The 576,716-nt window shown below is 41.4% G+C and overlaps 1 protein-coding gene across 1 annotated transcript; it reads right to left on the minus strand.

The window, feature by feature from the left end:
• Positions 1-88,582: 88,582 nt before the first annotated feature.
• On the minus strand, positions 88,583-473,121 carry HS3ST4 (heparan sulfate-glucosamine 3-sulfotransferase 4). The gene is made up of 2 exons (XM_054580877.1): positions 472,391-473,121; positions 88,583-90,521 (listed from the first exon to the last, which is right to left on the minus strand). The coding sequence occupies exons 1-2, from the start codon at positions 473,119-473,121 to the stop codon at positions 89,885-89,887; spliced, it is 1,368 nt and encodes a 455-aa protein (XP_054436852.1). The 3' UTR covers positions 88,583-89,884.
• Positions 473,122-576,716: the final 103,595 nt, after the last annotated feature.

Here is a 576,716-nt window from a genome sequence, read left to right on the forward strand (position 1 = left end):
GCTCCGTCAGCTCTGCCAGGCAGACGAATATGGGGGAGCTGGCCAAGTCCCCTGCTGCACTGCTAGGTCCGGTGACTCACTAGCCTTCTAACTTTCAGATCTCCTCTCACTCCAGACTGCATGACTTACCCCTCTTCTCTTTCAGTGCACCCTCATTTAAATGCTCAACCCAGAACTTACTGCATGTTCTTATACCTGGCCCTTGCTATGGTGTGTTAGTGTGCACCTTTATTGCCAGTTCCCCAGCATCTTTTACCTCCTTTTGGTTGCCATCTTTAGTCAGAGCAAAAGTTCCCAGTGACACACAGACATCGGGGTGGGCAGGCAGCCCATACCTCTCATACAGGTGCTATATCCCAGCTATGTCATGAGTCCCTGAATGTTCTCACAGTCACGTACAGAATTTGCCTAAGTGACAGCTCTCTTCCCTTAAGAAAGGCCCACCTATTAACTCTCTATTGTTATGTAATGTATCTTAAATGCCATATCATCCACTCCCTCCTTCCCCCAGTCAAGGACTATGGGGGATATACTCTGTACCTTGTTACATCAAGAGTAAAAGCATTGCAATTAGTCAGAAGATAGTTGCAGGAAAATATGCAGAACATTAAATTATGAACTAAAATAATGGAAACAAAGACAGAGAAGAGAATTCTGAATCAATAATTTTTGTGATCAAATTGATTGACTTTGGCTAACTTTATGGGAAGGGAGGAGCTGAGAGCTTAATTCAGGATATTTCTAAGTTAAGTAACTGAGTAGTTTCAGGCAGAGTTACCTGAAACTGATAATATAAGAAGAATGTTGGTGAGAGGAATTGAGGAGTTCAGTGGGCATTTTTGAGTGTGACCTGTCTTCATAAGCAGAGATATACATACTTGGGAATATGCCCAGAACATTGTAGAAATGTGGAGACTGAAGGTATGGTATGATAAAGTATTGAGGACCACTCTCAGAGTCACACTTCAAGTGGAGAATTGCCAAGTTCAGGGAAGGAAACCATGATGATGAGGTGCCTGAAAGTTATATCAGGTGGGGAGGTATTTTATCCAACTGCTTCTTAGTGTAATAGTGAATAATTAAAGTATTTCAATGTGTGCAGGACTTCCTTGGCCGAACTATACACTCAACCAAAATAAATTTTATTAAGGCCCAAGGAAATAAAGAGATTGGTGGGTGCTACAAAGCAAACAATATGGCAGCTGCAGAAGGATCCAGCAATGTATTATTGCACATATATGTGTATCAATTTGTCATATTGCACACTTAATAGATTAGAATATTGTCAACTGTGCTTCAATAAAGCTAGAAACATTATCTTAAAGATCATTATACATGTTTTCAAGGGGTAGAAAAAGAAATTCTCCACCTGTAGGAAAAGAGTGTCCTGAGACTACTTCCTCCCCTGCACATGTGCTTTAGGGACTTTTTAGAAATATATTTCCAAAAGTAAAAAAAAAAGTCTAACACTGTGCATTAGACCTAGAGAAAATTCAGAACCATAATTTCAGTTGTTCTCTATCTGCAACTGAGTACCCTTTGCTTATGCCTAGTGAGACTTGTCAGGCTAGTAAAATTTGGCACTTGATAGCATCTCTCTAGGAAATGAATTGGAGATTACACTCATGGAAATTTTAGTCCTCAGTGCTTTAGAGATGTTGGGTACAACCTACTTACTTTTTAAGTGTGAAAGCTAAGCCCAGGCTTTTACAACTAGTTTAGTAGAGAGAAGTGCTGGAACCAGGTAATCTTGAAAATGTCTTTTTCTTTCATGCTGTGGAAAATATACCACTGCTATTGATGCCAAGCCACAAGGACAATTACACCTCCACTGAGGGTCACACACACAGAAGAAAATGATGATTTGATTTATTTGTAAAAGGGTAGCTTTCCCTTTTTGTTTCTGGTTTGAAGAAAAATATAAAGAATTCAGCTTATCTACTCTAAAAATTAATAATAAAAAACTCACTCTTTTCATGAGCAAGAATTTAAGAATTTGTTTGGGCCCCTGAGAGAGGCAGAAAGATCAAAACAGGAGACATAAAATCAGAGAAAAAATATGTATGTTAGGATATAATGAAGAATAAGAAAGCTAGATGATAAAGAGGGGGGAAAGTAAGAAAAGAAGCAGAGAAGAGAAGAGCAATAAAGGGAAAAGAGAGGAAACAATAGAGATAAAAAAGGAAAACCCAAAATGGAATCCATTACTTCCTTATATTCAGGTATAAGGGAGAAATGGAACATATAAAGAGAAGAAAAAAATCTGAAATCAGAAGAAGAAATCAGAAGAAGAAGGGTATGTGAGATGAACTTACTGGATTCTGTAATAATCACATTAAGACATTACCTGGCCATTCACCTGAGAAAGGGCATCAGGGACAATCATTGACAGTTAATGCTCTCCTTTGGATAGTATTTCTATGTTAAGAATAATAATATCTACCATTTTTTAAAGTTCTTACTATGTACAAGATGCTCTACAAGGATCTTGCTAGCCATCAGAGCACAGTACTGTATGAAAACCAAAGTCTTGAGGGGTTAAGTGACTTCCTTAAGTTCAACAGAATATGATTGTGCTTTTAACTTAAAAGCCTTGTTATACAAGGTCCAGCAGAAGTAACGCCTGCTTGAGTGTGGTTGGTCGGGTAATAATACGGGAGTAATAACTTATAGTTATAATTTGAACATTTCAACTAAAATGTCATATGGTGTGCTTAAGTGTGACAATATTTTACAGAATTACATGCTTATGATTTTGTAAGAAACACAAAACCAAAAACAAAAAACAGGGAGGGGGTATTATTTGTGCTGGATCCTGTATGTGGAATAAGGATAATTTCTCTCCCAAATAAATGAAGAAGGTTTTACAATTACAAGAGAAGAATTTTGATTTTTAGAAATCCTTTTGTTCTGTAATTCAGCACCAAAAATAATATTCAGAACATTTTGATCATTCAAGCCATATTTGTTGAATAAATAAGTGAATGGCTGGATAAATGGATGAATGGATGGATCTACCACTATTTGTTGAGCATTGCGCTGAACTCTGAAGATACAGAGATAACTAGATATGTAAGCAATCTTAAGTAGTTTGATGAAATATGCAATTGTAATTTGAAAATAAAAGAAAGCCAGCCCCGGCCAGCGTAGCCCAGTGGGTTAGAACGTCATCTCATAAACCAAAGGTCACACGGACTTGAGTCCTGGTTGGGGCACAGACTGGGTGGCACGTTCTGTCCCTGGTTAGGTGCGACTGATGTTCTTCTTTCACATGGATGTTTCTTCCCCTCTCTCCTTCCCTTCCCCTATTTCTAAAATCAATAAGTATGTCCTCATGTGAGGATTTAAAAAATATGAGCAAACCAAACCATGACCAAGAAACTGAGGTCCTAGACCCTGAATTTCAATTTTATGGGATGGGGAGTGAATAATCCGAAGTGTAAAAATTTATCCAGATGACTCTTGGACACAGTAAGTTTGAGAACCACCATTCTGGGTTTCCCAAATTGTCCAGCCATAGGAATAAACATACATAGTCCAGGACCCCAGCCCAGATTAAGAGAATTAGAATATTTATGGAGAGGAGCAGCAGTGGGTTACAGTTTGTGTCTTTTGTTGTTGGTGATGTGAGGCTTGCTGGATATTTAATCAATTCTTTATCCTACAGGGAAAAGGTATGCAGAAAACCAATGCCAGAGTGTGGGTGTGGTGAGTGTTTCTCAATTGTACTGAGGACGGCCCTTTTTCTGATTTTGTTCTTTGTGATGAGCCCTAATAAGAATGTCACATAATTAGAGTAATCATTAATTAGGAACATTTTCTCTCTGCAGGGCACTGGGCTACTAAGATGATTCATCCCAATAGCATCTCATTAAATTCTCACCACAACACTAGGACTACAACACCCATTTTAGAAAGTTAGAAATGTGGAAACTGAGGTTCCAAAAGTTTATGAAACTTGCCCAAGGTCACCTAGCTAGGGCAGAAAGAGGTTAGAGTTTAGATCCAGGTCTGACTAGCTGGCCTCTCCATCATTAATTACTATGATTCTTCATTGACTACATTGCTGTTTATTCTGCTTATGGCATTCCACCTGCCTGGGCTACCACAGTGTCTGCAATTTCCCCTCCTAGGAACTTTGTTTTCCCTGGGCTAATTGTTACATTTAGCTTCTGCTGAGACCTGCAAGAGAGCTCTGCTTTGGGATGAAGCTGGCCTAAACATAGAAGTTAGAAAGCTGATTAGGAAGTTGCAGCATCATAGAATCTGCAGACAAGCCCTTGGTTATTTAATCTGTCAAAGAGGGATTTTGAAGAATACCTTATTGTGAGAATGAAACAATAGCACAATAGCAAAGATAAAGAAACTGGTACACATCTGGCAGGACTTGGACAAATTCTCTTTTTAATTTTATTATTTATTTTTAGAGAGAGGAGAAGGGAGGGAGAAAGAGAGAGAAACATCAATATGTGGTGGCCTCCCGCACGCCCCCCACTGTGTACCCAGGCCTGTGCCCTGATTGGGAATCGAACCAGTGACCCCTTGGTCCATAGGCCAGCACTCAATCCACTGAACTACAGCAGCTAGGACAGGATGTGAACAAATTTTAATTCCCTCCCGTTCTCCAACTTCAGGAGCTGGACTTCTCACTAAATCTGAGTGACAGAAATGTGTCACCAGGAATCAACTGGTTTATGAATCAGTGGGTGCAAGAAGACTAGTGTTTATAGAATGCTTTTGTATATATTTTAGGTTCATTAAAGACTGTAACTTTCCTCATCAATCTGTACCCCCAACCCTCTGTGTTGCCTGTGGCTGTTTTGCATACAGCAGGTATCAGATAAACATTTTTTTAACAGAAGACTTCCCATTGAAGAAATGCCAAGCCTGGCCATATTCCTGGTCTCCCTTAGTTAAGTCTCCTTACAAGTGTGGATTGCTTAGCTTTGAGGTTTAAAGAATGGAAAGTAAGTCCAGACCACTTGGGATTAAACCCTGCCTCTCTCTGTGTGACCCAGAGCAAGTTACCTAATGTCTCTGTGTCTCAGTTTTCCCATCTATGAAAAAAGGGATGATAACATACCAACATCATAGCATTGTCTTGAGAATGTAATAAATTAATATATGTAAAATACTTAGAACAGTGCCTGGCATGTGGTTCATATGAAGAAAAAGTCTGTAATTGTCAGTATATTGTCATGTAATCTCCCCACCTTACAGGTGAGAAAACTAAGGCTGAGTTTTCAAGAGACTTGCCTGTAGTCATAGGGTGGTGCTATGGCATAGCCACTGTTTTGGACATCTAGCTATAACCTCTAGCCATTTACCTGGGCTTCTCAAGTTTTCCTTTGGGCTTGGAGAAGTGCTGTGGAGGGTGGGAAGCAAAGAAGGAAATCAAGGTCAAGCACTTTGTCTTTATCCCTTGTCTCTGGGAGAGCTGTCCATCCTCCTCTGCCTCCTGCCCCCATACAGGCATTTCAAGCAGCTATTTGCACAGTCCACTAGCAGCGGGATGCCAAACACCCACTGAAAGAAATGACCTGTGCTAAGCACCCCTGGTCTCAACACAACTTCATTAAAAATTAAGTTGCAAATTATAACACTCACTGGGGAAGACTTGCTTTCCTCCCAATTACAGTTAATAGAGGAAAATTAATATAGCAATTAATGTGGCTGCTCTTACAGCCCAGTGTGATACATGTGGGGCCACAGCTCCTGTTCTTACCACTACTGACAACAGAACCAGGGCCTGGAACTTAATAAAGTTTTGCTTTTCTTGTGTTTAAACTCTTAGGCCATAACTTACTTAAGAAACACACAGAAAAAGAGATTATTTAACATTTTAGAGGTTCCCATGAGCCATAAATCACTTTCACACATGCCATATTTGTTGAAAAGGACAGAATACATTCAATTTTACAGTATATTAAACTTCATCTAATTTGAACGTAAGAACAGACCAGCAAAATAAATGACCAATTTCTGAAGCAGAAATTACCATTTGGTCGGTGCCATTACAGAGCTGCTGGTGTTTCATCATGTTCTTAACATAATATTGCTTGTCTAGCGATGCATAGTTATAATGCTATTCCAAATTAGAAGGCGGTGAAAGAGAAGTGCTCCCCATTTTTTTTAATAGGCATCATTTGTCAGATGTTATTCGGAGGGCTTTGTGCTGATGATAATATGCAGATTAAAGGAGAAGTAAATGGGAGGAAAGGAGCCGCCACCAGGAGGTAGGAGGCTCCCACTGCTGAGCATGTAGAAGCCCCCGCTGTCAGACAGAGAGGGATGACCAGGTGGCCAAAGGCCCTGGACACAGATAACGGTAATTGATTTGCGCTGAAGACTTTCAGGGAAAGAAAGCTTGCAGGGTTCGACAAAAAGAAGAATGCTGCCTGGAATTCCAAGGGGTCTCAGCCAGGGGAGTAACAATTGTAGTCACCACCACTGGCAGAGCACTGTGTCATTTACAAAAGACTTTCACATTCATTATCGCTCTGGATGTGCAAAGAAGCCCCAAGAGGCAGTCACCTCTTTTCCTAATTAAACCTTCGTTAGAGAGGACAGGAACCAGACTTGGCAAGACGCAGGCACGTGCTGGGATGGCCATTGCTGGGAACTGGCAGGGCAGTGATGCAAAGCCAGGCTGGTCAGCTCTGCTCATCAATCAGTCATTTATTCCACAAATAATAATGAAGAACCTGCCGGGTACCAGGCTCTCTGCCAGGTGCTGGAAATGTTACAGAGCTCAGACACTGACTTTCGCAAAAGCTCATGGTCTAGACAGACAGCCAAGCATGTGGGTTAAGTGCTTGGATTTGGCATTAAACTGGCTGGGTTTGAGTCCCAGTTCTCTGTACCTCATTTTTCTTATCTTTAAAAAGGACATAATAGTAGAACCTGTAGTAGAGTTATAAAAATTAAATCAGTTAAGCTGTGGACAGTGCCTGGCTTCCTGTTAGCTGTTATTATCTGCTTTACATCCAACCTGTAAACTTTGTCACATCCTAATCCAGTAACCATCATCTCTCGCCTGGAGTTGTCTGCCTCCTACTTGGTCTTCCAGCCTCAACCAGTCAATTCTGCACAGAAAAGCCTGTGGCAACTTAGTGAAGAGAAAATCTTATTTTCTCACTGCCCTTAGCATGGATTCCAAACTCTTTAGCTTGGCTTGAAAAGGTCTCTACAATCAGAGATAGCCCACCTCTCCAGAATCCTCTACCACCATTCACCCTCTCTAAATTAGTTCTGCTTTGCAGCCACACTGAATGACTAACAACTGTGGAATTTTCTATCTTCTCTCTCTTTCTCTCACTCCTTTTCTTGGCTTTTGCCAAAGCCATTCCCTCTTCTTAGACGTCTCCTTCCTGTCTCAGTTGAAAAGTCCCCTCCTGGAAAGCCAACCACCCCCATGCTCCAAATGAGCTGAGATGCTGCCATTTTTACCCCTGGGACACCTGTGCTTTCCTCATTTCATCACTTCTCACACTGTAACATGATTATTGGCTCTCTTGTTGATTGACCCATTGCAGTATGAGTATCAATGGAGTCAGGACTGTGTCTTTTAAGTTCTCCACCAACATCTGAAGTACCAAGCAACAGAACTGGCACAGAGAAGGTGCCCAGTACTTACTGGTTAACTAAATGAGTGAAAAATGAGACACAGTATCCTCTGAGCCTGGCCCTTCCCCTTAGTCTTTGTGACATCAAGACCCACAGGAAGGTGAGAAGGGGCGCAGGGCTGGTGCTGAGTCAAGGTGTGGCAGGCCGAATCAGGGCTCCCTACATGGCTCAGACTTATGCACATACCTGTGGGGCCAGCCTCCCCAATCACATAAATCATCATGTAACAATCTGGCTCCTGAGCTGGGAAGCCTCCTAAGCTCACAGCACTTTGCAGAAGAACCACTAGAATTAGGCATAAATCCACTTCTTGATTGAATAAGCAAACACCCCACTACTTGAAATGATTTACTAAATTACAATGCACAGTGACAGACTTGGGAGAGGTGGGGCACTGGCCTACTTAGCAATCAAACCTCCTCTGACTATAGAGCTTCCTCCACCTCTGTCCCTTCCTGTTCCCACCTGAGACTTCTCTCCATCCACTTGCTCATTCAATCAATATTCATTGAGTGCCTAGTTACACCATGCCAGGTAGGCACTTACACATAAATTTATCTCATTTAAATGTAATCTATGCAACAACCCCAGAAACTTGCTATTATTTTTTCTCACATTTTTCAGGAGAAGAAACTGAGGTTCAGAGAGGTTACAAAACACCCAGTATCACACAGCTAATAAGTGGCAGAATTGAGATTCAACTCCCAAAATATCCATCAACAAACCTAAGAATCTACTGTAGACTAGATTCACTATTGTCATATATCTTCTTCTTTGTCCACAAATAACTCTTTCCACTTCCTCTTTTTGTGTTTTTTGTCTTTTCCTTTTCCCCTAGCTTTTTAGAAGTATAATTGGTATACAAAAACAAACCAACAAAAAAAACCCCAAAAAACCTCATGTACTTACTCACTCATTCAGCAAACACTGAGCCTATGAAATATAGAGAGCACTATGCCTGACATTGGGGATACAGACATAAAGCAAACACACATGATCCCTGCACTCAAGAAGTTCTCTTTATGATTAGGGACACATACTAGGGGGAACCCAAAAAATCAGAATTATCTTCTGGAGGATGGGCCCCTTGTAGTACAGGTTTCCCCTGTTAGGTGAGTGTTCTAGGAACCCACCTGTATCAGTGTACCATCTGGTGGTGTTGTGACAGGCTGTATTCAGTTTCAGTGGATTTTTTTTAAGATTCTTACAATGTGTTTGCCCATTTCATGATGGGTGATTTAGCAGTTTTTGGCCAAAAATGGCATGACCTCATTGCCCCAAACTCACTATTCACCTGACTCACCCTGAGAGACCTTTTTTGTTTCCCCAGATTTAAAAAAAAATTAAAAATTAAAAAAAAGGTCCTCAAAAGAAAACATTTTGCCAATGTGGAAGAGATGAAACAAAAAAACAACAGAAGCACTAACAGGCATCAAAATCGATGAGTTCAAAAACTGCTTTGAGCAGTAGAAAAAATACCTCAATAGGTGTATGTGCTGCAGCCTCTCTAGGCTGGACAGGTCTGCTCGGGGCTCAGGTAGAAGATGTGTGGAGCCTTGGGGATGCTTGACATGCCTTTATTCGGGAGAATCACACAGGTACAAACCCAGTCAGGGGAAATCACATAGGCCACAAAGCCTGTATCCGCATTGCACAAAGACCACAAGCCCGCATCCAAGTTGGCATCCCAACTCCCCACCCCATCCAAAGCTCCTATCCCTTTTATACTAGCCCCAAACAAAGCAAGGCAATCAAGCCAGAAGGTGAAGTAACTATCATGAGCTGCACATGCGATCCTACTCAAGGTTACGGGGCAATTTATCACACCCAGGGCTCAAGGCCATGAGACCTGGGCAAAAGCATATGGAAACACTGTTTATCAGACTCCGCCAAGGTTGTGAAGAGCTTCTCCCTCCAGTTACCCACACATCTAGGTGAGGGAGCCTGACCATCCAAGTACCCTACAGTGTATTTCATCAAATGAAGAATACTTTGTAGGTAACTGAAGTTTAAACATGTAAGAATAAATACACAATTTTTTATAAATAAATTTGATTTGGGGGGCTCCCACCTCTATAGTAATTCAATAAGCATGTGAGAAAACCAGAACTACATCAAGTTCTATGAAAGGTAAACAAATGGCTATGTGAAAATCTGTAAGTGTGATCTAACCTGGGAATCAGGAAAAAAATTTCTTCAAGTAACATTTTTGATCACAAGCAAAAGAATCCATCTCTGGCTGAATCAAGTAGACAAGGAATGTAATTACAGGATATTGGGTAGCTCAAATCTCCACTTGACTCAATACAGTTAAGATCTTGAGTCCCAGTCCCTGCAGTATGGACATCATTTGGAAAGATATCATCATCTGGGAAGAGGAAGGGGGAGAATGGAGAGAAAGGTACAAGGATTAAAAAGCATAATTGGTAGGTACAAAATAGACAGGGGGGTGTTAAGAATAGTATAGAAAATGGAGAAACCAAAGAACTTACATGCAAAACCCATGGACATGAACTAAGGGAGGAATACTGGAGGGGAGTTGGGTACTGGGTGGAAGGGCAAAGGGGGAAAAATTGGGACAACTGTAATAACACAATCAATAAAATATACTTTTAAAAACCTGGGCATGTACATTTGTTTGGTGGAGTGGTGTCTCCTTTCTCACTATAAGAAGTTCTGGAAATAAAAATATCTGGCTTTTTCAGAAGCCAGAAAAAAAAAAAAATGAGAAATGCCTATTACAGCTACTATGAGGAAGTAAGAGTGGAGCTGAAATTTAAAGAAACTAACAAAAGGAATAAGAAAGGGAGCAAGCATCTTATTCTTCCCTTCCCTCCTCACCTAAAAAAAAATTCAGATACAATCAAAAGGAGAGAAGATAATATAATGAAACTCCATGTACCCATTACTGTGCTTCAACAATTAAGAACTCAGTCTGGTTTCATTTATACTCTCACCCACTTTCATATATAAGGTCTGTCCAGAAGATATCCAAACATGCAATATGGAAAATAGAGACATTTATTGAAGATACAAGATATAAGAAACATCATACATAGGACAATGACCTCTCAGACCCCTTCCAAGTAGGCACCCTGGGACCTTACACAGTTCTCCCAATCCCCATCAGCTGCCATGTCATATTTTCCTGAATCTCATCAATGGTCTGAAATCCCTTCCCTTTCAAAGGTGATTTTAGTTTTGGGAAAAGCCAGAAGTTGCAGGGTGCCAAATCTGGGCTGTAGAGAAACTGAGTCACTTGGGTGATTTGATGTTTTGTCAAAAAACTCTGCATGAGATGTGATGCATGAGTGGAATTGTCATGACGAAGCTGCCAATCACCAGTTGTCCATAGCTCCAGTCTTCTGAATCATCCAAATAATTTCTACAGAGGACTGTTAAAGTTTAACACAAAATTTGATGCAGATTCATTGCTCTACTCATTCAGCCATTTTGAATATGACAGCCACACAGTGCATATGCTCACTCAACAGTGTCTACCACTCCCACTCACTGGTATAGTGAAGTTGTCATTGTCCATGCATGCGCATTCCAGTCCACTCCCCTTGGTTGCCAAGTTAAATCGATGTCGCACGAACCATTCTCGTTGTATTAAAAATGGCTGGACTTATTCCAGGCAGACCTTATATGTATATAAAATTACAGGTATTATTATGTAGATAGTGCATTTATATATATTTATTAAAAAATAAGAGCTTCTTATTTACAAAAACAACATAACCTTGGTGCTATTATCACACCTAAGAATAAAACAATAATTAGAGGTCCAAGATGGTAGTGGCAATGTATGAGAATGCTTACCTCATCACTCCCACAAGCAAAATGAAATACACACATCTGTAGGTAGCAATTATTCCTGTGAGATAGCTGAACACCAAATGAACCACTTCCGATAATAAACAAGAGAAGAAGACCAAGTAGAGAGGTTGGGAAGCTGCAGGAATCCTCCAGGAGCTGGGTGAACTCTCCAGAGTAAGAGCTAATGAGAGCCAGTAAGTTCCCTTTTACATTTACAGAGGGGCAGGACCTCTACTGGGACTGTGGCCCACCTGAAGGATCACTGCCACATTACTTGGAGCCTTGTCCCTCCAACAAAGGGAGCAGGAACAACAGGGTGTCATCACGCCCATCTAGTCTACCTGCTGGGAGCTGCTCCAGCCAAAATGTTAGTGCTGAGTGCCAAAGTGCCTGCTCATCACCCAGGGGTAGTCAAAAATACCTGTCACATAGTCTATGTAGGGGTCTTTTCTATGTAGGACCACTTTCAGTATATGAAACCAGAGAGACACTATATGCAGAAGGCTGCAGAGCCATGCAATGTGTCCTGGGTTAGAGGGGCCACTTAGCTCCATTGTTTATGTTCCCTCCACCTCCATAGAATGGGTGGAGCTCTATCCAGGTGCTCTGGCTTATCTGCAAGGTTAGTGCGGCGCTTCCCCATACACATTGCCGAGCTCATTTCAGCCCAAACAAAGGGAGCAAGCAGGAACAATATAGAATTTTTACATATACCTGGCTTCCCACCTGGACCTGCTCTGGCTAGGTGTGCCAGTGCCCCAACGCCTTAGGCACCTGCTCTGCTCCCACTGGACCTGCCAAAACCACCCAGCACACAGGGTCTACACAGGGCCCACCTCTACATTGTTACTTTTTAAAAATATATATATATTTTTTAAATTTATTCAGTTTAGAGAAGGGGGAGAGAAAGAGAGAGACATTGATTTATTTTTCCACTTATTTATGCATTCATTGCTTGATTCTTGTATGTGCCCTGACCAGGAATTGAATATGCAACCTTGGCATATCAGGACTATACTCTAACCAACTAATATACCTGGCCAGGGCCATAAAAACACTTTTCCAAGACTGGAAGAGACAATTATTTTGTCTAATTTATATAAACAAACACAGAAAGTAAAAGCATAATGAAAAGACAGAACAACATCTCTAATATCAAAGAACAAGAAAAAATCCCCATGGAAAAAAGCACTAAGAAAATGGAAATATGTAACTTGCCTGATAAAGAATTCAAGGAAACATTTGTTATGATCCTCACCAAACTTGAATAGATGAACTTAAGGAGACCTTCAACAGAGTTAGAAAGTATAAGGAAGAACCAAGCAGACCTGAAGTATACAATGACTGAAATGAAAAATAAACTAGAAGGATTCACAGCAGATTAGCTAACACAGATTAGCTGATCCAAGAATGGATCAGAGACCTAGAAGACAGACTAGTGGAAATCAACCAATCAGACCAGCAGAAAGAAAAAGGAATTTTTTAAAAATTAGGATGGTTTAAGGAACATCTGGGATAACATCAAGCACTCAAATATTAGGGATTTTAAAGGGATCCCAGAAGGAGGAGATAGAGAAAAGACCAGAAACTTTATTTAAAGAAATAATGTCTGAAAACTTTCTTAACCTGGGAAAGGAAACAGACATCCAGGTTCAGGAAGCACAGAGTTCCAAAAAAGATGAGCCCTAGGAGACCCACACCAGGACATTGTAGTTAAAATGGCAAGATTTAAAGATAAAGAGATAAACTTGAAAAAAGCAAAAAGGAAAAAAGAAAACAAGTTACACCCAAAAACTTCTCAGCAGCGATCTCATAGGCCAAAAGGGAGTAACAGGGCATCTTTAAAGAGCCAAAAGAAAAGGAACTTACAATCTAGAAAAATTTACCCAGCAAGGTTATCATTCCAAATTGAAGGAGAGATAAAGAGTTTCCTGGACAGGCGTAAATTAAAGAAGTTTACCACCACTAAAACCAGTTTTACAAGAAATATTAAAGGGTTTTTCTTAAGTAGAAAAGGAAAGATGGCAACACGAAAGAACAAAAATAAAATTAAAAAGAAAGTCACTGGTAAAGCCAGATATTTAATAAATACAGCAAATAAGACATTTAAAAAACTACTACTACGGAATTTAAAAGGAAAAAAAATCAAACTTAACTCAAGCTGCAATGAAGAGATACACAATATAAAAAGATCTAAAATAAGACATCTAACATAAAGCATGGAAGAATAAGTAAAAATGTAGTTTTTATAGCCCTAGCTGGTGTAGTGCAGTGGATTGAGTGCCAGCCTAAGAACCAAAGGGCCATCGGTTCAAATCCCAGTGTAGAGCACATACACGCCTGGGTAGTAGGCCAGGACCTCAGTGCAGGGCACACAAGATGTAGCCACACATTGTTTCTCTTACTCTCTTTCTCCTTTCCTTCCCTTCTCTAAAAATAAATAAATAAAATCTTTTTTTAAGAAGTAAAAATGTAGTTATTATGGAATATTTTCAAGTTTAAATACCTATCATCTTAAAATAGCCTGCTATAGATAAAGAATGATGTGCATGAACCTCGTGGTAACCACATATCGAAACCTACAAAAGATATAAAAAGAACAAAGAGAAAGTAACTTAAACAAAACAATAAAGAAAAACAGCAAACCACAAAGGAAGAGATTGAGAAGAAAGGAACAGAGAACAACTATAAAAATAACCTAAAAACAATGAACAAAGTGGCAATAAGTACATATTTATCAAAAATATTAAAATGTTTTACTGTCTCAAGTAATATATAGATTCAATGCAACCCTACTGAAATACTAATGGTATTCTTCTCAGAATGAGAACAACTAATTCTAAAATTTATATGGAAGCATGAAAGACCCTGAATAGCCAAAGAAATCTTGAGAAAGAACTAAGTAGGAGGTATAATGCTCTCTGATATCAAACTATAGTACAAAGCTCCAAGAATCAAAACAGAATGGTACTGGCATAAAAACAGATATATAGATCAATGAAATAGATTAGAGGGCCCAGAAATAAATGCTTACCTATATGGCCAAATAATCTATGACAAATAAGGCAAGCATAAACAGGGGGATAAAGACAGCCTCTTCAAAAAGTGGTGTTTGGAAAACTGGACAGATATATGCAAAAAAAAATGAAATTGGACCACTTTATTACACTATATACAGAAGAAAACATAGGCAGTAAACTTTGACATTGCTCTTAGAAAAAAACTTTTTTTGGATACATCTTCTCAAGCAAAGGAAACAAAAGAAAAAAATAAACAAATGGGACCACGTTAAAGTTTTTTGCACAGGGAAAGTGAAGAGTTTATTTTAGAATGTGGTAAGTTTGAGATGCTCATGTGGCTATGCAAGGAGAGAATTAAATACATGTGGCTAGAGCTTGGCTAAATTGAAAAAGAGTTAATGAATTTCAGGGTGGCTGCAAGATGCACAGGCTCCTTTTGAGTTGCCAGACCACACACACAAATTTTTATGCTTAGCTGTCAATAGTTTGAACCATAACTGTTGGTGATAACATCAGGGTTTGACCAATCTCAGACCAAAAGTCCATTAACTGACCTGATGTAGGTGGGAATCTTGCCTAATATGGACATGCTATATTGCATAGTAACTAACTGAGTAATACTGAAGAGTAAATAGATGATTCAATGAGATTATTTCTCTTGGGAAGTTCACATAGGAGACAGAAACACAGAAGACAGCATAGAACTCAAGACAGACCCAGAGGGAAGCCAATGAAAGAAGCTGGGAGACAATGGGTACTAGAGTGGAATAGTAGATTCCCAGTTCACACAGCACACTTAGAGATGGAGAAATTTTTCTACAGAGATCAATGTGACCCCAGAGTTCTGAAGTTCTTTTCAGTATGGAAAGCCATCTGCTGTATAGTTTCCTAAAGTTGCAGGAGATTCTGCCTGGCTGGAACTAAAACTCAGGTGCCTTTGACTGGGGCATTTGAACTATATCCTATTACAACCTTCAATACTCAAACCCAGTATTTATTTATCAACACAGGAGTTGGTATGCACAGGAAGCTTTCTTGTGAAGGTGGGGAGAAGGGTTTCTGTGTGCAGGGGACAGTAAAGTGTACAGTGTGGCCTCCATCACTGGTGAAAGGAGCGTGCCAATGCTGAAGGAGCTGGTGACACATTGAGCACAGGTAACGCTGCCATTCTGGCCAAGTCAACAAAAGTTTAGCAGGGAGCTTGGGACAGAATTCCTACCAAACTGTCATGGAACCTAACAGTGCTTTGATAACTTGAGGACAACACTTTTGGAAAGATTAGAAAACAGTCCTTGAAAAAATAATTGCATTTGTTATACATGTCTTTGATAATAGAAGAGAGCATGTCAATGAAATTGAGGCGACAGGAACACGGGGACATAAACATATTTATTTTCAAGTTTCTTTGAGACAACCTATAAACCTCTTGCATTCTGTAGGGAAGCCAAGGGAGAAAGTAGAGTAGGGCTTAGATTTAGAAAGATTTGCATATGGGTCTTACTATGCCCTCATTTGTAATTACAGCTGCTCAACATGGGGTACACTGCTACTTATACATCCCTCGTATCATTACAATGAACTCCCCTGTCTCTACAAATCTCCTTTCTTTGTCACTGTAATAAGCCTAATTAACATCATTAGAGGAAGTGAAAATATAGATTGTCTGTCACTCATAGCAAATAAGTGGGGGCTAAAATCTTTTCCAATGAACCCCTTCCTGCCTGTCACTTGACCTCTGGGGCTTCATGGACAGCTCAGAGATCTGACAATTTAATTTATTAGCCCCCTCTGCTTTGTAATAATTTCCCTCAAGCAACTGATGTGGCAGTCTTTTTACTGTCCTTTCTCTTAGAATCTCAGTGATAGCAGAGCTTAACCCTGTTTTTTTCTTTTTTTTTTTAATTTTTACATTTTTATTTTCCTATCATAAGGTTGCTGACACAGTAGCAGACCCAAGAAGATGTTCCATAATAAATGCTTCTCATTATAACTGGATTTTAATTTTTTTCTATACCCTTTCATATATTTTAAAAAGTCAGATAATCACTCAAGTACCAGGTGTATGTAGGAATTTAAGTAATTCATTGTAAATTCCTTGTTTTCTCATCTGTGGAGGTTTCCGTGACTCGCCTTGGGTCTGGAACACATGCACTTGCTAGGGCAATGCCACTAATGCCTGGGGCACCAGCCAAAGCCAACAACATGAGCAACCTTCATCCCATTTTGTTACTTTGATGTAATTTTTCTTGTCCCCTCTCGGAGGCATCCCAATCTCACTGGCTTTGTGGAGCTGCAGTGGGATTTGCATTGTGCCCTTGGGGAAGAAGTAGTCGGTGTGGGGAGTGGTTCCCTCAGCCTGAAAAAGCTGCCAACATGTCTCCAAAGCATCCACAGTCCAAGTGGTTTCCTTCTGTAACTACAAGCTCCTACCATCACAGTTGAATTGAGGAAATAGAGACAGACTGTCAGCACAAGGCAAAATTGCTCAAGGATAGGGCAAGATTGGGCAGACATTGTATGGAAGAAGGGAGTAAAGACCAGTTTTGTCCTAGTAGGCATCTGATTGAATTATTTTATTAGGTCCATAAACAAACCTGGGATTTCAGCATTGTTACCCTAACTTTGTAGACAGATAAATAAGGATCTTCCAGGCATTAACTAGTAGATTCCATCCCAGATCTTGAAACCTTGTGGCCAGAGTCCAAGCAACAGGAAGTAACAGGTTTTAAGGCTGGTGGTGAAGATCCTACAGGTGACCAAATGCCCAAAACAGAACCTTGCCAAAGGAATCGGTCCCCCTGAATCTACAAGAAGTTAAGCCCAGCTTCCACCCAGCACAAGCCTGAAGTTCCTGCCTGGGGAGTAAGTCACTCCTCAGGTCTTCTCTCCACCTCTCCTGCTACCTCCTGATCTATGCCTCCCTCATGTCTCATTAAGATATTGTAGCCACCTTCTAACTGCTTCCCTGAAGTCTAGAATCAAAATGGCAGCCACAGCAGTGGTTTTAAACAGGAGTGAGATCCTGCCTCTCTTTCATTCAAAACTGTCTAATGACTTCCCTTTCCTCTTAGAATAAAAGCCAAAGTCTTTCCAGTGACATACATGGCTGTCCATTCTTAGCATCACTTCCTCTCTGTGACTTGGTTTAGTATTCCAGCCCCATTGCCTGCCATTCAGAAGCACTCAGTAAACGGTTCTTCAAAGGAGAGTTGATGAGGTAGAAGTCCCTTGCAGGTCAGTGTGTTGAGGTTAATGTAGTATGAAAGGGCTACTAATGAATCCTGCCTCCTGAGGGTCACACCTATGTGTAATCTCGTCCCCTGGAGTGTGGGTGGGACCTGGCACTTGCCTCTAACCAATAGAATGTTCAAGCATAATGGGATGTATGTGATTATGTGTATGTACCTATGCACTAAAGTTGCAGTGTTCATCTTGCTAGAGTCTTTCTCTCACTCCTTCTTGGCTTTGAATAAGTAAGTTCCTATGTTCTGGGCTACCTATGTTAGTAAACCTGCTTGGCAAGGAACTGAAGGTAGCCTCTAGGAGCTGAGACAGCCTCCAGCTAATAGCCAGTCTCTCAGTTTTATAATCATAAGAAATTACAACATTCCAACAAAAGCAAGTCCTGTGCTGATGGCATCCCAGCCAACACTTGACTACAGATTTTTAAGCCCCTGAGCAGGGACCCAACTAAGCCATGCTTGGCTCACATAACTGTAAGATAACAAATGTGTTCTTCTTTCAGTCATTAACATTGCAATAATGAGTTATGCAAGAATAGAAAACTAATACCAACTGGCAAATACTTACAGTCTGTTACTCATCATATGAAGGATCCTAGGTCTAGAATGATGTATCTGTTAACCTTTGCTATGTAACAAGCCACTGCAAGAACTTTGTGACTTAACACAACCACATTTAGCTTATGACTCTGTGGGTTAACCAAGTGTTTCCTATAGTCTAGGCCAATAGGACCCATCTCCGCTAGACTCTCCTCTGCATCTTTGAGTACCTGGCAGGTCAGCTGGATTATCTAAGGTGGTCTTACTCACAAGTATGACACTGGCAGGCTAGCTTGAGCTTCTTCACATAGTGGTCTTATGAAGGACAGCAGGGAGAGTAAACCTCTATGCCATTGATCCAGAGTGGGGCCAGGTATTGGCCTGTAGTAAACTACCCCCACCCCCCACCTAGGGATTTTAACAGGAAGTCATGGGTGAGAATCACTGGGTTACGTAAACAGCCAAAAGGTTTAGTCTCTCCCTCTACAGTCCAAATAATTCTCAGCTTGTCTCCCACACTTCTTTCTTAATTTCCCGGTTGTTGGTCTTGTTTCCCTGACAAGTTTGTTCTCACACACTCCAGTAGTGCCAGTTCTAACCTCTTCTCTCCCATTCAGTGTTCCCTATGCTCCTCATTTTCCTGTAGAAGACAATACGGCATCATGGGGAGAAGGTTACGGAATGAGGGAAAGATTACGACTTGTGGTGTCACTGAGGAAGACAGAAACAATATGATGAAAAGCCAAAAGGGAACTTCAAAAGACTCAATGCTATAGAGAAATTCAGTGTAGGGGCAACAATCCTACTCATTTCTAAGTCCCTGATCTAGCATAACATCATCCGGTGCAGTAATTCTCAGTGTGGCCCCTAGACCAGCCTTATCAGCATTACCCTGGAATTATTGGAAATGCAGAACCTTACACCCTACTCCAGACCTGCTGAATTAAAATCTCTGGATGGGGAGCAGAGGTGCAGGAATCTGTGCTTCAACCAGTTTCCATAATTTGGACACAAACCCAAGACTGAGAACCATAGTCTAGTGGATGTTCAAAATGATGGCTACACAAAAGTTAAATTATACATTGGGAAGCCTGTGTGTGTAATGCATTTTACACAGCTTTCTTAACACATCTTAAGTCCACTACCTGGTGTCTATAATAAAAACTCTCTCTTACTTTACCTACAATCAGTTCCTGTTCACTTATTCAGTAAGAAACTAATGAGAATTCTGTCCTGGGCACACATTGCCTGCCCTTTCCTGGCAGGGAAAACATAAACAGATAATATAATACAAGGCGAAAAAGGCACTAGGCCTGGACAATACCTTTGACAACTTTGCCTGGAACACCAGCAAGGTTCCCAGAGAACATCTGCTTGACCAGGATCTTGCAAGGTGTAATACAGGAGCTCAAGCCCAGGGATCTCAACTGCTCATTTGGATAAGGCAAAACCAAAACCAAAACCAAAACAAAAAACACCCACAAAAAGGACTGGATAGAGCAGACATAGCCTTTATTATTCACATTACAGGGAGCACTGATGGTGGTAGATCAGCAAAGCAGGATCACACCTCCCTGAGTCTGAGATTTGTTTTAAGGAGTCCGAGACAAAGGGGGCACATGTCTTGTGTGTGACTCTAAACTACATTATCTCAGTGTGTACCTGCAGAGAGAAAAGGTCAAGAAGCAGTGAGAGAGGACAAGAAGCTTTTCCCAAAAGGAGAGAAGTGGGGGGGTGGTTACAAGCATTTCCAAAGCAATACACCTTCTTCTGCCAGGGGCCTTCTGGCCAACCTTCCTTTATGGCAGTTGGAGAAGTCATGTCCAGCATAACCCCACACAAGAGGACAGTTATTTATGAGACTCAAAGGAGGACTGGGAGCCCAGGCAGCCATGCTGTCCAGGCAGGGGCACAGACGGAAGACAGCACTGCATGCTCACAGAACAGCAGACCCCTTGACAGTCAAGGGCTGCAGTGTCAGAAATAGGATGGGAAGGAAAGAATGCTGGAATATGGGGAAAGTGTTTTAATCAAGATTCTGCAGCAGTCAAATTTTGCACAGGGAAAGTATAAGCTTTTCAGGCTAGGCTCACTCTTCCCTACCATTGGTTCCTGCAGTAAAACCTGTCAGCTGCTGAGATCAATATTTCTGTTTCTTCTCCCAGCTTCTCTTATCATGATGATGCAAACAGGATGAGTATCTGTCTCGCTCACACCTGTCAGTGCCTGCAGTAGAGGCAAGAGTGAATGGCAAAAAGTGGGCCAAAGCCTCAAGGTGCATTTCCTGGCTGTACCTGCCCACAGTGGGAGTGTGGATGCATCCGCTTTCATGCAGACTAGGAGCAGGGAGGACAAGGCCATGACAATCCCGGGGACTGTCATGGCAAACTTCTGGGCAGGAAGGCCACTTAAAAGTAAATCATCTGGTATTCCTTCTTACTGCTGTGAGTAAAAAACATTTAAAAAGTGACCCAAAGATGTCAGAATTTTCCAGAGTCATGCAGCAATAATCATATTGGTAGGTAACATGGAGTAGTTAGTTGTTCCCAAATCTAACTGCCTTTTAGAAACTCCTGGGAAGCTTTAAAAAAAGAAATAGATTGTTAGTCTCCACACTGGTGTAGCTAAAATTTTTTTAGTATATACGTATTTTTTAATAAAGATCCTTAGATACTCTTTTGTGCAGACATGTCTGAGAGCCATGATATGAGATAATAAATAAATAAACAAACAAATACAACAAGGGATTTGGCATGTAATATCACAATTATTCTCATTCTGAGTTCTTAATTCATACTAGCAGAATCCAAATCAGGAATTCATTGTTAATGAAACCCATTCCAGGATTAACAGCTTCAGAAATGGCTGGATCCAGGGGCTCTGAATAATGTCTCCTGAAATCTCTTTTCATCTCTCAGCTCTGCATCATTCTCAAGTAGATTCTCCCCCGTAGGGATAAAAATAGTCATTAATGACAGAGTTTACATTTTGTCTTTTTAGAAGCCTTGGCAGAAGGAGAACCACTCTTTTATAACTCTATGAAAATTATCTGGATTAGGTCTCATTGCCCTGCCTGTTTCATGCCATATGCTCATCCAGGAATCAATCACTGTGTCAGAGAAATGCCCAGACTAACCAGGCTTAAACCACCCACCCTACCCTGCATCCAAAGATTTGTGGCATAGGCCCTAAAACTAATGCAGGGATGATCCCAGAGGAGAAAGGGGATAAGGTTCAGGTCAAAAAAATAACAAGAATGATATATTCACTACCCCTGAGTCCAAATTTAATGGCCATAAATGTTAGAACTGGGACCAGTAGTCAAGTTTCTGAGTAGGGTTTTCTACTCAAAATACCAGGAGGAGATGAGATGCTTCAATGCCATCTTCTGTCTTCATCAAGTAAGATCGTAATTAATTCTAAGTGCTGTCTGAGTGACCTGACTTTTCTTCCTGGCCACTTTATAAAGACCCTGAACACACACATAAAATGCCAACTAGACACATTCCCCACACTCCCTTGCAGCTATGTGCAGTCATGTGACTATAAACTGTTCAATGCTAATCTGATGGGTCAGGGTTTCCCCTGATCTCTTATTTTCTCCTTAACAGATGGGAAAAGGGTGGCAGCACCCTTCTTTTTGAACCACTAGAGGAAGTTTCATGTGGAGGGTGGCAGAACTATCTGCTCAGCCTTTCTGCCATCTGGCTATCCCTGGAGAGAAAAATGAACTCCGTTTCATTTGAGACACTTTAATTTGGAGTCTCTGTCATAGCAGCTCAGCTTTACCTCTATTCTATCCTTTCCAGATTTTCTAATTCACTGACAGATTTCTTACCTTAGCTCATGATGTGTGCCTCAGAACCCAGACAGAAAAATGAGGGCCACAGTCATAGAACTATTCAGAGTGAGGATCAGAATATGGACCCCTGTATCCACCTTGCCGTGACCTCCAGAATGCCCAGGCACTGTGGTGACATGCTCCTGGCCATGATAACATCAGGGATCTCCCAAATACAGATCATGTATCCCTCTATTTAATACACAGGCAAAAATAAGACCCCCAAGGAAAAATTGGTCAATTTATCTAATGTTCTCTTTTGGGGTTTTTCGATGCTGTGATTTAGAGAAAAGTTTCGTTAGCTGGGCCTAAGGCATTTCAGAGAAGGCAGGGGAAGGGAGGGAAAGAAAAAGACTATTACAGATAACATTGTAATGAAGATCTTTATGCATATAGATATTTTTATTTTCTTGAATTATACCTAGAAAATTTTTCAAAGACACATGCATATGTATATGTATGTGTGTGTGTGTGTATACATACACATTTATATTTATATATATGTAGACATGTGTATAAACCATACTTTCTAAGAGGACAGTACTAATTACCACTTTTACTTATATATTATATAAAATGCATTTAGTTTACATAAGTGCTGTGTGTATATGTTTGTATGAATAGTCAAGGTCTGTTAAGAAAAGAACACAAAACAAACAAAACAGTTATACTTGGATAAATTCACATTAAAATATTCTCTGTGAGCACAGAGTAGAGTCATTGAGCCAACCTTTGGTTCAGGGAAGGCTTCCGGAAGGTGACATTCAAGCTGAAGGATGTAGGCGTTTTCCAGTGGGGGTGAGGGAGGAGGACCAGGCATAGGAAGCAACTTGAGAAATGGCACAGAGGTGAGAAAGATCCCAATGGTGAGTGTTTGCCAGCCTCCAAATCTGCACACCCTGAGACAGGATGGGGAGAAGAAGGTAATGAGTTTGCAGGATCTCTGGGAGAACCACCCAGGAATATAGTTTAGGGTTTGACCCATCTGTCTTGACATTTCCATCTCTCCAGAAGTGAGTAATTTCCCACTCACTTCTGGGGTGACATTTTTTCTTCAAAACCATGATCTGTAAAATTAGATGTCTCAAGCAGCAATTCTCTGTGAACGGAAGACGTGTGCATGTTTCCGTCTTCTGCCAGGAGAGCTGGACAGAGCCCAGACACAGCAATCACCAGACATTTGGGAGGAAATAGAGGGTGTGAAAGACACTGGGTTTTAGTGTGGTATAGACTTAAATCTTTGATGCCTTGGTGTAAAAATGCTCCAAAAGCTGGTGAGGAGGGTTGGACTATAGTAAGCACAGGCCTGTATATGGCAGAATTTGAATGTGGCATGGGAGAACCTGGATGATCTCTCTCTTCTATGCTTCTTCACCTTTGTGTTCTGTCACTGTCATTGACCCCAGCCTCAATGAAAGCCTTCTACTTCCTTCAAGACACCATACTGTCCCTTAATTCTAAGCCTTTCTTTGACCGTGCAAAGAATATTGAAATATTCTTCTCCTGCGATGTTACCGAACCAAGTCTACTCAGTTCAGATGGCCTTTCCTGGCACAGCCCATCTCCCAGAAGGAGGCTGTGTTTTATATGTTCATCAACAGGACACCCTGCTTCTCCTAGTGTGGCCTTTATTACAGAGTACTGAATTGCTTTTAAATTCATCTATCTGTTCTGCCAGACTGTGCATTCCACAAAGACAGGATTATGTATATCATGTTCACCACGATATATCTGGCAAATAATGAAGTGCCTTATGTACATTCTCAATAAATATTTGATGAATAAATGAGTGATTGGATGAAGTTGTGAAAGAAAATTTAGGGTTAAAATAAGCTCCATCCTCAGGAGAACCTTAGGTCATAGGACTAGGAAGTGAAAACCAGGACTCAGCAGGAGGCTTCCTTGTTTCCAGTGCAAAACTGTGAATTATATACAAGATAAGTGCTCCCAAGGTACTACTGGGTTTAAAAAATTTCGTTGAAGGGAGCAGTGTCTAATAATGGGAAATTGAGTCCCACGAGGCTGTGAAATAAAGGCCTAAATAAATTACTGTGGGGTGCACCTGTTCACATATGTAGAGTCCCCCTCTGGGAACCAGGCACTCTCTGCCTCAGTTGCTCTTGGACCCTCATCACCTTGTCCTCTCCTGTTTATCCCAGTAAGTGTCCTACTGACTCTACCCATGAGAATTGCCCTTCCTCTTTGAAGCATAGAAAACATGGGAAGTCTCAGCATTTGCCTTTTCCATTGAGAATGAAGTCACCTTCCCGCACCTAGGACACAAAGACATGACCTTTTAGAACTTTCCAAATATCTACCCTTGGCAATAATTTTTATGCCAAAAAATTGGGTATGGAATAGTAGGAATGTCTATGTAAAACTTCACTCCTAGAACAAAAATAAACAGATACTGGATTAGGATTTTCCAGAGAGGCAGAATCAATAGACTATGTACACATATATAGATAATTTACACATATATAAAATACATAAGAGATATATACACATAGATATACTATATGTACTATATATACATATGTAGATATATACATACAAAATAGAGGGATGCAGATAGAACTTATTATAATTAACTATTAATTAATTTTTATATTATTAATAATTGACTCTGCTCATGGATTGGAGAATTAACATCATTAAAACGTCTGTACCACTCAAAGCAATCTATAGATTCAATGCAATCCCTATCAAAATACCAATGGCATATTTCACAGATATAGAACAAATATTTCAAAAATTAATATGGAACCATAGAGGGCAGAAAGATGGTGGAGGAGTGAATAGGAGTCACGAGGACCTCCTTCCAAGACCAAACTGGAATTACGACTACATAGTGGAGAAATAACCAGGAAAACAATGGAACAACAGAGGGAGAGGAGCCCTGGAGCTGCGGACAGATAATGGAATCAACTTACACACATCCCAAGGGGTGAGAAGTGCGGTAGAGGCTCGAGAGGGTGGGCTGAGTGCCTATGGGCACCAGCACCAGAGGGACATTGAAACAGCCAGTCGGATCCTCCTGAGAAGAACAGAATCTGAACCATAAACAGGAACCCCTAGACTACAGCAGCTGAAACCAGAAAAACGCACAGACAAAACACAACCTCGAAAAGCTTAGGGGCGCTCTCTGCCAGAAACAGGCAGCTGGAGATACAGAGAGACATTTAAAGGGCCAATGCAAAAATTTGCCATGGCAGCTGCCTTCCTTGATCTCTGGGTAGAGGTGGCAGGAGAGTAGACTGGTGCCTGAGGAAAGATTGGTGAGGAAAACTTTGTGAAGAGAACAGAGACGGTGGCCAACGGAGCCCTGGTCATAACTCACCTCCCACTCTGCAGCTACCACCTCGCCTAGGCATAAGAGAAAGGACCCAGGAGCTGTGCACACAGCTTGTGCACTTGTAGGCTAGGGGCTGAGTGCAGACTGGCTGGAAAAAATAGAGGATCCCTGGCCAAAGGGGACACACAGCTGCATAGAAACTCTTGAGGAGAGATGGGAGATAGAGGAGTTGGGGGAAGAAATGGAAGATTATATGAGATCCCCTGAGCAGACTCCCCCCCATTCCGGAGTCCCCATTTGCACAGGCAGGCCACGCCCTCAAAGAGGCAGAAGCAGGCACTGGAGGCAGGAGGTGCGCGATTACAACACAGTCCACAGAAATAGTGGATCCCTAGCCAAAGGGGTCACAGAGCTTCCCAGAGACCCTCGAGGAGAGACTGGAGACAGAGACATTGGGAAGTCCCAGTCCTGACTCTTCCCCAGTCCACAATCTCCATCTGGCTCAGGTGGACTACTCCCCTGAGTGACAGCAGCTTATAAGGGGATGTTAGTCCCACCATCGGGAGGCACTGTTCTGCCCTGTGGTGCCTAAATCTGACAGATGACGACAGAGTGACCAGATTGACAATCACAGGAATCAAACACAGACAGTAGATTCCTGGAAGGTTCAAACAAACAACCCAAAGACAGATAGGATCAACAACTGACATCATCAGAGGTAGACCCAGAAAGAAAAGTAAAGAAAAAAATAAATAAATAAAAAGACCCGCTGACCACCATAGAAGTATAATCCACAAAGACAAGAAATCTAGATGGGTCAATTGAAGCAGAAGCAAATAAATAAATAAATAAATAAATAAATACATAATAAATAATAGATTCACACAAAAAAAGGAAGAAAAGAAGATCCTCTGAAATGAGGGGAAAGGAGGAATTATCACAGAGACAGCTAAATGAAATAGAGGCAAGGGAACTATCAGATATTGAATTCAAAACAGTGGCACTAAGGAAGCTCAATGAGCTCAGCCAGCTCAAAGAGAACTATGAGAAACTGCAGAGAAACTATCAGGATATTACAGCAAACTACATCAACCTGGAAAAGGACATAGAAACTATAAAGAAGACACAAGAGGATATGAAGAATACCATTTCTGAATTGAAGAACACAGTAGAAGGAATGAAAAGCAGGCTAGATGAAGCCGAGGATCAAATCAGTGAGATGGAGGATAAGGTAGCAAAAAGCTCCCAGAAAGAACAAGAAATGGAAAAAAGACTCAAAAAGAATGAAGAGGCATATAGGGAAATGCAGGACAACCTGAAACATAATAATATCTGAATAATAGGGATACCAGAAAGAGAAGAAGAGGAGCAAGTGATAGAGAACCTCTTTGAAAAAGTAATGATGAAAAATTTCCCTAAAATGAGGAGAGAAAAGGTCTCATGGATCCATGAAGCACAGATGGCCCTATTCAAGAGGAATCCAATGAGGCCCATTCCAAGACACATCATCGTTAAATAGGCAAATATCAAAGACAAAGAAAGAATCCTAAAGACAGCAAGGAAGAAACAGGGAGTAACATACAACGGAGCCCCGATACTGCTAGGAGATGACTTCTCAACAGAAACACTACAAGCCAGAAGGAAATGGCAACAAATATTCCAAGTCATGAAAAACAAGGGCCTACAACCAAGGCTGCTCTACCCAGCAAGGCTCTCAATTAAAATAGAAGAGGAAATAAGGAGTATCCCAGACAAAAGAAGGCAAAAAGAATACATCTCTACCAAACCAGCACTCCAAGATATGCTAAAGGGACTGGTTTAAGAAGATGAAGGAAAAGAGTGAGAAAGAGAAAAACACAGATACAAAGAGAAAAAAATGAATGTTTCTATCAATAATAACTCTCAATGTAAATGGGCTAAATGCCCCAATCAAAAGACACAGGTTAGCTGAATGGATAAGAAAACATGACCCACACATATGCTGCCTACAAGAGACCCACCTCAGAGCAAAAGACCTACACAGATTGAAAGTAAAGGGACGGAAAAAAATATTCCAAGCAAATAGGCATGAGAAGAAAGCAGGGGTAGCAATACTTATATCAGACAAAATAGATTTCAAAACAAAGGCCATAAAAGGAGACCCAGAGGGACACTATAATACTTGAAGGAAGACTCTATCAAGAAGACATAAACATTGTAAACTTATATGCACCTTACATAGGAGCACCCAAATATATAAGGAAAATCTTAGATGACTTCAAAAGGATATAGACAACAACACACTGATAGTAGGGGATTTTAACAGTCCATTGTCAAAAATGGACAGATCTTCCAAACAAAACATCAACAAGGGTATTGTGGAGCTGAATGACGTACTGAATCACATGGACTTAACTGACATATATAGAACCTTACATCCCAAAGAAGAAAAATACACATACCTTTCAAATGCGCATGGAACTTTTTCAAAGATAGACCACATGATAGGACACAAAGCAAACCTCACCAAATTCAGGAAAACTGAAATAATACCAAGCATTTTCTTGGATCACTAGGGCTTGAAGCTGGAAATCATCCTCAAAGAGAAACTTCAAAAACTTGCAAACTCATGGAGACTGAACAGTAGACAATTAAACAATTAAAGGGTAAATAATGAGATAAGAGAAGAAATCAAAAAGTTTCTGGAAACAAAAGAAAATGAACAGACAACAGTCCAAAACCTATGGGACACAGCAAAGGCAGTCCTGAGAGGGAAGTTCAGAGCAATACAGCTTTACCTAAAAAAGATAGAAACATTTCAAATAAAAGACCTAACACTACAACTTCAAGACCTGGAGAAACAACAAGAAATAAATCCCTGAGCAAGTAGAAGGAAGAAAATCATCAAGATCAGTGCAGAACTGAATGACATAGAGACAAAACGAACAATTCAAAGGATCAACCAATCCAGGAGCTGGTTCTTTGAAAAGATAAATAAAATTGACAAGCCTTTAAGCAAACTCATCAAGAAAAAATGGAGAGGACCCAAATAAATAATATCTGAAATGAAAGAGGAGAAATAACAACTGATACCACAGAAATACAAAGGATCGTCAGAATCTACTATGGACATTTATACTCCAAGAAATTTGAAAACCCCGATGGAATGGACAAATTTCTAGGAAACTATAATCTCCCAACACTGAAGGAGGAAGAAACAGAAAGCTTGAACAGACCGATACCAGCTGGGGAAATTGAAGCAGTAATCAACAAACTCCTGGCACACAAAAGCCCAGGGCCGGACGTTTTCACAGGAGAATTTTACAAAACATTTAAGGAAGAGCTAACCCCTGTCCTTCTCAGACTATTCCAAAAAATCCAAGAGGAGGGAAGATTCCCAGACTCTTTCTCTGAGACCAGCATCACCCTGATCCCAAAACCAGATAAAGACCCTACAAAGACAGAAAACTACAGGCCAATTTTCCTGATGAATATAGTTGCTAAAATCCTCAACAAAATATTGGCAAACCGCATCCAGCAATATATTAAAAAGATTACCCAATATGATAAAGTGGGATTCATCGCAGGGATGCAGGGATGGTTCAATATACGCAAGTCAATAAACGTAATACATCACATAAAAAAAAGGAAAGATTAAAACAACATGATCTTCTCGATAGATGCAGAAAAAGCATTTGATAAGGTACAGCACTCATTTATGATCAAAACACTCAGTAAACTGGGAATAAATGGGACATTCCTCAATGTAATAAAGTCCATATATGAAAAATCTACAGCCAACATCATACTCAATCAGCAAAAACTGAAAGCTTTCCCTCTAATATCGGGAACATGACAAGGATGTCTGCTTTCACCACTTCTATTCAATATAGTATTGGAAGTACTAGCCACAGCAGTCAGACAAGAAAAAGAAATAAAAGGCATCTAAATTGGAAAGGAGAAGGTAGAACTATCGTTGTTTGCAGATGACATGATAGCGTACATAGAAAGCCCTGTAGACTCCACCAAAAGACTGCTCAATCTAAGAAGTGAATTTGGCAAACAGCAGGATACAAAGTCAATACTCAGAAATCAAAGACATTTTTGTACACCAGCAATGAAGTAGAAGAAGAAATTAGAAAAAAATACCATTTGATAGAGTAAGAAGAAAAATGAAGTACCTAGGAATAAATTTAACCAAGGAGATAAAAGACTTGTATGCAGGAAACTATACAACATTGAAAAAAGAAATTAAGGAAGACACAAATAAAAAGAAGCATATACCATGCTCATGGATTGGAAGAATTAATATCATCAAAATGTCCATACTACCCAAAGCAATTTATAGATTCAACGCAATCCCTATTAAAATACCAATGACATATTTCACAGAAATAGAACAGAAATTTCAAAAACTTATATGGAAACATAAATAATCCTGAATAGCCACAGCAATTTTGAGAAAGAAAAACAAGGTAGGAGGGATCACAATACCAGACATCAAACTCTACTACAAAGCCACTATACTCAAAACAATCTGGTACTGGCAAAAGAACAGACACATAGACCGTGGAACAGAATAGAAAGCCCAGAAATAAGCCCAGGTCTATATGGGCAACTAATATTTGACAAAAGGGGCAGAAGCATAAAGTGGAGTAATAATATCCTCTTCAAGATGCTGTTGGGAGAGCTGGACAGCTACATGCAAAAAATTGAAATTGGATCATCAGCTCACACCGTACACAAAAGTAAACTCAAGATGGATAAAAGACTTAAATATAAGTCGCAACACCATCAAAGTCCTAGAGGAGAACATTGGCAGGAAACTCTCAGATATCCCACACAGCAATTATTTTACCAATTTGTCTCCTAAAGCAAGGGATATAAAAGAAAGAATAAACAAGTGGGACCTCATCAAAATAAGAAGGTTCTGCACGGCTAAAGAAAACATCAGCAAAATGAAAAGGGAGCCAACCGTATGGGAAGATATATTTGCTAATGATACATCAGATAGAGGTTTGATCTCCAAGATATATAAAGAACTCACTCAACTCCACTCCAAGAAGACAAACGATCCAATCAAAAAACGGGCAAAGGATCTGGGCAGACGCTTTTCTAAGGAGGAGATACAGAGGGCCCAGAGGCATTTGAAAGGATGTTTAGCATCACTTGCCATCATAGAAATGCAGATCAAAACCACAATGAGATACCACCTCACACCGGTCAAAATGGCCATCATAAACAGATCTACAAACAACAGGTGCTGGCGAGGCTGTGGAGAAAAGGGAACCCTAGTACACTGTTGGTGGGAATGCAGACTGGTGCAGCCACTGTGGAAAGCAGTGTGGAATTTCCTCAAAAAGCTGAAAATGGAACTGCCTTTTGATCCAGTGGTTCCCATGCTGGGACTATACCCTAAGAATCCCAAAACACCATTTCAAAAGAACCTATGCACCCCAATGCTCATCGCAGCACAATTTACAATAGCCAAGTGTTGGAAGCAACCTAAATGCCCATCAGTAGATGACTGGATCAAAAATTATGGTACATTTACACAATGGAATACTACGCAGCAGAATGAGAAAAAGAACTACTACACTTTGCGACAGCATGGATGGAACTAGAGAGCATTATGCTAAGTGAAATAAGCCAGGGGGCAAAAGACAAATACCATGTGATCTCACCTATAAGTGGAACCTAACCCACAAAACAAAAATGCAAGAAAAATAAGACCAGCAACACTGAAAGAAAAAGAAACCAACAGAGACAAGAGGGGAGGAGGGAGGAGTGGGCAGGGTGTGAAGGAAGGGAAGGGGTAAGTCGAAGAACATATAGCAAGGACTCATGGACAAAACCAAAGTGGGAAAGGATTGAGGGAGGGAGAAAGGGAAGGGGCCAGGGGAAAGGGGTGGTGGAAGGGCAGAGAAAAGTGTACTTGGAAAAATTAATAAATTAATTTAAAAAATATGGAATCATAAAAAACCTCGAATAGCCTCAGCAATTTTGAGAAAGAAGAACAAGGAAGGAGGGATCATAATACCTAATATCAAACTATATTACAATGCCACTGTAATCAGAACAGTCTGGTACTAGCATAAGAACAGACATATCAACCAATGGAACACAATAAAGAGCTCAGAAATAAACCCATGTTAATACAGTCAGTTAATATTTGACAAAAGGGGCAGGAACATAAAATCGAGTAAAAATAGCCTCTTCAACAAATGGTGTTGGGAGATCTGGACAAGTACAAAAAAAAAAATGAAAATAGACCATAACATACACCATACACCAACATAAACTCAAGATGGATTAAAAAAACTTGGATATAAGCCTTGACAACATAAAAGGCTGAAAGGAAAACATAGGCAGGAAAATTTCATATATCCTACACAGCAGTATTTTCACCCATATATCCCCTAGGGCAAAGGAAATAAAGGAAAGAATAAACAAATGGGAATACATCAAACTAAAAGCCTTCTGCATGGCTAATGAAAACATCAACAAAATAGAAAGGGAACCAACCATATGGGAATATATATTTGCCAATAATACCTTGGACAAGGGTTTGTTGTCCAAAATATATAAAAAGAACTCACATGACTCCAAACCAGGAAGATAAACATTTCAATTAAAAAATGGGCAAAGGACCTGATTAGACACTTCTCCAAGGAGGACATACAGAAGGCCCAGAGACACATGAAAAAATACTCAACATCACTAGCCATTAGAGAGATGCAAATTAAAACCACAATGAGATACCACTCCACACCAGTCAGAATGGCCATCATTAATAAATCAACAAGTGCTGGCAAGGTTGTGGAGAAAAGGGAACCCTAGTGCATTGTCGGTGGGAATGCAGACTGTGCAGCCCACTGTGGAAAACTGTGGAATTTCCCCAAAAATCTAAAGGTGGAACTGTCTTTTGATGCAGCTATACCACTGCTAGGACTATACCCTAAGTATCCTGAATCACCAACTCAAAATAACCTATGTACCCCAGTGTTCACAGCAGCATTATTTACAATAGTCAAGTTCTAGAAACAGCCTAAGTGCCCATCAGTAAATGAGCGAACCAAAGCAATGTGATACACTTACACAATGGAATACTATGCAGCAGAAAGAAAGAAGGAAGTCCTACCCTTCACGACAGCAATGGATGGAACTGGAGAGCATTATGCTAAGTGAAATAAGCCACATGGTGAAAGACAAATACCATATGATCTCACCTATAAGTGGGATCTAATCAACATAAGAAACAAATGAGCAAAACAGAACCAGAGACTTGAAAATAAAGAACAAACTGACAGTGACCAGATGGGAGAGAGGTGACAGAGGAAAAGAAGGGGAAAGAGCCAGGAAAGGAACATGAATAGAGGACTCATGGGCATGGGCGACGGGGGGAAGACTGACTATGGGAGTGCGAGCGGGACAGGGTAGGTGTGAGCAATTGGGAAAAAGGAGGAACAAGTGTAACTGAACAAAAATAAATTCAAAAAATTAATAATTGGCTCATACAATAACAAAGGCTGAGCAGTCCAGGCCCAGGTGAGCCAATGATACAGCTCCAGTCTGGGTCTAGGCACCTAAGAAGCAGAGTTTCTTCCAGTGTAAGTTCCAGTCTAAGTCTGATCTGCAATTATCCAGGCAGAAGACCCATGTCCCAGCCCCAACACGGGCAGAGAGACATATATTACAAATTTAGCAAAAAAAAAAAATTAAAATTGTCTATAAAGGCGTTTAGCCTAGTTGATAAGATGAACTGAATTGTACAGTAATATTTGAAGATATAAACATATAGACCATCAAAAACTACACTGAGGGGGTCCCCATTTGAATCCTTAATTCACATTAAAAAGCCACATAATGCAGGTTCTTTAGCCTTCAGAGGCCAGTGGATTGTGTGCAGAAGTTATGAGCATCAACTGTATCCTTTATACTACACTTTTCCTTCTGAGGGGTACTTGGTGTCTACATTTTACACATGGTGTTTGCTACATAATAGTAGAGAGCTACTTGACCTACATCAAATTTTCTCCAACAATTTATGAAATTTTTCAATGCAGAAAGTTGGAAGAATTGTATAATGAATAGCCAGATACGCATGACCTTGATTCCATCATTAACATCTTATTATTCTTGCCTTATGACATACCAATCCTCTATCCACTGTTCATTCCATTCATGATCCATCCTTTTTTTTTTTTTTTTGAAACATTTAAAGACAGTAGGTAATAACTCTTGGTTGGGCTGAAATAATGATATTTCAAGGGTTTTTTGTTGTTGCCTCAGTCAATATAAATTATCCTGACTACTAAATATGACTCATACTTCAAATAAACTTATTAATTCTGAAGAGTTTAAGTACATAACAAGCTTAGAAGCTACTTAGAGACCGCTTTCCGGACTGATTTTGCAGATAGGAAAGTAGTGAAGCTCTATATTTCTGTGGCCCTGGCAGATACAGCCTAAGTGCTCTGTAAGTGGCCAGTAAATTTTTCTGCATGAGGATTAATTAATCAAAAATATAAATGTAGGGGGGCATCAAGATGGCAGAAGAGTGAGTAGAAGTCACACTGACCTCCTCCCAGGACCAAACTGGAATTACAACTGAATGGTGGAGAAATCACCTGGAACAAATTGAGCAATAGCGAGAGAGGAGCCTTATAACTTTGGAGAGAGAAGAATTTGCTTTAGTGCAATCTAACTGGTAAGGATTGAGGTACAGACTAGAGAAGGCAGGCGGGGTGCCCACAGGCAGCAGCACCAGAAGGATACTGAAACTGCCAGTTGGATCCCCCTGAGACGAGCGGGGTCTAAACAAAAAGTGAGGATCTCTAGCCCACAGCACTAGAGCCCAAAAAGTACACAGAAAACAGCCAGCTGTGAAAAGCAGCAGGGTTGCTCTCTGCCAGAGACAGGTGGCTGGAGACGCAAAGAACTGTTTAAAGGGCCAACGCATAAATTTTTATTTGCAGCCACTTACCCTGGTCTCTGGCAAAGGTGGAACAGAGTGGGCTGGAGACACCTGAGGAGAGACTGCGGAAGGAGGCTTTGGGAAGAGAACTGAGAGAGTAGCCAGTGGGATCTCGGTGCTGACTCATCCCCCATGCAGCAGCAGCCATTTTGATCATGCAGAGACCACTCCCCCTGAGCGGCACCAGCCTCAAAGGACCCAATAGCCCCACCCCCAGGTGGGATTACACCCCGCATTGTGCTGTCTAAGCTGCCTGCTGACTGCAGAGTAGCAGCCACACACAGTAGATCCCTGGCTAAAGGGGGCACAGAGAGGGTTGGTGACACTTGAGGAGAGACTGGGGATGGAGGCTTTAGGGAGAGAATGGAGAGAGTAGCTGGTGGGATCCCAGTGCAGACTCTTCCCCCATACACAAGCAGCCTGAGAAGACCCAACAACCCTGCCCGCAGTAGGGACTCTGCCCTGCCCTGAACTGTCTAAGGCGCCCTGCTGAATGCAGAATGAATATATTAACAGCTCAAGGGGAAAGTCACAAAGAGAAGATTACTGGAAGGCTGGAACAGACAGCCTAAAGTCAGACAGAGATGACATCTGACATCATCAGAGACAGATCCAGAAAGTAAAAACAGTGGTCTCCAACCATAGAAGTTCATACCACAAAGTCAGGAAATCAAGACAGATCAATTTAAGAAGCAGAAGCAATAGAGAAGAGTCTCACAAATAATGGGAAGACAAAGAAACATCCCCCAGTCAAAGGGAAAGGAGAAATACCCACAAAGAGAACTAAATGAAATATAGGCAAGTAAACTATCAGATATTAAGTTCCAAATGATGGTTCTAAGGAAGCTCAATGAGCTCAGTGAGCTCAGAGAGAATTACCAAAAACTACAGGGAAACTATGAGGAACTTACTGCAAACCATATCAGCGTGAAAAAGGACATAGAAACTATCAATAAGAGGCAAGAGAAAATGAAGAATACTATTTTTGAATTGAAGAACACAGTAAAAGGAATCCAAAGCAGGCTAGATGAAGCTGAGGACCAAATCAGCAAACTGGAGGAAAAGGTAGAAAAAAGCTCTCTGAAAGAACAAGAAAATGAAAAAAGACTAAAAAAGAATGAAGAGGCATTGAGGGAAATGCAGGACAAACTGAAATGTAATAATATCCATATAATAGGGATACCAGAAGGAGAAGAGGATGAGGAAGGGATAGAGAACCTGTTGGAAAAAGTCATGATGAAAAACTTCCCTCCTGGAGGAGAGAAAAAGTCACCCAAGTCCAGGAAGCACAGAGGGTTCCATTCAAGAGGAACCCAATGAGGCGCATTCCAAGATACATCATCATTAAAATGGCAAATATCAAAGACAAACAGAGAATCCTAAAGCAAGCAAGGGAGAAAGTGGTAGTAATATATAAGGGAGCCCCAATACAGCTAGCATCTGACTTCTCAACAGAAACACTACAAGCCAGAAGGAAATGGCAAGAAATATTCCAAGTCATGGAAAGCAAAGGCCTGCAACCAAGACTGCTCTACCCAGCAAGGCTCTCAATTAAAATGGAAGGTGAAATAAGGAGTTTCCCTGACAAAAGAAGGCTAAAAGAATACACCTCCGCCAAACCAGCACTGCAAAATATGCTAAAGGGACTGCTTTAAGATGAAGAAAAAGTTTCTATGAATACCCAATTCCTTTCAGAGTTGCCAATACTTGATATTACCATTATTTTTAATACTCATTAATCTGATTGTGACAATGATGTTATTTTAATTGTTCCTTTACTATTTGTTGAAGCTAAACCTGTTTTAGTACATTTCTTGCCTATTTCTATTTTTTTTTTAATAAAAAAAGCTTTAAATGACTTTTTGGTATTCTTTATCCATTTATGGATTAAAGGTTTATAGAACTTTCTTCCCTAAAAATCAAACAAACAAAAAAACCTATTAACCACGTTTTAGATGTGTTGCAAATACTTTTCTATTCTATTCCTTGTCTTTTAACTTTTTTAATGTGTATATTACTATATAATTAAATGTTTAATATAGTCATTCTGTCAATATTTATTTTATAGCTTCTGGGTTTGAATATTTTACTTCAGGTCATGAAAAATATTAGTTCTATTTCTTCTAAAACTCCTTAGATTCTACATATTGATTTTTAACTCACCTGAATTTTTCTTGTATAATGTGTGAAATAGGGTTCTACATTTGTTTTATTTCAAGTAATAGTGGTCCATGAACCTTATTTGTCAAATAAACCTTATTTTACCTACTGATTTGAAATATCAACTTAATCATATATTACATTATTAGACAGATATATACATTTGTCTCTAGAATGTTCATTATACTTCCTTGATCTACTTGATTATTTCTGTGCTGGTGTCATGTTGTTTTAATTGCTGAGACTTTGTAATGGTTTTAATTTTTTAAATATTTTATAATTAACTTTGATATTTAAAAAATAAATAAAATTAATCTGCATTTAAGAAAGAAATAATATAAATGTATTAAAATAAATTATTTCATTTTATAAAAAAATTCAATATGTGTAAATCTACCTATTTTGAAAAGATTTATTTTCATTTTAGCATGAACATTTTTATTGAGGTAAAATTCATATAACATACAATTATCCTTAAAGTCTATGATTCAGTGGTATTTAGCATATTCACAATACTTTAGAAACATCAGCCCTCACTAGTCCCAAAACTTTATCATGCATAAAAAAGTCCCATACTCAATGAGAAATCATTGTCCACCCTTCCCCCAAACCCCACACTGGTAACTTGTTAGCTGCCTTCCCTCCCTGGGGATTTGCCTAAAGGTTTAGTACCGAGAATATATAAAAAATACAACAACAAGCCCTAGCTGATGTGGCTCAGTGGATTGAGTGTCGGCCTAAGAACTGAAGGGTCACCAGTTCGATTCCCTATGAGAACACATGCCTGGGTTGCTGGCTAGGCCTCCAGTGTGGTATGCGTGAGAGGCTACCACATATTGATGTTTCTCTCCCTTTCTTTCTCCCTCCTTTCCCCTCTCTCTAAAAATACATATCTTCTTTAAAATATATGTATAAAAAAAGAATGCAACAACAAAAAGACAAACAACCCAATTTTTTCAATGGACAAAGAACTGGAATAGATATTTCTCCAAAGATAGAGAAATGGCCAGGAAACACATAGGAACATGTTTAATGTCACAAGTCATTAGGGAAACACAAATCAAAACCACAACGAGATACCATCTTATACACTATGATGGCTTTAATTTTTTAAATGGAAAAATAACATGCGTTTATGAGCATGTGGAGAAAGAGGAAACTTTGTATGTTGCTGGAGGGAATGTAAATGGTGCAGCCACTTCAGAAAACAGTGTAGCAGTTCCTCAAAAACATCATTCATAGGTTAACTTCATGACCTAGCATTTCCACTCACTCCTAAGTATGTACCTAAAAGAAACAGAAACATGTCCACACAGAAATGTATATATGAGTTTTTATAGTAGCATTACTTACAACTTCCAAAATGTGGGAACAATCCAAATGCCCATTAATGAACGGGTAGGTAAATAAATTGTATACACATGCAATGGGATAGTTTCATTTTTAAAGATAAATTTCGGAAACAATTTTTTAAAATGTATTTATCTTTTCTTGACTGAATCTGTGACTCTCAGATACGTAACTGCAAAATAAGATTGGTTCCACCATAACTTTCAATAGCGCAGTATAGTGAGATAAAGTATGTATTTCCAATTCAAGTGAAGCAAGTGGCAAAACTCTGAACACTCAAAAAGATGTATCCCTTAATATGCTTTCATTGAAATTCCTTCATCAGTTATACTTCTATTATTTATATTAAACATAACAATAATATATATAGAAAACAGCTCTCATCAGTTTCCCTATCTCAGACCTAAATCACTCCTTACTTTTCCCATTAGAGTTTTCCTTGTTATACAATGAAATGCACAGACCATTTAGTTCTTGTCTGTCTGGACTGAGCCATGTTTCCCAGGTCCTGCAGATTACAAATAGTCCATAAACGCTTGTGTTCCTTTCTACCCCTTGCTGAATGTACTCCAATCACATTGTGTTTCTGGGTCCATACAAGCTCAGTTCAATGTCAAGTGTTCTTGCATCTGCCAGCAATATTATTCTTCTTGCTATTTACATGGTTCTCTCTCTCTCTCTCCCCCCCTCCTCTCCCACACCCCCTTTTCTCTCTCTCTCAAGGCGATATGTCAGCCAAGAACATATCCATTGATTTTAGAGAGAGGAAGAGATCTCGAGAGAGAAACATTGATACGAGGGAGAAACATTGATGGCTTGCCTCTTGTACATGTCTGCTGACTGGGAATTGACCTCACAACCTAGGTATGTGCCCAGACCAGGAATCAAACCTGCCACCTTTTGGTGTATGGGATGACACTCCAACCAAGTGAATTACCCTGCCAGATCCCATGGTTTCCTTTCTTTATTCATGTCTCAGCTGACCAAAAAACTCAGAAATTCTTCCCTGACTGACTTTTCTACTGACAGTCCCTGACCAAATGTCCCACAATATATAGTGGTTATTTCAAATCTAAGTAACTTTATTAACAAGTTAATAAATGTCCCACAATATATAGTGGTTATTTCAAATCTAAGTAACTTTATTAACAAGTTAACAGGTAAAGTCAAACAAGCACTTACATTAAGAGAAAAAGTAACTAGAAGAAATTTTAAACACCTTAAAGTAACCTACTTGTAGTTGCATTTAACTGAGCTCTGTTGCTGTGAAGAATACAGCTCATGCACAGGTATGGATGAATGATTTGTACATTTTTCAAGTATTCACTGAATACTACCTTATATACACATATACATTAAATTTGAAAAAGATTTAATTGACGATCTCCAGATATACTTCATTTTTGTTGGTCTTTTGGAAGAGGTCGTCTAAAGAGAAGAATATGTGGTTCTGGCTCATGAATCATGTAATGAACCCATCCTAGACTCTGTTGGACACCAAGTCTCCTCCACTCCTCTTCAGACATCAGATGGGTTTTCGGTACTTGTTTGGAAAGTTCTCTGGGTAAGAAACACCATTAAATGAAGGGCAGGTTGACCCTGCTCTTGTGTGCAGGAAATAAATCTCTCCTGTGAAAGGTACCAGCAGAACAGAGAGACACACACTTATCACCAGAGTTAAGAAATCCAGGTTCAAAAAGCCTAGGTAAATAAACCTTGTTACTTCTTTACTACTTTGCCCTCCAAGCCCTTTTGTTTTTTTTCCATTCCTCATGAATGAGCACACAAACTTAAGTTTCTTTGTTCTGTCAATTCTTCACCAATTTCTTGTTTGTCTAAAAGTAAGACATTCCAATTAAAAAATGAGCAAAGAACCTGGGCAGACACTTCTTCAAGGAAGAGATACAGAGGGCCCAGAGACAATGAGAGGGATGGCCCTTCATCACTAGCCATCAGAGAAATGCAAATTGAAACCACAATGAGATACCACTTCACAGCAGTCAGAATGGCCATGATAAACAGATCAACAAACAACAGGTGCTGGCGAGGCTGAGGAGAAAAGGGAACCCTAGTACACTGTTGGTGGGAATGCAGTCTGGTGAGGCCACTGTGGAAAACAGTTTGGAATTTCCTCAAAGTTAAAAATGGAACTGCCTTTTGATCCAGTGATTCCCGTGCTGGGATTATACCCTAAAAATCCCAAAACGCCAATTCAAAGAGCCTGTGCACCCTAATGTCATAGCAGAACAATTTACAATAGCCAAGTGTTGGACGCAACCTAAATGTCCATCAGTAGATGAATGGATCAAAAAACTACGGTACATTTACACAATGGAAAACTATGTAGCAGAAGGAAAAAAAAGAACTACTATCTTTGGCGACAACATGGATGGAACTAGAGAGCATTATGCTAAGTGAAATAAACCAGGAGGCAAAAAACAAATATCATATAACCTCACCTATAAGCGGAACCTAACCAACGAAACAAACAAGCAAGGAAAATATAACCAGCAACACTGAAAGAAAAAAAGAAACCAACAGAGTCAAGAAGGAAGGAGGGAGGGGTGGGTGGGAAAAGGTAAGGGAAGGGCCAAGGAACATGTACAAAGGACCCATGGACAAAGCCAAAGTGGGGAAGCATTGAGGGAGGTAGTGGGGAGAGGGGCCGGGGAAAGTGGTGGTGGGAAGGTAGAGACAAATGTATTTGAACAAAAAATAAAGATTTAAAAAAATAAAAGTATGAAAGGCTAGCTGTTCTGATCACTTTTTTGAGCATCATTGATGAATTTCCATGTGCACATATTAAACTGGTTTTTCTCATGTTAATCTGGTCTTGTGTCAGTCAATTGCATAAGTCCAGTCATAAGAACTCAAGATGGGGAGAAGGGAGAATTTTCACTACCCGCCACTACTGGAACTTCCATTCCAAATCACTCTCTTTGACATCCTTTTTTAATTCCCTATGTAAAATTTAGCACTCTCTCCAATGATCTTGTTTATTAATTTGGTTGGGGTTTTTTTGTTTTGTTTTATTTTTGCCTCTCTACACTGGAACATGTGTCCCATGGGGACAACAAACTCCTTTTCTGGTCTATATCTAGTGTCATGATAGTTCCCAGCACACACTGTGCTCCCAATAAATATTTGCTAAACTAGTAAGATAATTGTGCTACCATTTCTCTGTGACATCTACCCAGTGCCTAAGAATTCTAGAAGGCTTTCCAAAAGAGGTGGCATTTGATCCGAGGCTTTAGATGAGAAGAACTGTTGGATGGACAATCACAAAGACCCAAAGGGGGAAATTAGCATTGATGCTAAAGACCACTGAGAAGCTCTAGGCCTCTTGAGTATAGCAATTGCCATGTGGCAGGAAGTGCTGTTGAGTTCTTTACCAACATCACCTCAATTAATCCTCCAAAGAATCTTAAAATGTGGCAATATTGTTGTTACTATTTTCTTTTTTTTCCACATGGTAGAACTCACTACTTAAAAAAAAAAAAATCTAAATAATGAAGCATTCTCAGGATGAAAAACAAAAAACTTATACAAAAAGGCACAGTGATTATGTGTTGGGGAAGGGATTCATGCCTTATGCACTGACATAATCAGTAGAAGGAGCAGGAGTTAACAGTGAGAAGTTGGGGGAGCTGTGTGGTATTCTATCAGGAATTAGGGGGCTTTCTAAGGAAAGGGAAACATAGCCAGATTTGTATTTTAGTCATATTACTATCCAGTGTGAGGGGTAGGGGGAGGCAAAAGTTAAGATAAAAAGAAATGAGAAAGTCTGTAAGGGAGATTATGATGGTTTTGACCAGAATAATAGTACTGGAGTTACAGAGGAGGTTATGGATTCATGTGATTTGGGGGAGGAAGTTTAGAATCATCAAGAGTTTTCAATAACTAGTTGGAGAAATAGGGAAGTGGGCTCTTTAAGAAGGAAAAATAGCCTTGGCTGGTGTGGCTCAGTTGATTGTCAACCTGTGAACCAAATGGTCACCTGTTTGATTCCCAGCCTAGGTTACAGGCCAGGACCCCAGTTGGGGACATGAAAGAGGCAATCAATCAATCTGTCTCTCACAAGTGAATGTTTCTCTCCCTCTCTCTCTCTCTTCCTCTCTATAAAAATAAATAAAATGTTTTTTTAAAAAAGAGGGAAAAATAAAGATGCTCAACTTTAAGAATCAGACTTTAACACATGACATGGAGTGGTACATTCAGGTCTGGTTGCCTCTCTCTGTGAAAGATAGAGATGAACTATCACAGGTGCAGAGGAGACTGCCAGGATTATTTCAATTCAGCGGGAGGTACTATCCACCCACTTGCTCCAGGAACACTTCTTCCTCACTTCCCACACCCAATTAGTCATAGCAGCCAGCCTATTCTACCTCTATGTAATTCTTTTTTCTATTTTCCTGCCATTGACAGCCACTGTCACCTCCTGCTCAGAATGAGTGGTCCCACATTCTCTCCTGATGCTCTTGAAATGAATACCTTTCAAGAGTTTCCAAGTGTTCTTACCCTCAATCTATAAGATGCTGTGCAAGGACCTGCATGACCTCTGCATTTGACTCTGTCTAGTTTTCTAGCCAATTTAGATTTTATGTATTTTGGTATAATTTCAAATTCATAGAAAATTTGTAAAAATAATACATGGAACTCCCATATTCTCCTCACTTAGATCAACTCCTTCCATTTTACCCCATTTTAATTATTTTCTCTAGTTATATAGAAAATAGATAGATAGATAAACAGATAAATGTATTTTTTCTGAGAAATCCTGTGTGTGTTTAGTGTATATTTCTAAGAATATTCTCTTACATACCCAATTATCTAAATTAGAAATTTTAACACTGATTCAATAGTATTACCTAATCCACAGAACATACTCACAATTGGTCAATTGTCCTAATGATTATGTCCTTTTAAGTTATTTTTATTTTCCAGTCCAGGATCCAATCCAGAGTCATGTATGAAACTCAGTTGTCTTGTCTCTTTTAGTCTTCTTTCATCCAAAACAGTACCATGTCTTTTTTCTTTTTTAGTCTTTTTTGACCTTTACATTTTTAAATACTGAAGGCCACTTATCTTGTAGAATGTCCCTCAACTTGAGTTTGCCTAATGTTTTCTTATTTATTTGATTTGGGTTAAGAATTTTGGGAGGAACGCCAAAAAGATGATGTTTTGTTCTTCTCAGTACATCATGTCATCAAGAGGCCCAGGATGGCAGGTTTCCCCAACGTGACTTTGTGACTATGTGACTTCGATCAATTGGTTAAAGTGGTATAACTAATTTCTCTAAAGTTTCTAATTTCTGTTTTGTTATTAATACATGTCTCATTAGGAGACATATAAATAGCTGGCTCCCTATAAACATTTCTCCACTAAGTTTATAGCCTACTTATAATTTTCTAACTCCATCGTTCCTTCTATACTTATTAGTGGCGTTCTTTTATTAGGAGGTGTTACCCCTGCCTTCAATATCTATTTATCTATTTATCAGTTTAGTACAGAATTGATTTACTTGTTTTTATTTCATTTGATGGATTAGTACTCACTTCTATAATTATTTACTTTGATGATCAAATTATTCCTAATTTGGCTAGGAGTTGGCCCTTTAAGCTGGCTTCTTGTCCTTTCAATATGTTCCTGTAATTCCAAGCAAGTAATTGGTTTAAGACATAAAATGTTCCAGCCCCGCCAATTTTAAACTTCTCTCTAGGATAATCTCTTATGCAGCCATATTGGACTTTTCCCAATTCTTTAAGTACTACAGCTTCTCCCTTCTACATTAGAGATTTAGGGTAAATTTGTCCAGCTACCTGTACAATTTTCTTCCTGTTATGTTTACCTGATACACAGTAGGAGTACAACAAATATGGTTGACTAAATGAACAAAAAGTATGAAAAAAAGGGGCATTGAACACAGCAGCAGAGTATCTCTGAGATCCGTCCACTTGCTCCCAGACCTGGACTAGTCTTGCAGCCTATCCACCAAGTATTTAACTCAAAAATCCAGCGGAGAGTGAGAGTGTGAGTGAATGAGCATGAGTGCGGGTGAAAGCATAGGGAGTGTGCTGGAGTGGGCAAGACCCTGCCCATCCACAGGGCACCTGGGAACGGCTGGCCTGAGCTCTCCAGGCAGAACAACTGCCACCACTGTGGCCTAAACCAGCACTTTTGGCAGCACAGAGCCATGGTGGCTGAGTATGGGCACAGGAGCCGTGAGTACCAGTGGTGGGTCGTAACAGGGAGAGGTGCTGGCTCCAGAAGCAGTGCAGTGGGAGCAGGACCGCTGAGTCTGAAAGTCTCTGAGGGAGTGAAGACAGCATCCCAACACAACCCCATGTTATAGTATAGCTGTGGGGGGTATTCCAAGCACCATCTGAGAAAGATCCAGAGAGAAGATTTATCTAAAACTGTCAGAGGCTCTGAGAGGGGGTGGCCAACCCTGACTATGAGAGACTGTGATTTTTGGGGAAGGGGTGCTTGAGGAGAACAGGCTCCCCGGCGCCCAGTGCTGCAGCATGTAGGCCACAGAGAAACTCTTTTAAAAGAGGAACAGAGGCAAAACCAAAGACAGCAGGGACCTGGGCCTGGTAGGCATGTGTGCACGGGTGCAGTGGCTCTGCTAACTGAGAACTCAGGGATAAAGCCACACTGAAGGGTCTGTGGGTCTTACCCAGTACAGCTGGAAAGAAGGGGACTGTTCAGAATGGAGAATTCAGGCCCAATCCTCCTGTGAGAGAGCAGCATGCTAGGGTCTGGAAGGCCAAAATCTGAATGCCTGAGATTTGCTGCAGCCAGCCACATTCCCTCACAGGCAGGGAAGCCCAACCCCACCAGTGGGATTACAGGCTCTGCAGATCAGTGAGTCCAGGCTCAGGAGCATCCTTTTGGACACATTTCCACAGAAGAAAGAAGAAAAAGCTCTGAAAGAGCCCTTAATCAGACACTACAAGCTACACTGATCCTTGGGCCCTGATCCACTAAACCTAATAGAGCAGAGAGAATAGAGACAAGTGCAACGGGGGGGATTAAGGCCTCACCCAGCCTCGGCATCCAGAGCTGCTGCTTGTGCCAAGCAGGAAAGAGCTCCCCCTTTTTTTTAGACGGATTGGCCACTTACAGGAAACGGTCAGCAAATTTGCCAAAAGCCATACATTATTAGAAGGAATCTGGGACAGACCAGGATGTGAGGTGAGGGGATGGGGAAACACTCTCACCATCTTCCCTGAAGACTGAGTAGTGCCCCATGGGGGTTACCCAGGGTTTCCACCTTCCTGATTGCACCAGAGGCAGATGGAGAAGGTACTGGCAGTCCTCCTGGGTCATTAAAGGAACCACTCCATGGGCCAGGGCTGATGGAAACCCAGTAGGACAGAACAGTGGGGTTCAGTCAAATCTAAAGGAGACAGCCACAGGCTGTGGATCACTAGTAGTCTCAAATAGGCTGCCTGCAGCCAGACTGGGACACCATCTGACATCACCAGGGGTGGATCCAGAAAGAGAAGTCAGTGGTAAACAGTAGATTCTACTGAGATTCCACCGTGGTCTTCATCATATGCATTGTTTTCTCTCTTCCATAGCTTGTTAGCATTCATTTCTTTTCCTTCAAGTTTGTGCCCATTAGGTCACTAGCCTTTATATTATAGTTTATGTCAAACCCCATATTTAGCTTCTTCCTTTTCTTACTCTATTTTTACCTTCTTCCCTTGTCTTATTTTTGTTTTAAATTTTATTTTATTTTTTGCTGTGACTTGTTTCTATTCTATATCCTTACTATCTCTCTCCTCTCCAGCCTCTAAAAATAATTTTTCTAGTCATTAGTCATCTCACATTCTTTTTCCCATTGTTAAATACTCTGAGTCTTTCTCCATCTTTATCAACCTTAACATGTGGGTTCCAGATATAGTGGTTATTGTTGCATTTCTCCAATTTCATCTCTGGAGCTTCACTATATTCAGAAACCAAGGGCATTTTTGTACACTAACAATGAAATAACAAAAACAGAAATTAAGGGGGGAAATTCCATTTATTATAATAGCAACAAGAAAAATAAAGTACCTAGGAATAAACTTCCCCACTGATGTAAAAGACCTGTATTCAGAAAACTACAGAACACTGAAAAAAGAAATTAAGGGAGATACAAATAAATAGAAGCATATACCATGTTCATGGATTGGAAGAATAACATCATTAAAATGTCCATATTACACAAAGCAATATATAAATTCAACACAATCCCTCTTAAATACCAGGGAACATGTGTCATAGATTTAAATAAATATTTCAAAAATTTATATGAAATCAAAAATGACCCTGGATATCTTTGGCAATCTTGAGAAAGAAGAACAAAGTAGGAGGGATCACAGCATCTGATATCAAACTATATTTCAAGGCCACTGTAATCAAAAGGTTGGTACTGGCATAAGAACAGACACATAGACCAATGGAACAGAATAGAGAGCCCAGAAATAAACCCAGGTCTCTATAGTCAATTAATATTTGACAAAGGAGGAAAGAGCATAAAACAGAATAAAAAATAGCTTCTTCTATAAATATTGTTGGGAGAATTGGACAAGTACATGAGGAAAAAAAAAAAAAGAAAAGAAAAGAAACTAGACTGCCTACTTACTCCATACACTGGAATAAACTCAAGATGGATAAAAGGCTAAAATGTAAGCCAGGACACCATAAAAGTCCTAGAAGAAAACATAGGCAGTAGAATTTCGGATATCCCACACAGCAGTATTTTTGCCAATATATCTCCTAAGGCAAGGGAAATAAAGGAAAGAATAAACAAACAGGACTCCATCCAACTAAAAAGCTTCTGCTCAGCTAAAGAAAACATAATCAAGCCTGGCTGGTGTGGCTCAGTAGACTGAGTGCTGGCCTGCAAAACAAAGGGTCACTGGTTCCATTCTCAGTTCAGGGCATGGGCCTGGGTTGTGGGCCAGGTCCCCAGCAGGGGGCATGCGAGAGGCAACCATACATTGATGTTTCTCTCCCTTTCTTTCTCCCTCCCTTCCCTCTCTCTGAAAATAAATAAATAAAATCTTTTTAAAAAAATTGCTACAAAAATCATCAAAGTGAAAAGGGAACCAACCAGTTTGCCAATATTTTGTTGAAGATTTTAGCGTCTATGTTCATCAGCAACATTGGTCTGTAGTTTACTTTCTTTGTTGTTTCTTTATCTAGTTTTGGGATTAACTGGAGAGTGTTATGCTAAGTGAAGTAATCCAGGCAGTGAAAGACAAATACCACATGATCTCACCTATAAGTGGAACCTAATCAATTAAACAAACAAGCAAGGAAAAACGTAACCAGCGACATTGAAATAAAGAACAAACTGACAGTAATCAGAGGGGAATGGGGAGGAGGACAATGGAGCAGAGAAGGGGAAGGGTCATCAAGGAAGACATATAAAGGACCCACGGACAAAGACAACAGGGCGGGGGAGGATTGAATGTGGGGGGTGGGTAGGGAAGGGGAGAATAATTCGGGGAAAATGGGGACAACTGTAATTGCACAACAATTAAAAAAAGGAAAAAAAGAAAAGAGAACCAGCTGTATGGGAAAATATATTTGTCAATGATACTTCAGATAAGGGTTTGATCTCCAAAATATATAAAGAACTCACACGGTTCCCACCAGGAACACAAACAATCTAATTAAAAAATGGGTGAAGGACCCGAACAGACACCTCTCTAAGGAGGACATATAGAGGGTCCAGAGACATATGAAAGGGTATTCAACATCATTATCCATCAGAGAAATGCAAATTAAAACCACAATGAGATACCATGTCACACTGGTCTGAATGGCCATCATTAACAAATCAACAAACAACAAGGGCTGGTGAGGATTTGGAGAAAAGGGAATCCTAGTGCTCTGTTGGTGGAAGTGCAGACTGGTGCAGCCACTGTGGAAAACAGTTTGGAATTTCTTCAAAAAACTAAAAATGAAAATGCCTTTGATCCAGTAATTCCACTGTGGGGATTACACCCTAAGGATCCTGAAACACCAATTCAAAAGAACCTATGCACTCCTATGTTCAAAGCAGCATTGTTTAAAATAGCCAAGTGCTGGAAACTGCCTAAATGCCCATCAGTAAATGAGTGAATCAAAAATCTGTGGTACATTTACACTATGGAATACTACACAGCAGAAAGAAAGAGGGAACTCCTACCTTTCATCATAGCATGAATGGAACTGGAGAGTACTATGCTAAGTGAAATAAGACAGGTGGCAAAAGACAAATACCATGTGATCTCACCAATAACAGGAACCTAATGAACCAAAAAAAAAAAAAAAAAAAAAGAGGCAAAATAGAACTAGAGGCATGGAAACAAGGAACAGATCGGCAGTGACCAGAGGTGCAGGGGGAGGGAGAGAAGAGGGAAAAGAAGGGGAAGGGTCTAGTCAAGGAACATGTATGAATGACCCATGGACATGGAGAACAGGGTGGGGATTGACTGTGGGAGTGGGGTGTGGGCAGGGCAGGGGAGAACAATGGGGGGAAAATTGGGACAACTATAATAGAATAACAGTAAAATTTAAGAAAGTGTTAAAGAAGTGTGAAAAAAGAAGCGTACATCTATGTGGGTTCAGAGGACCGATATATGAACACATGAGTAGCAATTACAGGTTAAGCGGCAAGATACTGTTGCATGAACAGGTGCTTTTGACCTTCTGCAGACAACATCACCTAGAATAACCTTGCTTGGTGGGAAAGGGCTGGACCAGATGACCTCTGAGTCTTCCTATTCCAAGAACCTGTAATTCTGGTATTCTATAAAATATGCTTGGGCAGAGACATTTCTAGTATATCTTAGGGCTCTGCATGTGGGTAGATTTCTAACCTTTTTTCCTCTAGCATTTCCACTAAGATTCCTGGATATTGTAATGATTTTAGATGCAGATTTTCCCATCAAGATTGCTATCAGGAAGAGTTAACAAGCATACTCACACAGAATTCAGTTGTAGCAATTTAGTCTTTCCAACTTGAGAAGCCATAATTACGTCACTTCTAACATTGAGGAGGGACCCGGTGACTGACAATATTTTGCCCCAGGAATCAGGGTGGTACAGATGAAGGGAGGCTGGACTAGTTATTCTAAAAGTGAGGTTGTCCTGTAGACCCCACGCTGCTGGTTAACATATAGGGTTGTGTTAAGATAAGAATCCAAGATTAACCATTCAAGAGGTGTAGGAATTTATAATACTTCAACTCAGTGAACCCTTATTTCCTCACCTGCAAAATGGCAAGATAAAGTGTGTCTATCAGGGACTTTATAAGGATGAAATGATAAAATATTGGTAAACCAATTGGCAAAGACCATGACACAGTAAGTGTTAAATACATAAATCTTTGTTGTTGTTATGTAAATAATATTAAGCAAATAGCTTGAGCTCTTTGAGCATTACTCTCTACATATGTTACACTGAATGTAATTATACTTATTTTGCAGGTTTTTGTTGAGGTTTCACTGCACTATGGCATGCACAAGTTCCCGGCATACTGACATGTTCTGACTAAGTGCTCTGATGCATTGGTTAAAATTTAATCTAATAAGTAGCAGTTTATACAAGAGGAAAGTGTAGGTTTTAGTAACATGTTCTTTTAATTAAAGTCTCAGACCAAAGGTTGGCAAAATAATTTTTTTCATACAGCTTTCCATTTACAAATTTATACTAGACAGGACTTAATTGAAAAAATACATTTTTCTATTTGGTTTCCAAATTATGAAAGTAGCTAAAAATACTGTGACACCTTACAATATTTCACATCTGTCTTGGAAGATATTTTTCAACAAAAAAATGTTTTGATCTTGTTTTACTGATGAGACTGTATGGAGGCAGGAATCACTTTTGTGACAAGTCTGGCATTGACTTTCTTAACCTATATAAATAGGTTAAAAATATATATAACTTGCAGTTATATTTTGGGTTCTGTGTAGTATGAATGCCATGTGTATTGAGGGTCTGATCGACTCTTCCCTACATCTGCATCATTTTATATGACACATCATCCACCTGGCATGCCCATCCTTCTGGCCAATCTAGTTATCTCTGTCCTTGAAAATTCGTACCCCAGTTTTAAAAAACTAACAATCTTTCCATGGTTTATCAAACCAGGAAAGACATTGCAAGTGTCCTATTTGAATGGACAGGAGAGAATAGTAGAATTACCAAGAATAGTGATAGACCTCTTTTAGGAATAGGGGAGGAGGTGGGGAAGTTTGTCTTGGGGGTGATGCAGGCTAACTCATCATTGATACAATAGGAGGTCAATAACAATGTGAGCAGTTATACTTCAGAAACAATAGGAGACTATTATTTTAAAATAGGGAGGTAATGACCAATAGAGCTAAGAATGACACTGGCTGAACGTGGAGGCCAAAAGGAGGGAAAGATTCAACAAATGATTGTTGTGTTTTATTATGGGCTATCCCATTATCTTTTGCTTTGTGTATTGCTTTGATACAATAAATTATTTCTCTCTTGCCACTGAGCAGTTATTCCTGGTATCTCTGGTGTCTCCAGGTACTAAAACACATGGTTAATAATTATGTTTTTATAGGTAACTTCCATGAAACTCAGTGCCTCCTTGGCGGGTATCATATCTTTGTTATCTTGGTAGCTTTAATGAATCCAGCACATAGTGTGCCCACAGAAAAAGGTTACTGAATGAATCCAGGGAACTGGGGTTATGAAAAAGAAGTATAACTAAAACTTACATTCAGAAATTAACAAAATTATCATTCCAGTGAATTTTCTCTGGGGAATTGATACATAGTGTTAGAAAGAGCAGAACAAAGAACCTGAGTCAGGCTGGAGAGAATGGTAGGGATGGTCAGGGAGGTCCCAGGGGTTTTTGGTGCCTGCACCAAAGCAGTTGTTAATGAGCCAAAATGAATGGAAAGTATTCATTTGCAAGAAGGGAACAAGGAATAGCCATTAGTTTAGGGCTAGCATTCTGCTTTCATTGTAACGTGAGGTCTTGGCACAAAGAAAAGGAGCCTTTGGCCAGATGTGATCTGAGTTCATGCCAGAGAAACATCCAGGAGCTAAAAAATGTTAGAGGAGGAAGGGGGCTGCCATGGGAAATGGTATGAAGCACAGCCTAAATACCATTCAAAGAAAGGGGTAGTGAAATGCTCTTTACTGGTGAGTATGTTGTTATTTCCTCCATTAAAAAAAAAATTGATGTCCCTTCTCCTGGCAGCTCTTTGGTCTCTTTAAAAGTAGAAAATATGCATATACTTTTCTACATTTTCTATCTTTAGTTCTTCCCTCCTTTCCTCTCTTAAACTTGCTTCACAAAAAACTGCTCCTTTTCAGATCACTAGTGACCTCTGCTTTGCCAAATCCTGTGACAAACTCTTGGTCTTACTATACCTTAACTATCAGTACCACCTGACATCATTGTTCGCCCCTTCCTTTTCATGTCTTTCTTCATTGGACCTTCCTGGCATTCATCCTGTCTCATTGGCTACTCCTTCTCAGGTTATTTTGCGGGTCCTCATCTTCCTCTAATTTTTCGGTGTTGGAGGGCCAAGGACTCAGTTCCTGGATCTCTTATCTTTTCCATTTATACACATTCCCTTGTTGTTCCAGTAAGTTTCATGACTATTCCTAGTGACCACAAATTTTATATCTCCAACACAGAATTCACCGCTAATCTTCAGACTCATAAATTGGGCTACTTAATCAGCATTTTTGCTAGAATATATAGAATACATCTCAAATCTTCCATGTCCAAAGTTAAACTCATGACTTGCCCAAAGCCTGCTCAACCACAACGTTGCCTGTCTCACAGGAAGGCAACTCTACCTTTCAGTTTCAAAGACCAAATATTTTGAAGTCATCCTTTTTATTTATGTCCCCATAATATCTGGCAGGAAATCTTATTTACCTTACCTTTTGTATATACTCAGCGTCTGACTACCATTCTCAAATAAGCAACCATAATATCTTTGCTAGATTACTAGTAGTTTTCTAAGAGTTCTTCCTGATTAGATCACTAAACTTTAGAGACAATTCTGATTATAGAAGTTAGTACTATCATCTTAAAGTACAGGTTAAAAATATCATCTTAGGAAAATTATTTCAGAAGATAGAGGAATGAACACTTTATAATGCATTATATGAAGACAAAGTTACTCTGATTCCAAAACCTGACAAAGACATTACAATAAATACAATTACAGACCAGTATACCTCATGAACTTAGGCACAAAGATCCATAAAGAAATATTAACAAATTAAATACAACATCCAACAATATATTAAAAAGATAATGAATTACAACTAAGTAGAACTTGCTCCAGGAACACAGGTTGGTTTAACAGTATAAAATCAATTAATATAATTCATCATATTCACAGAATAAAGGGAAAATACAATTTTTTAATACATGAAGAAAAATAATTTGGTACAATCCAACATTTACTTGGGATTTAGATAAAAAGCAAATACTCAGGAAGCTATAAATAGATAGGGGACTTCCTTAACCTAACCAATGAAATCCAACATCACATTTAATTAAGAAACTGAGCGCTTACCTCCTAAGTTAAAAAAACCAGACAAGGATAAACCCCTTCTATTCAACAATGTCCTGGAGTAAGCATAATTAAGGCAAGAAAAATGTGTATGAGAAATCAGGCTGGAAATAAGAAACAGAATTATCTCATTTATCAGGTGTAGGAAATCCTAAGGAATTGACAAAATAATTACAAAAACTAAAAATTAAATTTAGCAAGTTTTTAGGATAAAGATTAATGTACAAAATTCAAATGTATTTTTTGAGTACTAGTGGACATTGAACAATAAAATTAGAACAACAATTTCACTTACATTGCCAAAAACTTAAAATACTTAGGATAACTGTCAAAAAAAAAACATGCAACACTCTTCTCTGAAAACTATAGAATATTGTTAAAATAAATTAAAAATGATCTAAATAAATGAAGAGATGTACTATGTTTATAGATGCAAAGACTCAATGTTACTAACATTTCAGTTTTCCCTAAATATATCTAAAGAGTTAATATAATCCCAACCAAAATCCCAAGAGCCATTTTGGAAAAAACTTTCAAGCTGATTCTAAAATTTACATGTGAAAGTGAAGGAATTAGAATAGTCAATACAACTTTTTTTAAAAAAACTCAAAATGGTAGGACTTTTACTACTGGATTTCAAGAGTTATAAAGTTATGACAATGAAGACAGTGTGACATTGGCAAATCATAGTTATATAAATTGATGGAAATGGATAGAAAATCCAGAAATAGACCCACACATATATGGTTAACCAATTTTTGACAAAGGTACCAGTGCTGTTCAGTGGGGGAAATGATTGGTTTTTTTTACACAATGGTGACAAACCAATGGCTATCTCTATGGAGAACCATGAACATCTATCTTTATCTAACATCATACACAACAAATAACTTAAGATGAATTATAAATCAAAATGTAAAAGATAAAACTATGAAACTTGCTGGTGGAAACAGGGTCCAGGCTTTCGGTGGTCATGAACGAACACAGATGTGGTAAAGCAAAGCAAGTGGGAAATTTGTTAAGGAAAGTATGCTTCCCCAGAAGTGGGAGCAGGCCATCTCTGGCCAGAAAATGGCTCCCTTCTATTGAAGGGTTACACGATTTATAGGGTTTTTACTTAAGCTTCTATACATACAATTTCCCACAATCCTCCTTGATGGCCCACTTAAGGAGGAAACCACAATGCTAATTATTATCAGGTGTCACAAGGCGATACTCAAAAATCAGAATGCTGACTAATGACAGCTGCACTGTCTCAGGGTTTCCTATTCTGTCTCCTGACTCAAAACTTTTTGTGCAAAAGATGAAAAAGTCTTTGTGATCTCTGGCTAGACAAAGATGGCTTAAATAGAACACAGGAACTCAAAATGTTATCTCTAGCAGCCCTGATGTGAAGGAACTGTTCATGTCTCAGTCACTCAAAGGCACTTTCCAGCTGCATAAAGCAGAAGAAACAGATAGAGCTAGATATAATGGAAGTAGTTTGCAGAGGGCTTCAAAGAAAGTATCAGCCCCTCCCAAAGCTCCTTACCACTTTTATTTTGTTCCCTGATGGTAGAACTAAGACTACCTGGGATTAAACTTGGCTCTAGAGTTGATGGTTTCTTTACAATTTTCCATTCAGTTCAGTTCAACAGATGCTTAATTCTGCCAGTATAGTGCCGCTACTGTGCCAAACAGGAAAACAAGCATCAGAACCACCTGGAAGACTGGTGAAAATGCAGATTGATGGGCCCCACTTCAGACTTCCTGATGCAGGAGCTCTGAGGAGGGCCCCATGAATCTGCAAGTCTGCCACATTCCTAGGTGATACCAGTGGTGTTGCTACTAGTCTGGGATCTTCCCTTTCAGAACACTGCTTGAAGGTTAGGACTAAGAGCAGAGATTTCTCTTTAGATCAGTGGTATGCTGGAGCCAGCTTCTACTGGGTTGCAAGAGTCCATTGATGGCTTGAATCAGCCATGATAGGAATATTTACACCGGAGAAATTGGAAAACTCTACAAACGAGGACTTTTTATTTCCTGGAGAGTTCCTTGTTAACATTTACCAACCAGTTCCTGAATTAGACATACCTACTTGTGTTCAAATTCTAGTTTCCTTGTATCTGTTAATTCATAAACCCTTGAGCAAGGCACTTAAGGTCTCTAAGTCTCGTTTTTCCCATCTGCAAACGGACATACCTATCCCTCACAGGGTTGTTGTGATGAGTAATTGGTAAGGAGGTAAAGCATTTAGTATGGCACATATTCATGTCCTCAAAATGGAGCTATTATTTTACTGTTAGTGAGAGCAGGCAAAAATGTAAATATACAACAGAGATATGGTTTGACACATTCGCTCATATAGGGATTTGCAAAGTGTTATTCAAGAACAAAAGAAGATTCTAATCCCCAGGTTGGGAGAAGGTGGTCAGGGAAGTTTCTTACCTTTCTTTAGATCCCAGGATGGTGGGTGTATGAGGAGGTGGGAGGGAGAGATCTAATAGCCTGCACTGCCATGGAGGAACCTGATGAAATCAGGCGGTGGAACTTGATCCCCACACAGTGAAATCCAGGTTTTGCACATTGTTAAATAGCTGTCAGATTCAGTCTGTCATCTTTGATCACTTTGAGAGCCCTATTCCTGTCAACTCAGACTTCATAGCTGGTTGCTCAGAATTCACAGCTGTCTGCTGGAGACTAATAATGACAACGAGTGGGGATGAGGTAGTACTTTACAGTTTGCACACTTCTTTATTTCATTTTCCCAAACAATGTCGCAAGAAATACAGGTTTACCTACTCATTTATCTATGTATTCAGAGAATGTTTGCTGAATGCCCACACTATACCAGACAGGACCCAACACAATTAAGATGCAACACACTTAAGATACAGTACTTATTTGCCAGGCAGGATCCAACACACCTAAAATGCAGTAGAGAGCCTCATAGAGTCTGAGAAAGTGACAGTCAACCTAATAACTAAGGGATGAAGGGGAATTTCCCAATGATGTAGGGTGGGTGGTAGAACACCTTCTACCATGGCCACCACAGAGAATAGTGCTGCCATTGGAGGAAAAGAGGGGCAATACAGCTACAGATTGGGAAGCACAGGGGCATGGCATGGCCTGCGGCTCAGAGAAAACACATGGTGTGACTGCACAGGGCCTTATAAGTCCTGTAAAGGATTTGAGTCTTTATCCTGAGAGAATTAAGGATTCCAAGCAGGAGAGTGACATGATCAGATTTGCATTTTTAAGAGTTCTCTGTGAAAAAAAGAAAAATCTGAGACAAAGTTAGGAAGAAGACTTCACAGATGTGTTGATTCTTTGGAGGTAGGCAGTGAGAGGGAGGTTAAGTAAGGCCGAGGATAAGTCCTGGGTTCTAGCCATGATTATCTGGTGGGCAGGAAGCTTGTACTGAGCTTCAGAGCCCTGGGAGAAAGATCAGTTTGGGAGATGCATGTGTGGGGGACCTGGAGCCTTGAATGGAGTCTTGGCTATATAAGGGGGACTGAGATATCTAAGTGGTGACCTCAGCAGTCAATTAGATTAATGGGGACATACCACAGAAGAAAGATCTGGGCCAGAACAATAAACCTTGAGGTTAATCGGGAAATAGATGAGAATTAAAGCTGTGGATGTGAATGCTACCACATCAGGGCAGAGATTCAGGGAGCAGGCAAAGCATCGGGGACCCTGCCCTAAGTAATTACAGTTATAGGCCCTGACAAGGAGAGCTAGAGAGGAGAGAAACATGTAGTGGGGAGGATAAGGAGAAATAAGCCAAAAAAAGAAAGTATTTCCAGAAAGAGAAAGTAGGTAATATTCCAAGTCAGTGAAGCCATAAGCAGTAGACAGAGTCAGGAGCCTAAGAAAGCTCACTGGACCAAGCTGAATAAAGCACGGTCGTGCCCCCTCATCTGCAGTTTCACTTTCTGGGGTTTCAGGTACATGAGATCAACCATGATATGAAAATATTATATGGAAAATTCCAAATATTTTGAGAGAGATACACATTCATGTAACTTTTATTACAGTATATTGTCATAATTATTCTACTTTATTAGTTATGGTTATTAATCTCTTACTGTACTTAATTTATAAATTAGACTTTATTATAGGTATTATATATATAAAAAATATTATATGCAGGGTTCTGTATTGTTCATGGTCTCTGGCATTCACTGGAGATCCTGGAAAATATCCCTGCAGATAAGGGGGGATGACTGTAATTAGTGATCTCAGAAAGAAACCTTCTGGGGGATTGTCCAAGGCAGAAGCCAGATTGTAGGAGGGACAGAGGTGAAGAAGTAAAGTCCATAAGTTTACTGAGATTTTTCCTTTGAGTTGTGTGTTGTGAAGAGAAAGCTAGAAAGTTGGTAGCTAGAGAAAGCCATGAGTTTGTTATCTTACATTTCCCTTTTGTGCCAGTTAGGATGGTTTTCCGTATCAAGTAGCAGTGGCAAATCGGTCACTTGGAGAATTGATTATTTTTTTTCCTTTTTAACAGGTTGGTTTTAGGTGAAATGACTTTCGGGAAACTAATTTTCAGTAAACTGGCCTAGAACCAAATTCAGAAGTCCATGTCAATAAAACCATCATCTTCTGAGTACTTTCTAGGCATCAGGCACCCTGCAAGCTGTTCTGTGTTATTTCATTAATGCCCAGCAGATAATGAGGAAGTGGAGGGGTTTTGGTGTCAATATACTAAACAGGAGACTGAAGCACAGAAAGGGTTTGTCTCTTGCCTAAGGTCACATAGTTAGCAAGGGATGGTAAGCACCAAGGAACTACTTTATATCCTTGCATGAGAGTTTGATCTTAGAAAAGTGACATTTTAAGGTCCCTTACATAAATGGGAAGGGTGGGCTTACAATGGGGAGCCCTTCCTTCTTCTTTTTACCTTTACTTGAAAGTACGATTTCATTTCTCAGTTTCAGTGTAATTGTCACTTTCTCCAAGCACCTCCCTGACCTCACTGAGTAAGGGTTTTTCTTTATTAATGTGGACTCCCATTGCTCTGTGTCTCATCCCTTTTCAGCATGTACAGTCTTCATTGCACCAACCCTTCCCACCCCCATTAGAAGATTAGATTTGTGAAGTCAGGAACTGTCCATCTTTCCTTTGCTAATTGTTGTATCCCCAGCACATAACACAGTCCTTGGGACATGTTCATGCTTAGTAAACACTTGTTGAATGAACAGGTTGTTGGAGTATCTCACCAGGACCATTGTGTAAGCAAGCAGACAGGGGCAACCTGGAAGCAGCATATTAACCAAACTATTATCCACAACTCCATTATTCCAAAACAGTGTTCAGAAACAAATTTTCAATCAAACCATCTCACTTCTTTTTTCTCTTCCCCTTTCCATTTCCTTTTCACATTTCTGGGCATGATTAGGCAGCTAATGCCCTCATGAGAGGTGCAGAGAGGTTCTCAGACATTGGGAAAATCCCAGTCTCACTCACCCACACCTGAGGGGGTTGGTCTGCCATGGGCAGTTCTCAGGCATGCATTGGGCACCAAAAACTGTTACAGAAACCAACCTGTTCTGGGGCCCAGATACTGTTACTGAAACAAGCACCCTCCCCCAGGGTCCCTCCGTCCTAGGTTCATCTTTGCCTACCACCTGGGGTTAGGTTTTATGGCTCTCAATGCCAGAGTTTGGTGAAAAGGAAAGGAACTATTTATTCAAAAGCTATGCAGGTTTAGAGTAATGGCAGAATGCTGCCGTTAAATCTCAAAGTCCCTTTAAAACATCCACAAACACACACAGTCCTGCCTTCCCTCCTTTGCTCAGTCAGGCCAGTCAGGGTTACCATATCTCAGGAAAAGAAACAGAAGTCTGTAGCCCATCTAGACTCCCGATTCATCCCAGTAATCTGTGCTTGGCTGGGCAGGCCTCCTGTGGTTACCAGCACCATCAGCTGTGTCCCTGCGATCTCAGCTCTTCATCCAAAACCACATGGCACCTCCTTGTTGCCCATTAGCGAAAGTCCTTCTGCATTCTTTCAAACCACTAGGAGAGAGCTCCACATCGCTGCTATATCTTGCTTTCCTACTTCCTAAACCGCGTGGTCAAGGGAACCCTTTCTCAACTCCCAAAACCGCATGGTTAGCCCCGCATGGTTGCTGTGCCTGAGTTTAAATCCTGGAGCAAATCTTCCCCTGTAACCTCATTTCTGAGCCCTCCCACACGTGGTTACACCTACCAGTACTTCCATAATCCCTGCCTTTCTTGGCTGCCATAGTTATTCCAGGCAGGCCTGACCCGGGGCTTGGAGCAAACCATCTCCAAGCTTTCTTGCAGGTGTTATAATCATGGGCCAAAGCCATGCTTATCTCCCTAGCTAGCCTGCTGTTATTGATATGAAAAATAATCATCCTTGCCTGCCAGTATTAAGCTAGCCTGCTGTTGATATGCAAAGTAACTCAAAGGCCTTGCTCCAAGTCTTCCATCCCCCAGCCAGACTTCTAGGGGGAGCTCTCTCCTGTAACCTGTTTCAATAGGGATTGGGTTATAGCTCATCCTGGATACCCTAAAATGCCAGGATCTGAAGGCCATGAGTTCCCTGGGAAGCAGACACTCACAGGAATGGAAAGCAAGAGGGTGGCTAAGGCACTTCTGTTTAGAGTCCTGTCTTGGTGAATCAATGAGGCCACATGGCTGTTGCTGTGCTCTAAATCCCCGGCTATCAACTTCAGGCTGATGAATTTGCTTTCTGATCAAAGGACATTGAACTTCAATAATGAAGAGGTTTTTGCTGAGCTTTTAAAACTGGAAGACCTGTGGTATACTTGGTAGGCTATGGGCAGATGTCAAATCAGGCTTGTCTCTAGTGAGCTGATGGAGTGGGAGGATTCTATGACCAGAGGGTCCATGTTAGCTCCTTAGACGTTCTAGAATTCTCCCTGATCCTCCTTCCCATCCCTCTGCCTCCCTGTCTTTCTATATGATACCTTATATGCACAGCTCACAATATTGTATTCTTTTTCATAAATCTCTAGCAAATTCTCCTTCTCCAGGTCCATTGCCTTAATTCAGGATCTCACTATTTCTTTACTTAGGCTTTCAGCTCAACCTTCCACTGGTGCCATATGCCACTAGGTTATAGTCATCCATTCACTCAGCAGGCAGATTTTTCAAAAATATCAATCTGATAATGTCCTTCCTGTTATGAAACACTTCAGTGGCTCTCCATTGCCCTTAGGACAAAGTGCAGACTCTAGATAGGATAGAAAGTCCCCTTACTGTCTATGCCATCAGATTGCTCCCACTCCATGCCCTGTCATTTCTCTGAAGGAGTAGTTTCATTTGAGCCATAAAATACCTGGCATCTCCTGATTGTATTCCCTGTGAATATTCAAGTCACCATGCCCTGAAGAGGTCATTTGCTCCACTAGAAAGCCAGGTTTCTGTGGCAAAGCCCTGCAAATTCTTTAGCATTCAAATCAGACATTTATCCCCTTTGTTAAGCCATCCCCCAAGCCCTAGGATAATTCAATGGTATTCCACTGATACTCAGACATCACCTGTGATCCAGCTGAACCTATGCAATGACATCAGAGCTTTAACACATTCTGTTGTATTTGTCTGACTGTCTGTCTCCCCTGCTAGACTGTGGAAAACTTAGGAAGGTAAGAGGGAAATAAAGTCCAAAAGTTGAGAATTCAGGTTATGGTGTCATAAAGTTCTAAGATTGAATCCTGGTTATACCACATTATGACCCTTTCAGTGCTTGAGATGTTATTAATCTGTAAAATGGGTACAATAGAAACTCGTGTGTTTCTTGTGATATGGTTTGGCTTAGCACATGGCACATAGAAAGTATACAGAGATAATGAAATGAAAACGGTAATCAAAGACAGGTTTCATATCCATTCCTTTTCTTATCCCTAAACTCAATATATGTTACAAAGGAGGTATTAAATATAGTTGAATGAATGAAGTAAGCTCTCACAAGTAGTTGTGGAGATGTGGAAATGCATTCATTTCTTTTCTCTGTTCTCACAGGCAGGAATTTTACCATCCAACTTTGTGCTCTTCCAAGCATGGATGCTGGAAGGAATATTGATATTTTCCTAGCCAACCAGTACTGAAGCCTGTCAATGCTCCAGGTACTGCACTACATGCTTTCATGTGCTAGCTAGACATGCATGTCCTATTTCCTAATGAGAAGACAAACTGAGATGCAGTGAAGGTAAGCCAGTACGTGGCACTGGAAGGGCTTGAAGCAGGATCTGCCTGATTCCAGATTCTATACTCCAGCTCATACAGCCAGCAGCACATCATTATTCCCAGTGGGAAGCTCTCTCGGGTTTCCCAGGCATCCCTGGCATTCCTTTGCAGAAAGAGATTCAGAGGATAGTCCATTATACCAATGCTGTGGCCTTGAAACGTAGTCATTCATTGTGGAACTGTTTGTTATGAGGGATGTGCACGCTGCAGAGAAGTGAGACATAAAATTATTATTTCATGCAGGAAGACATTGCCAAAGAAATAGAATTACTTACTATATTAATTCTGTCCTTCAGTCTCCCCCTCCCCTGCTTGTCTCTCTGCATAATTACTTAGTCACAAAATGTATTGTTGGCAACATTTTGGGACATTTGCACTATGATTTTTGCAGAAATTGAATAATCTAGACTTCTCGTTCTATTCCCTTTCACTCTAACTCCTTCCTCTGTCTTCTGCTGGTCCTTCAACATTTCTTCTGCCTCTACTCTCTGCCAGGCCTATTTCTTCTCACGAATGTCTGCTCCTTCTACTTCTCATTCTTTGCCAATCTTATTCCTTTCTCTTTCTCCAAAACCCTCCGCCAACCCTCCATTTCTTCTCCCTCATTCTTCCATCTAAGTGGCCACCTTATACAACAGGCTGTAAGAACTCCTAGTGGGAATTCCACAGTAGTCTTAACATGGTCCTGTGGGGAGAGTGCTTATAAGGCTATCATATAGAATCATCACAAGAAACCATCACAGAATCACCCTCCAGAACCAACACAGAGAACCACTCTAGAGAACTGGGAATCATTCAATATGTGCTCAATCACTATTCATTTATAAAAATAATAACAGTAAAAAGAAGAAAAAATAAGAAAAAGGAGAAGCAGAAGGGAGAAGATGTTGAACAATGGCTTGAATACATAAAATAAAATAAATGGGAGATGGTAGATTAAAGCATTGTAATATTAAAATAAAAGGAAGGAAGGGGAAGAAAGGGGGAAATAAAGGAAAACAGGGAGGGAGGAAGAACAAAAACTGAAAACTAGTTCACAGAGAACTATTCTACAAAATCATCATGTAGAACCATCACATAGAAACTCAGATTTAGAATGACTAGGATTAAGATCTTGGGGAGCTATCTAAACAGCATCTATATAGTCTTGATTTATATATTAATGAACCACTTTTGACCACTAAATCACACTTAATGGCAGAACATGATAGGAATTTCTACTTTAATCAGAAATCAAATAACTGTCATCTGATAAGCAGTTGGACGGATCTGATAGGGAATGTGAAGCAGGATGAGCAAAGAACAGTTAAAGCCACAATATTTCACCTTGGGTTACTGTTTGCCATCCTTTTGCCTCAGTGTCTTGCTTCAAAAGATTTATAGGCTAATTGTACAAAGTACACAGAGAGTTATCATGTGGAAGAGAAATTTTCTTCATGGTATAGTATGATCAGAACTATCTAATACTGTTCTACAGTTTCTTTCAACTTAACAACAACTCTAAGCCCCTTCCCCCACCTCTACATACATAAACACAAACATTGAACACCTGGTGACTGCTCTGGGATCTTCCAATTTATCACTTCATTTAACCCCACAGCATCTGTGAGAGGCAGGAGCAAACACATCCAGTTTAAAGATAGCATAAGAAATTCAGAGAGGAGAAATAATTTTCCCAACACACCAATGCTTTGGAATGCACCTGTGGTAAAGGAGGACACAAAATGTTTAAAACTGATAAAAATTGCTATACATTTCCCTGAGCATTTATAAAAGTAGACTTGAAAAAATAGAGACTTACTATGTTTTTATTTAAAAGAATAGTATTTTAAAAGCATTAGGTCTCCTATTGGTACAAACAATTTCAATCAAAATCCTAATAATTTTTACATTTTAACAAGCTGATTCTTAAATTTTAGAAATAAATATCCCAGAATAATAGAGAATATGCAGTGAGGTTTATTGATGTATTAATAGATTAATTTGTTAAGATAATGTAATGATTGCTAATAAGTAAATAAATTATTAATAAAATTACTATATTTGTTTAAAGCACAATGGAAACTGATTCAAGATTGCATAGTTTGATCAAAGAAAAAGTAGTGATAATCCAAGAAAGAGATCAACATAAATAAAAATGGACAATAATATGAAATATATGGCATTTCTCATCAGGAGGAAAAGGAAGAATCATTTAATATATGGCCTTGGGTATTATTTACTATATGGTCAACCTATTAACATTTATAAAAATAATAATAGTAATAAGAAGAAAAAAGAAGCAGAAAGGGGACATTGAATGATTACTTAAATATATGAAACAAATTAAATGAGAGATGGTATATTAAAGCACTGCAATCTTATAAACAAAGAAAGAAAAGAAGAAAGGAAACTAAAACATAGAGAAAGATACTCTAGGTAATCAGACTTGGTATAGGTAGAAAGCCTTATTAGCATAACAAAGAAAAAATAAAAGAATATATTAATAGATTTGATTACTTAAAATGTTTTAAAATAAAGTATTTATATCAAAAACACCATTAAAAGCTGGAAGGTTGATTAAAAATTATATAAATGTTTTTGTAAAGTAAGTTAACAGAAATAGGATATTCAAATTACTTAATGTTATGTTTATTCTGTTGCTATTTATGTAACAGAAATAAAATATTTAAAATATGCAGAACTAACTGAATCAGGAAGAAATGCAAAATCTAAACAGACTGATTACTAGTAATGTAATTGAAGCTTAATCAAAAACTCCTAATAAATAAAAACCTAGAACCAAATGGCTTCATAAGTGAATTCTACCAAAAATTCAAAGAAGAATTAATACTTATTCTTTTTAAACTATTTCAAAAGATTGAAGATGAAGGAACATTTCCAAATTCATTTTATATCCATGAGCAAGGTATATCCTTTGCACATCCCTGATACCAAACCAGACAGACACTATAAACACACACACAGCACACCAATATCCTAGATGACTATAGATTCAAAAATTCTCAACAAAACAGTAGCAAATTAGATTCAACAATACATTAGAAGGATTATACACCATGACCAAATGAGATTCATCCCTGGGATGCAAGGTTGCTTCAACATATGTAAATAAGTCAACATGGCACATCATATTAACAAAACAAAGGATAAAAATCATATCCCATCATCTCAATAGTTGCAGAAATAAATTTGCCAAAATCCAACATCAATTTATGATTTTAAAAAGACTCTCAGCAAAGTAGAAATACGTCAGTGTAATAAAGGCCATTATGTCGAACCCACAGCTAACATAGTACTCAACAGAGAAAAGCTGAAAGATTTGCTTTAAGATTAGGAAGAAGACAAGGATGTCCACATTCACCACTTTTATTCAACATAGTATTGGAAGTCCTAATTACAGTGATCAGACAAGAAAAAAAGTAAAAGGCATCCAGATTGGAAAGGCAGAGTAAAACTGTCATTATTTAAAGATAACATGACACTATGTATAGAGAACCCTAAAGACTCTAAAACTATTAGAACTAATAAGTGGTTTCAGTGAAGTTGCAGAATACATAATCAGTATATAGAAATTTATTGTGTTTCTCTATACCAATAGCAATCAGAAGAAGAATTAGAGAAAACAATTAAAACAATTCTGTTTACAATTGCATCAAAAGTATAAAATACTCAGGAATAAATTTAACCAGTGAGGTGAAAGACCTATACTTTGAAAACTATAAAACTGAAGAAAGGACCTAAACAAGATATAAATATATAAAAGGATATACCTTGCTCATGGATTGGAAGAATTAATGTTGTTAAAATGTCCTTACCATCCAAAGCAGTAGACAGATTCAATACAATCTGTATTAAAATACAAATGAAATTCTTTCCAGAATTTGAACTAATCCTAAAACTTATAAGGAACTGAAAAAGACCCTGAATAGCCAAAGAAATCTTAAGAAAGAACAAAGTTGGATGTATCATCCTAGTTTGGTAGTATAGTATAGCAAACTATACTACCAAGCTACAATAATCAAAACAGCAAGGTACTGGCATTAAAAACATATATAAAAATAAATAAATATCCCAGAAATAAATCTTCACATATGGTCAATTAATCTATGACAAACAAGGCCAGGAATAACAGTGGGGGTAAACACAGTCTCTTCAATAACTAGTACTGGGAAAATTGGACAGATACGAGCAAAAAAAAAAAAAAAACTAAACCACTTTCTTATACTGTATTAAAAAAAAACCTCAAAATGGATTAAAGACTTAAATGTTATACCTGAAATCATAAAATTTCAAGAGGAAAACATAGACAGTAAACTTTTTGGCATCACTATTAGCAATATCTTTTTGGATATGTCTCCTCAGACAAGGGAAACAAAAGGAAAAAAATAAACAAATGGGACCACATAAAACTGATGAGTTTTTGCACAGTGAAGGAAACCATCAACAAAACCAAAAAGGCAACCTACTGGTTGGGAGAATATATTCACCAATGATGCATCCGATAAGGGGTTAATATCCAAAATATATAAGGAACCTTGGCTGGTGTGGCTCAGTGGATTGAGTGATGGCCTGTGAACCAAAGGGTCACAGGTTCAATTCACAGTCAGGGCACATGCCTGGGTTGTGGGTGCATGAGAGGCAACCACACACTGATGCTTCTCTCCTTCTCTTTCTCCCCCCTTCTCCTCATTCTGAAAATAAATAAATAAAAATCTTTAGAAAATCAAAATATATAAGGAACTCATAAAATGTAATACCAAAAAATAGTAGTAATTTGATTAAGTATAAGCAAAGGACTTGAATAGATATTTCTCCAAAGATGGTCAACAGACATAGGCAAAGATGCTCAACACCACTAATCATCAGGGAAATGCGAATTAAAACCACAATGAGATATCCCCTCACCACAAATCAACAAATAGCAAGTGTTTACAAGGATGTGGGGAAAAGGATAACCATGTCCACTGTGGGTGGGATTGCAGCCACTATGGAAACGAGCATGAAGACGCCTTTAAAAATTAGCAATAGGGGTCTGACTGGTGTGGCTCAGTGTGTTGAACATCCTGCAAACCGAAAAATTAGCAATAGCACTGCCGTATGCTCAGCAATTCCACTTCTTAGTATTTATCTGACAAAAACAAATACATGAATTTGAAAAGGCATATGCACCCCTATGTTCACTGTAGCATTATTTACAATAGCTAAGATATGGAAGACACCTAGATGCCCATGCATAGATATATGGATAAAAAAGGGATGTGGTACATATATACAATAGAATGTTATTCAACCATAAAAAAGAATGGAATCTTACCATTTGCAACAACATGAATGAACATAGAGTGTATTTTGCTAAGTGAAATAAGTCTGACACAGAAAGACAGATAATGTATGATTTTGCTTATATAGAATATTTAAAAAATCAAAACAAATAAATAAGCAAAGTACAGTAGAAACAGACCCATAGAGAACAAGCTGATTGTTGTCAAGGGCAAAGGGAGGTCAGAGGAATGGGATTAACAATTTAAAAATAAAATATGCAGAGCTTTTACAAATTAACAAAAGTTTATATATACCCTCATAGGAAAATAGGCAAAGGTTATGAACTAGTCATTCATAGGAAAAAACACCAAATACTCAATACACAGGAAATGTGTTGGATCTCTAGAAATTAAAAAACATTTTATTGTGATATATATTTCACCTATTAACTTGGGAGTGAATAAACTAACATTGTTGATGTGTGATGGGATAAAAAAAATGCTCATACACTACTGAAAGGGGGCAAAGAGATAAATTGTTATAACCTATTTTTACTTTTGAAGGTATTATAACTTTACATATCAAAAGCCTTATAAAATATTCATAAAACTTGACCCAACGGTAAACAAATGTATAATTCAATTCATGATTTTGCCTTTAGGAAATGTATTCCAAATAAGCAACCAGAGATGTACTCAAATATATATGTGGGTGTAGATATCTCTGGCTAAAGATATAGCTATGCATATCGGCCTGTGGTAGGCAGCTTCTCACATGACTCTCAATTCTCTGTTTTCTGGTGTTCATGTCTCTGTGTTATCCCATTGGTTTGGGGCTGCACTGAGTGACTTGTTCATATTACAAGTAGAATATGGCAAAATGATGACTGTCTTTTCTGATTAGGTTACAAAAGACTAATTTCTCTCTCTCGCTTGTTCTGATGACGTTAGCTGCCAGGCAGTGATCTGCCCTGTGCGGAGGTCCACAGAGAAAGGGACAAAGGAAGGCCTGTAGGCAACAGTTAGTGAGGAACTGAGGCACCCAGAACCCACAAAGAACTGAATCCCACCAGCACCCACAGACATAATCTGAGAAGTTGTTCTTTCACAGTCTAGCCAGAGATAAGACCACAGCCCCAGCCAAAACTGTGACTACAGCCTACTCAAGACTTGGAGTCAGAGGACACAGCTGAGCCTTGCCCAGATTCCTGACCACAGATACTGTGAAATAATAAATGCTGTTTTAAGACACTATGTTTTGGGAAAATTAGTTACACAACAACAGATAACTAATACACAGCTTTATTTATAAGAATGTAAAATTTCAGTTAATAAAAATACTCATTAAGAACAGATCAAGTACCCCGTGAAGAATTCAGATAATTGTATACTGTGACTATATGACAAATATTATGTATTGCTACAGGAAAAAGTTTATGATATATGGTAAGAAAAAAGCAGGCTACCAAGTAGTTTATGTAATATGACACTTTTTTATAAATTAAATAAATCCATGTAAATAAAAACATACAAAGGCATACACAAAACTTTCTTCATTATTCCTTTTGGGAAGACTTTTTATAAATCTGTGGGTGGCTGGAAGACAGCAGGACTTGAACACGCAAGCTATCACTCATCAGCCCTCCACTCCCAATCAACAAGCCACTGTGGATAAATTCCCTGTCCTCATGAGCCTTAGTGGGAGAAATAATTAACCAATCTGAAAGTGGTCAGCCTATTAAGTGGAGTAAGGGAATATAGAATGAAGGGGAGAGGGCTGTTTCACAGAGGGAGACTGGGAGATCTATTTTATGTAGGGAGGTTTACTGGTATATAGGGATTACTATCTTATATCTTGAGATGACATTTATACAGAGAACTGAATGAAGTGAGTGACTCACCCAAATATCTGGAGGAGGTGATTTCCAAGCAGTGAGAACAGCAAAGGCCCAGCAGTGGAACCTGGTCCCTAGAATCCAAACTTGTACACTAGCATGTAGATTTCACCACCACAAGCCATGAAGACAGTGTTCCAGGGCTCAACTCTACTTCCTCATTGGAGCCCTTGGATGAAGGTGGCCAGACAATTTCTGAGACCAAGATTTTCAAAGTCCCTCTCAGCTGAATGTAATCTCTTTTTTCTCTCAAGACTTAGGGTCACCTCAAGCAACCTTGGCCAGTATGGAAGTTGATCATTGTAACTGGGATACTGAGTCATTGTCATGGACCACAAAGTACAGTAACTACCTTCAAAGCACAAAATTTCCCCACTTATGTGAGTTTGTGGGACATCTTGCCTCTGCAGGTGCTGTGTAGCCTAGCTCTACTGTGTCTTGCTTGAGCTATGTGGTAGATATTGGCCACTGAATGTAACCAGACTTCTAGGCCATTCTTTCTGTCTTGCAGTTGATTTGCCCAATGGCCAGTGCTTTTCTTCTACTTTGCTTAATACTGACTACTGCGTAATAACTGACATTTATTAAGCACTGTTCTATATCGTGCTCTGTGATAAGAGCATTGTAGACATAACCCATTTAATCTGCTCCTCAAATGTATGAGGTAGATTGTCACCATGAGAAAACTGAAGCTCAGCACAGGGTAGCTCATTTAGTGTCATATCTCATGATGTGCCAGGACTGAGACATGAGCCCAGATTTCTCTGGTTTCATAACTTTTTATCTCTTCCCCAGTATATCACATCTTGATTTCCTTTTCTTTTTCCCTTTTTCCCTCCTATCTCATTGTCTGCTTTGGATGCTTCCTGCTATTTGGAACCACATCCAGGCACAACTGCCTTTTGACCCATAAACCCTCCTATCCCACAATGCTACTTCCAGAATTGACCCATGCCAATTCTGCACTATGAAACAATAAAGGCTAATTGCAATGCAAACTGTAAAGTGATGAATACATGAGGGTGATCCTATGGATGATGTGGAATGCTCCAGGCTTCTGCTCTGAGTCTCTGAGTACAGCTTGTTTTTTTCCGTGTACAACCTGAGCAGGCATATGAGGTGGCACTGTATCCCCTGTTGTAGTTTTGAGAGAGAGAGAGAGAGAGAGAGAGAGAGAGAGAGATCCTTAGATTTCATTCCAAACCCAGAGAATGAAAATAGGAGAGCAGAGCTGGTAATCTTATTTTATTTTTTTTAATCCTCATCCAAGAATATGTTCTTTTATTGATTTTTTTAGTGAAAGAGGAAGATGCAAGAGGGTGAGAGAGAGATCAATGTGAGAGAGAAATGTTGATTGGTTGCCTCCTGTAAATGATCTGACTGAACCCACAACCTAGGTATGTGCCCTGACTGTGAACTGACCCTGAGAATTTTTGGTGTATGGGATGATGCTTCAACCAACTGGCCAGGATGTAATATTTATTTTTAATGAGCATTTCATGGAAATTTTAGGAAGCTTGTCAGACATTTCTTTTACCCAAATTAATTATGTCTATAGTACAGTCCAGGTGATTTTCCAGGGGACCCAGGTTCTCCAGGACATGATTTGCCTGCATTCTGCAGCCTTCATTGGAGATGGACTAAGCCCCCATAGGGCAGACCCCCAGGCATGGCTAGTGAATATGTGCAAAGCCATGTGAAGTTTCCTGGAACTTCACCATCAGGGGCTGACCACTGAGCAGTCTACTGGCTCTATCCCTGAGCTAATCTTTTCCTTGAGCCAAGCTAGGCCTTGATTTAGAGTCTCTGTTTAGATAGCTCAGAGACTGTAATAGTTTATTAGGGTTGAGTGATGAACTGAAATGTGTTTGCCCAAATTTCACATGTTGAAGTCATAACTCATAAACCTCAGAATGTGATTGTATTTGGAGATAGGACATAAAAAGAGGTAATTAAGTTAACATTCAATATGACTGATGTTGTCACAAGAAGAGGAAAGGGCACCATGGGTGTGCACACGTAGAGAAATGACCATGTGAGAGGGAACAAGAGGGAAGCCATCTGCAATCTAGGGAGAGAGGACTCAGAGAAACCACAACTGGTGGTTTAAGCTACCCAGTCAGTGGTACTTGGCTGTGGCAGCCTGTATGAGTCTTCTAGGGCTGCTGTGACAATATGTCAGACTGTCTTTCCTCTGTGTCTCTGTGTCCTAAATGTCTTTTCTTATAATGTATTCAAGTCATAGTGTATCAAGGCCCATATGACCTCACTGACATTAATCACCTCTTAAAAGACACCACCTCTAAATATCATTATATCCTGAGATACTAGAGATAGGACTTCAACAAGTGAATTCGGCAGAAGAGAGGGAGACACAATTTAGCCAATAACAGATGCCTTAAAAAAGATGAGAGAAAGAGAAGCACTGGCTTCTCTGGGTAGTATACTTTGGGCAAAACATGGTATTGGGCACATTCAATCCTTATAAAAGTGCTGGGAGGTAAACCAGATGGTCTTCCTTTGAAAGGTGAAAAAACAGAGGACTGGAGAGTAAACATCAATCATTGTCCCAGGGCCAAAGGAAGAAGAGCCCGTGAGATGTGCATTTTATCACAATTCAGCCCTGGGCAACTTACCCAGCTCTTTCCTGACCATTTACAGCTCCCAGCAAGAACCAATTTTGCAGAATTGGCCAGTGGAAATTGTGATACTAATGGGACCAAGCTCTTAGGCTCATTGTGGCATAAGGTCATCGAGCAGCATGCTTAGCAAAGTGCTCAAACCTAGCAAATGTTCTAAGCAATGATGGCTTTTCTCATCATGATGATTATTTTTGAGCCTTGAAAACTTTCAGTGCAAAAAGGAAGGCTATCAAATTGGTGATTTTAGCATCTACTTGTAGGTATCTTGGTCAAAATCCGGAAACGGGGCTGGAGATGTTGTTACACATATTAGCTGCCCTGGGAAGGAAGCATCATCATTATTTTCAATGTAGAGATAGGTGGTCTCCCCGTCCCTAAAGCTGTGGGAAACTCCAATGAACTTGCAAAAGCCCAAGCTTTATGAGCTCACTTGAAAGGGCTCATCCAAATAGAACTAATTGCCAACCTTGGCCAATGCCCTGCCCCCACACCTCATTCCCCACACCCCTGCTCTGTGCATTCACATTCCTGGAAATGGTAATGCCATTAAGCTTCTTCTCATCCAAAGAACAAAAGTCCTCACCCTCTGTCCCACCCAGAATCTTCCTTAAAATTTTCATTGTGCTAAGATTCTTGGTCTCAAAGGGTCAGACCGTAGTTTTGTTTCAGGAATCTGCTCCAAGTTCCCTGAAGAATCGCCACTATTGAGAAGAAGATGAGGAACACCTAACGGTTATTAGGCCTAGGATGCACCCTTCATACACTGTATTCTTTATTGCTCCTAACTAGTTTAAAAGGAGGCAATCTGGAAGGCCCCAATTTATAGGTAAGGAAACTGAGGCATAAAAAGCATGTGTGTGTGTGTGTGTGTGTGTGTGTGTGTGTTTATCTCCATGCATATCCATGTATGATTCTTAAGCCTCCAACTAATTTTACCTATAAGGACACTGAGATTCAAGAGTGGTTTGGTGACTTGCCAAGGTTTGTTATCCTGTAGGAAGGAGCTGAAATCCAAAACTAGTCTTCTAAGTTCAACAGTCCAATTGAGGGTCATTTATTTATTCAACACAAATGCATTGACCTAAAACATGAAAGCAACCCAGGTGTCCATTGACAGATGAATGGATAAGCAAAATGTGTTCTATACATAAAATAAAATATTATCCACCCTTAATAATAAAGGGAGTTCTGGCACATGCTACAACATGGATGAATTTTGAGGACATTATGCTAAGTGAATAAGCCAGTCAAAAAAGGACAAATATTGTGTGATTCTACTTATATGAGGTAGAGTAGTCAAATTCATAGAGACAGAAAGTAGAGTGGTAGGTGCCAAGAGTGGGGAGGTTTGGAGGAAAATAGGGAGTGTAATGGGTACAGAATTTCAGTTTCACAAGATAAAAAGAGGTATAGAGATGGTGGTGGTGATGGTTGCACAATGTTATGAATATATTTAATACCATTTATCTGTATACTTACAAATAATAACAACGATAAAATTTAAGTTGTATATTTTACCACAATAAATAAAGTTGGAAAAATGAAGGGAACACCTACTATGTACCAGGTAGCCTTTTAGGCACTGAGAATGCAATACCATTCATGCCATTCTAATGGGAGAGATGGAGGATTAACAATATACACAATTATATAATCTAGACAATATGTTAAAAGGTAGTAGAAGTGAAAAGGTATGTTAAAATGGGGAAAAAATGGTTGCAATTTTAAATAAGTGAGAAGGTGACCTCTAAGCAAATACTTGAAGGAAGAAGAGAAAGCTTGAGGTTATGGGGAGAAGAACACCCCAGAGAGGGAGAGTGTGAACACATAGGCAGAGGCACGCTGGTATGCATGGGGTGCAGCAAGAACATCAGCAGGAGTAAAGAAAGAGAAGTAAGATGGTAATAGGCAATGGCAGCAGAGGGAAAGATAGATTGTCACTAGAGTCATGAAAACTGTTATAAGGACTCGGTTTTCTAATATGAGAAGCATGGGAGAGTCCAAAAACACAGACTAAATCACCATTGTGGGCCAGGCAGATAATGTCATGAGCAGTGTGGCTTAGGTGGGACTGTAGCAAACAGGTGTGTCTGTCTCATTTCAATGGCGCAGACCCTACTCACTTTCATTACAATGTCCCAAAAGGAAAGGCAAGTGTGATGTTGGCTAATTTTCTGCTTTTCTATAGAAGCCAGAAATCTGATTTTTACATGAAGACTTCTAATTTATTTTAATATCAGTAATAAATTCTCTTTTGTCAAAGCACTCTGTCTCCCCTGCCCCAGTTCGAGCTCTCTGAATTATACCATGTTGTCATGAGATTCTAACATCACTAGACTTGTCTGATAGAATTTAAGGCATTAGGAAGAATCAAGCCATTATCTTAATTACCTTTATTCAGACATGAGATTTAACTTCTATCAGTGCAGTTACCTCTTTGTGTGATTGCCTATGTATGTGTCTGTTTCCTTTACTAAGTTGTGAGCAGGTCAAGGCTAGGCACTGAGTCTTACTTGGCTTTGAACCCCTAAAAGAAAGCTACACATATAATAGGAGGCCAGTGATTATTTACTGAATAAAGCAATAACAGTGAATGTGCATAAATAGCTTGCGAATGCATTCAGGATGGAAGGGGAATAAAAGACCCAATACTAAAATTTCGGTTGTATTAGAGATTGGTATTTAAGTTATTTTCTCCTGTTTTCCAAACTCTCCATGCTGTTATTACATTAGTTTTATAGTTGTTAATGAGAGAAAATGTTATAACAAAAATATCAGTTTTTCTTCAACAGCTCTCCTTTCATAGCTGATTGCCTTGGGATACAGACTTTGCTGGGAAGAATTCACTACAACATCCCACTCACTGGGCCCAAGCTCACACCACTGAGTTCACAACCAAAGCATTTACAATTCAATATTATAGTTACATATGGGAATTCACATGATCTCATTGTATTAAAACCTGGTACCTTTTCTACATCAAAGAGCCAACCCAGCCCAACCTAGACAATTCCCACCAAATTTCTAGGCTCTTTCTGAAAAAGATTATATTTAAGAAATGGTACATTTTCTGCAGTGTGGATAAACATGGAGAGAAGTAGGTTCCGGGTGAAGGGACAAAAATGATGACATGTTGGCCTCACAGATAGATCATGGGAGGTGGTCCAAGCACCATGTATAAAGGGAAACATCCATGTCCTAACTCTTGAGTGGTGTGGGAAGTCCTATTCAGTATCCAAGGCATGGCACATTGGAAGCAAGTGATAATCAAACACTATGGGCCAGATCCATAGTAATCATCCATCCACTTCTTCCCCACACTGACACTCCATTCCCTCTCATTTATTGGGAAAATGATGAAATGGTGCCATTGTACACACATGTCCTGGACAAAGGGTCCACGTGGGTCCAGATGTGAGAACAGAGGACTTAGCAAGAGCTTGATCAGTGAAGCACCTATGCAGAATCTCTATCCCATGGATAGAGCCAACAGATGAGAAAATGGAATCATCTTGCTACTGTGGAACTTGTGCTCAAGGCCCACCTCAACCCTGCTCCAGGGCCTGATGACAGAATATAAAGAAACCAGTAGCCAAGTGAGAACACAACCATCAGTTTTATTAATACCCAAGCCCCTTCTTGGCCTCTTCCCTTCACAAAAGGGAGGCCATGTGTAAAGAATGGTTTGGACCTGAGCCTAGGCAAGGTTTCCAATTCCACTCCCTATATTTTAGGGTGACATTTTCCTGTGTAGTGGACCCAGAATTAAACCACAATTTAATGGAAAGAAGTCAGAAAACAGAGTCCTCTCCTCCTCCAGTTCTTCTCCCTAAGCACAGGCAGGTCCAAGATAGCAAGAAACCCTGGTACTAATGAGCAGAGACCAAATCTGCTGGCAAATGTTGCCCAGCACATGCGACGTTCTCATTGATTATATTGGCTACTCTTCCTCCTTTGGGGAAGAACAAGAAAGATGGGTGGAAACTCCCCTTGCATCCTTTTTGGAAAGGTTAGAAGCAAGGACAAAGCGTCCCTGTCTGTGGAAACACATAAGAAAATGAAGAGGAACCCACACTATGGATTAGACAGTATGCTTTTTTTTTTAAATGAGAGCTACCATTTAGCATCTTTTCATATGTTCACTTATTTAATCCTCACAACAATATTAAAAGGTAACTAAGGTGAGATGATGCACAGGGAGGCCAAATGATACAGCTAGTAAGTTGCAGAGTCAGGTTAAAATCCTGAAGGCATCGTACCACAACATGTACTCTGAGCCTCCCATCAGAATTGTTACACATAGCCCTACACCAGCCCTTCACCCCTGCTTGCCAGGTAAGGAACTTGAGGTTTGCTTATGATTCCAAAGCAAGTTGGGTGTAGAATACAGGCTGCCTGAACACATACCACATTTAATTGCATCATGGGAAGAGGGCTATAAATAAGTGGTTATAAAGCCTTGTATGGGATGGGCAGATAGAGATTTACCTGAGGAGATCCCATGAATATGGTCGAGCCAATGCATCATGGCTGCTGAATTCCAGCTGACCAGAGGCAGAGGAGACATGAGGAAAGCAGAGGTCTATATGTGGCCCCTGAGGAAGGCTGAGGCTGTCTGTGGTCATTATCATTGGTTGCACATTAGAAACATTGGGAATAATTTTTTTTTCTTTTAAAGTTAAGGTTCTAATGTAATTGGCCTGAAATGCAGCTCAGGCATAAAGGTTTGTTTTTATTTTCTTTTTTTTTAAGTTCTCCAGGTAATTCTAACATGTAGCAATGTTAGAGAAATCCTGGGCCCGAAAATGCACTCAAAACTGACAATTAGAATTAAGATTTTCTGCTCAACTACCCATCTAAGACACCAGGGCTTTGACTGGGCAATGACACTTGCAATGGAAACAATCTGCCATTATTTATGGAGTTTAACTTCAGCTCTTGACACTAAAGCTGTGTCTGTGAGGAGGACTTTGGGGAGGGCATGGGAGAGGCTAAAATTGGATGATGAAGCTGTAGGGATGGGACAAGAATCAGCAATGTGCTGCCCTTGTTTGGTAAACACACCCAGTGCTTAATAGTGCCTAATGGTGCCTGTAATTGATGTCTAAAGTTATTTAAAAGTAAATTTACTAGAAAATAATTAGCAATTTTATAGTTCACTACTTCCTCATTTTGTGGATACATTTTTTTTTTCCAATGGTTTTATCAGGCACCACAGCACAACAGGCTATGAAATCACTTGCCCAAAACGTAGGTATACATGCGTCTTCTAAAGAGATAAATACATTTAAAAAATTGTTTGATTAGCTCTTTTCATCAATTGTAAAGTAGGGTTATCTTTCCCTCCACTACCGTCCCCTACCCGCTCTTCTCCTATTTGCAGCTGTAATAAATTATCCTTAATCAACATCAAGGAAAAGTAATAGGAAGGTAACTTAAGATGGCCTAGCTTTGATCTTGGGAGTTCTTAACCTTAGTAGTAACAGTAGGGAGGAAAATTGTTTCCTCATTAGGCCAGATACATCTACAGCTTAATGAGCTTGTAGAAATATTCATTACAACCTATTATTCAACTCTTTCTCTCTTCACCCAGCTAGTCCAGAGCTACAAGGAAAAATGGAATGGCAGAAATGAATTTACCAAAGATCTTACTAGAGAATTAGATAGCTGTCTCTGTCTTTTAAACTTCCTGTAGATGATAACTAGTTTCTGTATCTGTGAAATGGGTGAGATGATCTTTTCCATGCTCTCTACTAAGCATTGGTCCATGGACCAGCAGCATAAGCATCCTTGGAAGCTTGTGAGAAATGCAAACTTTCAGGCTCCTCCTCAAAACTACAGAAAGGGTATCTCTAGGGGTGTAAACCAGATATTTGTGATTTTATAAGTTTTTGGGTACTAGTTATGTGTACATGTGTTTGAGTTTAAGAACCAGTGCCTTCTGGGGATGCTGTTAGCATAACAGCAGAATGTGCTCTGGAAAAAAAAAATTGAAGCTTCTGGTCAAGGTGGTGGTATAGGCAGACAAGGCTTGCCTCTTCACACAACCACATCAAAATACCAACTAAAATATAGAACAACCATCACTCAGAACCATCAGAAATTGAGTTGAATGGAAGTCTGACAACTATGAAATTAAAGAAACTACATCCATCAAGATGGTAGGAAGGGCGCAGATAAGGAACAGGTTGGTTTCTTATCCATATGTGGTAGATAAAAATTCATCAGTGATATCCCAGGAGTGAGAAGGCCCAACACCACACCAGGTCCCCCAGCCCAGGATTCTGGTGCCAGGAAGACAAGTCCCCATAATTTCTTGCTGTAAAAAACCAGTGGGGAATGAGTTGGTGAAAGAAACTTCTGGAGCCCCAAGAAGTTCCAGTTAAAGAACCCACACACAGACTCATCTACTTCAACTCACTCCCTCTTGACCTCCAGTGCCAGGGTGGAAGACTGAAGGACACCAGTGGCATACTGGGAGAGGCTGAATTATCCAGTATCAGGGCAAGCAGAGGCCATTGTCCCTTTTCTGAGCCTACACCCAAAGAGCCATGGAGGCGGCAGGCTGGTGCTGTATCTGACTCCATCAACCTGGCTAACACTGTTTGAACCACCTTGGAGATCCCCAGAAACTCCACCCCAGCTACTTTTCCATATGAATGGTTGGTCTTGGATCATGTTTCACAACTCCCTAAATCCTTCTCGAAAAGCAACAGCTTGCCTCAGTGAGCTCCAGGCTGGCCACTAGCAACAGCCAGTCTAGATTCACAGCTTGGTTTCACTTGGGATCTCCAAGCCTAGCACAAGTAGCAGCCTTCTCAGATTTCTTTATAGCTCAGGAAAGGCAGCCCTGGGAAAAACACATGTGGGGGCTGACCTTGGTGTGCACACTCAGTGGATAGCTGCAGAACACTTTGGAGCACTGCCCCACTACCCCTGCACAGCTGTTCCTTCACAGAGGGCAGAGGTCTGTGGTAAGTGGTAACAGCCAGTACTCACAGGTTGAGTACCTTGAGGTTGAGTACCTCAAGGATGCACCTTGAGTACCCAACTTGGGTGATAGGGGAGGATGTGCCACTGGACCCTAGAGGACACTACTGTACTAAGTCGCACTACCAAGAAATGAAGTCAAAGCAGCTCTACCTAATACATAGGAACAAACACAGGGAGGTTGCCAAAACAAGGAGGCAAAGAAACATGGCCCAAATAAAAGAACAGATTAAAACTCCAGAAAAAGAGCTAAATGAAATGGAGATAAGCAATTTATCAGATGCAGAGTTCAAAACACCAGTTATAAGAATGTTCAAGGAACTTAGTGAGGATCTCTGCAGCATAAAAAAGATCCAGTCAGAAATGAAGTATTCACTAATTGAAATAAAGAACAATTTACAGAGAAACAACAGTAGAGTGGATGAAGCTGAGAATCAAATCAATGATTTGGAATATAAGGGAGCAAAAAACAACCAATCAAAACAACAAGAAGAAAAAAATAATTTAAAAAAATGAGGGTAGTATAAGCAGCCTCTGGGACAACTTCAAGAGGTCCAATATTTGCATTGTAAGGGTGCCAGAAGGAAAAGAGGAAGAGCAAGAAATTGGAAACATATTGGAAAAAATAATGAAAGAACACTTCTCTAATTTGGCAAAGGAAATACACATGCAAGTCTAAAGAGCACAGGGAGTCCCAATGAAGTTGGACCCAAAGGGGACCACACCAAGACACATCATAATTAAAGTGCCAATGGTTAAAGATAAAAAGAGAATCTTACAAGCAGCAAGACAAAAGCAGAGAGCTACCTACATGGGAACTTCCATAAGACAGTCACCTAATTGCTCAAAAGAAATTTTGCAGGCAAGAAGGGACTGACAAGAAGTGTTATAAGTGAATAAAAGCAGGGACCTACAACCAAGATTTCTCTGTCCAGCAAAGCTATCATTTAGGATGGAAGGGCAAATAAAGTGCTTCCCAGACAAGGTAAAGCTAAAGGAACTCATCATCACCAAGCCATTATTACATGAGATATTAAAGGGTCTTATTAAGAAAAAGAAGATCAAAACTATGAACATTAAAATGACAACAAACTCATAATATCAACAACTGAATCTAAAAAATAAAAACTAAAACAAGAACAAACTAAGCAAACAACCAGAACAAGAACAGAATCATAGGAATGGGGATCACTTGGAGGGTTATCATCTGGGAGGGGGAAGAGGGAGGAAGAGGGAAAGGGTGCAGGGATCAAGAAGCATAATGGGTAGGAACAGAATAGACAGGGGGAAGTTAAAAATAGTATAGGAAAGGGAGAAACCAAAGGACTTACACTCAGGAACCATGGACATGAACTAAGGGGGGTATTGCTGAAGGGAAGAGGGGTACGGGGTTGAGGGGGGCAAAGGGAAAAAAATGGGACAACTGTAACAGCATAATTAAAAAATTTTAAATATTGGAAAATGCTATCAAAATTCTGGGTATTATTGTTTCCCTTCATATTGTTAAGTGTGAATGTCACAGAAATACTATGACATATGGGCCCAGAAAACTCAAATTGTACCTTTTTCAAACTCTTTATATGTGTTGTTAAATCTTAAAATATTTAGAGGCAGACACACATAAATTAGGCTGGTATAGGACTTTAAGACTTTTGGTGGTTGGGGTGAGCAGTGACCCATACTCATTCTGCTTAAAAACAATAAAATTGTGCAGAACACATGAAAATATTTCTACGAGATGAATTTGGTTTGAGGATCAATAGTATACATCATACAAATACTTGGACTGTTTAACAAAAATGTGTCCCGAATATTCCTTTTATTACTTTTCTTATTTTTCTTATAAGAATTAATTGTTAAGAGCCTTGTGAAGTCCAGTAATTTTCCCCTGAGTGACAGATTATTTGGGCCATTTCCCCCACCATTTAATAAAATCATCTCTGAGAAGATATTGGAAGTCTTAGAAATTAAACAACAAAGGTTACTGAGCAGTAAATGATTATATTTGAGAATAGCAAAGAAATTGTAACTTGGGACAAGCAAACCATGAGGAACCATAGGCAAGTCCAGACAACAAAGGAGATGAGTGTTCATTTATAGGGGAAAGGAGGAAGTAGGAAGGGTTGTTTTAACAAAAGTTTATTGGAGGAAAGAGTTGGAAGTGGTGGCAGCCTCTGACTGGCTGTGGCAAGAGCAGATTGCTGTTGCTGAGCAGAGAGGAAATCTTCCTTCTCCCTTGTGGACCATGCAAACTGTGATGGTTGACAGCGTGTGAGAGTACTCACTTCATGGCTTCCTAACTCTATTTCAAATTCAATTTCCTTTATTCATTTTCACAATGTTATCATTTCTCTCTGGGTAAAAGGCTCTGTTCATTCTCTCTGGTCACAAAGCACTTGGTAAGATCAAGAACTAGAGGGCAGTTTTCTGGAATAATGTCATTGAGGGACTCTTTCCAAGGTCATTCTTAGCAACACTGGATATCAGGAGTAGCCTCTCTATTTCAATGGACTATAATGATATAATGGCTGTTTTAAAGAAGGAGGAACTCTGTAAATGGGAGGAGACTTACCCCAGAGAGAAGCAACTGACAAGAAGTTCCATCTGGTCTTTAAGCATGAGTACTGTTTTGCAGGGACGGTATCACAAGTACAGATTAGCTGTGTAGGGATAATGACAAATCAGTGTGGCAGGAGCCTTGAGTATGCAGTGGTTGCCAGGGTGGAGGCCAGAGCAGTGGTTTAGAGACAGGTTGTAAAAATCCTTATAGGCTAAACTGAGGAATTTGGAATCTATCGTGTAGGCAATAGGGAATCACAGAAAACATTTCATTGGTTTTCCTAGCATCTCCTTTTGGAATCATTCTTCCCCATTCAAAAATTATTCTTCTCAAGTTGTGAGGGGAGGGGCTGACTCTACCCAGTCCCCCAGTGTGTCTTAAGTGAGGCTAGAAAAGTGCTTTAGAGCCTTGGCCACATGACTGGTTCCTGAGTAATCATATGACCCATTTTTGATAGTGCTCTAAGGAAAATATGTTTTTTGTGCAAGTAAGAGTGGTGTAGGCACAACTGCAAACAACCTCAATAATATCGTGTGAAGAGGCCCAGAATGATAAGACTCTGGTTATGTGGAAAGAGGTCAGAGGAGGCAAATTTTTGGAAGACACAGGTGGTAAAAGAGAGGGGACTCGAAAAGAGCTCCTGGATGAAGCCAGACCTCAACCACTAACCTTTTGGGAATCTCAGTTACATGAGCCAGTAAATTTCTTTTTTTAAAACTTTTTATTTTTATTTTTTATTGTTCAAATACATTTGTCTCCATTTTCCTCCCAACACTTTCCCCTGCCCCACCCACTCCTACCTCCCACCCTCAATCCTTCCCCACTTTGGCTTTGTCCATGGGTCCTTTATTCATGTTCCTTGATTTGACTCTTCCCCGTCTTTTCCCCATTACCTCCTCCTTCCTTCCCTCTCATTACTGTTGGTTTATTTTTTCTTTCAATGGCACTGGTTATATTTTTCTTGCTTGTTTGTTTTGTTGATTAGGTTCCACTTATAAGTGAGATCATATGGTATTTGTCTTTCACCCTCTGGCTTATTTCACTTAGCATAATGCTATCCAGTTCCATCCATGCTGCTGCGAAGGGTAGTAGTTATTTTCTTTTTTTCTGCTGTGTAGTATTCTATTGTGTAAATGTACCATAGTTTTTTGATTCGCTCATTTACAGATGGGCACTTAGGTTGCTTCAAGCACTTGGCTGTTGTCAGTTGTGCTGCTATGAACATTGGGCTGCATAGGTTCTTTTGAATTGGTGTTTTGGGATTCTTTGGGTATAATCCAGCAGTGAGCCTTTAAATTTCCTTTAGTCTTTCATTTTGCTTGAATTGTGCTGTCACTTCCAGTTAAAGTGACATTAAAGAAGGGGTAAAGAGCTAGGGATCCAAGGCAAAAAGACAAAATAATGAGACGTGTGGAAGAAGTCAAGATCCTGCCATTGCTGGTGACTTTTAAAATTTATAATAATGAAAATCATAGCAAGCCTACTGCGCTCTTTCTTTTGGCCAACTCTTCTTGTAAGCTCCCTGCATGTAAGCTCCCTGACTCAGCTCTCACAACTGTCTTGGGAAGTGGGCACTGTCACTGTCTCCACCTGATGCATAAGGGACAGCAAGTCTAGAAGAAGAGAGAAAATCTCAACTTTTTCCATTTGGCCAACTTTCTTGATCAGGAGAACAAGGGGAGGAGGTCTGTGCAGGGATAGAGGGCTTGAAAAAAGGTGGAAATATTTGGAACAAATAAAGGAAGCCTAGGAAAAGAGCTCCCAGGGAAAAATGAAAGGAATAAAGAACCGAACTGAGAGCATAGCTGAGGTTAGAAACCAGAGATTTATAGAGATCCCAATCTACACTCTGCCCAGAGCACCAGGGCAGAATGAATGGGTGTTGGGATCTGACTGGGGTGCTGGTCTTCAGTCTATGATTTAGACTCAGTCCTCAGATGGGCTGCCGAGGGCATAAATAGCTCCCATTTTGTGTTTTGTCATTTCTTCCCTCTCAGCACCATAGCAGGGCAATGAAGGTCCTTAATTCTGAAGTACTTTGCACAAGTATTCCAAGAAGATCCTCTCCCTGGGACCCTTTGTAGGCACTTCTACTGGAAACAAAACTAAGAAATCTTTCCTTGTCCAAATGATGGGAAAGAGGCTATTTAATGATCCTTCAGAAAGTCTTGCATTTGATCGTCAAAGCCACATGGAATCTGCAGCCGTCACCTGGAATGCTATCTGTCTTTCCTCTCGGGATAGAGGGAACAAAACTGGTTGCTTACTATGGCTTTCCCCATAAATTATCAGAAAGAACACACACCATATTTTTTTCTTTGTGCCACATATTGTAAATTTTTGATCTTCCCAAGGCTGTTCCCATAATCTTAGAAATAAACTGATAACAAAAACTCAGCCACTAAAGGCACATAGGGAAAATATTCTTTGTTAAAGAGACACTGTTGTCACCAAGCTGCAAGTTAAGATGTGACAGAGGGGATTGGGCTTTTTGAATTTTTTAGGGAAAATTCAAAATTCAAATTTTAGGGAAAATTTGGAGACAGGTTGTAAAAATCCTTATGAGCTAAACTGAGGAATTTGGAATTTATCATGTAGGCAATAGGGAATCACAGAAAACATTTTATTTGTATATGTTGATTATATACATCCTTCCACTGGGCACAGAGCTGTGTGAGGCCTGCTGTGTCCCACGCACACAGTCCCAGCTTTGTTTTGTGGGCCCGTGTAAAGGCAAGCAGGGCATGGAGCAGCAAACTCCCAACAGTTCAAGGACCACAATTGGTCATTTTCCCAACCTGTTTCCAGCCTCATCCTGCTATTCCAGCTCATTTCAGTCCTCCCCCCACATTTGTCCCAGGATATTTTATGTTTCTTCCACGTATGGAAAGATTAAAAAGAAAAACAACAGAAAAGTTGGAAATTTTCAAAAAGTTTAATATCAACCCTTTTCTCAAATTGAGACTCCAAGGAAGGAGATATCCAGCATCTTCTATAGGCCAAGATCCCTTTAATAATCAAGTTCTAGAACTGAGCATCCTATCCAGTCTTGTTTATGGGCTGGACTGCTCTTGCACCTTTCCAGACAGGTGGCCATCTTTCTCTTATGTAAGCTTCATGAGAAACAGTGATGGGACCTCGTGTTCAAAACCCGTCCTTAAACAGAGCACAGCTATGACACGTAAACACGTAGCAAATAAGTGGTGAATGAAATAAATGAGGATTTCACAGCTTTCTTGGTTTGCTGTAATAAGCATTACTGCCAAAAATTTCCTTCTTGTGTCTAATTTAGTTGATTATATACAAACATGATTCCCAATAGCCTTCTTGGGACATCAGTTTGCTCCTTATCCAAAGCAGCCTCCCCTGGTTCACCAGCAGAATGTATGCTGAGCAAAGCACAGTGGGAAGTGATGTGAACTGGTCAAACACACAGGTGGAGGTCCATCCAAAGGTGTGTTCTTTGCAGAGCTCAGGAAGCCTCTTCAGCCCAGCATGGTTAGCATCCCCCAAGGTAAGAGCCCTGTCTGCAGTCAGGGGCAGCAAGTCCAGGCATATTTAGAATCAAGCATAAACTCAAGCCTTGATTCCAGAAAAATCTCCCTGTTAGCAGTTGTAGAAGCATCCCAGTTCTGTGACCAATCTGTTAGACAAAGTTACTTTTAAATACTTTTGGTTTATCTCCTTAACCTCTGATGTGACGGCAATGGAAAGTGCACTGGACTAGAAGTCAATAGATCCAGGTTGGAAGTGTCTCTTCTGCATTACCTAGAGTACGACAGGATGCTTTCTCCTTTTGTATCAATAAAATTGAGATATAAGACATGAACCCTGAGGGTCCTTCACATCAAACTTCTCAGCGCCACTCTGCTGACCTGCATCTGGATTCCTGCATTAACTTTTTCTAGTTCTCAAAGAACCTCTGAAATTTCTCCCTCACTTTACATTTCATTTCATTTATTTATTTATTTATTTACTTTTGAATAACCTCTCCTGGAGAAATACTATAGGATCCAGGTTCCCGAGGCACATGGAAGAGCTAATCGGGCATCTCTGTAAGGGGAGGCTTCTCTTAGTGAGATATGGGTGCTGGAAGATAAGAGCAAAGAACAAGAAATGAATTAGGAAAAGAAGCTATCCAGAAAACTTGTGAGGAAGTACTTCCAAGGGCCAGGTGGCTAAGGAGAAAGGTGTCTACTACTCTGGGTCTCAGTGTGAATGTAGATCTTTATCTTGGACCAAGGAGTAGGGAATGAGTTTGTCATGCCTGAATCTGGCCAGTGAGAAGTCAACCCAAATGAACTCTACATCTCACATTCAGTCCTACTGGTGCCCCACAATTAGCACAGCAACAGGGTATTCTGGGCCTGCTTGGAACAAGAAGCAGCTGTGAGAGAGCTCTTTCTGACCCCCAAACACAGTCAGTTATTTAGTTCTAGCCTACTCATTGACTCAAGGATGAGATTGAGATAGGTCATTATGCTACTTCAGAATCACCCTTTTCCAAGTGGTCCAGAAAGATTAGATGGAATTCAAACTGATCTTTCCTGGGCTTAGAGAAAAGATTATGAAAATACCCTTTAAAACTGTGTCCACTGCTGTTATTCAGGGCAGGTTGTACTGGTGCGTCTCTCTCCTGTTATCCCCAGTGCAGCAACCTGTATTGTGGTTTTGTTTCAGTCATTGCATTGCTTTGGAACTTTGGAAATAACCCTTAAATTCCCAAACCATCAATGTCCTCATCTGAAAAATATGGGGGTAAAACTTATGGATTATCCCTACCTAGAGGACAAGTCTATATTATATTGTAATCCCATTTAAGATGTATAAGTATATTTTAATTTTAACTTATTGATTTTAGCACATTTTCAGAGAAGTTGGATGTCTATTGGTCTGTTTTTTTTCCAGGTATATAAGCCAACAAGTAGCTGACAGCTAAGGGAAGAGGGTCATCCTGTGACCTTGGCCTTTGACAAGTACATGGAAGCTATAGGTAATGATAGTGGTGGTGGGGTTCTTTGGAAGGACCTATGTCCCCTATTAGTGGCTTGGCTATGGTTACTTAAAGAAAAGAGACAACAGCTTCCCTTTAGGGAGAAGATTATCCTTGAGAGCAATGTTCCTCATACATACTTCTCTCTTTTTTTCTCCCAAATCTCTGTATAATACCCTTCTTAATGATCCAATTTTAATTTTTTTATGTCTTTTATTTTGATAGTATATACCTGTTTGTGCTTTAGCCTAACTCTGGAGCATAAGAATGGTCTTATGATGTGGGATGAAGCAAAATTTAGCTGACTGTGGTGTCTTTAATGCCACAAGTACTTGGTCGTCCTTTTTCTCTCACTGCCCCCCTACCTTCCCCCTCTCCAGTTCATGTTTCCACAGCACTTTGTGCATCTTTCTCATAACAGTGTAAACATTTATGGTATGTATTTCTCTTATATTCATCTTGCTCAGTAGGCTGGGAGCCCTGTCAGAGCAAATCAGCTTTGCTCACTCCCATATCTCTTGCCACTTGGTCACTCTACACATATTTTTGGAATAAAAGCCTCAAAGAAACATGATTGACTCTAGAGTAGTGGGGTGTACCTGTGCCTAGGGACACTAGAGACTCCTGCTCATTTTCTATCTGTGGACACACACTCCATACATTTCCTTGGCCTGCATTTCTTGCTTCAATGAAAGGTGACATACTGGTTTCATGTATCTCTTATCCCTGGAAATGACTCGTGCTCACACCCTTCAGAAGCTAGCGATCATATGAACCCATCTCTCCCCACCCCAATGTGTTGAAGAACCCGAGGAGATCCCCCAACCCCACTTTATTTTCAGAACCATGTGAGAACTCCCAAGCACTTGCCCTGGTTCTCAACCTTCCATGTTGTCCATGTCAACGTTTAGGAGTCAGAGTTCCAGGCATAGAATTTGAAGCCCAGAAGCTTGAAAACATCACCCCCATTTCCATCTCAAGAGGACCTGTTTGGCCCCCTGTGGATAAGACACGGTGCCTTGTATCTGAAAGGATCTCGAGTGTGGACCCAGGAAAAAGCCAGAGTGAAGAGATCATGTGTGTCTGTGTGTGTGTATGGTGGCCGGTCCCAAGGTTTTGTATTTGAATGCTAAAAATACAGCCAGTTCTAAGCTATTTATAGATGGCTTTTTCCTGACCTTAGCTTTGGGCAAAATCACTTTCCCTTACCATTCTCATGATTGTCCAGTTTAAATAAAGATATATCCTTGAAATACTACAGAGGCATGTTCTGGAAGAGGTATGAGGAAACTCCTCCCTTCTCTTCCTCTTCCTCTTTCTCCTTCATCTTTTTCATGTCAGCATCACCAATATCATCACTCTCTACTGTGTCAATGAAGCACCTTATTTTTAAAATAATATTTTCCCATCATTTTGGTTATCACAGAAACTCTGGTGATCGGCCAGTAGGAATTACATAAATCCATATTAGAGATATGAAAACTAAGGTTCAGATGGGTAATGTTACTTGCCCAAGACATTGATAAAGGCCAGAATAAAACCAGCTACCTTTCTTCTGTCATGAGGAAGACACCTTCTTTGGGGAATAAGGAGGCTGAGGGTGGGCAAATGGGAGGGGGCATAAAAGTCATGAAACTGGAAGAACCAAGGGGTTGAGTTTTTAAAGAAGTGAGACTCAGATTAGGAGTCCTATTATCATGGAATGGATCAGGCCACACTCCCCTCAACTTAAAATTCAGTCTGCGAGGTTCCCAAAGGTTGTGGGCAGTTCCTGGGAATGGCCACATCTTTACTGCTCTCAGGTAGAAAGATAAATGAGGCTGATGAATGCTTTTGGTGTTATTCTTGCTGTGTTTAGAGCTGATAGGTCTAAGTGTCAAGGTCAAGGCTTTCATACCTTTCAGGTACAGAATGACCCTGACAAAGGAAATAAATGTAAGAGCAATGACAGCAGCACTATCCAGAAAGATGGATTCTCTTTTTCTGTTCTCTGAACCTCACATAACAGTCTTTCCACAGCTGTGAATCATCCATTTGAGGGAAGGGAGGGGAACAGAAAATTAAATATAATTTATGCTTTGCTAATTGAAATCAAATACAAAACTCATTCTCCCATGAGTTGCAATGCTCACATTTAAATAGGGTGGAAGTATTATTAACCTGACTCCATTTTAGCAGATTGACTTAGCTTTTCTGGATAGGAAATAATTCTTTTGTCAAGTTTCCCCACTGACAAAGCAGATGTGGCTTAATGGCTCACCCCTGGGGCCAAGGGGATCAAGGTGGAGTAGATACTGTAGAAAATAGAACTTAGACATGTCAAGGTTGCATTTCTTTTCAGAACCATGAGGTTTTGACCATGTCATCAAACAGACCCTTAAGATAAAAATCCTTAAGATCTCAAGGCTTAGCCTCTGCCCTATTTCTCTGGACTTGCATACTACTATACGCAAGAGGGTATAAATGTGCTAAGGGGGTGTTCCCTACTTTTCTTTCCCAGGTGAAATGGTTTTTAACCATCAGCTAACCATATTAAAAACGTATTAGCTTGTTATGTATGTGAGGACACATAGGGACTAGGTTCCTCTTTAAACAGCACATAAAGTCTTGATGTTGTGGGTTCATGAGGACATGCAGACTGCCAGGGAGATGAGAAATGAAGGGGAGCTGTGACTGACGGGCTGAGTCAACATGTGTCTATTCAGGAGAGAAGAGATGAGGGGAGGTTACAGAAATGGTCATTCTTACCTGGTGGAAAGTCATCTGTAAAGTTTTTCTACAACCAGATGCTCTTTTAATCTTCTAAGTTGTAAAATCACTCTTTACCTAGTCCCCATTGAACTTCCCACTGAAAGAGACCATGTTCCCCCAAGGAAACCATAAAAGTCTGGGGACCACTTCTTTTGGAAGTAGCACCACATAAGCATATGAGGAGGGTGGGAGGGCAAAGAAACACGTGGTAAGACGTTCCTTCTGTTGTTCTCAATCCCAGCTTCCATATAAATATTTTTGGAAGGACAAATGCCCAGGCCCACCCTGGAGATTCTGATTCCTCAAGAAGTCTGGAATGGGGCTCAGGAGTCTGTGGCTTGAACAACCCCACAGCTGACTCTAACATGTAAGTGGACTCAATCCTTGCTCATCATATAAAACAAGGCCCCAAATCAGCAGCCCACCATACTTCTTTTAAACAAGCATGCAGTTATGCATTTTCTTTCTTGAAATAGGTATGCATGTGTATTTTTATCTATATAAGTGTAGTGACGATATAATATGTTGCTTTCAGCTCAATAACCACTTTCTTATCTGGAAAAAAATTATTTGTAAGGTTGTTTGTAAATCTGGTATATCAGCTCATTCCTCACCAGGACCAGTTAAGATTGGAAAAGAGGTACCCCTTGCAGAAGCCACTTCCTTTGTATTATTTCAAGGTTCCTCTGTCTCTGCAGACAAGACCCCTGGAAGACTGTCCACTCTGGGGCCTTCCAGCCATCCCAGAGAAGGGGCACTCCCAGCATCTGAGAGCAGGGGTGGGCTTGGAGGTGAACCACACAAACACGCCATCAAAACCCATTGATCAGGTTGCATTAAGCTTTATAACAACACAGTTTTCATTTAGCGGGAGAATGACAGTTTAATAACAGCTGAACAGTGTTAACTCCCCCCACTCATACATGTTTCCAATTTTACTAGAACAGTTCCTGGTTTGGGAGATCTGTCAACAAGGGCTTTATGTCAAATGCTGCATTTTGATCAAACCAAACTAATGGGAAGCGACACTTTAGTCAGCAGCCCTTGAAGGGGGTGTCTCTGACAGCCCTTGCTTTCCCCCACCCCCATAAACTGGATGTGACAAGTGGAGTCAGCCCTCCTGTCACTTCCCAATATGTGCTATCTCTGAATAGAGCAAATGAAGCATGAGATGACCACTGGGGGACATGGTGCAGCACATAGACAATGGTGACTGGTCCCCTGTTGATTGTGTGGCTAAGGGTTATTCATAACATAAGACATGCCAACTTTTTCTGGTCCTTGCCTCTCCAGGGACCCTAAGGGACAGAGTCCACCCCAAAAGCATGTCTCAGAACCATAGTGCTTGAGGGGAGGACCTGCAGGTATGGAGAGTCCCCACAAGAGGACTTTCTTTTTTTGCTCCCAGAGATGGCATTCATCTTTACCAAGATTGGGGCTCTGAACTCAGCCACTGCCTCACGGCTCTGAGAGCAACCCCATGTGCCTAAAGCTAACACAGGGGCATTAGCTAAGCTTCTCTGGCACCCAGATACTCATGAAGAGAGAGATCCAACCCTGCTCAGAGGGCTCTTGGAAGGGTTTCCAGGGGTGTCAGCTTTTTTTTGGTGAGGAATGTGCATGCCCCTCCCTTCATAAGGTGTGGAGGGAGGAAGTCACAGGGTTGTGGGATGAGACCTTTCAGGAAGGCTAGGGATTCCTTAGAATGAGGACCCTGCCCCTAGGAGTCCTGGAGCACTCAGCATTCTGGAGAGATGCCACAGCAGTTTATAGAATAGAGGCCTGGGCCAGACATGGAGCTAGAGCTAAGGCTTCCCAAAGCAAGGTGAAAGCACCCAGAGCAGGCCTTCCTCTTTTTTCACTTAAACAAACATTCATGGCACTATTTTCCACCTTGACAGCCATTCAATCCTGTCTTAGACTCTGCTAGCTAGTAGAAGACAAGAATTAGCAGTAGATTCTGGTGGCCATCTAGTCAACCAGATGTCTCTGTCCAGGCAGGCCTGGCTACTCCACAGGGCAGCAATCCTGACTGGACAAAGGAGGATTCTAGGTGGCCTCCCAGCAAGGTTTACGCTGCAGACCCTCGGGGATTCAGGACTCTGGTAAGGGTTCTCCTTAGCTACTCCCTAGCTTTCCCTCACATCTCTAGCCTCATTTGTCACCCTCTTCTTGTTCCCACTGGAAGTCTTGACCAGTCATTTGGTAAAACATCATGTTGAAGGGCTTGTAGAATTTCCGCAGTCTCTGGATCACATCTGGGTCGATGCGAGGGTGAGTCCGACCTTTGCTCTTGCCTAAGCACCTCGGGGCACTGCTGTCTTCTGGCTTCTTGAGGCAAGGGAACCCCTTGGTTTTATTGAAATAGAAATGTTTCTCAGTCACAACACGTGTGAGGCCTAGAAAATCCTGTACTTTGGCCATTTCCCCGGCGGGGTCTACTATGAGTCGCTCCCCACTGACAAAGAGGATCTGGGAGAGGGGGAAGTACTGAAGCCAGTTCTCCAGGTGCAGAGCGTAGATTCCTATGCGGATGGCACTCCAGGAGGCATCAATCAGCCCCAGGGTCCGGTTTTTGAAGGCGAGCACCTCAAAGGTAGGGATCTCGGGCTTCTTTGACAATGTCTGCGTGTAGTCGGAGATGGCCCTGGTCACCGGGTTTCTCACCACCACAATCAGTTTGATGTCCTTGGCCATGGAGTGGATGCGCTTAGGTGCCTCATTTGTCACAAAGTAACTTGGCGTCTTCTCCATGGTTATCTGCCCATCCACAGTCTTAGGCATCACATTTCTGGAAGAGGGAGAAAAAGGAAAAGAGTGGTTATTCCTGTCCAGAAATATTTTAACTTTTTGCACAAAATGTGTGATATAAATAGTCTCATGGGGAGCTACCAAATTCATTGATAAACACTTGAAAGTTCTTTTTTAACTACATGTCCCACTAGAATTCTGATTATAGAATTATCAGAAAAAAGCAGCGTAAAACTTAGGGGTTCATGCTTGGGAACCTTATGCACTTAGGTTTAAACTGCTGCTCTATCTCTTACTAGGTGTTTAAGATAAATATACTTTTAATTTACCTATGTATTAGTTTTATAATCTTGGAAATGGAGATAATAATAATGCCTACTTCAACCTGCAGTATGAGGATTAAGGGAGATGATGCTTGTATAGCATTTAGCATAGAATCTGGAATGTATAGAAGCTTAATAAATCAAAGTTATTATTATTGTTGTAGCAGATCTTGGAAAATGTTTGAGCTCAACAAAACCTCAAAGATTATCTAGTCTGGGGGTTGCAAACTACTACCTGCCTTCTGTTTTTATAATGCCTGCAGTTAAGAGTGATTTTAAATCTTTAAATGGTTGGAAAAAAACAGGATAATAATAATAACATTTTGTGATGCATGAATATTATGTGAAATTGGAATTTCTATGCTCATAAATAAACTTTCATTGGGACACAGCCAGACTCATTCCTTTACATGTTGTCTAGAGCTGCTTTTGCACACAGCAGGGTTGAGCAGTTGCACCAAGACAATATGACACAAAGCCAAACATATTTACTCTCAGGCCCTTTGACAAAGAGTTTGCTGTCCCTTGGCCTAGTCTGACCACTGTGCAAATGAGGAAACTGAAGCTCAGAGACAGAGGATGAGACAGACTTTGTGATCTCAGCAAGCTGAATCACATCCTTGAATCTCCTCGTCCTTATTTGTAAACGCCTAAAACATACCTCAAATTCAGCTGAGAATAAAAATGCATATAGCATGAAAGTATCTACATAGGTTTGGGTCTACAAGTGGGATTCCTTCTTTCTTTGTTCCAGGGTTGCCCAGTGAGCCAGTGATCGACCCTATGCCATGGCCCATGTCTCTTGCTTTCCTTGCTAAGGTTGCTTCTTCAAATCCACCCTCTATCTATATTTACCCTCAGAGTGGCTTTGTCTAATTGGGAGCTTTAAGATATTAAAGGACTTGGATGTTATTTGTCCCCCAATTGCAATGTGGCAGGCCTACCAGTGATAAAGTGAGGCTCAAGATCCTATTATACAGTCAATTTGCTATAGGCATATGTAGACCAAAGTTAATTGACAATAAACCTGTTCAATACCTGTCAGTACAGCAGGCCATCTGCCACATGTGCTCCATTAAGTCTATTCACTTCCCAGCCTTGCACCAAAGTGGTACATTCAGGATTACACAAGACCTCTTTGTTACAATGACATGCTTTTAAATGTCTCAGCTAATAAAGCTTAATACAAGGAAAGATCCCTTAGCTTCCCCTACCATAATTAAATTTATTTACTATCGCATGTGTAGAGAAAGAATGACTTTTCTTTTATCTCTAATTCACATGCTCTGTCAATAATTAATTGCGACTGGGTTTTGAGCTTTCTCAGAAAGCACTGTTATTAGGCAAGAAGAATTTGCTTGGTAGAGAAATTCACAGTTAGGTGTTGTCAGAGCATAATGGTTGGGAAGCATGGAGTTTTCAGATCACAGCAATAGCCTTGGCCAAAATCATGCTCATCTTGGACTAACACATTCTTCAAAGTATTTTGAATGTCTTTATGTTTATGTGTCTGTGTGGCTTGTGCTAGATTTAACTGTCTCATTTGAAGGTACAGGGCTAAGGAACATAGCCTTTGGGAGTCATATGTTTTAAGAGTTCTGACTACCCACATCACCTCAATGAAGTTACTTAATCTACTTTGAGCCTCAATTTTCTCATCTAAAAATCAGGGTTAATCAGAGTCCCCCCCCATAGAACTGTAATGAAGATTGAATGTGATAATGTAGGCAAATCACTTAGAACAGTGCCCAGTAAGGCCAGCATTTTAAAAACTTAAACCAGGGACATAAGGTGATTGGCACAGCAATTCTTAGAGAACAGCAAGGAAAAAATATTTACATTTGACCAAATGGAAAAGTTCAACAGCATGGAAACTAAGGAACCAATCTAGAAAAAAAGAACATTCTGATTTCAAGCCACTATCACCAACCATACTTCCCAATCTGGAAGCTGATGACCAATGAGGGAGTTACTGCTAATTCAGCCAGAGTTTAAGGAATACACTGACTTCCTATCTTTATTTCAATTGGAGAGATATATTCTCTTATCACAAAACTCATGTCCTATTATGAAAACATTAAGTAAACAATAAATACCTGAAGGTAGGTATCTTTACAGGGGCCTCTCTAGAGTTTTGTCCTTCAGGTGTATCTTTGTTTGTTGACTTTGTTGCATTTTTCTTTCCAACAAGAACAGCTGGTAGGTTTCTCTTCTCAGTCCTCTGCTAGTCACTTCTAGACCTCAGTGTTTGTCTTTCCATTAAGCCCTATTCAAATTCATCTCCTTCACTTTGGCTAAGTGCTATAGTCTGTTAAGATCTTGAGTCTTTTATCTGAAGTATAGGGGATGAAACGGTATCCAGCCTATAAGCAAGTGTGTAGAGGAGAGGACATGTGTGCCTAGCTCAGTGCTCAGTGCAGAAGAGAATGAGAGGAGGTGCTGGAGAAGGTAAAGGGGCACAGAAGACCCTAAACAGCTTTGATCATCATGTTATGGATGAATTAAATCATGTAATTTAGGAGAGTTCCTGCATTTGGGACAAACATGATAAGGCTGTTTCACTGAGCCAAGATACAACTGTTGTGGCAAGAGTTAACCAGGGTTTTTGACCAGTAAGAAGATATCCAGAGGTAGCTTGAAATTTATGAAGTAGCAATTCTCCTTTCCAAAGTGATTTTTCATTCAGTTTTATTCATTCACTCATTCATTCATTCACTCATTCATTCCATAAATGCTCACTTCTATATCTGGCAATGAACCAGTGAACAAAACACAGTCCCTTCCTCCACAGAGTGACCAGTCTAACTTCTACATCTGATAAATGGAGAGCTCTTTTTTTTCTTATCTTTATCTGAGGACATTTTTTTTTCATTGTTTTTAGAAAGAAAGGAAGGGATAAAGGAAGGGAGAGAAGAAGGGAGAGAGAGAAACATTGATGTGAGAGAGAAACATAGATCGGTTGCCTTCTGTATGTACCCAGACCAGGGATCATACCTGCAACCTAGGTATGTGCCCTGACTGGGAATTGAACCTATAACCTTTTGGTGTATGGGATGATGCTCCAACCAACTGATCACACTGGCTAGGCTGGAGAGCTCTTTATAGTATTACATAAATAACTATTTTAATCAACAAATCAGGTATCATTACTATTCCAGTTCTACAGAGAAGGAAACAGACTCAGAACATAAAGATGGTTCTCAAGATCTCCTTGAGTGAGCATGTCTTTGGTTTCTAAGCTCACTGGCAAACTCAGTACCAGTGCAAGTGCCTAACACCAGCTCTTGGCAAACAACAGGTGCTCAATAAATATCTGTTGAATGAATTCTCACCTGGGCCCTTGATCTGGCAACTATTTCTCTACTTCTCCTTGTCTTCCTCTTCCTGGAGAAGTAGAGGAGGCATCTCTCCTACTGTACAAAACAAACTTCTCTCCAACTGGGCTTTGGATCTTATCTCCAGCTACCTTCTCAATAACTTCTCACCCCAATTCTCCTTTTCTTTCCTGGTGTTAAGTAAGTCCTTGACTAGATCTGATGATTCAACATGCCTGTGTTCTGTTTGCATATCTTGGTGTGCCTGAAAGAAGACCAGTCACAGAGGAAGGTTGTGAGAAAAGGTAAGAGTTAGAAAATAAGATCATGGTGTGGACAGGAAACTTATCCTGGAGAGTCTTCTAGGCCATGGGAAAGATACTGGATTTTATTCTCTGGGTGAGGAAGGTCACTGAGGAATACTGAACAGGGGAATATAATATGATTACATTTTAAGAGATTTTTTTTTTAGCTGCTTTGCTGAGAACAGACAAAGGAGTAGCAAGAATAGACAAAGGCAACCTGCTAGGAAGCCATTTCAGGACAGCAGGTTGGAGATGATGGTAGTGCAGACACGAGTGCAAAGTGCAATGTGGTAAGAAGTGGTTAGAACTGGATGCATTTTAAAAGTAGTGACAACCATCCTTTATGATGGATGTGATATATGTGCAAGAGAGAGGCATCACAGCGACTCCAGTATGGTTGGCCTGAGTCTGTGGTTAAATAGAAGTGCTGTTTGTGAACTGGAGAATACAGGGAAAGAAGCAGGTTTCAGGGGAAAGTAACAAATCTGACTCTGGACTTGTATTATGAGGTATGTGCTACATACTCAAGTGGAGGTGTTGAGTAATCACCTTGATACAGGATCCTGAAGTGCCACATTGGAGGAAGACATTCATGTCAGGTGCTTACAGTCCATCATCCAATAGAAGATGGGACCTGACCGTGAGTTCCTTTGAATAGAAATGGTATTTAGATGCTGGGTGTGCAAAATTTTTTTTTAATTCCATTACAAAGATTTCACTACCTTCTTTCAGTTCTCAAAGTCCTCAATAACTATCTATTACAGAGCTTAGAGCAATGTCATGATATGATTTTTCCCTATGCCCATGATTGCTGGTCTCAGTTACGGGGAGCCATGGGTAATGCTTCACTTACCTTTGTATCCCCAGTGTCTAACAGTACTTTCTACATAGGAGCTGCCCCATCAATACCTATGGTGTTGGATGAATAAATGAATGACATACATATGAAAACATGATCCCTGGGAGTCAGGAGAATTGGGGCAGTTTGTTGAGCATGGCTCCTCTGAGTAGGTTTTCCATGCGTGGGCACTCAGGGTTTTTGAGTTCCACACCATTCCTCTCTGAGAGACCATGCACTTCAGTGTGGAGCATATGGTGAGAAAACATTGCATCTGGGCTTGGAACAGCTCGTTAACAGTATCTAGGGTGCTCAGAGCAGCCGTGACATCAGCGTCAACACACAGTCCTGAAGCAAAAATCATTCCGTGAGAGCACACAGCTGCTCTCACAACCCCAAATGTTTATGAGACACTCTCCAAGTCACTCGCCCCCTCCCTACCCCGCTCCCCTGTTGGTGGTGCTTTGATGAGTCCCAGCTCCATTTGAATGTAGGTCAGCCTTTTGGGGTCTCACAGGAAACAATGGTAACAATAGTGTCATGCAAGAGTTGTCATACATCGTTTACTGAGTACTCACTCTATGCTATGTTCTGTGGTTGAGATTTCAAATCCTGACAGCAGACCTAGGTCTCTAATCATTTTCAGACATTGGACTCTACAGTCTAGTGGTAAGGAGCATAGCCTCCAGACTTACTGAATTTGAATCTGCTTATTAGCTGTGTGACTTTGGGCAAATGACTTAACCCAAGTAAAGTGTGTCTAAGTTTCATTATCTGGAAAGCAGGCACTATCTAATAATACCCACCTCACAGGAATTTTATGAAGGTTTAAGTGAATTAAAATTGAAAATAGTACCTTACATACTGTAGATTCTCAATACATCAGCTGTTAATTTTTTAAATAACTCTCTTATGAAGGTATTACTACTATCCCCACTTTGGAGATCAGGAAACTGAAGCCCTGTGAAACTGACCAAAGCCACAAGAAGTGGAGTTGAAATTTAGTTCCAGGCCTGTGTTGCACCATAGCCCAAGCTCTTAGTTACTGCTTGACAATGCTTAGCTGAACTGGGGAGGCTCAGCAAGGTTATAGGACTGATCCAAGGTCACTCTGTGGTGGGTGGCAAAGCCATATCTTAAAATGAGACTCATTATGTGTGTTGCTGACTTACCACCAGGAGCTAGAGAAACCTATGCCAGAATCCCCAGAAATTCCTACCAGATCCAGCTGTATCATTCAATTTGTAATATCTTTCTCCAGGGCCCCCTCAATTGAAGCAAATGGACACCATCATGAATGCCCAGGGAAGGAGCAATCACCTGTGTTAGATGTAAAGTGCCCATTCTCTGCAGAAAGGTCAGTGGCAGAACCGCCTTCAGATTGCCTGAATTAGAGGTATGTAGACACCTCACATTTTCCTTAATGTTCTACAAGAGAATAAATGGTGCATAAATTAGCAATATCTTCTGGGCTTTCTTGATGAATGACAACCCAAGAGACTGGTGGTCGTAGCAAGGGCATGGGATGTAGGGGTCTTATCTCTGAACCATACTCTGAGCAACTCATTTCCATCACCCATCAAATGAGGATAACATTTATTCATTCCCAAGAAAAGATACCAGGTAATAAACAGCAAGGGCTGGCAAATGTCCCCTCTTGTTACTGCTGCTAGTGTCATGTAGCTCACAGCAGGTGCAAACAAACCTGTATGTTGAGCATGTGAAGGAGATGGCTCTGTTCAAATTCTGAATCTAAATGACATACATTCTTCTGCAATGGATGAATCCGATTCACAGAAACCCATCTCTCAAATGGGTGTCCATGCAACCGACTCTCACTGCACCAAACATCTTGTGCTTGGCATACATTCCAGTGAATTACTAGAAATCTCCTTCTCCTTGCCACTCCAAGGTGCCCAAACATTTGGGAAGTCTTGTTGCTGGGCAGATCTTGACCACATTATGGGGACCATGACTCCAACTGTGCAAGTCATAGTCATTGCTTTCATTTCTCCCTATTGTCCGACTTCTCCCAGTGCAATCTACCACCTTTAGCATCAACAGACCACCATACGACAGAAGTTCACTTGTTCATATGGTTTGATTTAAAAAACACATATGGACAGAAAAAAAAAACCCTATGAATTCCACAATCCTTTAAAATGAATGTGTGATTGAATCATCAGCACTGAAGCTATGTTTTTGAAAGGTCACCATGTGCGTATGTGTGTGTTTATATGAGTTTTTATTGATTTAGTTCGTACAATGTTTGGTATCTATACGGATGTGGCAGTCCCTTGAAATAATGCTCAAGCCCTCAGGCTGGGAAGCCGGGTTCCAAAATCTAAGTCATTGTCTACCTTCAGCCTCAGCTCCCAGCTGTGCCCCTTCACCCCCAACTTGTTCACCCTATCTTTTTTTATTGGGCATTGGACCTCAGATTCCAAGACAAGACACTTACTAATTTAAAATGAATGAAATTATGGAACACTCTGAACCTGCCCCTGACTGAAGATTCCATCCAGAGCGTTCCTCTCTGATACTTTATTCATACACATTCAAAGACTGCCCCTGTAGACCCTCATACACCAACTTCTATCAGTGGTTTTATTGTATTTTCTTTCCTTGAGACCAGCATTTCAAAGGGCAGGTGCAACAATTAAATGATGATTACGGAGGTGTAAGCATGTCTGCACAGGCCCCTTGTGTTCATGGCTTAACAGATGGTGACAAGAGGGCTCCTCCTGGGAAAGCTGTACTCCAGGTCTCCCCATCTCATGCTCCACACCCAGCTGTATGGCAGCTCCTCACTGTCTTGGGGCTGCTGCCAGCCTCTCTTCTTGTTACCAGTGTCCTGCAGCTGACCCAAGGCTTGCTTGCTCTGACTGAGTCAGGCCCTGCCAGCCTTATGTGTGTCTAAGCCCTGCTGCTTCTAGTGGCGGGAGACACTTCAGCCCTCAGCCTTGGAGTGATGAAGATGTTGCTCCTTATGAAGGTTACTGACAATAGGCCAGTTTTTCACCCAAATCTTGCCTTTGCTTGGACCCCCTTTTGCTTGTTCTACCTGTTTCTCAAGTTCTCAGGATGCTAGCAGGTGCTCTTGGTGGTGGCTGGCACCATTGCCTTCCTGGAGTATCACTTGTTGGCCATTGTGGTCATGCCTCCTGAGCCTAGGGTTCTTCCCACTTGGATGAGTGTCCCTCAAGCCGCTGCAGTCAACACACATGCTGTCTGCTCCAGGACCTGGCTCTGCCATTCTCACTGCAAAGGACTTTGGGAAAACTCTTTAATCACCTCAAATCTCACCTCATTCTCCTTATTGTCTACAGTATGGAATCGCAAGCAAGACCAATCTCAGGGTGTGTTTCATAAAGATCAAAAGGGCTGGTGCTTATGGTTCTGCTATAGACTGGATGTCTGTGTCCCTACAAAATTTATGTTAAGTCCCAATCCCCAATGTGATGACATTAGGAGTTGGGGCCTTTGGGAGGGGATTAGGTCATGAGGGTGGAGCTGTCATGAATGGGATTAGTGACCTAATAAAAGCAACCCCAAAAAGCTCCCATCCACTCTGCCATGTGAGGACACGGGGAGAAAAGGAAAAGGCCACCTTTTTTGAACCAGAAAGTGCTCTTTGGACGTGGAATTGGCCAGTGCTTTGATCTTGGACTTCCAGCCTACAATGTAAGAAATAAATGTTTATTGTTTAAGCCACTCAGTCAACATTGTTTTGTTACAGCAGCCCAAACAGACTAACACAGTGGACAGGAGGAATTAACTAATTGCTCAGTACAAGTGTTAATCGTTGCTGTCATTGTACACTGTGCATTCACAGAGAATACAATCTTAGGAATGGTGTTCATGTTGAGGTCATTTAACTTTTGCCTCATGTGCATCCTTGAAACAACTTTGCTTTTGTAAGTAATCTGTACATGTTTCTTCCTTGTGATCCAAGCAACCTGGGCAGCTAGAGAGGTGATGCTCAGTCAAAGCACTTGCTATTTCATTGGTGAAAGTTTTGCTTGGGTCAATTCATACTGAGCCATGAAAACCTGTAAAAGAAATCCATCAGGATGGACACATCCATCCACATGAGCTGAGCAACAAGTAGGAACAGTGCTGTGAAGAGCAATGTTTGCTCATACTGCCATGCACCAGCTTTAGTGTTTTCTTGCACTCAATTCAGTGCGGAAGGAAGCTTGGATTCTGCTCAGGGAATGCAGCCCAGAAGCCGCCTTTTCTCTACATTTGACCAGAATGGAAGGACAGCCTCTTCTACAAAATACCCAGGTAAGAACCTTCCACGTTGTCTTTGAGATAATTCCTTTGAAAAGCTGCATCCCCAAATCGAGATCTCTGGCTTCCATGATGAAAACCACAATCATAAATTAATTAGTGCTTCCTACTCTGTCTGTATTTAGACATGACTCTCACACCTTGGAGCTCATGAAATACTAAACAGATTTCCAAACCAATCAATCTGATTGTATAACAGTTGAAGAAATGACTGATAGATAGGAAAGAGGCTCAGCGTGCACCAAGAGAGATATGCACAAATACATATACATGCTACGGTGTGAAAATCGAAGGTTCTTAGGTGATTGGATAGATATTCACGTTCACCAATCCCCTATAGAGTTCTCTCTGTCTATCTTTCACACACACACACACACACACACACCCCTTCACTTTTCTCATAACTGGATCTTTCTCATTATTCAGGTCTCGGCTCAACCATTGCCCACTCAGAGTGCAATTCCCTTCCCCAGGCATTGTCTTCAGAGGTCTTGTTGTTACAATGTTTATGTGTTCATTTTCTTGTGCATAGTCTGTCTGTCCTCCTAAAGGATGTAAACTCCAAAAATGGGGGATGATTTGGCACTTTTGTAATCTGTTGTATCCCCAGTCCTCACACAGTGCCTAGCATCAAGTTGGTCTCAATAAATATTTGCTGACTGTTGGAAGAAATAAAGGAAAGGAAAGGGAGAAAAAGAAAGGTAGGAGGAAAATGTGCCCAAATGGAGGCAGAGAATTACATCCAGTAGCTTTCCCAAGCCCAGGTTCTGCATACTTCCAGTCTTCCTGACCTCAGGAGAGGGCACTGCTATCCACCCTGTTGCTCAGCTCCAAACCTAGGAGCCATTGCTGATTCTTCTTGGCCTCACTCATCCCCCAGCAATCCAATTACAGGAAATGGGTCCATTGCCTCTATTTCTAAAATATACTTTAAGTGTAATGTCTTCTTCCCATCATTCCTCTGGCACTTCTCTGGTCCATAGCATGTTATCTTCAGTCTCTTCCCCCAGTCTTGTTTCCTATATGTCATTATGCACGCTGAGCAGGTGAGTTTTCAAAAGCTTGTTTTAGCTGAGAGGGAGGCAGAGTAGTTTAGTGGTTAAGAGCATGGACTCTGGAGTCAATTACCTCAGTTCAAACACTAATCCTTCCACTTACAGATGGTAATTAACCTCTGCATGCCTCAGTTTCCCCATCTAAAATGGAGATTTTAATAACAAAAAGATTTCACTGATATTATTGAGGGTAGATGAGTGAGGATTGAATTATATATCCATAAAACCCACTTAATAAATCTACTTACACTTTATTACCATTATCATTAATGTTATATCATTCAATAATCTTTCATGTATTTTTAAATCATACTCCCCTTTTCATGGTGTCTTTCTACAGGCTCTATATGATATGTCCTCTACATGCAATCTTATTTCCTTAAAGTTCTACTCTGGCCTTCTCTCCGTCTCATCCCTACACTCCAAATTCCTCCCCTTCTAGCATTTGCCCATTCCTCCCCCTAAATGTTCTCTCCCCAGATCTCCTCAGAAGTGGATTCTTCTCATAATTCAGGTCTTATATTAAATGTCCAATAGGAAAGCCACTAGCCAAATGCACCTATTTAAATTTAAATTAATTAAAATTAAATAAAAATAAAGATTTAATTTGTCAGTAACAGTTGCCACCACATTTGAAGTGCTCAGTAGCTAGAAAGAGCTACTGGCTATGGTGTCAGTGTGCAGATACAGTATATTCCCACAATCACAGAAAGTTCTACTGGGCAGTGCTGGTCTGGACCCCCAGCTTTAATTTTTGTGACATCTACATACCACTTAAAAGTCATCTTTCAGAAAGACTTTCTCTGATCATTCTACCAAAAAGAATGCTTGCCCCAAGGCACTCTCTATCCCATTGTTCTGCTTTCCCCTCTTCATTGTATTTTGTTGCATTGGTCAAGATCTAGAACTCTCTAATGTACCTACTGGTTCACATGATTTCTGATTCTTCTCAGCCTGAAACTAGGTATTATATCTATCTCTAATAGAGCATGGTATACAATAAGTAGTTAATAAATGAACAATGAGTTAATGAATGACCCCTCTGGATATGCACACCTAATTTATACCCACTCCTTTCTGGAAGTAGGGCAAGGGAAGTGAGATAGGGCCTCCGCTGGTGATAGGTGAGTCTTTGTCTCTACATCTAGGTGGTGAGAGGATAGGAATGGTTGAGGCTGACCTGCTGAGGGTGCTGATGCTTACTCTTGCCCCTGGCCAGGGTAGAAGGCCAAGCAGAACTGATTAGAGGTGGCGAGACCTCTGCCATGAAATGCATGTGTAATATGGGATCACTCATCTCCAGTCTCTGGAATAGCAAAGCAGAGGAAGAGGTGGGGCTGGAGTCTGATATGAAGGTTAATTCTAGAGTTCACAGTGCAGGTCACATTGCAGGTCTGGGATAAACTTCAAGATTAAGAACAGGGACTGGAGTTCACTGCAGGGTTTAGCCTATTCCCTCCTCAAAGTCAACCACCTCTCTGGATAAAGAAAGAAGATGAACTTTCTGTCTTGTTTGTAGTTATGGGGCTTGGTGCCTCTATCTCCAAGAATTTCTCCATCTGCCAGCTCCGCTGCAAATGGATCAACACCCTGGAGTCACCACATCAGTGACCACAGTTCTGGGGGCACATTAGAATTCCTTAGGACCCACAATGGGGAATTCTGATTCAACTGGTCTGTAATGGTCCCTGGTCATTAACATTTTCCAAAAAGCTCTCCAAGGGATTCAAATGTGCACCCAGGATTTAGAAACTCATTGCTAAACCAAATTCCTTAAAAGACAAGAGTGCATCTTTTCCATCTCCATACTTTGGAGGACAGGGAAGGCCTAGAACTAAACTGATGTTATTCCATGATAAGTAGATGGATAGAAAAAGGACAGCTGTGATGGTTAATTTTATGTGTCCACTTGGCTGGATGAAGGGATGACCAGAAAACTGACAGAACATTATTTCTGAGTGTCTGTGGAGATGTTTCTAGAAGAGATGAGCATGTGAATCAGTAGACTGAGTAAAGAAGACCCACCCTCACCAATGTGGGTGAACATTATCCAATACATAGAGGGCCTGAATAGAACAAAAAGGTAGAGGAATGGTAAACGTGCTCTCTACTTGAGCTAGGACACCATAGTCTCCTGCCCTTGTTCTCTAGAGCTCCTGGTTGTAGGGCCTTTAGTCTCAGACTGGGACTTACACTGTAGACAAGCCTAGTTTTCAGGCATTTGGATTTGAACTGGGACTCACAACACTGGATCCCCTGATTCTTTGTGCTTTGAACTTGGACTGAATTTATACCACCAGCTTTCTTGGTTTTCCAGCTTGCAGATGGCAGATCATAGGACTTCTTGGTCTTTACAACCCCATAATCCAGTTCCTATAATCAATCAATCATACTCTCTCACTGTTTATATATGTATCCTGTTTCTCTGGAGAATCCTGGCTAATGCAGACAGATGGACAGATAAACAAATTAATGAAAAAGTGCTATGACTAGCACACTGTGATAACCTTGAGTATCTCTATTTCTGGACATCCACCTATATTCATGCTATTGTGGATTCTTTTTTTATGTCAAGTTCTTTCTAATTTGATTAAGTCTACTTATAATAGAAATTGTATATCACTACCTTAAATGGAAAAACAATGACAAGTGCTGTGGCAGACAGACTCTAAAATGGCTCCAAATTATCACCATCTCCAGGCATTTAAACCTTGGTATAATCTCTACCCCTTGAGAGTAGGCAGGATCCAGGAATTACTTCCACTCTAACCTAATGGCAACAGGAATGAGGTGTTACCTCCATGATTTGTTACATAAGACTGTAACTTCCGTTTTCCTAGCAGACTCCACTGGCTCTCTCTTTCTCACTTGCTTTAATGAAGAAAGCCACAACATAGGAAGGTCCATTTGTAAGGATGAGAGTAAAAATTCTGGTCAACAGCCAGCAAAAAGCTGAGGCCTTCAGTCAATAACCCACAAGGAACTGAATCCTGCCAAAAACCACACAATTTTGGAAGCAGGTCCTTCCCCATTTGAGCTTCATATGAGACCCCAACCCTGTCCAACACCTTGACTGGAAACTAGCAAGAGCCTCTGAAGCAGAGGAAACTAGGAAGCTGTGAGATCATATATATGTGTGATTGTAAGCCCTATGTTTCTGGTAATCTGTTATGTATCAATAGATAACTCACACAATTGCCATAAATATAAGGTAACAATAAAAGGAATGATGAGCCTGCCCTAGACTGAATCTGATATTTCCTTTTTGAGAAGGGGAAATGAGCAAAGTTTGTTGTTAAAGATGTTCCAGCATCAAAATGAGATCTCCTTTGACTTAAATGAAATCTCAAAAAGATTGAAAGGGGATTATTTTCTAATCCCTATCTCTGCCTAATTGCATGGTTTTAGTCTTTGTTAATTCTTGCAGCCAATCACACTTGCCCACTGACCTCTAACCACTAGTTGGGAATTATATCTCATTCAGGCTGGGAATATGCCAGGACATAGAACTCATGTGTTTGACCTGAGTATCTGTCCCACTTGCACAGAGTTCTCCATTTTGGAGATCCTGTCTTTCCTCTATCTCCATCATTTTGGCTCTATCTACAGGAATGGGAATTTTCTGCTCATTTTCCTGCAAAACTCACCAGCTCTCTGCTATTGTAAAAGCACACACTGACTCCTGCCCTCTTCCTTGAGGCTCTATACACTTTTCCAGACTTCCTAGGGGCTGGACTCAGAGTCCTTACCAGGTTCTAGCACCTGGGGAAGGGAACCCCAAGAAGCTCCATTTCTACGGGGAGAAGTACAGACCAAGTCACAGCCTTTGCTCCATGGCTCGTCATGATGCTTACAGACTTCCCTCACATCTGTCCATACTCATCCAGCAATCAGTATACCAACTTCGGGATACTGCCTTCAGGGTAAATAATGATCCCCTTGCTGTTCTCTTTTTATGTTCCTACCTGGATCTTTCTTGAAGCCCTGGAAAAATGAAATTCTGCTCTTGCTGAAAGATCCCAGGGCAGTGGGACATTGACTCAGCTGCTCACGGATCTCATCTTCTGCCTGGACTCAGTCTGCCTGGTCTGCAATTTTTTTTTTATCCCATTCCAGAGCTCAACACACATTTGACATGCTGCTTTGGGGACAGATTTCCTTTCTTTGACAAACTCTGTGAATATGTTCTCAAAAAACCTCAAATCCGTGCACCCTGAGTTGGGATAGACATAGTACTCTGATTCCAAGGGGATAAAACATCCCTTTCCAGATCCAAATGCTGCCTCAGTGCAGAGAACAACAAATACCATGTATTTTCCTTGGAAAGATGTTCCCCCTCCCAGGGCTCCCCATTACCCATGGCCCTCCTCCATCAGGAGTGTCATGGCTCACTACTCCTGCAAAGAGCCCTGTCTGTCTGAGTTAATGGCTTCCTCTGGGTGAGTGCCTGTGCATGTGTGGGAGTGTGTTCACACAAACAGTGTCATACTCTACGTAGCATTCTAAAATTTGGGTTTTATACTCAATAATACTTCTCAAGACCTTCCCACATCTATGTCCATGTCATTTTTAAATGAATGCTGCATTCTATTTGCAAACCATCATTTATTTTGTCATTCTCCCTTAGAAAGTCCAGTAGTTTTAACCAATTTTTTATTATGGCAAATAAGGGCTGAAGTGTGTACCCTTTGCATATGACTCTGTAGGCACTTGTTTAATTATTTCTTTAATACAACCTTAGGTAAGTTGAAATTTTTAGGTCATGGGAGCTTCTGTATAAAGGTTTTAATGGACACTGGCAAACTGCCTTTTATGGTGGTCATGCCAAATTATGCCCCCACTAACAATGTGTGAGAATACTCATAACCTCTTACCAGCTCTTAATGGTACTTTACCTCTTTATTTCCACCAATCTGGTGACCGATGACAATCCTTCATGACTCAGCTCATGTGTCTCGTTCCCCCTAGGCTGGTGGATGACCCCTGCTCTGGTCTCTGCTATCCGTGGCTAGCAGTCAATTTCTACTCTTGACCCATCATACCATATGTCATGTATGTGTTTCCTTGTCTTCTCTCCTATACTGTGAGCTCTTTTGGAAAAAGGCCAAAATAGTCTCCCAGGAAAAGTTTGCTCAGTTGGACCAGAATAACCCCCTGCTTTTTCCAGATGCTATAACATGTCTTTGCCAGGAAACATCTTGTGCCCTGGCAGTACCAGGAACAGGTAGAGTTCCATGTGAACTTTGACATGGATAAATACTTATGCGAAAATAATTATGTGTTGACATTAATGTGGTGCAACTGGGCAGAAATAGGAGATGGACAAAAAGTCAAAGCCAAGGTCCGGAGAGAATAAATATTAGCGAGGCCCCATGGACCCCTCACAGGGAATGCTGTGTTCTGGCCACAGATCTGCCATGTGTTCCCTGCACTCTGCTTCTGAGCCTCTTGGAATTTCTTGTCATTTTCCAGACACACCATATGTTGTCATATTTTGGATCTGCATAGATGGATGTGCCAACTTCCTGAAATACCCTTCCCTTCCTGCCCATTTCCTGGGCCAATCCTTGTTCATGGTATGCCCCATCCAAGACTTCCTTCCTGAGCTTCCCTGGGGAGATATATATATATATATATATTTTTTTTTTGCTATATATATATATATATACACACACATATATATATATTTATATGAAGCTCTGTCCAGAAAAAGTCCAGCCATTGTTAATATAATGAAGATGGTTTGTTCAACATCAATGTAACCTGGCAGCCAAGTAGAGTGGACTGGAATGCACATGTGTGAACAACGACAACTTCACTGTATTACTCAGTGTCGGTGGTAGATGCCATTGACTGAGCATGTGTACTGTGTGGCTATAGCATTCAAAATGACTAAGTGAGTAAAGCAATGAATTTGCATCATATTTTGCATTAAGTTTGAATGTTCCTCCATGGAAACTATTTTGATGATTGGGAAGGCTTTTAGGGATGCTCTAATGAGTGCAGCACAAATGCTTCAAAGATGGTTAAGAATCTGTTGAAGGTGATTCACATTCTGGAAGGCCTGAAACAGGCAGAACATCTGAGAATGTTGAATGTATTAGTTGCAATCAGCAAAGATTGGTGGCTGACAAAGTGAGAACTAGAAGCTGATCTGGGGATCCCAAAAACTACTGAGATTTTGACATAGGATCTTGGCATGAAACATGTGGCAAAATTCGTTCTGCAGCTTCTGCTACCAGAGCAGAAGGAATGTGGTGCTGCAGTTGCTAAAGACTTGATTCAAACCACTACCAATGAACCAGATTGCCTCAAGAAGGTCATAACTTTGAAAGGGATTGAGGCGTCATTGTCCTATGTACAATGTTTCTTGTGTCTCCCTCAAGAAATATCTCTTTTTCATACTGCATGGATGGATACTGTCTGGACTGACCTCATTGTATATATCCACCCATAAATTACTGATATCATTACATCTACTAGTGGGGAGAACATTCTCAGATGTTGCACCAGAAGGAAAGATGAGAGAAAGGAAGAGGGAAAAGGAGGCAAGGAGAAAGACTATGTTAGCGCTGTAGGAAATGTCACATTGGCAACTGAATACTAACCCTAGAAATGATTCTCATCATTTCTACTAACTGATCGATCAAAACTAGTGATAAGACTCCCACCCACCCATAAGGGAATAAGAAGGCTGAAGGCTACTGAGGAATTGGCCTAAAGACTAAAACACCTTTCTCCTGAGTTTTCTGTTAATCATTCTTGTGTGTGTGTGTGTGTGTGTATAATATATTGCATTTCTATGCAACATACTGTTTAGTTTTGCTGTTTTGAAATATGGAATATTACTCTATATTTCTGTTAATTTTTTTAAAAAATATAAGCAATATCTTTGTAAAATCTATTCATGCGATTGCATTTAGTGTCAGTTAATCCATTTTCACTGTTGTATAATATTCTGTTGTGTGAATATTGCATTATTTATCCATTTTTTCTGATGATGAACTTTGGGGTTATCTCTAGATTTTTGCTTTATAAAAATGCTGCTCTGTAAATGCTTGTACATGTCCCCTGAGTCTTTTCCAAATAGTGGAAATGCTAATTCATGTGCTCTGTGATGTCACCCTTATAAGATGATGGCACTTAAGTTATTATACTCACTCCACCTAAGCAAAAGAGTTCACACTCATTCTCCTCGTGACTTAATTTGAATTTCTCTGAACTCAAGAGACTTTTTTTTTAATTGATAATTTGTATTTCCTCCTGGTGAAATGTCTGTATCTTTTGCCCATTTTTCTATTCAACTGTCCTTTTTTTTGACTTGTTAAGTGTGGTTTGTTTTTTAAAAATATACGGTGGGTACTACTTTCTCTGTTATATAGATTGCAAATATCATCTCCTAGTTTGTGGCTTAAGTTATCACCTTCTTTACATATATTTTGGATAGTTTCAATGTTAATGTAGTTTAATTCATTAACCTTTATTTTGTGACTAGCACTTTTGTTTCTTATTTAAGAAATACTTCTCTACCTGAGAATATATGTGTAAGGAAAGTGAAAGAACAAATTACATGGTTCTTTGGAGGAAGCCTGTTCTAAGCAGAGGGAACAGTTTGTGCAAAGGGCCTAAGGTAGGAGTGTTCTTAGTGAACACACAGGAGGCTGGTGGGGGTGGAGACCATGAGGGACATTTTGGCAAGAGATGAGATTGGAGAGTTAGTGGGAGGCCTGATAATGCAACTTTATTCTGGCAAGTCTTTGGAGTTTTTGAGCAGTGGACTGTGTCATAATATTAATTACAGTTTCCTGGGACCACTTTCCCACACTCCCTGGGGATGACGCACAGAGCTGCAGAGTCTGGGAAAACAGTGAAGAAGAACCAGGTGGTCCAGGTCAGAGATGCTTATGGGCTGCTGAAGTGAGCAGGTTCTGGGCATGTGCAAAAGAAAGAGCTAATAGAATTTGCAGATGGATTGTATGTGGGGTGTTGAGGAAGTGAGGTAACAGGGTGACTCTAAGGTAATAGGCCTGAACAAATGAAAGAAAAATGTACTATTTACTGAGTTGGAGGCAGACATTGAGAAGAAATGTGGGTGTGGAATGGCTTCAGACGTGTTGCATCTGAAGTGCCTCATTGATACCCAGATAGAAATGTCTGGGAAGCAGTGGGTAAGTGATTCTGGCAGAGATTTTGGTGGAGAGTTATTTGGGCACCGCTGACGTATACAGATGGTATCCACTCAAGTGTATACAGAGATGAGAAAATGTCCACAGCCTGAGCCTCGGGCTCTTCTCTCATGATCTCACCGGTAGGAGGTATGGGGGAAGGACATAGCAGGAAGTGAGGCTGGGAGAGCAGGTGTCTTCAGAGGGATAGTCCACTTCTTCCCATCTGTGTGCCAATTCTGCACCCAGGCCTGTGATACACTGTCAGGGAGCTGTTGCTGTGCCTGGTGTCCCACCCTTCTCTTCCTCCACTCCTGGACGGATTATTACCACTAGTAAATGTTTGCTTTGGCTCATAAATGCATCATGCCTACCACACACACCTCAACTGCCTGTAGTCACACATGCAGAAAAGACCGTCTTCGTGGACGATATAAATGACACTGTTGCCTGAGGTTGCAGCAGGATACAGGAGCACTGTAATGGAAATTGTAGCCTGCATTTACTACCTAAACAACTTACCTCCCTTTGCCATGGCCACCCTGGAAGGCAGAAGGAATTAGTGGTAAATATTTTACAGTTGGTAATTTGCAGGAGTAAATCACATTTCCTTGTGCCAGAGAGTGAACTGAAGGAGAGTGAGTTTCTTTTTCTTCCAGGATTATTTGTGATGTCATCTCCCTGGTTTCAGCATGCACTTAATTTAGTCCTCAGTATGTTTATGCCTTGGTAGTCTAAGTTTTTCTGTGTCTCCTTGGTGGGCTGGCATGGCAGGGTAGGTGGGAAGAGAGGTAGATTCCTCTTAGTGCTCTAAGACAGGATGCATTGGGCACCAGCAGTCATTACCCAGCATCTTATTCATTCATTTACTAAGCAATTTCTGACTGATTGTTGTATGCCAGATATTGCTCTAAGTCCTGTCAGCAAGGGGTTTATAGCCTCTTTGGAAGACCCCTGATAATAACCTAAAACTTAGTCATACCAACAAATGTTATTCATATCTACTGAGATCTCACCATATGTCAGGCACAGTTCCCTGTGCTTCAAAAGATTAAATTCACTGGACGCTTATAGCAATTCTCTGGGGTGAAAGTTACTTTTATCTCTATTTTATAAATAAGGAAACTGAGGCATGGGGGAGTTCAATGATTTGTTCAAGATCACACAGCTGTCAGAATTCCAATAAGGCAGCTCTCTTAACCACTACTCAAGGTCACTCTTGGATATGCAAACAAGCAAGGGGAAGAGGGTTAATTATTACTAGGCATCTATTTCACATGCTTTATGATGTAGATTTGTGGTAGGTGATTTCCATGAAAACAAATCCTTTCATTTCTAATTCTGGAAGATAAGCTGTATGATTTTACCCATTTCACCAAGGAAAATTAGGCTATGAGAGTGACCCATCCAAAGACACCCAAATAGTATGCCCCAGGCTGAGATCTGAATCCAGGTCATCCTAGTTATACCAAGCTCCTTTCATGCTGCAGTGTGATTAGAGTTGATGTAGACTAAGATCTGTTGAAGGGACTGTGAGGCCAGGAGAGGGAAGACCTAAGCCCTGAGAAGGTTGGGAGGTGAACAGGGGGCAGCTAGTCTAAACTCAGGGCAAAGAACATTTTATATAGTCAAGGGCTGTAATGGCAGAAGAGGCAGTGGACCAACATGCACATGCTGACATGAAGAGTCAGCCCAAGTCCTTGCACACAGGCCATGACAAGTCATTGTGCTCTCAGCAGAGGAGGATAGATATGATAGGCTGAGGCACAGGGAAGGCTAAGAGGGGAGGGCCTGGGGTTAATTCCCATGACATTTTGCTTTCCTTCCCCATTCGGGGGATCAGTTTCACTTTCCTCATGCTCACATTTTTGCTGTGAGTTTCTGAGCATGTCATTGGTCTGGTCCTTTATTCACCCATTGTTAATGTCCCAAAGCAGCTTGAAGGCAGGAGGCTGAGCAGGCTAGTCCATGTCCGCACTCTAACCAGAGGGTTGGTCTCAGCTCCATGATAATGAACATGGTCCTTCCGAGTCATATAAACCTCACACTCTGCAGTGCCCTTCAGTGTCCAGCTCTTGGCTTTTCCCTCAACTTATACACATGTTTTTGGTCCATCATTTAGAATTTTCGTTTTGGTTTTCAACAAGGAAGGGACAAGAAACTTTTATGGATAATTATTATAAAAGGGAAGTTACCGAAAGGCTATATGAGGTGACTCCTAAGGACTAGCTCATGCATAGGCTAGAAGTGCAGAAGCTCTGGGGTGCAGGCTGCAGAACCTGATCAACGTTCTTGCTAGGACCCCACCACAGACGTGGGTCAGTCAATGGCGTCCTTTCTCCTTTGTTTTCTCTCTTTCCTTATTTATCCATTATTCTTCCTCTTCCTCTTCTTATCTTTTTATACTTCACTCCTATACCAATCCAAAGTCCCAGTAGAAAATATTTGATTCCTCTAGTATCAGCAGTGTCCGACCTGCTGCCCACAGACCGCATACGGTGGAGGGTGACTATGAATGCAGCCCAACACAAAATTGTAAATTTACTTAAAACCTTTTTTTTTCCTCATTTAGTTTTCATTAGTGTTTGTGTATTTAATGTGTGGCACAAGACAACTCCTCTTCTTCCAGTGTGGCACAGAGATGTCAAAAGTTTGGACACCCCTGCTTGGGTTCATTAACACATACAGTGAGATAGAGGCCATTCCCTGTGTGCACACAGGGGCACTTTTAACAAGGCTACCAGGTCAGAGGTAACATCTGAACAGGGATACGGAACAAGTGTGATGGCAAGCCATGTGGTGTAGGGTTGAAAAAGCATCAGGTACACAATTCTCGGTGAAAATGTGTCAGGCATCCAAGGATCAGGGAGGGAGGGGGAACATGAGGAGAAAGCAGTGTGACTGGGAAAGTGGGAGGAGATGAGAGCAGGAGAGGAGTCGGGACCAGACAGCGCAGAGCCTGAGGCCACTCTAAGGCCTTGGATTTTATCTTGAGTGAGATGGGAGCCATGAGATGGTTTTGAGGAAAGAGAGGACCTGACTGGACCTATACACTTGAAATCATTCTGACTGTTCTGTGGAGAAGAGGCTCTATGGGATAAGTATGGAAGCAGGAAGGCCAATTAGGAGGTTACTGAAATCATCTGTGAGAGATGATGTTGACACGGACAAAGGTAAAGGTAAAGGAGGTACATTCATAGTACCTCCAATGGAGTTTGCTTGTAGATTGGATTCAAGGCATGAGAGAAGGACAAACACCAACGATGGCTCCAAGGTCCCTGCCCTAATAATAGGAAGGAGAGAGCCTACATTTTCTGAGAAGAGGAAGCCTCACAGAGGCATAGCATTTGGAAGACTTTGATTCTGGACTTTTAATTTTTACAGGCTTTCTAGATATCCAAGTGACAATGCTGAGGAGGCAGCTGGAATTCTGAATTGAGAGTTAAGAGGTATAGATAGAGAGCTGTAAATTGGAAATCAGCATAGAGGAAGTATTTAAAGCCTTGAAACTGGCTGAGCTCATAATGGGCATGGGTAGAAATAGAGAAAAATGCCTAAGGACTGAGTCCTTGACTCTCTGTGAGCCTCAAATACAGAGCTTTCCAAAAAGGGATCTGCTGGCCTTTCAACAAGTAGAACAAGCATAGAATGTTATTTTCTGTTGTTGTTGTTTTGTCTTATTTTGTTTATGTCACTTATTGGAGTCAGAAGAATAAGTCTAATGTGACTTCAACTCACTGGTCTATTACTCTTTGCCAACCATATCAATCCCAAACAGCAGGTGAGGCCAGTACAAGCTCCCAGCATCATGCCAGGGCCACCGTTGTACAGACTGGGGTGGATGGGTGATGGGCTGGGTTCCCCACCTGCCCTTAGTGCCATGTGATCCCTGACTGGTAAGTGGCACCAGAGGAAGGGACACCTTCAAACAAGATGATAGTGGGGTCAACAAATGACTTAATTGAAGTTAAATTGACTCTTGTTAATGAGCAACCCACCTAGTATTGTGCCATGAGACATTTTCTTTGAGGATTCTAAATCCAGTCCAATGCACTCCTGTTCTTTTTTAAATCCCCCTATAGCATTTAAAAAATCCAAACAACACATTCAAAAGCATTCCAATTTAATTTTCTATTTCTTGTGTGTGTATGTGTGTGTGTTTATCAAATTTATACACTTTAGGAAAGATGGGTTTTCTCTGTATTGGTGTGGGTGTTGCCTCATATTTTATCTACTTTCAAACACTTTAAAAAACTACTAAAAAGTAGTGTTTAGTGGCACTGATAAAAATCCATTTTTTGAATCTTCACCCAAGGATATATTTATTGATTTTAGAGAGAATGGAAGTGGGGGGAGATTTCAGCTGCCTTCTCCATATGCACTTCGACTGGGGAACTGAACCTGAAACCTAGGTATGTGTCCTGACTGGTAATTGAACCCTTAACTTTTTGATGTATGGAATGATACACAAACCAGCTGAGCCACTCAGCCAGGGCATAATCCATTCTTTAAAATTTTGTTTCCAAGGATAAAAAGACCAGGAACACAAATGGATGCAAAATACTCGAGAAAATACTCAAGGGTATTGAATTTTAAGTGATATGATCATTAAGTGAATTTATTGTTGGGCAAAATGGTGTTAGATTAATTAAGCTGGGAAGATTTTGATTAACCATGTACCAAAAGTCTCATTCATGGTGATAAAATAAAGCAGTCAGACAGATTCATTAATAAAGGTGTACTTACAGAGAAGATACCTGGGGAGAGAAGAGGGGGGTGGGTAACTAACTAAGATGGCCAGGGTAACTCCCACTCAGCCTATGAGACAAATGGGGAGCATACTCCACACACATTGACAATCATCAGCAGTTTTATTGACTATTTTATGAGATCCAGAGCCAGATCTTTTTCTCTCTTGAAAAAGAATTGTGATTCCTTGAAAAGAACTGAATTGGAATCATATGGACCAGAGTTTGAATGTAGACCCTACAACTTATTTGCTCTAACAGTGGTGTGTTCTTTTATACTTTATGCCTTGGGTCTCTGTTTCCTTATCGATAATAGTAATAATGATGCCCATTGTTAGGAAGATTAAATAAGGCAAGTATATAAAAACACCCAACTCTGGATAGCAGAGTTAGGCTAGCTCCTCTCCAAAAACCCTTTTCTCCTTCTGGGCAGACAAGTAGACCACATTATATAGCTTCTATTGCAGTTGGATGTGGTCATCTGACTGAATTTTAGTTAATAGAATATGAGCTTAAGTGATGCATTCACTCCAGTTCTGCCTCATAAAAATTTCCCACTAATGAGCTTCCATGTTCTTTCCTCTTCTGCATGGGAGATGTTTACACCCAAAGCAGTCTTGGAAGCTGAATGTTTAAAATGTCAGCAACTCTATCAGCCTGGGCTCCTGAATTACTGCGTGGAACAAATCTTTCCTCCCCTTGCTCAATAACCTACAGCCCTCATTGCTTTTTATGTGAGTAAAAACTAAACTCATACTGTGTTAGTCTGCTCCAACTGATATAGACAGGATCTGATGCCTAGTAAGTGCTAAATAAATGTTTACTTTCTTTCACCCTTATCCCAAAGAACATGAGCAAATGAGCTATAACCCAGAGAGAGTAAATCACCTCCCATTACACACGGGAGATGCCAGGTAGATGTAATGCATCGCAATTGTGGGCTGGAGGTAGAATGTATTTGTTTTGTATGTACCAGATCTTGAATGGGATAACAAGCCTCATGCTGCCCAAGGGACGCCTGTTTCAAGGAATGGTATTTTACTTTGCTTGATTTGTTACCACGTGAGAAAGTGGATAGGAAGAAAACAGTAATGTCAGGGGAGAAAGAAAGGAAAAGAAATGGTGGTGGCACTGACAAGAACCCAGAGGCTTTTCCCTGCAGCAACATAGGGAATTCAAAGCACCACATTTGGAAGCCTGGAGGATCAATGACAAATGCCCCAGAAGGAAGGAAATACCAGAAAAGGGATCCTCGGTGATGGCAAATGCCTTGGTGATCTTCCTGATAAGGAAAATCCTTGTGACTGAACCTTACAAGGACCGGATTTTTGCATAAGTTAGGCTTTGCAGTGCCATGAGCCAGTTTTAGAGTCGTTATATTGACCCACCCACCCTCAAGTGAAACACTTTCTGAGTCTATAAATCAAAAGTCCTTGCAGGGTATGCTTTTGTTATCACAGAATTTTTTCATATCCTTGGAAGAAGGTTTTGGAAGAATACCAAAAGAAATATAATACGTTCAGAGAATAAAGTCTTACTGTTGGAGTCACATGAAAACCTCTTGTCTATTAAGAAGTGTACAACCCTGAAACAGGTTTGAAGGGAGGTAGAGAGGATATTACAGAAGGGAAAAAGTGTGAGGAGATCATAAAAAGAATATAAGCTTTGTTATTTGGTTATGAAAAAAAAGAAAAAATTTGTAATAACAAAGCAAAAAGCGTCTATTCTTTCATCCACCCATTCATCATGCATCTGTCCACCCACCCATCTATCCACCCATCCATGCATCCAACCATGTGTCCACCCATCATCCATCTTTCCTTCTTTCCTTCCTTCCATGCATCCATCCATGCATCCATCCTCCCATCCATAGATCTAATTAGAGAAGGTCCTATAACTAGATCTATGGATATAAATGCAAAAATACCAGGAAAATTCATTCAGAAATCCTACGGAAAAGAAAAGAGAGGGATATGCTGATTATTAAATATTCAACCAACTTTAACATTTCATTTCACTCATTTTAAGCTCACTCACTTTTCCTATAAGTGTTTAATGAGCACTCCTGGGTCCTTGGCATTCGGACAATAGACACGTTCTGTGTCTTCATGGAACCTACACTCCAGTGGTGGCAGGGGTTGTGGTGGTAGGGACCATGAACACATGTCAACATATTACAAAAAAGAGGATTAATGAGTTTTAACAAAGCAAGTAGTCAGGAAATCTGCCTGCTGAGGTGGCAGACATTTAAGCTGATATCTGAAAGAAGAGAAAGCAAACCCCAACAAAAGGCATAGGTAACAACAGTGTTCCAGGTAGAAGGAGTAACATGTATTTGGACCCTAAGCCAAAGAAATAAAAAGTAGCCAAGTGGCCACCACATAACTGGTAAGGGAGAGGGCTTTGCAGGAGGCTGGAAAGGAGGGCCAGACCTCCTTTGTAGGGCATAGGAGTTTGGATTTCACAAGAAAGTCCTCTAAGTTAAGGGATGACTTGAGGTGGGTCAATTTTTAAGAGTCCACCTAAGGTTCCGTGGGGGGAATGGACTAGAGATGCAGAGATGAGAATGGAAACAAGGTGACTATTAAATTTAAGGAGAAAGATGGCAACTTAGGCTAGGGGGTGGTAGAGGAGATAGAGAGGGGTGAGGAAGTTGGAGATGGTGGGGAGGGAGTTGGAGACCGAGAGTGGAGTAAGCAGTGTCTGCTGACAGCCTGGATACAAGCAGTGAGGGGCATGGGGTGATGGCAAGGATGACTCCCAGAATCCAGGCATTGGTAACTGGGCAGATGACAGTACCACTTACAGAACTGGAAGATTTCTAGGCTCAGTCCCTCATCTTCTGCTTTTCTCCCTGGCTGAGCTAGGGGGCTGACATTGCCCCATCTGCAAAATGGGGATGATAACAGCTTCCTTAACTACCGCATAAAACTATTAAGAGGATCACAGGAGATAACGTGCATACTAGGGTAAACGTTAATAAAGGAGTTATGAGAAGAATAAGCCTCTTCATTTTGCCAGGTGGTTGGTGTGAGTAAATTTCTTTTAGGCCTATACTAATGATTCCACCTTAGCTGGGGGAGATTGACATGGCATGAACTTCCAGGCACCGCTGTTGTGAGAATGGGATGATGGAATAGACAGAAGAGCTTCCCCCCCGCCCCCCGGAGATATCCACAGCTCCTGCACTGTCTTCTTCTCAGGAAGCCCTTTCTCTCCTCTACTGAAATAAGATAATCCCTACAGCCTTCACTCAATCTTTCCTCCTAACTCTATCACTGCCTGCCTCCCCCACTAGAACATATGCTCCATTAAGGCAAGGATTTTTGCTTGTCTTTCTCACTTCTCTATTCCCAGTACCTGGCTCATTACTGACCTTCAGTGAACATTTGATGAATCGATGAATAGATGAATGTGAATAAACTTCTCAAAGTATCTGAAGATGACAGATGTGGAGTCCATGTTGGCTTTTCTTTCTTTTACTTTCCCATTGACTATTAGAGCAATGTCTGCTTCACTTCATCCCAGATGTGTCTTTCAACTCATGGCTTGAGTACAGCGATGGAGTCTGATTGTCTGCCTTGAAATCCTCCAGGTCATACCAGATGTGTGACTTCAGACAATTTATTCAACCCCCTCTATATCAACACCCTCCCTTGTTTCCTCTCCCTATCAGTTAGTCCCTCCATTTGTCCACCTGTATTGCCATCCATCATTATGCACACATCCAAGCTTCTGTATGTCTATCCTGACCACTCATCTATCCGTTCTTTCATTCAATAAACATTAACTGAGTACCTACTATGTGCTAAATTCTATGTCATATCCTAGAGGCCCCAAGGTACATTACGTGCTTAATTTTATGTGTCAACATGACTAGGCCAAGGGGTGCCCAAGTGTATAGGTAAACATTGTTTCTGGGTGTGTCTGTGAGGGTGTTTCTGGATGAGATTAAATTTGAATTCCTAGACTGATTAAAGTATATTGCCCTATCCTATGTGTGAGGCCTCCAACTCACTGCATGCCTGATTATAACAAAAAGGCTGAATGAGAAAGGACCCTGTCTTTGTCTGATTGTCTTCAAGCTGGGATATTGATCTTCTTCTGCCTTTGGATTTTGACTCACCATTTGTTCTTCTGGTTCTCAGACCTCTGGAATCAAACTGGAACTTATATCACCAGCTTTTTGAGGTCTCCAGCTGCCTGACTATAGATCTTGGGGCTTCTTAGCCTTTATAATGACACAAGCCAATTTCTTTTATAGTAAAACCTCTCTCTCTCCTTCTCTCCCTCCCTTAATCTCAATAGAGAGATATATGATAGATGATAGATAGTTACACAGACAGACACATAATGTCCTACTGGTTATGTTTTTCTAGAATACCCAGACTTATACAATAAGACAGCGTATCTATTGCAGGATCTAGAGCCAGGACCTGGATCCATGACCTGGCCAGATCTAATGAATCTTCAGGTATGATGACTGGACATGAAACAGTAGAATCCACATTGCTTTGCTGTGGCAGGTCTCTTAGTGACATTCTCATGATTTCTGGCTTACCAAACTCACATTGGCTCTTAATGTAAGGCAAACAGAGCTGAGATTATCTTGTGAAGAAACTTGCTATCACCAATGCTCTGCCATGTTTTTCCTCAGAAGGAAAGTAAAGCCATGAATGGGGCTGGGGATGTGACATAGATAGACCCTTGATTAACACCTCAGAAGAAGAGCTCCAGAAGTCCCAGAAAATTACCTCCTGTGCTCTCCCTATCTGGATCTTTGAGAGGACCTAGGCTGCCCATGTAATGGTGCTCAGAGAATGTAAATAACCACCAAGGACTACTGCTTAGCATTTCCAGCTTTTATCCAAAACCTCCTATCTCCTGCTGCTCTGTCACTTCTGATTACATAATGTGATGCTCCATTAGAATTGAAGTCCTGTGAACACAGAGGGTTTCATCTCTTTGTTTATGGCTATATCCCCACACTAGAGCAGTTCTTGCCACATGGCAGGTGCTCAATAACTATTTCTTGAAAAAAAATGCATTCTTAAAATTTTTACCCCCTGGATCCCACTTATATTTGGAGTCTCTTGTTTGAATTCGCTCTGGGTGACATTCTTGTCACATGGTGGACACTAAATAAATCCCAATTTCTTCTTCTCTTCTTCTCAACATGTTTATGATTTTGCATGGATAATGTCTAAAGATTCCTAGCCTTTGAAATGGAGACCTAAATGTTCCATTACTAAATTCATTTTTGGTATCTTTCTAGGATATAATATTGAATACCTTCCCTTTGAATCTATCTCTGTGGCTCAGTAGCACCTTTGCTCAGTCTGTTCTTTGCACAGGGTCCCCAGCAACAGAGGTGGAAGGATGGATGGGCATCAAGGTGTAGCTGATGCCCCAGGACATGAAAGATGGGTCACAATGACAAATACAATGCTGGAAAGGCAGGAAGCAGCTAATCAAGTTCTTCTTATACTCAGGAAAAAACAGTGTGTATGTGAATGTGATCAGGCAAGATCTCTATCCAGAGGAATCAAGATGGAGGAGGAGTGAGCGGAGGTCACACTGACCTCCTCCCAGGACCAATCTGTAATTACAAATAAATTATGGACAAATCACATGGAACAAACAACTTAACAATAGCTAGAGAGGAGCCTTATAACCTCGGAGACAGAAGAATCAGCTTTACCGCAATGTAACTGGTAAGGAGTGCATAGAGACTCAAGAAGGCGAGTGGGGCACCCACGGGCATTAGCATCAGAAGGATATTGAAACAGCCAATATCCCCCCTGGGATCCCCCTGAGAAGAGTGGGGTCTAAACCAAAAGTGGTGATCTCCAGCCTACAGAACAAGAGTTCAAAAAGTACACAGAAAACAGCCAGCTGTGAAAAGTGGCAGCGTTGCTCTTTGCCAGAGACAGGTAGCTGGAGATGCAAAGAGCTGTTTAAAGGACCAATGCATAAATTTTTCTTTGCATCCAATTACCCTGGTCTCTGGCAAAGGCGGGGGCAGAGTGAGCTGGAGATGCCTGAGGAGAGACTGGGGAAGGAGGCTTTGGGGAGAGAACTGAGAGAGTAGCCAGTGGGATCTAGGTGATGACTCATCCCCCATGCAGCAGCAGCCATCTTGCTCAGGCAGAGACCACTCCCCCTGAGTGGTGGCAGCATCAGCGGACCTGATAGCCCCACCCCCAGGGGGGATTCTGCCCTGCCCTGTGCTGTCTAAGATGCCTGCTAAGTGAAGAGTGACAGCTACAGATAGTAGATCCCTGGCTAAAGGGGGCACAGAGTGGTCTGGAAACACTTAAGGAGAGACTGGGGATGGAAGCTTTGGGAAGAGAACGGAGAGAGTATCGGGCGGGATCCCAGTGCTGACTCCTTCTCCATATGGCAGCAGCCATCTTGCTCAGGAAGAGATCACTCCCCTGAGTGGCATCAGTGTGAGAGGACCCAATAACCCCGCTCCTAGAAAGGACTCCACTGCCCTGAGCTGTCTAAGCAGGCCTGCTGAGTGCAGAGTGACTTGGTTAATAGCTGAAGGAGAAAGCCACAGACAGTAGTTTCCTGGAAGTCTCAAACAGACTGCCTGAGGTCAGACAGGGACAACATCTGACATCATCAGAGGCAGGTACAGAAAGTAAAAACAGTGGTCTCCTGCCATAGAAGTTCACACCATAAAGTCAGGAAATCAAGACAGATGAATTTAAGAAGCACAAGTAAAAAAGAAGAGTCTCACAAATAATGGGAAGACAAAGAAATACCCCCCAGTCAAAGGGAAAGGAGGGATCCCCACAAAGAGAACTAGATGAAATAGAGGCAAGTAAACTATCAGATATTGAGTTCCAAACAACAGTTCTAAAGAAGCTCAATGAGCTCAGTGAGCTCAGAGAGAATTACAAAAAACTACAAGGAAAACTAGAGGAACTTACTGCAAACTATATCAGCATGAAAAAGGACATAGAAACTATCAATAAGAGACAAGAGGAAATGGGGAATACAATTTCTGAATTGAAGAACACAGTAGAAGGAATCGAAAGCAGGCTAGATAAAGCCGAGGATCGAATCAGTGAGCTAGAGGACAAGGTAGAAAAAAACTACCAGAAAGAGCAAGAAAAAGAAAATAGACTCAAAAAAATATGAGGGGCCATTCAGGGAAATGCAGGACAACCTGAAACGTAATAATATCCATAAAATAGGGATATCCGAAAGAGAAGAAGAGGAGGAAGGGATAGAGAATCTGTTTGAAAAAGTAATGATGGAAAGCTTCCCTAATTGGAGGAGAGAAAAAGTCACACAAGTCCAGGAAGCACAGAGGGCCCCATTCAAGAGGAAGCCAGTGAGGCCCAGTCCAAGACACATCATCATTAAAATGGCAAATATCAAAAACAAACAGAGAATCCTAAAGGCAGCAAGGGAGAAACAGGCAGTAACATGTAAGGGAGCCCCCATACAGCTAGCAGCTGACTTCTCAACAGAAACACTGCAAACCAGAAGGGAATGGCAAGAAATATTCCAAGTCATGAAAAGCGAAGACCTCCAACCAAGACTACTCTATCCAGCAAGGCTGTCAGTTAAAATGGAAGGCAAAATAAGGAGTTTCCCAGACAAAAGAAGGCTAAAAGACACCTCCACCAAACCAGCACTGCAAAATATGCTAAAGGGACTTCTTTAAGAAGAAGAAAAAGAGTCTAAGAATACCCAGTTCCTTTCACAGTTGCCAATACTTCATATTACTAATATTTTTAATAATTATTAATCTGACTGCGACAATGATGTGTTATTTTTGTTACTTTATTATTTGTTGAAACTAAACCTGTTTTGTATATTTCTTGCCTATTTCTATTATTTTTAAAAATCTTTAAATGACTTTTTGGTATTCTTTACCCATTTATTGATTAAAGGTTTATAGAATTTTTTTCCCTAAAAAAAAACACAACAATATTAATCCTTTTTTAGATGTGTGGCAAATACTTTCCCATTTTATTACTTGTATTTTAACTTTTTATATGTATGTAACTATATAGTCTTAAATGTTTAATATAGTCATATTGTCAATATTTTACTTTATAGCTTCTGGGTTTGAATATTTTACCTTAGGGTGAGAAAAATATTATTTTGTATTATCTCCTAAAACTCCTTAGATTTTACATATTGATTTTTAACTCACCTGAATATTTCTTCTGTAATGTGTGAAATACGGCTCTATATTTGTTTTATTTTAGGTAATAGTGGTTCATGCACTTTATTTGTTGAATAAGCCTTATTTTACCCATTGATTTGAAATATAAATTTAATCATTATATATTACCTTGTTAGATATATACGTTTGTTTCTAGAATGCACATTATATTTCAGTGATCTACTTGACTATTTCTGTGCTGGTGTCATGTTTTAATTGCTAAGAATTTATAATGGTTTAAAGTTTTTTAATATTTCATAATTGACTTTGACATTTAAAAAATAAATAAAATCCATACACAAAAATAAACTCAAGATGGATAAAAGACTTAAATATAAGTCGCAACACCATCAAAGTCCTAGAGGAGAACATTGGCAGGAAACTCTCAGATATCCCACGCAGCAATTTTTTCACTGATATGTCTCCTAAAGCAAGGGACATAAAGGAAAGAATAAACAAGTGGGACCTCATCAAAATAAGAAGCTTCTGCACGGCGAAAGAAAACATCAGCAAAATGAAAAGGGAGCCAACCATTTGGGAAAATATATTTGCTAATGATACATCAGATAGAGGTTTGATCTCCAAGGTATACAAAGAACTCACTCGACTTTACTCCAAGAAGACAAACGATCCAATCAAAAAATGGGCAAAGGACCTGGGCAGACGCTTTTCTAAGGAGGAGATACAGAGGGCCCAGAGGCATTTGAAAGGATGCTCTGCATCACTAGCCATTAGAGAAATGCAGATCAAAACCACCATGAGGTACCACCTCACACCGGTCAGAATGGCCATCATAAACAGATCCACAAACAACAGGTGCTGGCGAGGCTGTGGAGAAAAGGGAACTCTAGTCCACTGTTGGTGGGAATGCAGACTGGTGCAGCCACTATGGAAAGCAGTGTGGAATTTCCTCAGAAAGCTGAAAATGGAACTGCCTTTTGATCCAGCGATTCCCCTGCTGGGACTATACCCTGAGAACACCAAAACGCCAATACAAAAGAACCTATGCACCCCAATGTTCATAGCAGCACAATTTACAATAGCCAAGTGTTGGAAGCAACCTAAATGCCCATCAGTAGATGATTGGATCAAAAAATTATGGTACATATACACAATGGAATACTACGCAGCAGAAAGAAAAAAGAAGTACTAAACTTTGCGACAGCATGGATGGAACTGGAGAGCATCATGCTAAGCGAAATAAGCCAGGGGGCGAAAGACAAATACCATATGATCTCACCTATAAGCGGAACCTAACCAACAATGCAAAGAAGCAAGGCAAATATGACCAGCAACACTGAAAGGAAAAGAAATCAACAGAGACAAGAGGGAAGGGGGGGCAGGGAAAGGGAAGGGAAGGGGAAAGTCAAGGAACATATAGCAAGGACTCATGGACAAAACCAAAGGGGAAGAGCTGAGGGAGGGAAGGTGGGAGGGGGCAAGGGAAAGAGGGGGGGGGAAGGCAGAGACAAATGTATTTAAAAAGTAAATAAATTAATTTAAAAAAAAATAAAATAAAAAAAATAAAATGATGATTTCTAAATTGTTGGGAAAAAAAAATCAACTTAAGTGGCCAATTGAGACAAAAAAAATAAATAAATAAATAAAATCAATCTGCATGAAAGAAAGAAAGAGAAGAAAAGAAAGGAAAAGAACTACTTTTTGCTGCAACATGGATGGAACTACAGAATATTAAGCTAAGTGAAATAGGCTGGTTGGTGAAAGACAAATACCATATGATCTCACCTATAAGTGGAATCTATTAAAAAAAATAAACTAATGAACAAAATAAACCACAGGCACGGAAATATGGAGCAGACTGAAAGTGACCAGAGGGGAGGGGAAAAGAGGACAATGGTGGAAAGAAGGGGTAGGGACTAGACAAAGAACATTTATGAATGACCCATGGACATGGAGAACCAAGTGGGAATTGACTGTAGGAGTGGGGTTTGGAGGTGGGATGGGTGGAGGGGGCAAAGGGGGAAAAATTGAGACAACTATAATAGAATAAACATGATTTAAGAATTAAAGAAGAAAAGATCTATATCTAATAAGCATTCACTGGATATCTATTACAAGCTAGATCCTACACTAGATGCTTTCAATATACCTGCTGATTAATTCATCCAACAAGACACCTGATAATATGTGTTAAAGTTATAGAGGCTTAATTTTACAACAGATCAAGGTAACCATTACAAGTAAGGAAAAATGTCTGTTAACTCCCTATTGATTCCTCTTCTTTATTAAGGATTGGTCAATTATCTCAGAAGCAGAATGGTTAAACTATCCAGACATCAGCATACAAACATTTCTTTTGCTTCTTTCTTTAGTTGAGCTTAGAGGTTCTGAAACTTTAGTGTGCTTATGCAAACCTTTACAGGGTTGTGGAAGGAAAATATCATGGACTGTACTTCATATGTGACTTAGGGACGTCTTGAGGGTAACACTGACCCCATATGCTGAGTGAACTTTCTGTGCTGACCTCAGACCTAGCCTAGTAACTGAGACTCCACTCTGTGACTGCATCTTCCTACTGTGGACACCTCACTAGTTGTGTTCCTCTTCTGATGGATTCTCAGGGACAGGGGGTGGGGAAAGAGCATACAAGGAGGTTGAAGATTTTCAACTCTCTCCATCATGCCACTCCTCCCTATAACTCACTTTTATTGATTTTTCTTCATTATTATTTGGAGGCACAGCATCTCCAAATTAAAAGCACTTATGATTATGTATGATTGCATACCCTTTGGATAGTGGTACAAATCTTCTACATGCCCATGCCCCCCAGCTCTCCTTGCAGCTGTGGAGGATTTCCTGGTCACCTTTATGAATCTAGCTGCTTTTATGAGTTCAGCTCTTCAGGTTTCATCGATTCTTGAGGACAATCATATTCCTGGGGGAAATCAGTTTCACTCTTTCCACATTCTTCTGCAGAATGAAAGGAATGGACAGTTCTATAGGATGGGTCCTGACTGTTTTGTGTACAGTCACCCCCAAAGTCTGTCAGTTTATGTACCTCGAGGAACCCTCATCAATATGGACATAGCTCAAAGATGAATTACTTCTTAAGGGTGGATGAGAGGAGCATCAACATCCAAATGCTGGGAGGTTTCAACTCTTCCTTTTAAGGTGAGCAACACGGCACTGCAAATGGGTCCCATCCCATCCTGCTCACTCCAGCTGTGTAATCTTGGGACAGTTTCTCAACTAATCTGAGTCCTGGTTTAATTTTTTATAAAATTTCCTTTAGTAGAGTTGTAAAAATTAGGCAAAAAGAAAAGAAGAGACTGACATTTATTAAGAGCCTACCAAGTGCTTGGTTATATATATAACATTATAAAATTTTATTAACAATACTATAAAGTAAGAATTAGTAATAATAATAATGGAAGTGAAAATGTATTGTTCACTCTGTACCTGGTACCAGGCCAACTGTTTTCTAAGCATTTCCTCGTATGGTTCACAGGACCCTATGAGAGAAGTGGTGTTACTTGTCTACAGGAGAAGACTGAAACACAGAGAGGTTAAGTGACTTGCCGAAAGTTGCACAGTTCAAAATTTAGGGAGCCAGGACTCACACTAACAATTCACTGGCTCAAAAGCCAATGCGTGCTGTACTAACTCACAGTATCGTTATTCCAACCTTGTGAATGTGGAAATGAAAGCTAAGAGAGAGAAAACAACTCGCTTCAGTGACACAGCTTGTAAATGGCAGATCCAGAGGCTACCTGCTCCTGAAGCACCCTACCTCTGGGATTAAGTAAAACCATGTGTGCCAAGGCCAGCAGACCAATTCCTGGAATAAAGGAAGCAATCAGCACATGTAAAACTCTTTTCTTCTTTCCTTCAGGTGTCTTTGTCTTTTTATCTGCTTTCAGACTCTCTCTGCAGTGACACTTTTCATGTGGTTTCTTTTCATAAATTTACCCTAACCTCTCTGGCTCCTGCATCCAACCCTCCTCCTCCAGTGGGTCTGACAGTGGATTTTGAAATTAGGCTGGACGTACCCTCTACCAAAATTGTAATGTTGCATGTGTCTGCCCTTAACTGCCTCGGGCTGGGAGCTGCCTTCCACCTCCAGCTGACAGAAGTCAGCCTCTACCATCTGGAGATGTAGATCGTCCTGTTCTGATTTCTAAGGATCCTTGGGGTCCTTCCTCATCTGTAACTTTTCTGGCAGGGGCTGAGGGGCTCTGGCCACAGGCTTTCTAGGAGAACCAGGAGACACCTGCTCAGAAAAACTCCTGCTGCTAGCCACATGTGCACAACCCCCCCATCAAAATATACCCTATAAATTCTTCAAAATCCATTCCTCATTTTCTTCTGGTATAGATAGAAAAATAGCAGAAGCTTAATCGCCTCTGAATAAAAGGCTCTCTGGAGAATATCTCCTATTGTTTTGCTGTCTGCCTGTAGACTTGCTCCAGAATCCCTGCAAGAGCTTCATGCCTGATGCAGCTCAGATACTGAGACATCTATAGCTGGTCACAGGAGCAACTTGGTAGGGCAAGGCAACCATGATGTGGCTACAATGAACCTGTTCATTCCCAGGGAAGGAGCAGCCTTGTGGATGCTCCCTTCTAAAGGTGCTGGGTCCTTGGCCCCAAATTCCTCAGCAATGGAACTGCATGGATGGCATCTCTCTGGGCAATCATATTGCCCATGGGACTTGGTAAGAAGGGGAAGTGCATAACTACTTTGAAGATCTAACATCACGGGTCATAAACCATCCCACTCTGATACATAAAGTCTCCCCATCTAGCTGCAGGGTTATTGTTTGCTGCTTTTGGTCAGTTTGGGGTTCTTCCCTGATTTTAGGCAGTAAGCAAAAAATGGGTGTTGTCTTGCCCTCATGAAGCTTAAAGGTTAATGAGAGAGACAGAAATAAAATCCAGCACTGGCCGGTGTGGCTTAGTTGGTTGAAGCGTCATCCTGTAAACTGAAAGGTCAAGGGTTTGGTTCTCAGTCAGAGCTCATACTTATGTTGCAAGTTCAGTCCCTAGTCGGGGTGCATATGAGAGACAACCAGTCAATACTTCTCTCTTACGTAGACGTTTCTCTCCATCTTTCTATCCCTCCCTCCCCTTCTCTATAAAATTTTTAAAAATGTATTAAAAAAGAAATAAAATCCAATAATTAAATACATATTAAGCTATAATAGTTACAAGTGCTGCAGAGCTGAAGCTCAGTGAACTGCAGAAGCCTACAATTTAGGGATGTGAGCTGATCAGGGGGACAAGAATGGCTTCCATGAAGACTAACCATAGTTGGGCTGAAAACAGAGTGTGTTAACTAGAGGAGGAGGAGCCCATGTCCCAGATTTTGTGGCAGGCAACAGGAAGCAGGCCAGGGGTGAATGGCTAGACAGAGCCAGTGAGGCTGAAGCAAATAAAGGACTATGGAGGCTCAAGCTGAATCTTTCAGACTTTGGAAGGGACTGCACTCATGAAGGACTCTAACCTTATTTATAGAGAAATGGGAAAGCACAGCAGAGTTTTAAGCAATGGAGGATATGACTAGCATAATCAAAATTATTTTATACTTTCATCACTCTGGCTACTATAAGGAGAATGTTTTGGGCAGAGGCAGGGCCAGAGTGGGATGGATTTAAGTGGGGGTGGCTGAGGTCAAAGTTATTGTAATAATTCAAGCAAGAGACGTCATGAGTGTGGCCTGGGGTGGTGGAGATGGTAAGTGGAGAGTTTTGGGAGTTATTTAAGGGCTAAGTCAGAGGGCCTGCTGATGGCTTTGATGTTAAGGGAGTAGAGGGAGCCAGCGTATTAGCGTAGGTCCTGGCTTTGGAGTTGGCTCAACAGAAAGATGGGTGTACTTGGTTCTGTTAGGAGCCTTGATTTGGCTGAATCCATTTCCAATAGTGTTTGTCCCTTAATGGCGAAGAAAAGCACCTGGGAAGCAAATGTATCACTACTCTCCAGAGCAGCCTAGGGCTTGCTCTAACCGAGGCAAGGTGATGGTAAGAAAATATGTCTGGGTAGCTTGGATGTGCCCACTGTACGGTCAGCAATGTGTCTGCCACTTACTTTAATGGTCAAATGACATAAACTCAAGCCCCATCAGGAGCCTGTGAAGGAGATGCTGGCACACTCTTAATCACCATGGCTCTTCCAGATGCCACAGAATAGGTGTGGAACAACCAATCAGCATGGTCCATAATGAAGGCTTGGGGTATCCAGGAGGAAGAAACTGGCTCCTTGACAGTGACACAAGAGGTAGAGGGGAAGGGGTTGTACCTACTCTGTACCTGGGCTGATAGGTGTAAGTGCTTGAGACACAACTAAATCATGTCAGATTATCAGAGAACACAGAGAAGAAATCTAAATCCACACTTATGAGAGGCACAATCGCAGATTAGTGGGTGGAGAGAGAAGTGAAGAAGAAATTGATATTTATGACAGGTCAACGGGCTTTTTGCATTCCATTCATTCAGCAAGGATGTTCTGTGCATGTATGAAGTGCCAGGCATTGTTCTAGGCATTAGTAAGCAGACTCACCTCCTACCCTCATGGTGTATACATTCTAGTGAGTGTGCCTGACAAAAGGAGATAAGCAAATAAATATGTGATACACCATCATGTTATTATAAGTACTATTAAGAAAAATCAAAGAAAGGAGGTAGAGAGGAGAATCCTCCCATAAATAGAGCAATGAGGAGGTGACATTTGAACAGAGGCCCTGCATGACGTGAGGAAACAGGGGTTGAGATTAACCGAGGCAATGAGCATTCCAGGCATGTCCCAGAGAAATTCCATTTAATACTCACATCCATCAGGTTCTTAACCCACTTTTCAGAGGAGAACACTGAGCATCAGAGATGAGTTGATATGTCTGGGATTGTAAAGCTTATGACTGGCAAGGCTGAGGTTTGAACCTGACTTTATTTTATTATTTACTTATTTTTTTAAAGGTCAGTAATTTAAGATCGTCAACTTTTCTAAAAGTTGATAAAAATAAAATGTTATATTTGTGTTTTGAACATTATAATATAAATATAACACAAAAGATTCAATGTTAAACACTGATCTCCCATACCCAACTTGGACTTAAGATACGGAGTATTTTAATTTTGTGGGGTGGAACCATGTTTTGTCAATGCTTAAAGTATATACTATTACTCCTCATCAAAATCTAAATTGCTGGCATTAAAAGTAATTTTTAAAAATATTTTAAAACATATCAGTTTGGATTAATGTTCAGATTTTTAGGGAATAAGTACCCAAGAATATGTTTTAACACATTTAGTTAGATAAGTTTGTTTATAGTTAAAACAGAGACACCTTTTTCTGATATTGAAAAAGTTGGACTGGCCTGACTTTAAATCAGCTATTCTTCCAACTACACTGATCTACATGTCTGCTGTTAAATTTTATTTAGGTTTCTACCAGTCCATGCAGGAGTGGCTTGTTTAAAGACCCAGGTCTCAACTGAGGGGAAAAACAGAGGAAAATGGAAATAGACAAGACATGGGCCACCAAGGAGAGGAAGATGGGTTCCTCCCTATTCCTAACTTTATTCACACACGTGAGATTCACTTCCTCCTGCTGCAAAATGTACCCACCTCCCAAGGCTAGGAGGAGTGCTGAGGGGATCACAGCTGTGTGCTGTGTCCCATTAAAGATGCTCTCACAATGACTGGCGATCTCCCGTTTATCCTCTGAGGCCCACACCAACTATCACCCCTTTATTGCTATTTTCTGGATCCCCCTATGCAAAATTAATCTCTCCTTGTTTTACAAATCACTATTGAAGTATTTATTTGTCTTTGAATGGATTCATAAAGTGTGCTTTTTGGAAGATAAGAGTAAGGATTTTTATGTGGCTGTAGAGGCCTCTCCAATACTCTGTAGAATTTTAATAAAATGTTATTATGGTTAATATATGATATATAATCTAAGGTGCCCTAAGGACCCGTTAGTACATGGTATGCATGAATTTCTGGAAAAAGCAGCGTCTGGGACATGAGCTGAAATCTCTCTAAGCCACCATTATAGGAATTACTGAAAAAGAGTCTGTCCCTCTTGCAGAAAAGCAAGACCCAAAAAGTAAAGATGTAGTGTTAAATATCAAAACTGTGTCTTCCAAGGTTTTAATTGGAATAACTTGTACAAAACTATTAATTACAGCACCTAGGAATTCTATCATTCTTCTACTCTAATTAAGCATCAAATTTATTCCTTAAGGGCCCTTGTGGTGGAGACAGGTCCACCTAGACCCAAATCCTAAATGTGCTCCTATGATCTGATACCTTAGGCAAATTCCATAACTTCATTTAACCTCAATTTTCTAATGTATAAATGAGGTCTGATATATGCATTTTTCTTTCATAAGAACTGACCGAGATCATTCACATACCAGCACTTGTGATTAAAATCACATTCAAGAAATGGCAGGATACTATTGTTCTTTCAGCCAAGCATGTAGTCTTCATAAGGCAGTGCTGCTCCTGTACCGTCCACTGATAACCTGTGATTCCACACCATCTCTCCATCCCCACACAAGGCCCAGTATGCCGTGGATGCTGAAATATTCATTGAATGAATATATACCTTAACTCACTTCAACATGTGTTCATTTACTTAGTTTCCACACAATCCTGTCACGTGGGTATGATTGATAGGGATCCTGTGTTACAGATCAGATAACTGAGGATTCTAAAGAGGGGTGGACGAACTTGCCCCAAAATACAGAGCTACTAAGGAAGAATCAGGATTTTGAGTTAATTTTTTTGGAGTTAATCCCCTTCGTCATTTCACTTCATTGAACTCTCTCCAGAAAGTCTGTAAAATGCTGGATGAGTGAGAAGCCAGCAGAAACATGACTTTCCATCAAAGAGTTATATCTGGAGGGCCATGTGCTGTGTCCCACTGGGTGAGACACCACATGAATGACAGCAGTGTACAGAAGCAGGGGCTGCAGAGAGCATGACAAAGCCATTAGCAACCAGGGACTCAAGGGACTTATAAAGAACAAAGGAAACTGTAACAAACTCCAACCCTTTGGTAGGCAGACTAACGATCTTAGGAGACAAAGACGATCATGGAAACATGATCACAGCTTAGACCAGGGAGCATTTAAAACTTTAATCTCTACAATTTTATAGGAAAAAATAATGAGAGATTAGCCAGGGTGTGAGCTTTGAGACTTGACTTCAGAAAGAAAAAGGAGCCAGGAGAAGTGAGTTCCAGTGGAGAGGCTATTTCTGAAGAGCCCTGGTGACTCTAGAAACACAAATCTTGTTAAGTCTCCATAGAAAGCCTGTGGCTGAAGGCACTGAAGTATCATGGAGGAATTAAACAAATTGTCTGTTTAGCTTGGATAAGCAGGGCCTGAGGGAAAGAATAATAACCATTCATAGTCTTTTGAAGGAGGGAGATGCTGGGGATGGATGGGCATGGGGAGGGCCCATGGGGATCTGCCAGGAACAAAGGCAAAAAGCTAAGCAGAAGGACATTAGATCAGGGCAAAGTCCAAATCTGGCAGGGAGGTTGTCTCAGCAGGAGCTACTGGCTCAGGTTCTTTGGAAACATCTATGTGACAAACATCAGTCAGTTGCCTCTTGTACGTGCCTCTAGAAACTGGGGATGGAACCCAAAACCTAGGCATGTGCCCTGACTGGGAATTGGATCAGTGACCTTCACTTTGAGGGTCAGTGCCCAACCAACTGGGCCACACCAGTTAGGGCCTACTGGCCCTCTTTCTGCTCAATATTCTATGTCCATTCCTGTCACAGGGCCTTTACACTTGCCATTCTTATTAATTATGTAATTCTCTTCTCCCAAGCCCCCACAAGGCTGCTTCCAGCTCATTTCACATCTCCCTCAGAGAGGCTGTTTTGACTCCACAGTCCTAGTAAAGTACCCCTGTAACCTCCCCTGCCAGCCATCAAATTATTCTATTTTTTCTTATTCAGGGCACTTAACATGTGAAATTATTGCCTTGATTAACACTTGACTGGCTTATATTTTTATCTTCCCTGCACTAGAGTGTAAGCCCTTCTCTGTCTACATCAGAGATCAGTCAAATCCAAGGGCCGAATCTGGCCAGTCATCTGCTTTTATAGATACAGTTTTATTGGAACACGGCAACATCCATGCACTTAGATATCGTCTATAGCTACTTTACTTAACAAAAACAGAGCTGAGTCACATGACAGAGATCTTGTGGTCTGCAAAGTCTAAAATATTTACTACCTGGACCTTCATAGAAAAAGGTTGCTGACCCTGGTCTAGATAGCTCTGAATACTAAAGTGCTTGAGATATACCGGGTCTGGCACAAATAGTACCCCTTTTTATTACAAAATCTTTATTACAAAATTATAAGCATCTAATTCTATAACATACACCATATCACACCCAAATACATCATATGACATTTTAGGTGAAATGTTCAATAAAACTATAAATTATTACACTCATCTTATTACCCTACCAATCACATTCAAGCAGGTGTTACTTCTTCTGGACTCTGTATTTAAGAGAATTAATAAATAGAATGAAATAAAGGTTTGAAGGGAAAATGATCAACAATGCTGAGGCTAACTGCAATTGATACCAAAATATTCAAATTATTTCAGTTCACTCATTTAGTACACTTTTCCCAAACAACCACTGCGGTGCCATGCACACTGTATCTAGAGCTGGGGGAGAAATGGTAGAAATCATGGCCACTGTTTCAGTGTTGGGGATTCCAAGAGCTGGTTTAGGAGAGAGACTAACAAATACATTGCTGTAAGTCTATGTGTTGCAGAGGTATGTAGACTGTGCTGTCAGAGGGGAGACAGGCAGACATGGAGACAAGGGAACAGGAGATGAGGAAGGATTTATTGAATCTATGATATTTCTTCTTGTTCTTGAATATCACTAATCCTGGCTTGCCATTTATTGGACAGTTTCTTTGTGCCAGTCATGGTAGAAAAGCGTGTCACAGTTAGTTCTTACAATTAACTCCTATGGTGGATGCTTGCTTGTATTAGAATAGGTTGGGTTATGCTTTAGCAACAACCAGTCCCCATATCTCAGTGTCTTAAGACAATCAAAATTTATTTTATTGTTCATATAACATGTGCAATAGAGTGGGCAAAAAGTGAGGGGAGGGAATGAGTTTCTCCATGAAGCTGGCATACAAGACCCCAGGTGACAGACACTTAACCATCTAATGAAACCACTATTTTATTGCAACATGAAGCTCAGGTTTGGTGGTGCATGGAGAGAGGAGAGAAGGGAGAATCAGGTAAAGCTCTCAGCACCTTCTCTGCAGCAGTGGCACATGCCATTTTTCATTGGTCCAAATAAGCCACATCGCCATACCTAACCTCAAGGGGGCTTGCCATTTGCCAGAAAAAGAAGCAAGACATAAGAGCTGAGCATTAGCAATGTCTGCTGAAGTTTACTTACAAATGATGAAACCACAGTACGGGAAGCTTAGGTAACTTGCCCAAGTTCACACCATTAAGATTGGAGTCTAGACTCAAAACCTACTACTGTTCCCTTAACCAAAATGGTTCAAGTGGTCCTAAAGGTTGGACAAGATTTTCTCAGAGGGAGAAGAGAGAAGTTACCACTTATAAGCAAATGGTTAAAGAAACAGAGGGTAAAGATTGGGAGCCATTAAGGATTGATGGGAGACTGTGTAGTCACCACTGCAGCCTGGACCAGATGAAGAACAGTGGTAGTCACGTCAAGGTTTAGAAAATTTTAAGAGACCATAAAAGTGGTTGACAGAATAGGACTGTGAGAACACATCTTCATAAAGGCTACACTGTAAAAACCCTATGGAATACCAATTCAGTCTGTTTCCACCTACGTCCACGTCAAAGAATACACCCCCTGAATTAAATGGTGCCTGACTCCACTGACACTTCCTAAATGACATGGTACTCGTGGTGCATGCTAGTTCCTATTGCAATACATTCCCCTGATTTCTGCTCCTGAATGGTCCTCCTGATTCTTAAGGACTTTACTTAGACATCGACTTTCAAGTAAGCTGAGTAGAGCTGTGTGCCCCAGAGTGGACCTCCTAGGACCTTATCAATAGACCTACTGTACAGTATTTGAAATGCCTTACGAATTCCTTAAGGTCCCAGCCTGGGATGTGTCCACTACTGATTCCTCATCACCTAACATTACCTGGCACCTTTGAGATTCTCAATAAATGCTTGTTGAATGAATGACTATTTGGAAAAATTCCTGTAGCCCCGTACTTCTCAAACTTTGTTGTATATATTTCTTGTCTTAGGGATATTTTAAAATCAGATTTGGGTCTAGCAGGGCTGGGCTGGTACCCGAGGTGGTACATTTCTAATCAGCTTGTAGCTGATGCTAATCGATGCTGGTCTGGGAATACACATTGCTCAGCAAGGAGGCTATATAGCTGATGCTGCTGATGCTCTGCCCAAGTCCTCTCATCTCACTGTTACCAAGAATGCCAACTTGACAGGTGGTAGCTGCCAGTACCTGGGACTCTTTGCTTGAGGTCTTTCTCTGGCTCCGGGAGCTCACTTGGCCCATTCAGCGCACAGATTAGAAAGGGCTTAGAGTTAACACTCCCCTCCCCCAGGAGCAGCCATTGACCAATGACTGATGGGTATTGGTAAGTACCTAGTTCCCTCATCCTTTGGATGGAGTGGCCCTGAAATGTTTCCCGCAGCGTTCCCAGGGTTTATGCATGGAACTATGCTTTTGTTGCCCACATTGGTAACCTACTTGACAGTGGATTTGCTGTTTGCCTTGTGCCTTCTCTGTCACACTTCTATTCCTCTACTGGTGTTTTCTGGGGTGAATCTCTAAATGAGCCCTTTGTAATCCTGTCATTGTCCCAGGCCTGCCTGGGGGGAAACCAGCTTCAGTGAGGTCCCTAAAACTTTAGCTGTCTGCTCTGTCTGTCCTTATGTATCCATTAATTCATTCCACAAGTGAGCATGTAGTGAAAGGTCAGTCAATACTTGAGGGTAGAGACTAATTTTATTTCTTTGGTTCATAACAGAAAAGTAGACAAAAAGCTCCAAAAAATGTCAATTAATGAGAGAAGGGAGAGTGGAAGGGATGAGCTCTTCTGCCCTGACTCCTTGAACCTGGCTTTCGCCGTGGTGGTGGTGTTCTCCATGCAGCAGTGGGGCAGGAGTGAGGAGCATTTCTGGGGAGTAGCACAAAAGTGAAGCTGTCAGGCAGATGCATTCAAATTTCCCTCTGCCTCCTTCTCATATGTACTTGAGTTCTCTGGGCATCAGTGTCCTCATCTTTCAAACCAGGCTATCAATAGAACGTATTTTGAAAGTACAGTTATTATGAAGATTAAACAAGATAATGCATGAATATCAGCTCTCCAAAACATGCCTAACACAGTGGTAGGAAAATGGTAAGTCCCATTACTGTCATTATTGTCACCGGTTTCCTCTGATAGGCTAGCTCCTGTGCTAAAGCCTTTCTTGCTGTTGTCTGAAATAGTCTCCAGAGCAGAGGGACAGCTGAGCTAGATTCAAAGACCTCAAGAGGAAGCTCCCTTCCTTCCACATGAATGTGAATTGTTCTGCCTATCACATTGGAGATTCTGGAATCAGACAAGCAGGCCCAGTTCAAATCCCAGCTCTGTCATTGGTGACTTTGGGCAATTGCATAACCTCTCTGAGCCTCAGTTTTATCATCTGTATAATGGGCATAATAACAGTACTCAGCTCATAATACTAAGGTTATTGTGATTTATAAATGGCATGATGCTTATAAACTATCTGATAAAAAGTAAGAATTCAATAACTGCTTGCTGTCATCATTTTTTATCATTATTGTCATTAATATCAGACCTACGGACACCAAGGGGCTCCAAGTCTACTTCTATTTGCTCCTATGAGGATTCAGGAAGGCAGGCTTCACTGGTTTTTCAGGACTCCAGTTTCAAAAGAGTTCTTCATTTCTCTAAGATACATCTGAAAAGTCTGTGAATTTGCATGTGGCCAAAAGCCCTCTGTGGCTCCTGTAAGTCCAGATTCTTCTGTTTATTTCTGCTTCACAGCTGCCATTTATCAGGTGGAGGCAGGTCAGTTATTATGCCTGGTCTTCCCACACCTGCTGAGGGCAGACTTTGTAAACTCTATCTGCCAACCACTGCCACCAGTGAATCACAATGCTGACATTCATGGGCCTTGTCACCCACACAAAGCTGACAAGTCCCCAGGAAGAGCCCCTTCTTTTTATCCTGCTAAGTACCCCAAGCCATCAGAGCCACCAGTTTCACCATCATTTTTCAATCAGTACCAACAGCTGCTTTCATCCTTATACAAGGCAAACATAGTCATTTCCCTGTTTTATTATTAACACATTCTGGTGTAATTGCTTGGGCTCTCAACTACGACCTGTTAGAGATTCAGTCTGCTGGGGAGTTTTCAAGGGGAATACAGCATAGTGGTTAAAGACTGCAGTATGCATTTTTCCCAACCAAATCTATTTGCCTGTATGCCCCCAAGTCAAATCTCCTGTTGAATTTGTTCAAACATAAATTAATAGTTGAATTTACATAGATTTAAAGTGTTATAATCATTCTGGTCTGGGAATCTATATTCAACACTGGTTACATCAGCTCAGATAGATTGCATTTAATGCTGAAAATAATTTTAATTCCTCTAAAGACCAATCCTTTTGCACATTGCTAAACCAGAATTTTGCTAAACCAGAGCAGCCAGTCCTTTCTAATAAGACACATGAAATCTGGTGCTGCCAACCAGTTAATACACATTTATAAGATTGGGGCCATGTGCATGGGGCAGTTTTCAAAAAAAGCACACGCAACTTTAGTAAGGGAAATGCAGTCTCTTGTTATTCTTGCACACACCTCCCCATCCTGAGTGACACTACCACTGCTCATTATGGAGGCTTATTGAAAGTGCTTGGACTAAACATTCCTTCAGCTATACTCACACAAATGCCACTGAATGAACTCAGTTCATGTGTGCAACCAGTATTCCCTGAGCCCCTGGTATGTGCCAGGCACTGGCCTAGGTGTTGGGCATATAGCAAGAAACCTAGACCTTCCAGTGCCAGGGGCTGTCACACAAACACAAGTAAATATGTAACGTGTCAGGAGGTGCTAAGTGCTCAGAACCTACATACAGCAGAGTGAAGGACTAGAATGACAGAGGAGCGCAGCATGGGAACAATGCAGCTTCCTCCAGGAGCTGGATGGAATGGGCGAAGAGCCTCACAGATACTCGAATGATATGAGGTTCTCATCCTGACCCCTGACCAATCTGCCCTCATTGTGACCATCCCCTCTTGCAACACAGTTGTTACTGCCTTTCCCACACAGAGGTGGAATCTATTTCTCCTTCTCCTAGGATCTGGGCTTGCCACTGGTCAAAGCAAGTCATCCATGCAGCACTGCCTTCATTCAGCCTCTTGGAACCCTGAGACCCCCATGCTGCCAAGACACCCCAGTGAATAGCCACCACAGTGTCTGGGCAAGCTGGTGAGGTCACTGTGGCCTATCAGAGGATAGAGGCTGCACAAGTGTCCCAGGTAAGAGAAGCAGAAGAGTTACTTGGGTGCCATTCCACAGAAACATGTGGAATTATAAATCATTGTCATTGAGAGCCATTAAATTTCAGGGCTGTTTGTTATCCAGCAATAGCTATCTGCAACAACAGGGAAAGAATATTGCCAGAAGAAGGAAGACTAATGCAAAGGCCCTGAGGCAGACCCTGCTTAGTAGTGGTGGGGGGAAGGTAGAGAAGAGGGTGGTTCAGGGAACCATAAAATGGCCAGTGTGGCTGGAATAAAACGAATTGTATGACTTCTAAGAAATACAGAGTTCCAGTTCTATGAGCCTATAAAAGCAGTGGCTACCCATGTCTTCTGCCACACTCATATCCTAATAATAACAGCTGCCATTGATTGAGGTACTTTCTTATCACTTTAACACAGTCCTCCTAGCATCTTATGTGGAACATGTTATTATTCCCAATTTAGAGAAGAGAAAACTTTGCTTGCAGAGAAGTTTTATACCCACTTATTCAGTGGAATAACCAAATATTATTCTCACTACAAAGATCCACCCCTTAATATCTTCACTCATGTTCAAGTGCTGGAGTAACCTTCAAACCCACTGCCTTCACTGCAGCCATTATCACAAGACAGTGAGTCTAAGATGTCCCTGGCCAGCCCAACACTTGCATTAATGCCAGCACCTTCTGCCTACGTGAATGTGATCCTTCAGGTGTAGCAAGCTCAGCTCAACCAGCAGAATGGTTGGGATACACTCAAAGTCACTGTTTGAACTAGGGAAACCCAAGTACAGAGCTCCTACTGGACTTCTGAGATGTTCACCCTGCTCCCCACCAAATCCACACTGCTGCAAGCTTGATATGCCCTTCTGGTCCCTGCTCGTGGTCTGTCCTTACTTGTGGTCATACCTGCTTTTGTACTTTAACAAAGTGCATAGGCTCAAGCTACAGCCTCTAATACAACCAAAGTTTGCTAAAAGGAGCAATACTTTAAAGTAGCCCCTTAAAATCGGCCATCCAGGTCTGACTTGTAGTGAAGGTTGAAGGGTTTTTTTTTTTTTTTTTGGTTTGTTTGTTTGTTTTGCTTTTTGTCCTTGATGAGGAAATGGGTTATACTTAGAAATAAAGGCAAAGGATAAACTGTTAAATCTGTAGATGACAAGAGATAAGCATCATATGTCTCCCAGAGAGGAATGTTGGGACTAAGTAAGTCTAAGGTATTGCAAATTGTTTCAGAAAAGGAAATGTCCAACATTGTAGAATATGATACTACATTCTTTTTAGTAGTGAAAATCCTAGCTGGCAAGGATGAATAATTGGGAGGTGTGAGTGAAATAGCCCTGAGTCGTCTTTTGGGGAAGTAGTAGGCAATTTGTTTATGTATTTAAGGAGCATAACTTCCAACCATATTTATATTCCAACCAATTGAGAAAAGGATATAAGACTCCTGCTATACTGTTTTCCAAGCACTTTGGTCCAGTTTACTGCTATGTTCCCAGAGGTCTATACAATGCTTGTATAAAATTGCATGAGACCACATCATTGGATCATAAAAGCTAACAACAAATTCCAATAGAAAATATTCAGTTATTCATTCATTCTTTTAGCAAACCATTTCTGAGCACCTATTATTGATCAGGCACCATGCTGAGTGCTAGAAATACAGTGTTGTCTCTGTCCTCAAGTAAATACTATCTAATAATAGAGGAGACAGCATGTTTATGATTGAAACACTACTCTGGGATTGATAGGAGCTGGTTCTATGTGATTACTCTGAGGTCTGTGTGCCCATATTGTGAGGGAGCTGGCAAAAGAGATGGTCTGGAGAAGGTTTTTGGACTTAGTGACCCTTCTTTAAATCTTAAAGTAAGAGTTACTCAGACAAAGGAAACAGAGACAGGCATTCCCCCAGCGTGAACTGCTTCCTGGAAGCTGAGAGTCAGGACTCTCACACAACATGCATGGGGACATGAGGGTTGAGGGACAGCAGGCAAGAGATGAAACTAGCTAGATCACAAATTGTGTCACATGGCAAGTCTGAGAGCTAAAGCTTTTTCCGATGTCAATGTTCAAGAATTCGTATATTAAGAAAGATAAAAGGATACTCAACTGATGAACCATGTCTTTTAGGGACCTTGCCTCTTTCTATGTCACCATCCATCATTTTCAGCCTATTCGCTTTTGGTCTCTGCTGCTTATAATTGCCACCTGGCTGCACTAGCTCCAGGCATCATGTGAGCATCCAGGATAGTAAGGAGGGGAGGAGGTGGCACCAGACCTACCTGTCCTCTTTATCAAGAACATTCCCCAAACTGCCTCCAACATTTGTCTATATACATCTCATTGTCCAGAAAATGCCAAGGGCCCCTACCTAGTTGCAGAAAAGTAAAAAAAGCAGTCTTTTGAGATAGTTAAACAACTGTGATTGATGTGAGATTTTAAGCTAAATTTTCACTTTTGGGGGAGAAAAGCACTTCTCTGATGTATGGGGAAGTAATAAGCCCCTGGCCTTAGAGGATGCTGATAAAAGCTGTGGGCGAGAGAGGGCTGGGAGGAGATGCAACTCTCTACAGTCAAATGGCTCCTTGTTCGGAAACTGGAGGCTCAGAGGGCATTACTGAAATATTCAGTATAAATATTCAAAACTGCAAAAATAATACAAGGTATTGATGGTACAAACATGAGCTTGTCTACAAATTTCTATCATTCTCATAATTATCTCCAGGTAGTGCCTTAGAGCTCACAACATAAATATTTATGCTTTGCCTTGTTCAGTCCTATGACAACCCCAGAGGTAGAAAACTAAAGAGGAATCAAAGACTGGAAGCAATAAAGAGTCACCCAAGGGTGATAAGGAAGCAACTGGCAGAAGTCAAACTCAAACCCAGGGCTTCTGTCACCACATTCTCAGTGCCACATTCTCTCTTTGATAGAAAATCAAGGAGATTTAATTATTGTTATGATGCTTTAATGAGTATTTTGATATTGAGAATACAGGTCCTGGAGTTAGAGAGCACTGCAGATCTCCAAATTTGCACAATCCTAAAGACTTGTCAAGAGTAATTTTCACTCCACACAAATCTCACCATGGTATTGACATTAGAACCCCAGCTCCCTGTGTGATGGGGCTGTGTTCTTTCCAAAGTTTGCATGAAGGTGAAATAAAATAGTACATGTAGCCCTGGCTGGTGTGGCTCAGTGGACTGAGCGCCGGCCTGCAAACCAAAGGGTCACCAGTTAGATTCCCAGTCAGGGCACATGCCTGGGTTGCAGGCCAGGTCCCCAGTAGGGGGTACGTGAGAGGCAACCACACACTGATGTTTCTCTCCCTCTCTTTCTCTTCCTCTCCCCCTCTGTCTAAAAATAAGCAAATAAAATCTTAAAAAAAAAAAACAACCAAACAACCAATACACGTAAAGTGCTCAGCACAGTCTGGTTTAGAGTAAGTGCTCAATAAATGCTTGCTGAATAAATAAATGGACAAAAGAGTAAGAGCTTGTAATGTTTACTGTGTGCTGATGGGTTGGGCACTGTTCCAAGTCTTTGCAAGTATTAACTCACTTAAACTGATGAGGTAAGTGGTAGTGTTTTAGCCCACTGCATAAACAGGCTCTTCACCTGTCTATGCACTGCTTCTATACACTGCCTACACACACTGCTTTTATACACTGCCTCACATGTACAAGAAGAGAGGTTACCAGCTCTTTGGTGCCATCCTAAATTTCTAAAACTGAAGCCTCACAGATATTCTTTCCAATTATGTTAGGGGCTTTAAAGACCACTGGTCTGATGCCAGGGATCAATTCTGATGTCCCATAACTCAAATCAAAAATACTACCAGCTTATCAGCCAGAGCACAGGATTCCAGATGGCAGAAGAAGATGGAACATTCCTCTTCCATCCTGCCATACTCTCCTAAAAGCTCACCACCCCTCAGCTAGAGTCCCAGGTGGTTTGAGTCACAATGGTCCTAAGATAAAGTTCATCCGAACATTTTCTGAGAGCTGAGATCACAGAGGGCTAGAAAGGCAAGGTATTTGCTCAAGGTCACACAGTAAGTGTGAGAGGCCAATCTGGGTCCTGGACTCAAGCCTTCTGGCACTGATGTTTCTACATTACTCTGTGCTGACTTTCTCAGTCACATTTGTTTTCCATGTTTGCTGGTCCTCCCTTCAGTAACATCAGAATTCAAACACAGTGAAGGTGGGAACCCTGGGAGAAGGAGGGAGAGGCTCCAGTCACGTGTTTCCAATTGGCCTCAGTTGGAGATTTCTGGTAAATGTTCCAAATGAGATTAAATATTCAATAATGGTGATATGCTGACATGATTGAAAGAGAAAAAGGTGCCTTTCAGGGAGGAAATAGAGGGAGGAAAGGGAAGTGCTCAAGGCATAAAACTGAACTCGGGCTTGATTCTGAGCCAGAGCACCTTCTGAATTTTGCAGCCTCGGTACATCATTTGCTAATGCTGGCCCTGATTCGTCCTACACTTGGAAACCTGAGTCCTATGACTGGCCTCTGGTATATTCCTAATGAATATATTTTAAAAGAAATCTTCTAATTACCTTGTGAAGAGCATGACTATATCACATTGTATTTTTTTTTTTTAGTAAAAGCATTAAATGTAAACATTTGATATGTACCACCATTTTATAACTGTTTTGGCATTTCATGAATTTTTTTTTAATATAGCAAAATCTTAAAAAAAATGCAACTGTCTGGGCCTCTCAGAAATGGAGACATCTCTAACCACATAAACACTCTCTTTTTCCTCTAGAATCAGCTTTGGACTTAGATTTCTTCACCTCTTGCTCTCTACCCTCCCTCTTCACTCTTAGAGCAGCACCTGAGGCCCCAAGGCCCCCTCAACTTGTCTCTCCTGAAGTCCCTCTCCCATAGCCTCCCAAGCCTGGCTCCCTTCTTCCCTCATTCTTCATCTACTCCCACTGACACATCCCTTGTCTGTTTCACATGCCTTCGCCTTCCATCTCAAAGAAATTCATCTCCAGGGTTTGTGGAGCTGTGTGTAGAGGCACCTATGGGGCTTCATGCATAATTAATGACAATTCAGCTCCACATGTTTTCTATTAGCAATTGGGACTCTTTTAGGACTTTTTAAAACATACTTTGCAATTCACCAAAATTCTGAAGGGGCATTTAAATAGAAAAAAATCTATGAAAGCGCAGAATGTCTGAGGCTTCTGGAAGGTGGCTTTAATGAAGAATCTGTCCCCAGAGGAGCATTTTCTGAAATGCTTTTGGCTCTGTACCGTACACAAGGTCCTCCAGATGAATACAAGATGAAATCCTGGATCTCCTCAAAAACAATGTCAATGGAATACATTACAAAAAAAAAGATCCCAGGTTACCATAACAACCAAGGTTCCAACATCATGTTGACTAACTGCAATGTGATATGATCAGGAAGACCAGAGCAGAGAAGAAAAGTATCTGGTTGCTATAGCAACTGGATGTACAGAAAATGGAGTGGTTTCAGTAGGAAAGTTTTCAGTGCCAGCATATTCAAGTGTGAATGAACACCCAGGACATTTTTACATTAATCAAGAATTGTCCTGTTGCTTTGTTTGGTTGGCCAAGCTCTAAGACAGAAGCTGTACCAGTTAGCTACTGCTGTGTAACAAATAACCTGAAAAATGCAGTGATTTAAACAATAACCATTTGTTTTTCTCATGACCTTTTGGGTTGGCGGGAAAGCTCTGTGTAGTTAGGCTGGACACGGGTCATCTCTGTTAGGCTCATCTGATTTTGGACTTGTTCAAGAGCCTTGTAATTAACTAGCAGGGCTGCTGGGGACTGGCTAGTCTAGGAAGGCATCAGCTGACATGACTTGGCTTTATTTCATTTAGTGTCTCACTTTCTAGCAGGCTACTCCAGATTTGCTCTCATGGTAGAGTAGGGTTCTAAAAGAAAGTCACACTTCAGAAGACCTCTGGAAGTCTTGAATCAGAACTAGCAGGCTATTGCTTGTACCTCATGCTATCAACTAAAGCAAGGCACAAGGCCAGCCCAGACTCAAAAGGTATGGATATTACTTCATTTCTTTTATTTTAGTGTTTCAGTTACATTTGACATACAATATCATTTCAGTTTCAGGTGTACAACATAGTGATTGAACATTTACGTAACTTATAAAGTGATTACCTCACTATGACCCAGCAATCTCACTTTTGGGTATTGATCTGAAGAAATCCAAAACACTAAACTAAAAAAAGATATACACACCCCTATGTTCATTGCAGCATTATTTACAATAACCAAAATATGGAAGTAACCCTAAGTGTCCATCAATAGATGAATGGAGTAAAATGTGGTGCATATATATAACGGAATATGACTCAGTCATAAAAAAAGGATGAAATCTTGCCATTTGCAACAACATGAATGGAATTACAGGGCATTATGCTAAGTGAAATAAGTCAGACAGAGAAAGTAAAATATCATATGATTTAACTTACATGCGCAATCTAAAAAACCAAATAACTGAACAGACTTTGTTTCTTGATGAGAGAGGCTGCAACAGCCCATTGAAAAGGGTGCAGATAGAGGGAGGAGTAAAGAATTGGAGTCATTTTCACAAACAAGCAACCAAGATGCCAACTTTTATATATAGCACACCCCTGAAATCACACATAAGAGTTAAATGTGCAAAGGTCAAATAATCCACCCACATATTAAGAAGTGTTTGGCTTCCAGAGAGCAAAACAATATCCTAAAATGCCAAATTATAGCACATGTGTTAGACACAATTTTTGATTATGTATTTCCAGGGTTGATTATTTATTAATTTTATTTTCTCCCTCCAAAACTGAGCAGCACCATGCAACCACTTGAGCTCCAAGGCCATGCAACTGAGGCTGGATATGAGATGAACTGGAAAGTTCCTGTATCAGATGGCCTCTAACATCTGTCCCAACTCAACTCAACTCAACATGGTTCTGTGAGCATCATACCCACCCATCCTATGACAAAGCTGAGCACCATTCTGTTATCTGAAAATGGATGGGACAGACAGGGAACATCTAGGGGCTGTTTAATGAACAAAATGGGCTGGGGAAGATGTTGGGAATGGTGGAGATGGTTGTTAGATCTAACTGAGCTACAGGAGGAAGTCAGACTAACCAGGAACTCTGGAAAGTGTGGATATATTCATGGGCTAGACTCAGTATAGGGCATAGGGATCCCAGCAGTGTATAACATATGACACTGAAGGTAATCCAGAGATGAGGCAAGTACACAGGTGTGTAGCAAAGAACTTGGCCAGCAGGGCTACAGGCAGCTAGCCCAGTTTCAGGTGTAACTATCTCACCCCTTGAGGCAAAAAGAGATAAGTAAGAGGAAAGCAGAGATTTATTTGATAAACAGCACTAAGGAGGTTATCATGGCAGAATTCTAAGTGTGAAGAATAAGTCAGACTCTCACTTATTAAAGTTTAATATGTACTGTGATAAAAGTCACTGTGATAAGCACTGCTAGAGAGCTATCACTATTCCAATTTTACAGATGAGAAGACTAAGGCCCAGAGGCTGAAGCAGGAAATTAGTATTGGACTCAGGAGTTGAACCGCATCTATCTTATGTTAATGTTCTTTTCTCTAACTTCTCTAAATTGCATCTGATAAATCTGTTTGAATTTGCATTGGGGGAACCTGTCTCTGAGACAGAAACTTAATGATTTGAACAGCTAGTACATGATCTTTTAGTCATTCCATGTTCACTAAACTCCTTTTCTCATTTTTAGCCCACATGCTTCAGGTAGAACTTCATCACTAACTCCAGAAGGTGGAACACATGATTCAGTCTAGCAAAATAGAATATTTTGTCTCTTGGCTCCATGATGATTTGTTCAAGAATGAGCATGTGACCTTAGCCAATCCAACTAAGATGTATCTCAGCAATTTTGTAGGAGGTACTGGGAGAAAGAGAAAGAAAAAGTGTTCCTTTTCCCCATGAGACCTGAACCTGAGAGAATTTGAGACTCAAGCTACTGGTTGTGTCTTGTCACCATACTATCAGAATTGATCAGAGAATGAAGTCAACACAGAGAATGAAGTCCCACATGAGATGGAAGAATAACAAGAAACTGAGAAACGGGGCCCTGATGACTTCCTTTGAGCCCAAGTCAAACTGCATTTGAATCTAGAATGACTCTTATATTCTTCATTTTCCTGAGCCAATAAACTCCTGGTCAGGTTTTCTGTTACTTAATATGATAGAGTCCTACTTGAATTCTGGGCAAGAAGTAAAGTTAAAAGTATGGAGCATTCCAAATGATCTGGCCAGGATTTCATAAATCCAATCTCTTTCTGGTTGTAATTATTCCCATATGCTGGTGTGTAGTCAGGATGGTGAATGGAGGTCAAGGAGAGCTTGAAGAAAGAAGATAGGTGTGGGCACTTGGTACTGGGTAAGATTGTATTTTCTCTACCATGACCTAACATTGACTTTAAGCCAAGATCACACTGTTGAGCACTAAAGCATGCTGTATAATGAACAACCTCCTGTCAGAGACTGGCAAAGTGCTTAATTAATTTATCAGTGCTTTTTGAAATGGTAAATAGGCATCTAGCTAAAGGAGTTTGTGGAAATAATTTAATTACCCTAAAAAAAGAAGAAAAGAAAAAGACAAGAAAACCTTTGACAAATTTCCATCTAAGGACCTGTTCAAAACATTGCATCACTAGGGTACTGGGAAAGCATGTGCATTTTGCCAAAAATAGAATTTTTCTCAGAAAACAAGTGCAGAGATGTAAACAGGCCCTTTAAGGGATGGGGACATGGTGTTCCTCAGGCACTTGCCTTACTGAATATGTCTCTAAAAGAGTGAGGATTCATTGTAGAGTAGAAACCCAAACATGTGGATAATAGTGAATTCTTTCAGTTAGGGAGAAGCCAAAGGGAAGGGAAAGAGACTCCAACAGGATTGCCCAGCCACTCAGTAATCAATAGCTGACCAGTTAACTACAAATCCAAGATCAACTGGAGGGTAGTGTTTGTAACTACTCCACCCTCATGGACATTTCTAGACCAAGAGAACTAAAAATTGCTTCTTTATTCCTCAATACAGTATCCAGCAGAATGTTGAACACACACTAGGCATTCAATCAATGTGGGTTAGTTATACCAAGTTTCAGATGATAGATGTGCCATCCTATCTGGTGGCTAATTAGAAAACTATGGTGAGAAAGAATCCATGTCTCAGCATTGTTAAATGCCAGTGTGACAACTGAATGGCAATGTCTGTTATGGAAAAAAAGCAGAGGGCAGAGCAAATGTGTTGTGTCTGAAGACTGTACATACTTCAAGCTATGTGACAGCAGGAAGCAAGATACTTATGTGGGCGTGCACTTCAGCAACTCAGTGGCCTCCAAGAAGTTCTCAGAGGGTGGAAAGCAACAGCTGTTACTCTGGTGGAAAATGTCCCAACTAATGTATCACTGGTCTTTTTCCCAGGTTACCAGCAACAGGTACCCTGAAGACTCCAATAACAGGAGAGCATAGGTCAAGTTCAAATTGGTGCACCTACTTCCCAGGACTCTGGGCTCCTCATACTTCCTAGGGAGCCTGAGTGGTCATCTATCTTTCTTTGAGGAGCAGGACTGGGTTTCTATATGTAAAACTCCTAATGCACACATTCAGGGATTATTCTGGAATTATTTGCTTTTGTTTTGTGGAATAAAGCAGAGGCAAATGCTATAGGAGAAGCGATGTCCAGTTCCCCTGAGTAGTCTTGACTCTGTCTCAAGGAGAGAGAGGGTGAGGCACGAACACAGCAACTCTAGTGTCAGCTCTCTCTCCAGCTAAGACATGACAGACAGGAAAGAATCCTGTAATCAAGAAGCAGGTGAGAGCTCAATCCATTAAGACCTTTTAGCCAGAGCTGCCACAGAGCTGTCCACCTCCTGCTGTTCCTGAGAGCCTGTCACTCCCCACTCTTAGGACTTAGGGGCCCTCTCATGCTGGTCCCGTCAGCTCATTCATGTCCCTGCCATGCCCCAAAGCCCACATTTAAACCAACCAAAATACCTGCACAAAGCAATGCAATCTAAAAATATTACCATCACTTGGTACCTAATTTCTTTTTCTTCTTTGACAAATGGATAATCCCCAGGGGTTTTTCTGAACTGATTCCCAGATAACGCTCAAATAACAGCCCTTGGACAGCTCAACCCTTTTCCTACAGTTGGGGAAATGGGCTTCAGAAAGGTTTGGGGACAGGCTAGAAATCACATGGCTACAATCACAGCTCAGAGAGCAGCTATCATTCAAAGCTCTAAAGGGCATTTTCCTGCAAGTTGTGTTGCTTCCGTTTACTGGTTCGACTCCCCTCCTCTATCAGGACTGGATTTTTCAGGAAAGACTTCTCACATTACAATCAAACTGTATTTTAATTCTCTCTCTTGCTTTCCGACAGGACTGCAGTCTTCTTTCCTGGACCCCCAGTGAGATGTCCCTATCTAGCTCCCCCAATGCACTCCACAATGACACGGAGACCTCAGCTGGTCCCAGGCTTCTGCATCCTTTTCACACAGAGAGACGTGGGTTCAGATCACTCTGCCAGTGTGATATGAGATGTTACTTAATCTCCATGAGCCTTGGTTTCCCCACCTATCAAAGGGGCCTAATACCAACTTCACAAGGTCATTGTGAAGATGAAATAAGAATATAATGAGAACCACTCAATAATGTATACCTAGTGCTAATTATAAATATAAACATATCTTATAATACTAATAATGATACACATGTTGAATTTGTCCTCTCTAGGTATTTACTTAATGAAGAATACCATGTACAAAAGACCCATGTTACCATGAAAACCAAGAAAATACGATAAATAAATGTCCCTGTGTTATGGCTCATTATGGGGGAAACAGAATGGTACTATTTATGATTTTGTAGGGGGTTGGGTGAGGGGCAGTGGAAGAAGCTCCATTTAGGGGATAAGAGGAAAGAGGCTGAGCTTCAAATGGTGAACAACCCCTGAGGTGGCTCCAGGGCACCTCTGAGCCCCCAGCTCCTCGCTATGTGTTCTTGGAATCCATTACTACATTCCCTGTTCCTCAGCTCAGGCATGCTCCTGAACCTTTGCACTCTGATGGGGTCTTTGCCTCTAACATAGTGACCTGGTGCTGACCCACCCTACCTCCCAGTTCCCATCTTTCTATTTCATTCAGGTAAAGATAGCCATTCTTGCATGGCCTTTTTATGACCACCAGCTCCCCCAAATTTGGCCATTGGCCACAGTTCCAATTATTCAACTGATCAACTTTCCTGGCCTCTTCACAGAAATCAGAAATTGACAAAGATTCATGAAAGGGAGAGAGATATATTGGTAAGTAAACTGAATTAATTGAGAAGGAAAGTTAATTTGAATGGACAAGAGTTACATCCTCCTGAAAAATAAGAGGGATGCATATTCTCTCTCTCTCTCTCTCTCTCTCTCTCTCTCAGGTTAGGGTGCATTATGATCTAGCCTGTGTTTATACTCTGAGGGCATCTTTTTCAAATGTCCAGTAAGCCTGAACCATAGATAGACAAGTCAGGTCATGTAGAACTCTTGGCCCAAATTGCAAAGCCTCACTGTTTACATGAATCAAATCAATCAGATTGTTAGCATGTCACTGCAAGTATATTCAACTGTTGTGAATTACAGTGTATTAAGATAGTATTCATCACAAGAACACCTAAGAGGAGAGGAGAGGAATAGAGCCTCCGTGGGCACCCTCATAACAACAGTAACCAGCTTCAAGGATTTTAAAGTAGGATGGTTGGGGTTTTTATATGGAAAACTTTTCTTCAAATCCATAAGCTCTGGTGAGTATTCATAGCCTTAGTGTCATTTGTGGGTAACACCTCGAACTTGGCTGCTGTTATTAACCCAAAGCAGCTATACCTGTGGCTTCCCTGACAACCCCTATACCCACCAAATCCTTGTGTTACCTAGTCTTGTCACCATGACTCAAACATAGTGTCTAAGTTCCCCCTAAATCATCATCCTCATTGATCGAATGCCTGCTGTGAGCCAGGCGAAGTACAGTGCTTTACAAATACCACCTCCTTCACCCTCAGAACTGAGCACTGAGCCAAAGCCACACATCTTCCCAGCACCAGAGCTACAGTTTGGGGCTGGACTAGCCCAACTTCAAGTCCTGTGTCTTCCTCTTGGACCTCAGCAGGCTGCCTCTCTGCTGGGAACCCTGCCTCTCATTAATGATTCACATTAGAGAACAATTTTGGAAGATTCAAAAAGATCAATGCATGAAATTTAAGAAGGGATAATGGGGGGTATGGTGGAGATAAGCAACTCTGAATTGAGCCTCATAGGAACAGAATAGAACAATCAGATCTAATCTTTGTCAGGTTCTCAGAGAAACTCTAGTGTCTGGGCTGGAAATGCATGTGACTTCAGGGGCCAACTGTGAGATATTGGGAAGTCACAATTTCTGCTGAACAAGACAGCAAATACCTTACTGTGGTCAATGATAGGACTATCACACATTGTTTCCTTCTCTTGTCCTGGCACGGAAGGATCATGTGTCTCCACCTACTTGAACTCAGGCATGGTTAAATCACTTGTTTGGACAAATGAAATATGGGATGAAGTGATGTGTGTCATATAAGACCCAGAGGCATTTCCTGCCACACTCTCCTTCCATGGCTTTTGTGGCAGCAGAAGTCTGTGTTTCAAGGGGGACTCCATCAACCTGCATCCCTGAACCCCTATGCTGGGCAGAGTCTCCCAGCTAATGCACACTAGACATGTTTCCTGAATGAGGGATAAACATTTTAAATCATTGAGATTTTGTTGTGATTGTTATTGCAACATAGCCTAACCTAACCATAGTTACACTTGCCTAAGTGTCCATAGTAAATAACAAATAAGAAAATAAAGAGATAAATGACTATATTGGAAAAAACCACATAGGTACATTAGATTCTATTTTTGAGTCTCCAGGGAAGTAAATTGGATCCAGAGAAATAAATACTTGACCCAGAAAATGCAGCAACATATATGGTAGTCTCAAACCTATAATAAAAGGTCTCTTTGTCTCAAGTTGATTAGAACCACACTTCCTAAAGTCCCAATTTCGGTCTTCCTGAGAAAGAACGATCCATGCTCCCTTCACATAGGTCTGCTTCTTTCCCCAAGACCCTGTTGTTTAAATCCTCTGGAACCAAATATATTTGTTTTTCTCTATATGATATTTCTATGACTTTGGAGCTTCATGCAGGGCAATAATAGCAACACGTAATAACATTAATTAGCTGTTCTAAGTGCTGTAATAGCATTTAAAATGACTTATCTCACTTAATCTTTATAAATGATAGACCTAAAGCCTGCTCTAAGAGACCATTATAGAACTGACAACGTGGCCATCAATTTATGTGGGAAAATGGAGTTTTGATGGGAGGAGTGTCTATGTTTCCAGAAAATACATTCAGGTAGCAAAGCTGAAAGGGTAGTACCTAGAGAGAATCATTTGTAGACAGGCAAACTGAAGCCCAGAGAGGAAAGATGGCTTGCATAAGGTAAAACAGCAAACTGGTAGCCCAGGACTTAACACTTGACAGGTGTCCAGTCTTGTGGCCTGCTTCAAATTTTCCAAAAAATGTCATGTAATCCTCTGAAGCCAACTAACAACATGTGTTATGCAAGAGGAAAAGAATTAAAGAAGCTAAACAAAATATACTTTTAGTAAACCAGAAGTCCCCATCTCAAACCAGAAATTGTCCTCAGAGATCAAGGACTCCACACGGAGGCAGAACAGCGGAGTGCAGAGAAGAACACACCATCTTCTGGCTTCAGGGTCTGAGGAGCCCTGGGAGGGGTGGAGACTGTGGCAGAGCACATGCTCGCGTGAATGCTCTGCAGCCACGTGCTCCTACTGACGGTCACCACAGAGGAATACAGTGCTGACAGTGCCAGATCTTTTGAGTTCTTCAGAACAAGGTAGAATCTGGATCTTATGTTTTTAAAGTAAAATATTCAGTCTCCTGACTTAAGAACAACATTGTGTGAGACAAACAGAAAACTTTGCAATGTCTGGAATGCAGAGGGTTGGGTGGGGCAGTACGAGAAGGGAGCGGAAGGGGCAGAGAGCAGGGTGTTAAGTGCCAGGTCCTGTCTGCTGACAGCTCCTTGCCAACACAGGCTGGGTCTCTCTTCTTGACCTACAAGGCTAGAAATGATCTGCCCTCAACTGTCTCCTCTCTGAATTCATCTCTTCTCCATCTCCCCATAGCTCACTCAGGTCCAGCCATGTAAACCTTCTTGCTGCTTCTCAAACACCTCATTCATTACTACACAGTGCTGTTATGGCCTCAGTGTTTGAGTTTCCCCCAAATCCACATGCTGAGGCCCTAACCCCTCATGTGATGGTGTTTGGAGGTGGCATCTTTTGAGAGATAATAAGGTTTAGATGAGGTCATGGGAATGGAGCATCATGATGGGATTAGTGCCCTTATAAGAAGAGGAATACAGCAAACAGCTTCTCTCTAGTAAGAAGGTGGCCATCTGTGAACCAAGAACAGAGCCCTCATCAGGAATGACATTGGCCTGCACCTTGATCTTGGATCCAGACTGCAGAATGGTGAGAAATATGGGTCTACTGTTGAAGCTGCCATGTCTGTGGTATTTTGTCTTAACAGCCCAAGCTGACTGATATGGGCCCCTTTGCAACAACTGCTTCCTCCACCAGCAACTCTCACAATGCAGACTTCACAGAATTTCTTTTTTTTTACCCCATTCAGATCCCAGACTGACTACCCTTTGCAGGTAGAGCTTCTATGGACCTCACTTTAAAAATGCTGTCATCACTTCGCACCCCCTTTACCCTTCCCTAAATTTCTTTTATATGCTTTTTCACTTGATATTACTTTTGTTTATTTCTCATGTTTCCCCCAATTTCAATGTCAACTCATGGAAGCAGAGATGTGACACATCTTTTTAATTTCTGTATCTGCAGTGCTTAGACCAGCAGAGATGGAATTTCATTTATATTTGTTGAATAAGGTAAGAGAAGAAACAAACAAGGAAGGATAGAGAGAAAGGAAGGAGGAAGGGAGTCAGGAGGGATTTTTGGTGGGGCATGCCATGGTTGTACAGAATCGTAGAATGAGCAACCTTTTGGTCAAACAGACCAGAATTCTACCTATGACTGTCCTAACTGTCCTATTCCAATCTGGGTGATTCTGAACTTACAGTTTCCATATCTTTAAGCCTCAGTGCCCTCCATGGTAAATAAACACAAGAATGCTGACTTTTCAGGGTTTCTTTCTAAGACTAAAAGAGACACCTGTGAGAAGATGTGGTTGGCTTTGCTTGTCTGTGGATGTGGGCTTCCTGGGATGACGCTCTTCCTTGTTGGAAAGCCTGTGGGACGAAAGCTGTGAGATCTGTGTGGAGAAAGCTTAGTAAATCAGCATGGAGCTCCAGAACTCTGGCACTTGTCAGTCTCAGACAAGTGCCTTTAATCAAAGGCACACTAGGCAGGTGTCATTAACTTGTTAGCCTGACGTTTTCTCCCCACCCCCAGCACCCCGGAAGAGAGATTGTCAGTGAATTCTCATGAATCTGGTCTGACTTAAGATAGTTTCCTTCCAATTATTCTACTTAGAGCTCTGCGCATGAATCGGGCTCATTATTAAAATTCAGGAGCACATTGTATTAACCTGCCATACCTCCCCAGATGAGCACACAGTGATGCCAGTCTCCTTCGAACTCACAGCTCCCCAGTGGAGATCCTGACCTCCACTCCAGCTCCATGTTGCAGTTTTTTACAATTCCAGCCAAACTGCACAAGTTATGCAATTAGATCTTCTGAGCAGCTATGGTCTGTGCAGACAAGGATTCTCTGAATGGCATTTTTGAAACATGGAATGTGAAAGCTTCTAGTAATAGCTGACCACATGCCTTCACATGACGTCCAGTGTCCATACACCTCAGCTCATTTGTCACCAGGGCTAATACAAGGGGTCTGCCTCAGTGGAAGCTCTCAGAGTCCAAATCACTTGGCCAAGGGTGCCTAGTCAGTAAGAGGTGCTGTTGGAAGTCACAGTGAAGCCTCTGACCTCTTAGCCTGGATCCAGTTGGTCTTAAATCCTGCTGTAGTTACAATGCCTTGCACAGGGCCTGGAGTGTGGATAGTACTTAACAACTTTCTGGGAATAACTACTTGTTTCCAGAGAAACAAGCTGAATTCATACCCTTATGTACTTCATAGTGTGTGAATATACTTATTTCTGCTTATACATTATAGAGAGAAGGCAAAGGCAAAGGCAAAGCCACTCTTCCCCTTTCATCTCAGGTGATGAGATAATTCCAGGGTATGAGAGCACATGCATGCACATGCGCACACAGAGATACACACAAACACATACACACATAAAACACACATACATATACATGTAAACACTTATGCACATACACACATACATATACACAGACACAGAGATGTACACATTCACACATATGTTCATAACTACATTATTCTCCAGATGGTTCTCTAATAGGCATCACTGTTCTTTTCCTCCCTTCCTTGCCCTGGCCCACACCAGCATTTCCCAGGGTGCTGGCATTTGCTGTCTACCCTCATCATTTTGACCGTGGCTTATGAGAGTTATTCTATTATTGTTCTCAATAAAATTAAATAAAATAATAATTTATTTAAAATAACCCGCTTTAAAAACACATGGTTGCCTTTAGATACTAAAGGCAAGTTTTATATTATTATTGCAAGTGTGAGCTCAGGATCACCTGTCATAAATAAAAGGTAAGCATAAAAATTAAATAAGATGGGAACAACAGAATATTATCAAATTTTAGCTGGATGCCATTATCCTCTAACGTTATTAGCAAATGTCAGGGAGGTGTGAATGACATATTAGCGCCAGCTGAGATATTCTCCTTGAAAAATGGCAAGAAAAATGAAAATAGAATGGCTTTCTTGCTGTGGGATTCAGTGTGATTTAATTTTGCACCCTAGTACCATTTAGAAAGCCTTGTGACACATCACATATATTGGTGCATGTTCACATGTGTTCCATAAAGGAAAACAGTGATCTAGAGGGAGGATTAAGCCCCAACTCCCCCAAGCACTCCCAAATGTTAGGCCAGATGATCTGGTCTCTATTCACAGCCTTTTTCGCGATGCCACCTGGCATACCCTTCGTTCCAACCTATTACGGACAGCGACCCTCCAAAATTCACATTGAAGTCCTAACCTCTAGTACCTCAGAAAGTGACTCTATTTGCAGACAGGGTATCAAAAAGATAATTAAGTTAAAATAATGTCATTAAAGTAGGCACTGATTCAATATGACTGGTGTCCTTATTAGAAGAGGGATTGAGACACAGGTACAGAGGAATGACCATGTGAGGACACATGGAGGAGACAGCCGAGGAGAGATACCTCAGAAGTCACCAACCCTGCTGACACCTGATTTCAAGACTTCTAGCCTCCAGAACTGTGAGAAAACACATTAATTTTGTTTAAGCCCCCAGTCTGTGCCACTCTGTTATTGCAACCAAGAAGAGTAATACACATCAAAACAGAGTTGTACCACTTCCCCAATTTACGTATGCTCCCAAAGCCCAGCCCACATGGGCCACGATGTCATATCCGGTTGAGTGAGAAGCGATGCTCTTCTTCAAGCACCACTTCAAGCTTCCATCTTCATGAGGTATTCTGCCATAATTCACGCAAATGAAATCTCTGCTTTTGCCAAAAACCGTTCTCTGTTCACTCTGCCCACCATCCACCACGGAACCACCACTTTCTACCTTCCCTTTGTCATCATGAGCTTGTTGAGTACAAAGCCTGCGTTTCCTTATATAATAGGAGCCCAGTAAATATGTACCAGTAAGCCTAAATTAAGTCAAATAAAATAAAAAGACCAGAGAGTGGTAGAATTAACAGCTGAGGACACAAGGGCTTTGGAGACCAAAGCCCTTTGGAGGCATGGGTTCTGCCTCTGCCACAGAGAGCTGTGTGACCCTCAGTGACTCATGAGGTGCTCCCAGTTTGCATTTTCTCACCTGTTTTAAGATAAGGGGAATTCCTGAGCAAGACGCCAGCTGGCAAATGGCCAAATTCACTCTCCATTAACTTCTCAGTAAAATATTCATGAAAATAGATACACCAATAAATGCCAAGTTCCTGCACAGCCCTGGGCACAAGAAATATTGATCAAAATGTCTGAGGCTCCTGAGAAATTTCCACTAATCAAAGAAGGGAAGGGTCCCTGATGCAGAAAAATAAGGCCAGCCCTGTCTGCTACAACTTCTCAGCAAAAGGGGCTTAGAACCAACCAGAGTGGGGGGCTCCCTGTTGTGCGGGGCTCATTCAGCAGGTGCCCTGGAGGCTTTATCCTTCTCCCTACCGCGCTAATCAATGACCATGGTCTACATTCACTCAGGCCTGATGCCCAGCTGTAGAGCACAGCCAGCATGTCACTGAAGTAGGAAAGCAAAGGAAACAGGAAAGAGACATGAAAACTAAGATGGCTATCGTTGTCCACAGCCTTGTCTTCTTTTTGGCAGAATGGGAACAAAAAGGATGCTGAGCAGTTAAGAGCACAGACTATAGCTCCAGATCGCTCAGGTATGAATTCGGGCTCTGACACCAGCTGTATGATTAATCAGGTAAAATTAGTCAGGTAAATTATACTGACTAATTTTCCTCACCTGTCAAACAGGGACACTAAGAGTCTCAATCCCACAAGGTTACTGTTCAGGTTATATCAATGCAAAGGGCTTTAGAATAGTGCCTAGTACCCCACTAAGCACTGCACAACATTTATTAAATAAACTATAGCATATATATATATATATATATATATATACATGCATGCATATACACATACATTTCTCTGTGTCAAGCAGAGATAGGAAATTCCTCCTGAGTCTTAAAGAACCACACTGGCTGAAAGTCTTCTGAGATGCCAGAAATCTGGTTCAGAGTGGTGAATGCCACTGATAGAAGATCTGACAGCAACTCTAAGTACCGTGTGGTAGTCCAATGAGAGCACCGAGCCTGTCAGGCAAACAGCAGGCTGCAATGAGAACTCTGCGTGTCTTCACCTGAGGCATATTTACAAGTACAGCCTATTCTAGTAGAGCAGGAAAGGCACGCACTCCTGAAGCACAGGGAGAACATACCTCAGAAGAGGACACACTACAGGAAATGGAGCAACTTTTCAAAAGCAAAAATTCTTTATGGTCTCTGTAAAGTTTCAAAAATGTAAACTCGATGAAATAAGAAGCTGAAATGAGAAAACAATGAACTTAAATGAGAACTGTTTGAGGTAAGCCAGATTGTCTGAAAAACAAAAAGAAGAGAGGTAAAATACGCATTAGGCATGATAAAGGAAAGGTAGTATTCAACCCATAAACATATAATCATTCATGTCAGAGAAAAACAGGAGGTTATCAAAGTGCAGAGAAACAGCAGAAAAGGATGAGCATGTTAAGAGAAATAGAACATTCATGAATGACCGTTGTTCCTACAGAAAAGGCCAGAATGCAAAAATCTATACTCAAAGGCTTAGGAAGTACTGTAGTGGGGATGAAGTTGGGCACCATGCCTGCATCACTGCAGCTCACAGCCATGGTGGGAGAGTCCTGGCAGCCAGGTACAATCCAAGGAGATAGTCTACACTGGTGAGCCCACTCACTCGTCATCATCCCAGGTCCTGCAGGTTCTAGTCATGCTGGACTAGACCAGTGTTTCGAAACCGAATCCAAGGGCCACTGTTCGCAATACATTTCTGGCTCTTCCTGTTACATCAGTTCTCTGTTCAAATAACTGGGCAAGAATATGTTAAACTAAAAATGAAATCTTCACTACAGAACCTTAATGCTAAGATGCACTATGAATTTTAAAAAGAGAGATACATTATGCTGCATTTTCAAATTCAGAAAGGGTAGAGGTCATTTTTTCTGATATTTCTAACCACAATGCCAACCCCCCATCTTTTTCATCTCTTGTAACAGCTACTGACATCTCTCAGACAAGGCGGAGGAATACTGAGGTGGACCCTGAGCAAGCAGATGCCAGGATCACAGTGTGTTAGGCTCTCGGGAGGTGCTCTCGGTGCTACACTGCATTCAGAGCAGCCTGATGCATGAATGAAGCATTCACATAGGCTGCCAGTGTCTTTTACAAACTCATGGGTGGAGAAACTACTGTCAGCCTTGCAGGAGAACACTGAGATCTACAGGCTGGTCAGCAATCAGTCCTCTCCCCGGTCTTACATGCCTCAGTTTACTTTTTCTGCCACTGCAGTGCCAGTGACCACAGGACACGGGAAAGCCCTGGGTCCCTGCTTCTATTGGGTGTGGCTTCACTAAGACATGGATGATTTGTCCCCATAGTACTACAGCATCACATTTACCTGGAATATTGCTACAAAGCAGCAGCCTCTGCTAGCACTGGAATCAGAGCATCGTCCCTACCTGAAAATTTCTTAATGCCAAACCCCGCTTGCTGAGTGTAGGTCCAGGCAAGTTGAAATGGATCTGAATCCCTGCTTCTCTCATCCCCCGTCCAGTTTCCTCCCTTTTGCAGTTGGTCCAGGTGAGATTCTGGGCATTGATAGCCTCTGACCAGAACTGATTTGTGGATTTCTGCTGTTCCTCTCCTCCTATTCTCCTCCTTGCAGAATGGCTTGGCTGCTCCTGGGAGCTCCTGCAGAGTCAGCATAACAATTAGCACAGCTCGAATGGAATATCTGGTGAGGAAGAAATTGAGGTACAATTCCAGGTGGAGGAGGTACTGCTGGTTTCCCCATCCAAATACTGTACTGCACCTAGAATTCCAAGGTAGGAGAAAGCAGAGTTCCTATAGCCTAGCTACCAAGGTTGAAAAACCCATAATGCTACTTATTAGCTGTGTGATTATGGGCTACTTATTGAACTTCTCTGTGCCTCAATTTCTTAACTTATAAAATGGAGCTAATAATGGATCATGGAGGAACCAAGCTGAAATGCATATATACAGTGGGATATGACTCAGCCATTTTAAAACACCATGAGATTGGCTAAGAGGTTCTTGGATTAATCCAAGCAAAAGACAGTAGGGACATGAACTGAGGCAGTGACAGGGAGGACAAAGATAAGGAGGCAGGTCTGGGAAGTTATTTAGGAGGTCAAATGGCACAGTCTGGTGACCAACTGACCAGGGCATGGGTGGTACAAGAAGGAGGGGAGGGGTAAGATGAGAGAGAAACCGTTCAAATGTAGCTCCAAATTTTTACTAGGGTAGGTGAGTAAACGTGGATGCTGTTAACTAAGACAGGTCATCAAAGAGACTCATCTTTGCTGTGGCAGCGAGGAAGGGCATTACAGAGGAGTCCTTGTACTACTTACTTAGTACTTTCATTGTCATCACCACGCTGGTGGCAATCCTCAGATGAGAAAACTGTTTCTGCTGCTTGACCTTGGCTTATCTCATTCAGTTCTCACAACAGTCCCAGGAGATAAATGGTCTATTATCTCCACCATGAAACAAAGTTTTCTGAGAGGTGAAGCAACTTGTCCAAGATCACACAGCGCCTCCAACCCAGAAGGATGGGGCCCTTCAGCCATCACCTCACACTCTTAGACACTGCCTCGCAGATACACTCTGCCACAGAGGCATTGCAGACATTATCATCTGCGCAATCTTCCTGCATAACATAGTTCAGATGCTACTACATCATTTTTATTCGAAATCTACATTGTAGACTCTAGAATTTGCTCAAGCTAGTGGAGAGGTGTTTTACTATATTATGCTTTTGTCACAGCTGCTTTACAAACCTGTGTGTATGCATTCTGTTTGCATGGTGTGGTTTCTGTGTCTAATTACAGTGCTGGAAGCTATTACATGCACAAATAGTTATGTATATAGAGATTAGGGACATAGCAATAGCATTTGAACATAAAAGTGTGTGTGCTTTAGAAGAAGAATAGCATATTTTTAACACTTGGGCACTATTTGCTTAGCTGGTAGCTGAGTGAAATTGGGGGTGTTAGAAAGCTGTGAATAATGTTCAATATTAATATCATAGGTTACCTGGGAAAAGGGGGTTTTATGGCATAAAATGATACTGCCAAAGCCAGCAAAAGGCTTAAAAGTCCAAAGCACTCTAAATATTGATTTGACTCAATTGTGCAATTTAGAACATTCCTATTTCCCCAAGTGGAGTCATTTCTGAGGAAAATTGTGAAAATGGAATGTAAGAAAGAAAGAGAAGGAAAAGTAATATTGCAGATCTGCACTGAGCAGACTTCCCTTTCATCTTTTGGGAAATTTATTCCCCCCCACACACAAAAAAGAGAGCTGCAAATGATGGTTCTCTCAATGAAACCACCCCCACTGGATCATGCTAAAAAGCATTTAGGAGGGAAGCAGTCAATAAATGCAACTGTTCAGATGCATTTGGATGTAATCCTAAAGCGGTAGTCAGGGTAATCACCATGCCATCAAAAACTAAAAGGATTGAGATTATCAGACAAGGACAACAGAGAAATAATGGATGTTAAAGAGGCTGGGAAACAGAAATGATGGCATTCACCTACCACATAGCTTTAAAGTTGACGACGGGAGAGCGGAGGCTCCATTTTCCACTTATTGAATTGTTAACACACGCGTGCACGCACACACTGATAAATGCCAGCATCACTTTTATTATGTAGGTGGTTAAACAGTCACTTTTTCTTTTAATGTTTTAAAATATAAAAGGACTTTGACCTTTTAGTAGTTACAGAGTGGAAGACAAAAGGCGGCTTCCTTCTCTGCCAGCATTCCGACTGGGAAGGTCCAATGTGGAGGCACCAAAGGCTCCAGAACCTTGGAGGCAGGATGTTGGAACATAAGACATGCAGGGACACACAAAATGTCTGTCCAGGATCTGAGAGAATGTGTGCATAAACTCCAGTTCTGGCCCTCCAGCCAAGCTTCTGCTGCTTGCCAGGAGCATGCGTTGGTAGACCAGGGATGCTTGCCATGTGGACCCATAACATCCACCTATACCAGCATCCTCTGCACTGGTGGCTGAAATGCAGACTTGGAAGCCCAGGCCCCAACCATCCAAAGCAGAATCTATTTGGAGTGGGGGGTGGTGCATCAAGGATTTTTATGCCACTGTCCTTGAGAATTACCACGGTAATTAATGTGACCAGATGTTATGGTTTTACAAGGACAATCTTAAACTGCAGGCTCTTAGAAGTATTACGATATAGACTAGAGGGTCAGCAAACTATAGCCCATCTGCCAAGTTTTGCTGTCACTTGCTTTTGTAAATAAAATGTTATTGGCTCACAGGCACACTCATTCATTTTTGTCTTCAGCTGCTTTGACCCTGCAATGGTAGAGAGACAACATTGCCTACAATGTCCAAAATATTAACTGTTGGCCCTTCACAGAAAAAGCTGACTCCTGTCCAATGTAGACCAATGGTTTTCAACCATTTCTGTACATCAGAATCGTCTGGGGATATTTTTGGGGTATCCCTTTCCCAGACCCATTCTCAGAACCTGAAATTAGCCTGGGATGAGGAGAGAATAAAGATCTCCTTTAAAAGGTGGTTCTGATGTGCAGTCAGGGTGAGGACCACTGTGCGAAGGAGCCTGCACAGGTTTGGAACCAGCCTGCAAAGAACCTGCTTCATCATCTCACCTCCCCTTAGCTGAGTGTCCTCGGCAACCTACATAACTTGTGTGAGTCTCAGCTGTCTCATCAGTAAAACCAAGATGCCAATGTATGTGGATTAAATACTCTAATCAAAAGACATAGGGTAGTGGAACAAATTAAACAAAACAAAACAAAAAACAAGACCCATGTTTATGCTGTCTATAAGAGACTCACTTCAGAGGGAAACACACACACAGACTGAAAGTGAGGGATGAGAAAAAGATATTTCAAGAAAATGGAAATGGAAAAAAAAGAAAAGCTGGGGTAGCAATACTTATACCAGACAAAATAGACTTTAAAACAAAGGTTATAACAAGAGAATAAGAAGGACCCAGCAACTCCACTCCTAGGCATTTATCCAAAAAACCCAAGACACTAATTCTAAGAGACATATGCATCTCTATGTTCACTGCATCATTATTTTCAATGCCAAGATTTGAAAACAACCTAAGTGTCCACCAACAGATGACTGGATAAAGAAGAAAGGGTGCATATATACAATGGAATATGACTCAGCCATTTTTTTAAAAAGATGTAATCTTGACGTCTTCAGCAACATGGATAGACCTAGCAGGTATTGTGCTGAGTGAAATAAGTCAGACAAAGACAGACAAATACCATATGATTTCACTTGTATGTAGAATCTAAAAAAAAAAAATGAACGAACAAACAAAACAGAAACAGACTCAGATATAGAGAGCAAACTATGGTTGCCAGGTGGAAGGGTGATTGGAAGGCTCAGTGAAAAAGGTAGAGGGATTAAGAAATACAATTTTATTGTTACAAAATAGTCAAGGGGATGTAAAGTACAACATAGGGAATATAGTCAATAATATTGTAATAACTATAGATGGTATCAGGTGGGTACTAGACTTATTGGGGCGGGGTCATGTCATAAGTTACATAAATGCCTACCCACTATGCTGTACACCTGAAACTAATATAATGTATATCAATTAGAATTAAATAATAGAAATAATCATTTAAAAATAATTGTTGATTTAAAAAATAGTCACTTTGTTGGGTGAGGTATGATGAAGATTAGAGACAATGTATGTATACCTCCCCTACAGGGCTTAGCACTCAGTAATACCAAATAAATAGTGGTTATAGCGAGGAAGGTAATAATGATGATGATTATAATGGAGGACATTGGCTTCAATAATGCAACTGAATATATATTCATTGAGCACCAGCTGTGTGTTCTGGAAGGAGAAACCAAAATAAATAAGAATTGGTGACCATCTGAAGGAGCTCATGGCCATGTAAGGCAAACAGACACATAAAAAAAATACTGACAGCAACAGGAAAGAAGGAATATGGACAGCCAAGTCAGAGAAGAGGAGAGACTAATTTCCAATAAATATATGCAAAAATGTTCAGCTTCAGTAACAATCAGAAAAATAAGAAATAAAACTTGAGTGAGAGATTTTCTCACAGTAAACATGAAAATACTAATATTGAAAACATTCTCCTTTCATGGAAGTGTGATTTTTGCTGGCATTTTAAAGGGTGAATTGGCAAATTAGAATCTGTATACTTCCCAAATCCTTAGTTTCCCTTTCTAGGTATCGGGTCTGTAGACAGTTATAGGCACTGGCAGACCTATGTGTGAATACTCACTATGGAATGCAGCAACCATGGAAACTGTCCATCTAAATACCCGTAATTGGAGGAATGGTTAACTAAATCGTCATCCCTCCATTCTTGGTAATTTAATGCTGAATCTTTTTTAATGACAAATCCATACAGGTATAAAATGGACAGGTGCCCAAAGTATTTTGTGGTGAAGTTGCAAATAAAAGCAATGTCAGAACCCATGTTATCATAAAGCACACATACCCACATTGAAAGCCTTATGTTTTTATCTCCATAAGTGTATGCAAATTCTGGACGTTTACTTATGGGAAGCAAAGACAAATTTAGAGTAGGCTAGGGGAGACCTTTCACTTACCTGTGGTGTTTGAATGTTTAATGATATGAATATATTCATGTACTTCTTATATACATTTTTTAAAGAAAAAAGGACAATAATTTAATATGGGAAGTGTGTGTGTATAGTATGGCAGTGGTACCAATGTGGAGCCTCTCATCTGAGCTCAGGTGTTGGCAGGCATACAGCAGGGAATGGACAGATGAAGGTACCAGCCCCTCATTTTGCTTCTACTTAGTTTGTCCAGGCAGACAGTATAAGAACATATGAGTAAAATGCATAGAGTGATAATGGTTACCCAGGAATCATGCAGGGAAGGGTGATAGGATGAGCTACGGTGGGAATGGGGTCCCTGACTTAGTTAGGGTTGCTAAAGAAGGCCATGCTAGGAGCTATCAAGAGCGGAGCTGAAGCTGCTAAGAGAACCATCCACAGGGACAGTCAGGGGACAAACATTCCAGGCACAAGAACAGCAGGGGACCTGATGCAGGGCTGAGCTTGATGAGTCCCAGCGACAACAGGAGGACAGCTTGGTTGGAGTGGGTGGCAAGAGGACAGTGAGTCAGACAGTGGGTGGGTGGCTGGAGCATGACATGTAAAGCTTTATGAAATGTGGAAAGAACTTCAGCTTTTCCTCTGAGGGAGATGGGGGTCACTGGAGGCTTTTAAACTGAGAAATGGGTTTATTGTTATATGTTTTCAAAGGTTTCTCTGGCTGCTCTGATGAGAAAGACTCCAGGGGGCAAGCCTGGAAGAAGGGAGACCAGCTGGGAGCTGCCTGCATTTGCATAATCTGCTGAGGGCCTAAGCACTCAGCTTAAGGGCTGCGTATGTGGAGGTGCAGTCATTAGATACAGGTGTGAACGTAGAGCCTCAGCAGCACGTGGACATTGCTGGTGCCTCCTCCTTAGGAAGCAGCACCCTAATTCTCTTTGACTGACCTGCCTATAACATTGCAGAATCCAGGCTCAGAGTATCAGCGAAGGGCCATATACCACATGCCTAGGTATTCAAAAGTTACAAAGCAATATTTTAAAGTGGTATATAAAATATGTACTATCTCCTATCTTCATAATGACCTAGAAGGCCAAGGTCAAATCTAGAATCCTGTGATTTCGCAGATTTCCTTGCCAAACTACAGCATCATAGATAGAGCAAGCTCCTGGCTTATGGCTTCTGGATCCCTACCCTCAGCTTGTCCCCAACTTGTTCTCCTACTCCCAGCTCTGGCTATCACTGTAGTAGCTTTTTGTACACATGAGTTGGTTGCAATTGAAAATCAGCGGACAACAGCTTTTACACCTGCTCTGGGTTTGGTATGCAATCCACCCTTGAGAGGACAGGCTCAGGGAAAAGGCAACTTGGGTAGATAAGTTCAGGGTCTCTGTTATCTACAGAATCACCCAGGAGGGAGGGTGCAAGTTGTGGTGGGCAAATGCCTGGATGTGGCCTATGGCCTCCTTATCCCAGGAGGAGCCATGCAGTGAGAGAAGGGCTAGATGGAAATCTCTAGGGTGTATGACCCAGGGCAAGGATGCTTCCTGAATGAGCTTAAGAATGGTACTGCCATTCTTACTCAAGTTGGCTAAGCTTACGGACCTGGGATTTCCTGACTAGTATCTCTGACACGAAGTTACACAGTGTGGGGAATTCCTAGGAACTTGAATCCTGAACAAAGAGGCTGAAGGAAAAGTGTTGGAGCTGGCTTGCATGGGTCACAGGGTCTTGAGGTGACCTTCTCACCTTCTAATCTCTGGGTTATTGGAAGTCTTCTGGTTCAAGTGCGTTCTTAGGCCTCTTTGTTCAGCTACCCCTTCCATTTCATGAGCTTTGCCCATGCATTTGATTTAAGGCTTACACTGTTCAGAGATAGTTCCTGTGCTCGTAACCAAGAAACCCTGCAAGATGCAGGCCAAGTTACAAAGAGTTTCGTGTGCCACATTAGAGCAGGTGACCTTTACTCTGCGGGAAATTTGCTTTTAAACAGAGAAGTGGATTTTTTTAATGTCTCTGGGGAGACATGGATGATAGGCTGGAAGGAAAGAAACTTTCCTCTCCAGCACTTCAAACTGTGGCTTAAACAGAGGTATCCACTATAAAGCAGATGAATTTCGAGAAAGACAGAAGAAAAATCAAGGGTAGGTGGGTCAGAGTGTGACACAGGGGACTGGACATGGTCAAATGAGCTCATTTTCAGGAAAGACCAAAAAATCAGGCTGACTTCCAGGAATTACAGGTTGTGCAGTGTAACATCAAACCCCAGTTCGATTCTAGAAAGCACTATGGAACAGATGGTTTCTGAGCAGGGAGAAGCGGGGATGATGACTGAGTCATTCTCCAACCCTGTTTCGCTACACGAACTGAGATGCTTTGGCAGTAGGACGTATGTCAGGTGTCTCAGACTAACCAGCTGGTGTCATCTGAATGGGGCACCACAAGCTTGTGCCCAGGGTACGTGTGTCCTGGCTCCCCTTAGGTGTAGCTTTTTCCTAACCCCTACCAGGCCTCATAGTCACTCACTGAAATCAGTACCTTACCCACCTGCACAGGGTCTTGGCACTATTAATCCCTTGTGAAGTTCTCCCCGGGGAAACTCCCCCTTGAAAACTGCCCTATGGTGGATGTTGGCTGTCTCTACCTGATGGCATGGGATTTATTTCTTCTTGGGCTGGTGACAGTTTGGTATTGGCCTTGAGGAAGGACCTTCCCTTTCTCCAACTCAGATCCTGTGTTCAGTTTGGGGAGTGGTTTTATCTTTGTCAAAGGAGTAACAGGACAGCACTGAAGGGTCTTAGTGTGTATCAGTGAGGACAGGGTCAGTGGCGGGGTGATGGGATCGATGCGCATGTGGGAAAATCCTCCGGCTGCAGTGTGAGGAAGAGGCTACCCATGAGCAGAGCCACTGGGAAACTGCCGAGGGTATGAGTTAAGAAGATGGCAGTTTGGACTAGGATACTGGCAGCAGTAAGAGAAGTCGATTGACTCAGGGGACTTCAGACACAAAAACAGACTGGTGATGAATTGGATCTGGAGGACTGAGGGAGGGAGAGACGTCACACGTGATCCCTCAGTGTGTGCTTAGTGCAAGTGGATGGATGATGTTGACCCCACAAATAGAGGTACATGGGAAAAAGAAGCAGACTGGAGGAAGGCACTCATGAAAAGCATGGCTTTGGTTTAGAATATCTGAACCACATAACAGACAGCATTAAGAGGCAGCTGGATATACCAACGTGGAACCCTGAGGATGTGCCTGGGTGGGACACTCTAACCTGTCAGTCCCTGCGGCAAAGCAAAGATGTACCTAATGTCAGTGAGAGAAGGAAGAGCCAGACACCAACCTACTAACTGCCCCTCCATGTTCACTTGGGCAGCTCTCTTTACATTTCACATTTTCAGGCAGTTTTCCTTCCCCTCAAAGGGCACCCACTCATGACTTGTTCCTGCTTAACTCCATCACCACAGCTATTTTGTGTGAATGGTATTTTGGCTTTGTCAAGCATTTTTCATGGCATGATTATGTTAATATCTTCCATTGAGGTGGTCAGAGAGATCTGAGAGGATGAAGCTGATTCTGTGTATTTTTTATTGGTTCTCCTAATGGAGACACCAGCACTTGGTATCTGAATCCCTGTGCTTTACGTGTTGAGACTGCCCGTCCCCCACTCTGTGGAGCATCTCCAGTTTTACGGCAGAAATGGATGAACTAGATTATGCCTTGTGGACCAGGGTCCAGGAAAGAGAACAGCCTACAAGTCAGGCAGGATGGGGGGCAAGGTAACTTGGGGGTATTATCAAGAAGTCTGGAAAGAAGAAGGGAAAGCCACCTTATTTATTCTGTGTGGCCCTCATATTCTGTGCCAGCACAGGCCTGTTACAAAGCAGGCTTCGATAAATGTGTGTTGAATAATTATAGATGCTGATACATGCAGGGAGCAGTGATCAGGCTTAGGTGGAGGGTGCTGAAGCTGTCATCCAGGCATCCTCTGCCTACATATCCCCTCATTTAGAACCCACCCCTGATACTGTGAGGGCCATGGGCCTACCTCCAGGCAGTGCCTCCCTTGCTCTGCTCTCCTTCCAGGAACCTGTGGAAGACAAAGCCAGATAGCAGGGGCTCCAGAAGAATCCAGAGAAGATGCAATCAGGGTGAGACTCTCAATCACTTACTGCAGTTCTCATTGTCTTTCCTGAGGGTCACCCAGAGCCGAAATCTGATTATGGAACCTGGGTTCTATCTCTTTCATCTCTCTTGGTCCATGTCATCCTCGCTGCACACTGGCATTTTTACTACTTTTGTTTTGAGATGAGGGAATTGAGATTCAGAGAGGCTGGGGTTCCCCAGGTTGCAAGCTGTGGAGTATGCATCACAGCCCAGACCCGCCCAACTCCTAGCCTGTATGCTTTCCACTCAACTTCACAGCCTCTCTTCAAGGTCTAAGGAGTGGGTTCACCTCACAACACTCTTTAAAGTGTAAAGAGAACGTCTGAGCTAGCAGCCACTTTCTGCTATTTGCTATGAAGATACTTTGGGTCAGAATCTAAATCAGGATTAAATTCACACTTCACTCTTTCTGCTGGCCCGTGGTGCTTGTGAGTCAGGCCAGAGTTCCTTAGTGGCATGCTTTCTAAATGATCGATCTTACCTTTTGGTTTTTTAAATTTAGAACAAATTTGCTCCTTGCTGCTTGATTAGGATCTAACACTTGCCTAGTCAAAATAGATGCCAGGATTATCAGAGCTTGCCTCTGTGCAATGAATTTTAGTGGGTAGGTCTTCCCCAGTCCCATACCCGGCTGGAAAACAAATGCCTTCCTTGGGCATGCTCAGCTCTACCAGGACTCAAAGCCTATTTTGATAGAAATGAGTGAGACAGGAGGCTTGCCTCTGCAGAGGGGCTGGGGTATGGAACTGTTTCTGCTGCAGCCACCTCCTTTCCCTGGGTCTACTGCTGCCATACATGCACCTGGATCTCTACTTCAGCAACCCTGCTCCTCCTGTACACATCAGACCCCTCTTCTCCCTGGGTCAGCAGCAGGGACAGGCATGTTCCCACCTACTCGACTTGAAAATATCCACAGCCATTGCTCTATTGAGTGTCTGCTCTTCAGGGGCTCATATCCAGGCTAAGTACTGTACATGAATTGCATCAATGAATTCTTGCAACAATCTTTTCCTTCACAAATACCTTTATTTTGCCTTTTCTGTGTGCTGGGCACTGTCTGAGGGACTCAGCAATGAACCAAACAAGCAAACCCTTTCCCTGATGGAGCGTGTGCTCTTTAGTGGAGGAATGCTTTTTTGCTATCTCCATTTTTTTTTATTGTTGATCAATTGCAGTTGTCTCCATTTTTCCCCCCATTACTCTCCCCTGCCCTACCCACCTCCACCTTCCACTTTCAATCCTCCTCCCTGCTGACCTTTTGTCTTTGTCCACAGGTCCTTTATATATATGTTCCTTGATTTGACCCCTCTCCTTTCCCCTCTGGTCACGGTCAGTTTGTTATCTCCATTTTTTAAAGAGAAAAATATGAGTCCAAGAGTTTTCATAACTTGGAATCGCACACAGCTGATAAGCAGAAAAGATGAAATTCAAGCACTAGTTTCTGAGACCAAAGCTAATTTCCTTCTATTACATTCACTGATGGCAGGTCTAGTTCCTAGAGTTCTTATCACCTATGACCGAAGGAGGTGACTCAAGATGTATCAGCTGGTGCCTACGTGTGGGCAGCTGGCCAGTTCCTGGGGCGGGGTGCACACTGTTTCTTTCACTTAATCAAGTTACAGAGGCTGGAAATGCATGACGATTCTAGTTCCTATACCAGTGGCCATCGTGCAGGAGGCATGGCTCCAGCTGCCGTATTTGCACTTATTCATTTGCTCTTTATAACTTACCTATGAATATAAGTAATTTAAGTATTATTTCCTTTTTATGGATGTGGAAACTAGAGGACTGACTGTGTGTGAGACTCTCCCAAAGTCCTGGAGCCAGAGCTGGGATGAGGACCCAGGCTGGCGGTGCCAGAGGCAGTTCCTCAGCACCATATCCACTGACTGTGAGATACAAATAAATCTCATGCTAAAAGAGGCCTGGATTCCCCAGTGTCCCCTGGCCCATGCTGCCATGTTACCTGCTCGCAACTCTCACGGGTCTTACTTTCCCAAGGAGGAAAAGATGTGAAGAACGAGGAATCTGGTCTTGAAAGGCAGGTGAAAAAAATGTGTTCCTGGCAGAGGACAGTAATGTGAGAAGGTAAAAAAGAAGATATCCTGGTTTTCAAAAAAGTGAGCCAGAGGCTCACTAACTCTTTTGACACTGATTGTGGAAATGGAAGTCACTCAACTGGGAAGTCCATCCAACTGGCTGGTTCCTTCACTGGCACCCTCTCCCCCTGGAGCTGTGTGCAGCAGGCCCCAGGTCTCTCTCAGCAGGAGCCCAGTGCAACATGAAAGTGGGGCACTCCTGTGAAAAATTAAGAATTTCAAGGTGGCGATAGCAGATCTTCAAACCAAGTGTGAGGCTCCATGCAACCACTCAGGCCATATGCCCATGAAGCTAGTCCTGCCCCCAGGTGTCCTTGAGCTGTGACAGCAGCACATCTCTTATCTCATCTTGTCTTTAGGACAATTCTGGGAACTGAGTGTTATCATGCTCAAGGTTCCAGTCGAGGAAACAATCTCTGAGGCAAAGAATGGCTTGGTCCAGTTCTCAGAATTAGTAACTGTGTCAAAATCAGAATCACAACGAAGTGGCAAGTTAACATGTGTGGAGTTATCCCAGGTCTCAAACCACGTTCTGATACACTCTGCTGCTCCACCCCCTGCTGGTATGTAGCACAGTGCTTCTGTGCCTGATCTGGAGCTTAGATGGTCTCCTGCTTGGATTATGAAAAATTCTGGACAAAGTCCAAGAATTTGTCCAGAGATGAAATTAACACACGTCAGCAAGTGTTCAGAGCCATGAATACCAAAGCCCAGAGAAGAAGCCCAAATGGAGGCACTGGGTGACTTGCACTTTGTAACAAATTTGTTGCTGCCAAGATAATCTCATTCTCAGGCAACCTGGGGACAAGGTCTCCATGATGCACTCAACAAGCAGATCCAGAAGCTTTTTCCTTGATAACCAAACATGCCCAATAGAGTTTTCTATTTAATAATCACAATTTTAAGGGGGTTTAAAAATATAGCCTCTACCTGACACTTACTCTTTCACCCATTTAGCCTTTATAGAAAACTGACCTAGTACAACAGCAAAGGAGGAAGAGAATAACGTGATCATTGGTGACATCACTGAGCTACTGAATTATCCAAACTTGGCACCACCCTGCCTTCCAAAAGTATCATTATGTGCAATAAAAAATTGCTCTCTCTTGTATGGATTAAAGAAATCAGAGATCTTTGTTATTTGGGGCTAGAAGTGTGTTTTAGAATCAGCTCTAGTCTGTTGGCTTTTGAAGTCCAAGAATTTGATCCTGATTATCAACATAAGGAGTAATGAGGGGGTTTCTCAACAAAAGATGTTGTTTCTAAGCCTTTTGCTCCTTGGGAAACCTAACCCCCTGTTATTGCCCATTCTCCCAGGTGACATCAATCCATGCTACAAGGGCAGTGGCCAGTCCTAACCTTTACATCTTGCCAAATAGTTGACTTCACCATCCACCTTTGCTAACTAGTAATTTAAGAACCAAAGGCCCATCGGCAGCCAATCAAGGATCACCTTGAGCCCTGGAAGCATTCTGAATATCCAATGTGGTACCCACAGTAAGAATAAAATAGCAGCAGATAGTGGGATGCTCACAAAAACTTGGCCATCAACCAAAACTACACCTGGGATCAATCTTAACATCAGGTGATGTTACAGTACTTTAACTACTAGAAAAAAAATTGACTTTTTGTTAAAAAGCAGCACATCTGTTACATAAGAGATAACTTAAGAGGGTAACTTTTATTCTCTGTAAATTTATGTCCCATGATCTAGAGGAAACAGGATGGAATTAAGTAAAAAAAAAATAAAATCAAAACCTTACCCATTAGTAACTTAACTATTAATGGAATAGGAGGGGGGGTCCATAAAATAAGGACAGTCATGTTCTACAAACAGGCTCCTAGCTGGTCATGAAACTCTAAGCAGACCAGTTAGATAACCCAGCTGCTTCACTTGACTGATGGCCAATGGTAGACTATGCTTTGCCAACTTGTCTAAGGCTGGAATTATGTGAGGGTTAACTAAGAAAATATTGAAAGTGTTTTGTAAACAATGAAGCACTTGCTTTTTAAACAAGACTTGTTTAAATAACAAATAAAAGTGAAACAAAAAACACAAAATAGTTCTAGGGTGCTCTTTCTATGCGTGACCTATGTCATAGGTCTAAAAGGACATTAACACCAATAAATGGTCTATTGTAATAATCAGAGATCTACTTTTTGGACATCTCCTGGATACCATGCACTGATCAAGTGCCTTCTATGTATCACTCTAGTTGTGAAGAACTACCTTTCAGGTAAAGCACTTTCAGATGAGGACACCGAGACTCAGGCTGGACAACCTGTTAGGGTCGTGCTACTTATAAGTGATAAAGTCAGGATTCAGGCTTATACAAGTCCAGCTGCACACCCCATGTTCATTACCCTCCTGTGACATATCACCGAGGAAGTCGGAGGTAAGAACCAGTTAGGATAGATTCTTCATTCATGCTGGATTTTCAAGGCAGCCAAAATGATCTTTTAAAAATTCTGTCCTTCTGTCCATTTAAATGCCCTTCTAATCAAACTAGCTATACCAATGTTTGGGGCAGAAGAAAACCGAAAACATGTCTACAGAGTCTTATGTAGGACCCATGAATATAAACAGTGTTTATGCAGACGTAGATGGCACATCAACAGGACATAAGCTGCAGCCATTAACAACAAATATCACTTAGATGTTTCAAAAATGCGGAAAGATGCTTGAGAAATAACATGGGATAAGGAAACGGAAAAATTACTATGATGATTTAAAAAGCATATTCATAGAGTAAAAAGCATTACTTTGCAAACAAAGACATTCTTATTGACTCAGGGCAGAATCAATAAAATAAGGGCCTGGACCAGATCTAACCTGCTGCCTGCTTTGTACGTACAACCTGCAAATGCAGCCCACACTTTCATTTGTGTATTGCTATGTCTGCGTTCATGCTGCAAGGGTGGGGCAGGTGACATCCTGGTCCCCAAAGCCTAACAATATTTACTATCTGCACTTTACAGAAAACATGTGCAGAGCCCTCCCTGACTTTGGGCTGGGATTATGACCTTCTTCCTGCCCCAATGCTCAGTATTAAGTCCTGTGGGAACAGTAGATACAGAGTCAGCCATTGGAAATATTCTATCACTAACATGTTTAGATTTTGTGCTCTTGATTTCAACCACAGTTTACCCATGAGGTGAGTGCTGACAGTTCTACTGAGAAGAGGACCTGCATGGGATGTATTTGGAGCTGCCAGCACTGCCATGTACCCCCACAGCCTGGCAGCTCTGTGGGCCTCTGGTGCAGCCACATTGACTCAGAACCACCACTTGATGAGTATATCGTTTCCAGTGAAACTCCCACAATGGAGTGCAGGACTTGCTAACTCAAATACCCTTAGGGGCTAGACAGGTGATGCAAGTGAGTCAAGGGGCTCATGTGTAAGACCATAGTGAGTGGTGGGGACACAGGTAATAGGGATAAGGTGCCTACCGTCTATCCAAGGTGCAAGCCACTCCCACACTCTGCTGGCCACTATTCTGCAGTAATTCGTACCCTTGTGGCCAGATTTGTGGCTTTTCTAATGAAAATGAAAATTCAGATATATAGGTAAAATCTCCCATATATGAAAGTTGGTAACTTAAAGAAAAATCGCCACATAGAACAGTAGAAATTTGCCAGACAAATTTGGTCTGTAGGCAGAGTTGTCCAACTCTGCTAAAACTAAATTCACAAACTGTGGGTCTGACATGACTTCAGGAGTACACCTGATAGGTACATATTTGAACAGCTGATAGGTATTCTTGTCCTTAAACAAGGTCTACTTTGAAGTTTTATAGCTCCAGACATTCAGATAAATATTAAAGATCACATTTAGTGAGTGCTTGCGATACACTAGGCACTGTTGTGAGTGCTTTACATAAGTTAAACACTGCTACTTCTTCATGAGGCAAGGGCCAGCTTCACCAACACCATTTTACAGATGTGGAAACTGAAGCACAGAAAGGTCAACTAATTCACTAAACTTACTTACTAAGTAAGTAAGTTTACTTACTAATTCATTAGTAAGTATGGAGATTGGGTTTGAACCTGGGCAACGTGGGTCCCAGACTTTGGGTTCTTATCCAGAACATTTTGCCCTTAAATGTGCACACAAATCACCTGACAATGTCATTAATGCGGATTCCTGTGCAGCAGGTCTGGAGTGGGGTCTGAGATTCATCCCTAATATGCTCCCAGATGACACTGTTGCTGCTGCTCTACGACCCACACTGAGTAGCAAAGCCTTGAACCATTAGATCCAGGTTATCCAAATTTGATTGCCCAGAGCAGTGGCACCAGCACCACTGGGAGCTCCTTAGAAACACAACTCATCAGGTGCAACTGAAAGTCTGGGGTGGGGCCTAGCAATCTGTTTACCAGATGATTCTGATGCAAGTTCAAGTTCTTAGGAACCCAGAGCGCCAATCTAGGGGTTCCCACAGCCCCATTCTTTCAGACCATCCCCAGCTTGGCTGTGGCTGAGAGTCAGCAAGTCTTCCGTTTGTCCCAGGACCTGGATTCTTAGGTAGGAGACACCAAGTAGCGGGTGCCAAGGCTCTGGGTCTGTAATTCCTGGTGCACCATAAAGGGCAGCACTTCTTTAGATAGACACAAGCACTATGACAATAGATCATTTCTATTTGCACGTTTACCCTCTACTCAGGCCAAGATCAAGTGAGATACAATTATCCGTTTGACTCAAGTCACCTCTTTTTTAAAAACTATTTTATTTATTTTTACACAGGGGAAGGAAGAGAGAAAGAAAGGGAGAGAAACATCAATCTGTGGTTGCCTCTCATGTGCTCCCCACTGGGGACCTGGCCCACAACCCAGGCATGTGCCCTGACTGGGAATTGAACCATGATTCTTTGGTTCACAGGCCAGCACTCAATCCACTGAGCCACACCAGCAAGGCTCAAGTCACCTCTTTGATTCCACAATAAAGGTGATGTCCATTGTGTGTTCTGGGGTTGGCACCCCTTCTTAGAAGCTCGCCAAATCCTGGGGTTTAGGCATTCATAGCCTTTGGGAGGCAGGATTGGTGGGAGCTGGGTATAACTGGGAGAGGGAGGGGCCCGGAAGCAGACACCACGCAGCTGTTATCTGCAACAGCAGAGGTGTTTTGACAGTCGTCAAGATGGACACTAAATCACTTGCTGGGGAGAAAGTGAAGTGGATGTCAGTCAGGCTGGGGATGGGGTGGTGGAGCTGGAGAGTAGCAATCGCACTGACTGTCTGATGGGAGTCAAAATGAGAATCATAAATCTTGATTATTCTCTGTCTCAGCCTATTTCAACCAAACGCCTTGAACAGGGATAAAGTTCACATCTTGTCGAAAACTGCAAAAAAAAAAAAATCTGATTAAATGTACAAACTGATATAAATAGCCCTCGATCCATGTTACTGCTCACACTGTCATCACTAAGGAAGAGGGGTTACATTTTGCAGATCCGGGGTCTGTTCGGATGAGAAGTGGCACGCTGCAGCCCCAGGTCCCAGAGGGACCCGCCTCCCTCCTCGTGTCTTTCCTGTAGTCCCAGGAAACATCTGTCACTCTGCTGCCAGAATCCTAGCTACTCTTATAACAAAGGCAATTAGTACCCAGTCAGCTCCCAGACACTGAGTGTCCTCCTGTTAAAATAAGGCACCATGCAGAAAAATGTAAATGCAGAGTTGTTAACATAAAGGAATAATAAGGCAAACCATTCAATTACAGATGAAAAAAAGGCACTTGAATTAATAATAATATTGTATTAAGGATATTATATGCTGAAAAGCATTAAAAAACCCAGCATATTACCATTTTTGCATGCATAATGAGTGAATTTAGAGAACGGATTAATTAGGAAATAAAAATACTAAGTGATGATGGCCCTTCTCATGAGCCAATGCTGCTACTTGGGGTCTGGGGGTGGGCGGATGTGTGAACACCACAGAAACCCTGGACACTCCTGCCTGGATATTTGGAAAAATAAAGAGTTGAGAGGGGCAAGAGAGAGGGGGAAGCAGATGAGAAAGAGCCATTGAGTAGCTGGCAGCCTCCACTTGCAGGACACAGGACAGGAATGACGCCTCCTCCCCTTTGTTACTGGAAGAGCCCTTAGTATCCAGATGAAATAGGGTATGAAGAAGGTGCTGCAGAGTCACATGAGTATAGGAGCCAGAGAGATGGCACACAGGTGAAGGGGTGACTGTGTTGAAATCAAGCAACTTCTTGTTAGTCAGCTCCAGCCAAGTTTTTGAGAGAAATTATATGTATAAGGAAACTTGATATATCTCCCATGAAGAGATAACTGGCATCGCTTGCCAAAAATAGATGGTAAACATGAACATATCAGAAACAAAAACAAAACACACTTTAAAACTTTATGTAGATACTGTTAGGCAGGGGCCAAGTCCAAGAGCCACTCTTCCTTTGTAATAAACAGGGAGATGGCTAAGGATAGACATGTGTTAAAGATACGCTGGCACCAGAACGAGACACTCTACTGGTTATAAGCAGACAAAAGGGAAGTAATATGCGACTAACTTCTTCATTACGTGTGTCAAGGTTATTTAATGTCATGCCCGTGAGATACTATGACTGGAATTGGGTCTTTGCGGCTGGGCTGACAACCACATCTGTAGGCAGATTCCTAGATCATTTACCCATAAGAGTAGTGGTATTGGAGCCTTTGTATTTGCAGGGACAAGATGGTAGGTGAGAGGGCAAAGCCCATTGCTCGTATTCTTTTCTAAGGAACCCTGTCCAGGCTCATTTCCGGGTTTACTTTATTCCAAGGCTTCTCAACCTTATCACTACTGAATTTGGGCCAGAAAACTCTTTACTGTGGAGAGAGGGGACTGACACGTGCACTGTGGAATATTTAGCAGCATCCCTGGTCTCACCTACTAGATTCCAGTAATACCACCCCCTCAACTGTGACAATCAAATATGTCTCTATACCTGGCTAAATGTCTCCAGATTAGGGGTTATAGTTATCCCTAGTTTAGAAGTACTGGCTTAACATAAATCTAAAAAATTGGAGAGATAGGCTGTGGAGTTAAGAAATTTACCCTCGAAAAAGAGGTCTGACTTTGTCCTTCCTCCTCGGAGGTACCCCCTGAACATTTGTTTTTCCCAAGTGATAAGAGCATCGTTATTCATGACAGTTTATGCTAACAAGGTGACTCCTGGTGGGCCCCCAGATTATTTGCTAACCAGATGACTGGTGTGTATGTAGGGAGGGGTGCTGTGGGAGCTGGCTCTGCCACCTCACAGACCAGTCGTGTGGTGACAGGATGGGGCTCTAAGCTATGTAATATCAGCTGGACCTCCAGGGAAGGAAGAAAGGCCAGAGACTGATTCAGCCACATGAGCAATAGCTCAATGGGTCAGCCATAAGTAATGGAGCCCCAGAAAAAACCCTGAGCACCAAAGCTTAGGTGAACTTCACCCATATTGACATACTTGATATCCAGAAGATAAAGGCATCTCTGAGGATGACAGAGCTTTGTGTTTGGAACCCCTATGTGGGTGGAAAATGGGAGCTGTAGTAAATCATAAATTCCTAACTGGGCAGGTCATGGTGGGTAGTTATGCCCCAGGCATATAATTTTTTAGTAAAAGGCAAGCCCTCTCCATTATTATTGTGCATCTAGGTCAACACACTTTTGATATAAGCCATGACCGCCCTCAGAAGAGCACATAATCTAAACTATCCTGTAATCCAATCCCTGCCTTGCTTTCTCCCAAATTCATGTAATCTTCCTGACTTTCCCTCCTTAATTTCAAATGCATAGAAGTGCAAAACTGTAATTTTCCAGAGCATTTTGAGTTCTTGCTCTCCAGTAATTGTCCTCAGTTTTGGCTCAATAAACTCATTTCTTACATAGACACCTACATTCCCCCAACACACAACTGATTCTGTTCTATGCCTCCCTTCTGTTGGCAGGTTTTGATGTGTATGCTTTGCTATAATAAAATGTAATTGTTAAGTATAGCATTTTTCTGAGTTCTGTGAATCATTCCAGTGAATTTTCATACCTGAGGGTAGTTGTGGAAACCCCTAAATTTGTAGCCAGCTTGTCTGAAGTGAAAGTGGCCCTGAGGACTCCTCAAACGTATGGCTAGAGTCAGAAATCTTGGGCAGACTTGACATCTATATCCTCAACCTCCATTTCGGCTAACTCCAAGTACAGGTGTAACAGGGTCATTTATTTTTAACCATCAATCTCATTAATTTTGTCTTAAAAATGTTTTCTCTAGCAGTTTACCATACCTCCTTTGGGGAAAAGGGCTGTGTTCAACGGCTTTAGTTCACTGTAATAGCTAGGAGGAATTTCCAATGTATGAAGTTGCAAAAGGTGTGGAGGAAATAGTCTGGACCTCTAAATAATAAGTGTAAATCCCAAGTCTACCTCTTTTGCTTGTACATAGTGGTCAAGTTGATAGAGTAGGCAGTTAGACAGACATGAACAGAGTAAGAATGATAGGCCAGGTATAGAAGGTCACCAGAGTGGCAAAAGGGAAAACTGGGAAAACAAATATTGCAGGGTGGGGCCTCATCCCCAGAGTGACTTATCCTCCCCTAGAATGTTGCTGGGTCACGTGGTTTAGGCCCCTTTAGAGGAGGAATAAGGGGACCAGAGAATAGCCTCATATGACTCCCTTGCATGACCACTACCTTAGCATTAAACCCTCAGTACAATAAGGTTCTGACCCACATCAAATAATTTCAGGAACAAAGCCTCAGGTCTGTTGACCACAGAGATGGAATTTTGGTCAAACTAGAGATGACATCTAGGCTTTGGCTGTGTTTCAGCTCCAGGCCCAAAAAAGCTGCAAAACCAGATGAAGCAAGGAAGCAAGGCCATTGCTGACATCAGGACCAGCTGTGATGACATTATAATGACCCCTTGTCCCAGCAATCAGTAGAGACCATGACCCTGAAAAGGATACACCTGTAAAGCTGATGCATATTCTATTGAGATCTTCTCCTGATACCTCCCCTAAAATCCCCACCTTTAGATAACAGATATAAACCCTTGAGACCAAGGGCTCAGCACCTAGAACATGTGCGTGCTTGCCCTCTCTCTCCCCTCCTTCCCCTCTCATATCTGCATCTTTCCCCACCCTTCTTTCCTCAGGCACAGTCTTTGGAGCATGCCCATGCCTTTACCCCTCTTCTTCCTGCAGGCATGTACTTTTGCATTCTGTCTCCTAAGTTCCAAAGGTCCTTCTTTTGTTTCTGTAACTTGTTTCTTGAGTTCAGGCAGCCCAGTTGGCTCACTTCCTCTACCTCTGTGACATCCTAAATAAGCTTTCTCTTATAATTAGATTTCATGGTTTTGAATTCTTTCTTAGCTCAACCCAAGGACCGAGGTCTAACTTTGCCAGTAACACCTGATGCTCTTCTTTGTTAACACAGTCATTTCACCTTTTTGAGACTTGCTGTCTTCATGTGTAAAACAGTATTGCTAGAACTTTCATTAATTAAATAATTCATTCATTCACTCAGTATCCATGGAGTGTCCACTGATTTAGACCCCAGGGATATAAGTAGTGAATGAGGTCCTTGCCCTCACGAAGTTCACATTTTACTAGGAGAGATGGGCAACAAACAAATAACTTCAGATGATGCAATGTGCCACAAGGAAAAATAAAGCAGGGGAAGAGAAGTGAAAGTGATAATAGGAGTGGGTGCCCTCAACAGAGCCCTTTAAGAACATGTCTCTGAGCAGATATCATTGATGCAAATGTCCTGAGATAGAAACAAATTTGGCATATTATAAGTATAGAAGAACATGATCATTGAGAATTAAATGAAAGGAAGCATACAAAATTAATGCAACGAGTATCTGGCACTTAGATGAGAATGTAAGTGTCTGTTACGTGGATCTGCATAGATGTGTGTTGACTATTACTTGAAAACACCCCAGGAATGATAATGGATGAATACTGTTGTGGGTTTAGCATGTATTTTATGTGAATTAACTTATTTGATCCTCACAACTTCCCAAAGTAGATAACATTGTCTTCCTCATTTTTATAGACGGGCAATTGAGGCAAAAGTATTAAGTAAATTGCCCAAATACACAGAGTTTTTAAGTGGTAAAATCAGGAACAGAAGCTGGGCAGTTGGCTCTTCAGCCTTTGCCCTAGCTGCTCCACATATTGCCCATTCTAACAATGGCTCTGATCCAAGACCCAGTCTCCTTTTTCTGACCTCTCAAAACGTACTTGGACTTTTACTGTGAATTTCTTATTTAATAAATTTATTTATTCAGTGAGCATTTATCAAACACTTGCCAACCTCCCAGCCCTTGAAAAGACACTGAGAATATAAAGAACACGGCCCAGCCTCTAAATATACTGAAGAGTGAGGGCAGAAACGAATGCAAAATTATAATGTGCTATTTCAAGCCTTCAAACGCCATTTAATTATCTCGTGTGTCTTCAGCTTGTCTTCCCAACAGGGATATGTCAGCAGAGGTTGTGATATATAAAATTTATTGCTAGTGTATCTGGACATTTTCATAAACAATGGGACAAATATTAGTGGCTTCTGAGAAACAAAAAAACTACAATAGCAGAATTACAGATTTCAGGAAGCCTTCAGTTAGTTGTGCTTTGAAGAGTCTCTGCTAACCAGGTTTTCTCAGCTGTCAGAACCTTGATTTTTCTCTTTTGATTTTTACTTTTAATTAGAAGACCTGGCTCATTGGATGAATAGCACACTATCCCTTTTTTTTGTTGTTTTTGTTGCACATCATTTCTTCCTCCTGGTTCTCAAGCTCACACACTTTGACGAGGTACTGCTGAGTCCTTTCCCCGTATCCCAAGTGAGAGGATGTGAGGGCTGAGTCTCTGTCTCCTTGTTTTATGGTAAATTAGGATTATCTGCAAACCACACCCTGATGGCTTATTTATGGAGACATCAGGCACTGTTGCTTTGGTTGATTAATTCTTGAGATTGATTTGGAATTTGTACCTATCTTCTTCACAATCATTAAAAAGGCATTAATCGATTATTCATGTGTAGAACCTATTCTATTCTTCAACTTTACAGCCCTTGCAATTTCTTCCAGAAACAGCAAAGGCTGTTTGGCCCTGGCTTGTCTTCCATTAATCTTGGCTTAAGTAATATATGGGAGGAGAAGCCTGGAATCTGTAGACGTCATTTCCTCATTTCTATAACTCAGACCTCAATGTCATGTATCCCTTCAAAGATTTTTAATAAATTAGTAAAACTGGATTTCGTGTTCCTTTCTATTGTCTTCTGCACATTGTCTCCATTGTAACCCCATTTCCTGTATGTGCACATACACATGCACATGTCCACACAATTATACTTGTGATTATACAGACACTTGTTACCATGTTGAAACTGGCTGCCCACCAGATAAACCTAGTCTGAGTCATGATTTATTGTACCTGCCTGTACTTTAAACAGTTAAATCTGAATACTTTCAGGTAACACCAGGGCTCTCTGTTGCCATAGTCCCCACCAATCCTTATTTTGGGATTTCATTCCTATCTCTGGCCCCTAGAGGCATTTTCATTTGCAATCCCCATCTTCAGTCACACAGAAGCACCTCCCATTCCCTAACCATCCTAAAGCTCTGTCTAAGCTTTGCACCACTGCCATGTGCTGCTGTTCATACTTGGCCTCTCCCTTCCCCAACTGGTAACAATAGCTGAGAACATGGTATGGGCAGGCATTGTACTAGGCATTCTCTTGGGGGTGGGGGGGATGTTGGTGTCTCATCCAACAAAAGAGGAAACACAGGCTTAGAGAGACTAAGACAGTTGTTTAATAATCATGTAGCTATTTAATAGCGAATCTCAGATTGGATATCAGTCCATCAGCTCCAAACATACCAACAACTATCTCAGCAAGTCTGCCTTATTCTTCAATATTCAGCTGAGACCATCTCTACTCTGTGAAGCCTTCTTTGATTCTCACAGGAAGAAATCACATTCCCTCTTGAGTACTCCTCCACATTACTTATAACATGTTTTTGTGAAGTTATCTGACTGTGTTGCATTTAATGGATGCCATGTAAATTTCCCTCTTGACCAGTATTTCTCAGACTTGAAAGTGACAGACATCTAAGAATATAGCCACAGATTCTCTAGGTTTCCTTGAACATCAATTTAAAAACTCTACTCTAACAAACAAAAACATTTAAAAATGACACTTTTCACACTGTCAACCAGTTAGACTAAAGAAATACTGAAAAATGCGCACCCATACTAGTCTGAAGGCCTCTTGAAAGCAGGGCCCATGCTCTACTCATCTTTGGATCCTCATTGCTCAGCCCTGGGCCTGGGCCAGAAGGTAGCCTCTGAAAATGTTAACGGAATGAATGAATGACAGTGTTGCCTTCCTAAGAACAAAGGATATGTGCTCCGTGCTGGGAGGAAAAATTAAGGCAAACTGTAAGGCCGATTGCAGAGCTAACTCCTCAAGGGCTGTGGCTGCAGCTTATGGGGTCTTCCAGCTGAGACAGCAGAGCTAGTTTCCAGCCACATCTGCGGCACAGGAGGACTGCACACCCTAGCCCTCTGAGGGGTGCAAGAGCATACGACCCTCTTTTGCCAATGCAAATTACGTGGAAATGAATCATATCACTTCTGGGTGACAGGCTGTAAGAGCTGGTACACAATGTGACACTTCCTTTCGCTTGGCCAGGTGGACCACATGCCACTGCAGAAGGCAGAGGCTGCATTGCCCACATACCTGAGGAAGGAGTGTATGAAGCAGCGGCCTGAGCCCCCTGCTGTGGATGTGAAGCTTGCCTGAGTGGAAGATACCCATTTGCTGTCTAAGCAACAGGTATCTGGACAGTGTTCCTGCAGCAAACCTATTTATTCACTCAAGTAACAAAGGGGTATTGAGCACCTAATATGTTCCAAGCACTATGCTGGGAGTGAGGGCTATAATGCTGCACAAAATCAGATAGGTTTTTGACCTCACAGAAGCCACAGTCTGTTGGGGAAGACAAATATTTATGAAAGAAAGATACATTTAAATGTACAACAGTGGTACGTGTTTTGAGACAAGGAGCATGAGGCCATGAAATAAGCTAACAGGATCAGGTGAGCAGAAGAGATGTTCCTGAGACATTCACAAAGGAGCTGCGAGCTGTAGAAAGAGAAAGACTGACTTGAGAAAGGTTTGGAGGTGGAAAGAAGAGCTGTGACATACAGGGAACAGCATGAGACAAGACCCTAGGACAAGACCCCACGGGTACAAGGAACTGAATGGAGCTCCAAGAAGACCAGCTTGGAAGCTGCCCACTGCTCTGTCCCCCAGGACTGGCATGCTATCCATGGGTGCTGCTAAGTGAGCCAGCACATGTGAAATCGCACAGAACCTGGAAGGTAACTGGAACCTCGCAGGTACTTCACAGACACCAGCTGGGTCTGAATCCATAGCTGATGCACTGAACTCCTGAATCTCTGCTTGTTTTTTTTTTTCTTTTTCTTATAACAGGGACCCAGATTCTAACTGCTGTGGGTCCCAGAAGTTTGTATCCTCGGGAAGAGAGAAAAGTAGTGTGGTAAAGCAGCTTCCCTTGACATTGCCTCATAAACCCCCATTTCCACTCACAGTTCATGGAAACAAAGTGTGACATACCTGAGGGACAGCATCATCTGATGGATAGAGGCTCTGGTCTTCACTGCCTAAAAGTGGACAACGGAAAGGGAGGAAATGGCCTGGTCTTATGACTGCACAGCTTCTGAATAGGAGCCTGCAGATTTGGAAAAAAAATGGGGCAGGGTAGCAATATTTAATAATTTCTACGGTGCTTTCAAATACTGTGCCTCTTACCTTCCAAAATTCCCTGACTTGGATGTGTTAACATCCCCATTTTGCAATGCTCGCATAACTAAACAATACAATGGATAAGGAAACCGAGGCACAGGGAAGCCTTGAAGACAGTAATAAGTAAAGTTAAGGCCTGAATCCAGTTCCACCTGATCCTGAGTCCTGTTGGGCCTAATGGATAAATTTTGACGGTGCAAAATTTGAAGCAGGTGTTATAAAAGCAAATGCTTCCAGCAGCCTGGAAGAAACAGTACAGAGAGGACCAAACAGCATGTGCCTTTTAGAAAAGGGGCAGCCATTCATCAGCTCCTATTGACAACTGCCTTGTGGTACTGAGATCTCCACATATTTCAAGATAATCCTAAAATCCAGATAATTAGGTGAAATTTCCAAGCTGTTAAAATGCTAGAATCTAATATAAACAAACAAAATAGCTATCCATCCATACCTCTGCACAGACCAATGCTATATTTAAGCCTCATCTACCCTGGGTGTGATTTTGGTCCCCAGGAGACATACGGCAATGTGTGGAGACATTTTTGGTTGCCACAGCTGGGGACAGGGGGTACTTCTTTAACTTGGTGGATAGAAGCTAGGGATGCTTCTCACCATTGTATACTGTACAGGACAGCCCCCACCACAAAGACTTATCCAGCCCCAAATGGCAATAGTGCTGAAATAGAAAACTCCTGGCTTAACTTGTGGTCCCTTGAGCTCAGATGTCTGGTTTAAAGCTTTCTATATCCAGCCAAGTCTTTTCCTGGTCTCATCACCCCTCACAGTTCTCCTATGCCAGGGATGGACTAATATTTCCTTGCTATTCACTTTGTTGGCCTTGTGCCAGACTTGGGCTAATTCTTACTAATGCAGAAGGTCTTTAGTTTTACTTGCAAATCCAGCTTAGTGTTCGAGTGTATAAGACTCCGGAGCAATTGAACACCAGTCAATAGTGTAAACAAAGCCAGGTTTAGATAAACCCCATCCCCAGGCCTGAAGTGGCCCAGGGCACCAGTGCTGCTGCCGTTCAGCATAAATGCTAAACACAGTCCAATTAACACACTCTGAGGCTGCTTATCTGCTGTCACTTCCTGGGGAAAGAAAGCCCACCGCTAAATAAACATATTGATTTAGCCATTAAATCCAGCATCACTCAAAATAAAACTCATTATATAATTGAGTAAAAACAAAGTCACCTTAGTTTTCAGGATGGACTGTTACTAAGAAATTTCACTTTTACACCTTTCCACGCATTTCCTGAACAGCCTCAGCACTTCCTGCGGGACAAACCTAGAAAGCAGTTTTGTATTAATCTTAACATGACCTTTGCTTTCACCCTAAAAACATGCATTCATATGGGAATCCTTTTTTAAAATGCTATTTCAGCATAGGCAAGGAAATTTTATGCTTGAAAGGAAGGATATTGAATGGGAAGATGAATTGTGATATTAAAAAAACAACAACAACAACTACAAAACCATAGCATGGTAATAAAAATGGGTTAACTTTGAACGTTAACCATAGGCACTAATCTGATGCTTACAGGCAAAAACACAGAAGTATCTTCCCGTTCTGGTGTAAACAGAAGGAGAAGTGTGAAAATACGCAGTCATAAAATCCCTTTGAATAGGCGTTTTAGTTTATTCTGCATAAGGTGTTGTGTGCCAGAGCACATATTGCACATTCTACCATTTCGGCAGCCATCACAGCTCACCAACATTACTTCTGTCTCCCCAGTGGGAAATTAAGCCCCAGTGAATGCTTTATCATGTTGACCTGCGTGTCCATGTTCTAGTTCATGGTGCTGGCACATGGAGAACACAATGCGTACGTGTGACACAGAGACATTGGCCATGAGCTGTCTCATGAAATGCACACCTCCAGAAGTTAAATGCCCACTTCCTGCATTGTGTTTTCCCATAGATTTCATCTGAGGGCCTTTACCTTTGTTTTTGATTGATCAGATGGAACACAGGATCTTCACCCCTATCAATCTCTCTACTAAATGCTGTCCTTACCACAGTGTCTCTGAGGAGCACATAATAACCAGTTTACTGAGCCTCTTTTAAAGCATGGCTCTCATGTGTTACAGATCAAAAGTAGAGAAAGAAGTGTACTTACTGCTCAGGATTGTGCAGATAATCTATAGCATCTCTTATCTATTCAGCATGTTGTATTGATGGGAATTCACTCCCCCTGAGAACATTATTTGTCAGGATGGCAAGAAGCACTTGAACCTTCTGTAGGGACTTGAGGTTATAAGGTGGGGAGAGCAGGTGCATCTCTCTCCTCTCCCTCCAGAAAGACCACTAATGAGACAGCAAATACCAGTTAAACCATATAAAGACATGTGGACAAAGAGAACTGAAGCGGGGTAAGAGTGGGTGAGGAAACTGGTTTGGCAGAATGGAAAAGCTGGAACTAAGCACCCATTCTGGCTGAAAACACAAAGAAGTAAATTTGTTCCAAAGAAACATGGAAAGCACAGGATGTGAGGCTCCAGCACACAGAAGGGATGGCTGGGCTCCCAGCCCACGCTGTGCCACCAGGCACCCTGCCCCCACTCCCACCGGTCCTCTCAAATGTTATGCTGAAAATACCTCCAACTCGAAAGAGACAGAAACAAACAATTTGTTGCTCCAAAAGGGAAACATGATCAATCTAGTTCATTGCACTGCCCATAGTAACCTGGTCAGAGATGGCCATACTACCTAGTTCCAGTGAAAGTCACAGTTGGAACTTTTGCTGGAAATGTTAAACAAAAGATGCATTCCTCCTGCTGGAATTGCTAAAATGGTAGCATCGAGCCTGCAGTGTCTGGTGGTCATCATTCCCCAGAGAAGAGTCTGCCTGAGAATAAAGTCAAGTACAAAGCTGATACAACAGATGAAAGATAGATTTGTGTTGGGCTTTGTTTGAGCGCCAGGATCTAGCCATGCCTGAAGCCATTATCCCCTAATAAAACTAACCAACACTTACTGAGCAGTTACTATGCATCAGCCCTGTTCTAAGAGATTTACTTATATTAAATCAATTAACCCTCACAGAAGCCCTATTATGTAGGTACTATAATGATCTCTGTTTTATTAATGAGAAAAGTGGACAAGTTAACTAAATAGTAAAGCAAAGTTTCCAATTCAGAAAGTCTGGCTCCAGAGCCTGCAAAGTTAAACATTATATGTATTATATAGTCCCTGGTTGTTAGTTCTGTGAGTCAATAAATTCATTTAAGCCAGTTGGAGTTGGATTTCTGTCCCTTCTATCTGAGATACTTAACCAAACTACTATCTTGTTTACAGAGAAATCTTGACTGATGGAACCCTGTCAAACACATAAACACTATTGTGTAAAATGTGTTTATAGACTGTTCTCCTGTGAATCATTTTCAAGTAAAGAATTCTAAGGATGCATATATGAAGTCCTTTTCTGAAAACTAAAAACCCAAATCTCATGATCTTGCTAAAGTCCAAAGGTTCAGTAGCTCTTAATTCTGGGTTTCTCCTAGGCTTACCCTTCCACCTTTCACCTGGATTTGTCAGCTACTCAGCTTTTTGCTCAGCAAGGAATTTAGGTCTTAACCTCTTACACTATTTCTGGTTTCCTTCCTCTATAATAAACAAACCAGAACTTTGCTGAACTATGCCCCATTTGGTTTCATGAGATATATTTCAACTGAGGTGAATATTTATTGTTCCAAGTGCTCTTGAGTGGTCTATTACAAAAATATTCCCATGGTCCTCAGCTAGTCCCCTAGTTTCTTCATGAATCTGCTTTTCTTGAGCAGCCCCAGCCACTCCTGAGGCTTTAATGACCACCAATGTACTGAGATCCCCAAACTTCATAGAGAGCTTGGATCCTTCTGAACACCCATAATCCTAATTTTCCACTAAACCTGTGCAACTGAAAATCCCACAGAAGCAAGATGCCAACACAGCCTCATTCTCTTCCATGCTGCTCCCCATCCATGCACTCCTCGACCCATATTTCACTGTTACTGGCCTTATCACCCTCTCAGGACCCAACAACAAATGACTTGGCTTTTCATCATCCTCGCAGCAACTCTCATGTTTAATTAGTTCCCAAATCCTGACAACATTCCCTGAAAGTGTCTCTCTCCGGAACATCCTCTCTTCTACTCCCCTCCTTATATCTTGGCCTAACTATTGCCAAGAGCTCCCTAAATATCCCCCTACCACCACATCATTTCCATCTTAATCGGCCCTTCCCAGCATGATCTCTTTTCAAAAGACATTCCAGAACCTTGGAGAAAATGGCACAGTAGGTAAGTGCAAGCAACAAGGAAACCGTTTTTTGAATGCCCTTTAAAATGCCCTCAAACAACCAATAAGAGGGTAGTGTGATGTCTCCCCTAACAGGATAAAATCAATCATACTTTGAATCAGGGTCGAGTTCGTATTAATTGTAGTGTCTTTTGAAACAGATCTAAAAACATATCTTCTTATATTGCAGACTTGTTGTAAAACCTCAATTACTTTGCTATTGCCTAAAGAAAGATAAACCCTAACATTTTTAAAACTTTTTATTTGGAAATAATTTCAAACCTTCAGGAAAGTTGCAATAAAAATAGCACAAGGGATACCTATCTACATTTTACCCAGGCTCAGCTGTTACCATTTTGTCTCTTCTGTTTTATCATTTGCTATATATTAACATTCACAGAGACACACACCCAATTATTTTTCAGAATATTTCAGAGTTCATTGTAGATATCATGGCCTTTCACCTTTAAATAGTTCCATGTATATTTCTAAGAATAAGAGGTGTTTTTATATGACTGCAGTACAGTTATCCTCTTTACTAAATTTAACGCCAATTCAATACTTTTATCTAATCTACTGTCTGGATTCCAATATTGTTCATTGACCCAATAAAGTTCTTTATTGCTGTTTCTTCCTTCTAGTACAGGATCTGGTTGAGAATTAGAGCTTGCATTCCACTGCTATGTCTCTTAAGTTTCCTTTAATATGGAACATTTCCACAACCTTTATCTTTTATGACATTGACAATTTTTGAAGAATACAGTTTCTTTTTTTCTTTTACATAGAACTTTCCTCATTTGGAGTTGCCTGATGTTTTCTCATGACTAGATTCAAATGAACTGTTCCCTGAACAAATACTACGGAAGTAATATCCCTTCCTTCTTAGGTAACACATCTAGGAAGCTCAACTATTTTCAATGTGGCATTTAAGGTCTTTATGTTCTGACTCTTCCTCGAGTCTACACACTCCTCCTTCTGATGCTGACAGATATTCTGATATTGACAACTGAACCCCGTTTGGCTGACTTTCCAGGGACCAGCCATTGCAGCATCTGCTTGGCTGTCCACAGTTCATTACTTTGGGAAACACTGTCCCCCAAATGTATAACTAATTCTTCTCAACCCTCATGATTTTCACGGGGTAGATTTCCATCTCTCTGGTTCCTGAGATATCACCAGGAACCAGGAACTACCAATTAAAGTCCTTCTTCTCCCTAACCACAGAAATACAATTAAGGCTGAGCATACATTCCAAGTTAGGCCTTTTTCTGCACCTCTCTGGACATCCCTCTTTCCCCTGAGCTTTGCGACTGATGAGTAGCATACGTGTGAATCTGCGGAGGAAGGGCATCTCATCACATCCTTCCTGAGGTTGAGAAAAAAATGTAGGTATAAGTTGAAGAGGGTGTGTGAGAGAAAGAGAGAGAGATAGGTGATGGCATCATATAAGTGACTGATTCCTGCCATGCCTGAAGCTTTCCTTACCTGGAATTTCAGCTGCATGAACTTGTAAATTCCTGTGTTGCTTAAACTGAAAGTGCGTGTCTGTCTTGCAAATCACAAGAATCTAACTCTATCACCATTTCCACATTAGTCTATGTTGCTGAAGTCCCAGCATGACTACAGATTGGGAAATAATAGATGCACTTACTTCTCAATATTGTGCACATTTTTATCCACAGAGTAAGTCACTATTTCTTAGATTCTGTGTTCACATATTGCTGTACAGATTGTTCAGCCTTGCTCATGAGTAGTCTGGTAGAAGAGACAAGTACATAATTATTCAAAATTATATTTTAAACAGAAAGTTCCATGTAAATTTTTGAAAACACATAGGATAAGTCTAAAGTAGTTCTTGGAGGAAAACTCATAGTTCTAAATGTTAAAAAAGTTTTCATTCTACAAATAAAAATAAATTATACTGGAGCTCAAGGGTCTAGAAAAATAACAAAACAAATGCAAAGAAAACAGATGGCATCAATTTACAAAGAGAAAAGCAGAGATTACTAGATTATGAAATAGAAAAAAATAGTTGAAATGATGAATACCATCTCAAACACTGCTTTCTGGAAAAAATATGCTCACTAATCAAGAGAAGAAGAGCAAAATTCAAATTCACAATACTGAAGTAAGAATGGAGAAATAGTCTCAGACGCAGAGACAATTCCATTTTTCAAGAAAAAAAATACATGCCTAGAAAGTTTCAGAAGTGAACTTTATTAAATCTTCAAAGAAGAGTCTATGTCATTTAAGCATTACAAAGTATTCTTTGAAAGCATAATGTGATAAATTCTCTGAGAGAATTCTTAAAACCTTATCAGAGCACTTCAGTAGGAGTACTTTGCTAGTTCTCAGAGTCTGACTATGAATTCATCAAATGGACAAGACAGGGACATTCATCCCCAGGTTAATGGGAATTTGGGGGTGGGAGAAGCCTTGGCCATATAAATAGATGGAGAAAATAAATATTCATCAAATGGCACAAGCCTGGAAAAAGTGAAAAAAGGATTAAGTGTCAATACCAGGAATGGAAAATATTCTGGTAATATGGAGTGATGGAGATAAATCTAAAAAATGCTTGCATATGATACTAAACACTATTGATAAGGCCAAGAAAGTAGTCACATCTGTGATATTAGTAATTTAACACCCACTCAATATGACTCAGAAATATGATGTGGTCTGTACATTTTGATATAGTTTGTGATGAAGTTTAAAGGGATATCATTTTTTTTTGTTTTTTTAAGAGAGAGAAAGCATATCCAGAGGAAGACTAGAATAATGAGGAGCCACCAGGTAGAATCTATTGTTTTGTTTATTCCCATTCTTTGGGGAACAACATTCATTTCTCCTCAGGGAAGCATCTGCCCCTCCACCATTTTTACCATATGTTGAGCCTTAAAATCAGATCCAGGCATACCCAATCACAGTTGTGTCTTCCTGGGAAAAACTGGCTCTAATTTTTAGTTTTTAGGCTCATGATCACCCAGTCAAGTCAGGACTTCAGTTGGAACTATTATGAAAATATTTGCTTTCTGCTGAGGTTGCTGAGTTGAAGTGACATTAAGTTAGAGGTTACTATAGCACACAATGACCATGAAGTCAGCAGAGAAAATATCACAGATAAGAGATGGAGAAAGACAGGGTTCTACTGCCATTAACGAGAACTTTGGTCTAGTTTTTCTTGAAGTCACTATGAATGTTCCAGTTATGTGTCTCTACAGATGCCCTTTGACTATTTTGAATTCAGTGTCTGCCATTCACCGCCAAAAAATTTCTAGCCAATTCAATCTTATAAACATACCATGAGAAATGATTAAAGGAACTATTCCTTTGGAAGTTAAAATGGCACAAGGAGATTATTTCTGTTTTGTTTAAACTCTCAAAAGCCATTTCACAGGAATCAAGAATGAGGTAAGAATGACCTGCATCATTAGTATTATTTGCATTTGTTTGGAGGTTAAAATGTTTTTTTCTCTTTGCTGATATAATTAATTGTAAATCTAGAAAGTCTAGGAAGCTACAGATAAAAAATCATTTTAATTTGATAAAGTGGCTGGATGTAAATACAAAACATTAACACATTTTCTATATCAAGCACTAACTAGTTAGAAATGAAAAATGAAAAGTCATATTCATAACATGATAAAAATAGTTAAAATACATTAAACCAAAAATATATGGAACGTAAAGGAAAAAAATCTATAAAACTATATTTAAGAATATTGATCTAGATAGCAATAAGTTGAAAAATATATTATGTGCAAGGATAGAATGACTTAATGTATTTAAATATTCATTATTTGAGAATTGCCATATTAATGTAATTTCAATTTGGATACCAAACTTTTGTTAATTTTATAGAATGATATTAGTTTTCACATGGAAGAATACATTTCCTATAATAACTAAAAGTGTGAATCAAGAATAATAGTGAGGAATTACTTGCCTCGCAAAGTATTAAAACATACTGTGAAATCACCATAATCAAAACAATGTGGAATTAATACAAATAAGTAAATGGGCTGAGAGGCAGGGAATAAATCTTGAGATAAATTGCATTTTATATGACAATTGTATATGCTACAATGCCAGTAATTAAAGCATAGTTGTTTTTTTCTTTAATAAATGGTGCTGGCACAACTGCATATTATCTGGAAAAAAACAGAAGCCATTACCTTATACTGTATATTACATTTTAAATAAATTAGAAACTAAATGTAAAAATAAATAATATAGCTAAAATTCTAGGTTATAATTTAAATGATATGTATATCTCTAGATATTTAAACCACAGAAAATACCTAGAAGTGATAAAACTCTGTCCTTGCACTCTGTCTTATTTCAGTCTTATTCCAGCCCACTGGTGCAGGACAGGTCCAAAGCAGTCACATAACAAAAGGCAAATTCTCTGGACTCCAGGAAGGTATCAGGGTATAGTGTGGTCACCACCAATGCCTGCAGAGAATTGCTATAACCAATAATGAGGAGGCATTTGGTCCCAAATCTTATCTGGTCTCTGATCATATCTCTTTACTTGTTTCCACCCCCAAAAGAATTTCCTGTATCATTATTTATACTGATTATCTCCTGGCCCATCTTATCTACAAATTTTTCATAAGGAGGAAGAACAAATCAATAGAAGCAAATGTGCTTCTCAGCAAGGTGACACAGGGTCGCAGTCCCAATACATAGTGCTGGGTAGTTGGGGCAAAACGGAAGTGGAGCCATCAGAAGAAGAGAGAAAAGAAAACTCACATTTATTTTTCACCTACTATGTGCAAAATACTTTCAATATGTCATTAAAAAAATAAAAACAACCAGTATGTGTTATTATTCCTATCTTATAAATGAGAAGACTAAGGCCCAGCAAGCTTAAATATTTTGCTCAAGGTCACTGGGGTAAGTTTCCTGATATATCTATCTGCTTGTCTATTTTCACCTATCAGCTCTCAGTTTTCTCTTTGAGAAACCACTCACCCCAAATCTCAGTCCTTGTGCATCTTGGGTGTGCATGTGGCTGAGGTATAGACAACTGCTTTGTTTCATCCCCTGGTCAGTGATTGATAGGGGTGAGCCTGGAACTCCAGTCTGTCCTATTAGAGCCCATTTAAAAATTTTGTTGGAATTGTTGAAAAACAAAAGTTCTTTTCACGCAAGTAACTGACTGAGCTGGTAAACTGTAAGCTTAGAGCTGTTCGAAGCCATGCAGTGAACATAGTCAACCTGAGAACTGAGCTGAATAGATGAAAGCATAATTAAGAGCTGGGGCAAGAGACAGTCCTAACTGTTTAATTTGAGCCCCTCAATCCAGCCATACCTGAAGCAAATGCTGCATTTGGACTTTGTAGATACATAAACCAATAATTTATTGTATGTACTAAAATTATTTTACATGGGGCTGCTGTCCCCTGTATAGAAAATGGAGCAAAGAAGTAATAGAGTGCAGGTATAAATGTCTTTCTGCCTCCAAAGGCCAAGGTCTTTCCACAAGGCCATGCTTCCTGGAAAAGCATTATTTATTAGATGGCGGAAAAGAGTGGAATTCACAAAAGAATCTGCTGTGATCTGGCCAAGACAGAGCTATAGATATACTTTGCCTCCTCATGCAACCAAAAGAAGGAAAACAACAAATTTAAAGACAAAAAATAACCAGAACTACCAGAAAATCGAACTGTAGGGAAGTCTGACAACAAAGGAGCTAAAGAAGAAACATTCATCCAGACCGGTAGGAGGGGCTGTAAGAATGCAAAGCAAGGCAGCAGCTGGAGGACCAGGTGGCCCCACATTTGTGTGTGGTTAAACCAGAAGGAACAGGTGGGGAGCGAGACAGACTGTGCAATCCAGGGTTCTACTGCGGGAAAAGAAAGCCTCAAAACCTCTGGAGGTTAAAAACCTGTGGGGGTTGCAGCAGCAGGAGAAACTCCCAGCCTCACAGGAGAGTCCACTGGAGAGACCCACGGACATACACAAACCCACCCACCTGGGAATCAGCACCAGAAAGGCCCAATTTGCTGGTGGGTAGTGGGGGAAGTGACTGAAAGCTGTCAGAGAGCCAAGCAAGTGGCATTGTGCCCTCTTGGACCCCTCCCCCTCAGAGAGTGTCACAACACAATGACCAGGTTGCCCTGCCCTGGCGGATAAAGTGCTTCCCAGATAAGGTCGAGTTAAAGGAGTTCATCATCACCAAGTCCTTATTATATGAAATGTTAAAGGGACTTAATCTAAGAAAAAGAAGATCAAAAACTATCAACAGTAAAACAACAACAAACACAACTATCAACAACTGAACTTAAAAAACAGAAACAAAACCACACTAAGCAAACAGCTAGAACAGGAACAGAATCATAGAAATGGAGATCAGGGGGAGGGGGAGGCGAAAGAATGGGGGGAATGGTACAGGGAATAAGCAGGAAAATAATAGGTATAAAATAGGCAGGGGAGGTTAAGAATAGTATAGGAAATGGAGAAGCGAAAGAACTTGTACGTACGACCCATGGACATGAACTAAGGGTGGGGGGATGCTAGGGGGAGGGGTGGTGCAGGGTGAAGGTGAATAAAGGGGAGAAAAAAATTGGGACAACAGTAATAGCATAATCAATAAAATATATATTTAAAAAACGAATCTGCTGTGATACCTGCCATCTCCTTAGCCTGCTGGGAAGACTGAACTATCTTTTATGAATGTGATTAGGGAAGAGCATTCTGGGAAAATTGATGGAAATGAGATTTAAATTGTATTCATAAATCAATGAAATCAGTTCCCAAGCATTCAGGTTTATTCAATAAGTGCAAGGTACTCAGGCAAAAGAACAAGTTGGAGTGGAATGAACAATGGGTTGTTCAGCTGTGTGATTTCAGGCAAAAGGGTGTAGTTCTCTGAGCCTTCATTTTTTTCCTTTTTTTCCAGCAGAGCTTTTGTGAGATGAAAATAAGATCTTGGATTTTAAAGTGCTTTTATTTTTCTTAATTGCAAAGGGCTATAATGTAATATTAGTGTTGCCGGGGTATTTAAGTACAGTTTAGATTTCCAATTCTATTAATAGAACATATAATAGTGAGTTTTCAGACTTAGCATTAAAAACAAATAACATATTTAAAGAAATGAATATTGGTTAAAAAGTAAGTAAGTAGGATCAAGTTGATTGCTTTACTAATAGAAGAAATTAGCTCAAAGGCAGTATTGGAAAGATAAAAATGGAGACATAACTAAGCACAATAGATTATGTTCTCTTTATTTTTTATTGCATGAAATAGTAAGATATGCAGATAATATAAATAAGATAGGCAATAAAGAGAATGATTAAGTTATAATAAGTGGGAAAAGGATTAAAAACAGCAAACAAGACTATTTAGAATAAAAGTAAAAATGTGATGAAGCACTAATAGGGAAAGGAGGAATATATTAAAAAGCTAAGAGAGTTAAAAAAAATAATGTGCTAAGAAGGTACCTCAGCCCGAGGTACCCAAGACTGACTGCGAGCATTAACAAGTGCTAGGCACTAGTGTCCAATACTGTGTCTCAGTTATTCTAACAGGAACCCTTCAAGCTCTGGACCAGCACCCCCATTATATAAGCAAGAGAGCTGAGACTCTGAGAGGTTGAAGGTGTTCCCAAGCTGTCACAGCAGGTACAGTGGAGCTTGGTAGGGAACCCAGCCTTCTAGTTTCTGCTTTCTCCCTTCTGCCTCTAAAACAGCTGGGATCCCCCTCAGTGTCCCTGAAAGGTGGTTCCTACTGTGGGTGTCTTTGGGATTTCAAGATGTAATTATTATCCTCTGGAAGTCAGGTAAAGGATGGAGTCCAGAATCTACCCCCATTATTTCAGCAATATCCCCATTTCCCCTTTGGGAATCCATGCCTATTACATGCTCAGCCCGTGCAGCACTCGGAACCAAGCCTCAGCCAATTAGCTTATCATGTTTCCTTGCAACAGTGATTGGTTCCAGTGGGGCAGGTGACCCAAGCCTGGCTGACCTGACCCACCATCTTAGAGTTCCAGGCTTTCTGTTGGGCTCATGGAGAATTAGATTCTTGCCATGCCCCATGGCATCCCAGTCCATCCAGCTTCTCTTGAAACAAAGTAGGTAACTCACAAGGTAGCAGCCCCTAGGCTGCCATAGATGGAGGGACTGCCTGGGAATGGGCCACATGAAGTGCAAGACATCCCTGAGCACCTGGGGAAGGCGCATCCTAGTTCTGCACTTTCAGTCAGGCCACTCCTGCAGCAAAATGACCTCTGCACCTCACAAGTGCTAGAGCCAGCATGCCTGGGTCTCCCTGCGTTACAACCTAAAACTTACAGAGATGTCAATTCAAAGACTTGTATCCCTATGGCTGGAGGCCCTCTCATCCTTTCCCTCGAAGACCCACCCAGATGTGACTCTCATCTGGCTCACACGTGTCAGTACTGGACCACTGTGGCCCTAATAGGGAGCTCCCAGCCTACTGCATACTACTTGGATGTCTCCTTTGAAGACTGGACAAGTTGATTATATGCCTAAGATCACAGATTCCATTTTCTTTTGTGCTTTTGCAGAAGGAGATAAACCTGGATTCAAATATTAACTTTGTCACCTAGAAGCACAATCCTTAGCAAGTTAGTGGTTTCTACATACCTCTGTGCCTTGATATGTACTATTTCCTCTACCTGATTTACTCTTCCAGCCTTCTTTTACCTCCCTGTTTGCCTGGCTGAACACTGCCTATCATCCAGATCTCAGTTGAGATATCACTTCCTCTAGGAAGCCCTCCTTGACTACTCACCCTAAAGTCTAAATGAGATTCACCTTTTCCATGTCCATTATTTCCTTGTCTCATCACCTGTCTCACTATTATGAATATCTAGTTCCCCCACCAAAATAGAATCCCAATTAGGGCAGGGAGCATACAATAGCATTCACTATCAGATCCTCATGGTGCACTAGCACAGTGTAAAAGTTTTGATGAATGAACCACTACCTCAGCTTTTCATTTACTCATGTGTAATAAAAATAAACGGAGTCAGCCTCACAGGATTGTTTGGAGTGTTAACTCAGCACGTAGGTAGCCTACCATATGCCTTGTACTTAGTGGGTGCTCAATGAGTGTTAATTCCCTTCTCTGTCATTTTAGTCTTTCTAAGAGATTTATTTCAGAGGGGACAACATGGCAGAGGAGTGAATGGAAGTTATACTGACCTCTTACCAGGCCCAATCTGGAATTACAACTAAAGTGTGGAGAAATCACCTTGAACAAACAACTAAGCAATAGTGAGAAAGAAGCCTCATAACCTCAGAGACAGACAGAAGAATCAACTTTAGCACCACCTGACTGGTAAGGAGTGTGGAGACTTGAGAAGGCTGGCTGGGCGCCAATGGTCAGCAGTGCCTGAAGGATATTTAAGTGGCCATTTGGATCCCCCTGAGAAGAGTGGAGACTAAAACCATAAGAGGGGATCCCAAGCCTACAGCACCAGAGTGACCCTCAGTCAACCAGCTGGAGGGTACATCCCACCAAAGAACAACTCAACAACAATCAAAACCGAATTACTTCCAGAGAGCCAACATAAATGGCATAAAAGGCATCCAAAGAACAGCAAGTTCAGGAGATCAAGGAGAAGGTACCTCTGAATCTCACAGATCTCATACCATAGAAGTTCACACCATAAAGTCAGGAAATCGAGACAGATCAATTTTAGAAGCAGAAGCAAAAAAGAAGGCTCCAACAAACAATAGGAAGAAAACCCACCAGTCAAAAGGAAAGGAGGAATTCCCAGAAAAAGAATTAAATGAAATAGAGGCAAGTAAACTGTCAGATATTGAGTTCAAAACAATGGTTCTAAGGAAGCTCAATGAGCTCAGTGAGATCAGAGAGAATTACAAAAGAACTACAGGAAAACTATGTGGAACTTACTGCAAACAATATCAACATGAAAAAGGACATAGAAACTATCAACAAGGGTTAAGAGGAAACAAAAAATACAATTTCTGAATTGAAAAACGCAGTAGAAGGAATCAAAACCAGGCTCGATGAAGCAGAGGATCAAATCAGTGAGCTGGAAGACAAGGTAGAAAAAAACTCCCAGAAGAGCAAGAAAATGAAAAAAAAACTAAAAAAGAATGAAGAGGCATTTAGGGAAATGCAGGACAACCTGAAACATAATAACATCCATATAACAAGGAGGAGAAGAAGAGCATCAAGGGATAGAGAACCTGTTTGCAAAGGTAATGATGGAAAAATTCCCTAATTAGAGGAGAGAAAAAGTCACACAAGTCCAGGAAGCACAGAGGGTCCCATTCAAGAGGACCCAATGAGGCTCACTCCATGACGCATCATAATTAAAATGACAAATATCAAAGACAAACAGAGAATCTTAAAGCAAGCAAGAGAGAAAGAGGAAGTAACATATAAGGGAGCCTCGATACAGACAGCTGTTGACTTCTCAACAGAAACACTACAAGTCAGAAGGGAATGGCAAGAAATATTCCAAGTAATGAAAAGCAAAGGCCTCCAACCAAGACTACTCTACCCAGGAAGGCTCTCAATTAAAATGGAAGGCAAAATGAGGAGTTTCCCAGACAAAAGAAGGCTAAAAGAATACACCTGCACCAAAATAGCACTGCAAAATATGCCAAAGGGACTGCTTTAAGAAGAGGAGGAAAAAGAGTGACAGAGGAACACAGGTACAAAGGGAAAAAATGAATAAGTACCTATCAATAACAACTTTAAATGTAAATGGATTAAATGCTCCAATCAAAAGACATAGGGTAGCTGAATGGATAAGAAAACATGACCTGCACATATGCTGCCTATAAGAGACCCACCTAAGAAGGAAGGATCTCCACAGACTGAAAATAAAGGGATGGAAAAAAATATTCCAAGCCAATGGACAGGGAAAAAAGAGCTTGGGTAGCAATACTCATATCAGACAGAATAGATTTAAAAACAAAGGCCATAAAATGAGACCCAGAAGGACATTTCATAATACTCAAAGGAAAAGTCCATCAAGAAGACATACACATTGTAAACCTATATGCACCCAACATAGGAGCACCCAAATATATAAGGAAAATCTGGAGAACTTCAAAAAGATATAGACAGCAACACGCAGATAGTAAGGGATTTTAACACTCAACTGTCAAAAATGGATAGATCTTCCAAGCAAAACATCAACAAGGATATTATGGAACCAAATGATGCATTAGATCAAATGGACTTAACTGACATGTATAGAACCTTTCATCCCAAATAAGCAAAATACACGTTCTTTTTAAATGCACATGGAACGTTTTCAAAGACAGACCACATGATAGGATGCAAAGCAAGCCTCAACAAATTCAGGAAAATTGAAATAATAAGGAGCATTTTCTTGGACTACACGGGCTTGAAACTAGAAACCAGCCTCAAGGAAAAAAACTGAAAAACATTCAAACTCATAGAGAGTGAATAGCATGCAATTAAACAATGAATGGTCAATAATGAGATCAAAGAAGAAATCAAAAAGTTTCTGAAAACAAATGAATATGAACACACAACAGTCCAAACCGATGGGACACAGAGAAGGCAGTCCTGAGAGTGAAGTTCATAGCAATACAGGCCTATCTTAAAAAGATAGAAACATCTCAAATAAACAACCTAACCCTACATCTTCAAGAACTGGAGAAACAACAACAAACAAAGCCCAGAGCAAGGAGAAGGAAGGAAATAATCAAGATGAGAGCAGAACTGAATGACATAGAGATGAAAAGAACAATTCAAAGGATCAACCAATCCAGGAGCTGGTTCTTTGACAAGATAAACAAAACTGACAAGCCTTTAAGCAGACTCATCAAGAAAAAAAGGGAGAGGACCCAAATAAATAATAATCAGAAATGAAAAAGGAGAAATAACAACTGATACCACAGAAACACAAAGGATTGTAAGAAATTACTATGAACAACTTTATGTGAAGAAAGTTGAAAACCTGGGTGAAGTGGACTTATTTCTAGAAAATATAACCTTCCAACACTGAATGAGAAAGAAGCAGAAAGCCTGAACAGACCCATAACAGCTGGTGAAACTGAAGTAGTAATCAAAAAACTCCTGGCACACAAAAGCGCTAGACTGGACAGATTCACAGGAGGATTTTACAAAATATTTAAGCAAGAGTTAACCTGTATCCTTCTAGACTATTTCAAAAACTCCAAGAAGAGGGAAGACTCCCAAACTCTTTTTATGAGGCCAGCATCATCTTAATCCCAAAACCAGATAAAGACACAACAAAGAAAGAAAACTACAGGCCAGTATCGCTGATGAACATAGATGCTAAAATCCTCAACAAAATATTGGCAAACTGCATCCAGCAAATTAAAAATATCATCCATCATGATCAAGTGGGATTCACCCCAGTTGTGCAATGATGGTTTAATATTCACAAATCAGTAAGTGTAATACATCACGTAAACAAAAAGAAAAACAAAAATCACATGATCATATCAATAGAGGGGGGAAAAGCATTTGATAAGGTACAGCATCCATTTATGATAAAAACACCCAGAAAAGGGAGAGTTAGAGAGGGCATACCACAACATAAGAAAGGCCATATATGAAAAACCTAGAGCCAACATCATACTCAATGGGCAACTACTAAAAGCTTTCCCACTAAGTTCGGGAAGACGGCAAGATTGTCTGCTTTCACAACTTCTATTCAACACAGTATTGGAAGTTCCAGCCACAGCGGTCAGAGAAAAAAAATACAAAAAAGGCACCCAAATTGGAAGAGAGAAAGTAAAACTATCATTGTTTGCAGGTGACATGATAGTGTACATAGAGAACCTCATAGACTCCACCAAAAAACTACTTGACCTAATAAGCAAATTTGGTAAAAGAGTGGGATATAAAGTCAATATTCAGGAATTAAAGGCACTTTTGTACACCAACAATGAAATGTCAGAATCAGAAATCAGGAAAGAAATCCCATTTGCTATAGCAACAAGAAAAATAATGTACCTAGGAAAAAACTTAACCAAGGAAGTAAAAGACCTCTATGCCGAAAACTACACAACATTGAAGAAAGAAATGAAGAAAGACACATAGAAATGGAAGCATATACTGTTCATGGATTGGAAGAATTAACATCATCAAAATGTCCATACTACCCAAAATAATTTATGGGTTCAATGCAATCCCTATTAAAATACCAATGATGTATTTCACAGATACAGAACAAACATTTTGAAAATTTTTATGGAACCATAAATGACCCTGAATAGCCACAGCAATTTTGAGAAAGAACAAAGTAGGAAGGATCACAATACCTGACATCAAACTATGTTACAAGCCCACTGGAATCAAAACAGTCTGGTACTGGCATAAGAACAGACACATAGATCAATAGAATAGAATGGAGAGCCCAGAAATAAACTCATGCCTCTATGGTCAATTAATATTCAATGAAAGGGGAAGAAGCATAAAAATTGAGTAAAAATAGCCTCTTCAACAAATGGTGTTAGGAGAATTGGACACCTACATGCAAAAAAATGAAATTTGACCGCCAACTTACACCACACTCAAAAATAAACTCGAGATGGAGAAAAGACTTAAATATAAGTGGCAACACCATAAAAGTCCTAGAGGGAAACATAGGCAGGAAACTCATGCAGCAATATTTTGACCTATATGTCCCCTAGAGCAAGGGACATAAAGGAAAGCATATGTAAATGGTACTTCATCAAAATAAGAAGCTTCTGCATGGCTAAAGAAAACATCAGCAAAATGAAAAAGGGACTGACCATATGGGAAAGTTTATTTCCCAATGATACCTTGGACAATGTTTTGATCTCCAAAATATATAACGAACTCACATGACTCCACTCTAGCAAGATAAGCAATCCAATTAAAAAATGGAAAAAGGACCTGAACAGGCACTTCTCCAAGGAGGACATACAGAGGACCCAGAGACATATGAAAAGAATGCTCCTCATCATTAACCATCAGAGAAATGCAAATTAAAACCACAATGAGATACCACTTCACACCGGTCAGAATGGCCATGATAAACAAATTAACAAACAACAAGTGCTGGCAAGGTTGTTGAGAAAAGGAAACCCTAGTGTACTGGTGGTGGGAGTGTGGACTGGTGTAGCCACTGTGGAAAACAGTGTGGAATTACCTCAAAAAGCTAAAAATGGAACTGCCTTTTGACCCAGCGATTCCACTGCTGTGATTATTCCCTAAGAATCCCCAAACAGCAATTCAAAAGAACCTATGTACCCCAATGTTCATAGCAGCACAATTTACAATAGCCAAGTGCTGGAAGCAACCTAAGTTCCCATCAATAAATAAGTGGATCAAAAAACTATGGTACATTTACACAATAGAATAGTAGGCAGTAGAAAGAAAGAGCTACTACCCTTCATGACAATATGGACAGAACTGCAGAGCATTATGCTAAGAGAAATAAACCAGGGGTGAAAGACAAATTCCATATGATCTCACCAATAAGCAAAATCTAAACATCAAAACAACCAAGCAAGTAAAATATAACCAGGAAAACTGAAAGAAAAGGCAAACCAACAGTAACAAGAGGGGAGGAGGGGAAGGTACTGGGAGAAGAAGGGGAAGGGTCAAGTCAAGGAACATGTATAAAGGACCCATGGACTAAGCCAAAGTGGGGAAGGATTGAGGGTGGGAGGTGAGGGTGGGTGGGGCAGGGGAAAGGGGTGGTGGGAAAATGGAGACATATATTTGAACAATAAAAAAAAATTAAGAAAAGAGATTTGTTTCTTATGGAGTCAGTTTTTTGCTAACCACTAACTTCATCTCCCTCATTACCATTAATAAAGCTAATAATATCCTTACTGTATTCTCAGGAGACCAGAACAACTCAGGGGTTAATGATAATCTATCTCAGCTTGACAGGAATTCTTGGGTCACAGGCACCACAAAAACCTCTTTTGTTCCTAGTAGCTGTCAACACAGAAATGAAGTGATTAAAAGTGTTAAATATCATATATAATAAATGGTGCCAATATAAAACAGTGCCCCTAATATTTCCATTGAGTAGCAAGTAGTCTTGCATTAATTGAAGCAATAAGTGCTTGGTTGAATACCTACTTAGTATCCCGCTCATAAACACATGTGCAGCCTGTGTTCACTGGCTCAGTGGGTTTAAATTAGTTGGTATCAATGTTATTGATGATACAAGGACTCAGAGAGCATGCTGGGGCTGTAATGAGAAGGGCGACACTCTGGGTGTCTGTGTTTTCCACAGGCATGAACATAGGGTTTGGCCAGGTTGTGGGGTGAGCTGACTGCAGGGTCTTACACCAAAAGCCACTTGATGGAGACCCTGACATCACAGTGCTGAAATGCATGGAGACTGGTCCTGCTGTGTGCCTGAGGCAAAGCACAATACTTTTCTTGAACATCTATTATATATGAGGCAATATAAATCACAATGGTCAAGGGCACAGGCCCCACAGTCAGGCAGGGTGGGCTTTGAATCCAGCTCTGCCACTTCCTACATATCCTTGGGCCTCTGCCCTGCTGTTTTTTTACTTGCAAAATGGAGATGATAATAGCACCTGGCTCATTAGGTTATTGTTAAGGTTAGATCCACCTAATTCACTTGGCACAGTGCCAAATTTTAGATATTATTATTAATAATATTATTATTGTAATCTGTGTAATATAATTTCATCCGCACACTGGTTCTATTGGACTGGCATTATTATTCTACTAGAAGGTTCACTGAATTTAGAGACAAGATATTTAGGTTCCAGAGTCATTTAGAATGGCCAAAATCCAGAACACTGACACCACCAAATGCTGGTGAGGATGTGGAGCAACAGGAATTCCCTATCATTGCTGATGGGAATGCAAAATGGTGCAGCAACTTTGGGAGATAGTTTGGCAGTTTCATACAAAAGTAAACATGCTTTTACCATATGATCCAGCATTTGCTCTCCTTGGTATTTACCCAAAGGAGTTAAAAACTTATGTCCACACAAAAACCAGCACCTGGATGTTTATAGCAGCTTTATTTGTAATTGCCAAAACTTCAAAGCAACCAAGAAGTCCCTCAGTAGGTGATGGATAAATAAACTGTGGTCCATCCAGACAATAGACTACTATTCAGTGCTCAAAAATAATGAGCTATCAGGCCATGAGAAGACATGGAGGACCCTTAAATTCACATGATCAAGTGATAGAAGCCAATCTGAAAAAGCTACATGCTGTATGCTTCCAATTCTATGGCATTCTGGGAAAGGCAAAGCTATAGAAAAAGGGTCAATGTTTGCCAGGGTGCAGGGTGGGGGATAAATAGGAGGGACACAGAGGATTTGTAGGGCAGTGAAACTGCCCTAATGGGTAGTTCAAACAAATTTATATTGTCCATGGAATACACAACATTGAGAGTGAATATATACTATGAACTTTTCATAATTAAAAAAAAAACAACTGTCCTAGTCATTAAGCAGCCATGTCACCTTAGAACATATATTCAATCTCTGCAGAAGTCCATGTTCTTCTCCATAAAATGGGAAGGAAAAACACAGGATAGGTCACAATGAATTTAAAAAAGGTCATACATTAGAAAGCATTTGGCTCAGGATTGGCAATCAAGGAGTTAATTGTTAGACCCAAGATTAAGACCATCCACAGTCCCTCATGGCCCTAGCTTGGAGGAGGTTGCCTGTTCTGGGAGGCACAGAGCCAGTGCTGGCCAAGGAGAGGAAGCTGGCATTGTTTACATTCCTAATTACAGGAACCAAGGCTTCAGCACAGCCAGGTGTCATTCCAACAGACAAGGTTAATAGGATGCGAAAGGGCCCAGCTGCTCTCCCACGACAGGCGTGGAGCCGAAGTCAGGTGAATTAGCCCGCAGCCTGGCTGTGCTGGTCAAAGTCAGCTGTTGGAGACATGAGTTAAAATTCAATCTTGCAGATTCTAAGTGTCTCCCACAGCCTCCTTATGGTTGAGGTGGGTCTGTTCCATAGAAAGGTGCTGCCACAGGGGTGTATATGTGGGGTGGGGTGGGGCAGAGCTGAGTCTGATATTTGGCTGGTGGCTTCAAACATTGTTACACTCCCGCTAGTGACATTTAGGACAAAGAAAGCAGGTGGCCATTAAGAGTATAGGCTTCAGAGTTCACATCCTTGGGCTGGACCCCACCACTGGCACTTTCTAGTCATGTGGAGCGTAGCAAACCATGTACCCATTTTGGAATTCAGTCTCCTTGTCTGTAACATGGGAATAGTCCTTTCAGGGTTGCTGTGAATATAGAGTACTTACAGACATACAGGAAATTAGCTCAATGAAAATTAGTGAAAATTGTTTAGCAGTACTGCTTTAATGGGCTACCTGGGCAAGTTCTGAGCCCAGGCATCCATCAATTTGCAGTCTGTGCCCTGCCAGCCACAGACGCTTTAACCAGACCGATTAACAACCTGTTTCTGATCAATGATTTATGGTTTATGTTTCCCTGTTAATGGAATGTAATTGCCAAGCCAGAGATGGAGCATGGTGGCAAAACAAACCACCATCTGAAAATTATATCCTGGGTCCCATAAGTAAAGCTGCAGCCACGTGCCAGAATGTCTATGACCAGAGGTGAGCACCACTAGGCCTGGCCTTCGAGGGGCTTCTTTCACTTGAAGGTGGAGGAGGTGCTCCTTGCCAGTACATTCTTCTCCATAAAAATTAATGCCAGAACAGGAGACACCAAATGGCTTCAGCTAATGTGCTTTTGAATGAGGACTAAATTTTATTCATAAGCATTAGTGTCAGGACTAAAATAACATTTTTATAGACACTCTGAGCATAAACAGCAGTGCTGACTCAACCAGGACTATGACTGAATTGCCTTGTTTCCCTCCAAGTGTCTGCTCAGACAGCAGGGGACTGGAATCCACAGATCTGGGGCTTGGGTCATGTCTCTGGTGTCTCCTGTTTTGTGACATTGGGGGCAAATTAACTAAAAACAAAAATGAAAATTAAACACTCCCCAACCTTCAGTCACATCATCTATAAAGTGGGGCTAATAATAAACCCAACCTCAGAGAGATGTTGCAAACATTAAGCTCATCTCTTCATTCATCCATAATGTGAGTTCTCCATTCCTGGTTCTGGGGTCATGGCAGTTATCCAGACAGAAACAGCCTGCTCTCATGGAACTTACATTCACTCTGGTGGAAGAAGATAGGTAATAGAAAATGAACAAGCATGTTGGATGCTAAATTAGAAGAGGTAACTGTTATTAAGAAATAATAACCAGAATGAAGCTGGGCAGAATGCAGGCAATTTTAAATACGGTGGTCAGAGGTGGCCATACTGAGCTGACCTTTAAATAACTCTGGGGGAGGTGGTTCTATATAGGTCAGAACTTGAGTCAGGAGCTAGACTCAGACAGGAAGCATTCAATTTGTGGTAGCTATCACTGTTGTTGAGTTGTTGCTGTTGTTACTGGGAGGATGATGTGAAAATACATCTGTGAGAGAGCTTTCCAACTGCCAAGAGCTGTCAACCCATCAATGGCCTCTTGTGCATAAACATCAGAGCAGACTTTTGACACCCATCCTGCAACCAACAGTGACTATGATGAGTACATTGGTCAGGAGAAGCTGCATTTGACCCCAGGAAGCCCAGAGTGTCCTGACACATTTGTTTAACAGCAAGTCCCCACTACCTCCTAGAGTGTCCAATATGTGGTGGACATTCAGATATTTGTTTAATGACTAAATGGGGCCAGGAGATGTGGGAGGCAAGCAAAAGCCTTGGTTTTCCACTCACTACCTGAATTCTTGAAAGTTTACCTTGTCGATTTAGTTCTTGACTTTCTAGAGATTCTGAAAGAGTGGAAAAATCCTAGATTTTTGTCTCTTTCTAGAATCAGAAGACAAAAGTTAAAAATCTGGTCTTCCTCACACTTCGTACTTTCTTACTAACTGTGTGATGTTGGAAAATGTCACTTACCCTTAAGTGTGGATTGTAAGAATACCTTATGAGTCATAAAACCATCATGGGGGTAGAAATGAGGCTTACATGCAGGTATTTTTGACTTAAAATTCCATGAACTTAGGATGAGGAGAGCATGGCTCTGTTAGAAGCACAAGTAAAAGTAAGAAAACAACACTCCACACAACTCAACCCTGTCTTGGCTCTCTAACTGTATTTCTGACAACAGGAAGGCCATGGACTCTGGATTCAGAGAGGAATATCACACGTTACCTACCTTCATCTGCAAAAGGAGAATCCAACTGACCTCTCACATCGAGGGGATCAGAAATATAAATATGACACAGGTACAATGCTGAGCACTCTTAGGGCATTAATGGCTTTAATTCTGACAGCAAGGTGGTATTATCATCTCCACTTTGCAGAACAGGAGACTGAGCCCCAAAAAGTGAAGATTTTGACCAATGCCATACAGCTAGAGAATTCTGAGAAAGTGCAAGTAGTCTGACTCCAGATCTTGTGCTATGACTGTCTACTATACAGACCCCGTAAAGGAGTGAGATCCCTTCTGGGCACACAGGAGGTATTTAATCAAGAGATATGAGCCTTGATGTTTGTGTAAAGAACACCCTTTCCTTAGTGTCTGTAGTTGTGGCTCCTATTCCCACTTCTATACTCCCTGCCTCAAGTGTCTTTCCTACATCTCAATGTAGTATCCTCTAAGTTTATTAAGGTTAAAGGGAAGCCAATAGAGATGGCAATAGGATGACAGGGCTGATCTTAAACTCCAACTATTCACCTAAAGTGCAAGTATGTTTCTTTGTTTCCTTGTTTGCTGCTTTACTGCCTGACGATATTCCTCACCTCTTCTTCAGGAAACAATCTCTAACTTTCTTTTGAGGGAGCTGCCACGTCCAAGTATAAGTCCAGGTGGTTTATCTGAAGTTAAACTGCAACCCCAAGTTCCTGGAATAAGCTGTCATCCAACCTGGGCCAAAAAATATACTTCAAGATGTTTGCTAACCTTTTTGCGGAAACATACAGTTTTTATGCTGGGGTGGCCAAGCAGCTAGGGTGTAAACCCTGGAGTTGCCTGTGATCATTTTTCCAATACTGAGGAGAGCCTTCATGAGATTCAAGAGTAAAACAAAAGGAGACATACACCCAATGACACTGTTTGAATTCCTGGATCCACCCATACCTGAATCTGTTAAATGCTCCAATACATTTTTTTCTTAAAGCCATTTTGAGTTGGGATTTTGTCACCTGCAATTAGAAGACTCTTAAAGCACAGACATTCTTTAAGATTTTAACTCTTTTTGTAATTTACTGTTACAAAGAATGTATTCTGTTACCTAAGAGATCTACAGACTCCTTAAGGACAGCAGCAGATTCCATTCCAAGGCACTGAGGGTACTTAGTGTCTGATCACATTACTTAAAATAACCTGTTCAGCAGTGTTGGGCCTTTATGTTTACAGCTTCTTTGGTGTTATGGACAGAGATAAGGATACTAAGTTCTAGTACAGGTTCAGAAGCTTACCTATTGAATGACCTTGGCCAACTCCTTTCATCTATCTAAGTCTCAGTGTCCTCACATAAACTGGAGAAAATAATAATGTCTAGGACTTTGTGTGAAGTGGTAAGACTCATTTCTTGAGAGAGGCAAGCAGTTTCTTTCACTCCCTTCCCTCTTCCTTGGCCCCTACCTTTGTGTCTATGCACATAGGCAAATGTACCTGCTATGCCAGGTAAATGAATGAGTGGAAATGAAGTTGTCCAGACAGACATGTCAACTCTACTTGGGAAGACAATGGAGGCCCATGGGACTGGCTGATACTGTGCAACAGGAAGAGAACCTGCATTACCTAGGGCTCTTGTGTAATGAAATGAAAGGATGCTTGGGACAACCATTTGCAAACTGCACATCACTACAGGGATGTGAATCAGGGGATAGGCTTTCCTTAGGCCAGCAAGCAGTTACAAATCCTTCTCAAAATTCAAACAAATCCCTGAGTACATGCTTTCCTTCACTGGGCCAATAAACTGCGACAAAACGCACAAAAATTCATGAAGCAACTCCTAAGTGTTGGACACTGCACTAAACATTCCACACAAATCTCTAATCATCACAATTCACTCAAAAGACATATACTGAGTCCTGGCTATAAGCTTCTTACTGGAGGGATGAGGTTAAAGGAATGGCCCCAAGAATCTCAAGCAGAGTAGGAAAGGAGAAGAATGTGTATGATGCTGAATGGAGCCCCATAAGGCAGACACTGACAGCCTGCCCAGACTCTTGGGACACACCAGCCAGAACCAGTGGCTGATGGGAGTTGATATGCAAATACCCAGCCCCCTGGCCTCTTGAGTGGGATTCCCTTGATGATCAAGTTTTACATTGGCTCCTAGATTCCCCAGTGGGATTAAGAACCCACAGGGCTAACTCACCCATTATTGGATGACTTCCCTGTTTCCTCTCCCTTCGCTACTCCATTAACGCTGTCTCCTGCAATCAGATTCTAAATATAATATTTGCACGTGAGTCATCAACTTAGGGTCAGTTTTTGGGACAACTCAAGCTAAGACGTCTAGCCTGCTTTATGGATGAGGAAACATGGGTGCCTCTCCCAAGCTGTCCCAATTGGTTACCTAGGTTTAGATCAGGTCATGTAACTGCATGCACACCCAGGGAACCCCAGGGGGCAGCTCCAGATGAGAGGACCTCTTCTGGGATTCCCCACCATTGGTTCCAATGTTGGCAAGCACTGCTCATTTCCCTCTGGAAGATGAAACACCAGGTTGCACTAAATGGTGAGTAGAGCACTTTGCTCATCTTTATTAATATGCATTGAGATTCATTGAGGGCCAAGTGTTGACCCATGTCATGCAATAAATATTAACTCAGGACAATTATACAGATTGTAACCTCAGATGCCTAGTTGTGAAAATGGAGGCAGATACTTATCCTCAGATCTTATAGCTGAAGGAAGCAACTCAAGGGGTTATGAGAATGGGGGTTAAAAAGAAAGAGGGATAGAACACTAGAGGGCATCTCCCTAACTCACCCTTGTCCTCTCTCTGCAGTTTTAGCGCCACATGACCTCTGGGTCATTCTTGACCAGTCTCATGTCTACCCACCACTGTCTTTGGGATAAGTTTGCTGCTGTGGCTGCAGTCTCTACAATGGCACCAGCAATGCTACCTCCTGCTGGCCATTCAATGTGAAGTCCCCTCATCCTGAATGTGGACTCCACTCCCTGCTCACTCTTACAGAACATGGCAGCATCATGGGGGACCCTCTGAGGTGAGGATGCATGGCCCTCACTTCCCCTTTTGCCCACACTCACTCTGGTGCTTTTACTTGCTTCATTCTGAGGAAAGCCACGTTGTGAGTCACCCTACGGAGCCATTCATGTGGCTAAGAAATGAGGGCAACCCCTGGCCAAGAGCCTGTACAGAACTGAATCCCACCAGTGACCACCGGAGTGAGCTTGAAAATGGACTCCCCCATAGAGCCTAAGATGACCAGAGCCCGAGCTAGCACGTGATTGTAGCCTTCAGACTCTGAGAGAGAGGAGTCAGATAAGTCATGCCTGGATTCCTGACCCATAGAAACTGGGAGATGCTTCATAGATGTTGTTTAAGTCACAAAGTTTTAAGATAATCTATTACACAGCAAGAGATAACTAATCCAGATGCCTTCTCATAATCTTCTGTGTTGTTCTACCTGCTGGCTAGCCTAACAGGACCACAGTTAGTGCTATTACCAGTTCTAATTCTACTATTTCCCCTAGCACTGCAATGCCTGGCACAGAATAAATACTCAACAAATATTGGATGCTGTCAGTCTGTTTGGGCTCCTGTAGCCAAATACCATGGCTTATGGTGCTTTATAAGCAAGAGAAATTTATGTCTCGCAGTTCTGGAGGCTAGGTCAGGCCTCCAAGGTCAGGGTGCTAGCATGATTAGGTGAGGGCCCTCTCCTGGGTAGCAGACTTCTTCTTGTGTCCTCACATGGTGAGAGGAGTGAAGGAGTTCTTTCAAATTTCTTAATCAGAGCACTAATCCCATTCATGAGGGCTCCACCCTTGTGACTTACTTACCTCCCAAAGACCATGCCTCTTAACACCGTCGCCTTGGGGTTTATAATATCAACATACAGATATTGGTGGGACATAGACATTGAGACCAGAGTATTACCATCATCATTATCATCATCATTATTTAGCAATTGCTACTGTGAAGTAGTTTCTGTATACTAGGGGTAATAGGTTCTTTACCTATGTTATCATACTTAACCCTCACAAATGCTCTTTTCAAGATGCACACCTGTCCCCCAAACTTGACTAAAACATTTATTGATTTTCCAATTCTCTTACGATGTAGGTCAAAATCTCTAATTTGTTCCAGGCTTTCTTCCACCCTCTGTGCCAGCCACTCTGGCTTTCTTTAGTTCCTCAAATGCTCCACTTACTCCTGCCTCAAGACACCCACCTGTGCTCACCCCTGTGTGTGCAGAGCTCTCTCCCTCATCTGCCCTTATCCAGAGAACTCTACCTCTGAGCTCTCTGCACTTTCCTGCCCAGATCAAAGGGCTTGTTACAGGCTCTCAAACACCACAGACATCTCTTAACAGCATCTTTCCCAGAGCAGATTTTCTTTATTTGTTGATCCTTTGGTTAATGTCTATCTCCTCCACCCTGGGACCCTGAACTCTGTAAGGGTAAAAACTATGGGCACTTTCTTTTGTTGAACATTTTAAGTATCTTATTTGGTGTGCCACTTTTCCCCTGCTCCCCAGCAGACCTACACAAAGTAGGCACTCAATACGTACTGAGTGAATGAGGCAAAGTCTGTTTCCCATAGTTTTAAATGAGGAAGCTTGGCGAGGCTAAGGAACTTAGCCTAGAGCACACATCTAATAAGTGACAAAGCCAGGACGTGCACTCAAGCAGTGATAAGGGTTAAAATCTTTATGCAACCCTTGCACAAAAAAGCATGGCATGCCTCGGGCCTCAGCTGTCCCCTTTTCTTGATAAATTTGAGTCAGGGGAAAGTACTTTTTCCAGCCTTGCCTGAAACACCTGTTTCTTAAATAGACAAAATCTACAGAATGTAAGAACGTATTTGCCCTGGGCTTACTGACCCCTGGGTCATCTTTCCTGTGAGCTAAGAAGAGTTAACTAAACTCTTGAGTGTACTTCTCCTGATTTCCAAGACTTTCGACAATCTTTTCTGGAAACTGACTACAATGACCTAGTCTTTGTAGGACTACACTCCCTGTTTCTCAGGAACACATACCATCTCTGATAACCACTAGGAGTCTGATGCAGTGTGGATGTTAGACTTTCTCCCTTGCTATCATGAAAATAAAGGTTTCTCTTCATCCATTTTCTGGTGATTTGACTGTAAGACAGTGATTCTAAAAACCACTAGTGACATCTGGATTACCTGGAAACTTCTTAGAAATGCAAATTCTCCTGTCCTATTCCACCTCCTCCTGCATCACATACTCTGAGGGGCCAGCAATCTGTGTTCTAACAAGCCTGTAGGTGATTATGGTACATGGCTGGAGTCTGAGAACCACTAGCTGACAGGCTGTTCAATAAACCCGACAAACTTGCCCCCGCAATAAAAGCTTTTCAGCAGAGGGTGAGTTGAGTTGGAATATGGACTCTCACAGCAGAAAAGAGCACCAAGATGATAGGTGAACTTTATGAAAAACCAAGGAAAGAATGAAAACAAAGAACTATGCCTTAGTAAATGTAGCTTTTAAGAGGAAGGGAAGAAACAAGTGGACACAGAAAGAATAGCCAGAAAGAATGTGTTGTGTTATGGAAGCTAAGGGAGAAAATGAACTTGGAAGTAAGAGGACCCGTTTCCAACCCAGGTTTATATCCATCATTGCCATTTGGCAATCTCAAGTAAACAGCTTCACTTCTCCAATATTTTTCATACGCCACCATGTCACTGAAATCACTCCATGAACTATAAGCAGCCATCTAAACACCCAAACCAATAGTCTCGATGGCATTTCTCATCCTTGAACTCTCTATCTCCCACACGTACTGACTGTCTCCTAGCTTTTCTGAAACCCTTCCTTTGCATGGTCTAACCTCCCCTGTAACAAGCAACTCTTAAATGTCAGGCATTTACTGTATGTATGTTCATTTATCAAGTCTCATATAGGTCTCACAACCACCTCACCATGTAAACATTAGACATTTTATATGCAAGGAAACAAGCAGAGAACATTCAAGTCACTAGCCCAGTGCCACAGAGTTGGACTGGTGGCGCAGACTGGAAACCCAGTAGCCTAACTTCAGAGCCCACACCCTTGATGCTGCATCCCACCTGCACAGTATGATGCTGACATAGCACACAGACCTGCAACCCTGATATAGGGGTCTCTCTCTCAAGTGACTGGCTGGGAGTCAGGTGAGAATTCACCTGGTAGACCTTGCTGTCCTGGGATGAAGCCCACTGTCCCAGTCTCCATGAATCATTGTGTCCCTTTGGGATCCCGAGTGACTTAGGACTGAAGATGAAAGAAGTCGTGCAACTCCCTCAGCCCCAAGTCAGCCTTTAGTCAACCTCCATGCCCAGAAGCACCATCTGTGTGAGTCCATTCCTCAGGTTTCCAGAAACCTGACTCTCAGGCTAGTGAACTGGCATTATACAGCACATACTCCATACTTTCATCATCCATTCATTCAACACCCTTCGATAGACTCCTGTAACGTGTGGGCCTGACTCTGCTGTGGATTGAGAAGTCTCTGTCCTTCATGGACTCTGGCATCCACCATGAATTACAATACACAGAGGTGATGGTGGCTGGACAAACAGTGAGAGGATGTTTAGGGAGCTCAAAGAGGGAGATGAGGGACATTGCTGAAGGAGGCAGACTGGAAAAGAGAAGGATCCAGGCACAGAGCAAGCACTGGGAGAGCATGCAGACTGATGCAAACCATGAGCCAGCCTTACCATGAGGTTCCTCATGCTCCATCCCATGGGTCATGCACAGGATCCTGGATATAGGCATTGTTTTTATCCTCACTTACAGTCAAGGTTAAGCCTAAGGTCATACAGAACAGGGAGAAAACACTGGCAAGGCTATAGCTCAGGCCCCAGGCTGACAGTGGGGAAAGCAAGCTGGAGAAGGAAGCTGGATTCCGATGCTGGAGGAACTTCAACAGGAGCCTTGTCTTCTATCTTGTCTTTCTCCCTGCCCTCTACTCATTTTTCCCCCCTAGCGCTTACTATTCTGGTATCATATACCTCCCTCTGCTGGAATGGATGCTCTGTGAGAGCAGGGTTTTTACCTGTTTTTGCACTTTTGTACCCTCAGTGTCTAGAACACTGCTTACCACGTAGCTGGTGCTTAATAAATATTTGCTCATAAATGAGACTAAGGACTAGGTCATTAGGCTGTAGACACACGTTCTTCAATGGAGATTAAAGGGAAATGCTGTGACCAGTTTTGTTTTAATGACAGCAGTGTCCAAGAAGACATCTGGACCCAGGAAGTAAAGCTGGGCACCTGTTTGTGACTAGGGAACAGAGGCCAAGGCAGCAGTGAGGATGACCCTACGCAGTTGCCAGATGTTACTCTAACTCAAGGCCTTTTAGGAAACATGGTCTGACTCCCTTCTTGGGGCTTTTGGAGGCACAGGGATGGCTCTTTGCCAAAGAACATCAAAGAAGTCAGAACCTAGCCTGGTGAGTGCAGGGAAGAGGACACAGTGAAAATGGAACCATCGGTTGGTCTCCCCCTGGCAATCCCAGAGCCCTGCTGTGTCCTGGGCCAAATGGGATGCTCTTTATTGATCTGCAGAAGCTTTCCAAAAGGTGCGTGTGCAGGTGCAAACAAAGGCCATGGAGCACATGGGTGAAAGCCCCGTGCCTGTGTGCGTATGCAAATATACACGTATGCCTGACACACCCATGCACAATCTCCTGTTCAGTCATCCCCCTTATCTGCAGGGATTCATTCCAAGACCTCCAGTGGATAGTACTGAACTATACATATATATACATATATATATATATACACACACATATATACATATATATATATATATACACACACACACATACACACACACACACACACAGTTTTTTCCTATACATGCATGCCTATGATAAATTTTAATTTATAAGTTAGGCACAGTAAGAGATTAACAATAACGAGTATTAAAAAACAATTATAACAATACTCTGTAAAAGAAGTTATGAGAATATGGCATTAGTAAGTAAAATATGGGTGACTTAGACACAAGCACTGTGATACTGTGGCAGGCGACCTCATAACAAGGACGACTACTTAAGTGACTAATGGGTGGGACAGTCTGCAGCATGGAAACGCTGAGCAAAGATGGTTCACATCCTGCGCTGAATGGAGTGGAAGGGAGGGAGGTTTCCTCACACTGTTCAGAAGAGTGTGCAATTAAAAACTTATTAATTTTATTTCTGGAATTTTTCATTTAATATTTTTGGACTGCAGTTGACTGGGTAACTGGAAAGCAAAACCACAAATAAGGGGAGAGGACTATAGTTACAATAGAGACTGTATGGCCTGCAAAGCCTGAACTATTTACTTTTGGGCCCTTTACAGAAAAAGGTTGTTGACCCCTGACCAGAGAGTGCCTCAGTTCTTTCTTCCAATGGTTAGAATTTTGGAGACTGCACAAACCAAGTGTCCTTGTCTTCGCCTATTGAACATTATATAGCAACTGTTCCCTGTCTTCAATTCAAAGTCAGCTTTAGCTGACACAGTATTCATTAGCAGCTTGAGTACCTACTGTGTATCAGACACTGTAAGGACAGCCTCATGCTCCACCATGTTCTTGCATAGGAGATGTTTTTCCTCACCATTTTGAAGAAGAAGAGACAGAAGCTCAAAAATGTGAAGTCATTCCAGGTGACAGCTATTAAGTGGTGAGGCCAGTTGCATACCTTGTCAGACTCTCCCAAAAGCTTGGCTTTTCCCAGTACAGTCTGCCAAGTCTAAGAGAGATCTCTCAAGGAGGCTGCAGGCTGGGACCAGCAATCGGTGACTGACATCACTAGACACAGTGGGTCACCCACCCAGAAGTGCTTGGTGTCCTCCATCCCATCTGGGGCGGAAGGGAGTGGAGTGCGAATCAGACTGTCAACAGCTGCAAGTACTACGTGCTAATTAAAAAATAAATGATGATGCCCTTCCAGTTCTCTTTCATGGGCCAAGTGCCATGGGACTGGGAATTTGAATTCCAAAATAGAAAGCAACTTGCTATAGTGCTGACAGAGCAATGTTTGGGGATAGGGTTCTCCAAATCATCCAAGGACAGGTTCAGAAACATCTACATGATTCTATATAGGAAACTCTTTAAAAAGAAAGCAACTTTGGACAGGAGAATAAAATAATGTGTATGTAAAGACCTTTAGATTCTAGGGTCTGTTAATTTTACTTCTTGTCTCAGCATTGAAGAGAAACCCAGCTGGGGCATGTTTAAAGAATTAGGATACAGAATGTAGTAAGAATTTAAAGGTCGGAGAGTGTATGGGGTGTTCAAGGAATGAACAGAGTTTCAGTTATTTGGAGCATAGGCTGCCGGGGTGGGTAGAGATGGATGAGGCAGAACACAAATTACATGCATTTACACAGGGCAAGAGAAACAAAAGCATGCCATGTCTGTGATGTATGCCATACAAATTAGATCACCTTGTCATGCTTCAGCAAGTTAGTAAGGCAAGAATTAGCTTTCATTTAAAATATGACAATTCTGATAATACACTACAAAGTTTTATTAGTATAGCAAGAAAAATAATGCTATACGCTAAGCACTTAGTCTGTGCCAAGCACCGAGTCCAGTTACTTACAGTAGTTTTCTCATTTATACTTGGTCCAAAGCTCTAGGAGAGGGGTCTTCAAACTGTTGCCCTCAGGCCAAGCCCCGCTGTGAGCTAAGGATGCTTTTTACGTTATTAAGTAGTTGAAAATATTTTTTTAAAAGGAGATTTGGTGATACACAGAAATTAAATTAAATTGAAATTTCAGTGTCAACAAATAGAATCTATTGGAAGACAGTCAGGTTTATTCACTGGCAGGTTATTTACAGCTGTTTTGGCACCACAAGGGCAGAGCTGAAGAGGAGCAGCAGAAACTGCATGGCCTAAAAAGCCAATATATTTAAACTCTGGTTTGTTTCAGAAAGAGCCTTTAGACCTGGCCTTGGGAGACAGCTGGGCACTCTTCCTGGCCCCATTTCTCTGTAGTAAACAGCACTTCGATGAGCGCCCTCTCTGTCCAGACTTGCACAGCTGGTAGGCTGCCTCCCACCCACCACTCCTTCCCAAACATCTCTTTGCAGGAAGCACCATGTCTCTCCTCTGGAGAGTCAGTGATGAGGACAGACAAGAAACAAATAGACGTTCCTGGAGAAATAAGGGTAAGAGACATCTCACAAATGATCAATAATGGTTTTAAAAGAAAGACATGTGAGCCACTTGTGATAAAAATCAATGCAATTAAAATAGAGATAATATTTTAAATTATGAAGTTAGGGTACAGAAAAGATTCATAAAATTCACTGCTGTTGAGGGTGTACTTTTCTAGGTACTCTCTTAAGTATTTGGTAGAAATATAAACTGGGAACAAAAGCTTTGCTGAAATTAATCTGGCAGCATTATTCAACTTCCCTCATTCCCTAATAAAACTAGAGAAGTTCCCCCTTATTTAGTGACTCTGCCTTTAAGACTCCATCTTAGGTAAATCATCTGAGAAATAGAGAAAGACCATTGTCTACATGCCTCATGCCACACTGTCAATAAATGGGGGGCAGTCCACCACTTGGTAAATAAGCAGATGATAGCATATCGCACTACTTAGCCATTGTAGACGTTTTTAAAAAATCCTGTTTTTGAAGAATATTTATTGTGTAAATTTTATTCGGAGAGCAGAAGCCAGAGAGAAATTTGATAGAGAACAGACATGCTTGAACTTAACATTTAATGGCCTCTTTCCCCACTACATAACAAATAAATTGGAGGAGGGCGAGATGATCGATTAGGAGGCTACTGCAATATTCTAGGTGAGAAAGAATGCTGGCTTAGACCAGTGTGGCTACGGTAGGAAGAAGTAGTCACCTGGGTGTTTTTCAGAAACAGAGATGATGGGGTTTGCTGATGTATCACTGAATGAAATGGTGACAGCAGACGTCAAAGATGGTTCCAGGGATTTCGACCTGAGCAACTGGATGAGTGGGGTGGCTGTTTGCTGAGACGGGGAAGACAGAAATGGGGGAGGTTCAGGGAGAGAAAAAAGTTAACCAATAAGTTTGGTTTGGATACATTAAGTCCAAAATTATTATTATGGAAATTTCATGTGATTCTATAATTTTGAATATGTCAGTGAGCGCCTACTACAAATTATTTAAGGACCAGGAGTGTATCATTTTATAAATGACATTTTTTCTAATTATAATTTTTTGTAAAAATTAAAAAATAACAAATTCATTATAGAAAATTTGGAAAATCAAAATATAAAGAAATTAAAATTACTTCTAATGCCCCATCTCATAGATAATCAGTTATCTCTTGCCTTTAGAGAACAAATTCCCTGCTATGTTCTTAGAACATAGTCTTCAGTCTCTCAAGGACCCCATGGGGGAGAGTTTCTTTGTCTCGCAAGTTTTAAGGATCTGGCATCTTCCTTTGCTGGCTTCTCACCAAAACACATTTTCCATCCTCAAACTCAGATGGAGGTCCTCTCTGAAGGAACTTGCATCATCTAGTTTCTGGGCTTCAGGTTCAACATAATTTCACGACATAACAGAGGCCATTCCAGGATGTCATTCTGGAAGTGGCTGTACAGCTCAGCACCTCCATGTCCTGTGATGCTAACCAACACATCCAAGGGGGGTTTAAAAAGAGCTTCAGAGGCCAGGACCTCTAGGGACCACTCAGGTTCCTTGGATGTCTCCCCAAGTCTACTATCAGAGAAAACAGTAACAACAAAAGGCTTGATGACTCACAAAAGAGCATTTAGATAAACACAGCTGAAAAAGGTTTAAAGGAGAGTTCTCAAAAAGATAGGGTGATAGCTTATGGAGAAATTTGGAGAATATGTGAAGTTCAAACCCCTTCAATCACGTAATATGCACATATATAAGGGTCTCGTCTCTGGTCAGGACGGGGAAAGGAGCTGGGGTTAGTCTGACCTGGCCCTGCCCTTCCAGCAAAGCCATCTGTTCCCTGTCTTCAGGGGCACAGAGACCTTCCTTTTTCTCTGACAGCTGGTTTGCAGAGGGAAGGGCCATATATTGAGCATTTAATCACTGGCACCACAGCAGAGCGCTCAGGCACACATGCTAAGTCTAATAGCCTGGGCTGCGCTCTGACCATTGTTAGCAAGTCACTTAAGTACCTTTTCTGACTCATTTTTCTCATCAGTAAAATGGGGATAATAAAAGCCCACAAAACTGCTGAGTTTCTAAAAGGCACTCAATAAATAGCAGGGTGTGTGGGTAATCATCAAAGCATTCAAAATCAGCAAATCGTCTTATTTCAGATGAGGAACCTGAGGTGCAGAAGGTCAAAATGACGTGCATGGGGACCCTGAATGTGGCTCTGGGATGTCTCATCAAATTCAGCCTGGATTCTCTGGGTTATTTCCAGCATCCATGCCACACTCATGGGGGAAGAGAATGGTACTCTCCTATGGGCACATCTTGGAGAAAGATCTCAGAGGAGAAACAGTCAGGATCCTTGCACTGGACTTTCTTCTGCTGCACTATCATGACCAAGGAAGGGAACCTCCTGTCTCAACTTCAATAGGTGGCTTCAAGTCTCCCATCCTTTTCCCTCCCTTTTGTGCGACACATCTGTGTCTATGACATTCCTCAGCTTAAAATTCCTCCCTGGCCTTCCACTTCATAGAACTGGACTCCAAACTCCTGTCCCAATCTGGTGCTAATCTTGTTTTCTAACTTTTAAGTATCCTGTTTTCCAGCCAAACTGAATGATTGATTGCTAATCCGCATGCACAGGCAGGGCCTCCCGGCTCTGCACGTCTGCCCTCCCCTGACAATACAACCACCATTTTCTACTCTGCGTTTTTTTTTTTAAATGAACACCTTACTCTGTGCACTGGGAGCTCTTTGAAGAAAGACTCACTTATAATTAATCTAAAATGAATTATCCCAGTTACCCCTCTAGTAATTCCCAAAAGCACCAGAGATGGCAATTTTGATACAGTAGGAAACTCAATGAATATTTGCTGAAAAACGACATATTAGTAATAATAATAACACAGAGTTATTAAGTTTGTCTCTCACACTCTTCTAAATCCTTCATATGGAAAGTCATTTAATCCTCACAACCATTGTGATGGGCAGCTTCCAACATGGCTCCCAGGATTCCTCCTCCTGGCAGTCACACCCTAAATGATCTGTTCCCCAGGGTGTGCACTGCACCTGGTAATTTACTTCTAATGAACAGCATACACAAAAGCGTGGGATGGCACTTCTGGGATTAGGTTAAAGAAGACTAGGACTTCTGTCTTGCTGTCTCTGTGTGTGGTGTCTCTCTCTCTCTTTCTGACAAATCAAGCTGATATACTGTGAGCTGCCTTATGCAGAGGTTCAGGAGTCAAGGTACAGGGGAAGCTCCTGGCCAAGAACTTGGGAGTAACTGAGACCCTCAGCCCAACAGTCCTTAAGGAATTGAACCCTGATAACACCCCCTTGAGTGAGCATGGAAGGTGACCTACCTCAAGCCTTAAAATAACTACATGGCTAATACCCTCACTGCAGCTTTGAGAGAAGCCCAGGTGGAAGGACCCAGGTAAGCCATGCCTGGGTTTTGTATTGATAAATGCTATTGCCCCAAACCACTAAGTTGTGGGGTAATTTTTGCACAGCAACATACAGCTAATGCACCCACTTCAGTGTCACTTTGTAAATCAGTAAAACAGGGCCCAGGATGGTCCAGGGATTTCCTGCAAATCATGAAGCTAGTGAGCTGCAGAGCCAGGGTTTGAACCAAGGCAGGGTGGCTCCCTTTTCTTTTGACTACTACGCTGTAATGGTAACAAGGGATGGGTGGATAAAGGAACAATTGGATGGTTTTCTCCCTTCCCTCTTTGATGGGACTCACCCCTGAGGGAGCCAGGAGGAGTGGTAGTCTTATATTAACTCATCAAGTTGCACCATCCACCCCAGACGGAGCAAGAGTGTGATGTCCTGCTGGAGGGAGTGAACAGTGAGTAGGAAGTGAGTATGGTTGAGGATGATGCAATTATAAATCACTGGGCCTTAGAAGAGGCCTCAGACACATATACCACCTTATCAGGTCGTATTATATGTGCTCATTTTCTTTCTCTCTCAAAAGAATGTAACATTCTCAAGAACATGGTATCATTTATTTCCGCATCTCCAGTGCCTCTTTGGGGCTTGTAATAAAAAAAGCACTCTTAAAAGGATGTTCCTATAAAGGAATGAGTGAGTGAATAAATTAAAGGAAAAAATGAATGAATGGATGGATGAAATGAGTTTATGAGGATTACCATATGGATGTATTTACCATCTAATTCTATATAAAATGGCTGTTCAAAGGCCAAAATACTCCCTTCCCTTTAAAGTAACTAGAGGAAGGGAAAAAGTAGCCTGACATTAATTGAGCACCTATTACATCCCAGGCCTTGTCCTGAAATCATGTTTAATCCCCACAGCAGTTTGATTATTTGATTATCCCATTTCCATTGTGCAAAAAGGAAATGGAGGCTCAGACAGGTCATGTGGCCTGCCCAGTGTTACCCAGAGTGTCAAACTTTTGAATACATCACTTCTGACTCCAAAGGCCATTTCTGTGCCTGTGGTACCATCTGAGTCTGCTGAAACAAGGATGGGGAAGGGAGGTGCACTCAGGTCTAAAATTAGAGTTGCATCCCTGTCCATTGTTGACAGTAAGGGCACTGTCCGTTTATGCTGTTAGTCCTTGGGAACTGTGCCAGGAACTGTGCTAGTTGCTGGGGGCAGTGCAATGTTTGGGGTTGGTCTTAAGGTGGAACTTTGCTCCTGGAAAGCTCAGCGCAGGCTCCTGAACCCAGAGCGCATGACCATAATGCACTCACACTGAATAATCAGCTCATTTACCTAGGCTCCTCGAGGATCTGAATGGGGCCCATCTGCTCCTTATCCATATATGGCAAGCTCAAGTTCAAGTTCATGCTATGGCAAGCCCTTCATTTTCCATTAGGAAAGAAGAAAAAGGGCACAAAACTGCCACCCCTGCAGTGTGCCAGCCTCTCATACACAGACTGCATCCTTTATCACTGGCATGAGCCAAAAGCGATGCTCAGAGAGGCCAAGGGACTTGCTGCAGGTCACAGCCAGGAAGACGAGGAGCTGGAATGAAATAAAGGCCCTCACCCAGCTCTGGAGCCCAGACCCTTAACTACAATGCTGCTATGCGCAGGGACTGCTTTACAAAACACTTTTACACACACACACACACACACACACACACACTCTCTCTCTCTCTCTCTCTCTCTCTCTCTCTTCAGATCATGCTGCTACCCCCACCAGTCCAACAGGATAACAGTATTTTTTAATGAATTTAGCTAGAATCATTCATATGTTCTGGATCCCAGAAAACTCCCTGTCTCAAAGAATAAAACATCTATTCCAGACAGAAAACTGCCCAAAGCTTTGTCTTCCAGAGACTCGGAGAGCATGGGAGACATAGTAAGGGAACACTACATCTATAATCAGTAATCAATCAGATATTGGGGTAGCAGGTATATAATGATCAGCAATAGTAAAAATGATCATCAGTAATAATCATTAGAGCCATTGTTGGATAGTGACCAGACACTACTCTGGGCAGCATACCTGTATTAACCCATTCGTTCCTCATAGCAACCTACTGAATGAATTTTAAAGTGGTAAAAATATAATGCACAGAGCATTAAACAAGTAGCCTAAAGTCACACAGCCAGTGAGGGACAAAGGCAGGATCTGAACCCAAGCAACCCAGAGCTAGACCTGCACTCTTAGATACTACCTGATGCTACTGATCATTAATTTGAGTACAGAATAAAGGCTTCATTTCACAAATGAAATAACTGGCACCTGTCACTCAACCTCAGTGAATGAGTGGAGGCAAGGGGAAAGGGCCAAAGTAGAGCACTGATGTCTCAACTAGGCAGGCAGCCACTGTCCGTCTCCCAGTGCTTGCTGCCTTGTGGGAAGATGGCTGCTGTATTTCCAGAGGTCCTGGATTTTAAGATTTGATGTGAAATCCAGATTTTAAATGCCAGCACTGGGCTGGCCATGCAGAACACACCCGTAGGCCACATTTGCTTGTATGCTGCCCATCTGCAACTCACCCTCAGAAATAGCAGGCCTTGGTCCATGAACCCTCATTTCAATAGGCAGTGCTGTCATCATCGCTTAACTCTGATTGTGAGGGCTCTTCTGACCCTGAGTTAAGTAAGATCTGCCCCAGTCAGTCCATCCCCATTTCCTCCCTCCCCTGAAAGAGCCTCCACTTCTGTAATCACTGAGAGATTAATCCCTCTTCCCTCTGACAGCTCTTCACATATTTTGATCATTGGAATGATTTCTGAGCCGACATAAATTTGATCCCATCTAACAAGAGTGATAAAGGGGTAATGTATGCACAGGCAGATTAGAGCAGCTGAGGGGCACTGCCTTTAGGGCTGCTCTGCAAGGTGGCCTGGACTCAGGCCTGCCCCCAGGCCTGTCCTGCTGGGCACAGAGGCTCTGTGTCTCCAACTCCCCACCACCTCTGCCTCAACCCCACTGCAAAATCAGCTTATCTTCTTCCCTTTCTCACCTGAGTCCAGGGGGTGATCCTCAGACTAACTCATCAAAATCAAAGCAAACCAGTGATAACCTTACTATGATAAGAACAGGAAACAGTCTGAAGAGAAATACACCAAAACCCTAACAATGACTATTTCCTGCTAAGAGACAGGATTTGTGGGCAGTTTTTTCTTTTTAATCCTCATCCAAGGATATGTTCATTGATTTTGGAGAGAGATAAAGGAAGAAAAAGAGAAAGAGAGAGAGAGAAAGAGAAAGACAAACATCCATGTGAGAAACATCAATTGGTTGCCTCCCTTACTCACTCCACAAGGAAATGAATCCATAACCTAGGTATGTGTTCTGACCAGGAACCAAACCTGTGACTTTTTGGTGTATGGGACGATGCTCCAACTAACACAGCCACCCACAAAGGTGGGCACTTTTCTTTTTGCAATTCCTAATTTTTCTAAAGGAACATCATATCATTTATACAATAAAAGTGAAATATCTCAATTTTCTGATTTTAAAGTAAGAACTATAAAATAAATTTCTTGCTCTGGACCAGTGGTTCTCAGACTTGAGCAGCACAGGATCATCTGGTGGTCTTGTTATAGCTCAGATTTCTTGGTCCTACCCCAAGAGTTTCTGGATCTGTGGGGCTGGGGAGAAGCCCAGAAGTTGTGTTTCTCACACAGTCCCAGGCAGTGTTGATGCTGCAGTTCCAGGAACCACATTCTCGGAATCAAGGCTCTGGAGCATTCTGAAAAAAACCCACCAAAGTTAGGGAGGTGTCTGCCCAGCCACTTCATCTCAGGACTGAGGCGCCCACAGAGCCTTCTGTTCCACGGGGATCCATGCAACACACTGCTGCTGTTTCCCCCTGTCCATGGTCCACCAGCATCATGTCACATTCATCACTGCCATCAGGTACTTCCCAGGGCAGACATTGCCATATTACATTACTGTACAGAGATGGGCAGATTCTTCCCAGTGATCAGACATGCAGGCCCTGAAGTCAGGACTGTGAGTTCAAAATACCCAGCTCCTTTATGTTCTAGGCATGTGGCCTTGAGCATGCCCCTTAACCTCCCTGGGCCTCATTTCATTCATCTGCGAAACAAGTATCATAATCCTGCATCTCACTGGATAACTAAGAAGGTTCAGTGAGATGGTCTGTATGGTGCACTTAGAAGAGAGCTACGGCATGGGAGGGGTACTCAGTAAATGTTAGCTACCATTTTTCAAAAGAGGGACACAATGTTAAATTAAATAATATGTCTGGGGAAGTACCTGTGAACAGTTCCGGGTGCAAAAAGACATGGCATTGCAACCAAGTATTCCTGTAAATTTTTTTTTCATGATAATTTTGGGTAAAGAATAAAATTCTTCAAGCCAGTACAGGTAAGTGAGCATGGTATGGGAAGTGAAAAGAAGATATTTCTGTTAATAACATATTTGGAGACATAGGCATAAAAAGGAGGAAAGGACTTGCACAGAAGAGTTTTCTGGAACACAGCAATGGAACTGACACGGGTCAGAGACATCTATAGAAGGTACCATACAAGCCTGTGGACTCAGGGACTTCTTGGGCCTGAAATGTCCAAAACCAGGAATTCACACAGGCTCACCTGTCCTAACTGATGATGTCACTTGGTAGATGAAATTCTGGCCCTGGAGACAGCAGAGCCCCTCTGCCCACAGCTTCATCAGGGACTTGCCTTGCCAAGGGTCCAGGATGCTGAAGTCAACATCCCTCTACCTGGGCTGTACCTCCTCCAAAGTGAGCCAGCCTCCCAGATGTGTGGAGTAGGAACCCTCCACCCCATCCCCGTGGCTTCTTTTCTACCCAGATCACTTGTGCACATCTCTACAGCTGAACTTACTACCCTTTTTCATCTGTTAGTCTCCTGCAAACCTGCCTGATTCATTTGTATGCTTACCTATGGCCCTAGGCACATAGTAGTTACTTATTAAATGTGGTATAAATGAAATAAAATAAGTAAATGGTTACGTAAAATGATAGAAATGAACACCATGGAATCATTATAACACGTCATCAAGATAATTGGCAACATGAAATTAGAGGAGACAAGGTGATGTGTATGCTATAATAGAATTAATGGGGAAATGGTTTCCTCTGGGATGAAACTGGGAAAAGGATATATGAGAAGCACTGTAGTGTTCAATTATCCTTTACTGAGTAGCAGGACACAGGCTCTAAGGCTGGGTTGCCTGGGATCAAATCTCTGTTCCATCATTCCCTAGCTGTGGGACTTTGAGCAGGTATTTAAATATGTATGCCTCAGTTTTATCCCCTGCAAAATGGAACATCTTAAGGTTGTCAGGAGCATTATATAAGTTGAAACATGTCAACCACTTAAAACAGTGTCTGTCACATGGCAAGTACCCACTGCTGTATACATTTTTATGATGAGAAGATTTAGGACATGTCTAAAATTTTCTTTTATGGAACAGTCCATTTGCAAGGGTGCTCATTAAATGCTGCCCATAAAGACCACCAAGTTGCCTGGCCAGTTCCTCTGTTCTGACCATAAGGTTAGTGAGGCTGTCCTGACTCACCCAAATTCAGGTCTTCAGAGACAAGGATGTAGAGCTGGAATGGGAGATGTTGCCTCCAGTGCTACACACTAAATTCTTTGATGATTTCAAGAATAAAATGCTGATAAAACCCCTACAGGAGTACATGCTATTGTCTCAAAATCACTGAAGGCATTTGGTCTGTCTAGGAATGGGAAATTCATAGGCCAGTCAGAAACAGTAAATGCAGCTCTGGACAGGAAGTCAGAAGGGCAAGGTGGAGGTCTAGTGTACCAATAACTGGCTGGGGTTTCATTTTTTCAGAATATAATGAAATAATCCCAATATTTCAGGGCCATATGTGCCATGGAGTCAGGACTTGAGAGGCAATCAAAGACAGTAATTAAGGAGGAGTAGAAAGGCTGTAAGCTGGGTGATGAGGTAAATTGGCACAGCCGGGGATGTCCAGCTGTCAGGAGAATGAAGAAGTGGAGTTGGGAGAGAAGCAGAGCCACATTCAGCCTTGCATGGGGAAGGGTACTGGTCCATGAGTGGAATGTGACATTCAAGATTCAGGCTGCTTCAGCTCTCTGTTTGCTGTTTGGGACACAGGGATGATGCCCATGTGACGACAAGTAAGTAATGCTGCATTTGTTCTGGAGTCCACCATTGCTTTCTCGACTGGACTTGATTTTTATTCCTGTTGCCCATGATATGACTATACATCCCTCTACATCTCAGGTGGGGTTGGGGGCATCACCATAGTCACAGAATTTACTGGGCACTTACTATGTGATGGACCTGTTCTAAATGATGGCACATATGTTAACTCATTTAATCACAACAAGCCATGACACAGTGTGGCAGACATTCTCTGTGTTTACCTGGGACACTTTCACATCTCCTGCCTGGGCTTGGTTGCCCATGTATCTTACTCTCAGCGGAGCATAACAATTTGTGTCATTTCAGGTGGAGGCGACTAAGGGTCTGCTGTGCTGCTTGTGTTTTCAAAGCTGAACTTGAAAGCCAAAAATTCTAGGGTCATGGAGCCAAATGATGGGCACAGTTGGACTCCCAAGGTACTGCTTGGAGGAGGAGGGATGTGAAACCCTCAATAGTTTGTACGAGCAAGAAATGCTTATTGAGGTCAGGCACTGATATTTGGGTTTGTTCTTCATGGGAGCTTGCATGCATTAATTACTCTGACTAAAACATGTTATCATGCCCGGTTTACCAATGAGAACACTGAGGCAAAAAAAGGATCAGCAATGTGTCCTCAATCAAAAGATAGTGAGTGGCCAAGCTGAGACTGAACCCAGGCCTATCAACTCCAGAACCTGTGTTCTTCCTTTTTTCTCACCTTGTTCACATTTTTGTGACTCTCTTCACATTTTCCAGGATGCATATCAGTTGTACCAGTTGCAACAGTTAAAGTAAGTCCTGGAGGGACCCAACTTTTTCCTGGATATTTGGGGATGAGACCCATAACTTTGTGCCTTGCATTCTCACTGGGTGTATATGAGGACTGCCAGCACCACCAATTCTACTGGATATGCTGCCAAGTGTGTCCAAGAGCTATTCATCTGCAATTCCCTTTTTTTTTTTTATGATCACATACTACACCTGGCCAAAGGAAGAATTAGTGACCAATAACCTTGCAGATTGTTTCCAAGCCCAACAAAGATTATTTTTTAAGTACCAACCACACCATCCTACATTGTACACCTGTTCTTCACAGTTTACAGAGCAAATATGCGTATGTAAGTGGAAGCTAGGAGGTGGTACCATTTTGAACTTCCTGACAACTCTGCATTTTGCTATTATTATTGAAATGCTCCTATTCCAAGACCTGGAGGCCCAGCTCTGATGTATTCCATGCCTAGGCCAGTATCACAGGGCACACCTGCAGCCATGGGGACATGCAGCTCAGACCTTCAGATTTCAAACCCCAGCAATTCGAAGCACACACAGTTCTTCCAGGTAAGAGAAACATGGGGCTTATAGTCTAATAGTCTTCTAGACCTGTCAGAGAATGAGGCCCCCACCTCATTTACTTTATTTAGAAGAAAAGTCCTTTCCTAACCCAGACAGATGCCCTTCCTCTGGGTTCTGGTAGATTATATTTCCAAGATGGCAGAAGCCACGGGTCCTGCTCCCCAGGCTATTCTGCAATGTGCTTGTGTCACTCCCCAGTCAAGAGACAAAGTCAATCTACCTGCCCATTGACTTGGGGATGGCCCGGCCACCTTGACCAACAGAATGTGGTAGAAGTGACATTCTGGGGTGCCTGAACTCAGTCATTAAGGAGGCCTGACGTCGCCTTCCACTTTGGGTGACGTCAGCCAGGGTGCGGGATGTCTGATTACCCTGAGACCTCAGTGCGAGGAGGAGCCTGGATGAGCCATGAGAAGTCACATGGAGAACTGCCACACTGCGGCTGAGCTCCAGCTGAAAGCCAGCCTAAGTGTGCCAGCCAGTGAGTGAGACCATCTTAGAGGTACTTTCTCCAGCCTTGATGAGCCAGCTCCATCAGTGCCACATGGATCAAAGAAAAGTCTCCCTAATTGCATATTGCTACAGTTGCAGAATCATAAACAAAAACATAATTGTTCCCATTAAATTTCAAGACAGATTGTTATGCAGCAAAGATAGCTGAAGCTTTCCATGGCATTTGCCCCATCAAGGCAGTTATTCTAAACGTTTGTTACTGTCTTGTTATTCATCTCCCTCCCTAAGACTTGTTCCCTGTGGGGTACCCAGAGTCCAGAACAATGCCTGGCACACAGTAGGCATGCAGAATCCTTGCAGAAAGAGGTGTGCTGTGATGCTGAGCCAGCCTCTCCTTGCCTGACATGCAGCCCACACACCTACAGTAACACTGCCCAGCTGCACCATGGAATGAGACCTCCTGACAGAGTTTGTCTCCACCTCCACCTGTATCTCAGAATTCACAGCAGGCTCCCAGGAAATACTGAACTTAGTCAAATGATGAGCTTATTTCCTTCACACGGCTGCTCTGTGATTTAAAGTGCTTCTGTTAAGAGGGCCGTGAAAGGTTTCCTGATTTTTCATAGGTTACAGAGCTGCAGATAAAATTTAATTAAACAGATCCCTGCAGTGATGTGCCCACTGCTCCAAAGCGAGTGCAATTATTTCCCCTTCCTGGCCATTACTAGAGAAGATGCAGGGGCAGGGGCTTGAGCTGGTAATGCGCTGTGTGACTGAGACTCAGGAGGTTCTCTCTGAAGGAGGGATTGGAGGGCCTCTGGAAGGGCCAATAGTGGGGAACCTGGCAGCTCTGACCAGAGTGTTCATTCTGAGTCCTCACTCTCCAACCTCCTCCTGTCCTCACCATTAGTACCCCACCAAGCTCTGATCTCCTCCCTACTGAAACACTGCTATAACCACCTTGTCTGCAGTTTCACCCACATCCATGCCAAACCCATGCTTAAATCAGGTCCCCCGAACCTCTCCTTTTTTTAAAAAATACAAACTTAATCGCACCATCCACTTGCTTCTGGAAGACAGCCACAGGAAATTGAAGTATTTCATACTCTGGCCTTACTTCCTCTTTACTCCCCCCTTCCCTAGCTAAACGGTTAGCAACTGACCTAATTTTGGCTAGTGAGACTTAGTAGTTTAGTTCTAGGAAGGGTTTTACTCCCTGATACAGAAACAGTGAGGAGATGGGCCTCTTCTTCATGCCATGAGCACAGTTGTATGAGAAAGTGCTGCTCAGACTGGAGGCGGTCACGAGGCAGCAGCCAACATTCTAGGGGAGGGTGGGGTGGACACATGGAGCAGACCCAGTGCTGATGACATTTCTTAGCCACTGTCTCCATCCTAAACATACCCACCTCAAGACTTCACTTTATGTAAGCTCCAACTGTGTTGCTTCAGCAAAACATTTACTACTACTTCTACTAACAATAACAATAATAAAACACTTATTAATTAATTATAGAATGAATTAGCTAAAAGGAACTGGGCACCATTATTTGGTATACATCAACAAAGCTTTATCACCAGGGCCTGATCTCCCAGAAATGTTGCCATTTCTCCACAAACAAGACTCTATTAACATGGAGGAAAGGAAAACAACTTTGGGTAGTTTCCCAGTATAGTCTGCTGTAGCTTTAAAATATAAATAAGATTTTGCCAAGAAGAGTAGAGAAGGGAAGATGTCTAGGCAGAGGGATCACTATGTACAAAGGCATGGGGGTGTTTTCAGAATGGCGGAAAGTTCAGTATCACTGAAGCACAGGAGAGGTTGTTGCTTCTCTAACTCCTGAAGTTCTCAGGTGAACTTCATAACTCCTTCCTTTGTACAACACTTAAAAAGTACACGTCATATTGTAACATAATTGAGGCTATTTCTTCCCAAATGCTGCAAACTAAAGTACCATGTCTTATTTGTATTGGTATGATCTCCCACCATCCAGTGCCCACAATGTACTAACCTCTCCAACAAATGCTTGCTGAATAAATACAGGAATGACATGATTGCATTAGTGTCCTGGGAGTGGCATGAAATATTCGAGATGATGAGAAGAACCTGCAAAGGTACTTTACCTAGCAAAGATATCATTTAAAATTGAAAGAGAAATAAGGAGCTTCCCAGACAAGAAAAAACTAAAAAGTAAAAGAGTTTGTTAACACCAAACCAGTATTGCAAAAAATGTTAAATAAAGCACTTGCTTTAAGAAGAAAAAGAGAAAGAAAAAAAACAAAGGAAAAGAGTCTAACAGTAAAATTGCATTACATACATATCTATCAATAATCACCTTAAATGTAAATGGCTTAAATGCTCCAACAAAATGACAGGGTAGCTGAATGGATAAAAAAGCACTACCCACATATATGCTGTCTCCAAAAGACCCACCACAAATCGAAAGATACCCACAGACTGAAAGTAAACGGATGGAAAAAGACACTTCATGCAAATAGAAGAGGAAAAAAAAAGCTGGGGTAGCAGTATTTGTACCCGACAAACTAGACTTTAAAACCAAGGCTATAATAAGAAACAAAGAAGGACACAATATAATGATAAAGGGAACGATCCAACAAGAGGATATAACCCTAGTAAACATTTACGTATCCACCGTAGGAGCACCTAAATATGTAAAGCAAATCTTGATGGACATAGAGAGGTTAACAGACATACAGTCACAGACAGGGATTTTAACACCCCACTGACTTCAATGGATAGATCTTCCAGGAAGAACACCAACAAGGAGACCGCGGCCTTAAACAACACACTAGGTCAAATGGATTTAATTGATATCTTCAGAGTCTTTCACCCAAAAGCAGCAGAATATACGTACCTTTCAAGAGCACATGGAATGTTTTCTAGGATAGACCACAAGTTAGGACACAAAACAAGTCTCAATAAATTTAAGAAAACTGAATCATATCAAGCATCTTCTCTGACCACAATGCTATGAAACCAGAAATCAATCACAAGGAGAACACTGAAAAACGGAGAAAAAGAAATATGGCCCAAATAAAAGAAAAGATCAAAGCTCCAAAAATATAACTAAGCAATGAAGAGATAAGCAACCTATCAGATGCACAGTTCCAAACACTGGTAATCTGGATGCTCACTGAATTGGTTGAGTATGGTCGTAAAATGGAGGGAAAAGTAAAGGCTATGCAAAGTGAAATAAAGAAAAATATACAGGGAACCAACAGTAAAGGGAAAGAAACCGGGACTCAGATCAATGATTGGGAGCCAAGGAAAGAAATAAACATTCAACCAGAATAGAATGAAGAAACAAGAATTCAAAAAAATGAGGAGAGGCTGAGGAACCTCCAAGACAACTTGAAATGTTCCAACCTCCATATCATAGGTGTGCCAGAAAGAGGAGAGGAAGAGCAAGAAAGTGAAAACTTATTTCAAAAAAAAATGGAGAACTTCCCCAATCTGGCCAAGGAAATAGACTTCCAGGAGATCCAGGAAGCTCAGAGAGTCCTAAAGAAGTTGGACCTAGGGAAGCACACACCAAGGTACATCATAATTACATTACCCAAGATTAAAGATAAGGAGAGAATCTTAAAAGCAGCAAGAGGAAAGGAGACAATTACTTAAAAAGGAGTTCCCATTAGACCATCAGCTGGTTTCTCAAAAGAAACCTTGCAGGCAAGAAGGGGCTGGCAAGAAGTATTCAAAATCATGAAAGTCAAGGGCCTACACCCAGGATTACTCTATCCTGCAAAGATATCATTTAGAATGGAAGGGCAGATAAAGTACTTCCCAGATAAGGTCAAGTTAAAGGAATTCATCATCACCAAGCCCTTATTATATGAAATGTTAAAAGGACTTATCTAAGGAAAAGAAGATCGAAAATTATGAACAGTAAAATGACAACAAACACAACTATCAACAACTGAACCTAAAACAAAACCAAATTAAGCAAACACCTAGAACAGGAACAGAATAATAGAAATGAAGATCAGAGGGGAGGTGGAGGGGGAAGAATGAGGGGAAAGGTACAGGGAATAAGCAGCATAAACAATAGGTACAAAATAGACAGGGGGAGGTTAAGAATAGTATAGGAAATGGCAAAGCCAAAAAAACTTATATACGTACGACCCATGGACATGAACTAAGGGGTGGGAAAGCTGTGGGGAGGGGCCGTGCAGGGTGGAGGGGAATAAAGGGGAGGAAAAATATGGGACTGTAATAGCATAATCAATAAGATATATATTTTTAAAATTTGCTCTCCAAAAAAGAAAATATTGGAAACTGAAAATTAAAAAAAAAAAAAAAAAAAAAAAAAAAAAAAAGAATGAAAGGGTCACCAGTTCGATCCCCAGTTAGGGTCTATGCCTGGGTTGCTGGCCAGGCCCCCAGTAGGGGGCGTGCAAGAGTCAACTACACTGATGTTTCTGTTCCTTTCTTTCTTCCTCCCTTCCCCTTTCTCTAAAAATGAATAAATAAAATCTTCATAAAAATAAAATTAAACTAAAAAAAGAACACTGAAAAACATGCAAAGACATGGAAGTTAAAAAACATGTTATATTACACAGTGGATGGGTCAACGAGATCAATGAAGATATTAAAAGATACCTTGAAACAAAGGACAACAGGGACACCAAATTCCAAAATCTGTGGGAAACCAGGAGAGCAATCCTAAGAGGGAAATTCATAGCATTGCAGACCTATCTCAAAAAACAAGAAAAAGCTAAAATAAAAAACCTAATTTCACACTTAGGAACTTGAAAAAGAACAACAATCAAAGCCCAAAGTAGAAGGAAGGAAATAATAAAGATCAGAGCAGAAATAAAAAAAACAGAGCCTAAAAAAAAATACAAAAGATCAATGAATCCAAAAGTTGAAAAGATAAACAAGGTTGACAAATCTTTAAAGAGACTCATCAAGAAAAGAAGAGAAAGGACACAAATAAATAAATTGAGAAATGAAAGAGGAGAATTAATAACTGACACCAAAGAAATACAAAGGATAGTAAGAAAATATGAACTATATGTCAATAAACTGGACAACCTGGACGAAATGGATAAATTTCTAGGAACATACAATCCTCCAAAAACTAAATCACAGGAAGAACCACAGAACCTGAATAACAGGTTATACCTAGTGAAACTGAACCAGTAATCAAAAAACTCCCAGCAAACAAAAGCCTTGTACCAGATGGCTTCATAGGGGCGTTTTTCCAAATATTCTGAGATGAACTTACAACTCTGCCTCTCAAGCTATTTCACAAAATTCAAGAGAAGGGAGGCCTCCCAAACTCATTTTACAAGGCCAGTATTATCCTTATTCCAAAACCAGACAAAGACACTACAAAAGAAGAAAATTATAGGTCAATATCACTGATGAACATAGATGCTAAAATCCTCAGTAAATATTAGCAAATTGAATACAGCAATGCATCAAAAAGATCATACACCAATATCAAGTGGGATTTATTGCAGGAATGCAAAGTTGGTATGATATTTGCAAATCAATAAATGTGATTCACCACATAAACAAAATGAAGGATAAAAACCACATGATCACATTAATAATGCAGAAAAAGCATTTGATAAAATCCAGCACCATTTATGATCAAAATTTTCAGCAAACTGGGAATATAGGGAAGATACCTCAACATAATACAGGCCATATGTGACAAACCCACTGTCAGCATCATACTCAAATGACAAAAACTACAAGCATTCCCCTTAAGATCAGAACACGATAAGGATGTCTGCTTTCACGTCTCTTATTCAGCGTAGTACTGGAAATCCTAGCCACAGCAATCAGACAAGAACTAAAAGGTATCCAAATTGTAAAGAAAGTAGTGAGTATAACTGTCTTTATTTGCAGATGACATGATACTGTCCATAGAGAACCCCAAATAGTCCACCAAGAAACTAACAGAACTGATACATGAATTCAGCAAAGTTATCAGGATATAAAATTAATATTCAGAAATCAGTTGCATTTTTATATGCCAGTAACTAACTAAGGGAAATGGAAATCAAGAAAACAACCCCATTCACAATTGTTTCAAAAAGAATAAAATACCTAGGAATAAACCTAAGCAAGGATGTAGAAGACCTGCTAGGAAAATGATAAGATATTGAAGAAAAAAATTGAGGAAGATAAAAATAAGTGGAAGCACATACTATGTTCAAGGATAGGAAGAATTAACACCATTAAAATGTTCATACTACCCAAAGCAATTTACAGATTCAACGCAATCCCTATTAAAATACCAAGATGTATTTCACAGACATAGAAGAAACATTTAAAAAATTTATATGGAAACATAAATGACCCCGAATAGCTGCAGCAATTTTGAGAAAGAAAAACAAAGTAGGAAGAATCACAATACCTGACATCAAACTATATTAGAAGCCCACTGTAATCAAAACAGTCCGGTACTGGCATAAGAAAAGACACATAGATCAATGGAACAGAATAGAGAGCCCAGAAATAAACCCAAACCTTTATAGTCAATTAATATTTGACAGAGGAAGCAAGCACATACAATGGGCTAAAGATAATTTACTCAATACATGGTGTTGGGAAAATTCGACAGATACATGTGGAAAAATGAAACTAGACAACTTTCTTATACCACACACAAGAATAAAATCAAAATTGATCAAAGGCTTAAATGTTAGACCCGAAACCACAAAAATCCTAGAAGAAAACATAGGCAGCAAAATCTCAGACATTGCTCATAGAAATTTTTTTAAAAAATTACTTATTTCCTTTTAAAAAAATTTTTCACATACATTTGTCTCCATTTTTCTGCCACCACTTTCCCCACCACTCCCACCCCTCCCCCAAAATTGTTCCCCACTCCGGCTTCATCCATGCATCCTTCACATGTGTTCCTTATTCTGACCCTTCCTCGCTATCCTCTCCTTTTCTCCCCCACCCCAATCCCCAATGGTTTCTTCTTTGTTTCAATGTTGCTGGTCATACTTTCCTTGCCTGTTTGCTTTGCTGATTAGGTTCCACTTAGAGATGAGATCATATGGTATTTGTCTTTCACCACCTGGCTTATTTCACTTAGCATAATGCTCTCCAGTTCCATCCATGCTATTGCGAAGGGTAGTAGCTCTTTTTTTCTACTGCACAGTATTCCACTGTGTAAATGTGCCATAATTTTTTGATCCACTCATTTACTGATTAAAAGTTCGCACTTAGGTTGCTTCCAGCACTTGGCTATTGTAAATTGTGCTACTATGAAAATTGGGGTGCATAGGTTCTTTTGAATTGGTGTTTTGGGATTCTTAGGAACCAAAAACCCCCCCCCCTTTTTTTATTATTTTTTTTTTTTTTTTAAAAGAAAAAACTTTTTTTTTTGTCCTCCTTGGAGAAGTGTCCATTCAGGTTCTTTGCCCATTTATTAATTGGATTGTTTGTCTTCCTGTAGTAGAGACATGTAAGTTCTTGATATATTTTGGAGATCAAACCCCTGTCTGAGGAATCATTGGCATAGACTTTCCCATATGCTTGGTTCCCTTTTCATTTGCTGATGTTTTCTTTAGCCAAGCAGAAGCTTCTTATTTTGATGAAGTCCCATTGGTTTATTTTTTCCTTTATGTCCCTTGCTCTACGGGACATACTGGTGAAAATATTGCTGCATGGGATATCTGAGAGTTCCCTGCCTATGTTCTCCTTTAGGACATTTATGGTGTCATGACTTATATTTAAGTCTTTTATCCATCTTGAATTTATTTTTGTGTAAGGTGTAGGTTGGTGGTCAAATTTCAATTTTTTGCATGTAGCTGTCCAGTTCTCCCAACACCATTTGTTGAGGAGGCTATTTTTACTCCATTTTATGCTTCTGTCCCCTTTGTCAAATATTAATTGCCCATAGAGACATGAGTTCATTTCTTGGCTCTCTATTCTGTTCCATTGATCGATATGTCTGTTCTTATACCAATACCAGATTGTCTTCATTACAGTGGCCTTGTAATATAGTTTGATGTCAGGTATTGTGATTCTTCCTACTTTGTTTCTGTTTCTCAAAAGTGCTGCAGCTATTCAGGGTCATTTATGGTTCCATATAAGTTTTTTAAATGTTTGTTCTATGTCTGTGAAATACATCTTGGTATTTTAATAGGGATTGCGTTGAATCTATAAATTGCTTTGGGTAGTATGGACATTTTGATGATGTTAATTCTTCCAATCCTAGAATACTGTATATGCTTCCTTTTTTGTGTGTCTTCCTTAATTTCTTTCTTCAGGTGTTGTATAGTTTTCTGCATACAGGTCTTTCACCTCCTTCGTTAAGTTTATTCCTAGGTACTTTATTTTTCTTGTTGCTAAAGCAAATGGGATTTTTTCCCCTGATTTCTGAGTATGATATTTCATTGTTGGTATACAAAACCGCCTTTAATTTTTGAATATTGACTGTGCATCCTGCTGTTTTGCCTAATTCACTTACTAGGTCGAGTAGTTATTTGGAGGAGTCTATGGGGTTTTCTATGTACACTACCATGTCATCTGCAAACAATGACAGTTTTACTTCTCTTCTTTCCAATTTGGATGCCTTTTATTTCTTTTTCTTGTCTGAATGCTGTGGCTAGGATTTCCAATACTATGTTGCATAGAAATGGTAAAAGCAGACATCCTTGTCTTGTTCCTGATCTTAGTGGGAAAGCTTTTAGTTTTTTCCCCATTGAGTGTGAGATTGGCTGTAGGTTTTTCATATATATTTATGTTGAATTGTGTTGCCTTTATTCCCACTTGGCTGAGTGTTTTTATCATAAATTGTTGCTGTACCTTATCAAATGCTTTTTCCACATCTATTGATATCATCATGTGATTTTTGTCTTTCTTTTTGTTTATGTGGTGTATTGTATCTATTGATTTGAGAATATTGAATCATCCTTGCATCCCAGGGATGAATTCCGCTTGATCATGGTGGATGATCTTTTTAATGTATTGCTGGATGCGGTTTGCCAATATTTTGTTGAGGATTTTAGCAGCTATTCATCAGCAATATTGGCCTGTAGTTTTCTTTCTTTGTTGTGCATTTATCTGGTTTTGGGATTAGGATGATGCTGGCCTCATAAAAAGAGTTTGGGAATCTTCCCTCTTCTTAGATTTTTTGGAATAGTTTATGGACAGGAGTTAGCTCTTCCTTAAATATTATGTGAAATTCTCCTGTTAAACCGTCTGATCTAGGGCTTTGGTGTGTTGGGAATTTTTTGATTACTGCTTCAATTTCCCCAGCTGTTATCAGTTTGCTAAGACTTTCTGCTTCTTTTTCACTCAGTGCTGGAAGGTTATATTTTTCTGGAAACTCATCCATTTCATCAAGGTTTTCAAATTTCTTGCCATATAACTGCTCATAGTAATTTATTACAATCCTTTGTATTTCTCTGGTATCAGTTGTTATTTCTCCTCTTTCATTTCTGATATTATTTATTTGGGTCCTCTCTTTTTTTCCTTTGATCAGCCTGCTTAAAGGCTTGTTGGTTTCGTTTACCTTTTCAAAGAACCAACTCCAGGATTGGTTGATCCTTTGAAGTGTTCCTTTAGTCTCTGTATCATTCAGTTCTGCTCTAATTCTGATTATTATCTTTCTTCCTCTTGCTCTGGGCTTTGTTTGTTGCTGTTTCTCCTGTTCTCAAAGGTGGAGGGTTAGGTCATTTATTCAAAATGTTTCTATCTTTTTGAGGTAGGCTTGTATTGCTATGAACTTCCCTCTCAGGACTGCCTTCGCTGTGTCCCATAGGTTTTGGACTGCTGTGTGTTCATTTCATTTGTTTCCAGAAATTCTTGATTTCTTCTTTGATCTCATTATTGATCCATTCATTATTTAATAGTGTACTATTCAGTCTCCATGAGTTTGAAAGGTTTTGAGTTTTTTCCTTGAAGTTGGTTTCTAGTTTCAAGTCCTTGTGGTACGAGAAAATGCTTGTTATGATCTTGATTTTCCTGAATTTGTTGAGGCTTGTTTTGTGTCCTATCATGTTCCATGTGCATTTGAAAAGAATGTGTATTTTGCTTCTTTGGGATGAAGGGTTCTATAAATGTCAGTTAAGTCCATTTGATCTAATGCATCCTTCAGTACCACAATATCCTTGTTGATGTTTTATTTGAAAGATTTATCCATTTTTTTTTACAGTGGGATGTTAAAATCCCCTACTATCAGTGTCTTACTGTCTATATCTTTCTTGAAGTTCTCCAAGATTTTCCCTAAAAATTGGGGTGCTTCTATGTTGGATGCATATAGGTTTACAATGTTTATGTCTTCTTGATGGATTCTTCCTTTGAAGAAAGTGTCCCTCTGGGTCTCTTTTTATGGCCTTTGTTTTGAAATCTATCTTGTCTGATATAAGTATTGTTACCTCTCTTTTTTTTCCCTGTCCATTTGCTTGGAATATTTTTTTTCCATCCCTTTACTTTCAGTCTGTGTAGGTCCTTGGTTCTGAAGTGGGTCTCTTGTAGGCTGCATGTGTGTGGCTCTTGTTTTCTTCTCCATTCAGCTATCCTAGGTCTTTTGATTGGGGCATATAACCCATTTATATTTAAAGTTATTATTGATAGTTACTTATTCATTTTTTTCCTTTGTACCTGTGATTCTCTCGTTCTCTCTTTTTTCAACATCTTCTTAAGGCAGTCCCTTTAACATATCTTGTAGTGCTGGTTTGGTGGAGGTGTATTCTTTTAGTCTTCTTTTGTCTAGGAAACTCCTTACTTCACCTTCCATTTTAATTGAGAGCCTTGCTGGGTAGACTACTCAACTGAGTGGCAGCAGTGTGAAAGGACACAATAGCCCCACCCACAGGAAGGACTCTGCCCTGCCCTCAGAAGTAGCAACGGGTCCCCGTTGCTACTCTCTCAGTTCTCTCTGCAATGCCTCTGTCTCCTGACTTTCCTCAAGAGTCTCTAGACCCCATTGGGTGCCCTTTAACTGGGGATCTAATATCTGTGGCTGCTGCTCTGTACTCAGCCCCCAGGCCTGCGCAACACCTGGCCAGAGCCGAGCCTCCTGGGGGCATGGTTATTGTGTCCTTTCATGCTTCTGTGGCTCGGGAGAGTGGTCTGCCTGAGCAAGATGTCTGCTGCCACATGGGGGAGGAGTCTACTGTGGGATCCCTCCAGGTACCCCCTCAGTTCTCTCCCCAATGCCTCTGTCACCTCTTTCCTCCAGCATTTCTAGACCCACTCTGGGTCCCTGCTCATAGCAATTGTTTATCACATATATCTGCCCAGGGAAGGGAAACAAAAGAAAAAAACATAAACAAATAGGAGTACATAAAACTAAAAAGTTTTTGCACAGCAAAGGGAATCATCAGCAAAATAAAATGATAACCTACCAAATGGGAGAACATATTCACTGATACATCTGATAAGGGGTTAATGTCCAAATTTTACAAAGTACTTACAAAATTCAACACCAAACACAAGCAACCCAATTAATAAATGGGCAAAGGTCCTCAATAGGCACTTCTCCAAAGAGGATGTACAGATGGCCAATAGACATATGAAAAGATGCTCAATGTCATTAATCGCCAGAGAAATGGAAATTAAAACCACTATGATATACCACTTCACACCCGTCAGAATGGCTATCACCAATAAATCAACAAATGACATGTGCTGATGAGGATGTGGAGAAAGTGGAACTCTTGCACTGTTGGTGGGATTGCAGACTGGTGCAGTCACTGTGGAAAGCCACTGTGGAAAGTATGACGATATCTCAAAAAATTAAAAATGGATCTGTCTTTTGACCCAAGATCCTACTTCTGGGAATATATCTGAAGGAAGCCAAAACACTAATTCCAGAGAACATAAGCACCCTTAAGTTCACTGTAGTGTTATTTACCATAGCTAAGATACAGAAGCAGCCCAAGTGTCCATCAGCAGATGAGTAGATAAAACAACTATAGGACATTTGCACAATCACATTGCATTTGCCTATAAAAAAAGAAGAAAAGTTTACCCTTTGCAACAGTATGGATGGACCTAGAGAACATCATGCTAAGTGAAATAAGCCAGTCAGAGAAAGGCAAATAGCATATTTCACTCATAGGTGGAATCTAATGAACAAACTGAACTAACAAGGAAAATAGGGACAGACTTATAGATGGAGAACAGATGACAGCTAGTGGGGGGGGGGGTTGCTTGGAGGTAAAAGGATTGAGCAAAAAGGAAAAAGGACTCATGGACATGGAAAAAAGTGTGGTGATTGCTGGGAGGAGAAGGGTATAAGAGGGATAAAAGGTAATGTAAAAAACACAGTAAAGATTAAATTAAAAAATAAAATAAAAAGCAAAATTATTATACCAGGAAAAAAAAAAAGGAGAAGAAGTATGCTGGGAGTATAGCTACTCCTGGATATTCTGTAGTCAAAATCTTTGAGCATGGGAACTGGAACAAAGCCAATGGAAGAGATAAATATAAATTGCCCACTCATCTCTTTACAGCATCCTTTCAAATATTCTTCATGGGAAAGGCACTGCAAATACTAATAGTAAAGGCAATTGCTTAAAACTCTACACTTGCATGGGATTTCCAGAGATAAGCAACTTGTGCATGAAACCTTGCTCTAAGAAAGACAGGAGGCTTGCAGAATGTGGACTGGAACCTCACTCTGAAGGCCACAAAGCTACAGATGAGGTTTATTACACGTTTAGGACATTCTGCAGAGCCTCTCCTCTAGTCTCCTAGCCCAGTGCTGTAACCCTCCACAGCATCCCTGACCATTTGCCAACCAGCCTTGTTTGAGCAATTTTAGTGTAAACACCACTGTGCTGGGGGCCAAGGGTACCTACAAGTTATATAGATAGTAACAAGTTCAGCAGATGAACAAGAGCAGCTTGAGTGGCAAGAAAGGGATGTAGTAACTAGACTGTAAAAATGCTTCATTCCTAGAGAATGGGGCCACCCATCCCCTGACCCAGTGTTGGCTTTTTCAGAATTTCTGTGCTACAAGCCTCTGACTCAGTTCCTCACATTGACTTTTTATGAAAACTACCTATTTCACAAGTACATTTACTGCTTTATCTCATTCCACCTTTTTGTCTTTTCCAAGGTTCAGGTTCTCTGGCGTTACACTGGATTCCTTCAGTCAGTCATAAGGTAGGATCTCTAAACTTTTCACCATGGCATAGTGGTTAAGAACTGGGCAGCTAGGAGCAGACAGATCAGCATTTAAATCTTGGCTTTTCCTTTAGTGCTTTTCTCATGTATTCATCCTTTCAATAAATATTTTCTGAGAGCTTGCCATGTATCAGACAGCTTATGAGGTACCAGGCAGTGAACAAGCCAGAAAAGGTCATAAAACTTATTATCTTCATGTGCATGGGGTGGGGTGGGGGGAGATAATAAACAAGTAAGTAGCTTCAAAAATCATGTGTTAAATATGTGCTAGTTGTTGTTGTTGTTATTAACTTGAAGCATCATTTGGGATTACATTTGGCTGTAACAGAAAACCCAACAATGGGTTAAACAAGACTTTTTTTAAAAAATAAATCTAGAGGAAAGCCACACACACATGGCGTGATGGACCCACAGCCTGCAGGGACAGGCACCTTCTTTCATTTGTCTGTGCCATGTTCAGCCTCTTGGTCAGCAGCAGTTGCTGTACGTATTCTCCACTCCCAAACACACTGACAGCCCCTGATCATAAGCCCCTGATACTCTCTGGCCCTCGCAGAATATTCAGTCCACAGACAGAAGTGGGGAAGGGCCAGGGAAGTAATGCCCAGGAGCAGCCCACAGCCAAATAGCAGACAAGCATTGGTGTATAAACACCACAACTCCCCAATCTTTCAAGTAGAACACCTCTGAAGCATGCACCACACAACTGCCCAGAGTTTCCCAGCAGGTGGATCCACCATAATTTTCTCAGTAGCATACACTACATTAGCTTCCTTCCCTTCCTACCTTACTCTTTCATTCCCTCCCTACCAGTGCTTCTTGGAGTCACCTGACAAATAAATAACTGGCTTTCACATTTGATTCAGAGTCTGCCCCTCTTGGGGAACCCAATCTAAGTCATAGTGTAAGATGGCCACTGATGCCCCTGATGGCTCATTCACATTCCAGGCAGCAAGGAGGAGGAAGTGAAAAAGTGTGAGTCCTCTCCTTTAAAGAATATTTCTTGGGAGTCTCACAGGACACCTACATGACCTCGTCAGGCAGCAAAGAAAGCTGGGAAGTGTAGTTCTCATTCTGTGTGGTCATATGCCCTGTGAGGTCAGGCATCCTACAAGGAATAAGGGGGAAAGGGTTCTAACATGCCAGCTCAACAGTGTCCAGGGGATGAGCAAGGCCAAGCCTTGTGGAACAGGTGTTTGGGCTCCTGATGAACCACAAACACCCTTTCACAAAGCTCCTTCCTGGCAGCCTCTTGAGCCCTTACACTTTGGCGTGTGCCTTCCCACCTGCTCCCCAACTCAGTCGGAGCATAACCTGGTTTCTCCAGTCCTGGGAGAAAAGCTTGGACTTCACAACATCGAAGCATCCAGGATGTAATTTACAAATTTTATAAATGAAAATCTTTCAAGCTGGGTTTTCGGTCAACTTTATTTTAGACAAATAAGTGCCACAGGAGACCCCAGCCATCAGAGAACTTACATGATTCATACAGAGGCATGAGGAATGTACTGAAAAGATGTAGGGTGACATGTGGCTAGTGACCGTGAGGGTCCAGAGGTGAAGGCCGTGGTGGAAAGTGCTGAGGATGCTGCACACTCGTGAGATATCAGTGTCACAGGAAAATGGGAAGGTTTAGAAAATGCCCAGATTGCTTACTGCACATAGCATCACACTCCTATGAAGACATTTAAACTCCCCAACCACTCAGGTAGGTTTCTTTTTTGGCCTATTTTAAAGATAAAGAAGTTAAGGCTCTGATGGATGGAATAACTTGCCCATGGTCACACAGCCAACAAGAGACACTGAGAATATTTAAAAATTAATAATAATAATAATAATAATAATAATAATGCATATTTGAACTCTTTTTCATGTGCCAGACACTGGGCTGAGTGCCTTTCATGCTCAAGAAAAGTTAAGCTTCACAGTGGCCATTGAAGTCAGTATGGCTGTTGTTTCCATTTTACAAATGAAGAAACTGAGTTTGAGAGAGACTAAAAGTCAGAAAACAGTGACATCAGAATTTAAGACATCATCTTGTCTGACTGCTAATCAGGTGCTTGAATCCCCTTTATGGAACTGTCTGTCTGTGACCACGTGGCCATCACCTAAAAATGCCCAACATCAGGGACCGCACAGCCACCTAGACCATTCACAGCTTCTCTGGAGGAAGCCAGCTGCAAGGTTTCTGAGCTCCTGGACTGTGAGTTCACCATGGTAAAGACCATTCTTTATATTGAACAGCTCACACAGAAGTTTGCCCTAGGACAGAAAACTTTTTCTGGCAAAGATCAGGAAGTAAATATTTTTACCTTTATTGTCCACATTATCTGTATCACAACTACTTAGTTCCACCATTGCATCTCAAATGCACTATAGACAGTGATGAACCAGTGGGCACAGATGTGCACTACGGACACTTTATCAATGGACACTGAACTTGGAATGTCATACAATTTTCATATATCATCAAATTTTATGCCTCTTGATTTTTCCCAAGCATTTATAAATGTGAGTAACATTCTTGGCCCATGGGTCATGCAATATCAGGTGGCACACAGATTGATGTGTGGGCCATAAGCATCAAGAAAGGTATGTGGACAGAGTGGTTTTGGGAATCCCAGATATCCCTTCCTGCCTACAAAGGTGCTAAAAGATAGAGCCATGTATTTTTGTTTGTTTGTTTGTTTAAATAAAAGTGGCAAATGGTTAGAAAATTGAAGCAGAGTTATGGGCTGGCCCACCTCAATCTCAAGGGCTGAAATGCATGATGCCTGCACCCTGAAGATTAGAATGGGAAGCAGTGTTCCTCCAGGAAGGGCCCAGAAGCCTCACTAAGGAGGATGAACTTTCTTTAAGCTGCCACTTTTGGGTGAGTAGCAACATGTGGCACCAGTATTTTTTTAATCATTTTTTAATTGTTATTCTATTACAGTTGTCTCAATTTTTCCCCCTTTGCCCTCCTTCATACATCCTGTCCCCCACTCCCACAGTCAATTTCTACACTGTTGTCCATGTCCATGGGTCACTTACACATGTTCTTTGTCTAGTCCCTTCCCCTTCTTTTCATGATTGCCCCACTCTCCCATCCCCACTGGTCACTTTCAGTCTGTTCGATGTTTCCATGCCTGTGGTTCTATTTTGTTTGTTAGCTTATTTTGTTCATTAGTTTCCACTTATAGGGGAGATCATATGGTATTTGTCTTTCACCAACTGGCTTATTTCACTTGACATAATATTCTCCAGTTTATTGCCTTGTAGCTCCATCATGACATAGTTAGGACTGTATTAACATCTCCATTTTATAGTTAAGGAAAAGAAAACTCAAGAGAGGTTAAGTGACTTGCCCAGCATCACCCAACTTGTAGCAGGGATTCACATTCAGGGTTGCCTGACACCCATTTCTATGCACTTTGGGTCCTGGATGAGCAGAGAAATAAGCCAGTCAGCTCCCCCCTGGAAAGACTGGTGGGGCTCCACGCTGGTCTGCTGCATACTCACTGCTGCAGGCCTGATGTAGGAACAGCAGTCTCTAAGCTTAATCCCCTCTCAGTTTCCAGTTCTACCCAGCAGCAAATGATGCTGGAAGGCCTATGCCCTAGCACTAGGTGTGTATGTGTTGGGGGGGGTGTCAATCTTTACCAAAGAAGAAGTTCACATATATGTGAACTCACAAAGAGGAAGACCCATATAATCCCTACTTCCTATAAAAATAGCCTGTGCTGCTGCTCAGGACAAGGAGTGCCCAGTTGGGGGGTGGGAGGACTGAGGCATTGATCTGTAGGCAGTGTTTTCAATGACAATGGCAAGGGTGATCAAAGCTGGGGTCAAGGAGGACCTGTCCTCATGCTGGGCTTGGGTCGACAGGCATCACACATCTTAGTTACTTAATCCCCATGACAACTCCAGCAGGTGCGCTTTCCTGCACTTATCTGCAGATGAAGGAATGAAGCGCAGCTGGTCAACACCTCATGCCTCATTCTGAGCAAGTGCGCTGGATTCCAGAGTCCAACCTCTTCTTTCTACAGGCCTCAGGAATGCAGCTCCAAGGTGTCAAACCTGAACCTATATCCTGCTGTGGCTGGCAATGGCTTAACAGGCACTGACCTAGATACATATGAAATGAACTCAACAGAACTGACTTAAAAATAATCATTTCAGTGAAAGAGTAACCATATCTATCAGGCATCAAACAAGAAATTTGAGAGTAATCATTCATTCACTCATTCATTCATTCATTCATTCATTCATTTGGTTATCCATCCATCCACTTACCAATCCATCTGTTAGGTAGGATAGACAGCAAACCAAAGCAGGAAGGAGGAGGGAGACATGTCTCTGCTTACTGACTCAGCAGTCCTGAGCCTGGTTCAGTAATACTGCCAGGTGTTCCAACATCACAGGAAACACCATGCTAACACAGGAGGAGGGTAGTCCTTAAAATTCTATGTATTATCTCCACTATCTGCAAAAGGAAGGCTTTGAAACTGTGCTTTCACCCCAAGGCATGAAAGGCCAGAAGAGGCCCATAGTGCCTAAAGGAAGAAGCCCATTAACACGTTTGGGTATTCATGTCCCATCCTGGAAAGCTAGCACAACCTTTACCTATCCATCTTATAAATTCTTCACCCTCCCCCGTCCTGCCAACTATATAAGTCCTCAGAACAAAGGACCTCTCTCTTGCTGTTGCCACCCCTGAGATACCACACTTGGTCTTGCCTTTTCCCCTACCTTGGCAAGGCCTGTTCTCTTCCATGGGAACATATCACCAGTAAACCCTGCCTGCATGGTAATACACTCACTGATCTGTAATTCTTTACTGTACTGGTGAAGAACCAAGTTTCTGGGAGTTTCTCCCATAACACATCCGCCCAAACACCTGTCCATTCATCCAATTACTCAATCCTTTATTTAAATATGTAATCAGTATTACTTGGGTATCAGAACCTGCTAACCCTGGAGAGGTAAAGTGCAAAGATGAATAAGACATAGTATCTGTCCATCCATAATTTAACATTTTACAGAGCTCATGTTTCTGAGTGTGTCAGTGGAGTGAGTTGTGGGGAAAAGGCAGGTGAAGACCCCTGCAAAAGAGCCACTCATGGCCAGGGAGCCAGATGGGTCATCTCTTTGGACATCAGTAAATCTGTGTTCCTTGATGACCTCCATCTCATTTCTCTCCATCCCACTGCTTTCAGATGCCAAAGTTACCATTCCCAGAGAGATCAGAATTTGGGTCTATAACACAGATGGTAAAAACAAAGGTAATATGTGAAGTTGTAAAGGAGAATTCTTAATCTGACTTGTCCTGCAAAGGGGTGCACACTAGGAGATATTCTTACTGGGGGTGTTTGTGGAGACCCTGATGGCTATCCCCGTGTGACAAGAGTTGCCCCTGGAGCAAATTTTGGTCAGGCTCCTCTGAGCTCCATTTTTGACTATGTCTTTATTTTGAGCTCTATCTTTGAAGCACTTAGTCCAGTTTTAGCAAGAATTGCGCAGGGTCAGTTTAACGAAAATCCCCGACCCTTGATATCTGATCCAATTCCTTACCCCCAACCTCCACATCTTGTCCCCTTGGCTTGTCTTCAACAAAACTTCTGCTGTGTCAGTTTAGCCAGAGCCCCCCTTACCCCTGATGTCTCCTCTTAGTAATTTTCCATCCCCTGATCCCCACCTTTACCTTTGGCTATAAGTCCCCTCTTTCTTTTTTGTACTTGGAATGGCACCCAGTTCTACAGTGAGGTCTCAATTCCTCATTTGCAGTAGTTCCTGGATAAAAATATGCTTCCACCACTTTCACTTCTGTTCAGCTCTGATTTTCTTTGACTCATGGATGCTGTAGGAGGAAGGGCCACATGGAAAAGATTTCTTTGTTCATTCAAAAGCAATTCATGCAATGGTAACTACTCTGAAGTGCACTATATCCCATGGTTCTGACCCAGGGGGAGTAACAAATACTGTTTGGACATGCCAGGTCTTTGTCCATTCAATTCTCTCAGACTCCAGCACTCATTAACTGGAAATAGTAAATCTGTCTCTGCTTTAGTTTCCTCATTTGTAAAACAGGCCTAATAACAGCAACACTGAAGAGACATGTGAGGATCAAGCCAGACAATGAACATACCTACTTGGCAAAATGGCTGGCACACAGCATGTGCTCAAGAGATACCAGCGGTGCTGACTTTGTTAGTGGTCATTGGCATTAGGTGTGAGAGCAGGCACTAGGTAATGGTGGCTTACAGCATGGAGTCTAAGAACAGCTATGAAGCGCCTGGAGTTTACACAACCCCTAAATGCAAGAATCAATATACATAGTTAGAACAAGGGGCTACAGAGTGATCAATGTGGTAAGAGCCCAGCAGCAGGAGAAATTATTTCCAGCTTGGGAGACAACAGGTCTTCAAAGAAAAAGGTGATGTTTGGAATTATAGCACAACTAGAATTTATACATGAAGAGGGGTCTGCAGGGCATTTAAGAGGAGAGGGAAGCATGGATGCATGAGGACCTGTGGGCACATTATATTTCAAAGCAAACACTAGCTCCTGTTCTTTATGCACAAGCTGAAATTCAAGATCCAAAAGGCTCTGAAAATCAAAATGTACTTACAGCTAATTTTTGTGACAAAACTAGATCTGATAAAAAAGCATATATAATTTTCCTTTTCCCATTTTGTATGAACGATCGTGTATCAGGGCAGATTATCTACAAGTTTGGTGACAGATCACTGCCGAGAACCCACTGGGGATGGTACATGTTACGTGCTGCTTGTAACACATTGCCCTTCTAAAACAGAAATAAACCTAAATTCCAAACATATCTGGTTTTGAATAAGGAAACACAAATCTATGATAGTAATTCCTAATATTTATTTAGCACTTATTAGATTCAGGTACTTCTGTAAGCATGTAACTTAATCCTTTTGGTGGAGGTAGATACTAATATTATATTTTTTGCACAGATGATAGATGTTTTAAGGGGGTTACTAACCTGCCCAGATTCACACAGCTAGAAATTTTCTAAGCCAGGACTCAGACCCACAAAGCATCCTTAAATACTACACTCAACCTCCTGTATTATAAGAGCGAGTGTGGTTGACTGTATGATTTACTTATAATCCCTTTCTTTATTCCCTCTCCTCCCTTTCCATGCCTTTCCCATGAAAAAAAGGACTATGTTTCCTACAGCAATGTTGGCTTGTGTTTGCCAATGAAATGTTCATAGAGGTGACATGAGCAGAAATTCAATGTGCTTTTGTGGTTTTGCTTGACCTTTCATGCTCTTGTGACTTATTATAGGTAAAGTAAGATCTGGGTAGCTATATAAATCTCAGAATGAGAGACAGTAGACCAGACCTGAACCCAATCCAGAGCCTGAAACAGAGCTGACTTCACCAACTCACAGATTTATAAAGGTGAAAAAAAAAAAAAAAAGAATGCTTGTTGTTGTAAGCCACTGAGATTTGGGGGTTGTACATTACACAGCATTATCATAGCAACACCCTGCTCATTGGAATTATTGATCTTGAGGTGGATAAGGAAACATTTTCTGAGATAGGATTTAAAGTTGACTTTACCCATATTGGGAATTATCCTAAATAATGTTAAACATTGAGTTACTACTTCCTTCCCTATCACCACACATGCACTAACTCAACACCCATCAATCGTTTTCCTTTGTTCTTAGGATAAAACCCCAAATCCTTAACATAATCCAAGGGCCTCCTGTCTGGACCCTGTTCAGCTTGGTGACCCAACCAGCTCTTGTACTGTGCTCCCAATCACACCGGCTGGCTCTCAGCTCCTTGAATGTGCAGAGTCTTTTTGTCACAGGACCTTTGCACATGCTATTCTTGCTGGTAGAAGTGCTCTTCCACTAACTCTTTGCCTACTTAACTCTCATTTTGTCATCTCCTTCTAGCCTTTCCTGAGCCCTCTGGTAAGTCAATTTCCCATATTATACATGATCTTAGCACCATGCATTTCTCTTTCATTTCACTTGTTACAGTTTAATTTCATATTTGTTCATAGAATTTGATCAGTGTCCATCTCTGTCACTAAATTGTGTGATTTCTGAAAGCAGCTACAGGGTCCTCCCCCAGCCTCCTGCCCCCATTACCCTTGTATCCCCAGCATTACTAGCATGGTCCCTGGTACATGGCTGATGCTCAGTAAAATTTGTTGAATGAAAGAATGCTGTGCGGTGAAAGCTTAGATAGCAGTGAGGACAACGGGTTGTCCTCACTGCCTAAAGCACACAAGAACAGAAGTAATCCTTCTTCCTTATATAGGGCCTTTCAATTTTGGTGAGTTTTCTCTGAGGCTTTGCCAAGACAGATCCCTCACGAAGCCATAGTGTGGTGGGGATGCATGAATCTGTTATCACAAGGCAGGAAATGGAATCTCACCCAGTGCAATGTGGTCCATCTACATGGCAATGTTCCTCCTGGTCCCTCACATCTCCACTGTAATGTTACCATCCAAAGGATGCCCGTCATCAGAGGTTGATGAAAGGTCTGGATACTGCAAGTGCTCTCAACAGGTCTTCTAAACCATCACCTTCAAAACTGATGCACAAGAAATGAGTTCTCAAGTAACAGAGCAGCAGCGGCAGCAGGACTGACAATTTAAGTCCTTTCATGGTATGAAAAAAGACTACCTAGATTTCCTTTACAAGTGTGGATGAAAAAGGAGCCACATACTAAACTTGACAAGCTCAGGGGAGGCCTGTATGATGGCCTTATCAACTCAGAGATGTAAAGTAACCACCTAGGATGGTCTGAATTTAAAACTTCCTCACTAAGAGCAGGTCTTGGTAGGCAGTCATGTCCTAGGCCAATATCTTCCTTGAAAAAGGTCAATCTTTACCTTAACTGAACCTGTCTACTGTTTTTTGCATCTATGATAACATACCTTTAGAATGTCAGAGTAATTTCCCTTTTCCAGACCCTTCAGGACACAACCACTGAGACCACAGAGCCTCTCATTGTTACTGTTATCATATTAATTGTTAACTACCTGGTACCCACCTATGTACAATATTGTATCTTTTTTTCCAATCCCAGAGATTCCCCTCCCCCCACCCTGCTTTGCTTTCTCCTGCCTCCCTAATGTATCTCCAATGGATTTCATGTAACCCCCTTATTCCCTGATGTCTCCCCACTTTGATTACAAAGTAAGTCGTAAAACTACCATTTTCTGAAGCATTTTCTCAATCTGTTGACATTTTGCTTCTCTGCAACTGTCATCAGTTTGTCTCAAAAAAACTAAAAAATTCTTACAGGTTTGGATATTTCTTACGTCAACACTAGTAACTGAGATCTGGGATCTGGCAATAAAAGAGATCATGGGTAGGACCAAATGATGGCTTGATTTTTAATACATTTGTTCTATGGGAAAAGGATACCTCATCATTTGGATATTTGTGAATGCAATAAATGAATTATTCAATAAACTGAGTAATTAAGCAATGCCCTAGGACAATTTTGATTGTAAGGTGGAAACCAGTAAATGAATAGAGGTGAGATGAGGTGAGATGATGGAAGCCAGCATGTGGTCAGAGGGGAGATGAAGGCAACATGCAGGAACTGGGTCCTGGGAAATTGGCCAAAGGAGGAGTAAAGCACCAGGAACTAGGGCTTAACCTCACTGTGAGTCAAAAGTCAACTACAAGGGCACCAAAGACAGAATAAATTCCGGAAAATGTAAACATCAAGGTGGTGAGGACAGGCCGTGAGTAAAAATTGGCCTGACTGCTTTGAAGGTACTTTGGCATTATCTGTTAGAACTTGAGACTGTCTACACTGTGACGCATGACTCTTCTCCTAGAGAAACACTCACCCAAGTGCAAAGGCAGGCATGTAATGAGAAGTGCACTGCAACGTGCTCATCATTGCAAACCTGGGAAGGGACTAAAATTCTGATGCCGTCCTCTGTGGGATACTATACAAGAAAGGCATTAACATGTAGATATTTCTAGGATCTATTGAGCAAAATAAAGGCAAGTAGTCAAATGACATAGCTAGCATGTTATACTTTTCTTAAATGCATATATTCAAAATAACAATATTATGCATTGGGCATTTTCTGCTGCCATTTATTTGTAATTGTGTAGTGAGTATACCAATAGGTTGCATCACAAACTGTGAACAGTAGTTATCTTTGGGTGGAGTTTAGTTCTGTCTATAATACTCTGTTCATTTCACAAAAGATAATACAGTCAGACTTAACCAGTGAAATTAAATTTGTTTTTAAAATCAAGTTGTTCAAAAGGACAAATGAGTAACAAAGAATCCATGGAATAGAGTTGAGTGAAATTGCAGCCAGGGGAAGGGCGAGGTGCTCAGAATGAGACTGAGGTTTCCTGATGCCCAGGTGTGGCTCTGAGGGCGTTTATGGATGGCTGGTCTCTCTGTGGACATTCTCAGGCCCCTGCTACCTCCAGGTATCAAAGAAACTGACCAACAGGGGAAAGGAGGCTGTGTCATGATGGATCAGGGGCTATGGGGACAGGAAGCAATAAGGAGCAGGAAAGTCACCACACCTCCCAGACAGAGACTGCTTTCAAAAGCACTACTGCTGCTGTGGGGCTTATTTAGTTTTTACAAATTGTCTGAAAGAGATTTGTAGTTGAATATCTAAATGTGCAAAGTACATTTAATTCCTGGTGCAGGAAAATGCCAGGTAGATAAGGATAAACACACACAGAGCAGAAACTGCCATGTGTCTGACATGCCTCCATTCATACATCTGACCATGTTGCTGTGAGAACTAAGTGAGACTGCGGAGGAATACCCTGGGAAACCTGTAAAATGGCCCACAAATGCTGCTTTTTGCCATGATTATGTCTTGGTTTGTTTTACATCAGAATTTGATAACAGAACTACAAACGGGACCCACATGAACTCTGCTATTCCCCTCAGCCATCTGCCTTGACTGTGAGCACTTTACACGAACGATTTTGCTTTTACTAGGAATCATCCTTCCTTTTTAAAAGTAGAACTACAATATCCGAAGTTAAAAGTTAGGAAAATAGAACAGAAATAAAGCCACCCATATTTTCAAGAGCTTCAAAATGTCACATGATATTTGCTAAATGGGTGGATGAATAAAGGGAAGAATGAATCTGCAGTTTCACTTTGCTGCCTTCCCTCCTGGTCCTTCCTCTCAGCATGTTTTTACCTGATGCTGAGGATGGGGTAGCTCTGCATTTTTATAGCCTGCGTCTTTCACTGATTACATAGTAAACACTTCAAGTCACTCCATAGCCTTCAGAACTGCACAGCATTCCTAGATTTGGTGGCATTATGGTGTACTTAATCCATTCTTCACATTGGAATAATTGTCATACCTTCCATGTCCCTTCCCAAAGGGGCATCTTTGTTCAAAGTTTTCCATCCTTTTCCATCCTTTGGCCTGCCCCTAATGCCTCAGAATGTCCTAATGTTTAGAATATGGTTGATGACTGCTGGTTGGCAGGGGCTCCCTTTTACAGCCTTGATTATTAGTGTTATGGTTATTATCATCATTTTGTGTTCATGAAGTGAATTAAGGCACTACTTGCTTTATTTACTTAATTTTTAAGACAAAGAAGAATATAATTCTACAGGGACCACAGAGTTTATTTTTAAAACGAGACAGGGCAGAGAACACACATTACAGTAAACTTCAATGTAAATTAAAGTCTCCACAGAAAGAATTCTACAGAGAGACAGATTGTTTCAAAGAATAAGTCAGCCTTGAGTGATGAGAAGCCCTTTCGTTCTCTTTGAGGAAGGATGTGGAATAGAGATGACTCTTCTTCCAGAAGCTATTATGAGTGGGCAAACAGAACTTGTGACTATAACCCTCTGAGACTAATTGCCCAGCAAACATTCAGAATGCATCCACTTGTTGTTGACTCACTCCTTCCAAGGATTCTGCTATTGGCCCAATTTTCCACGATCCAGTCTGTATTGTTCATTCAGTGATAAACGCTTTATCAGCTCTTCTTTCTCCTTCCCCACTCCCCAAGTTTGGAGCCCCAGGTCCTACCATACTACTGAGTTCTGGAGCCCACCAACTGAAAGAGCCTTGACAACCTCAGACCTGCTGCCAAGTGATTCTGGCACCAAGTGAAACAGGGACATTCTACTCATTTCCTGAATTTTTTCAACTCCTATAGTAAGGGGGCTAATTCTGTCCTATGGAATAAGTTTTCATTCACTTGTTGATTGATTCAGTAAATATTGAATGCCATGCATATAGTTAGAGCCCTAAAGACAAATGAGAGAACAAACAAAGCTCTCACCCTCATATAATTCCCTTCCTGTGCAAGGAGATGGGTAAAAAAGTGAGCAGACAATGTGAGTTTGGATATGCTATGAAGGACACGAATGGGCTACTGGATTGAGTGTAACTGGAGTTGGAAGAAAACAGCTTTGGTCTGGCTGGTCGTGGAAGGTCTCTCTGAGAAGTTAATATCTAAGGTAAAACCTGCATGAGAATGAGCCAGCCAAGTGAAATCCTGAAGAATGAATGTCCTAGGCAGCAGGCCAGCAAGAGCCAAGACCCAAGAGCAGAAATAAAGTAGATGCATTCAAAGTACAGAAAGAAAACCTTTGGTTGGCTTTCCTTGCTGAAATTCAGAGAGCAAGGAGGAGAGTGGAAGGAGATGAAGATGTAGGAAGGCCAGAAAGCAGAGGCCTTGCACAGGAAAGGACTAGCAAGGGAGTCTGTTCACTAAAATGCAGGACTTCTGCTTTGATAAGCATCTTAGTCCATCTGGTAAACCTACTTCATGTTTCATTCTCCCAAGAGAACTGAAGTTTTCTTCTAAAACTCTATTCATATGATTTGTGTGTAGCTTCTCCTACGGCTTGGCTCTGCTCCCCATGCCCCTGATTAAGACTTAAGCGCCTAAAAAAGAGATCTCCCCAGCCCATAGCACAGTTGGACCTAACTCCAACATGCCAGTTCATTCTGCAAATCTTTGCTTGTACCAGGCCTTTGGAACCATGTCTAATTCTGCTTTTTGTCACCTTTTGGACTTGACACCTGGAGCATGTTGGAATCAAGTGAGCATACCCTAAGTCCATACCCTATCCTTACCAAGTGGGCCTCCAGGTGGTCCTATGTCCTTCCTCCTCCCCCTGGCCTTATGTCTAATCCTAGCATGACTTGTCCTGACCATGCTCTTGGGAGGGCCTAATTGTACATCTCAGTGGCCCCAAAACAGTACGGCTAAGCTTACTCATCAGACTCAATTCACTAGATTTAGCTCCGAATAACTCTTGGCTGTTTCAAAAAATCATATCTGGAGATTTGTCACAATTGAGGACATTTCAAAATTATGTTCAGGCTCTGATGGCAATTTCCAAAGAGCAGTTCCAAGAATAGCTTGAAAATTGCCATGTAATTGGAATAAAGCTCTGACCTCCTCAAGGATCTACTTGGAAGATGAACAATATCCGTGTGGGTGCACAGGAACTAACATATTTGTTAATGATTGGCTTTATGACCTAGCTACCACACCTGTGCTTGTGGTCATAATGCTTGCAGCACTTTGGGGTCCATATTCTTATCTGGTGAATTAGGCACCAAACTAGGAGAGTGAGGGAAGCAAAGCTAAAAAGTCACATTACATATTTGCATTTTGGGCAACAGCTCCTTCCATGACATATTTTCCAGACTTCTATTATTCTGGCTGCCCTGTTTTTCCCTGTGGTTTTTAGTAAGCATTTTTTTATGTGATACTGAGGATGCATTTCTTCTCTTCTGGTGTAAACTTAGCTGTGCAGAGAGGTAGTGTGGTGAGCTGCTTTCCTGAGAGGGCCACCCATTGCCCATAGGTCAGGTCCAGCTCCCACATGTGACTGCTGAGATCAATATAGAGTTTACTTTAAAAAAATATTGTTGTCAGTATTAAAATTGGAAGGGGCCTTAGCCAGGTGGCTCATTTGGTTGCAGCATCATCCCATACACAAAAAAAGGTTGCAGATTTCATTCCTGGTCAGAGCACATACTGGAGGCAACTTATTAATGCTTCTTTCTTATATCGATGTTTCTCCTTCTCTCTTCCCCTTCCTCTCTCTCTAAAATCAATAAACATATTCTCAGGTGAGGATTAAAAAAATTGGAAGAGAATCCATAAAATCAAGGTTTCAAAGCCTTCAAAACAGAATTGCAAGACCTGCCCACACTGGGCCCACTTGGTTTCTAAGGTGACACGCAACTGGTGCCCTGTAGCATCTGCTCCCTTTGGGGATGAGCTCCTATTTGCCACTGTCACCACCTGGTCTGGCAAAGTACATGAATTTTTGATCTCTGCATGTCAGCTTCACAAGCTTAACAACTAACAGAAGCAAAAGTATCTGATCTGGAGTTAGAAGAGCAAACTTTATATATCCAGCCAAAAAACCACCATGAATCACTCAGTGGATATGAGATATCACACTAGACTCTAGGGCTACTGTCATGAGCAGGGGCAACACAGAAGCTGCTGTGGCAGAACCTCTAGTACAGCAGGGAAGAAAGGGTGAAATCAGCCAGCCTTACTTACTAAATACAAGATAAGAAGTATTTCCAAGGAAAAACAGAGAGCACCATTAAAAAGAATAAAAGAAAAATCTGCTTTCTTTAGGGAGTCAGGAAAGCTTTCTCTGAAACAGTGACATTTCAGCTGGTAGGTGTCAAGGATGAGGGGAAGTGGGCAAGAGACATAGGACATTGAGGAAGAAATCTAGGATGCAGAATGCCCGATGTGCAGGCCCAGAAGGAGAAAGAGGTTGGCACAACTTGGAAACAGAAAGATGGCTTTTTTTTACTTAGTTTTCTTTTTAATACTATAGATAAACCTTGGCAGAATTTCATTACTCTTTCTTCCTTAAGAACAGGTACCAGCTCCCTATCACCACAGCAATCTTTCCAATATACTCCGTATTGTTGAGCAAGAGATAGGCGTGAGTGTTCCTATCTGTGTCTTCACACACAAATGCAAGAATCCCTAGCGGAAGATATTCTTTTTTTCTCTATAAAAAGGCAATGAAATATATGTAACTCACAAGTCCCCAACTTCATCAGTCTGTGACTACAAAATGAGATTATGCTCTTCGTTGATAAGCAAATTATTATGGCCAGAGGCCCTCCAGCTGTCTCCCAGCTGTCTCTTAGAGCTTCCCAGGCCTCCTGCGTCCAGAGTGATGCCTGCGGTTTCTATTTGCTCTGAGCTTCTTGTCTTGCTGGCCCAGCTGTCCTTATTGGTGACTAGTGCTCGTGTAGCACTTGGCACTGGGACAGGAAACTGCTGTTTAAGGAGTTTTGGCATTTGCTGGTGCAATCTGAATCAGAAGTACCTCTGAAGCTGGAGGACATGGCTAGTGCTGCTCCTGAACGCTGGCTTCCCTGGAAGGCCATGCTGATGTGCTCGTTCCATCCTTCCATTCCCCTCTTGCCTCCCTGTGGCCACGAGGCTGGTCACTGTCACCAATGGACGACACAGAAGGCTGAGCTGGGATGCTTCATCAGGTCATCATAAACTAATTGCCATACTCTCTGTTCTTATTTCTGTATTTATAAAACAGATGCACTTGGCAACGCCTCTGTGTCCCTGGGAAGACAGAGCAGTAAATCAATGTAGGAGCCTTTGGTATACTCTGACCAGTATCCATACAAGCCTCTCACAGCAGGTGAGAGCTCTGCCCAAGTAAAGCTGTCATCATCATCTCAGTGCCAACTAGACAAAAAGGGATTGTGACAGCCAGAGGGTCCTCAGGTCCATCACAATCTGACCTCTCCCAAGCTGCATCTCCTGCCCTCCACATACCCAGTGACACATGCCACGTTGGGGTCATGAGCACACGGTGCTTCTCTGTGCTTCTGTGCTCACAAATGATGTTTGCCTGCCTATAATATCCTTTCCTATGACCAAGATAGGTAAGTAAAATCACATAGGATGCCTGCTAATTTAGCTCACTAATACAAGGGAAGGAGAAGGGAGGGGAGGAGTGGGGAGGGAAATTGACAGGTATGTGTAACTAAACAGTCAATGCACAATATTTCCAGCACAACTTGGTCTAGTCTTCAAACAATAGTAGGTCAGAATTTCTATTTCTTTATTTCTTGTCTGTTTTCTTGATACAGATTCCATTCTTACCCCTGATAAACTCACCACCCAGTGGCTATAGTTTCTACTTTTTCTAGACAGATAATTTAACTCTCCCATTAACTCTAAAAACTGTTCCAGAAAGGTGTCACCTTGTCCATAATTGGTCCAACTTGTTGGCCCAAAGACAGAATGCCCAAAATCAGTCATGCATCCTCTCTCACGCCCAGGAGCTGAGTCAACGTCATGCAAAGCCCAAGGTCCTGGAGATGTCCGAGGCCTCATAATGTCCATTGCCAGACCCTGTGTGACAAAAAGTCTGAGTATCTAGGACTGCTACTCCTGCAAACACACTCTATTTTTCACCTGAAAAACTCCTATTCTGCCTTCAATAATTCATTTTGCCTCCCATGTGAAATTGTACAGTGCTAGGAAAGCAGGTGCTGTATATTCTGGGCATCTCACCCAAGAATTGATGCTTTGAACTGTGATGCATCTAAATCTGTTGCTGGAAGTGCTTCAGAAGCAGGGGCCACCCTACTTGTCCCTCTCTCCTCTGTGTGTAGTATCTTTTCCCACACAGAGAACATGCTTAGTAGGAGATGATTAATGGAGGACTATCTATATTTTTGGCCTCAGTTTTGTTTTTTTTAATTAACTTCATCAAACTGCTGGCTACATTCATCTGGTGCTCAACACAATCCTTCCAGATCTTATTTCTGTCCCTTTTTATAGATGAACACATGCCACGCTGGTTCTTTTCATTGGATAAAAATGCAATTCATATTTTTGACCTAAACACAAGACTCTGCCTTAGTCCCTAGTGAATTTCAACTTGAGTTTCTCTAGTTCTCTAACTTGGGCAAGTAGTTTTCAGCCCTTTTGTGTTTTGGCCTCTTAATAACTATGATACCCAGCTTTGTATTTGAAGCATATATTATTAGAAGGTCTTGTAGAGCCTCATCAAATCACCTCTACAAATTAAAAATGTCAGATAGGACAGAACTAAACACAGAAGGTCACTAGTGGACTCCAACAGGGCATCACGGACAGGCTCCCTCGGTTATTCAGCAGAAGTCGAGTCCAGGTATCCCAATACACTTTGTTGGCCCCATAAATTTTTTTTCAACTTAAGCTGACTTTTTTTTAAATGTGGGAGATTTCAAATAAAGGTCTCAATTTCTGGCTTTTTAAAAAAGCCCCCAAACCTAGCAATGCAGGGCCCAGTTTACTGAAGTGCAGTCACCAGCTGAAGCTCAGTACTGAGAAGGAATATTGTCCAGATTCCCACAGTCCACACCCTCCTGTTCATCCACCAGCCTGGCCGCATCAGCACTGGAATTCACAAGTCTGCTTTTCCACTTTCTGCTCACGTGCTAACTGTCAAGGGCCTTGGAGAGCTCTACTCCAGATGCTCATGCATGGACCACAACTAAGGCTCAAGGGACAGCAAACTGCCTCAGCCTGAGTGTCCCTGGTGCCTAGAAGCCCTTGGTGCTACAGCGCTGACCCCAAGTCTTCTAACAGAGTTGATCATTACTGCTTTTTCTCATAAGGAGGGACAATTGCCCTTCATCCTCCCTTCTTTCTCCATCAGACCAGACCTGGTTTGGGAACCACACTCTAAATCACAACCCTTTCTTCCACATTTACATCTTGAGGGCTCTGCCTCCTACCTCCCCTGGATGAGAGTGAGTGTATTCTTCTCCCAAGCAAATAACCTCAGTTTTGTCAATCATGTTAATGGGTACTGGTTTCTGGACCCTACCTGTCAGCCTGGTCATTTACTGTGAGCCACATGTTGAGCGAAGCAGGGAGCAGACCCTTACAACAAGTCAAAAGTTATCTACTTGAAAGGAAGAACCTCCTCCCAGAAATGATCATGGAGCCTCAGCGTTAGAAGGAACCTCGGGAATCACCTGATCTTTCTTAAGCAAACGTGAAGCTCTCATGCTCACTGAGAAAAACAGGAGCCAATCTACCCTCCTGAAGGTGGGTACAAGAAGCAGCAAACAGACTGACAACAAATGACCTTGTGACAAGAGCATTCACAAAGTATGGTCAACTTGAATCGCGGCATCTAGACTTTTCAACTATGCCAAACCTCACTTTAGTTGGAACTGAAAGTGGAAAATCGAGGCCAAATACCTCTGTTTAGAATGATGCTGTACCTGGGAACCAATTACCACCAGGAAGAGCGTTAGAGAGTTAGGTGTGGTGGAGGGACACAGAAGTCTTTCTCTGAACCTTCACAGCAGTAATTAAGGACCTTTTAATGAGACTGCTTGAGAGCAGGTGTCTAAGTGCACAAGCAGATGGGCATGGAGGGGGAGCCAGCACTGTGTGTGAATCACCCTCAACCTCTTTGACAACATTCGGGACTAGGACATCTGGGCGCCATTGCCCCAAACAGCACAGGCCTGGATGCCATCGGAGACCACAGTGAGGGAAGGGGAAGCGAGAAAAGATCCATGTGGTGTGAGATCTGCCCCCTCCTCCCATTTTCAGAGACAGCTCAGCTTTGTAATCTCCCCATTCCCCTATTGAATGCTGGAAACCTGACTGTACTGCATTTTAATGTCAGTTCTGACATTTAGAAGCTGTTCCACCTGGAACAAGACCCTTCACCTGCTGATGCCTCCTCTGTAAAATGGGACAATAACAGCACGTTCGTCTAAAGGACTCAGTGAGTGGTAAGTGAGATCACAGTTGTTTGCAGTACCAAGCAGGTACCTGACTCCTAGCGAGCATTCAGTGTGTCAGGTACTATTACCAGCTTGCTGTCCCCTGAGGCTCCAACTCCTCACCTAGATTGTTGGAGTAATAACATTCTACCTGACTATATTGTCAGGTTGACTTGAGATGCAGGGTAAGCTGGTCTTTACTCTGCCCAACAGGAAGAAGGCACATAAATGCAGCACTTACATTTTCTCTGGGATAAAAACTGCAGACAGGACTCTGGCAGAGAGTGAGTAGATAGAAACTACTTTGCAGACCGTATGCACTGTACTGTGTGGAGTGGAGTAGCTTGAGAAAGGCTACACATTTAAGTTTTGCTCCCCTCATCTGCAACAGCTCCACCACAGAGAAACCAGTCTTTGGGGAGCAAGTCTCTTTCAATTGAGTTGTTTCCCCACAATTCACCCATCGGAAGCAAGGAGGTGGTCCTCTGTCATGACACTTCCTGGAGGTGGAAGGCCTGGAAGGCAGAGCAACAGCAGCCCAGGGTGCTGGGGGTCCCCAGACAGAACCATATGGCTGCTACATATTCCACATAAATTACCTTTGGGCACTGAGCTAAACAAAACAATTTAATATAATTCTGCATTTTAATAACAGCTCCCCCTCCCCGCAGCTCCATTCCCACTCAATAGGATCCATCCACAGAAGCCTAGGTCGAAAGCCTCCTGGTCAGCTGCCCCGTGATTTAAGACTAGCTATTTCTTGTCTCCATGTTCTGTAATGAAGTCAGTCAGATTTTATTGCCAAATGGCCCTAGTAATGCCTCTGTAACTGCCCATTGAAGGTGCGTTTGCTTTTAGGAATAAAGAGCAAATTTGAATTTCACCACGATAAACTCACCACTGGGTCAATACATCTAATGGTTCTTGTTTGTGCCCCAAACTTTATCTATTTTTAAGCTTTGTTCCTGCAAGGAAATAAAAACGTATTACCTGAGTGTGTTAAAGCCACAGGCTGGGGGAGAGGGAGACATGTATGAGCTGTTTTCTGTAGGGTGGGGAGCAGAGGGAACAAGGTATTCACTGCTAGTAGGAAAAAATGCAGCTGGACTGGAGGAGCCAATAAAAAGAAGAAATCACTGATTCTACCAACAACTTTGTATTTTACAAAGCCTTTTTTTCTTCCATGGGTGACATTCAATCCTCCAAGAGTTTTGAGAGAGTAACCTCATTTTACATAAGGGGAATTGAGGACAAGGTGTGGAAGTGGGTTTTTTTCAAGGTCACACATCAGAGGTGGCCACGTGAATCCTAGGAGGGGGGCAGTGTATGGCTCAGAGGTGTGGTTGTTATATTTGAAGATCTTCTATTTTGATTTCTGCATCTACATTACACACAGGCTTTTTTGTTGTTATTTTGTTTGTCATTTTTGCTTGTTTTATGTCATCTCTGGTATGACCAATCTCTTTCAGCTGAAAACCAGGTCCTTCGATGCTTGTTTACAAACAACAAATTAAGTGTATGTGACATTCAGTATTATTTTATATTAGTTTCAGGCGTACGACATAGTGATCAATTATATATTTTACAAAATGATTCCCCTAAAAATGAATGTCAACTGTAATTGAAAATTTTTTAAATGATAATAAAATAAATTGAAAGTTAAAACACACACACTTGCCCCCCACATAGACAAAATTAAGTGTGTGTGGCCCGTTCTCAGGTATTAGAAAGGAATTCCTTGACTAAGCTGGTATGAAGTAGAAAATAGGGTTATTCCAAAATTTTTCAAGAGACAGGCTGAGCTCTGGATACTGGTGAGGAAAGAGCCCTCCCCACCTGCAGCACAGGTGCAGCTGACATGCAGCCAGCATCTTAGTGTGCAGGGGGAACTATAATAGGACATGGACATCCAATGTGGAGAGCAGGAAACGGCACCAAAAGCACCCAGGGGTCCTGGAGGATATGGCAGGGAAAAGGCAACTTAGTGCTCCAGTGCTTCTACTGGATGGGGACTTGAGGCTGCAAACTGGTGTCCCATGGACTGGAACTGAGTGACAGACATACCTTTGCTCCACAGGTTTCTAACTGACTAAGCAGGACAAAGGCTTGTGTTTTTTTTTTTTTAATATTTTTTTACTTTTCAGTTACAGTTGACATGCAATATATTAATTTTGGGTGTACAACCGAGTGATTAGACATTTATATAACTTACAAAGTGATCACTGTGATAACTCTATTACCCATCTGAAACCATAAATAATTATTACAATATTAGTGACTATATTCCCAATGCCTTAACTTACATCCCCATGACTGTTCTGCAACTACCTTAATCCCTTCGCCTTTTTAACTCAGTCCCCTGGCCTTTCTCCACTCTGGCAACCATCAAAATGTTCTCTGTGTCTATGAGTCTGTTTCTGTTCTGCTTGTTTATTTTGCTTTTTGATTCTATGTATAAGTGAAATCATACAGCATTTGTCTTCCTCTGTCTGATTTATTTCACTCAGCATAATACCTTCTAGGTCCATCCATGTGGTTACAGATGGCAAGATGCCGTTATTTTTTATGATTGAGTCATCTTTCATTGTTTATATGCACCACTTCTTCTTTATCCATTTGTCTCTTGATGAACCCTTAGGCTGCTTCCATATCTTGGCTATTGTAAATAATACTACAGTAAACTTAGGGGTGCATATTTCTTGTCAAATTAGTGTTTTGGGTTTCTCAGATAAATACCAAGAAGTAGAATTGCTGGGTCCTTCTTTGTCTCTTGTTATACCCTTGTTTTAAAGTCTATTTTGTCTGTAGTAAGTGTTGCCACCCCAGTTTTTTTGTTTGTTTCCATTTTCATGAAATATAGTTTTCCATCCCTTTACTTCCAGGCTGTGTGTGTTTTTTGATCTGAAGTGAATCATTTGCAGATAATATATTACCTTGTTTTATTATCCATTCAGCTATAGTATGTCTCTTAATTGGAACATTTAACCCATTTGCATTTAAAGTGATTGTTGATATGTATTTATAGCCATTTAATTATTCATATTTTTATCTGTTTTTTCATTCTTCTTAAAGAAGACTCTTTAACATTTCTTGTACTACTGGTTTGGTGCTGATGAACTCCTCTAGCCTTTTCTTGTCTGGGAAGCTGTTGATATGTTCTTCAATTCTAAATGACAGCTTTGCTGGGTAGAGTAATCTTGATTATAGGTTCTTGCTTTTCATCACTTTGAATATATCTTGCCACTTCTTTCTGGCCTGCAAAGTTTCTGTTGAGAAATCAGGTGACAGTATTATGGAAGCTCCCTTGTAGGTGACTAACTGCTTTTCTCTTGCTGCTTTTAAGATTCTCTCTTTGCCTATTACCTTTGACAATTTTACAAATGTTTTATTTATTTATTTTTAGAGAAAGGGGAAAGGAGAGAGGAAAACATCACTTGGTTGCCTCTTGCACATGCTCCAACCAGAAACTGGACCCGAAGCCCAGGCATGTGCCCTGATGAGAAATCAAATTAGTAAACTTTTGCTTTGCAGGACAGTGTTTGACTAACTGAGCCATGCCAGTCAGTGTTGACATTTTAATTATGATGTGTCCTGGTGTGTACCTATTTGGGTTCATCTTGTTTGAGATCTCTCCACTTTCTGGATTATATGCCTATTTCCTTCATCAGGTTAGGGGAGTTTTCTATCATTAGTTTTTCAAATAGGTTTTCAATTTCTTGGCTGCTCTCTTCTCCTTCCAGTTCCCCCTCCCCCCCGCCCATGATATAAATGCTGGTACATTTGAAGTAGTCCCAAAGACTCCTTTAAGTATCTTCATTTTTTGGATTCTTTTTTTCTTTTTGCTGTTCTGACTGGGTGTCTTCTGTTTTCCAAATCATTGGTTTGATCTTCTGCTTCATCTACTGCACTGTTGATTCCCTGTAATATATATACTTTGTTTTAGTTATTGTCTTCATTTCTGACTGTTTCTCTTTTGTTTCTATATTTACTTTTATGTTTCCTGTATCATTTGCTGAAGTTCTCACTGAGATCATTAAGCATCCTTATGAGCATAACCAGTGTTTTGCAGAAAAGCATATGGTAGATTGCTTTTGGTTTGTTCTTTCATTTGAGACATGTTTCTTCATCTCCTCATTTTGGCTGTCTCCCTGTGTTTGTTTCTATGTATTGGGCAGAGCTGCAGAGTCTCCCAGTCCTGGTAGAGTGGCCTAATATAGCAGGTGTCCTGTAGGCCTTAGTGGCACAGTCTTTCCTGTCACCACAGCTGGACTCTTCAAATGTGTCCTCCACCCTGTGTGGGCTGTGTGCACCCTCCTGTTGTACTTGAGCTTTGATTGCTGTTGGCATGTCAATGGGAGGGATTTACCCCCAGGCCAACTGGTGGTAAGGACCAGCCATGGCCATAGGGAAGGAGCTGGTATGCAGAGGGCAACCCCATGGCACAGGACTTGCTTCAGATGGACTGCGATGCCTGATGAGCCTGCTCCTTGAGTATGTTGCTTGTGGAGGTGGTTGGTGGTGCTTCAGCATGGTTTAAAGCTGTTCAGCAGCTCTTGTGCCCCCTGGGAGGTTCAAGCCAAAAATCAGCCACTGCCTTTGTTCACTCAATGGCATCTACCACCGCCATTGACTAGTATAGTGAAGTTGTCATTGTTCATGAATGAGCATTCTGGTCAACTCTCCTTGGCTGCCAGGTTACATCGATGTTATGTAAACTGTTGTTATATTAACAATGGCTGGACTTTTTCTAGACAGACTTCATATAATGTAATTGGTTAATTCTCAATGAATATCCAGATTTCCAGCTTCTTTTGAAAAAATTCAGAAAAATTGGGAAAACAGAAAAATTATGAAAATAGGGAGTTGAGTCTGTGTGGCAGCTGTTCCCTAAAGATAGGAGCTATTCTTTCCCTTTTACCACAGTCCTCACTACTCCATATTGTATCATGCTGTGTTCACTTCATTTTTATCCATCACCTGACAGTGTGTAGGCCTTTATGTTTGTTGACTGTGACCTAAGCCATTGGGAGAGTTCTCCAGGTTCAGTCTCCTCTAATCCCTGAGGAGGGCACAGCAAAGAGTGTGGGCTGTCACTGATATCACCAGCCCTGTAAGCATTCCTCAATTCTGCCAGTGACAATGACCATGGCAGATGAACTGTCAAAAACCCATCCTACATCTTGCTTTTCCTTTGCTTCCGTTATTTCCAAAATGTGGAACATGAATCTTTCCAAATTCAAAAGAACTCAGTTCTGTTTTTCCAGTAAGCTCTCAGTTTTTTTTTTCCCTAAAATGCTTTATAAATGCTAAGTTTGCTCTTATTACCTCATATTCCACTGGCCATTGCTGACAAGGAATAAGTGGGGAAGGAAAGCATATAGTTGATTTAGCTGATCAGGAAAATCAAATAGCTTCGCAGTAAGGTAGTCAACAACATTAAAGCATTCTGAATGGCTCTGGCTCCTCTCAGAAGGACCCCACAGTGAATGCAGCAGGAGCCACTCACTGACCAAATCACAAACCTGAGATCCCAGGAGACTTTTGCTTAGGTGTGATTCTGCAGATATGTTATCAGTAGCTGGGATTTCTAGCTAAACAGAGCCAGATTTGAGTTCTAGTTTTGTCCCTTTGCAATCTGGAAGTTCTTAGCCTCTCTTAGCCTCTGTCTCCACATGCGCAAGTACCAAAAGAAATAGCAACTATCTCAACTGAAGTAAAGGTTAGATAAGGACTGAGAGGTTTCAACATTAATATAAACACTTAGTGTGGCATCCAGCACATGGTAGATGCTGAGTAAATGCTAGTGATGCTACTCATGAAGCGGAACAGTATGAACACTTGTCCCTGATAAAGTGATAAACTTACTGGTAGTTCAAGCCTGTACTCAGTTACACACAGACTGTTTTAGTCCACCTGCCATGTGCAGGTTCTGCCAAGCCCACAGGGTATGTCAGTGGTATTGGTATTTAAACTCCAGTTGAGGAACATATAGTCACCCCACCTTACCTACAGAGCATATGTTCCAAGACCCCCAGTGGGTGCCTGAAATCACAGAGCATACTGAGCCTGATATATACTGTTTTTTTCACTATACATATGTACCTGTAATAAAGTTTAATTTATAAATTAGGCACAGTAAGAGATTAATAATAACTAATAAAATAATAATATGCTGTAATAAAAGTTACATGGATGTGGCATTAAGTAAAATAAGGGTGACTGGAACACAAGCACTATAATACCTTGACAGTGGATCTGATATCTGAGATGGCTCATGGGCGGGGTGCGTCTATAGTGTGAATATGAGAACAAAGGGTTGATTCATGTCCTGGGTGGGTCAGGGCAGGATGGCGTGAGATCTCATCACGCTATTAAGAATGGCTCGCAATTTAAAACTTATGAATTATTTATTTCTGGAATTTTCCATTTAATATTTTCAGACCATGGTTGACCATGGGTAACTGCAACCACAGAAAGCAAAACCTCAGATAAGGGGAGACAACTGTACACATAACGTGCAGTTACTAGATCATTATACAAGTACATAAAAAGGCTGTTTGAGCCCAGAGGATACAGTTGCTCTGCTGGGCGGGGTGGGTGTGTGCATGCATGTGTATCGAGTTCACAGGGAGGCAAATCCATGGAGGCAGGGTAGATTGGTGGGTTGCCTGGGGTTCAGGGTGGGAATGGGACTGAATACAAAAGGGTATGAAAGATCTTTGGGGGAAGAAGGAAATGTTGAAAACCTTGTGATGGTGATGACTGCACAAATCTGTAAATCTGCTAAAAACCATTGAGTTATACGTTTAATAAGACTGAATTTTGTACTATGTAAATCATATCTCATGAAAGTGCTTTTTTTAAAGAGCTCACAGAGGAGGTACCTTGTAGACTAAGCATGTAGAGTGGATAGCATTCACTACACAGAGAGAAAGGACTTGGGCTCCCTGCAGACAGGTGCCTGTACAGGAGAAAAGACAGGAGCAGGCAGGGCTCATGGCAGGTGGAAGCAGAAATGGGTGAAAGGCTGGTTCAGATACTCCACCTGGTGCTAACAGGAAGTGGGGCCCCACCTTGGATAGGGACAGAGGTGTTAATTTTGCCACACCCTCAGCAATGCCCAGTCTCCACTGTTTCAATCTGTCTTTTGTGCTAATGTGGGTTTTGGCTTTGTAAAGACATTCAGTTCACTGTTTGCAACGAGAAATCTCCTCCTAGGGCATGAGAGCAGAACAAGTGTTTGATTTCTCTGATCTTCTCCCAGTCAAAGCTTCCCCTTCACTGGCACTTAGGGGATTTGTAGCTTCTTTGCAGAAACAGCACAAGAGGTTTTTCTGCTTAATCCCCAGATCCTCGGAGATTGAGTTGCATGCAGTTTATATGTGTCAAGAGTACTGTGGTGCCTACTGTGACAGTGAGCCCCAAGCTCTCCGCAGGGAGGAGCTGGGGGACACCAAGGTGCTCAGATAGCTTTTAAAGATGACAGAGCTGAGGCCAGAGAAGCACCTTCAGGACTTCTGGTGGGGTCATAGTGTCCCTTCTGACTGTCCCATCTTCCACCTTGGCAGACAGAGTAACATTCGTTGACCCCACCCTTCCTGTCCTAACATGGTTGGATGCTTGATCCCAGTGGAGCTGTTGAGATCATGGGTCTGAAGACTCTGGACCTGAGCTGAGACGTGCTCACTCCTCTGGGCCAGTCAGTGGGCCTCGCCTATGGGCAGTTGGGGGCGTGTGTTCTGAAGCATGGACCCCTGCTCTGGGAAAAAGTATGGAGTGGACCTCCCCCACCACTCTGGTTCTCGGCCTAGTCCTCTGTGCAGCTGGGTTCAGTTGATTATACCCCGGGATTTATTAGATGTTCTGTATGCTTCTGGTAAATTCCTATATTTTGCTTAAACAAGTTGGAAATAGATTCCCTGGCTTGTAATCAGTGCCCTAACCAAGTCACAGAGTGGCTTACCCAAATCACAATGCATAGTGGATGCCAGAACCCTGTTTTTCTGCTGGGCCAGGCATGTTCATGTTCAATACCCGGGATGGCAGAGGTCAGCTCCTCATCAACCTTAGCCGCTACACAGAACTACAAGATTGTTTCCAGAAGCAGGTCCCCTTCAAGTTCAGCCAGAGAAGGGACTGCATTATATGTAAGAGGGAAAGGTGTGTGGAAACCACTTATAAAGATAAGCCAGGAGGGTCAAGTAGGAGTCAGATCCACAGGATTTTATGGCCATTGCAATTATTTCAATTTTGTTTAGATGGGATAATATATGGAAATAGGTTCAAATATATAAAACAAAGAATAGCACCTAGTACAAAACAAGTACTAGTTACTATTAGTAAATAATAGTTATTGTTATCCTTAAGATAATGGGAAGCAATTGAAGAATTTTTAGCAGTGGTGCAAAATCACTTTTAGGTTTTGAAGCATCACCTCCAGGTACGGGAAAGAATGGACTGCTCAAGACCTTAGAGGAGACGGGATGCAGATAGATGTCTAGTGCCATTCTGAAAACCAGAGAGGATAATATCTTTAACTAGAGTGGTGTCAGTGGATACAATAGAAGCTGAGACATTAAAGAGACATCAAAGGGAAAACTTGACAGGGTTTGATAACAGACTATGTGGAATAAAGAAGCAAGCAGCTCAGAGGCGACTTTCAGAGTTTAGGTTGAACAACTGGATGGCTAGTCATGCCATTTAACAGCCAGTAGCACTAGAAGAAAAACTAAGCTGTATGAGGAAGTTTATGAGTTTAGTAAAGTGAGCACTACATGTAGGGTGAATTTGAATGTGCAAATGTAGATGTCAGTTAAGTATTTGGACATTGATGTCTAAGGCTCAGGGGAGAAACCTAAAAAGGAAAAGTTTTAAGATATTGTTGTGGCAAAGTTGAAGCCATGGGTATGGGGGAGATGTTCCCAAGTGAGTATCCAGGATCACATTTCCAGAGAAAGCCAACAGGATCCACTTAGGCATGATGGATGTTGTACCCTCCTTGAGCGCTGCCTCCCAAAGCCTCCAGGCCTGCTCAATAAATATTTATTTATTGAATAAACAAATCAATTGATCAAACAATGCAGGAACAGGACTGAAAGCTGGAGCTGCATATCAGATCTTTCTGTGGAGGCAGTGAAAGAAAACCATGGCCTGAATTCTGGAATCCCTTTGACTCGCTCTCGTAATTTTCTTAATTTTCAAGAATTAACATAGAGCCGAAAGTTTCAAGCCAATAAAACATGTCTGAAACTTCATTCACAAAGCAAAAACAAACACAAACCCAAACCCAAAGTTAACTTCATTATAGAAATCTGCTCATTACTATTCTATTCTACCAAACCCTCTTCCTCTTTGATGAATGGATGCTTTGAGCAGCAGGCACCAGAACTGCCTCAGGTGGGCAGTCCCTGAAAGCTAGACTTGAACGCAGGGAAACAGAATGAACTGGGAAGCTTGGCTGGGAACAGATGCTTGTTAACTTTGTTTAATATGAAGGTGGAATCTAACTTTGAGTATTAGTATCTTTCAATTAGTGTCAGCTCTCCTCCCAAAAACCTCTCAAGAAATCCTGCCACTCCTCCAAAGTTTCAGAGAACAGAACACTAGAGTTTGAAGAGTTAGCAAAGAATGCCCTGTTGGAAATTCTTTCAGTAGATGGATTTGTGCAGCAGAGGCAGAAAAATGGAAGAAGCAAGAGCAATAAAAACAAGGTTGGTGAACTTTATTCAGTGAAGTCAGAAAACCTCATTTTTATGGGTGGCTGAGATGTTCCTCAAGCAACTGTGTTTTTACCGGAAAAGTTTATATTATGTTCTAGATAGTGCCATGCCAACAGGCTCTTCAGAGGAAAAGTGACCGATGGCCCTGTCCTTCTGCCACAGCTGAGTAGAGCAAGGTGAGACAGCCCAAGGGAAGCTATTCTATACAGCAATGGTTCTTAAATTTTAATGTGCAGAAGAATCACCCAAAAAGCTTGTTTAAAATGCACTTTTCTGGGACCCATGTTCTGAGACTGGAATTCAGTAAGTCAGCAAGTAGCCTATTAACTTGCATTTCTAATGAATGAGTCCTGCATAATAATGCTGATGTCACTGGTGCCCAGGACTGGTGCAAGCATTTTGCCTACAGGTTATCTCTGTGATTAAAGGGACACTCTGATATCTACCATACCCAATACAGTGCTGGGCCACTGAAATTGCTCAATAAATATTTGTTGAATGAATGGTCCTCTCTCAAAGAGTTACGAAATTTAGAGACAGCTAGTTATTGTACAAGAGAAAGCCCAAAGACACAGAAAAGGAAGTAGGAAGAAGCCACGAGGCCACAAAAAGCATGAGCTTGCAGTGACCATGTATGAGTCCAAAGCTAGAGAGACAAGGGAACTGTTTGGTAGTATTAGGGCAGTAGAAGGAAAGGCCTTCACTGAATTGCCATATTTCCAGAGGGCTAGAAAAGGCACCCAAAATCTCTCCTGCTGATAAGCTGACATGAATATCAGGTTATATGAGGTTCTAGTTTTTGAAAAATCCTTCAGTCTCTGTAGGAAAAGTGACACCATTTCTTGCCTTCCTTCTTTTTCCATGTACCCTCGCTATCCTTTCCCCAAGCAATGAGGAACTGCTATCCACAGCCAGAAAAGGCCAAATATCAACCCAACTTAGACCAGAAGATCTGGATCCAAAACCTGACTTTGTGACTTATATCTTGGCCACTAAGGAAAAATCATTTAAATGCTCCAGATCTGTGAAATAGAGATAGGAGTGCCCCTTTACAAGAATAATGGACATAAAATTGCAAGTTGTAATGAGTGGCCCATGATAAAAACCAAGAAAATGTGTGTGGATTCTGAATCTCTTTCCTGACCTTTGGGCAACTTTGATAATTTGAGAATATATTGGTACTGACCCATTCATTCATTCATTCATTATACAATTGTTGTTTGAGCACCTATTCCACCCCAGACAATGTTCTAGGTACTGGGGATATATCACTAAACAAGAAAGAGCACTGGAGCATGCGTGAAAGTACGGAGAGAAGCAATGGATATGATAAGGAGGGGAAGTGTATAGTATTATTGGATAGTGTTAAGTGCCTTGGATACAGTGTCAAGAGGGGTAAAGGTTCCAATTTTAGATCTGGTAGCTGGAAAGGCATGACTGCATAAATGAAGACTGAAGAAAGTGAAGGGCAAGTCTTATGGTCATTTGAAGAGCAAACATCCCAGGTGCAGAGAACTACAAGTGCAAAAGAAGGTCTTGGGGTGGATGTAGAATGTTTTAGGAGCAGCTAGGAGACCAGTGTCTCTGCAGAAGAATGACTGAAGCAAACCTGGTAGGAGATGAAGTCAAAGAGGGTGTAACTTCAAAGAGGACTTGCTGATCACAGAGGCTCTATAGGTCATTATCATAAAGAGCATGGCTGTTCCTGAGCCAATGGGAAGCCATAGTTCAGTTTGGAGAAAAAATGTGGCTCAATATAACTTGTCTGTGCAAAATCAATCTGGCTGCTTTTGTTAAATCACAGACAAGATATGATGGAGGCTTATAGGTGGAGCAGTGGAGAGGAAAAGAATCATGTCATTAATACTGATGTTAGAACACATGGGCTACTGTGGAAACTCAAAGACAACAGCATGAGAAGAGGCACCGATCCCAGAGATGACATGAAGTGGACTTAGAGCCATATCCTTTGCTGGACAGGTGCTTTAGCCCATGCTTCACTGACAGGTCAGGGGGAAGGAGCTGGGGCTTTAGCACTGGTCCACATATAGTCAAGCTTCTTAAAATACTTGTTTCATATTGAATTTAATTCCTCTCCCCCCTTTCATCCTTCAATACCTTCAAATACAAATTATTTCCTTATCACTCTTCTACAATTATTGACAAATCCACAGGACACATTTAAGGCCTCATCACATCTCTGTCAGGGTTCAAGTACAATTATGCTGCTTTTCTGAATGCCATCTTCTTTTGACTAGATGGCACCAGCACTTCTAATTTTCCCCCAAATCACGTGGTCACTCTTTCTCAGCCTCCTAACCTCCTATTGTGTTAAGAGTTTGCTGAAGAGGCCTGGACCTCTTCTCTTCTCCACACTATTTCCACGAGTGATATCCTAAGTCCTGTTCCTTACAAAACCAGCCATTTCCAGTGACTCCCCAAATTAACTTATGCCCTGACCTCAGACTGATGCACCTCAGGCATAACACATCCACCCTACCCCCAAATATGTCCCATTTTCTCTAGTTTAAAAGGATAACTTTTAAAATGTGATGCCAACTTCCAAGATCATGAACATTCTTGGAGAAAATGGAAAATGTGTTGACACAGGGTTCCTATTCCCAAAGGGTGAAGGTCTGCTCAACAAAGCCCATGCATGCTCCAGTCTTCAGGTTCCTGGCTGGCTCAATGCAAACAAATATATAACCTTCCTGATCCCAGGAGGCATTTGGGGTGGTAGCAGCTACACCAGCCCACTCTTGCACTTTTCTCCCCATTGGGAATTCTAGGATCTATCCTCACTGGTGTTTTTTAATTCCATAAAAGTTCCAAGTTCTTTTCTGCCTCAGTTCCTTCCCTCTGCCAGGAAAACAGCCATCATTCTTACCACATCACCTGTACCATCTTGCAGATTTTAGTCAATGTCACGTCCACTGGCCTCATCACCAACCCCCATCTAAATTGCCCATCTTGTGCTCCTTCACAGCACTTCCTGCAATTTCTAATTCTGCATACTTGCGTGCTTAACAGTTTAGTGCCATCTCTCCTCACACAGGCTGAAAACTCCCAAAGTCCACATCTATGGTGGTCATCACTGGATATCTAGTGCCTGGCACACTATATATTGGTTAATCGAATGAATGAATGCCATCTACTTTCTAATATTTGGATGCTCAGTTTTCTCATCTGTAATGTCACAGCAGTGATATTTGACCTTGATTGTGCACAAATTACTTGATAGGTCAAATAAAACCATGAGATAACCTACTATTTTATTACATCTTTATTCTCCAGGAGAGAAAGACTATTTTACCTATATTTGTATCATTAGTACCTGGCATAAAATTACTGTTCAACAAATGTGTGTTGAATCGAATTGCTATTATTATTTGTCTGCAGAAGGTGAAAACACCAGTTGATGTCAGCTCCCTGGTCCACAGTTTATGTTCCTATCCATCTCTCTCAAAAAGATGTCCGTACCTGGTCATAAGGCTTGGAGGTCATAAACTAAGCATGTTTGGGGTGAATCAATAAGTTACGGCCTCAGGCAAAGTTTTCTTTCCATGAACAAATTTCTGTTTTTTACCGTTTGCTTTATTTTTCGAGGTGTCTGAAGTCTGTCAATAAAGGTATGGCTTATTGCTTGAAGGTCTGACCAGCAAAAGAACTATAGAAAATCTGTCTTCACCCAAAGAGGTCAAATAACTACTTCACATATAGAGCAAAAGTTAAAGCCAAGTTGCACATGATGGGGAGGTGAGGCCAAAGCTGGTATGAGGGTGTGGTCAGTGTAAGGACACTTACATTTGTCTGAAAGGCTCCAAACATCATCTCCATGATTCTCCAATAAGTGTGTGAAAGAGGAGAGAATCAAGATGGTGGAAAAGTGAGTAGAAATGACACTGACCTCCTTCCCAGGACCAATTTGGACTTACAGCTAAATTGTGGAGAAATCACCTGGAACAAACAACTGAACAATAGCAAGAGAGGAGCCTTAGAACCTTGGGCAGACATCAGCTTTAGCACAACCTAACTGGTAAGGAGAGTGCAGTAGACACTCAAGAAGGCAGGTGGTGTGCCCAGGAGCGGCAGTGCCAAAAGGATATTGAAACAGCCAGTTGGATCCCCCTGAGAAGAGTGGGGTCTAAAGCATCAGCAGGGATCTTCAGCCTACAGCTCCAGAGCCCAAAGAGCACATAGATAACAGCCAGCTGCAAAAAGCAGCAGGGTTGCTCTCTGTCAGCGACAGGAGGCTGGAGATGCCAAGGGCCATTTAGGACCAATGCATAAATTTGTATTGGCAGCCACTTACCCTGGTCTCTGGCAAAGGTTGGAACAGAATGGGCTAGAGATGCCTGAGGAGAGGCTAGGGAAGGAGGCTTTGGGGAGAGAACTGAGAGAGCAGATGGTGGGATCCCAGTGCTGATTCATCCCCCATACAGCAACAGCCATGCTTCTCAGGCAGACCACTCCTCTGAGCAGCAGAAGCATGAGAGGATACAAGAGCCCCATCCCCAGGAGGGACACTGCTCTGGCCCGTTAGTGCTAAAGCCTGACTCCTGAGTACAGAATGGCAGCCACAAACAGTAGATCCCTGCCTAAAGGGGGTGCAGAGTGGTCTGGAGACACTTGAGGAGGGACTGGAGACAGAGGCTCTGGGGAGAGAACTGAGAGAGTAGCCAGTGGGATCCCAGTGCTGACCCTCCCCCATACAGCAGCAGCCATCTGGCTCAGGCAGACCACTCCCCTGAGCAGCACCAGTGTTAAAGGACCCAATAACCCAGCCCCCTGGAGGGACTCTGTCCTGCCCTATAGTGTTTAAGCTGGCCTGCTGAATGCAGAGTGACTAGATTAACAGCTGAAGGAGACAGCCACAGACAGTAGTTTCCTGGAAGTCTCAAAGAGACTGCCTAAGGTCAGACAGGGTCAACAGCTGACATCATCAGAGGCAGATCCAGAAAGAAAAAATAGCGGTCTCCTACCACAGAAGTTCACACCACAAAGTCAGAAAATCAAGACAGACCAATTTAAAACACAGAAGCAAAAAAGAAGAATCTCACAAATAATGGGAAGACAAAGAAACACCCTCCAGTCAAAGGGAAAGGAGGAATCCCCACAAAGAGAACTAAATGAAATAGAGGCAAGTAAACTATCAGATACTGAGTTCCAAACAATGGTTCTAAGGAAGCTCAATGAGCTCAGTGAGCTCAGACAGAATTACAAAAAACTACAGGAAAACTATGTGGAACTTACTGCAAACTATAACAGCATGAAAGAGGACAAAGAAAGTATCAATAAGAGACAACAGGAAATGGAGAATACAATTTCTGAATCTACTGTGTGAAGAACACAGTAGAAGGATTCCAAAGCAGGCTTGATGAAGCAGAGGATCGAATCAGTGAGGTAGAGGACAAGGTAGAAAAAAGCTCCCAGAAAGAGCAAGAAAATGAAAGAAGACTCAAAAAGAATGAAGAGGCATTTAGGGAAATACAGGACAGCCTGATACATAATAATATCTGTATAACAGGGATATCAGAAGGAGAAGAAGAGCATCAAGGGACAGAGAACCCGTTTGAAAAAGCAATGATGGAAAACTTCCCTAATTGGAGGAGAGAAAAAAATCTCGCAAGTCCAGGAAACACAGAGGATCCCATTCAAGAGGAACCCAGTGAGGCCCCCTACTCCAAGACACATCATCATTAAAATGGCAAATATCAAAGACAGAGAATCCTAAATGAAGCAAGGGAGAAATAGGGAGTAACATACAAGGGAGCCCCAATAGGACTGGCAGCTGAATTCTCAATAGAAACACTACAAGCCAGAAGGGAATGGCAAGAAATATTCCAAGTCATAAAAAGCCAAGGTCTGCAATCAAGACTGCTCTACCCAGCAAAGCTCTCAATGAAAATGGAAGGTGAAATAAGGAATTTCCCAGACAAAAGAAGGCTAAATGAATATACCTCCACCAAACCAGCATTGCAAGATATGCTAAACGGACTGCTTTAAGAAGATGAAGAAAAAGAGTCTCTGAATACCCTATTACTTTCACAGTCACCAATACTTGATATTACCAATATTTATAATGTGTTATTTTAATTATTACTTTATTTTTTGTTGAAACTAAACCTGTTTTTGTATATTTCTTGCCTATTTCTTTTATTTTTAAAAACCTTTAAATTGCTTTTTGGTATTCTTTATCCATCTTTTGATTAAATGTTTGTAGAATATTTTTCCCTAAAAAACACTCCAAAAAACTATTAACTCTTTTTTAGATGTATTGCACATAGTTTCCTATTCTATTACTTGTCCTTTAACTTTTTTTATATGTATATTACTATGTAGTCTTAAATGTTTAATATAGTTATACTGTCAATATTTCACTTTATAGTTCCCAGGTTTGAATATTTTACTTCAAGGTAAGAAATATATTATTTTGTATTTTCTCCTAAATCTCCTTAGATTTTACATATTGATTCTTAACTCACCTGAATATTTTTTGTATAGTGTGTAAAATAGGGCTGTATATATTTTTTATTTCAAGTAATAGTGGTCCAAGCACTTTATTTGTTGAATAAGCCCATTGACTTGAAATATCAATTTAATCATGTATTACACATTGTTAGACAGATATATGTTTCTTTCCAGAATGCTTATTTTATTTCATTGATCTACTTGATTATTTCTGTGCTGGTGCCATTTTGTTTTAATTGCTGAGACTGTATAATGGATTTAGATTTTTAAGTATTTTATAGTGGATTTTGACATTAAATAAATAAATCTGCATTTAAAAAGAAAGACGGAACTCCTACCTTTTGTAACAACATGGATGGAACTGGAGAATATTAAGACAAATACCATATGATCTCACCTTTAAGTGGAATCTATTCAACAAAATAAACTAATGAACAAAATAAACTGCAGGCATGGAAACATGGAACAGACTGAAAGTGACCAGAGAAGGTAGGAAAGGAGGACAACGGTGGAAAGAAGGAGAAGAGACTACACAAAGAATATGTATGAATGACCCATGAACATGGACAACAGAGTGGGAATTGACTGTGGGAGAAGGGGGCGGGGGTGGGATGGGATGGGTGGAGGAGGGCAAAGGGGGAAAAACTGAGACAACTGTAATAGAATAAACATGATTTAAAAATAATTTTTTTTTAAAAAGTGTGTAACAGAAACCCACATAGACTGGTCTACAGAGTCTATCTATGGTTCCCCTGCCCAACTCACATGTGTTTGGGAAGAGTGATAACATAAGAAATGTTTATGAGCCCCTACTATGTGTCAGAACTGGACAACACACCTTCACAACAACTCATTTAAACCTCATTCAGAAGGGACTCATCTCTTTTTTAGAGCTGTGGAGACCAAGGATCAAGTAGGATAAATAACTTGCCTGCGGTCATAGAATTGGCAAAAGGTGAAGGGCAGTGCCACCTGCACTGAAGAATGAATTCAAAAAACAGAAAAGCAGCACAGAAAGCAGTAAACCAGGCACCTGTAAGTTTCCGTGTTGACCCTACACCATAGTGGAAACCTCCAATTGAGTTTTATTTGATCCGCATAGCTGCATCTCAGCACACAGTGTAATACTTGTTGAAGGAACATGAGCTTTGGAATCAAACACAGCTACATGAGCTATGATATGCCATGGGTCTGAGAAATTCTTCTGTACCTGTAGACAGGTGGTCAGGTGTTCCATAGTGGCCTGGCCTATAACAGATGCACAATGAAAACAGCCTGTCTTTCCTCCTCCCTATTTCAAGAAAATAGGGAACATCATTGTGATGTTTCCCCTAAAACCTGACAAATTTCCTCTTTCTAACATGCCAGAAAATTCTTACGTATTTCATTTAATCTCCACAAATGCTGCTTCTTTCAGATCATGGAACATGGAGTCTTGGAGAGGTTCAGTAGCTCCTCAATCTCAGTAATGGAGCTAGGACTCCCACTCAAACACCAGCCTAGTGTAAGCCAAAGCCCAAGCTATCTAACAACTGTGTTTACTGCCTTGTTCACTGCACACCAAGACAATAGATACTGAGAAAGCATAAGCCTTTTTTTGTTCATTCATGTTTTTCACACTAATATTCCCTAAACTGGCATTCTGTGTTTATATATAACCACCAGTAAAATTTAAAGGTAGAAAGGTCAGGACAGATCAGCTTGGGTTGTGTAAAAAAATCAGCCAACCTAAGCTGATATGATGGACAGGAAATTACTAGAAGTTCAGTATCTGTGTGAATCTACTTTGGGTATTATTTTACCTTAAGAGTATTCTTAGAACTCCAAACACAGCCAAGGGTTTTAAGGTACATGGAATTTTCATTATGGTTGTATTTTCCTCAACAGCTCCTTGTGCATCAAGAAGAAGGAAGGGCCAAGAAATGGAAGGAAAGGCAAATCGTATTATTTTTGAAACAGACTTCCTAAGCAGGAGCATTAGTGTTTCTCACTCCAGGCTCCTCTCCTGCTGCCACTTCAGAGAAATAGCATGTGTGGAGATCTGGCTCAGAGGCAGTGTTCAGTAGAACCTATTCAAGGAATCCAGGGCTTCTGGATATCTGAGGGCACTGGGCTTTTCTGAAGGGAGCATCAGAGGAATGAAGCATTGCATGGTTTAGAGCAGTGGTCCTCAGCCAGGGGTGTCTCGCACCCCAGCGACACCTGGCAACGTCATTTTGGTTATCACACCTGGAGAGGAGAATGCTCCCTGCATCTAGTGGGAGATGCTACTCAGTGCCCCACAGTGCACAGGACAGCAGCCCCAACAAGAAAGGGTCATCTAGTTACGATGTCCACAGTGCCAAGGTCAAGAAACCCTGCTTTAAAGGGAATCTTTCTGCTTTTAAATATTTTAAATATTTTCTTTAGGAAGCAAACCACTATCAGCCTGTCAATGACCTGGTTTATCTAAAACACACTCCTTTATATTATTTACTGAATGAGTCTCCAAGTCTCCTTGTCTTTGTAGGGTGGGCTTAGTCCCTCAGCACAGTGCATACAAATTTCCATGGCTTTTTCCACCCCATATAAGCCAGTTGTCCCACACTTTTAACAATCACCCCAACAAGCTTTGTACTTGCACAGCCTGGGCCTTTGTACCACTTTCTCTCAGCCTGGTCATCCTTTCTTCCCTTCTCCACCTTGCAAAGCTCCATCTTTCCCTCAAGGCTTCATCACGTCACCTTCACCACCTTTCTGAAAATTATTACTATTCAAAATGGGACTCGTGGACTAATAGCATCACCAGGAATTATGAGAAAAGCAGAGTCTCATGCCTCACCTGGACCCAGGAAATCAGCATCTGCCTTCTAGCAAGATCCAGGATGTCCCACCTACACCTGAAAGTGCAAGAGGACTATGATACCCATGTGTACCACTGGCCACCTCCTCTGCATGCCCAGATCCTTCAAAACAGACCTTTACTCACAGATTATTCATGGTACAGTAACTTTCTGTATGTCTTTCTCTCCTTTTTGTGACCTTGATCTGGAGAAAGATGGTATTTTATTCATCTTTATATCACTGGCATCATTTTTATATCTCTGGCATCAAAATACAATAGACATTCAATATACGAGGGCTAGGCAAATGAACTATCAATCCATGTTCCTCTAGTCCCAGCCAGAGGAGACACTGTATCTTTCTCCAGACAACTGTGTCCAGGGGAGGTCCAGGGTCAGCCACAAAGGTGTGATGATATCTTCTGTACTCTACCAAGTGGTGCCTAGAATTAAGATGACCCAGGATCCATCCTGTGAAATCCCACTGAAGCTCCTGTGTGCCAAGCCCTGTGCTTGCCAGTGGGCATATAATGATGAAGAAATCACACCTAGTGCCCACTCTTGTTGGGACTGATGTTCTAGAGAAGGAGTCAGAAATGCACAGGTAATCCCAGGAAGATGAGTGTGTCAAGGGAAGTGTAGGGTCATGGGAAAGCAGGTGTGATGTGGGAAGGGCTCCCACTAACTCAGTCATCTTCCTTGAAGGAGGAACAGTTAGCTTAGCAGCCAAGGGTGAGAAGTTAGCCAGGAGAAATGGGGTGGAACTCTTCCAGGATGAGGAAACACAGCCATTGAAGATACAGCAATAGAAAATGAGTTGAGTTCACAGAGTTTATAAGATGGGGCCTGGACACTCTAATCACTACCCACATTCTGCCTCCTTCTGGTGAGCCTTATCTCTTTGGCTGGATTAGAACCTACCTTCCTAGCTGGATCTGAGGCCTTCTGAATCAATAGCCCTCTTAGCCAAGGCCTATACACCCTTTCTAAGCTCTGAAGGCTGGATCCTGCTTCTTCCAAGCTCCATCTTTTTATCTCTTTCCTACTGCATTTAGGTAGGTAGCTCATATCATTCGTTCTTCACCCACTCCATTACTCACTCAGTATATTTATTGAGTCTTTCTACATGCCAAGTCCTAGGAACGCAGAGGTGGATAAAACAACACTCAAACCCACTCCTCTCTGGACAGCCAGGGGCTGGGGAGTGGGAGATGGAAACAAGGGAGAGGAGACCTCCCAGGATCAATTCCACAGGCTGGTTTGGACCCTGCACCTGGGCCAACCTCACAATGAGCTGACTGGCCCACAGAGCCATAGCCAGGACACTTGGACCTTCCCACCACCTCCTCCAGTCCTCTCTGGTGACCCCCCAGTTCTGTACGCCTCCTAAATAAATGGGGACGGGCAGGCATTCCAGACAGGTTCTGATTTCCTGAGTCTTTAAGGTACAACCGGGCATGGAAATCACCCAGAATGGAGCAGCCATCCCTGACTGATAACATGTACCTGGCTGACTCTACCTCAGAGAGATTCATTCTGTAATTCTGGGGCCTGGGAGGGAATGTCTTCTTATTTCTCAATACAATAGACTGCAGCGATGTCACTATTCATTGTCCCTAACAGCTCCATTATGAAAGAGTTCCGTATTACCAGGCGTTAAGTTACCTACATTATTTTGTTTTATTTACCTTTTTGGTAAGATAACCCATTAGGCATGGATAGGGCCTGAACATCATTTGCGATTCATGTGTGAGTTAAACGGAGTTCCATTTACCCTTCTTCCTGGGCTTTCTCCTCACCCCTTGCTGTGCCCACTTAGTAGGAATCTTATTATAAAAATGCTATCAAGAGTCAATAAACCACAGCCTAGGGCAATTCTGGCCCACAACCTATTTCCGTAAATGGAATTATATTGAAATACAGCCACACCCATTAGTTACTGCCTGTGCTGTTTTTCTTATAAAACAACAGAGTTGTGTAGTCACAACACAGACCTTAAGACCCTGAAAAACCGTGGAATATTTACTACCCGGCCTTTACAGGAAAAAGATTGCCAATCCCTGCACAATAATTAACGTTTCTAGAATAGTCCTGTACAAAATCCACATGGTTTGTGTCCTTTAATCCACATAAGATCCCGTTTTACAGGGGACACTATCAAGGAGGAACGGCCCAGAGTCCCATAGCTGGTACACAACAGAGCTGGCTCTGTCTGATTGATGCCTCCACACTCCTCCGGAGAGCTGAGCCTGCAGCTCAGGGACCTTGTTAAATGAGGCAGTCACTTTGCCTCATTTTGCACATTTCTTCAAAGAGGCTCATGATAACCTATGTAACAGTGCTGTTTGGAGAGTTTGATAAGGGGTGGCCGGTAAAAATGTACTGAGTCTCAGTGAAACATTCTCAGGTAGTTACTTCCCAGGTGACATATGCACATCTGTAGCTGGCCAGTCATGTCCTCTAATGCCTCTCAACTGTATCCATTCTGATGGGGCTCCTCTCTCTTGCTTCTCAAAGTGGCCAGCAGACATATGGGAGCCTGTTAGAAATGCAGAATCTTGGCCCACCCTGGACCTACAGAGCACGCTCACAACATCTCCAGGTGAGTGGCTCCCCTTAGTTTGGTTCTGGGGTGCTCTGCTACAATCCTCACCCTGATGCAGAGGTGGCGGTGATGCCAGCAGCGGCAGTGATGCCAGCGGCCTCAGCCAGTGCTGTGGAGGGGCATATCTCCCTAACCACACCCCACTGGCCAAGTGGATTTTTTTTCCTGGCTTCTTCTCTTTAATCCTTTCACCAAAGGCTGAACTGTCTCCCAAGACAAGGTAGCTGAACCCTGACGCCTTGCCTGGTTCCTGTGGCTCCCTCTCCTAAGGATCTGCCCTTCATATTTTCTCTGTCTCCTCTGCACCTTCCATGCTGTGAGTCTGACACATATATGACAATACATTCTTGACATTCCATATCATACTGTATCATGCCAGGGCAAGGCGCACCCCCAGACACTCACAGAGATAAGCTGATACTGCCCTGCCACACTGATTCTAGAGGGCTTGTTCTCACCCCAGCTCATATTCCTGATGTCCCAGCTAGCCTTATGCTCGAGGTGGGACACTCAGCCATTTCCAAGGGTAGTGCAAAGTACAATTGCCCTCACCTTAGGGTCCTTGTCTATGAGGATGTGGAACACACTTCACACAGTCCAGCTTCCAGCACAGGGAACTTCCAGCATACAACTAATGCTCAAGTACCACTTGTGCATTGGCCAACTGATCTCCACCCTCTGTAAATCCCACCTCAGGTCTCCCATCTGCCTTCACCTCCCAAACATATAAAAAAGACAGTAAGGCATCAGTTAATGGCCTGAGCCACAGAATGGCGGCACAGTCAGGTGATGCCAGAAGATAGGTCATTCCCTGAATGTCACTCTCCTTGCCCTGTTACTTGATATGGCTTCCTAGGGACTCAGCTGTGGCCAGTCACTGGGTCCAAGCAGACTCAGCCAGGCTGAGCCACACTGTATGCGGACCTCCTAAAATCAGTCAGATGTTCCTGCACAGACGCCAGGAGGCTTCTCATCTCTCCTCACACCTATGATTCATCTCCCCTCCCCTGGCCTATCACAAACACACATCTGTTCTGACTTAGGATAACTAAAGGAAAATTAAATGGATCTGTGTCGTGTGTCTCCAAGGTTATTTATAGGACTTTAATATGGGCTGATACAAAATAAAGAAATAAAGAGAGGAATAAAAATAAGTTATATTCCCAGGGAGCCAAGCAAAGTTCAAGAAAGAAGAAAATAAGTCATGTCCTTCAGGCTGATGAAGCTGTAAGTGTCTCTGGTTTATCACAGTCTATCTTCCCGGTCCTGTGAAAATCAATGAGGCCTGGAGGATTTTGAGAGATCGATATTAAAAATATGCACTTTGCAATGCAGAACATGTGCTCAGCGCGTGTGTTTCAAGGGGCCAGTGCGATGAACAACCCTAATCAAGCACTTGGAGGAGCGTAAATATTGACTGTTGGGATGAGGGTATTGCAGGCTCTTCTCTCCATGCACTTTGTGCTGCCCAGCACAGAAGGTGGCTGAGGCTCTGGGTCACTGATGGACCTTCTGCTTTCTTTACTCCCCACATCTGAGGGCACCCTTCAGAAGCGAGTCAGAAAGAGAACTATATGCCCCCAAAGAAATGGCCACAATGTCAAGACCTATGTTACCTCCAATCTGGGAAACGAAGTCATACATCCACACCTAAACCACCCACCTGCCCTGAGCCCCCATCACCACTCAGTCCCCCAGCTTCTCTCCTGAAGTCTGTTAGAACCGGCCCCCACATCTCAGTGCCACTTGCTCCATCATGCCCATGTCTGCCATCTTTATGCAGCTGCTGGCATAACGTAACCATTATGAACACAGCCATCTTACTATGTCTCTCTATTGCTTGAAATCTAACATTGTTGCAGTTCACTAGGAATCTACCTCATCTTACTTCTCTTGGGAGTTATGTCCAAACATACGTCCCTGATGCCAGTCACACTAGCACTTAACGTATCTTATACCTTCACACCTCTGGCTGTTTTCTTGTGAACCACTAGTCATCAACATGCATTCTAGAGTCTTCTTTCTGTCCTCAATTCCTGATTTTCTGGGGCAGATGTGACGTTTCCTTCTGTGATTTCACAGGGTCCATCTAGTTCATCACCTATTCCCTGGCATTATATTTCCTATTTATCTGCTTATGTGTTTTACTGCCTGTTTTCTCTTCTTGAAATATGAAATCCTTGAGTACAGTGACTTGGTCATGTTTACTGCCTGAACTTGAGCCCCTAGAATTACTGCCTGGCATGTATAATTAGCATTCAAAATATATTTGCCAAATAAATGAAAAAATGAAAGTCTACGTTGCAGGCTGGATTGTGAGTTTGTTTAAGTAGATATTTCTTGTCCATTTTGCATTCTGGGTGCACAGTTAAGTGCCTGGCACAGGGTGGGACTCCACAAAATGTTTTGTTGAACTGAACTGGCTTGAAAAGCACTTTTAGGGGAAGTTATCTAGTGGGTCCTCCAAACTACATCTCTGTCTCTGTGTATAAAGCCAGAATAAAAGCTAAAAAGTGAGACTGCCTCCCACAGAAAGAGAGAGGAATCTTCAGTGAGGATCAAGGGCAAAAGATCCCCAAATCTCAATACCCCAAATTGACAATTATGCATCTCAGGCTTCACAATTCTGTTTATGAACGTAAATCCTCACCTTATCTCAAGGAAACATACTGCAGTGTCAACTCAGTTTTAAAAGGCCTTTATAGTCACCACAACTTTGATATACACATTTTACTGTGGCACCATTTGCACTGCTGGAGGTAAGGCTGAATCAGCACTTTCAGTGAGAAATCCATGTTCTGGGGATTTATCACTCAGCCATAAACACTCAGCTTTGGCTTTGGTGATAAAGAGGTGAAATCGGCCCCACTGTGTGAGGATGTGTAAGTGAACACCTGGTGCTGTTACCCATGGGCTCAAGGAGAAACCAGGGGTCCAATTTTTGTAACTCTAATTCAGTCATTTCAAGGGGAAAACGGCATTTGTGAAGAATATAAACGTCCCATTTCTGAAGAAGCTGCATCCAAGATGTATGCTTGATTCTGTGGACTCTCTAATTCCCAATTCCTCACTCTCCCTTTCACCCCCACATCCGCGTGGTCACCAAATCCTAATTGGCCTACCTGCAGTCCTTCTCAAGCCTCAGTGCACCTGTGGATTACCTGGGAGCCCTGTGGGGCCTGAGTCTGCATTTCTGACAAATTCCCAGGTAGGGCTCACCGTGCTGCTCCAAAGGCCACTCTCTGAGAAGCAATGTATTAGAAAGCCTCCAATATGTCCCCTCCTCTGCATCCCCCTCTTCCTTAATGCAGACTCTTCCCATTTCACAGCAGCTCCTTGAATAGCTGACTTTCCGGTCTGCTTTTCCGTAATCTCATCTGCCTTTACTTCTCCCTTCACTATGCTGCCAAGGAAAAGTCCAATCATATCACTCCCAGCTTAAGACATTTTATAATCCCAACATTACCTTCCCTGCACGATGAAGCCAGAATTCTTAGCTACTCCAGCCAGGCTACCTGTCTCCTGGAAGAGAGGGTGAGTCACTCCCATCTGGTCCTGCCACTCTACATGCCACCACTGAACCTGTCAGTTTCTAAATATTGATCCATGTATCTGTCAACCTCAACTGACTACGATGTCTTAAAAGGTAGAAGCATATTTTACTCAGCTCTGGGTCTGCTAGTCAGTAGAAGTTCAATAAGTATTAGATGACAAGGGGAGTTAGTAAATTAGGGAGTTTTAATAAGAGGTAACATTTATTGAGCATTGCCTCTGTACCAAACACTGTGCAGTATACTTTATGTTTATTAACTCATGTAATGCTCAGAACAACCCTGAGAGTTACAACGGGTGAGTTTTGCTTCATACAAGAGCTAGATGAGGCTCCAAAAAGCTACATAACCATCCCAAAGGGCACAGCTAGTAAGTAGCAAAATCTAAAAAGATCTCAATTTTATTAAAATTCTAAAATTCTTTTCTCTTAAGCTCCAAGCTCAAATAAAGGACTGACTGAAGAGATGAATGAAGAGATGAATGAAGACGGAATGAATGAATGAATGAATGAATGAACAAATGAACTTCTGTTGCCCTTGGGGACCTGTGAAGCCAGGCAACCTCTTCCCACGAGTTTGTGAAAGTACCCTATTCCAATGACCAAGTGCTAATATACAAAAACAAAAGGGGTTATTTATGCCTTTGGTTCATTGCCCTGACCTCTAGCAGCTCAAAATAAAATTTGATTTTAAAAAAGCAAATGCCTCCACCTGTTATTTCAGCTCCTTGACACTGAGATGAAGGACGCGAAGATGCTTGACTGGCATGCTGGACTCAAGGAAGCTGAAGAGCAGTGAATACATTTTACCTACAGACATCACTGAGGTGTGAGAGGCCAGAGGTCCCAAACATCACTCATTCAGATACTTGCCCATCCATCCATCCACCCATATTTTCACTCACTTATCTACCCATTCATTTATTCATTTGTTTATTCTTATCCAGTCAACCATTCATCCTGATGTTTTTTTCCTTCATTCACCCAATATTTACTAGGTCTTAGTATGTTTGTGGAGCTATTTAAGTGCTGCAAATATGGCAAAGTTGGAAGGGAGTGGTGAAAAGAATTTTCCTTAAAAATAAAAAATTACTTCTCAACTGATAGCCAAAAGATATGTAAGAATTACTCAGGCAAAAAGGCGTGTGGATCAGTGTGTGTTATGGACTGAAGGGGTGAGGTGGGTGTGCAAGCTGTGCGTGTGTGAGACAGAGCCTGGCACAGAAGGACGTTCAGGATGACTAAACAGAAATTACAGTACAGAGCAACAGGAGTAAGGGAGAAAGATGAGATAAAGGTGTGGGCAAGGATGCTCAGCCCTCCTCCGTTTCTAATGATTAGGGATGTCAGTAGCTATGCAGATCTACAAAAGATGTTCTGAGAAAGAACTGTGCCAAGTTGAGTGGACTTAATATAACCATATTCATATTTATGCCTATATCCTTATAGGTTATCAATGAAATGAGGAAACAGGTATGCATTATACCACTCAAATATGGGGGTGCAAATACCCACATACATACACACATTTATACATATTTATATCTATGTCTGTCTGCCTTTTTTTGTCTACCTACCTACCTATCTACCTTCATCTTTGTAACGCAACTTCAGTTCTGACTCAAAGTTTCTATTATAAAGAGCTATAGTGGGTAGAAACATTCCTAGTTCTTACTGAGGTCTTCCCTGACCATGAGGTTTAATGTCACAGTGCTGGAAGTTTGAGGGTAGGATGCTAAAGACTCCTGTGACCTATCCAGCCAGTGTGGTTGCTCTAGCCTTAACCTGTTGCCTCAGAGACTTTGTGCTACTTTTGCACCATGCTCAGCACCTGGCAGTTTGTTTACTGCCTGGGGCCCTGTTTGCCTAGAAGCACATTTTATTGTGGAGTCTCACAGACCGCCTGCATGCCTCTAGGAGGCTAGCTGGTGTCACCACTTTTCTGTACCCAGAGATCTCTTCCTCACTTCTCTTTATTTATTCTCCCACTGGGTGGGTTGGAGTGACTCCCTTTATAGAGTTGTAAGGAGAAAACCCACACTCTCCCCATGGTGACAATCCACATCCAAAACCCTTGACCTTCAGCGTTTGATCACAAAAGCCAGGAAGAAAGTGTGGGGCAGGCATCATGAGTTTCCTTCCTGCCAGACCCCTCCCTGGAGGCAAGGAACACTGAGCTGATTGTCTCTTTGGTTGGGGCAGGACCAGGAGAGAAGAGAAAAAAAGGGATGGGAGAAGATGCATAGACAAAACAACCATACATCGACACCCACATTACCAGAGATGTGGCGTGTAGGTGGATATAAAGACACAGTGACAGACCTAGTAGATAGTAGACATATACATATGATAAGATAAAATGATATTAGTACACTGGTATTTCTAAACTTTCCCTAATTCCTGCAAGCTAAACTCATTTTTTCCACTTTCCAAAATGCTAAGGAAGACCTGTCTGGCCAGACACGTTTCTGGGGAGCTTTGTGAATAAAAAACAGAGAGAGAGAGTAGGGGGCAGATGACAAGAAAAGGCAAGAGGAAAGCAAGGGCTGAAAAACACAGGTGCAGCAGGTCCACGGATAGTGTCGTCTCATTCAGTGTCCTTTTGTTCAATGTCAAAGAGATGCCAGAGAACTTAACTCTTGTTTGTATCAATTAGCTTATGGTAAAATTAGTTGTTGCGTGTCATTTCATTGAGAGTTGCAGAACCTGTCGACAACATTAAGTGAGGACTTACTGACATACTTGAAGAAAAATGCTGAAACAGCATTCCCTATGGGTGCAGGGACTGTAAGAGAAAGAAGAAAAAAAGCATTTTCAGATCAGCTGCTGAATGTTTCCTGTTCCTCCCTGGTTCCCAGGGAGTTTTTTAAGTTTCTGCAGATGCTGAGAGCTGCTCCCAGACCATTTTACATGCACCTGGGACCCCATGGAGCTACAGCTACATGAGTTTCTAGCTGATGTACTAGGCAGAGACACAGAAAAGTATGCAGGTGGATTCTGTCCCCAGAATCTTCACCAGGAACCTGAGCGGAGCAGGAGGGTTCAGTGCATGTGAGCTTAAGGAAGCCAGAGACCCTCCCCTAGGGTTGCACAGTCGCTCCACAGGTGCTCCACGGGTGCTCCACGGGGCCCCCTGGAACAGCAGACCTAGTTGCAATGGCAGGGTATCACAGCCATCCTGAAGCAGGCGTTACCTGGGTGACAGGGTAGGAAGAACACAGAGCCCAGAGTCTTACAGGATCGTATTAAAATAATCATCTCTTCCATTCCTCTGGTCACAGCTACATTCCAGTGTTGCTTTGTTATATTAATTAACATGCCTAACTCATCTGGCACATAAGAGATCTGAATCCACCCTTTTTCCTTCAATGCCCTGCTGAAAGTTCCAGAATGTAAATTTTCAGTTTAGGATAAAGGAAGTTAGAAAAAAAATAAAACAAAAGCAAAATAAAATACAGAACAAATGACAGGGCCTCATTTTAAAAATTGTAATGTAAGTTCTAATAAAGTTATGAAGTACAATTGGCAGAAAAACCAATTTCTGCAAATTCTCCTGCTAAGTCATTCATTCATTCTTTCATTCATTCCACTTCGATCAGTGACCAGAATTAGTGGTGAAGCATACAGGCTCTGAAGCCAGGAAGACAGAGTTTGAATAAATATTAGCTGTTTTGAGTGACAGCAATAATAAATACAACTATGCACCAAGCTCATGTGACCAAGGGGATTTTAAAGACAAACACTGCACTCCTGCCTAGGAATTGCTCCAAATCTATCAAGGGATGGAAACTAGTGAAGAAACCCTGCCCATTAAGAATGTGTTCAATTGCATGTAAAAGAACTCACAGTTAATAGCAGCTAAAACCAGGAAGCCATGTGTAATTTATTTAACAAGAAGTGTGAAAGGAGGTGCCCCAGGGTTGGTCTGGCAGTTCCATGATCTCCTAATCACATGTGGGTATCTTTCTCCTCCTTCCTTAGGGTGTTGTTATCCCCATGCATGCTGCTATGTAACAACAGGGCTGGCACTAAAGGAGGTACCCCGTTTGCCTTTGAGATGAGAAAAGCAGAAAGGGGAAGTTCTAGTGGGATCTTCTCCTATGCTTGCCCTCACCATCGAGAAGCAAAACACCTTTCTAGAAGTCATTCAACAGATGTCCTAACATCTCAATGGACAGAACTGGGTCACTGGTCCTCCCCCTGTGGACTCAGGGAGGCAGTGATGCCCATCTTGAGCTGTGTAGCTTCTTCCCCAGAAAGACAGAAATGGATGCTTGCTGGGTTAGCCACATACAGTGTCTTCATCAGAAACCTCCAGGATCCGGTGACAACTGAGATGGATGGGCCCACTTAAACTGGGAACAGAGGAGGGACTGACTCTACTTTAGGATTTCAGGAAGACCTTAAAGAGAAGACAATACTAGAGTGGCATCTGAAGAAATGTATGCTATTGTGCTAGCTGGAGTTCAAAGGAGAGGGCCACCAGTCACAGAAGAGTGAGGAAAGACAGAGAGCCAAGAAAGAGAGACATTACATTGGAGTAGTGACACTAAAGTTGGGAGAAAGACCAGGTCATGGAGTGGAAAGAGATGGAGATGGTCAAACAGATCAGGGGCCCATTGTGCTTTAGCTGGTCAAACAATACTTTTCAAAATAATGACTGCTTTTAGTACGAGATGACTATAGAAGACAGAGAAACACAGTACAAAGAGCACTGAGTCATATGAGAAAGACGTACCCTCATGTTTACAGTTCGGTAAACATCGAGGATAAATTCTTGACTTGATGTTGCTGTATCTTTAACTTCCTTCTCTCATTCATGTCCCTTTTGCACCAAGAATGCCAGCCTCCCCAGAGTCTGGTCATCAGTCCCCAATTAGGCATTAGTAACTGTTCTGTTTTATTTGCATTTTATTTGAGCTTATGGCTGTCTTTTGTTGATGACACTGCACTAGAAAGAGAACACTTCTTTTATTTTAATCCATGTCAATTATTTTCAAAGTGAGAAAACCTTGAGCGAGCAATGGCAGAGGTGGTAGACCATATAACAGAATTCCTAAAGATCATGCACAGTGATGCCCTAGTGTGATCACACAATGAAGGTGAAGTGCAACTGGGGAATTGGGGAAATCCCATTCCACTTGTGCAGAGAGGTGATGTGGTCTGTTTTACAGAGACTTGCTGTTAAGAGCACATGAGTTAATAAATGCAAGGCACTTAGAATCATGCCTGGTTCATAAAATAAATATTAATATCAGAATGCTGTGAGTACAACCAATGTCATCAGCTTAGAGGCAAAGTGAGTTCAAGGGTGGCAGACTAGACTCAAGGAATGAGTTGAAAGGTTGTTAGTTTGATATAAGCTAAGCAAAATCTATGATCAGTGGGAATGGCAAGAGAGACAGGACATTTGGGAAGAAGAATCTGCAGGTCTGTGTGACAGAGGCCTGAGTGAACGCCTCTTTTCCCTGAACTCAGGCTTGAAGCTGCTGACATACTGCCAGGTGCTGCTGCACAGACTTACTCAAATGAACACTGTGTTCACAGATAAAAATCCCCAAGCACATCCTGTCCCAAATGAGACGCCTTGTCACTTCCAGAACATCAGCTGTCACACAGAGCTAGAGCTCTCATCTGCTAAAATGAGATAGAAAAAAAAAAAAAAGAACTGAACAGAAACTAGAAAAAAAGACTAAAACCTTGGTCTGAAGAACATGCCATCCACTACAGAGCCCTTTTACTGAGGCAGCCACCCAGGAACACCCTCCTCCACCTCACCCAGGAGGGAGAAGAAGAAGGAGAAAAGAAGCCCAACTCAGTGGGTTCTACCGGGTGAAGCAGGCCCTCCATCCATCTGCTCCCCACTCCCATCTGGTTCAGTCCTTATCACAATCCTGCAGAGACCAAAGCTCACAAGAATAGGTAACTTGCCAAGGGTCACATGGTCAGAGTACACCTGTGGGCCAAAATTTAAGGAAATCTAAAATTTGGGTGAAGTGACAACTTGAAGGCTAAGGGAATCCAATAGTACTGTTTTTGACTGGACTATGCTGAGTGACCCAAAACACATCCCTTCACTTCCCACTAACATAATCTCTCTGTTCTTTAGTGTTGTAATAGTTAGGTATGTGTATGGCTAGATAAGCAATAGCATGGGAATCAACTGTTTTCAATGCCAGGAGAGCCTCTAACAAAAGACTGAGATCCTGCTGGTTTGGTGAGGCCCCAAAGGAGGTGGGTGCAGAGCCTTGCCTATAGCTCCTCAGTCCCTAAGGAGAAGCTAGTCATCAGAGATGCTGATACCACCCCCACCCCATCTCCCTTTCCTTTCTGTCCCACTGTCTCCTTGGCCACTGCTATGGGCAGAATGTTTGTGTCCACCAAATTCCTATGTTGAAGCTTAACTTTCAATGTGATAGTATTTGGAGGTGGGGCCTTTGGCAGGTGATCAGGTCCTGAGGAGATAGGATTATGAATGGAATTAGTGCCCTTATAAGACGAGACAGGATGGGGATATCTCTGTCTTGTGAGGACAAGGCAAGAAAGTAATGGCGTGAAAACCAGGCAGATGGCACCGGATACTGAATCTGCTGGTGCCTTGATCTTGGACTTCCAGCCCCCATAAATGCCTGAGAAATAAATGACTGTTGTTTAAGCTGCCCAGTGTGTGGCGTTCTGTTACAGCAGCGGGACCGCCGAGGACAGCCACCGTTTCATCTCTGTTTTCCATCCTTCCCTGGCCCACTGCCTACTCACCATACTCCCATCACCTGTCCTCTGACCACCCCGGTTTCTGTCCACTGTCTACAAATTTATGAGAGTGATCTTTCTGAAACACAACTCTGATCACGTCACTGCCTATGACTGAAACTCTCAATCAATCCCCTCTGTCCTCATATGACATCCCCGGACCTACACTGTCTGATCCTTGTCAACTGACAGAGCTTAATATCTGGCCATATCCCATTTATCTTTCCCTCCAGTCATGTTTTAACTCACATTACCCATTCTCTCAGGCCCTCATGCCTTTCTTTGCATACACTGCTTCCACTGCTCAGAATGCACACACACCTTCCCTCACTTGTGTATCCTGTCTTTTCAGCTCCCGACTCAGGCCCTTTCTAGAAAGATCCCTTCTGGCATATACTCTTATTACAGCCCTGAACCCACTTACTTGCCATTACTGATTTTCTGATCTGTCCTCCACACCAAACAGTCCAGGAGATTTGTTTTCTCATCTCTACATCCCTACTTCCCAGTAGCTGGTATGCAGCAAGTGCTCAATAGATGTTTTCTAAATAAATGCATTACTATAACACATGACAGATACCACAAATGGAGGTAAATACAAATGGTATGGGAGGAATATCCCTACCAACTCTCCTCCTGTAAATAAGATGGAGGCTTACAAACTGCAGGATATCACGATAGTACAGAAAACCCAGAGGACTTCCTATTCTGCTTTTCAAGCTTTTTGCTCACCTTGTCACCCCCAATATCAGTGATTTATTGACTGATGTGACATCTTTGTCTAGAGGTGGGAACAACCTCATTTGCCTACTATACTGTTTTATTTCAGCTTAAATCAGGCTTAAAATAAGAAATCACCCAGATTAAACTAGGAGTCATTCTGTTAGCAGAACACAGCATTTGAAAATCTGCTGAAATCCAAGCACTCTAAGGAAAGCAACCAGAATGGCAATGATACTGTGACTTGGGTAGAGAAAGGAATGATCTCAGGTTACTTAGGGTGGAAAAATACTCCAGGAAGATGTAACTGTTCCCATCACAAGGGCTATAAGAAAAGGTTTTTGGCTCACCTGACAGGCTTTAGAATGTAGAATGAGAATCACATCGGTGGAAATTACCCTGGGTTAAAATCTGGAAGAAATGCCTCACCATTTAAGCCACTCCCTAGTGGTGGGGCTGGGGGGCACAGGACAGGGGACAGGACAGGACAAGGAGGGAGTTCCGTGGACATGACTGAATATTCTGAAGCAGAGACAAGTGTCTACACTTCAGGATTGCCATGGAGGGGCACAGAGGACTCCTATAATTTTTGCCTGGCCATCTGTTACCTCATTTGTTAAGTGTTACCCATAAATTTCATGTAAGGAACTACTCCTTCACTCTCAGTGGATGGAGCAGATCTGACACCATCCCCATCCCCAGACTCCAGAGTAGATATGTGACTTCAGCTGGGACAGTCAAAATACCACATCGCCATCGCCACAGTGACTGGTGTATGCATTTGTATGTGACTCAAAGCTAACCAATGAGACTCTTCTCTGAGACTTTGTCTGAAGGGGCTGTCAGCCTTGAGCTTAGAATGTACCTCTTTGCCACCATATTCTCCACAACGTTGAAAGAGTGATCTTTTAAACCTGCAAATAAGAACATATTTTTTCCCTACCTATAAATCACCAGTGGCTTCTCATTACACTTAAAATAATATAAACTCCTCATGGCCACAATCGTTGTACCATCTGCCTCTCCAACTTGTTCTCACATGCCTTTCCTCTTTGGTCACTGAGCCCCAGCCATACTGTCCTCCTTTTAATCATTTAAACACAGCAAGATCATACCTGCCTCGAAGCCTTTGCAGGTACTGTTCCTTCTGCGTGGAAACTCTTCCCCTCATCAACACCCAGTGGCTCCCTCTCAGTACATGTGTGTGCCTTCTCACCAGCTCAGAGAGGTGTTCTATGACCATCTTCTTTACTCTCACTCTACATCCCTGTGCCCAGCTTTATTGCCTTCGTTACAACATTATCTGAAGTTACACATCCATGGTCATTTGTCTACTTACTTATTCTCTCTTCCTCCCTGGAAATAAACTTCACAAGATCAAGAACTTTGCTGTCTTATTCATTGCTATATTCCCAGTGTCTAAAGCATGCCTGGTGCATCATAAGCCCCTAAAAAGTATTTGATGGATAAATTAATGAACAAATGGATTTATCCTAAGTGAGAATGGACCAAAAATTAAAAGATAAGAAAGTGGCTCTGAGAGATAGTGACTGGAGACCTAACAACATCATTTGGGCTCATCATGGCCTAATTGAGACTCTCTCCTTCTGTACTTTTCAGCTAAGTAAGCAAATAATTTCCTTTTTCTGCTTAAGCTAGTTTGAACTGGGTCTCTGTCACCTGTGACGAAAGAACTCTGGTTTACACCACAGCAGTGCAGCACAGAACCAGCGGTAGAGCCTGCTCATGCAACTGTTCTCTTCTGCTTCAACTTGTATATCCCCAGACTAAATAAGCCTTGGTCACAGTAGATGAGGCCTCTGTCCTTTGTCATTCACTGCTGATTTAACACAACTCAGTTTTAAGCCTTTTACCTGGCAAGTAAGATGAGGCAGGATGAAACAGAGAGAGGCTCTCACTAAGAAAGAGGGAAGGATGTGTGGCAGGGTCTGTCGTTTATTAGATGGGAATGAATCAGGCTCTGTATTCCTCCTGTGCCCACTCCCGCAGGGGCCACTGGCCCCCATCTCCTAGTCTGCCCTTGAAATAGAGGCTGCACCTCTAGGATCTGCTCTGATCCAAGAGGGCAGCACTTAATCAGTTCTGGTCTCACAGATGGGTCAGCATCAGGCCCTAGTCTCTAATAGGTTGGCCTGCACCTTGTCCCTTGGCTTGGGTCTCAGAACTATTCTTGGCTGATTCCTTACAACCATCCCTCTACCTTGAAACCTTCTTGGTGATGATAAACACTTTCCTGTAGTTGGTGTTTATGATGGCCAGCCTTTGTTCTGAGTCCTTTTCAAGCTCTTCTGTCATTTAATCTTCGCGATGATCCAGTAAGATAGGTACCAATAGCAGTCCCAGTTCATATGTGAGGAAGCTGAGGCACAAAGACTTTAAGAGATTTGTCTGACATCACACAGCTCATCCATAGTGGCAGATTAGATTTCCTAAAGATGGATGCACTGATATCCTCCATCTTCCATGCTTTCTTATAATGCCACTTTGACATTCCTCTGGGTTTAGGGGCTGGGCCTCCAGTCCTCTCCCCCTAAACCTAGAGTATGTCACACTATGTGATTTGGAGCCTGGATAATGAAAATGACATGGATTTCTGCCTTCTCTCATAGGACACTGAGTCTCAATACCTAGCACCATGCTGATTTGGGGAGCCTAAAGCAGTCCACATGGAGAGACCACATGTAGGTGTTCCGCCTGATATCCCAGCTGAAGACCCAACTGGAACCAGTTATCATTATTAGATATGCAAATACAGATACCTCCAGATGGTTCCTTCTCTGAGTCACTGAGTCACTGCCAACCTTTAAGTCTTCTCAAAAGAAGCCCCAGACATCAGGAAGCCGAGACAAGCCCTCCTCAACTCCTGACCCACAGAATGCATGAGCCTAATATGATGGCTAATTCATGCCGCTAGGGCTTGTAGTGGTTTGTTACCCAGCAATAGTAATTGGAACACCAGCCCCTGTCCACAACCTTGTATTTATCCGGTCTACAGCGCTCTGCTTCTGAACAGTATCTGCTTCAGTCCCTAATGCCCAATGACAGGTTCGTCATCTTCCACTAGCCTGCTATGTCACCCATCATTTCCTGTTAAACTTTCTGAGTGCCAACAGCCAAACTCAATTACCACTTCTTGTCTGTCTGTAGCCAGAGCCTATGACACCAACTGTCACCAGTGAGACTGAACTTGCTGTCACTTCCGGAAGCTGTTTCTGACCCCTCGAGCTTGTCCACAGGTCTCAGGTTCCTGTCCCCTTATTCTCCCAGCCAGCCCCATCCACTGCCAGGTGACTAAGTCACAGTTCAGAACAGAGCTGCTCCTTCTTCCTTATCTGAGAAATGTGAAAAAGGAGGCCTGGCCAAATACGACAAAACAGTAGCAACTGACATCTTCTGAATCCCTAACATACAGTACTGAATTCTACCTTCACAAGTTATTCTGTGTGATTAATAATATTACTGACTCCATTATACAGATGAAGAACCTGAAGTTCAGAGAGTAAGTAATTTTTGGTCATGCAGTCATGTTAAGCTGCCTCAATGTCCCCAAAAGGTCAATCTCAGAAGTCTGAAGGCAAGATGGATTACAGATTTCAAAATGGAAAAACCACTGGGTTTTTCTCCAGGCAGAGAATCTAATCTACCTGATGTCTCAACAGGACAGCAGCCTTGGTCCAGACTTTCTCTACCTTGAAAATACACCTCACATCAACACATCCAGGAAACAAAAAGAGGGTCCTTCCTCATGAATGGCTATGGTGGGTGTGGCTAAAAAGGTCTGCACTGACCAGATCCCTCCAGTTTTTATATCTGTCTGTGGGTCACATTCCAGAATGGAATACGGTAAACCTGAGTCCTCACCCTAGGAAATGGTTCCAAATCCTTCACTGCAGAACATACAATGCCTTCTCATGAAAAGAAATGGATAATGGGGGCTAAATGAATAATCTTTGGAGTCAAATGTATAAATGCAGGTCCCACTAATCTTAGTTGTGTGACCTAGGGCAAGCTATGACCTGATAAGTCCTATGACCTCATCATCATAGCAGGGGGAACAGGACACATCTCAAAGGGTTGTTGTGTGGATTACTGAGTTTATGAAGAGAGCCTACCTAGCACATTAAAAAGGCGGTAGGTGGGTGGGGGGACCATTATTATTGCTACTATGCAAGGTCTGTCCAAAAAAAGTCCAGCCATTGTTAATATAACAAGAATGGTTTGCATGACATTGATGTCGCCTGGCAGCCAAGGAGAGTACATTAGAATGTGACTGTGTGACAGCCTTACTGTGCTAGTCAGTGGGGGTGGTAGACACATTCAGAATAACAGCATGTAGAGCAACAAAGCTGCATCAAATTTTGCATTAAGCTTGAACATTCCTCTGTGGAAACTATTTGGATGATTTAGAGGCTTTTGGAGATGATGCAATGAGTGCAGTGCAAATAAAAGTGTGGCACAAATGCTTCAAAGATGGTCAAGAATCTGTTGAAAGTGATTCACATTCTGGAAGGCCTGCAACAAGCAGAACACACCTGAGAAAGTTGCATGCATACAGGCTGCAATCAACAAAGATTGGTGACTAATAGTGTGAGAACTAGAAGCTGATCTGGGGATTCCAAAAACTATTATGTCCAAGATTTTGATGCAGGATCTTGGCATGAAACCCGTTGTGGCAAAATTCATTCTGTGGCTTCTAGTACCAGAGGAGAAGCAACATCGTACTGCGGTTGCTAATAACTTGATTCAAACTGCTACCAATGAACCAGATTTCCTCTAAAAGGTCGTAACTGGAGATGAATTGTGGGTCTATGGCTGTGATCCAGAAGCAAAGGCTCAGTTGTCCCAATGGAAGTGGCCTGGTTCTCCACACCGAAAGAAGGCACAGCAAAGTTGTAGCAAGATCATAACTATGGTAATTGTGTGTTTTATTTGGAAGGTGTTGTCCACCACAAGTAAACCCCTTCAGTCCAAATAATTAATAAGCAGTACTATCTCAATCTTCTTCATCAGTTGAGAAATGCAATACAACAAAAACAGCTGCAGCTATGGACAACTAACTAGTGTCTGGCAGCTTCATCATGACAATTCCCATTCATGCATCATGTCTCATGCAGAGCTTTTTGGCAAAACATCAAACCACCCAGGTGACTCAGCACCCCTATAGCCCAGATTTGGTGCCCTGCAACTTCTGACTTTTCCCAAAACTAAAATCACCTTTGAAAGGGAAGAGATTTCAGACAGTCGATGAGATTTAGGAAAATATGACAGGCAACTGATGACAATTCCAAAAAAGGATTTTGCAGAGTTTTTTAAACAGTGAAAGAAACACTGGGAGAAATGTGTGAGGTGCAAAGGTGCCTACTTTGAAGGGGACTGAGGTGTCATTGTCCGAGGCACACTGTTTCTTGCATCTTGTGTCTTCGTCAATATTTTTCATAGTACATGGCTGGATGCTTTCTGGACAGACCTTATGTATAGAATGGACAGGATCCTTATCAAATAGAAGTAAGCAGCATGTCATTTTGACTCTAACCATTTGACACTATTCAGCCACCTGAAGATGCTCATTCCTCAATTTCAATCATGTCTGGAAAGTCTGGTGCCTGGAAGACTCAGCTTTTGATATAGAGGGTAGAGGTGGGAGCCCTGGCCTTCTTACTCTCTAGGCTAAAAAATAAAAATAAAAAATTAGGCAAAGGATGGCTCAGAGTCCCATCCTTCTGGCAAAGAAGAGAGTCCATAAAAGCAAGCAAGAGAGATACAATTGTAATCCAACTAATGCATCTCCAGAAGGGTTGCTATCTGCTCCAGAGCACTCCCCATTAGAGAAATCAATTTAGCATTCGACTTCCCCTCCTGTGGAGCATACTGAAGTGGGATCTGGGAAGGATGGAAAACAGATTTGTGTTAAATACTGCCAATAAAGCCTGCAGTTCAAGGTCAGAGCAGTCAACGGAAATCCAGTGCCTCGCAAACTCTCAGACCCTCATCCATCAGCTGGAGTCAGCAGCTTTAAAAGGAAGCTGTAGGCCTGGCTCAGGAAGAGGGACAGTTATCAGGATTAGGTATTAGAGGCCACAGCAGCCTGTGATTCTGGTTTTGCACTAGGTCCTTAAGACAGGACTGAGCTTCCAACTCTGAGCACCTCGCTGGTTTTTCTTGGTTATAGTGGGTATCTCTTGTTTTTTGTTTGCCCTTCGTCCACATGCTCTTCTTTTACTTACCAATAGCACCTACTTTATCGCTGAGAATAGCACCTCTTCTACTTCTCATTCTATGAGATTTTAGTGGAATTCAGCCCACCTCCAGCACTAAGAATAGGTAGGCTCATGAACTCAACCTGCCAACCAGAGCTGAGCATCTCTGGAACTCAGTGAATAAATTAGGAATGTACATATGACCCAAGGAAGGCTCATGAGAGCCAGTAAGACTCAGTCCTGGAATGAATTGTAATTGTAGCTAAAAGAAGCCATTTTTTTCTCCTCAGGGAGATGGGAAGACAGGATGCAAGTCTGAAGCTTGTGGATGCCACCTCAGTTTCACAAGAGGAGAATGGAATCAGCCCACAGGAAGACAGAGATAAGAGATAGAAGTAATATAAATTCTGATTAGACCATTTGAGCTCCTAGAATCAAACTGTACCTGCAGACCTTCTGGACTTTTCAGTTTCAGGTCCAGTAAGTTCCATTTTTGTTGGTTTTAAGGCAACTTGAGTTGGGTTTTTGTCACTGCAGCTAAGAAAGTCCTGATGAGTCCAGTGAGGCTCTATAACCACATGAGGCAGGTCTGCTTGGATAGTGCCCACTCTCCGTGGAGCCTAATTTAAGGCCACACTCAGCAATGAGTCACAATCTTGCTCATCAGATTCAACTTCCCAATGCATTAACAACTCATGGGTATGTGACTGAAGATGTCATGTGATTCCTCGGAAAGCAGACACAACATCCCAAAGCCAATGAGCAGGTGCTGATGATGCTCCATATACCCATTCAGACCCCTAAGCACTTCCACGCACACCCTTCTGACTTCCAACATCTGATCCTCCATCTCCATGAGAAGCTGCCCCAGGTTTCAGAGTCCTGTTTTGCCTGTACCCATGGCATGTCATTGTGTCTGGGAATTAATGTCTCCCTGGGGGAAGCCCTTCACCTTGGACTTGCCCTTTGGCAAGGATGGTTCTGAAGCATCTTTTTACCCCATTTACCAGTTTCTCCCACAGGATTATATATTAGGCACCCACTGTGACAGCTGGCTCATTAATGCACCCTATCCCTTCCATATATCACCTTCCCTCTCCCGTGGTGGTGCCCCTGCACCTCCTAAATTAACCACATATGCTCAGTCATTGTCTCAGAGTCTGATTCTGCCTACAGAGCAGGAATTTCATCACATTCCCCATCAGACACCTCCATTATTCCCCTAATGGAAATCACCCCCCACCAGCAGTCTTTTTTCTTTAGGCCACCCAACCTTTTACAAATTCCCCTTCGGTATTCTTAGAAATTCATCTCTCCCCTCAGCCTACATATCCCATGAAGCAAAACAAAATCCTAGAAGCTCACATGCTTCTCCGATCCACCCCCAAAACTATCAATGTATTCATGCATCAAAAATAGATTTCTTCCAGAAGGCAATGCTGTTGCCACCCAAATATGATGTATACCTATAAATACCAGTCAAAAGATAGCAGTGAGCACTATGCTGATGTCACAGTTGCTGATGTGAAACTGCAGGGACAATCAGGAGCATAGACTGCTGGTCCTTGGGGGCTGGCCCCATCCACGAATCTCCCACCTCATCTCTCTCCCCTCTCCACCTTCCTTTCAGGTTTAATGTGGATCTAGCCAGACTGAATTAATGACTTGCAGTTCCTTTAAAATAGGCCAAGCTGTCTCCTTCCTTCTGTCTTTTTAAATGCCATTCCATCTGCCTGAAACATCTTGTCTTCTCAAAGAATCTTAAAGACTTGTTCCCTTCTCATCCCATTCAAACGCCCAGGTTCCAGGACTTTCTCACCTGCAAGAGACAATTTGAAGGGGATGTTTCAGAAGACAGAGCTTCCTTCACAACAGATGATCAAAAGGAACCTATGAGAACCTGGCAGATGTTGGTGACGGGCCAATGAAGGGGTCCCAATGTTCCCTACAAACAGCCACTACTTCAGGTTCTGCCGGATGTCTTCAGGTAAAGCATAAACACAGCAGCAAAGAAGATTAACAAACAGAGTAGACACAACATTCTCTGCAATTTTCCTTCATCCTCTCTGATTACTTAAAGAAGAGAAAGTCTGATTTCTGTTTCTTTCTATCTTTTAAACAAGTAACTTTGCTAAGCTCTTATTTTAAAAGGCATAGAACTAATATTGTTTTCTTCTCATTGTACTATGTTTATAATTCCCTTCTACTTGAGATCAGTGACTCCTTTTCTTTTGCACTTATATTTCTATTTAAATGCAGAGTTAAAATAAAGATATTAAGTGAAGGTTTATACACGTAAGCACATGTATGCTATGTGTCATACATACATATGTGTAATATAATAGGTATGACATATATTATATATATTACATATCTAATTACACTTATTAACCACAGGTGGTGCCTGGATATGACAAAAATTTGATACTCAAATGAGTCAAGTTTAAGGAGGGAAAAATCCTAAAATAATGGGCTGGAGTAGATGCCTATAGGATGTTGTCCTTTCCTGATACTCATGAAATGTTTGGTGGCCAGAGCCCAAAGAAGCTGTGCCCCCAAATGCTCTGAAAAAGCACAACTTCAGGAACTGGTTGGGGCTGGTTCTCCCAGGTGCAGAAAGGGCTTCAGAAACTAGGTAATAATTTGAACTATCCTTAGTTGCTTCTTCTCATGGTGTTTAAGCTGAATTTCCCACATTCATGGATGATTTCAGAGTTGAACCACCACTGTTTTAGTGTCACTGAACCGCAGGAAAGTACCAGGTCCAGGAATCTCCCACCTTGCAGAACCTCAGCCATGAGACAGGAGAAAGGCTGTCTGTCTTTGACAAACAAATGAAGCTCTGCATTAAAGGTATTTTTTGACCTTCTCTTAACAGAGGCAGCCCCAAAGCAAACCAGTGAGACTTTCCTAGCAGCTTCTGACATCAAGGTTGAAAAGCAATGAGCAATTAGGGTACCATTTTTATTCTGAAATGTGGTGTAGAGATATGCAAGATGGGCCATTTCTCTTCCCAACCTCTCTACACCTTCTCACTCAACAAAACTCATTCACATATAGTAGATGAGCAAGCTTTTATGAACCAGGAACTTTTATAAATGCCAGGGATAAACAAGAGGCCAGAAGCACAAAACACCTCACCTCAGGAGCTCATGCTCTGGAGAGTCTAGAGGGGGACACAGATCGCAAATAAATATGAACACCAATACATTTAAAAAGAGAAATCCAGAAGTGTGATGCCATTTAAAAAAATAAAGCAGAACCCATCAAAATGCACCTCAGGGTGTACGTGCACTCGTTGCTAGCCAGGTGGCCAGTGATGATGTCTACAATATTTTGATCTGAAACTTGAATGATGAAAGGAGCCAGCTCATGAGACCAGAGGGAAAGGTCTTCCTGGTAAAGGGAGATGTGTATACAACAGCCACAACGGACAGACTCCTTTGATTTACACCTTCTTTATTTACCTTCCTCAAGTAGACATTTCTCTGCGTTCCCCCCACTTCTTTTCTCATGGCTCAGCACTGGTGCTCTGGGCTGAGTTTCAATCCTAGTCCAATGACCAACTAATCAAGGAACTAATCTCTGGGTTTCAGTTTTCCTATCTGTATAAGGGTAACAAGAATAAAACACCAGTTTTAGGATTGTTGGGAAAATACAATGGTGTATCTAAAATGCTCAGCTTACTCCCTGGGTAAAAATTCAACATTTACACATTAACCTAATGTCCCTGTTTTCCCTGGACAAACTGGAAGATATGTTGGTTCATATCACCTAAAGGATGAGTCCCAGGAAAAAGCTGACCTGAATTTAAATTCTGACTCCTTTCTTGTTTGAATGAGTTCGGAAGTTATTATTGCAAAAGAGAGCCTAATGTAAATTTTATTTATTTGTGTTTTGGGGCTTCAGATATTTTCTGTTAACCCTTCAATTGCTACAGCATTCTGTGTCCACTGTCTTCAGTGCAGGGATTTTTTTTCTAGCAGGGATGAAAAAGAGAAAGAGTCAATTCTTGACAGGTCTTTGAAACTCAAGGCAAAGAGTAATCTTGAGCAAAAAGGCTTTCTGAGTTTCAGACAACTGCATCCATTGAGTTTCAAAAGACCAAAATCCCAGCTGAAACAATAAACATAGGTGTGTGAGAACGAGATTTTTGTCTGCTACAAAAACTCCCACAGGTTTGGGGGAAGCAAGAGAGAAACATGAAGGTCAGAGTCTGGTTGGGGTACCCAGTGAGGCCAAGTCCAGTGCAGAATGAGATAAGAATAAAATTACAGACATGAGTGTAGAGGGGATCATCTTCTCACTTCCTGAGTGGGGACAAGGAAAGTAAATAGGATTTGAGCCTCTCCTGCACCTTCCTGAGGGTCAGACCAGGAGAGTGAGAACAACAGCCTAGTGTTGATGGGGAAACAAAGGCAAGTTCCTCTATCTGGAGGCGCTCTGTGGACAGGGGATGAAGCTATGCAGGTGAGCGCTCTGCTCTTCTCCTGGGCACCTGGGAAGGACAGCAGCCAACATCCTCAGCCAAGAGAAACCTGCTGTGCCCCTCTGAATTTCCCAGGTGGACAAACTCCCTTTACAATGGCTCAGAGTCATCATGAGCCCTTAAGATGAAATGGTGGCTTTAAAAATCTAGATGAATCAGCTTCAGCACTGCTACTTCATAGGGAGACAGAGGAACCAGCTGGGTTCCCCCTGGGGCTAGGAGGACACTAAGAAACACCTTTATACACTCACATTTATACACTTTCAATCAAAAGATATTTGCTGGGAAGATAACCCACCACCAATAAGCTAATGGTCTAGAGAAAAAGCATCCCAAACCTCCCTGACAGAAAGCTGGCCTAGTCCATTGCTTTGCCAGCTCCATTCACCTTCTCTCTTAGAACTGATACAGAATCTCAGGAACATAAACTTCTACAACATAGAGTTAGATGGGGGGTTTGGGGGGAACTATGTCCCAGAGTCTCCCAGGCTCACTCCTTTAACCCTCTGGTTGTCCACTCCAAAAATCTTCCCCAGGAGCTTGAACAACTATATTGACAAAGGACTGATGGGGAAAAGCTCTCAAAGACGTGACCAGTTCAGGAATCAGGTGTTATCTTGAGCTGCCCTCTGAGCTCTGGAGCAGGTGGAACACTAACCATTGGCCACTAGGTGACTAAAGTTACAATGACCCTGCTGACATTCTGATCAACAAGAGAGAGGGACAGAAGGTAACTGACTTGATTTCCCCAAGAGCAAAAAGAATCTGAAGATACTAAAAGCAAAACATTAAGGAGCCGAAGGTTAACTGATTGTTTAGAGGGAAGAACTTTCCATCAAGACCACCACTAAAACGAACTGTTAGAGCCCAGCCTACGAGTCTGAAGTTCTTCTTCAGTTTTCATAAAATAAAGTGCATTGTCAATATGACTTGCACTTGAAAAGAGCAAGCTTTGTGCCCGCTGGGTTTGCTCAGGGATGAATTCTCAGTTTGACTTCCAAGGTCCTAGCATTCCAGAAGCGTATGCTGCTCTAGTCCAGAAATAGACACCTTGGTCCCAATCCGGGGCCATCCCCACTCCCTGGGTCAGCCCCACCCAGTCCAGGAGAGCTTGACAGAATATGTGAAGCTCAACAATTGCACATCTAAGAATGTATCCTAGGGAAATAATCATGTATATGTGTGGAGGTTTAACTATGAGGATGTTCATTGCAGAATTAATTGTAATAATGAAAACTGTAAATAACTTAAGTATGTGACAACTGAGTAATGATGAACTAAATCACAAGAGATCCACAGGATATTATGCTTTCCTTAAACGTTTTGTTTTGAAGAATACTTAATAATGTGGAATATAACTTAATAATGCTTATGATATAACATTTTTCAATTATGTTACAAGTCAGTATATATAAGGTTTGAAAATATGCACATGTATAAAGGAGTTAAAAATAAACAGTGACTCTCTTGGATGGTGGGATTTTGAGTGGATTTAAGCTTCCTATGTGGAGGGTTTAAGCCAACTGTGAAATCAGAGGTCACGGTCCCTAAGACTACTCTCACTGTGATACAAACTGCAAGTTTGGCAGGCTCTCAAAACCACTCTGAAGTTTTATAGTTCACTAGAAAAATCCACAAAATTCATTGAAAGTTGTTGTGCTCTTGGTTACAACTTGTACAGGGCAAGGATGCAGACTAAGATCAGCCAAAGGAGGAAGAGATGCAAGGGGCAGAGCCCAGGAAAAAGACAGAGGGGAAGCTTCCAATATCTTCTCCCCATGGAGGAAGGATGCATAGCTTTCCTGACATCAGTACATGAGAATACATATAGAGTCCCACAAACCAAGGACACTCTCTGAACCATCATATTTAGGTTCTCTATCGGGGCCCCACTGTGTGGGCAAGACTGACTGCCCACATGGCTGTTCTGTCTCCAGTCTCCACCCTCCTGTGCATGACCCAAAGCACCCACCCTAAATCACATTGTTGGTGTTGCCAATCATCACCCCAAATCATACTGTTAGACCCTCCGGTGTGGTCCAAGGTCCCAAACAGACAAAGACATTCCTATCAGGTATGGTACTAGATCACCTCCCAGCAGCCAAGGACAAAACCAGACTTCTTGAACAAGATTAAATTCTTGACTATACATTATGATAAATGATAAGAGTTTCAAAAAACAGTAATATTAGGAGGTGTTCTTGCAAACTAATGTGTTTGGAATCTGATCCTAGACACCTGGGAAGCCAAAGAGCAGCTTTGCCCCATCCTGGACACTGCCCAGTGAGCGACTGCTTTTCCTTGGGTTGCACCCTAAATTCTCAATGGAGCTCTGACCCTGTTGCTAGTTTGCTGTTACTCTTACCCTATTTTAATAATGCCAATTATATCAGCAATCATTGCGATTGTTCATTGATCACTGACAGTGTTCCAGATACTGAGCTAAACTTTTAACATACACAGTCACATCTCATTTTCATTAAAAAAATATACAAAATGTGCTATTTTAGGTCTAACTTATGGATGAGACAATTGGGGAACAAAAACATGAAACTCTATATCCAAACTCTCACTGCTAAGAAGAGACAGAGCTTAGACTGAAACTCCAAGCTGTCCCCCTCCGAGGGCCCTCACTGCCCTGCTGCACCAGCAGCCCCACCCTTGGGGAACACTGTTCTCTGATTCACATCTCCTACTCTAGCCTGTCCCCCATCAACCCAGGAGGACCACCTAAGAAGCCAAGTGGCCACCCAGCTGAAGCCAATGATAAAGTCTTTCTGAAAAGAGTCCCTCGCCAGTCACAGGCCCCAGGAGCCTCCTATCTGGATGCTGGTCATCGAGAAGCAGGTCCCTGTCCATGTCACCCAAATAACCCCCTCAGCTGGACCAGTTCACCCCTCAAAGTCAGTTCCCTTTTGAGTGTCTGTCATTCATCCAGTTGTTCTTTACTGTCAGTCTCCAACATCTAAGGATTTTTAAAAAACTAATTTGTCTAAGGACAATTTCATCATAATTTTAATGTCTAATAAACACTGAACAAATCTTGTACCTTCTAGGAATATCCCATATTCTTTTGAGGAGGAAGAGAATGAGGAGAGGGAGGGAAGGATAGAGAGGGATAGAGAGGGAGAGAGAGGGAGAGAGAGCTTGCACAAAAGAGAAAGAGAAACATCAACTGGTTGCCTCCTGTACATGCTCTGACCAGGGATCAAATCCACGAACTTTTGCTGTGTGGGATGCCATTCTAACCAACTGACCCACCTGGTCAGAACTAAGCAGTCAAGTTTTGGTTAAGTTCTTTACTTTAAAATTTATTTTGACTAGACTAGAGGATGTGAAAGCACTCAAAATGGACATGAATGTCTCGATTTTTATGGAATGAGCCGGCCCTCTTCCCTGGCTCAACGCTTTCTATTTAGCTATCTTACCCCATGAACTAGCCATGCTGTGCATTTTCTCATCGTTGCAGAAAGATGGTCACTGTTGTGTTCCTGCTCAAGATGCCAGCTGGTTCTCCTCACTCACCCTCCTTGATGGGTGAGCCATCTCTACTCTCACTAGCATGTAAGCAGACTAACTCCTCCCACCCCACAAAATGAAGGCAGAACTGGAGGAGACCACCCACCCAACACATTACCACTTCCTCCCTCATAACCACGGAACTCTCCCAAACTCTATAAAAATCCATTCTTGAATGGGAGTTACATTCTTTACAAGGTAGGAAAACCTCTGAGTTGGGTTGTCTCTATTCCACACTCCTGTTCCTATTTTGACTCCATTATTTTATCTGAGCACTCCATGAGTTATTCAGCAATTACAGGGGACTCTCAGGTGCAATGCCCTGGCTAGGGGAGGAATGACACATGTCCATTAGCACGAAGCCCAGCAATGGCCCAGTAATGCTGCCTCGCACTTAGCCACTAAAGGTGGCTCTACAGTACAAGGAACTGTAAAGGGTGTCACCAGTCTTAAGTAATTCAAGATGCTCTGGGAGGAAAGCATAGCTCCTTTCTGGGACTGAGAACACCTGCACAGAGACGGTTGCACTCAAAATAAAAACACCCTATGTCAAGTTGACTTCACACTTGAGAGAAGTAGATTAAAGCACATTTGCATCTGGAGCTGTTAATTCATTCAGTAGGTATTTGCTGAGTGTCAGCCACATGCCAGGCACTGTGTGGGGCTGCAAGGACCACAGACAAGCCAAAAAGACATTGTCCCTGACCAATGGCACCTGGAGTCTCAGGAATGAAAGAGCCATTAAGCAAACATAGTTCATTAATTGATTATTCACACAAACAACCTGCTGGGTAACAAAGAGATGAACTGCTTGTTGCTGGGAGAGGACACCTGTGTAACCCAGAATCTCAGGGAGATAGGCATGGGTTTATTCACTGTACTACCAGTCATTAGCTACCTGCCCTAGGAAGTCTTTAGGAAACTCCAGACTCAGGTTCCTTATCTAGCAAAGAGTGTTCACCTCAAAAATTTTTTGAAAGGATTGTCAATGCACTGTGCCTGCCCCAAAGCGAGTGCTTACTACCAGTGAGCTGTTACAGCTATGACTACTATTCTCCGAGGACAGTTCAACCTGTCAGAAGCTCTTGAATCCTTCTAAATTAAATGGAGCCCTAAAGGACTGCTTAGAAGGTTAGCTGTGTCTAGAGTTAAGCCCAGGGAACTTGGCTTAGATGCCCTCACGTGCTCCCATGGTTGCCTGGTGTTTTCTAACAGTAACAACTTGGGGAGAGGCACTGAGACCTGTTTCCTCATGAAGCAGACAGAATATGTGGGAGGAGGTGTGGGCATGGAGTGGGGGTTTTGGTAGCCCTTTCCAGAGGCTACCACCAGGGACTCTGAGATATTGCCAGGGCTGCAATATCTTTAGGAAGGAGAGAGGACAGTCTCAGCCTTTGGACCAATAGTCAACATTTTTATCAAAGGCTCAGATAAAAGCTGATAAAAATCTTGTGTGTGATACAAAGTGGGGACTGTGTCTTGTAGGCAATATGCTACCTAATGGAATCAGAATCCCAGAAGACCTCCTGCAGCTGGTGTGGCAGGCTCAATTACACAACGTGAAATGTAACAGAGACAAACACGAGGTCCTGCCCTTCGGGCCCACTACCATCTGGACAAGCCCTTAATGGGGAAACAGGTGTGAGGGCACCTGGCTGGTTTTCATTGCCTATAAGCTCAATACCAGTCAGCGTAATGTGCTCTCAAAGACAGGTCGCTTTGGTTGAATTATTTGACGTAGGATTCTAGGACACAGAAGGTGACACTTCTGCTCTGCTCTGATGTTAGCACTCTTGAGCATCACCGAATTAACATAGCCAAGGAAGAGATGGGGGCTTGAATCACACCTCTGTCATTCAAGAAACTGGGAAAGATTAACATGGAAAGAAGCAGACTTGGGGTGGAAGGACTGCTATTTCCAAATTCTTAAGACTCTACAGAAATAGCAGCTGAAAGAAAAATAGCAGTTGATTTGGGCCAAGCGATGGGTTGAATATTTAGCATACAACAACTCATCCGGTCCTCATCACAACTCCATGCCATCCACAAATGAAGAAAAGAACACTGAGGCTAACAGAGGCCAAGGTGCCCAACATCACACATTGGATAAAGGTGGATCCAAGATATAGTTTAGGTCTGTCCGAGTCCAGATTCAGCCCATTAACCAAGATGCCCTCTATGTGGGACACTCCTTCCACAGAGGTTCATTCTGGAATAAGGCAAAGACATGGCAGGCTGTTTGCCTGTCTACGCTTGCACTAATCAAGAAGATCCTGACAGTGTGACCCACTGTCTTGCTCACTGTCACATCTCTAGTGCCTGGCACTCTGTGAATATATACTAAGCATCTGATGAAGAAATGAGTGAATGAATAAACACAGAGCTACAGGAAGAATAACACTCTACAATAAAAACTATCACTGTACTCAATTTCTGGGGCTGTTGTAACAAATTGCCCCAAACCAGGGGTTAATACAATAGAAAGTTACTCTTGCACAGTTCTGTAAGATACAAATGTGAAGTCAAGCTGTCAGCTGGGTCACACTCCTCTGAAGCCTTGAGGGAGTAGCCCTCTTTGTCTCTTCCTAGCTTCAGGCATTCCTGACAATCCTTGAAGTTCCTTGATTTGCAGCTGCATCCATCCGGTTGTTGCCTCCACCTTCACAAGGCAGTCTTCCTTCTGGGTGTATCTCTTCTGTGTCTCTGTATCTCTTCTTATAAGGACACTCTAATCCAGTATAACCATCTTAACTAATTACATCTGCAAAGACCCCATTTCCAAATAGATAGCAATTCGGCGTGGATATGAATTTTGAGGGACACTATTCAAGTGCCTTTGCTGAGTAGGATGTTTGAAGAGAGGGCAGAGTCCCACCCTAGGAATGATCAGGCAGAGGTATTAGACTTGAACAGCAAGGACTCAGCCAATAACATCAAAGGTCAATCTAGGGTATCATACTTTCATTCAGTCAACATTTATTAATCCCAGCTGCATTTCTAGCACAAAATAATGTGCCTGGAAATCCCAACATGAGTAAGGCACAGTGGTTCCCTCGATGATTCTCAAAGCCTGGTGGGAAAGGACAGACTCACAAAGGAACAACCAAAACATGACATAAGGAAGTTCATGCTGAAGAGTTATGGAACCATAGAGAGGAGACAGAAAAGAATGAAGTGTCTATGATGACTGGAGTTCTCCAGTAAGAAAAAATATAGCAAAAATATGTTGTCTCCAGCCCAAGTTCCATCCTCTCTACTTCTAGAAAAAACAAAAAATTTGCTTTGGGAAATCACTTCTGCACTCTGAGCACTCTTGATTGAGTACGATGACCTCACCCACAGCTCCAGGCCAATCAGCATATTCCCTATCCTTGTCTAACTACAGCCAACAAAAGACAAGGGGATAGTGGCTGAGGACAAAGGGAAGAGAAGCCTGCATGCCACTGCACTTGGTACTGTAAGAATGTGAGGCTTGCAGCTGCTGGCGCCACCTTGCAGCCCCAAAGGAAGAATCTTGAATCTGCCAAGAAAAATAGCAGATCCTGGGAGTGGAGCCATTCACAAGATGTACAGCCAAAGGCTGAATCCTGCTGGCATTATTTATGTACTGAATCAAACTGTACCTGAAGCCAGACCTGCCCATGGACCCTTCATTATGTGAGTCAATAAATACACTTTATTTTGTTTAAGCCAGCATGAACCTACAACGAAATGACTCAATTCAAACAGCAGTCCAGGGTGCAAAAAAATGTTGTGTCAGAAGTCACAGAAGCATAAGAGCAGGGTGCTTCCTAGAAATGGTTGAGAATTCACTGTGGTTAGCGAGTGAAGAGATGCTGGAAGTCTCACTGGAAGAGACTTTAGATCAAGTTGGGTTTGGGTTTCATCATGGAGGTTTTATATCCCTCCCATTTCTGAAATTCTTTGGTTTCTGAGTTTGCGTTCCAGAAACCTTTGCAGGAAAAAGAATATCAGCTCAAGAATAGCAACCTTGCCTGAGTTACAACCTCAGATCCTAATATGCCTGCTTTTGGACATTTTGTCTGTATCCATCAATCTGCAAGGAAGCAGGGGTAAGAATTACTTCCCTGGGCTTCTGAGCCCCTGATCACACACCAGCAGGAAGCCTCACAGCTAGTATGAGCTCCACCCCCAACGCCAAGTCTTCCCATCTTCAGGTACTTGCAATTCAGTCATATTCAGGAATGCTGGAAATTTCTAGTCTGGGCTCCAGAAGACCTGTAAGGGTTAGCAACAGAGCTGAAGTCTACTGTCAGATCTTAATGTGCAGAGTCCCCAGGTCTTAGACTGGGCTTAGCAGCGGTGATACAGAGGAGCAAGTTGCTCAGGGATCACAAGAAATTAATCCTAAACATTGCATACAGGGCACACTGGTGCATCTGTCTGTGTATGCAGAGGAGAAGGGATCTGCAATCAGCAGTCAATGTGGACATGCAGACTGGACTCAGCACTCAAGCCCATCTGGCACTCTCATTAGTGCCATGAATGACCTCACATGAATGAAGACATCTCACAGAAAGGTCAGTGTCCCCTCCTTCTTCAAATGGGGCCAGTTGAAAGAGTAGCATGGCCCCCATACACCCAGCTATTCAAGAAGCAACAACAAGGACAAAGGAACAATTTCAGACAAAGTTGAAGCTATAGAAGAGTTTGCTTACCTGCATTTGTCTTGGTTTTCTTGTTATTTGCCTGATAATCATCAGTCTAATTCTCTAAAATGTGGGTTTTATGACAGCAGTGACCTTGTCTTTTTTGATCAACACTGTATCCATTTATTTAATGATAATAGACCAGTAACACTACAATGGGACTACAACAGGTCAGGCAATATTCAAAGTGTGTGTGTGTGTGTGCATGAGTGTGTGTGTGTGTGTGTGTGAATGTATTTGATCCTTTGAATGATCCCACAGGTGGCACCACCATTAACCCCATGTACAGATGAGTAAGCTGAGGCAGAAGTTGAATGACTTGCACAAGGTCACAGCTGGTGTATGGTGGAGCCAGAATTTGAACTTTAAACTAACTGGTTCCAGAGTCCATGCTCTCTAATTATTACTATGTTCATACTGCCTTCTAAGTGCCTGGACATTCATACAATGCACTTAATGAGTACTGAGTACACACCAGATACATACCTAGGTGCTGGGATTCAGCTAGGAAAAAAAGACAGAAGGAGCTCACTGAGCATTGTTTGGGTGGATGGATGTAAGAATGGATGGATAGAAGGAGAGATAAATTGATGGATGGATGAATAGCAAGGCAGAATTCAGAAATGTGCAAATGATAGCAGGATATCACAAGTGAGTCATAAATAAACAAAGCTGTGGCTCTCTCTTCTTGAGTTTTTTCCTGATTTTGATGTTAATTTGTCAGCAGGCTCTTAGGACCAAAAACCTGGCTCCATCCCTTTACCATCTTGTGATCTGGAGCAAATCACTTAACCCTCCAGACCTGTGTCCTCAGTTACAAAATAAGAATAACCCCAGCTACCCACATAGTTGCTGTGGCTTAAATGTTATTTGCTATTGTTTGGAGCCCAGTTCAAATGTCATCTTTTTTTTTTTCCTGTAGCCTTCAATTCAATTCAATTCAATAAATGTTTATGAGACATTGTGCCGGGGTAAAGATACAACAGTAAGCTAGACAAATATGGTCCTTGTGTTCACAGAAATTTCAGTTTAGCAGGAAAGACAGGGAAAAGTAAACATGTCAGATGAGTGCCAAGAAGAGGGAAGTGTGGGATTGTAAGGGAGTCTTTCACAGGGTAGAATCAGCCTCTCCTTGATGGTCCCATATTGCCTCACTCGGATTAGCTACTACTGTGCCTACCATGTGTCTCCCCTATCAACCGTGGCTCTTAGAGACATGCTCACACAACACTGAAAAAATAATCAATTGTACCAAATGGATATACAAATAGATGGAAGGAAGGAAGGAAGAGTCAAAGGATGGAATGAAGCTAAAGCAATGGTCCAGATGGGAACAGTCAGGACTTAACAAAAGCTATATCCAGGGGCAAAACTCAGTCTACCCTGAGCCAATGTCCATGTATTTAAAAACTGGATGAAACAAGAATAACAGAGAAAGGTCTGGGGCAGAGACAGAAACTTCAACTGAGATGACATGAGGAAGATGAAACACAGGGCCCAACTACAGGAGATAATACGGGCAAAAAAGGAAAAAACACCTTGGATAGCTAGACCCAGACAGACAGGTATGGTATGTTATAAAAATGTCCACAAATGCTGCCCCCCACTCACGGATGTACCCCTTTACAATACAACTTTGCAGCTCCTCCCATCAAGAGGTGGAATTGGTGCATATACACTAATAATTTGGCTTTGCTCATGCGACTTGCTTTGGTCAATAGGACAATAGAAAATGTGATATAAGCAGGAGCTGAAAAGTGCTTGCATACTGAAGTTTGCTTTCTTGCTGCTTTGGGAGCCCCACCGCCACTGTTATGTGAAGTGCTAGGCTAACTGAGCCTGCTAGATAATGAGAGCCATACGGCTGAGTCATGCCTACCACCCCAGCTGACACAAAGCCAACTATCAGGCATGAATGGGACCATCGTGGACCAGGCAGACTCCACTGAGCTGCTGCCTGACTGCAGAGGGCAGCTGATCTGGCCCGTAACCAGAAGAACTGGCCACAGAATCATGGGAAGTAATAAAATGGTTGCCATGTTAAGCCACTAAGCTTGGGGTGGTGTGTTATACTCTGAAATCTCACTGGAAAATGAAATTTTAAGTAGCCAGGCCAGACAGGGAACTGGCTAGTATGGATGAGGCCACTCCTTTCCACTTACCAGTCCTTGGGGCATAGGGAAAATGTCAGCAAAAACACTTCTCATCAGTACAAGCACGTGAGCTAAGCACTCTCTGGAACCCCAGAGGCAGTTTGCATGAGTGCATTTACTCCTTGCTTTTTAATTGATTGAGCACCAATATGGGTTAAGCCTTGTAAATGGGGTGGAGCGAAAGTCAGACGTGGGTGGTGTTCCTACAGGCTGAGTGATCCTATCAGGACTGGAATGGGACTTTAAGTATGAAGACAGTTTTGAGCAGGAAGCAGCATTATGACAATTTTCTGTCCTGATCCTGAGCCTTTAGCCAAAAACCCACCCACACACTGCTTGACGGCACCCAGTAAGGGGGAACTACAGCTGTCTTCACTCTTCACAAAGCAGTTAAGGGGACAGTTCCGCTGTCTGAGCCTGAATCCAGGGCTCACTATTTGGGTTAATTAGTCTCTCTATGCTTCAGCTTTCTTATTTAAAAAAATAGGACTGATAAGAGTTGCTACTTTGTAGGGTTGTTGTAAAGATTAAACAAGCCAACAGGTACACATAGAAGTACCTGACTCACCAGACAAAGCACTATATTAGTAATTGTTACTTTTTATTATCCCTCTTCCTTGCTCCTATCATCCTATTCTCACTCCTCACTCGATCAAGCTCCTGACATGCAGCTCTGGCTTTTTTGCACCAATGTGGATTTGCCTTCCCTGATTCAGACCCAGGCACCATCCTTGAGGCCACCATGAAAATACACCTCTCAAGTCTGCTGCTCTGGAAGCATAACTGATGGGTAATTCTGGTTGGAGGATTCTACATCAGCCTGAACAAAGGAAATTCTTTTAGAATCATGTGTGCCACAATTCCTACCCAACTCCTCCCCTGCCCTCACCCCTGCAGGTGTCAAGACCTGGGCTGCCATGGGAAAGCCCTCCCTGCCATCTCCATCTGCTTCCCTTTTCCTCCCCATCCTCCCCAAACCTCTGCATGTCTCCTCCTGTACTGCCATCTGCTTAGGTTTTGTGGCAGAACCAAACTAACACATCTGTGACACTATATCCTATCTACAGTCACTGATCTCTGCCTATTGTGGCCACAGGCAACATCCTCCCAAACAACTAGATTCCAAGACCTGGAGCACTTCTCCCTTTTCTACCAACCAGGAAGGATGGGGACATCAAAAGGCACCAGCTCTCTCACATCCCACACCCCATCCTCTGTCCCCTATTAGAAAACACAGATGGAATCTGACTACACCACCACCACCCCCGGCCCTGCCCCACCGCACTGCCACTTTAACTGCACTGCTGCATGAGCACCCGCTGGCTCCTGTTTCTGCACTAGCCCCCTTCAGTCCATCGTTAGACCTAAGTGGTCCTGTTACAGCTGATCAGATGACGGAGCGTCTCGGCTTTTGCCTTGTTACAGATTCCTATCTCACTCAGGAAAAGCCAAAGCCCCGTCTGACCTGCTCCTTGCTGCCTGCTACGTGCTCCTTGCACTATGTCCCCGTCCACCTCAGGGTTTCAGCACTCACTGCTCCTCTGTCACTAAAGCTTTTCCTGAAGACAACCATGTCATCCACCCTATCCCTTTGCTCGAATGCGACCTCCTCAGTGAGACCCTCACTGGCTGCTCTGCCTGAAGTTCCAAACTTCTCTTCCCTACTCCCTTCACAGTTTGGTTTGGTTTTGTTTTTCCTAACACTCATCACTATGGGACATAGTTGTGTTTATTTATGTCATGTTGGGTATTGTCCATTTCTCCCTAATAGAATGTAAGTTCCACAATTACAGGTAATTTTGTCTGTTTTGTTCACTGCTGTAGCCACAACACCTAGTACGGTATCAGACACATGAGGGAGGGAGGGAGGAAGGAAGGAAAGGAGAGCAGGAGAAAAGGAAGGATAAGGAGGAAGGAGCCAGCAGGTGCTGGACAAGCACAAGGCTCCTCAGAGAGAAGCAGACTGCCATCAGCAAGGACATCACTGACACCCACAGGCACTGAACCCACACATTTATCCTGAAAACACCCTGTTCTCATGGACACTAACTCATCCTCCCAGGCTCTGAACTGAGGACAGCCTAAGGTTGAATGGCCTGTGACTTCTACATACTACTATCTCAAAGGTGGAGATGAACACTCCAGGAAGACAGGGAGCTTTAGAGCAAGGCAGACAGACATCTGAATCCAGGTCCTGTTGACCCTGGACTTGGGCCAGATAACGACTCAGTGAGTGTTAGCAATGGAGCTCCTGCCACTGTTGAAGAAGGTGGGTTATAGACAGTTGGTGGAGCCCAGCGTCCCATAGCCACCCTGGAACAAGCAATCCAAATCCAGAGCCCTCCTTGTAACTACTTATGGGATGCTTATACTCGTCTATTTTGCATCTAAGAAAAAAGTAACGAAGAGATCAAATAACTTGCCCAATACCACAAAGTTGACAAATGGTATTGTCACCAAAATTAGAACTGAACCCATGGCGGGGATCTGCCTTCAACATCTATTCACTTCCCAAATTCCTGATGCCACGGCGACCATTCCCATGCTGGAGGGAAAGTTGCCACAACAGTACCTTTTCTGCTGATTAAGAGTTTGGTATCATTTCATAGTCCAGCCTGCTTGAGAGGACTCTGTGAACTGGCACACTCAGTGTGCTTTCTCCACAGAGAGCAAGTCACCAGCCTGGTCCCTTGGCCTGTGACTTGCATACAGGCCCATCCTGCTCTCCAGCAGCAGATGGCTGCCTCTGAAGCCATCTTTCATTTAGCGCCCTTCTGGTACCCAGGAACCTTCAGTGATTATTGCTATTATTCTTGCATTAAGTGAGATAATAAAATTAGATTCCAAAGGAACAGTGGGAAAGGTAAACATACTCAGACATACACACAAGCACCCAGATGCCACAGGGAGCCTCAGAGGCTGTGACACTCACTAGGAAACTCTAGGAGCATCATCCCACCACTGAAGCTGCCTACACAGAGATCTCTCTGGGTCTCCTGTGGGCAGGGGCAGTGTTTATTAAACACCTCCCCGCACAGCTCTGCAAGAAACATGGCAGGGGGGAGGCAATGACTGTGGCTAACAAGGGCCATTTCTGTTTCTCTTGACTCCTCACCAGTTTTTAAAGCTGACAATCTGAGTGACAACATTTGCTTCTCAAGGAAATTACAAGGAGTGCAGCCTCCAGAGGAAGTGCTAGTTTTTTCTCCTGTTTGTTTCAATTCTGACCCTTCTCAAAGTGAGGGCTCACCAAATGGTCTCTGTTTACGAAATATTTTCTTCTCCAACTTAAACAGTGGTTGCATTTCTTTTTCTGTTAAGAGGACCCTGGAATCTAGCAGGCTGTTGCTCTGCGGCAAGGTGCTCCTGGGCGTCTGCTGCAGACTGGCAGAGGGACATCTGTTGTCAGGGCTGCAGCCTCCTAAGGAGTTGGGGGAAGAGGGAAGCAGGTTGTGATGCCTGCTGTTCCATCCGGATTTAGCATCTTACAATGAATCTTCAAATAAAAAAAAAAATCAGCTTTTGGGCACAGAAGTCATTGCAGCCGCTAAAGTTCTAAGACTGTTCCATCCCTTTTACAGGATCCCAAAGCAGGTGACTTGGCCCTGGCGTTTCCCATCTTTGCAACAGCCATCTTCATCCAGGTGGAAGGCAGGCAGAGGGAGAAGCAGGAGGAGAAACAGGACAAGGAAGTGGTACCAATTCGGATTTAGCCCATGAGTGGCTCTGATATGAACTCTCCTAGGATTTTATTTTGCTGTTTCTGAAGAGAACACTCTGAAAGAGACACATACATCAGGAGACAAACACTACCTAAATCTTCATACCTATCTATCTATCAGCCTACCTCTCTATTGTCCATTCATCTAGCTGTCTACCTATCCCTTTGTGTCCATTTTACAGATGTGTAAACTGAGGCCCAACAAATATTTACTAGGCTTCTGTTATATGTCAGGCTCTGTGAGCTTTAGTAACTTGCTTGTATGTGGGTTAAGTAGAGAGTAACTCAGCTCTCCCTACTTCACTCCCAATGTTCTTATTCAGGATCCCATTGACTTAGTAATTCTTAATCCTGACTGTAAAGGATGTCAGCATTCACTCAACCTGCTTTATTGAGCACCTAACAGGTGCCAGACCCTGAGGCTAGTGAGAGTGGTAATAGAGAGATACCCCACAGAAAATGCCTTAGCAGCCCCTAATTCATTGAGCAACTGTGTGCGTGTGTGTGTGTGTGTGTGTGTGTGTGTGTGAGAGAGAGAGAGAGAGAGAGAGAGAGAGAGAGAGAGAGAGAGAGTACTGAAGGTGAAGACACATGGGATATGCCAATCTACAGCAGAGGAACTGCATTCCAGCAGAATGCGTCGGCTAGGTTAAAGGAAGACAGTTTAAGAGCATGGGATCCTAACGCCATGCAGGGGGCACTAAGGGATAGCAAACTCTCCTTGTAAGGAGAGTTTCAAACCTGGGGTTTACCTCATTTCTCCCTTTCTAGCCCTGCCAAATCCACAGCACAAGAAAAATGGCAGCATTTGCTGTTCCTATCAATGGAGCTGTTAACTTCCTCATTATTCTCCTCCCCAGTCTCTCACCCAGGGTCATCCTCTGACTCCTCCTTGAGCCTTTGGGGACTAAGAGCATGCCATAGCTGTGTGAACTGGACCCAAAGCTCTAGGGTGCACCTGAGATTTAGGGTTTGACAGGTTTTCTTTACTCTCGGTGTATGGTAGAATTTTAAGGATGGATTTTCTTTTACAGTTTGTTTTAACTCTATGAAAGAAAAGCATAGTAGCTGGGTTGGATTATGTTTTCTGGGACTCTGTGGACCCTCTCCTGTGTGAATGAATGGGTGAGCCTTCCAGGAGACCAGTGTTCCTTAAATACTCTGAAAGAACTAATGTAAGACTCAGAAAGTCCAATGAAACAAGCGTTCTGACCATTAAAGGCCTCTGTGAGATCCCAGTACATGGAAGAAGAAACCTTACTGCCTCCTCAGCAATAAATGCTCTCTTTAATATAGAAAATACACACCCTCTGAGTATAGGAGTACAAGGCAAGTCTCAAGAACTTCAAACAGATCTTTGAATTACTTAGAAGTCCATAAATGACACATATGACATCTGGGATCATTAGCCACTGTTATGAGCTGAATCAAGTCCCCCCAAAAGCCCTGTGTTGAACCTCTAACCTCCACTACCACAGAAGGTGACTGAATTTAGAGGTAGAGCCTTTAAAAAGATGACTAAATTAAAATGAGGCCCTTGGGGTGGGCCCTAACCCAATCTGACTTGCGTCCTTATAAGAGGGAGTGAGGAGACTCAGGGAGACATCAGGGGCACAGTGCACAGAGGAACAAGCAGTGGCCGTCTGCACGCCCAGGGGAGAGGCCTAAGGATAACACCAACTTTGCTGACCTGCAGAGCTGAGAAAGTAAATGTCTGTTGTTTAAGCTACTCAGTATATGTGATTCTGTTATGGCAGCCTGAGTAGACTAATATATGAGTCTAAACACTGGCCACTGTGGGTAAAATGAGGGTAGCATCACAGAAAAATTGTATGTATGAAGCTTCTATGTTTAGATTACAGGAAGGAAATTTCTAAACCTCAAACTATTCAGATTATTTTTCCAGAAGCATAAATGTATAACACCTCTCTACAAAATCAAAACAACTTTTAATTCCAGTGGATGATTTGATTTTTTAGAGCAAGATTGAGTATTTTTTTTAAAACTACAATTGGTCAAAACCTAAGACTTTTACAGGATCATACAGAAGAATACCTCCATGCCATCAGAGTGGACAGAGAAATCTTAAATAAGAGCCAAGAAACTTGACTCCTAAAGATATAGAATATATTTCATTTCATTAAAATTAAGAAGTTCTTTTTATCATAAAATATCTCTGGGGAAAAAAATCAAGCCTCACAGTGGAAAATATACTTCTAACCCATAAAACTAACAGTGGATTCATATCTGGGACATATAAATCAATAAAAAAAAAATGGGCTGCATAATAGAAAAATGAGTAAAATACTAGGTCACACAAAAGAAATCCAAATAGCCACAAATAAAGAAAAGTGCCCAATTCCATCATAAGTAGGGAAATACCAATCAAAACTGCAAGAAGCTATCACTACATATTAAGCAAAGGTGAAAAACTCAACACCTACAATAAGCAAAAGCATGAAGCAGCAGGAGCTCTCTCTCCTGGTGGAGATGAAACCAGTGAGACCACTTCGTAAAGCATCTTTGCATTAGTCACTGAAGTTGAAGGCACAAATGCCCCATGATCTGGATAAGTACTCAGGAGAAATACACACATATGCACCCCAAACACAGGTATAAGAAAACATGGGATACTGCAATATAAAAATACGTATTGTGGTCTTCATACCTGGCTCCTGGCCAGAGCTTCTAAAACCTTTGTAATTTCCTAAGCAATAAAGGTAGTAGGAGCATCTTTGGTTCTAACATTTGGTATTTGACCCCAGCTCCTGGTACACTGCTTTCATATCCCTTGTAATTTCCTGGGTAATAGGAGCATCTTTTTGTCTAACGAGGTGACTGTTGGTGGGCTCCTGGATGGGGCTTGTCATATTGTGATGTATAATAAATAATTTGGCCTCTGACGATTCCTAGCACAGAGCTTCTAAGCCCTTGTAATTTCCTACACGATGGGAGTGATCAAAGTGTCTTTTGTTATGTCAATGAGGTGACTTTTGGATTTCACCTAAGGATCAGGGCTGGTTGTCAGGAGAACCAATCATCTGACTAGAGGGTTGAAACTTTTAATCCCATACCTCCTCCTACCCTAAAATTTCAGGGAGGGGGAAGAAGCTGAAAGTCGAATTAATTGCCAGTGGCCAATAATTTTTTTTTTTCAATTATGCCTACATAATGAAGCCGTATAAATGTTCAAAAGGACAGGATTAGGGGAGTTTCCGGTTGGTAAACGCATGGAGATCTGGAGACAGTGCCACAGAAACTGTGGAAGCTCTGTGACCCTTCTCTATACCTTGTCCTGTGTGTCTCTCCATATGGCTGTGGATTCATATATTTTAATACCCTTTGTGATAAACTTGTGATCTAAAGAGTATAAACAGGTTTCCTGAGATCTGTGAGCCCCTCCAGCAAAATAATCGAACCTAAGGAGGATGTGGGGGGCATTGCGGGGACTTCCAATTTGCTGCCAGTGGGTCAGAAGCACAGGTAAGAACCTGGGCTTGCGATTAAAATCTGAGGTGGCATGGAGCTCAATTTGCAGGACTAAAGCCTTAACGTGTGGAATCTGGTACTACCTCCTGTTGCAAAGTGTCAGAATTGAACTGCATAGAATAACACCCAACTGGTGTCAGCAAATTGCTTGTTGGTGTCGTGATGTTGTGCATTCGTTTGATATGATTTCAAATCCACTTGTTTATGACTTGAGTTGTTTTAATATACTTTTTATGACAAACACCAAAAAAAGTTGTTTTTAGAAGTAAAGTTATTTTTATGTAAGTGTAAAGTAGGCTGTGTCAGGATGTCAACATCCCATATTTGTTGTCAAGTGACAAGCACTCGGGGCCCACTGATGATGTCCATCACTGGGGGGGCTTATCATTAAACACATGTGCAGAAGCAACTATGGTGAGGGGACAGTTATACTATAAATCCCAGAGCTTATGAGGGCAAACAATCAGGAGTTTCAGTTTGGGCAACGTGACCCTTTGCTGACTTCACTAACTCTCAGAAGCTCCTTGGGGCATTAGCTCCTGGCCCACTAAGGTCAGTGAGAAAGCCCTGCAGAGGCTCTGGGAAGGACGTCAGCCCTCCTGTCACATGCGCACTGTCTTCCCCAGCAATGCGCTCCAGCAACAGGGACTTTCACTGTGCGCTGAGCTGGATACCAGCTCTGGTGGGCCAAACCAGCTCTCGTGAATGCTTACTAGCATTGAAAAGATCAACCTCTGTTGAATTTTGACTTCATTGCTCTCATTTTCTCTTGCCTGGAACAATGATATAATCAACCAACCATTGCTTTGGAGTATATTATTTATTTATTGGCCCATTAAGAGACATTGTGTGCTACTGACTGGTAAAATTCTCATAGTGAAACAGCGTTAAATAAATTGCTGACAGAGACAAAAACAGCCCCCGAGTTTAATTTTGACACCCAAAACAAAAACAAAATAGGGGGGAAAAGACCTTATACAGGCCAGAACTAGTTCCAGAATCTTACAGGGCTGGTTACCAGAAATACCTAACCGTGAGCACAAGATTGGAACCTTCAGCCCCATCCCCCAGGGTGGGGAGAGGAACTGGACATGGAGTTAATCATTTGTGCCAGTGTTGCTGTCAGTGTTTAAGCTAGATATTGATAAAGGAAAGAGAGCAAAGGAAAGTAGACACTGAGTTTAATAAACTGGGGAACACAGCCTACTTGCTGAGCCAGGAAGCCACAGCTTCACATTCCAGGGAATCACAGCATTGTACTCTGCCTAGGGAATTAACACTTCCCTGACCCCTCCTGGTACCAGATTGTTGGGGGAAAGGGAGAGGCCCCGAACCACAGAGGCCAGTCAGTCTAACTAAGGGTTGTGGACCCATCCAAAGCCAGTGAAAGTTTGGGAAGTTGGTTGGTTCTTTTGAGAAAGCACCTCATCTGTCCCAAGCCAAGCTCCTGGTTATAAGTTTAGGGAAACAAAGAAGCTTTCTCTCTCTGGCCCACGCAGTGATGTACTCACCAGTTCGTTCATTCATGCTCCCTCGCTGGAGAGCATGCAACCATGTGGCTCCAGCAGCTATCAGGTCCACAGCAGATAGAGTGGGGGAGCTTCAAAAGGACTAAGATCTCTCTCTTGCTCTTCACCTGCACTTGCACAGGGCACTCGTCTGTTCTCTCCATGTGGCCGTGGAAGCCAAGTTGTCCATGGCCTCCAGGAGGGAACTGGGATACCACAGCACAGCAATGGCCTGTGGCTGGAAACACATGCTAAGCTAGCAGGATGCTGGACTGCGCTGGACTTTAATATAAAGCAGAAACTCCTGGACTGGTTTTTGTTTTGGCCTTGCTGAGGACACGGCTGAACTTTTTCCATGGCAAGGCAGAGGGAGATGGGACACTGGAAACCCAGCGGGCAACTTTTATCTCCACACAAATAAACCATGCCACACCACAATCTTCCATGAGTGGGTCCTTGGAACGCTTTCCTGTGGTCTCCTGGAAGAACTTAATTCCCACCAATAACACCTATGTGATGAAGCCTCAACAAAAATCTCACAACTACAGGGTTCAGAGAGCTTCTGGGCTGGTGGACACATCCACATGCTGGGAGGGTGGTACACCCCCAACTCCACAGGGACAGAGAAGTTCCTGCACTCAGAGCCTTCTGAATGTCACCCTATCTCTTCATCTGCTTGTCAATCTGTATTCTTTATTGTATTCTTTATTATAGAATAAACCAGTAAATATGTTTCCCTGAGTTTTGTGAGCTCTTCTACCAACTTACCAAGTCCAAGGAGGAGGATGTAGGAACCCCGACTTATAACAGGGCAGGTATTCACCTGGGACTTGCAACTGGTGTCTGAAGTGGGGCAGTCCTGTGGGACTGAGCCCTTAACGTGTAGGTCTGGTGCTAACTCCAGGTAAATAATGTCAGAACTGAATTGAACTGTAGAACATTCAGTTGGTTCCACAGAAAATTGGAGAATTGCTTGGTGTAGGAAGCACCCACACATGTCTGCTCATAAAAGTTTCCATGTGAGGAGTAGAGGGGAAACACAAGATTGCTTTCTCTTTAGCTGTATTACTCCTCATTGTCACAAACTAGAAACACAAATGTCTATTACTACTAAATGGTATACAATGGAACAGTACACAGACTGAAAGTGAACTAACTACAGCTATACACACAGATAGTGACTCTTATAAACATATTGTTCAGTGAAATAGGCAAGAGATAATTTCACTCATGTAAATTTCAAAAACTGGCAAAACTATATTGTATAAGGATGACAGGTGGTAAAATTAAAAAGAAAAGCATTGAATCAATTATTATAACTTTACATAGTTGCATTTCTTTTCTTTTTCCTAAGAGAAAGAGAGGAAAGGGTGGTCTTAATCAGGATGATTGAGGAGTCTCCTTGACCTGAGGAGTGGCATTGTTATAATTCATTATAGTTTTTGGTGCACTTTTTCATGACTGTTTTATTTTACAATGAAAACATTAAAAGCAAACAAAAAGTTCTCAAGCTTGCCAGTTTAAGTCAGAATACATTACAGTATGAATAGGCCTGATCTACTGGTCAGCGTTTCATTTGTCAGTAACAGCATTTCATTTGTAAGTCTCATCAGCAACACCAAGACCACGTCTGCACCCTGACACTCAGATGGGCTGGGCGAATACAGGCTTGTAGGTGTTTTGTTTTTGTAATATTATCTGTTTAAGACGACAATTATACCATGTGGTACTATCAAAATACAGTGCTCAAAAACTACGAGCAGCACAAGGGCAGACATTAGTAAGAGAAACCAGACGGTTCAGTCTTATTATTTTGCAGGCTGATGGAATGCTGACAGAGAAATAAAACTTAGCTGCTTAAAGGAAAACCCTTCCAGGGCACATCAGGAAAACTGGTTATGAAACTGATTTTGACCCTGAAATTCTTTACCTCTCTGAGCCTTGCTTTTCTCGATTATTAAATGGATATGATTATAGAGTTACCTGACAGTACAGCTGTGGAAATAAGATAACACATATAGAATCACTCAATAAAGTATGCCTTCACCTCATTTTTGTTTGTCACTATCCTCTTTAGAGATTTGCCAAGAATTCTACTGTATCTGTGCTTTTCGTCTCACCAAACATAATTTGTTAAAAGTGCTGGTCCATCAGAAATACATGTAGAGAAGACTGAATTACGTACTATTTTAGAACAAGTGTCTGCTTTCTCTCCAAAATTCCAAGAAATGACAAAACATCTTTTTAAAGGATAATTCATAGTAGCAAAGGAATTATCCCAGACTTACGGAGGGGCGATGGAGTGACCCCCACATGGTACAGGATGACTACTGAGAGGAAGGGGTGGCTGACTCATTCCAAACCTAAAATAAACAAATGCAAAAAGTCGCAAGCTCCGAGCCTTTCTTAAGTCAAAACTTGGTGTCACATGGAGAACAGCTACAAAGAGAGAAGACACACAATGTTCAAAGCTCTGCAGGTTGGGGAGCATTTTTTTAAATTATATGAGAGCACAATGTAAAATTTATATCACCAATCTTGAAACTCAATGCAAAATGAATGACTTCTTGGGAAAATATGATTTACTGAAATTGACTCAAGAAGAGGTAGACAATTGGAGTAAACCAATAACCACTGAAGAAATTGGAAATGCTTTAGAAAAACTAACACAATGTACCAGCGAAAGCAAATTGGAAATAGCTATTAAAATTAAAAATACACAGACTTTTCAACTCAGAAATCCCATGCCTGGGTGTCTATCACACTTGATCTTAGACAAAGGGCCAAAAAACTATATGTGAGTCTATCAAGTAGAAACAAAAGCACCAGTGCATAGAATATGTGTTATGGCTGTTAATGCAGAATTATTTGCAGAAGTGAAAAGCAGGAAACAAAGTGAATGCCATACCATGAAAAATTCTGTAGTCATAAAAGAATGAGCTAGATTTTTATCAGGAAACTTGGAGCAATCTGAAGAATGTATCGATGGTAAAAAAAAAGTAAAAAAAAGACAAGATACAGAGAAGCACGTATATGTGTGTTCCCACTTTTGCAAAACAATAATCAAAATAATTCTCTGTGTGACTGTATGTGTGCATGCATGTACACACATGCATTTGTATAATTCTATGAGCATAGAGAAGTCTGTGGACAGCTATTTGCCAGGCCATAAGCATCAGTTCTAGAAGGAGGGTTGGGGGGGGTGAGTCTGAAAAGAAAGTAAAGGAAAATGAAGGAAAGACGTTTAACAAAAACGGAGAAACAAAAGATTACATGTAAATTAAAGATCCCATGATAAGGCATTTCATTCTCTGATTCCTTTTATGTAGAATTAAACATATGTAAGTGTGTTTGAGTATGCATGTGCATGTGTATGTGTGTGTTCTGTGTATACTTATCAGTGAAACAAATGAAAGTAAAAAAAGAAAACATAAATAAATGAAAAAGACATCAACCTATGTTTCTGAAAGTTCGTTCTGCCAACTCTTTAAGATACAATAAAAAGCCCTAAAACTAGAGACATAAAATTTCCCAGTCCGTTCTGTGAGTCCTGATGGCAAAGCTATACAAATAAAATGCACACACCAATGAAAAACGATAGCCTAGTCCCACCAAGAGACAAAGAAGCAAACTCGGAGTCAATCCTACCAGATGAGTGCAGAAGAACCACACGTTACAGCCAGACAGGGTCCAGTTTCAGCACTGGCATGTAGGGAGCTTGGAACTCATCACTCCCATCCTTCCAATAAAAGAAAAAAAAAGTCGATCCAATGGAAAATCAATGCCTTTTCTTGGATCCATAGAGAACTGATGTCACTTGTCACCTGGAGAAAAAGGTGAATTGTCCAAAGTCGCAATGGGTATCTGAAGTTGTATACTGTATGAACACATAAATCATCTTTGTGACAAGTTGCTGGATGCCAGGTGTGGACTATGTGAGGAATTCCTGGGAGCCCCAGTCTTAGGGCAGCTCTAATTCTCCAATACCAGCTGGGTGTCCAACAATTCAACTGTCATACTAACTACCCAGGGTTAGCTCAAATCCTACAGGGTAAGGGTCTCAATCCAACAACTGTGCCCCACTTTAGATGCCAGCCACAAGGAGAGTGCTTAAGCTACCCATACTTTTTAGCCCTGTCAGCTACAAATTTGGGATTTCCTATGACCATCCCCTTAGGTTCTATAATTTGTTAGAGTGACTCAAAGAACTCAGAAAACACTTTACTTACATTTACTATACGTTTTTTATAAAGGCTATACCCTCGGGAACAACCAAATTAAGAGATGCATAGGGCAAGGGGTGAGAGGAGGGGGCGAAGCAGATGTTCCATGCCCTCCCTGGGCACACCACCCTCCGACTGCATCAATCTGTTCACTAACCCAAACACTCTCTGAATCCCATTGTAGTTTAAGGGTATTTGTGGAGGTTTCATTTCATAGGCATAAGGTGATTGAAGTCTGGTGAGTAATCCCATTCTGAAGCCATTTAGGGGCCCCAAGCCACTACAGTCATCTCATTAGCATATATAAAACAGTATATTCCAAGGATTTTAGAAGCCAGGACCTTGTCCCAAAAGAGCAGATGTTTATATTTTATTATACCACAGGGAAGTCCCCAGACTTTCACAGGTTTTACCTCCAGGGCCCACGAGGTTCTCACAGTGAAGAGCAGACAATGATCAGCTTGCAGAACCACTGCAGAACATGACAGAGTATTCTCAATTACAGAGGACTACCCTCCAAAAGATGAGACCTTATCTGAGCTTTATCACACTGGGGGGAAGGGTTCATCCCCTCACTCCAGGAATGTGAAGTCCCTGGCATTTGCATCTACAGCAAATACAAGCACAGCATATCCTATAGTCAGGCTGACATGAGATTTCACACTAATGGTCTATTTACCACAATGCCTATTACCCAATATATCATATACAACTTTAAATCAAAAATTACAAAGCATGATAAAAGGCAAAGAATTAAAGAAGCAATAAACTTCAGGGTTGCCATGCATATAATTCACTATACTACAAATTCATTTTATTATTCCTATAGACACCAGAAAAACATTTCATAAATTTCAACCATTACTTTTTTTTACAAAAACTTTTGGGGTACCCAGTCAATATGGCAGCACAGGTAAACACGACTCACCACCTCACAGAATCACGTCAAAATTACAACTAAAGTATAAAACTACCATTGTTCAGAACTATCAGAAATCAAGCTGAATGGCAGTCCTACAACTAGAGAATTAGAGAAGAAACCACACTGAGACTGGTAGAAGGGGTGAATATGCAGAATGGGCTGGTCCCACACCCACATGTGACAGATAAAAATCAGAAGGGATATCTTACGAGTAAGGGGTCCCAACCCCACACCAAGCCCTCCAGCCCAGGGTTCCAGTAACAGAAAGATAAGTATCCATCACTAATGGCTGTAAAAACAAGCAGGAATTGACACTGTGGAAGACAGAAACTTTTGGAGGCCCAGGAAGTTTCTCTTAAAAGGTCTATACACAGACTTACTTGGACTGACTCCCTCTGAGCTCCCGTGCAGAGGCAGCAGACTGAAAGGCATCAGACATACGGCAGGAATGTGAATTGTCCAGCACCAGGGCAAGAGCTGCAGGGCAGCTTACTCTCCGAGAGAAGTACTGGCAGAGTCTATTGTTCCTTTTCTGAGTCCTTTCTGCAAAAGTCCAGCAGACAGGTACAATATCTGAAACTCCATCAATCTAGCTCACACTGTTTGCTCTACAATGGTGATTCCCTGAGGCCCAGCCCCAACCAACTCTCTGGCCCACCCACGCTGTTAATAGTATTTTTTCCATAGGAGTAGCTTATCTTGGCTCCTGCTTCAGATTTTCCTAAATTCTCTCAAACAAGTAGCATCTGGCTTCAGCAAGCCCTGTACCTCTTGTAAAGTTTCCCCAGGCCCAGCACCAGCAGCAGCCAGGCTTGGTTCACAGTTTGGCCTTGCCTGGGCACCTCCAAGCCCAGCACAAGTAGCAGCCATCTACAGATGACTTTGTAGCTTATATTGTGTGACCCTGGAGAACACAGGCAGTGGCTGACCTTGGACACGCCAAGAGCAATCAAGGCTCAACCACAACAGGAGAGCGTATACAGCCCATACGGTGGTTGCATTTTGACTACCCAGCTTGGGTAATAATGAAAGCTGTGCCACTGGACCCTACAGAACACCTACTGCATTGGGCCACTCTACCAAGCCTGGGGCACACAGAAACAAATACATAGAAACAAACACATGGGGGCTGCCAAAATAAGGAGACAAAGAAACGTGGCCCAAATGAAAGAACAGGTCAAAACTCCAGGAAAAGAATTAAACTAAATGGAAACAAGCAATCTACTAGACGCAGAGTTCAAAACACTGGTTATCAGGATGCTCAATGAACTTAGAGAGGAACTCAACAGCCTAAAAAAGATCCAGTCAGAAAATGATGGATACACTAATTGAAATAAAGAACAATTTAAGAGGGAATTAACAGTAGATTGGATGAAACCAAGAATCAAATTAGTGATTTGAAATATAAGGAAGCAAAAATACCCATTAAGAACATCAAGAAGAAAAAATAATCCAAAATAATGAGGATAGTGTAAGGTGCCTCTGGGACAACTTCAAGCATATCAACATTCACATCATGCAGGTACCAGAAGGAGAACACAGAAAACAAGGAATTGAAAACCTATTTGAAAAAATAATGACAGAAAACTTCCCTAACTTGATGAAGGAAATAGATACACAAGTCCAGGAAGCACAGAGAATCCCAAATAAAATGAAACCAAAAAGGCTCACATCAAGACACATCATAACTGAAATGTCAAAGGTTAAAGACAGAGAATGTTAAAAGCAGCAAGAGAAAAGCAGTTAGTTACCTACAAGGGAGCTCCCATAAGACTGTCAGTTGCTTTCTCAAAAGAAGCTTTGCAAACTAGAAGGGATTTACAAGAAATATTTAAAGTGATGAAAAGCAAGGACCTACACCCAAGATTACTTTACACAGCAAAACTATCAGATAAACAGCTTCCCAGAAAAGACAGAGCTAAAGTAGTTCATCATCACCAAACCAATATTATAAGTTAAAGGGTATTCTTTAGTAAAAATATGAACAATAAAATGGCAATAAATACATATCTATCAACAACTGAATCTAAAAAACAAAATGAACAAGCAGAACAGAAACAGAATCATAGATACAGAGAACATTTTGATGGTTGTCAGATGGAAGGGGGATTGGGGGAATGGGTGAAAAAGGTGAAGGGATTAAGAAGTACAAATTGGTAGTCACATAATAGTCATAGGGATGTAAAATACAGCATAGGGAATGTAATAGCCAAAGAACATACATGCATGACCCATGGACATGGACAAGAACAAGAACGTGGAGATTGCCTAAGGGAGTGGGGGCCTGGGTGGAAGAGGGCAAATGGGGAAAAATTAAAACAGTAACAGCATAAAAAATAAAATATAATTAAAAAATAAAAATAAAAACTCTTGGAAAAACTATTTCTGACCTCAAGAAAAGACAAAATTCCTGGTGTCTCATTTACCTGATGTATCATTTTTCTAGAGTTTGAATGAATGCAATAGGACATGTAAGGGAGATGAAATATTGGAAAACAAATGGTGAAACAGTCATTATTAGTGGGAGAAAAGATTGACTACCTGGGAAAATGAAGAAAATCAACTGAAAAACTATTTAAACTAATAATAAATCCAGTTAGGTGGCCAGATACTTCATAAATACACAAAAGTTGTTTCCTGTCCTGTAAACAAATAATAGTGAATTAACAGGATAAATGAAAAGATCTTTTTCAAACAAATGAGATAAACAGAAATAAATAGGCAAGATAAATATAAAGAAAATTATATAAATTTATGGAAGAATCTTAAAGAAGACCTGAATAGCCCTGGCCATTGTGGCTTTCTTGGTTGGATCGTCCCATAAATTCAAAGGTAGCAGGTTTGATTCCAGTGAGGGAACATACCTAGGTTGTGGGTTCAGTCCCAGTTGGGGAGTGTATGGGAGGCAACTGATCAATATTTCTCTCTCACATTGCTGTTTCTCTCCCTCCGTCTCTCCCTCCTTTCCCCTCTCTCTAAAATCAATAAGTATGTCCTCAGGAAAGGATCAAAAACAAAGAAGGCCTAAATAATTCAATAAGGCAAGTATTTAAAATCTCCTTCTAAAATATTCTATAAATACATTACTCTACAAACTAAATTTTCAACTGTATTTTTATCAAAATTGGCAAGCTATTTATAAAGTAAATATTTTTAAAATTATAAATGTTCTATAGAAAAATAATGAGGAACATGTGCTCTGCTATCAAAAAAACGCTAGGAAGCTGAAGAAATTGAACAAGTACATTGCTAATGTATTAAAGTCCAGAAGTAAAATTGTGAGTTGCAGGAAAGTTTGTATACCTTAAAGGTGGCACTGAAAATCAGAGAACGCTGGTACAATTGACTTCACAAACTGGAGGCTTAAATGACTATACATTTGGAAATTTTTTTAATGCTGTTCATCCTTCATATTATACACACAAAATTAAATTGCAGATGAATTAAAAACCTGGATATTAAAAATTAGGGTAGAGGACAATATAGGATAATACTTTCATAATCTTAATGAGGAAACATTAAGCAATAGACAAAAGAACCAATAAAGGAAAAAAATGATTGATTTTTACCTTGACATGCATTTGATAAAACACTCTGAAGAAAGTTACAAAATCAGTACACAACAAGTAATATTCTAGGAGAATTATCTGCCTCATACAGGGCAGACATGGGATTGAAATCTAGAATATTTCAAGAACTCCTACAACAGATTTTCAAAGAAAAAAGAAAGTCATTTTTTAAATGGGAGGAAATATACATAGGAGACTCAGAAAAAATATAAATAGGTGGCATATATTTGTAGAAATGTTCAAGTTTACTAGTAATCAGAGCAATGAATTTGAGCTCAAGCAGCTAAAAGTGAGTCATTTTAACAGCACCAAGAAGAGACCAGCAATTATTATCTGTACCCTGACCCCAGGACTGGCTGGCTTCCAGTCTCTATGTCACCTTTTTAATCAATGTGGTCTTTAATCCCATGAGCTACCCCATATCTTCTCACTGTATATATTTGCTCTTATGTTTTCTAGGCTCACCCTCTGCTACTTACAAACTTAGTGGGCAAAAATTTTGAGGAATTTTTAGCAGTTCTATTTGTATTAGCTTCTACGGGCTGCTGTAACAAAGTACCACAAACTGAATGGCTCAAACAACAGATATTACCATCTTACATTTCTGGAGGCTAGAAATCTACATCAAGATATCACCAGGGCTGTGCTCCCTCTGAAGCCTGGAGGGAAGGAATCTTTTTCTGCAGCTCTCTAATTTCCAGGAGGTTCTTGGCCGGGCTTTGGAAGCCTGCTGAATCTCTGCCACCATCTTCCCCTGGCTGCCTTCTCCCTGTGTGTCTCTGTGTCTTAACATATCATCTCTTCTCTGTGTCTCTTCCCTCTTATTATAAGGACAACATTCCTATAGAATGAAAGACCCGCTCTACCATGACCTCAACCTAACTAATGGCATCTTCCATGATCCTATTTCCCAATAAGGTCACATTCAAAAGTCCTGAAGGTTAGGACTTCAAATAGTATTTCGGGGGACACAATTCAACCCATAACAATATTCAATGATAAATTATTAAAAAATTATGCAACGATAAAAAGAGTGTTCTATCAATACACACAAAGGCTTAGCTTGGTTTCAAAGACATTATACTGAGTGAAAGAAAACAGTCTTAAAAGGTTATCTATTGTACGATTCCACTTATAGGTCATTTTCTAAAAGACTGGACTACAGTAATGGAGAGCCGACCAGTAGTTGCTGAGGGGTGGGAGTGGGGCAAGGGTGTGACCATACAGGCAAGACAAGAGGGAACTTTCTCGGGGTTGGGGGGGGAGGCGGTGATGAAACTGTTCTGAATCCTGATGGTGGTGCTGGTCATCTGAGTCTTCATAAGTGTTAAAATTTACAGAACTGTATACTAAAAAAGTGATTTTTACTGTACGATAATTTAAGAAATAAAATTAAAAGAAGCTGCAAGTTAGAGTGCTTTTGGATCTCCAGACTATACTCACAGAGCAAAAGGCCGACGTTCTGAGGGCCAGCCAAATATTTAGACTAACGTCATATCCTGAATTGTTTCTGCCTCATGAAATCAACACCAAGCAAAACTGAATGACTCTGCCATAGTTCAGGTTTACATGTGTGCCCTTGATTTGATCGTTTCCCCCTACTGAGAACAGTAATGCAATATTGTTTACTCACCATGCACCGCACAAATTGATGATTATAGAGTCAATGCTATGAAACCATAAAATTTCTTTAAAAAATTTAGTGGAACTAAGCTATTTTGATATAATTAATACAGCTCAGATGTGAAATATGTTGCTACAGACTAATTTGTAAGGATAAAACCCTTTCTTTTTAGAATGATCATCTTTGGTATTGCCCTATGATCATGTTATTCTGCTTCTTGCACTACAAAACAGTTAGTATATAACAAGTCACTTGTATTTCTTCTTGATTAAGTCCATGATGATGTGTAGAGATTTCTGTTCCAAGGCATATGTAATTTTTATGGGTGGTATGTAAGCCTATTTTTGGTTTTCATGTGGAATATGAGCCATTTTTGCCCTTCATTCACCAAAATTCATTGGCCCCCACAATTTGCCAATATATTTGCAGGGAAACAACAACAACACCTCAAAGAGCTTGTTTAATTCTTACTCCCATTCTATATTAATTATGGGGGAAGGTCTATGCTGGCTGGTTGGTGGCTTCATCCGATGCCTTTTCTCACTCTGCCCATCACCTTGGCCAAGAAAAGTGGGATGTGAGCGCAGATTCCCCATCTGAGCTCAATTACATCAAAATAGCTTAGTCCCACTATTCTTTTTTTTCTAAAGTCTGGATATTTCAGGTTGGATCACGTGGTATGTGCCTTGAAAAGGAGGCTGGCGTCAAAGACCAATGGCTAAGAATGGCCTCAGGGCTCATACATCTGGCTTTGAATCTCCACTCTGTCACTTACTATCTATGAGACCCTGAGGTAAATATTTGAACTTTTGTGTCTCCATTTCCTCATCTGTATAATTAGGGTAAAAATAACAACTACTTCACAGAGTTGTGAAGAATGAGTGAATTACCACTCAACAAACTGATATGTTTTAAGCAAAACTGTTTAAAAGGTGATAGAGATCACTTCAGGCCTTTAAACAGGAAGTACCAACATCTGATCTAATTGCTTTAAAAATGAAACTCATTCTACCTTCACTGTAGAAAACAGATAGAAAGGGAAGGGTACAGTGGCTATCTGGTACAGATTGAATTTGCTGTCTTCTGGAATGTGTGTGTATGTACTGGGGTGTTAAGGGAGTAGGGGCATCAAACACAAATTTCAAGCTTTTAACTAAGAGACCTCATGAATCAAGGTAGTTATCCAAAATGTGTTGAGGCTTGGAGGATCAGCAAAACTGATGTCCAGCAGAGGGAAGTTCTAGGCAGTGGGTAGTTGGTACAGAGAGCGAGATAAGCAGAGAAGTTGTACTTCAGAGAGGCTTGGTAGGATAAGAAGAGAAGGCCAGAGTTTCAAAAGTTTTAAAGGACTTTCCAAGGAAAAGATTCAGAAAAGAGATAGACAAAGCGGATTCAAAGTAAAACAAATAAAACTAAGAAAAAGTAAGATTCTATTTGCCATGCAAGGCTTTGATGCTTTCTCATTTGGAAAAAATCAAATTTTACACATGGATTCGAATTCCAGGTCCACCACCGACTCACCAACTTTAGAGGAGTCCTTTAACATCCCTAAGTGTCACCTTCTTCATCTTTAAAACCAGGTAATATAAAACCCAATGGATATGATTGCCAATAATGATTAGTAAGTGTACAAGGTGCATAGGCCAGGACATGTGGCACATGGTCCCTAACTACCCACCACTGTTATTACATCCTGGCGAGACTAATCAGTCACTTTTCTAAAGTGTCAATGGATATTTCCAATAAGAGACCATGTTAAACTTCAAAATTGAACTGAATGGTACCTTTGGGAGGTAGCATCAACATATGATAAAGTCATGGTTGTTTACTAGGTCTAGTGTATTTCAAACATACTAACTTTGGATCTGCCTGCCTGTGCCCAAAGTTCCATCCCTTGAATGAATGCCCCTCTCTGTAAGCAACTCTTTAAGTATCTATCCCTATCTTCTAACTGTATTTCCCCAGTTATGCCCCAAAGCTTTCTTCCACAGGAACCAGTGTTTCAGCCACCTTTGGCCATAGAATGTACGTGTGTGTGTGTTGAGCTGGGGGTGGGGTGGGTGGGGAATGACCCCCAAAGAGGTCAGAGATGGAGTCATTGTGGAAGAAAGAGAAGGGCACATGATGGCAGAAGTGGGAATGCAGTGGAGCTGGCCCTCTGTGGTAGGGGCAAACCAGAGGCTCTTCATTCAAGCAGCCCTCGCTGTTATACTACATGTGTTAATGCTCACAGGGATGTGGACAAAGGGAAACCTTGGTGACAGTCATTTGCAATTTGCCCTCCTCCATGGAATCAGTGACAGTGATCAAATAAATACAAAAGAAAACAAACTGAGCACGATGCCCAACCTGCGAGGCAGTGTGGAAAAGCAAGTGCGTAATATAAGCCCCCAATAGAATCAAGTGTCTGCAGGGGCTGTCTTGCATCATTTATCAGTGCCGACATTCTCAGCCATGTCTCAGATCCCTTGGCAAAATTTTCCTCCAGTGATTTCTCCAAATTAAGCTCCACTGTTAGGAAGTCCAAGGACTACCAGCTGTTGAACTCTAGGAGCAAAATAAGAAATTATTAGGTAAAAAGTCCAAGTTGCATCCCAAAGACTTTTCAATGTACTTATAGACTCAGTGTATCCCTTTGCAGGAAAGGAACTATTTCCATACGAACATCTGCATTTTCATCCTCACCTACCACCACTGTCTGCTCCTTCCTTAACGCAAAGTAGTTTCTAGCCACAGTGACCTCCTAGTAAAGTCCCAAACAGGGCTCAAGCTTTTCTGCCTTTGTGCCTCTATGTGAAGCTTTCTCCTCTTGCTTCACTTTGAAATCTTTTTCTATGCAATAGGTGTAACCTCTGAACACTCAGAAGACTGTCTCTGCAGGGGATGCAGAACCAAAAATAGTAGTAGTCGTTTTTTTTTGCATTGTTTGGAAGCAGGGAGGTTAAAGTGGCAAAGAAATAAGAATTTTGTTTCCTTTTTCATGAACCCTGGGAAAAAAAAGTTGAGTAGATACTTAACATACAATGTGCTAAGAGCTAGAAATTAGATGCAATAGAACGACTTAGAAATAGTAGAAATCCACTTATTTTTCAAGGCTAGGAATTTCTGGGAAGGCTCCATTTAGGAGGTGATATTTGAACGCCCACTCAAAGGCTGGGGAGAATTTGTCAAGGTCAAGGGAGTAAAGATGTGGATGGTTTTCAGTCCATAGAGAAATTTCAGATTCCTGATGCCACAAGGGAGAGTTAATAAAAAAAAAAAAATCTGTATGCTTATTACAAGACATGCTTCTGAACAAGGTAACTCAAAAACAAAATAAAACAAAATAAACACACAAACAAAACCTGAAAATAAAATAAAACGACAGCATGCCCATCAAATTGGAGGGGAAAAAAGAAAAGAAAATTAGTAATTTAAATATCAGAAAAAATAGAATTAAAGTTGAGAGACATCATAAGGGACAGAGAAGAATATCTTATTAATAAAAGATGATCAATTAAGAAGCTATACCATAAAAAGTTATGCACCAAACAACAGAACTTCAAAATAAAGACATCAAAAACATTCAGAATTCCAAGGACAGAGTGACACACTTCTTACTCAGACATTCATAGATCAAAAGCAAAATATAGAAAGGATTTCAATGATGACAACAAGTCTGAGTAAACACAGATACGTTCATATATGTGCTCATATGTACGTAAATATACAGGTCTGCACTTATATGCACATTTTGTACCCAGAGGATACATATCCTTTCAAAAGAATTTACCAACAATTTCAATGTTTTTCTTAAGCTGTAAAAATTTCAAATTCAAAGGAGTAAAAAAATTTAAGGGTGTATAGGAAATTTAATGTAGCAAATTTCAAATTTATTAACAAGTAGATGGACAAAAACAAAAGTACATAATATCATCACAAAACTATCCATTTTTAGATTTAAAACTATTTTCTAAATAACTTAGGTTAAATAAAAATTCAAAACAAATTATGAACTGTTTGAAAATGAACAATAATTAAACACTATATATCTAAATTATGGAATGTAGCACTACTCTGAGAGAAATTTGTAACTTGAAATACTTGTACCAGAAAACAAGGAAGACTGCGACTAAATAAAAATTTCACAAAAATTTGGGAAAGAATGATAATAAAAATAAAGTGAAGGACATAAAACAAAACCAATATAAAAGCAAGAATAAATGACAAAAAAAAAAATGGAAGAAAGAAATGGAACTAAAAGCTAAGTCTGTAAAAAGAACAATAAAATAAACTTCTAGCAAGACTGATCAAGGAACAGGGCACAAATAACAATTTTAAGAATCATAAAGGGTACATAACTACAAATGTGAGGGAGCTTCATGCTATATATGTTCAAATCAATACATCTGTAAATGTAGATTACGTAGATTATAATTAAGGATTTTTAACTTACCCAAGTAAACCCATAAAGGGTTTAGAAAATGCAAAAAAAATTTTAAATAAAAAGCAAATATCTACCCCTCCCAAATCACAAGACCCAGATAGTTTTATGGATGAGTTCTACCAACATTCTCTCAAAAAATAACCTGTACTTTATTGTGATTATTTTAGAACAATGGAAAATGTGGAATGCTTTATAAATCATTCTGAAAAACAAACATAAAACTGATACAAAAACCAAATTGTATTTCACCAGAAAAAAACTCTCAAAAGAACAAATCATTTTAATACATAAATATAAATGCCAAAATTATAACAATATCAGTGATTTTAATTCAACTGTGTCTATACCAATAATACAGCAGAATCAAGAAGGGTTTTTCTCAGGAATACTATGATGGTTCATCATTGGGAGTTTTGGAATTAACCACCTTCATGATATGTTGGAGAAATCCTGAATAACCACCTCAATACATGCTAATAGTTTTAAGAAATATCTAACTAAATTCCCAGAAAAATTCACAGCAAGCTAGAAATAGAAGGAGATTTTATTTCATGTGGTAAAGAGTATTTCCCAGAAAATCTACTGGAAATATCATTTTTAGGGGTAAAACATTATAGGCATTCCAATTAGAATAAAGGATTAAATTTAACAGTTTATTATCATTGTTATTATTCAAATTTGTTCTGGATAGTCTAGACATTGCATTAAGTCAAATAAAACTGACAAGAGTTAATATTATAAAGAATTCCACAAATTAGCATTACTTGCATGTGCTTTAATTCCAGACTTAAAAAAAATCTGCTAAAATGACCTTAATTTTCTTAATAAGAACATTATTAATTTTTTTAAAAAAATAATGGTGACCAATTGCAAAAATAACCTAATAGCTCTCCTAAATACCAATAACAATTTACAATGGGAAAAGATCCCAATTATAATGATATAATATTAGTAAGAAAAACCTAATTATAAGAGTAATTAAAATGCATAAATATACAAAAAAATATACAATTTTACTAAAGTACATTTAAAAATACTTTAAAAAATAAGTATTAATCTCTCATTTTGTTTCTTTTATTGATCAATTACTTCAATGCAACCACATGAAAAATCTCAATATGATGAAATTGAACAAAATGAAATCTAATAAACTGCTTGTAAAATTCATCTGGAAAAGCAAACATGAGAGGTCCTGGCGGGGTAGCTCAGTTGGTCATTCCAATATGCCAAGATTGCGGGTTCGATCCCTAGTCAGGGCACATACAAGAATCAACCAATGAGTGCACAGATAAGTGAAACAACAAATAAGTGTCTCTCTCTCTCTTCCCCTCTTCCTCCCTACCTCCTGCAATTCTCTAAAATCAATAAAAAAAAAAAAAGCAAACATGAGAGAATATGCCAAAACAAAATACCTTGTATTATAGGGAGGAATAGGCAAGGGTATTTGCCACCCTGAACAGTAGTATTAGCATATACAAGAAACAAATAATTAAAACAATATGGTTCTGGTAGAGAGACGAATGAGTGAAACAGAACAGACAATACTGAAACAAATGAAAAGTTTAATTATGATATTGAGAAAGCTCATTACCCAGAAAGTGACCATCAACAAAAAAATACCCATTAACAAAATAGCCCTGGAGTACAATTAAGAAAATGCAGGAATCCCGTGGAACATAAAAACCAATGATGGCCACATAGAAAAGTGAAGGAAGTATTTTATTTGCATTACCTCAGGCTGACATAGCTCAGTGTTTAGAGGTATCACCTTGGACACAACTTCTCCCCATTGGGGAAGCTGGGTGTCCAGCAACTTTTGCTATTGAGGATTCCAGGAGACCTTATCACCTTTGCGATGCATGTAGCGATGATGAGAAAAGAAAGGGCAGAAAGCTTATTTAAAGAAAAAAAAATGAGTGAAAATTTCCCAAATCTTGGAAGAGAAATGAAACAGACTCATAAAGCTCAAAAGACTTTAAAGAGAATGAAATAAAGAAGACTCCACCAAGACACACTATAACCAAGGACAAAGGGAGAATTGTGAAGGCAGAGAGAGAAAAGTGACCGATCACATATAAGGGAATCCCCATCAGACTATCGGAGGATTTCTCAGCAGAAACCTTGTGACTAAGAAAGAGAAGGATAATATGCTAAAAGTATGTAAGGAAAATATTGCCAACCAAGGATAATATACTCAGCAATTCTATCCTTTTAAAAATTGGGAGATAAAGACCTCAAAAAATATTACAAATAGTGTCACCAACAGATTTGCCTTACAAGAAATGTTTCAAGGAGTTCTTTTTTTTAATTAATTAATTTATTTTTTCAAATACAGTTCTCTCTGCCTACACCCCATCACCTTCCCTTGCCCCCTTCCTCCCTCCCTCCCTCCCTCCCACAACTATTCGCCTTTGATTTTGTCCATGAGTCCTTGCTATATGTTCCTTGACATTTCCCTTCCCTCCCTTTTCTCCCACCCCCCCTCCCTCCTTCCCTCTTCTCTCTGTTGGTTTCTTTTCCTTTCAGTGTTGCTGGTCTTATTTTCCTTGCATCTTTGTATTGTTGGTTAGGTTCCACTTATAGGTGAGATCATATGGTATTTGTCTTTCGCCCTCTGGCTTATTTCGCTTAGCATAATGCTCTCCAGTTCCATCCATGCTGTCGCGAAGTTTAGTAGTTCTTTTTTTCTTTCTGCTGTGTAGTATTCCATTGTGTAAATGTACCATTATTTTTTGATCCAATCATCTACTGATGGGCATTTAGGTTGCTTCCACACTTGGCTATTGTAAATTGTGCTGCTAGGAACACTGGGGTGCATAGGTTCTTTTGAATTGACGTTTTGGTGTTCTTAGGGTATAGTCCCAGCAGGGGAATCACTGGATCGAAAGGCAGTTCCATTTTCAGCTTTTTCAGGAAATCCCACACTGCTTTCCACAATGGCTGCACCAGTCTGCATTCCCACCAACAGTGCACTACTGTTCCTTTTCTACACAGCCTCACCAGCACCTGTTGTTTGTTGATCTGTTTATGATGGCCATTCTGACTGGTGTGAGCTGGTACCTCATGGTGGTTTTTATCTGCATTTCTGATGGCTAGTGATGCTAAACATCCTTTCAAATATCTCTGGGCCCTCTGTATCTCCTCCCTGGAAAAGCATCTTCCCAGGTCCTTTGCCCATTTTTTGACTAGATGGTTTGTCTTCTTGAAGTGGAGTTGAGTGAGTTCTTCATATATCTTGGAGATCAAACATCTATCTGATGTATCATTAGCGAACATATTTTCCCACAGGGTTGGCTCCCTTTTCATTTTCCTGATGTTTTCTTTTGCCATGCAGAAGCTTCTTATTTTGATGAGGTCCCACTTGTTTATTCTTTCCTTTATGTCCCTTGCTTTAAGAGACATATCAGTGAAAAAATTGCTGCGTGGGATATCTGAGAGTTTCCTGCCAATGTTCTCCTCTAGGACTTTGATGGTGTTGCGACTTATATTTAAGTCTTTTATCCATCTTGAGTTTCTTTTTATGTATGGTGTCAACTGATGATCCAATTTCAATTTTTTGCATGTAGCTGTCCAGCTCTCCCAACACCATTTGTTGAAGAGGCTATTATTGCTCCATTTTATGCTTCTGCTCCCTTTGTCAAATATTAGATGCCCATACAGATGTGGGCTTATTTCTGGGCTTTCTATTCTGTTCCACTGGTCTATGGGTCTGTTCTTGTACCACTACCAGACTGTTTTGAGTATAGTGGCTGTGTAGTACAGTTTCATGTGTGGTATTGTGATCCCTCCTACTTTGTGTTTCTTCTCAAAATTGCTGAGGCTATTCGGGGTCGTTTATGGTTCCATATAAATTTTTGAAATGTCTGTTCTATTTCTGTGAAATATGTCATTGGTATCTTAATAGGGATTGCGTTGAATCTATAAATTGATTTGGGTAGTATGGACATTTTGATGATACTAATTCTTCCAATCCATGAGCACGGTATATGCTTCCATTTATTTGTGTCTTCCTTAATTTCTTTCTTCAATGTTGTATAGTTTTCTGCGTACAGGTCTTTTACCTCTTTGGTTAAATTTATGCCTCGGTACTTTATTTTTCTTCTTGCTATATCGAATGGTACTTTTTTTCTGATTTCTTTTTCTTCTTCTATTGCATTGCTGGTGTACAAAAATGCCTTTGATTTCTGAATAGTGACTTTGTATCCTGCTGTTTTGCAAAATTCACTTATTAGGTTGAGGAGTTTTTTGGTAGAGTCTACAGGGTTCTCTATGTATACTGTCATGTCATCTGTAAACAATGATAGCTTTACTTCCTCCTTTCCTATTTGGATGCCTTTTATTTCTTTTTCTTGTCTGACCGCTGTGGCTAGGACTTCCAATACAATGTTGAAAAGAAGCGGTGAAAGCAGACATCCTTGTCGTTTTCCCGATCTTAGTGGGAAAGCTTTTAGTTTTTGCCATTGGATATGATGTTTTCTGTAGGTTTTTCATATATGGCCTTTATTACATTGAGGAATACCCCATTTATTCCCAGTTTGCTGAGTGTGTTGATCATAAATGGGTGCTGTACCTTATCGAATGCTTTTTCTGCATCTATCGAGATGATCATGTGGTTTTTGTCTTTTCTTTTATTTATGTGATGTATTATGCTTATTGACTTGCGTATATTGAACCATCCCTGCATCCCTGGGATGAATCCCACTTGATTACGGTGGATGATCTTTTTCGTGTATTGCTGGATGCAGTCTGCCAATATTTTGTTGAGGATTTTAGCATCTATGTTCATCCATGAAATTGGCCTGTAGTTTTCTTTCTTTGTAGGGTCTTTATCTGGTTTTGGGATCAGGGTGATGCTGGCCTCATAAAAAGAGTCTGAGAGTCTTCCATCCTCTTGGATTTTTTTGGAATAGTCTGAGAAGGACAGGAGTTAGCTCTTCCTTAAATGTTTTGTAAAATTCTCCTGGGAAACCATCTGGCCCTGGGCTTTTGTGTGCCGGGAGTTTCTTGATGACTGCTTCAATTTCCCCAGCTGTTATCGGTCTGTTCAAGCTTTCTGTTTCTTCCTCCTTCAGTGTTGGAAGATTATACTTTTCTAAAAATTTGTCCATTTCATCAAGGTTTTCAAGTTTCTTGGCATATAATTGTTCATAGTAGTTTCTGACAATCCTTTGTATTTCTGTGGTATCAGTTGTTATTTCTCCTCTTTCGTTTCTGATATTATTAATTTGGGTCCTCTCCCTTTTTTTCTTGATGAGTCTGCTTAAAGGCTTGTCAATTTTATTTATCTTTTCAAAGAACCAGCTTCTGGATTGGTTGATCTTTTGAATTGTTCGTTTTGTCTCTATGTCATTCAGTTCTGCTCTAATCTTGACTATTTCCTGCCTTCTATTGCCTCTGGGATTTATTTGTTGTTGTTTCTCCAATTCTTGAAGTTGTAGTGTTTGGTCAAGGAGTTCTTAAACTGAAATGAAAACATGCTAAACAGCAATGTAAAAGTATATGAAAGCATAAATTTCAACTGTAATGATAAAATACAGACAAATGCAGAATATTACACTGTAAATACTGCATAAATTATACTTAACTTTAATATAAAAATTTGAAAGTACTATACACTATAAAAAGAAGCAAACTGACTATAAGAACACAAGTGGGAGGAGAGTAAAGTGCACAATTTTTATATGTGATTGAAATTAACTTATTATCAATTTAAAATAGATGCTATAAATACATTTTATGCAACCCTTATCGTAACCACAAAAAATAAAAGCTGTAATAGACACACAAAATACAAAGAGAAAAGAATCAAAGACACTGAAAATATCAAGTAACAAAGGGAGACAGCAAAAGATTGAGAACAAAATAACTGCAAAACAGACACAAAACAATTAACAAATGACAATAGCAAATGCTTACCTTTCAATAATTACTTTAAATGTAAATGGATTAAACTCTCCAATCAAAACATATAGGGTGGCACAATTTACAATAGCCAAGTGTTGGAAGCAACCTAAATGCCCATCAGTAGATGATTGGATCAAAAAATTATGGTACATATACACAATGGAATACTACGCAGCAGAAAGAAAAAAAGAACTACTAAACTTCGCGACAGCATGGATGGAACTGGAGAGCATTATGCTAAGCAAAATAAACCAGGGGGCGAAAGACATATACCATATGATCTCACCTATAAGTGGAACCTAACCAACAATACAAAGATGCAAGGAAAATAAGACCAGCAACACTGAAAGGAAAAGAAACCAACAGAGACAAGAGGGAAGGAGGTGGGGCGGGGAAAAGGGAGGGAAGGGAAAAGTCAAGGAACATATAGAAGGACTCATGGACAAAATCAAAGGGGAAGAGCTAAGGGAGGGAAGGAGGGAGGGGGCAAGGGAAAGTGGTGGGGGGCAGGCAGAGAGAACTGTATTTGAAAAAATAAATTAAAATTAAAAAAAAATAAAAATAAAAATAAAAATAAAATAGAAGCCAAAAAAAAATATAGGGTGGATGAAAGTATTAAAAAATAAGATCCACCAATATGTTATCTGTAAGAGATCCTCTTTAGACTTAGGACATGCAAATGTTTAAAGTGAAGGGATGAAAACAGGTCTGCTATGCAAATAATTAACCAAAAGAAAGCAGGGGTGATTATACTTATATCAGACAAAATAGATTAAGTCTAAAACCATCTGTAGAGACAAGGAGGTCAAGAAGATATAACAATTATAAATAATATGCACCCAACATCGAGGCACCTAAATATACAGGAGTACCCCTTATGCACAGGGGATATATTCCATAACCCCCAGGAGATGCCTGAAACCTCGGATAATATCACACCCTATATACGACAATGTCTGGTAAAAGTCTAGCCATTGTTAATATAACAAGAATGGTTTGCAGGACAGTGATGTAACCTGGCAACCAAGGAGAGTGGACTGAAATGCAGATGTGTGAACAATGATGATCTCACTCTCTTAGTTAGTGGGGGCAGTAAACACCATTGAGTGAGCATGTGTACTGTGTGGCCCTCACATTCAAAATGACGGAGCAAGTAGAGCAATGAATCTGCATCAGATTTTGTGTTAAGATTGAACATTCTTTCACAGAAGCTTATTCAGATGATTCAGAAGGCCGCAGGTGTGGGCAGCTGGTGATTGGTAGCTTCATCATGACAGCACGCCTGCTCATGCATCATGTCTCGTGCAGAGATTTTGGCAAAATACCAAATCATCCATGTGACTCAGTTCCCCTACAACCCAGAATTGGTGTACTGCAACTTTTGGCTTTTCCCAAAACTAAAATCACCTTTGAAAGGAAAGAGATTTAAGACTGTCAATGAGATTCAGGAAAATACAATGGGGCAGCTGATAGTGAGTGGGAGAACTGTGTGAAGTACCAAGGTGCCTACTTTGAAGGGGACTGAGGCATCATTGTCCTATGTGCAATGTTTCTTGTATCTTGTATCTTCTTCAATAAATGTCTCTATTTTTCATAGTACATGACTGGATACCTTCTAACAGATCTCATATACTATGTTTTTTCCTATACACACATACCTATGATAAAGTTTAATTCCCAAATTAGGCATGGTAAGAGGTTAACAACAATAACTAATAAAATAGGAGAATTATAACAATATACTCTAACAGAAGTTATGTGAATGGCTTTGAAAGCATTATTAAGTAAAACAGGGGTTACCTAAACAAAAGCAAAGTCAACTTGGTAACTGAGCCGGCTACTAAGTAACTAACACATGGGAATCATGTACAGCCTGGATACTCTGGACAAAGGGATGATTTATGTCCCAGGTGGGATGAGGCAGGACTGCAAGAGATTTTATTACTTTACTAAGAATCATGTACAATTTAAAATTTATGAATTAATTAATTTTGAAATTTTTCATTTAATATTTTTGGACTATGGTTGACCACAAATAACTGAAACCATGGAAAACAAAACCACAGATAAGGGGGGAGAATATGCAGGTAAGGAAACTGTAGCTTAAAGACAGATTAGTTTGCCAAGGTCATACTCGGACAGTGCAAGCAGGTCAGGTACTTCTTCGAGGTCCATGTTCTTAACCACCCTGTAAAAATACCTCTCTCCTGGAGTCTCTGCCCTCTGCCTATTTAACTTTTGTATAGAAAACTTAGAAAATGATATGGGCCTATAGGGGAGAGAGGGGTATAAGGGGGTTAAATGGTAATGGAAAAAATACAATAAAATATTTTTAAAGTGAAAAGAATATTGGCTTCTATTCCAATATTCTGCCCACCTTCATCTCCTGAGGCCAAGCTGAAATAATTTTTAATGTCCTCGGTTCACACCACCTATATGATCTCACTTGCACGGACTGGAAGGAGAAGGAAATGAAGAGATGTTGTTCATGCATGGTAAGTAAGCTCTGGAGCTCCAGTTATAGCAATGTGACTACAGTTAGCAATACTGACTTATATACTTGAAATCTGTGGAGAGGGTAGATCTTAGGGGTTTTTACCATGAAAAGAAAAGAAAATGTATAAGTATGTACAGCTTATAAGTGATGAATGTTAATTAGTTTGACTGTTGTGATTACTTCCCAATGTTGTATACCTTAAATATAAAGTTTTTTCTTGTCAAATATACCTAAATAAAGCTGGAAAAGAAACCTCTAATTGTAAGATGGATCTTTTTTCATAAAAAAAAACAAAAAAATTCTTACTTGTTTAAGAAAAAGAAGACAATATCCATTTGTGAGGGGAGAGGAAATTAAAAGTATTTTCCCACATTAGACCATAAATAAAATTAAGTAGCAGATTGTTTTTAAAGATAAACATAAAAATAAAAACTATGAATACCTTATAAAACAAAAATATTTTCATAATGGAAAGAATAAAAACTAAAATCATAAACAAATGTAGTAACAGAATTGACTACTTTCAAAATGTAAATTTCTGTGAGATGAATGAATCTTAAACTTAACATATTGATGACAAATACTACAACTCAAACAGCAAGTAACACCAAGTGTTAACACTAGACTGGCAGGCATCCACTTGGGAGAGAACAAATCAAATAGTGAGTAGGGATTTTCCAACCTTCAGATTGGCAAAAATTAAAATAAGAAAGAGGAATACAATATCCAATGTTGCCAGAAAATAGGAAAAGGCTGGCATTATCACAAACTACCTCAACACAGACATTTTAAAAGTCAACATTTTCAGCATCATTTAATGACAATTTTAAATGGGCCTTCTATTTGACCCAGCATTTCCACTTCTTAGACTCTATCTCACAGAAGAAAAACAAATGTGTGGCTGCCCACAGATACACGTTCAAGAAGGATCCCTGCTGGGCTGTTTGTAATGTCAAAAATTAGGAACACTCATGAGCACCATTAAAGGAACGGCTAGATAAATTATTTTATGTAGCAAATTAAAAGAATGAGGCAACTGTATGTGCACAACCAGAAGAATGGCCAAAGATATTCGTTAAAATACAATCAAACTTCAGACACACGGGCACTCAGTAAATAATTTCTGATGAATAAACATGAATTTGAATGACTGAATAGTCCCAACTGTACTTAATAAGCAACAAAGCTATAAATATATCTTTGCAAAAGCACAGAGAACAGTCTTGAAGGATGGACAGTGGGATGTTAAAAACCAGTACACCCAGGGAAAACAGCGATGGATCAGGTGGCAGATGAGGCCTGTTCACGACTGGGCAATTGTTATTTAATTCATCTGCAAATCAGCTAACATGAAGATTACCAACATGAAGATTAAACTGTAATAAAATACTTTGTTTCAAGAATCAAGGAGACAAACTTCCGGTGGCTGGGCCAATGTGAGAGGAAAAGCCAATCAAAGCTCAGTAGAATGAAGTTCAAGCAGTGCCACCACCTTGGATCAAGCAATCCTGATTCTTCGAATGGTCTACGGCCATACCACCTTAAACGCGCCTGATCTTGTCTGATCTCGGAAGCTGATTTTTCAACTGATAATGCATCCAAGACATGCTTGATAATCAGGCTGCTGTCATAAAAATAACAGGCCTCAGTAACAGCCATGACTAAAAGGATGAAGCTGATTACAGCTGTTCAGTGTAGATGATCAGGAGACAGATCCCCCATTTTATTTCCAGATTCTTTGCCAGAGGAGTTGGGCTCCCTTGGTCACCTATTTGTGAAAAAAGCCTTCTGCCACTACTTCCGCCAATGAACCGTGCACCCCAGTATTCAGGCCCTAACAAAGCTCTCTGCTCTCAAGTCTGGACTGGCCCTGGGCCTCGGTTATGACCAACAGAATACTACGAAAGTGACATGGGTCTGAGGTGAGGTCACAGAAGCCTTGCAGCTTCCTTTGGATCTTTCAGGATGCTCACACTTAGAACTGCTCCCTGTTGAAAAGTAGCTGCCCTATAAAAGGGCAGCTTCCTTGCAATCATGAAAATCCCAATCCATATGGAGAGGCCATGCATAGGAGCTCTACTTCCCACTGATGGACAGCTTCAACTGCCAGTAGAGTGAGGGACCCAGACAAGTCTTCACTGGAACTGCTCTAAAGACCACAAATACGAACTGCCAATTAAGCCAAATTATTCCTCAAAACTGAGAAATAACAATAAATTGTTGTTTTAACCCAGTATATTTTGAGGTAGTTCATAGGAAGCAGCAAATAACCAGAACAAACATTCATTTTCCAAGATGACATGGTCCTACAGAAGGAGTGAACAAGTTGTGCTGTGGAAGTATAGAGGGGCATTATTTATATTTACTATTCATACTGCTCATCTCCTCATAAGCTTAAGTTAATTAAATCTACTACTTGAGAGGAAGATACAAATATTAGCTCCATTTTATAGATAAAAAAAACTAAGGCTTTGAGTGAAAATTACTTGTTCAAAATCACATCGCTAGTAGGCAGCGAGGCCAGCACATTCACACAATCCTTTACTCTCTCAGGAAATACTGATAGAGCACTTGTAGGAGCAGGCATCTATAAAAGAGCACTAAGCCCCTTAATTTCAAAATAGTGTTTGGTCTCTGAAGATTCTGATTTCTAGGATCCTGGTGCTAGAACCATATTTTGATGACTTCCTAAGAATAGGATTAATAAAACACAAAGAAAGTTGTCAGGGATAATTCAATTTACTAACTTGGTATCTAAAAATGTGCTAGTCCAGGTCCTAGATTCTGTGAATAAAAAATGAAAAAGACAGTTTCTATCTTCAGAACATCCCAGCCCATGGTGGGAAAGGGTAAGAGAAGAACCAACAATAGGAGTGTGTGATACACACAATAATTGAAGTCTGTATGAAGTATTTTAAAAGCAGATAAGAAGCAGCCCACATTGTTTCAGTGTATCAATTATCTAAATTTATTTCAGCATAAACTCAGATCTCTTAGTGTGAAATTGTTAGATTTCTACATCAACACTGAAACTATTTCACTGAACCTAAAAGAAGTAGATCATAGTGCCATATGTAATCCCCAAACTTAAGCCAAAGCTTCAAGACTCCTTTAGGTGACCTTTCCTTCAACAGAAAGCAACATCCTCTGGGCCACTTCCCTGCCCACTGGACCAGGGCAGGCTCTGCAGCTGGACTTGCCATATGATGAAGAGTCCAAATGTTAAGAAGCTACTGACTCCCGGGTTTGTGCCAATACATTGCAAATACAGGTTCTTACAGTGGTGAGACTGGGCTCAGCCCCAAAGTGGCAGATGGTACTGAGTACTCAAGAATCAAGCCATCTGCAGAACAACTCCTCCTACGGCCATTACAATTTGTACTGATGATGAGCCTCTATCAGAATACATTTAGATCTCTTATCTATGGATAATCCTACCCTCTTCATTACAGCTCTCGTTTTAAGGCTATATTGTCATCTATCAGAATGGGAAACCTACTGAGTGAATATTCTTTATACCACACACTGATTTAGGTCCTAATTTGCATTACACCATCTTCATTGGAAATTCATAGACTACAAGACAACTGAGACCCACCTTGAAGGCTACTCTAATGATACAAAATACTACATGGGGTTGCCCCTGGTTGTGAATTAAATGTGCAGGAATCAAATGTTAGAAGAATTAAATGCTGGATTTCATTTGGTCAACTATGAGACTCTTCTGTCTTGGACAAAAAGCCTATTTGACCACAGATGACCTACGGATTGGTTTGCATGGCAGGATCATCCAAGTGTAATATTTACATGGTGCTGCCTGCAAACACAAAAACTCTGCAATGTTTACCTGATCCAGGCTGTTAGTATGTGTAATACCTTGTAAGAGAATATTCCATAGGTGATGAAATCCTTTTCTGAATCAATTTTGGTCCCAGTAGGTTGGTACATTACTTCTTCACAGTGCTCAAAGCATTAAGATACTCATAAAATGGGTTAATGACCCATTTAAAAATGGCCTTTATGGAAAAACTCACTTTTCCATTCCAGGAAGCTGACATTACATTATTTTTATCATTATAATGTGATAGCACCTAAGAACTATTTACATGGAGGCACTGGCTAGGATAGAAGTTACATGATGACCAACAATTTATTTGATATTAGAAGTAAAATAAAATATGAAAATTATTTGATATAACATATTGAACAAAACACTCTCTAGTGGAATAATCAAGATACCATGCTGACTTCACAGATTCACAGTATGTGTGGAAACTTCTGGATTGTAGTTTATTGCTTCTCAAATGGCTCAAGGGAATCCTAAACCAATCTCAGATTTCTACTACAGTAAAAAGAGCTCTCTGTCCACTGTTTGCAACAAAGGCCTTCCCAGAAATATTTTTAGGACATTTATGTGAAAGGCATTTACGGTATGTGGTACAGGGAACTTATCTGAACTGTGTCCACCACACTCCATCATGCTCCCGTGAGCTATCAGGATGGGAAGGATGGGCTAATGAACAAGATGCCTCTTCTTACAAGAAGAGACCAGGCAAAAGGAGCACTCTGGCTCCCACTGATCATCATGTCATGGGCTGCACACCTCAACCATAACATTCTGGACTTAACCAATGTCTCATGAGAATATTCCAGAAAATTTTTTTTTCTCTAGCTATACTGTCCCCTTTTATGTTTGACATTTTACATCCTCAATCTGACAACTTGTCACAGACAAACGCGAAGAGTAGTAGTTCACTGACAGCTGTAGTTGCTAAAGAGGCCCTCATATTTTAATAAACACTAAAACATAACACAATACCCGCTCGTCAGAAAAACAAAGCAACATGCAAATAACTCACGGAGGGGTTTCCTGTGTGTCAGAGATCATTGACTTAATAATAATTCAGTGCATCTGTGTATGTGGGAGTGGGTAGATGGGAGGTGTTTTTATTTTGCTGATAACCCCTCATACCTGCTGAAGAAATCACTACTAATTCTCCTACAGGCAAAAACAAAAACAACAACAACAACAAAAAAAAAAACAGAAAATTTCTTTTTAAATGAAAGAAGGGAGGATCAAGTAGGTAATGTCATATTTTATCTCTGTGACTTTAAGGCTCCCTTTGTCTCTCAAAGAGAGGAAGGCGACTTATAGAGGGAAAAATAGCCCTCTCTTGTGAGATTTCCCTTGTTTTCTTTACGATGTCTTGATGCAACTAGATGTTTCTTCCTAAACAGATACATAAGTAATACATGCCATAAATACATTATCTTTGTTCCAAGAAGTTAATCTTTAAAAATCTGCTTTAAAAAGATCAATACCAAAGAGGGTATCTACAGAGTATTGAATATACATGTGGCAGATACTTTAATTTCAAAGGCTTCTTATACAGGCTTGGGCCCTATACTGTAGCCAGCCTTTGGGTGACAGCGAGGGTTACTTGACAACTTCAAAATGAGGAGATACCTAAACATGCCAGATGCCCTTAACCAAAGGCCAAATTTCACAGTGCCAAGGCCAATGTGGTTCCATTTTATTTATGTAGAACAGTGACACCCAGTGGCAAGAAAGGCAAATCACAAAAGGGAATTCTCTGGTGGTACCTGCCATCCATTAAAGGATTCTCAAATTCTCACTGGGATTAGCCAAAAAAGTGGTCCTGAAGGGCTTAATTATTTTCTTGGATAAATTATTTTAAAGATGTCCTGTGATTTATAATTAAGGTCCCTCTCAGTGGGCTGGACCTATTCCAACTTCTCTGGAAAAATGCAACCTTCCCCACATCCCCATAAAGTGCCCGGGAATGAAAGTGTCTATAAAAAGACATAGAAGGTTCTGGTGTTCTCAAGGAAAAGCATGAGCAAAAGGGCACCATGACACATCAATGGCCAACTCAAGGCACTGAATGGTTATCTAAAGATTCTGCAGTAAATGACAGGCTGGAGAAATTTTACCAGTGAATGAAGAGATGGAAGTCAAAATCCTACACTCTGGTTTTCTGCTATTACACTGTGAGTTCCATGAAAGCTGAAACTATTATCTTTTCTTTTTGTTAAAACGAGCTACATTTGTCTGACAAATGGCAAGTGCACTGTAAATGCTGAATGAAAGAGAGAGAGCAATAAAGAAATGAATCAGAGACAATGAGCACTTCTGGTAAGACTGTACGAGATAAGGAGCCCCCAACACACTTCCAATAAAGTTAAGACAGCTTTTAGCAAACCTGATGTAGTTAAGTAATAGTGGTAGTAGTTGATATCCATCAGTTGATATCCATTGAATACTTGCAACACACTATTCAAACACAGTCCTCTGTCAGTATTCCCATTCAGCATCTGGGAAACCAAAGCATACTTATTCAGCTAGGGAGCTTCCAAGTCAGAATTCTAACCCCGACAGCTGACGCCAGCATCCCTCCTCTTTACTATCATGCCTCTCTTCAATAAAAGGGGTGACTTAATTTCCAAAGAAGCATTTAATTTACAACAGGACTTCTTTAAAGAATGAAACCTATTATTGCATTGAAACTATTAAAATTTACACAAATGTCTTCAATGGTTCTATTACTTGGGAGGAATCCTACCCTGACACACACCATGGAATGGGCTGTCCTGGTTGGAGTATCTGTATACCCATCAGATAGATGAAGGCAGGCACTGAGCCCTTCTCTATGTAAAGATGCTCTTTTTTTAAAAAAAACTTCAACATATTTGACAACAGGCTCTCCCTTCCTTGGCTGCCCCCCTCTCCCCTCCCAGTCATTTTAACAACATGATTCTATCCTTTCTTAAGATTTTCTGGAAAATGTCTGAAAAGTGAGCTGCATAATTTTTCCACATATTCTTACTGAAAAACGGTTTCTCTTGAGGCTACATGGAACCCCAGTTTTCCTGTCTAGATTCTTGGTCATTTAGAGTGAAAGGAAACCAGGAGTGTGGGCACATGTTCACATTCAAGGTTCATACATGTTTCATCTGAACATGAATGAGCTGGATGGCATCTAACGAGTTTTTGACATGACAATTTTCTGCAGTGGATATATCTTAGCTAGCCCAGTCCCCAAAATAAAGCCAGCATTTATACTCAAGAATGAAATGTGGTGTCTCCTAAGCTCATTTGAAATCATCTTTGAGCTAAAAATTGGAAGTTCAATGGTGACTGACATCAAACCATACTGACCTGAAAAGGTATGAGGTCCCCAGGCAGGGCCATCAGCAAACAGCTGCAACAGCTCCTCTGCAAATGCTCTTTATCATCATTATCACGTCGTGTTATAGATAAAGAGAGCTGCCAGATACATTCGGGGCACCTGGAGACCAGATCAATAATCTCAAAGCCACCTTAACTATACGTTGTGTAGAATTCCTTTAACCTGAATTCTTGCTACCTTGGGTTTTCTGTTCTTCACACCCTGTATTCAAGAATTATGCAAGGTTATATTCCAGGTCTATTGTAATTTAGCATTTATAGTCCATGGTGCCTTTGGGACAAGATTACCTCCCTGCATGATATTGCTTTTCATTTCTATACTGACAAATACACCATTTTAACTGTCACTTAAGCAACCAGTTCAAGCTCTACTGTTATTTTAGCTCCATATTGTCAAACAGGTAAATTTATAAATGTGTTAACTGAAGGAAAGGTTCCCCCAAACAGCAGAAGTGGATACCTTATTTATATATAATTATTTGTTAGATTTGTAAAAATGTCCCTGTTGCTGAAAAGCCTCTGGCTAAATACAAATTAAAACACTTTTGAATACAGTAAAAACAGCAGTGACATAATTTTAATTACCCATTGGGGATGTCAGGCACCAAAGATGTCTCTCTCTCCTTCCTTGTTCAACGTGACTGCCTGCTTAGGGATGTGAACTTCCCATCTCCATCCGGGACTGCACCCCAGCATCCTCTACTCCTTCTTAGTCACACTCTGCTTTCGTGGTGGGGTAAGAGGGAGATTATGCTCTCTATTTTGTTGCCTTGGTGTGAAAGTAATTCAGGACGACCCTCCCAGCAGAAAAGGGGAGGAGACAAACTTGTCCCTCTTCCTGGTCTAGGCATGGCTGCGGCTGCTGCTGCCACCCAGCTCCCCAGATGCCTCCCCGTCCATTTCCATTCCTTCCAGTCTTCCTTTCATCCCTTAACCCCTTCATATTTTCCCACTAAGTTCTCTTCCACTTAAGTAAGCATCAATCTCTGTGACTTGCCATTAGAAACTCTGACTTACACAGAGGGTGAAAACAGAAACAGGAGCGGTGTGGTCTGCCCTTTGGTATTAAGAAAATATCTCTCCAGGGCTATTTCCAAACTCAATCAGCCTGAGGCAAGTTATGGAACCACACCATTCATTTGAGAGAGCAGAGGAAACTCTGGGTCTCCACGCCCCTCTGACTGTGACTTCCAACTCTGCACTTACTGGACTTGAGCAAGTTCCTGTAACCTCTCCACACCTCAGTTTCCTTATCTGTTGCATGGGATCACTGTGACGACTAATTAGAAAACACATGTGAAGCCCTTCTCTCTGCAGGTGGCACATGGTACAGTGCTTCATAAATGTTAGCTAATTTGTTTTTTTCCATCATCTGTCAATTGGGAAATAACAACATCCTCATCACTCATGGAGTTATTTTCAGGATGAAATGTGTGAGACAATACTTTGATATATATAAAGAGTCGACAAATAGGAAACCAGAAAGAATAGATAATAATAATATCCTCGTCACTCATGGAGTTATGTTCAGGATGAAATGTGTGAGACAAGACTTTGAGATACATAACGAGTCTACAAATATGAAACCAGAAAGAATAGATAAGCTGCACTCTGGCTCATGCACAGAACTGAACTAGTTCACATTTGCCCAGTGATTCCTCCGTAACAGATGGTTAGCCAGTATCCGGGAGTTTTCATGTTCAAACAAAGGTAGGGGAAGGGAAATTGCCCTGGAGATGAAAGTACATATTCTAGGAAAGTCTTTTTTAAACTTAATTGATGATGTATTTTAGACAAATATAAAGAATAATATAATGAAAACCAACAAAGCTTAAGAAACCTTGCTAATAGTGATGAAATCTTCTCTAAACATCTCTCTCTCCCCTATAATTTCTCCACATGTGCATTTATTCGTAAATAAGTAACTTAAGTAACTATATACATAATTTGTTGATTTCAAATTATAAAATATACAGTGGCATGCTGCATGTATTCTTACAAACAAGATGTTTTGAGATGCACCCGTTGCTGTGTATAGTCTTGTACAGTGCTAAACAGTCTGATTTTGTAGGAATCTATCATAACGATTCAACGGTGGTGGACATTTAGATCACTTCAGTCCCAACATTTTCATTCACCTCTTTTGTGCCTCGAGGCCAAGGTTTCTCTGGGCTATCAGTTCTCAAACCTCAGAGTCCATCAGCATCAGCTGGAGGACTTCTCAGAACAAAGGCCACTGGGCCCTTACCCCAGAGTTTCTGATTCAGAAAGTCTGAGATGAAATTCAAGAATCTACCCTTTTAACAAGCTACCAGATGCTGCTGTTGACTTTGCTGGTCCAGGAGCCATACTTTGATAACCACTGCTCTAGGCTTTAGTTAAGAGGGGAGATGGTAAGTCACAAGAGTATGAATATCTTCAGATTTGTTAGATACTGCCATTGTATATTCTAAAACCATTGAATGGACAATGTTCAGGAGGTACCACTCTCCAAATTCTCATTCATCCTGGAAAACACTTTGTCATTTTTTTGAAAAGTGACCAAGTAGTCTTCCCCACCAGGAACTAAGCTTTTCATATCTTACTAGTTTCATCAGACTGAACATAGCACAAACTGCAAAGCTGGTCACAAATGGCCAGGTCTCCAGGTTCACTCGCAGCATCCTGACTCTGGGGATGGAAGAGATTCCAGTCTGTGAGGCAAGAACCAAAATGTCTTCTATGAAGAGACATGCTTGGTGACTCTACTTATTAATTTATTTGGATTTCAAACTCTGCCTTTTCATCCCATAATCCTCTGTGCATAACCAATGGAGCTCCTGCCGGCTGAGTGCCACCTGTCCTCTGGTGTTCATATTGCATAAGCACTCAGAGGGCCTGTCATCTGGGGAAAACCCACTCATAGTTTCCACTATGTGTCAGGCATTTGATCTTATTTAATTTTCATGGAAGCCTATGTTGCAGGCATCATCATCTTGTCTAATTCACAGAGTAACAACAACAACAACATCAACAGTTAAGGTTATTGAGTGCTCACTGCATGTCAGGCACTGTCCGAAACTCCTATATGGTTCAATTCACTTAATCCTCACTGCAACCCATAGTATGAGTACTGCCATTCTTGCCATCTCATGGATGAAGTAACGGGTAGAGCAGTTAAATAATTTGATCCCAGTCACATCACCAATCAATAAAATCCAGATCTGGCTGACTCCAAGTTCAACATTCTGACCTATTTTGCAATTGGTCAGTATCAGTCATGTCACTTCTACTTCATACATGAAATGGAATCCCAGAGTTGGGGAGATGTAACCTCAGTGTTGTTTCTATCAGTCCAGCTGAAATTAGTCCCAAGGATCCCAAGCTATTAAAGGGAAACACAGAGAATTATTTGAACAACTTATTTTTTTTTTCCAGAGGAAACTAGCTAGGTTCAGTGGTCCAAAACTCCAACTGGAAAGCTGTTAAGAAAGTCTGAAAATAAACATAAAATTTAATTGGAAAGTAGATTTACCTACACCCCTCTGTCAATCAGATGTCCATCTGTCGCATGCCCAGGTCTAACAGCTATGAACTTCAGCTGAAGAAAGGCTTTCTGCTACCAGCCGAAGTTATCGTCTCACAGACCATTCACATTCAAAAGCCGCTGCCTTTCTTGTATCTTAATTTTTGTTTGGAGAAATACGGAGTCTTTGCTGCAGATTGTGCTACCAGACAAGATGAATGATCATCAAAATACAGTCAGCACAATTTAAAAATATAGATAAAGAAAAGATATTAATATCCTTTCTAAGGTAATCAGTACTTTTTGTTTGACAAAGAAATTGCCCACTGTTTATGGTTTATGCAAATAATATATGTTAATGTCAAGGCTGCAGAGTATATAGCTTTGCATAAAAGTGTTTGTGAAACATACATGCCAATACATTTTAAACCTCTTCCTCACAGAAGTACAATGATTTCATAAATATACAGCACCTTGTTGTTAAAAGCATTTATTATAATTTTATGCAATGCAAATTACATTAGAATAAATTATTTTGCTAAAATGGCAAAGTCAGCAAGATTACAGGGGAATATAAAGTCCCTACCATTATGTACTGCTCCGTCACATCAAAATGCGCTGGCACCGTCCCTGGCAGCACTCACCGGACACTCTCAGCCAGTGGGGCCCCAGCATTTCCGTCAGCCAGGGGCTCTCTCTGCTCATGGCACCAGGTCTGGCCTCTGCTACCTGATGTATTTCTTTATTATGGATTCATAAAAAGGACCCTTGGCCAATAAAATTTTTGAGGATGTGAGAATCAAGCATGATTACTAAGGAACAGATAGAGCAGGAACAGGCCCTGATGGAGTCTGCTATATTAGGGACCCACAAGCAAGACCTAAGAGAGAAATATGTATGTCACCATAGAGGGTCACTAGTATCAACCCCAAACACTCCTTTCACTCATGTTTCCATGCATTTACTCAGTCAACAGGCAGGCTCTGAGCACCTGTTATGCATCAGATATGATTCTATCATTGGAGGTGGAACAATGAACAGGACAAGGGAAGGCCCATGTCCCTCTGGGACTGATAGTCTGGAGGCTTAAATAAATAAATGTGATTACCTCAGGCAGTAGTGAGTGTGCCAACCACAGGAGGCACTCTTGATGGGGTGGTGAGAGAGTATTTCTCTGAGGAGGTAACATTTGAGGGATAATTCAAATGGTGTGATGCAGCCTAACCATGTGATGATCAGGGGACGGTATTCAACGCACAGCCACTACACAGCCCTGAAGCAGGAGTGTGAAAGGTCAGGGTGGGTGCCGATGCAGGGAGGGAGCAGGCAGGAGAGCGGGAGAGCACAGGGCTGGAGAACCCAGCAAGGGCCAGTGGCTGGAGTCCTGAGGCCACAGTATGGAGGCTGGAGAGGATCCAGAGTGCAGGGGTGGGGGAGGGGTCGGGGAGGGGGGGCGCTGAGAACTTACACAGAGCACTAGCACATTCCTAAACGTCATTGTGTGACGAGTGGAGTGAAAAGCAGGAAGAGCGAACCCAGCTGTAAGGCCATCACTGTACATTGGGTGAGAGATGGAGGCAAGCTAGACCAGGGACTCAGCAGCGGGTCACACATGTGGATTAATCTGGGATACATTTGAGCTAAAAAAGACAGAACTTGCTGATAGACAGAAAGGAGAAGGAAAGAAGGAGTCAAGACTAAGTCATTGGTTTCTGACGTCAGCAGTACAGAGGGTGGGGCCCCACTTACTAAGACAGAAAGAAAGATGTGGGGGAAATCAAGACAACCATTTTGTGACGTCAGAGATATTTGAGTGTAAAACCTAATTTAGTCATTGGATATTCAAATATGAACTCAGAGAAGAGGGCAAAGGAGCCAGAAATATAATGGGGGGAGCCGAACGAACAAGAACAGGCAATCTCCTTGCCTGCGGAGGAGAGAAGCAGTGAAAAAAAAAAAAAAAACATGGCAGAGCAGAAGCCTGTGATGCTTCAATCCTGTGATGCCTCAAACGAGGACTCTTTGTTGAGGTGAGGACATCTGCACAAGACAAGATGAAGGAAGAGGAAAAAGTGAGAAAAGCTAAGCAAAGTAACTGTGCTATAATGAAATGTGCGCTGATGCGATTCAGAGCTATGTTCACTCTGCCTTTTGCTACCATTATTGTCTACTATCCTCACGGATCTTGAAGGGGTAACAGTGTATCCCCTCCACTAAGGCTTCCTTTCACGGGGAGGAGGCCCGTTCGGTGTAATACTCCTAAGACTCACTACACCCCTCTGTCTTCTCTGTCCTAAGAAAAACAGAGTGACTTTCTTGATTGTCCCATTTGGGAAAAATGCCCTTTCTCCTCTAGGAAGCACACGGCTCACAGGGCGCAGGACTTCTCTGCTCCTTTATGCAGTGACGTGTTACCAAGCGAATCCCCATGAAGGGGGTTTGTGCAAACCAAGTGTCACCTGTAATGAAGTGGGTAGCTCAAGCTAATGCTGGGACTCAACCGGTGGACCCACCTGTACCCACTAAGCCATCTCCATTTGCCTTTCAGTAACAAAGGGGCCAGGACTGCCTCCATCTGCCACTCAGAATCAGGCAGAAAGGAGGGATGCTATTTCCGCCCACCCATCCTGCTCTGAAGTCCCCAACAGGCACTTTCACAGGCATTGAATTCTCATATCAACCTTAACTTTTGTTCCTAAAATCCACCTTAAAGATAAGAAAACTAATGATTCATGAGGTTAATAACTTGTCCAACTTCACAAAGCTAACCAGTGACAAAGCTTCTCTGAATCCCTATCTTCTGAATCCAAAGTTTAGACAGCTAGATAATAATTTCACATAAGTGAATTGTGAAAATTAAATGAGATAAAATCCACACATCAGTCTGGCACATAGTGGGGCAGATTTACTCTTGAAAGAAATTCCTACAGATTAGTTTAAAATGTTTAAAATTATCATATACAGACAATCCCTCACAGTTTTTTTTTTGACCTTAACATAGCACAAAAGCAATACACATTCAGTAGAAACCGTATTTTGAATTTTGATCATTTCCCTGGCTAGTGATATGCAATTTGATATTCTCTCTTCTCTCTCCCTCACCCTACCCCTCTTTACCCCTATCTCTATCTCTACCTCTGTCTCCATCTCTGTCTTTATCTCTATCTCTTGCTCCATCTCTATCTCTATCTTGTGATGCTGGGCAGCAAGGCCTGCCACAGGTCCCAGTAAGTCAGGGATTACACAGGTCAACAACTGATCCTCTGCAGTGAACTGTGTTTCCAGGGTCTTTCGGATATTGCATGTTTTGTTTTCACATCCTGCATGTCTACAAAACTCACATCTGAGTCTCCTGCTTGTGGTGAGAAGAGAGGGCATTATTCCTGAAATGAAACTCAAGATAATTTGCCCAACTGTGGGCTAATGTAAATGTTCTGAGCCCATTTCAGGTTGGCAAGGCTCCGCTATGACATTTGATAGAATAAGGATATTAACTGCATTTTCAACTTACAATACTTTCAACTTTAGATGGGTTTACTGGGATGTAACCCCATCATCAGTTGAGGAGTATCTGTATGTGCAAAAAGTCAGGTTATGCTAAATGTAGCATTTTCAGGGATCTTCTTTTAAAAATCTTTTGGTTCTCACGCTGGCTGGGTGACTCAGTTGGTTGAAGCATTTTCCCGTACACCAAAAGGTTGTGGGTTTAATCCCCAGTCAGGGCATATACCTGGGTTATTGATTTGATCCCTGGTTGGGACGCACAGAGGAGGCAACTGATTGATGTTTTTTTCTCACATTGATGTTTCTCTCTCTCTCTCCCCCCCTCCCCACTCCCTTCCTCTCTCTCTAACATCAATAAACATACCCTCAGGTGAGGATTTAAAAAAAATAAATAAATAAAATAAAAATCTTTTGGTTCTTTAAACCCAACTGATTCCTTCAGTAAACAACTGAGTTTCACCAACATAAAAACAAAAAGCCCGCTTTTTCCGTGTGCATAAGCACATATTTATGTGACAATTAATAGTAAGCTTAAAAGACAAAAATCTTCAAAGGTATTTATTCCAACCTGTCAGAAAATGTTCTGGCCACCCCTATGCCACCTGGATGATGTCTACATCTGTCTTAGAATCCTGTGGTTGCGTCAGGGCACGGACGACAATGACGCTCTGCTTTGGGCTTGAACAGACAACACTCAAACTCTGAGACTATTACAGGGCAAATATGGCACTTGCTGGACAAGGAGAAAGCCAGTCTGTAGGCTGACACACAGAAAGATCTAGTGGCTCCAAGCAAGAGGCTGAGAGAATAGCTTTGTATCCCAGTGGATTCCTGATTTCTGCTTCTGGTACTTTGTTCCTGCTGAGTTTCTAATTTCAGGCTCCAGCCTCTTGAGAGTTCTGGCTCTCTTTCTTATTAAGTTCCAGTTTATATCTTTGAATCCTTACAATAAATCTCCCTTTCATTTTTCTTTATCCTGGCTTGAGTGACTCCTCTTACTTGCAAATAAAGGCACTGAAACCGAAGCTGTGTTCACTGAGGTTGGAGGCAATGCCCTGGTTCATCCCCGTCTTGAAGGGTGGACATTCTGGAAGCTTGGAAAGAGCAAGCGTGTCTACATTTTATAAAGAGAGAAGCTGCTCTGGAAGTTATATACCACGGAAGGTATTAAAATCACCTCTGAAATCACCAGCCTCCAATCTCTCCAATGTGCCTATTCAACCACTCCTTTCATGACTCATGACCCTCTCTGACCTCACCAAGACATTTTTTCACTGGTTCCGACACCATCTTACTTTTTTTTTTTTTAAAAGCATCCTCCCCATACTTTCATTTCTCTCTCTTGGTACACTTGGTCCATGGGCCTTACTTCTCCAATTTCCTTAATAATATCCTTGCCACCCTACTCCTTCCACATTTCCCTACACCCGCCAGGCTGAAATCCCAGCCCTAAATAAATCGTACGTTATTATTCCTCGTTTTTATATGTTAGGGGCTGCATTGTGTTTCCTCCAAAAAATTCAGTTTCCAGGGGTTAGCATTTCAACATATCTTTTAAGAGGCCACAATTCAACCCACAACACTCATCTAGGTGTGACACAAAAAACTCAAGCAGCAGATGCAGAGCCTGCAGCCATGTGGACACCAGGTGTGGCCTGGCAGTCACCTCTGTGCCAGAAAGGACCAAACTCTTCAGTGTGTTCCACCACTGGCTCCAGAGGGTCTGAGCACAGGCAGTGTGATCTTCACATGAGACCCTCATGCCCCACATCTAGCTGAATACAGGTCGTGGACAAATTGGATTTGCTCACTTACCCGGGCCAGGCCTTGGCTCTCTCTAGAAGTGTCCGGAGCCTGTCCTCAGCAGACCTCCATTTTGGGGGCTGCCCTGCAGGGGTGTGAGGCTTAGCCAGGGCCCTCCCAGCCTCAAACTCAGTGCACTCCGCACTCGGTCCTCTTTGTCCCAGGGCCATCAGGACACACTGAGCAGTCCCTCCCCTCTGCTGCCAGGTACAATGCTAGCTCAGGCCACTTCTGTTCCCTCCCGATGGACTACAGGCTGCCTTACTCAAGTGGTCTACTGTTAGGTAGGCTATATATAAATTTGATTATTTTGTAATTTAAATAAAAACAAAGTGGCACCTGGCTGGTGTGGTTCAGTGGACTGGGTGCCAGCCTGTGAACCAAAAACAAAGTGGCAAAAATAAATAAATATATAAAGAAGAGTGGCCTTGGAGAACACTTCTTGAAAGTCTTATAAAGCAAATCATACCAAATGATTAAAAGGAGATGGGGAAGAGTTGTGCGATACGATACAGACCTCATTCCTGCATTTTTGTTTCTTTCTTTTTTTTTTTTTTTTAACCTGGGATCTTTCCTCCTCTGGAAAGGCAATAGCCATTATCCAGCAGTGGCTATACAAGGGGAACAAGGACTCTTTCTCTCACTTTAGCCAGAGGAAAGTTTAGACCTTTGAATTCATAAACCTAAGCCCTGCGGGAAATCAGAAAGCAGAAAATATAATGTGTAGGAGCCTCGGAACAGAAAGAATCCCAAGCTAAAGGAATAGAAGGCATAGACATGTCAGTTAGCACAAATGTCTGGGAATCCTTCTAAATGTAGCAGGGATGAGACTAAATGTAAAGAAGAAACTAGTGTCTGGATTGCAAGTCTACTCCTAAGAAAGTTGCTTGTTGTTACCAGAGCAGAAAGTGAGAGCTCTGGGGAATATGAGCAGCCCTAGCGCCCATTCTCCAAATGGAGGAAAAAGTGACGGAGATACAGGCACACCATGCGGGGACCGAGGGAATCTAACCCAGGATAACCAGCAGGAGTGACTTTGCCCTCTGGGGATACTTGACAATGTCTAGAGACATATTTGGTTGTCACAGCTGTTGGGAGGGGGGGTGTTGACACTAATATCCAGGAGGTAGAGGCAAGAAACACTACTAATCCCCCAGCCAATGCTCAAGACAGCCCCCAACAAAGAATGACATGAACCAAGATGTCAGTGGTGGAGCAGCTGATCAGGATCAGCTACATAACTTGCAGGGCCCAATGCAAAAGAAAACTGTAGGTCCACATGTTCAAAATGGCAAAATGCTGAGAGCAGGGCATTACATTGAGCAGAAGGGACCTGAGAAACTACATCACATCCATGAAACCAGCTCCGTTGTTGAGAAACCTTGGGATAGAAGCCATTTGTCATCCATAGGTCACAAGGCCACCCCCAAAAATGAAGTCGGCCTTACCTTCCCTCAGACAGACCCCTTTTGACCTGCAGAGCAGGCTCCAAAGAAGAGACTGGACTGAGCCTATCATGCATCAGGAATACAGGGAAGGACAGAATACAAGACAAGTAGATCTAGGAAGCCAGGCTATGAGGCATCCTTTCATCAAATTAGAGAAGAAACCGCAGATATTCAAAGCTCCTCGGCTGTGAGTGCCAAGAAGTGAAGACCTTTCTAAAGACAATTACCAAGAAAGTATATATATTGAAAGGATTGGCAGATTGATCACATAAAAATAAAAAAACATCTACAAACTAATAAATAGCTTTCAAAAGAAAAGGACGGCGGAACCCTGGGGAATTTGCATCATACCAGACAGATGCATGGCTAAGAGTATCACTATGTAAAAAGTTCTTATAAATCAATAAGAGGAAAACTCAACAAAATGGCCATCAACCCTCCCAAAGCTGCCAATGTCATAATCAGATATGTAATAACAGATTTAGCATCACTAAAAAATGTAAAGGTACAAATTTTAATGATAAGAAAACACTTTTCACTTGTCATCTTTGAAAAGAGCACAAAAATAATTATCACTCCTGGTCTTGAAGGAAAGAATTTAGATATTTCTTTCTGGTAAGTCTAGACACTGATAGGCTCTTTCTGGAGGAAAAAGACAGTATGTATCAAAACCTTCAGGTGAATAAACTCTTCATTCATCAATCCTACCATTGGACCTAAAGAAATTAGGCAAATGAATAAATAGAAAATCAGTTCCGTAAGAAGAGGTTTCCTAACCTGCCTAAATCTCTTCAGCTGCTAAGTAGCAGAACAGGTGTTCGACCCTGGTCTGCCTTCTCCAGTGCTCAGTGCAGGCACGGCACCAACAAGCGAGTGATTGACATGCAGGGACATAGGAAGCAAGTGTCCGTGGGTCAGACTCAGTCTTGACTGCTGCTCTCAGCACATGCCAGGAGAATCCTTGTGCACTGATGAAATGGGGAAACAGAACATTTCTGGTGATCTAAGTATTCAAGGGGGAACAGGGAAAAACTTTAAATCCCTCTTGCTTAGTGGGCATTTCTTCAGGAATCCAGGCCAGGGTCAGATACTCCAATAGATATTGACTCCCTTGGCCTGTCTGGTGTTCCACAAACAGCCAAACCATAGTGTGACCAAAGACCTCTCTCCCACTGGTAAGAGTCTTTGTGTTCTAAATGACAAATTGCTTCCCATCATGAGCGCATCCCCAGGGGCACATGTCCAGTGGAGCTGAATTTCACCTGGAACCACAGCTCTGTGGATTAATGACAGTAGGATCACCAGCACAAAACAAATGGGTGACACAGTTCTGCAGGGAGAAGCAAGTCCTGCGATCCCACTGGAATTAGGAAGGAGTGGACACAAGACTTTGGAGGAGAAACTGTGATCTCTCAGTGCATTTCATCCATGGAAAGCTGCCTCTTGGCAGATCAGACATGGGTGAACAGAAACTGCCGGGGCTGTGGTGGAATGACCCTCTGTGCTTAAGACTTCGTCTAGAGAAGTCAGTCTTGAATGCCCCATGAGAGTGAAAGCCCAGACTTTGGTGGGTTGATGAGAGAAAGCTCTTTGTGAGATAATGCATTGTATATGTATGAGTGTATATCTGTCTGGTTCTTCCCAATCTTGGTGGGTTGCAGGCTCTGAGGCCTCCACCAATGAATCATCTCTACCGTATTTTTTTAAGCAAAAATCCTCTCTGATGTCTTTTCCTCTGCCTTCGTTTCCCTGCCTCTCATGCAGACCCTCTGTATGGAAACTATACAGAACCCAGTCTACATGCCTGGCACATTCACACCCTGCAGAGTTCTGTGAAGTTACCATTCACAGTAAGTTTACACTCTACCCTTTGTTCCTTTCTCTAAATCTGCTCCCCCCTCTTCACACACCCATGTGTCTTCAGTGATGGCCACTTCTGAGAACATCTCTGGATGGGAAAGATAAAGATAGAAAGCAGGAATGGAAACAGAAAGAAATCAAGATTTAATTGAACCATCAGACATGGTATTGGGAATTTTATGTGTCACATGGTGGCTGAACGCTGACACCCAGGTGGTTTCTTCTTCCTCTTGCTTTTATTGCCTAACTTTCTCATTTCTTTAGATCTTTAGAGCAGCACTGTTTACTCCCATCTCTTTGTATAGAACTGACATTTCTCATGAGACCCAGGCATATTCTCCCCTTGCCCAATTAGAAAAGGAACAACATATGAAGCAGAAAAAGATGCTGCCACCCTGGTAGCACTTGAACTGGTATTTACTCCGCAGTGTCCCCAGTCTACAACCATCAGGTCATGTGTCCCTCACCTCACTCTGTCTGGTTCTACATTTTGCTGGTGAGGAAACTGTAGTGGGAGAAGTCAACTGCACACCCAGTGCGGCGCGAGTGTCAGGTAGGGGCTTTATGACGACCAAGTGAGCCAATTTCTGCCCTCATACACCATACAGTCTATAGGGAGAAATACATTAAGAAAATAACATTATAAATATATAATTATAAACTATGATAAGCAAAACTGCATTTAAATCTCCAGCAACAAGGAAATGGCCAAATAAATGATGGTCCATCCACATATATAATAATAAATCACTAGCATAGGCAATAAAAATAAGCTTATATAAATACATTTATTTACCCAAAATATATCCTCTATACATTGATTAAGAGAAAAAAAAGTACAGAATAGGTTGTAAAACAGGATCTTATTTTTATTAGAAGAAAAATAAAAGACATATATATGTAGCCCAGGCTTTAAATGCTCTGTGATACAGCCTCTCCTCTGTGTCCAGACCATCCTATTAGCCCATTGTTTAGTACAGGACAAACTATAGCCCATGGGCTAAGTCCAACCTGAAGCCTGTTGTGTAAATAAAGTTTTATTAGGACACAGACACACCAATTCATTTACGTATCATCTATGGCTCCTTTCCTGCTACAATAGCTGAGCTGAGCTAACTACAACAGACACTGTATGACAGCAAAGCCCCAAATTTTTACTATCTAACCCTTTTCAGAAAAAAATCTGCTAACCCCTGTGCCAGTCTACTCAGGAAGCTGGGGGTATGGATGTTCTGAAACCACAGCCATCTTAAGTGAAAACTTACTGGCTGCCAATCCCCATGGCAGCACTTTGCCAACATCTCCTATTTCATTCTTTCAACAGCCCTATGTGGGAGGCGATGTTATTAACCTCTTTTTACAGATGAGGAAACCAAGGTTCAGGGAGGTTAAATGATACATCTGGCAAAGGAGGGAGCTGAGATCCAAGCTGAGGTTTCTTGTACAATGACATACTGCCTCTGAAATCAACATAACAGGGACTCATCATCCTCTTCTCTTCCTTCCCTTTTTGTTCTGGCCTCTGGCATCATAGAGACACTTTTTGCCTTTTCTCTTCCCAAAGTCCTGTAATTCTGCCACTATCTCTAACTTTGGACATTGGTGATTAATAACATTAAACGATCAGACACAGAAGGAACAATGTGGTGAAGCCACGGCAAACCAGAAGTTGGGATCAATGTCAGAGGTACAGATGGCAAAGGTGTGGATCTCTGTGGGGCAGTTAGCTGTCAATGGACGCTTTGGAAGGGGTGAGATAAGGGCCACCGTCTGAGCCTCAGTTCTGGAGGACAGCGGGGGGAAAGGGATTCCAGGGAGAAGGCATAAGGTATGTTAAAAGCAGAGTTGGAAACAACCTGGGTCTTGAGCAGTGCTTCCCAACACTGAAGGCACCAAGCCCAGGAGTGAGAGCAGGGTAGTACATCGTAAGTACGTGTTTAGCCTTTGGCTTCTGTCAGGATCGAGCATTTACATACTGGTATGTGTATTATTTTATAGTAATTCTTTTCACTTTATTTCTCTTTTATATTACAATTGGGTCATTTTGATTTTTAATTAGGCATGTGGATGGGTTATATTATCTATGAATTTCATTCCAGGAGGTCCTACAAAGTATTTTCTATAAAAAAATGGACCATTGGGAAATGGATGTTGAAAACCACTAGCCTAGTAAATTCAGGGAGTAGTGGGAGGTTCCATGAGGTGGAAGCTGGGAGGAGGCTGGAGATATGAGAGGCTGGGGGATGAGCTGAGAGGGCTAGGAAGGAAGCTGACGATGTGAAAACCCTTGGGCACAGAGGCAACTTTACCATGAAGATAATGAAGCTGAGGCTTCAGTTGGCCTGTCACATGCTTGTGGCAAATGGAAATAAAAATATATTTCAAGTTTTAAAAATGACCTAAAAATAAGCAGTAGGGCTCCTCACAGGTCTTGAATGGGTCACAAGCAAGTGAGGAGCTAACTGAGGTTTCAACTTCATGAACTTCAACAAAAGATTGGAAGATTATGAGGCAAAAGACTTGGGAAGGAAGATGGCAGAGGGAATACAGTCTCCAGAGCAGGAAGAATATCTAAGAGGTTCAATGATATGCCAATGCCTGTGGCCTGTAGGCAAGGCAGCAATGTGTGCTGAGGCTGGGACATGGTGGGAGGTGAAACTAGGAATGGAGGCAGGTCAGATTACTGAGGGTCAGCAGGTCAGATTACTGAGGGTCTTTGCCACATAGAATGTTCGTTCCTTGTCCTGTCGACTGAGCTTCTCAAAGTCCATCCTCAGAGCAACAACATCAACACCAACACCAACACTACCTTGTTAGAAATGACCAAAAGAAAATCTGTATTTTGATAAGATTTTATGTGATTCATTTGCAAATAAAGTGTGGAAAGCACTTCTGTAAAGTTCTCTGAAGCTTTAGAGACAGGAGGGTGAGTTGATCAGACGTAAGGATTAGGAATTTCATCCTGGAGGCAACGTGGAGGATGGTATGAAGGAGGCAGGACCACAGACAGAAAGTTCAGGTAAGCATTCCTTGTTAGTCTCTCTGGGCCTCAGAAGGTAGTGTCATTTCTGATATAAATACTTTCATGGCTCAACTTATCCTGCAGGATCCCTACAATATTGTCTTTCTAAGAAGTTTCTGGAGACATTTACTGATTTTACTAAGCTCTACTAATAACCACCATTATTATAATATCAAAAGTTATTTGACACGTAACAAATAATTCCAGGCACTACAAAAGGTACCTCTGAATATTATTTCTAATTCTCACAGCAACCTTGAAATACAGGACACATATCTAGGTTGCGGGTTTCATCCCTGGTCGGGGAGACCATGAGAGGCAACCTTTCAATGTTTCTCTCTCTCCCACTCTCTCTCTGTCTCATTAACATATATATTTTTGGGTGAGGATATTTTAAAAAACTTGTTTCACAAGAAAGTCCATGCTTTTTCTCCTAAGTTTTACTCCTTCCCAAACTTAACAATTTCTAATCAACACTAAAAACAGAAATGAGGAACATAAATAAGATTTAATTGAAAACTGTATGATGCATAAGTTATACAACCAGGGAGGGGGGGAAATCACAGTTTGAAAAAGTGATGTATTTCCTATCTTTCACTTTTTTACTTAATTTTTAACTTGCTAAGTCATTCAGGGAGTACTTACTGAAAGCCTGTATTGTATGCTGGACACTATATTAAAAATATGAACATGAGTGAGTGAATGATCTAAGCGTGTACTCACGAAACAACACAGCCTTAAAAAAAAGAAAGCAAAAACTGATAGTGCTTATAGGTGCGATCAGAACCTAACCAACAAAACAAACAAGCAAGGAGATATAACCAGCAACATTGAAAGAAAAAAAGAAACCAACAGAATCAAGAGGGAAGGAGTGGGGGGTGCGGGGAAAGGGAAGGGAAGGGTCAAGTCGAGGAACGAGTATAAAGGATCCATGGACAAAGCCAAAGTGGGAAAGGATTGAAAGAGGGAGGTGGGGGAGGGGGCAAGAAGTGGTGGCAGAAAGGCAGAGACAAATGTATTTGAACAATTAAAAGAAAAACTGACAGTGCTAAGAAAAGAAATAGACAAATCTGCAGACTTGAGAATATTAGCATCCCATTCTTAGCCAACAATGGACTACTAGACAGAAAATCAGCAAATATACAGAAGATCTGAACACAATCAGCCAAGAGGGTCCAGCTGATATATACAAAATACTCTGCTCAACAGCAGCAGGATATGTTTTTTTCAAGCATCATAAAACATTCACCATGATCAATCATGACCTGAGATTTAATAGGACTGCTTTGGTTCCAAAAGCCCTACTCCTTTCCCACCAAAGGCCATGCTCGCTTATCTAAGTCATTCCCCTCTCCAGCTTGAGAAAATATTGTAATAACAATTAATTATTAAGTGCTAATATTAAGTGTTAGCCATGAGTGACACTCATTAATAAACATATTACCTCACCTCATCAAGAGACAATCTTACAAGGCTGGAGATAAGGATCCCCACGGCACACAGAACAAAAATCCTAGAAAAAAGCCATGCAACTTTGAGGCAAATAACAAGCTAGAATGTGGCTGTCCACTTTCAAGGATAAATTTAAAAGAGAACAACAAACACCACATCCACCACGACAAAAGGCTTTGAACAGAACTTGAAACTTTGAAGGATTTAAACATAACATATAACCAGCAGAGGAGGATCATATTTTCAAAAAAAAAAATTGCTTGGGATATTTTAGAGACCATCTGCTTTTCACTCTCAAGGAAATCATAGAAAACTTATTTCCTGTGAAATAAGAGGAAATAATATGGCAATTTACTGAGGGAAAATAAGGAGAAAGCTGAGAGAGTGAAGGAATTAATTCAAGGAGAGAAATAATGACTCACAGAATTGATACATTAAAGATCTGAGTTGACAATACAGGAAATTTCAACACCTTTTTAAACAAAACAAATTGAAGGAGCTCTTTCTGAATGCAAAAGAAAGAGGAATAAAGATGAAACTAATTATAAATGACTTCTATAGAGGTTTGTACAGATTTGTTGATCATGCAGATGGAAAATACCCACTGGAAATCCATGAAAGAACATAAGACCAATGGAATAAACAGATGACAGAATTATCACAGTCTTCACTTCACACATAGGAAGCAGAAATCTTATGTGTGCTCTACAGATGAGGAAACTGAGGCCTGGAGGAGTTAGTTGCTTGCTCAGTAACTTGCCAGACAAATTAATAACTTGCTTATCAAGCCCATGGAGCGGAGCTGGGAAGTAGTGACAGCCAGAGAGGCTAAAAATACAGAAGGGAAGGGTTCATTTTTTACCAAAGTAAAAGGTGAAAATAAAGCAACATCTAGACACCTTTGATACTTTTGGTTCCACCTGAGGGGCAGGGATCCTAGTCAAATGCAAAGAAATAGAAATTAACCTGGTGGCAATCTCCTCCAGTTCAGCATTAGATGCCAGAAACAATAAAGTATGCAGTTCTGACAATGACAAACAGTTGTCATCTGGGACCATTCACTCAGACAAGGTGAAACTCTGTTAAAGCAACAACAACAACAAAAATTCTCTGACAGAAACTGACCAAGGAAATGAAGTTCTCCTTTACCTTTCCTGGAAAGGAAAAAGAAAGGAAAAGGTAAAGGCAAAGGAAAAAGAAAGGGAAAAAGAAAGTCTCAACAGCAAGCAGAAAAATAATGAATGAATTTTAAATATAAAAAAGAAAAAGGAAAACCTTATTTGTGGGGAAGGCATGTCGTAAAAAACCAAAGGATAGGAATTAGATGCTGAGAACATCTACACAAGAGTCTCCTGACCTCCAGTGCCCAGCACGAGGCACCTCCTGGAAAACAGCCAGGGCTCCAGAAATGTCTGTTTGTCGTGCTCAATGATGGCACCATGGAGAAATTTGCACTAAAGTCAGGAACAAGAAAAGGAAGTTGTCTCAGTTTTTACTTAAAATTACCCTGGAACATGTTCACAATGTGAAAATATAAGTGAAGCAATCTTATATAAATATTGGAAAGAGGCAACTGTATCATTATTTGTGGGTCATGCTCTGCTACCCAGAAACCCAAGAGATTCCACTGCAAACTCACTACAGTTGTTCAGTAGGCAGTCCAGGCCATATTATATAATTTGACTAGTATATATATAATTTAAAATTACTAGGTTCCCTATAGGGCAATAATATCCAGTTTAAAAGCATAATACATGATTATGACATTCATGATAATAACAAATGTAAAACACCTTGATATAACTTTAGAGAGAAATGCACATGACCCAAATGAGAAATATTTACCTTCTGATGGAGGCTACATGTTAAGTTCTTAGATGGGGTAATACTGCATCAATTTTAAATCCTTAACATTAATCTACAAAGTTAGTATCATTTAACTAAGTTTAACTGAAGTCCCAATGGGATTTTATTTGGAATTTGACAACATGATTCTAAAAGTTAGAGCAAGTAAAGTAGATCAGAATAGTCCCCAATATATTGAAAAAAAATGATAGAAAGTAAGAAATTGCAGTATTAGAGAATAAAGTATAACATAAAAAAAAAATTTAAAAATTGTTCCTGCCCTGGCTGGTGTGGCTCAGTGGATTGACTGGATACTGGTCTACGAACCAAAGGATCGCTGGTTTGATTCCCAATTAGGGCACATGCCTGGGTTGCAGGCCAGGTCCCCAGTAGGTGGTGCTTGAGAGGCAACCACATGTTAATTTTTCTCTCCCTCTCTTTCTCCCTCCCTTCCCCTTTGTCTAAAAATAAATAAATAAAATCTTTTTAAAAAAATGTTCCTGAGACCACAACTGAGGTATATCAATGGCTCAGAGTAAAAAAGAAATAGACACAAATATCTGATTTTAGAAAGTCATCCTTCCCTCCTTTATTTTTCTCCATAGCACTCATTGGCTTCTAAGATATGATACCAATTCTTTATTATTTTGCATACTGTTTGTCTCTTCACACTAAAAGCCAAGCTCTGTTAGAATAGGACTTTTAACTGTTTATCCCAAGTACCTTGGATAACTCATGGTACATAGTAGCTAACCAAAAAATATTTGTTGAATAAATGAATAAACAATGGTGTAAGATTGGAAAAAGTTTGCCCAAGTATAAAATCAAAAAGGAAAGTAAAATATAGAATATACCTTATATAAACTATTATGTGAATTAACTTTTTTCTCTGGATCAAAAAAAGCAAATAAAAGCATATGATTGGAAAAATACTGGCAACCTGTACTATTTGCAATGCTATGATGAAATAATTAGCCTTTATAAAACAATTAGAATGAAAAATGGGCAAAGATGATGTTCAAAAGAAAAAAATGTTAATGGTCAACAAACATTTAAAATGTGTCACATCACAGTTTTTTTAATTAATATTAAAATGAGAGTGAAATACAAGGTGCCTCTCTTCTGACCAGCAAAGTCTGATCACACGCTGTCTTCGGCCAGAGTGTAAAGAAACAGAGTCTTGTCCACTCAGCAGAAATAAACTTCAGTGCAATCTTTCTGGAGAGCAATGAAATGCATCCCACTTTTTTTGTGCATGCCCACTTACCAGCAATTATGCTTCTAGAGAACTGTCCTACAGAAAAGCCTGCACAAAGCAGTGCTCAGACGAAGAGAAACAAGGATAAATAACAATAAAAAGTAACAATTTAAATGCTTCTGATACCAAATAAATCAGGCACAACAACACAACAGAATAAGACACACTATGCTGCATACCAGTATGGGTCAGAACTACATGAATAATATCTATGATAAACTTAGCAGAAGACAGCCAATTACTGAGTAGTGCGGATGTCTTATGTCTGTGTATATATGTAACAGTAGTTCTCAAACTGTGGTCCCCAGTCCAGCAGCCTTAGTATCATCTGGGAACTTGTCCAAATGTAAATTCTCAGGCCTCACCCCAAACCTACTGAATCATAAACTTTAGGTATGGTACTAAGAACCTGTGTTTTAACAAGCCCTCCAAGACATTCTGTCATTCAAGTTTGAGGACGCTTGGCAAATCTTGAAAGATAGACTCCAAACTGTAAATAAATGTAGTCTCAGGGCATAGTTTCATGGGAAATTTCATTTTCTTCTTTAAATATATTTTCTATGTTCCAACTGACACGAATTGCATTTGAAATCAGAAAAGGAAAGTTATTTCCATCAGAAAGAGAGAGTGGGAGGTAAGAAGAGGAAGAGAGGGAGGGAGGGGGCGTGACTGACCAAGAGGAAAATGAACAGAAAGTTTCAGTAAGTGATGCTGCTTTCACAAAAAAGGCCAAAAAATTCCTGGTAAAGGTAACATTTTACACATTCAGTTTGACTAGAATTAAAAGAACTTTGTATTAAAATTTGACAAAGTTTTACACTTATTAAGAAGCATTAAGAAAAACTTAAAAAAGAAAAATAATAGAACCAAATAGACAACGGTATAATTGATTCTAAGAGGCATCTGGCAAACATCACAGAGAGAGGACTGAAAATTTATAGCTAGAGATATAAAACTGGGAATATTTTTGACCCAGTAACTCAAATTCTAGGGATTTCTCCTAGATAAATATTTGTGGCAATGTTTTTCTCAATAATAAAAAATAAATGAACAGCATTCTAAATATTCTACAGTATAAAATTGATTAAAAGAATTATACTCTGCTATTGTGATATAATTACTTCATTTAAAAGGACAGCATGAATGTAGATGTATTGATACAGTCATATATTGATATATTATCAAGAAAAAATATAGCTGCCAATAATAAACAGTATGTATTAGCATTCTAGGAATGTTATAAAAACAATTCAATTATTCCTAACAACCATATGAAAAAGTAAAAGTACCATTTTACATATAAAGAAACACATCTGAAAAGTTGGAATAACTATCCCAAGACCACCAAGTTATGAGCAGGGTTGTGACAGATTGAGGGCATCTGTGCCCAGCATCCACATTGATAATCACTATTCACATGGTATCATTTAAACTGTTGGTGGTGTTTCACAGAGAAAAAGTCTGAAAAATCAGACACTGAAACATGAACAGTGGTTATTTATTACTGGGTCATAAAATTAAAAGTAACTTAAATTCTGTTTTCTGTTGGCTTATATTTGTCTCTAAAGCTTATAGAGAACCTGGGCTATGTGAGTGATAAATTTTAATTAGGAACATATTTTTTGTATATTAATGGAAAAGAATAAGGCAAGCTCTCCAAAATCCAACCAGCAGAGAAAGAACCTCTGAAAAGCATGGAATTCTGACAAGAAACTACTTCAAGACAACAATGAGAACTTCAGTGTGGGTGGCATGGAAGCCACTTACAACACCCACCATCGCACTTCGAGACTGCAACTCCAAAAAAACAGCAAAGCCCAGGGAAATTTTAGTTTCAGCCTGCTCTATGAATATGAAAATGAGGGTTTTCCTCACTGCAGAGATCCCCAGAACTGGGATATTTAAACTGCCCGGGCCTTCCTGCTTCATACATACTACCATCAGTGTGTACTGGAGTTTTCAAAAAAGCCTTTATTTGCTCATTAGAGGGATCATATATGTCATATCGGAGCAATGCTGTCCCCAGTCTCAACTCAGGGTCCAGGAAAGTACTGTAAAAGTAGGCAAGTGGGCGCCTCTGGTGAGAACAGGTCTCCAGGTGAGAATATAGCACGAGAGGAGTACAGGCTTCCAGAGAGGACTGGAGCAACCACCTGAAGGACCAGGGTGCTGTGAAGCCTTACGTGGCTTAGCACCTTCCAACTGCTGGCACTTGATACTCAGACTTCTCCAACTGCACCATCCTAGGGCATCCAACCCTTTTTTGTGGGCTTGGTATACGTCATATTATTGTTCAAAATGTTCACCACAACGCCATTGGCAGGATTATTTTTCTCCATCCCAATGACATCAAAATTGTCCATGTAATTTTCTTTGGCCAATCAAAAATAAAAGCTTCAACGAAATACTTCTTAATCAGAAGCTTTAAGAATCACGGTAAGCTTACGGTATTGGGCTATGCTCCCTCTTCTCTCTGCCACAAAACCATTGATATACCGGACAGGTGTGGCTCTATTAGCCTGGTTCCCAGAGTAAATCAGTTGGGCAGAATAATTACAGTTGACCCTGACCAGACATGCAATGTGAAAAATAAGCCTTTGTGGGTATCAGCCAGACACTTTGGGGCTATTTGCTACTGTGGCATAACTTAGTATAAACTGAATGACACACTACTGCATCCCTGCTTCCACACTTGGAGACCCACTAAATGCCAAGGACCACTTCTTCTTAAAAGCTCTGTGACCACTCTCCATTCTCAAACACTAAAAAACTGGCCTAGGTATATATTTCTTCCTGTAACTGAGGGAGTTTTTCTCTCTCCTTCGGACTTGGTGATTTGAATCACTGGTCCCCCTCGAGAGTAGCATAGCATTGTCCCATCCTTCTACCGCAAGCTCACTGCATACTTGTATCAAAAACCTCTCCTTTCTCCAAGCACATGTCACAACCTCTGCACTCCTGGGATAATGGGATATGAGAAGCAATGGAAGCTGTCCCAGCAGAAAGAATGAAGTGGGCCTTCAGACAAGGAACCAAACAGGAAGTCCCTTGTTCCAGCAAGGGGCTCTTGGTTTCCTCAAGGGCTCTTGGTTTCTCAAGCCTTGCATAAAGAAACAATGTCTGAGTAACACTGTTTTCCAAGAATCCAGGATTAGGCTGTTATTCATAGTTCTATGCACTGATGACAAAGCATGGTTGTCACTGGCAATAAAATGCAAGCATCTGCTTTGTGAATGGTTTATGAGCAGTACTTTTGGACCTCTGCAAGCCTATTGCTTGAATATTACAGGGGAAGCCTTGTAAGGAAATGAAAATACGGGGAGTGCTGAGAATGGTCAAGAGGCATCAGTAACAACATCAACATCATCATTATTAAATATGATAGCTAATATGAACTCTTCCTGGATGGCAAAATAGTGTTCTAAGCCCCTCACAAGCATGAATTCTTTTGTTATGCTTAACTTACCTAAGAATAAAGTACAACTTATTATCATACTTTAAGAATGAGAAAATAGAAGATAAAAAAGTAACTTGCAGAGGATCATATCATAATCAATGGAAGATTTTGAATTTGAATCCAGGTTTCTTAACATCAGAGTCTAAGCACCTAATCATATAATATGACTTGAGATTAATGATACAAATACACAAAAACAAATTGGGAATTATTCCATACCTAGAATCTTCTCTCAAGGAAAGTAACACAGAGAAGTAAAAAAAAAACAAAACCAAAACTTACTGTCTAGGTGGTTTTGTTTGAGTCAACATAATGGCACTTTTTGGCTGTGTGATGTTAAATAACCTACTTAATCACTACTGGGAGATGTTACTTCATTTATGGAATGAGGATAATGATTCTCATTTTATATGGTTGCAGTGAAGACAGAAAGTGATAATAGATGGGATCGACAACTGTAAACTCCAAAATGCTAAGTGTCATTTATAACAATTCATTTTTGTGAGGCCATAATCGGTTGCTCAATGGCAACAATGAACTAATATTGACAAGCACTGTTAGACCACAGACAGGAAATTCAAGTATAATGTCAAATTCTGAGCATCTAGTTTCCTCTAAAGTAGAGTATCTTGTAGCAGACCAGCACTCTCCCCAAGAACAATGATAAAAAGCCAATAACAACAAAATTCACCTATTTGTGAGCATCAGAGAGTTTCTGTGGCAGCCAAAATTTTAAATCCAAAGCCCAGAGGGAAGAGAAGCTCACTGAGGTGGGCCCAACTTCCTGCATCCTGGTATCTTCCACAGGGCATTGTCAATTATTGGTACAGGTTAGAAAATAGAATGATATGCCAACAGCAAGTGTTACTAGAGACAGAAACCAGCAGTGATATAGGCAATGGCATGGGGCTAGGTTTAAAACTAATTGGCGTTCATCACTGCCAAGTCAGCCAAAATTGAGAAATACAAATCAGGACTGGGAAGAACAGAGAAGTCTGAGCAATACTCGGCACCAGTTTTCCTCCTGAGGCATTTGTCTATGAAGTATCAAGGGCAGAAGGCTAAGAAGCCAAACTATAAGGGACAGGGTCACGAGTGCTTAAGAGACAAAAATTAGATGTGAAGACCTGCCAAGGGAACGGATGCTAGGAAATACCACAGGCTCTAAGTTGGAACACCAAGAGGGTGTAACCACAGGAATAAAGTTGAGCAAAAGGTGGACTGAGCCTTGCGCCAATTCAATCCACCCTCAAGGATGCCTACCCACGATGATCTGAGATGATCTGTCCCCTACTGCCTGGCATAGAAAAGAGGGGATCCTCACTCAAAGCAATTGCACCACCCAGAGCTTCTACAATTGGACATGCACAATGTCCAACATCCAACTGGTATCACCAGGCATACCAACAAGTAGTAGCAATGGGAAAAAGGACAAACAATAAGAGACCCACCTGTGATTTTAAACTTTGATTAAAATGCTCACTAAAAAAAAGATGTGAAATTAAAAAATTTGACCAAACAACTGAATTATATTTTAAAAAATAAACAGAAATTCTAGAACTGAAAACTATAATAACTCAAACTAAGAACTCAGTAGATAGGTTAAAGAGCACATTGGAAGATGCATGGATAGAAATATCTATGGTGATGCACAAAATGTCATTTTTAAAAATGTTGAAAATGAAGAAAAGAGCAGGAAGAGCTCTATGAAACCCTGGGGAAGGGTTATAATGTATAGAATTTGAGTCCTACAAGAGAAAAATAGGAAGAATGGAACCAGATCAATACTTTAATAGATAAGAGCTCAGAATTTTCCAAAATTGGTAATGACATCAAGGTGCGAATTTCAGAAGTGTGACAACACACAAGAAGGACACATGTAAAGAAAATTTCATCTAAGTACCTTATACATAAATTGTTGAAATGAGAAAACAAAAATTGCCAAAGCATCCAGGGGAGAAGAAGACACATCTTTAAAGGCACAAAATTAGACTAGCAGCTGACTTTTCAATAACATAGTGGGAGCCAGAAAACAATGCATTTGCATCTTTGGAACAGAGAAATAACCACCAATCTACAATTCTATCCTCAGATAAAATGTTCTTCACTAATGAAGGTGAAACAAAAACATTTGAAACAGACAAAATCTAAGATAATTCACTGACAGCAGACCTGCGCTAAAGAAATAATAAAAAGAATTATTTGGAATGAAGGAAATGACCCCAGACACATACAGGAAATGCAGAAAGGAACAAAGAAAATCTAAAAATGAGAATGAGTTTACTGAAACAGTGACTGTACAAAAGAAGTATAATGTTTTGTAGTGTGTAAGCCATTTGTAGAATTAAAATGTATGGCAACACTAAGACAAAAGGCTAGAAAGGGTAGAATTTACAATGTTCCACATTCCTAGCATTATCTGTGAATTTGTTAACATTAGGTACTAAGTAGTAACAATTCAAAGAGTAACATTTTAATCCCTAGGGAACTCCTAAAATACATCTATATACTAATAGAGTGGGGAAAATGGAATAATTTTACAATGCTGAACTAATAAAAAAGAATGCAAATACAGAGGGGGGAAGAAAAAGCATATAAAACAGTGGGAAAATTTTTTAAACTGTTATATAAAAAATCCAAATTTCAGTATTAAATATAGTCTAGATGCACCAAATTAAATATAGCCTAGATGAATTAAAATTAGAAATGATATGCTGATCTTAGAAGAGACACACCTTAAATATAAGAACAAATAAAAGTTGACAGTATGGGGCTAGAAAAAATTACACCTTGCAGACCTTAAACAAAAGAAAGTTGATGGAGCTGTACTAATACAAAACAAGGTAGACTTCAAGATATGACAGATAACTAAGGATAAATAAGAATATTTCATCCTAATAAAATGATCAATCTTCCTGGAAGATATAAACATTCTAAATTTGTCTGCAATAGCACAACAGCCAATATATTAAGCAAAACTGATATAACTAAAAGGACAAATAAGCAAATGGGCAAATATAACTTCAACAGGCTCCTTAAATAACTCACTGTAACTAGCAGAACAAGCAGAGAAAAACCCAGAATGAATATTTTAAAATCTTAACATGATTAACTACATTTATCTACTTGAAATACATATAATGATGTACTTGACATGACACACAATGACAAAAATACAGAAAATTTTCAAGTATCTGGATGTTTATTAAAATTTATCATAAAGTAAGTCCAAGCAAATGTCATTCAAGTAATATTATTTGACTACATTAGATTTCAGCAATGAATCAATAATAAAAGGAGAACTAGAACATTCAAAGTGTTTGGAAACTAAGCAATACAAGGATTAATAAAAATTGGTGAAAGGGCATACTAATATGGAAATTAGAAAAGCAAAGCAAGCAGGAAGGAAAATATGACTAGCAGCATTGAAAGAAAGAAGACACCGATAGGAACGGGAGGGAAAGAGAAAGGAGGGTAGTGGGGAGGGGAAAGGGAAGGGTCAGATCAAGGAACAGGTGTGAAGGACACACGGATGAAGCCAAGGTGGGGAAGGATTGAGGAAGAGAGGTGGGGGTGGGTGGGGCAGGGGAGTGTGGTGGTAGGTAAATGGAGACAAATGTATTGGAACAATAAAAAAATTTTTAAAAAAAGAAAACATTTTTCTCTGAATATTAATCAAAATGCAATAGGTAGAAAGGAGCTAAAGCTGCAATTAGAGAGAAATACATAGCCTTAAATGCACCTACTAGAACATAAGAAAAGCTGAAAACAATTTCTACTAATATAGCTGGAAAATTAATAAAGAGCCAAATAAACAAAAAAAGGAGAAGAAAAGAAACAATAAACACAAGGAAAAACTTAATATGAAAATAAAAAAATCAAAGAAGTAGAAATTGGTTCTTTGAAAAAGTATACAAAATTGATAAACACTTTGCACAGTGCTCAAGAACAGGAGAAAGAGCATAAGTTAAAATATCAAGAGGGAAAGGAGCAGCATTACAAATCCTACAGGTATGTAAAAGACAGTGTAAGACTATTAAAAACAACTTTATGCCAAAACATTTGAAAGTTCAGAATAATGGAAAAATTTCTGGAACAACATAATTTAGAAAAACAGACAAAAGAAATGGTAAACCTGAATACTCCTATATCAATTAAGGAAATTAAATATAAATTAAAACTTCTAAACATAGAAATTTCCAGGCCCTGATAGCTTCATCAGTGAATTCTTCCAAACACTGAAGTTATAATTAACCCTAGTCTTTCACAGAATTTTTTAGAAAAAGAAAACAGGAATATTTACCAACTTTTTAATACCAGAATTACCTTAAACACCAAGCAAAACCTGACATTGGTACAAGAATGGAAAATTAAAGAGCTCTCCCTCTAATATACATGGATGCAAAAATTCTAAATAAAAATTATGAAATGTATTTGGTAAATAAATCTAATAATACATCTCAATACTTTTTAAAAACTCAGTCAGTGTAAGTCACCATATTACCAAAACAAAAAAGAAAAAAATCATACCAAATAGATGTATAAAATCATTGACAACATAAAATACATATTCATGATCATTTATAAGCAAATTATTGATAAAATTTTCTTTATCTGCTAAAGAGCAATTTTAAAACACTAAAACAATTACCATAATTAAATTTAAAATGTGGAAAGTCCCCCACTGAAATAAAAAACAAGATAAAAATGCCTGCAATCTCCACTGTTATCCAACAATATATTGGAGATAAATTGTCATAGACAAGAAAATAAAGTAAGAGGATTAATAAGGATTAATAAAGAAAACTGCCATTATTTATAGTTCACTGGATTGTATATACAGAAAATCTAAAAGAATATAGAGCCAATAAGAAATAAAAATGAATTTGGAAAAAAATTTCAATCTAGTGTGTTTCTTTTTTTTTTTTAATTTATTTTTTCAAATACATTTGTCTCTGCCTACCCCCCACCACTTTCCCTTGCACCCTCCCTCCTTTCCTCCCTCAGCTCTTCCCCGCCCCGCCCCACCTCCCTCCTTCCCTCTTGTCTCTGTTGATTTCTTTTCCTTTCAGTGTTGCTGGTCTTATTTTCCTTGCATCTTTGTATTGTTGGTTAGGTTCCACTTATAGGTAAGATCATATGGTATTTGTCTTTCCCCACCTGGCTTATTTCACTTAGCATAATGCTCTCCAGTTCCATCCATGCTGTCGTGAAGTTTAGTCAATCTATTGTGTTTCTTAATGGTAGTGAAAAATAATTAAGAAATGAGAAATTTTAAAACATACCATTTGTAATATCACCAACTGCTATGGACTAAATCTGATAAGATCTCTCTACATAAGACACGAGAGAGTATTATTAAGATAAATTAAAAGTCACCTTTATAAATGTAAGGATATACCACACTCGTGGGTTAAAATAGCGATTAAATAAAGATGCCAATTGCCCCACAAATCAAGTTGCAGATCTGATGTAATTCCAATCAAAATCCAGTAAGTGACTTTTGTGGAAGCTGACATGATGATTCTAAAATACACATGGAAGCTGATAGGGCTGAGAATAAACAAGACAATCATGAAGAATAAGAACAAGCATACAGGGCTTAGACTTTCAGATACCAAGAGTTATTTATTATAAAGCTACAAGAACTAAAATGGTGTGAAACTGGATCAAGGGTAGGATAGTCCAGCAAAATAGAGAGTGCAGAAACAGACCCACAAATATACAATCACTTCCGTTGTGACAAAAGTGGCATTACATTGCAGCGGAGGGAAAGTGGACTCTTCAATAAATGGTTCTGTGTGTTTTGGACATCTCATCAGAAAAAAAAAAAAAAGAACAAATATTTACGTCTACTCCACATCTTACTCAAAAAATCAATCAGGGGATCCAAGATGGCTGCTGGGTTGCTGGAAGCTCCATCCACTTGCTCCCAGACCCAGACTTGTCTTGCAGCTAAACCACAGAGCAACCAACTCAAAACTCCACTGGGGAGTGAGTGTGTACATATGCGGATGAGAGTGAAGGGAGTGTGCGTGAGTGGGCAAGAGCCTTCCCGCCCGCAAGGCACTCGGGAGCAGTTGGTCAGGGCTCTCCTAGCAGGGGAACTGCCACCACAGCTGCCCAGACTGGCACTTCTGGCTGCGGATCAGCTCAGGAGCCGCAAGTTCCAAGGGAGGAGCGAAATAGCCAGGGAGTGCTGGCTGCAGAAACAGCATGGCATGAGCCCACCCGAGGCTGAGAATCTCTGCCCTAGGGAGCGTGGATAGCACCCCGCCACTGCACCGTGTTAAAGAGCACTGCAGAGCTCTTTCCAGTACCATATGGGAGAGAGCCAGAGAGAAACTTTATCTAAAACTGTCAGAGGCTCCAGCAGGAGGCGGCCAGCCCCAACTGAGAGAGACTCTGTGATTTGGGGAAGGTTGAAAGCATGGAGAACAGGACGCCAGGGCTTGGTGCTATAGCATGTGGGCCATAAAGAAATTCTTTTAAAAGAGGAGCTAAGCCCTGGCTGGTGTGGGTCAGTGGACTGAGTGCCAGCCTGCATACCAAAAGGTGACGGGTACAATTCCCAGTCAGGGCACATGCCTGGGTTGCTGGACAGGTCCCCAGCAGGGGTGCACCAGAAGCAACCACACATTGATGTTTCCCTCCCTCTCTTCCCCTCTGTCTAAAAATAAATAAAATCTTTTTTTAAAATGTTCTTCTCTCTTAAAAAAAAAAAAAAAAAAAAAGACAGGAGCTGAGGCGAGACTTGAGACTTGGCAAAGACCCAGTGCTCGCGTGCACATGTGCAATAGCTCTACAAATAAAGAACTCAGAGGGTTAGAGTCACACTTAAAGGGCTGTGCAACTCAACCCAGAATGGCTAGCGAGCAGGGGACTGAACAGAGTGAAGAGCCAAGCCCGCGAGAGAGCAGCAGTCTGGGGACTGGACAGGAGCTAAACACCTGAGATTTGCTGCATCCAGGCAGGTCCTCTCACAGATAGGCAAGCCAAACCCCCCACCTGCAGGATTACAGGCTCTGCAGATCACTGAGGCAAGGGTAAGGAGCTCCCTGCTGGGTGCATTTCTGCAGGGGAAGAAGAAAAAGCTCTGAAAGGGCCCTTTATCAAACACTACAAGCTACACTGTTCCTCAGGGCCCTGATCCACTAAAATCAGCAGAGCAGAGATTTAGAGACAGGTCCAACAAGGCGGGTTCAGAGCCCCTCCCAGCCTCGGTGCCTAGACAGACCTGCTGTCTGCACCAAGCAGGAAAGAGCTGTCCCTTTTACAGAGATTGACCCCTCACAGGAAATGGACAGTTAATTCACAAGAAACCATATATTATTGGCAATAATTTGGGACAGACCAAGAAGTGTAGTGAAGAGACAGGGAAACACTCCTACCGTCTTCCCTGAAGACTGAATAGCACCCCCTGGATGTGACCCAGGGTTCCCACCCTCCTGACACACCAGAGGTCCCTTCTGGAAGCAGGTGGAGAAGGTACTGGCAGTCCTCTTGGGTCATTAAATGAGTCCTCCTGGGCCCTAGGCCAATAGAAAACTGGCAGGGCAGAACAGTGGGGACCAGCCAAATCTGAAGGAGGCAGCCACAGCCTGTGCATTGCTTATAGTCTCGAACAGGCTGCCTTAGGGCCAGACTGGGACACCATCTGACATGATGAGGGGCAGACCCTGAAAGAGAAGACACTGGTAAACACTGGATTCTATTGAGTCAAATTCCACCACAGTGTTCTTCATGATTTTCTTTATTTCCTCTCCTGCATAGCTTTTTAACATTCTTTTTCCTTCAGGTTTGTACCTATTATTTCATTAGTTTTTATATTCTAGTTTATTTCAAATCTCATATTTTGCTCCTCCCTTTTCTTATTCTATTTCACTTTTCCTATTTCCTTTTCTTATTTTTGTTTTAAATTTTACTTTTTCTTTTGCTACAACTTGTTTCTATTCTGCATGCTTACTATTTCTTCCCCCTCAAGACTCTCAAAACCATTTTCCTTGTCATTAGTCATCCCACATTCTTTTTCCTGTTCTTAAAATGCCCTTATTCTCTCTCCACCTTTATCAATCTTTGCTTATTGGTTGTTGATATGGTGGGTTGCTGTTTTATTTCTTCAATTTTATTTCTAGATCTTCACTATTTTTGTATTTCAAATCTGAAATTTTACTATTCCCCTCTCCTATTCCATTTTGTCTTCCTCCTGATCTTTCTTTTTTGTGTTTTAAGTTTTAACATTTCCATGTCTTAGGCTGGTTTTCCTTCTTCACACTTAGTATTGCTTCTCCCTCAGTCCTCTCAATATCACTCTTCTTTCCTCTAGACATCTCGTAAGCTTTTCTTCCTTTCTTTTTTCCTTCTTATTCCCATTCTACCTATATTAATCCATGCTCATTTGTTGTTGATATTGCTGCGGTGGGTTTTTCTCTCCATTTTGGTTCCTATTTTTTTCACTGTATTTTTTAAAATTTTTTGTTTAAACATAATAATATATGCTTCCCTTCTGTACTCCATTTTGCCTTCTTTCCTCCCTTGTTAATTTACAGTGTAAATTTCCTTTTCTTTCTTTCTTCACCTTGTTCCTACTCCCTACTTTTATTATTTCTCCTCCCTCTACTCTCTTAAAATCATTTTTATTACAGATAGTCATCTCATGTTTCCTTTCTTATAATAGTCTCAATCTCTTTACACCTTTACTAATATTTGCTCATTTGCTGTTGAAAGTATAGTTGTGGGAGGGGGTGATTTTTGTGGGTGTAGGATTTGTTTCCTGGGTTGTTTGGTTTAGTTCTGGCAGCACTTATACAACAGTACATAAGAGTATGACTCTCAGTCAGCCAGCCAGGGGGAAGGACTCACCAACAAAAGTCCCAACAACAACCAAAACCCAATTGTAACCAGAGAGCCCACATAAACAGCCTAAAGAGCATCCCAAAAGCATCAAGCTCAGGAAATCAAGGAGACTGCACCACTGAGTCCCACAAGTCTCCTGCCACAGAAGGTCACACCACAAAGAAAGATAGTCAAAGAAGATCATTCTAATATGCAGAAATGAGAAGAATCACCTAAATGGGGAGACAAAGAAACAACCCCAATCAAAGGAAAAGGAGGAATACCCAGAAAGAAACTAAATGAAATTGAGGCAAGTTAATTATCAGATATTGAGTACAAAATAATGGTTGTAAGGATGCTCAAGGAGTTACTCTAGTAAGAACTACAAGGAACTCCATGGAAGCTACAAGGAACTTACTGTGAACTACAATAGCATGAAAAAGGACATAGAAACTATCAATAAGAGCCAGGAGTCAATGAGGAATACAATATCTGAAATGAAGAATACATTAGAAGGAAATAAAAGGAGGCTAGATGAAGTAGAGGATCTAATCATCCAGCTGGAGGACAAGGCAGAAAAAAATTTCCAGAAAGAGCAGAAAAGAACAATTCAAAGGATCAATAAATCCAGGAGCCAGTTCTTTGAGAAGGTAAACAAAGTTGACAAATCTTTAATCAGACTCATCAAAAGAGACATGGGGGGGGGAGAGAGAGAGAGAGAGAGAACCCAAATAAATAAAGCTAGAAATGAAAGAGAAGTTACAACCAATACCACATAATACAATGTATTGTCAGAAATTACTATGAAAAACTATATGTCAAAAATTAGACAACCTGAGGGAAAGGGACAAATTTCTAGAAACATACAACCTTCCAGGACTGACTCAAGAAGAAGCAGAAAGTCTGAATAGACCAAAAACTACTAGTGAAATTGAAGCAGCAATCAAAAAACTCCCCACACACAATTCCTGGACCAGATGTCTTCACAGGTGAATTTTACCAAATTTTTAAGGAAGAACTAATTTCTATCCTTCCAAAACTATTCCAAAAAAATTCAAGAAGAGGGAAGACTCCCAAACTCTTTTTATGAGGCCAGTGTTATCCTAATTCCAAAATCAGGTAAAGACACAAGAAAGAAAGAAAACTACAGGTCAATATGCCTGATGAACATAGATGCTAAAACCCTCAGCAAAATATTGGCAATCCAGATTCAGAAACACATCAGAAAGATCACATACCATGATCAAGTGAGATTCATCCCAGGGGTGCAAGGATGGCACAATATTTTCAAATCAATAAATGTAATATACCACATAAATAAAATGAAGTCAAGAATCACATGATCAGATCCATAAATGCTGAAAAAGCAAAAATCTGTTGATAAAAATCTAACACTCATTTATGATAAAAACCACTACGCAAATTGGGTATAGAGGGAGCATACCTCAACATAGTAAAAGCCATATACAAGAAACTTACAGCTAACTTTATATTCAATAGGTAAAAACTAAAACCTTTCCACTTAAGATCAGGAACAAGACAAGGCGCTCTAGCTGGTATGGCTCAGTGGATTGAGTGCTGGCTTACAGACCAAACGGTTGCCAGTTTGATTTCCAGTCAAGGCACATGCCTGGGCTGCAGGCCAGGTCCCATTAGGAGGCCCACAAAGAAACCACACATTGATGTTTCTCTCCTTATCTCCCTCCCTTCCTCTCTCTCTAAAAATAAATAAATAAAATCTTTCTAAAAACAGGGGGGGAAAAGGAACAACGCAAGGGTGTCTGCTTTCACCACTCTTATTCCACATGGTACTGGAAATTCTAGCCACAACAATCAAATAAGAAAAAGAAATAAAAGGCATCCAAAATGGAAAGGAAGAAGTAAAACTGTCATTATTTGCAGACGACAGGATAGTGTACATAGAAAATCCTATAGCCTCCACCAAAAAAATTCTCTACCTGACCTGATAGAGAATTTAGCAAAGCAGTAGGATACAAAGTCAATAATCAGAAATCAATGGCATTTTTGGACACCAGCAATGAAATATCAGAAATAGGAACTGTGAAAAAAAATCCCATTTACTCTAGCAACAAGAAAAATAAAGTTCCTAGGAATACATTTAGCCGAGGAGGTAAGAGGCCTGTATTTGGAAAACTACAAAACTGAAGAAAGAAATCAAGGAAGCTATAAATAAATGAAAGCATATATGTGTTCATGGATTGGAAGATTTAACATCATTATAATGTCCATACTACCCAAAGAAAGCTATAGATTCAATGCAAATCCCATTAAAATACCAATGGCATATTTCACAGATCCAGAACAAATATTTAAAAAATTACATGGAACCAAAAACAACCCTAAATAGCCTCAGCAATCTTGAGAAAGAAAAACAAAGTAGGAGGGATTACTCGATATCAAACTATAGTACAAGGCCACTCTAATCAAAACAGTCTGGTACTGGCATAAGAACAGACACGTTGATCAATGGAACAGAATAGAGAACTCAGAAATAAACTCAAGTCTCTACGGTCAATTAATATTTGACAATGGAGGCATTAGCATACAATGGAGTAAAAATAGCCTCCTCAATAAATGATGTTGGGAGTTCTGGACAGCTACATGCAGAAAAATGAAACTAGACCACCACCTTACACCATACACCAGAATAAACTCAAAATGGATGAAAGACTTAAATATAAGTGATGAAAATCCTAGAGGAGAACATAGGCAGGAAAACATCCCACGTAGCAATATTTTTTGCCAATATATCTCCTAGGGCAAGGGAAGGGAAAAAAATGAACAAATGGGACTACATCAAACTATACAGCTTTTGCACAGCTAAAGAAAACACCATCAAAAAGAAAAGGGAACTGACTGTACGGGAGAACATCATTGCTAATGAATGATGTATCAGACAAAAGTTCGATCTCCAAAATATATAGGGAACTCATATAATCAAAAGCAGGAAGACAAACAATCAAATTAAAAAATGGGCAAAGGATCTGAATAGACACTTCTCCAAGGAGGACATACAGATGGCCCATAGACATATGAAAAGATGCTCAGCATCGCTAGCCATCAGAGAAATGCAAATTAAAATCACAATGATATATCACCTCACACCAATCAGAATGGCCATCACTAATAAATAAATAAAAAGCAAAAAGTGCTGGGGAGAATGTGGAGAAAAGGGAACCCTAATGCACCATTGGTGGGAATGCAGACTGATGCAGTCACTGTTCAAAACAGTATGGGATTTCCTTAAAAATGGAACTGTCTTTTGACCCAGTGATTCCACTGCTGGAAATATACCCTAAGAATCCCGAATCACCAATTCAAGAGAAACTTACACACTCCTATATTCATAGCAGTGCTATTTGCAATAACCAAGTGCTGGAAACAGCCTAAGTGCCCAACAGTAAATGAGTAGATCCAAAAACTGGTACGTTTACACAATGGAATATAACGCAGCAGAAAGAAAGAAGGAACTCCTATCTTTTGCAAAAAGCATGGAGAAAAACTGGAGAATATTATGCTAAGTGAAATAAGCCAGTTGGTGAAAAATAAATACTGTATGATCTTACCTATAAGAGGAGTCTAATGAACAAATAAACCAATGAAAAAAATAGAGCCACAGACATGGAAACATGGAACAGACTGAAAATGACCAGAGAGGAGGGGGTGGGAGAAATGGTGGAAAGAAGGAGAAGGGACTAGTCAAAGAACATGTATGAATGACCCAGAGTCATGGACAACAGTGTGAGAATTGACTGTGGGGGGGGGGGGTGATGAGCGGAGGAGCGTAAAGGGGGAAAAATTGGGACAACTGTAACAGAATAATAAAAAATTATTATTTAAAGCTGTAAATGTAAAAAGAATCAATCACATATGGATTGTGGATTTAAGTTTGAAAAATACAGCGATAAACCTTCAGGAAAAAGACAGAGTATCTTCACAAATTTGAGATGAGTGGGATAAAAAAACACTTACTATAAATAAAGACTGATAAACTAGGCTATCTAGAAACAAGAATTCCTCTTCATAAAGGCAACATGAAGAGATGAAAATGGCACGTCACAGATTGGTTGAAGATGTATATGTATGTATGTATAAACACACACACACACATACACATATATATAAAAGTGAAGATATGTATCTCCAACAAAGAAATTTTACCCAGAATATGTCAAGAACACAAGTCAATAAGGAGAAAAAGAACAAACCATTAAAAACAATGGGCAAAAGACTAGAAGATGCACCTCACAAAACAGTATAACCAAGCATTCAGTACAGCACATGAAAAAGTGCTCAATCGTGTTAGTCATCAGAAGAAATGAAAATTAAAACTACAGTAAGATACACTATAACCAGCAGAAAAGCTCAAATTAAAATATTACTAAGTGCTGCTGAAGATAGGGAGTGCCTTGAACTCTCAAACACTGCTGATGGGAATTTAAATTGTGAGCAGCAAATTTTAGAAAACTATTACATAACCTAAACTGGAAGGTTTGGATACATTGTGACCAAGGCATTCCACTAATTGGAATATACTCAACAGGAATGTGTATGTATGCCTGCAAAGGAACATTCAAGAATGTTCACTAAAGCACTGTTTGTCCTAACCAATCCCCAGAGTTACCCCAAATGAGCCTCACTGGGGGAGTTGACATGCTATTTTCTGTGAGCTCACAGAATGGAAAAGGACTCACTATGGCACAGACAGAGCTCACAAACAGTGTGGGGCTAATTAGAACAGACAAAAGCCATACCCTTTATGATCCATACATGTGATGTTCAAACAGGCAAAGTAACATGTGGTAATACAGTCAGAATCGTCCTGGTGGCTGGATGGTGGTGACGGTGAGGGCCATGGGTGGGGGGCTTTTTGGCAGTGTTCTATTTCTTGATCTAGGTGATGGGTACATGATGTATTTACTTTGTGACAATTCGTTATGTCGTACACTTAAGATTTATGCATATTCCTACATGTATTATATGAGTATTTCCATTTAAAATTTTCTTTTAAAAATCCAGTTCTACCCTATTTTCTTTTCAGGAAACAATAAAATAAAAAAAGAAATCTCTTTGGACCTAGGTTGTTTTTTTTTTTTAATTAGTAACGTGAGAAACTGGAAGTAAATAAAATCTTTTGTAGCTGTCATTCCCAATTTCTTCGAGTAGGGAATGCCCATGAACCCATTCCCAGACCAGAAATTTCAGGTAGAACTGATCTCCCAACCTCACATGACCAGGCCTGGCCAATCAGCACATACCATCTCCTGGCCACATCATTAATGGATTAAGAAATAAGCACGTACCCAAACAGGGCCAATGACTTTAGGACAGATTTTAATGGAATTATCTGACAAGAACAGCACACTTTGCCATTGGCATTGACAACAAACTAGGGAAGATAATCCTGGCATTGCTATCGCACTGTGAGATTCTGCCTGAAAAAAAAATAAAGAAAAGGAGAAATGACGATGATGTTCACGATGACAGACAGGCAGACAAGAGATGATAGATGGAGTCACAGGCAGACCACACATAAACAATACGTGGATAGACAGAGAGAGAAGATAAACAGATTATTATAGAGACTGACTTACGCTAACATATTTTTGAGAACCTGAATGAAGTCACATCCGAACTTGGACTTTTCAATTTTGCGAGCCAGTAATTTCCCTCTTTTCCTTGAGGCAGTAAGCTGGGTTTCTGTCACTTGCAGCCAAGAGCCCTGACTCTTCAAATTTCACAGGCCACTTCCAGCTCAAGTCCATGATTTCAACAATGCTTTCCAAAATTTCCCAATGACACACTGCTATGGGCCAAGGAGAATGAGGAACACACTCAGAGACAATTTCCTTCTTGAGCAAGCTTGAGTCTCATTTTTTTTAAATAAAAGAAAAAAAATCATGCAAATTTTCTAAACTACTCTTTTTTTGTCTTAATAAGAAAATATTTTTCCACCAAGTTGTCATGTAAAACTAACACTCCAAAAGGATATGTCACTCTGAAGCTACCCATGCCATTGGGTCAGCACCGTGTCCTTCCAGGGGCCACATCTCCCTGGTTTAAAAGAAAAGACTTGGGCAAGGAGTTACAAGACTCAAATTCCTATAGTTGGTAAGGCAGGTAACACCGAAGGGTCTAGAAAGGAGTGCCCAAGATGGGCAGCTCTACTCAGCTCCATTCAGTGTGGCTACCTGGGAACGTCTTTTTATTCTCCATGCAAGCCAAACCCATCTTCAAGGTGAATAAAGTCTGGGCATGGCCATGTCCCCAACTCTGGTTTTGAACACACATTCTTGTACTTTCCATCTAAGACGCAGGCAATACTTGCACTGTTGTTAACATCTGTTCTCTAAATATCCAGTATTTTTCTTCTTCTAACAGATATTTCTTTCAAATAGAGATAAGGCATTGAAGCCCTGGCATATATTTACTTATTGAAGCTATATCACACTTTCTGAAAATCAGATAGCTTTACCTATGCAATCTCTAGAAGGAAAATTACTCTCTTCCGATAGGAATGCTCACATTTTATGTGACATTTCTAATACCCTTTGAGTTTTCAACACTAACCAGCAATGTCTGAATTGCTTTTAATTTAGCATGTATGGAGAAGGGAATAATCTGGCAGCTCCTTCTTGATACATAGCAGAGGCAGGGTTCTCCCAGGAGGATCTGGTGTTCATACAGACATGATTCCCATTCATGCCACTGAGAGCCTCCTCTCACACAGTCTCGTGGCTGTCACACTTGAGGCAGCCACCAGCCTCTGAAATTATAAGGTAGCTGGGTTTTGGGTTTTGGGTTTTTGGTTTTTGGTTTAGGTTTTTGTTTTGTTTTGTTTTGTTTTGTTTTGTTTTGGATAACTTAATATTATCAAGAATTTGATCTGACCTACTGAAGAAAGGAAAAAATTAAAAACTGACACCAGTGACCTTTACAAGTATGTGTTATGGCTCTTGTACAACATGCATTCGAAGGCAGCTATGTGCCCGATGTTCATGTAATAAATGTTCTTTACAGGGAACAAGATCCCATTGTTCAGGGGAGTCCACTGTTAAGTCAAGAATTGGGTTTAATTGATACACACAGAAAAAGGTAAAGAGTGATCTACCCTGTCATCCAGGACTACTGCAGTATTTTAGTTACAAATCACTTTGGAATAGCAATGATCTGGGTAACTAGACTGAGTACTTAGTATTCAAAGAGCACTGGGCAGGAATGCCTCATGCATTTTTTCACTTAATTCTTTCAACCCTTTTAGGGCACGTACTGATGACAGCCCTTTGACCCAAGAGAAGACTGAGGATCAGAGGAGTGGCTGCAAGTTGCCGCGGTTCCACACAGACCATGTTCTTAACCACTCCACAATCCACTGCCTATTTCACTGGAGGGCCCTTCAGAAATCAGCTCCCCAACCATCTACTCTTCATGGCAATACCAACTTCTTCATCTTTCCCCCACATCTGGCCATTTTCCAGTCTTTCCAGCTCAGTGAATATCACCACCTTCTCTTCAGCTGTTCAAGCCAGAACTCCCAGTGACATTATTGATTCACTCTCCTTCCCTCCATCCGCAAATTCAGTGTGATTCCAAGACCTGCTGACTATTCCTCTTCAATAGCAATTCTATCACTCATGTCTCTACATCTCCACCAACACCAGCCTGTCCAGGCTACCTTCATTTCTCTACCTTCCACACTGGTCTGTGGCCAATTTGTGTTCATGATGGCTGAGTGATCTCTTCAGAATGCAAACACTACCCTTCCTGCTCAAAATCACTTGATGGTTTTCTAGTACTCTAAAAATAAATACAGAACCTATAACAAACCCTGGTCCCCACCTGCCCAAGACCCCGCCTCTCCCACTAGTCTCCCCCAGTGCTGCTCTTCCTACCTGTGCCTCAGAAGCCACACTGGACATTTAGGTTTTGAAAGCTCTCTGTGTCCTCTGTTCACAACTGTTGCTCATGCTTCCCTTTGTCCAGAGTTCTCTTCCTTTTCTCTTTGTCTGGTTTGTGGTTCCTTATCATTTCCTCAGGGAAGCCAAGACAGGGAAGTTTAGGCGAGGTCAAACTCCACTCAGAGCAACAGGCCACTCTTCTGAAATACTTACCACAATTGCAATGTATTTATCATTGCAATTAAAAACAAATTCTTTCTTAATGACCGAAATTTCTGAATTAACAAACAGAGGCAGCTTGGTGAAATGGTAGCCATACATATTTCAAGGTCCAGGACCTGAGTTCAAATCCTAACTTTACTCACCAGCTATGTGAATTGAGCAAAACACTTCACCTCCCTGATTTGCCTTTTTTGCATATATACCCACACTCACCCCACCCCAGGGTTGTTGCTAAGGTTAAATGAGACAGAAAGGTGATGATACCTAACCCATAGCTCCTGTTGCGCAGTAAGGATTCAACCAACACTTGTTAGACACTTACATATAACAATATGGACTGACTTCCAAGAAATACTGTCGAGTAAAAAAGCAAATTACAGTGTTCAAAAGGTGTAAATTTCCAGCTATAAGACAAATAAGTAGTAGAGATATAATGTACAACATAATGACTATAGTTAACACTGCTGCACAGTATATTTGAAAGTGCTAAGGGAGTTCTCATCACAGGGGGGAAAAAACCTTTCTTTTTCTTTTTTTGTATCTGTATGAGATGATGGATATTAACTAAAGTTACTGTGGTAATCATTTCACAATATATGAAGGTCAAGTCATTATGCTGTATTCCTTAAGTGTATATAACACTATACGTCAATTATGCATTAATAAAACTGGAAAAAAATCAAGCAGATTGTTCAGCAACACACAGGATACAGTCTCATTTATGCTTAAGCACTCATGAAACAGTACCACAGAGGACACATCTATGGAGAAAAAGGGCTGTGATCATATAGCACAGACACAGTTTTGGGGTGGGTTTGAGAAGGAGGCTGGAATGGAGAAGGACATAAAGGACTTTGGCCTTATTTCTTGGAAAAGAAGAACATATCTATACCTGTGTGTAATAAGGAAATGCTGAATAGCTAAAGAAGACACGGAACTCACTGCAGCCAATCACTGAGCTTTGAGCTCCGTGTCTTTCTAGCTGTCACTGCAGCCCTAGATGCCTAAAATGAGGTCCACCTTAGCAGAAATGACAATAGATATGCATTAAATCAATGAAAAGATGTTTCTTAAAGGACAGATAAGATATACCAATATAAAAAATGCCATAAAAGAGTTTAACAAATGTTGTCACCCTGAATAGTTCAAAACCTCTGAAATGTGTGTAAGTCCTAGAAACGGAGGGTGGCGGCCACTGTGCAGCGCTGAGAATGTGCACAATGCCCCTGAACCAGGCTTTAAGAGGGTTAAAACAGAACCTGTGTCATTTATATTTTACCACCACAAAAATGTATTCATAAATATCTTCCTTCTGAGTGTAAAGTAAGGAAGCTCAGTGTCCGAATTACCACAAATTCTTTATCAGATTTTTCACTGTTACCTTCCCCTATCTTTGAATACAACAAATTTCCCCCCAAGAGTAGTTGCAGCTTCAAGATGGCTCAAGAGTCTAGAAAGCAGGAAACTGTCATTACACTACAGGCGGAAGAAAGCTAGAATGGGCTTCATTACCAAGCTCTGGTGGAAGCAGAAATGTGACTTTCAGTGACAACAGCCGTCAAGAGTGTCGGCGTTAAAACAGAGGGCAGAGAAGCCAAACCCCATGGTTCTGATGACAAAAACTAGAAATACCGGCAGTCAGCAGCAGCTTTAAAAACTGAACCATTCTGGGAACTAATGGAGGTTTGGAAGAGGTGTCACAAGCTATAAATAAAAGCAGCATTGAGTTAAAGAGATAATTAGATTGGTGAAAAGAAACAGTGGAAAATTGGAAAGAATCCTTTCACAGACAATGACATCTTCAAACATATTTGCAATCCACGAAATATGAAGGGAAAAAAAGAAGAACGTTGTTCCTCTGATATGAGAAATTGGAACAAGGCAGATTGGCTAAATAACTCCCAATCTTCTTCATTTTTTTTTTCAAAGAAAGCAGCAAAATGAGGGATGGATTAGGTTTTGTTTGTGTTAAGTGAGGAAAGAAAATGCTGATTAGAATGAAAGCATTTGAGGAGAGCCCCAAAGCCACTGAGACAGACAAGCTATTACCGCAGAGGACTAAAATCTATGAAAGGTATTTTTAAACTATTAAGCCAATAAGTCTGGAGCTTGATTTCATATGCTCATGTTTGCAAAAGCATGTGAATCAATTTTATTTTAACCTATTTGAATCTTCTAATTTAATAAAATCTCATTAATTTTAAATGAAGTCAGAATTTTAACAAAAACAAGATGATGCTGGATTTGCTTGCATTAGATTTTTCAATATTTTTATTTAAGGACAAAGGGGCATCCAAGCAGCTGAAAAGCACATCTTTATTTAACTAATCTAGTGCTGCCTTCATCAGGTTTGTTTAAAATAATCTGGAGCCACCAAAGATGTCAGTAACCAGATAGAGAGGGTGTGAAGTGTAATCCAATCAAGTGTAATATCTTTCTCTTATAAATTGAATTCCAAACTATATTGTTCAGATCTGATGGTGGAGAAAATTTCTGCATGAGCTGAGAGAATTGGTGTGAGACACACAGGAAGGCCAGGACACAGAGAGACAGTTCATGGGGAAGGACCAGATGCCTACAGGCCAAGTGCCATGATACAGAGCGAATGGACACCAGCAAAAGACATGAGTGTTTCTATTTTGTGGCTGAGTTTGCTTTTGATTTTCTGTATGGAAAATTTTTGGAAGAGAGAAGCAAGGAGGAAAAAAGCACTAGATGAAGGTGACTAGAACGTTTTCAGCACCATTACCCACACCCCCTCCTCAAAAAAAAAAAAAAAAAAAAAAAAACCCTAAAAAACCCAAAAGGAAAGAAAGAGAATGGTACATAATTTTTAAACTTCTTTTCCCAGACAGTCAAGGAAAATAATAATGCCAAAATTTTAACTGAGAGTACATGGGTAGTCAACGCCTAGGTTTCTGGGGTCAGATCACCTGGGCCAAAAGCTCAACCTCATCGCTTGCTAGCTGTGTCATCTTGGGCAAGATCTGTGTACACTCAGTGCCTCAGATTCTGCCTCTGTCAGTACAGGTGACAGCAGCCTGGATCACACAAGAACAGGTCTAAATGAGTTTGTGGAGAAGCTGGTATTCCACGAACCAGATATGAGCCATGTGTGAGCAAGAGGTTCTCTCAAGCAGACAAATGGGAAGGAGCAAAAGAACCTTAGCACAAAGAGGATAGAAGTGAAATCCTGCTTTTCCAAGAGTGGCAGAAGAAGCTCTAAGTGACAGTGCAGAAATACACATGCAATTACTGCCATCAAGAGAATTGCTGGTGAGAACCTCAGCAATTTGGGATATATGTGTATATGGAAATCACTGAACCCCAACAGCAATCATGAGTGTAAGAGTTTGCTTGAAACATCAGCCAGTTGCAGGTGAGGAAAATCAAGTCCATCCCTTCATGCCGTCTTTCGTCTTCCCCTGGCCCCTCTCCAGCCCAGAAACTGTGGTCAACAGATGAGGGAAGAGGCAGGGAGAAGCTGGTCAGCTCCCTTTCCTGCCAGCAAGCTGCCCTATGGATGGCGGCGCCAGACATTAAGTTCAAAGTTTTGGCAATTGCCCTGGACTAAATATCTGAGTTACTGATGTGCAACAGAATTTTGCAACTTACAGAGGTTGTAGGGCTTTCTATTTATGAATTGGTACCAGAAAGTCAGTAGGGCCTTCCAGAATTTTCATCCAGAGGCAGCAACAGAACCAGCCCCTCTGAGTAAATCTAAAGAGGCTATAGGAGATAAAAATAAAATTGCTTTATGATTACACCATATAAATCATGCTCACTTAATAGTTAAATGTTTTACAGTACACAGTAATTGCTAAAAATATGTCCGTTGGGTATTTACTGAATACTAGAGACTGTCCCCAACACTTCTCAGGCAACATCCCTTTAACCTTCGCAACCTGATGAGGTGGGCACGGTACTCATTTTACAGATGACAGAAAACTGATAACTTACCCAAGGTCATGCAAGTTAGTGGCTCAGCTGAGATTTCCAGCCACTATGCCAATTCTCTACTTCTCCTCCTTCCTTTAGGATGACTTAAATGATAAAATAAAAATAATAATTATCTCTTATTTAGGACTTACCCTGTGAGTCATATGGATTAGCTCAAATTACTCTCCATGAGAGTCCCCTTGGATTGCCCACACTTCACTGATGCGGAAACAGAGATGGAGGGAGTAGGTGGCCCAAGACTGCTGGAACCCAGGCGAGTGGGCTCCAAGAATCACACTCCTAGCCAGAATGATCTCCGCCCTCTCAAAGTACCTTAGAGAGTGTAAAGTGCTCCATGGGTGTCACAGGGACTGCGCTTGTTGTTCTCATAGCTTGTCCATATGGATGAAAGTGGAGGGCCTGGGTTGATCTATGATAACAGACAACGCAGTTCAGACGAGGGCCAGAGCAAAGGCTCAGGGGCCGTGAACATGGCATGTTCTAGGTGCAGCAAGGCCAATGCCTGCTCTCACAGAGAAATTCATTCATAGGGTGGCTGGAAAGTGAATCAAGCAGGGAATGCACCATAAATCCAAGAAGCAACTGTTGATGCCTGTACACCCGCTTGCCTCCTAGGGCACTCTCATCACTCATGTTAAGAAGAAACAGAGCAATAACCAACCCGTGGAGCTCAGAATGAAAACAGTGGAAACAGATTCCCCCTTTCACAATGCCTGGGAATAAATTCACAGTTCGCCAAGATGTCAAGCCCGCTGATACCCTGGTGCCCTGCATACCTTCTTCTGACCCACCAGGGATGCTTTTCTCCTGTTGTCATTAGCATTGTCCGTACCCTCCTGTTTCTCCATTGACTACATGGAATGAACAGAAAACGGCTTAGCTTGGTGGAAAAAGAATTTGAATTCATCTCTGCAGACCAATCTTATCTGAATGTATGCCTGCTCTGAGAAGCTTAGAAGAAGTGGATGTTTTTCAGGATATGTGAAAAGTGGTCTGCAGCACAGGACAAATTGTTTCTCTTATGAGGGACACTTTTAAGGTTAGATGGTTTAGATTCTGCAGGGTCTAAAACAGTTCATGCTGGTCAGTAGTGAGCAACTAACTATATTAGTTTAACATTGGTTGGTTGGTTGACAAAATGAGTAAGTTAATGAATGAATGAATCAATGAATGAATGAAATGATTGGCATAGTGCAAAGAATATAGACTTCAAGATCAGTCCCACTTAGGCTTGGATCCTGTTCAATCACCAACTCCTTATGTGACTTTGACCAGGCCCCTGAATCTCCCTAAGCCTGTTAATTCCTCTGTAAAATGTGACAGCAACAACTACAGTAATGGACTTCTATTCTGTTTTCTTTGTTTCCTTCCAGCTTCCATTTATTTAACTTCCTATAACACCCTGATTTTGTTTTGGTGAATCACCCCTCTCCCATCCTCAAAACTATGGGTGGACCCAAGTCTACCCACAGCCCCAAGAGTGAACATATATAACTTGATCCTGGGCTACCCAGTGTTAGCATCCCCATGGAGAACATGACTGTATCAGGGCAGGGCCATGACTCAAGTCTGACCAGTCATAACCTATCAGTCAGGGTTCTCCAGAGAGACAAAAGCAATAGGGAGGATATGAATATAGATATAGAAGTAGGGACAGATACAAATACAGACATCAACGTAGAATATAGATATAGACATATAAACAGATATAGACACAGATGATCTAAAGATATATAGACATTATATAAAGATAAACAGATACAGACATGAACAATAGATATATACAGATACGTAGAGCAGATGATATACATATAGATGTAGATGTTACAGATACAGATATACCTCAGAGACGTTGTGGGTTCGGTTCCTGATGACCCCAGTAAAGCAAATATCACAACAAAGTGAGTGACGCAATGTTCAGTTTCCCAGTGCATACAAAAGTTATGTTTATAATATACTATAGTCTATTATATGTACAATAGCATTGTGTCTAAAAAAATGTACATTCCTTGATTAAAAATACTGTATTTCTAAAAAATGCTAACCATCATCTGGCCTTAGTAACACATAATCTTTTTGCTGATGGAGGATTTTGCCTTGATGTTCATGCAAATGTGTTATCTGTGAAGTGAAATAACATGAAGCACAATAAAATGAAGTCTGCCTATAGATACAGAGGTAGATGTAGATAAAGATATAGACACAGAGGTAGGTGCAATTGTAGGTGAGAGAGAGAGACAGAGACAGACAGATTGATTCAACTGATTGGATGAGGCCCACCCACTGTAAGGGTAATCTGCTTTACTCAAAATCTACAGATTTAAATGTCAATCACCTTTAAAATTACTTTCACGGCAGCATCTAGACTGGCATTTGCTCTGAGAAGCTCAAGAGAAGTGGATTTTGTTCAGAATATCTGAAAAGTAGTCTGCAGCACAGGGCATATTTTTTCTCAATTTTTACGTTTGGCTCATAAAATCTATACTCAACATGAGAGCCAGAGTAATGCTGTTAAGATGTGACACCAGTCATGTATGCCCACTCATGGCTCTCCAATGTCTTCCCACCTCACTCAGAGTAAGAGCCAGAATCCTTACAATGAACTTTCACTTCCAACATGATCTGCCCCCTTGATGTTCCTCAAGTCCACTGGCATTCTTCCACCTCAGGGCCTTTGTCCCTGCTGTTTCCTCTTCCTGGAATGCTCTTCCCCCAAATTTCTGCATGGCTTATTCCTTCACCTCCGTTTCTCTCCACAATGTTCTTGTCTTCTGTCACAATTATAATATAGTTATGTAGTCTCTAGTCAATGTATAAGCTGTACACTGTTGTACTTTTTGTTATATCCCAAAGCCCAGAGCTGTGCCTGACACATGGAAGGCAAACAATAAATATTTTGGGGGGGAAAAAAGGATGATTAATGAATCCTGGAAAAGATCAGAAGGTGTGGAGGATATTGGCAGGTTTTGAGTAAAACAGATTATAGAAACAAACAAAACGATAAAGTGGAGACAGAAAATATTAATTCTAAGGTGTTTTGGTAGCACCAACATGTAGTGAGTGACATGCCTGGGACAAAAGAGAATCCCTACCCACATCTCAGTGGGGCAGAGAGACACATCATGATGCTCAAAGAAGGGGTACTGCAGTAGGGTGTGGTGCACTGATCAGGAGACCTGGAATAAAATGAAAAGAAAGTGATGGCTAAGCCACACACATGGGAAAATGCCCCTTATAAAGAAGGCATGAATCTTTGGGAATTTTTTGTTATATTTTGTTGCCAAAAATAGAATGCATTGACTCAGTAGAACTAGACAAACATGACTTAGTCAGCAAGAATGTGCTTCAGTCACCAAGATGTTCAGAGACTTGGGAATGACACAAAAGAAGAAATTTTAGAGTTGGGACCTTCCTGTGACCACAAGAGAAGGGACCACTAGGAGAGAGCTGAAGAACATGTGGCCCAGGGTTTGAGGTTCAGATAAAAGGGACCATGTGTGCAGCTGAGAATATATGGAGCATAGTACCTGGCTATTTTTCTCCTATGGTAGAGCCAAGGTGACTAAGCCAAGCAGCTGAGGACTGAGGTCATATCTCTTGCCTGTGTCCCTGTGTCATGGTGTCAAAGAACTCTAAGCAAGAGCAGCATGCGAGAAGTCTTTAGTGAAAGGACAGGCCATCAGTGCTAAGGCTGCAATTCAACTGAGGACTGTGCCATTGAGGAAAATGGACGGGTGGAGAAACAGACAGAAAGTAAGTGGATCCCCTTGCCACATGAAAGAGAGTGGTAAATGAGGACAGGAGAAAGAGCAGTAACTCGGCTCCCAGGCATTGCAGAGGCTTCTCCAAAGGAGGTTTTGTCAGAGCTGGGTTTTTGAGGGTAAGCGGGAGTTTGCCTTTGGAGAAGAGGAAGAAGGGAAGTCCACACAAGACAAAGAGCACCTGCAAAGGCAAAATCTACGAGCAATTAGAAACTATCAGGAGGCCAGTCAAGAAACTCAGGAGGGAGTGATTACGGGGTACAAGTGAGGCAGAGGGGTGGCTTTGTGCACAGCTAGAGATGTAAAGGCCTTCTGTGTTGGGCTAAGGACTTTATAGTTAATTCTGTACCCAACATTGGAGGTCTGCAAGCAAGCAGGTGAAATGATCTGACTGGTGTAGGAAGGGCTTTCCCCAATAAATCATGTAACAAGCCATAGTATTTTTTAGTAACAAAATCTGTGTTCCGTCAGCCACAGAACACTCTGCAGTTACATGCTGTCTTCCTTTACAGGAGGCCCAGAGGCAGGCCAGAGCTGCTCATCCACAGACATGTGCCACCAACACTCACCATCCAGATCCATCCTGAGCATCCTCTACGATCCTCAGTATTGATGGCCCCAGAGCTGGGGACCCTTAGCAAAACCATCCTTTGGCACATCAACCAGATAGCATGGCCAAGGGCCTCACCGAATAATGAAATGAAACGCGCTTCTGCTCATGGAACTTGTGATGGGTCCATCTGCCCGTTCACAAACTGCACGTGAACGTGGCAGGTGCGACGGAGCTCAGTGACCAAGGCTCCCGCATAAATAGCATCCTATGCAGTCAATGCTAAAAGAGAAATCCCTGGGATGCACAGCCTTGCACAAGAAACGTAATAAAGTCACCAGATTTTAAGCTGTAAGCTGGGACATCATGCAGCAGAGGTCTCTGTGTCCCTGAGAATTCAGTGCTGTCTAAGAAAGGGACAGTGGGTGATGAGTACATTATGACAGGCAAACAGACTCTGCTGCCAGCCAACTCACCCATCAAGAAGATTAATGCAAAACTATGCAGCAAACACATCAAGCAAGTCCTGTATGTGGGAGGGGTGTTCCTATGTAATAACAACAAATGCCTGTGTGGGGCTTGCTGTACATCACACACCCTTCTTGGCACTTTGTACACATTTACGTCTATATCTACGTCATTCAATCCTCATAGTGAGATGGGAGCTGTTATTATTCCCACTTTACAGATGAGGAAACTGAGGCATGAAAAAATTAAGTGACTTGCCCAAGGTCACACACAGCCAGAATTGAAACCCAGCCTGGCAGTCTGGCTTTAGAGTTCATAGTTTAAGCTACCACAGCCACAGCAAGAGTTGAGACTTGCTTGAGAGCAGGAGACCTGAGTTTGAATTGCAGTTATGCCAACTCTCCAACTCCCAGTCTTTGGGACAGTTGCTGAATCTTTTGAATCTTGATTTTCCCAGTGGTGACATGAAAAATATTGGTAGTGCCTATCTCAGAAGGTCTTGAACAAATGGAGCAAGTGCCTGGCATACCATGAGCAGCAGATGTTTGCTAATCCCCAACAGAGAAGCCGTCCAAAGGACTCTGGCCATAGCTGCTTGCTCTTATTTAAGACTTACACTTGCTGAATACTAGTCACATCCCAAAGTGCCTCAGGGGCCCACTCACCCTGCCCTCCCATCGTTCTGGACCAAACCTCCTACGTGTCCACCTCCACAACCACAGCCAGTTCTCAGAGTCAATCTACAGATCCTGGGCTGTTTCTCAAGGGGTGGCTCCCCCAGGAAAGGCCTACAAGACTGACACTGGGAATGACAGTGCACCCGCGACAGAGCCCATCGCCGCAGGTCTCTGAGACACCTTGTTATGGTCAGCAACATGCTCTTGAGATTGAAAGGTTTAGCAGGGCTGCTTTCTAAGGATGGGCCACACAACTTGGAGGTCAGCACAAAGCCTTTTTTTCCTGACAGCCAGAATTTCAAGACATTTTAGTATGTCAGTTTGCAACCACCTCCACTTAGCAATGTGTAGCAACCCTTATTACTGCCATGCTAGGTATTAAAGCTAAAGGATTGATCAGACATGGCCCTGTCTTCAGGAGTTTTTAATATTAGGGAGACACATTCACGACGAAGGTCAATTCTGTGTTTAAGTGTTCTGTGGTATTCTGAACCAAGTGCTGTAGGGACTGTCAGGAAGGAACAATTCAACCTGGGGAGGGGCTGGTCATGGTGGACCCCACCCTCTGGTGGTAAGATAAAAGACCACCAAAGTTCAGTGGCAAAAACATGAAGACACCAGAACAAAGGAGCACGGGTGTCGTCCTGGACCAAACAGAAATACTGGTGAACAACTGTGAGATCCTGTCTGGGAACAAACTGGGAAAGTGTGGGCAGATGGGGAACCAGACAGTTCTGGTGACATTCAGTTGCACTATACCACACGCAAGCAGCTGTGGAATGTATACACTTAGGGTATGCAGCATGTATAGATATATATCGTGCCTGATCCAATTTATTCTTTCCCCTGCTAGAAAGGCTCATACTTACTCCTCTTGGTCCCAGCATTTTCATAAGGGACCATACAAAAATTCTGCAGGTATCAAAGCCACTTGCCCTGTCGAGCCGGACACTGCACCTCTGCCCGCGGGAGGCCAAGCTTGCTCTGCCTCCACCAATTCCCAGTCCCCTAACGTCACAGCCCTCTTTCATTCCCAGGCTTGCCTCAGACTTGTGACATTACAGGTGTGAAAATGAAATGTCAAATTTCCCTCACTCTCTTTCAAAGAGAACGGTGGGACAAAAATGATGACTTCCTCTGACTTAAACGTCTCTCGCTTTTCAAAGGCCACTTCCAGCATTCGGAAGACACCGAGCCTCCCTGGCCATCACTGCCTTTTACACATTTCCACATTTCAGGTGAAAGGTGGACACTTGGGGTAAAATCCTGCAAGAAGACAAAGTAATATTTGCTCAATCCCTAGTATGTGCCTGAAATACACTAAGCATCTTTAGCCATTAAATCCCTGCAAGGTAAATAGGATGATCTAAGTTTCACAAAAGTGAGGATCATAGAGGCTCAGTGACTTTCCCAGCATCACACAGTTCAGATGCAGAATTCACACTAAACAGTGGACTCCAAAACATAGATTGTTCCCATGATCACCCTCTGGAACTAATATGGCACCTAATGAGCTAGCAGTGATGCAATCAGAATGTGGCCAGAAGCAAAAAGATAATCCTTCCTTCAAGGCCCAGCTTAAGACTGTGGCTTAAGCAACGGAGCCAACGTTGACTGTGATAAGAGAAGCCCAGTTACCATCTCCAGTACTAGTCATGACAAGAATACTCTAGAGCAGCGGTCAGGAAGCTGCAGCCTGTGTACCATGTCCAGCCTACTGCCGCATCATGTAAACTGAGTTTTATTTCATGCTATGATGGCAGAGGTAAGTAGTTGTGACAGAGACCTCATGCATGGCTTGCAAAACCTAAAATACTCCCTCTCTGTCCTTTTACAGAAAAAACTTGCCAGCCCCTGGGCTGGAAACATGACCCGTCTTCCACTAAAGCACTGTGTGAAGCCAGAAGATGACAAAGGGGTGGGAGGGGGCAGGATGATGAGAACCATCAATAAAAATGAATTGGATCCTGTGATGGTTAATTTCATATGTCAACCTGACTGGCCCAAGGGACGCCCAGAGACCTAGTGACACATTGTTTCTGGGTGTGTCTGGAAGAGGCTGAATCAGTGGACTGAGTAAAGATCCATCTCACCAAAACGGGCAGGCGTCATGCAATCAGTTGAGGGCCTGAAGAGAACAAAAAGGAAGATGAAGGGCAGATTCTCTCTCTGCTTGAGCTGGGACTTGCCACCTCCTCCTGCCCTCAGATATCAGAGTTCCTGGCACTTGGGCCTTTGGACTCAAATCAAATTGTACTAGCTGCTTCCCTGGTTCTTCAGCTTGCAGGTGGCAGATGAGAATTCTTGGCCTCTGTGACAAGGTGAGACAATTCCTACAATAAATTTCCCCTTACATGTCTATCTACACATATCTATTGGTTCTGCCTCTCTGCAGAGACCTCACAAAGCGCCTTTTGTATGTGTTCAGCATGAATGACACTGTCCTCCAGCTGGGCACAAGCAAGAGAGAGACTCACTCAGCAAGTACTTACTGAAGGCCAGAGCACCTGCTATGCACCAGGCAGTGGAGAAGATGCTGGGAAGATGGTGATAAATGTAAAGTGTATAGTCTAATGAGATACATACCTCATAATCTCTGCTTCAGAGAATTTACAACTCCATGGGGGATACAGGTTACGGCAACACAGTGTAAGTAAGGCAGTAAGACAGTCTGAAGACACCAGGCTTCCGGAGGAGGGGGGAGAATGAAGCAACTAGTTCTTCCCACCAAAGATGAGGAAGGCTTCCTCACGTGACACCTGAATGGAGAGTTAAAGTATGGTCTGCCAAAGGGAGCAGGAGAGGGAAGGTGTGCCAGGCAGAGAGAAGAGGCTGCACAAAGGTCCTGACATAGGACAGCACTTAGCACATTAACCCAACATCTAGGAGATATACTGTGGCTGCAGCCAAGGGCCTGAGATGTGGGAGAGTGGAGGAGAAAGCTGCAATATTGTGAGCTAGGTGGTAGGCTATGCAGACAGGTTCCACAGGTTCAGTTCTGACCATATCAATCCAAGTTCAAATCCTGCCTGCAGGATCAGGGTCAGTGCTTCAAAACCCGGTTCTCAGTCACTGTGAGGGCCCAAATGTATTTATATACTTAGCACGGCACATTCAAGTAAGTGCACAGAAAATTCCTTTAGAGTACCTAGCACAGTCCCTGATATGTCAAAGCACCAAACAGTCACTTTTATTGTTAATACTATTATATCAGGGCTGATCAGAAAGGTCCTGCGAACTAACTGCTCTTCATATATTGCAACACTCAGCCTCCAGGATGCTTTAACTGATGAAGAGAAAAGTATCAGAAAACAGTAGCCAGATGAAATGTATCAATACAGGCTGTAGTTAGAATGTGTTCCACTTCAGAGAAAAGGCTGAGTTAACATCCAGGCATCACCCTTTCCTTGCTGTGTGATCTGAGAGAGGTTTCCTATCTTCTCTGTGCCTTAGTCTCTTGATCTGTAAACTTGGGATGGTAACACAACCAGAGGCCTCCTAAAATGGTTATGAGACTTAAATGAGATGATTAGATAAAGTGCCCAGCGCAATGGTTGGCATGGAGGAAGTAATCAATAAATGTTGGCTACCAACTTATCTTCAAAGCCATCATTACTTGAGTGAAAGAAGAGGGTTTTTTTTCCTCACACTCTAGGAAGCCCCGATAAAGAATCAAGGGCTTTTATTAATTTGGCAAAACCACTTTAGATTCTAGGCATTTCTAGTAAAAACAGAGAAAAATATTCAGGAGTAGGAGGCAAGCACAAATCCTGAAACTTCTAAGTTCCTTTCCAACTGTAAAAACTCTGTCCATGATCTTTACTGGAAACTCCACCAGGTTAGGAACCAAATAACACTTCCTAGTCTGCATTTTGTACTTACAAGGGAGAGGTTAGGTCAGGACAAGAGCCTATGGGGGGAAGACTGGGACAGAAGAAAGAGCCCCACCTGTATTTTCAGTCTTCGCACTCCTCACTGTTGTCAACAACCTTCTAACTATCAGGTCTTCAAGCTCATGAGGAATTGCCCACAGGTGGGCCCTCTCATTATCCAGATTACTGTTTGCTCCTTGGAGGAGTATAATCCAGCCTGCACGGAAAGCACCAACAGCAAACATGTGCTTATTTACACATCAATCTAAAACAAACAAGCAAGCAAAATATAACCAGAGACAATAAATAAAGAACAAACTGACAGTAACCAGAGGGGAGTGGGGAGGGGAATAATGGGGAAAGAAGGGGAAGGGTCATCAAGGAACATGTATGAGAACTCACGGATAAGTACAAGAACTCATGGACAAAGCCAAATGGGGGGGTAGGATTGAGGGTGGGAGGTGGCAGTGGGTGGAGGGGAGTGGTGGTAGGAGACAACTGTACTTGAACATAAATAAATAAATAAATAAATAAATAAATAAAATCTTTAGAACAGAAAATAAAGGTGTCCTGTTAACACTCTTCCACTTGGAGGGCAGTGGTGGCAGAATGGAGGGATAAAGCCTTGAATGGTACCAGCTCTGAACACATGCATTTCAAGGAGACTTTACAAATTTCAGTGCATGACAAATAGAAACTGATTGTGGGAAGGGAACAAAGGGTTAAATGCCAAGACTGCCTGCCTTTCAAAGGGCCCCAGCTGAGTGCGAAGATGCCTGGCCCTCCCTGCTCCAGTTAGCAAGGGACTCCTTACCAAGCCTGGGAGCCACGGCGGGAGCCACGGCTGAAGCCTGTTAGAGATGACTGCCTAGTGAGTGAGGAATGGAAGACTGAAGAGATCACCGTTCTGTGACACACATGAACATGTGCATGCATATGGTCATGCAGACGTGCACGCTCTCAGAGACACTCACACCCACACACATACACAACCCTACACCAGGCACAGGTAAAAGAAAACAGCAGGGAAAGCCCCAGCAGGACTGACTTGGCTCCTGGGAGTTTTCTCCTGCCTGAGGAGAGCTGGCACTCTGAGGCTTGCTGCCCGAGGGTACTGACGCCAGGTGAGGACAAATGACCCTTTCATGCTCTGACCCAACAGGGATCTGAACCTGGGATCACAAACTCACATGACTAGGGCTGGAGGTCTACCATAGGAAGTGGTGGAGGCCGTGGCAATCCTGAGAGCCCGCCAACTGTGTAAAGGACTGCGATCACTCAGCACCAGCAGACTGTGGCTGGGGAAGAATGTGGACCCAGTGTTGTTCCATATTTTGATTTTTTAAAAGAATCCAGAAACCCAGATTTGAATGTGAGATCTCCCAATTTTAAAATATTAGCCAATGATTCAAAATTGTCTTAAATCCCACTGTGCCAAACAAATCAAATCTCATCTCTGCTATATAACTGTCCCTTCACTCCACTGAGAACAGCAGGACCAGGGTGTCTCTTTCAGGTCAACTTTTACAACAGAGGAAATAGGGAGCCAGTGAGGCTACACAGCTTTGGATGCCAAGTTGAGCTCACAGGGAGCTCACTCCCAGGATGGGCGGGCCCTGTTCCACTCCACACCTGCTCTGCAAAATGTCCCAACTGCACACCACGCAACATCCTGGCTTCTCAGCTGGTGGGATCCCTAGCTGAATTCTGATCACCCAGGAGCTGGTCTTCTTTTGATCACCCAGGAGCTGGTTTTTTTGCTCAAGAAACGAGAGAGAAAGAGAGAGAGAAGAGAGAGAGAGAGAGAGAACACAAAGCTGCTCCTCACCCAGGACCTCCAGACCAGTCCGATCTCCTGGGAGGTGACTTCCCCTCTCAAGCACACATCAGGACTATGATAATATAGAAAGAAAAATAAATAAATAAATGACCCATGAAAATACACATATGGAATGATTTCATCTGTGTTGACTTAGACATGCATGGGCGAGAAAAGACAGGAAGGGACAGTTTTGGGAATGAGAAAAAGCTCGGGCTTCAGAAACCCAGCTGTGTCTCCTGCATGACATGCAACTCATCCCTTTGCCTCCCGGGGCCTCTGCTTCCTCCCTGTACAGTGGGAAAGTTGGGCCTAAAGTTTTAAATTCCTCACCTCCACTGTGAGCTCCACAATGACACAGATGTGACTCTATTTGTCCATGTACCCACTGCTAAGTATAGTGCCAGGGCCACAGGTCCACTCAAGGAACAAGTCTTCCAGGCACCCTAAGAGTCTGAAGAGTACCAGCCAAATTGAGTCTGAGTGGCAGCTTTGTCACTGACTAGTGGTGTGACCCTGGTTGTGTGACCTTCCCTCTCTGAGTTCCTTTTTTCCCTGAGAAGTATTTACCAAGCATTTGCAATGTGCCAGGCACTTCTCAGTACTCAAGCACACAGTAGGTGCTCAGAGGGCAGCAGACATCATTGTCCCACACCAAGTATGTTGTAATCCAGAGACAGAAAACTTCACTTATGACCTCAAATGGCCTGGCCTGCAGGTGTATTTGGTTTGGCCCACACTATGAGCTCTGTTTGCTTTTGTCAAAGCCGAGATAAAATTTAAATTCAAGGCATCATATATATAAATTTGATTTGTGTTTCTTCTGAAAAAATGAGAAGAACTGACAATATCAAGCACCTACAAGTCGCCGTGGAGCCTGGATGGAGATGAGCTGCAGCTCCCCCTAGAGGAGGCACATCCACTCTCGGGCTCCCCGGTGCACCCACCAGGTCCCTTAGCTCATTCTGACACCTGTCTGGCCCCACTGGGCATCTGCAAGCTGCCCCTGGACTCATTTGAGAAGAAGGGATGACAGCTGGGTGGGTGTAAAGCTCCAGAGAAACAGGAAAATTTTTCCAAACGAAATTGTGAAGATGACTACAGCATCACTTTATCCACACAGATAAATATTTGCAGGGTAATACAAGGTGCTAAAGTACTCTGAACCACTCAGCAAAAGTATGCTATAGGGATTTAAGATCAAAAACAAAAATAAAAGTAACTGAATGAGCTATTTTTCTCATTTATCTTGAAATTCATGAAACTTCTTACGGTTCACTTACAAACTCTTATTTTGAAAACCTTCCTTTTTTTTCTGTCAGTTCCTACTTCTCCCTTCCCCCAGGCAGTCACATGATGGGAACATCAAAAGCATGCAGGAATCCAAGTCAGAGGCTCTGCAGACTGGCTTTGTCCACTTGGTGACATGTGCACCTCCCACACTCTTACTTTGCTCATCTTTAAGGTGATGTCATGAGGACACAATGAGGAAATGCAGATGGAAGCTTATTATACTGCCACTATGTGCAACAAATTCACTTTTAAGTGTCAGCTCTTAAATCTCTACCCCTAAGTATAAGTTCTGTGAAGTCAGGGCACTTGTTCTTTTCCTCACTGCATTCCCAGTGCCTAGTACATGATAGGCATTCAATAAATATTGATTGATTAAAAAAGCATGTACATAGATGATTAATAGATGGAACAATAGATGATATACAGATAGATAACTAAAATAAAGTGATAGAAGAGTGAGTAGGAAAAACAGAGAGGCAGACAGAACTATCATCAGCTAAAACCTCTATTATCTCTTCTCCCTAGACACAAACCTAGAAGTCTGGTCACAGTCTGTCAAGCTCTTCTGGCTGCCAATAGGTAAAATTTGTACACAAGTTATAGCCCACTCACTTGCCCCTTGATGAACACACTTCTGTGATTCATTCTGCACTGAATGGTCACTTGTATTTTACTGTAAAGAGTCTAACGTAAAAATGTGCATCTTGCGTCCCAGGAGCTGGGGTAGGCCCCTTCATCTCACCTCATCCTCCCAGCCCTGGGAGGTGGGCCCAGCTCACAGCACAGGAGACCAAGGCCCTGACTGGTTGACTGAACTCCCAAAGACCACCCAGCTATTAAGTGATGGTGCCTATTTTTGAACCTCGCCCATTGACCACGGTCCAGAGATCTCATTCCCACATCCCTGACATGCTACTCAATGCATATGCTCTTCCTGGTACCACTTTCTGATCACAGCAACCAATGAACACACCAATCATGAACCAATCTAATAACTCAGCTTTGAACCAAGACTTCTCCTGAGGAAATAGGCACTGGGCACGTCATCCACAGCCCAGCCACTTCCACCTCGCACTCCCAGCACCACATACTCAGCAAAGTAACATGTTTTGTCTGAGTTGACCACTTATTGGACTAGAATGGGGCACCTGACCCAAAGAACATTCATCCCTAAGCTGGCCAACAAGTGCCATGCGGCTTGCTGTAGAGGTCTTTGTCTACCAGTGGGCAATAGTATCTAGTTAAGCCAATAAGGCTGCTCCCTCTGGACCAGCCCCCACAAATTCACAGAAATGAATAGGAGCCAAGAGCTCAGGTCAGGCCTGAATGGAACATGCAAGTTGTCACAGCCCTTGGCAGAGGATGTGTTCCATCCTGAAGTGTGGGATCAACGCCCATTGAATTGCTCTGTTAGAAACAATGACAACACTCTCATCTTCGCGTCTGATTCGGAACCTGGGCCCTGATCTCCGATCCTAGCTCTAGGCCTCTCTGATTCGGCCCTTCTTTGGGGACATTAGGGAATCAGCATTTTCAGCCCTGGCTCAGTTCTAACTGGCAACCAGTTCCTCATCATTGGGTCTTCACAATCCAATTCCTTTAGAAATGGCTTCTTGGTGGCGCTCTGAATTTTCGTAATGCCTTGGCCCACTGAACAGGGGCACCATTTAGAATAAATGCGGTAGGACAGAATTTCACGCCAGGATTTGTTTCCTCTTCACAAAATAAAGGTGTGCTTCCAAGGGTCAAAACATAACTTTTAATAAGGCTATAGCCTCTGGAAGGCCAGTGGTTTTGGCCTTGCTTCCTGTTATTGCACAAAATGCTTCATGCAGACAGCTCTGCCACCCTCCAACAGACATGAGTACTCAAAACAGGGCTGTGCCATTGTCCCAGCCATTTATTCTTCACCTCTTCCATCTCTTCTCTTTAAGCTATTTCTCTTATTCTATGTCTAAGCTTTTCTCTGGGTAAAGGAGACAGCTGACAGGATCAGAAGGTGGCCTTTCAGAAGGTTACTCCTACCTCAAATGATACTGCAGCAAGTTCAGGCACACAGCACCCAGTGGAATTATTTTCTGATCTCTTGTTCTTCCATAGAAAAGTGATTTCACTAAGATCTACGTTCATGGCCACATATGGCAGTGTAAAAAAAGGAGCGTCTAAATCCAGCGTCATCACTCCTGGGGACATTGCTATCCATCAAGTCAGCACTAATCTGGGTCCGAAGCTCCAGTGTCACTGTGCCATCCCTGTCCTGGGGGCAGTCAACACAGGATATCCTGTAGAATTCAGCCAAGGGTGTGTGCCAAGTTGGCACAGGCAAAGGTGATATTTCCAAACACTGGCTGGCACACGGAGAGTGATGACAGGACAGCCTATGGGAGAAACACACACACACATACGTGTGCACACAAAGCCTGTGTGCAGATCCCAGCTTGCATGTGAAGCAGTGTGTGATCCTTAGCCTTTCAGAGCCTCTGCTTCCTCATCTGTGAAATGGGGTTGCATTGTGAGTGTTAAAGGAAAATTCACTGATGAAAATGCCTATTCTGCAAGGGAACAGTGCCCTTGCCAACCTCCCTTCCTCTGGCAGCTCTGAACATCATCTATTCCAGATCACCGGCTAGGCTCAGGACCTGAGCCTCACTGCTTGCGGGCACCTCCCTTCAATGTCCCAACATGTCTCCAACAGAATTAATCACCTTCCCCCACACACCTGCTCATCCTTCTGTGGTCCCTGCGTCACTGACAGGGACCTCCTTCTATCCAGTCACCCGAGCCAGAAGTCAGCCTGAATGCCGCACTCTCCTTCACCAAGTCCTTTAGAATCTGCTTCCTTGAATTCATCTGCCTATTTCCATCTCTGCTTCTGCAACCCTAATTCTGTTCAGACAGTTACCTGTGCTGGTTTCCTCACCACTCTTCCTGAATCCTTTCATGCCTGTATCTAATCTGTTCTCCAATCACATGGCTAGAGCAATTTTTCTGAACATTCAAATCTGAGCAGGTCACTCACTCCCTTGCTTAGAAGCATTCAGTGGTTCACCATTGCCTTCAACATAAAAGACAATCTGCTTAAGGCCCTGATTTCTGGCTCCAGAAACCCTTCACTGACCCATGTCCTTAACCCTCCTGCAGGCACACTTCTGCCCCTCCCCCTTGCTCTCAAGACCAGGCACAGTGACTTTCCTTCTGTCTCCTGCAATGTGCCCTTCAGAGCTCTGCGTATGCTCCTTCCTGCTGCTGCAATACTCCACAGCACCCCCTGCCCCAGCCACTCTCCTTTCCCACCTGGCTAGCATCTCATCCTTAGCATATTTGACTTAGTGTCTGTCCTGCCCATGCTCAGTGCCCGGTGTTCCATCAATGCTTGGTAAATGCATAAATAATTAGATGCTCAAAGTTTTGCCCAGAGGCGGCAGGAAAATGTCCACTCCAGGCACCCTGAGGGCCCTGGCTAGGTTCCCTTTTCCAACCCCATTCTCAATCTGGTTGAAGCTGCCAAGAGGAGACTTGGGGGACAGCCATCAGAGGAGACTTCCTACTGTCTGGGCTGCCTTCTACCTGGGAGAAGCAGTTGAGCAGAAAGCAAAGGGGGCTAGAAATCCCCAGTTGTTGCAACTTTCCCAAAGGCAGTTTCTCCCATAAACTCCAGGGCCCTGGGTGACCCTGCCTGAGGTCAGAGCAGCCTTCTTTCCAGGAAGCCTGCCAGTAGAGCCACTTGCACCGAGATGGACGGACATGCTGCAGTTGCTGGGGGGCAGGGCTGTGGAAGCGATCAAGGCACATAGATGAGCCCAGTCCTTCAACTTTCACGCACCTGCCCTGCCTCCCAGGCAGCTGGGTGTCTGTCCCTGTCCTCAACATGCCTTTGAGAGCCCAGCAGTCTGGAGTCCTTCCCTCAATCTGGACACCCTGCCCCTCTAGTTTGGTATTCTCACAACCGCTTTCTTTCTGGCTTTTGCTTGCAGTAAATCCTTCGACAGACACCTGTGGTTGTCTTCCCCTTGGCGTCCTCCCCACAGCAGCTGGTCTCGCTAGTGATGGCACCTCTAAAGTCACTAAGACGAGTTCACTTTTCCTGCTCTTCATGGAACTCTTGGCCCACTCGCCTCACCTGCACCCCCTCTCCTTCGGGATCTTCCAAAAAAACCACAGTGATTATGAGTGTAGACTCTCAAGTCAGACTGATCTGAACCCCGCTTTCCTTTATTGTAAAGTGATAAAGATATCATCTACCTCAGAGGCTCACTATGAAGATTAAATTAATACACACAGTGTGTGAAGCTGGCGCACAGCAACCACTCACCAATAGTACAATTAGGTAAAAACTGTTAACGCCAGTGGAGCATGATAATGATGCTAGAACACAGGAGTCCCTCCTTACCCAAAGGGGATACGGTCCAAGACCGTCACATGTGCCCGAAACCAAGAACAGCACTGAACTCTCTGTCTACTGTGTTCTTCCCCATGATACCACATACCGCTGATAAAGTCTAATTTATAAATCAGGCAATTTCACAGATAGAAGAACTGTAGAGCTTAGCAGCTGTCAGCATACATTTTTTTCTTTCCTTATTAAGTGGAGAACTTCTACCTTTTCACTTAAAGAAAGCACTTTATGGCTTCTTTTTGGTATATCTGAACTGTCAACATCACTGCTCTTGTGCTTTGGGGTCATCATTAAGTCAAATAAGGTGACTTGAACACAAGCGCTCAGGTACCAGTATTGTAACCAGTTGACCTGTTAACTAAGGCAGCTACAAATGACTAGAGGGTGCAGAAAGGGTACAGAACGGAGATGCTGGTCACAGGGATGGTTCACATTCCAGGCAGGATGGAATGGGACAGCATGAAATTTCATCACGCTACTCAGAACTGCACACAATTTAAAATTTATAAATTGTTTACCTTGGAGTTTCCCACTGAACATTTCAGACCATGGTTGACCACAGATAACTGAAACCCTGAAAAGCAAAACCGCAGATAAGGGGGAACGACTGTAGGCACTTAAATATGTATTGAATGAATGAGTGATCTTTGCCTTTTGTTTAAAGTGCAATATTAGAGAGCAGGTTCACAGGAGCTGGTTCCCTTCAGCCTCTCAGCTCAGTTTCCGTGTCAAGCAAATGTGCACAAACTGCTCCACCAATACTTGGAACTCTTTGAGGGACTCATGGAGACCCCAAACCCTTCCTGGCTGATCTACCAATCAGTTTAGGTGGAGGTTGCACTGTCCAGGGTGACACTATCCTGCAGAGTGGCCACGAGGCACATACAACTTTTAAAATTTCAGTGGGGACTAATGACCAGCATTTTGGACAGTACAAACAGAGCACATCTCCATCATCAGAGAGAGCTCTGCTGAGCAGGGCTGGGGCAGGGCCATCTGAGCTAAATGGCAGCTAAACATCTGAGTGGGATGATGCATGGTGATTACCTGCTTGTATTTATGAGCAAGAGGTGGCTGCAGGAAATCCACCCAGTGAGTCCTGCAGGCCCTGGCTTCCTCAGGACCTGAACCTCGCTCGGCCGACCTGAGCTCTGGCCTGGCTCTCTCTGACTCCAGTGTCTTACCTGGAGACCAATCTGCACGCATTCATTCACCCTGACAAGCCACAACCTTCCCCACTACCCGGCTTTGGTCACTGGGAGCTCTGCCCAAAGGAGGGCCTGAAGTTCTTCTACCTTGTCTCTGACTCAGCACCACCCTTATAGCCCCCTCCCAATTCCCTAGACTACCCTAATTCTTTTTTGGAAGGGTCACTACTGTGGGCTGAATTGTAACTCCCCCCAAATTTATATGTTGAAGCCCTAGCCCCCAATAATGAGAACATGATTTTATTTGGATATGAGACCTTTAAAGCAGAAATTAAATTGAAATGGGGCCACTAGGGTAGGTCCTATCCAGTATGATTGATGTGCCTATAAAAAGAGACTAGGTCACAGAGAGAGACACACATACAGACCACGGAGTGACCATGTGAGGATGCAGAGAGAAGACAGACATCCACAAGCCAAGAGAGAAGCCTCAGAAAAAACCTGCCCTGCTGGCGCCTTGACCTTCGACTTCCAGGCTCCAGAATTTTAAAGAAATACCTTTCTGCTGTTTAAGCTGCCCAGTGTGTGGTATTTTGTCATGCAGCCCAAGCAAACTGAAATAGTTGCTCAGCATGGAGTTCAAGTCCTGCCTCTGCCATTTACAGTGTGACTTTAGGCACATTTCTAAATCTCAGCCTGTTTTCCTCTTTATAAGAGAAGTAAACTCCTAATCCTATTTGCGAGGGTTTCAGTCCCTCATACTCACTGCCGTCTTGCTCCATGGCCACTTCCTCTGCTAAGGAAGTCTTCCCCCTCCATCTCAGCCACAGAAGCCTTGCCTTCAGGACCCAGCTTATGGTCACACCCCAGCTTCCACAACTGGCCTGTTATGGGCTCACAGCCCCCATATAGTTCAGGCAGTCCCCTGGCCCTCCCTTTTTGCAGCATCTCTTTTCCTTGTGTGTATGGCAATTTCATTAATGCTGGTCTTCAAAACTAGACTGTAAACTATACAAGGCAGGAGCCATGTGCTCTTTTGTTCATCTGAGCATACTCAGCACCTACCACTGTGCCTAGGACATGGCAGGAGCTGTTAGATGAATAAATGAAAAGGCTACTGGGAAGATTAAATTAGATAACCCATACAAAGCACTGAACATAGTGCCTAGGACAGGGCAGGATCTTCCCAAATTCCACCTTTGTCACCTTTAGTGAATTGCTCCGATCATCTGCCAGCCACCTGAATGACTTTGGCTTCTCATTTCCTATTTCTAAGCAGACTGTCTCTGAGCCAAGCTGACCCTTCCCTGCCCCTTCATTTACACCAAAGACCCCTCTTCCTCTCTGGCAACAGCTATCCGGAGCCTGGCAGGCAATTTTTAGCATCCCAGTCACCCACCTTTTCGCCTGCCTTCACATGGCACGAAAGGAGCTGCACAGGTGGCAGCAACGCTCCAAGCAAGGGGGCCACTGTATCCTTGTGGGGAATGGAGAATCAGCCAATGCTTCTCCACTCTCAAGTCCAGGTAAGTCCAAGAGCAGGGCCAGGCCCATGGAGGAAATGGGTAAAGGGCAGACCCAAAGAGAGACATATCTCTTTTATGCCGTCATGGGTGCCAGAGGGATCTTTTTGTGACACACTTGAAAGATTGCAAGTTATGTTGGGGGCTCAGGAAAAACACAGGGAGAGCACACAAGAACTGCAGGTTCCTTATAAGTTAACATCTCTGTAAAACAAGTTACCTTCCATTCAAGGACTCCAGTCTGGAGCTTATATATTAAACATTTATTGTGATTCTTCAATGTTCTAGGCCTTATCAGGGGCTAGGAACTCAACAGAAACAAGAAGCCTTCTCTAGTAGCCCCACCTGAACAGACACCTGCACCACAGCATCTCCATCTCAGCATCTAGGAAGCAAGGCTGAGGAGTCTGAGACCTCCCCTAAACTGGGCACCCAAGGAAAAGAAAGGGAGAGAGACATTCCATAACATGTGACCAGAATGTAATGAACATAAATTAAATTATAAAGGATGCTCCACATCCTATATCATCAGAGAAATGCAAATTTAAGCGACACTGAGAATCCACCACACACCTATCAGAATGGACTAAACCTGGACACCGCCAAGTGCTGGTGAGGACGTGGAGCAAGAGGAACCCTCAGTCACTGCTGGTGAAAAAGAAAAGTGATACAGCCACTTGGGAAGATGGTTTGACAGTTTTTTTAATTAAACATATTCTTACCATATGACCCAGCATAAGGGTCATATGGTAAAAATTTCTTGGTGTTTACGCAAAGCAGCTGAAAACTTACAAAAACCTGCTCGTGGAGATTTGTAGCATCTTTCCTCATAGTTAGTAAAACCTGGATGCAACTAAGATGTCTTTCTATAGATGATGGATAAACAAATGGTGGTCCATTCAGACAATGGAATATTATTTAGTGATAAAAAGAAATGAGCTATCAGGCCATGAAAAGCCACAGAGGAACCTGAAATGATTATGACTAAGCAAAAGAAGCCAATCTGAAAAGGCTACATACCATATGATTCCAACCATGTGACATTCTGGAAAAGGCAAAGCTATGGAGGCAGTAAAAGGACCAGTGGTTGCCAGGGACTAGGGGAAGGAGGGATGACTCAGCCATGCACAGAGGATGTTTAGGGCAGAAAATATTCTGTGTGATATTACGATGGTGGATGCATGTCATTATACATTTGGCCAACCCCACAGAGTGAACTCGGAGGTAAAAGGTGATGATGATGTGTCAGTGTGGGTTCTTCAGTTGTAACAAAGGTGCCACTCTGGTGGGGAGATGCTGATGGGGAGACTGTGCATGTGTAAGGGCAGAGGTCGCATGAGAAATCTCTGTACCTTCTCAATTTTGCTGTGAATCTAAAATTGCTCTAAAAATAGTCTATTTTTAAAAGTTGCATAAAATGGAAATAACCAAATCATAGAATATAAAAAGTTAAGTAAAATTAAAAATAAAATTTTAAAGCATAAAAATAAATGTGTTTTACACAGAATAGGACCCTACTAGTCTTCTAGCAATGAGAAATCTTATAATCCTCTGCTTCAACTGTATCAATGGCCATTCCCTCATTTTAGTCTTTTCGAAACCCACTGGCAAGGCTTAGGTGGCACAAAGCAGACCTTCAACTAACTGAACCCCTACTATGTGTCAGATCCTGGAATCTTCTCCAGACCCTATAAAGCAAGGAGCAAATTCTGGACATAATATCTTAAACCCACAAAACAAGCAAGATTTTGCTAAGTTAAAATAATAGTCTTCATTGAATCATTGGTACTGTATACCAGACAGGGCATCAAATGCTTACCATAGGAAGATCTGGAATTAACTGAATACCTACTATGCACAGTGCTCTATTCTAAGCACTATACATTAACTCATTTAATCCTCAAAGCAATTCTTGATGTGTATCCTATTATTATCCCATTCTATGGATGATAACATGCAGATACAGGGAGTTTAAGTGAATATTCTCAAAGTCATTGATCCAGGAGGGGGCAAGAGAGGTTCAAAGCCAGGCAGTCTGGCTCCAAGGTCTAGAATAAAGGCAGGCAGGATAAGTGTATCTGGTTTAAAGATAAAAAACTTGAGGCTCAAGGTAGTTAAATAACTTGCCCAAGGTCACTTGGCCTACAGTGTTAGAGCTGAGATTAGAACCCAAGTTTAAAAAGTCATACTAGTAACCACCTGTCACCATGCAGAGTCATTACAATATATCGACTACATATTTTTTAAAAAGTTATACCAGAATACAGTTGAAGAATATACACATCCCTATTTCAAACATACTACAAAACTACAGTATTCAAAATAGTATGGTACTAGAATTAATTTAGTCCAATAGGGCCACTAGGTTCAGTTGTGTGGGTTGAACCCCAGGGCATAAACTCTAGAGAGCAGCACTTACATTGGGATGTATGTGAATTGTGCCCTCCCAGAGCTGTGCAGTGCACAGACTACTCAGCCATACATGGCAATCCAGAATGTATGGGAAACTGGTTTTACTAAACTAGAAATAGATAAGGAGTTATTAAAATAATATAGTTAACCGTTGAATAAAGTGGAGGTTAGGGGTGCCAACCCCACATGCAGTTAAAAATCAATGTATAACCTTTGACTCCTAGAACTTAGTCATCCCTCAGTATCCATGGAGGATTTGTTCCAGGGCCCCCACAGATAGTAAAATCTGCTGATGCTCAAGTTCTTTATGTAAAATGCATAAAACAATGCATAGAGTGAGCCCTCCGCAGTTGTATACTCCCACTCACAGAAGGAGAATACCATCTTTGATCAACGGGTGGTCCAACCCATGGATGTGACACCCTCAGACACAGAGGACTGACTATCTATTTATTGAAAAAATCCATGTAGAAGTGGACCACACAGTTCAAACCCAGGATGTTCTACGATCAACTGCATAGGAAATATATAGTCAGGTACCTGCCTGCAGATACTTCTTGATCTTACTACATAGATAAAATCTATGTCCAGGAGAGGAATTGAGGCGAGAGCTACTGTAACATATTTTGCTTCAGATCTTTCAATGCTGTATGAAGTCCACAGACTTCCACCATCAGGTGCAGGAAAAATGTGTAGCTTCAAAGCAGCTGTGCTATGCTGTTAGGTCTTCTTCTCTTTTTTGCATTGTTTTCAACTTCACTGTAATTCTTTATCTTTCCTCATCTCTGTACCAACACCAGTGACATCTGTTTCACAAAGGGATCATTTTTATCCACAAAGCAGTTTCACGACAAGGGTATATTGTAGATTTCAAGAAGCTGCAGCTGCCTCCCCATGGAGGTTTGTGGTCCATACTGAACTTGAGGACATGGGCTCTTCTTTGGAGTGCAGTGACAGCCAAGGAAAGGGTGTGAATGGCTGTCATGTGATTTGTCACTTTTGTGTCCAATCTACATGCCCTTGTCCAATTAACTTGCCCTTGCTCTCGACTCCTCCTGCCAGTGTCTTATTTTAATTCAGGCTAACATCTTCCCTCAACTGGGTAACTGCAATAGCCTTTCTGTCTGCACCCGCACCTCCCGTTGCAAAACCACCATCATCAGTGACCCTTCCCACTGTGACCATAGTGGTTTCACCAAATCACTGATGTCACTTCACCTATGTCACTTCTCTGCTTCATATTCTGCAAGACCCCTCCATTCGTGCAGTAAGGGTCACAGGCGCAGGTGTCTTTCAGGTCCAGACAGGTTAACATAAGGAAAGAAGCATGTATGTGCCTGCTTCTGTTACATCACCTAGAGTTGTACCCTTCCCTCACTGACATACTCTGTTTGCATATTGAAGATGAAGAAGTATTCTTCACCTCCACAAAGAAATATGTTTTCTCTCTCATTTTTCTCAAAACAGACAGGCCTCTCAGGCTAGTTTTTGTTTTCCTTCTTTTAGTCAAGACATAAGGAAAGAAAATATTTTATTTTCCTCTTTAAGACAAACAACAGTGCAAGTCAGACAATAAAATAGAGCTGATAAACAGCTTCAATATCAGAGATTAGCCAAGGAGGGCAGGAACTGGGGCAACCCAGGGAACATATGCCCCACTGGGGGGGGCATCCTTCCTTGGACAGCCAGCGCATCATTACCTCACAGGAAGGCAGACCCAGAGTTGGCAAATTTTCTGATTTTTCTAAGAAAAGCTGAAAATCTGCATGTTTATATGTGAGATCTCCTAGTTAAAAACTGGAAAATTGATTTATATTTTTTAAACTTAAGTCCAGTCCCAACAAAGCATAGCTACAAGCCATGGGTAATCTGTGGCTTCCATTCTATGACCTCTGACCTAGAACACAAAGGTCATCCTCATCTTCCAGCACTGCTGTGTCATTCCTTTCACCCCAGGACCCTCTCTCCAGTCCACATGCCATGGTTTGCCCGCATCTGAGGCTCTGGGCATGCTGTTTCCTCTCCCTCCTTTTCTACCTGGAAAACTCCTTCTCCTCCAAAGCATGCCTCCAATATCACCTGCTCAGGGAAGCCTTTCTGAATCCCTTTGCAGAGTTCATCACTGCTTCTCTAGGACTCCCTCCATACCCTAGATATTACATTGTGAACCTACTTTTTGCATTATTTGCATTAATTTCTGTCTCTTTGAATAGTATGTGAACTTCTTAAAGACAAGAGTTATGTATTTTTCATCACTGTGGCTCCAATCTAACAATGGGCTTCTAACAAAGTAAGCTTGCATGAATATTTGTTGAACGGATAGGTAGCTGGATGGAAGGATGGATAGATGGATGGACGGATGGATAGATGAATAGAGGGAAGAATGGAAGGACAGAAGGATGGAAGGACACATGGATGGAAGGATGGGAAGACGATGGATGGATGGATGGATGGATGGATGGGTGGATGGATAGCTGGATGGAAGGATGGATGGACAGAAGGATGCATGGAAGGTTGGAAGGACAGAAGGATGGATGGATAGAAGAATGGATGCAAGGAAGGAAGAGTAGATGGATGAATGGATGGACTGTGTGAGTAAAGGCTCCTCACCAGGGTCTTCTGTATAGCTGCCTAGGATTAGTCCATACATTCTCATTTTATTTAAGTTCCTAAAACACACCAAGCTTATTCCTCTACTGGGGACTTTGAACGTGTTCTTCCCTCAGTTCTTCCCAAAACTATGTAGTTCCTTCTCATGATTCAGGCTTCAAATCAGATGAAACCTTCTTAGAAAAGCCCTTCTCAGCCACCCTAATCAGAAGACCCACAACCAAGTCAATAATTAATACATTATTATGCTTTTTAGTAATTAATTCTCACTGTCTGAAATTGGTTTGTGTATATTTTTGTTTACCTGTCCATGTTATGCATCCTATCCACCTCCACTAGAAAGCTTCATGAAAACATTGCTATAGATATGCCTACTCTTATGTCTGGCACACTGCAAATGCTGAATAAATATAGAAAGATTGAATAAATTGATTACTGAGGGAGAAGATAATCAAATAAGTGAGTAAAATCCAGTTCTTTGATGCTTTTATTGGCCTTTGCAGCATAAATATACCACCCACAGGAAATAAGAAATCTCTAGTCCTTATTAAGACTTCCTATATGAAGCTATATGCTCTAAGTTTTAAGAGCCTGGGCTTAGGTCCAGATAGACCTAGGTTTGAGACAAGGATTTGTCACTTGTCATCACTAAGTGACCTTAGAAGAACTACTTTCTAAGCCTTGGTTTCCCCATCTATCTAACAGAAATAAAAATAACACAAACTCCTAAGTCGCTTGTGAAAATGAAATAAGGTCATCATGCATGAGAAGCATGTAACACAAAGTTATTTGCAAACTAAATACCTAAGTGAATACACCATCACTGGGAAGCTATAAGCCATTCTGCCCATTCACCTCTAATGTTTTGAGACCTGGCCTGTGAAATAAAAATAACATACCTGACCCCGTCCCAGAGCACTTTACTTAATGCGGCTTGTGAGAGCCTCCTGGGCTGGACCAACGCCATAAGTGATGTTCACTCAACTTTGAAGAAAGAGTCAGGGTTTCCGACCCTGCAGCCAGGAGAGGTGTGTGCACACCTAGGACCAGTCTGATCAGGACGGCCCTTGTTCACAGACCCACTTCCTTGTGGCAGTGCCATTCTCCCAGAAAACTTCTGAGCACAATTTCCTTGGAGGTCAGGCCACCATATGTGAATCTCTTTTCTGGGCCCAGCATATGTCAACATGGTATTTTGCTAAGAAAACTCATAAAGAGGATTGCCAACTGCAATACGACACTCACTCTATAATCCCGTCAGTCTAATTGTTTCCAGAAGCAAACAATTAAAGAGTTTATGAGAAAAACTCTATCTGTAATTGTGGGGCCCCTGCACAGCTGCTTCCCAAGTCAGGCAGTTGGAGACTAGCGGGTGCAGATATTAAAGTACAGTGTGTAGTTAGCAAGATGGCACCTAAATGCATCACAGCAGACCTACTGGGGAAATAAACAATGTTCAAATGTATTTTTGGAAGACAAATACTTGATTCTTCATTTAACATGTGGTTTGCCGTTAGTAGTTAATCTGAAGAGGGAGCCACGTTTCATGTGGCTACAGAGGAAATGCAGAATTGATTGTGAGAACGATTGAGGATTTTTAAAGCGCCCAATTCCCATTAGCTGTGCCCTTTGTTGCTTTCTTTCTCCTCCTTTTCCAGTTGCCTGTAATCCATTCAGACAAATCCAGTTGGTTTCCTCTTCTTATTATGACCAATGTGATTAATTACTAAACTTCTCCCTCATTCTTGCACAACTCTAAGATCTCATTTTTCATGTGCAGAATGGACTTTCTTGTCCAAGTGCATGTATCTGCACCTGCTAAAACATCTCCATTTTATATCTCCAGGTTATTAATAAAGTTTTCAATTGACCCATTTGGAAAACTGGCCTTTTGCAAATGTGAAATGTATCCAAAACTAGCTGAGCAATGCTGGAGAAGAGCCCAACTCCTCAACTGGATAATTAGTTGGCATAATTAGTGACTGTGACCCTCAGAGTCTTTCATAAAACTCCTCTTTTGGGGATGAACTTATTTATGGAGTAAATGGAACTGAGAAGCCCTTCCTAGTTCACATCTACCTGTATTTTCAAAGCTGGACTGAATCATTCCCTGGTGTGGAAGCTTTCAATCAGCCCCAAACTTAACCTTAGGATGAAAATAGAAAGGAAAGGAAAATGGATACATTCAAGCAGATTTGAAACTTACTAGTCACAGAAATGCAGTGGGAAAGGCATTTTTTAAAAAAAAAAGCAATTTAGCACGTAACAACGTGGGATCTTCCTTTCATCCATGTTAGGCTGGGATTTCACTACTGACGGCAGCAGTATCAGCCTGTTCTTACTGTGCCTTCCAGCAAACTGTCTAATCCTCATTCTCCACAAATACTACCACTGTGCATGAGACAAAGAGCAGGGAAACATGAAAGGCAATTAGATTTAAATCTAGTCCTGCTTACTCCTCACTGGTCCTTTTTCCACCCAATATGATACTCTTCAGTCTCGGAACAAATGTGGTTCCTGTTCGGCACAGTGTGAGGCAGGAATGAGGTGCAGCTCCGTTAGCATGATTCAGCTACCTGATGACATTTCTAACTCCTGCAAGGGGACTCTGAACACAGATTCCCAACAGAAACCCTGAGTGCTTTGTATTATTTATATGTCATGCCCAAATCATGCATGTTTCTTCGGCACACACAGGGCTTAATTCCTTGCTTTGTGTAATGTTCTGTGATGTTCTGTGAGTCACATTATAAGGACCCTCAGCTCAGTCTCTGCCACTTACTGCATTTTCTCAGTGATGGTCAGAATGAAAGAGCCTTTCTATAACCAAAGAGAATGGAGGAGACCTGAATGAGGCCACACCCATGTGCAAACATGTCACAAGCAAACGTGCGCACGTGTGCACATGTGCACACACATATCTGCCCATATCTCTACACTGCTACAAGAAGTGTTTCCTCTGAGGTGGACAAAAGGGTAGTGGCAATCTGCCCTTCATGCTGGCCCTCAGCCAGGACATGCACACACCCGCTACTGTGAAGCCCTGGTTCCAGCCCAAGCAGGCACGGGCCATGTGCAAGCCTCCCTCATCGACTCCTCCTGCCCCAGGAGCACATCAGTGCAACCCCTTGGCTCCTTGTCAGCAGCACTCCCACCACACAACAGGGACTCCTTGCAAATTAACATTCCTTCCTCCTGCCTGCCCTGCCCTCCAGTTTTCAAACATAACAACAGTCTAAATGAAATAATGAGAGAGACTCATTCTAATGCTGTGGAGGAAACTGTTTTATTGCTACAGCAGCAAGGAGAACTAATTGAATCCACTGGAAAGGAAGAAGTAGAAGGGAGGAGAAGAGGAGGGTGAGGTAACATGATGGAAGGACGAAGACAGGAGAGGCTGACATTGTGCATGTACACACACAGGCAGGGCAAGTAATAGAAATATTCATAGGAGACAAACTGCGTACACATGAATGCAAATAGATTCCAAGATGGCAACCACGCCCAAGGCTGGGCTCCCAGGTGCTAAAAACGTCCCTCCTGCAGTTCATACTCTGAGCTCCTCAAGAGCTACAGCGCATTAAGTGGAGCACATGACAGTAGTCTGTATACAGATACAAAGATAACCTCTAGTCTAGGCAGTGGTGACTGTAACACAGCTGCCATGTTTATGACATCTCTTTCATGAGGAATGCAAGTCTGGAAGTCTAAGCTCCTTTCCCTTGAATCCAGACAGGCTCATCACCTCTGACCCCCAGAGTAAGAAGCGATGTGACTTCCAAGGCTAGCTCATCAAAGGCCCTGCGGCTTCCACCTTTGTCACTAAACACTTGCTCTAGGAGCCCACAGCTGCAATGTGAGAAGTCTGACTACCCTGAAGTTACCATGCTGTGAGGAAGCCAAGCCATACAGAGAAGCCAAATGGGGACATTTTGCAGTTTACTAAATAACCCTGAGGAACTGAGCCTGAATCACACCAGCCAGGCCTAAGACAGAGGCACTGAAGAAACATCAGTGTTCCAGCACTCAGCCATTTGGGGTCTCCTAGCTGAGGCCCCAGGCACTGTTCTGTTCCTCCCCACAGAACCTATGAGCCTAATAAAATGGTCTTTGTTTCGTGGTGCAAATTCTTTGTGTTTCTCACATCATGAGAGCAAACCAGAATAGTAGGTATTTATTTTCTCTACTTCTTCAGGAAGCAAGCAATTTCTATATTATTAATCTTAATTTCAGCATCTGGAAAATGGGACTAAGACTAACAATATCTACCTCACAAAGGTTTCTGAAGAGCCATCCACAAAGAATTATAATAACAACCATGACCAAAATTAATTTAGAACTTCTATATGTCAGGATCCATCTTACATGTATAAGGTCTGTCCAGAAGGTATGCAATGACTGGTATGGCTCAGTTGGTTGGGTGTCATCCTGCAAAGCAGAAGGTATGCAGCCATATAATGTGAAAAATAAAGACATTTATTGAAGAAGATACAAGATACAAGAAACACTCTACATAGGATAATGATGCCTCTGTCCCCTTTGAAGTAGGCACCTTGGGGCCTCACACAGTTCTCCCAGTCACCATCAGCTGCTCTGTTGTATTTTCCCAAATACCATCAACAGTCTGAAATCTCTTCCCTTTCAAAGGTGATTTTAGTTTTGGGAAAAGTCAGAAGTTGCAGCGTGCCAAATCTGGGCTGTAGAGAAACTGAGTCACCTGGGTGATTTGATATTTTGTCAAAAAACTCTGCACGAGACATGGTGCATGAGCAGGCACACTGTCATGATGAAGCTGCCAACCACCAGTTATCCATAGCTGCAGCCTTCTGGATCATATGAATAGTTTCCACAGAAGAATGTTAAAGCTTAACACAAAATTTGATGCTGACTCATTGCTCTACTCACTCAGTCATTTTGAATGCAACAGCCACATAGTACACATGTTCACTCAACAGAGTCTACCACCCCCACTGACTAGTACAGTGAAGCTGTCATTGTTCACGCATGCACCTTCCAGTCCACTCCCTTTGGCTGCCGGGTTATATCGATATCGTGCAAACCATTCTTGTTATGTTAACAATGGCTGGACTTTTTCTGGACAGACCTCATATTACATAAATTCTCTTAACAACCTTATATCCTAAGGTACCCTAAGGTATAAGGTTGTTATTATCCCTTTTAAAAATAAGGAACTGAGGCACAAAGAGAGCAGTATTTTGCCAAAACACATAGTAAAGAGGCAGAATGTGAACCTGAAACCAAAGCAATCTTCTCCAGCTTCTTCACCACTCAAAAAATCTGAGTGACAGTGCCTGACACATACTTAAGCTTAAGAACAATTTTACTATTATTATTATTGTTGTTGTTGTTTAAGAATGTGATAATTAATAGGCACAGGCTTAGGAAATACCAGAGTGGGTTTTTCCTACTCCTCTGGTTTAGGAATCTACAGGTGAACTTCAGAGTGCTTTGTCCACTCTTCATAACACCGTCTCCCAGCTACCAAACAATGGGAAGAATATTCATACTGTATACCTCCTATGCCAAAAAGATTTCTATTTCATACTGTAGTGAACCTTAAAAATGCTCCTTAATCATGTCTTTATTCTAAACCATTGTAAAAACTTTTATATTTCCTAATGGAGTGTATATTTACCCATTCCTACCAATCTAATGGCAATTTATGAGAAGTCAGGCAATACCCAGTAAGATAAGCCTGAAGCTTTCATTCCAAAAGTTCAATCAGTTAACCTAGGACAGCAATCACATTTCCAGAATGAATAACTATGTGGAATAATATTCAAATGGTGATAAAGCCTTTTTGCATAGAAAATTGCATTATCATGTGCAGTATCTCAGCTGGATACATAAGTTTACCAATAAGGATAGTGCTTCATGTATTTTTATCATGGAGTTGTTTGATTCTGCAATTTACAGAGGGCTCACATTGAGGAAGGAATCCTTAATGTTTGTATAATGTGCGATATTCTCTGAGCTGTAGGTATGAGGGTGAAAAGGCAGGAGCTGGCTCCACAGGTCTGAAAAGCAGCCACCATACATTCTCAGGGGTTCTGCCTTCCACTTAGCAAGGGAGGAAAGCTAGAAAGGCACAGTGAAACTGAGTTCTTTAAAGAAATGGCACTGAAAATAACCATCATGTCAATTTCAGCTAATGGGGCACAGTATGGGCTCATTTTAAAGCTAGAAAGAGTGGCGTGCAACCATTAAAAAGGCAATGTTTATGCCACATGTGAGCATGCCTATCCAAGCATAGTCAGAAACCCATGACTCTGGGGCGAGCTTAGCACATGTCTCCCACAGATTTAGAGATGGACCTCCCACTGACCAGATCCCAGGCAACCATTAGGGAAGTATAATTGTAAATGAAATTAGTGAGGAAGTAGGCGAGGGTTTTTCCACGGGAACATCAAAGACTCCTATTGGTGTGTGTGAGAGACTTAATTCCTGGATTCCACTAACTTCCCTTTTCACAGGTGCGATTGCTAAAACACTTCAGATGCACACACCTGCTTGCCAGTTGACATTTATTTGAGAGTGCCCTTCTAAATTCAGGAGGAAGCTAGCTGGGGAAAACCCTCTCTCCCCCCAACACTCCCAGGATGACTGAGCTAGCCCGAGCAGGATTCCAAGTATGGATTTTCTACAGCACTGCTTCTCCACTGAGAAGACGGCCATGCTTGGGCCTCTGAAGAAAGCTGAAGACTTCCACAAGAATCTGTTCATACCCACTAGAAGACAAGTCCTGTAGCTAAAAACACACATATTGGTGTCAGGAAAACCCAGGTTTGAGCTCTGGACCTGCCACTCATCTCTTTCATCTGTGCCTTAGTTCCTTCCTTCCATAAAAGAAAAGCAAAAATGGCATCTTCCTGAGAAGAGCGGGGAGGATTAGGTGAGGAAATCGAAGAGCTATGCATAGCCCTGTGCCAGTGAGGGTGCCTGATCCTTCCCAGTTCCAAAGTATTGATGCTCTGCCATCAGGGGTTGGGAGTCCCATCCTGCTGCAGTCCTATATGGAGACAAACCAAGTATCTTGGCCTATAAGCAAAAACATGGTGTTGCAATCGGTGCTGTCCACAACTGTAGTACTGAAACTGAGCCACATCCCTACCTTCTGAAACAGCCCTCAGGGCTACCTGATGGTCATATCCACAGCCTCTAGTTGGCCAACCGTCTATGGTCAGAGGAATAAGTAACGCTGGTATTGAGGAACAATGCAGACAGTTTTCCACGTGGGCCATCAAGTTTTTCCCACTTCTTTCTGATTAACTGTGATGGTTAACATCAACTTCTGACTCACAGCTTGAGTCCCTCCTTGCTTGCTATATACCTCAAGCTTTGATCACTTGGACCACTTCTTCTTTAAACACTTCATATCCACCCAATTCGCTGTGCTTTTGCACACACTGACTGCTTTATTTAGTATGCTCTAATTCCATTTTTGACCTACCAACTCCTTTAAGGTCCAGCTATTCACAGTCTAATGGGGCAGACTTAGAGTAGAATCAATAGGTAAGTCCAGAGAGCAACGTGCCATATGGAACAGTCAATGCCTGATGAAAGAAATGAAGAAGGCTTTCCAATGGACATGAAATCTATACAGGATCTGGAGGATGCCTGCATCAGGTGAAAATGAAGGGGAAAGGCTGTGTGCAGTGGACATTTGTGTTTCAGTATCTGCCAAACATAACATCTGGCAAATTGTCCTATGATCCTATAGACCAGATGAAGAAATTATAGCCAATGAAACAATGGTTAGAACAAGTCAGAGCTTATTTTTGTTGAAAACATGTAGATTAGTAAATCTCAAGTTTTAATGGTATACAAAGACTCTTACATACTATAATATTCTTTTTATATAAAATTCTATACACATAAACACACAAAAAAAGCTGAAATAAAGCATATTCATTGGGGTCATGGTGGGGAAGGGACTGCAAAGCAACACACAGGAACTCTTAGGTGATAGAAGTATTCTGTACCTTGATGGTGGTACACGTGACTTTATATGTTCATTACAACTCATTAATTTTACACTGAAATTTTGTGAATTCTATGGAATGGTAATTATACTTCAATAAAATTGTTTTTAAAGGGAGTAATAAAATACTGAATGTGTATAAAAATATAGGGCATCACCCAGGACGCTGCATCTTTAATGAGCATCTCTAGCAAATCTGATGTGGATGGTCTGAGAAAAACCATTTTAGAAATGCTGACAGACTGATCATCTACTCAAAGTGATACTTGGGAACGTCTCTAGCTCTGTGACACATGACCCAGTGTTTGAAATGGTGTGGCCGAGGTTGCCAGCTTCCCAGCTCACCGCTTATTCTCTCATTCATCTTCAGTAAGAGATGAATTTTTATATGGGTACATAGTTCTCCAGTGAAAAACAATTTCCCAGACTCTCTTGCAACCAGATATGGCCATATGAGTAAGTCCTGGCCAATTAAAAGTGTGTTTCAAGATTTCCAGGAAAACTCCTTTATAAGGAAGAAATGCGCCCCTTTTTGGCTCTATTCCTCCCATTTAGAACATGAATCCAAGGGCTGCCATCCCAGCATCCACCTTTAACCATCAGGCAACATGTTAAAGATGGAGAAGCACCTGTTAAATGGAGCTGAGTTCTTGATGGCTGTGGAGAAATTATTGCCTATATTAGGCCAAATCTAACTCTAGACTTCTTTCATGAAGAGAAAAATAAACTGCTGTCTTATTTTAAGTCGCTGTTATTTGGCATGTTTCTGCTATGTACAGCTACATAATCTTAAGTAATACATTTGGCTTACTAATTTTGCATTTCATACCAATCTGGTTTCATTGTCTTGTGTGCTCAGTGGCAGAATCAAATTTCAGGCAAATCTGATAAAACAATAGAAGATACCTGGTCAAATTAGGACAAAGAAAAAGTCTTTTAGGAGTTTTAGTTCACTACAGGACTCAGTATTAGTCAACTTTGTGATGCAGATGACTATAAAAAGCTAATTCAATGTCAAGTTATACTAACGGAGGTAGAATATAAAGAACAAAGAAGATGAGCCTTCTAATATACTTGGTAGAAAATGGATGAAAATATTGCATTTATTTCTGGACACATCAATGGAAGAAGAATGCTGTCGAAATTGAGGTGATCCAGAATGGAAGAGAGGGAGTGTGGGGCCTAGAAAATATCAGCTGAAGAATTTGGACTCTGTAAACTGGAGAAGGGGAACTGGGGTTGAAGGCATAGGTGACAGGAAACACCTGCACAGCCATCGTGTTCTAGAAGAGATCTCACTGCACACAGATAGAGACAAAACACCTGGAGTAGGATGAGCGCATCCAAGGGAATCAGTACAAGGCCCGTCACAGTGAGAATGAGCTGCCTTACAAAATATTGACTTCTCTTATACCCTGATTGATTAATTGATTTACACCTCACCTTGTGCCCAAAATAAATATCTAACATTTCTAAAGTGATTATGTGATAATACTGTTCTGAGTGCTTTATATGTATAATTCATTTGATTCACACAGCACCCTTAAGTAGCTACTATTATTATCCCTATTTGTATGGATGAGCGAACTGAGAAAAAAAGTTAAATAACTTGCCCAAGGTCACACAGATAAAAGGATGGACACAAAGCCAAGGTTCAAGGCAAGTGTCCTGGAAGCCTGAATTTGCCACCAGAAAGCTACATGGCCTCCTGTTCACTGTCACAAGAAAGACCGCCCACAACCGCCCTGGTACTGGAAGTGGAGCAGATCGTAAGAGCTAACGGTCTACAATGCTGAGATGGCACTTGGGTACTGTGGACCTCTCTGACATCTTCAATCTTGGGGCTTTGGAGAAGCTCTGTGGTATTCTGGACTTGTGGAACTGTTGATATGCTGGGTTTGTGACACATAAAGTTTGTCAGAAAAGTTGAGAAAGGAAAGAAAAATTTGAAAGCACCCTTTAGACATGTGAGAACTGAAGCCACACAACATTCATATTTGAGAAGGAACAAAGCAGAAGCTGAGGATGGCAGATGCAAAGGCCCAAACCATAAAGCATACACTATGCAGAGAGTGGAAGGAGAGGCTGGGGGCAGGGTGCACAGCCTGATGCTTGTAGAGGACAGGACACGAGCCCTCAAAGCTGAATGACTGAGAAGTGTGAAGAGTCTCTGCTGCTTCTGCTTGTTCTCAGCGCCCCTCTTTTCCTCTAGGAGCCACCCCTTTCTGTCACTTTCTCAGGTATGCTTCATCCCTGAACCCACAATTGGCCATGTTCAGACCAGGCCAATAAGCATGGCCTATTCCCTGGATCACTGTGGTTGGTTTAAGGTAGACATATGAACCAACCAGGTCCATTTAGAATCCACATTAAATATTTGGTGAAATTATTAGGAAAGATACTTTCTCTTTACCACTCGGGGCACCTAACCAAGTACAGTGACTGCATGGAAGTGCTGGGACCATCTTTGCTACTATGAGGAGAGCTTGTCCATAAGTGAACCAATAGGATAGGAAGTAGAGCCAAGGGATTAACGCATGAGGGGAGGGGAGTTGCACACCCAGATCCAGCTATTTGGTTATTTACATATACCCCCTGGATTTTCCAGTTATATAAGCAAATAAATTCTCCTTTTTGTTAGTTTCTGTCACTTGCTACTGAGAGTGGTGACCAATATATCACTGTTATGCTCCAGAGAGACTTCTATCCCAACACACATGCCATTATGTTTCCATGTCTCTCTACTACATCATGAATTCCTTGAGAGCCAAGAAATGAACTTCCTCCACATGGCAGTACCCAGCACTGGCCAAGCACATCCACAGGAGAAACAAACGTCACTGAGTTCATTTCAATCCATTAAGTGAAGTAATACAGGCAAGAAGAGGGTGCTACAAGCATTTTTACTATTACTTCAACAACAATGATATAATAGCCTCTCTTTATTTTTAAAGAGTACTGAGTCTGAAATTCACTCAGGTTCACCAAGGAGAGGTACCTCAAAGTATTCTGTTCAGTTACATATTGTCCTGCCAATCTGGCCTTTGCCTTTTTTACCTTTTTTTTTTTCCATAATGCATCCTTTAAGGAAATGCAGTGCTTGTACTTAAAATCGAATCTTAGCAAGGTAAATGCTTTCTTTTTCAGAAAAACAAAACAAAACAAAAGAATGAGGAGTACATCATTTAAAGCAGTAAAAAGAACAATTTATGATCTATCTCTGATGTTCAAATGCAAAATGGGACAGAGAAATGTCTATGTATAATGAGTTTTACAACATTTGCTAAAGTCCTGCATGGGACGGAAAGAGGACAGATGATTCAAAAATAGAAATCTCTTCAATTCAAACACTTTTTGCAAAAGTAAAGTACACACCCCTCCACACACAAAATATATACTATAATAAAAAACGTAATTGCAACAGATTCCAGATAGAAACTAAAACTCTATAATAGGCCCAGTAATGAGGAACTCTCACCTTCTCTTTCAACTATGTTTACTCTCACACTCTTTCTTTCCCTGGTTCTTAGCAAGCAGAAAGATTAAAAGGTAAATAACTGGGAAGGAGGAAACACCATCCACTAAGCAAGTAAGAACGTGGGTTTGGAAGGTGGGTTTGGAAGGGCAGGGGACATGTGAGTCCCAGCTCTGCCACTGTGCAACCTTAAACAAATCTTTCCACCTCTCTGGGCCTCAGTTTCTTCATTTATATAAGGGGTAAACAGTGCCCTCCTGGGTAGCTGAGACTGAGTGAGTAAACAGCCTGGGATGTGCTTACCACACAGATCCATCATTGTTATATTTACGTTTTCATCTTGGATTGTTTAAATCAGCCACCACACGTCTATGAGACCCACCTCATGAAGACAGCCACAGTCAGAACACCAGGCTGCTCATCACCTTGCTCATACTAATTCTCCATTGGCTAAAGGAGACACTTGGAACCTAAAATCTCTGAGGCTCATTCCATCTGAGAGACTGGACCTACTCAGAGCAGACAAATTAACATTAAGGGAACAGGCAGAGAGGTGTCCTGGCTTAGAAGGAGCCCTGTGCATGGCTACACATTCTCTCCTGGGTCTCATCTCCACTATCTGAAGGAAGCCTTGGTGAGACGCCATTAATCACTTCAACCACAGGAAGGTGCCAATGCTGGGAGAGAAGTGCTACCCTGCAATCAAAAGGTCTGTGAACTGCACTTGGAATAGCAAAGAAAGCTTAACTGGAACAGGCATCCTTCAAAAACCAACATCATATTCTCCCCCAACGTTGCCATCCCAAACAGAGATGTCCAGGGAGTCCTGCTCTAGAAAGCACTTTTCAGGAAGCAATCGGCTTGAGACATCACCCAATCAATTCACTTTGACACTGATGAGCAATGTCACCATCCTTAGAAAATAGAAACGAGAATTGCATACAGTTACTATGACAGCCAGCTACTGGTGAGTCTTCTGAGGTTTCGTTTTTTTTTTTTTCAAGTGCCATTCACTAAAGAGGAGGCAGGAAAAGTGGGCAGGTACAAACAGCTGCCTGTCTAATTGGAGCCTTAAGATAATTAGCAGACATTGTAGGTCTCCATTCATTCATTCAATAAATATTTACTGAGAGGAAGGTTTTGCTCTGGATGCTGAGGATACAGCAGTGACCAAACTAGGCACAATCCTTGCTCTCGTGGAATGTAGGTACCAGTGGAAGGGCACATGCAAAAAACAAAGAAGTAAGCAGATAAACACAAGCACCTCAGGCGGTGTCAAGTATGCTAGGATGGGACCAGAGTCATCAGTACAACAGAAAGTGACCTGGGCTGGAGCCCAGGCAGGAATGCTGTCTCTGAACATTTCATCAACGAGTGACAAGAGACAGCCTGGAAAGCTACAGGAAAGCCACTGGGGTAGGTGCAAGTTTTCTTGAAGGGGGTGCAGCTTGCACTTGAAGTGGGAGGGTTTTTGTGTAGTTCTGTCCTGAGCACTGCAGGACATTTAGCATCCCTTGCCCCTACCTACCTAATATCTTGTAAGGTCCCCTCTGTAGTCATTAGAGTAGCGGAAAATGCTCTGATTCACTTCTCAAGCAGGTGGGTCCTAACCCGCCTTTTTGAGAACCACTGATAAAGGCAAGGCCCCAAGTTAGACACAAGCATGAGCTGTTCAATAAACAGAGAAGGCCAGTGTGTCTAGCATACAAAAAGTGATGGGAAAAGATAGAAGAGTTGAATGTATCATCATAAAGGCTTAGCTGTGGTATACGGAGACTGCATGTCAGGTGAGGAGGTTTCATATAGACCAAGGGTGAGCACAGGACAGGCGTCAACATTACCTAACCCTGGTCTGCACAGTATCAGAAAAGGGGGTATAATTCTGTGGGCAATTAGAGTAAGTATGCAATCTGGTGCTTCTATTAGCAAAGATGGGAGAAGCAGAGGAAAGTGAGCCAACTACCTTATTTCATCAGTCCCAAAATGTATACTTTTATTGACATTTCAGCCTATCTGAAATCAGAATGGGTCGCATAATGACCGCTGGCTGGCAGAAATCATGACATATTGTCACTACCTTGACCTGTGCATCAAAACCAGCAGAAGCCTAAAAGAAGTCCAAGAGACCATAAGGGGACTCTCTTAGAAGTGCTGCAAGAGCAGTAGTCCTGATGGGACAGAGAACAATACTATGGAAAGGGTGGGAGGAAGGATACTGCAAACTGGGGGAACTTAGAAGGGTCAAGCATTGAACACAAAATTCTAGGAACTCTTGAACCGATTTATTTCATCTACTTTTTCTGATGTGTGAATGCACAGGAGTGGTAGAGGATAAACATCTGAATATAAGAATGCTCTTTCAATATAGGAAATTTTTAAATTCTAAATGTGAAAGTATAGTTATGACTTAATTAGCTTTATTCCTAGCGGTCAGAAGAATAAGAGTACACTTTATAGATCAAAGGAAGCCTGACAACACTTACTGATCAGCCAGTGAGCAGCAAGAATTCCACACATGATATGCAGCATGTTGCCTCACAGCAACTCTCAAAATCCATACATGAACTCCACCTCACAGATGTTAATAAGTAACTTCACTAGCATGTTTCTTTTTCACTTCAAACAAACCATATCTAATATTTAAAGGGCCAAGATCCCTCTGTAGGGACATTACGACAAAGAGGGGTCATATCCTTAAAAACAAGTTCTTCCAACATTGTTTTTCTAATTAGCTTCCCTCTATACCTTTGTGATTTTTCCTTACTTCTCAATTTGATCAAGCTAAGGAAACACAGATAGCTGGTAAAATATTAGTTAGGGTGTGTTTGCAAGGGTGTTTCTAGAAGAAATTAGCATTTGAATTAGTAGAGTAAGGAAATGTCTCCCTCACTATTGTGGCTGGTCATCACCCAACCCACTAAGGGTCTAAACAGAACAAAAAGGTGGAGGAAGGGCAAATTTGCTCTCTGCTTGAGCTGAGACATCACATTCTCCTGCCCTTAAACATCACCGCTCCTAGTTCTCGGGCATTTTGACTCAGAATGAATTACACCACCAGCTTTCCTGAGTCTCCAATTTGCAGATGGCAGATCATGGGTCTTCTTGGTCTTTATAATCACATGAGCCTACTCCTATAATCAATCTCTCTCTCTGTCTCTGTCTCTCAGGCTTCTGTTGGGATACATCTGCGTCACACAGGAGGAGTCACCTGTCCAGATCACATAGGTCTGCTCATTACACTAGGTGCAGCCTCCTAGAGAAACCAGGCAGGTCTGGGATTGTCTGTGGCTCACGGTTCCGCCACACTGTAAATTCCTTAAGGAGGAAGAAGTGGGTCTTTCCTGGGCCCAGAGTACCACAACCCCTCATACAGTGCCTGGAACACAAGCACACAACCGACATGTATTGAATAAATGGTTTAAAGTTGACAGTCTTGGGGTTGGGTATTAGGGGTCCCATTTCTGCTCATAGCTCTGCACCAAGTCTATATGCTCGCATTCATGCCATACCCCCTGGAGCTAGGGGCCTCGTTTCAGCAAAGGAGGAGGTGGGCCTCCGAAACCTGACGTCAAAACTGGAGTCCTGCACAGTTGGGTTTTTTTGGCCCATCCTGTGATTTTACATGTTTGTTGCAACCTAAAAAAATTGAGAGATTTCATAAAATTTCAGATCTCTGGCTTTTCTTGCAGAACGGAAGTTCTGGCAACATTGAGCCCACTTTGCCCAGGGAAGCAATGGGCCAGGAAAGAGTAATGACAGCCCCTTTAAATGAGGCCCACATCTCCCACCCTGCACAGTTACACTGCAGTCCCTGCACCAAGGCCAAACGTCCGCTGCCATCTAGTATCATGTGACTCCGTTTCATTTCTTTTAGTAAATAAATACCCATAAAAATTCTAAGAGAGCCATGTTTTAAAATCTTTTAGAGAGAGTATATTTCTTAATGAGTGAACTTAAACCCCAATTACTCAATAATACAATCAATCATCCATGTCACTTTTACTATACGTGCCAGTTGCCATTCTAAGTACATCAGCTTACCCCATTCTATCTTCATGGAAACCCAGTGAGATAGGTACTATGAGTAGCCGTGTTTTTAAAAAGAGAAAACTGAGGCAGAGAAAAGTTAAGTGACCTGAGGAAAGTCACACAGCCAGGAGCCCAGGCAGCCTGCAGGTACCCACTACATGCTGCTGGGATGTACGCCTGAGCTGGAGGAGCCCAGCCGACTCACATGCAAACTGCTGCACTCACCTGTTAATTAATTGAATCTCCCCTGTTTTCCCACCATTTTTCAGAAGGGGAACCTGAGACCCAGAGATGGGAACTCCTTTGTTCTCCCAAATTTACACAAAAAAATTGAGACACGATTGGGACCAGAATCAAAGCTCACCAACTTCCAGCCCACTTCTCTGTTTTCTACGCTATGATGCTTAATCCTAGAGCCTAAAGTTAAACTTTCATATAGCTTCTTCCTGAACCAGGGAATTAAACCATTTTAGAGACTCTCACTCACTACTTTGTACAATGTAATGCCACATGACCGGGCTTAATGCTCAGTTCCACAGGGAAAGAGACCAAATGCAGAGGGATGTCCAGTGTCAGCTCATACACAGGCATCTATAGGAACAGGTGAATTGCTGCACCAAGGTGTTTGAGAGAGGGGGCTATCTAACAAACCCAGTTATCCAAGCTCAGGCTCAGGATGGAGTCAAGATTACTGAACTCTGTAATAATCAAAGATAAGGAAAGTATATCCCACATCACCAATTTATTGGAACTTTTAAAATAATACAGTGTTTCCCAGACTGGGTGGCTCAGTTGTTTGCAGCATCATCTCATACACCAAAAGGCTGTGGGTTCGATTCCCAGTCAGGGCACATATCTAGACTGTGGGTTCCGTCATCAGTTGGGGTGCATACAGGAGGCAATCAACAAATGTTTCTATCTTACATCAATGTTTATGTCTCTTCTCCCCCCTTCCTCTCTCTCTCTAAAATCAATAAGCCTATCCTTGGGCAAGGATTTAAAAATTTAAAATAATAAAATGTATGTGCTTCTATCTTGATGATATCTAAAATACTTCTTCCAACTGTTCCCATTTCACCACATCCTGGAGGAAGAAGCAGCAGAGGCAAAAGGTTCTAGAAACCCCTTACATGGGATGGATCTCAGAGACTAGATTGTTTTATTGGGAAGTTACTTTTCACCCATAAATCTACAGGACAGGTAGGTGTGGAGGCCCTCAGCTATATCAGAATGTATCATTTTTGTTATTACTACAGTTGTTGTCCACAGTAATGTTGCCATTTATGATGTTTGCTGTGCGCTAAGCCCAGTGCTTAGAACTGCACACTCTGTCCTACTCATCAGCACAACTCTGCCATAAAGCAGGTACTACTGTTACCCTCATGTGAGAAAAGCCTAATGGGCTGTTAGGTGACAGGCCCAAGGTCCCATAGCTAAGAAATAGTGGGAGCAAGATCAATAACTAATATACAAGGTCTCTATACTGCCTCCTAGAAGTCTAATTGGTCCCATGCAAGTAGTGGGATGCTGTGGGGTGCTGTTGTTCTTGTTCTTGCTCTTGTTGTTAAATCAGTCAAGGCTTCCAAAAATTATTGCCAAATCCCATTTCTTGAGGCTTCTTCAGGTTCTCAAGAGCTCTGTGGGGTCACCTAGGATCTGACCATGTGCTGTGATACTAGAATGCCAGCTGGAGGTCGGAGGGAGTCACTGCAGCAAGCTTTAAAAGAAGAAGTGTGTTGCTCTCCAGTGCTTGTTAGCATGAAATAATCAAGCATTTCCTGTTGTTTGGAGGTCCAGTTACAAGGGTCAACCTAAGAGCAAGCATGTCAATGTGGCTCAAGGTAGGGAAACAATTTATTTGAGCAGACCTGTCTACAGACTCATACAATGTAAAAAGGTAATTGACATAAATAAACTGCCTCCAAAAAGTACCACCTACTTGGCAATCTTTGCAAACGCTCACCTGGTACCCAGGGTTTGGGGACAGTGACAGGCCAGAGCGGGGAAGAGCTACAGTACTTGTTTTAAGAACTAAGTTTCAAAATGAGGATCCTGTCCCAGCTGATGTGACTGAAACTCGGTCCTGGGATTCTAAGAGAAGACAGGCCACTTCTACTCACATCCCTTCTGGGTTTTGCCAGGAGAGGCCAACTGAAAATTCAGCAATGTGATTCAACTGCTCCTTTGCAAACATCATGAAGAGGTTTAGGCTGCCAAGGTAGATTCTAATAAAATTATGGAACAGGAAAGACAGGAAAACAAATCTATTAGTCACAGGCAGTCTTCAGATTTTCATGGAATACAAGGAAGCCCTTCTCTCCCCAGCACCAAGCACCACTGGCCCTGGGGTCTGTGTTGAGGTGACGGCACATTAAAGGGCCCCCTTCGCAAGTGGGAGGGGCCCAAACCCTGGAGGTCCAAGAAAAGGACCGACCCTGGACTGTGTCCTGGGAGACAAACTCTGCCCCCTTGGAATATTCAGCCTGATAAGAGTGTCTCTGTGTACTTAAGACACTGGACTGTGCCAAGCAGTTCATGCTAGCCTTGTGATTTGCAGTGAACAGCTGTAGCTGTTTGTCTGGAGCCTGGGCCCAACCCTAGCATCCTGACCTCTGTGGGGAGGGTCCTGGAGACTGAGTGGCTCAGCTCAGGCCCACCGGCACCTGGTGCCTACATGACTGATCCCCAGTGCAAATTCCAGGACACCAAGCCTCGGTGAGCTTCCCTAGTCAGCAGCACTTAGCCATAATTGTCACATGTGATTGCCGGAATGGTGCCATCTGAGTAACTCCCCTGGGAGCACGACTGAAGCTGGGTTTGGTTTCTCCTAGGCTCTGCCCTTTATGTCCTTTTCCTATGCTGATGTTAATGTGTAGCCTTTCACTGTAATACAGTGTAAGTGAGTCTGACAGCTTTCCTGAGTTCTCCATGTCCTTGAGTCCTCACTGCAAAATCCTGGGACCTGAAAAGTTGTTTTAGAGACCCCCCAACCCCAACAGGGAGGGAGGAGAGGGGATAAGGAGGGAAAGGAAAGGAACAAAATGAAACGAGTAGAGAACAACCCAAGGAATTGTTCTAGTGCCAAATTTCTTACTGTATACCATGTACACAGGAACCCTGAAAGATACTGAATATAGGTAAAAATCAGAGGCTACCTGTGCAACCCCCAGGGCATAACTGAACACTCCACCATGCTGCCACAGAGACTGCCCTGTCTAACCATTTCTCTGAAAAAGAGCTAACCCTCACCTTGGAAAATAACCATTCCCTTCTGATGAAAACATTCCAGAAAATGAAGTAAACTTTCACAACTGATCTGGAAGAGACTTAAACAGATTATAGCATTAAATAATGCCTTCCTTTTACTTTTTGTGCTCGAACAAGAGAATGAAATGAATTGTTACCCATCCCTGTGCCACGGGTGCAAGGGCACACCTACGCTGGCAGGGCCAAGCGTGCGCACTCCAGTCCAGGACCTGGCACTAGAAACTCAGCCCTCCATTCATACGTTCCCTTAACCTTCTCAATTCATTGAAAACCACTTCAAGCAAAAATCATTTGAAAGACTGTGTATTACACCATAAGTAGTGACAAATGTCCCACATGAGACTAGATGGTCCCAAAGCAACAAAGTATTTGCTGAAGTGCAAAATGTAATAACTCAGGGAAAAGAAGTCCCCATGACCACTAGAAGGGAAAGGAAATGAGTGAGAATCTGAGACTCTGAGTCTCTTACAATACAAGGCGTCACTAATTTGTACCTGGAAATCCGTCTTTGGAATTGAAATCTCAGAGGGCAGCTCTCTCTTTATCACTTCTCTGCCTGCCCAGCTGTACTGTTAAACCTAACACATTTCATCAAAGAGGAGGGGTCGGAGCCCAGGCTCCAGGGTAGAACCTGAGTCTCATCCAAACTTCCTACATCTGGAATCAGAATGGCGCGGGTACTCTCCGGAGCCTAGGGCAAGACTGGGATCCGGAGGTTCAATATGCAGACGTATACAAGTTGTGGCCAATACAGGGAAGAAACCACAGGATTTTCACACTATCCGATGCGTGGGATCATTTTCCAAGCTCCGTGTGCCATTTCTATTTCAGGAAGGTCCCAGGAAGGAAGTCCTACTTCTCCCGCCGGGTTCTCTAGTGCCCTGCTCCCAGCAAGCTCCTCAGTGGGGTCCCATTCCCCTAGACTCTTCCTTGATATCCGGACAAAAGCCTAGAGGATTAAAACTTTTTAAGGGTTTAACTAGTTATCGTTACAGAGAAACAGAAGACAAAGAAACAAATGCTGAAGACTGTCTCTCCTAAGATCTTGGCTGCATAGCCACTCCCCCACTGGGTCTCCAATTCTATACTCCTACAGATGATGTTGCTCTGGCCTGCCTGGCCCCGCCCAGCCCACACCTGCAGTTCTCACTGATACCTTCCTAACAGAGGCCCCTCTTCCCAGAACATCAACACCATAAGAAATGGCTATTAATTATTCAATATCTATCGAGGGGCTGCCATCGGACTAGGTATTTTATGTGTCTCCTTTAACACAATCAACAGCTCTATGGCAAAGGTGTTGTGCGAGATCAGAAAATAAAGTTCAGAGAAGCCAAGCAATAAGCACAGGGTCGCATAGCTAGGATTTGGCAGACCTGAGATTTGGGCCCAGGTCAGAATGACTTTTAAACCTCAATATAAACCTACCGAAAATCCAACCAAAGAGAAGAGGAGGTTAAACTGAGGTAACAAGTTGTGTGGAGTATATAATGCACATTCCTAGGGTCTGCACACTGAACCAAACCTCCTCCCTTCAACTTCAGCCCAGCATTCCCATGAGGTCCTTAATGCTGATGTCATAAATTCTGACTTTATCGTTTTAAAGTGTGTGTAGGGGTGTTTGTGGGAGTGCATGTGTTTCTTCCTAGTTCTAATCTTCCATAAAACACTTGGATGACCAGCAATCCTGGAAGCCAGTCATAATTCTAGTCATGAGGTGCACCAACTGGCATAATTCAGCTCTGAAAAGATTCCCTGTGAAAGGATAAGGAGGACTGAGTGGTGTGGGCACCCCCGGGTGTAAGTGGGCAGAGGCGGGCAGGCCTTTCTGGATTGGAGTCCACTCCTTCCAAGTATCCATGGGATTCCCAAGGATTTCCTCCACCCTAGAAGAATGCAGCCCAAAATTCCCAATCAGAAACAATGCCATATCAATATTAGATCACTGAGATGTTTTTTGATGAGCATTATTCTAAAATATGTTAGACATTTTCTCACCTTTACTTTTTTCCATGATCTATTTTTAATTGAAGAAATCCACTCATAAGGTTTTTACAAAGGAAAGTTTGCAGTGCGAAGGATTCCCACAACACACTGTTCTGCCGGTTTTTCTTCTGAGAAAGATCTGGAAGGTTGCATCATGCCAAGCTGTACAGAGCTGTCTCGTTCTTTTTAATACCTGTTGTGTCCCTTCTGTGGACAGGCCATCATTTATTTAACCAGTCTCACACTTACAGACACTGGGGTGTTGTCCAATCTTTTGTCAAAAAATAAGGCAGAATTTTAATATACCTTTTTTCTACCTGAGCTTTCTGCAAACTGAAGGCCGAGTGGCATGGCTCTACCCGCAGGCATATGCCTGTTCTAACAAAGACAGTATTCTCCAACTCGAGAATGAGACACCAACCAGGAAGCACAGGCAGACCTCTGAGAGCACGACCATTTGAAATGAAATGTGTTCTGGAGATTGTGCGATGCATGGTCACTGCATGTATGCTCCTGAGCGACTCACAGGACCCCTGGCCACTGACAGTGCACAAATACAGGGTCTAGAAAGTACTGCTCCACATTGAAAACATGAATTTCTTTTTGGTGGCATATGTGAGAAATACAAGTGCTAAACCTCACCGGACGTGGTGCATGGGATATTAACATAATACAATTCAGACACAATAGCAATCTTCAGTCATAGATCATCAGTCCAACTGACTGCCAAAAACAGTTCTCTCCTCCCCACTGAGTGATGCTGTGAACTACACCTGTGACTCTGACTCTAAGTTAATTCAAAAAATGTGTTTTTACATGTGAGGGCAGGGAGGACTGGACATCCCCAGACACAATTGGTAAAAGTGTAAATATTTATATAAGCTTCCTGGAGGGAAATTCAGCAATGTGTACCAAAAGCTTTAAAATCAGGCTCACTACTCACCTTTTGACCCAGTAATTGTATACCCATGTACTCCTAGGAATTTACCCGAAGAAAGTGCGCGCATGCGTGCGTGTGTGTGTGTGTGTGTGTGTGTGTGTGTGAGAGAGAGAGAGAGAGAGAGAGAGAGAGGGAGAGAGAGAGAAAGGGGGGAGAGAGAGAGAGAGAGAGAGAGAGAGAGAGTGTGTGTGTGTGTGTGTGTGTGTGTGTGTGTGTGTTTTCTGTACCCATTTATTCACTGCATTCTTTTGGGACTAGGAAAGTCTCAGAAGCAATGTAAATGTCTGGCTGTCTGGAATCAGTTAAATATATTATAACACACCTGTACTACACAGTGAACACCACACAGCCAATACAATTCACGTAAAAAAGAAACAGTTCTCAAACTGCGGGATACAAATTGTGATGCATCATGAAGCCAGTTTTTTTGTGGGCAATAGCCAGTTTTTCAAAAGAATAGAAAATACGTGTGTACTACACATAGTAAGTGGAAGTATGGTTTCATGAAACCTTTTTTAAATGCATGTGTGTTTACATTAGGTGATTATATAAAATCTATTTCTTACTACAGGATTTAGTAAAAATAAATTAAAAGCCACTGTGGTAATAAAATATTCAGTAGCATGGTAACATCTCAAAATTCTATGTTTAAGGGATGAAATAAATATATGTTAAAAATTATATAATATAATCCTAAGTTTGAGATAATACAAATAACCAAATAGGTATGTGTATATATACACAGAAAAGGAGTATCCTGTGGGGAATAGGATTACGGGAGAATGTAATGTTTTCCTATGTGCTTTTACAATAGTATCTTCTAAATGTTCTATAATGAACAATTATGATGTTAATAACCAGAAAAAGATCCAAATCTATTTTTCAAGTGTGGTTGTGGTTAACTACAACCTTAAAATGGCTCCTAAAGATGAGTAAATGGTGACAGAAGAAATAAATGAGATGACTAGGCAGCCTTCCCATCCTCTGAAAACTGCCTGTGAGATGCACCCTTCAGAAATGGTGCATAGCAACGCACCAGGGCAAGTGGCATGTTCCTATGAAAATGTGCATATGAAAAATAAGAGTGGCACAGTTCACAGTTAAAAAGTATTCTGTATTACGGCATACCAACACACACAAGTGACTGTTGTTTCTATAAAAAAAGAAAGGAAGGAAGAGAGAAAAAGAAATAGAAGGAGGGAAAGAGTAAAAAGAAAATAAAGTATTAAAATTATGCTATCCTAAAAAAAGAAAAAGGGAGAAAGAAAGAAGGAAAGAAGGAAGGAAGGAAGGAAGGCAGGCAGGCAGGCAGGCAGGCAGGCAAGCTTGTCTTTAAAATACAGCAGACCAAAAAATTCGACAAAGCTTTCATATGACTACAGGTCTCAGCCACCAAGTTTCCTTATAAGTTTATTAAATTTTAAAATGACCAAGAACTCAATAAACTTGTTTTAATTCATAATAAGTTAATGAAGCAGCCAATGACCCAACCTCTTTTCAAATTAGAGGAGGAGTTTTATGAGCCAGTCCTACTCTAGGCCCTCATTATGACTTCATGTTAAAAAAATAGTGACATTTTTAAAAAAGTGGGGGGAGCTGCAATATGAAAGCATAATCATTAGTGACTTTATTTAATCTCCTGCTTTGCCTCAGTGGAGCCCCAGTAAGACATGTGGCTACTCAATATGAAACAAGGAGACTGCAGCTTTTCATTATGAATTCCATTATTCCTTCATTTCCCAAAGCTTCCTCAAGTACAGATGTCACCCTGTCCTCAAAATGTTTACATTTTGTGGAAGAGACAATGACAGCTCCAGGATTTCCACTTAGTCAGTGATCCTGAGCTTTAGCTGGGATAGAAGAGAATACTTGCTGATAGAAACAACTGGTGAGAAGAGTTGAAACCACCGTTCTGTTGCCATTCGGGTAAGACATGAAAGAAACACGTGAAGAACAGTGGGAGGAAAGAGCGAACTCAGGAAGAGTGAAAATCTTCCAGGCGGATGAAGAAAAGCATTTGAATGTCACTGGTTATATTTTGGAAATAAGAGGTACAAAATTGTTAGACAAATGGACAAATCCATCCTTGTGGATGGTACTGTGAAAATCCGGGGCCAAACTAAGGTGGTTTCTCTGATCACATAAAATTTTCAAAGTGTTTATTGGTCTTATTTATGTCCTTTTATCAAGTCTTATGATTTGTTTTTGTATTCCTAGCATCCTTCAAAGTACTGGAGATAGCAGAGAGTTATAAAATAATTAGCCAGTATTAGATAACTATAGTTGTTTGAACTTTAAGTGGAATCCAATAAAGATTTCAGGAAAGAAACATACAGAAACTCCCACAGGCACCTGGGTCACCTTGTGTATAGTCACAGATAACTGATTTCTCATTCTTAAAAAAGGCCTATATCGCCTATTTTGCTTTATTAGTATTTATTTTCCAGAGCTTTGCATGAGTATCTCATTTAATCCTTATAACTATCCTATGAAGTATGTATCATTAACACCTCCATTGCACAGGTGAGGAAACTGAGTCACAGACCAGTTCAGTAACTCAATCAAGGCGACACAGCTAGCAGGTCATACAGCCACTACTCTTAACCAAGCAATTGGCTCCAGAGCCCAAGTTACCTGATTGCCCCCTATTTCCAAAGCAGTCTAAATGTCCAGCGTATGGCACTTTATTTTCTCCAAAAGCCACTGGAAATAGCTTGTTAAAATATTATGGCCTTCCCTAAGTCTTTTTATACGCGTGCTCATGTAGGGTACTGTCTGCGAGACCAAGGTAATTTCCTGCAATGCCAAAGTTCATTCCTCACTAGTGTAAAAACAAAGCAAAATGAAACAAAAGGGCCCTTTTCTTTGGGCCCTCTGTGTATTGGACCTAAGCAAATAAAATTGTTTTAATAAGGGAAGGGCAAGTGAGCACACACATCGGTTAACCTGGTACCTACGGAAGACCAGATAACCCTTGTCCTGGAGTCTTAGAACCCGGAAGACGGATGTGCCCTACGTTCTGGGTTTTATACTCTCCGAGATCCGATAGGGTAGGTTTAAATAAAAAACAATTGGCACAGGAGGATACACTAGGTTGTAGGTCAATTTTAGGATAAAAATATTTTATTGGTTTTATTCTCAAACCAAAGTTAGGTATGTCAGCACACTTCTGGTAAAATCCACAGGCAGTTACATAGTTATCCAATAAACCAGAGTTTCCTGAACTGGCCACACACTGTCAAAACACAATAGTGACAACCAAGGGTCAGGATCTTCTTTTAGAATAAAGAAAACTGGGCACATTGAAGAAATCCGTTCATAAATAATTAAGAGAACGTATGAAATCTTCCATCTTCCATGTTTTCCTTCCAGCTTGATGTTTCTTGTCAAGAGAAGGAAAACTTTCAGTATAAATATGCATTTGAATCATAAAATCCATCCAGTAGTTTTTCAGAAACAGAGAGAAAGAAGAAGGCCCAGGAGAAATATCCAGGTAAAAATTATAAAGTGCCTTTGCCCCTCTTGTCAGCTCACGGTACCTTCCCCCTCATTCTCAGCTCTCCTATTCTTATGTTACACAGAATGCCACATAAAATCCAACAGATGTCACTGTGAAAGTGGAGGCCAGAAAACACCTCTCAAAGATTATCTGCATGGAAACTACACTGACGGGCGGTGGTCAGCTAGACCACATGGACACAGGAAAGTGTTCCTGCCATGTGAATCAGGGGATGTGGAATGTTCATTCATTTGGCTGAGATCTGTGAAAGAGATTGCTTTGAGTGAAAAGAGTGTATCTCATGGCTAGGCAGGCACGTGCCATCAGAAAAAAAAAATAGCAAAAAAAAAAAAAAGGCCAAAAACTAAGGCTAGCCCATAGAAGGTAGTAACACAAGGCAACTCTCAATCTAAAATGCGCAGAATGTATGATCAAGCCCTAACACTACACGGCAGTGACAGCCCTCCACCCCCATCAGTAATAATCTACCTGATGCGTGTTTAAAGAGAAGAATCATTATGTCACCACAGGATGTTTAAGGGCCATGTCCTCTCTCCTCCAAGCCTTGGTCTACTCCGTTGCTTTTGCCTGACACTTTCCCCTTGCCACAGGTTCTGAGCCTAAAAATCTAAGCCCTACAGGCCTCTTACTTCTCAGCTCCAGTGATCCTTCCCTCAGGAATTCCTCCATTTTATTCACTGTGCATACTCCACATCCACAACAGCACCCAGCAGGTAGCAGTTACCAAACAGATCGTAATAAATGGATAATGTAATAAATGAATATGATCCATTTGTGGACAGAAGGGTATAGAGGAAACATGCTAGGGTCTTCTGGAAGGTATTTCTCCCTTATACAAGGCAAGCACTGCCTGAAGAGCAGCAGTTTATCATTCTTCTGCCATCCTCCTTCGCAGCCGTCATCGCCAGATCACGATCAACAAGCTGCAGTTCAAACCCAACAGCCTCACATGGGAGCACGGAGGGATGCGCCCAGTCTGACCCTTCACGCACAGTAATTTGCTGGATTTATCTTGGGATCACCAATCCAGATTTCTTGCTAAGTGAAAATTAAATATCCTAAGTCACTGTTTGTTAGGTTTCTCCTGCTTACAGCCAAAGCATCCAAACTGACACGTTCTGCACTTATCATCTAAATTGTGATTGGCATTTGCTGGTCTGTCTTCCTAGCTAGACCAAGTTCCACAAGCATAAAAATGCCTTGTTATTTACCATCTGTCCAGCCTCTACAGTGCCTGGCAAGGTATGGGATGCCTTAAACCTCTGTTACATGGGAGGCTCCTGTCCCCACTTCCACCTCCCCCCAGTTCACAAGAACTAAAACTCAAGCTGACCTACTTCTCTCTCTCAACTGTTGGCTCCTGGCTCTCAGATGCCAGGACACATCTTACAGGCCACTCTTCCTCAGTTTTTATCTAAATCAAAAGGACATTTTTCAGGCTTCAGTTTGGAAGATTTTTTAGTGACATTCAGCACAGATGCCCACTCCTTCCTTTTTTAAAACACCGAGTGCCATAAAATGTGTTTTGATTTCCTACTGGCCTCCTGCATCTTTGTCTCTTTCATCTTTATGTATTTGCCACCAAAGTTCAAAGCCTAATTCAAAGTCGTCTTCTCTTCTCACCATGTACTTGCTCCCTGTGCAAAATCACCTTGGCCCTTTATGTTGATAACTTCCAAATGTGTATCTCTTAGCCCCCCGTCTTCTCCCCTGGACTCAAACGCATATATCCAACTAGTTGATATCTACATACAGATATCTCAAAATCATGTGAAACTCAATATTTCTGAAACTGAACTCATTATCTCCCCTGATTAATCAGGGTGTAGATGAAGGTATCAGAAACCTACCTCAAGCTTAAGACAGAAAAGGAAATGTATTGGCTCAAGTCACAAGAAAACCCTTGAACAGAGCTGGTCTTAAACACACTCAGATTAAAGAATTTAAACAGAGTAAATTCTCTCTCCCTCCCTTCCCTCCCCCACCATTTATCTCCCTCTAACTCTTTTTTTCTTCCACTGTAAACCAGCTTTCTCCATAGACTGGAACATGACCAGAAGCATCTACAGCACTCCATCCTTCTTTCTCCGAGACCCCAAAGGCAAATCCCTTTGCTTTCACCTCCAGCATCCCACAAAAAGAAATCTCATCACACAAGCTTTGATCACTAAGCCAGTGCTTGCCCCAAGCAAGTTGTCACACTGAAGCACACTGTGCTTCAGCCAGGGGAGCTGGTCTTTTCTGAAGGGAAATCTAACTAAAAATCATATAATTAGGTTAACAGTTCTTCAAAGGACGAGGGCACATGGTATGCTGGACAGGTTCACTGAGCAGATGTCCTCTATCTACCCCAAGACTGCACTTTTGAGGTTATGTCTTGGGGAATAAAGTTATCATTCTCCCATCTGATTACAGAGGCCAGGCACCTAGGAGTTCCTGCTCACTTCCCTGTCTCATCCCCAGAAGCAAGCCAACATTATAGCCTTCCAGTTTTTCCTCCCAAGTATCATTCGACATCATCTAATCTTCTCTACCTTCATTGGCTGCTTCCTGGTCTGAGCCACCAGAAATTTTGTCTGCACTACTGTGTGTACCTCCTACATTGCCACCCTCTTGTCTCTCCAGTCCATTCCGTACAAAGCAACCAGGCTGATCATTCCAAAGTTGAAACCTAAGGGTGTCACCTATCTGCTAAAACCATTTAATAGCTCTCCATCTCCATCTCTCTGAGGATAAAACCCAAAATCTTTAACAGGTCCTGAAAGTCCCTGCACAGCTACCCTCTCCAGCTTAATCCTCAGCCATGCCTCCCTCTCTTACTGAGCTCCAGCATTCTGGGCTTTTAGTTCTTCCAACATGCCATTCATCTTCCTGTCGTGAGGTCATTGCACATGCTGTTCCCTCTGCTTGGATTAACCACTCCTCCCCCCCACAACATACACACACACAAAACACACACACACCTTTACCTCCTACTCATCCTTCAGATGCCACTTCCTTGAGAGAGTTTCCCCAATCTCTCTAATCCTCCAAAAGGTTAGACCACTTGTTATAAATTCAAATTTACTCTTTGTTATACTCTGCTCCCTTGCAGTACTCATGAGCCTTATAAATTTAACTGTGTTTACCTTGACTGATCATATTGTTTCTCCACCTGAAGGTAAGAGCCACAAGAGCAAGAACCAACCGTTCTTGCTTACCTGTATACCTCCAGCACCAAGCAGAGTCTGACACATTGGGAGGCAATCCATAGGAATTGAAAAATAAGTTTTGAATAATTTCTGGGAGGCATACAGATTAAAAGCACAGGTTCTTCAGTTAAACAGGTTAAAATCTTGGGTCAGTCAAAACACAAGGTGTGTCACCTTGGACAAGTCACTTGTAATTTCCCTTCTCTAAGGCTCAGTTTTCTCACTTGTAAAATACGGACAACAATAAGAGTTTATAAGATGATCTACCTAAAACACTTAACACAATGCTTGAAACACAGATGGCACATGTACCCATTACAGTTAAGTTTAGCCAAGAGCAACTGAAAACCCAAAATAACATGGCTGAAGCAATACAGAAATATATATCTGTCTTATTCAGAAGGCTCCCATGGGCTCTTCTTTTTGTTCTCCATCATTCTCAAGATGAGGTTTTCTTGAGAATGATGGAGAAAGTTCAAGCTTCAACTATCATGTTCACATTCTCATCAACAGCAAGGAAGAGTGTCCTCAGAAGGACACTCCTCAGAAGTCATACTCAGCATCTACTCTCAAACCCCACTGGCCCTAACTTAACCTCATCAGCCACATCAAGCAGAAGGAAGGCCAAGAAACATGGTATTTATTCCAGATTGTCATGTGCCCAACAAAAACTGAGAGACACATAGTAGCCTCTTTCAAAACAAGAGTGAAAGAGGTCTTACACAGAAGTTGGGCATTTTATATCAAGAAGTGCCTCCATAAAAGATTACGTAGGCAAATGAAACTGCAGAAGCACCTGCCAGTACTTCTCATCTTGTCACAGTAACAGGCACAGAAGTGTACCTTTTAGATTTTAAAGAAAGCCAACACCATACCCTAGGTAAACCTTCTTAATCCATGGGCCCAGGCCTCACAGGTCCCCCGGGGAAACTGTTTAGCTCTGGTCTTGCCCAATTCCCTGATGTCTTCCCTCATTACAGCGGGAAAGGAGCCTTCAGAGGTCCTGCCCACTGTCACTCACATATGCCTGGCTGCCTTGGGATTTGCAAAATGTGAACAGGTGCCAAGCTGAACTTCTCAGGGCACCCAGGGCAGTCTTATGTCTGTAGAATTTCCCACAGGGCAGGTCACAGAGAAGACGACTCTAATCTGACTGCACCTGACACACTGAGGGCTTCCCCATCCATCACTAACCACCATCTCAGAAATCACCTTGCTTTACAGCGAAAGCAACCCTGCTGCTCCACTTAAATTCACTTTGGAAGAGCGCTCTCTCTCAGGTGATGCCACCTCCCTGTGCATTACCTTTACCCTTCTCTTTCCTAAGCTCCAAGGACTCCTTATTTGGTCTCTGTAACTTGCTTCCTGAGCCACTTTCTTTTACCACACTTCTTCTACCTCTGTGACTTTCTAAATAAAGTTTCTCTTATAGTTTGAAAAAATTTTGCCTGGGAAATTTAAGAAAGGAAGCTTTGGTGCCCTGGCCAGGTGATTTAGTTGGTTGGAGTGTCATCCCTTACCCCAAAGAGTTGCTGGTTCAGTCCCTGGTCAGGGCACATATGGGAAGCAACCAATCAACATTCCTCTCTCACATCAGTGTTTCTCTCTGTCTCTCACCCTCCCTTCTTCTCTCTCTGTAAAGTCAATAAACATATCTTCAGGTGAAGATAAAAAAAAGGAATCTTTGGCTTCACTGTGAATTCCCAAGTCTTACAGAAAAATGATTCTGCCGCAGTTCAAAGAGAGAAATAAAGTATTTCCTTTTCCCCTCTTTCATGCAGAAGAGAAGGGAACAGGAACATTGAGTATTATTTTAATAACAGAAACTAAACTCTAAATGAGAGCATCCAAGAATGATAATCACATTCCAACTGCCTATTTTCCTTCATCCTGTGGTAATTGTACATGGAATCCATCCTTGTTATTAAAAGCTTTTATTATGAACCAGTAGATACCAGGACAGAAAAGGGACTGACTTTTACTAAATCTGTATCATTACTTGGAGGCCATGTGGAGGTTTTTCCCAAGAACTTAGAAGTAAGATTTCTTTCTGCCAACTTATCAAGATATATCAAAGGATCTCTAACTTTAGAAAGTGCATACTCTTTCCATTTTCTTTACAGATATATCTCCCCCAGAGCACAAGGATACCTCTGCACCTTGTTTGTACATGCAAAGGACAGAAACCACAGAGCTGTCTTAAAGAGAGGAGTGGTTATTCTTTCATGATACAGCCCAACAGGGAAACGCAACGTCAAGATTACAGTTAAGGAACTTGACCTGTACGCAGTGTTGTGGAAATTATTCATGAGCTAATGATGAGTCACCACAGTAAATGCAGCTCAGAAGTCAGCAGCTCTGGCTGAAGTTTTCCCAGCTCTGTGACTGTGAGCAAATTCCTGGACATCTCTGAGCTGCAGTTCGCTCAGCTAAAACATGGGCTAATGAGAGGCCCCCCTCACAGCACCTGGGAAGATTAAACCCAGCACACAGCCTGCTAGATGGTGAACCAGCATGAGGTGTTAACTAACTACAATAATGCAGCAGTGTTAGTAGTGTCAATAAAACCTCATCAGTGTCATCGGACTGTATCAATGACCACATCTTACTCCACTGTGCTGACAGTTCAAAGGGAAGGAAACAGCCGACTGTCAGCAGTGGCTCCCTTCTGGGAATGAAGCTGGCATTGCAGGAGGCAGGATGTAAGCCTCAGAGAGCTTTTCATTTTAATTTTATTTATTTGTCAGTGTCTTTTTCTTCTAATACCAGCTCATGTTACTTTTACAATAAAGGGGTTTTTTTTCTGTTCAAGATTGGCCTCTAAGAATTAAACTTTAATTGCATCTCCGAATGGATTAGGGCAGAGTTATATAAAACTGGCGATGGGCATGTCCCTAAGTCTGAGCAGCTTAGGAAGAATAAGGACAGCAGAAGAGACAGGGGTATCCAAGAAGCTCCAGGAAAGAGGCAATCTGGGCCCTTAGACCCGCATTTGCAAGTGTGTCCTCCAGGCTCCTCACTTGGCTTTCGCTCGGCATTATAGCCTGAGTTTTATCCCCCCAAAACTCATGTGCCTCAGAACATGATAGATTTGGAGACAGCATCTTTTAAGAAGTAACTCAGATCACTAAGGTGAGCCCTACTCCAACATGGCAGGTGTCCTTAGAAGAAAATGAAATTAGGACACAGACACACAGAGGGGCGACCATGTGAGGACGCAGGGAGAAGAAGACGGCTGTCTGCACGTCAGAGAGAGACACCTGAGAAGAAACTAACCCTGTCTGCGCCTCGATCTTGGACTTCAAGCCTCCAGGACTCTGAGAATAAATTTCTGTTGCTGAAGCCTTCGGATATGGCACTTTGCTATGGTATCCCAAGCTGACTAATATACTCTGTTGGTGAGTCTCCTCCCATATGTGCATTTTACATTTTCGATGTGCAAATCCATCAATCTTTCCCTCATGGATTCTGGGTTGTCATTTTTTGTAAATCGTAATGTGAAAGGACTCCGCCATCCCATCATTTTTAAAATATATCCACATTGTCTTCTGATACTCCTTATCATTTTTCTTCTTATTACTACCGCTATTGTTGTATGTGGTATCTCTTGATTAAGTATTTACCTGCAGTTTATTTCTGTAATTTGTTTGTGGTCACACCCTAATCTTTTGGGGTAGCCCATTGTCTATGTGACTTTTTACACTCATAAAAATATTTAATTATGCTATAAAAGTATATTTTATGCATAAGCAGATGTTCATGATACACTTTTAGGTGATTAAAAAGCAAATTATTTTTTAATTACATATTTTTGAAAAAACTAAGTATATGTACACTTTGTAATTATTGAAAAAATTATGGAACAGCTGACACTAAATTATCAGTAACAGCCACCTTTGGGTGACAGAATTTTTAATGCTTTCAATATTTTCTAATTGTCTTCACTGAATGTATACTACTTAAATAATAATAATTTAAGTAAAATCCTACTGTATTCCAAGGGCTAGGCAGTTCAGAAGATTAGACCACAACTCTGTACCAAAATACAGGGTTTGACAGTGAGGTTCTGGGCTTCGGACCAACTCATGACAGGATCGGGGTGACCTTGGGCAAGTCATCTAACTTTCCCTGCCTCAGTTTCTTCATGTATAAAATGGAGCTAAGAATAGTCTCAGTGCTATAGAAAGATATTTTTGATTTATTGTTAAGGAAAATAAAATGCAATGGATATAGAGTCAGATTTAGAAGATGAAATCTGTTTCCCAACAGTATGAATGTACTTAACAGTACCAAACTAACTGTATACTTAACATTGGTTAGGACGATAAATTTTATATTTTGTGATTTATACAATAAAAGAAAAACAAACTGAACTATTTTTAAAAAGGGAATAGTCTCTCTCACGGGGCTGTTATGAGGACTGTTTGGCAAGACTATGCATGAAAAAGTCCTTTGACCGCATAACAAGCATCGATCAACGGGCCACCCTGCCCTGCGTGAGTGTGAAGACGGGCAAGGCCCTCCATCAGGACAGGTGGACACTCCACAGAGTGGCTCATAAGGTGTGGGCAAAGCAGGGAGCAAGCAAAGCCAGGCTTGAGGAGCAGCTAGGTTTCCGAAGCGCTGCTCCTCCAGGCCGGGTGCCGTGCACTTCCTTTAGCAAGACCAGGAGTGTCTATGTCACAGAGCTGTGTAACGAGGGAGTGACGTATGTTATTACCAAAGTTCTGTTCATGAAAACACTCTTCCAAAGGCAGCTGTCGACCTCAGGGGGGAAAGGGGATATTCCTCATGAGGAACAAGAAAGTGGCCACAACAGAGCAAAACACCGTCTCTGCCACCAGCCCTCCGTGCAGAGACAGCACACAACCAAGCCAGCAGGTCAGAGGAGCTGCTTTCCACCCCCCACACTGCCTTGAAATAGCCTAGGCTGAAGGGGTTCCCCCCTCCTTTCTTTTTAAAAAAATATACAGCCCAGAGCAACTCTCAGACTTTGGCTACCCCACGTGGAGAAGGCGCAGCTGAGTCACTGGGTCTCTGAGGCCGCCAGCGCACGTCAGGGCTGGAAAATCAATAGGACTCTGAAGTTAGCCAAAGTGCTGAGACCTCTGCACCCAGCTCCAGGAGGCAGACATCATCAACAGTCTTTCACAGCACTAAATATGCAGGTTTATTTTCCAAGCAGCCTCAAAATGCGATAGCAGAGCTATTTTCTAAGATGCAGAAGTGAAATTCGGCGCAGAAGTGGCTCCCAGACAATCACAGCTCTGTCTGCAGATGGTACAAGAGACAGCTGGACTCTGGACAACGGATGGAATGAGACCCCAGCATCTTCTCTCACCGAGACGTAGCACAAGACTGTGGCCAACACAAGGCACCCTAAATGCCCGTTTAAATCCAAGTCGCATCGGTAATGGCCTAAGGATCTCTGAGTACCATTCTGCCGCTCCCTATGCCTCGGTTTTCACAAAAATACAGCACCCTAACTCAACAGGGGTTTCCGGGAGGGTTAAGTGAGAAAGAGGAGGACTAGGAGTACATGGGGTTTCCTTTTAATCATATAGGCAAAGGAAGTTAGCTGCTGTTCCTAAGAATGCATTATATGCAAAAGCACAACTGCTGTAAAGGAGAAATCATGAAAGTTAACTTCTTGCATAATCTGTTGGTTATTAAATTTTGCCTTTTTCTGAAATAAGACTTTTGAAGAAGTCTTGAGAATCTTTAAAAAAGTCACAAATCTGGAAGAGAACTCTAAAGAAGGGTTCATATACATGGACCTAACAGACACTGGATGACCAACAAGAAGTATTTTGGGTGCAATTCCTGCTTCCTCCATCTTTCACCTCCAGCAGGCAAAGCCTTAAAGGGAAAATGCCTGGGGTTTTCTTTTCAGGGCAAATAGAAGAAATAGATTCCTACTCCACAAGGAATGCGGGAGGGCCCCATAGCAAAGGGGGACAAGTGTCAGGGAAGGCTGGAGCCTCAAGAAAGCCAAAGGTCACGAGGAAAATGGCCTGGGCCTAATGAGCAACACTGCGGTTTTACAAGCCCAAATTCTGCAAGTTTCCAAGGAATCCCTGCTGAGGGACCTTCACAAAGAAACTTCAACATACAATTTGCACACGCATGAGGAAAATACCATCATGCACCAATGAGAATCCCCCAGACAACACACAAGGTATATATGTTTATGTCAAGGCACTAGACTTGACAAAACAAAAAAATCCAGAAATGTGGATTTATTTCCATAAAAAGTCTTCCAAAAGCATAAAAAATTAAGTCACACGTCAGTCTCTTTTGCAGGTTTTCCCTTAAATGAAAAGAGTAAAATGACACAGAATCAGGCTGTTATAGAAATTCTGGGCTATCCAGTTGTTATACTAAGACTGAAATGCCAGCTCATTCCTCCCTCTCTCCTTGAAGTGCATCGAACAGAAAGACTTAATGGGATAAAACCTTTCACCCACTAGCTGAATAATTCTCTAGGAAGATACGCAGTCCCTTTAAATGTTCACAGGCAGCTTCCAGGAGTTGCTCAGGAAATGATAGAAATAGGAAATAGTCTAAATAAATAAATAATGATTTCTGAAGGCAGGTTCTTTAGAATGTTTTTTCAGTATTTAACACATCTTAGATGCAGAGACTAAACAAGTATCCTTTCTATGTTCCCTCCCTCTCTATCCTTCCTTTTCCTCCTCCTTCCCTTCCTTCCCTTCTATGATAAGAGGGGAAGCAGTCTGTCCAAGCAGTGAGGCAGGGGGGCAGCTTGAGCCACTGTTTGTGCCCATCTTGGTGGAAAGACACAGAACAGCACCCAGATCCCCCACTGCCACACGAGCCAGTGGCATTCTCTATGTGTCTTTCCTTCAGCTGTGCGGTTGTGCTTCGGTGAAAGATTACATCTGAACAGACGAGACTCGAAACACGCATCTGTTGTTTTGGCAGCAGCACAGGCTTCCCGGCTTCCTGGCTTCAATAACCATACCCTGCTTTTGCTTTCGGAAAATGCGCGCATGGCACCCTCTGTGCCCCAGGGGAACTGACTCCACCTCTGCTCCAGGGAGCAGTGCCTCGAGCCTCACACCCCCGCTGGCAACAAGGACTGGCTGCTGGATATGCATGGGACCCCAAGGACACAGTGAGCTCTGATGACACTTCAGCAGAGACATCTGGGACAAAGATGGCGTACTTTTCCTACTGCATTTGGGGTAGAAAATTGGACTGGCACCCACTAACAAACGACAAGGGGACAGGTTTTAAGAAAGTAACCAACTGCCTCAGAGGCAGAAGACTCCAAAAATAAGAAATCTGGTGACATTGTTCAAGCCCTAATTAGGTCGTTCCCACCCAGAACTTCTCAGATACATAAGCCATTCAATTCCTTTCTGGTTCATGCTTGGTTCAAATTTTACCTCTAATTTTTGTGTTTTAACCAGAAGAATCATAGCCAATAGAGTTTCACAGCTAAATCCAAGTTTCCAACAGGAGAATTTTTCTATAAATGTGCTCTAATATATTATGATTTCAGGCAATTTCTTCATCTTGGTAGATGAGAGGTAAAGATGATAAGAAACACAATCCCAAGAAAATCTGGGAGCAACGAGGTCAAGAGTTGAAGGTACAGTTGAAGAAGGGACTCTCAACACAACGATTCATAAGTGAATGAGAACAAACAAATGCACTTTTTTTACTCTACATAAGGAAATTCGTGGTTCTGGATGAGGTCCCAAGTCATGCGGTTTGCTTGTGAAATTGCCATGCAGTTTTCAGATTTGAAACGGGCAGTGTACCTGTTTACCATATGACATGTGTGTTACAATATTTCCTGATGTTAAATGCCTTAATATATATTTATTGTATGTTCATAGTTTGCCCATATCCAGCTAGTCATAGGCGTGCTATGAAGGAAAGGAAAATGCCACCTGGCAATATTCTCTGTATCTGAGCATAAATGAAAAAATTGGCTAAGAAGTGGGTACGGAAAAAAGATATCACACTGTATTTTGAGTTTGTTTTAAACATGCTGTAAACACCTATCATGATGCCTGTTTATTGTTTACTGGAAGCAAAACTTTTATAAAGCCTCCTGTGGTACAGGGGCAAATATGCAGGGTTACAACAGGCTGGCAGGAGCCAGGAGCCAGGAGCCAGTCACAGGTACATCTCAGGAAACGCCCTACTTTGGACTCAGCCTGTGTCACATAACCACCACCTAGAGGCAGTGTGCTTAAATAACAGGGATAGCTAAGCGTTCCATAAACATATTTTAAAGTGACCCCAGAGACATCAAGGTCATTTGGTGACACCAAATCAAAACGAGATCTTCCCACCAGAACAAGAGAATTAATAACCAGGAAATTAAGACACCCAGTTCTTAATTTGGGTGAATAATATAGTCTTTTAAGTTATTAAATAAAAGTATTATTTTCATGTAAAAACAATATGAGGGGGGACCCAAAAACTGGAATTTATTTATAAAAAGTATGCATTTATTCTTACATGTTTAAACTTCAGTCACCTTCAAAGAACTCTCCATTTGATGCAATATACCTATCAAGGCTTTGTTTTGAACTCATCGATTTTGATGCCTTTTAGTGCTTCTGCCGGTTTTTGTTTCACCTCTTCTATATCCACAAAATGTTTCCCTTTGAGGACCTTTTCATTCATGGAAACAACGAAAAAATGTTGCTCAGGGAGAGATTAGGTGAATAAAGAGAGTAGGGCATAGGGGTCATGCCATTTTTGGTCAAAAACTACTGAATGCTCAGTGTGGTGTGGGCAGGTACACTCAAAAATCACCCATCATGAAATGGGCAAATGTGTTCAAAGAGTCCTCAAAAAAAAATTCAATGAAGCCAAACGCAACTTCTCACAACAACACTGATACAGATGGGTTCCTAGAACACTCACCTAGCAGGGGAAGCCTGTACTATAAGGGACCCACCCACCAGAAGATAATTTCAGGGTTTTTGGGTTCCCCCTTGTATAGGCAAGCACATCTATATCGGAAGGACGGAGGGAAGGAAGGAAGGAAGGAAGGAAGGAAGGAAGGAAGGAAGGAAGGAAGGAAGGAAGGAAGGAAGGAAGGAAGGAAGGAAGGGAGGGAGGGAGGGAGGGAGGGAGGACGGACAGGAGGAAGAGAGGGAGGAAGAAAGGAAGGTAAGGAAAAAAGGAGGGAGGGAGGGAGGAAGGGAAAACCTGAAAGAGAGATACTCATGATTGAAGTTTAGAAGATGCAAACTCTCGATGTCAAAATATACCATTTGTGAACCGGATAAATTTTATGTGTTCTAAAATATCCTGTGATCTTCTAAACTAGTTCTGTTTCAATTGTGGGTGTGTGCGTGCGTGTGTGTGTGTGTGTGTGTCTCCTCCTCAATTTAGTTCACCATCCGCTGATTCATTTCTTGATAGAAGAGAGTATAAGTAGATAGAGTATGACCACATCCTTGCATTACTACTTTAGCAGACAGCTGACTGTCCCGCAACTCCGTCTCCCTTCCTTCTTGGGCACAGAGACATTCAGAATATTCCCCAGACTCCTCTGCAACTGGACATGCTTTGCCATGAAATCTCCCCGACAAAATGAAAGAAGTTGAGTGGCACTTCTGCCTTGCTTGCATAAGGGGAAATTCCTTCCTGGACTTCTAGCCTCGTTGCAGTCCTGCTCTGGGATGTACATTGTGCAGAGGAGAAAACCCCTATAAGGCAGGGAGAGGTTCTCAAGCAGAAGCAATGTTGCCCCTAGGGTACATTTGGCAATGTCTGGAGATATGTTTGGCTGTAATAGTCAGGAAAGGGCCAAATTCCTGGCATCTGGTGGGTAGAGAGACCAGAGATGCCCTACAATGCCCAGGCCAGCCTCCCACAACAAAGATGGTCCTGGCCCAGGATGTCAACAGTGCTGAAGTTGAATAAGCTTGTTCTAATGCCATGTTTCTCAACCTTTGTGCATAGTAACTACCTAAAGATCTTAAAATGTAAATTCTGCTTCAGGAAATTTGGGATGGGATCTGATTTTCTTCATTTCTAACTAGCTCCCTGGAAGATGGTGCAGCGACAAGATGGAAAGACTAGAACTTGAGTCTCCAAAAGATCTTCTGGAGCTCCACTCTCCAGCTCTCTCCCAACCTGCCCCCCACCCCACTCTCAACTGGCTGAGTGTTCATGCAGGACTTCCATTCAAACATACACACCTGTGCACCTGAACGCACTGTGCTCAGCTTGGCTACCTCTGAGCATTTGGTCACCATGCAGCACTGCAAACATTAAATAAGGACTTCATTACGTAGGAGAGAAACCATCTATCTTACTGAAGCCACTGTATATTGGGTCTCTTGGTGGCAGAAGTTTGGTTTCTACTCTAACTAGCATGGTGCCATCTGCAAATAGTGGACACTTACAACTAGGTTGCTGTTTGGCAAGAGACCTTACAAGTCCCAGAGGTGCTATTTTCAAGAAACAGAGAAAAGGCAAAGGGGAGAAGAAAAACAAACAAAAAATAAAACAAGAGGATGACGCTAGAGGTGTCTGAGGAGAGTAGAGTGTGTTGCTGCTGTCACAAATACCCACCAACGGACTGGCTTAACAGCTCTGGAGGTCAGAAGTCTAGAGGGGTCTCCACAGGCTAAAGTCAAAGTGTCAGCAGGCCTGCCTTCCTTCTAGAGGCTCTAAGGAAGAATAAATTTCCTTTCCTTTTATAGCTTCTAGAAGCTGTCTGAATTCTTGGCTCATGGCCCCTTCCTCCATCTTCAAAGCCAGCGACAGCAGGTTGAGCCCCTCTCATGTGGCCATCCTCTGGTCCAAGCTCTCCTGCCTCCTTCTTTCACCTAAAAGGACCCTGGGATTACACTGGACCCATCCGGATGATCCAGAACAATCTCCCGTCTCAAGGTTAGCTGTTAGCAATCATAATTCCATCTGCAACTACAACCTTAATTCCCCTTTGCCACTTAATAGAGCATATCCATAGGTTCTAGAGATTAGGACAGGTTATCTGGGTAGGGCAGGGAGGCATTACCCTGCCTTCCACAGTCGAGAATGTAGGCTGGTCAGGCAGCCAGAGGTGGGACATACACATGCCAACCTGACGGGTCAAAAGTGAACAAAATGAGACAGACTTCTGGTCATTTCCAAAGCTCATCAACTGCAGAATGATCCTAAAACGCAAACGTGGCCTGCAGCTTTTTATGTTTTTTAGTATAAAAGTAGATACAGCAACGGTCGTGAGTCGAGTAGAGGAGTTGCACAGACAGAGGTGCTCCAGGAACCCTGGCATGTTTATGCAGTCTGCCCTCACAAGGTTTGATATCCACGGCCTATAATGTTTCTGTAAATTAAACTTCTTAATCTAACTTTATGATAAGAGTGCTTGTCCTGTATTTCAGGTACTCCCTGGAGTGCAACATTCCAGAAAACCAATTACCGGGGGGATTCATGGAAACGTGCATGGATTAGTAACAAGTGACATATGCAGGCAAAGCAGATTCCCAGCACGTCACCATTACCGTATCCTTGCAAAATCGCTGCGGAGTTATCAGAAGCTGTTTTTCCCATTGTAGAGATGAGAAAACAAGGGCTCAAAGACTACATATGCACGTATGCCCACAAAGCAAGCTAAACACAGAACTCAGACTCGGATCCTTAATTTCTGACTCCCGGTTCAGCTTCATTTTTCAAAATACTGCAAAGCTCCAAACAGCCAAAGTGCCCTATGATAGAGGTGCTCTGGCAGTTTGACTCAAATGTTTCCTCAGCTCCCCAAACCTCTAACCCCTCACAGAAGGTTTCACTTGGAGGCACAGAGGATGGTGTACCTATACTTATAGGAAGTAGCAAATCAAGCATAGGGCTTCAGTGTAATGATTTGATTATTCAATGACAACTATCCAATTTTAATAATGCATTTAAAGAAACAAAATCCCAACTACTCTTGGAGCAAAACAGTCTACCAGGAATGACCTAAGTTCTTCTAAAACTTTGGCAGGGACAGCAACAGAAGCCAGAAACCAAAAACCACGTTACAGTAAAAAAAAAAAAAAAACACCTGGCTCGTGACAGCCTGCTGTGTGACCCTGGGACTGTCACCACTTGCCCTCTGAGATCTCGTTCTCTTTATTTGTTAAAATGGGATAAGAAAGTATCGACTTTATCAGGCTGCTATGCAGAATAAATGAGACAATGCCATGTGTCATGGAGACCTTTTAGAGAGACTGTCGAACCCACACAGCTTGTTTGAGTGGGTTTCTCTTTCTTACACCCAAAATAATCTTGCAAAAATAGTATGAGAAAGAACTTAGAACAATCATCAGCCAGAGTTACCAAAAGATATCTTATTTCTTTTCAGAAGTTTTTGGAAGACAACTTAACATAGAGAAGGCCTGCCTTTCATTCCTTGTTTCATAATTAGTGATTAATAAACTACCATTATTGAGTGCCTATTGTGCGCCAAATACTGTTTTGTGCACTGGCAACAAAGAAGATGGAAAAGACCTCTTGTCCTATGTAGTTCACCTTCTAGTGAGGGAGAAAGACATAATCAGGATAATGTTGGAGGGCAGTACACACTCTGAAGAAAACAAAGCAGCAGAACAAGTTAAGATGTGGAGAAAGGTCTTTAAATGAGGAAGTTGGTACAGGTCTTTCTGAGGAGGTGAAATGTGAGCAGCCATCTGGAGGGTAGGTAAAGAGATACCTTCAGCTTAGGAATCAGGGAGTGGAGTATTCCAGGAGAAGATGGCAGAGAATAAACAGACTCTAATGTGGGAATGAGCTTGGTCCCAGAACAGAAAGAAGCCACTTCTTTGTTGGGACAAGACAACCCCCGCATCCCCACCAAATGAGCCTGTGCTGTGGGCGCGCCAATCTGTCTGCACACCAGGACCCAAAGCCACTGGAGGGAACAACTGCTAATGGCTGACATTCACCCCCAAGAGCCCAGAAGACACCAACCACCACCAGTGTGAAAGAGCCCTGTGACAAGGAAAAGGACATGCCGTATGTTTGGGGCCAAACCCCTGTGTTTGAATCCCAACTCCACATTTTGACCTCCCTGTGCCTCAGTTCCCTCACCTGTAACACGTGGGCAAAACAGTACCTGTCTCACCAGATTCTTAGGAAGACTGAATGAATCCACTACGGGGAACAAGCCTGGCACATGCAAGTGCAGTGTGTGTTTACTACCACTACTGTTGTCCCCACTGTTCCCACCACTGCTACTGTTACCCCAGCCACTCTTACCACCGCTACTGCTGCTACCTCTGTTACTACTGCTGCTACTGTTTCCACAGCTGTTATTATCACCACTACTGTTACTACCACAGTTAATGTTACCACCGCTACTGTGGTACCATTGCTACTGTTGCCAGGCCAATACTGCTGCCACGCTGATACTGTTATTCTTTCTGATCCAAATCTTCCTCTTCCTGGTGCATTAAAAATAACTATTGCCTGTCCTTGATTTGTTTGCATTTTAACTACAGAAGCACATCTAAATTTACTAATTTATCCCAACTCAACTGTTAACCCACACCTGGGCACAGTCCTACCACCCTTAAATTTGGGATATAAATCAGTCAACAACCCCACCAAGGATTTATAACGCGGTTTTTGAATCTGAATGGGAACAGTTGTCTCACCATTCTCTCCTCAAACAAAATGCGGAAAGTAAGGGAATCCTATAAACGAAGTCCAGCACTTTGGCCATGTTCACATAAGCAATATTTCCAGACCATTCTTAAGCACACCGGATGGATCTCAATCTAGCAGCAAAGAACTCCAGTAAAAACGGTGAGAGAGAGGGGAGGACAGAGAGATGGAAAGAAAGAAATGCTATCCTTGAGAAAGGGATCTCTCTCCATTTCCTCCTCTATTTTAATGCCCCTCAGTAAAGTATTAAAATTTTGTTCTTATAAATCCCTTGCAATTTTTGCTAAATGTATTCCTAGTTATTTTGTCTCTTTGGTTGCTTCTATAAACAGAATATTTCCTCTCATTGTATGTTCAAAACTGCTGGTGTAGGCATATAGGAAAACTACAGATTTTGCATAGTAATTTCCTTGCCAGTCACCTTAATAAATCCTCTTATTGTTCCTAATAGAGGTCATTGGTTATTTAGGTTTTTCAAAAAAAGATTAACTTACTGGCAAATGGTGATAACTCTACCTCCCACTTTCTCATTCTTTCCCACATATAACTGTATTATGTATTAATCCCTGAGCAACAGTAAATAACGGTGATGACCATGGGCATTTGGTCTTGTTCTGGAGCATGGGAGTGTTTCTAGTATTACACCACTAAACATGATGCTGGGTTTGGGAATGACCCTATTTTACGAGCAGGTTGTACTAAAAATCAGGAATAGATGCTTAATTTGATCAGATGTCTTTTTAGCATCTTAAACAAATCCTAAAACTTTTCTCATTCCCCCATATTAAGAATAAATCAAATTATTAGATTTACCTAAGATTAAACCATCCTTCCATTCCTGGAGTAAATCCTACTCTTTCAGGACTTTCCTGACCTTTTGCTCCATGAGATTTTTCAGGCACTGGACATGACTGATTCATGTCTGACTCAGCACACAGTTAACAATCTATACATGTTCAATGAACGCATAAATAAATGATTAAAATAAAGGCACTGAACCTCCAAAATTAATCTACTGTTCTTCTTCCTGGGTTAAAATACTCGGAGAGATCTTGTGCCCGTCCCAGAATGGCTCTGTGTATGTTTAATGAACATGAGTATGAATCGCCCCTCACCTCATTCTCTCTGGGGAAACTATTCCTTGAGGCTATCAGTGGGACTAACCCTGCTTCCCCCCCCCACCACCCCCCCAAGCCAAGGGGGCGGCTGCATTGCCAGGCCTGACTGGAGAGCTACACAGGGATTGCTTTTAGAAATGGGCACACGATTCAGCTGGCGCCAAAGGCATCTGCAGGATTCTTACAGAAGCTCTTAAGGAAAATGATTTCCAAAACAATTAACGAACATAAGATGTTTGTCTAGGGTTGCTGCTTACCTGCTTGCCTAAAAGGTAATGAGCCAACCTACCTGAGAATGAAGCCAGGTAGATACAAGCACGGCAAAGAAGGGAAAGAGACAGAGACCTAGTGACATTATTTGAGCTCCTGGATTCAGCTTTTTTCTGAAGCCAATTACCCCCTAGACTTCCAAAGTACATAAGCCAATAAATTACCTTTTTTGTTTATAATCATTTAAGTTCCTAATTTATATGTTGCTTTGTTTCTCTGTAAATACGCTTTTATATCCCCAAGTACAAGCTGAAAACCATTTAAATGAAGGCAAGCCTAACTAGTGAGTATTTTAAAAAAAGAAAATCAACCACCTGCTTTTAACTAATGGCAAGAGGGGCTCCAAGGTTCCCTCAGTGAATTATAATTTCAGATTGAAATTCCCAAGACAGTTACAGAGGTGCCTGCTACACCACAGACACCAGTGGAATCAAGGCATTGCTGGGACACGCTGATGGTTCAGTCAGTTCCAGAGACGCCATCACCGTCAGTTATGCAAAACCAAAGCCCTTAAAACTTTCTGACATGCAGCCCTAGCAATCATCCATTCGCCTAAATTCTCGAGGCTTCTCTCCTGACTTGATTTAAAAGTAAAAATAAAAATAAGTAAATTATGTTATGATGGCCGGAGAACACCAGGGAAAGCAGCCAAATCTCAAGATAGGGAGTTTCACGGTGTCTTCCTGAACAGTCTTGCACTCTCAAAGGCTTCCGCTCTGCAGAAAAAGGAAAGGCAAGCACACTCTGCCTTGGGGCAAACAGCACTGATCCCTACTATAGGCTCAAGGAAACAGCAGCGTGCAAGCCCCCAGGGCCTGCCCCCTTCCACAGCCCATCCCTGTAGTGGAGAATCCTGGCTGCAGCCACCTCGTGAAGTCAGACGTTTCTCCTCCTTCTGCTTAAGTTACAAGAGACCAAATTCTGGAATCCAGTTTTGATTACTCTCTGGAGAGCTACTTAAGAGCTGCTTCAGGGTTTGAAATCCCTCATTCAGACATAATCTTGAAATAAAAGACAATATTCAAACGAAAAATGCATTACAGCTTTCTCTTTGGGACCTTCAGGACTGATGTGATAAAAGGAAGAAATTGAAGGAAAATTAAGAAGAAAAGCAAAGAAAAAAGGAAAACTGGGAGAGAAAGAGAGGAAAGAAGGGGAGGGGGAATTTGCTATGTCACAAACTCTGTGTGGGGCACTTGAAATGCCACTTTATTTCATCCTCACACAATCCCTTGGAAGTAATATGGAGCCCATTATGCAGATGAAGAAATTGACGTTTCATGACATTAAGTAACTTGTCCATTGCTACACAATGAGGATGAGTGGATTCTGGATCAAAGATACAGAAACATGCTCCAAACAGTGGTGTTTCTACTCTCCCATTTTCTTTCTCTGAGTAACACAAATTGATTCTAGAACCAAAGTATTTTAGTGAGTGAATGGGCAGGCCCTATGGAGACAACAGACCCTCATCACCTAAGAAATAAAGATAAGAGAGAGGTTAGTTAAGTAACCTGATGTCCAGTAGAACTAGTACATGGCAAAACAAAACCTAGAACCCAGTTTTTCAAACTCTGACCAGAATGTATTTTATCAGCGCAATTTATCTGTATGGATCAAATATGGGCACTCTTGATTAGTAAGTGAACAACTAAGAATTTTCTTACCTTCTAGAAAATGTTCATTAGGAACAAAAAGGAAATGTATTTGTGAATTGTCTTTTTCTGCCTCAATTGTCCTGTTTATATCCAGCTCCTTTTGTTGTTGTTGCAAAATATGTGGGAGATAGTTCCCCCACGCTGTTGCAAGATCTGGAAAAGGGGGAAAAAATCTAAACTAAAATATCACATGTAAGCAACAGTTCTGGCAAATGCAAAGGGGCTAGGTATGCCTATTACTTTCTGAAATGGGTTTAAACCAGTGGTTGCCAAGTGGTAGCCAACTGGTTGTATCCAGCCCAGAGATGGGTTCTGTTTGTCTCACACTGTTGGCCTACACATTTTTAAGAAACTTCATTCTGTTGCCAACATTAAAAGCCAGAAGACTTCACATTAAAACCTAATTTCCACTTTCTATTACCAAGTGGGAGATCGGATAACCCTGATGCCACATCTGAGTATGGAGAAGAGAAGCTGGAAGCAAGCGGTGGCCACCCCTTTAGACAGGAGGTACACCCCAGCTTCTTCCAAATGGCTAGTTTCACTCATCTAGGAGATCCCTGTGGGCCCTCAGTGACCGTTGGTTTAAAAGGATAAGCATCTCCAAGGAGGAGATGCTTTTCCAAGGAGGAGATACAGAGGGCCCAGAGGCATTTGAAAGGATGCTCAGCATCACTAGCCATCAGAGAAATGCAGATCAAAACCACCATGAGGTACCACCTCACACCGGTCAGAATGGCCATCATAAACAGATCCACAAACAACAGGTGCTGGCGAGGCTGTGGAGAAAAGGGAACCCTAGTACACTGTTGGTGGGAATGTAGACTAGTGCAGCCACTGTGGAAAGCAGCGTGGAATTTCCTCAAAAAGCTGAAAATGGAACTGCCTTTTGATCCAGTGATTCCCCTGCTGGGACTCTACCCTAAGAACACCAAAACGCCAATACAAAAGAACCTATGCACCCCAATGTTCATAGCAGCACAATTTACAATAGCCAAGTGTTGGAAGCAACCTAAATGCCCATCAGTAGATGATTGGATCAAAAAATGATGGTACATATACACAATGGAATACTACGCAGCAGAAAGAAAAAAAGAACTACTAAACTTCGCGACAGCATGGATGGAACCGGAAAGCATCATGCTAAGCGAAATAAGCCAGGGGGCGAAAGACAAATACCATATGATCTCACCTATAAGCGGAACCTAACTAACAATACAAAGATGCAAGGACAATATGACCAGCAACACTGAAAGGAAAAGAAATCAACAGAGACAAGAGGGAAGGAGGGAGGGGGGGTGCTGGGATAGGGAAGGGAAGGGGAAAGTCAAGGAACATATAGCAAGGACTCATGGACAAAACCAAAGGGGAAGAGCTGAGGGAGGGAAGGAGGGAGGGGGCAAGGGAAAGTGGTGGGGGGGAGGCAGAGACAAATGTATTTAAAAAATTTTAAAAAAATTTTTAAAAAAGCATAAGCAGATATCGATTGCAAAGCCAGCATTCCCCAAAGCATACCCAAAAGAGAAGTATTTCAGCCAACGTTATGATGACATGACAGAAAGAAAAGCACGGAGACCAAGATGATTTGAGAAGTGGGAAAACCTGATGTGGGCCCATTTGGATGTCTGCTCTAGGATACCCATTTTTATTTAGAAAATATATTCACTTGTATTATTTCTTTTATTCCTCCCAACAATCCTGCAAGGAAGAAATTACTCTCAGATAAACAACCAGAAGCTGAGTGATGTTAAATCAGTTATCCAACCAAGATCATCAACTAGTAAGTGACAAAGCCAGATTCTGAATCCAGTTTGGCCCAGCTACAAATGCCATGCTTCGGAAATAATAAAAGAACACTTTGGAAATCCTTAAGGCTTGTTTCCACCTCAGGGCCTTTGCATTTGCTGTTACCTCACTTGAAAACCTCTCCACCCAGATCTTCACATGGGAGGACCTTATTCCTTCACTTCATTTATACACCACCACAAAGAGGATTTCCATTATCATCTGATTTAAAGTACAATAACATATGTGTGTGCACCAATTACTCTCTATGCCCCTGCTGCTAAAAGTGGGGTCCAGGAACCAGCAGTATCAGCATCACCTGGGAACTTAGAAATGCATGATGTCAGGTCCTTTCTCAAACCTGCTGAATCAGAATCTGCATGTTAACAACATCCCCAGGTGTTTTGTGCATGTTTAGAGTTTAAAATCACTGCTCTACAGGAGCCCTGCCCTGTGGAAATAAAAGGAGAGTGGTACGTGTAACTTTAAATGTTCTAGCAGCCACATTAAAAAGGTAAAAAGAAAGAATGTTGGTTTGCTGTCTCCCCTACTCCCCCACCCCTGCTGAAATGTTACTTCCAGAACAGGCGCTTCATCTCTCTTGCTCACCACTTTATCCTTGGTACCCGAAACAGTACTGGACACATAGTAAATATTAAAAAATGTTTGTTGGATGCAAGAACAGAGGAAGAAGGAGACCTTTCCAGTAAGTTGCATGTGATAGTATGGGGCAGGGGAAGAAACTCTGCGGTGGGAAAGACCTGGTCAGCTCACCTGTGGACTAGCTGAGAAACCTTGAGCATGTTTTTACCCTCGGGAGCCACCTGTGAAAGCAGAGTGTTGCTATTACACTCACAGCCTCATCATGACACTAAATGTGATCACATGTCTATGAAGCGCCAACCACCATATTAACAGGCATTCAATAAATGCCAGCACCTTGTCCTCCTTCCTTCCCTCTCAATATACCCATGTACAAAGAATGCTGTTGACCACCCTCCTCTGGGGAGCATGATGGTGACTACTGAAATGCTCTCCTGAGTTATTTTCCCCGAGCCGGGGGGGGGGCACGTGTATTAACTACACAGTGAAGACAACTTGAAACCATGGAGGATCCCTTTCCATTGCCCCGGGGCTGAGTGGTTTCCAAAAAGCAAAGTGGTCATGGTCACTCTACAGTCTAAACTACAAGGGAGGCAACAGCCACAGCTGCCTCTGTCACTTCGATGAGTTCTGCCATGAGGTCCCCTCCCTTAGAAGGGCTTAAGGCCCCTGCCCAGACAGCTTGGAACAGCTCTTAGCGAAAGGCGCATTGTAGCTCTGCCCTTTAATTGTGGGGAGGAGGAGAGGAGCGGAGCATTTAACATTCACCCCCAGGCCCCCTTATTAATCGCTGTCCTGGGTCGGTCCACGAAGGCAGGCTTGCTTCTCTGCAGCTGTAACACACACACCTAATCCAGGAGACTATCTTGCCCTGAAAATCTGATGCACATGTTCTAATCCCAAATGTTTTTAAATCACATTGGATCAACAGCACAAGAGAAAGCAAAACATGGATTTACACACAAATGGAGTAACACAGAATAAAACTGCTAAGGCCGCTTAGCTGGATGTGAGGAAAGCCCAGGTCAGCTCTGCTGAGAGCAGCCCCCATTTCTTCTTGCTCCCCCTCTTGCAGAAAATGCAAACCTCAAAAACATTTGCAGAATTAGTAGGCCATTGGGAAGCACACTGAAAAGAAAAAGAAAACAAATAAGTGGGAGGGGGTATCAAAACCTTGAATTAACCTGTGCATCTCTAATGAGGCAGATAAAAGAGGAAGATTCCAGACAGGATACATGGAGTCCAGGGAGCAAGTGGAACCATTTCAGTCCAGAGGCCACCATTGAAAAGATGGAGTCCCACCAGGGAACCAAAAGGAAGAGTGTCTGTTCCTGGTCTGAATCAATGCCACCGCTTCCTCTCTAGTATACAGTGAGGATGTTTTGCCCTCTTCTTTCACAGAACAGAGAAACAGGAGCCTGAGACAGAGCTAAGGACACTCCTACAAGTACCCATAAAGCACTGCTATCCCTGGTGAGGCTGGCGAGATAACCAAGTCATCCCAGCATATGTGGCTCCTGTGGGTGTAAGGGGTTTCTGGGAGTCTTCTCAACAACCATGTGTGGGTGGCTAAGATTCCCTCTTGTTCGATGCATTTTTCTCCAGAACTTCCGGTCACACGGCTAAGCCATGTAAGGATCCACCACTGGCGAGAGCCTGGGGCAGGGGCTGAGTACACAGAGACATCACATGGTCCTGAACTTCCATCCACAGCGCTGCAGTGTAACAGCTTTAAGGGTAGCCACCAAATACTGACACCTGGCCCCAAACACCACAGCATGAAATAGCTTCCGTAGCCATGTGCTGACAGCCAGGCAGTTGTACCCTCTTGTATAGCCCAATGTAAAACAACAACCAAAAACCAGGCATCTTCTATCCTTTCAGCCAGAATGTCCTCCAGACCCTGCCATGGGACTTCCCAGACATGCGTTCCACCACACACCCTTCATCACCTTTATTTCAAGTCGTCTGAAGCAAACACCCGCTTCTGCTTCCAGCTGCTGCAAAGCTTCCCAAACACATTTTGGAAAGATCTGATCTTTATGCCTCCCTCTCCCCAAAAGAGCATTTGGCACTTCTCACAAGACACACAGCTTAAAAATTAGAAGGGGGGGGTGGAAAGCCAGTTACCCTCCTAAGACAGAAGCTGCCCCCAAAGAGGAACCCAGGACCTTCCTACAGCCAACAATTAATTAACTGAACCCTCCCTAGACATCATAGCCTTTTTTTCTACTTTGCTATGGTTGTATTAATCATTCTAACACCTTTTTAATGATAATTGCAAACTGGAAGTCATGGCTTGTGATGTTCTAAATACTGATTTTCCAGTTAAATTAGGCATTCGCTGTTTTATGTTTTGATAGGAAGGGACTGTTTGAAGCCTCCTAAAATATTGCAATTAGTTCTGTGTGTTGAAACAGACATGACATTAACAGACACATTTGCTGTTTCCTTTTAATGTGCTGGAATGTTTATGCCTAAGTGTAGATTTCTCCCGCTTTCAAAGCACACGGCCTATTTTTTTTAAAGTATGGGGAAAAGCAATCACAATACACACATTAATTTTATATTTCTGAAGTTATTGCTAAAACTTTCCCAGGCTGTAATTTAAACTCAGAAAGCCCATCTCTCTTCAACAGGAAAGCAACTTGTTAGGAAACAATCCCTATTTTACCTCTTGGCTCTGTTAACATGATAACATCACTTTAACAGACAAAGCCTGTGTTTCTGTTTGACAATTGCAATTAATTACTGAGATGCAATAGAGATGGGGCCAGCCAGCCAGATCTGTTTTCCAAAACGATATAAAAACAGGAGGAAAGAGGGAAAGAAAAAAAGCAAAGGAGGATTGCATTTGGGCATCCGCACCAGTGTTGTTTTAAATGTTATGGCCAGCAAGAAAGATGGGTTATTAATTTATTTTGCCTACTCTAACTTTCTAGTCCTCTCCTCTCCCTTTCTCTCACCGCTGGGAGAGGGTGGGGCAGGAGGGAGATGAACATCTCACGAGACAGAAGCTCCAATCTTGCGAAAGGGCAGGGGTGCAGGGCATCAGCACTCTTAGGGTACCACGGTCACGTCGACATTAATGCTCCAGAGACAAAGACAACCCAGTGTTCATTCAGCCAAACGCGGACAGAAAGTCCTGGAGATGGGGAACATCCTCAGTCTTTACTAGAAAGCCCAAACTCGCCAGCACCATCTTTTTAACTGTTCCCTGCTCATTTTGCTCTAACCTGAAAATTCTTAAAGTTGGATTACACCCACGCAATGGGTTCGAGGGCGATTTTGAGATATTCCTGGCGATCTCAAAGTCCTTTAGTCAACATAACTTGTCCTGCCTCACTCCTCAGCATCCCCAAAACACAGAAGCTCAGAGCTCCTCAAGAGTCTGGGTTGGGGAACACTCCGAGGGCACTAGGGCTGAGGACTCCCAGGCATGGAGCTGCGTAGATTCAGAAAGCAGCTACCTGGACGAGGAGCCTAAGCAGACAGAGCCGCCACCACCTCCCGCCCTCGCCCTGAAATAAAGTGAGCCCTAGCTGGCCTCCGGCCCTCTCTGCCGCGTCCCACGCAACCCCGCCAGGGTCTGCTGAGCCCTCATGGGGCGCAGGGCCCTTAGGACGGCGCCTGGACTTCCCCTCCAAGTCTCCCCACCCGCCGAGCCCGGGGTCCTACCTGTACCACTCCAACCCCTTCTCATAGTTCCTGTCGAAGAAGTGCGGCTCTACGCCCACCGCCCGTACGTCCGGGTGTACGCGGATCGCCTCCAGCAATGCGCGGGTCCCCCCTTTCTTGACACCGATGATCAGCGCCTGTGGCAGCTTCTTCTCCCCGTAGTCCGGGGTGCTGGCGGCGCCGCCCCGCTCGCTGCTCCCGTTGGCCGCCCTCCGGCCTGCGAGCTCCTCGTCGGTGGTGCTGGACTCCTGCGCTTCCCTCTCCAGCAATGCACTCTGCGCTGTGAACATCTCGCTAGGGGCCGGCGGGGGCCGGAGCCAGGCGTCCCGGGCACCGCCGCCGCCGCTCGCCAGCCCCCAGCCGTCGGCTCCGGGGGCGGCAGGCTGCTCAGGGGTCTCGGGCGGCTCCCCGCGGCTTGCGTTGTCCGGCGGCGGCGCGGGTGGCTGCGAGGGGGCGCCGAGGCGCACGCGGGGAGGCAGCAGAGAGGGTGGCGGCGGGCTCGGCGGGGGCTCGGCGGCAGCGCCCGGCGGCTCCTGCAGTGCCAGGGGGAACTGCAGGGATCCCGAGCCGCCCAAGAGGCTGTAGCACAGGTAGGTGACGGACAGGGACAAGGTGCACATAAACAGCAGCTTGCGCGCCGGCGGCCCCTTAGCCAAAGCGCCGGGCGGCGGCGGCACGGCGAGAGGTGGAGGCGGAGGCGGAGGCGGAGGAGGTGCGGGCCACCGGGCCATCGCGGCTCCCGGCTCGCGGCGGCGGCGGCCCCCAGCGCTGCCCGGACATGGTTTCAGCCGCCGCCCCCGCCGCCGCCGCCGCCACCGCTGCCCAGCCGCCCCGGCTGCATGAAGAGACGCCGCTGCGCCCCCGACCCCGGCCGCTGTCCCGCTGCGCCGGGGGGAAGCCCGGCCGCATGGCCCCCCTCCCCGCTCTGCCCGCGGAGTCCGGGTGGCCCCCCACCACCCCCCCTCAGCCTCTGGCAAGGGGACCGAGGGGGGCGCGCGGACCCGCCGGCTGCACCTGCTGTGCCTGCAGCGCCTCCGTTTCTCCGCTCGACCGCGGGTCCTGTTTCAGCCTCTGCCGAAGCCGCCGCGCGCTGTTGCAGCCCCGAGTTCCTTCCCCGCTGCTAACTTTCTGCCGGGAGAGCAGAGCGGCGGCGAGGGGAGGTGGAGGGCCGGGCGCGCGCCCCGCGCCGCCGAGGAAAGGGGGAGTGCGCCTCGCGCGCGCCTGCGGAGGGGGCGCGGGAGCGGAGGCGAGCGCAGGACTGGGGCTCCCGGGAAGCGGAGATCGTGTTCCCCCAACCCCCCTCTCCTGCCTCAACGCAAACACACTGGAGGTGTTCCCTGCCCAGCCCCGCGGTTTCCACTTCCCAGCAGCCTGGTACTCTGTGTCCTCCATCCTCTCCCAGTACTTTTCGGGACGTAGAACCTGCTGCCCGCCGCCGGTGCGGTGCACCAGGGAGCTAGCGGCCAGAGGCTGGAGAGCTCTGGCTTCCCGTTTCCCGTGGGACCCCAAGCACACTCTGCTGTCTCTGACCCACTCTTCTCTCGCCCTGGATATCCTCCTGCCTTTGGCCCAGGAGCGGTATTTTCTCCTTAACAGCTTCCCCATCCCAACTTCCATCTTTCCAGCCTCCTCATCTTATCTGGGAGCTCCTAATGGGTGAAGGTTTGACGCAAACCCCCAGATTTTCCTGTCCCAGAGCTTTTGCCTCTGTCCTGCCACCAGGTGACTGCTTTCTGCCCCACAAGACGAGACTGTCCCCGTTTAACCCCAGTTACACCTGTGGGACATTGCCACTAAAGGAATTCAGGTTTCCCTGGACTGAAATAGACTGAGACCGTCATGGCTCTAAACACTAATAAGCAGGCACAAGTTGGGCGACTCTGCTTCCTGGCGACAGGGGCTGTCCCTGCGCACTCCTGGGCAGTCCCTGCCAGGGCCTGGCTCCAGTGAGTCCCAAGTATCTTGCTGAGTCCCAACTACCTTGCTAGCCACAGCTGGATGCCTGGCAGGTCTGATGTGGTTGGCATTGCTGGTTTTGTTTGGTCACATAACACATACAACAGTTGAAAGAAAAATGTATATAATGTCCAAATATTAACTAGATACCTAGTACCAAAAAGGAAAAAAAAATGTTAATCAAATAAGATGAAAAACAGGGACTTTTCCCTGAGTGAACAAAAGCTCACTGCTGCTCTCAGCTGGACATGAGTTTCCTTCACTGCAGCTTTAGTTCAGATAAAGATTATTCCTTTATAATATATTTTTTATGGTACACTGGAGACCTCTAAAATGCAGAGTCTGGTGTCCTGTAAATCATTCTGTGTAACTAGGGATGCTTTTTCAAACACCACACAACTGCATTACTGTACTGTTAATGGGAAGGGGCCCAGTGGAGCTGAGGGGAACACAAGCTTACCCATTCCTCTTGCCACTCCAATCCGGCTAGGGTGGTCAGGCAGGAGGCCCGGGTTGCAGCAAATACTGCCATTGCTAGGGCCCACCCCGCTTGAGAGGCCCAGGCACCAGGATGCCCAGTGGGTGGCCCGGGGTCCCCCTGTACTAGTAGTGCCCATTCTCTCTCCCTGCCCTCTCAGCAATCCAAAGAACCTGTTCTCTAATCTAGTTTTGCTAAAGATGTGCTTTCAAATTTGGGAAGGTTTTGACAAAATGGTATTAAAATTTAATCCAGAGGTGGCAAACTGAGAGCTGAATATGGCCTGCACAGGCCTAGGAAGAAATTTTAAACAGTTGGAATATTTTTAAATTGGGATTTTCCAAAAAAAAATATCTGTTTATGCAGTTTCTATTGAAATAGCAGATCCAGCAATGTTGGGCCCCCTTGACCAGAAATCAGAAGCCCACTTTAGGTGGAGCATGTGTGTCCTGTTCTTCATGATGCCCCCCCCCAGATTGCCCCCCTGTATTTATGTTACTTGCTTGCAGGCCACTAATGAGGCAGCTTCCCAGGATCCCTTTTCCCCCGTGTTCCCAAATAGTTACACTTGAATAAGAGACTCCTGAAGGAATGGAGTCCACTGGTGAAATGTTAGGCCCTACAACTGATGGGGAAGAATGGGTTTTGTGGGAGAGGAGCTTTGTAGACTTCTCACTTAGGCTGGTGCCTACTATTTTTAGTTCTCTTGACCCAGGCTTTTTCTAGGAGTAGGGTCTTAAACCTGTAATGAAGAAGTAGGGGCTGCCTACCTAGGGAGAACTCAAGACTTCAGCAGTCTCCAATAGGTCTGGAGACTAGAGGGAAGATGTTTTTCTGTTTCCACAGCTAGCACCCATGCTCAGTCAGACCTATCTGAGCTTTTACAATGTTCCTCCAGTTGGTGTCCAGGCCTCCAGCATGCCTCATTGCTACTGATCCTAGGCAGCAACTAGTGTCCTCTCTGACTCAGGAAACTTCTTCTCACTGTCTCACTGCTGAATTCCAACCTCTTTCTCTTTGTACCCAAGCTTTATTTCAACCCTTCATGTGTCTCACAGTCCTGCCAAACCAATGAGTGCACGCTACCCAAACATGCATTGCATTATCCTGGTTCCTCTCCATATGATTAGATGATAAAATTAGAACAAAGCTGTCACTTGCTAGCTAAGTGGGTTTTGGACAGGTCATTTCACCTCCCTGCACCTCATTTTCTGCATACATAAGTTATGGATAAGACTCACCACAAATTGTATGAAGAATGAAATTGACTTAGAAAAAGAGGCAAAAATACCAGGTCTCATGCCTGATGTATGGTGGCTACCAATAGTTACTTGAATCTAAATATTGGCTCATTCCAAGCCTGCTCCTAGTATAAGATTATCGTTGAAATATATGTGTACCCTTTTATCAAAACCAGCCCAATACGTGAACTGAAGTCCACTTTCCTAAGCTGCTCAGTAGCATTCATCATGCCAAGTCTAATGCCTTCTAAACTTTTTTTAAAGCAATAGAAACTAATACTAACTTCAGTTTTCTTTAGTTTTTCATGAAAGAAATTTACTAGAAGGATGTGTGATAGCTCACACAACTGAAAGGAATATTTTAACAATTAGCAAACAGAAAGCAAAAAACAGGTTTTGGAAAGGACATAGAGCATATAGTGTATATTTGTCGTTACTACCATTCACCAAATGTTCTTGGCTCTTCGGTGGCCCACAGAAAGAACGTATTTTCTTGGCTCCTTAAAGTTAGGTGTGACCCTGTGACACTGGCTAATGAAGCTTGAGGAGGAGTAAGGTTGTTTCTTTCAAGCAGAAGCTTTTCAGGGCAGGATGAGATTACCAATGGGAGTAGGCTTTTCCTGCCTGATGAGTGTGCAAGAAGTTGGACTGAGCCTCTTCTAGCCACCGCCTACTCAGTCCTCCACACCGAGTATGGACAATGTAGATCCAGCCACTGATGACAGGTAGCATGATTGAGAACCACGTCTTGGTAGTTTTTGGCTCCTAAGACTTGGTGGTTGGCTGTGAATACAACACAACCTTTACCATCTGACTGATGAAAACACACATATTATTAATCTCCTCTCCTGTTGACCAAATAATTTCAGCAAGCCTATATGAGAGTTCCCTTTCACAGAGGCAGATGAGTGACAGATCAGAAGTCTACAGTGTCCCAGCAGTGTAGAGAGAACCCTTGTTTCATATTGGATATACAGAAAATATATTTCCCCTTTCTGTCTTTGACCTATCAATAAAAAAGTGCATTTACAGAAATCTAGAGGTAAAGCTCCTGGCAGAACAAACATGGTGACAGAGAGGGACATTATATACTTGTAAAAGGAGCAAAAACTAACAATAATGATCATGAACATCTAGGACCTTGCATTGAAAAAGATCTCACATAGAAATGAGGAAATACTTAGAGCTGAAAGCACTCCATGGCAAAATCTAGTGGATGGGATTAAGCAATTTACAAGAAAGATTATATCTTCAATATACTTACCCAAACAGAAGAAAAATTAAAGACAAATGAGCTACATGTTTAACTCAAGAAGTCAAAAAAAAAAAAAAAAAAAAAGCAAGAGAGTAAATTCAGGGAGAAAGAAAATGATAAAGGTAAATGCCAAACCTCTGTTTATATTTATTTACAGTTTATTTAGTTATGAACTGAACTGTATCTCCCCAAAACTCTGTATCTTGAAGCTCTAACTCCAAAGGTGATGATATCCAGAAAGTAATGAAGGTTAAAGTGAGGTCATAATGGTAGAACTCTAACCGATAGGACTGTGGTCTTATAAGAAATTAAAAAGATGACCTTGTTTTATACAAAGGTACACACACCCTACCATCTGAGGACATAGAAAAAAGAGGACTTTATCCGAGCCAGGAAGAGAGCCCTCATCGGAGGCCAAACTTACTGGCACCTTGATCTCGGACTTCCAGCCCCCAGAACCATGAAAAATAAATTTCTGTAGTTTCAGTCACCCAGTCTATGGTTATCTTGTTATGATAGCCTGAACTATGTGTGATGTTTATCTTTCATGGTTTGTAAATAGGTTCTGTTACCAATTCCAGTATGTGTGTGTCAGGGGGATGGGAGACCCCCACACCAAGGAGCAATTTTTTGGACACCAGCCAGTGTCCTACAATTCGACTCAATTCTGACACAATGTACCCAACAATAGCATCAGATTCCAGAGGTTACAGGTTCAACCCCATGAGACTGTCCCCACCTCAGATGCCAATCATAAATCCAGATTGTCACCTGTGCTACTGATCCACTGACTGTATAAATTAGAGGTTTTCATTACTCCCTTCTAGGGTTCCATTAATTTGCTAGAGTGGCTCACAGAACTCAGAGAAACATTTTATTCACTAGATTGCTGGTTTATTATGGAAGGACATAACTCAGAAACAGCCAGGTATAAGCGCTGCTCAGAGCAAGGTATGCGGAAAGGGCTCGGAGCTTTCATGCCCTCTCTGGGGTATCACTTCCCCAAATCATGTGTTCATCAGCCCAGAAACTTTCAGAACCCCCTCTTTTTTGTGTTTTTATGGAGGCTTTGTTACATAGTCATAGTTGATTAAATCATTGGCCATTGGCCATAGACTCAATCTGTAGGCTCCTCCTCTCCCTGGAGGTTAAGGGGGCAGAGTACTAAAAGTTCCAACACTCAAATTACACAGCCAAGTCCCCTGGCAACCAGCCCCCATTCTTAGGTTATCAAAGGGCTTTCCAGAAGTCACATCATTAACAAGAGACACTTTTATGGCTCTTGTCATAGAAAATTCCAAGAGTTTTAGAAACTCTGTGCCAGGAAACCATGGGTTTCATGGGTCCAAGACCAAATACATATTTGAAGACCAAATATATATTTCTTGTTATAAATCACAATATCACAGTTCATGCTCTGGTCTTCTAACAGGGACCACCTTAGAGCAAAACAGTCACAAAGGTCAAAAGGTACTGGCACATGACTAGAATCTCAGTAATTAATAACTACCCAGTCCATCACGCTAACATGCAAAAATATCTCAGAGGGTAGGACCACTCCGGTTTGCAGGCTGTCATTCAATCTTGACAGGTCCCCGGAACAGGAGAGCTCTCAGAAATGTTATGGCCCCAGCATCTCAGGCAGACCTGGTATGATGGAGCCAAGTGACAATATCATCTCTTGCTCTGAGCCCTTTTTGAGCTGCTGATGTAATGTTGGATTTCCCTCATGACAAAACACAGCCCATGTTTTCATTACCTTACCTTCAGCTGCTATTCTTCCTTCTCTGCATGTGCACCGAGACTCCTGCTTTTGGAAGGGACGTTGGGCTCGCCGCAGTGCTGGACTGGATGGTAGGCAGAGGTACTGGTCTAGCCAGTGTCCTCCATCTGTCCATCGTGGTTCACACAAGGTACAGTGACACAGGTGCAGAGCCAGAAGGACATGTTTACCACCAGGCAATATAGCTATTCTCATTGCTAATCTCAATTTTGCCAGATGGGGTGAAGGCACTTCCTGTTCATTCAGGCCCTTGGGAATTGTGACATAAGGTTCAAAACACAGTGACAGTTGCTCACTTAGGAATCACTCCTGTTCACGGCCTTTATAGTTGCAGCCCTGGTCTTGTGGCCACTGCATCAAGTAGGAAAAAATCTATTAAGGTGATGTGGAGAAGAAGAGGAAAAAGTTTAGGCATTATATCATGGTCCTTCATTGGCAAGAACTGTGGTCATACCGGAATCTCCCCACACCCCCTTTCCATGATCCCCTGATCTGCCAGAAAAACAGAGAAAGCCACTCACTGCAACATCCTTCAGCCCCACCCATGTTCATGGTGAGTGTGAGCACACGATCAGGAAAATATTTATTTTTATTTTTATCAGTTCTCTGTTGCTGAGTTACTATTTCTTCCTGATACATAAAAGCCTCTTAGGTATTAAGGATACCCGGTTCTTTCCTCTACCATACATCTTCCAATTATTGAACTACCAGTTTGTCTATCAGGAAACTGTTTTAATGTTTTTAATTATGTATTTTTTTATTTTTATATATTCAATCTCTCAATTATTTCGTTTGTAGTTTTTACCTGTGGTGGAAAATGAATGCTGTCCCCAAAGTAAATGTACATTTTCTTCTAATATATTTTTGGTTTCTTTTCTAAACCTAAGTGCTGAAAGCATCTAAAATTTATTTTGGCATATGATTTTACACAAGGATCTAACTGTATTTTTTTTTTCCTTCATCTTCCTGGCACTAGTTATTTCCCAACAGTTTGAAACTCAAATGTTATGTAATAAACCCATAATGTTGTAGTTTACCACTCAGAAATACAGAAGATGAACCTCCATTCATTCAATCTTCTTTTTATCTCACTGGGTTTTTATAATTAACCCTGCACAAGTCTTTGTCTGGATGAATGTTCTGACATGCTTTGTTTAATTTTATAAACTTTCTTGCTCTATTTTTATTTCATTCACTTATTCATTCTTTTAATTGCCATTTACAGTAACTGGTATATTCTCGGCCCTGGATTTGACATGGAGGTAGTGGTGGGACAGAAAGCAAGATCCCTGTTATCGTGAAGGCAGAAACAATTACACAAGCACATTTTTAAGTAAGGCAAACACCAGAAGAGAGAAAGTACAGAGTGCTGTGGAGCACATTGGCGGAGCACTGATGCCAGCACACAGGCAAGAGAGAAGCCTTCACACAAGAAGTGACATTTACGTCCATATGTAAAAGGAAAGTTGGATTAAGGCAGATAAAACAAGATTATTTTTAGCATGTGCAACATCTCTCCCACTTCATTCATTATAAATGCACTTAGCAAAGTAAACTGAAGGTAACTTCCCTAAAAGAAAAAGGAGTATCTGCCAAAAACCTATAGCAAACATTACAAGAAACATGGTAGAACAGAATCCCTTAAAGACGAGAACCAGACAAGAATGCCTTCCATCATAGCCTTCATTCGGCATTAAACTGGGTCCCCAGTGAATGCATAAAACAAGAAAGAATAACAAAGGCATAAGAGTTGGGAAGAAAGAAACAAATTATTATTATTTATAAACTGTGTGTTTGGTGACCAAAAGAAGAAATCCATGGAAATCTACGAACAAAAAAATAAAATTTAAAACTCAAACAGTAGCAGCATTCTTATATACAATCAGGATACAATTAGAAAATATAATTTTAAAAGAAGATGCTACTCAGAACTGCAGTAAAATCCATAAAGTACTCAGAAATAAACCTAATAAAAGGCAAGCAAGTTCTTTATATGTAAAATTATACAATTTTTTAAAAGGGCATTGTATTGAGCACATTTCCCAGGGCTGTCATAACAAAGTACCACAAACTGTGTAGCTTAAACCAGAAATTTATTCTTTACCATTCTGGAGGTTAGGAGTCAGAAGTCAAGGTGTCAGCAGAGCCATGTTCCTTCTGGGACTCTGGGTAGAATAGAATCCTTCCTCGCTTCTCCTTAGCTTCTGATGGTGGCGGTCAATCCTTGAAGTTCCTTTGCTTGCAGCTTTATCATTCCAATCTCTGCCTCTTTTGTCACGTAGCATTCTCCTTGTGTGCCTCTGTCTTCTCACAGCACCTTCCTCTTCTTGTACAGGCACCAGTCATGTTGGTTTAGGGCCCATCCTAATGACCTTGCCTTAACTTGATTACATCTACAAAGACCCTATTTCCAAATAAGTTCCCATTCACAGGTACTATGAGGTAGGACTTCAACATATCTTTTTGGGAGACACAATTTGACTAATAACAGGCATAAACTATATGAATAAACAAATAAAACCTACCCATTTGTCATATTTATAAATGAAAAACTCGGTACTATAAAGATAAAATTCTTACCATTCATCAATAAAGTCCAAGTAATTTCAAACAAAACCCCAATCGGGTCATGTTTCAGTATGGGTTATACATTATGGATTATATATTTATGTATGTATCTACATACATAATGTATATAAATATAAATTTAAATATATATATACATTTTAAATATGGCATGGAAGTGTAGAATCAAACTAATATCATCTGCTCCTTTAGAATATGTGTAACCAGTAAAACCAGTGTCTCTTTAAGAAGGGAAAAGGATTTTAATTAAATGGAAAGATTAAAATAAATTTCTTAGCCTCAAAAGTACTTTGGTTATTCAGATGCTATGATGTAAATTCTTTCCATATTCTGCTAAGAAGACTGAATTGACAACCTCCGGGACTAATCAAGGAGCTGGGGTTTGTTGATATTAAACAAAGATGAAGTTCCCAAGTAGAAAATATTGCAAGTAGAAACAAATGTAACTATGTAATCTGATCTCCATGAGTGACAGGTTTAACCCAGTATATTTTCCTATCCTTCCAGGTAAAAAGAAAAGAAGTTTGTTGTTGTGAAGTTATTTCTATAGCAGAGTGTGTCCTTAACTATCTGAAATGTAAATATTTATATGTGTATGAATGTTGATGTGCAAAATACATTTTCCATAATTATGAGAAGTCAAAAATATGACTAACATAGGAAGAGGTAGTGATTGTTCATTATTATCATTCATCTCAGTGAACTCACAATTATTTCACTGGGTTTTTAAAAAACTTTTACTTTGAAATAATCATAGTATGACAAATGAATGTGAAGGTAGCACAGAGAGTTCCTTTATAGTCTTCATCCAGCTTTCCCTAATGCTGGCATCTCATAGAGTCATGGTACCAGTGTCCAAACTAAGAACTTAGCCTTGCCGCTATACTACCAACTAAACCACATACTTTATTTGTATTTCACTGGTTTCTCCACTAATATCCAGTGTCCTATTGTGTTGGGTTTCATCATTTTATCTTCTTATTGTCCTCTGGTCTGTATGCAGGAGGAGGTCATTGAGAGGACAGGATCATCAGCTGGTCCTCAAGCTGGACCCAGGCAGGCCTTTGGAGGTTCCTCATCCCCTCTCCTGTCCTTGGAATGTATGTTCTGCCCACTCATCCTACAGTGCGAGCTGTTTTCAAGGACAAAGCTTTGTGAGAGTAAGCTGTTGTTGAGGCCATCTGGACTGAATATGTGACTGCACCCAGTTACGGTTTGTATATAAACTCTTTAGATATGGGGGGTGGGGAGCAGGGGGAGATCTGCTCATCTTGTGGTCACCCAAGACAAGCCTCATAAGTTCTCTTAAGTTCCCTTGCTCGATAAACAGGCCACCTACGCATGTGGAGTGGTCTGCCTCTTACTTTTGTCTCTCCTTGCCCATGGGGATGAAGGGGATGAACTAACACTGTGCAGGTTCTCTATATTTCCTTATCTTTCACAGCGTTGCCACCTTTGAAGAGCACCAGGCAGGTACTGTGTAGAATACCCCTCCGTTTTGGCTTTGTCTGAGGTTTTCCTCATGATTTGATTGGGGTTTTAGGTTTAGGAGAAGACCACAGAGGTGAAGTGCCCTTCTCATGACATCCTATCCAGAATGCATGACATCAACATGACTTATTGGCCATAGCAACCTTGAAAACAAGATTAAGGTGGTGTCTGCCAGCTCTCTCCACTGTAAAGTTATTCTCTTTCTCTTCCTATAATTTGTGTTTTCGATGTGAGTCACTAAGTCCAGCTCATACTTGAAAGCTTCACCTTCCAGAGATAGGACTATCAAAGATTATGTGAACGTATGTTAAAACCAGTACAATAATTAATGAATATTGGGGGGAGAGATTTGAGGTTATCCACATATCCTGTTTCTCTTTAAAGTTCTAACAACTGATTTTAGCATTCATCAGTGGACCTTAAACAACAATGATTACTATGGTGGTCTAATGCTGATTTTCTATTTCTCTCATTTCTTTTTTACATTTATTAGTTGGAATTTTCATGTAAGGAAGATTTATCCCTTTTTCTCCATTTGCTTGTTTATTCAATTCCTCATTTATATCAGTATGGATTCATGAATATTTTTTCATTCTCTGATCTATGCAATCAGTATAATCCTATACTATATAATTTATGTTGTTGCTGAAAATGTTCCATATTTGGTCCTTGGGGGTTCTTTTATGTTGGTGCCTATACCCTTTTGACTGGCTCCCATCTTTTTATTTGTTCTTCCTTCTTTCTGGACACTTGAAGATGCTCCAGGCTACTGTTGTATTTTCCCTGTCCTAGTCCTAAAACTGGCCATTTCTCCAAGGAGTCCTCGTTCCTTTCATCCAAGAAAGATATAGAAACCAAGAAATAGATGCTGCATGCTCATTGCTACTGGGGCATCACTGTCCTGCTTTTAGGCTCTCTCAAAGGACAGACCTAGAAATATGATTCATCAACACAAATATATATATATATATACACACACACATATATGTCTGTATTAACACTGATATAGATATAAACATGAGTTCATACTGATGTCTCCAGCTCTAACTCAGCACTAGAGGATTCATTCCAGTCTTCACTCTTGCTTATTTGCAACTTCTTACTCTGACAATGAGAAGACTGGTTCCCCGTATACATGACTGACTGATCGATTGATTCAACCCTAGGAAGTATATTAAAGTGGTATCAGAATACCATACGATCTCACCTGTAAGTGAAACCTAATCAACAAAACAAACAAGCAAGCAAAATATAACCAGAGACATTGAAATAAAGAACAAACTGACAAGAACCAGAGGGGTGGGGGATAGCAGGGAAAAGAAGGGGAAGGGTCGTCAAGGAGCATGTATAAAGGACCCATGGACAAAGCCAAAGAGGGTTAGGATTGAGGGTGGGAGGTGGGCGGTCAGTGATGCAGGGGAGAGTGATGGTGGCAGGGATAATGGAGACAAGTGTACTTGAACAATAAAAATAAAGTAAAAAAAAGGGGAGGGGAAGGAATTGCTAGTCCATATCCCTGTGTAACTCACTGTTTGTTTTTTTCCCTCCCTTAAACTGAATTGTGGGTTCCACATATGTGAAAAATATCTTAGCATTTTTCTATGTGTTTATATATCGGCTTAGTCTCTTGTCTCCCCTCTGTGACAATTAATATTAAAATCCTTCTGACAGCCTCTAACTTTAAAGCACAACAGAGGACAATACTGATTCTTGTACACAATGGAAGAGGATCAAGAATACTCAAAACAATTCTGAAGAACACAAAAAATGAGTATTCACACTATCAGATGGCAAAAATATATGCACATATTATAAAGTTATGGTAATTAAAAAAAGTGAGAACAACGGCCCAGAGGTTGGTAAATGAATTGATAAAAGAGAAGAGAAAGCCCAGGAACAGAAAATGGATTTTAACAAAGGAGGCATCACAAGTCAGTGGGAGAAAAAATGGGCTATTTAATAAATCATTGGCTGTCCATAGGCAAAAAGGAGAAAATTTACCATACACAAAACAAAGTACAAGCATATTAAAGACCTAAATATTAAAAGAAGAACTGTTTAAATTTTACAAGAAAACACAGGAGATGATCTCTATGGCATCAGGTAGGAAGGAATGCCATAAACAGAATTCAAAGAGCACATTTCATGAGGAAAAAAATCATAAATTTGCCTGTATTTTAAATTTCTTTGAATCAAAAGATGCCATAAAGGGAAATGAAATCCAAAGTAGCCTGGGAAAATGACTTAAAATTCAGAATATACGTAAGAAACTCCCACAAGTAATTTGAAAATCACTGGGAAAAAAATGAAAAGGATATAAAGAGGCAATTCACAAAGGAGAAAATCTGAATGGCAGATATTCATAAAATTACATTCAGCCACACTACCAATCAGGATAGTGAAAATTAAATAGTTAAAATTCTATGTCATGCTCATGAGATTGGCAAAAATTAACACCTTATAGCTCCAAATTTTAGTAAGGATATAGGGGAGGGAGCTACCATATGTCACCGACAGGGGTACAAATCGGTATAACTACACTGGAGAAAATAACAGCATCAGGTAAATGTAAATGTGTCATCATCAGATCAAACACCTCTTCCTGGTCCATGGTACTGTGTGGTCTGACAACATGTAGAATTAAAGTGGGGGGGTACAACTTTCCATTAGTAAGGGGATGGATTATTGTTATTTATTCATTCACTGGAGTAGTATATTGCAGATGAAGAGAACCAACACATATTAACATAGGTGCAACTCAGAAAGCTATTGCTGATTAATGAAGCCAATCCAGGGAGGATTGTGCAGTGAGATGCTATTTATGTACTTTTAAACAGTTAAATGCATAAGGATGTACTTTCTTAATAGTGACACATACATATATTATTGGAACAATTTATATTAATCTCAGGATATTAATAACTATGATGAGGGAGGAAGGGAGAAGAAAGGGATGGAAAGTCAAATTTTAGGTATAACTGCAATATATTGTTTTTTGAAAACAAAAACACTGTTATGGGATGAAATGCATTCTTCAAAATTTATATGTTGAAGTCCTAACTCCAGGGCCTCAGAATTAACTGTATTTGGAGATACTGCCTTTAAAGAGGTGATTAAAGTAAAAAAAGATCATGTGGATAGGCCCCAATCCAATGAGACCCCATGTCCTTTTAAGAATAGGAGATTAGGACACAGGCAACACACAGCCTACAAAGTACACAGCAAGAAGGTGGTCATCTGCAGGCCGAGGAGAGAGCCTGAGAAGAAACTAAACTTGCCAACACCTTGATCTAGAACATCTAGCTTCTGGAACTGTAAGGAAATAAATTTCTGTTAAATTACCCAGTCTGTGGGATTTTTTTATTACAGGCCTGGTAAACAATATCTGAGGCAAACATGGCAAAATTTAACATCTGTTTATTCTAGTTATCAGGACTATAAATATAGATTGTATTATGTACTCTTCTGTATATTTCAAATATTTCTATATTAGTTAAGAAAATGACAAGATTAGAAAAAAGTGACACAAATACAATAAAAATGTATGTTTGACCACCTCATAGGCCAAACTGTGGATATTTTCTTGGGCAGAGGGCTCTCCCCCATAGGGTGTTTGTCTTGGGCACAGGACAGGACTTCCCATCTCTTGGCTCTGGCAACCCTGAGGGCAATATGGTTGCCTGAAACTGACCTGCAGGAGGGGCATGGGGAAGACACGCTTGCTTTTCAAAATTTTCAGCCAGAAAATGGTGCACATTACTCACATTACTCCCACTCCTATTCCATCAGCTGAAACACAGTCGCCTGCTACACCTGACTGCAAGTTTCTGGCATCTGCTTTGCTGTGCACCCAGAACAAGAAGAAAAGTGTGGATTTAGACCAACAACTCATAGTCCTACCCACACTGTCATAACTAAAAATTTCAAATTATTATATTTAAATGCCATAAATATAAGAATATTAACTCCTGTGATACTCAGGGTTTGACAGAAAACCAATAGATTAGATTGGCTAGCTAGCTAGCTAGATGGATGATAAATTCTAAGGGATTGGCTCATGCAATGATGGAGTGGGAATGCTGAAGACCCAAGAGAACCGAAGACTCAAGAAAGCTAATTGGGTCTTTCCAGTCTGAGTCAGAGGGCCTGAGATCCATGAAAACGAGCATTTCAGTTCAAGTCCAAAGGCAGGAAAATCTTTCCCTTACTGGACGGAAGTTAGCCATTTTGCCCAGGCCTTCAGCTTATTGATGAGGAGGCCCAGCCATGTTAGGGAGCACATTCTGCTTTATTCAGCCTAGAATTCAAATGTTCATTTCATCCAGAGACACCCTGATGGACACCCCCAGACTAATGTTTGACCAAATATCTGCCCACCTTGTGAGTCATTCAAATTGAAAGATAAAATTAACCATCATACCTCCCACAAAAAATAAAGTATCCAGCTCAGCTTTCACTCTCAGCACCTCTCAACCTTTCCCTCACCTAATCTTGCTGGATCCTTTATTATCATTGCTGAATCCCCATTTTAGCTACCTTCTTTTATATTTACATGTGTTTTCAACCTGTCTTTATATAGGTAATCACTTATCCTTGATGCCTGCTGTCTTAAATCCTTCATGGTTCATTCCAGCTTTTACACTTCCTGTACTTTAGTATTTTGGTTTGATTCTGATTTTCTGGGATATAGTTTTACACAAGGTCTGAGCTTCTAACTGGGGCCAGAACTTGGCAGGGTTTCAAACTAAGTAGTGAGCTTTTACATAAAAGACATAAATTGGTTGTTTTTCTTGACACAAAGGACTTTCAAACTGTGATTAGATCAAAACAAGCAAGCAAACAAACAAACAAAAAACAGTTTTCATGAGGGCATAAAAATGTGGAGAAATACAATTCTGCCTGCCAGTACATAGCACAAGTATAAGGTATCTTCTTTTTTCTCCTGTTTTCTGTTTTTATAATTACAAAATATGGTATGACTATATAGTCATAAATTAAGCAAAAAATAACTCCAAGAATACAAATTTAACTGGAAGCTCCTCTATTAACAAACATTGAACCTACAGATTCACATAGATATAACCAAAGCTCCTTCTAAAAGCCAAAGCACTCAGAGTCCACCTCCCTCAGGTAATGCCACCCCATCCTCCGGTTTTCATGCTGCCGCTCAGTCTGCACTGTATTTGCCAAGCTTGCACTTCATGTTCAGATATTTCTCAAATATTATTGACCATCATATCTGATAAGTAGAGAAGCAGCAAGGATATTGAAAAAGTTACTAAGAAAGGGTGCATGATTAAAAAAGGAAAAAAGAGAGATTTCTGAAAATAAGAGAATGCAGAAGGTGGCACATACGCACTGCTGCGTGAATTATTTGAGAGCATGAGTGATTTTGAAGGAAGAATGAACTGAGCAGGATGAGAAGAAAATAGCGCCTGTGAAATCAATGTTATTCTTAAGAAATGAGAACTGTTGGACTGAGCGAGGCAAACAAGTCAGACATCTGTCCTCCTAGTGTTAAAATTGTTGCAAATACCTGATATGGAGAATTAAGAACTAGGTCATCTTTAGGGATTGGCTGCTGGTGACCCCTGCCTTTCATAAGGCAATGAGAATCAGCACATCATCCGTGTGAATGAGAAAGTAGCACATGTGGATCTCAAACTACTGAAGAGTAATGCATGGCAATGTCCAAGATTATGCAGGAAGAAACAAGTACCTGCCTTAACAGATTTCTAAAGGAAGACAAAATTTATCTATTTGGGGGAAATAAATCTACTAGAAAATACAAATGTAAGAGGAAGAAGAATGTGCCTGCTTTTTAAACCTCAAAGAAATTGATTCACATTCCTGTTAGGAAAAAATACAATAGGGAACCACATGTTTACATCTGCCTTAGTTATTTGGACTTGAAAACATATGGATTTACAAATATCCTTCAGAACCTAATCTACCCAGGAGTATCGACTTGCTCTAAGTAACAGTTGTTAACAGTTTGATAGGCACTGGTCTTTTTTAAATTTTTCTGTTATAAATTAAAATTGGATTATAAAATAAATGTTATTTACCAAATTCATTTTGTTACAGTGATTTAGGAGACTATTTCTATTAATGACCACAGAGTATTAATTAATCTATCATACAATATTAAACAGCTCCACTGGTGGACATTTAAGTTATTTCCTATTTGGGAGCATATGTATATTTATATGTATGTGTGTGTGTATGTATTAGAAGTGCTGTGTCTGTATATATATATGCAGTAGAATTGCTGTGTCAACTTATACATGCATTTCATACTTTAAAGATCTAAAACTCTGTGGCATTTTATATTTGCACCCAGTAATTTAAAATTGTTTTTTATTTTGAGAAAATATTAAATTTAACATTTACAATATTAATACCTAAAACTCCAGAATACCTTTAACAAGATTCACCAGTTGTTAACACTCACCATGTTTGATTATTCTCTCCTCTCTCTTTTTTCATTCTTCCTGATTTCAAAGTAGTTTCATGCTCATATATAATACCAACTTATCCTCTAATATTTCACAGTGTGTGTTCTAAAAGCAAGGATATTCTTTTATGTAACCACACTACACTTAACAATTTTAACATTAACAGTTCAGCAATTTTAACATTAACATAACATGTTCATCTACTTCACAGTTTGTGTTCCAATTTTGTCAGTTGTCCCCGCAATGTCTTTTTCAGCATTTTTTCCCACCAGTACAGGATTTAATTGTTGTGGCTTTTTAGCCTCCTTTAATCTGGAAATAGTCCTTACTTAGCCTTTCATTGTTTTTCATGACTTAGACATTTTTATAAAACATGGCATGTTATTTCATAGAATGTCCCTCAGTTTGGGTTGTTCTGATGTTTCCTTATGATTAAAATCATGTCTTGCATTCCTGGCAGAACACTGTAACAGTGACGTTGTGTTCCCACTCAAGGGTAATTTTAATTTTTCTCAGCTGATAAAAATCTTGTCTAGCTTAGTTTCTCTATATAATTAGTATCATACACTGTATGTATTCAATTCTCTGAAGGGAGACACTTTCAGATCATGCAAATATTGCGTTCCTCATCAGACTTTTATGTCCTAGATATACTATCCATTGACAATTATTGTCTGAACAAGTCTCTATGATAATGACTTCTAAATGGTTATTTTCCAACTCTACCACTCCCTCCTCATTTATCAGTTGGCATTTTATTGAAGAAAGAGCATTTTCTTTTCATCTATTTACCTAGCATGCTTGTTGTCTTGCTATCTGTCTTTATATATACCCATCTATCCATCCAACCACTTGTCTGTTTACTGCTAGTATAGATCAATGGATTACTGTTTTATTCAACGGGTTATATACATTATTGTCCTTATTTATTTTGATACTCAAATTTTTTTTCTAGACCTGCCAGTAGGAGGCCTTTAAGTAGACTTGTGTTTCCTTTTGATAAGTCCCCTAAGCTTTTTTTAGTACTTGCTCAGCTTCAACACAGCAATGTGTTCCCGTGTTTGCTTCCTCCTTGTCCCAACCCTGAATCAATGCTTTTTCCAGGATTTCTGGTTATCTTTGTTGGGGACTGGAAACTAAGCTCTGCGCCCTGGGTTTGTTCACTGTCCCTGACATGTCATCACCTGTACATTCTTTCAGTGGACGGAGCTGTAAAATGTTTACATTTGTATATTAGAAATTATAGATTTATACTAATACCCCTAAAATCCAATTTAATCCTGTAAGGTTCTTCCCTGCTTTTCCCCACTCCCTAGTGGGAACCCTGGCTCCCAACATCAACACACATCCATTTGTGCAATCCTGTATTCCACAGAAAGTTGTTTCAGAATTGTTTCACCTATATACCATGACAAACGTATCTACTAAGAAAAGCTCAAGACTAATCTACAATTCATTGGTCCCCAGACTGACACTAAGTAGTGAAAGTACTATGTTCAGATGATACTTGCAATACTAGTTTTCCCTGCAGCTTAAATTTGCAAATCAAATGTGTTCATTGGCCAGTGTTGTGGGTTTTTTTTTTAATCCTCACCTGAGGATATACATGTTGATGAGAGAGGGGGGGAGAGAGAGAGAGAGAGAGAGAGAGAGAGAGAGAGAGAGAGAAACATTGTTCAGTTGCCTCCTGTATGCACCCCAACCAGGGCCTGAACCTACAAACTGTTGGTGTATGAGAGGACACTCCTACCAACTGAGCCACCTGGTCAGGGCTCATTGGCTTCTGTTTGCATTCAGTTTAGGCTTTCTTTTCCCCATTATAATAATTACATTTTATTTTATTTTATTGAGGTAATTGGGGTGATATTGGTTAATAAAATTATATAGGTTTCAGGCATACAGTTCTATAATATGTTATTTGCATATTGTATTGTGTGTTTGTCACCCAAAGTCAAGTCTCCTTCCATCACCATTTTTCCCCCTCTGCCCTCTTCTACCTCCCCCAATCCCTCTTTCCCCCTGGTGATTACCGTACTGTTGTCCCTGTCTATGAGTTTGGGGTTTATTTTGTTTTGTTTTTTGCTTAATCCCTTCGTAGCTGGGCAATCCGCCTCCTCTCTGACAGCATTCAGTTTGTTCTCTATCTATGAGACTGTTTCTATTTTGTCTGTTAATTTATTTTTCCACATATGAGTAAAATCATATGGTACTTATCTTTCTCTGACTGGCTTATTTCACTTAGCATAATCCTCTCCAAGTCCATCTATACTGTTGCAAAGGGTAAGATTTCCTTCATTTTTACAGCTGAGTAGTAGTCCATTGTGTAAATGTACCACAGCTCTTTTATCCACTCATTTACTGATGGACACTTGGGCTTCTTCCAAATCTTGGCTATTGTAAATAAAGCTGCAATGAACATAGGGGTGTATATATTCTTTTGAATTAATGTTTAGGGTTTCTTTGAATATATTCCCAGTGGAGTAACTGGATCATAAGGCAGTTTCATTTTTAATTTTCTGAGATAATTCCATACTGCTTTCCACAGTGGCTGCACCAGTCTGCATTCCCACCAACAGTGCACAAGGGCTCCCTTTTCTCCACATCCTTGCCAGCACTTGTGTATTAATTTATTGATTCTGGCAAATGAGAGATGGTATCTCATTGTGGTTTTAATTTGCATTTCTCTGATGATTAGTGACATGGAACATCTTTTTGTATGTCTGTTGACCATCAGTGTGTCCTATTTGGAGAAGTGTTTATTCAGGTCCTTTGCCCATTTTTTAATTGTATTTCTCTCTTTTTTTTCTGTTGAGTTTTATAAGTTCTTTATAAATTTTGGATATTAACCCCTTATCAGATGTATCATTGGTGAATATGTTCTCCTATTCAGTGGGTTGTCTTTTAATCTCGTTGATGGTTTCCTTTGCTGTTCAAAGACAATTTAGTTTGATGTAGTTCCATTTGTTTATTTTTTCTCTTGTTTCCCTTGTCTGAGGAGCTATATTAGAAAGAATATTGCTATGAGAAATGTCCCAGATTTTACTGCATATGTTTTCTTTTAGGATTTTTATGGTTTCAAATCTAATACTTAAGTCTTTAATCCATTTTCAGGTTATTCTTGTGTATGGTGTAAAAAAGTGGTCTATTTTCTTTTCTTTCTTTTTTTGGTATGTATCTGTCCAATTTTCTTAACATCATTTATTGAATAAACTATCTTTACCCCATTGTATGTGTTTGTCTCTTTTGTCAAATATTAATTGATTTTAAAGGTGTGAGCTTATTTCTGAGTTTTCTATTCTCTTCCATTGATCCATATGTCCATTTGTATGCCTGTACCATTCTGTTTTGATTACTATAGCCTTGTTAGTATAGTTTAATATCAGGTAGTGTGATTTCTCCAACTTTGTTCTTCTTTTTAAAGACTGCTGTGTCTATTCAGGGTCTTTTGTGGTTCCATATAACTTTTCTGAATACTTGTTCTAGTTCTGTGAAATATGTCATTGATATCTTGATAGGAATTGCATTGAATCTATAGATTGTTTTGGATAGCATGAACATTTTAATGATGTTAATTCTTCTTATCCCTAAACATGGTAGTTGCTTCTACTTATTTGTGTCTTCTTCAATTTATTTCTTCAGTGTTTTACAATTTTTCAAGTACAGGTCTTTCACATCCTTGGTTAAATTTATTCCTAAGCATTTTATTTCATTTTTTTAATGCTATTATAAAGGGGAAAGAATTCTTAGTTTCTCTTTCTGATAGTTCATTATTGGCATATAAAAATGCAACTGATTTCTCAATATTTATGTTTTATCTTGCTACTTTACTGAATCATTTATCAGTTCTAGTAGCTTTTCAGAATCTTTAGGGTTTTCTATGTACAGTATTATGTCATCTGCAAATAATAACAGCTTTACTTCTTCCTTTCCAGTGGACGTCTTTTGTTTCTTCTTGTCTGATTGCTGTGGCTATGACTTCCAGTACTATGTTGAATAAGAGTGCTGAAAGTGAACATCCCTGTCTTGTTCATGGTCTTAAGGAAAACTCTTGTAGTTTTTTCCCATTGAGTATAATGCTGGCTGCGATTTTGTCATGTATGGCCTTTATTATATTGAGGTATGTTCCTCCTATTCCCATGTTGCTGAGAGTTTTTTTTTTTTTATCATAACTGGGTGCTAGATTTTATCAAATGCTTTTTCTGCATCTATTGATATGATCATGAGGTTTTTATCTTTCATTTTGCTTATGTGGTATGTCACATTTATTGCTTTGTGTATATGTACCAACCTTGTATCCCTGGCATAAATCCCACTTGATCATGATGTATGATCTCTTTAATGTATTGCTAGATCCAGTTTGCTAATATTTTATTGAGGATTTTAACATCTGTGTTCATCAGAGATATTGGCCTACAATTTTCTTTGTTTGTAGTGTCTTTATCTGGTTTTGGAATTGGAATAATGGTCTCATAAAGTGATCTTGAGAGTGTTCTCTCCATTTGAATTTTCTGGAATAGTTTGAGAAAGATAGGTGTTAGTTCTTTGAATGTTTGGTAAATTTCACCTGTGAAGCCATCCAGTTTAGGATTACTGTTTGTTGTGAGGTTTTTGATTACTACTTCAATTCCACTAGTTGTAATCTGTCTATTCAGATTCTCTGGACCTTCCAGATACAGTTTTGGAAGATTGCATATTTCTAAAAATTTATCCATTTCTTCCAGATTTTCCAATTTGTTGGCATACAGTTTTTCATAATATTTTCTTATATCATTTGTATTTCTTTGATGTCAGTTGTTACTTCTCTTTCATTTCTGATTTTATTTATTTAGGTCCTCTCTTTTTCTTGATGAGTCTGGTAAAGGTTTGTCAATCTTGTTTATCTTTTCAAAACTCAGCTCTTGGCTTCATTAATCTTTGTATTGGTTTTTTAGATTCTATTTCATTTATTTCTGCTTTGATTTTTATTATTTTATTCCTCATATTCACTTTGGGCTTTGTGTGTTGTTCTTTTCCAAATTACTTTAAGTGTAAAGTTAGATTGTTTATTCGTGATTCTCTTGTTGCTTGAGATAAGTCTGTAATGCTATGAATTTCCCTCTTAAAACTGCTTTCACTGTGTCTCACAGATTTGGGGCTGTTGTGCACTCATTTTCCTTTGTTTCAAGATATCTTTTGAATTCTTCCTTGACCTCATTATTAACCTATTTATTGTATATAGTAACATGTTATTTAGCCTCCACATTTCGTTTGTTCTTCAGTTATACTTTCTATTTGAATATGTAAAATGTTAGCATATTAGTTGCATTTTTTTATTTTATCAAAACATATAATATTTATATACTATTCATTCACACATGTACCCTCCTTGTATTAGTTTTACCTCTGCAATTAAATACAGTAAATGCCCACTATTAGCCCTTCTGCCAATATTTTCCATATTATTTCTTGGTTGGCCTAAGTTCATCCACAAATAAATTCTTCAGGATGGGCACAAGTGTACAGTATTGTCTGAATTCTTGCATTTTAGAAACTCCTTCTATAGCAAGGTTTCTCAACTTTAACATTATTATTATTATTATTATTATTATTATTATTATTATTTGGGTCTGGGTAATTCTTTATTACATAGCACTGTTCTGCACATGTTAGAGTATTTAGCAGGTTTCCTGCCCACTAGATGCCAGTAGCACTCCATCCCCCATTCATGACAACAGAAAATGCCTCAGACAGTGACAAATGTCCTAGGGGAAGGGATGGCCTTACTATCCTATAGCCTAGATACATGAAGGACAGCTGCTAAATGTAAATCTTTGGCTAGCACTTTCTTTCTCTGAGGTCCTGTGTTCCCTTGAATTGTTTGTTGCTTTTTAAGTCTGATGCCAACTTAATTTTCTTATTCTTATAAATAATTTTGGTTTTAATTTTTTTTCCTGAAAGCCCAAATGATTTTTTATTATCTTTGAGTTTTAATCATTTCACTAAGATATGACTCATTATGATGGTTCCAGGTCAGTTTTCCCAGGAACATTGTGGTCTCTTTTAAAATGCAGATTTAAGTTTTCTTTCATTTCTAGGAAGTTTCCTTGGATTATAGTTTAAATATAATTTTATTCCATTGTTTTTCCCTCTATTTCCCTTTGAATCTTTAATTATATTTATGTTGGACCTTCTTTGCATATCTCTTATTACACTCATTTGGTTGTTCTACTGCCTTTCTTCAATTTTATTAAATTTTCACATTCTAGTCGATTCTTGCAGAGGCACTTTGTGGTTTAGTCTTCATTTCTGAGATGGTTTTGCTTTTTTCTTCTATTTTTTTCTTAAATTTGATCAAATATCACTGCATTTCTTTTTCTGCTCTATTTCTGTTCTTAGTGTTTGAATTTCTAATTCTGGGTGGGTTTTTGTTTGTTTGTTTGTTTTTGTATCTTTGAATGCTTGTTTGAAATAATTCAGTGTGGAGTGTTGTGCTACAGTTTTTCTTTCACGTTTTTGGAGGAGCAGAGGAATGTTTGAAACTGTCCCGCCTGGTTTCAAGGACTGTAGCTTCACCGATGGGTAAGAGGGCACCAAGGCTGGACCTGAGCAAGGAGGCCTTGGGAAAATAGGGCACTGAGGAGACAAAACCTGCCACCATGACAGGGGCTACACCCCTGCCTCCCTCACATCACCCTACTTGACCCCCTCACCAGGGCAGAAGACGGTTGGTCAGTCAATGATGGGTAAGATCCCTCAATGCCAGGGGCAGTCTAAGACAGACACAGTCGCATAAGGGCCATCAGTGAAGGACTTGGGGGACACGGAGAAGAGGTAAAAGACTCTCACCCCTTGGCTTTGTCATGCCTGGAGTCCTCATTCGATCTGAAAAAAGTCTCTTCATCTCTTGGCTGCTCTGCTCCCCTTGCCTGACTCAGGCTTGAAACAGTGCTAGAGGCAGGTACAGCCCTAAACTGGATCAGGCAGTTCCCAGGGTCAATTAGGCCTGGAAAAGGAATGGATTAAATCCTATGAAATCTGCTTTGCTAAGAATGCCCTCGAGTTAATGAGGTGTTCGGGGTCCAAGCACGGGATGAGTTTATTTTCCCAGGTTTTAGGGCCAAATGGGTGTCACTCTGTCTGCCAGACCCTGACTCTGAAAGACTCTTGTAATCCTTTTACTGTTATCTTTAAACTATATCTCCTTCCATTAATCATTACTGTTTTAACATGTTTAACATTGATTGATGAGCTTTACGTGCATGCTCTGTATCCCTATAAGAGCTAAACTCAATAAAAGCTCAAGGAGAAAGGTGCTCTGGGCTCTTCTCCTCTGAGGGATTAGCCACTCTTTCTTCCCCAAGATCTTGCATTGGGCATTTTCATTTCATCCATGACACGGGCGACACCATGGGACAGAGCTCCCCCTTCAGAGGAAGTCATTTTTATTAGCTGAAATGTCATGATTCACCTTCCCTGTTTTCTTCTTGGTATTTGGGTTTTTAAAAATACATTCCTAGATATTTTATGCAAACGGTTCCTAGTTTGAGAGAGCCCACTTTGTCACTATAGTGAGATTCAGTTTCTTTAGTGAATAATGTTATTGGAAAGTGAGAGAGATTTTGTTTTTCTTTTATTTATGAAAAACCCATATTACTTTCTTATTTCCTTACTTCCTTTTCTCTTCATACACACATCTCCATGGAGCTCCACCTCCTCTTTTCCAAATTTCTGATTCTTCCGCAGAAGCAATGCTTCTTCAAGGCTGGCACCTCCAGAGCCTTTAATTGCAAGCAGTTTGCTAATGGCCAATGCTGAGAACTAACAAGTCCTAAACCTGTGTTGAGTACTTTAAAATGTAGTGCTAGACTTCCTTTTTAGATTAATTTTATCTCTGCTTCATGTGATTTCTCCATGACCCCCTCCTCCTTTTCATGGGTTCTCTTAAGCTTTCTATGCCTCCACCCTTCCAAAGGCTCTCAGTAGTGGCAGGAGCCAGGTTGGAACTGACTGCTTATTTATGAACCTTCAGACAGTTTGAAGGTTATGGTATTCCTTGTCTTCTTGTAATGCTTAGTTACATGTAGCCTTGTTTGTTCTGTTGATTATATACTGTGGAGGAGTTGACTATATTATTGTGAAGAGATTTGGACTCATGGAAGGATTATTATCTCCATACCCCAAAGGTTATCCAAAAATTTTTATAAGTACCTATATTTACATGCCTTCCCAACACATAATTTTATCAACATTATTTCTTATCTCAATTTGATGACTTAAGATGATATTCCATCACCAATTTCATTTTTAATTAATCAATTCTAACATTTTTGCAGCTTGGTCATCTGTATTTATTTCTCAGTGAACTGTTTATTCATATCCTTTGCCCATTTACTGGTTAGGATTTAGAGCTCCTTCTTCAGTATTAATACTAATATTTGTCTAGTTTATGTGTGTACTAATATTTTTTCTGAGTCTGATTCATCATTTAACTGTTCATAGTATTGTTGCTAAACAATATGGTGATTTTCTGAGTCCTTGCACATTAGTATAAACCTGTTTTTTCTTTTTGCCTTCACTTATGAATGAGAGATTATCTGGCTATAGAATGCTTATCTCACAAAATCATGCCCCTTATCTATGTCTATACCATTGCTCCATTGTATTCTGGAATCATAGGTGAGTGGTCTAATGTCAATATGACCTTTTTTCTTTCTTCCTAGATACCTATAAAATTTTATTTATTTTTTTTAAATTCAAAAACTTTCTCAATCTATGTTCTTGTAATACTGTTTTTCATTAATTTTGCCTAGAATAAGTATAATGTGTCCATTTGTTGATTGGGGCCTTCCTTGAGTTCTGGAAAGTTTTTTCTGACATGTCTTTAGATGTTAGTTTTCCTTTTTGTTCTGTGTTCTCTACCAGACATGCCAATCATGCTTACATTAGAAATCTCTTCCATCTCTGGAAACTTCTCACTCATTATCTTTTCTTTTATCCCCTTTTGCTGGGTTAGTTTCTCAAGAAAACCTTCAACATTATTAATTTAATTCTCAGTGATTTAAATTCTGAACTTTATTTTTTCTAAAACCTAAATTTAATCTCAAGAGAACTTCTATTCTTTTCAGAACAATACTTCTTCATCTCTCTCTATTTTCTATCATACTGCCCTCCCCTTATAAATCCCAATCTCTCAATTTATCATATAATTCTTCATTTCTTGTTTTTAGCTAACAATTTCCTGAATTTTATTGAGAACACAAGTGCAACAGTTTCTGAAGTATGTTTCTTTTTCCTTTGTTAGTACTCAATGAAAGATTATTCTTCTCACTCTTAAGCTTAACATTTCTGTCTTTGTGCTATATGATTGTGAAAAAAGTATAAGATACATGGCTGAATATATATTATTCTTGTTTCCACTTCTTATTTGTCAAAGAAAAAGAAATCTATAGGTTTTTCCTATTTGTTATACATACAACTTTCCTTAGTTCCTCCGAGTGCCCATCAGGTTGCTATGTGATCCACTCCTTTTCCTATTCTGAAATTGGAGAATGTATTTAATGTGCACAGCCTCTAGCCAAACTTCTAGTTTATAATAGCCTGTTATCATTAAACTTTCTAGTTCAAAAAGCCAGTTTTTCTTAAAAACAATAGTCTGATGTCTTAAGAAAGGATAGTATGATACCACTACGTCATTGCCTTTCTACAATGCTTACAATTTATTCCTTGATAGGCTATCTCTGCATTCATGGCTAAAATCAACCTTTACCATGGCCACTGCACAGCTTGTTTCCTTCTAAATGCAGATTCCAGATCATAACTAATGCTGGATATGGGTTTTAACGACCCTAAACACTCTAGTAAAGAGTACCTGTACTAAGGAAGATTTGAACTCCTTCACTCTGATGGCATAAAGTCCAAGCTTATGACGTCCTTGAAGTACTTTTACATTAGTGGCTCCACCATTGTGCTTGTAGGCTTCAAAAGTTTCAAAAGTTTAACTCACAGAAATTCTTCCTGTTTTCTACATGTCCTTGAATAATATCCCTAGTTCTTCATGCTACTGAACTTCTCTGTCTCCTTTGGAGTTTTTATATTTATGTGAGTTTGGAGAACGACTAATCAGAAAGCTCAAGCTTCTTATTATCATGCCTCAGAATGAAGTGAGTTGTGATTATGTCATTCTGCTGCATAAAATCCTACAAGCGTTCCCAACTGTATACAGTGTAAGGTATGAAAGCCTCTCAGAACAGCATGTGAACTCTCTACAATCTGCCACCAGCCTAGCTTTTCAGCTTTACTCACATTCTGCCATATATCTCAAACTCTCACCATACCAGACTATTCATCTCTTTCTCCAAACCTTCCAGGTTATTTCAGACCTTTCTACTTCTGCTCAGATACCGTTCTTTCTGCCTGAAATGCCTTGCCTCTCAGAGGGAAATTCCTACTTATCCTTCAAAGTGGAGTAGAAATAGCATCTCCTCTGTGTACTATTCCCAAAGCAAAGCTAATTATAGTTTTTCTCTGTGGCCCCATTGCTATGGTCTGAATGTTGAATTGGCTGTGTCTCCACAGAATTCGTATATTAAATTGTAACACTTAATGTGATGGTACCTAAAGGTAGGATGTTTTGAAGGTGATTAGGTCTTAAAGGCTGAGCCCTCATAAATGGGATTAGTGCCCTTACAAAAGAGGCCTAGTCTCTGGGAAATTATCTTCTAATAGATCACTGAATTTTTCTTCCTTTTAATAATCTCTGTTCTCTGCCTCCCAAATCTCAATAAAAGAAATGGCAGACATCTATGCTGCTTCAGATTTATCTCATACAAACATTATTTTGCCTTCAGCGGACGTCTGCAATATTGCATTGACTTCATCCCCAGATCACCAACTTGGTTGTCACCATAGCCATGCTCTTATTCAGTCCATCCACTGAATTTGTTTTAATGACAAACACACTTGCTACCAGGTATTTATGTGGGTCTCTGATTGGTCCTTTAGTGAAGCAGCAGTCTGTCCTTATTGATGTGTGTACCATCATTCCAATCTCACTGGAGACATTTATTAATTTTTAAAAAATGGTTTTATTGTTTTAATTATATTTTATTGATTATGCTATTACAGTTGTTCTAATTTTTCCCCCTTTGCCCCTCTCCACCCAACACTCCCCACTCCCTCAGGCAATTCTACCACCATTGTTTATGTTCATGGATCATGCATGTAAGCTCTTTGGCTACTACATTTCCTATACTGTACTTCACATCACCATGGCTATTCTGTACTCACCTATTTGTACTTCTTAATCCCCTCACCTCTTCACCCATTCTCCCTCACAACCCTCCCATCTGGCAATCATCAAAATGCTCTCTGTATCTATGATTCTGTCTCTGTTCTTCTTGTTGGCTTAGTTTGTTTTTTAAACTCAGCTGTTGATAGACATGTACTTTTTGCCATTTTATTGTTCACAGTTTGCTTTTCTTTTGTTTCTTAAATTAGTTAGGTTGACATTATGTATACTAATGGTTTGGTGATGATAAACTCCTTTAGTTTTTTCTTGTCTGGGAAGCTTTTAATCTGCCCTTTATTCTAAATGATAGCTTTGCTGGATATAGCATTCTTGGCTGTAGGTCCCTGCTTCTCATGACTTTGAATATTTCTTGCCAATCTTTTCTAGCCTGCAAAGTTTCTCTTGAGGAATCAGTTGACAGTCTTATGGGAAGTCCCCTATAGGTGACTAACTGCTTTTCTCTTGCTGCTTTTAAGATTCTTTCTTTATCTTTAAACTTTGGAATTTTTATTATGATGTGTCTTGGAGTGGGCCTCTTTGCATCCATCATAATTCAGACTCTCTGTGCTCCTGGACTTGCATGTCTATTTCCATTAACCAAATTAAGGAAGTTTTTTTTCATTATTTTTTTCAAATAAATTTTTAATTTCTTGCTCTTTCTCATCTCCTTCTGCCACTCTTATGATGTGAATGTTGGGCCTGTTGAAGTTGTCCCAGAGGTTGTTTATATCCCAGAGGCTGTTTATACTATCCTCATTTTTTTAAATTCTTTTTTCTTCTTGTTTTTCTGATTGATTCTTGCTTTTACTCATTATGTTCCAAATTATTGATTTGATTCTTGGCTTCATCCACTCTACTGTTGTTTCTCTGTAAATTTTTCTTTATTTCAATTAGTGTATCCTTCATTTCTGACTGATCATTTTTATGCTGTTGAGGTCCTCAGTAAGTTTCTTGAGCATCCTTATAACCAGTGTTTTGAACTCTACATCTAATAGATTGCTTATCTCCATTTTGTTTAGCTGTGTTTCTGGAGTTTTGATCTGTTCTTTCATTTGGGCCTTGTTTCTGTGTATCCTCATTTTGGCAGCCTCCCTGTGTTTGCTTCTATGTTATAGGTAGAGCTGCTTTGACTTTGTATCTTGGTAGTGTGGCCTAATGTAGTAGGTGTCCTTTAGAGACCAGTGGCACAGCCTCCCCCATCACCCAAGTTGTATATTCAAGGTGTGCCTTCTGTGTGAGCTGAGCATACTCTCCTGTAGTAATTGAAAGCCTTGGTTGCTGTTGTCAGATCAATGGGAGGGATTTACCCAGGCTGGTCAGCTGTTAGGATTGGATATGACCACTGACCACCAACTTCCGCTTTCTGTAGAGGATCAGCTTGTTCAAGGGCAGGGTGGTGGTGCTCCAACAAGGTCTGTAGCTGTCCACTAGGTGTGCTGGTCAAGGAAAGTTGTAGCCCAAAATGTTGGAGGGAAGAGGGGTCCTTCCCATGAGAGTTTCTTACAGGTTCCGTTCTCCAAGTCCACAAATATAAAGGACAGAGATGAGGTATGGTACAAGCATCAAGGTAATTAATAAATTAATTATAATCCAAGTCTTCCCACATGGTTGGTTTCCCTGAATTTGAATCCTTCCTCTCACCCTCTTCTTTGCTCTTCACCCTACTCCAGCCTCATTGACTTCCTTTATGTCCTTTGCTATGTGAAGTATGTTCCCACCTCAATGCCTTTGCTGTTGTTTCTTCCATCTCAAACAGTCTAACTCTAAACCTCCCCATACTTGATTCTTCCTTGTCAGTCAGATCTTAACTCAAAGTTCACCTACTCAAAAAATTATTCTCCACCCACAGTATCTCATTAAATCTCAACCCTAGCCAGTCATCCTATCATGCCACCCTGCTTTCCTTCCCTTCCCAGTGCGTATTGCTCTCTGAAATGTCTTACTCATCTATTCCTTTATCATCATCTCAGGACAAAGGCCTTATCTACTTTCTTTATCACAGTATCTACAGCATCTGGGACAGTTATACTTGGTGCTTACATCAGTTAGCTTTTTCTATGCAGCCAATTACCAACTCTTTATTTAGTGTGTGATTTGAATCAGCTCACAGTTCTCACCTGCATGAGCTCAGCTCATTTCTTCTGGGCTCTCTCAGCCTCCATGATCATCTATGGGTTGGCTGCTATGGGGATAATTGAAGCAGGTGTTTTTCACAGGTTTAGTGTCCAGCAGGCTGCTGATCAGCAGAGGCAAATAGTTTTCATACTTCTTGTTACCTGCAGGGCTTCTTCACAAAGCTGTTGCTATCAATATCTCAGAATTCATATGCAAAAATACTGTCTTTTAACTCTCTCATCTTTTCTCTATTTTCTTTACAAGAGCAGCAAGAGAGAGCAAGCGGCAGTGTCTATGTGCTTTTTCAGTTTCTGTCCCAGGTCACTTTTCTATAGTCTTGCTGAACAAAGCAAGCCACAAGGCCAAGCCCAGATTCAAGGGGGTAGAGGAATAAACCCCACCCCCTGCCAGACAGAACTCCAGAGTCACATCTCAAAGAGGCATGGATATAGAGATGGGAAGACTTTTAGCCATTTTTTGCACTATTACTATGTTATTCAATAATACAACTAGCTATGCTAGTAGGACCCTATCCTCTTTCCTTCCCTTTCCCCATATATACAGCAGATAGCAGAGGCTTTTCACCCCATGTAAAAATCCAGGCTGTGTACACTACAGAAGGTAACCTGCTTCCATGAAGATGCCTCCTCATTGGAGTATAAGACCATGAAAGGGAAGCAAAGCTGAGTTTGAGGAAACTCTGGCGCACACAGTAGGTGCCTTAATGAAAAAAGGAAAAGCGAGGCAGCTTTTCTCAACAGATACATCAAAATAATCTGCTGCTATGTCCAGTCCTCCTTTATTGACTAGCTATCCAAACTTCTCACCCCTTACCTACAGTTCTCAAATGTAGTTTTTCAGTCATTTACCCTTCCCACTAGTACAGAATCATCCAAGGAGAAGTTTCTTGGCAAACAGACCTACACAAATCGAGATGAAACTCTCAGTACTAAACAGCATAGATCTTTATTTATAAACAGGGACTAACAATGAAGGGTCAATAAACATGTGAAGAAAAGAAATTACATACCAGAAAGATATTAAGATTAACAAATAAGGTAGTTATGTTTTTAGGAAAGAAAGATCAGTGAGGAAAAAAACTTTTTTTTTTTCTTTTGCAGGGACTTCCAGCCAAGATGGAGGCGTAGGCAGACATGGCTCACCTTTTCACATACCACATTAAAATTACAACTAAAATATAGACAAACCATCACTCAGAACCATCAGAAATTGAGTTGGATGGGAGTCCAACAACTATGGAACTAAAGACCACATCCATCCAGACTGGTAGAAGGGACGTAGACACAAATTGAGCTGATCCCTCAACCACATGTGGTGGATAAAAATTTAGGAGGAATGTCTCAGGAGCAAGGAGTCCTGCCCCACACCAGGCCCCTGAGCCCAGGGTTCCAGTGCTAGGAAAATAAGTCCCCACAACTTGTGACTGCAAAAATCAGCAGGGATTGGTCAGTGGAAGAAATTGTTGGAGCCCGAGGCAGTTCCTATTAAAACACCCACATACGGACTCACCTACTCAGACTCACTCTCTCTGAGCTACAGCACCAGGGTAGCAGCTTGAAAGGCACCAATGGCATAGAGGGAGAAACTGAAGTGTCTGACACTAGGGTGAGCAGAGGCGATTGTCCCTTTTCTGAACTCTGCCCCACAGAGCTGGAAAGCTCGTGCCATGTCTGAGACTCCATCAAGCTGGCTACCACTGTTTGACCCACTTTGGAGGTCCCCAGAGTGGACCCACCCAACTTACAGACCCACCAAAGCTGCTTTTCCATAAGAATGGCTGGTCTTGGTTCATGCCTCAAAACTTCCTAATTCCTCTCAAACAAGCAATTGCTGGCCTCAGTGAGCACCAGGCCCAGCACTAGAGCAGCCAGCCTCGATTCACAGCTCGGCTTCACCTGGGAATCCCCAAGGCCAGCACAAGTAGCAGCCATCTCAGATTGCTCTATAGCTCAGGTAGGCGGGCCCCAGGCAAAACACAGTTAGGGTCTGAACTTAGCCTGCACCACCTGAGAAATTGATGAAGAAAACCACCTGTTTTCTTCATCAGTCAGATCCATAGGCTTTCAGTCTTCCAGAATTGCTTCAAAATGTTCTCCAGTTGCCAGCCGTGCTAGTATTTTAGCATTATAATAGATTAATTCTTTTAAAGATACAGGGTGTTTGGGTTTTGTTTTTTTTTTTACATTTTTAAGGACTGTTACATGTCTGTCCTCGACTCACCACCTTCAATTGAATCTCTTATCTTATTTTTAAATTGGTGGCTCTAAGTTCGTATTACTCTATTATCCTTTTGTTGTCCTCATTCTCTTTGTTTCATCTCTTTTACAACTTGTATTTAGAGTGGCTGGTAAGTAGAAGAAGCCTCAAAAAGATATTTGTTCACAATCCAATATATATATTTATTGAATACCTTTTATCTGCAAACAAAACTGAGGTCCTCCCCTGCCAGTTACACTTGCAGCCACTCGCCTTGCTTAGTTCCACCTGAATTGAATATAGTTCACTGAAGAGCTCATGCTGGGACATCGAAGACACACAGGGTTAATTTTTTCCAGTGCCTTAAATTTTACTGGACAATTAGAGTGTTTCATTTCCTAGGGAGGTGTTACTTTCGATGACTCATAATTAAAATGTCAAAATTGCCTCAGTAATTTTGAGAAAGAATAACAAAGCAGGAGGGATCATAATACCTCATATCAAACTACGTTACAAAGCCATTGTAATCAAAACAGTCTGGTACTAGCATAAGAACAGATACATAGACCAAAGGAACAGAATAGAGAGCCCAGAAATAAACCAATGTCAATACAGTCAGTTAGGATTTGATAAAGGGGGCAGGAACATAAAATAGAGTAAAAATAACCACTTTAATAAATGGTTTTGGGAGATCTGGACAAGTACATGCAAAAAAAAAAAGGAAGGAAAGAAAGAAAGAAAGAAAGAAAGAAAGAAAGAAAGAAAGAAAGAAAGAAAGAAAGAAAGAGAGAAAGGAAGGAAGAAAGGAAGGAAGGAAGAAAGAAACTAGACCCACTAACTTATACCATACACCAAAATAAACTCAAGATAGATAAAAGACTTGGATGTAAGTTGTGGCACCATAAAAGTCCTAGAGGAAAACATAGGCAGGAAAATTTCATATATTCCAGGCAGCAATATTTTCACCCATACATCCCCTAGGGCAAGGGATATAAAGGAAAGAATAAACAAATGGGACTATATCAAACTAAAAAGCTTTTGCATTGCTAAAGAAAACATCAACAAAATGAAAAGGGAACCAACTGCATGGGAAAACATAATTGCCAATTATACTTCAGTCAAGGGTTTGGTCTCCAAGATATATAAAGAACCCACATGACTCCACACCAGGAAGTCAAGAAATCCAATTAAAAAATGGGAAAAGGACTTGAATAGATACTTCTCCAAGGAGGAAACACAGAGGGCCTGTAGACACATGAAAAAATGCTCAGCATCACTAGCTATTAGAGAGAGGCAAATTAAAACTGCAATAAGATACCATTACACACTGGTCAGATTGGCCATCATTAATAAGTCAACAAACAACAAGTGCTGGCAAGGTTGTGGAGAAAAGGGAACCCTAGTAAACCATTGGTGGGAATGCAGACTAGCTTAGCCACTGTGAAAAACAGTATGGCATTTCCTCACAAAACTAAAGATGGAACTACCTTGCAACCCAGTGATCCCACTGCTGGGACTATACCCTAAGAATCCTGAATTACCAACTCAAAAGAGCCTGTGCACCCCAATGTGCATAGCAGCATTGTTTACAATAGCCAAGAGCTAAAAATAACCTAAGTGCCCAACAGTAAATGAGTCAATTGAAAAGCTGTGGTATGTTTATACAATGGAATACTATACAGCAGGAAGAAAGAAGGATCTCCTACCCTTCATGACAGCAGGGATGGAACTGGAGAGCATTATGCTAAGTGAAATAAGCCAGGTGCCAAAAGAAAAATACCTATTCTTCTTGGTTTTCTTCTACTTTCTCTTTCCCTCACATGCTCTCTCCAGAGAGCACTTCAAAAAGTCATTTCACCAGTATTGCCATCTCAGGCCCCACTAGGGAATACCACTCACCTAAAAGTGGAACCTAAGCAACAAAACAATGAGCAAAATAGAACCAGAGACTTGGAAATAAACAAATGTACAGTGACCAGAAGGGATGGGGAGGAGGATAACGGGGGAAAGAAGGGGAGCAGGCAAGCAAAGGAACATGAATAGAGGACTCATGGACATGGACAATGAGGGGGTGGGGTGAGCAGTGGGAAAAGAAATAGGACAACTGTAACTCAACAATAATAAATAAAAATAAAATAAAATGCCAAAATACCTATTTTAACTCCCTAATATCTCTTTCTCTCTCCCCCTGCTTTGTTCTCTCCCTCTCCTCTCTCTCTGTCTGTCGCCTCTCTCTCTCTTTCTCATCTACCTGTTTACCTCCATTGAGTTATGGATGCCCTAACTCAATAGGGAATGGCACACAGGATGTCATACCTGGGAGGGATGTACCATGTTATCCCATCGGAAAGAGAAGACACTTTACCCTTGCAGACAAGAAAGTTTGCCATGTTAGACATTTGCAAAGTTTCTAGGCGCAGAAATCTTCACTCACTTCCCTAAAGCAGATACTTTAGAGATACTTTTGTTCAGAGATTAGAGTACTTGTAATGTTATGTTAGCAATCTTCAGAGCCCAGTACACACTCATATTTCCTCCCACGTGTCTATTGGGTTCTTTGCAGAACCCCAAAGTACAAAATATCTTGCCTATTCTACTGTTGCCTTATGGGTACACCACTGTACCTTTTCCCTCAAATCCAGAATCAAGAGGCCAGAGCACCTTGAATAAAGAGATAAGGAGACTACCAACATTTTCTTCTCTACTCCAGAGCCACTGCATGTGCTGTTATTCCCTTTGCCTGGAACACCATTTTCCTTGCTTCTCTTACTTATCCTTCTAGTTACAGTGCATTAGCTGCCTGTTCAGATAGGCTTTCCTTCCTTTCTAATCTTCCCTTCTCCCCCAAAGTGTTGTGGATGCGGCCTGTGTCTCAGTTGCTGAGAGTATTCATTACTAAAATAGAGCTGCCTTGCCTGGGAGGTTACTGTTGGCCAAAGGGGATAGTCAGTGGCTAGCAACTGACTGGAGTTCAAAGGGCCTGCTGCCTGGCCTCAAGGTAGACCAGAGCTTCCTGAGGTATCAGACTGAAGTTAGCTTCTGGCAGAGACCACACCTTGGCTTGGTTTTCTTCTACCATCTCTTTCCCTCACATGCTCTCTCCAGAGAGCACTTCAAAAAGTCATTTCACCAGAATTGCCATCTCAGGCCCCACTTGTAGGAACCTGACCTAAACACTAAGAAAGCCTTAAGAAGTTTATCTATTTACATAACAGAACAGCTTTTCCCTCTGATCCCTGCACTGCTAACTATGACAGAGATTCGCATGGTCAGGCTCAAGTGTGAACAGTGTCCCCAGGGACTGGCCACACAGGAGCCCCCAGAGGGCCCTGGAAGGCTTCTCCTGTAGGAGGGTGAAGGTGGAAAAAAAGGGCAAACACCAGCAACTTACTCTGGATGCTGTGCTTGTGTCTTGGAAGCAAAGCTGTTGTCTGACCTGATAAAAAGGGTTATTTTTTAGATGCTTTAGTAAAATCATTAAATCTAAAACTCAATAGAAATGATACTCTGTGTTCATTTTTAAGTATCAACAACATAATCAGACCTGTTCTCTCCCTGAAGCGAAACTACTTTGGTTAAGGATGGGGATTTGGGAGTTAATTTGCCAAAAAGTTTAAAGTTCAAAGCCATGCCTAAGCATCTTCCCCCAAATGTAGCCCCTTGGGAACCACAGTAATAAATACACACTAATAAAATATGATGAATCCATGTTCAAAGAGCCCATAGAGAATCTGACTAATGGTATGAGGCCCACAGGATGGTTTGGAAATTAGTTCACATGCAAACATTTTTAAACACTAGTTCTTGTCACTTATACAAAAAAATATTTAAAATTAAATTATTTGAAAATGATGCTGAGATGTAACAGTTGTGAAGTTTTCTTGGGGCATGAACTTGGCTCACACATGAACTTAAGTCAGTAGATTGTGAGTGAGGGAGGTGACCATGCAGCATGTCATTGGCATGTGTGTCTGACTCCCATGGAGAGATTTCAAATCTCTCCACTGTCCATGCTGCTGATGCAAGTGCAAAGGTAGAAGCAGGACACAACAAGGCTGGGTCCAAGGGTCCTGAGACTGAAGCTCCCACAGCTGCCAAGTGAAGACTGCTATCCATCCACATCAGCCACTGTGATGGCTCCCTGAGAAGCTGACTTTCCAAATGCACAATGAAGGAGGCAGAGATGCCAGGTGCTCTCTTAGGAGGAAGATGGAAGAGCTTGATTGTCTGTTCCAGTGGAATTTGAAAGAGGTTGATAGGGTCTTTCTCCTCCAATTTCTCCAGCTTCTACCACCAGTGGTCAAGAAGCTGCCTCTTTCCAGTCTTGGGCAGATCACTCCTTTACAGTGCAGGCTTGCCTTTCCTCCTGTGTCTTTCTTTTCTGTTTATGAAATCACTGTCATCTCAGTTCCTGCCCCCCAGTGCTTTATCCTTCTTAACTCTTCTCTTGATGTCAGTATCCTCAGAGCCACCAGCATAATCTTCCGGCTGTAGTTCCTTGACCTCCTGGACCGATGTGACTGTCACTTCCACACCACTTGAGCTACTATTCGTTGGCTTGGCTGCACTGTGGATCTGCGCATTACTTGGAGTCTCTCCCCCAAGAGCATCACAATGGAGACCCATTGGGAGAGTCTTCTACTTTGGCTCTGCTACCAGTATCTCCTCCTACACCAGCTTGTGTTGATTTTTTATATCATTGAAGCATGTGAGATTAACTGTTTTGACTCATTTCTCTTGCTTTAAAGAAGCAACACCAAGATCCCTGTGTTTCTTCCCAAAGAAGATAAGGAGATGTAACAAGGAAGAGAAAAATGTATCTGCAAGTCTGCAGCTAAAAGCCCCACATGTTTAAAATTTATTCTGCTTTGCCTTTTATATTCCTATAAGATGTATAAGGAAACTTATCCTTCAGTATTTCAAATAAGATAAAAGAAGCCCAAGCTTAGATAGCACCAAGAAAGAAGGAGGGGACCCTCTCTCTTGGTTGTCCCTGAACAAAGGCTCAAGTGCAAGCTGGGACAATCGCTCTGAAATCTACCCTATCACCAAAACACCTGGGCCCATAGCCAGAAGGCAGGAACAGTACAGGTTATAATCCCTGAATAGTACTTGGCATTGGATTTGATAGATAGTGAAGGGATGGATAAACCCTTTAACCAGTTTTAGTCTTTTAGTACCTCTTAATTTTTATTTTGTTTCCATCAAATGAAATGAAAGCACGTCATTGGCTAGTGATGCTGACCTATCCTAAACCTAAAGTAAATTCGGGAATCCTCCCACTGGTCACAGTAATTTCCCCTTCCACCTCTTCATCTCTATTTCCCCCTGGGGCCTGTTTGTCTAGCCAGGAGCCTCATTCCCACACCCCTCTGGTCTTGCTTGTTTCAGCCTATGGTCTGCCATGTCACTGGTACCCATGAGCATCCCAGATGCCCTTGCTTCCTCCTGCCTCCCCATCCTCAGCTCTGTCACCATTACCCACTTCAGTGTCTAGACCTTCAGGCAATTCTGAGTAAAGTCAAAAGAGTTATTTGCTCTATATCTATTGGGCCCTAACATTTTTGGTGGCTCTAATGTCCTTGATCCTACACAGGTTTACTACATAACATATCTTTAAAGGATTTCAAACTTATTCCACTCTGATCAAGATCAATAGTCTATAGTCTACCCCTACCACAAAACCCTGCAAAAATTGTATTTTGTGAGGATCAAGTCCCTCCAATGTTAGTTTTCTCAAAATCTCTCTTACCTACATCAAATTTATATTTGTATTTGCCTCTCTCTTTTTTCTTCTTACTTCAAATAAAGAAATTCCCTTGGCATCATCTAATAAAGTTGAAAATATACATGGTCCATGACCCAATATTTTTTTTTCTGTCTATTTGTTTCCTTGCCCATTTTCCTATTGACTTATTATACTTCCTTTTTTTAGAGGATCTCCTTAGCTAAGAAGCAAATGAGACTGTAGAAAGAGCCATATTAATTTTTTTAAATATGCCCCTCTTCTCTAGAATCTGAATCTCCCCATAAGTGCACACAAAAGTCAGACACTGTATTCATGGAGCTCAGTGTTCAGTGGGGAAAGTGGAGTATAAACAAAGAATTACGCTGCAGCATAAAGTTGCAAGGATGTCTGCTCAACATATGGCTGTAGCACAAAGAAATGGATTAACTCACTGGGGGTGGAAGCTGGAATGCACTGTGAACAAGGTACAGCTAAGCAAGGTCTTAAAGAATTCGTAGTTCAATAGAGAAGGTAGGGAGGCATCCACTAAATAGTTGTTAGATTAGTGAACAAAGAGCCTATCACACAGAGAAAATAATTGTGCAGAGTGACAAAGTTTAAACAGCTCAGTGTCTTAAGGAAAAATGAGGACTCAGTCTAGCTAATCAGGTGGAAGGAAGAGCATGGCAGCAAATCAGCTTGAGAACTCAAAAAATAAAATAAAGACTATACCCAACAATTTCAATTAAGAAAATAATATTGATAAAATCAGAAATTACTGGTTTAAAAATTATAAAAACAGTAGGATTAACAAACAATTCCTAGAGTTGTTTCTTCAAAAGAAAGGAAAAGAGATAGGAAGGGAGGGAAGGGGGATGAACAAAGGTGTTGTAACTTTAATGAAGGGGAAAAGGAAAACAAACAGAAATAAATTTATTGAAGATACATATATAGAGTGTATAATACTTACCAGGTCCTGGACTAAGTACTGGGGACACAACAGCTGTATAATGAGATATGTCCTCTGCCTTCGAGAAGCTGAATTTTGAATAAAGACGTGCTTCTTTAAACACGTACTTACTCAGATAAAATACAACTACAGTTGAGAGTGCTAAAGGAAAAAAAAATAGTACAATGAGAGGTTAGTGCAAGGTCAAAAACTAACTTGGGGCTGGATGCCGGATCATGATTAGCCTGTGTGAAGTCTGGAGATGGGAAAGCAAAGGGCAAGGGCAAAGAACTGCAAGAAGGGCAGTGGGGCTGGAGCAAACAAAGGAAGTAATTACAAAGACTCATAGGCAGGGTGACCTACAGTGCCAGTCTGGCCAGGACCAAGGGGGTGGAAAGAACCCCCTAGGACATGGGACTTTCTGTTTCAAAACTGGGACAGTCATGGGCCAACTAGGATGACTTGGTAATCTGTTTATAGGCCTCATTCAAGATTTTGGACCTTAGAAGAAGAACAATATGGGGGCCATAATCAAGGCAACTGTAGTGAAGAAGGAGAGAAATGGATGACTAAAAAAAATATATTTATAGGTAAATTGATAGGACTTGATGATTAAATGGCAGCCAAGGAAGATGGTAGGTCATGGGGGAATAATCAAGAATCAGCCGCAGGTTTTTCTAGTTTTGGAAACTGGAATGTGCATTAAAAAGGAAGGAGTACACAAACAAATGATACAAATTTTTTCTTTGACATCAACTGCAAATGAGAGCTCCAGATTTGATCGCTGCTGAGTGCACAGGAATGAATTTTGGTGCTCTTCATTTCTTCCATACTGGGGTTCAAACAGAAACTGGGCCCGGTGGGCACCCCAATGTGCTCAAGAAAGTGTTTGGAGGTTAGTTTTAAGCTTTGAAGAAAGGGAGTGTTCCCCACCCTAATAAGTGGGGTAACTCAACACAATGAGAAAAAAAAAACCCAGGAGGCATTCATCCTGCATTCAGATGACATGTTAAAAAAATATATTACTCTTGCCTACCCCCACCAACTCTCAGACTCCAATATTTAACCCAGAGGAAGTTGTAACTGAATTATGAAGTCCTTTCAAAACTAGACATTTGACACATCTGTTATAGAAGCCTTATAAAAAGCACACTAGATGCCTGTAAATTTTATAATTATGTTAATTCGAACTCAAAGACACTCCCATGAATTTTTTAAAAAATATTTCCAACTCAAATCACAGGGTTTGTTCTGCCTGCCATTGAGATGTGGGGAATATTTGCTGAATGCACTAAATTCTCTTCTTTAACTGCCCATGTCAGGAGAGCACAGGACTAGAATAAAGATGAGCACAGCCGAGCAAAAATGAGAGTTTATTGAACATACAGGCTTAGTCAAGGTTTAAGAGCACAGTCCCAGTGATACCTAAGTCAGGTATCCAAACAGGTGAGAATTTGGTTACCCATACTCCTGAAATCCCACAGGGAAGGATGCGTTTCTTGTACATGAGACCAGAATGCCAGGGCTGGGATGGACCTCCAAATCAAGCAGTCCAATCTTACCAGTTGTTTTTCAAGCATTTATTTACTCACTCACTAACTTAACAAATATTTATTGAGCACCTAAATATACAAGGTACTCTTCTAGGGACTTGGGATGAATTAGTGAACAAGACAGACACAAATCTCTCCCCTCATTGGTTTGATATTCTAAAGAGAGGATTCAGGTAAAGATCAATGAGAATAAGCAATACACATGAGAAATGAGTAAGTTGTATAGTGCAGTATGGTGAAAGGTGAAAACAGTTCCATGACAAGAGGAAAATGCGGCAGGTAAAAGAGATCAGGGTGATGGTAAAGAGGGAGGTTGCAATTTAAATGAGATGGTTGAGTAGTTGTAAATAGATAGATCGTTGTAAAGATTTTTGAAAAAAGATTTGACAGAGGTGAGGGAGTTAGCCATGGGAGTCTCTAGGAGGAAAACCTGGATCATTCTTCTTTTATTTTTCCCTCTAAAATAGTCCAGAGTAATCTAAAATGAAATTTTTAGCAAAATGCTTCATTAGGCTCAGAGGCTCAGTTTTGCTTGTATCCCACTCATGAGTCATGTGTCCTAATCAATTCACCCTACAGTACTCTAAAATTAGGCCTCCACCCTCCCGAGTCCATGCTCCCAGAGCCTGCCCTTCTGCTCTTTCATGGTGTAGCCTAATGGAATATTGTGGAATGATCTGTTTGGCTGTTCATTGCCTATTTGAGGCAGTTTAGAAGCTCAGAAAAGAGGGTAAACAAAACCTTACTCTGCCATTTAATACTGACTGCACCTGGTCAAATCATTTAATCTCAATGAGTCTCCATTTCCCTATGTGTAATAACAAGATAATATCTATTAAGTGATTTTGTCATCAGCATTACCGGAGAAATTGTATGTAGAGCATTTAGCACCGTGCTTGGTAGACAGTAAGCACTTAATTAAAGTTAACAATTTTGTGTGGTGTCCACACCAGCAGCATCTCCTTGGGGACAAGCCCCTTCTTGTCTTCCCTTCCAGTTTACCAGCGCTTAGCACAGCAAAGCACTGTGTTGAATAGGTGCAATGGGGCTCTGCAGAGCCTAAAATTTTTATTATCTCATCCTTTACAGAAAAATTTGCCAAACCCCATTCTACATGAATGACGTTTTCTAAAGTATTTGCACCCAGGGCAGTTTGTGTGAGATTTAAATTATCTCCCAGACATGGTGGCAGACACCTGCACTCACACTCAGATGATCCTGGGGACCACCCTTGGGCCTCCAAGCAGCAGTCTTGTGGCAGCAGAAAGACATCATCTTTCATATGAAATTAAGAACGTTCATATAAAATTGACTGGTCTTGTAGATTTTGTTTGTTTTTCATTTTTAAGTTTGTTTTGGTTTTACAATTGTGTAAGAGCTAAAAGAATAATAAATTTTTACCACAATGTCTGTTTGTAAATATTTAATTTATACTTGAGTACAAATAATTTAAGGAACACTAGAAGTCCTGAGAAGTTTTGTGAGGGTATCTGTACATTACTCAAGTTTGAGTAACACGGTGAAGTGTCATGTCCTCCAGACCTTCCCTCTGGCTGCCTGGCCCTGTTTTCTCTTTGTTCCAATCTGTACCCTCTAACCAGGGCCAGCAAACTTCTTCTGTAAAGCACAGAGAGTAAATATTTCAAATGGTCTCTGTTCTTCAACACCAGTCATAAAGAAGTGAGCATGGTTGGGTTCTTCTAAAACCTTTATGAACACTAAAATGTAAATTCCATAAAATTTTCATGTGCCATCAGATCTTCCTCTTCTTTTGATTCATTTTTCAAACATCTAAAAATGCAAAAGACATCTTTAGCTCATGAGCTATAAAATAAAAATCCTGGGGCCTGAACTTGGCCCCCAGGCTAAAGTCCTGGCTCTTATCCTTCATTATCAATGAATGTATCTCTGTAAACACTAATTTTAATTGTGTTCCTCCTTAGAGAGCTGCACCTGACCTTTGTTTCTTATAGGAATAAGTCCACCTACCTAGGCACAACATTTTACCCTTTAGGATCATTTTCTAAATCCATTTCTTTCTGCATCCTCCATGAAACCTATGTTTTGAATACACTGAACTAATTCATTTCACCCTGTTATGTGTTTGTTTCTTTCCATATCACGTTGCCTATTCCAAGCGGTCTCATCTGCCCAGATAATGCTTCCCTCATTCTTCACCTGGCAAAGTTCTAAATGTCTTTTCTGCCCCATCTTTCTGTATAGCACCCTGTCCTGCATGAGCACAGCTAGCTGCTCCCTCCCACAAAGTCACGGGGTACTCAGCACCCCTGACAGAGAGCAACAACAAAATTGAATTCTCATTGTCTAGCGGAATGTTGTATTGTCCTGATTGCACGCACCTTTCAAGGGCAGGGATTATGGGACCTCATCCCTGTATGCCCGACATCTGGCACAGTATTCTAATACCAAGATGATTGTCATCAAAAATGTGCTCAGTGATGCTCCAGCAATAATTAGTAATAGAAACAACAGCCATTATTTACTGAGCATTGTTTATGCTCCAGACGTGGTACCGAGTACTTGGCATGTATGAGCTAAGTTACTATGTCAGGTTGAATGCATTTTCCTTTCCACTTCTTTTTTTTTTTAATTAGGTCACAACTTCTCCATTTCATAAGGTATATAGTCAATAGCGGAATTTACGACATCAGAAACAGGCTGGGGGAAAGGTTTGGGTCCCTCACATCCCATCAGCTTTTCTTCATGATAAGGTCAATTTCACCTATTTGCCCTATAGCAGCAGACCTATGCCCACAAGAAAGAAAAGCCTACCAGGTTCTTCCTAGGGAACAGATAAAAATAAACTGTTGGCATTTCAGCAGAATTCCACTTCCTCTTTGTCACTGGGCAAAATGAGGGGTATGCCTTGCTGTAGCAGAGTTACTAGAACGTAAGTGAGTCCCAAGTTGAGTGAAAGAGAGCCCCAAGGACCTAACTGTGCATCATCCTGTTAGTAGAGGCAGAGTCCCTTTGTTTGGCCCTGGACGCTTTCCAGGTTTAGAGTCCTTAATGACTCCTCCAGCACGTGCCATCCAGAGGATAGTTAGAGATGTTGCTGCTCTCCTCTTAAGCACCAATCAATCAGAGATGGTACACACAACATGCAATAAATCCAGAATCTGAACCTGTTCCAGGGAGGAGAAGCTTCTACTTTGAGGTTCAAAAAAAGGAGCCAATCTTTACAGAAAATACATTCAGAGGGGCAAAATTTAAATACATAAGAGGGCCTTGTTAGTTTTTGCAATTATGATTCATTTTTGTCTTGTTCTTCAATGGTCAGTATAAGTGGTGAAAAGGTATTTATGGGGAAACATCCTCAGTGCGAAGCAGGTGAGACTGAGTTTTCCTGAAAATGTGGGGTGGTGCCACCTTTTCTATCTACCTCTTCCAAAGCTACTTTCCAGAAATGTCCACTGGGTCTTTCCTAATCCATGGTATGAACTGTATCAGATATCAAGACAATGACTGAGTACATACAAGCACAGTACCTGCCTCTGCACCGTTGAGGCCAGAAGATTCTTCCCCCAAATCAGACAGAAGTTCCTACTCTGCTGGCGCTGCTGAGCAGGGCTGAGAAAGAGGAACGCAGAGAAATGTTCAGTGGATTCCATGGTGTGAACGCTGGTGATGTTGGCTGAGAAGTGAATCAAAAAAGGGTAGTGGAAAAATGGATGTAGACAATTGTTTTTGTAAAATTTCCTGTGGAAGTCAGTAATATTGGCAATATGTGCCGGGGAGGGTGACACACCAAAGAGCCTTTTGTGAGATTGTTTTTAATGGAAGAGGCTTGTCTATTAAAATTTCAGAGATTCTTGATGGCGTTCACTGATCTGTTTTCTGCCCTTATAATTTCACCTTTTCTAAAATGGCATACGAAAGTTCTATCCAGAAGGTATCCAGCCACGTGCTATGAAAAATGACATTTATTTAATAAGATACAAGGAACATTGTACATAGGACACTGACACTTCAGTCCCCTTCAAAGTAGGTACAGTGGGACCTCACTCAGTTCTCTAATCTTTGTTGATTGCAGCCCATACACGTTCATCATTCTCAGGTGTTTTTCTTGTTCAGGCCCTTCAGAATGTGGATCACTTTCAACAGATTCTCAACCATATTTGAAAAGTCTGTGCCACACTTTTATTTGTGCTGCACTCATTACATCATCCCCAAAAGTCTTCTGAACCATCCACACAGTTTCCATGGAGGAATGTTCAAGCTTAACACAAAATTTGATGCAGATTCGTTGCTCTACATGCTCAGTCATTTTGAATGCAATAGCCACATAGTACATGTGATCACTCAATGATGTCTACCACCCCCACTGACTAGTAGAGTGAAGTGGTCATTGTTCACACATGCTCATTCCAGTCCACTCTCCTTGGCTGCAGGGTTACATTGACGTCACGCAAACTGTTTTCGTTACATTAACAATGGCTGGACTTTTTCTGGACAGACCTCAGAAAAAGGAATCATACCATTCGTCCCTTTTTGGGCCTGTCTTCCTTCACCTGGCAAAATGTATTTCATATCCATCCATGCTGTTGTGCATATCAGTAGTTCACTCCTTTTTGGGGCTAAGCAGTATTCCATTGTATGGATGTACCACAGTTCCTTTATCTACTCACAAGCTGAAGGCCACTTTTATGATTTCTAGTTTTTTGACAGTTATGAAGAGAGCTGCAATAAACCTTCACTCAGGTTTTTGTGTCAACACAAGATTTTCTTTGTCTTAAATACCATATTTTGCTGTGTATATTGTACACTTTTTGCCCAAATTTTTGAGGGGAAAATCAAGATGTACATTATACATGAATATAATGATTACATGCCATGGGTATAATAAGGCTTATGATAATCCTATGTATAATACACACAAAATGTGGGTGCATATCATACAAGGCAAAATATGGTAAATACCTGGGAGTGGGATTGCTGGATCATATTGTGATTGTATGTTTAATATTATAGTATGTTTTTCTAAAGCAACTGTACCATTTTGCCAAATATAATTGATTTTCAAAAACTAGTGAATAAAATGTAAATTTATGAAAATCCAAAGGCAAAGACCAGGTACACAGAGAGCAGAGATGGAGCCAGGGTAGGTGAATCTTAGCTTCCACAAAGAAGGGAAGGGGACCCAGAGAACCAAAGCATGGCTGGCCTTACCCAGAAGAACACCAGCTTTCTCACTGTGGGAGGAGAGAAGGCTGGTGCAGATGTTGGCTTGTTAGCAGTGAGTTGAGAGAAGTTTCCATCTTTGAGGTAGAAACCAGTAGAAGCAAACAGGAGAGGGAAGTTTGGGGAGTGTGAAGATTTAAAGTGTCTGAAGAGTGTGGAGAAACAGGCTGCCTGGAGAACGGCAGTGAGATGTTTGGGCAGTTTTGGCCTGCTCATCAGGGATACCAATCTGCTATCTGGAGCAAATGACTTTCAGACATCAACCAGCGTAACTGAATGCTGGAGAGTTAATGCCAAGCTGGATAGAGAAGGGAAGGTAGGTGGGGTGATGGCCAGAAAGAAAGTCAAAGAGCTGCTCCCACTATTAAGCTACAGTCTCTGCTACAAACTCACTGGTACTCAGCAAATGACAGCTCTACATGGCTGTCTGGCTTCCTCTTAGATTTTTCCCATAGAAGGAGTGAAAAAATAAAAAGGCCCTGGCCAGTGTGGTTCAGTTTGTTGGAGCATGCTCCCATACACGAAAAGGCTGCAAGTTCGATTCCCGGTCAGGGCACATATTCAGGTTGCGGGTTTAATCCCTCATTGGGGCACATATGGGAGGCAACCAATCAGTGTTTCTCTTTCACATCAATATTTCTCTCTCACATCAAAGTTTCTCTCCCTCTCACATTAATAAACATATTAAAAACAAAAAAAGAAAAGAAAAAAAAGAGCACTGGATGGGGGTACTGCAAGACTGGAGGTGGAAGAAGAGTCTGGCTTTTTCCTCTGTGCTCCTTTATCCAGCAACCATCACCCTTGGCAGTGACCCTTCTGAAGGAGCAGTTTTGCCTGAACCAACTTCATGATGGCCTCACAAAGACAGCAGTACCCACTAAGCAGAGCACCTCTTCCGAGATCTAGGACCTAGCCACAGTGGCCTCCTCCAAGCTTCTACGATTAGACAACTCCAATGTCTTCCTTTTGTTTGCCATTTCTAGTGGTCCTGGCTGCTTCCTGCAGGTTCTACCTCCATGAAATCTCAAAGTCAGAGAATTTTTATTTCTCCAATACCCATTAACACTTTAATATTACATTCTTTCTGTTCAAATAATGTGCCATTTATTTTTCCTGAATGGGCCCTGAGAGATGCAGGAAACCTTGAACTAGAGGAACCTAAGGAGTGAGAGAGTAGTAATAAAATATTTAATATTAACAATAATAAAATTATGTAAGTAAATTGTAAGAAGAACAGTTTTGATGCTTGAATTAGTAATTTAGAGGGAACAACTTGGGCATTATGACAAGGTGGAAGGTGCTTTGGTCAGAGTGGATGACGAGATGCAGGTCAAGGTCATTAAAGATGAAGAAACCATAGACCTGAGGTGACATACATGGCCACTGAAACCAGCCCAGAAGATGGCCATGGCAGGGAGGAAAAGGAAATATGTGTGCCAAGAATTAAATAAATAGAAGAGGCCAAAAAGTAAACTTCCAGCTATAAGATAAGTAAGTATTAAGGATGTAATGTACAACATGATGATTATAGCTAACTCTGAAACTTTGTTAAGAGAATAAATCCTAAGAGTTCTCATCACAAGAAAAAAACATTTTGTATCTGTGTGAGACAATGGATGTTAACTAAACTTACTGTGATCATCATTTCACAGTGTATAGAAGTCAAATCATGCTGTACGCCTTAGATATATGTAATGCTATATGTCAGTTATATTGCAATAAAACTAGAAAAAAATAGAAATAAATAAGCAAGGTCTAGAATGTCATTGGATGAAAGAGATGTGGAGGGTAAGGTCAGAGTTGAGTGACCCAAGCTTCAGAATAATAGTTTTTTTAATGTGATGAAGTTAAAAAATTTTACTGAGAAGTTATAAAGACTGGAATAAGTGAAAAATATACACCAAAATCTTGAACTGAAAAACTCGTTTACCTCCAATTATCTCTATTCTTAATCCCAATGGGACTTTTTTAGACCTTGATTATAAGTTTCTAATTCTCATTTGTTAGAAGAGCATGTCAGGAAAAAAAAAAAGTCAAATTTTGAGAGCAAAAGGGGTAATGAGCATTCAATAGATATTAACATGTATTATAAAGTTAAATGATAAAACAGCCTGCTGGTGACACAGGAATACACAGATCAATGGAGCAAACTAGCGAGTGTAGAAATAGATCAAAGAAAACTGTATGAAAGTTTAGAATATGATAAAGGTGACTTTTCACATTTGTGGGGATAATAATTTGGAGATAATTGCTTAATCATTTGAGAAAAAATATTGGCCTTGTATAGCTGAATACATAAAGGAAAAACTTTTCTTATTAAGTTACAAAAGTAAGGTTAATAATCGGTAGAAATTGACTCCATCTTGCAGTTTTGAACCTGATTTTTTGGGTACCCCATGTGGCCCGTGGCTACTAATATGGCATCCAGTGGAAGTCCCTTTGGTCAGGACTCTCAAAGTTGCAAGGGACAGAAAGCTAAAACCATACTGGCTAAAAATAAAACAGGAATTTGACATATTCAACTTAAAAGCCCAGAGAGATATTAGAAAATAGCCTCATAAAGAATGTGAAATCATGTCATTGGAACTGTTTCATATTTTTTCCAGTCTACAACTTCCATTCTGTGGACTTCATTCTCAACTTCTACTACTTGGTGGCAAATGGATGCAGCATCTCTAAAACCAACACTTCCCAGGTCAAGTGCCTTAGAAGGGAGGGCAAGTTTTCTCCCAGCAGTAGCAGCAAAAGTCCCACTGATTCTCATTAGCTCTGACTGGGTCACATGCCCACTTCTGAAGCAATCACTGTCACCTGGTCAACACTGAGTTTCTACTGGCCAGGTGTGGGCCATGCACCCTCTCCAGGGTCCAGGCATAGAGAGTTAACTCCATTCAAGTCATGCGGGCCAAGAATCACCAAAAGGGTCATTTTCCAGTAGAACTCAGGGCACTATAACTAAAAGAAGGAGAAACTAGTAAATACCTTTAAATAAATAAATAAATAAAAGCAAATGTCTGCTATAAAACTAATATGGTTGTGCTTTTCCTCTTATTTGAATTTTATTTCCTTGAACCTCTCCCCAGTGTACTGTGGCTCTGATAACCCTTGCCTGCCAACTTACATGAGGATGCACCTGCCTTGGTTCTCCTGTGAGTAAATGGAGTCCTTATTTATCTATAAACATTCTCTTAAATGAGACCCAACTCCTTATCTATAGGAACAGCCTAGAGAACTTGGGTGTCATGAATATTAATTATTCTCTACATCAGCATTCTTCATTTCAGCAAATATATATCAAACATATTCTACATACAGGAGCTGAGCACATGTGGAGAACAAGACAGGGAAGAGGAATTAATTCAAATGTTGCATAGAAACTATAGTTTGTACTAATGTGGATCTCTCTTGGTGGCTGGCTTTATTTCCCCCCAAAATATCTCTGTCCCTGCCCTATTGCCCTGTCTCTGTTGGCCCATCATCCCTGACCCCACATATCTGTGAGTCATTTCTCACCACTGCACAAAAGTATGCAGCATACCTGTTGGTACTTTAAACTAGTTTGTCTGTTGGGTCTCAGTCTGACCTGCTCTTGGACATTACCCTCCAAGCCAAAGACAAGGAAAAAGTATGTTGGCTGGAATTGAATAAAAGTCAATCCATCAGCCATGTGGTTTCAAAGAAGGTAGGATTCATCCCACAAACATTATGGAGCCCCTGCAGTGACCAAAGGATTGTGTGCAAGGAGGAAGATGAATAAAATGTGAGTAAGCTCAGCCTTCCAGGAGTTTGCCGTCTAGTTTGGAAGAAAGGCCTGTCTGCAAGTGGTTGCACAACAAGGAATAATGTAATAAAAAAGTTCATAGCAGTATGGATAAAGAGTTATAGAAATGGAAGCATTTTCTGGCTGGATGTGGAAGGGGTTGGGATTGGAGAGGTAGAGAGTTACTTATGGTAAGTAGACCCTGTGACCTTGAGTGTGCAGAATGGTTGTAGTGCTTTATAACTTATCCTGAAAGCCTTATTCATCCCTGCTAGTTCTCTACAAACTCTGAGCTTCAGCCCCCAAATACTGACTGCCTATCTACGTTAAAGACACAAAGCATTTTTATGGAAGAATTAGTTATCCATGCTGTGTAACAAGTTACTCCAAAAGTCAGTGTCTTAAAACTACACACACTTATTTACTCATAGTGTCTGTGTGTCAGGAGTTCAGAGCAGCATAGCCGAGTAATTCCAATTCAAGGTCTCTCACAAGGTTGTAATCAAAATGTCACCTAAGACTGTGGTTTCAAAGGCTTGACCAGGACCAGAGAACCTGCTTTCAAACTCATGGCTGTTGTCAGGAGGCCTCAGTTCCTTGATGGCTATTGGCCAGATGCTTCCATCTTTACCATGTGGACCTCTCCATCGGGCTTCTTGAATGTCCTTACAAGTCAGCTGCCCTTGCCCAGAGAGAGTGGTCTGAGAGAGAGAATGAGGATGAAGCCACAGTGCTTTTTATTACCTAGTCTTCAGAGCTACATTGTCACTTCCACTTTATTGTTTTAATTGGAGCAAGTCACAAAGTCCAGCTCATACCCAAAGAGAGGGAAATTAGCCTCCACCACTTGTAGAAAGGAATATCAAAGAACCAAACATATTTTCAAACCACCTCAATGCCTTCTTGCCTTTGAGGACATGATCCTATGCTCTTTGAGGAAGTGTGGCAAAGAGGCTAAGAACGCAGGATCTCTTACAATACAACATACAGATAATGTTTTATAGAACTGTACACTTGAAACCTATATGATTTTATTAACCTATGTCACCCCAGTAAATTCAATAACAAATGAAAAAGAACACAGATTCTAGGTCCAAATGTCTGAGATGGAAACTTTGGTCTACACACAATTTCAGTGTCACCTTAGACTTAAACTCTAAGGCCTCAGTCTCCTCGTCTGCAAAATGGGGATAATATTGACGCCTACTTTGTATGGCTGTTGTGAGGATTAAAAGAGCTCATGCCTGTAAATATGGTATGAATGATACACCTAATACACATAAATATATGGAAAGCACCTAGAACAGTGATTAGCACACACTGAGTGCTCAAAAGATGTTAGCTCTTTTTATTATCCACTTGTCTCCATTTGGCAAACTCCTGTTCTTTAAGGACTGAATTTCAACACTTTCTCTTTTGCTAAGATTTTTAGATCTCCTACGCAGTTTTTCTCTTCCTCCTCTAAGTTTCTTTAGTATTTTGATTATTCTTACAATTGCTACCTTTTAAGCTATGTCATCATGGCTTAATTACACCTCTACCAAATGGTGTGGCCCATGAGGATGGATTTGGGTCCTCTCAGAGACAGGCTCTCCAGGAGAAGTGGGAGGCAGATTATGAGCAGCCTGCTGAGACTCAGTTTTTCACCCCAGAATTGGGGTTGTGAGGAAAAAGAGGGCTGAGTTTCTGAGAAGTGGTTTCCCAACCACAGCAGCCTGGAGTTAATACCAACTGCTCCCCGGAGTTGCCTGGTGGACGTTCTTGACGGAAATGCTGCCTTGGGGAGAGAATCCTTTCCATCAAGTTCTGACACCGGGAGCCTGTGCACTCATTACACGTTCAAATGCTTCTCGAGGGAGCTGTTAGCAGGTTTCACATACAAACAAGTACATTTTCAGGAGCATGTGATATTCTGGAAATGTCTTTATGTAGGAGAAGAACAAGTCAGGAGGAGGGGTGACTTGAAATTTCCTGAGCATCTAGGGACAGTTGTTTTTGTCTAGTGAGCTATTAGAATACCCAAATTAAATGAAAACTGGTGCCCCTTCCTCAGGTATGTCACTGGGTAGGTCTGGGAGAAGTGCTAGCTCTGCCCAATAGAAAGCTATTGGATGTGGCACTACGAAGCCATATTTGTCAGCCTTCACTTTCCCCCACCGAAGTAACTGATATGCTGTTATTTACAATGATGCTTAAAAGGAGTTTTCGTGCATTGTTCCTATGCCTGCTGCAGGCATGGATTTTATCTCTGTGGACTTCACATTTTGGATATAACAAGCAGGTACGTGCCCTCTCTCCCCAGCCTGTAATATTGTGACTTTGAAAACTATAGCCTAGATTCTAGAAGATGTATGAAATGGAAATAACTGATGAAAATGTCCAAACCATTCTTGGACATTTTCAAAGGCTGCTGCTGCCCCATTGAAGGGCATCCTGAAGTCCATATGTCCTCTCTGGACTTCCTACTCTATCTCCACTTAAAAACCCTAACTGTCCCAAGTCATGTAGCTTGAAGTGGGAAAGATCAGTTGGTCACTCCCTCAAAATCCAGCTCCAAAAGTGGGAATGCTACATGGTGCTGGCCAATCAGATCCTCCATCCACCAGAGCTCAGTCAGAGATTAAAGAGTGGATATGTTTAATCTCATTGACATTACCAAGCCAATGCCAGCTAACTCCTGATTTCATCAGATCCACTGTTGTTCCTGACCCATGGCTTCTGTTGACACTTTGTTCTGCTAACCCATGGCTCTTGCTGAACCGTGTCCTTTGCTGACACAAGGTTCTTGCTAATCCATGCCTTTTGGTCACTCATGGCTGCTAGTGTGAAGAAGAAAAGGGTCTAGCTCTTCAGGAGATTCAGGGGTCCAGAAAAGTAGACCTCAGTTCAGGGTAGGCCTAGGATCTCAACAGAGATCTGCATCACTGATTATGGAGCCTGCCCAGGAGTGCAATAATCCCTCCACACAGATGCACTTGTTGTGCCTTCCCCACTACTGATTAGATGCCATTGCCCATTTTTAATCATACAGCATCTGAGAGAGACCATGAAAAATCTTCCCACTCTAGACTAGTAAAAATAGTTTTGTTTGCAGAAAATTTCTAATTTAATTCCTTTAAAGGATGCTTTCTCTGAAGCCCCCCAAAACCAGTAAATGCAATACATGTAATGATTTTTTAGCACTCTAGAAAAGTTTATTTTTTGTTATAAAAGAAATGAGTTTCCCAAGAGGCAATACAACCTAAAGATAAAATATTAAAAAAGAAAGACAGCAAGAAGCAGATTTATAGAATTTCGAGGACAGAAAATACCATTAGATTTTGAATCCCTCCTCTTGTGTTGAGTATCTTGTTCAGCATCCAAGAACAATCTAGTCTCCCACTAATGCCTCCAGTAAACATGAGCTTGTTAATCCTGAAGCTAGACCATTCTGGTTCTGCGGCTTTCATTATGACAAAGGTTTTTTTTGTTTGTTTGTTTGTTTTTTTGTTTTTTTTTTTTTACGTGGATCCCAAGATCTCTCTCCTTGTAATTAATTCAACCCTATGGGCCAACAGAGGGTAGAAAAGGTGATTTTTTTTTCATATCTCAATTATCCAAATATTTAAATGCAAACTACAGGAACATTTGTTCTTTAGTCCCCACAAAAAATAATTATTTGTTATAAAACTAAGGCTGTCAATAGTGTCATGATTGAAAAACACTATCCTAGCCCATTCCAATATGTAAAAAGAAATGCTGTTGTTTCCAAAGAAGGACCCAACCTGGCACAAGGATTATTTTTCTTCAAAATAAAATATGGATTAAGATGGCGCAGGAGTGAATGGGAGTCACGCTGACCTCCTCCCAAGACCAAACTGGAATTGCGACTAAGTAGTGGAGTAATGACCTGGAAAACAATGGAACAATAGTGGGAGAGGAGCCTTGGAGCCGCGAACAGTGGATTCGACTCTCACACATCCCAACGGGTGAGAAGTGCGGTGGAGGCTCAGCAGGGTGAGCTGGGTGCCCATAGGCACTAGCAACAGAGGGACATTGAAATGGCCAATTAGCTTCCCCCGAGAAGAAAGAGGGTCTGAATCATAAACAGGGACCCCTAAACTACAGCAGCTAAAACCAAGAAAATACAGACAAAATGCAACCCTGAAAAGCTTAGGGGCGCTCTCTGCCAGAGACAGGTGGCTGGGGATGCAAAGAGACATTTAAAGGGCCAACGCAAAAATTGCAGTGGCAGCCACCCTCCTTGATCTCTGGGTAGAGGAGGCGGCAGGGTGGGCTGGTGCCTGGGAAAAGACTGGTGAGGAAAACTTTGTGAAGAGAACTGACACGGCGGCTGGTGGAGCCCTGGTGATAATGCACCTCCCACTCTGCAGCTACCATCTCGCTCAGGCATAAGGGAATCAATTAACCTGCCTTTTGTGTGCTTGTGTGCATGTGGGCTGGGAGGGTGAGTGCAGACTGGCTGGGAGAGCCTTGAGGAGAGACTGGAGATGGAGGCATTGGGGAAAGAATGGGAGGAGGAACCGGGGAGTCCCGACTTCCTCCCCGTTCTGTAGTCTCCATGGTGGGCTGGAAAGGCACGCCCCCAAAGAGGCAGAAGCGGGGCGCGCATGAACCAGACTGCCTGCGATTGAAACGCAGTCCACACAGGGGGTGGATCCTCGGCCGAAGGGATCACAGAACTCTCTGGAGACCCCTGAGGAGAGACTGGAAACAGAGGTGTTGGGGAAAGAACAGGAGGAGGAATCGGGGAGTCCCGACTCCCTCCCCGTTCTGTAGTCTCCATTATGTGGGAAGAGGCCACACCCCCAAAGAGCCAAAAGCCGAAAAGCACACATAGACACCCAAAACCACCCAGTGCAGGCACCCACACTTGCGCCGAGTGGCCGGCGAGGGTTGGCGAGCGTGTGTGTGGACCCACGCAGGCAGACAGGGCTCGCACGGGCTGGTAAGGCCTCCCACACATTGGCACCGATATGGCCTGCGAGGGAGTGCGCAGAGCAGCGAGGGCAGGCGTAAATTGACCCAGGCTGCCTGCGATTGCGGAGCGGCTCACAGAATTAGTAGATCCCAGGCGGAAGGGGTCACAGAGCTGCCCAGAGTCCCTGGAGGAGAGACTGGAGACAGGATTAACCAGAGAGTCCTGGAGCCAACTTCCTCCCATTTCCGTAGTCTCCATTTGGCCAGGGCAAGCAATGTACCCAAAGAGCCAAAAGCGGGGAAAGCACACAATAGAAGACCCTAAACTGACCAGTGCCGGGGTGCCCTCCCGCCAGGGGGACCAGATGAGTATGTGAGGTCGTGAATAAGCCCCCTGGGCTGGGGCAAGCACGTGCGAGCCCAGGCGGGCGAGGGATCCTGTCACGCTGGGAGCAGGCTCAAGGAGCCAGCGTGAGAGTGCAGAGTGATCCAAGGAAATAGTCCATCCCTGACATAAGGGGTTACAGAGCTGCCCCAAGCAAGAGTCAGACACAGACAGTAGACTCCTGGAAAGCTCAAACAAATGACCCAAGGCCATATACGTTCAACAACTGACATCATCAGAGGCAGGCCCAGAAAGAAAAGGAAAGGGAAAAATAAATAAATAAATAAGTAAAAAGACCCACCTACTACCATAGAAGTTTAATCCACAAAGTCAGGAAATCTAGATGGCCCAATTGAAGCAGAATCAAAAATAAATAAATAAACAAGTAAATTACTTAACAGACTCTCACAAAAATAGGAAGAAAAATAAGTTCCCCCCAAATGAGTGGAAAAGGGGACTCCCCACAGAGAGAGCTTAATGAAATAGAGGCAAGGGACCTATCAGATATTGAATTCAAAACAATGCCTCTAAGGAAGCTCAATGAGCTCAGGCAGCTCTAACATAACTATGAGAAACTGCACAGATACTATCAGGATTTTACAACAAACTATATCAACCTGGAAAAGGACATAGAAACTATCAAGAAGACACAAGAGGATATGAAGAATACCATTTCTGAATTGAAGAACACAGTAGAAGGAATCCAAAGTAGGCTGGATGAGGCCGAGGATCGAATCAGTGAGATGGAGGACAAGGTAGAAAGAAGCTCCCAGAAAGAACAAGAAATGGAAAAACGACTCAAAAAGAATGAAGAGGCATTTAGGGAAATGCAGGACAACCTGAAACGCAATAATATCCGTATAATAGGGATACCAGAAGGAGAAGAAGAGGAGCAAGGGATAGAGAACCTCCTCAAAAAAGTAATGATAGAAAATTTCCCTAATTTGAGGAGAGAAAGGCTCTCATGGATCCAGGAGGCACAGAGGACCCCACTCAAGAAGGACCCAAGGAGGTCCACTCCAAGACACATCATCATTAAAATGGCAAATGTCAAAGACAAAGAGAGAATCCTCAAGGCAGCAAGGGAGAAGGAGAAAGTAACATACAAGGGGGCCCCAATACACCTAGAAGCTGACTTCTCAACAGAAACACTACAAGCCAGAAGGGAATGGCAACAAATATTCCAAGTCATGAAAAGCAAGGGTCTACAGCCAATGTTGCTCTACCCAGCAAGGATCTCAATTAAAATAGAAGGGGAAATACAGAGTTTCCCAGACAAGAGAAGGCTAAAAGAATACATCTCTACCAAACCAGCACTCCAAGATATGCTAAGGGGACTGGTTTAAGCAGATGAAGGAACAGAATGAGAGAGAGAGGAACACAGGTACAAAGAGAAAAGATAAGTAAGTTTCTATCAGTAATAACTCTCAGTGTAAATGGACTAAATGCCCCAATCAAGAGACACAGGTTAGCAGAATGGATAAGAAAACATGACCCACACATATGCTGCCTACAAGAGACCCACCTCAGAACAAGAGACCTACACAGATTGAAAGTAAAGGGATGGACTAAACTTTGCAACAGCATGGATGGAACTGGAGAGCATTATGCTAAGCGAAATAAGCCAGGGGGCGAAAGACAAATACCATATGATCTCACCTATAAGCGGAACCTAACCAACAATGCAAAGATGCAAGGAAAATATGACCAGCAACACTGAAAGGAAAAGAAATCAACAGAGACAAGAGAGAAGGGGGGGGCAGGGAAAGGGAAGGGAAGGGGAAAGTCAAGGAACATATAGCAAGGACTCACGGACAAAACCAAAGGGGAAGAGCTGAGGGAGGGAAGGTGGGAGGGGGCAAGGGAAAGAGGTGGGGGGGAGGCAGAGACAAATGTATTTAAAAAGTAAATAAATAAAAAAAATAGCAAGTAAAAAAAAAAAGAAAAGAAAGTAAAGGGATGGAAAAATAATATTCCAAGCAAATGGGCAAGAGAAAAAGGCTGGGGTTGCCATGCTTGTATCAGACAAAGTAGACTTCAAAACAAAGGCCATAAAAAGAGACCCAGAGGGGTACTTTATAATACTTAAAGGAAGATTCTATCAAGAAGACATCAACATTGTAAACTTATATGCTCCCAATATAGGAGCCCCAAGTATATAAGGAAATTGTGGGACGACTTCAAAAAAGATATAGACAGCAACACACTGATAGTAGGGGATTTCAACACCCCACTGTCAAAAATGGACAGATCTTCCAAACAAAACATTAATAAACATATCGTGGCGCTGAATGACACACTGAATCAAAGAGACTGCACTGACATATATAGAACCTTACATCCCAAAGAAGAAAAATACACATTCTTTTCAAATGCTCATGGCAGTTTTTCAAAGATAGACCACATGATAGGACACAAAGCAAACCTCAGCAAATTCAGGAAAATTGAAACAATACCAAAATTTTTCTCGGACCACAAGGGCTTGAAATCGAAATCAACCTCAAAGAGAAACTTCAAAAACTTGCAAACTCATGGAGACTAAACAGTAGACTATTAAACAATGAATGGGTCAATAATGAGATAAGAGAAGAAATCAAAAAATTTCTGGAAACAAAGGAAAATGAACAGACAACAGTCCAAAACCTATGGGACACAGCAAAGGCAGTCCTGAGAGGAAAGTTCATACCAATACAGGCTTACATAAAGCAGATAGAAACATTTCAAATAAAAGACCTAACACTACAATTTCAAGAACTGGAGAAACAACAACAAATAAATCCCAGAGCAAGTAGAAGGAAGGAAATAGTCAAGATTAGAACACAACTGAATGACGTAGAGACGAAAAGAACAATTCAAAGGATCAACTAATCCAGAAGGTGGTTCTTTGAAAAGATAAATAAAATTGACAAGCCTTTAAGCAGACTCATCAAGAAAAAAAGGGAGAAGACCCAAATTAATAATATCAGAAACGAAAGAGGAGAAATAACAACTGATACCACAGAAATACAAAGGATTGTCAGAAACTACTATGAACAATTATATGCCAAGAAACTTGAAAACCTTGATGAAATGGACAAATTTTTAGAAAAGTATAATCTTCCAACACTGAAGGAGGAAGAAACAGAAAGCTTGAACAGACCGATAACAGCTGGGGAAATTGAAGCAGTCATCAAGAAACTCCCAGCACACAAAAGCCCAGGGCCGGATGGTTTCACAGGAATATTTTACAAAACATTTAAGGAAGAGCTAACCCCTGTCCTTCTCAGACTACTCCAAAAAATCCAAGAGGAGGGAAGACTCCCAGACTCTTTCTCTGAGGCCAGCATCACCCTGATCCCAAAACCAGATAAAGACCCTACAAAGAAAGAAAACTACGGCCTATTTCCCTGATGAACATAGATGCTAAAATCCTCAATAAAATATTGGCAAACTGCATCCAACAATACATTCAAAGATTATCCACCACTATCAAGTGGGATTCATCCCAGGCATGCAGGGATGGTTTAATATACATAAGTCAATAAACGTAATATATCACATAAATAAAAGAAAAGACAAAAACCACATGATCATCTCAATAGATGCAGAAAAAGCATTCAATAAGGTACAGCACCCATTTATGATCAAAACACTCAGCAAAGTGGGAATAAATGGGGCATTCCTCCACGTAATAAAGGCCATATATGAAAAACCTACAGCCAGCATCATACCCAGCAGGCAAAAACTGAAAGTTTTCCCACTAAGATCGGGAACACAACAAGGATGTCCACTCTCACCGCTTCTTTTCAACATTATATTGGAAGTCCTAGCCACAGCGGTCACACAAGAAAAAGAAATAAAAGGCATCCAAATAGGAAAGGAGGAAGTAAAGCTATCATTGTTTGCAGATGACATGATAGTGTACATAGAAAACCCTGTAGACTCTACCAAAAAACTCCTCAACCTAATAAGTGAATTTGGCAAAACAGCACGATACAAAGTCAACATTCAGAAATCAAAGGCATTTTTGTACACCAGCAATGCAATAGAAGAAGAAGAAATCAGAAAAAAATTCCATTCAATATAGCAAGAAGAAAAATAATGTACCTAGGAATAAATTTAACCAAAGACATAAAAGACCTGTACGCAGAAAACTATACAACATTGAAGAAAGAAATTAAGGAAGACACAAATAAATGGAAGCATATACCGTGCTCATGGATTGGAAGAATTAATATCATCAAAATGTCCATACTACCCAAAGCAATTTATAGATTCAACGCAATCCCTATTAAGATACCAATGACGTATTTCACAGAAATAGAACAGACATTTCAAAAATTTATATGGAACCATAAACGACCCCGAATAGCTGAAGCAATTTTGAGAAAGAAACACAAAGTAGGAGGGATCACAATACCGGACATCAAATTCTACTACAAAGCCACTATACTCAAAACAATCTGGCACTGGCACAAGAACAGACCCATAGACCAGTGGAACAGAATAGAAAGCCCAGAAATAAGCCCAGGTCTTTATGGGCATCTAATATTTGACAAAGAGGGCAGAAACAAAATGGAGCAATACTAGCCTCTTCAACAAATGGTGTTGGAAGAGCTGGACGGCTACATGCAAAAAATTGAAATTGGATCATCAGCTGACACCATACACAAAAGTAAACTCAAGATGGATATAATACTTAAATCTAAATTGCAACACCATAAAAGTCTTAGAGGAGAACATTGGCAGGAAACTCTCAGATAATCCACACAGCAATTTTTTCACCGATATGTCTCCTAAAGCAAGGGACATAAAAGAAAGAGTAAACAAGTGGGACCTCATCAAAATAAGAAGCTTCTGCACGGCAAAAGAAAACATCAGCAAAATGAAAAGGGAGCCAACCCTATGGGAAAATATATTCGCTAATGGTACATCAGATAGAGGTTTGATCTCCAAGATATGTAAAGAACTCACTCGACTCCACTTCAAGAAGACAAACGATCCAATCAAAAAATGGGCAAAGGACCTGGGCAGATGCTTTTCCAAGGAGGAGATACAGAGGGCTCAGAGGCATTTGAAAGGATGCTCAGCATCACTAGCCATCAGAGAAATGCAGATCAAAACCACCATGAGGTACCACCTCACACCGGTCAGAATGGTCATCATAAACAGATCCACAAACAACAGGTGCTGGCGAGGCTGTGGAGAAAAGGGAACCCTAGTCCACTGTTGGTGGGAATGCAGACTGGTGCAGCCACTGTGGAAAGCAGTGTGGAAACTCAAAAAGCTGAAAATGGAACTGCCTTTTGATCCAGTGATTCCCCTGCTGGGACTATATCTAAGAATCCAAAAACGCTAATACAAAAGAAACTATGCACCCCAAAGATCCTAGAAGCACAATTTACAATAACCAAGTGCTGGAAGCAACCTAAATGCCCATCAGTAGATGATTGGATCAAAAATTATGGTACACATACACAATGGAATACTACGCAGCAGAAAGAAAAAAAAGAACTACTAAACTTCTCGATAACATGGATGGAACTAGAGAGCATTATGCTAAGCGAAATAAGGCAGGGAGCGAAAGATAAATGCCATATGATCTCACCTATAAGCGGAACCTAACCAACAATACAAAGATGCAAGGAAAATAAGACCAGCAACACTGTAAGGAAAAGAAACCAACAGAGACAAGAGGGAACGAGGGAGGTGGGCGGGAGAAGGAAGGGAAGGGGAAAGTCAAGGAACATATAGCAAGGACTCATGGACAAAACCAAAGGGGAAGAGCTAAGGGAGGGAGTGAGGGAGGGGGCAAGGGAAAGTGGTGGGGGGAAGGCAGAGACAAATGTATTTGAAAAAATAAATTAAAAAAAAAGAAAAAGAAGGAAAGAAATCCTGCCTTTTGCAACAGCATGGATGGAAATGAGGAATATTATGCTAAGTGAAATAAGCCAGTTGGTGAAAGACAAATACCACATGATCTCACCTATAAGTGGAATCAATTCAACAAAATAAACTAACGGACAAAATAAACCACCATAATGGAAACACGGAGCAGACTGAAAGTGACAAGAGGAGATGGGGAAGGAGGACAATGGTGGAAAGGAGAAGAGACTAAACAAGGAACATGTATGAGTGATCCATGGACATGGACAACAGAGTAGAACTGACTGTGGAGGAGGAGGACGGGGTTGAATGGGTGGAGGAGGGAAAAGGGGGAAAAATTGAGACAACTGTAATAGAATAAACATGATTTAAAAATAAACAAATTAAAAAATTTAAAAAAAAAAGAAATATGCTTGAGGATTGAGGGGAGAAAAATGTCAGGCCTCAAAGCATTTTATATTTTCTCTAAATTTACCAGAAAGCATGAAAATGAAGTTCTTGCCAGTCTTCATTTTCATAGTCTCTACATAAAGGTTTTCATGGCATTGTTTTTTTACCTCTGCGTACTTATGTGAAAGAATGGTGAGAGAATTGGTGCCCTGTGGGTGTATATAGAACAAAGGCAGCCCTTTGCTAGGTGCTGACAATCAGCCTCTAAATCTCCTGTCTGCATCTCCCAGCTGCCTCCCGTCTGGGCTGATTTCTACCCTGCAGTTACATGTGTAAAAAGCACAGCCCAGAAAGTATGCAGTCTACACAGAGATCTGGGAGTGTCTGCTGAGCCTCTCAGCTTGCCATGTCCAGCCACCTGGTGAATTCTACTTGTGGAGGGAGCATTTTGTTGTTACTATCTTGCTGCTGCATGTGTTGAATGTTAATGATCAGAGGAGTATCCCTTGCTATGAATAAGATAAGTAAGTAGAGATGCGTTTATTTTCCTTTTAAAGGCAAATAAAAAACCTGGGGGTAACATTTGCCAGAAAAAGGACTATTGATGTCATTAACATATAAAGAACCCTAACAAATCAATAAGAAAACTCCTAAGCCTCACTGCTTGATAAAAATAAAACTGTAATATTTTAATCCACAAAATTATCAAATTAAAAGAAATCTGTTGTTGATTTGGACTTAGGTAAATCTGACCAACTGAGGGGAATGAAAATCAGCACAAATTTCTTTAAAAATGCAATCTGGAATTATATAAAAAGTACTTTAAAAAGAACTAATACCCTTTGGAGCAATAATTCTCCTTCTAGGAATTTATCCTGGGAAAATAACTAGAGATTCAAAGGCTATGTCTTCAAAACCTTTCTGATGGTGAAAAATAGAAAGTATCTAAATCAGTAGAAATTATTTATGTCCTATGCTGGGAAAGAATGCAATCATTAAAATGGTGCTTTTATTTAAATTTTATAGCATAAGAAAATGCACACAATCCTATGTGGCAAGTAACAAACATAAACAATGTTTCATTTAGTGTGTAATTGTGTGAGAGAATGGGCATGGATAAAAATGGGGAAAAAATGTCGGAGTAATAGCTCAGGTTATTTTTAGATTGGTAGATCATGAGTTACTCTTTGTCCTCATCTTTATTGTTATGATCATTCTAATTCCTGTACAATAGACATGTACTACTCCATTAAAAAATTGTGAAAGTTTTTAAAAATTTTTATTTATTTTTAGAGAGGGGAAGGGAAGGAGAAAGAGAGGGAGAAAAACATCAATGTGTGGTTGCCACTTGCATGCCCCCTACTAGGGACCTGGCCTGCCACTCAGGCTTGTGCCCTGACTGGGAATTGAAACGGAGACCCTTTGGTTCACAGGCCAGCACTTAATCCACTGAGCCACACCAGCCAGGGCTTGTGAAAGATTTTTAAAATCTAGAGGCAACCGTTCTGGAGGAAAATCACTGAACTTAGACTCTGAGAGACTTCAAGCTCAGCCTCTCACTAGAGGGACCTTGAGAATCTGATCCTATGCTCTGAAAACGTCAGGCCATCCAGGGGGAAAATAGTACTGTTGCCCAAGGAAATAGAATTCTTCCACAGTATGGCAGGAAATGCGTCTGAGAGATACACACATAGAACTGGGGGTGTAGTGGCAAGATTTATTGGGATGAAATAAGGACTGCCCCCAGGTACACCATGCCTGATGTCTTATCCACAACCAGGTGGTTCAGCTCCATTTTGCTGTAGAAGAATTCCAGCCTCTGGGGTCACAGGCCCTCACTTGACCCCCCCCCCCCCCCCCAACCAACCCCAGGTGGAGGGCCACGGCCCAGAGCTGGTGTGCCATTAGCCCTGCACCTGGGGCTCCAGTAGTCAAACTTAGTCTCTGTTCCTGTCCGGTCAACCAGTGGTGCTGCACTTCTACCATGCAGCTGCTGAAGAGAGAGGGGCTAGTGCCTTTTTTAAGCTTTGCTTATATTTCCTTGGGTTTGGAAAGGGGTAAGCTTTCTTTCAAACTCTCCAATCTCTTTCCTGGATCTTCCCAGGGCAGTGCTAGTACCTCCCCCTATCCAATTCCTTTCCTGGATCTTATGGGGTATATAGTGCCCTTATGCTATCTGGTGTTTTTTCCAGATTTTCCCAGGCCAGATTTCTCCCATTTATGATCACCATTTTGGCTCCTACTGCACATCTTTCAAAGTTCTTCTTTGTCATCTGGCATGCCTCTGCAGAGGAATTTCCCCTTGCTGTTTATCCCTTCCCCACCACTTTTATCTGGGGGAGTAGGCCAGTTGTTTCCTGGGGAGATTGGAAAGCCAGTCTTCCCTGCCTACTCAGGGATTGGCATCCAGTTGGTGAAGCTGCCCATTCCTAATTAATCTGTTTTAATACATGTCTGGCTCCCTTCTCTTTTGTTAATATCTAACTAGCTGCTTACTGTAACAGTACCTCATGCAGCTGCCCTGAGAGTTAAATGAGAAAAAGTATCATAATAGGTATGTTGAGGCTGTTTAAAAATTGTTAAATAATTGAAAAACTGAATCTGGGATGTGGGGAGCCAAAATGATGAAACTTATAGGAATGGAAGTGTTCACCCAGACATGATGGTATAGGAAGTCCTGAATCTATCACTTACTGTTCTGGGATCTCATGGACGTTGCTTCATCTCTCCAAGATTCAGATTCTTTAACTGTAAAATGGGGAATAGAAAAAGTACTTACTTCACAGTGCCATGGCAGTCAATAAAATAATGCAGTTGTTAGCAGACTATAGCTTATGGGCCAAATCTGGCCTACCACTGTGTTTGTAAATAAAGTTTTATTGGAACACAGACATGCCCATTTGTTTACTTACTGTCTATGGCTGCTTTTGTGCAACAAGAATAGACTTGAGTTGTTGCAACCACATAGCCCTCAAACCTAAAATATTTACTATGTGGCCCTTTATAGCAGAAGCTTGCTAACTCCGGAGACGCTGTGTATATAGAAAACTACCTAGAATAGAGTCTGTCACTCAAGAGATAATACTGCTATTGTTACTATCAATGTCATGATTGTCATTATTTACTGATTCCTCTGCTTTGAAGTAATTCTGAAAGATCAACTAGTCCAACCCTGCTTTTGTCAGTACTAAACCTAAGTTCTCCCAGATAACTGAGTTATTCTTGCTGACTCACTCTTTAGAAACTGCCAGAGCAAGAGTTCCTGAGGAATCCTTCTGTAATCCATTCTAGCACATGTCTGTCATCACCTTTAGGAAAATGTCTATCTCCTAGCCTTCCCTTTCTTTGCTATTTCAATGCATGTTCTATAACCAATCAAGAGGAAAAGTTTTTGATGAACAGCCACTTCTCTTGCCTTAAGAATAATGTGTGGTGGCTTCACAGTCTCCTCTCTCAAGTTTACATGACCCCAATTTTCTTCTGCTGTTACTCAGGCAGACTTTGGTCAAAGACCTCCAGGTACTCTAGGAATTCAGCCAGTGTAGAAAGGGAGAGAGGCAGAGTCAAGGACTGACCTCATTGTAGAGCTGGTCCAGTCCCAAACACACAATGTCTATCTACCATGGGGCAGCAGTTTCCAGCTAGACTGAGGTGACAGCATGACTGAGGAGCCCCCTCCAGCAGATATGGGGAAATCAGGGGAGCCCAGGCTCAGAGTCACATCACAAGTGCCTGCCAGGAAAACTGACACAGGGTTGAGTCAGGGATTCAAGAGGAAAGGGCTGGGGAAGCTCCATCCTACACATGCTCCTTTTCTTTGGAAAACTTTTGCCACCCATGAGACTTGATTTAACTTTCTGCACATAAATTATGGAGCCTACACATGGGCTTTTAGTCCTGCGAATCCATGCAAAGTTCTACTCTTCCTGGAAACACCTTGTAATTCATCCAGCATTTGGGTCTGGGGTGGGGCCTGAAAGTTTTAATTTCTAATAAGTTCCCAGGTAATGTTAATGCTGCTCGTTCCGGGACCACACTTTGAGCAACTCTGGGTATAGTAACAACTCATGGGTATTACAGGTAGAGCTTAAAACATGATCTCCATCTCCACTTAACCTTTCTCAGAACCCTGAATAAGTGATATCTATCCATTTTACATATGTGTTGAGTGAGATGCAAAGAGATAAAATCGGCAGGTTTAAGATAAAATGCTTGGGAGCAGTAATTCTCAATGTGGAGAGGAAAGGGCACGAACTAGGAGTTGCAAACACATATGTCTGCAGAGGCCACTCAGGGATCATTAGTGAGTGAACTAATTTCTGTGGCAGCTTGGAGCATGTCTATCCTGTCTCCAGCCATTATCAAGTGAGAATAGAGGCCCAATGTTGCTACATCTTCCAATTTTTCAAGAGAAGTAAAAAATCCCAATTTTTAGGTGTTGTCAATTAATTCTAAATTTCAAAAAAACACTGTGGAAGCTAGGCAGTATACATCTGCCAACTAACTTTGCCTAGGCATTGCACATTTGCACCCTGTAGCATTAATGATTTTCAATCCCTGGCATGCATACAAATTTCCTAGAGCCCTTTTTAAAGCATGGATTCTGATGTAACAGGTCTGGAATGGGCTTGAGATTTTTAATCTCTGATGATTTTTAACTTCTGCTGCTTTGTAGACTGCACACTGAGTAGTAAAGCTCTAGAACAGGGTTGCTAAGAGGGTGGTTTGTGGACCCGTAGCAACAGCAGTACTGAGAGCTTGTTGAAGTATAGATTCCTGGCCCAGCCCTGCCCCCACGGCATCCAAATTTCTGTGGCTGGGGCTTGGGAATCTGAATTTCAATATGTTCTTGGATCATTCATCTGCACAGCCGAATTTGTGAAATGCTTGCTGCACCAGCGTTCCCCACCTTGGTGTGCAATGAAATCAACTGAGGAGCTTTCAAAACATTGATGCCTGAAGACATTTGAATTGGTCTGGTGTGGAGCTGAACACCAGGACTTTAGATCTTCCAGCTGGTTTTACTATGCAGCCAAGTTTGAATGCCATTATCCTGGGAGTTCATACAGATTCTTCTATGTATTTTGTCCAAATTGGAGAAATAGGAATGTGCTTTTTGCAAAGAAGAGGTGACTCCAGCTTAAGAATGAGGGTTGCATATACCTGAAGTCCAATGTGCCTCCATGGCAGCACCTGTGCCTGTGTGCTGGGATGGAAGTGCTGAGAGGCTGTGAGAGATGGGAGGCCTAACTCTGCTCCAGGGCCCAAGAGGCGGCGCCACTGCATTCCTCAGCTCTCAATTCTCCCCACAGCTGAGTTGCTTCCAACAAATGAGGCTACCACAACACTTGGCCACTTGGAGTATGACAACAGCCAATGCCTGGAGCAGGCAATGGCCAAAGTAACTGATCCACAAACAGGCCATCTGGTCAGGCACAGAGGCCTAGCCTTAGTGCTCTGCCTGGTTGTATAGTTAAAATGCAGGCCATTCTATTTTTTACTTTTATGAGTTAATTCATCACCAGTTAAATGTCCAAAATAGCAATATTAATCTTGGCAGATAATGACCATCTAACTCCCCCTCCTGAGTGACAGTCACATGCTCTGGACTGGGCTGTGGTCACTGAAGTACAGTTGAGTAAGAAAATAGGACAGGCCTAGGGCTTCAGAACACACAATAAAGAACTAGAATCAGAATCCCAGAAGACAACAGGCCTGTTTCCAGTGGCATAGTGTGGAACAAAGAAACAGAGTGATAGAGTCGTCAGGTCTGCCAGATATACAAAGAGAAGGATGGACAATCAACAACAGAGAGGAAACAGAACGATGCAAGTAGGTTCTGAAGGCACAGTGGGGAAGACATCCCAGAGGACCACAGGGAGAGGGTGGATGCCAACGTTTATGGGATGCCTGTGGATGAGCTGATGAAGGCGGAACCAAGGGTAGTAAGCTTGTGTGGACAGCATGTGTCTTTATCTCTTTCCATATCTGTCAGTTGGTTAGCAAACATATATATTGAGGCCCTCCTATGGGCAAAGCATTGGCTGGAGGTGGACTGAAGTTCTGCATTCATTGATGAATAACTTTAACTCGAACAAGCATGTTCTAAAGGTTCATTCACACACTTTGCAAATATTCGCTGAGTACCTTCTGTTTTGTAGCACTGTATTGAACATGAGGGTTACAATAGAAAAAGAAACATACTATACAGTTACTTCCCTCATGGAGAATACATGCTAGTGGGGAGGCAAGTCACAAACAAAAGAACAATACAAACACCATATTTTGCTGTGTATAATGTGCACCCATGTTTTAGGCCCAAACTTTCAGGAAAAAATATTTTATTTTTTAGTTCAATTTTTTATTTATTAATATTTATAAATAAAACTGATTAATGTATTCCAGGGTAATATTTTGTATACAGATATCATTATTGCTTTCTAGAGTTACACTTTTAATGCATAAACATAAATAAGAGGAAAACATTTATATAGATATGGAATTAGTACTACCCATGTATAATGCACACCCTCATTTTTCCCTCAAAAATTTAGGCAAAGAAAGTGCAGTTTACACAGCAAAATATGGAAATATATGGAACTGTTGTGAAGAAAAACTAGGGTTTTTCTAGGATATAGTGTACTAACAGGAAAATTTCTCTTAAAAACTTTCTTTCAAGGATGTGGAAAAGTTTCCCAAAGGAAATGGACACCTGAAGGAAGAGTAAGAGTTAATTAAACCAGAGCTGTAATGAGACCCTAGCAAAGAGAACAGACTATGCAGAGGCCCAGATGCAGGATGGAGCATGATGCTTCAGGAAATGGAAAAGAGGCTAGTACAGCTGGGACATCCTAAACAAGGAGAATCCACTCTTGCCAAACCTAGTACACAATGCAGGGACTTGAAGTTTTACTCAAGAGGAATGGGATAGCCCTTAAAGGCTTTGACCAAGCTGGATTTCCTAATGAGTGAGGCTGGTCAAATTCTTCAGGTTGTCAGACAATGATGATGCCCTGGCCACCTCTGAAAAAGGAGTTTTGCCTAAACTCCTGATCAGTTCTTCGGACTACTAGGCAATGGAAGCTGTCATTTCCCAACATTTCCCCTAGCTGACAACTCAATTCATATTTCTTAGCATCCAATCCCAAAATGTTTATAGAGCTTATGTACCTTCTTATTCTTTTACTCAAGAGATGCAGCCAGGATCAAGTGGCACTGCTGGGTTCACTGGAGCTCCAGGCCTGACTGTGCTGTAGTTCCCTTCGTGGTTTTAGCAGGCCACCAGTCCACTGCATGCAGAAGGGATTGGAGGCTCAAGAGCAAATGCACGTCAGTGTGCTCTCTCTGTGTGTTTGTGTATTACCATGGTTGAAGTGGATCCAGCATCTCCTTCATGTGCTCCCTTTATATATACTTGTCTCCTAGAATGGTTGAATTGGATCCTTGGAGATAGATAGATATTTATATTGATATAGGTAAGTAATACTCATATAAATATAGCATATATTTACTTAATAATATAGGAGTGGACAAAAATAAGTTTACAGTTGTGAATACATGAAACAGTTTATTCTTATATTGCTATTTATTAATTATTATATCATTTATTTGTATTACAGCTGTAAACCTCCTTATGCCCACCACCATATATATACCTATATATATATACATATATATAGGTATACAGGTATATATATGACCTAGGTTCTTCTTGGTGTGGGCTCTCCACAAACTTGTATGCTTAGGATGGTTGCATTGCATGCAGCATCATTTTGGTGTGCTTTCTTTCTATTTGTCTACTAGAACATTAGAATTGGATCAGCATCTCCTTCAACTCATACCACAGCTTGGGTTCCTACTGGAGGCTGATTCTTAATAGCTGGGTAGATGATCTGGAAATGCTGAAGGAGGGGCAGATTCTAAGAGTGAGAGGTTTCTGGAGGCTGAAAGCCACAGGGTTGGTGACTTTCATCATTTGTAAGTTTCCCAAATGGAATATCAGCCAAGTCATGGCAATAATCATAATGGTAGGTACCTACCTATGGGGGCTTACAGCAACCTGGCCCCAGTGCAAGGGACCATCTTATCAGCCTTCCTTGAAGGGAGCCTTGACAAAACTTCATCCTCATTACTAAGCAAAATAATTAATTTACTGTCTTTAAAGAGGTTTCTGTGAGAAACTGGATGAACTGTTGGAAGTTTCTGGACTTAGAGACGTCCTGGGGAACATCAGTGCCTTCAACCAAGTAAAAGGCATTTACCTCCAGTGTCTAAAGATGGACGGAGTAAGTCAAGTTTGGACAGGGCTTATTTGTTCAACTGCTGGCATGTTATGTTTAGGGATCAGACAACCCTGCACCTCTGTTTTCTAGAGGAGGTAACCCACACTGTAAAGTGGGAGAAGTGGGAACCAAGCCCCTGGCTACTCCTCCATATGCTCTGCAAGGCTGTTCACAAGCCACCTCTCTCCAACCTATCCCATGCCAATGCCCACACCTCCAGATTACTCCCTCTTCTCCATGTCTGGAACATAGCAAATGCTTCATTCTCTTCTCAGGAAATTTGCACTTCTGTCTCCTTTACTTAGAATTCTCCTATAGGATCTTTATGTCATTGGTCCTCTCTCATTACTCAAATCTCAGCCAAAATGTCATTTCCTCTGGTTGACCTCACACATCAGCCTGCTTTATCCCCTTCATAGCACTTATTGTTATTCAAGAGGAGGTAAGGCTTATAAATGTTGACTTATCCCATTGTCTCCCACTGCAAATGTAGGAATGCGAAGAGGGCAGGATCATTGGTGCCTAGAAAAGTGCGTGGCTATGTGGTAGCTGTTCAATACTACTCAAATGGACAAATAAAGCTTTAGACCTTTGGGAGTGGTCAGAAAACAACAACTAGGTATGAAGGGAAGGGTTGTTGTCATTGAACATTAAGGAGGAGGAGGAAGGGAATAGAACAAAGAAAAAAATCAAGCAGCTTTGGAAGCTGAGCCTGGAACACTTTTAAGAGACATCAGGACCGGAAAAGAAGCTCTGAGAATGCCCCACTGGCTGCAGTATGACCTTGTCCACTGTCTATGCCTGCACTATCCTCTCTGTGCCTCAGTTTTCCTATCTGAAGAAGGGGAGAAGAGAACCTACCTTGCAGTGTTTTTGAGAGTATTAAAAGAGTCAATATGTATCAATTGATTAGAACAGGGTCTGGCACACAAAAAGAGTACTACATAAATGTTTGTTTTAAAAAATAAACCGTTTCTCTGTTTTTCAATTCCCTTCATGAAAAATTCTGCCTTGATCCAGACGCACAATCTAGGTCTTCAGTTTTGCAACCTACTTGATCTTGTCTTGCTTTCAAAATCACCAATATCTAGTGAAGATGGACTCTTCACGTCCCTGTTCAGGCGCCAGCTGAGGTGGGAGCATGGACTCATAAAATGAGTCATTCCAGACACTTCTCTCTCTGCCAGGAGAGGGGAATGGCTCTTCCCTCTAGTGGAGAAGCAGACCGAGCTCCTTTATCCAAAGGCTTTTATTGAAAGGGTTATCAATGGGGCTAAGTAATAGAAATGTACAGGTGATCTCATTACATCAGTGCGTAATGTTCACAGAGAATAGATGATGTTAAGGAAAACAAATGGCAGGGACACAATGATTTACGTGAGTCCATTTACATGGGTCTGAGACAAGACAAGTAAACATGAGAACATAAACATAAGGGTGCCAAAGGGTTTAGAGTCAGGATCTGTGAATCATGTACATTTCTTTCCCAGCATGAGCTGGTTATCATAGCTTTTGAGGGAAAAATGAAGCATGCTTCAAGGAATTTACTCCTAGGCCTGATTTTCCCTAGGAACCATCAGATCCAGCCTAGGGCTGTCTCCAGTATTGTTTCTAACCTGACCCAGGAGAGGGGAGGGCAAGGCAGCCAGGAAATAAGGAGACTTCTTTCAGATAGAATGAGGACCCCAGCCATATCAAAGCTGAGGGGTGAGGGTCTTTCATCCTTTCTCTGTGTCCCCCAAGTTTTCTCCCTGATGCCCATTGAGGTTGTGTCTGTCTTAGGTTGCCGCTGCCATCGATGGGTCTTACCCGTCATTGACTAACCAGCCATCCTCCGGGGCCAAGCACGGTGATGTGAAGGAGGCAGGGGCTGCACCTCTGCCAGGGGGACGGGTTTTGTCTCCTCAGTGGCCTGTTTTCCCAAGGCCTCCTTGATTAGCTCCAGCCTTGGGGCCCTCTCTCCTGTCAGCGGGGTTACAGTTCCTGAAACCAGACGAGGCATTTTCCAATAGTCTAGAAAAGTAGAAAGGAGCTCGAGACTCACAGATTGAAGTATTCATGGACTTCATGGACTCTGGGACTGGCCTTGGTTTGAATCCTAGCTTTACCATTTTCTAATGAGGAGACCTTGGGCAACTTCTGTGCTTCAGTTTTGCCATATAATTAGGATAATGATAGTTTGTAATCCATAGGGCTGTAGTGAGTCAGTATATACAATGCACTTAAAATATTACCTGGCATGTAGTGCTATATGTGCTATTATTTAATGTATATTATTTCATTTGATCTTCATAAATTGAAAGCAGTTAAGTACTATCCCCATTTTACAAATGAAGATACCTAAGTTCAGAAAGATTAACATTCCCAAGGTCCACATCACAAAGCTTTCCCAACCCACCACAGCTTCCCAGCCCTCCTTGCCCTACCAGACTAGACCCTTAGAACTCTAGAGCTATCCTACACATAAATCAAGTTTGCTACAAGTATTGAACTTGCCAAATTGGATTTAAGACTCCTCCTCCTATGTTGGCCTCTGCACCCTCTTTCCATCTACCTAGCATTCCCAATGGACCTGTGGAACACCAAATCATAGCAGAATTAAACCCAAGAAGGAGCAGTGCAGAGCTCATTGGTGCCCAAGTCAAGGTAGGTCATGTATTCAATGGCTAGCATCAGCAGGGAGCAGAAAGGACAGAGTCCCAGCCCTATTGGTGCTTAACTTCTACTGAGAGAGACAGATAAACACGTGACTATGTAGTAGGGCAGGTACTGATAAGTGCTACAAAGATAAAATGGGGTAAAAGACAGAACACCATAAAATTCTTCAACTGCCCTTAAACTCCTGCTCTCTGTCTTAAGGCACCCATTTGTCATGACCTGCCATCTGACATACATGGTTTTTCCAAGTGGCCAAGACATTTCAGAGCAGATGAGAAAGTCTCACTTAGAAGATCTATGCCACGTAACAGATGGCTTTGTTATTTCATGCCAACTAAATGACCTGCTCAGCTGTCTGATGCACTGTTCACTGATCTAACTGCACAGAGCCTCTTGTGTGGGTGCAGATATCTGATTTAATGTAAAAGACACTAATGGAGACAGACACGAGGGTCACACAGACAACTGAGCAAATATTGAGATAAAGACACAATGGCACCATTGGGGGCAAAAGACCAAGTGGGCAAGGAAAGCTTTATGTGATTTAGGTGATGTTGGGAAAATGTGTGACAGTGCTAATTATTCAATCCACTTAAACAAATGTTATTGTAATAATGTATTTACTTTGTGCCAGACTCTGTGCTAGGCACTGGAAAGTAGGACAAGAAAATTTAAAAGGCCATAGATGCTGTGTCTGCCTAAAGGAGCTAACAGTCTAGCACCAGAGGCAGACTCAGAAACAGAAAGTCTAGTGATAATATAGAGAGCAGTATTGTCCTGGGTAAGACTGGACACCATGGTTGTTGTTTATGTTTGTTTTGTTTCGTTGCTGTTTTTGGTCAGCTCTTGATAAGAAATTGAATAATAACGACATTGGCTTGGCACATTCTCATGCTAACTGGGCTGTGACATCACACAAGACATAATTTAATGCCAGACACAAAAACACTCTAAAGTAACTGATAATGGACCGCTGTGTGATTGTCCTGTAGGGGCCATCCAGATGGCCACAGGGTCGTACACTTAAGGTGGAGTCATTCCAGAAGTGAATGCTTCCCCACATCATCAATCATCCTAGGAACAGCTGACTCCTAGGACAGGACTTGAGGATTTGAGAGGCAGATCTTCACTGAGATGACAGGGGCATTTTCTCCCCTCTTTCTGAGATTAGTACTGTATTTAGGCCAAACACTGAGGTTTGAAAATGCCTGAAGCTCTTCCAGTGGAGAGCACAGGTTTCCCCTAGCCCCAGGAAGCATGAAATGGTCTGAGCCAGCATTCCCAAGAAGGGATCTGAGCATGTGTGAAAGACCCAAGCTATTCTCTGTTATATGTGTAGTAACTCCGTTCCATTACCTCTGAAGCTCCAGGAAAGCCTTCTTAAAAGATACAACTGGTACGAGAATAGCCAAATAGATCAATGGGGTAGAACAGAGTCCAGAAAAGGCTCATGTGGCATAGGAGTTTAGTACACCATAGAAGCAGCACTTCAAAATGGTGGAAAAGGAACTTATTTTTGAACAAATAGTATTTAACCCTTTGGGAAGGAAAAGAAATAGATACTCACCCTTCAAAATACCCAAAAGGTAAATGTTATATGAGTTAAAAAGCTAAATGTACCTGGCAAATACATCCTGCAGAAATGAAGAAGATAAATGACTTACCCAAACAAACAAGGAGTGAGGGAAGTCATCACCACTAGCCCTGCCCTGCAAGAAATGCTGGAGCTGAAGTGAAAGGACACGAATTAGTTACATGAAAATACACGATGGATGTGTTGGTAATCATTTTGCAATACATAAATGTATATGTGTATCAAATCAACATGTACACCTTAATCTTACAGGATGTTACATGCCAACTGTACCTCAATAAAGCTGGAAAAAATAGCCAAAGATTGATATCCAAATATATCAAGATTTCTCAAAAATCAATCAGATATAAGCACTAAAACTTAATAGAAAATTGGGCAGACAATATAAACAGGCAATAAACATAGAAAGGAATGCAAATGAAAAGATGTTTAATCTTGCTAGTAACCAAGAAAATGTAAAATAAAACAGCAATAATATTTCATGGGTTTTTTTTTCCCGAATAGAATAGTAAAGTTTAGGCACTATTTAGTGTATGTTGCCAAGCCTTTTCATACATTGTTGTTAGAAGATTAATCCAGTAAAGCTTTTCTAGAAAGCAATTCAACAGTATCTTCATTTTTTAAAAAAGAATTTCATCTCTCTCCCAAGAAATCTGGTAGATATCCTGGAGAAATACATGGGCACAAAATGGTACATACAGCAGAACAGTGAAATAAATGAGGGAATATTCATGCAATAGAAGGCTATGCAGCTGTTAAACAAATGAAGTACATTTTTATGTGTTTATCTGGGAATATCTTCCACACATATTGTTAAGTAAAAAACTAAGAGGCAGTTATGTATATAGTACGATGCTATTTCTGCTACAAGAAAAAATTCTCATAAATGCAAAAGTAAACTGTATTTTTAAAGGAACACACAAACACTATATAGATGTACATGTGGACACAGACATAGGCATAGCTAGATATGTAATATTCAGGGACTAACTGGAAGGATGTATATTAGCTAATATGAGCATCTAGCTCTGGGGTGAGACTGTGGAAGCAGGGCAGAGGGATGAAAAGGGGCATTTTCACTTTGCGTTTCATATATATCTGCATTAAATATACACACATGTGTGTGGGTGATTATGATTAGAATGTATTTAGATATTCTGCAACTAGAAAAAAAGAGTGGAAGAAAGGAAGAAAGCAGAAAGGAGGGAATGAAGGAGAAAAGAGAAGATGGAAGGGCCAGATTGGAAGGCACATGCATGACAGTGACAAGGTTTTGATTTTACCCTTGAGATAGAAAAAAAAAATCATTAAAGGTTTATAAACAAGTAGGGGATATTGTGAAACCTGTAAGTCATCCATGAGATTAAGTGATACTTCCAGAGACAAAAAATATCCTTTAGAAATGTTGGAACAATCCATATGAAAAAAAAAAATGAATGCCTGCACTAAGGCAGAGATCTAAGGAAGCTTCTTGGAAAAGGTGAGACTTCAAGTGAGACTAACTCAATTTAGACAAAGGGAAACTCGAGTAGTTTAAAGCAGAGGTTCTGAAATTTGGATGCATGTTGGGTCATCTGATGAGTTTAAAAATTACCAATTAAGATGGACACAGACCTAAGGAATGGTAGAAGCAGACAGGAACTCAGGTCATTCTGACACTAAAGTCTCCTAGCCTCTGTGCTCTGCCGTGACTTTGTTATCATTTTCACCATTCTCTATTTTGCCTACAAGGCCCAGAGAGACTTAGCAAATATTTTATGGTCACACAGCTAGTAAGTGGCAGGCAGGGCTCAAAGCATTGTCCTCTGATTTAAAATTCTGTGTTCTTTCAAGATACCTTTGGATTGAATAAGTTTGTTTCTCTTAACAGCCCCTTGGGTGTTTAATTTCACTCCCATTTTCATATTAGGAAATTCTGACTGCAGTTAAGACATTGTTCAGTTATTGGGTGGAGGAGCTAGGTTCAAAGCAAAGTCATTCAACGTCTATGAGGCAGACCTTGAAACATAACATTATGACAGAAGTGACATCTGTGGTAAAAGAATACACGAGCAGTGCATTCAGTGAGAAATCGTGGTGGATACCCTCTTGAGTGCCTTTCCAACCCATGCCTCCCTAGACAACACTGGTCCCCAGAGTCATTTGTGCCATGCACCTTCACATCCTTAAACTGCAGCTAATTGGGCCTGTGGGCATAATAAGATCCTTTCTCCCAGAAGGTGGTAATCAGAGGCCAGGGAGTGTAGGTCATTTACCATAACTTCTCTACATGAAGGTCATGGAATCTCAGAACTGGGGGTGCCATGTTGAGACACCCATTGGCAACCATGTAAAAGCAAGAATAAGAGAGCAGTCTTTTAAAAAGGAAGGCAAACCAAACTGATCTAGAAGATCAGAAATGACAAGCCACGCATCCCCAAACAGAGGGAAAGGAAGCATGGCTTCCTTGGTTCTATGATGCCTTTCAGTTCACTGAGATTCAGATGTACATGCATTCTTTGGGTTCCCTGATGTAGCCTGTTCCCTTATGGTGCCTAGTCTATTATTTTGAGATTGTACAGTATATAAACATTTCCTCCATTTCTTCTTTCTCTTCCCTTTATTCATAGAAGTTGTTTCTGTGCTCATTGACTCAAGTATCGGAGTGAAAAAACTGGTTACCAAATATCTCTTCTTGCCTTGGATTTTATTTTCAAAAATCAATGTCCCAGGTATTCTCAGGTTTAGAAAAGAAAAGATTTTTAACCCAAGACATCTCCCTAGCCGAGGGGAGGGGCAGGCATGGAGAATAAGAGTCTGCTGCCCTGGGCCCAAAAGAAGGATCCTAATTCTCTCCTTCTTGGTCATACCAGCAAGAAGGCTATTAGACTCTAGAGAGGCTTTCTGAGAGTTACTTTTATGTGTCATAAAAGTATGGCTGGGCAAAGGGATGCTCAGATAGCTGGTGTGTCTGTGAGGGTGTCATCCAATCCATGGAGGGCCTGGAAAAAACAAAAAGAGAGGAAGTGTCACTTGCTCTCTGCGTGAGCTGGGACATCATCTTCTCAGGACCACCAGCATTGGTGCTCCTGGTCTTCGGGCCTTCAGTCTGGGACTGGAACCACACCACTGGCTTCCCTGAGCCTCCAGCTCATAAATGACAGACTCTGTTATCTCTCAGCTTCCATAATCGCATGAATTGATCCACCCTGATAGTAAAAATCGTTCTTTCTTTTATATATATATATATGATTTTTATGTATATAAATTTATATATAAATTTGTATATATATAGATTAGATATAATTCATATATAATTTATAATATATAAATTTTATATAATATATAAATATAATATATACATTTATATATAAATATATTTAATATATAAATACTTTTATATATTTAATATATATGTATATATCCATCCTATGGAGATATATATATATATATATATATATATATATATATATATATATATATATATTTCTCTGCAGAGCCTTGACTAATGCTGGATCCATGGTGTGCATAGGCAGTGAGACCAGGAGCATTCTCACCCAAGCATAAAACCAAAGGAGTAGAGAGCCCCTGAACCCAAAAGGCCATGTAGGGAGACACATCTCAGCAACACTCTGTGAAGACCAGAAACCAAAAGCCAAAAACCCATCCCACTGATGCCTCCACACACATAATGTCAAAACCACACCTGAGAGATGGTCCATTATAGGAAGAACTGGCATTAGTTACATTTTCTGACCTGATGACTGGATAATCAGGGACTTGGTGATAGAGATTGTTTTGGGGTAAAAAAAGGTAATCTTGAATTTTCAAATTTTAAAATAAGATCTGTACCCACTGCATTTAAAAAACTATCCTCTTTACTTAAACTGACTCCATTAGGACTCTGTTCCTGACAAGCTATCCTTAATCAAGATGGTCCCAGTGAAAAGTAAATCAGCCATAGCCAACTACACCTATATCAACATTCATTCTCTCTCTCTGGCTAGTTCATTCAGTGCTTGCAGCGAAGTTCTAAAAATGCAGGGTTTTGTCAGTACAGGTTAATCTATTTCAGTGTGTTTATATCACCAAAACCATGTCTAACCCTGATTGATTTTCTCCCATGGCGACATCGTGAATGTTGTGCAGACTGGGCAGCCAATGTCCACAGGATCACAATCTAACTCTGCTTATTGTCAGTGTTGCCTGGCCGTTGAAGGCCATGCCTGGATCCTAGGTGAGTATTGGGGTGGATGTTCTGACTTAGCTGCCTATCAGGTGGAGTGGGATGATTTAACTTTTAGGTTATAGTTTGTGAAAGAATCAGTTGTGTGACCACAACTTTTCTGCCCAAATGACCTTGAGCTCTACGTTCTACCTGGGCACATGTACTTTCACTGCTGAGCTCTCTGATCTTCCGAGGACCAACACTTTTCCAAACAGCACCGTCAATCTCCACACTCTTTAGATATTCACAACACTGATTACCCAGTTGCACACAGAGAATTAGCCCACAGCCAGGTGCACTTCTCTGCCCCTGTGACTAAGGTCCTAACACGCCTTGCCCCAAACCTGACCCATTTTTAATAGCCAACTACTTGGAAAGCAGCTTTAAGCCTAAATCCAAGAGAAATGCTCTGGTTTAAGATTCTCCTCGTTTACCTCTTTTTGACTGGTCTTAGTTTTAATAGAAATTTTGAAAAAGATATACGGCCCAGATTGAAAAAGAAAAAATATCTCTCTATTCTGTATTGAATTTAATTTCTCTCAAGCCCTGGTGACTGTGGCGGCAGGGGTTGGGGCCTCCTTGGAGTTGGCTCCTGGGACTTCCCTGTGTTGAAGCTTCCCCTGGACCCAGTGGCGGGGCTTGGCGCACGAGCCTGTAGGGTCTGGACTGACAGCTGTGGGCCTCTCTGTCTTTGTTTACAGAGATCCACCTCAGAGGGCTCCCTCAAAACACCATTCTCCTTTGGCAAGTTAAACCAAATGTATTCAGCAGCAAACCTGACAGAATATACTGGCCTGAATTACTGAGAACAAATTGCCCGAGGCTGTTGCACACTCCATCATCTATCCGTACCATCCTCACCATCCTCTGGAACTCGATTTTGTGTTTGGGAGATAGTGAGGGCATGACTTTGCATAACAAAGACAGAGCGAGCAGTGTAGTGAGCTGCTGCATCTTAGCTGCTAACTTCTGTGAATCATTCATTAGCAGGGTTGATGCAGAGAGTGGGAAACAGCGAACCTGATTAGAAGGAGAATTTATCACTCTGCCTGGAGGAGTAAACAAAACAGAGGAGCTGCCCATCACAGTGGGGTCTGACACCTCCATGGTAGCCAACATCTGCTCTACCAGCTGAACGTTCACCTCGGAAAGGGAAGAGAAAGCAGCTGGCTTCCAGAAACACTCTGTGTCTTGCTGCGTCTGAGGCCATAGGGCAATTTCCCAAATAGAATGGGAAATGCATAGGGCCTTGTAAGCTCTAGAGCAACAAGGTCGTCTTTGGAAAAGTGGGTGTGTTAAATTGTACAGTAGTCCTCCTTACTCATGGAGGATATGTTCCAAGACCCCCAGTGGATGTCTGAAACCAAAGATAGTACCAAACCCTATAGATATTATTTTTTTTATACATACACACTTATGATAAAGTTTAATTTATAAATTAGATACAAAAGAGATTGACAAAAATAACTAATAATAAAATAAAACAATTATAACAAGATTCTGTAATAGAAGTTATGTGAATATGGCCTCTTCCTGTCTCTCAAAATATCTGATAACCAAAAAGGCTACTAAGTAACTAACAAGAGGGTAGCATGTACAGTGTGGATACACTAGACAACGGGTGAGGAAGGGTGGGTCGCTGCAAGATTTCATCACACTACTCAGAATGGCACACAGTTTAAAAGCTACCAATAGTTCATTTCTGGAATTTTTCATTTAATGTTTTTGGACTGCTGTTGACCATGGGTAACTGAAACCGTGGAAGGCAGAGCTGCAGATAAGAGGAGAAACCTGCCCCCTGGGAGAGTAACACTTTCTGAGACCATTAACATCAGGCCTTGTCACATGACTAACTTTGGCCAGCGTCACTTCCAAAAGGAAGCTTTTGAGACAGTGTGCAGTTGATAGTGTTTCTTCTCCCTTTGCCCTGGGAGCTGCAGTGACCCCAGGGAGGCTGCTCCATTGGCCTGACTCCTGGCTGAATGTGGACAGTTAATGTGAGCAAGAAATAAAAATGTGATATTGAAAGTCACCAAGATCTGTGATAATGTATTAGTGGAGTTTCTTCTGGCACTGCATGACTGCAAAGACACCCATGAAAGTACCCCACATGACCATTTTGTGTTTCATTCTCTTATCAATGGTACCTGTCCTGCAAGTGTTCGAGGACAGGCAGGTTCACACCGCCTTCAGGCACACAGAAGAATATACTAAGAGCTGTGGGGATGTCTGGCATTACTTTATTCCAGGGTGGGGCGATCCATGGACCACAAATGGCGAGTCACGTCATGGGAGTCACCCCAGCTCCCTTATATATTAAGTGCACACAAAACCAGCAGGGTGCCAATACTGACCTCCTCCTGGTTATATAGCAGGCCTTGATTCTGCACAGGCAAGCTCCTATTCAAGGTTATATGAACACTGCTAAGTTATGTTTGCCCAGAAGTCCGGGTGAGGGAGCCCGACTGGCTCCATTGTCCCTGCAGTACCACAGTGGAGGCTGGCTGCTGGTGCCACATTGTTTGGTAGATTTGGGTGAAATTACTCTTCTAGTTTCAGTGTACAAATCTCTTACACGTACCCCAGAAGTTAGTCCACAGGGCTAGATAGGGACAAAAGCTGGTGACAGTCATCATGCTTGATCCCCACATAACCCTTAACTATACCCACTGCGCCTAGATACTGGGTCCAGTTTTTCATACCCAACTTATTTTTCCAATGATAGAATCCTTCCTGGAAGCCTCTCAGTCTGTCATAAGTAATTTCCTGAAACATCTCCTACCCAGGTCACCTGCCACTTCACATATGTGTGATTCTCAATTAGAGGTGACACTCAAAATATCTAGGCGCTAGATTGGAGTTAGAGTATACCAAAATGTTCATTCTTACTAAACTATATATTACATATTTACCAACAATTTCTTCACATAGTTTTACATTTTAACTTTTCCATCTAATTCCTTATTCTATCTGAAATATATTTTGGTTCATAGTACTACATAGGAATTTACTTCCCCCACCCCAAGTAGTTAACCATTAGCTTCAGAGTCATTTTGAAAAGTTATTATCTTTTTACTTATTTAAAATGCTAACATGCTCATAGAGTAAATACTTATTTGTACTTAAATCTAATTCTACGCTTTCTGTTGTGTTCCAAAGAACCAAATGTCACGACACAAGTTTCAATAGTGTATGCCTTCATAATATATCTTAAAACTTAGCGTATATCACATATTTCTTTCCAAAAGAGTATTAGCTATAATTTTATATCTACTTACAATAAACTATTAAGTTATTTTACTATTAAATTACATCTGCCTAGCCTTTAAAACTACTTTTGTTATTTATATTGAAATATCCCTAAACTTTGGATTAATTTCATGAAATTACACAGAAATGTTTATGAAAATCTATTTTTCCCTTTTGTTATTATTTATTTGAGTCTCTTTAAGTCTTTTTTTATGTCTTCCTGTCAAGTCTTAGTTATTCTTCATAAGAATTCCACTCTTATTTGTTAAGTTTACTACCAGGCATTTTATTTTTACATCATTATAAGAATGGCACATTTTTTAGGAGTTCCTTCTTTATTTTTTTTTAATGCAGATTCATTTTATTTACTTTTTTTAAATGTCAAAATCCATTATAAAATATTAAAAAATTTAAATCCATTATAAAGTCTCAGTAATTAAAACAACATGGCACCAGCACAGGAATAATTTCAGTGAAATTCAGTGAACTTCAGGAAGAAGTTCAGTGAAATAAAATGAGCATTCTAGAAACAAATGTATATATCTGCCTAACAATGTAATATATGATTAAATTGATATTTCAAGTCAATGTGGAAAATAAGGCTTATCAACAAATAAGATGCATGGACCACTATTATTTGAAATAAATATAGAGCCCTATTTCATACATTATACAAAAAATATTCAGGTGAGTTAAAAATCAAGATGTAAAATCTAAGGAGTTTTAGGAGAAAATACAAAATAATATTTTTCTAACCCTGAAGTAAAATATTCAAAGTCAGAAGCTATAAAGTAAAATATTGACAATATGACTATATTAAACATTTAAGACTATAGAGCAATATACATATAAAAAAGTTAAAGGACAAGAAATAGAATAGGAAAGTATTTGCAACACATCTAAAACAGGGTTGATAGGTTTTTTTAGAGGAAAAAATCTGCAAAAATTTAATCAAAAATGGATAAAGAATACCAAAAAGTCATTTAAACCTTTTTAAAAATAATAGAAATGGGCAAGAAATATATAAAAACAGGGTTAGTTTCAACAAATAATAAAATAACAAAATAACACATCATTGTCACAATCAGATTAATAAGTATTAAAATATTGGTAATATCAAGTATTGGTGACTGAGAAAGGAACTGGGTATTCATAGACTCTTTTTCCTCATTTTCTTAAAGCAGTCTCTTTAGTGTATCTTGCAATGCTGGTTTGGTGGAGGCATATTCTTTCAGCCTTCTTTTGTCTGAGAAACTCCTTATTTCTCCTTCCACTTTAATTGAGAGCCTTGCTGGGTAGAGCAGTCTTGCTTGCAGGCCTTTTCTTTTCATGACTTGGAATATTTCTTGCCATTCCCTTCTGGTTTGTAGTGTTTCTGTTGAGAAGTCAGATGCTAGCCGTATTGGGGCTCCCTTGCATGTTACTCCCTATTTCTCTCTTGTTTCCTTTAGGATTCTCTGTTTGTCTTTGATATTTGCCATTTTCATGATGATGTGTCTTGGGCCTCATTGGGTTCCTCTTGAATGGGACTCTCTGTGCTTTCTGGACTTGCATGACTTTTTCTCTCCTCAAATTAGGGAAGCTTTCGATCATTACTTTTTCAAACAGGTTTTCTTGCTCCTCTTCTCCTTCTGGTATTTCTATTATAAAGATATTATTACATTTCAGGTTGTCGTGCATTTCCCTAAACACGTCTTCATTCTTTCTGAGTCTTTTTTTCATTTCTTGCTCTTTCTGGGAGCTTTTTTCTACCTTATCTTCTAGCTCACTAATTTGATCCTCTGCTTCATCTAACCTGTTTTTGATTCCTTCTACTGTGTTCTTCAATTCAGAAATTGTATTCTTCATTTCCTCTTGTCTTTATTGATAGTTTTTATGTCCTTTTTCATGTTGATATAGTTTACAGTAAGTTCCTTGTAGTTTCCCTGTACTATTTTGTAATTCTCTCTGAGCTCACTGAGCTCATTAGGCTCACTTAGAACATTGTTTTATATTCAGTATCTGATAGTTTACTTGCCTCTATTTCCTTTAGTTCTCTTTCTGGGGTTTCTTCCTTTCCCTTCAAATGGGGGGTGTTTCTTTGTTTTCCCACTATTTGTGAGACTCTCCTTTTTTTCTTCTCCTTCTTAAATTGATCTGTCTTGATTTCCTGATTTGTGGTGTGAACTTCTATGACAGGAGACTGCTGTTTGTTTTTTTTCCTTTTTGGATCTGTCTCTGCTGAGGTCAGATGTTGACCCTGTCTGACCTTAGGCAGTCTGTTCAAGACTTCCAAGAATCTACTGTCTGTGGCTGTCTCCTTCAGTTGTTAATCTAGTCACTCTGCACTCAGCAATCATTAGACACAACAGGACAGGGCAGAGTCCCTTCTGGGGGCAGGGTTATTGGGTCTCTCATGCTGGTGCTGCTCAGGGTGCCCTCTTTAGCCAGAGATCTACTATCTGTGGCTGCCACTCTGTACTCAGCAGTCTGGTTTTCGCACTACTGGTCAGGGTAGAGTCTCCTGGGGGCGGGGCTATTGTGTCCTCTTACACCACTGGGGGGAGTGGTCTGCCTGAGCAAGATGGCTGCTGCCATATGGGGGAATGAGTCACCACCCATATCCTGCTGGCTACTCTCAGTTCTCTCCCCAAAGCCTCCTTCCCCAGTCTCTCCTCAGGCGTCTCTGGCTCACTCTGCTCCTGCCTTTGCTGGAGACCATGGTAAGTGGCTGGAAATAAAAACTTATGCGTTGGCCCTTTAAATGGCTCTTTGCATCTTCAGCCACCTGTCTCTGGCAGAGAGCAACCCTGCCGCTTTTCTCAGATGGTTGTTATCTGTGTACTTTTTGGGCCCTGGTGCTGTAGGCTGGAGATTCCTGCTTATAGTTAAGACCCCACTCTTCTCAGGAGGATCTGACTGGCCATCTCAGTATCCTTCTGGTGCTGCCACCCACGGGCACCCTGCCCACCTTCTCAAGTCTCTACCGCACTCCTTACCAGTTAGGTTGTGCTAAAGCGGATTGTTCTAGCTGTCCGAAGTTATGAGGCTCCTCTTTCACTATTCAGTTGTTTGTTCCAGGTGATTTTGCCACAATTTAGTTGTAGTTCCAGGTTGGTCTTGGAAGGAGGTCAGTGTGACTTCCATTCACTTCTCTGCCACCTTGAATTTTCCCCAATGAATGGCACATTTTTAATCCATTCAATTCTTGTTTTGAAGACTCAGTCTGTTGTGGAAAAATTCATAGTAGTGACAACTGCCACCATTCCGGTCTTGTCCCTGATGCACTAGGATAGCCTCTACTCTCTTACTTTGTACCTTTAATTACAATCTTGGTAATATCTGTTTTAACATGATGGATGGCTAAATCTTCAGGTATAAGGCTCTACTTTCCTCTCTCTAAAAGCTAGAAAGACATTGAGGGTGAATATTTATGGCAAAAAAATAAATAAATAAAACGTACACAATTTGTGATGCTCAAATCTGACAGGAATTTAATTCAATTATAAGGTAAGATCTGGATTTGAAACATAAAAAAAAACAAAAAAACAAAACCTACTTGGGTTTCTGTTTATGTTAACCCCTGAAAGCAAGAACACCAGAAAAGGGTAAAAGGACTTTTTATTAGCCAGTGTTCCCTGGCTCAGAGACATGAATGGTGTAACCACCAGAGAATTGGTCCACCATTCTTCAAGGGCTTCCTGACACATTTGCTCATTCAGACAGAGAGGGCAAACCTAAGAGAATTGAAGTGGATTGAACTTGTGGAGGTGTTTTCTCCATGAGAAAAGTACCAAGGATGAAATAGTAGGAGTCTGGTATCCACACTTGACAGCAATTGCTGCTTTATGTAGAATTTCAGTTCAGAGATGTGTGGGACCTGCCAGTTGAACAGGAGGAGGATGCCACTTCAGAAGAGAGGGGTTCATGAGGAAGAAGCTGAATAGAAACAGGATTTTATGGGAGCTATGCACCCTGCCTTTAGTTAGAGGTTTGGGAAAATGCCATCAGCTCTAACCCATCATTTTCTCCTTCCTGGACCTTTGCAATGACTCCCTAATGGTCTCTGCTTCTCTGCTGGCTGCCTCCCATGTTCTGCCTTTCACACAGAAGTCAAGGATATTTCTATAAAATGGAAGTCAGATTGTGTCACTCCTCTGTTCAAAGTACCACAGTGGGTTCCCATCATCTCACTCAGGGCCACAAAGCCCTGGCATTCTAACTGCTACTAACCTATGTGTCTGAGTTCCTATCCTAACCACTCCTCTCACTCAGTCTGCATCAGCCACACAAGCCTCCTGCTCTTCTTCAAACACTCCAAACCAACCCAGATCTAGTTCTCCCCACACAAGATGTCTGCCTGGGTTGTTTCCTCAATGCATTTGGGTTTTTGTGCACATGTCCACTTAGAAGAGTCTTTGCCACTCTCCATTTCCTAAGCATATCCTCACCAAGGATATGTTTATTGATTTGAGAGAGAGAGAGGGAGAGATCTATTGGTTGTCTCCTGTATGCAACCCAACCAGAGATCAAACCTGAAACGCAGGTATGTGCCCTGACTGGGGAATGAACCCACAACCTTTTGGTACACAGGATGACGCCTCAATCAATTGAGCCCAACTGAGCCACACAGCCAGGGCATGGCTTTCCATTGAAGTCTGTTTTGTTTTCTTCCATAACACTTATGACCCACAACATACCATATTTGTTAATTATTTTAATCTCCCCTCCAGGATGTAAATTTCATGAGTAGAAACTTGGTCTCTTTTGTTTTCTGATATATCTGCAGTGTATAGAACAATACTTGGCACAGTGTAGGTGCTAAATAAATATTTGTTGCCTGGATAAATGGATAGATGGCATTTAGATACCAAAAGATTAAACAGAAAAGAAGTTTTTGTATGGTATTTTCATGAACTCCCAAGCCTGGAGATTTCTTCTTTTTGAAGAATGAGAAAAGGAAAAGGAAAGGGAACATGAGGAACACATAAAAAACTGTCAGACTAATGACCTGTCTTTGTAGGTAATCATTTTCATACAAATTTTATGCTCATAGAATTCTTTATTCTTAAATTAAATATATATATCAGAGTTTTTAAAAAATATTTTATTGTTATTCTATTACAGTTGTCCCCATTTCTCCCCCTTTGCCTTCCTCCACCCAGCCCACCACCCACTCCTGCAGTCAATCCCCACACCATTGCCCGTGTCCATGGGTCATTCATGCATGTTCTTTGACTAGTCCCTTCCCCTTCTCTCCACCCTTTTACCCCTCTGCTCTGTTTGCTCTCAGTCTGTCCCTTGTTTCCATGCCTCTAGTTCTATTTTGCTTGTTGTTTGTTTTGCTCATTAAGTTCCTTGTAAGAGAAATCATATGGTATTTGTCTTTCACCAGCTAGCTTCTTTCACTTAGCATAATATTCTCTAGATCCATCCATACTGTCACAAAAGGTAGGACTTCTTTCTTCTGCTCTGTGGTATCCATTGCATAACTGCCACAGTTTTTTGATCCACTCATTTACCAATGGGCACTTGGCCTGTTTCCAGCACTTGGTTATTGTAAATAATGCTGATATGAATATAGGGGTACATAAATTCTTTTGAACTGATATTTCAGGATTCTTAGGGTATAATTGCAGTGGAGGAATCACTGGGTCAAAAGGCAGTTCCATTTTTAGTTTTTGAGGAAATCTCATACTGTTTTCCACAGTGGCTGCACCAGTCTGCATTCCCACCAGTAGCACACTAGGTTTCCCTTTTTTCCACATCTTTGCCAGTACTACTTGTTTGTTGATTTGGTTATGATGGCCATTCTGACCAGTGTGAGGTGGTATCTCATTGTGGTTTTAACTTGCATCTCTCTGATAGCTAGTGATGTTGAGCATCCTTTCATGTGTATGGGCCATCTGTAAGTCCTCCATGGAGAAGTATCTATTCAGGTCCTTTGCCCACTTTTTTAGCTGGATTGTTTGTCTTCCTGGTGTTGAGTCATATCAGTTCTTTATATATTTTGGAGATCAAACCCTTGTCCTAGGTATCACTGGCAAACATGTTTTCCCATACAGTTGATTGCCTTTTCATTTTGATGCTTTCTCTAGATATGTGGAAGCTGTTTAGTTTGATGTAGTCCCATTTGTTTATATTTTCCTTTATTTCCTTTGTCCTAGGAGATATATTGGCAAAAGTACTGCTGTGTGGAATATCTGAAATTTTATTTCCTATGTTTCCTCTAGGACCTTTATGGTGTCATGACTTATATTAAATCTTTCATCCATCTTGAGTTTATCCTGGTATATGGTGTAAGTTGGTGGTCTATTTTCATGTTTTTGCATTTACCCATCCAGTTCTTCCAACACCATTTATTGAAGAGGCTATTTTTACTTAATTTTATGCTTTTGTCTCCTTTCTCAAATATTAATTGACCCTAAAGACATGGGTTTATTTCTGGGCTCTCTATTCTTTTTTTTTAATTATTTAATTTATTTTTACAAATACATTTGTCTCTGCCTTCCCCCCACCACTTTCCCTTGCCCCTCCCTCACTCCCTGCCTCCCTCAACTCTTCCCCTTTGGTTTTGTCCATGAGTCCTTGCTATATGTTCCTTGACTTTCCCCTTCCCTTCCTTTTCCCTGCCCCCCCCCCTCCTTCCCTCTTGTCTCTGTTGATTTCTTTTCCTTTCAGTGTTGCTGGTCTTATTTTCCTTGCATCTTTGTATTGTTGGTTAGGTTCCGCTTATAGGTGAGATCATATGGTATTTGTCTTTTGCCCCCTGGCTTATTTCACTTAGCATAATGCTCTCCAGTTCCATCCATGCTGTCGCGAAGTTTAGTCGTTCTTTTTTCCTTTCTGCTGCATAGTATTCCATTGTGTATATGTACCATTATTTTTTGATCCAGTCATCTACTGATGGGCATTCAGGTTGCTTCCAACACTTGGCTATTGTAAATTGTGCTGCTAGGAACATTGGGGTGCATAGGTTCTTTTGTATTGGCGTTTTGGTGTTCCTAGGGTATAGTCCCAGCAGGGGAATCACTGGATCAAAAGGCAGTTCCATTTTCACCTTTTTGAGGAAATTCCACACTGCTTTCCACAGTGGCTGCACCAGTCTGCATTCCCACCAACAGTGGACTAGAGTTCCCTTTTCTCCACAGCCTCGCCAGCACCTGTTGTTTGTGGATCTGTTTATGATGACCATCCTGACCGGTGTGAGGTGGTACCTCATGGTGGTTTTGATCTGCATTTCTCTGATGGCTAGTGATGCTGAGCATCCTTTCAAATGCCTCTGGGCCCTCTGTATCTCCTCCTTGGAAAAGCATCTGCCCAGGTCCTTTGCCCATTTTTTGATTGGATCGTTTGTCTTCTTGGAGTGGAGTCGAGTGAGTTCTTTACATATCTTGGAGATCAAACCTCTATCTGATGTACCATTAGCGAATATATTTTCCCATAGGGTTGGCTCCCTTTTCATTTTGCTGATGTTTTCTTTAGCCGTGCAGAAGCTTCTTATTTTGATGAGGTCCCACTTGTTTACTCTTTCCTTTATGTCCCTTGCTTTAGGAGACATATCGGTGAAAAAATTGCTGCGTGGGATATCTGAGAGTTTCCTGCCAATGTTCTCCTCTAGGACTTTGATGGTGTTGTGACTTATATTCAAGTCTTTTATTCGTCTTGAGTTTATTTTTGTGTATGGTGTCAGCTGATGATCCAATTTCAATTTTTTGCATGTAGCCATCCAGCTCTCCCAACACCATTTGTTGAAGAGGCTATTATTCCTCCATTTAATGCTTCTGCCATCCTCGGCTCTCTATTCTGTTCCATTGGCCTATGTGTTGGTTCTTATGCCAGACTGTTTTGATAATAGGGGCCTTGTAAAATAGTTTGATATCTGGTATTGTCATCCCTCTTCCTTTGTTCTTCTTTTGTAAAATTGCTGAGGCTTTTGGGGTTTGTTTGGGGTTTTTTTGGTTCCATATACATTTTTGAAATGTTTGTTCTGTATCTGCAAAATATGCCATTGGCATTGATAGAGATTGTATTGAATCTATAGATTTCTTTAGGCAGTATGGACATTTTAATGTTAATTCTTCCAGTCCATGAGCATGCTACATGCTTCCATTTGTTTGTATTTTCCTTAATTCCTTTCTTCAGTGTTCTGTAGTTTTCTGAGTGCAAGTCTTTTACCTTCTTGGTTAAGTTTATTCCTAGGTACTTTATTTTTCTTGTTGCTATAGTAAATGGTGTTTTTTCCTGGCTTATGTTTCTGATATTTCATCGTTGATGTACAAAAATGCCTTCGATTTCTGAGTATTGACTTTGTATCCCGCTATTTTGCAAAATTCACTTGTATCTTTCTGTTAAATTTGCCCACAACTAGCTGAACCTTGTACATCAGTAGGTTTGTTTCTTCCTTCAGTTCAAGAGTGCTATATGCAATTTTGGCTTTGATTATCATATAACATTTATTCCTTTCTCAATCTCACAACAACTGATTCTTTATATCATGAATCTCCATTTTCTGTCCTCCATATATAGGTTGCTTTCATTGCCTTTCCTTATATTTTGAACTCTAGAGCTTCCTACACTTATAAACAGATACCACTGGTTTAGTTTTCTAATACAGTTTAAAATTCTGCACTTCCATTATTGGTTTCCTTCTATTTTCCCTTTATCGCATGCTACAACTTTATATCACAGACTGCTGTGATATCATTCTATTTTTCTAGTTTCACTTCATGGAGAATAAAAAAATACATGTTATCTAAAGTGTACTTCTACTTTTTTTAAGATATATTATTTTGAATCCTATATTTTCTTTTCTCCTTTATGCTGAAATATTTTTACATGAAACACATGTCGGTTCCTTTTTCTTATTTTTTAGCTTTGATTGAAGTTATTTCTATCCTTGCCTAATATTTGTGAAAGACAATGTGAGAGAGATCTTCAAGTTTTCTGACATCCACCAGGATGCTTCCATAGCATCATGATTTTTTCTTTCTCAGTTATGGGATCTACCAGGCTGTATGGGCTGGATTGGGATAGGAGTACAAGTGCTATAGGAAGTCTCTGCCTGTTTTTTACTTTGTATTTGGCAAAGCTGTGGAGCTGGACACCGATTTTCTTTATTTTATACTCTATGAAACTTGACCTCTACTTCCAATAGACAGTAACTCTACTGACCTCCCTAGTGCTACTGTCCAGTCAATCAGGAGAAGTCATATTATATCATGGAGAAGATTTGTTACTTTCTAGTTTCCTGTTAGATGGCACGTCTTTGAGAGTGGAGGTAGCTCCTCTTGCCTGATGAATGAAATTCTGCTGTGGTACTCACCATATGTACCACGACTTCTCTTGCCTCCAGATGGGAACCCTCCACATTGAGAAGTGCATTTCTGCTGTTCTTACTTCCCATACTTCTTGTTGGGGCCTTTGCAGGCTTTCTGTATTAGGGTTCTCCAGAGAAACAGAACCCATGGGATGGATACAAATATACAAGAGGATATTTGTGATAAGAAATGGCTCACATAATTATGACAGCTGAGAAGTTGCACAATAATTGTTGCAAGTTGGAGAACCAGGAAACCTGGTGGTGGAATTCAGTCTGAGTCCTGAGAAGTGGGTTCTGCTGGTGTAAGTCCCAGAATCTGATAACCCAAGAGCCAGGAGCACCCATGAACAAGGACAGGAGAAGATGGATGTCACTGCTCAAGAAGAGAAAGAATTTGTCTTTCCTTCATCTTTTTCTTCTATTCAGGCCCTTAGTGGAGTAGGTGATACCTCCCCACATTGGTATGGGGGATCTTCTTTTCTCAGCCTATTCATTCTAATGCTTATCTCTTCCAGAAGCACCCTCACAGACATGCCCAGAAATAATGTTTTATCAGCTATCTGGGCATCTTTTTGCCCAACCAAGTTTCTTCTCTAACTCTAAGAGAAACTTCTTGAAGTCTGTAGTATATGTATGTCATCCCCCTGACTTTCCCCTGCTGATCTCTTTGTATATCCTTTGGTCATCTTAGGCAAGACCTTGAAAACTGAGAAAAGAGAGAGAGTTGGACCACTGCTTTTGGATCTCTATAATGCCATGCCTGTGACTTAGTAGCAAATGCATAAATTTCCATTAGATGCACAGATAGATCGATGTAGAAGACCCAAGACCTGGAGTGATTTTCCCACATATGATTGGTGGTTTTGATCCCTTATACAAAGTTCTTGTTCAGATTTTACTAATGTTTCAAAGCCTGGATTAAATACCTTTTTTTTTTCCCCTGTAGTGCTTTCTCTGTTCCTCTAAGCCTAAACTAGTTTTTTTCCACACTGAGCTCCTAGAGTACTTTTCTCTGTATCTCTCTTACAACTTTGATCTTTATATTATAGTTATTTATGGGTCTGTCTTATTTCACCTATACCTCAACAAGATAAAAATGCTTCTTCTTTAGATAGAGCAGACTTCAATACCCACTAGCATCTTTATATCATTTGAGACTGTAAAGAGAGAGGCAAGTTTGAATTAAATCAGCCCACAGTATTTTTTCCACCATTCCTAGGCATATTCTGGAAGTCCCAGCCATCCCATGAGCAAGAAGACATGTCTGAATCATTGGCCTCCTAAATCAAGGGTTAGCAAAGTTTATAAAAGATCAGATGGTATTTTAGGCTTTGCAGTCCTTAGAGTCACAACTACTCAACTCTGCTGTTGTAGCTTGGAAGTAGCTATAAGCAATACAAAAATGAAAGAGTGTGGCTGTGTGTCAATATAACTTTATTTGCAAAAACAGACATTGGCCCTAGAGCTGTAGTTTTCCAATGCTTTTTTAAGATCATGGTCTTCTCTACCAGGAAAATGGAAAACAGGCAGATTTCCTGTTCTGCTGTAGATATACACTTAACAGGCCAGATGACTACTGTGGAAGGAAACACGGTGTCCCCTGCAACCAACGGCATCTGTAGCAGTCTTCTTCAGCCAACTGCAGAGTAAGGTTTATTGAAAGTCTAGTAGCAACATTGAAGAGAAAGTATGCACATGCAATCAGATATTATCAAATTTTGTGGGATAAGTGACCTATTTCTCAATAAGTCAGTATGGAAACATCTCATAAAACAATCTTTAAAAAAATCAGTAGCAAGCATTGCCCTATGAAATATTTTAAAGTGGTCCTATCTGTGATTTTTTTCCCCATAGAAAATGTAGGTTCCAGCTAAAGCAGCTGTTTGGAGAATCTATGGCATCTAACTCAGCAAAATGACCTACTTCTTCCTATCTCCTTTGTAAATTGATACAGTGTGGTTCGAACAAGCCCTGTGTGTGACAGGTTTCTTTTTCAGATGCTGAAGCCTGGCTGCTATTCCATTATTGCAAACTTTGAAACTCTCCTTAATGGTTTCCTATGTTTTATAGGAACTCTTAGGGAAAAAATAGTCAATTGATAAAAAATGGTCACATTCTGAACACAATGAGGTCTTTCTGGATCTCCCTCATATCTTTCCAAGCTATGTCCTCTTTCAATACCAGATAATGTGTTGTTATTCATTCATCGGGATGTCATCCACAAATCATAGTACAGTGTCTTTCATGGAGTAGCTTCCCAATAAGTATTAATGCAGTGAATGCATATATGTATAAGTAGGGGATGGAAGGGAACAAGGTGGAAAGATAGGAAAACATGGGCAGGAGAGAAGAGTACTTTCCTGTGCTTGTTTCTCAGGTAGATCAACTCCATTAATTCATTCACCCATTCCTTCATTGATAGATATTTATTGAGCACCTAATTGTGTTATTCATTCACATAGTTATCGCATATATTTAAGATGTACAACTTGATATTTTGATACATGTATATATTGTGAAATAATCACTCCAATCAAGCTAATTGACATATCTATCACCTTACATAGTTACCATTTTCTTTTCTTTTTGTAGTGTGAATAATTAAGATCTACTTTCCTAGCACATTTCAAGTATAGCCACATTGCTCTACATTTAATGGGGAGAAGCTGGTCAACTGGAAATAAAGTTTCAATTATGTAAGGTGAATGGGTTCTGGGGATCTATTCCTGTTCATTTACAATTTCTTTTGAACTCTTGGATGGTGAACACTAGGAACCAGAATGGATATACCACCAACACCCTGCAGTACAGTCCCAGGTCCCCATCCTCCACTCTTCCCTCTGCCAAAGGCAAATCATTTCTTGACACAACCCTGAACAGGCTAACAGGTGTTTACCAATATTTCCCCTAAAAATGGCTAACACTTATGAAACACAGTATGGCCCAATAAGGTATAAACACTTTATATACTTAATTCATGTAATCCTCATTTAAAAAGTTAAAGAAAATACCATCCATATCCCCATTTTAAAGATGAGGAAACTGAGAAACAGAGGGGATTAGAAGCTTACCCAAGGTCTCAAGTTGGGAACCCAGGAAGGCTGGTGCCAAAGGCCATGCCCTTACCCTCTGTTATGCTGCTTTGCCTGAGTCAGGGACATAACTCCAGTGGCTAGCTTGGTGCAGGGAGACCAGCTCCCTCCTCACACTGCATTGCAAACATTCAGTACCTATTTCCTGCAGGAAGTCGTTTCCTGTCCCTGCCCAGCCTGTGGTATGGTCTCCACTTAACACTGTGGCTTCCCCTGTACTTTTGGTCCATGGGAGTATTCTGAAGGGGAGTTGAGTGGGAGGGATTTTTTTTTGTTTATTTTTGTTTATTTGCCATACTTTTATATATTTATATCCTTTCAAAGCATTTTATTGATAATTTCTACATGTTTGGACTGGAAGATGTAGCTCTCTGATATACTCACCCTACTATATTGCTTAGAAGTCTTTGATCCACTTTGACTCTGTTGCCAGAATGGTGTTTCTAAGAAATGCATTTAATGGTCCCTGGATTGCTGCTGAATGATGTAAAACCCTACCATGGCAAACAAACCGGACCTCACCCAACCCTTCTACTGTGATGACTGACGGTTTCCTTCATTCACCTCATAAAATGTAATGGGTTAATACTCAAGGCCCAATGAAAACTCATCTCTTTTCTGTAGCTTTCCATGAGGCAGATTAATTATTCTTTATTTATGTTTCCAAGTTCTTTAAGCTTTGGTCCATTATAGCATTAAATTATACTGTATTCTAGATTAAGTATCCTTCTTCTCCATCTTTGAGCCTCTCTAAAATATGATGGTCTATTCTTTATCTTTGGAGTCCCAGAACCTAGTATACAGTTAGATTATACCATATATCAATCTCTTAATCACTCTGAAAGTATATTTCTAGTGTACATTCCATGCCTTTATTCCTGCAAAGCAGTTGATCAAAATCTACAGAGTGACAGAATCTAGAGCTTGAGTACAATGAATTAACTTAGATTTAATTCATGCAGTCAGATATCCTCAGGTTAGGAAGACTTGCTAAGAGCTTTGTAGTCCAATCACCCATACATCACGGTGTTCTTTACAATTTTCCAACCTGGAAATTTCCTTGAGTTTGACATCTGTTTGGCTGGTCTTCATCCCACATACACAATGTGGTAACAGCTGGAGCCTTTCCTATTGCTGAATCTCCATGCACTCTCCAGGGCCTCCCAGCTCTGCAAAGCTCAACAGCCATGAAAAGGGATTAAGAGTCTAGTGTTTCTCAGCTGTCTTCCAGCCTCCAGCCATTGTCCTTCCAAACCACCTGATGGTGATTGGTTTCTGGCAATGTCTCTTCTATTTTTTTTCTGCTGTAATTTAGGAAGAAGAGTTGGACTCTCTCTTACTGTGCCCTTTCTGTTTGATTCCTTTTGTACCCTCCCTAGAAAAAATTCCTTCACTATCTTGTCCATGGATGGCACTCACTCCTAGTTCTACTGCTAATGCAGATTTTTCTCCTATTTTTTATATTCTTTTGGTGATAAGGACCCAACAAAGGACCTGACAAAGGGAGTCAGAATCTGAGGTTTAAATGCTTGTTCAGATAGGGAAGCGAGGGCAGACATTCTCTTCTCCTGTCCCCAACTTCATCCTTCCTCAGAAAGGAGAAAGGCTAATTATGTATAGTCAAAGTCAAGTATAATGACTGGGTTGTGTTTTCTAATGAATAGAGGTCATGCAATGATGAAGGTCATACATGGGTTTATGGTCCTTCCTTTCTCCTTCTTTATGTTTCTCTTAGGCCAAAGCAGCAAGTTTACTCTGGGCACCTCTGACCTCCTCTGGCACACTTCTCTCTCTTTTCCTCACCTGACCATGTTTGGGTATTATTTTCTTATTGCTCAGAAAACATAAATGTCAAGAAGTGACTTTTGGTCCATAGGATTGGCTATATACAGTAAGCTAGCAGTTGGAAGTTGTGCGCTGGGTGCGGAGCATATGCCCTGGGAAGAAGATTGAAGAGGCATTCGATTGCCATTGGCCACTGTCATTTGTGTATACAACTTTGTCCAGAAGAACCCATCAGACAGCTTGGAGCCTGGTCTGCCTGTAGGAGACCAGGGAAGGTGATGCAGCTCTAAAAGGAAGTTTCCGTTTTGGACATGCTCACATGAAAGGCCCAGAGACACATGGCTCACGAGTGGGATCCTTTAGTACCCATTTGTCCTCTTAACTTCCATGGTTAAAGAGGTCAAGGAAAAAAATTATTAAGGCTTTCAGAAAGGAAAAATTCCGGAACTAGCTTTAGGGGTGGAAAGATCCTCATGGCATGACTTTACACACTCAAGATAATGTTATTCTTTCCTACAAAGGGAAATGGCATTTCCTCAAATTCATCTCTCTTCAGCATGTCAGCTTTGGAAACCAAGAGTAGTGAGGGTGTAATGCCCAGCGCAAAACAGACATCTGCCACTCATGGTCACACCATCAATCCAGCCAAATAACTTCATTCTCCAAATGCATAACACCTCTTTCATTCGGACAGCTGTCACCAAACAGACATAGGCTCAGAGACCTTCCCAAACAAATCCTTCCACAGAGCCATGGGGGTGGACACAGATGTGTCTAGGGAGCTGCGGTTTTCAGCAAGGGGATGTTTACTCAAACTTCCATAAGGCACTGACTGCATGGGCTTTTTTATGTCTACTTGTTTGTGTGGTTCCTGGGCATACAGGGAACAGGAAAGAATTGTGCTGGAAAGAAGGCAGCTGTGACATTGTAGAAAAAAGAGATAGGAGCCAGAGATAAACTGGTGAGCATAAACAGACCTGAAATTTACAGTTTAGTATATGTCTTCTCTTATATAGCCCCACAGACATTTAAAATGTAATCTCTAAAACTGGAATTCTCACTCTTCAGCTCCCAGATGAAAAAGCCCCAAAGAAAAATCTCTGAGAAAATATAAGATTAAGTCCCTAATTTCAACTCTGCAACTGAAAAATTGCAGGCAGAAACCAGAGACAGTCTACAGAAATGGTGTCCATCCAGCAATAGCTCATCTTTCCATGGACTTCAGTGCTCTGCCCTCAGAATCTGGGACTTAGCACAAAGTCCAATATGCCTGATCAGTTTCCTTATGTGTTAAATGGGGATAATAAAGCCTATGTGATAAATCAAATGTAAATCCAAAGGATTGTAAACAAATAGTTCTGTTTATGCAAGCTGATCCCAAGAGAGACTGAAGGATTACAAATTCGACTTTTTATGGCTTGTTTTCTTGCAAGAAACTAGTAGTTGATGTGAGGATTCTCCCTTCCCTGGGGCAGGACAAGGATGAGAAAATTAAAAATAAAAACGAAGCATCAGGTAATAACAAGCCACTTCCTCAGCAACTGTGTGCAGTCTTGTCAGCTGCCTAATCATTTGCCGAAGCCTGAGACCACTTTGGGAGAGAGGAGTGGTGTGTGCTGGCCAGTGGACAGAACACGCAAAGGCTTGTTGTCTTGGGACTGGCTTCCCTCGTCTGGGGGAACCTCCCTCCCAGCCACTGGAAAAGGAAAACTGTCTCGGCAAAAACAAAGCAAGAAACTACTGATCTCCTCTGTGCCACCGACTTTTCTTTCCTCTCCCTTTGGACTACATACAGAGGCCACTCTTCCAAGTCTGCTAATTCAATTGTTTCCTGCCATTTGTGAAAGACAGAGTCAAGCATGTGAAAGCCAGATTTCTCACTGAATTCTCTCCCAGTGTGGGGATTAGGAGGTATTATATCCAATTTGCAAATAAAGAAACTGAGACTTAAAGGGAAAGTTACTGATCAATGCCGCCTAGTTAATAAAAGGAGGAGACGAGTGTCTTTGAGGTAGCCTAGTAAAGGCTTTGGGGCTTATGTGTCTTTCTCTCATCCACAGTTAAACAGTAATTGTCGTTGGCTATTGTGTTTGCTCTCAAGCCGAACCTGAACCTGACACTCTTTGATGACTCCCTCAAGTCCATTTCTCCTAATGAAAAGTAGCTGCAGGGGTTCAGAAGCACAATTATGGATCCCTATTTCCAGGTGGTAATCAGTGACGCTTAGCTATTCAGGGTCACTGAAGGTCATTGAAAATTCAAGGCAGAGCAGGACTGGAAATATCCAGCCAAAACTCCAGATTGAAACTCACTCCATTTGATAAAGCTCTAATTACTAGCTGTAAGATGCTGGGTAAGTTACTTAACTTCTCTGAGCTCTCACCAATAAATAACAATAATAATAATAGGAATAATAGTGCTATGTCACACAGTGTTATGATGAGAATAATCAACAGTGATTACTGTTAAGGATTACTTTGGGTCAAACATTATCTACACGCTTCTTACATTTCCCACCTATACCTAAATGCAACATTCTATTGCTACTTCCAGGATAAAGGATTAAGCTTCAGTAGACTGACACTCCTACAGATAACAGCTATAAACTCTGGGCAGAATACTCCCAACACAACCACCTGACAGCCCTGTAGTACAAACAAAGGCAAGAGAAGAGGGAAGTAAAAACTCAGAAGACACAATCCCATTTCGGGGTCCTTGCCCTCATGCAAATTCCACTCATAATTTAGGGAGTCTAAATTCATAGAAGAAAACACAAAACTAATTTTCTGGCCTAAGGAATGGAACCTAGAACAACTATGGGTACTGGAGAGTGAGGAGACACTCTCAAAAAAGGGGGAGACAATCAGGGAAGGAGAACCCTAAATTCTGTGTACTGATACTGCCCAAATGCCTGGCTGATGCAAGCAGCTCCAGCTAAATATAAAATCTTGAAACTGAGACTTGAGTTACCACCCACTTAACCAAGTTAATGCAGGCTGTAAATACCAACACTCTTTAGAGGAATATAGCAGAATTCACAACATAGCATTCACAATGACCAGGATACAACCCCAAACTATTCAACGTATGAAAAAAAACGTGACCCATTCTCAAGAAAAAAAGACAATCAACAGAGGCCAACCCTGAGATGTCTCAATGTTAAAATTATCAGTCAAATACTTTCAAACAGTATAACTATGCTCTACACGGTAAAGAAAAATATTCTTGTAAGGAATAAAAATATAGAATATCTCAGTAGAGAAAGAGAAAATATGAAAAAGACCAACCAGAAAATTTAAAACTAAAAAAGTATAATGTCTGAAACTTAAAACTTATTGTATAATGTTAATAGTACAATGGATATGACATAGGAAAGTCAGCAAAAGTAAACTTGAAGGGAGATCAATAGAAATTATCCAAAATTAAGATGACAAAGAAAAATATTGGAAAAAGGGTACAGGGATCTGTAGGGAGAAATCAAAAGATCTAATATGTGGATAATTACAGTTGCTGAAGCAAAGAAGCAAAAGAATAGGATAGAAATAATTACTTAAATAATGGCTGAAAACTTCCCACATTTGGTAAAAGAGAAAAATTTAGAGTCAAGAAGACCAGAAATCAAAACAAACATGAAGAAAACCATACCTAGGCATATCACAATCAAAATGCTCAAAATCTATACAGAGCTCACCTTTTTTTAGAATTGTTAGCTCTCTGAGACCCCACTGTCTATTTATTCAGAGAACTAGTTTATCTCAAATATTAGATCTACTTCTTATTACTTTTCACAACCACTTTTGATGCTATGATTTTCCCCATTTAACAGATGGAGGAACTGAGACACATGGATTCCACTGATGGCATGCTGTCCCACATCAAATTGGTGGAAGCAGGAACTGAACTTGGCTCTGACTCTGAAGTCCATGCATCCAGCTACCCTGATTTGCTCCATTTTGTAGGAAGTTAATAGTTGTGAGTGTACCTAAGACAGTGTCTTGTGTATAGTGAGTGCTCAAAAATTACTAATTACAATCTTACTGTTCTTCCTTCTGTTTCCTAGTGGCTTTTCTGGTTAACATGCTCAATTATTCAATATTTATTTATACATAATCTACTAAGTACTGTATTAGTTTTCTATGGCTGCCATAACAAATTGTCACAGACTGGGAGACTTAAAGCAACAAAAATATATTCTCTCAGAGTTCTGGAAGCCAGAATCTGAAATCAAGGTGTTGGCTGGGCCCCACCCCGAAGCCTCTAGGGCAGAATCCGTCCTTGCCCCTTCCAGCTTCTGGTGTCTCCAGGTGCTTGATAGCTTGTGAATGCGTAACTCCAACCCCTGCTTTTGTTTTCACATGGCCTTCTCTTTGTGTCTGTATCTTCTTTTCTGTTGTATATAAAGATGCTTGTCTTTGGATTAGGTCCCTTGTGGGTAAATTATTTGAGAATAATTTAATCTCAAAATCTTTAACTTCCTAACTTCTGCAAAGACCTTTTTCCAAATAAAGTGCAGAGCCAAGTACATATGGGTTCCCAGTCTAGAGTACCATCACTGGAGACGTTATGTCCATTTCATGAATACGATACATGGGTGCCAAGGAGGTGATGTGAATCCCAGGTCATTCCTTCCATGTAGTGTGTGGTTAAAGGCCCTCAGTCTCCACTTCCTGTGAAAGGAGGATAATTTCACCCCCTCAGAGGGGTTTACAGGGATCCAATTATATCAGGGGAGTAAATCTATTATATACAACATCTAGTACATAATAGGTTAAAAAAGAAAGCTTAAAAATGTTTTAAAGGAAAGTAGTCATAGTATATGGTGGAGATGGTATTCTAACTCTGATGTGCCTGGCCCCAAACCCATTGCACAGAAAAGCTAGGGCATTTACATTATCTGTTCCCACTGCGCAGAATGCTTTCCCCAAATCCTTCGTCCTTCTATGGCTGGGGGCAGATGCTGTATTGTCCCTTCCTCTCTCCTCCCCTACTCCTACACTTTCTTCTTTTAATAAGATCTCTGTTGAGGTATAATTTATACACCACTCAATTTACCTATTTTTAAGTTCACTCAGTGGTTTTTAGTATATTCACAAAGTTGTGCTACCCTCACCAACAATCAGTTTTAGAACATATTTATCATCCTCCTAAAAAATCTATACCCATTGGCAGTCGGTCCCCCTCCCCCCACCTCCCTCTCTATTCCTTGGCAATCAGTAATCTCCTTTCTGTCTTAGGATATTTGCCTCTTCTGAACATTTAGTATAAGTGGAATTATACAGTATGTGCTCTTTTGCATCTGGCTTCTTTCACTCAGCATAATGTTTTCAAGGTTCATCCATGTTGTATAGCATGGATCAGCACTTCATTTCTTTTTATTGTCAAATAATATTTCATGTATGGATATACCACACTTTATTTATCCATTCACCTGTTGATGAACATCTGGGTTGTTCCACTTTCACCACTATGAATAATGATGCTATGAACATTTACATACAAGTTTGTGTGTGTACCTAGGCTTTCATTTCTCTTGATGACATACATAGGAGTGAATCTTCTGGGTCATAGGGTACCTCCATGTTTAAGTTTTGGAGGACCGCCAGACCATTTCCAAAGGATCCACATCGTTTGAAGTTCTGATCAGCAGCGTTTGAGGACTTCCGTTCCTCTGCATCCTTGGCCACACTTGTCACCATCTTTATCACAGCCACCCTAGTCTATGTGAACTGGTATCAGATTATACCTGAGACTTGCTTTCGACGTATGACTAATGATGTTGAACAGCTTTTCATGTGCTTATTGATCATTTGTATATTTTCTTTGGAAAATTACCTATTCTGATCCTTGGTCCCTTTAAACAAATACATTGGATTATTTATCTTTTCCACTGCATCACTTCTATGGCAGCACAAAAGTTTTAAATTTTGATAAAGTCCGATTTATATATTTTCCTATTGTTGCTTGTGCTGAGTTCTTGCTATTCTGGGTACCCTGGACTGTTTCCCTCATAGCTTTCATGCTTACTCACATTTTATTTATTTATTGGTAGAGTTGCTTATTTTCTGTCTCCCACCAGAATATACTTCTCTGAAAACGGAAGCTTGCCTGTTATGCTTACCACTCCATCTCAGGATTTAAAAATGTCTGTTACCTAAAGTAGACACTTGATAAATATTTCACAAGAATGAATATAAGATTCTCTATAGTGGCCTACCTAAAAGCAGGACTGTGAGGTACAGCATGTGCAATGAAAGAGTGTAGGATTAGATGGTTGGTTTATTTATTTCCTGCTCAAAAATCAGTTTTAGAAGCACCCAGAAGCCCCCTCCCATCCTCACGTGGTGCTGGGGCGCTGCAAGTCCTGGGGAAGCAAAGGCCTGGGCTAGAGGTTGCCTGGGGCAGGGTATGGGCTGCTTGCATGGAAATGAAGCTGAGCTGTGCTAGGCGACATCTGCTCATCGAAACTAGCCAAAGGCATCAGCAGCCTCACACAGATTTATTCTGAGACCCACAGCCGTTGGGTGTCCCTGAAGAGCTCTCACTTGGATACAGTTGGTAACAGACCCAAGAATTGTTCAACTCTGCAAGCTAATTGATCTTTGTTTGGCCATTAGCATAGCTTACCTCCTACACCACATTCCAGGCTCTGTCCCATCTCTGCTCACAGCCAACAGTGGCAGGGTTTGTTTTCAGATGGTTTTCTTTCCTGGTTAACTTTGTAAAAAGAATGTTCTTGGACCATTTCACTCAGAAAAGAAAGCTCTTAAATGGCTCATTTTATTTTCTCTGCATCCCAGGTCCATAGTCTTCTCTTATTGTAACAATTTAAAAGAGACTCTTGGAGAGTTTTATGTCAAAGGATAATACTGAAAATGTAATTTTACTGTCAACATTGATGTTACCAAAATGTAAGCCCCTGACTCATCCAGATGTGGTGAGGAACCCTTCACTCTATTGATGTAAGAAACATCCAAACCTCGGAGAATTTTTATGAATTTATTTGAGCCAAACTGAAGACGATTACCGGGAAGGAAAGTCTCAATGGATTGATAAAGTGCTCCGGAAAATGGCAGTTTTACCACTTATTTAATAATCAAAAGGGAAGATGTAAGGCAGTTACTCAAAATCCTTTGGTGGTAAATTAGGGAGGCAGGAGAAGGCAAAGCAAGGAAACCTCTGAGACTGGATAAAAAATAACCAATAGACACACCTCTTTTCCATTGGTAGGTATAGGATAGTTAGCAGCTAACATTTAGAGCACATACAGATGGTGTGCAGGGAACAAGAAAGCAATGAGGAGTCTGTGGTCTCTGCTCTGGTGGGAGATTGTGCCCTGAAGGGTGTGGAAAAGAGGATTACTCTGAAATTCCAAAGGCGTATTACCAAAAGCAGGGCCCTTGGAGATTAGGAGAAAGAAAACATGCCTGAGGGAAGGAGAGGGAGACAGGAGAGAGAGAGGGAGAGAGGGAGAGAGGGAGAGAGGAGAGAGGAGAGAGGAGAGAGGAAAGAGGAGAGAGAACTCCTTGAGTCCTTTATCTTGAGGGCTTTTATGTGCTTTCGAGGGTGGGAACCCTGAGGGAGGTCCCCAGGGAGAACCTCAATAGAATATTCATAATCTTTCCAAGCGTGTCCCCTCAGGGTTGTGGTCTCCACTGATTGGGCAGTGCCAGGACAGGGAATCATAGGTTATCACAACTAGTCCTGATGCCAGCCATTGGCATTGCTCCACCTGGCCTGGCTGCGTTTCTGGGCCTGGAGCTGAAACCCAACTGAGGCCTAGATGTTGTCTCTAGTTTGTCCAAAACTTTGTCTCTATGGTCAACCGATTCAAGGCTTTGTCCTTAAGATTATTTGATGTGGGTCAGAACCTCATTGCCTTGAGGGCTTAATGTTTAAGGGCATGGTCATTTAAGAGCTTGTATGAGAATCATATGAGGCTATTCTCTGGCCCCCTTGTTTCTCCCCCAAGGGGACCAGGGAAGGAAAGGCCAGGGGAGTGTTTAAACTGCATAACGAGCAATATGAAAAGTTAGTAGATATAAATGGCATGACCAAAAATATGCTAGGGGAGAAAAAGTCACCCTGGTGGTGAGGCCCCACCTGGTCTTGCCCATTGCAAGGCACCTGAGGCTTTCTGCCCTGGTGACCTTCTGAACCTGGCCTATTGTTCCTACACTACTCAGGCCTGTCTAAATGACTGCTACACCTCCATCAAGCTCCAAATCCTGTTCTGTTTGGGCCAGTAGTTATTACTATCAGTACTTGCCCATTAGAATTACCTGGCGAGCTTTTCAAAAGTGCTTATGCCCAGGCTTTACTCCAGACCAATTAAGTCATAATCTCTGAGTGTGGAAACCAGGCATCTGAAATTTCAAAGGTTCCCTTGGTGATTCCAATGTGCAGCCAGAGTGAATGACTATATTCATCCTCAGGTATAAAGAAGGGACCTTTCTCCAATAACTCCATTGCCAACACCTGCCTGACTCTTGTGCATGAGCTGACAGGCTAGCCCAAGCCTGAGTCTGTCACTCGCATGTGGATGTACAGTGTAGTGCTTCCA

This window comes from Pteronotus mesoamericanus, unplaced genomic scaffold (assembly GCF_021234165.1).
Source record: "Pteronotus mesoamericanus isolate MK-2021 breed Mesoamerican mustached bat unplaced genomic scaffold, CSHL_Meso_final contig_64, whole genome shotgun sequence".
Lineage (NCBI taxonomy): Eukaryota > Metazoa > Chordata > Mammalia > Chiroptera > Mormoopidae > Pteronotus > Pteronotus mesoamericanus.

Coding starts and splice junctions, on each gene's coding strand:
- HS3ST4 (XM_054580877.1), bottom strand. CDS start 473,121: ATGGCCCGGTGGCCCGCACCTCCTCCGCCTCCGCCTCCGCCTCCACCT. Junction 90,522..472,390: donor AAGGGGTTGGAGTGGTACAG/GTAGGACCCCGG, acceptor TCCCTCTTCCAG/AAATGTGATGCCTAAGACTG.